Source organism: Scyliorhinus canicula, chromosome 13 (genome assembly GCF_902713615.1).
Source record: "Scyliorhinus canicula chromosome 13, sScyCan1.1, whole genome shotgun sequence".
Taxonomy (NCBI): Eukaryota; Metazoa; Chordata; class Chondrichthyes; order Carcharhiniformes; family Scyliorhinidae; genus Scyliorhinus; species Scyliorhinus canicula.
In genome coordinates this window covers 130,862,036-131,349,713 of record NC_052158.1, presented here as the reverse complement: position 1 = coordinate 131,349,713, position 487,678 = coordinate 130,862,036, and the positions used below count along the sequence as shown (strand labels likewise).

Here is a 487,678-nt window from a genome sequence, read left to right as displayed (position 1 = left end):
GAGTTACATCAGCGGTTCCATAATAAACATTTGGCATTTAATAACTCAGTCGGCAAACTTAGGTTGAAATTTTTTTTTTTGTTTTGACATAAACTTTGCAAGTTGCTGTAAATGCACCATTTGTCTTGAATTTGCCTGTTAAATATTTAATAATGTCTTTTGGTTTATAGCGTGAGCCTCGGTCTGATAAAGTCTGTACTCAATTTGAAGATGGCACCCCTATAACATGATGGCAAGTAATATTTTCCAGAAAGCCAGATTACAGGTAGCAAGGTTCCCGGTTCAACCTCGGGTCTCATTACAGTTTCCTGGAAATTGGGAAGCATTTGGTTGGTAAGGAACTGAGGTCCACTTAACAAGAATGCCCACAGACACTGAACCAGGGTTGTAAATCAATTATGATATTCTCAAAAACATATGAGGCCACATTCCAGATGGATGCACTTGTCTACTCCATTTGTTGATCGATTGAAGCTCTACAAGAAGGATCACTGAAAATAGGGGGGGAAATAGTAAAATTAATTGTTCAAAAATAAATATTATATATCATTGAATATTTTGAAGTATTTATTAAAAGTGCTTCTACAAGCCAGGGCTGCCTTTGTTGCCCTTTTTGCAATATGTTCAAATAACAATGACATCACTGGGGTCTCTATCAGTACCGCTAAGTTTACCACAGAATATTAACTTGTAAACAAAAGGGATATCAAGTTTTTGTTTATAAACCAACATTCTCTGGAAAGTTTGTTGTACTTCAGTGTCAACCTTGTAGTTGGTAAATGATCTACATTGGCGACCTGAAAAGTGAATTGGCGGGAAATAAATACCTTAAATTATAACAACCACGAAAAGGTTAGTGCCAATATTAGGAATGTTTTTTTGTTGTTGTGAGGTTTACTAAGAGCATCAATCACACATAGAGGATACAATGTTGTACATTATGTGGAATGCACATTAAAACGGCATCTGGCATCTGCATGAAACTAATCATGTGCTTCAAATTAAAGAGTAGAATTCCCTTTATTGTTCCAGCAATATGCCTTCATCCATCCGCTGAAGAAAAACTTTGGGACACAGTCACACCCTATCCCAGGCATTTTGAGCAAGCTGCCAACTTGGAACCAATTTATTCGCAGTTCTATGCTATGGATTCCTGACCCAATTTAGTTTATGGAAGCTCTTTGACTAGGACCTTACATTCAGAAGAGACTGGATTGAAAACCAAGTGTTAGAACTAAATGACGGGATTCTACTTCTTTTGGTCAAAAGCCATGAAAATGCCCAATGAAAAAAGAGGAAATGGATTATTTCTCATAAGTGAACGCCAAGATTTGCTCAACTACTTGTGGAAAGGATGAATCCAAGATGAACTTTTAGTCTGTTTCGGGGAGGGGGGGGGGGGGGGGCTTTAAATCGGACAGCTAGAAATTGTGCCTCAAAGAATATTACAGCGACAAAGGAAGCCTTTCAGCCTGTAGCTTTCTACTTAATTATATTGCTTTGTCCTTTCTTCAATTCCATCCAAGTTTATCTTTTCATTTTTCAGGACTGCAACGAGCCATGGGGCGGGATTCTTCTGAAAGATTTCTAAATGTGGCCTCCGGCAGGAAACGAGATGCAATTCCCATCGGATAGATCGGAGTGATCCAGATCGCAATGTTTTTTTGGATCCGGGGTGATTTGCATGGTGGGACCCAAAGATGTTGGCATGGTTGGATCCTCAGAGATCAGAATAACACTAGCTCTCCCCCAAAAATCACTGACAAGGCCACCCCCACTCCACGAATCCATAGTGAGAAACACCCCACTCTAGGTTTGGCTCAGGCTCACTCTTTCAGGCCCCACCCTTTGGCAGTGCCAAGCTGGCAATGTCAGGGTGTCGCGGGTAGCACTCAGACAGAGCAACTGGTTTTTCTAAGAAGGACTTCAGAACAGTGAAATGAAATGAAATGAAATGAAACCCCAGCAGAAAGAAAGTCATCAGGCAGAGCACCTGGTACATCTTGAAAGGACCTAAGAGAGGAAACCCCAGCAGGAACAAAACTAGTTAGAAATAACATTCTTTCTAGTTAGCTCTTCAGAACAAAGAAACAGCCGCCTCTTTACAACAAAACTGTGGTTAGAAACCACATCTAATCTTTCTAGGAAGCACTTCAGAGTTACGGACCATGAAGAGCTATAAAAACAAACAAAGCTAATCCCTCCTTTGAAATATTCTGCACCAATAAATCAAGAGGCTTGTAAAAGGTAACGGACTGTGAAATTGAATGTAAATAATGCAGTTCAAAGCTTTTAGACTTCTCAGCAAGAGGATTGAAAAAGCTCAAGGGGAATAAAATTGAATGTGTAAAAAGGATTTCCAACAGATCAAAGGGAAGACGTTCATCTGACAGATCATTGAAATTGACATGCTGAAAGAGAGTTTTCAAGGCTACAGAGGGAAAACTTGCCACATGACTCTCATCCCAGGAAAGAACACTGACCTGAGCCCCTCCAGCCCAAGTCCCGCCGCCCCCCCACCTAACCTTATGGTCTCCCTTGGCACCCTGGAAGTAAGTGTAGGAAGAGTACTCATCCCCTTGCTCCTCCTCGGTGATCCTGGTGCATAGGGATCAGTAGTGTTCATACCCTGGTGACTTCCTGCTTGACGGGGGGGGGGGGCGGGGGGAGTGAATACTGGGAGGCTGCTTCATTCAACTTTAATCTTGTTAATTAGATTAAAATGAATGTAAATGAGTTTTGATCAGGTACTGCTGGAGTGGAGCAGGAGAATGGAAAACTGATGTGCGCCTCACACAAATCCCGTTTCGGGGCCCTCCTGCAATTCTCCCGACATAGCAGGATTTGCGCCGGGTGCAGCGAGGGGGGGAGACTCACCCCCTCCCATGTCTATCTTCTATGCTATCCAGGTCCTGACTCTATAGCATTCCATTTCTCCTCTCTACCAGCACGACAATTTTCTCCTCCAAAAACAAAATAATGAATAGCATCTTGGGAGTAGTCTCCAAAGTTTCTGAAAAGATAAAACAGATTTGCAGGAATTTTCCATTGAACTAACACATGGTAGTGACACAAAGAAGTTAGTGACAGAAGCTGACACAAACAAAGCAACTATGACTGCTGGAGAACAATTCTACTAGAAGGTACGATACTATTGTGTAACAAGCAATTGCATATACACTGATATGGCCATTGCGGTTAGAGATGGTATGCACAGGGTAAGTAACAGGCAATGTTTGCCCTCTGATATATTTGCCTAAACAGACTTGTTTCAGATAGTTTCCATTGAAGATGCTGTATAAGCCCTACTTATATTGTAAGGCATCCTGCATAAATCATTTTGTTGTACAAGTTGTTCCATTAAATGTAAACAGTATCAACTAAGTATTTCTACAGCAGTATTTAAAAATAATATGCAATGTACACACACTGATGTAGCATCTGCTTTTACAGAAACTGCTGATAAGTAACAAAATCTGAATGCAACTAATAAATTACTACATACAACGAAAGGCCTCCTCTTTAAACGTCATGATCAACCCCAAATCATTTTTCTACCACTTGTACATAAATCTACAAATTACTCTTCTTAAATCAGCTGCTCTGTGACATCTCGGAGCTGTGGTGGCATTACCAAGCTGGGGAAAACGAACCATGCTTTATTGCTTTCAGCTCTAAATCGTTGCAACTCGGTAGCAGATTAAATTGTGAACTCCATTTTGTCTGGTGCAGAGTGTTTTCATGTTTGTTTCAGTTCCTCTCTTCGAGTAGCTCGGATCAACAAGGACAAATTGCCCGCACATCTCTGATTTGAAACGGGTCGTGTGGCAGGTCATGGACTTGGCGATTACAAGAAGAAACTGTGTAACATTAAAATGAGTAGACACAACGATGACCTTGTAGATGGAATCACTGGAAGAAAGAGGGATAATTTGAGTGACGTGTCAAATAACAATAAAAGTCAGTCATTTATTAATCTAAATATCGCATTTGATAATATTGTCAAAATGTCACAAAGCCCTTCACAAGATAAATTGGATTTTGGAATGGAGAGCATTGTTTCAAAAAAAAAGAGAGAGAAACAGGGTGACAGCTGTGGATCTGAAAATACTAACAGCTTTAATCCCTTCAGTATTATTTAGCATCCATACAAAGTGCTGTATGCGCTATTTTAACTTGTGCCTTCATCTTTTTAATTCACTTTTTAAAAAGGTTATAAATATCACAAAGTGAAATTAAAATGCAATTTTAAAATTGTATATGTTTAAGATGTAACTTGATCACGATAATGACATGCTATGCAGAAAGCAATGCACTTCGTAAACAGAGGTAAACTGAGCTTTCTGCTAAAGAAAGTGCAGCTGAGACATAGAATCTGTGGCACGGACACATGTCCTTTGGCAAACTGGTCCATGCCAACCAAAGAGCCCATCTAAGATAACCCCATTTGCCTGTATTTGGCCCTTTTCCCACGTGCAGGGTAGGACATCCTAGAGTTCTTTCTTTGTTTATGTCAACTAACTTAAATCGTCCAACTGGCAGGGCCCCAATAGCTATCTGCCTTCCCAGGCCAGAGGTGGGATCAAAAGAAACAGGCTTGGTTCCTAATCCTGATAGCCATCCAACTCTCTGCTGGAAGTATACACATGTAGACGTTGGTCAGGACAGAAATCACGTCAGGCTCACAGAGTTTTTCTATGGGCGGCACGGTAGCACAGTGGTTAGCACTGTTACTTCACAGTGCCAGGTTCAATTCCCGGCTTGGGTCACTGTGCGGAGTCTGCACTTTCTTCCCTTGTCTGCGTGGGTTTCCTCTGGGTGCTCCGGTTTTCCCCCACAAGTCCCGAAAGACGAGCGGTTAGGTAATTTGGACATTCTGAATTCTCCCTCTGTGTACCCGAACAGGCGCCGGAATGTGGCGAGATGGGGCTTTTCACAGTAACTTCATTGCAGTGTTAATGTAAGTCTACTTTTGACAATAAAGATTATTATATTATAAAATAACTGTGGTGGCTCCCAAATGTCTGATAGCCTACTAATATTCATTGCCCGTGTTCTCACGTCAGCAAAGTTTACTTGAGTGATGTGTGGAACCACCACAAGGAGGAAATACTGCAACGCCTGTGGGTCTATAATCCAATATGAATCTATACTTTCAGGTTACAAGTTGAGGGGCGAAAGCTGACATATAAAAATAAGTAAAGCATTGAAATACAGAGTCAAAATATGAGCAGTCCCCTTTAAAGATACGATAACTGCAGAAATAGATGGGTGTATAACTCACTTGCACCAGAACATTCAATTCTTTTCATTGCCTCCAGGTAGTTCTTTCCAAGCCAATCTTCATACGTAATTTTCTCCCCAACTGAAATGATTTTCTCAGTAGAATCTTTAAAGAGCAGATCACTTCCACCGTAATCCGACGAATTAAACATCTTAAAACCATTGAGGTTATCGTCATGCCCAAAGAAATCCTAGAAGAAAAGTGCACTTATGTACCATCTCACAGGGCATTGCATACCATGGATTGCTTTTGACGGGACTGTCATACGGACAAGCCGCTTGCCATTTATTTAACACACCGCAGACAAGATACCACCAAACGTTCCCAGTCCATTTTTGATGCTGTTATTTGAGGAAAGAATGTTGCCCAGAATACCAAGTGAGCTCCCTATTTTTCTTTGACTAAATCCACCTAAACAGTAGAAAGGCTGGCAGAGATTAATGTCCAATCTGAATTGCAGTCATGCTGATATTGTAGCACTCTCACAGTTGGAAGATTAGTTCAGAGAATGCACTGAAATCAATGGTTAACCAAGGAGATGGAATAGGGATCCGTAATACAGAGGTAACATCCCATAGTAAGCTTTAACTAAATGAATAGTGCCTTGCCTTGAACTTTAAAAAAATGTGCAGGTTAGGTAGATTGGCCATGATCAATGTGGGGTTACAGGGGGTGGGGGAGGAAGCCCCCCCCCCCCCCCCCCCCCCCCACGGCACGGTAGCATTGTGGATAGCACAATGGCTTCACAGCTCCAGGGTCCCAGGTTCGATTCCGGCTTGGGTCACTGTCTGTGCGGAGTCTGTACATCCTCCCCGTGTGTGCGTGGGTTTCCTCCGGGTGCTCCGGTTTCCTCCCACAGTCCAAAGATGTGCAGGTTAGGAGGATTGGCCATGATAAATTGCCCTTAGTGTCCAAAATTGCCCTTAGTGTTGGGTGGGGTTACTGGGTTATTGGGATAGGGTGCTCTTTCCAAGAGCCGGTGCAGACTCGATGGGCCGAATGGCCTCCTTCTGCACTGTAAATTCTATGATCTAAGACCCATTAGAAAGAAGCAAGGTCAGAGATAGTACTACAGCTCTGATTCTCTGACCTGTTTTTATTGAGCGCAGTTCCCTACAGAGTGTGCAGAATATATCAGTCTTTCTCAATGCATTTGATTGTTAATCAGAGTTTTCATATTTACTAGAGTGGCTATTCCCCTCTGTTCTTCACCCCAGTATTGACATTCTTTGCTTTACATTCACTTTGCTTTTAAATCATTCTGGACAACAGCCTTCCTTTCCTTGCCAATAAAGTGAATGAACTCCAATATTTTTTATTCTACATCAGAACCTCAAAATGCAAAGCATAAGATATAAATATTGTAAAGATTAGCAGCTCTAATTGTGTTTAGCGATGACAAATACACACCAGGCATAACAGAAAATCTGACAAGTAATATAAATTCTGGGATATTCATATTGCTAAAACTGGTTATTCCAATGTTCAAGCCAGAAAATCACTGATTGCAGGTTTAAAAATATCCCTTTGTGTGTTGTGGGCACACTGGCATCTGTCACTCACTTGCAGAGGGTAGTTACTGTGGCTCTGGAGTCGCACACAGGCCAGACCAGGTAAGGATGATTTCCTTGGGGAACAAGATGGGTTTCTACAACAATCAGTGATAGTTGTCATGGTCACCACTACTGAGACTAGCTTTCAATTCCAGATTTATTAATTGAATTTGAGTTTCCCCCAGTTGCCATGGTGGGATTTGAACCCCTGTTCCCTGGATTGCTAGTTCAGTGACATTACCACCATCTCCCCTTAATTAAAATGAACGAATTACTTAAATAAGGCCAAAGCTTTTGTCGTGCCTTTTTGGCTGTTATTACATCAGGTGATTTTGATTTCAAGATTCATGTCTTGGGCCTGATCCTGCTCCAAGGAAGTGTGAATCTCATTCACATCCCAGCCCAACATAGCGTGTGCTCAGGCTTTTCGAACATTGGTGTTTGACCAAGCGTTGACTGCGTTTAAAACGTTCATAGCTTCACTCGATGCCGCACAGAGACAATTCCCACCCTGGAGTTTAATTTGCTTTGTTGCGGTACTGATCTAACATGTTTGTGTAAAATCCTCTTTCTGTACTACTTTAGAATTGCCCGTATCCTCTCATACAGAACAAATTAACTTCTATTAATTTGTAGTCCTATATTCTATTGGAGGGTTAGCAAATTTCTGTGAACAAAGGCAGGTTGCTTTCCATTGAGAAGAAAGGAAAATTAGAAAATAAATTAATTCTCTCTCTCTGCAGGAATTGCTGTTATTCTCATTGGCAACTGCTAGCTTATTTAACAGCAACCGATGCAACAATAACTAGTATTCACAGAGCACTTTAATAGAAAGGAGCATCGCAAGGCCCTTGACAAGTAGATGTAAACTGATATTTGGCATAGGTAATGTGCGATTAGGATGGATGACCAACTGTTGCATCAGTGAGATGGGTCGAGGCGAGAATTTTGGAGAGGTGGGTTCAAGGCAGCTGCAGACTCCTCCACAAAAGGAGAGACTGCGTAAACGCTGGGGATGGAGGAATAGAGCATTTCTGGTGAGGAAAAGTACTGGAGGAGATGTGTGTGTGTGTGTGTGGGGTTGGGGGGGGGGGGGGATTTCAAATGTGATGCGTTAAGAGGATGAGAACCAAGATAAGTCTGTGAAAAGAAGAATTGTGAGTGAGTCTTGGGACGAAAGTAAATTAGTGCGGTAGAATTATGGCTGAATTTGGAGCTTATGGAGGATGTGTGACCAGCAAGAAAAGCATTGGAGCTTATGGAGTCTGTAGCTAATAAAGGCTGCAAAATAATTTCAGTAGTATGGGGATAAAGCAGGGGCAGAGCTAGGCAACGTTACAGAAATAGTCATATGCTTTTAATGGTTAGAAAGTGGGTTTAAAGTGGCACCACGGTCAAGAATGGTTTGATTCTAGCCAAGACAGTGCCTCCAGAGTAAAATAAGTCAGAAGCTTAGGAGTGACGTTTATGGCTGGATCAAAAGCAGTAACTCCAAAAGCCCTGATGTTGAGCTCCAGGAAGTTTTGACATACCTAAAACTTGAAGTTAAACAGCATGCAATGTATAAAAGGACATAATCAAGATACATGTGAAAGCTCGCCCCATGCCTTCTGGGGATGCCACTGGCATTATTTAGATGACGAAGAGGAAGAGACTAAAGATATATCCCTGGGAGAGCTCCAAATATAACAGTGTTGAAAGAGAAAACCCAAAACTTATATCAATACAGCACTTTTAACATAATTGGGAATGCGTAACAGGCTGAGATTAGAGGAATGCAAATATTGTGGAGGGTTGTTGGGATGGAGCAGATTACAGAGATAGGGTAGGATGAGATGCTGCTAGACCGGGAACACAGCGAGCATCGAGGTGATAGGGCAATGGGACCTACTGCGAATTAAGACATGGTCAGCTAGGTTTCGGATGATCTCAGATGATCTGAGGGCTGGATGTAGGAGAGTAGTCAGCATGCTGGAGTAGTTGAGCCTAGAGTGAACGATGGCATGAATGAGGGCTCAGCAGCAGATAAACTGAGACAGGGCAAACTCAGGCGTCGGTCTGGAGCTGGAAAGAGACAATCTTAGTGATAGCACAATGAAGTGTAATCAGAATTTCACCTTGGAATCAATTAACCATTGCAGGCGATGCTTCCAAACTTGGTTCGGCAGAATTGGAACCATGTAAGGGTAGCAGCATGGAGCTGGATGATAGCACAATCATTGGAGGAGCATAATATGGTCAACTGTCTCCTTTCCGAACAGCACTGTGGAAATCCCTACACCACATGGTCTGCAGCAGTTCAGGAAGGAGGCTCTCTACCACACCCTTGAGGGCAGTTAGTGATGGGCAATAAACGCCGGCCTAGCCAGCAATGCCCACATCCCATGAAAGTCAAGGCCAATGAGGAAAGATAATGCACCATGGTCGCGAATATAGAGGATAATCTTTGTGTTTTGGCCATTCAAGTGGTGGATGAAGGCCAGAAACCAAAACGCAGTTATTCAAATAGGGAGTTTCAGGGGGATTGGGCATAGTGCTGGGGCATGTTCAAGAATCTGAGAGAGGAAACACAGGATGCAGTAGGGCCCGAGTTGTATAGATGATGGGTCTTTGACAAAGGGATGATGATGGAAATTCTGAAAGGGAACTATTATTCATATCTACTAACAGAAGGCCACAATGGAGAATTGAGTAGGATAGTGACCAGGAGATAAGGAAAAGCAAGTAATTGACCTAATGGATAAAGATGGACTTGTTGGCACTGGGGTCGCAGGTTCAATCCCGGTCCACTGTACGTGTAAAGTTTGCACATTCTCCCCGTGTTTGCATGGGTCTCACTCACACAACCGAAAAGATGTACAGCTGGGTGGATTGCCCCTTAATTGGGAAAAAAAATAATTGGGTACTCTAAATGTATTTTTTTTTAAAGTATGAGCTGGGAGAGATGAGGCGAATCTCCAGTAAACGAAATTCAAAACTGGTGCGGGTGGGGCAATGTTGGAAACCAGGGTGAGAGTAAAGGAGACACAGCAATACAGATTACATCATTCTTTGAGATAACAAAATACAAACTCCTCTAAATTGGTGTTTAAGTTAAGAGTACAGAGGATTAGCATGAGTGATTTATAATCGACAGTTGTTGAGATAGCACGCAAGTCAAGTTGTTCATTCTTCCACACTTGAGTGAGGCATTTACTTTGATTGTTGTTCTTTTATTGCTTGGGAAAGCAACTGAAGTACAAAGACAGTGCCTGAATTGCTTACCTGTCCTTTATCAAGTAACCCAAAGGCTGCCGTGATGGACGTGGCAGGATGAACCATCACTGCGTGCGATGGAACCCGAGCCAAATGACACTCATTCCACTGCTCCACTTCTGCCCGTGCGCCATTCATGCACAGTAGCTGGTAGTCGCTGGATTTGAGGTTCACAGCCCATGGTTCCTGATTTGCTCCTATTGAAAAAAGATCACATTCATTACTGTATGAAGTCTGAATATCTGGTGCAGCTGAACAAGTACAATTGAAAGCAATAAAAAGGTTCTCCCAGATTAGAGTGCATAGGTGAAAGGAATGCATGGATTTTTAGATGCTTAATCAGTTATGAAAATTAAATCAATTAGCAGTAAAAAAAAAATTGACTGCCTGGCTTAGAGAATTGTAAAGGAACTGAAAGCAAAGATTGAGGCTAAATATCTTTGGCTTGGCAGCTTGTGGGTATTGGTATGCCCTGGGGAAAATGTCAAGCTGTGAGGACGAATGCAAAGATTGGAGGCTGTTGGAGTGGACAGTTATGTGGCAGATTAATTTCAATGCAGAAAAATGTGAAGTAGCAGATTTTTAAACAAAGAGCAAAATAAGGTTGAAGTGGTGGAAACATATGATTGTATTTATGTGTGCTTTTTAGAAAATCTATTACCCTGGCAGGATCTGGCGTGGAAACCTAATCCATAATAGCTTTTGAAAGATAAATATTTGAAAATAAATATTTAAAATGGATTGGAGAAAAAGTCGGGGGGGGGGGGGGGGGGGGGGGGGAGTGCAAACAAGTGAATATCTATTTCAGAGCCAGCATTGGCATATTGGGCTAAATGCTGTAAAGATCTATAATTCTAAACAAATATGTGACAACAGTTTGTGTAGATGGAAACAAAGTCACCATACCACAAGAAGCACAGAATGATATTGAAACTGATATAGCAAAGTGCTAAGTCTGACACCTGATATTATATACAAGTTACAAGTAGAGACTACAAAAGATGAACTTGTTTACCGTTTAAAGAAAAGTAAATTTTGAGTACCCAATTCATTTTTTCCAATTAATGGGCAATTTAGTGTGACCAATCCAAATACCCTGTACATCTTTGGATTGTGGGGGTGAAACCCACGCAAAAACAGGGAGAATGTGCAAACTCGGGATCGAACCTGGGACCTTGGTGCCATGAGGCAGGAGTGCTAACCACTGTGCCACCGTGCTGCCTAACGGAGAGGCGATCTTACTGAGGTATTGATTTTGTATTAAAAGTAACAGGAGGTATTCGGTGCCCAACATTACATTGGAAGGAGTTGGAAAGCAACTCTGGAGAACAGGTAGATGCAGAAGTGTGGAAGTTGCTGTCCAATTTTTCTTGCTCCTTCACAAACCTTGCTACACCAGTCGCCTAATGGGATACCCACATAAAGGGATACCCACATAAAGGCATGAAGTTGCTGGACTTCCCCATTAGTTACCCACTAAATCTGACAGAAAAAGTTAATACTTGCGCATTCAAGGTGTAAGTGAATTTCTAGCAGTCAAAATATTCATTGCTGTCAAACAACAGCTCTGTCATTGAATATTTAATTTTATAAGTGTAAAGTCTCATTCCTTCAGACATTAATTCTAACCTTTCTCATTTTCTGTACATAGTATTACAATCAAGCATTATAATTAAAGGGCGGCATGTGGCGCAGTGGATAGCACAGGGACTGCAGCACTGAGGACCCGGGTTCAACTCCCGGCCCTGGGTCACTGTCCGTGTGGAGTTTGCACATTCTCCCCGTGACTGCGTGGGTTTCACCCCCACAGCCCAAAGATGTGCAGATTAGGTGAATTGGCCACGTTAAATTGCCCCTTAATTGGAAAAAAAAATAATTGGGTACTCTAAATTTTTTTTTAAGTATTATAATTAAATATGTTCATTTATTCTTCCTGATTTAGATGCTCTGTGCTTTAAAGGATTTTTCAGTCCTTCTGGTTGACGAGTCATGCCATTGTTTGTCGTGAGCAGATCCCTTATAGAGGGAGCTGTGCTTGACATGATCTCCGCTAACCCTAAGTTGCACATGAAACCAAATGAAGGTAAATATTTTAGGCTTGGCATAGTGCAGGCATTGATATGTCCCTGGGGAAATTACAAAATGCAAGGAAGAATCTAAAAAAACTGGAGGTTGGCGGAATGGGCCATTAAGTGACAGATTAATTTCAATGCAAAGCAATTTCAAAAGCCCAATAAAGGTCTGTGGGCAACTGTCAGTGTAATGAAACATTGAAAATGGTCCTTCACAGCTGGCTGCAGAATTAAGGCTTTGAAACATAGCTAAGAGTATTTATTGCCAAGCTGAATCCTAAGAAACAGTATACTGCCATCGTCGATAATTTAAAAAAAAGATTTAGAGTACCCTATTCATTTTTCTAATTAAGGGGCAATTTAGCGTGGCCAATCCACCTACCCTGCACATTTTTGGGTTGTGGGGACAAAATCCACGCAGACACGGGGAGAATGTGCAAACTCCACACGGAGAGTGTCCCAGAGCCAGGACCGAAACTGGGACCTCGGCGCCGTGATGCAGCTGTGCTAACCTCTGCGCCACCTTGCTGCCTGCCATCCACGATAATAACAATGAATGGACATGGGATGACGTTCAAGGGCGGGATTCTCCCTTTTGGGGACTAAGTCCCCATGCCCGCCGGAAAACAGACGAGAATCACTCCGGACTTTTTCCTCGAAAGTCCGGAGTGATTCTCCGTTTTCCATGGGAGCTAGCAGGGCCCGGGCGTGCGTCCCGCAGCTCTGGCCAGACCGAGCAGACGTGCGTGGGCGCCGCCGACATGGCGGAGCCACACAGTGGGCCCGTGCGGAGTAAGGTAGGTCCCCTACAGATCACGATGGCCTGCCGATCAGTGGCCCCCGATCGCGGGCCTGGCCAACGCTGAGGCCCCCCGGAGTCAGATATCCCCTGCCCCCCCACCAGATAGGATCCACCCCTTTGGATAGGATCTTCTGCTTTGGAAAGTGGTCAGCCACAGGATGGTACGTCTGTATCAGACGCAGATAAGGGGACCCCCGAGAGGAGGAGTTTAGTTGTGTCAGCCACTGTCATTATCTCCCCATGTACACCATGCCGGCGGGAGTTCGGCTGGTAGACCCCGGAGAATCGCCGCGGAGGCCTGTTCCAATAGCTCCTCACAGGCGCTGCGCCGAGTGCGCGCGACTAGCGGGTCCGTGGAGAACCGCAGAAGGGCCGTCGCACCGGAGCTCTGGCGTGAACGGCTATTCTTCGCCCCCGCGCCGGGCGCGATTCCAGCATGGAGGGTCGGAGAATCCCGCCCCAGAAGAGGAGACGGACGATAAAATCAGTCACTGGAAATTGGAGTTGAGATTTATGGTGAGACTTGTTGAGAGATTATAGGTAGTGAACTGTGTATTCTGCTTTTGAAATTCAGAGTTTGCTGGACAGATTAATGATGGTATTTCCTGGTCTATGCATTCCAACCTTCCTTTGACCAGTATAGAGGAGTAAAAGTGAGGCGAGGAAAAAAAAATATATGGGCAGGAAGATTGTGGAGGAGACTAGAATGGAAGATAAGACATGGAGAAGGAATATATATGTAGCACAAGTGTGGGAGAAAAGTGCCCAGGATTGTAATTGAAAGGAAATTAGAGGTCGAAATAGAGATTTGGGATATCATGGAAAATGGAGAAAGAAGAGTAGACTTACCATTAGTGTTAGCAAAAACTGTTGTGTGTTTAACAAATGCTACATCTCCTACTTCTGCAAGACACCTATTGATTTCAAAGAAAATAAGTTACTTTCATGTCATTTCTACAACATACAAAAATTGTGATGACACAGTAGTGCGATGCGTTGAGTGATAAATGTGTAGCCTACAAAGTTTCTAAACATTAATTTTCCCCTGTAATCCGATATGCAATGAGTTCCCAATTCTTGATTTCTGTGCTTGAAAATTCAGTGCAGTAAATCCAATTATTTCATTCACCTTCTCATTTTGTGCCTTTGCCATCTCCGTCCATATTTATTAGCAATGTAAAGCACCTTATGCGGGTGGTACACTGTACAATTGGATTATATGGTCAGCAACAAAACAACACCACTCGCTGCTGACCTTTAAGAAAGCTCTCACAAAAATCCAGTGATCTTTGTGTCATGGACATCCTGTTTCCTGATATTGGTGTGAGTCAAGTCATGGAAATTTCCAGGGGTGCAGCAAAATTGATTTCAGAAAATAAGACAAACAGCCAATCATACTGAAGTAGTCTCATTAGAAACATCCAATTTAAAATCTTAGATAGTGAAATAATTATATTAAGATGGAAACTAAAATATTATCAACATACTTCAACCAAATATTTAAACACATGGCATAACAGAGAAATTTGACATTCCATTATTACAAAATTTCAGGTCTTGTGAGGGTGTTTGGAAATGCTTTGGGGTATTTTATTATTTATATAGCACATGTAAAGTAGAGGTCGGGGCGATTTTCCGAGACCTTTAGCCTTAGCCGGGATTTCCACTGGTCCTTTGAATAGGTTGTGAGGTCCAAAAGTGGATTCTCGCCAGGGGTCAAACATATTGTGTGCCCCCTTGCTCCCCAGGCCCCCCCTTTGTAACTTTCAAGCAGGTCAAGTTCAAAGACATGTCAAATGAACGTAAAATCTTCACATTGATGTGTGAAAACCGTTGAAGTACTTTTTTCACGTTCAATTTCATTCCCCTTTAACTTTTTCAAGTCTCTGGGCTTGCTGATAATCCTACAAGTTTTGAACTGGATAGTTTACATTCAATTTCATGGTCTATTATCTTTTATAAGCCTCTAGATTTATGGGTTCAGGCTATTTCAAAGGAGGGTGTAGCTTTGTTTTTATAGCTCTTCACCATCCATTACCTTTTACAAGCCTCTTGCTTGACAGATCCAGGCTATTTCAAAGGACGAATTAGCATTGTTTGCTTGTTTTTTTAGTTCTTCCTTGTCCACTAACTCTGAAGTGCATCCTAGAAAGAGCAGGTGTTGCTTCTGACCACAACTTTTTTCTGTTGTGGTTTCCTCTGTTCTGAAGTCCTTCCTAGAAAGACCAGTTGCTCTGTCTGAGTGCTGCACCCTGGCAGTGTCAGGTTGATGGTGCAGGGGTAGTGCTATGTTGGCACAGTCAAGGTGTGGGACCTGAGGGGGAGCCGTTGGCGAACCCATAATGGGATGATACTTCAGGGGGGCAGCGCCAGAAATTGGGTTGGTTGCGGCGTTGCCAGCGTTCGGAGGGTGAAGGAGGTGAGTGACTAGCCAGAGATTTTGAGGAGGTGGGGGTCTTGCCAATGATTTGGATGGGATGCTGCTGTAGTGGTCTTCTGAGATCGGGGGTGCATCACTCATGGAGCGAATCACCCCGGCTCCAAAACATGTTTAATTGTGGGTGGATTGCGATCTGGATCACGCCTATCCACCCGGTGAGAATCGCACCTCAATTACTGCCGAAGACCACACATAACACTTTCTGGGGAGAATTCCACCCGTTGTTGCTGATGTGACAACTCATTCAACAAGATGTAACTTCTTCAAGGGTTTTTACAGTGAGACTAAATGAAAGTTGTTTTTATAAATTTAGAGTACCCAATTATTATTTTTTCCCCAATTAAGGGACAATTTAGCGTGGCCAATCCATCTGCATCTTTGGGTTGTGGGGGTGAGATCCACACAGACACAGGGAGAGTGTGCAAATTCCAGATGGACAGTGACCCTGGGCCAGGATCGAACCCGGGTCCTCGATGCCATGGGGCAGCAGTGCTAACCACTGAGCCTTCCAAAATGAAAGTTTCTGTCATTTCACCACTTGCTTAGGAATTACAGCCTGGTAGACCTCAACAGCTTATTCCTTGGAGAAGGATAGGATCACTGACAGCAGTTTCTGCTGATCTAGGCAGTCTCTGCTGATCTAGGGCTATAAGTGGACAAATCAGTAAAAGTAGCATCGCAGTAGGCAAAGCACTGACACTAATTTCTAGCGAGACAGAATTTAAAAATAGTGACATTATGTTAAACTTGTATAGGGTCTGGATCAGGCTGTGCATCGGGAACCAAGTACAGTTCTGCTCTCCATACAAAAAGGGCATTGAAACGTTAGGGAAAATACAAAAAAAAAGATTTACAAAGATAGTACCAGACATATTACAGCAATTGGGAAAAATCGCACAGGTTAGAGCTTTTTTCCTTTAGAAAGGCGAAGATTTAGAAGAGACCCATTATAAGTCTTTAAACCAACGAGGTAGGTGTGGAGAAAATCTTTCAACTTGTGACAGAATCAAAAACAAAGGGCGATAAATATGAGATAGTTACAAATAAATCCAATATTGAAATGAGAAATTTATTTGCTCAAAGAGCAGTTAGAATGGGGAGCTTGCTACTGCTAAGTGGTTGAGATTAACAATTTACATGCCAGAAAACTTGGATGTGCCAGAAGAGGAAAGGGATATGTTGCAAGGCAAAGGTGATCTAGGTGGAATAGGGAGAGACGCAGATGGATTACAAACACCAGCACAGACCCTCTGAAATTGCGTTGCCTGTTCCTATCTGACGTATTCTTTGGATCTAATTCTGGATTTCAGTATTATTCTGCACACGTGCAAACACCTGAAGTTGCTATAAGTTCCATGGAATAATGAAGCAGATAGCAGATAGTTTCAGTCATTATCACCCAAAGTCCACACCAATAAGTCACTTACTGAATATATGCGTTATCTGTAAATTAATGCAGGAATTACTATATAATTCTGTACACAGAATCTCTCCTTTCAATTATTTTACTGCGAACAATATCTGCTTAACGCCGACCGCCCCCCACCCCCCCAACCCAGTTAATCATTAAGCCATGCTTTAAAGCATGTACACCCTTAGTTAAACTGTGTGACTGCTAAGATTTTACTGTTTTATTGTTTTTAAACAGTATTTTATAGTCATGGATGCTGACTGAGTTTTGTCTTATCATGCAGTATAAGATAGTTGTCTTGTACAGCCACAAGCCTTTTTTAGTTATCACCTTTGGTCCTGACCTGTGATCAATTTGCCTTCAATAGCTTCAGATAAATTTCCACCTCACTGTTTTGAATGGGTCCTGCCAACTCTGTCTAAGCGGTCACGTTCACCATCCAGATAAACTTCATGCAGAGAGACCAGCAAAATATGTAACCAAATTTTACATGGAAAACAGATATCAGAAGCGTGCTGTTCAATTTCTTTGTAACTGTTACTCCTCCTGAACGGTAAGGATCACAGAAGAAAGAGTTGTTTCCCATATTCCCTCTTTCCCAATATCAATTCCGTGGTTGATAAAGCAGTGTAAATGACAATTATTAATTGGATATTTTTTGTTTGTTTTATTAAAAATACGAGTACCCAATTTTTTTTTCCAATTAAGGGGCAATTTACTGTGGCCAATCCACCTAACCTGCACATCTTTGGGTTGTGTGGGTGGAACCCACGCAGACATTGGGGAGAATGTGCAAACTCCAGACAAACAGTGATTGGGGCCAGATCGAGGGGTTTGGACAGAGTAAATAGCAAGCTGCTGTTCCCCATGGTTGAGGGGTCAATCACAAGGGGCATAGTTTTAGGGTGAGGGTTGGGAGATTCCGAGGGGATTTGAGAAAAAGAAATTCAGAGTGTAATGAGAATCTGGAATGCACTGCCTGGGAAGGTTGTGGAGGCTGGAAACTTCACAAGCTTTAAAGAGAACTTGGATGAAACATTATCACCTTCCAGAATATGAGACAAGTGCTGGTAAATGGGATTAGCGTGAGATTAGGGGTAGTTGTTGCCCGTGCAGACTCGATGGGCCTTTTCTGTGCTGTACGACTCTATGGCAAACCTTGCCCTGATCTAAAGCTCCACTGAAGTCAGGTGTACAGATCTTGGTGAGGGATAAATGATAATTGCAAGGTTATTGGTCCTCTGGAATAACAAGGTTCAAATGTAGCAATGATTTCAACAAAACCTAACCAGGGAGGGAGCTAGGAAATTTTAACCCTTTAGATCGCTTTTAGACTCTCAAGAAGCTATTCTGTGCCTTTAGTTTGTAATTCCCAGCCTTATTTTTGTTATTATTTTCACCATTTCTGCAGTTAGAAAGGGAGTTTGAAGATTGCCTCGAAGGGCCTTGCCAGTGACGCACCAAATTAGCACGGGTAGATCCTTGGCGACACAAGCTGTAATGATGTGGAAATGCACAGGGAAGCCATTTCAGGTGACTCTTTGGCTATAGTTAGATAGACAGAAATGGAACCAGAGAAGAGCTGCCCTACTCAGATGGTGTAGAGGCTTTGGACGAGGATGGTGTGGTCAATCATCAAAGATTACAGACAGGAGGAGGAGGGGCACTTATGGTGCAGGAGAGGTTACACAGGTTGCCATGAGGTTACCTTCCAGTTTTTCTCCCAACAGCGCGACAAAAAAAACCTAAGATTGAATTTCTACTTGCCACTGGGTGTAAATCTGTAGTTACGGCTGTCGCCGAAATGGCCCAATTTTTATTTTCACCGATTTCAATGGAACGAAAATCGTGTGGTTTCAAAACCAGATGACTCATCAGAAAAATGGATGATTTACCCCCTAGATTCTGAAATTGGAAGTGGAATAATGCCACTTGATACATATCCTACCCCCTGCAACTCTCAAGAATTCATATGCCAATGGGTCCCAGATGACTTTTGCTCCTTCAGTTTACAGTGCCACTGTAAACAGTTGATTGTGACATTTTGTAAAAAGATTCAGACCCAGCTATTATTCAAGTTACCTTATTCTATCAGATTACCTGAATGCTCCTGAATAGCCACTATATCGTTCTTCTGCATTGAAGGCACACTTTGACTTCCCCTTGTCATCTCCAATGCACAATTCACAAAGGCTTGATGGGTAACCTGGCTGGTCAGCTCCTGGCACACAGCTTGCAGAAAATAACTCACTGACTGCTGTAAAAGGGAGACAATGGAATTGTCAACCTTCTCTTTATTTGTTACGGTAACTAGCGTTACTCTGCATATGATCTTCAAAGATCTCGTGCACAGACTAGAATGCATGTTTGGACTACTGTCATTTTTATTCGCTCTGCAGAGCTTGCATGTATTTGGGCACAAATTAGGTGGTGGTGGTGGTAAGACCGAGCCGGGTGTCATCGGCATACATATGGAAACTGATGCCATGTTTTAGGATGATGTGACCAAAGTGGCAACGGTAGATCCTTGGGGTCAAAAGCTGTAATGATGTGGAAATGCATAGAGGCCATTTGAGGTGAGTCTTTAGTTATGGTTAGATAGACAGAAATGGAACCAGACAAGAGCAGCCCTACTCAGATGGATGATGGTGTAGAGGATGAGGATGGTGTGGTAAATCATGTCAAAGGTTGCATACAGGATGAGGAGGGATAATTTACCATGGTCATAGACACATAGGTTATAACTTGTGCCTCCAGTAAGGTTCATTTTGTGCTGTGGCGGGCAAAACCTGATTAGAGGGGTGCAAACATGGAGTTCTGGCAATGGTGGCCAGATTTGGGAGGCAACAACACATTCATTGACATTAGAGCGGAAAAGCAGGTTGGAAATGGGGCAATAATTTGCAAGGACAAAAAGTTCAAGCTTCTAGTGCATGAAAATCCATTCTATAGTACAATGACCAAAATCAGATTTGCTACTTCAGGTGTGGTATTGTTCACCTGGAATGTATGCTCTATACTTGAAAGGGAAGGATTTGCAGAGCTTTGAGGTAAGGACAGGTGAACAGGACTAAATAGAAATCTCTATTAAAGAGTGAACAATGACACAATGGGCCAAGTTGTCACTTGTGGTTGCGTCATTTTTTGATTCTATGGTCCCCACTGGATATTGTGGTTAGCCTTCAATACTACTGTGCCGTTATATTATTGGTTTCAATGAGGTCTCCACCAATAGCCCCATTTGATGTATTATGTAATGCAACCTACAGTCATATTGTTTATATTCCTATTTACTTCCATCCCTCAATGTCATTCTCTTGAATTAATGCATGTTAAACGATACTTGCTACTGATTACACCCCTTCGACATCCATATCTTTTATAATAGATATGCTTGTTCCCTCTTAAAGTAAAAAGTAGCCATAGTCCCAGATGACCATCGGCTGCTTTCCCCTTTGAGGAGGGGAGCTGATTGGTGCTGATTTAACCTGAGGATCACCACACCGCAGGCGAGGGGCAAAGTTGAGAAGGCGGGGCCTTCATGAATAACTTCAGCCGATACTGGAATGGAACCTGCGCTGTTGGCATCACCCTGTATCATGAACCAGCTTTCCTCGGCCAGTGTTCGGACCAGTGAGCCCGGGGTACTTCCAATTAAATAGGGGGACAAGACAGGGATTTCCAATGTCCCCCCCCCTCCTATTTGCGCTCGCAATTGAACCCTCAGCTATTGCTTTGAGGGCTTTGCGTAAGTGGAAGGGGATAACTAGGGGAGACGTGGACCATAGGGTGTCCCTATATGCTGATGATCTGCTGCTTTAAATTACGGACCCATTCCCCACTATTGGTGAAATAATGGAGATACTGAGGAGCTTTAGTTCTTTTTCGGGATACAAGTTGAATTTGGAAAAGAGCGCGTACATTCTGGTTAACCCCCCCCCCCCCCCCCCCCCTCCGCCTCAGGGAGGTCAGCCAGTTTGGGGGTGCTGCCTTTTCATCTGGCCAGCTCTAGCTTCAGATATCTGGGTGTTCAGGTGGGCCATGATTGGGGCCGGCTCCATAAATTGAACTATAAATTGGGAGTTTGGAGGCCTTGGTGGGGGCCACCATGCCAGCGGAGTTGGAGGAGGGTAGCACATCCGGCATTTATGGGAGGATTCTGCCAAAGGATTCGGACCTGGTAGATGAGGTGAACGGGAAGTGGAGAGGGAGTTGGGTTCAATAGTGGATGATGAGGTGTGGAGCAAGGCCCTATGTAGGGCAAACGTCATGTGCGCAGCTTGGTCTGATCCAGTTTAAGATGGATCGCGCCTAACCAAAGTTAAGGTGAACAGCTTCTTTCCGGAGGTAGAGGACAGGTAGCAAACGGTGTTCTTGGAGGCTGGCCAACCACACCTACATGTTCTGGTCTTGTCCCAAACCGTTAGGGCTTCTTCTTTAGCACCATGTCGGCGGTTCTGAATATTGATCTGGAGCCATGTCCATTGGTGGCCATTTTCAGGGTGTCAGTGTGGCCAGGCTGCAAATGGGGGTGAAGGCAAATGCCCTCACCTTCGCTTCGTTGATTGCCTGGAGAAGATGTCTACTGGGGTGGAGATCCCCTACTATGCCCAGCGCCTGGGTATAGTTGGGTGACCTAATGGAATTCTTGTACCTGGAAAAACTGAAGTACACCGTCAGGGGGTCGGGTGAGGGGTTCTAGCGGTGATGGCAGCCATTCATTGCCTACTTTAATGAATTAGTCACCATCGCTTGCTGGGGCGGGGCGGGGGGGGGGGGGGGGGAGGTGTTTGGGTTTGTATTTCTTTTTTCTTTGTTCTGGTGAGAGGTGTGTGCAGTGGGCAGGGTTTTTGTGATGTGCAATATGGATTTGATTATAACATTTATTGTAAATGGAAATCTTTAATAAAAATGAAAATATATATATTTTTTAATAAACCAACTGTCCAGCCAGCTGAGTTAAACCAGCAATTACATTAATTGCAAAAAAAAAATCTTCCTCACCTTTACCAATATTACATTTTTTTAACTTGATGTCCCCTTTCTCAATTAAGGTACCAATGGGGATGTTCCAGCCCGCTGTCCTGCCGATCCCAGTGTGACAGGACTTCTTTCCTTTCAATTGATTGATGGTGAAGGAGTTGTGACTCGACTTTTTTACTACTGCCACAGCATAATATGATGCTCCATCATGGTCACCTAGATCGGGAAATACACATAAAGACATTAATGAATGGCATTGGGAAGGAAATTCAACTTTGCAATGCGTACAAAACAAAGTAGCGGATCAGCCAACTGGCACTTTAACTATGGTAGGAACCGCAATGGAAAGGGAAATCAGACAGGATGTGCAAAGGACAGTCAATCCACTGCCACCTCTTTTGCCTATCCGTTAAATTGAATTTAACCCCCATTGTAACTGGTAAGGCATCAATGTGCGTTGATTGAATGAGACACAGATAGTGACCAGGGACAGATTTGTTCCCTGCAGGACCTTTATAATTCAAAATCCAATCCACCCTCACCTTATTTAATTTTATTCAATATTTATTTAAGTAAAACATGTAATAGAGCCAACATTTCACTACTGGTTGCCTGATCCAGCATCATTAGCTTCCTACCCAGTTAGCACAGTTGCTTCACAGCTTCAGGGTCCCAGATTCGATTCCCGGCTGGGTCACTCTCTGGGCAGAGTCTGCACATTCTCCCCGTGTGTGCGTGGGTTTCCTCCGGGTGCTCCGGTTTCCTCCCACAGTCCAAAGATGTGCAGGTTAGGTGGATTGGCCATGCTACATGCCCTTAGTATCCAAAAAGGATAGGTGGAGTTACTGGGTTAGAGGGTACGGGGGTGGGCTTAAGTGGGGTGCTCTTTCAAAGGGCAGGTGCAGACTCGATGGGCTGAATGGCCTTTCTCAGCACTGTAAATTTAACCATTTCTACCCCATGGCCACTTTGTCTATCCTACTGAGAATTGCCATGTACGTCAAATCATGGCATTGTCAAACGCCCACAATTGTCAGGGCATCCTCAAATAACTGTTTCTTAAATTTAGAAAGAGATGGTCTTGTACTGAACTCTAATCAACGAGCTTGGGTAACTCGCATCTATATTAAAATCACTTGAAGCTGCAAAGTAATGAAGGAAATCCTCTTGCTGAAAAGCCAACTGGATCTGGCAATGCACAGGGTTACATGCTTAGTTTCAAGCAGATCTTGCTTTTCCAAACTATTGTACAGTACTAGCACAGCACTACTGAAATATAGCAGGTGTTGCAGGTAAATGTGAACACTTTTGCAATGGAAGAGATCACAGAAGAGCCTCAAATAGGGGTTTTCCATTTATTTTGAAATGGAAGGTTGCAGCTCCTGCAGAGATGTTAATATACACCTGTAACATTTGAAAACATGATTACTTTTGGCGAACAGGTCTGTCCACCTGATGACCAAACTGGAATTTTTGTCCTATACGGAAATACCTATTCTTTGGAATAAAATATTTTTCTAATTGCACTCAGCTTGATGCCTGATTGAGAAAAAAACTGACAAGCTCAATGCCAAGTGATTGCATGGAAGACCAAATGGTTGTCTACTTAGAAAGCAGTGGCAGGATCAGTCAGAATCAGCATGGATTTATGAAGGGGAAATCATGCTTGACAAATCTGTTGGAATTCTTTGAAGAGGTAACCAGTACAGTCGACAAGGGGGAGCCAGTCAATGTGGTATATTTGGACTTTCAGAAGGCATTTAACAAAGTCCCACATAAGAGGTTATTGTGCAAAATTAAAGCGCATGGGATTGGGGGAAATGTATTGAGGTGGATAGAAAGCTGGTTGGCAGAGAGGAAACAAAGAGTAGGGATTAATGGGTCCTTTTCAAATTGGCAGGCAGTAACCAGTGGGGTACCACAGGGATTGGTGCTGGGACCCCAGCTATTCACAATATATATTAATGATTTGGATGATGTAACATCTCAAAGTTTGCAGATGATTCCAAATTAGGTGGGAGGGTAAATTGTTAAGAGGATGCAGGGATCTTACAGCAAGATCTGGACAGTTGGGCGAGTGGGCAAACCAATGACAGATGCAGTATAATTTGGATAAGTGTGAGTTAATTCATTTTGGAAGCAAAAACAGGAAGGCAGATTACTACCTGAATGGTTGTAAATTGGGAGAGGGGAGTGTGCAGCGGGACCTAGATGTCCTTGTGCACCATTCGCTGAAGGTAAGCATGCAGGTGCAGCAGACGGTAAAGAAGGCTAATGGTATGTTGGCCTTCATTGCAAGAGGTTTCGAGTATAGAAGCAGGGATGTGTTGCTGCAATTGTACAGGGCCTTGGTGAGGCCACACTTGGAGTATTGTGTGCAGTTTTGGTCTCCTTCTCTGAGGAAGGATGTTCTTGCTCTCAAGGGAGTGCAGCGAAGGTTTACCACACTGATTCCAATGACTGTCATTTGAGGAGAGATTGACTAGGTTAGGATTGTTCTCACTGGAGTTCTGAGGAATGAGGGGGGGATCTCATAGAGACTTATAAAATTCTAACAGAACTAGACAGGGTAGATGTAGGGAAGATGTTACCAATGATCGGTGTGTCCAGAATCGGAGGTCACAGCCTGAGGATTCAGGGTAAACCATTTCGGACTGAGATAAGGGACATTTTTTCACACAAAGAGTGGTGAGTCTGTGGAATTCATTACCACAGGAAGTAATTGATGCTAAAACTTTGAATATATTCAAGAGGCGGCTCGATATAGCACTTGGGGAGAATGGGAATCAAAGGCTATGGTGTCAAAGCAGGATTAGGCTATTGATTGGATGATCAGCCATGATCGTGATGAATGGCGGAGCAGGCTCGAGGGATCAAAAGGCCTCCACCTGCTCCTATCTTCTACGTACCTATGTACATGTTACACCATCTTTTCCTTTACCGCATCTTTCTTTCCCCATTGACACCAATTCAATTTTCCAAACCAGAAGCAACCAGTCTCCCAGATTCAAAGGCAATTTGTTGTTCAAACAAAGACATCCACGCCTGCCAATGCCATGCTGTGTAGCCTTGAACTGAACAATCTTTAATACCGGCTAAAATATTCAACAGAACAGCTTACAATTTATGGCCCTTTGACGATATGGTCAGCAACATGTCTTCGTGTTTGAACAGGTTGTTCTCAGAAAGAGTACAATCAATTAGGTAATTGGGTTTTATCTGCACATCAATTTAGCTTAAGTCAATAATTACTCTTCCGTGGAGATAAAGACTGGCCTGTGGACCGCTAGCAAGTTAAAAAATCAGTATCTTTACAAAGCCTTGAAGCAAATCCTTCCAGAGGACAAATGGGATAGTTAATGAGAACAAGAAACTAAATTCATGGATTATTTTTTTAAATATAAATTTAGAGTAGCCAATTCATTTTTTCCAATTAAGGGGCAATTTAGCGTGGTCAATCCACCTACCCTGCACATCTTTTGGGTTGTAGGGGCGAAACCCGGGGAGAATGTGCGAACTCCACACGGACAGTTACCCACAGCCGGGATCAAACATGGGACCTCGGTGCCATGAGACAACAGTGCTAACTGCTGCGCCACCATGCTGCCTCTAAATTCATGGATTATTAATGGTCAAAGTTCAAATGAATAACCTTTTGACTCGCTTCTCTGAAATATTTTCTTGCTTAATTACTCAGTTTAATATTTTGTCTGAAACAGTGCCTTTTGAACAATCCCATGCTGCTGAACCAATCCCACTGGATATCTGTGTGTTACTAATTATGCAAACAAATTCCGTTTTTTAACCAGTAAGAGACCTTGAAATTCTAATCACTCTTGTACAAAATGCTTTCTCAGCTTGTTGCTGAACTTCTAATTCTATGATTCTAGGGATTATGTGATTTGATGAACACTTGAAGGAATGATTGAAAATCAATCTATTAATTATCTGCATTAATTTAGATCCAGCAACGGGTCCCTCATTGCACTTTTCAAAACTAACCTATACTAAATGTATCTGATGGAGGTAGTGTCTTAACTTGCCAGGAGGACTCAATGACCTCTTCTATTGTTTCAAGGTTGCAAGACAGTTCCAGAGGTAGAAGTGCAACTCCCGAATCCTTTAAGTGCAGTTTCTCAGTATGAGTTCAGAATGACTCTTTATTTTCTTACCAGTGTAGCTTTCAGCTGCAGCAGGCACCAGTCCATACAGCTTTCCAGCTGTGTAAACATGTCCGGCATCCAATGTAACTGCATCAATGTCTTTATTCTGAAAGAAGCAAATAAATTAATCAGCACTGCAATTAATGAAAGCTTTATCAAGGAGGTTAACATAAATATAAATCTCATTATATAACTTAAGAAGAAAATATAGTAAGAGAAGTTACTTCCAAAATGAAGACTAGCCCAAATAGTTGGGAGTACCAGGAAGGAGAAAAATGTGGGTGTATTCTGCCATATATCATTAAAAAAAATTTGCGTGAGTCATTGCCTTAAGAGCTGCCTTTGGTAGGCCTAGATGTGGGTAACCTGTCACTCGGTTGATGGGTTCATCAGTGAACGAAGGTCACACCACACTTGGTCCAAGATACTCTTCATTTGCCTGTCATTGAGTTTCTTTTATGAAGCTCCATCATTGGAATCAAGCTGTGTTGATCAGTTTCACTCAGCAATTGCCCTATTGTTTTTGAACCAAGCAGCTCTTTAAAACACCAAAAGTCTGGTAATCATGAGTCCTAAAACTAACATTTTAAACTGCATTGGCAAAATTTTGATGGTGTTCTCCATTTTTTTTCTTGCCTGCTATAACCAGTTACTTAATATGGAAAAAGTTTTGAGGGTGTTTATATCTATACAGAATCTTATTGATGAAATGCCACAGATCTGGCCACAGCACTGGCCACCATTAAACATAGACATAGAAAGGAGTAGGCCACTTGGCCCTTCGAGCCCGCTCTGCCATTTAATATGATCCTGGCTGATCCTTGATCTCAATACCATATTCCCACTTTCTCCCCATACTCTTTGATGCCATTAAAATCTAAAACAATTCTCTCTCTCTTTCCTAAATATATTCAGTGGCTTGGTCTCCACAGCCTTCTGTGGTAAAGAATTCCACAGGTTCATTAAGTGAAGAAATGTTTGAGGGAAGAAATGTTTCCTCATGTCAGTCTTAAATTGTCTACCCCATATCGTCAGACTGTGTCGCTTGGTTCTAGGTTCCCCAACCAGTGAAAACATCCTTCCTGTATCTAGTAAGTTCAGCCTGGTTACAATTATATACGTTTCAATCAGATCTCCCCTCATCCTTCTAAACTCTAGGAGAGTTTCTAGATTCTCCTAGTCTGGGAAAGTAAAAAGATTGTGAAGCAAAATATTAATTAACCATTTATAATAAAAACAGAGAATGGTAGATAAATGTTTATCCAGCATTTTGTGTTTTTATGGGGCAGTACGGCGCGCACTGTTGCCTCACGGTGCCGAGGTTCCAGGTTCGATCCCGGCCCTGGGTCACTATCCGTGTGAAGTTTGCAGATTCTCTCCGTGCCTGCGTGGGTCTCACCCCCAAAACGATGTGCAGGGTAGGTCATTTGGTCACGCTAAATTGCCCCTTAATTGGGAAAAAAAAGCATTGGGTACACTTACTTTTTTTAAAATTGTGTTGTTATTTTGATTTTCAACATCTACAGGAACGGGAAACATATTTATCCTCCCACCTTAAACTTTTACAGTTAGTGGCATTGTACAGATGTGGATCCTACCTTGATCTTTTTCATGCAGTCAATGGGATTGTCACCTGACACACACTGAATTGGCGGTGTCAGGTTTTTGTTATTGAAAGCTTCCGCCATATCTCCACATTTCAGTAATTCACCTCTGGACTGTGTGCACCAGCGCAGAACATTGGGCATTCCTGTAGTAAGCAAAGCAGCACAAACATACTACTTCTCTGGTACAATCACAATTGTCTTTTTACATAACAAATGTAAAATACTTCCATTTTACGGCTTTCGAATTAGCTTCAATTCAAGCATAGCGCTGGCAAATGCATATCTCTGCACCATAAACTATCACATCGTTGCCCAAGCTCACCAAAAGAAAATGTCAAGGAGGGACTTAAAAACTGCTTCACATGAAAGAAGGGAAAAACCATTGCCTAAATCCCAGGAAATTGGCACTCAATGGACATTCGTGGCTTGCCTGTGTATCTCCTCTCTACCTAAAGCATCCCTACAGTTAAGTCCCACCTGCAGCCAGAGACTTCAATTCTCATGTATAAAGGGCAGCACGGAGGCGCAATGGATAGCACTGGGACTACGGCGCTGAGGACCCGGGTTCGAATCCTGGTTGTGTGGAGTTTGCGCATTCTCCCAGTGTCTGCGTGGGTTTCACCCCCAAAACCCAAAGATGTGCAAGCTAGGTGGATTGCCCATGCTAAATTGCCCCTTAATTGGAAAAAAAATTATAGTAATTGGGTACTCTAAATTTTTTTTTTAATTCTCATGTAGAAAAGGAGGAAATGCAGCTGAACGGTTTTAAGTTGAGATCCAGTGGAAATCTGCAAGTCCTCGGAAAATGTGCCTCTCTGTTCTGCAGTATTCCTTTGTATTGACTGAGGGAGTACCACCTGCTTGCAATTAATAGCACTCAGTCAATATCCTGATTATTAAAACAAACTCAAAAATAGATAGACAACTATAACACAGCCAATGTGTCCAAGACCAGAGCATTCAACACTTTATTTAAAAATCTGCTGGACATGTTTTGTTGTGACCACACTGGGGAGGAGAATGGAGAACTGGGGGATTAGTGGACAAATTTCAGAAAAGGAAAGCTTATGACAGGCACCTGGAACTCAACACTACAGAAAGCAGAGAGGAGTATGGACAGTGGAGAAGTGAAATCAAAAAGGAAATTTGGAAAGCAAGGGGAGTCAGAGAGCTAACAGTGCCCAGGGGATTTCCATTTTCTCATCCTCCGGGTGGGGCTGGTGGTCATCGTAGGTGGGCCTGGGGACCTAAGAATTTGCAATGAAGGGATGGTTGATGGTTATGGCTTATTCAAAGGTTGGAGGGGGTGGTCAAAGCTGGCTCCCATTAGTGTAAACCACTTGTTCGAGCTGGTGCAGTTGGATGCTATGTTTAGGGGGTGGGAGGGGAGAGGGCTGGAGAGAGTGAGTAATTTAATCACTATCATCCATGCTGGGGAAGGGGGGGGGGGTTGATTTGATTGAGGTGGACCAAATTTTGAGGGCCTGGATAAAATGGATGGGAAGGGCCTATTTACTTTAGCAGAGAGGTCAGTGACTATGAGCATAAATTTAAAATGGTTGGGAGAAATTTGGAGGGGAGATGAGGGCAAATGTTTTCATCCAGAGGGTCTCTGGAACTCACTGCCTGAAAGGGTAAAAGAGGCAGACACCCACAACTCATTTAAAAGGTGTCTGGATATGTGCCTCGAGGGGTCCATGACCTGGCAGGTCATGGACCAAATGCTGGAAAGTGGGATTAGGCTGGGTGGTTCATTTTGATGCTGGTGCAGAGACAAGGGGCCAAGTGGTCGGTTGTCAGTGCTGTAAACCTTCTATGATTCTATGAAATTTGCATTGCTGGTAAACCTGCTGCCGCTCAGTAACCGGAAGATCCAGCTCAGTGTTAGTGATTCTGAACTATCTTCCACATAAAGAAATCACTTACTGTAGCAATCAAGTCCATTCAAGGATTGTAGATATTCTGAGCCCAGCCAGGCCTGATAAGTTTGATTCTTGATGAGTACGAATTCTTTGGTGGAGTCCTTAAACAGCAAGTCTTTGCCATCATATGAATCAGAATCAAACATCATAAAGTCAGTGGAAGTAATGCCAAACTTTTTCTGAAAATAATGGAATTTTTCAAGTGAATGGTTTGATGTAATTGCCTTTCTTCAGAGTTAGATAATTCACTGCCATCAAAAGAAAAGGTGGTCTTGCCTGCATGTTGGCTCAGGGTCTACATAAATCAGTGAAATTGAAGAACATACATTTTTGTTGTTTTAACACAGGCTGACTTACAAATATACATGGAAATAGAACATTGCAATTGTATTGCTTCATGTGTGCAACACAGCAATTATTCATGTTGTTGTGCTGTTAACGCTCAAGGTGAAGCACCACTCCCAAACTTATTTTAAATGCAAATAGATCTAATTTATACTCCACATGGGGATCTACAAATGACAAAGTATAATCCCTGCCACCTTATTGCTAAAACAAAGGGCGACATGGCGGCACAGTGGTTAGCACTGCTGCCTCACGGCGCTGAGGACCCGGGTTCAATCCTGGCCCCGGTCACTGTCCGTGTGAAGTTTGCACATTCTCCCCATGTCTGCGTGGGTCTCACCCCCACAACCCAAAAACGATGGGCAGCGGAGGTGGATTGGCGACACTAAATTGCCCCATAATTGGGAAAAATATGAATTGGGTACTTTAAATTTATTTTTAAAATGTATTGCTAAAAGCTGCCTCACCTACTTGTCGTATTAACAGAATGTGAGCCGATTTGGTCTGTGCGTGGTGTTCCATATATCAGGAGGGACTTCCCCCAATTCTTTCACAAACCACCTCATCGATCAAATAACCTAACTCTTTGACATGATTTACATTGTCGTCTTCTTGATTATGTGAGCTTGGTAGACTTTCATAGTCTGCTTGCGGTTGCTCAGAAACGACGGTTTGACCTTCATGGTCTTGTTCATGCATGGTGTTCGCCAGGGAGTGTTTGCTTGCTTCCATTTTGGAGTCTTTTAACGAGCTGTCTGTGGAGGCTCGCATCACTCTCTTTGTGGAGTCTTTCATCACTCTCACTGTGGAGCATGTCATCTCTCTCTCTGTGGAGTTTTTCTGTGCTCTCTGTGTGGCATCGTCTTCGTCTTGGGTATTGCTGTCATCCAATGTATCGACGATCTGCATGGCACCATGGTGTTGGATTCATCTACCACGAGTAGATTCGTGGTGAGCTTTGAGAGTTATTTTCAATTGCTGGTTTAAGTTCAGGCATTTTTCTGTCTTCTGAGGCAAGAAAATGTGGTTTTACAGCTTTAAATATCTTGTTTTCAATTTTCAGGCATTTCCCTTTTAAGTAGGCGTGGTCCAGATCCTCAGACGTCATGACGCTCATGACGTCATGCGTAGGAATCAATCGCGCATGCACAAATCGACCTTCCTTTACTGTGCGGTTTCGTGTCCACTGCGCATGCGCGCCTTGCGCATGCGCATAACGATTTGTGACCAAAACGTTTTGAGACTGCGCATGCGCGGCTTGTGCATGCGCATAACGATCAGCAACAAGAACTTTTTCAACCGCAAAATGGGTGATTGTAACTGCGTATGCACGGCTTCTGTTTCCTGCGCATGCGCAGACGCAGTTTTCCGTCCGTTGTGGCCCCGAGACTGTAACATGTGCTCCAACGCCATTTTACAGCGGATTTCAACGTTCTTTACCTTTGAAAAGTGTAAGTTACTTCTTCCTTTCGATCTGAACTGGACCTCAGCGTTTTGTTTTTGTGAAAAATTCAAGTTACTTCTTCCTTTTGATCTCAACTGGATTTCAGCGTTTTGTCTATGTGAGAAGTTCAAGTTACTGTTTCTTTTTGATCTGTACTTTTCACTCGCGATTTCTAGACTGAACCCTTTCTGTTCTGATAGTGATTGTTTGAGTTTTGCATCACTCAGCCCCTGTGCAGTTTGGCCTCTGAGCATACAGTGCTGTTCAAATTCCATACAGTACTCTTCAAATTTTTTTTAGTATTAATTGTAAGTTGTTGCTGTCTTCAGCTTTTGAGTATTTAAAACCATTATATACTTTTCGAGCTGCATGTCCTGCGATGAGCAGTGCTATTTTCATTTTGTCTGAGGCTGCTGCTAAATCATTAGCTACGATATATATATCAAACACTTGTTTAAATCTTTTCCAGTCATTACTTTCATTACCGGTTAAGTCCAGCTGAGGTGGGGTTCCAGCCCACATCATCGAATAAGCGAGGTCTTCCCAAGTCCAATGCCCGGTAGGAGTTCTTCTTGCCATTTTGGTCTTTCTGTGTCTGCAGCTAAGTTGTCTTGTAGTAAGCGTCTGAAGCCACTCCTGGTAACCATGTGTTGTTCCTTGTGTCTTAATAAAGCTCGTAGTCTCAAAGTTGGAGTAGATGCTTTATTGTGAATTCGTTCTGTCTCCAGAGCTTAACTTACGGCTACCTCAAATGCTGCCTGCCTGTGTCTGTATCTTGCTACCAGTTCTCCCTTCCGTGAAGTGTGTCCTCACTTCCTGTCCCTCTGTATTTATAGCTCTCCCGTGCTCCCTCTAGTGCTTGCTCAGTTGTATTGCATCTACACTGATACACAATCACCACAAGCAGGACATCAGTAAAATATTAAAGATTAAATCCGAATTTTTATGTACGGAAGCGGCGAGGTTATGAGTGTGCAATGTCATTACTTGGGAAAACCGAAAAGAAATTGGGAGACTGCAGGTCGGCATGGTGGTTAGCACTGCTGCCTCACGATGCCGAGGACACAGCTTCGATCCCGGCCCCAGGTCACAGTCGTGTGGAGTTTGCACATTCTCCCGTGTCTGCGTGAATCTCACCCTCACAACCCAAAGATGTGCAGGGCAGGTGGATTGGCCACAATAAATTGCCCCATAATTGGGGGGAAAAAAGAATTGGATACTCTAAATTTTTTTTTAAAAATTGGGAGACTGCAGTTGTAATGTGACTGGACTGGCAAACTAGAGGCCTAGACAAATGATCTGGGGGCACATGGGTTCAAAGATCGCACCGTGGCAGCTGGTGGAATTTAATTGTCGATGATTTGTGGCACAATGGTCAGAACTGCTATCTCACCGTACCAGGGGCCGAGGTTAAAATCCACTCTTGTGTGACTGTGGAGTTTGTGTGGAGTTTGCTCCCCGTGTATGCGTGGCTTTCCTCTGGTGCTTCGCTTTCCTCCCACAGTTCAAACATGTGCAGGTTAGGTGGATTGGCCATGATAAATTGCCCCTTAGTGACCAAAGGATGTCCAGGTTAGGTCAGGTTACGGGGATAGGGCAGGGTAGTGGGCCTGGGTAGGGCCTATTTCAAAGGGTTGGTACAGACTCGATGTGCCGAATGGTCTCCTCCTGCACTCTATGGATTCTATGAAATTCTGACATCTAGAAATATTGGGCGCGTTTCTCTGCACTCACGACGGGGCGGAGAATAGCGGGCGGCGCAAATTTTTACGGCGACGCTGGTCCGACGCCCTCCCGCTATTCTCCCCCCCCCCACACGAATCGCTGCTCGCCATTTTTTTACGCCGAGCAGCGATTCTCCCCTGGCCGATGGGCCGATTTCCAAGGCCTTTACGGCCGTTTTCACGAATTTGAATACACCTGCTATACAAGTTCATGAAAACGGCGCCAAAGTGCAGTTCTGCACAACCATGCCACCGATTGGCACGGCCGCACCACGGCCGTGCCAAGGGTGGCATGGGCCCGCGATCGGTACCCACCGATCGCGGGCAGCGGGTACTTACCCCGCGCACTCTTTCTCCCTCCTCCGCCCCGCAGGATCAGTCCGCGGGGCGGCTGAGGGGCATTACGGACCGCGCATGCGCGGGTCTGACGCAAATGCGCGATGAAGTCATCCGCGCATGCGCGGGTTGGAGCCGTCCAACCCGCGCATGTGCGGCTGACGTCATCGTGCGCGTCAGCCGCCGTGAATCTTGGCGGCCGGGTTTAGCGAACGTTCGCTAAGCCCGCGCTGCCGTTCTTCCCGGGGCCGCGATGCTAGCTCCAACCGGGGGGGGTGAATCGGGTCCCGGGAACGGGCTTTAAGGCTGACATGAAACACGGCCGGTTTCACGGCAGTCTTTACGACTCTCCGCATTTGCGGAGAATCGCGCCCATGGCGTCAAAAGTTGAACAGACATTTTCAAACTGGTGAAATCAACTGTTTTTAAATACAAGGATGGAAGACTCGGGTATGAGAGTGTGGGCGATGCTGCGGGAGGAGGGGAGGGAAAGATGCAGAGTCCACATCCAGCTGATTTGCTTCAACGCCAGATATGATCTTGATTTGGGCAGATATTGACATTTCAAAAATGATATTGGATCAAATTCCTGAGGCTCAATTCCATGCTACATTCCATCAATGATTTGGGTAAACTAACATAGAGTGGGTCCCGAAGGTTGGCCAGTGTGGGTCCCGAAGGTTGGCCAGTGTGGGTCCCGAAGGTTGGCCAGTGTGGGTCCCGAAGGTTGGCCAGTGTGGGTCCCGAAGGTTGGCCAGTGTGGGTCCCGAAGGTTGGCCAGTGTGGGTCCCGAAGGTTGGCCAGTGTGGGTCCCGAAGGTTGGCCAGTGTGGGTCCCGAAGGTTGGCCAGTGTGGGTCCCGAAGGTCGGCCAGTTTGGCGAAAGTGGGGCCCATGAATAAAAGTTTGAAAAGCACCTTTTTAAGTAACAAGTGGTTGGGGTTTGGAATCCATTCACTGCCTGATGGAGTGATGGAAACAGATGGAATCGTAGCTTTCAAAAGGGAATTGGACAAATACTTGGACAGATAAAACTTGCAAGGTATACGAGGAGAATAGGATTAACTGAACCACTGTTCAAAAAGCAGGCAGACGGTTGACAGGCCAAATGGCCTCCTCCTGTGTTGCACACTTCTATGATGTCAATAAGTGGAGCTAATTTATGAAAAGAAAACAGCTTTGTTGGGCCAAATTGGCTTTTCCTAAACAAACATTCTTGTGATGTATGCCCAAATCCAACAATCTTTTTATTATTATACCAAGGTTTACGGTCTTAACTTAACACATTAATGAATTCCTCAATTTCTGAAGTACGGTATCACTTGTGTGCTTTTCGTATTCTTTCTGCAAAGAATCGCCTAATTTTCTCTTGTTCGTAAATACTTATTTAGAGGTTTTTAAAAAAATGTTATTTAATTTTATAAATAGGCTCTATCGGTAGAAAGGCTTTATACCTGAGCAGCATCCAGAGCATTGAAGACAGATGTTCCATCAGTATCCGATCTGACTACAACTGCATGGGCAGGCACTCTGGCAAGGTGGCATGCCTTCCAATCTGTTACATCAGCACGGCTTCCATCACGACACAGAAGCTGATAGTCGCTCGAATTGAGGATTTTTGCCCATGCCATGGGATTTTTTCCTGTAAAACAGTTTATTGCCGTCATTGGCCAAATCAAACTATCTATAAAATTCTAACAGGAGTAGACAGGGTAGATGCAGGAAGGATGCTCCTGATGGTGGGTGTGTCCAGAACCAGGGGTAACAGTCTGAGGATATGGGGTCGACCGTTTAGAACAGATAGGAGGTGAAAATTCTTCACCCAGCGAGTGGTGAGCCTGTGGAATTTATTACGACAGGAAATCGTTGAGGCCAAAACATTGTATGTTTTCAAGAAGCAGTTAGATATAGCACTTGGGGCGAAGGAGATCCAAGAGATGGGGGGAAGCAGGATTAGGCTATTGAGTTGGATGATCAGCCTCCTCCTGCTCCTATTTCCTGTGGTTCTATGTGCTCCACATAATTCACATTTCTAAATTACCGACGCAGTTACAATTTAGAGCAGCCAAGTAAAATTTGTAGCTGCGATTGTTACATTTGCTGAGTCTGTAATACAAAGAGCAGCAACTCATCAGTGCTGCCTAAATCAGCACTCGTTTGATCATACTTCAGTGTAATGCCTGCCATTCTTTGACACCAAATGCCTAACATTGGCTCAAATGCGATTGACCTGAGCTCAAGTGCTCTACCACTTAAGCAGAGAGATTACATCAATCCCAAATCTGTTGTTAAGGAGTAAAATCAAGCATTTCACAAGCTTGGGAAACAAAGCAAAGTCAGGAGTGGGGGGGGGGGGGGGGGGGGGGGGGAGAGAGAGAGAGAGAGAGAGAGAGACGAAGAACAAGTAATCCTTGAACAAACTCACAGCTGTCCTAGTGACACAATTACAAACAGTCATTTTCCAGTACCACTGTGTGCCAAGCCTCAGCCAGGCACAGCCCCAGTGCTCTTGTGTATGTTACATAAGGGCTTATAACATTTCTGCCATACATCAGATCTTCAGGCTGTGCTAACACAGATTCTGAATGAGTTGGCCAAGTGTTTTTCTTTCAAGAACTCTGGAAGCAGGTGCAACCCGGACAGCCCTTCACTGACAGTAACAAGCATTAGAATTCGTAGCAAAAAAAACTTCAGATAAGGACCCTACACATCAAGAGTATAATCAAAATAGGGCTACCATAATGCTTTTGATGCAGATTTATAAAGCAAAGTGCTCCAATGGCAACTGCGTCAGGCCATGAACATCCCATGATTTGTTCTTACCCTAGAAGACTTCTGATCATACCTTTGCTATCATCCAACCATCGGATACAGAAACGGCTCTTTGTTCTCTGGACAAGAATTTTAACCGAGCGAAGTTGACAAGGTGATCTCTCCTTTCATATAAGATACAGGATATGATCACATGACAAGTCTGACCATGTGATGTCAGCAACTGTCATTTCATTGATCTCACGATGGACTGGGTCTCTGTGTTTGAGTTTTGTTTGTGCTTTTGTGCCAACAGCTGTTGCGTGCAAAGTTACAACAACCAGGAGGCCATCGGGTGAGCAGACAAAGAAGTGAAATCTAGGGCTAGGCCAGGGAAGAGGGGAAACCATATATGGAGGGAGCCATTCACAAAGGGAAAGTCAGAGATGGCAGAAACTTGGGATCCGCCAGCAACTAACAATAGTTCACAAAAATTGCAACGATAAGTAGTAGTAAGACCGAAATCACTCAAATTTCCCTTGAAACCAGTATTAACATAATAGATCACTAAAAATCCACAGCTTCAGGCGGCACGGTGGTGCAGTGTTAGCACTGCTGCCTCACGGTGCTTAGGACCCAGGTTCGATCCCAGCCCCGGGTCACTGTCTGTGTGGAATTTGTACATTCTCCCAGTGTCTGTGTGGGTCTCACCCCCACCAACCCAAAGATGTGCAGGTAGGTGGACTGGCCATGCTAAATTGCCCCTTAATTGAAAAAAAAAGAATTGGGCACTTAAATTTATTTTTAAAAATTAAAAACTAAAAATCCATATTCTATTAGTAATAGGTGTAATACCCCAAAGTCTATCTATATCTAATAGGAACAGAGGGACAGGTAGTATTGAGGAAGCGGGGGGGGGGGGGGGGGGGGCTGCAGAATGACTTGGACAGGTGAGGAGAGTGGGCAAAGAAGTGGGAGATGGAATACAATGTGGAGAAGTGTGAGTTTATGCACTTTGGAAAGAAGAATGGAGGCACAGACTATTTTCTAAATGGGAAAATGGTTAGGAAATCAGAAGCACAAAGGGACTTGGGAGTCCTAGTTCAGATTCTCTGTGTAGGTTCAGTATGCAGTTCGGAAAGCAAATGCAATGTTAGCATTCATGTCAAGAGGGCTAGAGTACAAGAGCAAGGATGTACTTCTGAGGCTGTATAAGGCTGTGGTCAGATCCCATTTGGAGTATTGTGAGCAGTTTTGAGCCCCATATCTAAGGAAGGATGTGCTGGCCTTGGAAAGGGTCCAGAGGAGGTTCACAAGAATGATCCCTGGAATGAAGAGCCTGTCGTATGAGGAACGGTTGAGGACTCTGGGTCTGTACTCGTTGGAGTTTAGAAGGATGAGAGGGCATCTTATTGAAACTTATAGGATACTGCGAGGCCTGGATAGAGTGGACATGGAGAGGATGTTTCCACTTGTATGAAAAACTAGAACCAGAGGACCACAACCTCAGACTGAAGGATTGATCCTGTAAAACAGAGATGAGGAGGAATTTCTTCAGCCAGAGGGTGGAAAACTGTGGAACTCTTTGTTGCAGAAGGCTATGGAGGCCAAATCACTGAGTGTCTTTAAGACAGAGATAGATTTGATTATAAGGAGATCATGGGTTATGGGAGAAGACAGAAGAATGGGGAAGAAACATATCAGCCATGATTAAATGGCGGAGCAGACCCGATGGGCCGAATGGCCTAATTCTGCTCCTATGTCTTATGGTCTTATTATGATCTTATGGAACCCTATCATCCACTGATATTCACCAGAATCTCCTTGCACTGCACAAAGTGCAATCTGGTTCCCTTGTGGAGAACAGTTTAACAGTTCTGACATCTCTCCCTGTCCTTTTAGACTTTGGTTTGGATTCAATTTATGTGTGAAAATGAAAACTCTGAAGTGGAGGCCTCAGTTAGAGATGATTTATGTATAGACTTCACTCCCCAGAATGGTGCCTGCACAAACTAATCTGAATCAAAGTAAGATCACACAGAAGGGCTGTGAGTTTGATGTTTGGGGCAACAGACAGGGGACACATCGTCCTAAAGCACATTCCGGGTGTAAGACAATCAGTGAGAAAGGACATGGGAGCTTGCAAGTATGTTTTAAACTTAAAGTTAGCAGAGGAAACATAAAGAGACTACAGATGTGTTCATACCAAGGCAGGCCAGCAGCACGGTTCAATTCCCGTACCAGCCTCCCCGAACAGGCGCCGGAATGTGGCGACTAGAGGCTTTAAGCAGTAACTTAATTGAAGCCTACTTGTGACAATAAGCGATTTTCATTTCAATCATCTTTGAATATCATAATATGATACCATTCCTTTAACAGACCAAGCACAATGGAACAGAATATAGAAAGTTACACTGTTACTCACCATCTGTATTCTCTGGCACAGTAGAATGTTTAACAAAGGCAATATCACCCTTTTGTTCAGCTAGGCACCTGAAGTGAAAGAGGGGTACGTTTAAATAGCCAGGTACAGGTAAAATGTATGTTGATGATAAGATGTCAAAGCTGTACCAAATGATACAGCTGGATGTTGTTATTCCAGCAGCTACCCCACCCTTTCATCTCCAAACTAAACCACCCACGAAAGTAACAATCAGCATCCAGAACAAAATATTTTGGAAAACGTTTCTTTATCGAACAAGGATCAATATTCAAGAGCTTGTGGGCGATGTGTTTACATTAAATAACATTTTTCCACCAGCGCCATTTGCTGCTAATTACACAACTGTAACCTGGGGAGTAAGGAGCGGAGTTGTGCACAGTATTGATACCAGCGGGAGGAGGTAAGCGGGGAACAGTCAGGGACGGAATTCTCTGAAAATGGTCCCCATGCCCGTGTGAAAACGGGCGCAAATCTCTTGAAATTTCTCGAAAGTTGTACTTTGAAAACTCATGCACTCAAGGTTTCACTGTGTGCTACAGCATGATGCAGTGCAGCAGAAAGCTTCAATCTCCACCTCTCTGCTGAGTTCCTGATCTCAGTCTGTTCACTAGGAGGCGGAAAATTAGATAATAAAATCACTATTGGGCTACCTAGAAGTTCACTGCAGAGAGGTATTGGCAAAGGCTGACACTAGATCATCCAGATGTTCTTTAACTGCTGCTTGTATGATCCCAGTGTGAAAAATAAAAATAATTCGAACCAACTTTTATCCAGGCTAAGTTTCTCAATGATGTACTTGAGGCTGGTAAATCACTTCAAAAAATATTTATGTCTTGCCTCATGTTTTGAGGGTCTGGATAATCAGCTCAATACTCAATATTACTCAATCACCTAAAGTGCTTCACAGGTCAGCAGCATGGTATTCCATGCAGAGGAACATAAGTATGAATAGAACAGGGAAATATAGTGGGTGCCAAAGATCCTCCAAGGCAGCCAAGAACAAAAGCCGGTTTAGCTTGCTGTTTTGGCAAATGGAGTTGAAGTCCACACTTGGGTCAATTGCTCTGAGGCTCACTTAAATGCTGATTGCCATTTCAAATTGGGTTCATGAAGGAAGCTACTACTTTGGTCACAAGCCCTTGCCTTAACAGTAACCCACTATTTGAAAATTAAGAAGATACGGATGTGGATTCACAAGCACGACTTAAAGGGATACCCTCCATTCATGTTTACTTGGTACTGATGCTGTGAAAAGGACCTCAGGACCATTTCTAGCACATTTCACCGGCACTCCAACAATATTCTGTTAATTCCTTATGACTTCTTAAAGAGATTGAGTGCTGTCCTACTCCACTTTATAGGATCACTAGAGTGCTTGGTCATCAGCATCTTGCTAGGTGTCTGCAGGAGGGATCGGAGGGCATGAGCCCAGGCAAATCTGCATCAACTGCTGCAGCAGAGAACAGGATGCTGAGGAGGATGAGATGGCATCCTTCCCTTCTGCACAGACAGGACAGCCCTCCTTCTCTGGATGGGCTTCTGTCACCAGGATCTCTGATGTCACATCCAAAGACCTGTTAGCACTGTCCCTTTAAGCCACCCAGCAGTTTGCCAGTGTGTGCTCCCAGCACACTCTGCACCTCGAGTGGAAGTAGATGCCAGGAACCTACGTACACAGCTTCGTGCACATTATACCTATTCAGCACCGAGTGCTAAACCTTCAAGTTTCTGGTTTAGCACCTGCTGTCAAAATCAGCAATTAGGAACCAAAACCACACGCTAAAACCTTTTTCAAAAACCTTGACTTATTAGCACAGAGCCTGCTTACTGCCTATTTTCACCCGTTGGCTAAAATAACCCCAGTTGGCCTGGCAGATTCTAGAATAAGTCATAGCCCACTACATATCACATTTTGTAACACCACATTACTGCTTCTCTTGTTGAGAGAATTTTGAGTGCAAATTCTTTGTCATATTAACCCTGCAATAACTGAGCTACAGTCATTAAACCAAAGGTTTGATCAAAGCTTTTTTGCCATCATCATTTCATAACAGTTTTGTGGTGCACTAGCCGTCAGGATAAATTAATTTATTCCCTCTGAGTGAAACATGCAATGAGATAAACCTTATTTTACCAACACTGAAGGTAACCCATCAGTAGTATTGACATGGAATCAGCTAACTAAATATACCTGGGGCTGGTTTAGCACACGGCTAAATCGCTGGCTTTGAAAGCAGACCAGGGCAAGCCAGCAGCAGGGTTCAATTCCTGTACCAGCCTCCCCAAACAGGTACCAGAATGTGGCGACTAGGGGCTTTTCACAGTAACTTAATTTGAAGCCTACTTGTGACAATAAGCGATTTTCCTTTCATTCATTAGAGATGGGACTGAACCTGGGAACTTGCACTACACCCATTAGGCAAGTAAAAGGGATCATTCTTATGATCTTATCTAACATACTGTCAAGTGCTTTACATGGTTGTGAAGCTATTTGATACAGTTAACAATAAACAAACAGGTGTTGAAATTTTATACCTGAATGCCCCATCGTCGCCAAAATATCTCTCGTTAGCATTGTCTGCACATTTGTTGTCGCCTTTTTCATCACCGACACACAACTGGCAAAGACTTGATGGGAAATTGATCTGTTGTGCTCCAGGGATGCAACTTTGAGTGAAAAACTCACTCACAGCTGAAAAGAAGCAGGATAAATAATTAAGCAGTAGTGATCAGGCTTGGAAGGACAGTTGATAGCCCACCTTGAATCAATATCTTCTGTCAAGAATTGAAATTGGATCAAGAATTTTGTTGCACAAACTTCAGTCAGATTTTTTGTCGGATGACGGAATAAAGCTGCCAGACAAAGACTTAAAAGAAAATGGCGGGTAATCTTACACTTTATCACAAGGTGGGAGACAAGCTATCATAAATGGGTTATTCAATTTATACGCTGCCTGATGGTTTTTTTATCTTTGCTCCCTAACTTACAGAGGATCAATGTCAAGTTCCTGGGTGCCTAACAAATAGTGATGATTGCGTATATTTTCATTTCATAGACATAAACTTGGTTTAACTGATCGACTAAATGAGAGGTATTATGTTATGTCAGGTTCCACCCATTTAGCCACCATTCCAATGTTACCAATATATTTTATTTTGCACCAGCAGTGCCCACCAGTTTGTTGTTTGTTATATTATCCTTAGGTCTCAATTACAGCAGACAGATATTCACACATTTGCCCAGTCTTTACACTCAAAAAACTTTCGATCATCCATTGTCCATTTAGTTTTTTTGAAATTTAGAGTACCCAATTCATTTTATTTTCCCAATTAAGGGGCAATTTAGCATGGCCAATCCACCTAGCTTGCTCATCTTTTGGGTTGTGGGGGCAAAAACCCACGCAAACACGGGGAGAATGTGCAAACTCCACACGGATAGTGACCCGGGATCGAACCAGGGTCCTCGGCGCTGTGAGGCAGCAGTGCTAACCACTGCTCCACCTTACCACCCCCTGATGTAAGATTATTGACCTGAAATGTTAACTCTGAACATTTCAGAATTTGTATTTTTAAGATTTGCAGCAATATTTTGAGATACATTTGAAGCTTTTCTCTTGGTATTGTTTTTTTTTTGTTTCTTTTCACCTTTTTGGTCAAAAGATTTTGTGTTCAGTGTTCTGGGACTATCATATTTTTGGTATATTCACTATACTGGGATAATGGCTTTTCCATTAGTGAGTCTTTGAACAGGCTGGTGAATAGTCTCCTCACCATCAGGCAGCGTATAAATTGAATAACCCATTTACGATAGCTTGTCTCCCACCTTGTGATAAAGTGTAACATTACCCGCCATTTTCTTTTAAGTCTTTGTCTCGCAGCTTTACTCCGTCATCCGACAAAAAATCTGACTAAAGTTTGTGCAACAAAATTCTTTTTGTGGAAGTTTTCTTCTGAACTCGGATGACGTATTTTACCTTTTCTAGTCTGAGAACGTCTGGTCGATCAGACAGCGAGTCTGCAGCCTTGGATGGCACCACCAGCCGAGCAGGAGTTTTTGGCAGGAAATAAGGGAGACAACGAATAGGGGGTCTGTCCCTCTCTCCATAAAGAGCTCCGGCTGTTCCGATACCCCAAGGACCTACCACTAGTGGGCACAGCTCCACCCTCATCCCCACAACTTTGGACATGGCCCAAACAAGGTTGTCCAGTACCCGACAAGACCTGTGGGTGTGGTTGCCCGGGCCTCCCTGTTCACATTTGTCCTCCAACTCTGGGAAAAACCCGCTTGCTGAGGTTATTCATGAAAGCCCCGCTTTCTCACACTTGCCCATCTGTGGTAATCCTCAGGTTAAATCACCACCGGTCAGCTCTCCTCCTCAAAACAAAAAAAACAGCCTATGGTCATCTGGGACTATGGCGCATTCACTTCATTCGGCAGAGACTGTTTCCTGCCTTCACATTTGTCTTGACAACTACTGAATATTTGTTATCCAGTCGAATTATGTCCAGTTGAAAAATATGTGTGGCCATTCCCAAAGTTACTAACATTTTAGCTCCATGTGTGGCCCTATACCTTTAAGGATGTCTTTAAATGTAGCCATCAGCTTTGTATCTTTAAGAATTGTTTACATGCAAGTTCCTCATCTCCTTTGTAATGAACTCTTAACGGAAGGCTCAATATGGGCCAAGATCTCACCCATATTATATGACTGAAGTTGAACCTGTAAAATCAGACAATATCAGCGTGCTCACACCTCAATTAGTGATCAGAGGCCTAATCATTTCCCTGATGTGTTGCTGGTCAGTCACTGAGAAAGATATTAGAAATGATAGGGAAATTCTTCTTTGCCCAATGATGTAAAGGCTCTTGAAGCCAAGTGCTAAGTCTTTTATCAATAGTGTTGCATTTTTAAAAAATGTTGTTATATAAGAGGATTAATCATATCTGAAAAGTGCAATGGTTAAATACTGTGCCTAAAGGGGAAAGTGTGAGAAAATGTAATTGTAGAAAATTAGGCAAAGCGGAATAGATGAAGACGGAGATAAGGAAAAGGACACATATGCAGAGCAAGAGTGGGTAATGGAGAGAGACAAAATGACACAAAAGATTGTCAGAAAGAGGCAGGCAGCAAGATACAAATAGAATGAAGTAGGCAGATTGACAGAGACAGAAGGCGACGGAGGAGCGATACAAATAGAAAAACATGGTTATAGAGTAGTTGATCAGGGAGCGAGAGGGAGATGCAGAGTGAAAAAGACGAGAACAAACAGAAAATGCAATCCACCGACACTGTCATTGAGAATCAATTACTACAGCTTTACCTTGTGGAATGTTACAACCCATTACAGACATTTTTCCTGTCTTAATCAGATAGCCAACAGGAGCATTCCACCCTGCTGCTTTATTATATCCAGTGTGACAGGATTTTAGTCTTTTCAGATTGTTGATCGTGATTGAAGTGTCTGATTTTCTGACAACAGCCACTGCATAATAATAGGTTCCAGCTTCTAAAGAAGCAAGAAAGAAACAGAAAATATAATAGCGCCAATATCAGTCCAAATAAATCACACAAACTATTGGAATGTATCAGAATTTTACCGGTGCAACTCAGTGCCACACCAAATATTGTTTTATACCCACAAAACTATTGTGAGATCTCAGATATAGTTAAAATCTCTTCACCCCGTCCCCTGTCCCAAATATAAATGAATTTATAAACAAACCCAATTCTCTTAGAGATTCGCCTACAGCTCTCAAGACTTTTTTTCACAAAAAGGAGAAAAACAAAAAAGTTAAAGGAGCATGTTTGCTGAAGTATCTCTGATGTGGAGATGCCGGCGTTGGACTGGGGTGAGCACAGTAAGAAATCTTACAACACCAGGTTAAAGTCTCAAACACGAGCTTTCGGAGCACTGCTCCTTCCTCAGGTGAATCAGTATCTCTAAACAGCCAGCCTTGGAACCATCCACTTCAGGTTTTAACATAGCGCCTCATGCCCACAACCCAAAGATGTGCAAGGTAGGTGGGTTGGCCACGCTTAATTGGGAAAAAAAGGTTTTAACATAGGAGGGTGGGTGGAAGGGATTGTTTGGGCATGGGCAACTAAGCAGGAAACCAAGCCACCGCAGGGAGGCAGATTTCTCATTCAAATATTTGAATTAACCCCAGACATCGGGAAACCCGTCAGCTAAAGGGGGGTGAAGACTGCTTGTGGGCCATCAGGAACTAGAGTGCGTGTAAGACTACTTGAGAGGGGAGACAGGAACCAGCTCTGCTGGTATGGGCTTGGAGTCACAATTAGGACAGACTGGGTAAAGCTAGCAGTGTTCCTAACATAAAGGACGTTAGGAAACCAACAGTAATATTTATTGTGATCCTACAGATTCATAATCACTGCTACTGGTGCCAGCCTTTCATTTCCAGATTTACTGCCATGATATAGTTTGAACTCAGGTTTGCTGGATTATAAACTCACATTGCTGGATTGTTAATCCAGTAACAAGACGAGCCCCAATCAGCTCCTGACCATATCAGCCTTAGTCCAAACATAGACAGAAAGTGATGAACTCGAACTCAAGTGACGAGGTGAAAGTGACTGCCCTTGACATCAATGCAGCATCTGACGGAGTGTGGCATCAAGAAGCCGCAGTAAAACTGGAACCAATGGTAATCAGTGGGAATTCTCTACACTGGTTGGTGTCATATCTAGGGTCCTAGGGCCCACCCATTTTTAGCTGCTTCATCAATGATCTTCCCTCCACCATAAGATCAGAAGTGGGGATAATTGCACAATGTTCACCATTGTTCACAACCCCTCAGATACTAATGCAATTGTGTCCATATGCAGCAAGACCTGGACAAAATTAAGGATTGGGCTGGTAAGTGACAAGTAACATTTGCGCCACACAAGTGCCGGGTAATGATGATCTCCAACAAGAGGAAATCCAACCATCTCCCCTTGTTAGTCAATTGCATTACCGTCGCAGAATTCCCCCATTGTCAAAATCCTGAGGGTTAGCATTGACCAGAAACTGAACTGGACTGTGACTACAAGAGCAGGTCAGAGGCTGGGAATTCTGCAGAGTAACTCACCTGACTCACCAAAGCCGTCCACCATCTACATGGAATAAGTTAGGAGCAGCGCCGGCCCTAGGGTTGCTGGCGCCCTGGGCAAGCTGAACTTCAGCGCCCTCGGGGAGGGGGGGGGGGGGTTCGGGGGGGGGGGGGGGGGGTGGGGGGGTTCGGGGGGGGGGGGTCAGGGGGGCGGGGTCGGGGGGCGGGATCGGGGGGGCAGGGCCGAGGGGGGGGGCGGGGGCGGACAGAGGGGGGACGGGGGGTTCAGGGGGGCGGGGTCAGGGGGCGGGGTCAGGGGGCGGGGTCAGGCCAGGGGGGGGGGCGGGGGCGGACAGAGGGGGACGGAGGGGGGGGCGGACGGAGGGGGGGGGGCGGGAGGGCGGGAGCGGGGAAGGCGGGAGCGGGGGGGCGGAGGGGGCCGCCCTGGGGGAGGGCGGCCACCGCGCATGCGCTGGTTGGCACCGGCCCAACTGCGCATGCGCGGGACCCGAGTCTCTGGCGCCCCCTAGCACATGGCGCCCCGGGCGACTGCCCGAGTTGCCGGTACCTTGGGCCGGCCCTGGTTAGGAGTGTGATGGAATGCTATCCATTTGCCTGGATGAGTGCAGCTTCAACAACTAGAAGCTCAATACCATCCAGGGTAAAGCAGCCCGCTTGATTAGCACCCCATCCCACACTTTCTACATCCACTTCCTTAATTCTTGACAGACTGTGGCTGGAGTGTCTACCATTTACAAAATGCACTGCAGCAACTCACCAAGGTTCCTTGGACAGTACCATCTAAACCCACATCACGACCACCTAGGACAAGAGCGGCAGATACATGGGAACATCACCATCTGCAAGTTCCCCTCCAAGTCACTCTACCATCCTGACTTGGAAATATATCACTGTTTCTTCACTGTCGCTGGGTCATATTCCTGGAACTCCATCCCTACCAGCACTGTGGGTGTACCTACACCACATGGACTGCAGCAGTTAAAGAAGGCAGCTCACCACCACCTTCTCAAAGGCAACAAAAATGCTGGCCTAGCCAGCAAAGCCCACATCCCGTGAAAGAAACTAAACAGAACCACATTACCATACTCATTATGAATGGTATTAATCACTGGGTCTCTATGTGCTGTACCTTGATCATAGGTCTCACCAACGACAGGCTTTAGTTTATGCTCCTTTGCAGCCTGATAGAGAGTCACACCGTCCATTGACACTGCATCTGCTTCTTTGTTCTGATAAATGATTGTAGAAAGTTACCAGTTAAATAAATAATTTTGAAAACATTATTTTAATATGTTCAACAAGCATCAACCAGCAGCATCATACTATATAACGAAACAGAGCTAGTATTCATAAAGCAACTTTCATCAACTCAGAACATGCCAAAGCACTTTTGAAGTGTATTCACTGCTGTGATGTAGAATGCACACCAGTCAAACTGCCCGCACAAGGTCGCACAATGAGCAGATATTTGTTTTCAATGGTTGAGGGAGAAATGTTGACTAGGATCTTCTTCAGAAGAGTGCGGTGAGATATTCTTGAACCATTCTAGAAGACAGGCAGGCAGGCCTCACTCTAACATTTTAATTATGCATCACAATCCCCTTACTTGAATTCAGCAGCCATTCAATTTAGCCCTATTAATTCTAGGAGGCAAGGACACAAAGTCCTTCAGCTTTTACTGTTTTTGTTCAAATTCAGCCCAGGTTAATGAAAATAGAAGTATTTTTTGGTTAGCTGTAGGGCCCCATGTGAAAAGTATGTGGCCAATTTTGACATAATCCCTGAAAGTTACAAAACTGAACACAGTTTTACATTGGCTGGCACTAAACCAGCAATCTTATTCAGAGTTCTCAAAACACAGAACATATAATTTACAGTGCAGAAGGAGGCCATTTGGCCCATCGAGTCTGCACTGACCCTTGGAAATCAAGAACTGTTGGTGGGACAGCAAGTTATTTTTAGGAAAGGTGGTGGTGTCATGATAATTTCACTTGGCTAGTAATTCCGTTAGGGACAGAAATCTGCCATCTGTACCTGGTCTGGCCTCCATGTGACTCCAAATCCACAACAACAACATGGCTGCCTTCCCTATGAAATGGCCGAGCAACCGATTCCGTTCAGGGGTAAGTAGCGATGGGCCCGTGATTCCCACATCCAATAAGAGAATCGATTTTTAAAAAAGTATTGGAAGCTTCTGTACTTCGCCGTACTGTACCTGATCTGACCATGATACTAATGGATAGAAGAAGTGTTTCAACCAAATTATTGATGCTCCATATTTAAGTAAGCACATAAAAAAAAATCTCATTTATGACCACCATGACCAATTGTGCACTTGCCACCTGATTTGACTTACAGAATGACTGCAGTAGAGAAGAAGAGCATTCACCCCATCATGTCCATGCCAGCTGTCTGCAAGAGCATTTGAGAAAGTCCTTCTGCCCCATCCTTTCCTCGTAACCCTTCAATGTTTTAGCTTCAGATGCTTGTCGAATTCCCTTTTGGAAGCCACAATTGAATATGCTCCCGTCAACATCCAAACAGAGCATTCCAGATTTTAACCACTTGTGGCATAAAAAGGTTTTGCCACATGTTTCCTTTGCTTCTTTTGCCAATCATCTTAAATCTGTGTCCTTTGATTCTTGGCCCCTGTGCCAAAGGAAACAATTTCTCTCTATCTACTCTGTCTACACCGCTCATGATTTTGAACACTTCTATCAAATCTCCTCTCAATCCTCTATTCTTTTAGAAAAACAGACCCAGCTTCTCCAGTCGTTTCATGCCCCCGGGAGAATTTAAACTAGTATAGCAGGGAGGGTGGGAAGCTTAGCTTAGCTTAGAAGGTGGAATAGCTGAACGGGCAATAGGGAACAACAACATCACCCTGTCTGCTCAAACACAGTAGTCTGAAGTGTATTTGTTTCAATGCCAGAAGTACAGCGGGTAAGGCAGATGAACTTAGAGCACTGATTAGTACTTGGAACTATGATGTTGTGGCTATCACAGAAATGTGGTTAAAGGAAGGACAGGATTGGCAGCTGAATCCAAAAGGGAAAATGTTGGAAAATCTCAGCAGGTCTGGCAGCATCTGTAAGGAGAGAAAAGAGCTAACGTTTCGAGTCCAGAAGACCCTCTGTTGTCTGGACTCGAAACGTTAGCTCTTTTCTCGCCTTCCAGATGCTGCCAGACCTGCTGAGCTTTTCCAGCATTTTCTCTTTTGGCTTCAGATTCCAGCATCGCCAGTAATTTGCTTTTATATTGGCTGCTGAATGTTGGAGAGATAGGGATGTAAAAGGGGTGGTTCAGGAAAATATTAGGACAGCTCGGAGGGCTCATACAATGAGGCAATCTGGGTAGAGCTCAGGGACAGGAAGGGGGCAATCATAATGTTGGGGGTTTATTACAGGCCCCTCAACTGCCAGCGAGAGATAGAGGAGCAGATAGGTAGATAGATGGGCTAAACAGCTGGCTTGTAATGCAGAACAAGGCAGCAGCGCGGGTTCAATTCCCGTACCAGCCTCCTCGAACAGGTGTCGGAATGTGGCGACGAGGGGCTTTTCACAGTAACTTCATTGAAGTAATTCACTGAAGCCTATTTGTGACAATAAACGATTATTATGTGCAAAAGTAACAGGGTCATTGTGGTAGGGGATTTCAACTTCCCCTATATTGACTTATATCACTTAGTGCTAGGGGCTTGGGTGGGGCAGAGTTTCAGGAGTATCCAGGAGTACTTCTTGATGCAATATGTACATAGTCCAACTAGAGAGGGGGCAGTACTGGACCTGGTATTGGGGAATGAGCCTGGACAGGTGGTTGAGGTTTCAGTACGGGAACATTTTGGGAGTAGTGGCCAAAATTCCGCATGTTTTAGGGTACGTTTGGATAGGGATGAGAGTAACCCTTGGTTAACGTACTAAACTGGGGAAAGGTAAATTACGATAACATTAGTCAGGAATTGAAAAATTTGGATTGGGTGCGGCTGTTGGAGGATAAATAAACATCGGACATGTGGGAGTCTTTCAAGCGACAGTTGATCAGGATTCAGGAAAGTCACGTTCCTGAGAGAACGGAGGATAAACATGGGACGTTTAGGGAGCCTTGGAAAATGGGGGATATTGTGAACGTCGTCAAAAAGAAAAAGGAGGCTTTTGTATGGTCTAGAAGGGAGGGGACAGTCAAAACCCTTGAGGAGTATAAAGCAGGAAGTTACTTAAGCAGGAAATTAGGAGGCTAGGAGGGGTCATGAAAAGTCCTTGGCAAATATGATTAAGGTGATCTCAAAGCTTTTTATTCATATGTAAAAAGAAAGAAGGTGACCAAAGAAAGGAGTGGACCACTTAAGGACAGTGGAGGGAATCTATGTGTTGATTCAGAGGAAATGTGTGAGGTACTAAATGAGTACTTTGCACCAGTGTTCACCAAAGAAAGGGATTTTGTGGAAGATGATTCATGGGTAGGGTGTGTGGATAGTCTGGGTCATGTTGACATCAAAAAGGAGGTATTGGGTGTTTTGAAAGACATTAAGGTAGATAAGTCTCCTGGGCCTGATGGGATTTACCCCAGAATACTGAGGGAAGCAAGGGTGGAAACTGTTGGAGTCTTGACTGACATCTTTGTATCTTCATTGGCTACAGGTGAGGTCCCAGAGGACTGGAGAATAGCTAATGTGTACCGCTGTTTAAGTAAGTTACCAGGGATACTCCAGGAAACTATAGACCGGTGAGCCTCATATCGGTAGCAGGTAAATTATTGGAAATAATTCCCAGGGACAGGATTTATCCCCATTTGGAAACAAATGGACTCATTAGCGTAGTTTTCTGAAGGGGAGGTCATGTCTCACTAACTTGATCAAGATTTTTGAGAAGGTGACAAAGATGATTGATGAGGGGAGGGCGGTGGATATTGTTTACATGGACTTCAATAAAGTCTTTGACAAGGTGCCTCATGGCAGACTGGTACAAAAGGTGAAATCACTAGGATCAGAGGTGAGGTGGCAAGATGGATACAGAACTGGCTCTGTCACAGAAGGCAGAAGATAGCAGTAGAAGGGTGTTTTTCTGAATGGATGATGGTGACTAGTGGTGTTCCACAGTGATCGGTACTGTGGCCTCTGTTGTTTCTAGTATGCATAAACAATTTGGAGAAAATGTAGCTGCTCTGATTAGTAAGTTCAGGAATGACACCAAGGATGGTGGAGTGGCAGATAGTGTTGAGGATTGTCATAGGATACAGCTGGACATAGATAGGTTGGAGTCTTGAACAAAGGTAATGCATTTTGGTAGGTCTAATATAGAGGGGAAATCTACAGTAAATGGCAAAACTCTGAGGAATATAGAAAGTCAGAGAGATCTGGGTGTACAGGTCCACAGATCTTTGAAAGTGGCAACACAAGTAGACAAGGTAGTCAAGAACACATATGCAATGCTTGCCTTCATTGGACAGGGCACAGAGTATAAAAATTGACAAGTCATGCTACAGTTATCTAGAACCTTGGTAAGGCCGCACTTGTAATATTGCGCACAATTCTGGTCGCCACATTATCAGAAGGATGTGGAGGCTTTGGAGAAGGTGCAGAGGAGGTTTACCAGGATGTGCCTGGTATGCCGAGAAGCTGAATAGACTCAGAATGTTTTCATTAGAACAACAGAGGTTGAGGGGCGACCTGATAGAGGTTAACAAATTAGGAGGCATGGATCGAGTGGATGGGCAGACACTCTTTCCCAGGTTAGAGGGTTCAGTCACTAGGGGGCATAGGTTTAAGGTCCGTGGAGCAAAGTTTAGAGGAGATGTGCGGAGCAGGTTTTTTTTTTACACAGAGGGCGGCAAGTGCCTGGAACACGCTGCCAGGGGAGGTTGTGGAAGAAGATACATTAATGGCGTTCAAAAGGCATCTCGACAAATACATGGATAGGATGGGTATAGAGAGATACGGCACTGGGAAGTGCTGAGGGTTTTAGGCAAGGGTGCTATCATGATTGGTACAGGCTTGGAGGACCGAAGGGCCTGTTCCTGTACTGTATTGTTCTTTGTTCATTCTATTCCTATAACTCTTTCTGCACCCTCTACAAAATTTTCATATCTTTCTTCAAGTGCAGTGCGCAGAGTTGGACACAATACTCCAACTGATGCCAAACCAGTGTTTCATTCTAACTGCTTTGCTTTTATATGGTGACACAGTGGTTAGCACTGCTGCCTCATGGCACCAGGGACCCGGGTTCAATTTCGGCCTTGGGTGACTGTGTGGGGTTTGCACGTTCTCCCTGTGCCTGTATGGGTTTCCTCAGGATGTACTGCTTTCCTCCCACAATCTAAAGATGTGCAGGTGAGGTGGCTTGGCCATGCTAAATTGTCCCTTAGTGGGGCAGCACGGTGGTGCAGTGGTTAGCACTGCTGCCTCACGGCGCAGCCCTAGATCACTGTCCGTGTGGAGTTTGCACATTGTGTGTTTGTGTAGGTCTCAACCCCACAAGCCAAGGATGTGCAAGGTAAATGGATTGCAGATGCTACATTGTCCCTTAATTTAAAAAAAGTTGCCCCTTAGTGTCCAAATATGTGTTGGTTAGGTGGGGTTACATGGCTATGGGGGTAGGGCGGGGACTGGGCCTAGGTAGGGTGCTCTTTCAGAGGGTTGGTGCAGATTTAATCGACTGAATGGCCTCCTTCTGCACTGTAAGGATTCTATGTACATATAGAATTTACAGTGCAGAAGGAGGCCATTCGGCCCATCGAGTCTGCACCAACCCTTGAAAAGCCCACACCTCCACCCCATCCCCATAACTGAGTAACCCCTCCTAATCTTTGTGGACACTAAGGGCAATTTAGCATGGCCAATCCACCTAACCCTTACATCTTTGGACTGTGGGAGGAAACTGGAGCACCCGGAGGAAACCCACGTAGACACGGGAAGAACATGCAGACTCGGCACAGGCAATGGCCCAAGCGAATTGAACCTGGGACTCTGGAGCTGTGAGGCAACAGCGCTACCAAATGTGCTACCATGCTGCCTTTCTTCTATGCTCTATTTATTAAGCTCGGTGATCCAGGTTTTTTAACCACATTCTCCACTTGCCCTGCTACTTTCAATGATTTTTGCACATAGACATGCCCCCAGGTCTCTCTGTTCCTCCACCCCCTTTAAAAACGTGCCCTTTTCTTTCAATGTATCACTTCACACTTACCTACATTAAATTCAATCTGCCACATATTCGCTCATTCCACCAGCCTATCTATATCCTCTTGCAGTTAATCCCTATTCTACTCACGGTTCAAAACACATTTAAAGTTCTGTGTAATCTACAAATATTTTAATTGTACTCTGGACACCTAAGCATGCGTCACTGACAAAAATCAAGACAGCAGTGGTCCTAATACTGACTCCTGGAAACGGCACAGTATACCTTCCCCCAGTCCAAGAAACAACCGTTCACCAGTATTCTCTGTTTCCTATCACTCAGCCAGCTTCATATTCATGATGTCACTATCCCCATTTATTCCCTGGATTTCAACTTTGCTGACAAGCCTGTTCTATGGCACTTTATCAAATGCCATCTGCACCACAACACTTACATTACGCTGCTCACCCTTTTTGGTTATCTCATCAAAACAAAAATCAATCAAGGTCGTTAATGACAATTTGCCTCTAAAAATTCCTTGCTGGCTCTCCTTAATCAATCCACGTTCTAAATTAAGTTAATTGATTACAATTGCACAGTTGGCTGATTTTAGGATATCTGACTAAAGCAGATATTTCTGTGAGTGGTGCTGATGAATTGAACACTTGGGCCAAAGTGGTACCGTCCCCTGTACACTGTTTAGTTGGGTTGTGAGGGTTGTCTGAGCAACACAGAAATTATGAGCTGCAGGACAAGCTGTTTACTGCAGCAAGGAACCTTTTCATTTTTTTTTCCGCTGGTTGGTGGTTTCTGCTGACTTGTCTGATGTACTGTGAAAGTCTTTGTGGTTAGCAATTTGAATAATGTGGTCAGCTGGAGAATCCCAGTCATCCTGTTTTTCTCCCACCAGGTGCCTGTGAAAGGAATGGTCAGTCAGCTGTATTTTCTTTGGGGCAGATTTTGCACCAACAAATGGGGCTTCAACTCTGGTTATTACGACATCTATGGTGGAAAATAAATAACTACACACAGCCATACAAATATCTAGAGGGAACTTGGAAAGCCCCAATAATAGGTGAGCCCGGGGGGAGGTGGGACGGCAAAAATGTTAAAAATTTCAAACCCCAAACCAATCGGCTGACGTCCAGTTTCTTTTTTAATGGAGCTGGGATGGGAGGAGGGGAAGGAGAAAGCAAAAATTCAACCTGTTCCGAGGAGGTGGGTTGCTCTTTTAAATGTTTTACTAAGGCTGGATGCCTCAGATTTTCTTTCTCTTCCAGTCTTAAACCTATCGGACTGGGTTTCCTGAGCCTCACGAATACCGGCAGCTATAGAGTCCTCTGTCCTCGGGAAGAGCCAAGTGTCTTTCGAGCCCTGTGTGTGGCCCAGGAAGAGAAGGAATGCTTTCCCTCTATCTCCCTAAGCTATCCTGCTTCCGTTCCCACGATCGCAACATCCCACTATGCGATTGACTCCCTGGAAATTGGCGAGACCACCCCAGGATAGGCTGGCCCCACCACCCTCCCACCACCCTACCCCCGCCCACTCCATTGGAGGAATACGCTCGGGAAGTATTGTAGTCACGAGGAATCCTGAAAAAGTTTGTCCCAATATTTAATTTGCAACATGAAGCAAAGCCACACAGTGGCAGAGAAGCACACCTTGTCCCAGCCGGGACCATCAAAAGATGCCCATTCTCCCCATGTCTGAGTGGGTCTCACCCCCACAACCCAAAGATGTGCAGGGGAGGTGAATTGGTCACGCTAAAATTGCTCCTTAATTGGAATTTTTTTTTTTAAACTGCCGGCCTAAGTTTTGTTTAATTATTTACATGTTGAAGCATCCTTGCGGTCTCCAAACTGCCTCAGCAGTACTCCACTCTTGGCGATGCTGCCAACCCTCTGATTGGCCTGCAGCATGGACGGTCCGGTCGCTATCCATAATAGGATGGCAAACATAGGAGACCACCTCGCGAAAGATACTGAGCCAGTCTCGCTACAGGCAAATGTAGGTTCGAGCCCCCCACATGGTCCCAATGTCAGAGTCTGGAAAACCACAGCAAATCCTACCCGTAGATTCTAAGTATCCAGACGCATTTTTTAAATTAGCTTTAATAAGAGCACTCTGTATTTTAATAAATATAATAACCTGTTGTTACCGTACAGGCTGAAAAGTGTGCATATTTTGAGTTTTGGGTGACCAACCAATAACCCAGGGCTTTACAAACTGTGGGCTATGACATCCCAGTGGAATAGCGAGATGAGATTTTGAGGTTGTGAACTCCAAGGTGGGAGTGGCCTACTTCTCAGAGGCTCAATTGCTACTGCAATAAAAGCCTGGGAAAAGATAGGTGTTGGTAAAAACCCTGAATTTTCATCAACTCCCCCAACTCATTAGCCAATGCCAAACCAACACAAACCTATAGTTTGGGTGTTAAGATAGATGCAACAAGCTACCACCTCACTTGCCATTGCAATAGCTAAAGCTTCTGCAAATCTGTCAACATTTACAGATGTACGTACACAGTTTTAAAAAGTATACTTATTACAGGTTTTATGAGCCATAACACATTCATAGGGAAGGGAACATTTTTATGATTGTATATTACATAGATATTTTCTGTTGTGTATAACCAAAAGCTTATTGCAGTTCCTATTGAAGTTATGTAAAACAAATGTCCTGTACATGCAGAAATGGAACTTCAAGATTTAATGTAAATCTGAATTATAGAAAGTTATAAAGATAGTTAGAAAAAGTTAATTATGCACAAATCCAATTTATTATTTTTTAAAATTTAGAGTATACAATTTTTTTTTTCCAATTAAGGAGCCATTTATTGTGGCCTATCCACCTAACCTGCACATCTTTTGGTTGTGTGGGTGAAACCCATGCAGACACGGGGAGAATATGCAACTCCACACGGACAGTGACCCAGGACCGGGATTTCAACCTGGGTCCTCAACACCGTAGTCCCAGTGCTAACCACTGCACCACCATGCTGCCCTACAAATCCAATTTATAATATAAATATTATAAGACCTCAAATTTTTGATTTGGTTACTGCAAGTATTTAGCTGCTTCAAGTGCTCTGTGCAATAATGATAGCACAAGCTGTCTGTCTGAATCCTCCCCAATCCCCTACCCATGGACCATGGATCAGTGGACTCATTAACATCAAGCAACAAGTTGCCTCGTGCCAAACGAGTGTCTCGATACAACTCACCAAATTGATGTCTGCTCCAGCCAGCGGTGTGGCATTGGATCAGAGGAGACAGAATGAGATTATTTCTTTTGAGTCTGGGCTAGCGCTGCTGGCCCCATAAAAAATATCTCAATTATCTTTATTGTCCATGGAAACCTGAGGAGCGTGCACAATGCACATTCTGGCCAACTGAAAATAGTATAGCGGTCCTAAAACCCCAATTTTCATACTTAATTGAGCCTAATACCAGAAGCAGCCAGGTTCTTTAAATGCCCAGTGCTGTGCCTTTTCAAAGTGGTGCTGGTCGCATATTGGAATTAAGACGACTGTAAGACTACCGATCATATTTTGTGGTCATTACAGGCCAAGCAAGTTTTTTAAAATAAATTTTGAGTACCCAATTCATTTTGTCCAATTATGGGGCAATTCAGTGTGGCCAATCCACCTAGCCTGCACATCTTTGGGTTGTGGGAGCGAAACCCATGCAAACACAGGGAGAATGTGCAAATTCCACACGGACAGTAACCCAGAGCCGGGATCGTACCTGGGACCTCGCTGTCGTGAAACGACAGGGCTAACCCACTGCGCCACCGTGCTGTCCCACAGGCCATACAAGTTAAAATCAACCCCGCCGCATTTGTTGTTACTCAGCAAAACAGGTAGATTGGCAAGAGCCTCCGTCGCTAATGCAATGTGTCAATTTCCAGAACTTGTATTTCAACAAAAGAAAATAATGTGAGAAAGTCATGGAAAATGAAATCAGCCAAATTGTTACTTTAGTAAAACATATCTATATAGACAAAGCAGTGAAAACCTAATAAAATATTACAGAGTAAAAATGCCTGAAAGAAACCAATAAGACAAATCAAATCCATTTTGTTTTAGGAAAAGTAGAAATGGGGAAAATGACCAAAACATACCACTATCTTTTTCACACAGTCCAATGCAGAGGCTGCTATAACACAGGATATTGAAGGATGTATTTTAGCAGATTCAAAAGCTTCTTTCATATGGTTGCACTTGTCCATCTCAAGATTGGAAGTAACACACCATCGAATTTCCTTTAACCCATACGCTGCAGTAAAGATAAGAGAAATAACAACTGATCAACTCATACGAATCCCAGGCTGTTTTTAACCAAGTGTGTTTCACTGCTGGTGAAAAGTCATTCTTGCAGTGACAATGTATAACTAACAGCAAGTTCCAGTTTGCAGAGAGAACCCACTACTTCTTAGGGATATTTAAATTAAAATATTTGGATTTCTTTCCCCCAAACGCATAATCCACTGGATGTGAAAGGCAGATTTTGTTTCCTCAAGCTGCTTCAATAGACCCGACCTGAATCGGCCATTAGAAGTTGCCTTAATTTTAAGATATTGTTTGTCTCCTTACTCACAATGTGGCAACCTAAAATGACAGGTTAGTGAATTATGGTTTGAAAGCAGTTTTTTCCCCACATTTCACAAGTAAATCCAGTATTTGTTTTTATGAATTTAGAGTACCCAATTAATTCTTTCCAATTAACGGGCAATTTTTAGCGTGGCCAATCCACCCACCCTGCACATCTTTGGGTTGTGGGGGCGAAACCCATGCAAACACGGGGAGAATGTACACACTCCACACGGACAGTGACCCAGAGCCGGGATCGAACCTGGGACCTCGGCGCCGTGAGGGACCAGGGCTAACCCAGTGCGCCACCATGCTGCACTGTAAATCCAGTATATTAACGCTTGCAGGACAATGTCTTCATCAGATGGAATGTCGGAGTGGACAAGGGCTCAAATATCAAATTTGGGTCTCGCCTAAATTCAGCACAGGTTTGACAAATGGTGTAACTAATCCTTCAGTTGTATTGCCTTCATTCTTTTCCAAGCTTGCTTCCATTCATTTCCAAACAGATTAACCTTACATAAATTGGAATGTTGTGTGCCCCCACCCCTCAGCATTCACACCCCCACACCGCAATGATTAAAGTTAAGTCTTAAACAGGTCCTGTTCACAGAAATAAATTAATGTCAACTAACCTGAGGGTGCTGATGATTTTTAATTGTTTGTACAAATCTATTTTGATGGGTTAGCTAACTTTGCTATTACTCCCAGCGTGACAAATTAATTTCCTGATAAACTATTGGACGTTCTTGGAATCTCCAGTGTGTAAATGGTTTAGCACAGGGCTATATCGCTGGCTTTGAAAGCAGACCGAGGCAGGCCAGCAGCACGGTTCAATTCTCGTACCAGCCTCCCCGAACAGGTGCCGGAATGTGGCGACTAGGGGCTTTTCACAGTAACTTCATTTAAAGCCTACTTGTGACAATAAGCCATAAAGTTACTTCAGCTCCACAAACCAGATAGCAATTATAACAGTGGTCCTGGAGGCTGTAAATAATTCAAAGTTCAAGTCTCTAACAATTTAGACCTGCTTAGGGATTTCAAAACTTGAGAAAGTTTAATGATGGGACTGATCTGCATCTATTTTTTTATTCATTCACAGAATGAGGTGCCACTGACAAGGCCACATTCAACACTCATCCAGATGCATAGAATCTCGACAGTGCAGAAGGAGGCCAATTCAGCCCATCAGGTTTCCACCCCACGTCCACCCCAGCCTATTCCCCGTAACCTAACCTGCACATCCCTGGGCATTAAGGGGCAATTTAGCACGGCCAATCCACCTAACCTTCACATCTTTGGACTGTGGGTGGAAACCGGAGCACCCGGAGGAAACCCACGCAGACACTGGAAGAACGTGGGAACTCCACGCAGTCACTCGAGGCTGGAATTGAACCCGGGTCCCTGGCGCTGTGAGGCAGCAGTGCTAACGACAATGCCACCATGCCACCCCATCTTGGGAAGATGGAGGGTCCAACTGAGTGGCTCACTAAGCCATTTCAGAGAATACTTGGGAGTCAATCACCTTGCTGTCGGGCTGGAGTCACATGGAGGTCAAACTGAAAACAAAAACCTTTTGTAAAAGACATAAGTGAACAAGATGGCTCTTTATAACCTTCAAGAAGTATCGTTTTTTTTCTTTTTCATAAATTTCAAGTACCCAATTCATTTTTTCGAATTAAGGGGCAATTCAGCGTAGCCAATCCACCTACCCTGCACATCTTTGGGTTGTGGGGGCGAAATGCATGCAAACACGGGGAGAATGTGAAAACTCGACACAGTTACCCAGAGCCGGGATCGAACCTGGGACCTCGGCGCATGAGGCAGCTGTGCTAACCACTGCGCCACCGTGCTGCCCTCTTCAAGCAGCATCACTATTACTGATCCTAACTTTTTCCAGATTTATTTAATTAAAATGCGCCAACTTTATCGGGAGTGAAAACACATCTCTGTGCAGCAGGTTAACCACTTTCTACATACCCTAAAGCACACTGAAAATATACAATTGGCAGCTATATGATAAATAATGTCCTGAGTTCACTACATTCTAAATTCTTGGCAGTCTTGCAGTGAACTGTGGGCCTTAAATTCCATCAGTATCAGCCCGATTGTAATGCTTTAAATTCTTTGATAAACCAGTGCTGCTATGAGTCTGAACCCTTACGACAGTAGTTCTGTCGTCTGTGGTCATGTACCCCTATCAGATTTACCAACTTTTTGCATAGCCCTACAGGCAGTTTCTATGTGATGCTACGTTGCATGCTCAAGCTTTGTTTTTAAGCATCTTTATTAGGATTTTACATTTTAGAAATTGACACAACAAAGTTAAAAAACAATACTATGCACACAAAAAAATATGTATCCAACCCACACCCCCAACTTCTCAGGCAACTTTCTCAGAAACATCAGAGGAGTCAGCCACCAGTCACTAAGGTGGGAATCACACCTACCCCAGAGGAAAAAGAACCCAGGATATCAATTGAGTACAATGCTCAGCCCATCGCCAAACTTCCATACACACGGGGACCAAACCCAGCCCCTCCAGGCACCCCAAGAGGCGCCCTCAATAAGGGGGCACCTCTGATCAAGAGGTGTCCTCAAAAGTGGGCGCCTCCGATCCTCGGGGACAACAGGATACCAGTCAAGGTTCTGGCCGACCTAGCCCAGCACCGTCCAAAAAGAAAACTCAAGAAATTATGTCCCCATGACCTTCCACACAACCCTAGAATCCACATCCCACCAAATCTGCACCCACCCACCTCCACCCAGGTCAATGCACCAGCCCCACTCCACAAGGAGAGAATTCATAATCGCTCTAATCCTAGCCAGGAACGAATCCCAGTCTGGGAGAAGAAGAACCGTCAAGATGCCCATGAATCTGGTGCCCTGGGAGGGGGAGCCGGCCCTCTTTAACCTCCCCCCCCCCCCCCCCCCCCCCCACCCCCCCACCCCCCCAACCCCCTCCAACCACCCGAGAATACCCACCCACTCCACCGGGCCGGACCAGAACCAGGAGCAACACAATGCTCGCCCAGATGAAAAATAAGTACAAACAAAAACCAGGGATGGGGACACCCAACCGACCCGAGGTAACCACCGTCATATAAAGGATATCCAGGGACATGCTCATCCTCAATTTTAAGCCACGAAGACCAATCCCAATTGAACCTACTCTTAATAAGGACAAACTTAAATTCAAATCTAAAGAAAAACCCGAAACGGATTAGCTCTAATTTGGGGGACGATCCTCAATCACAGGATGGACAAACTAACTCTACCATCCCCGACTTTCCACCCATCTCCCCATCTTGACTCCACTCATCTTCCTTTTAAAAGAGATAGCGGGTGATGATGAAGAACACCCTCCCTCCCACAATCACAAGGATTATAAGACATTATATGGCATAATTATATTTAGGAGTGAAACTGTGCACAAATCCCATTTGCTAGATCAGGATAAGTGCGCATACTTTTATTTGCATTCATTGTATTCTCTTTGATACATTTGAAAATCATTTAAATACTCCAGCTACATCTTTAATATATGATGAAGAAGCTAATTACAAAATTTTGATCAACATATTGAAAAAATATTTGCTAGCTTATAGATATAACTCCCTCCCTCCTCAGAATCACTTACTCAGCAGCCCCTCTTCCCAAACCTCCTTCTCCCACTCACTCACTCAGCAGACCCCCTACCCGCACTCACTCCTTTGTGAGACAGCTCCACCAGGGTGACAATCTTGGCCGAGCAGGCCAAGTCATCCGCGCATCAAGCAGCGACTTCTCCCACTCGGACATTGTTTGGGCCAGCATCACCACCACACCAGTGCTCAAGCTCATGTGCCCCCCTCTCACCTTCTTACTCGAGTTGCTTTTAGCAGCAAGCTCAAAGAAACAATCTGTGACTGGAGGAGCAGCAGGAAGGTGAGTGGCAGCGCATGAGCTTGAGCACCAGAAATACTTGCAGTTGGGAACTGGTGGACTACTAAGAGGGGGAGGGAGAGGTTGGGTAAAAATGTTATCCTTGATAATCCATTATTATACCATTAAGAAAAAAGTACTGCCTAGAGACAACATAACCCCCCAGGGGTATGTATATCCCACTCTGGGACCTACTGTCTTACAATGTAATGGTGAGTGTGTATTTTATTCTCAGGCAAAATACTGCTGGGGTTTTGAAGCTTTAACAGCCTAGTTCTGCATCAGGTCCAATATACTCAAACTTTACAATGACCTCACCCATTAAATCCCTGTTATTCAAAGAATGCGACCACAACCATGAAGAATGAGCTAATTATTCACATGATAGTCTCCACGTAAAAATGACACAGAATCATAGAATACTACAGTGCAGAAGAGGCCCTTCGGCCCATCGAGTCTGCACCGATGCATGAAAAACATCTGACCTGCCTACCGAATCCCATTTGCCAGCACTTGGCCCATAGCCTTGAATGCTATGGCATGCCAAGTACTCATCCAGGTACTTTTTAAAGGATATGAGGCATCTCGCCTTTACCACCCTCCCAGGCAGTAGATTCCAGACCATCAACACCCTCTGGGTAAAACATTTTGCCTCAAAACCTCCACTAAACCTCCCGCCCCTCACCTTGAACTTGTGACCCCTCGTAACTGACCCTTCAACTAAGGGTCCCTATCCACCCTGTGCATGCCACTCATAATCTTGTACACCGCGATCAGATCACCCCTCAGTCTTCTCTGTTCCAGTGAAAACAACCCAAGCCTATCCAACCTCTAGAACAAAGAGAACAGCAAAACTAGTCTTTCGTCAAATATGTAACCACGGATCTCAATGCTCTGGTTAGAAGAATTAACTCTTTATATGGAATTTTTTTTTAATTAAGGGGCAATTTAGGGTGGACAATCTACCTACCCTGCACATCTTTGGGTTGTGGGGGTGAAACTCATGCAGACACGGGGAGAATGTGCAAACTCCACACAGACAGTGACAGTGGGCTGGGATCAAACCCAGGTCCTTAGCACCATAGGCAGCAGTGCTAACCACCGTGCCGCCCTTTCTTTATACAGAAATAGTGATTTTTCTGTTGATCAGTTCAGCTTCCAATTCTACATGGAGCTATGTTGAATATTCATTTGTGCATTATCTCTGTGTAATCACTTTTTTATGTAAATAAGTTCAGACAAACAATCTATTCAATGAAAATTGTTTAGGTAATTAATTCAGGGTACATGTTCCTGATAAATGTTCATGCTGTTTTATTTTTTGCAATTAGTCTAATTAAATTGCACTGTGCAATATTAGCATGCGAGCAGTTAACAGATTTGTGTAAAATGTCTTTGTCCATTATTTCAGCAGAGGCATTAATTTATTTTGAAGGAGCTTTTTAAAAATTAGTACACAAATAATTTTGTACAAATGTGTTGCATGTTCAAATGCAAACTTTACACCACATGATTCACCTTCCAAAGGTGTTAAATTCTACCCCTCCCCCTCCCCTCCCCAATCAGGGCCTCACAGCATCTTGAAATGTTACGCATATGGTTTATCCTCTGATTCTTCACAAAGTGAATTTAGAAGATTGCAGAAAATTCCTGTAAAGCAGATAAAGATAAAAAGTGCTTTCCCTCACATGGGAGGTGGGGGCAAGGGGAGCAGGAATGCTGAATTGCTGCAGTGCATTGATGTGAATCTCCAAACAGCCAGCTAACAGAGACATAAACAGGATCCCTCTGAGACAGACTGTCAAAAAAAAAGTTGACATCTCAATTCGCTGCTGGGGCATGAGGCTGGCATGGTGGAGCAATTGCCTGATTTTTATTCCCATTGATATTAAAGTGCAAATATCATCTAATTGAATCAACTGAAATTGGGTCTACGTTGGTTCAATGGGAATTAACCAACAGCAGACATCAATGTGCATCAGCATGTGGAATGCTGAAGGTTCAGTCACCCAAGGTTGGTTTAGAAAAGTTTTTTTTTGTCTGATTCTTCAGGACCACACTTCAGTTTTTAGCTTCCAGTCTGGAGCATCTTAAAAGCTAGTCGTTGGGAACTTAATGGTGAATAGGGTCCACGTTTTAAGCAGCCTGGATTCTAGATATGAAATCCTATTCTATCAGTTTACTGATGGGCTATCTGTCCAAGTTCCTCGTATGCTGATTGAGTGGTGGCTGTGTGTGGGAGCCTTTGACAGGCGAGATGGAGTATGTATGACTCAATGTCTGCCAATTCAACGGGAGGTGTGAGTCTGTGTCCCGAGTTCCAGGTAATCTCGTAGAGGCTCACCCTATTCAATTGTATTCTTTTTCTGCTGCACATTCACAGAATTTGGATTAGGTACCAAATGTGAATTTACTCCAGTGCTGGTCTTGAATATGTGGTGCCTCCGTGCAAAACCAACCTTGAGATCAAATAGCCTTGTTTGTGAGTAGTGCAAAGCCATACAAACTCTTCACCATAAACACGGGATTCAAAAAGATTGGTATTAATAATCGTTCTACTTGTTATTTGCAGGATGCATTTGGGAAACACACACAAGATGCGCTGAATGTTGTGAGTTAGTTATTTTGAAACTGTCCACTTGAATTCCTCCACACACTCCAGACTGAACTCCAAACAGACTCTTGTGCCTTTAGCCTCAGATTACATCCCTACAGAGAAATGAAAGACTGTTTTGTACTTGCCCAGGTTGAAAATGCCGACTGCAATGCACACAGCCCACAGAGCGGATCCCTGCACGGTGCGTCCCATGTTAAACCCCATCGAGGACCAGCTCGCCACCTATGATTTCCTTCAGCTCCCTTTGTACCTCACGGCGGCGTCCAGGTTCCTTTTGTCAAGTTAATGATTGTAAGAGGCTGGGGTTAGGAATTGGACTTTCCCCCAGCCATATTGCAAGTTGCAAAATGTCCTTCGGAGGTTTTACTTGATTTATTGCTCCAAGAAAAAAATTGTGCAATTTGTTTTTTCTCTCCTCTCTCTCTCTCTCTTCCCTCCCACCCGAGGAAAGCGGACGCTCAGCTCAGCACATCTCTGATCACAGCGTGTCTTCACACCCCGATACACTGTGCACTTTGTGTTTCACAGAGTTTTTTTTTTAAAGGGGTATGACCTAGTTCGTCGCAATTTTGTTTCTGGACATATATCAACTATTGGGAAAGAGACATTCCTGCTGGATGGACCGAAGTTGTAAGAAACATAATTCATAAACAGTGAATTATTGGGGAAAATAGCAATTGCTTAACGGCATTGTAGAAAGAGGCAGTCTTTAAAGAATAGTATTTTCAAACTATTACCTAAATATCAAATACTTTGCTTTCGGGAATTAAAGACACCAAAAACAATCGTTCCCAAATATCATTGCTTCGTTTATTTTTAAGGTTACCTCAATGGAAGCGCAAGCCTGACTGTTTTTGGTTTCTGTCCTTTCCCGGAACAATAAATGGTCTTTCTAATTAGGTTGCGGGGTAGGCCGTGCTAAATTGCTAAATGTGTGGGTTAAGTGGGGTTACAGGGTTGCAGAGAGGGTGGGAGACTGAATAGGGTGCTCTTTCAGAGGGTCAGTGCAGACTCGATGGGCTGAATGGCCTCCTTCTGCGCTGTAGTTATTCTATGATTCTAATTATTTCTTCATGAAGATTTTCCTTTTTTTGTTGGGGGAGGTGGGAAATGGGAAGGTCACCTTGTTGCAAATACCTTCCGTGCCCCATGGCCTGCAGATATGGCCCACTTTTCAGGGACCATCAGCAAATATACGCCCAGGATCCCGGAAATACAGTGGCAGGTGAACGTGAGGCACTCTGAAGGGGATGTTTTGCCTTCCGACAAAAGGTGTTTTTAATTTGGATTCGGGAACAAAAATAATGCATCAATGGAATCATCAAATACAGAAAGTCACAGAAATCTGTTTGCCTCACAGATCACCTGACTTCCCTTCACCAGCACTTTTGGATTGATTAAGTTTAAGAACCTATGATGATGACAATCCTTCCTTTAGCCAATGATAACATTCTATTTGTCAGGAAACCACTTCTTGTATTTGCTGTTGGCATCAAGGAACCTAGGAAATAGGAACAGGACTGAAGCCATTTAGTCCATCCCACCTACTCAGCACTCAACTACACCATGACTGTTCTTCTAGCCCAGTGCCATTTTTCTGCACCGTCCCCACACACCCTTTGATGTCTTTAATATATAAAAATCTATCGCTCTCAGTCTTGAACATACTCAATGACCCAGCTTCCATGGCCTTCTAGGATAGAGAATTCCAATGAATCTGAGTGTAGAAATTCCTCCTCATCTGAGTTCTAAATAGCCTACCACTTATTCTGAGGCTGTGTCTCCTGGTTCTAGACCTCCACCCTGTCACCACTCAGCCAGTGGAAACATGGGCGAGATTCTCCGTCCCATCAGCTCCGTCTTCCGCCGAGGCACGCCCCTGCCGGCAGCGGGGTCCTCCATTCCGGCCGATGGGATTTTCCATTGTGGTCATCCCACGCTGTTGGGAACCCGCGAGCGTGGGTGAGCTTCCGGCGAAGCGGTGGATCCCACCAATGGAGAATCCTGCTGTGTATGTTTCAATGAGATCAACTCTCATTTTACTAAATTCTGGAGAATATAGGCCTAGTCTCTTCAATCACTCCTCATAGGGCATTTCTGCCACCCCAGGAATCAGTCTGGTGTGCCTCTCCTGCATTGCTTCCATGGCAAGTATATCCCTCCTTAAGGAAGGAGACCATTTTTAAAAAAATAAATAATTTTTATTGAAATTTTTGCAAAATATAAACATCACAACAATATTAACAAAACAACCGCGGTAACAACCCAAGAACAACACCCAACAAAACACCAAACAACAGTTTGGGGCGTAAACATTCACCAACACCACCTGCTCCCCCTGCAGCTTACCACTCACCATCACATACCTCCCGCCACTGTCAGCCACCACATTTAACGCCTCAAACGACACTTTCTTCCCCACCAGGATCGCCACCCCCCGACTCTTCTCATCCAGCCCTGAGTGAAATACTTGGCCCACCCATCCCTTCCTCAGCCGAACCTGGTCCGCCACTTTCAGGTGCGTCTCCTGGAGCATGGCCACGTCCGCCTTCAGCCCCTTCAGGTGCGCAAACACCCGGGCCCGTTTGACCGACCCATTCAGCCCCCTCACATTCCAGGTTATCAGCCGGATCAGAGGGCTCCCTGCCTCCCTCCCCTGCCGATTAGCCATAACCCATCCCTTGCCCACCACCGGCCAGCGTCCCCCGCTCTGCCAGTACCCCACGGCGGCAACTACCCCCCTCCAGCACCCCCTGCATCCTCCAGCTCCTTCCTGACCGTTTCAGCAGCAACCCGGTAACCCCCCCCCCCCCCCCCCCCCCACCCCCAGGCTAGGACCCCTCCTAGCCGCGCTCCTCCCTCCATACCACTCCCGTGAGCCAGCTAACTTCTGCTGACCCCGGCGACTCTCGCCCTACCTCCGACTGCTCCCCACGTGGGACTACCCCTCCTCCATCGTGCCCGTCAACGGGTCCTCCTCCCCCCCGCTGTTGCGCGGGAAAAGAAAACAGCCAGCAAAGGCCCGCGCTTCTCAGCTCCGACTCCACCCCCACCATCTCCCAGCGCGGGAAACCGGAGAAAAGCCCGCGCTTTCGCACTGCCCAGCCCCGCCTCCTCTGGGGCAACTCCCATTGTCAGTCCCCCCCACCAGCTCCCCGAACTCCCCATTTACCCCCCTGCCCGAACCCGTCCACCAGACCCATACAGAAAAACCCATAGATCCCTGAAAGTTGCCACCCAGGTTGAGAGGGTTGTTAAGAAGGCGTACGGTGTGTTAACTTTTATTGTAAGAAGTCTTACAACACCAGGTTAAAGTCCAACAGGTTTGTTTCAAACACGAGCTTTCGGAGCACGGCTCCTTCTTCAGGTGAATGGAAAGGCTTGTTCCAGAAATGTTTATATAGACACAGTCAGAGATGCCCCGGAATGCGAGCACCTGCAGGCAATCAAATCATCAAAGATGCAGAGAGAGAGGTAACTCCAGGTTAAAGAGGTGTGAATTGTCCCAAGCCAGTTCAGTCGGTAGGCCTCTGCAAGTCCAGGCTTGTTGGTGGGGGCCGAATGTAATGCGACATGAATCCCAGATCCCGGTTGAGTCCGCATTCATGCGTGCGGAACTTAGCTATAAGTTTTTGCTCAGCAATTTTGCGTTGTCGCGTCTCCTGAAGGCCTCCTTGTAGAATGCTGACCCGGAGATCAGAGGCTGAATGTCCTTGACTGCTGAAGTGTTCCCCAACTGGAAGGGAACAGTCCTGCCTGTTGATAGTCGCACGATGCCCGTTTATTCGTTGTCGCAGTGTCTGCATGGTCTCGCCAATGTACCACGCTTCGGGACATCCTTTCCTGCAGCGTATGAGGTAGACTACATTGGTCGAGTCGCACGAGTATGCGCCGCGTACCTGGTGGGTGGTGTTTCCACGTGTAATGGTGGTGTCCATGTCGATGATCTGGCATGTCTTGCAGAGATTACCCTGGCAGGGTTTTGTGGTGTTGTGGTTGCTGTTCTGAAGGCTGGGTAATTTGCTGCAAACAATGGTTTGTTTGAGGTTGCGCGGTTGTTTGAAGGCCAGTAGTGGGGGTGTGGGGATGACCTTGGCAAGATGTCCATCCTCGCTGATGATGTGTTGGAGGCTGCGAAGAAGATGTCGTAGTTTCTCCGCCCCAGGAAAGTACTGGACGACGAAGGGTACTCTGTCAGTGGTGTCCCGTGTTTGTCTTCTGAGGAGGTCGGTGCGGTTTTTTGCTGTGGCGCGGTGGAACTGTCGATCAATGAGTCGAGCGCCATATCCCGTTCGTACGAGGGCATCTTTCAGCATCTGTAGGTGTCTGTTGCGTTCCTCCTTGTCTGAGCAGATCCTGTGTATACGGAGGGCTTGTCCATAGGGGATGGCTTCTTTAATGTGTTTCGGGTGAAAGCTGGAGAAGTGGAGCATCGTGAGATTATCTGTGGGCTTGCGGTAAAGCGAGGTGCTGAGGTGACCGTCCTTGATGGAGACGAGTGTGTCCAAGAATGGAACTGAATTTGGAGAATAGTCCATGGTGAGTTTGATGGTGGGATGGAACTTATTGATGTCATCGTGTAGTCGTTTCAGTGATGTCTCGCCGTGGGTCCAAAGGAAAAAAATGTCATCGATGTATCTGGTGTATAGCATCGGTTGAAAGTCCTGTGTGGTGAGGAAGTCCTGTTCAAACTTGTGCATGAAGATGTTGGCATATTGAGGTGCAAATTTGGTCCCCATGGCTGTTCCGTGCGTCTGGATGAAGAATTTGTTGTCGAAGGTGAAGACGTTGTGGTCTAGAATGAAACGGATGAGTTGCAGAATTGCGTCTGGAGATTGGCAGTTGTCGGTGTTGAGGACTGAGGCTGTTCACCACCAGCAGCAATCAAGCTTCTCCCGGTACAACAGTCGAAAACAATACAGGGAAATCCATTGTCAACTTGTCAGACTACACCCTTCAACCAGACGAAATCGAAGTCCTCAGCAGAGGGCTCAATTTCTGCACCACCACCAAAATGGACCCCATCAGTCTCGCGGCAGATACGGAGGAATTCATCAGGCGAATGAGGCTCCGGGAATTCTTCCACAGACCCCAAGAGGCCGACAGCGAACCCAGGGACACGACCAATGAACCGGAACAGCAGACCGCGAGATCTGCAGTGCAGCAACCGAAAAGGAAAGAGTCAAATTGGACCCCTCCGGAAGGCCGCTGCCCTAGACTCGACATGTATGCTCAAGCCATCAGAAGTCGTGTCAATGCCAGATTCATCACTCGCAATCACAAGGCAGCCTCAAACGTTACCCAAGCACAACGCAACGCCATCCGCACTCTCAAGACCAACCGCAACATCGTCATCAAACCAGCAGACAAAGGAGGGGCCACCGTCATACTGAACAGAACAGACTACTGCAAAGAAGTATACCGACAACTCGGCAACCAGGAACACTACAGGCAGTTACCCGCAGATCCAACCAAGGAACACATCCGCCAACTCAGCAGACTGATCAAGACCTTAGATCCAGACCTTCAGAACACCCTACGTGCTCTCATCCCACGTAATCCCCGCATTGGAGATCTCTACTGCCTCCCGAAAATACACAAGTCCAACACACCAGGCCGTCCTATTGTTTCAGGCAATGGGACCCTGTGTGAGAACCTCTCTGGCCACATCGAGGGCATCTTGAAACCCATCGTACAAGGTACACCCAGCTTCTGTCGCAACACGACGGACTTCCTACAGAAACTCAGCACCCATGGACCAGTTGAACCAGGAACATTCCTCGTCACAATGGATGTCTCGGCACTCTACACCAGCATCCCCCATGACGACGGCATTGCTGCAACAGCCTCAGTCCTCAACACCGACAACTGCCAATCTCCAGACGCAATTCTGCAACTCATCCGTTTCATTCTAGACCACAACGTCTTCACCTTCGACAACAAATTCTTCATCCAGACGCACGGAACAGCCATGGGGACCAAATTTGCACCTCAATATGCCAACATCTTCATGCACAAGTTTGAACAGGACTTCCTCACCACACAGGACTTTCAACCGATGCTATACACCAGATACATCGATGACATTTTTTTCCTTTGGACCCACGGCGAGACATCACTGAAACGACTACACGATGACATCAATAAGTTCTATCCCACCATCAAACTCACCATGGACTATTCTCCAAATTCAGTTCCATTCTTGGACACACTCGTCTCCATCAAGGACGGTCACCTCAGCACCTCGCTTTACCGCAAGCCCACAGATAATCTCACGATGCTCCACTTCTCCAGCTTTCACCCGAAACACATTAAAGAAGCCATCACCTATGGACAAGCCCTCCGTATACACAGGATCTGCTCAGACAAGGAGGAGCGCAACAGACACCTACAGATGCTGAAAGATGCCCTCGTACGAACGGGATATGGCGCTCGACTCATTGATCGACAGTTCCACCGCGCCACAGCAAAAAACCGCACCGACCTCCTCAGAAGACAAACACGGGACACCACTGACAGAGTACCCTTCGTCGTCCAGTACTTTCCTGGGGCGGAGAAACTACGACATCTTCTTCGCAGCCTCCAACACATCATCAGCGAGGATGGACATCTTGCCAAGGTCATCCCCACACCCCCACTACTGGCCTTCAAACAACCGCGCAACCTCAAACAAACCATTGTTTGCAGCAAATTACCCAGCCTTCAGAACAGCAACCACAACACCACAAAACCCTGCCAGGGTAATCTCTGCAAGACATGCCAGATCATCGACATGGACACCACCATTACACGTGGAAACACCACCCACCAGGTACGCGGCGCATACTCGTGCGACTCGACCAATGTAGTCTACCTCATACGCTGCAGGAAAGGATGTCCCGAAGCGTGGTACATTGGCGAGACCATGCAGACACTGCGACAACGAATAAACGGGCATCGTGCGACTATCAACAGGCAGGACTGTTCCCTTCCAGTTGGGGAACACTTCAGCAGTCAAGGACATTCAGCCTCTGATCTCCGGGTCAGCATTCTACAAGGAGGCCTTCAGGAGACGCGACAACGCAAAATTGCTGAGCAAAAACTTATAGCTAAGTTCCGCACGCATGAATGCGGACTCAACCGGGATCTGGGATTCATGTCGCATTACATTCGGCCCCCACCAACAAGCCTGGACTTGCAGAGGCCTACCGACTGAACTGGCTTGGGACAATTCACACCTCTTTAACCTGGAGTTACCTCTCTCTCTGCATCTTTGATGATTTGATTGCCTGCAGGTGCTCGCATTCCGGGGCATCTCTGACTGTGTCTATATAAACATTTCTGGAACAAGCCTTTCCATTCACCTGAAGAAGGAGCCGTGCTCCGAAAGCTCGTGTTTGAAACAAACCTGTTGGACTTTAACCTGGTGTTGTAAGACTTCTTACTGTGCTCACCCCAGTCCAACGCCGGCATCTCCACATCTTAACTTTTATTGGTAGAGGGATTGAGTTTCGGAGCCATGAGGTCATGTTGCAGCTGTACAAAACTCTGGTACGGCCGCATTTGGAGTATTGTGTGCAGTTCTGGTCGCCACATTTTAGGAAGGATGTGGAAGCATTGGAGAGGGTACAGAGGAGATTTACAAGAATGTTGCCTGGTATGGAGGGAAGATCATATGAGGAAAGGCTGAAGGACTTGAGGCTGTTTTCGTTAGCGAGAAGAAGGTTAAGAGGGGACTTAATTGAGGCATACAAGATGATCAGAGGATTAGATAGGGTGGACATCGAGAGCCTTTTTCCTCAGATGGTGATGTCCAGCATGAGGGGACATAGTTTTAAATTGAGGGGAGATAGATATAGGACAGATGTCAGAGGTAGGTTCTTTACTCAGTGAGTAGTAAGGGCGTGGAATGCCCTGCCTGCAACAGTAGTGGACTCGCCAACACTAAGGGCATTCAAATGGTCATTGGATAGGCATATGGACGATAAGGGAATTGTGTAGAGGGACTTTAGAAGGGTTTCGCAGGATGGTGCAACATCGTGGGCTGAAGGGCCTGTACTGCGCTGTAATGTTCTATAACGACATCACCCCACCCACCCTAAGGCCAACCCACATCTTACATTAAACCAAGCAAATACAAGTACAGTATTATACAACATCCCCCATCTTAGACCCTCAGTTTGAGTCCAATTTCTTGGCATGCACAAAGGCCCACGCCTCCTCCGGGGACTCAAAATAATGGTGCCGATCCTTATAGGTGACCCACAGACGCGCCGGCTGCAACATGCCAAACTTCACGCTCCGTCTGTGGAGCACCGCCTTCGTCCGGTTAAACCCGGCCCTCCGCTTCGCCACCTCCGCACTCCAGTCCTGGAAAATCCGCACCTCCGTGTTCTCCCACTTGCTGTTCCGCTCCTTCTTGACCCACCGGAGCACGATCCACGATCCATGAACCGATGAAACCGCACCAACACCGCCCGCGGCGGCTCGTTCGGTTGGGCCTCCTAGCCATAATTCTGTGGGCCCCCTCTAACTCCAGGGGCCCCTGGAAGGACCCAGCCCCCATCAGCGAGTTCAACATAAGAACCACATAGGCCGCCAGGTCCAGCCCCTCCGTGAGGCCCAGGGTCCGCAAATTCTTCCGTCTCGACCGGCTGTCCAGCTCCTCGAACCGCTCCTGCCATCTTTTATGGAGCGCCTTGTGCATCTCCACCTTCCCCGCGACGGCCACGGCCTCATCCTCCCTTTCGGAGGCCTGCTTCTGCAGCTCCCGGATCGCGGCCCCCTGGGCTGTCTGGGTCTCGATCAGCTCTCTGGTGCTAACCTTCAACGACTCCAGCAGCTCCACCTTACGCTCCTGGAAGCAGCGCAGCAGAGTCGCCTGCTGCTCCTGCGCCCACTGCCTCCAGTCCTCCGAGGTCTCCACCGGCCGCCATTTTGTCTTTCTTCCCCCGCTTTTCCAGGGGTGCTTCCACCGTTTTTCTCCTTACCCCACTCCTGGTCCGGGCCATAGGACCATAGGGGTCGACTCCTGTCCTCTTCCCACGTCGGGATTTGCCGATAAAGTTCCGTTGGGGGCCCTGAAAAGAGCCCCAAAGTCCGTTTTCAGCGGGAGCTGCCGAATGTGCGGCTTAGCTCCGCATTACTGCCACCGGAAGTCCAAGGAAGGAGATCATAAGTGTTCACAATACTCTGGTACAGTCTCACCAAGACTCTGAACAAATGCAGAGACCTCTTTACTCCTGTACTGAAATCCTTTTACAATAGAGGCCAACATACCATTTACCTTTCTAATTGCTTGCTGCAGCTGCATGTTAGCTTTCAGTGATTCACGAACAATGACAGCCAGGTGCCTTTGGACATCAACACTTGCCAATCTTTCATTATTTAAGAAAATCTGTGCATTTCTGTTTTTCTTCCCAAAGTGGATAACTTCACATGTTCCACATTATATTCCATCTGCCTTGTCTTTTTATCCATTCACTTAGCATGTCTAAATCCCCTTGAAATCCCTTTGCATTCTCCTCACAACTCACAGGCGGGTTTCTGTGATCCTGAGGCTAAGTGTTGACGCCGTTGGAAACGCCGTCATGTTTCTCGACGGCGTCAACATGGCCTCAGGATCAGCAGTTCTGGCCCCTACAGACCCCAGCACGGCACTGGATCGGTTCACGCCGCTCCAGCTGCTGATCCCGGTGCGAACTGGGCGCCACGGGATCCACGCATGCGGAGTGGCACTGGCACCAACACGTGCATGCGCAGTGGCTTCCTTCAACGCGCCAGCCCCGACACAACATGGCGCAGGACTACAGGGAGTGGCGCGGAAGAAAGAAGGCTGCCAGCCAGAGAGGCCAGCCCACATTGGAGGCACTGCCCCCCCCCGCCCCCCCAGCAGGCCGCCCCCAAGCCTTCCACGGCGAGTTCCCGTAGGCTGAGAGCAGGTGTGGGCGGCACCGGCAGGGCTCGGCTTTTTTACTACGGCCGCTCAGCCCATCCCGGGCTGAGAATCGGCGGGCGGCTGCGTAGAGCGGCCCCCGACCAGTGCCACACTCAACCAAGCCGGTGCCAAAGGCGCGGATTCACCGCTCTGTGGAGAATTGCGTGCCCGCGTCGGGGTGGCATGGCACGATTTGCGCCGATCGCGGGGATTCTCCGGCCCGGCCCAGGGCTGAGAGATTCCTGACCCCCATTCCCACCTAATTTGTGTTATCAGCAAATTTGGAAATATTACAATTGATCCCCACATCCAAATCCAATAGATTGTGAATAGCTGGTGACCAAACACCTTGCGATACCCCCACTAGTCACAGCCTGCCAACATGAGAATGATCCATTTATTCCTACTCAATTATCAGAATTTTCAGACAAGTTATCTTTAGAAATCTGAATCCCAGGGGAACATCCACTTCAATAAATTCTCCAGTTTAGTATCAATTCAAGTTGAAACCTCTCTTCTCTCCATAGCCATCAAATCTATTCAAATAACACCAACTTTCTTTTATATAATGCGCAGGAAAACATGGCAAGACACTTCATTGGAGCATTATCGAACACAATTTGACACTGGGCGATACAAAGAGATATTCAGGCAGGCAACCAAAAACTTGATCAGAGGAAGGAGCACCTGACGGAGGAGAAACCAGTACCAGCCTCCCCGGACAGGCGCCGGAATGTGGCGACTAGGGGCTTTTCACAGTAACTTCATTGAAGCCCACTCGTGACAATAAGCGATTTTCATTTTCATTTCATTTCGTTTTCAAAGAGGAAGAAACATGGAGAAGCTTGGGGAAGGAAATTTTAGAACCTAAGGTTCAGGCAGTTGAAGACACAGCTGGCAGCCAGGTTATTTTCCTTTTTTTATATTTACGCAGCTTTTGTGGGCCAGGTGGACCTGGAGTTCCCCCCTCTGGTCTTGGAAAGAAACCATGGGCCTCCTTTGCGCTGACCACCCCCTTCCACAAACAATTTCCTTCAGGGGACCGTTCCTACTTTTTTTTACTCACAGCAACATTTTAGCTATTATTAGCACAGTGAAACTAACCTATTGACACAAATTCAGGTCAAAATCCAATATTCACAGATCAGGTAAATACCTGCTCTGTTGGAGATTTACAAGGATTCCTGCTGAAACAACAAGCAGTCTCATTTTAGTCCAGTCCCAAAACTGTCTGTGGCTCAGCATTAATGAGCAGTCTTCCTTGGGGAAGACACAAAGATAAAGAAATATGGACGGCACAACGGAGCTCAGTCTTCTGACGGGGTCTAAAGCTAAATGTTGGAGCTGAGTAGGATACGTGTGATTTGCATCAACCCCTCAATCAGCCTGATCTGACAATGTTTGCAAAAGTGAGAAAATGTTTGTTTTTCTATACTGACATCCCTCAAACAAGATTCAATATGAACAAAAATAAATCAATAACTGCAATCGCACACGGTTTAAATGCAATTGATTTTACCCAATGTATCTTAGATTCAGTCCACTGAATGCTGCTGAATTGTAAAAATCCTGTGGTAAATTAATTACATTCCAAAATAGCCCCCAGCATCTCTTCACCACTGCAAGCTATCTTCTTACACTCTTCTCCCCTGCTGACTTCATTCTCACTTCCACTAATAAGCGGAAGCATCTCATGACATTTTTATCATTAAGACTGTGACCATTCAGGGCAGCATGGTGGCACAGTGGTTAGCATTGCTGCCTACGGCGCTGAGGACCTGGGTTCGAATCCCGGCCCTGGGTCACTGTCTGTGAGGAGTTTGCACATTCTCCCCGTGTCTGCGTGGGTTTCGCCCCCACAACCCAAAGATGTGCAGGTTAGGTGGATTGGCCACGCTAAATTGCCCCTTAATTTGAAAAAATAATTGGGTACTCTAAATTTATTTTTAAAAAGACTGTGACCATTCTTCTGCCTCTCCGGTTACCCCCACTCCTATTTGTCCAGTGAGCGAAACGTTCTCCTACATTTTCCCGGACTTGCGTTTTCTCTCAGTTCACTCCTTTCTTCGCTCATGTTCTACCCTAGCTCATTTTGTCGATGAAACCAATCTCCTACTCCCTCAACCGTATCCTCACCAAAACCAGCTTCCCTTCCTAGCCTCCATGTTCGCTGATATTAATGATTCCCCCTCCTCCGGTACCAACCTCCCAACTTCCTTGAAAAATCAACCCTTTACACTCTTCCAGCCTTGAAATCTATGACCCCCCACTTCCAACCTTTTTCTCTCCAAGGCCTTAAATGTGTTCTCACTTCCCAAATTCATGCCTATGTTTCCTACAACATATTTGGATCCCTCCATTCAGGTTTCTGTTGGTGCCACAGTATGGAAATTGTCCTTCTCATAGTCACAATTACTTCCTATGTGATACCATGTGTTACTGTGGTAACTTCCTATGTGAGGTAACTTATCCTTCATCATCCTTCCCCATCTACTTGCAGATATTGATGCCATTGACACACCTTTCCTCCATCATTCTGCTGGAGGAATGACCTTTGCCTGGTTCCATATTCATCTATCCAGTCATACCTAGGGAATCACTTGAATTTTCTTCCCGCTTCTGCACCATTATCTCTTGAGTCTCCAATGATCAATCTTTGCCCCCTACTATTTCTGTAAATGCTGTACCTTAATGAGATCTTGCAAAAACGTATTAAATTTCACATATATACTGTCAAAACCCAGCACTATCTCAAACCACCTCTCCCACCCCGTCCAGTATCTCAGATTTAACACAATGCAGTATTAGATCAGCATAAATCCCCTTCAATTAAATATTGAGGAAACTGAAGTCATTGATCCTCACAATAGGTTTTGTTTCCCAGCCACCAACTCCAATCCTCTCTATCCCTACAGTCTGAGAATGAACCACACTGTTTGTAACCTCGGTGTCTCATTTGGCTCAAGTCAAATTGCCAACCCCATTTCCTCTCCATCACCAACACCACCAACTTCTGCCTCCAAAAGGTTACCCCTCTACGCCCTGCCTCAGCTCTCATTTGCTGCTGTAATCCTCATCAATGCATTTGTTACCTCTAGACATGACAATTACAATGCTCTCCTGTTTAATAACATTTTTCCTATAGCAAGGCGTCTAAAACTGAACACAATACTCCAAGTACGGCCTCATAACGTCCTGTACAATTGCAACATAACTTCCCAACTTCTATACTCAATGCCCTGACTGATGAAGGCCAGCATGCCAAAAGCCTTCTTCACTGCCCTATCTATCTGTGACTCCATCTTTAGAGATCCGTGCACCTGAACTTAATTTCCACACCATTATAACCTGCCCCTTTAAATGTTATGAAATCTTTGCCTCCTACTATTTCTCTAAGTGCTGTACCTTAACGAGATCTACTGTCAAAACCCAGCCCTATCTCAAACCACCTTTCCCACCCTGTCCAGTATCTCAGATTTAACACAATGCAATATTAGATCAGCATAAATCCCCTTCAATTAAATATTGAGGAGACTGAAGTCATTGATTCCCACTATAGGTTTTGTTTCCCAGCCACCAACTCCAACCCTCTCTCTTCCTACAGTCTGAGGATGAACCACACTGTTTGTAACCTCAGTGTCTCATTTGGCTCAAGTCAGATTTTGTGGTGCAGGCATTCATCATAATTCAAGTATAACTATAAAGAGTATAGCTTAAAAGTCATCATATCTATTGGAACATACCGCTCTTCATACTACTTCTCTTAACTGAATAAGAAATATTTAAATGATATTGTATTACATTGATTAGAAATATAAATTCACAGACTGGTAATTATAACTGAGCAATGACAACTCAACTACTGCATCCAAAGACCAGTGTTTGAATTTCAGTCTTAGCTATTCACAATCTGGTCATCGAGGGCAGTTCATTGCACAATGGTTGAATGTATCTCTTGATAGTTTGACCAAGGAACAATACTGATGTCATGTAGGTGCTGGACTGTTAGTCTCCTTTGATTGCGAATGAAACTTGGGGGGAACTGAGAGGAGAAAATAAAGTAGAAAATGTTCAAGAATATTAAGCAGATAAGTGGTATCAATCCAGCTTTAAAAAAGATTATCTGGTACGTTCTTTGTGTTTGCTTTAAAATTGCACTTTTGCTTGTTTAAGAATATGTTAATCAAGATATTCAAGGGTTGCTTTTCCAATGTTTCAATAGCTTCAAGTACAGAAAGAATAAGTTCTTTGTCTTTCTGGGAGCAGGCTGCATGGTAGAGTAATTAAAGTGAGAATGACAAGATGTCACACTGAACAGAACACGCTATTGTATCAATGCTCCACATATATATTTAATAATAAAGTTCATTAAGGACAAAGGCTCAAAGTGAAAATGTGTTGAAAACACTAGAGCTTACTTTGATTCCAATTATATTAGACAGGATAGGTTTACAGTTCAAATCAAACCTTGTGAAATTATTTTTATTATTTTTAGCAATGGTTTGTGTTATTTTTGCAGCAATTGTCCATTTCAAAATAATGAAAACAGCTCATAAAAATTATAGACAAAACTTTAAACTTAATAATTGCATTTGCTCCATTGCAAATATACAGATAAATGAATTGGCTTTGCACTACTCTATTATAATATTCAATTATCATTCACTTTCAGTTCAGTCCAGCTGCACTGTACAAGATGGAGTTTAAAGACATTTTCTTCCAGTGTTGCAATGGGGAGAGTACTATAATTGAACAGTAGTGTTGAGTGTAGATGGGAGAGACCTTTTTATAATTATAAATTTAGAGTACCCAATTCTTATTATTTCAATTACGGGCCAATTTAGCCTGGCCAATCCACCTCCCCTGCACATCTCTTTGGGTTGTGGGGGTTAGACCCACGCAGACACGGGGAGAATGTACAAACTCCACACGGACAGTGACCCGGGGTCAGAACCCAATATTGATCCTCAGTGCCGTGAGGCAGAAGTGCTAACCACTGTGCCACGGTGCTGCCCGTAGATGGGAGAGACCTAGGTTTAAACTCCTACTCTGCTGTGTCCCTGATATTAGTCATATTCTGTGGGGCTGTGCTGGTTAGAAACTATCTTTTGAATATAAAATTAAAGTACCCCTTTTTTTATCCAATTAAGGGGCAGTTTAATGTGGCCAATCCACCTAACCTGCACATCTTTGTTTATTTATTACAAACGTATATAAAAAGTTACAACACATAAACAATTCGGGGAAACAAGCTTCCCACCAAACAACTATACATTGTGTCCACTTTTCACCCTCCCCCTCCCTCCCCTCCTCCCCACGAACAACTCCTCAAACACGGTCATGAACATCATCCACCTTGTCTCGAAACCCTCCACTGAACCGCTTAATTCGTATTTGATCTTTTCCAGCCGAAGAAATTCATATAAGTCCCCCAGCCAGGCTGCTGCCCCCGATGGCATTAATGGCCGCCACTCCAATAAAATTAGTCGTCGGACAACCAGAGAGGCGAAGGCCACACATTGGTGTCCCTCCCCTCCATCAGTTTCTCAGATACCCCAAATATCGCCACCAAAGGGTCCTAACCTCCTCCCCCACTATCCTTGCTAGCGCCGCAAACACTCCCGCCCAGAATCTCTCCAACCTTTCGCAGCCCGAGAACCCTGGTCCCTGCCCACACTTCTCACACACGTCTGCCACCCCCTGGAAGAACCCACTCATTCTTATCCAAGTCATATGTACCCTGTACGACCTTGAACTGTGTGAGGCTCATCCTTGTGTATGAGGAGATCGCAGTTACTCTTCATGGTGCCTCACTCCTTCCTCCCCAGTTTATCTCCCCTCTCAGCTCCCTCCCATTTCTTCTTAATTGTCACCACCCGCTCACCTCCCTGTTCTCCCAGCCACCTGTATATGTCTCCGATCCTGCCCTCCCCTTCCACATCCGGAAGCAACAGCCGCTCCAGCAGGGTGTACCTCGGCAACCTGGGGAACTCCTTCCAAACCTTCTGCACAAAGTCCCTTACCTGTAGGTACCTAAGCTCACTTCCTCTTGGGAGCTCTACCCTCTCCTTCAATTCATCCATACTGGCAAACCCTTCTTCCAGATACAAATCCCTCACCTTAACCAGACCCACTTTTCTCCACTTCATATACATGCCAACCCTGCACATCTTTGTGCTGTGGGTGTGAGACCCACGCAGACATGAGGAGAATGTGCAAAACCACGAGCCTGGTTGGACACTGCGGGCCAGATTTTTGCAGAGTCAGGAGTACTCTGCAGATCTTTAAAAATGGTGAACAGGACCTAGATGCAGAAGCTCCACCTCACCATTTCTGACAGGTCTAATTTTTGCCAGGAGGGGTAAAGGGTGGGCAGGATTTGCACAGGAGGGTACGCCAAACTCAATTGGGACATTTGAAATCTATGCTGAGTTCAAACAGACTCCATTTTTACTGTTGTGAGGGCCTTAACCCACAGTGTGGCAGTCACAAATTGATGGAATAGATGTAAACATTCTTTTTTTGAAGTAGATTTAGAGTACCCAAATCATTTTTTTTCAATTAAGGGGCAATTTAGCGTGGCCAATCCACCTACCCTGCACATCTTTGGGTTGTGGGGGTGAGACCCACGCAGATATGGGGAGAATGTGCAAATTCCACATGGACAGTGACCCTGGGCCGGGACCAAACCCGGGTCCTCAGTGCCGTGAGGCAGCAGTGCTAACCAATACGCCACAGTGCCGCCAGATGTAAACATTTTTGAAGGATGAATAAGGTGTTCATATCTGCCACGATATGAAGTTTTTAAAAAATGTGCCGTTGAAAGTTTTTAAAAAGCTGTTGAGACCGCAGGCGCAGGAAGTGCAGCTTTTCTATCGGCTCTGGCGCCACACGCTTTATAATCCGTCATTTATCCAGGTTGCCCAGCACAAACTTTCCTAATCTGTGAGTTAACATTTGATGTTACGTCTCTAGAAGACTTCTGGATTGGTATTGGTGCGAATATGCCGAAAACATGAAGGAATCTGACCATAAAAGGGCTCAGTTAGATTCTACAACGGTAGAACCGCCTCTTCAAAATGGCGACTCGATGCTTGAGCAGTCTCTTGACCTGTCGCTCTCTGGAATACTTTCTGAGATGCTGAAAATGATGACTGCCAACATTATCTGAGTTATTGATCAGAGACACAGGCTTTGAATGCTCATGAGACTGAGTTGCAGAATAGCAATAAAAGACTTGATGAAACAGAAGGAAGAATCCTGAACATCGAAAATTTTGCTTCTTCAGCAGAAGCTCATATTCAATCTTGGGAAAATCAGCTATGTGGCATGTCACACATCCTGGAAAGTTTAGAGAATTAAGGTCAGAGAAATAATGTCTGAGTCATCAGTTTGCCTGAGGGAGTGGAGGGTAAGACTCTTATTAGGTTTTTTGAGAACTGACTGCCACATTTTCTTAAGCTGGATGTGAAGGCAAGGCATTTCAAATTGGAAAGGACGCACCATATCCTGTCTTTGAGGCTGGGGAACAATCAATGTCCCAGGTGTGTAATCATTCACTTCCACAATTTTAAAGATCACCAGACAGTCCTGGAGATGGCGAAGCGTGACAGGGCCTGCTTCCACAAAGAAGCGAGGATTTCCTTTTTCAAGGGCTTTTTGGCGGCAACGCAATAAAGGTCGAAACTTCAACCAGATTCGAAGACAATTTAAGGCGGCTAGAGTGAATTATGCTCTCCTCTATCCTGTGATCCTGAAAGTGATATCTGATGACTACATTATGTCTTTTGATAATCTGACCACTGCCTTGGCCTTCAGTTTGTCCATGAAGGGCAAGGAATTGACCTGATGATCTGCACCTCAGGAAGCTCAAACGCTCTAATCCAGATTCTCCCTATCATGGTGTTTGTCTAATTTTATTGTCATATATCCTGCTTAATGAGAGATGCTAATATTTGAGCACTGTAACGAATGTCTTCTTCTTGTCCTTGAGTGCTTTGGGTCTCTTATTATCATTATTCATTGCAGCTGTGCCAGATAGAACATAGAACATAAGTGCAGATGGAGGCCATTCAGCCCATCGAGTCTGCACCAACCCACTTAAGCCCTCACTTCCACCCTATCCCCGTAACCCATTAATCCCTCCTAACCTTTTTGGTCACGAAGGACAGTTTATCATGGCCAATCCACCTAACCTGTACGTCTTTGGACTGTGGGAGGAAAGCTGAGCACCCGGAGGAAACACAGTGCAGACTCCGCACATACAGTGACCCAACCGGGAATCAAACCTGGGACCCTGGAGCTGTGAAGCCACAGTACTCTCCACTTGTGCTACCGTGCTGCCCATGCTAGTCATGCCCATGTGCTGCCTATGCTTGACCGATGCTAGTCATCCGTCGCCTTTTCTTATTATACGTGTCTTAATCATAGCGGAGTCGAGTGGTGCCATTGTCAAAGGATGGGTGGTGGACACAGGTCTTCATTTGACTCTCATTATTGGCTCTCTTCTTCTCTTCCTCGTTGAGAGGTTGTAATCTGTTAGTAATGACAGTATGGCCATCGGTTTAGCCCCAAGGGTCCTCACGTTTTTGAGGATTGTTCCTTTAGGACTATTGTGGTTGTGATTCTTTTGTATTATTATTATATTGGGGTCTCTATGTTATTGGCTATGGTGGACTTCCGCATGTGGCGTCGAAATCCCATCCTACCTTTTTTCTGGTGGTCGATGCAATGTCAGTAACTAATTTTAAACTTTGTTCATGGAATGTATGGGGAATTCACTGGCCTATCACAAGGGAAAATATCCTCTCTTTTCCTAAGAAGGAGAACATGGACAGAGCTCTGTTACAGGAGACTCACTTGGATGACAGGGAGCATTAAAATTAAGGTGGGGCGGGTCTTTTCACCTCTGTTTAAATGAGTAGTAGGGGTGTGGCAATCCTGATCAACAAGCATGTCCTCTTGAAGGCAGAGAACTGTGTTAAGGATAAGGGTGGCAGGTATGTGATTTTCAGGGGACTGGTACACGGGGAAACTGTCTCAATAATGCATGTGTATGGCCCACCGAATTACTCCCCAGAGTTTGTCACTAAGGCTTTTCCAGACTTTGCAGAATTGGCCTTGGCTAATTTTTTTTTGTGGGTGGTGAGTTCAATTGTCATCTGAACGCCTTGATTGACAAGCGTCTGGTCTCTAGACCACCCCCCCTCCCAGTCCTACAGGCTAGAGCACTGGCTTCAGCGAGTGAGGAAGTGGACATTTGGACATGCGGAGGACTTTCCATCCCAGGGATAAAGATTTTACTTTTTTCTGGCCCCCATCAGTGTCACACTAGAATTGACTATTTATTTGTACCTAGGGCGATCCTACATTTGGTCTCTTGTTCTATCGGCAGTATTGTAATTTCAGACCTTGCTCCCAGAAATTTACTGGAATCTACTGCTTGAGGATTCGCACCTCGCCAGGTCATGACTCCTTCCTACTTAGGGATATATCTTTCACCACGTATTTTAAGAGAGAGTTTGAGTTTTTCTACTCAGTTAGTTCTACTTCTGACGTCACTCCTTCCACTTTGTGGGAGACTTGTAAGGCCTATGTTAGGGGGCTTGGCAATTTATTCACAGCCAACAAAAGGCATAGAATTCTGGAGCACCAGCATCGATTGGAGGTCTGTTTGGCTAATGCTGAGGAGAGGTATAGGAGGGCCCCTAACAAGCAGTTATCAAAGGAGGTTAGTGCAGCAAGGGTGGCTCTATACTCCTTATTGATGCAGCAGGCTGAGAGAAGCTTCAAATTTGCAAATCAGAATAAGCCGTGTAAGTACTTGGCCTGTCTGTCTCAGGAAGAAGGCAGAGTCGAGGGCTAGTCCCTCTGGGCGTTGTTCGGGAAGTGGCAGGCTAATGAAGACTGAGGAGATTAATGGTGCTTTCAGGGATTTCTATGCTGAATTATATTTGGATCAGTCTGGTGATCTGATGGCAGACATGGAATGTTTTTTCTCTTCCCTTGGGCTCCTTGTGGTATTGAAGAATCAGTACTTGGCCCTTAATGTTCCTATCTTTAAAGACAAGTTGGCTGTGGCTATTAGGGAGCTTCAATTGGGCAAGGCTCCAGGGCCAGATAGTTTTGAGCATGCATCTTATGGGGAATTTAAAGATCTGTTGATGAACCACTGGTGGGTATGTACTGTCACTCTTTTGAGGCTGGGCGGTTGCCACCCACACTTTGGGAGGCCAACATCCCCCTGATTTTGAAGACAAAAGGTCAATCTCTCTTTTTATAGAATTTACAGTGCAGAAGGAGGCCATTCAGCCCATCGAGTGTGCACCGGCTCTTTGAAAGAGCACCCTACCCAAGCCCACACCTCCACCCTATCCCCATAACCCAGTAACCCCACCCAGCACTAAGGAAAATTTTGGACACTAAGGGCAATTTAGCATGGCCCATCCACCTAACCTGCACATCTTTGGACTGTGGGAGGAAACCGGAGCACCTGGAGGAAACTGACACACATACGGGGAGAACGTGCAGACTCCGCACAGACAATGACCCAAGCCGTGAATTGAACCTGGGATCCTGGAGCTGTGATGCAATTGTGCTAACCACTATGCTACCGTGCTGCCCCTTTTGAATGTCAATTTGAAATTGTTGTCCAAGGTACTGGCAAGACGGATGGAGGGTATCTGGTTTATTAAGGGCAGGTTCTCCATTAACAATATTAGGAAATTACTGAATGTGATTCAGGCCTTCCAGAAATGGGCTCTAGATGGGCTAACTTTCCTTGGCTACAGTGAAAGCCTTTGAATGGGTTGAATGGAATTACCTGGTGTACATGCTGTGGAGATTTAGGCTGGGTGAGGACTATGTTAAATAGATTCAGATGTTGTACCATAGGCCTGTGGCGGCAGTCTTCATGAATGTTTTCAGGTCTGAGAACTTTGGGCACCAAAGAGGGACGAGGTATTGCTGCCCCATCTCCCTTGTTATTTGTGCTGGTCATAGTGCCATTGGCAGAGGCTATTAGGCGGGACCCCTTAATATCGGGGCTGGAGTGTGGGAATCAGCAGCATAAGATTACACTTTATGCGGTGTCATGTGAGTGTACCTTTAAGAAATGGGAATTTAAGAAATGTACCTTTAAGAAATGGGTGTTTATCAGGGATGTCAGAGTGTAGGTGGAGCTGGGCTGTCTGTCAGCTTTTTACTTTCATTTTACGCTGTTTGCTGCAGGGTGTGTTTTAGTTTAGTCTTCAGAGCTGGATTGCTGCAGTCACAGCCAGAAGTGGTATTAGTCTCTCTCGCTCTGTAATCTAAAAACTGTAAATCGATCCTTTGGTGGTTTAAAACTAATAACTGCTCTCAGTAGTGACTTTAACCCGATGTGCTTCTGTTAAAAGTTCTTTTTTAAGTCTTAAGGACAGCTTAAGGATTACTTAGTGTTGTATTATTTTGAGGTTGTATTTGAATTAATGGTTGCTAAGATGTTCACTGTATGTTTTAAAAAGCTTACTTAACTTGATTTCATAGAATAAACATTGTTTTGCTCTAAAAAATACTTTTCCATTTCTGCTGTACCACACCTGTAGAGTGGGCCATGTGCTCCCCATACCACACTCGATTAAAAGTTGGGGGTCAGGTGAATTCCATGATACACTTTGTGGTTCTCTAAACCCTGACCCATAACAGCGGACAATATGCTGCTCTTTGTGTTGAAGCCAGACGTCTTGGTTCCCGCTATCATTCACGTGGTAGATAGATTCTCCAGTTATAAGATCAATTTTACAAGTCAGAGGACATGCCAGTGGGAGAGCTGAGGGGCTGACATAATTTCATAATTTCCCCTTTAGGTGGTTCCCTTTGGGGTTTAAGTACCTGGATGCTGTGATTACAGCTTTTTATTTAGGCAATTGTATGGGATCAATGTCCCTCATTTGATTGTTTCAATTTGGTGGGACTTGGCTCTTTGATCACCTCTGCCAGTTATCTGGATGGCCACGATTTCCTTGATTAAAATGAACGGGTTACCTAGATTTTTAAACCCCATGCAGATGTTGCCAATATTGCAACATGTCAGTTGGAGTTTTAAAGGAGATCAGTGGAATGCTCAATTCAGTTACCTGGAATAAGAAGAAGCCTCACCTTAAGTTTACTCAGCTCCAGCTCCCAGGGGCTAAGGGGAATCTGGGTGTGCCGAATATTAGGCTACATCAGCAGGCATTCACCTCAGGTTCATAAGGGATTGGGTTAGGAAGGACCCAACACTCATTTGGCTCAACATTGAAGCAGCCGAGTCTGCTTATCCTCTGCAGGTCTTGTTATTTTATGGAGACATTAAGGCAGGAACTGCTAAATGTGATAATCCTATTATTCAGCAATTTCCTAATAAATAAATAAACCAGATACCCTCCAAACGCCTTGCCAGTATCTTGGACAAGAATAAGAGTACTATTATTAGTACTCTTAGCGCATGGAGATTGGTCTGCCAAGTAGAAGGGAAAACTAAACTGACTTCCATTCTTTCTCCCATCGAGGGCAGCCCAGACTTCCCAATGGGTCACATTGACCATGGATTCAATATATGGAGGGATAGAGGCATGTATACGCTGGAAGCTCTGTTCCTCCTTGTCATTCTCTGAGCAGACTTCCAGTGGCGGCCATGGTCTCACACAGGGCAGCTCCTGCTTGAAGGCATAGTAAAGAGCTCATTTTACCCGAAATTGGGTGCACCTTCGACAGAAAAGTGCAGCTGAAGGTTGGAGAAGAACTTCCTCCTGGGGGCAGCACGATGGTGCCGTGGTTACCTGAATCCCCAGGTATCTAAGCCTGTCTCCAGCCACCTTAAATGGCATTCCCCCTAAATTGGCTCGCCGACCAAACTCACTTACCGGGAACACTTCGCTTTTCACGACATTTAATTTCTATCCCGAGAATGCCCCAAACTTCCTCAACAGGCCCACAGTCCTCTCTATGCTCTACAACAGGTCAGAAACATACAATAGACGGCCATCGGCATAAAGTGATACCCGATGCTCCCTTCATCCCCTTGTAATCTCTTGCCACTCTGCCAACCCCCTAAGAGTCATTGCCAGAGGCTGTATAGCCAGGGCAGACAGCAGCGGTGATAGCCGGCACCCCAGCCTTATTCTCCTGTGTAGTTTAAAGTTCCGTGAACCCATGTCATTGGTCCGCACACTCGCCCTTGGTGCCACGTATAACAGGCGCACCCACGCCACAAACTCCGGCCCAAACCCAAACCTTCCCAGGACCTCAAACAGGTACTGCCACTCCACCCAGTCAAATGCCTTCTCCACATCCATGGACACCACTACCTCTGGCACCTGAGCTCCCGAGGCTATCAGCGAGGCAAAGGCAAGAAAATTCACCTTCATCCACGGTCTATAGCACCGGCGTGTCCGATGCTAAATTGTCCCTGAATTGGAAAAAAAAGAATTGGGGACACTAAATTTTTTTTTAAGAGGTGGCAAGAGAGTGGTTTCAGTACCTCGGGATCCAGGTAATGCATCAGTCGGCCACAATGCATAGGTGGAACCTGGTGGGATTGGTGGAGGAGATCAAGGGGGACCTTAAAAGGTGCCTGACATTGGTGGGGCGAGTGCAGATGGTGAAGATGAACGTGCTGCCAAGGTTCCTGTTTGTGTTTCAGTCTGTCCCAATTTTATATCCAAAGCCTTTTATCGGAAGATGGATGTGCTAATCTCGGAATTTGTGCGGTAGGGAAGATGCAAGGGAGAAGAAGGCTTTGTTGCAAAGGCAGAGGTGGGAAGTGGGGACTGGTGCTCCTGAACCTGTTGCATTATTATTGGGCGGCGAAGGTTAGACAATGGTGGGAGGTGGAGACGGTGGACTGGGTCAGGTTAGAGGAGGAGTCTTGTAAGGGTATGAGCCTGAGGACTCTGGTGACAGCCCTGTTGCTGCTCACTCCAAGGAAGTCCATCCGCTGGTGGAGTCGTCTAAAAAATCTGGAACCAGCTGAGGAGGGACTTTAAACTGGGTCACATTTTGGTGTTGACACCATTTTGTGGGAACCATAGGTCCACGCTGGGGGGGAGGGGGGGGGGGGGGAGGTTGTGTTGTATAGGATGTATAGGTATTGGAGGGAGGAGGGGTTAAGACGATTTTGGGTCATGTTTTCAGAGGGGAGGGATCGCTGGGCTGGAAGAGCTGAAGGGGAGGATTGAGTTACCAGGGGCGAGTGAGTTTATGTACTGACAGGTATGAGACTTTAAACAAAAGGAGCTATCTTTGTTCCTTCAGGTGCTGGAGTGTATGTTTCTGGAGAAAATGCTGTTCCCGGATGAGGTGAGGAATGGCAGGATTGGGGATATATATGGGTGGTTGGGGGAACAGGCCAAGACATTAGTGAACAGGATCAAACGAAAGTGGGGGGGAGGAATTGGGGAGGGAGATAGGATGGGGACTTTAGAGTCAGGTAATGCGGCGAGTGAACTCAGCCTCCTTCTGCACAAGAATGAGTTTGCTACAATTTAAGGTGGTGCACAGAGTCCATGTGAGTCGGACACGGATGAGTGTTTTTTTTTTCCCGGGGTAGCCAGGGAAAACTCGGCGTGGTGTGGGGGTAACTTTATGCAAGATATCCCAACACCCAACCCACAGGAATCAAAAATCAAAAATCCCATACAACACATTCAACTTGACCCAAGTTGCTACTTATTAATAAAGGCGCCCGCTTTCTCCGGTGCCTTGAAGTAATAGTCCTTGGACCCATATGTGAACCGCAACCTTGCTGGGTACACTACCCCAAACCAATGAACCACAAACCCTTCTTGTACAGAACGTCCTCAACCTTATTAAAAGCCGCCTGCTTCCTCGCCAACTCAGCCCCCGCATCCTGATACATCCTCACGAGATTTCCTTCCCACTCATACACCCATCCACCAAGGGCAGACCTCAGGAACTATGTAGAAATTATTAAAACATTAAACTTCTAACAATAAGACCATAAGACCATAAGACATAGGAGTGGAAGTAAGGCCATTCGGCCCATCGAGTCCACTCCGCCATTCAATCATGGCTGATGGGCATTTCAACTCCACCTCCCAGCATTCTCCCCGTAGCCCTTAATTCCTCGCGACATCAAGAATTTATCTATCTCTGCCTTGAAGCCATTTAGCGTCCCGGCCTCCACTGCACTCCGCGGCAATGAATTCCACAGGCCCACCACTCTCTGGCTGAAGAAATGTCTCCGCATTTCTGTTCTGAATTTACCCCCTCTAATTCTAAGGCTGTGCCCACGGGTCCTCGTCTCCTCGCCTAACGGAAACAGTTTCTTTGCGTCCACCCTTTCTAAGCCATGTATTATCTTGTAAGTTTCTATTAGATCTCCACTTAACCTTCTAAACTCCAATGAATACAATCCCAGGATCCTCAGCCGTTCATCATATGTTAGACCCGCCATTCCAGGGATCATCCGTGTGAATCTCCGCTGGACACGCTCCAGTGCCAGTATGTCCTTCCTGAGATGTGGGGCCCAAAACTGGACACAGTACGCCAAATGGGGCCTAACCAGAGCCTTATAAAGGTTCAGTAGCACATCGCTGCTTTTATATTCCAACCCTCTTGAGATAAATGACAACATTACATTCACTTTCTTAATCACAGATTCAACCTGCATGTTTACCTTTAGGGAATCCTCGACTAGCACTCCCAGATCCCTTTGTACTTTGGCATTATGAATTTTCTCACCGTTTAGAAAGTAGTCTATGCTTGGATTCTTTTTTCCAAAGTGCAAGACCTCACATTTTCTCACGTTGAATTGCATCAGCCATTTCCTGCACCACTCTCCCAAACTGTCTAGATCCTTCTGCAGCCTCCCCACTTCCTCAGCACTACCTGCCTGACCACCTAACTTCGTATCATCGGCAAACTTCGCTAGAATGCCCCCAGTCCCTTCATCCAGATCATTAATATATATGGTGAACAGCTGTGGCCCCAACACTGAACCCTGTGGGACACCGCTGGTCACCGGCTGCCATTCTGAAAAAGAACCTTTTATCCCAACTCTCTGCCTTCTGTCAGACAGCCAATCCTCAACCCATGCCAGTAGCTCACCTCGAACACCATGGGCCCTCACCTTACTCAGCAGCCTCCTGTGTGGCACCTTATCAAAGGCCTTTTGGAAATCCAGATAGACCACATCCACTGGGTTTCCCTGGTCTAACCTACTTGTCACCTCCTCAAAGAATTCTAACAGGTTCGTCAGGCACGACCTCCCCTTACTAAATCCATGTTGACTTGTTCTAATCCGACCCTGCTCTTCCAAGAATTTAGAAATCTCATCCTTAACGATCGATTCTAGAATTTTACCAACAACCGAGGTTAGGCTAATTGGCCTATAATTTTCCATCTTTTGTCTTGATCCTTCTTGAACAAGGGGGTTACAACAGCGATCTTCCAATCGTCCGGGACTTTCCCTGACTCCAGTGATTTTTGAAAGATCTCAACCAACGCTTCCGCTATTTCTTCAGCCACCTCTCTCAGAACTCTAGGGTGTAGCCCATCGGGGCCAGGAGATTTGTCAATTTTAAGACCTTTTAGCTTTTTTAGCACCATCTCGTTTGTAATGGCAACCATACTCAACTCAGCCCCCTGACCCTCTATAAGTTTTGGGATATTACTCATGTCTTCCACTGTGAAGACAGACGCAAAGTACTTATTAAGTTCTCCAGCCATTTCCTCGTCTCCCATCACTAGCCTTCCGGAATCAGTTTGAATTGGCCCAATGTCTACTTTGGCCTGTCGTTTGTTTCTTATGTATTGAAAGAAACTTTTACTATCATTTCTTATATTACTGGCTAGCCTGCCTTCATATTTGATCCTCTCCTTCCTTATTTGTCTCTTTGTTAACCTCTGTTTGTTTTTGTAGCCTTCCCAATCTTCTGATTTCCCAGTGCGTTTGGCCACTTTATAGGATCTCTCTTTTTCTTTGATACATTTCCTGACCTCCTTTGTCAACCATGGCTGTCTAATCCCTCCCCGGATAATCTTTCTTTTCTTGGGGATGAACCTCTGTACAGTGTCCTCAATTATGCATACAAACTCCTGCCATTTTTGCTCTGCTGTCTTCCCCACTAGGGTCTGCTTCCAGTCGATTTTCGCCAGTTCCTCTCTCATGCCCTCGTAATTACCTTTATTTAACTGTAACACCATTACATCCGATTTTGCCTTCTCTCTTTCAAACTGCAGACTGAACTCAACCATATTATGATCGCTGCTTCCTAAGTGTTCCCTTACTTTAAGATCTTTTATAAAGTCTGGTTCATTACATAGCACTAGGTCCAGAATAGCCTGCTCCCTTGTGGGCTCCATGACAAGCTGTTCCAAAAAGCCATCTTGTAAGCATTCCATGAATTCCTTTTCTTTGGATCCACTGGCTACGTTATTTACCTAATCCACCTACATATTGAAGTCCCCCATGATCACCGTGACCTTGCCTTTCTGACATGCCTTTTCTATTTCCCGGTACATGTTGCGCCCCTGGTCCTGACCACTGTTAGGCGGTCTGTACATAACTCCCATTATGGTTTTTTTGCCTTTGTGGTTCCTCAATTCTACCCACACAGACTCCACATCATCCGACCCTATGTCGTTTAGTGCCATAGATTTAATTTTGTTCTTAACTAACAAGGCAACCCCACCCCCTCGGCCCACCTCCCTGTCTTTTCGATAGGTTGTATATCCTTGGATGTTTAACTGCCAGTCCTGAACCCCCTGCAGCCATGTCTCTGTGATGCCTACCACATCATAATCATTCACGATGATCTGTGCCATTAGTTCGTCTACTTTGTTACAAATGCTACGAGCATTCAGGTAAAGTGCCTTAATGCTAACTTTCTTATCATTACAGATATTGAAAGTCCTAAGATGTCCAAAGTTATCCTTTCTTTTTGTTGAATTCCTAGTCTGCATCAAGCTTAAATCCACCTGCCTACATGTTATCCTCCTGCGTATCTTGCCATTTAACTCCATGCTCCCTGTCGCTTTCACTTTCCCTTCCCCGCAACTCAGAAGTTTAAAGTCCTACTGACCACCCTATTTATCCTCTTCGCTAGAACACTGGTTCCAGATCGGTTCAGGTGGAGACCGTCCCAACGGTACAGATCCCCCCGGTTCCAAAACTGATGCCAATGTCCCATGAAGTGGAATCCCTCTTTCCCACACCAATCCCTTAGCCACGTGTTTACTTCCCTAATTTTCTTGTCCCTATGCCAATTGGCACGTGGCTCGGGCAGTAATCCGGAGATTATGACCCTTGAGGACCTGTATTTCAATTTTCTTCCTAGTGCTTGATAGTCCCCGAACAGGTCCTCCACCCTAGCTTTACCTATGTTGTTAGTCCCAACGTGGACCACAACAACTGGATCCTCCCCCTCCCGCTCCAATATCCTTTCAAGCCGGTCAGAGATGCCCCGCACCCTGGCACCGGGCAGGCAACACACCATGCGAGACTCCCGATCCGGCTTGCATAGGATACTATCTGTCCCCCTAATTATAGAATCCCCTATAACAACTACTTGTCTTTTTACTCCCCCCTCTTGAATGGCCTTCTGCACCATGGTACCGTGGTCAGCTGGCTCATCCTGTCCAGAGCCCTTTTCCTCATCCATACAGGGAGCAAGAGCAATCTAAGTCAGCTGTCACTCCTACAGACTTGATGGTGACAAAACATCCAATCATAAAATCCGTGCAAAGCTTTCAAATCTCCTCTAATGGTTAATCTCTTGTTAAAAACGAACCAGTCTCTGCTCAGACCCCATATCAAAGACAGCTAATCTTTACATAGTCTTGTTAAGCTGTCAATCAAACTGTGAACTCAGAACTAAAACAAAAGGGGAAATACTGTGGGTGCTGGAAATCTGAAATAAAACAGAAAATGTTGGAAAGACTCAGCAGGTCTGGTAGTATCTGTGGAGAGAGAGAAACAAAGTTCAGGGCAGAATCTTGAGTCTGCATTCGCCAACCGCGGGATCAGCGGCACGGGTGGAAAATCTCGTGAGAATTGGGAAACACAATTCTCACTGGGGAGATCGCGGTCCCCATTTTCCCGACACCTCGCCGGCAACATCATGAGATTCACGCCTATGAAGGGTGTGGACTTCATTTTAATAAATTTGAATGAATTCAAATATTATTAGCAGCCCCCCCCCCAAAATATTCATACATCAACGAGATGTATTAACATTTTAACAAGAGATTAACCATTTGAGGAGATTTGAAAGCTTTGCACGGATTTTATGATTGGATGTTTTGTCACCATCAAGTCTGTAGGAATGACAGCTGACTTAGATTGTTAGAAGTTTAATGTTTTAATCATTTCTACATAGTTCCTGAGGTCTGCAAAAGGTTCAGCCAGATGGGAGGCAGTTAAGGGGTCCCTCCGGAGTGCAGATGTAAGTATAGCATTGGCGGGGGGGGGGGGGGGGGGGGGGGGGGGAATAGGGACATTCCTGGGCAGAACCAGGTGGGGAGACCCATGGGGGGTTCTTTTGATGTGTGGTGGGCAGAGGAAGAGTGCAGATTGATGGGGGAATGCTGGCAATGAGGCAGGAGGGGAGGGGAATGCCTAGATGAATGTCTGGGGTGGGGAGAGGTCCTGAGGTCTCCATGATGTATGCTGGGGGAAGACTGCCTGCAGCACTGGTTGGGGGCAGTCTTTAAAACCAGTGCCCCAATCTCTTTGGAGCTGATTCCCGGCTCTGTGAACACCTCCCCCACCCCCACCCCCCCCAACCAGAGTGACTCCGTAAACCATGCCCACTTAGGTTTTCTTTGGCAAAGGGGCTCAAGATTCCGTGAGAAAACTGGTCTGTGGAACTGGAGAGTTCTGTGTGAGCTTGTCACTGCCAAATTCTGGAAAAGATTCTGCCCAACGTTTCAAGTCCAAATGACTCTTATTTTGCTCCACCCCTGCTTAAATAGTATAAAATGCATAACATTTCTCCCCGAAGAAGTGTCCGAGAAACAGAGAGGTAAATTTTCCAGTCCAGTTGCAGGAATTAACGCGGGTGGGACAGAAAATGTGGCTAACCATTCAAAGGTCCATTGACCTCAGACGGAGATTTCGAGGCTGGGGTGTGTGTCACCAGAAAATGCCACACAGAGTTAATGTTTCAACATAATGATATCCCTCAGGGAAATAGCAACATAAAGCTCTAATAAAACTGCACGACCAGATGCTACTTTTTTTCTAATTTACACCTGTCAATCAAAGCAGACCAGCAGAGGTTTTTAAAAAATTTGCACTGACAGCTTTTTTTCTTTTTTTTTTAGATTTTACATTTTTTTAAATAAATATCACAGCAAGCAATAAAAAGAAAGCAACTATCAATGCAAAACAGGTACAGTACAGAGCAAGAATTATTACAAATATAGGAAAAACAAGACAGGATGAATTTAGAACAATACACGTAAGGAACTAGTGGCTCCAGTTTTGATACCAGATCAATCCACTAATGGGTTAACAACAGTTTAAGGGGGGGGGAGGAGGATGAAGTACGAAAGGATAACAGTTCAGGCTGCACACCTTCATGTATTGTGAGATGAAGACTTACAATATGGCTCATGGAAAGCCCAACAAGAGCATGTCAGATAAGGTGAAGCCTATAAATTTAAGATAGGGATCCCATACTTCACGGAATGCATCAGACTTAGAACCAATGTCAGGAATTCAATAGGAATATATTCCATAACTAATTTATGCCAGTTTTGAATTGAAGGTATTCATCACTAATCCATGAGCATAGGATACTCTTATGAGCTGCAAAGGTCAGGATATTGTACAGCCTTTTTTCATTCATATCGGTAATTCTCCCACCTGGAAAACCCAGAAATTTAGCTTGGCCAATCCACCTTCCCCACACATCTTTGTGTTGTGGGGGTGAGACCCACACAGACATGGGAGAATGTGCAAACTCCACACGGACAGCAACCTGGGGCCGGGATCGAATCCAGGTTCTCGGCACCATGAGGAAGACCAGAATTAGAAATATGATTAAATTGCAAGACTTTCAAAGATCATCTCCAGCTCTCTGACTACCAGACCAATAGGATTGAATCTTAACACAGGCCCATATAATGTATATAATCACCTTCGACTACCAGACACTTTCAGCACATCAGCAATATAGCAGGATCAAACCTCAGTCTAAGGCTAGGAGTGGTGTGCAAATGGTGCAGTATCTTAAATTGGGTCTCCTTCATTTTTTTGCAAAGTGAAATTTTACTGGCATAATCCCAAATATTACCTCATGTCTCCTCATCAATGTTAGTTACCAAGTATTTTTCCCAAGACTGCAAGGTACCCAATGTACTAACTCATGATCTAGAACACAAAGTACTATAAAACTTGCTGATTAACCGTTTAGGATCCACAGAATCCAGTATTTCTTTCCACCTGGGAAATAGAGGAGTCAAGATGTAAGGTTGCCTTAGGACTTACGATAGTGGCATGTGAGGGAGTGGTCGCTCATTGGATAGCACCAACCAGGAACCATGTTTTTTAGGCATTTTTGCATGATTTCTGTGGGTTAGGTGGATTGGCCATGCTAAATTGCTCTTAGTGTCCAAAATTGCTCTTCGTGTTGGGTGGGGTTACTAGGTTATGGGGATAGGGTGGAGGTGTGGGCTTGGGTAGGGTGCTCTTTCAAAGAGCTGGAGCAGACTTGATGGGCCGTATGGCCTCCTTCTGCACTGTAATTTCTATGATTTCTGCAAGAAAGCATTCTGGGTTAGTACTACAAGGTTCCCGCATGAGCACATGCCAAAAAGGAAAGGAAAAGGAAGAAAGAAACCCACAGTGGACAATCTCAGCCGGACTTCACGCAGTTCCTCAGCCGAGAAAATGGTGATGGCAACATTGCCAACGATGACCACCCCGATAACAGCAGGCATGCTCTCTGGTGTGCTCGTAAAGGAGTTTGAAAAATGTTTAGACAAGAAGTGGAAGTTGGTGTCAGAGAGTCTATGCAAATCGACTGAGGAAGCAATCGGCCCTATCCGGGTGAAACTTGATAAGACTGTCGAGGTGGTATAGAGGCATGGCGAGGTGCGAGAGGGTGTGGAGAAGGTGCTCATGATACAAGGTGAGCAGCTTGGATCATTGGAGGCCAAGATGGTGGTGGTGGCTGATGAAAATAAGAAATTGAAGGCAAAGGTTGAGAAGGTAGAACCTCAGAGTCGTGGGGTTGCCAGACGGGGTGAAGGGCCTGAATCTCACTGAATATCTGTTGCAGATGTTCAGGAATATGATGGGCGATGGTGGTCTCGCTCCCCCTCCCCCCCTCCCCGTAGCTGGCCCACCGGATGCTTCAGCAGATGCCTCAACTGAATAAGCCAGCTCGATTGATCATCATTCAGTTCCACAGCTTTCGGGAGGAGAGGGTCCGAATGTAGGGTATCACCCTGCCCAGAGGCAAAGCGAGGCCAGCAGCATGGGTTCACATTCCCGTACCAGCTGAGATTATTCATGAAGGCCCCATCTTCTCAACCTTTCCCCTCGCCTGAGATGTGGTGATCCTCAGGTTAAATCAGCACCAATCAGCTCTCCCTCTCAAAGGGGAAAGCAGCCTCTGGGACTGTGGCGACTTTACCTTAGTAATAGGAAGCAAGGGAATGACAGAGATTGAAAAGTATCTGTCTTAACAGTAGAAAATACAGAACACATCCCAAGAATAGTAGAAAAACAAAAGTCAAAAGGCAGGGAGAAACTTAAAACAATCATGATCACTAGAGAAAAAAAATACCAGGAAAGGTAATGGGTCTAAAGATTGACAAGTCCCCAGGACCTGATAGCCTGCATCCTAAGACCCTAAAAGAAGTGGCTGCAGAGATAGTGGATGCATTGGTTAGATTCTTGCAATTTTCCTGAGATTTATAAAAGGTCCCAGCAGATTGGGAAGATGCAAATGCAGCAACACTATTCAAGAAAGGAGGGAGAGAAAGCAGGAAACTACAGACCAGTTAGATGAACAATGTTGGAATCCATTATTGAGGTTGTAGCAGGACATTTAGGAAACCTTAATACAATCAGGCAGAATGAATGTGACTTTGTGAAAAGAAAATCGTGTTTAACAAATTCGAGGATGTATGGAATAGGGTGGATAAAGGGAAGCCAATAGATGTAACGTATTCGATAAGATGCCAAATCAAAGATTCTGCTCAGATAAGAGCTCATGGTGTTGTGGATGATGGATTAGTATGGATAGAGGATTGGCTAAATAACAAGAAACAGAGAGTCAAGATGAAAGGGTAATTTTCAGGTTGGAAAACTGGAAGGAGTGGAGTACCACAGAGATCAGTGCTGGTGCCTCATTATTTACAATCCATTTCAATGACTTGGATGAAGGAACTCATTGTAGTGTAGCCAATTTTGTTGATGATACAAAGATAGGTAGGAAAGTAAGATGTGAGAATGATACAGAGAGTCTGCAAATGGATCTGGATGAGTCAGCAAATATTTGCGAGATAAGTATAATGTGGGGAAATGCGAGGTTGTCCACTTTAGCAGGAAGAATAGAGAAACAGAACATTGCTTAAAGGTTCTAGAGAATGCTGCAGTACAGAGGGATATGAATGTATTTGTACAAGAATCACAAAAGATTATCATGCAGGTACAGTGTACGGTTGGCCTTTAATGGAATGTTGTAAGGGGGATGGAGTATAAAAGTAGGGAAGTCTTGCCACAGCTGTACAGAGCATTGGTATACCTGGAGTACTGTGTATAGTTCTAATCTTCTTACTTAAGGACGGGCATACTTGTCTTGAAGCATGTCACAGAACACAGGAACATCAGAATTAGGAGTGTGAGTAGGCCATTCAAGCCTTTGAGCCTACTTTGCCCTTGAACAAGATCAGGGCTGATTTATAGAACATAGAACAGTACAGCACAGAACAGGCCCTTCGGCCCTAGATGTGCCGAGCAATGATCACCCTACTCAAACCCACGTATCCACCCTATACCCGTAACCCAACAACCCCCCCATTAACCTTATTTTTTAGGACACTAAGGGCAATTTAGCATGGCCAATCCACCTAACCCGCACATCTTTGGACTGTGGGAGGAAACCGGAGCACCCGGAGGAAACCCACGCACACACGGGGAGGACGTGCAGACTCCGCACAGTTTCTTGTGGTCTAATCCACTTTGCCATCTGCCCTGTCCAACCCAGCAACCTACCCCCCTTCCCTCCAAAACCTTTGACTCCCATGTCCAAATCTGTCTAACTCTGACTTAAAAAATGACTCAGCCTCTGGGGGTGAGAATTCCACTTTCTACACTCGAGAGAAAATAATTCTCCTAGTCTCCATCTTAATTGGCAGCCCTTTTGGGCTGGATTCTTCGCCCTGCCGTGCCACATTTCTCTTTCACCCCGCCGGCGGAATGCTCCGTTACACCGACGAGTCAATGGGGTTACGCTTTGGAAGGCTGCCAGCGAAACGGAGCATCCCACCAGCGGAGAATCAAGCCCCTTATTCTTAAATTGTGTCTCTAGTTTCAATCTCCCCCACAGGTGGAAATATCTTCCCATATGCACCCAATCAAATCCCCACAGGATGTTTCAATAGTGGATTAGGCCTACACTCATTGGAGTTCAGAGGAATGAGAGGTGATCTTATGGAAATGTATAAGATCCCAAGAGGACTTGACAGGATAGGAACTGAGGGGATGTTTCCCCTTATAGGAGAGGCTAGAACAAGGGGACACAGTTTACAAATACGGGATCTCCAATTTAAGAAAGGTGAGAGGAGGAATTTCTTCTCTCAGAGGGTCACTATTCTTTGGAATTCCCTTCTGTGGTAGTGTGAAAGAGGTATTACGGTACCTGGGAGTGTGAGTTGCCATTGGTGCAGAGGGCTTGCTGCCCATTGGCCCAAGTATCGTGTTCTCTGTATTCCTATTGGCAAAGAGTAAGGTAGCTCCACCTACGAGGCGGGGTATAAGAACCAGTGTCCCCCAGCAGCCAGGCCATTTCTGTACGTCTGCTGCCGGGCTCACGTCTTGCTGATTAAAGCCTTTCGTTTCGGACTTCACCTACGTTTCGTGTCCATTGATTGTGCATCACCTTCCACAGAGAGCAGTGGAGGCTAGGTCACTGAATGTATTCAAGGTTGAGTTAGAGAATGGAATTAAGGATAATGGGGTATGGGCCGGAAAATCGAGTTCAGAACACAGTCAGATCAATCCTGATCTTATCAATTGGCCAAGCAGGCTCGATTGGCCAAATGGCTTACTTCTGCTCCTATTTCTCTTGATTTTAAAAAATTAATTTAAGGAATACGGGCTTCGCTGGCTAGGCCAGTATTCATTGCTGATCATGACCATCCATAATTGCCCTTGGGAAGGTGGTAGTGAGCTGCCTTCTTGAATCGCTGCTTATGATCTTATGATTATGGTGTGGATTCGGAATAAGTACCCATTGTTCTCACTCTAAAAAGGGCTGAAAAAGTTAGGGCTAGTCTACTAAAACGTAAGTGAGCTTTTAATGTACAATAAGTGATGATAACTAGAAACAAGCTCTTAGGCCCTGAAAAATTAATTATACAAATGTGGCATCGCATTCATTTTGAGGGAAATTAATGTTGCCGGTTTTTTAAAAACATATTTTTATTATAGTTTTTATGTCTTTCCCTTAATCCAATATGTATGAAACAAACTTTACATTGCATTTAATTAATTGCAGAGAAAACAATTAGCCAATGAAACTCTGGGCTCTGCCTGTGCCAAGAGGAAATCATGAAGCCTGCCATTTAATTTTCTTCTTTTGTTGGTGTCCGATTCTGATGCTCTGCCAAGCTAAGACCTGAAATTCATCATGTAGAAACCACAGAGATTCTTTAAAGCATCATTGTCACGAACTGCCAAACGGATGAGCAAACAGGATGGCGGCGCCCCTCGGAGGATATGGTTGTATGTTGCCTTTGTATGCTCGAGAAAGGTTACCAGCTTCAAACCACAAATGAGTGTGCGTATCCAGGGGAGCAGAATATCAGAATCCCACTGGCTGAATAAATTGCGGGTATTCATCTTTTTGATTCCTTTTAATTGAACTATAATCACATTTTATTTTTTTTAAATATTTTTATTGAAGCATTTGCAAAACTTTTATAACAATAACAAACAAAACAATAATAACATAAACATCAACATGGTAAACTAGACATTTCCCACCCAACCCGTTCTGTGCATCCCATAACCATATTGCACCTACCCGCCCCCCCCCCCCCCTTCAGAATGCTGCTTCTGCTGACATTTTAATTTTCCCCGAGAAAGTCGACAAACGGCTGCCACCTCCGAGAGAACCCCAGTATTGACCCCCTCAAGGCAAACTTTATTTTCTCTAGCTTGAGAAACCCAGCCATGTCACTGACCCAAGTCTCCACACTCAGGGGATTCGAGTCCCTCCACATTAAAAGTATCCGTCTCCGGGCTACCAGGGAGGCAAAGGCCAAAACGGCGGCCTCTTTCACTCCGTGAACTCCCAGGTCTTCTGACACACCAAAGATCGCCATCTCTGGACTCGGCACCACCTAGCACCTTGGACATTGTCTTGGCAAACCCCTGCCAGAATCCTCCAAGCTTTGGGCATACCCAAAACACGTGGACATGGTTTGCTGGGCTTTCCGCACACCTCGCACATCTATCTTCTACCCTGAAAAACCTGCTCATCCTCTCCGCCGTCATGTGTGCCCGGTGTACCACTTTAAACTGTATTAGACTGAGCCTGGCACATGATGAGGAGGAATTAACCCTGCTTAGGGCATCCGACCACAGACCCGTCTCTAACTCCCCACCTAGCTCCTCCTCCCACTTGCCCGTCAGTTTCTCCACCGGGGTCTCCTCAGCCTCCAACAACTCCTGATAGATATCCGACACTTTCTCCTCCCCCACCCAGGTACCAGACCCTACTCTACCCTGTATCCCCCTGTGGCGGGATCAGCGGGAAAGCCAACACCTGTTTCCTCAGAAAGTTCCAGTCTTATAAATATCTGAAACCATTCCCCGGCGGCAGCTTGAACTTGTCCTCCAGCGCCTTCAGACTGGGAAAACTCCCGTCTCGGAATAGATCTCCCATCTTCCTAATTCCTGCTCTCTGCCAACTTCGGAACCCACCATCTATTCTGCCCGGCGCGAACCTGTGGTTATTGCAATCGGGGTTCAGACTGACGCACCCTCCACCTTATACTTCCTCCATTGCCCCCAGATCCTTAATGCCGCCACCACCACCAGGCTAGTGGAGTACCGGGCCGGCGAGAATGGCAAAGGTGCCGTTACCAGTGCTATAATCTCAGTTTATTGATGTCTATCTTAAAGTTCCTCAATGGCGCTCCTATTTAACTAACAGTTAAAATAACTCATGATTAAATGTAACGTATTAATAGTCTCTTTGTGTTTATTTCATGTTTTGAACTTATCAGAATTCACTAGGAGTAAATATTAACCTCAATAAAGAAGATAATCGTACTGCCAGCAACAGAAAGCTGGGCTGTGTTTGTTTGTATCGGAAGCTGATTGAAGTGAAGGGAACAGTGGGTACATATTAAAGAAGTGATGACATTCTGAGTGGAGCATTCCCAGTATTGGCAGTGGGACCTCTACTGTTCCTTTTTTAAAAAAATTTAGAGTACCCAATTTATTTTTTCCAATTAAGGGGCAATTTAGCGTGTCCAATCCACCTAGTTTGCACATTTTTGGGTTGTGGGGGCGAAACCTACGCAAACAAGGGAGAATGTGCAAACACCACACGGACAGTGACCCAGAGCCGGGATCGAACCTGGGACCTCGGCATCGTGAGGCCGCAGTGCTAACCCACTGCACCACCGTGCTTCCCCAGCCTCTACTGTTTCTAAAGCACACTAAAAGCATGCCTTCAGAAGCTCAACGCATGTTCACAGATGGTATCGAATTGAGAGATGAAAATGTCAAAAGCAACAGGCAACAACAGGCCATTACCACCACTTGATTTTCAATGGAATACACAATGGGAATGCTGAACAGTGATTATTTTTTGGTAATTTTCTGCAGGAGAACATAAGAATGCTCCGGCCTTCAATACAATCATGGCTGATCTTGGGCCTCAGTTGAACTGTCTCACCTGCTCCCCTGACCCATTGATTTCCCGACAGACCAAAAAATTGTTTATTTCAGCTTTAAATATATTCAATGATGACGCAATGGCAACCATCTGGTTTAGAGAATTCAAAAATGTATACCTTTTTGAGTAACGATATTTCCTCTCATCTCAGTCCTAATTGATTGGCCCCTCATTCTGGATTCTTCAGTAGAAATAGCTCAATACTGTTCAGCCAAGGTCCCAAGAATCATTGTGCATGTTGCACAATTTTGCTATCTGAAGAGGTGTACCGTGCTACATAGGAAGAAACTGAGGTGGGAGGAGGGTGACTTGCATAGAGATGATGAGGAGATTGAAATGGAACTCTGTTGTTTACAATTATGTTGGCTTATGAACATCTGCCACTTGTCAATTTTAGTTTCCAAATAAACATCCACACTCTATAGCCCCAAGTAGATGGTGCCTATTCTTGGTACTCAAGCTTCCCTCCAATCATTTAACCCCCTTCTTAGCTTATTCCTTTTCCACTGCACAGATCAAATAAGTGCTGTCCATATAAAGGAGGAAAAAGACAGTATAGTGTAATTTGCACTGTGTGTGCAGCACCCTGTGATGAGCTTGTCCTCTTGAATCTATGGCTGGATAAAAATGATTTTTAAATGAGAGGAGAAGACTGCTGTTGGCTGCAGTAGACATTTTTGGAATAGTCAGTTTACTCAAAAATCTGCATTTGGGGGTCATTTGATGCCCATGCAACAGATGAGGCAACGCCTGACGATGCTTTCAGTGGCCACTCACTGGCATGTCTTCAATGTTTTGAGCAGAATTTCTTTGGGAGAATGTGGTGGGAACAGCCATTCAAATTCCCCAACCTAATGATGTCTACAAGTCGTTTTGCAAAAGATCAAGGGTCATCTCCTGACTGTCAGAAAGTTGCTTCAGCCAGATCTGCTTAACAGCCTGTCCTCATTCTCCCCTGATGGCCATGAGCAGCTTTGAGAGAAGGGCCGGGATTCTCCCCTACCCGGCGGGGCGGGGGTCCCGGCGTAGCGGAGTGGCGCCAACCACTCCGGCGTCGGGCCTCCCCAAATCCCAAAAGACACTTCACATGGACAACTTCAACAAAGTTCCACTTGCAGGGCTCCAACATCTCCTTCTGATATTCCTCCCCCATGGATCACCACAGGCATTCATGCTTCACCTTCCACACAGTGTCAGGTATTCAGCCATACCGACAGAACACAAGGCTTCACAGGCCCACCAAAGAGAAAAGGACTCGATTCAGCAGCCTGTACTGAATAGGTAGTAACTGAAGGAGCTCTGTGCAGGCACAATTCCTGGCCCTCATCTACACTGTTAATTACTGAATCATTGGAACTGGGGCCTTCAAGCCTAATTCAACTCAACGTGCCTTCTCCCCTTGTAGAAGTCTCACTTCTGGAAAGACGGATAACCCTGCAACAGTCAACCAATCTACCCTCTAAAGAAACATTTCATTAGACTTTTGATTCTGGTTTCTAGACTCAGGCAAAACTATAACTTGTATTTTTATTGTGGTCAGGCCCTGTACCCCTTTTTTTCCCTTATCCTCTTTCACTATTGGGGTGCAAAAAGGATAAACATTGCAAAACCCTTTCCCATATTTTGTATGTATGTGAAATAAACCGAACCTGTTATTTTATCTTATCTTGAGTTTGCTGTGCGAGCTATTCATAGAAGATCGGAACATTCCAAATTTAAAGGTTGGGAAGATATGCCACCACTTTAAAAAGGGGGAGATCAGAAATCAAAACATACTTTTCTGTTCATGGACAGATAATGAGAGGAGAAATCAGGCCGATTTCCATTATTCCCTGTCCTGTCAGTGACAATCTTGCTCTCTGTCTCTCTCTTCATGTCTTGACTGTTCTGGCACTTTCTGTAGAATGCTGCTTTCAACTGAACTAAAATTGATGTTCTGACCCTGTGGTTTCCCTCTGGACACTAGGCAACAGCAGTTTACATAAGAACATAAGAACTAGGAGCAAGAGTAGGCCATCTGGCCCCTCGAGCCTGCTCCGCCATTCAATTAGATCATGGCTGATCTTTTGTGGACTCAGCTCCACTTTCCGGCCCGAACACCATAACCCTTAATCCCTTTATTCTTCAAAAAACTATCTATCTTTACCTTAAAAACATGTAATGAAGGAGCCTCAACTGCTTCACTGGGCAAGGAATTCCATAGATTCACAACCCTTTGGGTGAAGAAGTTCCTCCTAAACTCAGTCCTAAATCTACTTCCCCTTATTTTGAGGCTATGCCCCCTAGTTCTGCTGTCGCCCGCCAGTGGAAACAACCTGCCCGCATCTATCCTATCTATTCCCTTCATAATTTTAAATGTTTCTATAAGATCCCCCCTCATCCTTCTAAATTCCAACGAGTACAGTCCCAGTCTACTCAACCTCTCCTCATAATCCAACCCCATCAGATCTGGGATTAACCTAGTGAATCTCCTCTGCACACCCTCCAGTGCCAGTACGTCCTTTCTCAAGTAAGGAGACCAAAACTGAACACAATACTCCAGGTGTGGCCGCACTAACACCTTATACAGTTGCAACATAACCTCCCTAGTCTTAAACTCCATCCCTCTAGCAATGAAGGACAAAATTCCATTTGCCTTCTTAATCACCTGTTGCACTTGTAAACCAACCTTCTGTGACTCATGCACTAGCACACCCAAGTCTCTCTGAACAGCGGCATGCTTTAATATTTTATCGTTTAAATAATAATTCCGTTTGCTGTTATTCCTACCAAAATGGATAACCTCACATTTGTCAACATTGTATTCCATCTGCCAGACCCGAGCCCATTCACTTAACCTATCCAAATCCCTCTGCAGACTTCCAGTATCCTCTGCACTTTTCGCTTTACCACTCATCTTAGTGTCATCTGCAAACTTGGATACATTGCCCTTGGTCCCCAACTCCAAATCATCAATGTAAATTGTGAACAATTGTGGGCCCAACACGGATCCCTGAGGGACACCACTAGCTACTGATTGCCAACCAGAGAAACACCCATTTATCCCAACTCTTTGCTTTCTATTAATTAACCAATCCTCTATCCATGCTACTACTTTACCCTTAATGCCATGCATCTTTATCTTATGCAGCAACCTTTTGTGTGGCACCTTGTCAAAGGCTTTCTGGAAATCCAGATATACCACATCCATCGGCTCCCCGTTATCTACTGCACTGGTAATGTCCTCAAAAAATTCCACTAAATTAGTTAGGCATGACCTGCCTTTAACAAACCCATGCTGCGTCTGCCCAATGGGACAATTTCTATCCAGATGCCTCGCAATTTCTTCCTTGATGATAGATTCCAGCATCTTCCCTATTACCGAAGTTAAACTCACTGGCCTATAATTTCCTGCTTTCTGCCTACCTCCTTTTTTAAACAGTGGCGTCACGTTTGCTAATTTCCAATCCACCGGGACCACCCCAGAGTCTAGTGAATTTTGGTAATTTTATTTCTCTATTTTATTGTTTCTAACTTCCCGAAACTGCTTCATGAGTCGTAAAACCTCATTAAAATTGTAGCTATGTAAATAGCTCCAGATTTGCTATCTCCACTCTAAAATGAATCAAGACCCAAGTTTTTTTAAAAATTCATTCATGGGGCGTGGGCATCGCAGGCTGGGCCAGCATTTATTGCCCATTCCTAATTGTCCTTGAGGGGCAGTTAAGGGGCAATCACATTGCTGTGGGTCTGGAGTCATATGTAGGCCGGACCAGGTAGGGATGGCAGATTTCCTTTCCCTAAAGGACATGAAAAAAAAATGAAAATCGCTTATTGTCATGAGTAGGCTTCAATGAAGTTACTGTGAAAAGCCCCTAGTCGCCACATTCCGGCGCCTGTCCGGGGAGGCTGGTACGGGAATCGAACCGTGCTGCTGGCCTGCTTGGTCTGCTTTAAAAGCCAGCGATTTATCTCAGTGAGCTAAACCAGCCCCAGTGAACCAGATTTGTTTTTACCACAATCGACAATGGTTTCATGGTCACCATTAGACTTTTAATTCCAGATTTTTTATTGATTTCAAACTTCACCACCTGTGAAGGGTGGGAGTTAAACCTGGGTCCCCAGAGCTTTACCCTGAGTTTCTGGTTTACTGGTCCAGTGACAATACCACTACGACACCATCTCCCTTTCACCCTTTTAACCCCAAAATAAAGATTATACATTTGATTTAGATATAATGTTATACCTTATTCCTAACACCCACAAATACAATTTATTTTTTCTGGGGTCTGTAACAGAATTCACTTCAAAAGTATTGTCAATTGGCTAGAAAGTGCATTGGGACCTCTTAAGCTCATGAAAGGCAGCACAGTGGCTGGCACTGCTGCCTCACAGAGCCAGGGACCAGAGTCGAGTTCAATTCTGGCCTGTGCATGACTAACTGATTGCGCAACATGTGGCTGTTAATTGATGCTGAAGTCAACACATGCTCTCAAAATTTGTAGATGCTATATCCAAGCTGGGTAAGAGAGTATGGAACAACAGTAACCTGACTGAAAACACCAAACTGCGAGTTTACCAAACCTGCATTAGTGCACTACTCTACAGTGGTGAGACGTGGACAACGCATGCTAGGGTAGGAGAATAGACTGAACAGTTTCCACCTACGCTGTCTCAGATGTATCCTCAGCATCTGTTGTCAAGACAAGGTCACCAACTCAAAGTTCCAGGAATATGCTAATTCATCAGCATACACTCATTGCCAAGCCAATGACATCTATACTGGCCTTGGCCGTGTTTATCAGAGGGATGATAGCCGTATACCCAAGGACCTTCTGTTCAGTGAATTGCCAATTGGGTCATAAACTCCTGGGCTCCAATACCTCCTCTACAAGGACACAGACAAGCGAGATATGAAGATAGTGGATATCGACACTGACAAGTGTGAAACAGTCGCTGACGACCATGACCTTTGGAGGCTGACTGTTTAGAAGGGCATTGCAAGAGTAAAGCAGAAATGAAAAGCACAGCTGGCCGAAAAAAAGGACCCGAGAAAAGAGGGGCCAGCGAATTGCGCATCTTCTCAGCCAACTGTTTGTCTCAGAAGGAAATGCGGTATAGATTGCCATTATAGAGTGAGGGCTCCCGAGTCACACTAGGTGATGCTTAACACAGAGTTATCCACTATTGCCCATACCACCATCTTACGGAAGGCTGCCACTTGCATTTATGGATCACTGGGACATGCCATTGAATTCCTTCACTCACAAATAGTTAAACTAATTTTAAAATCATAGAATCATAAAATCCTGAAGGTACAGAATGACATCATTAGGCCATTTGAGTTTGCACCAGCTCCTTCGAAAGAGCACCTTACTTAAGCCCACATCTTCACCATATCCCTGTAACCCAGTAACTCTACCTAACCTTTTGGACACGAGGGGCAATTTAGCATGACCAATCCACCGAACCTGCACATCTTTGGACTGTGGGAGGAAACCGGACCACCAGGAAGAAACCCAGGCTGACACGGGGTGAAAGTGCAAACTCCACACAGACAGTGGCCCAAGGCTGGAATTGAACCTGGGACCCTGGAGTTGTGAGGCAACAGTGCTAACCATCTATGTACATAAATGCACTTTATTTTTAAAAAGCCTCCATTCACAGCTTTTGCACCCAGAACAAAAAACTCAGGTATCATGTTTGCAAGATATCATGTTTGAAACTTTTCATTATGTTGTTTTTCATCAGTTTGTCTTGATCAAATGCCAGTTGTCCTCAGTACTTGCTGTAATTGGTCCTTTTTATTATATACAGCGTGGCACAGTAGTTAGCACTGCTGCCTCACAGCGTCGGGGACCCGGGTTCAATTCTGGCTTTGGGAAACTGTGTGGAGTTTGTACTTTCTCCCAGTGCCAGCATGGGTTTCCTCCCACAGTCCAAAGATGTGCCGGTTAGGTGGATTGGCCATGCTAAATTGACCTGAGTGTCCAAAAGGTTAGGTGCATTGGCCATGGTCAATGTGCGGGAATAGGACGGGGAGTGGCCATGGGTAAGGTGCTCTTTCAGAGGGTCGGTGCTGGCTTGATGGGCCGGATGGCCTCCTTCTGCACTGTAGGGATTCGATGAAATCTGTAATATTATTTACCAGAGGACCTCGCTGCATTAGTTCCTCCTGCTGTCTTGATAGTGTGATTCAAGCTGTGGCTGCTGTGCGCAACCTAAACATGAAATAGATGGAACATCAATCATCGTAAAAACTGCACACAGCAAGTATTTATTGTCCGCCAGGAACAAAATATTCCCTCTGGAAAGTCGCGCCCCTGCGCCTTTAAAAGGAAAAGAATCGTTGGCCGACACCATGACAACGTCGCCTGACGTACGCCATGACGCAAGACAAGCAGCCAATCGAAGCCGCTTTCTCTGAATATATTAGCGGCTATTTCCGGCTATGGCGGCGATGCTGTGGTCAAGGTGGCATTTCCACAGGTAACCACCGGGGAACCGTGCCTGTCTCCCCAACTATGGGCGATCTTCTCTCTCAGCGTTTTAACACGGAGAATGAGCGAGGTGTCCCCCCCCCGGAAGCTTCTCAATGACACATGGAGTGGAGACTTCCTGCCTGGTCCGGTGAGCACCCAACATCAATGTCACTGTCCAGTGAGACACATTCTGTATCTAACACCAATATCACTGTCCAGTGAGACACATTCTGTATCTAACACCAATGTCACTGTCCAGTGAGACACATTCTGTATCTAACACCAATGTCACTGTCCAGTGAGATACATTCTGTATCTAACACCAATGTCACTGTCCAGTGAGACACATTCTGTATCTAACACCAATGTCACTGTCCAGTGAGACACATTCTGTATCTAACACCAATGTCACTGTCCAGTGAGATACATTCTGTATCTAACACCAATGTCACTGTCCAGTGAGATACATTCTGTATCTAACACCAATGTCACTGTCCAGTGAGACACATTCTGTATCTAACACCAATGTCACTGTCCAGTGAGATATATTCTGTATCTGACACCAATGTTACTGTCCAGTGAGGTACATTGTGCAACTAACACAAATGTCACATTCCAGTGGCTTACATCATAGACCTAACACCAATGTCACTCTCCAGTGAGATACATGTGACGCTAACACTAACTGTCCAGTGAGATACACTGTGCATCTAACACCAATGTCAAGTACATTGTGCACTTGACACCAATGTCACTATCCAGTGAGGTACATTGTGAACCGAACACCAATGTCATTGTCCAGTGAATTACATTGTGCACCTAACACCAATGTCACTATCCAGTGAGATACATTCTGTATCTAACACCAATGTCACTGTCCAGTGAGGTACATTGTGAACCGAACACCAATGTCTCTGTCAAGTGAGGTACATTGTGCACCTAACACCAATACCACTGGCCAGTTAGGTACATTATACACCTAACACCAATGTCACTGTCCAGTGAGGTACATTGTGAACCTAACGCCAATGTCACTGTCCAGTGAGGTACATTGTGAACATAACACCAATGTCACTGTCCAGTGAGATACATTGAACACACAAAACCAATGTCGCTATCCAGTGAGATACATTGTGAATCGAATACCAATGTCACTGTCCAGTGAGATACGTTGTGAACATAATACCAATGTCATTGTCCAGTGAGGTACATTGTGCACCTAACACCAATGTCACTGACCAGTGAGGTACATTGAACACCCAAAACCAACGTCGCTATCCAGTGAGCTACATTGTGAATCGAATACCAATGTCACTGTCCAGTGCGATACCTTGTACACCTAACACCAATGTCAATGTCCAGTGAAGTACATTGTGCACCTAACCCCAATGTCACTGTCCAGTGAGATACATCATTCACCTAACACCAATGTCACTGTGCAGTGACATACATTGAACACCCAAAACCAATGTTGCTATGTAGTGAGATACATTGTGAATCGAATACCAATGTCACTGTCCAGTGAGATACATTCTGTATCTAACGCCAATGTCAATGTACAGTGAGGTACATTGTGCACCTAGCACTAATGTCACTGTCCAGTGAGGTACATTGTGAACGGAACACCAATGTCATTGTCCAGTGAAGTACATTGTGCACCTAACACCAATGTCACTGTCCAGTGAGATACATTCACTATCTAACACCAGTGTCACTATCCAGTGAGGTACATTGTGAACCTAACACCAATGTCACTGTCCAGTGAGATACATTGTGCACCTAACACCAATGTCACTGTCCAGTGAAATACATTCTGTATCTAACACGAATGTCACTGTCCAGTGAGGTACATCGTGCACCTAACACCAATGTCGCTATCCAGTGAGATACAGTGTGAATCGAATACCAATGTCACTGACCAGTGAGATACGTTGTGCACCTAACACCAATATTACTGGCCAGTTAGGTACATTATACACCTAACACCAATGGCACTGTCCAGTGAGGTACATTCTGTATCTAACACCAATGTCACTGTCCAATGAGGTACATTGTGCATCTAACACCAATGTCACTGTCCAGTGAAGTATATTGTGCACTTGACACCAATGTCACTGTCCAGTGAGATACATCATACACCTAACACCAATGTCATTGTCCAGTGAAGTACCTTGTGCACCTAACACCAATGCCACTGTCCAGTGAGATACATTCTGTATCTAACACCAATGTCACTGTCCAGTGAGGTACATTGTGAACCGAACACCAATGTCATTGTCCAGTGAAGTACATTGTGCACCTAACACCAAAGTCACTGTCCAGTGAGATACATCATACACCTAACACCAATGTCACTGTCCAGTGAGATACATTCTCTATCTAACACCAGTGTCAGTATCCAGTGAAGTACATTGTGCACCTAACACCAATGTCTCTGTCAAGTGAGGTACATTGTGCATCTCACACTAATGTCACTGTCCATCTCACACTAATGTCACTGTCCAGTGAGGTACATTGAACACACAAAACCAATGTCGCTATCCAGTGAGATACATTGTGAATCGAATACCAATGTCACTGTCCAGTGTGATACATTCTGCATCTAACATCAATGTCACTGTCCAGTGAGGTACATTGTGCACTTCACACCTGTGTCACTGTCCAGTGATAAACATTGTGCACCTAACACCAATGTCACTGTCCAGTGAGGTACATTCTGTATCTAACACCAATGTCACTGTCCAGTGAGGTACATTGTGCACCTAACAACAATGTCACTGTCCAGTGAGATACATTCTGTATCTAACACCAATGTCACTGTCCAGTGAGATACACTGTGCACCTAACACCAATGTCACTGTCCAATGAGATACATTCTGTATCTAACACCAATGTCACTGTCCAGTGAGATACATTCTGTATCTAACACCAATGTCACTGTCCAGTGAGATACATGTGTAGCTAACACCAACTGTCCAGTGAGGTACATTGTGCACCTAACACCAATGTCACTGTCCAGTGAGATACACTGTGCACCTAACACTAATGTCACTGTCCAGTGAGATACATTGAACACCGAAAACCAATGTCGCTATCCAGTGAGATACATTGTGCACCTAACACCAAGGTCACTGTCCAGTGAGATACATTCTGTATCTAACACCAATGTCACTGTCCAGTGAGATACATTTAACACCCAAAACCAATGTCGCTATCCAGTGAGATACATTGTGAATCGAATACCAATGTCACTGTCCAGTGAGATACATTGTTAACCTATCACCAATGTCACTGTCCAGTGAGATACATTCTGTATCTAACACCAATGTCACTGTCCAGTGAAGTACATTGTGCACCTAACACCAATGCCACTGTCCAGTGAGGTACATTGTGCACCTAACACCAATGTCACTGTCCAGTGAAGTACATTGTGCACCTAACACCAATGCCACTGTCCAGTGAGGTACATTGTGCACCTAACACCAATGTCACTGTCCAGTGAAGTACATCATACACCTAACACCAATGTCACTGTCCAGTGAGATACATTCTGTATCTAACACCAATGTCATTGTGCAGTGAGGTACATTGTGCACCTAACACCAATGTCACTGTCCAGTGAGATACATCATACACCTAACACCAATGTCACTGTCCAGTGTGATACATTCTCTATCTAACACCAGTGTCACTATCTAGTGAGGTACATTGTGCACCTAACACCAATGTCACTGTCCAGTGAGGTACATTGTGCACCTAACACCAATGTCACTATCCAGTGAGGTACATTGTGAACCGAACACCAATGTCACTGTCCAGTGAGATACATTCTTACCTAACACCAATGTCACTGTCCAGTGAGATACATTCTTACCTAACACCAATGTCACTGTCCAGTGAGGTACATTGTGCACCTAACACCAATGTCACTGTCCAGTGAAGTACGTTCTGTATCTAACACCAAAGTCACTGTCCAGTGAGGTACATTGTGAACCGAACACCAATGTCACTGTCCAGTGAGATACATTCTTACCTAACACCAATGTCACTGTCCAGTGAGGTACATTCTGTATCTAACACCAATGTCACTGTCCAGTGAGGTACATTCTGTATCTAACACCAATGTCACTGTCCAGTGAGGTACATTGTGAACCGAACACCAATGTCATTGTGCAGTGAAGTACATTGTGCACCTAACACCAAAGTCACTGTCCAGTGAAGTATATTGTGAACCTAACCCCAATGTCACTGTCCAGTGAGATACATTCTGTATCTAACACCAATGTCACTGTCCAGTGAGATAAATTGAACACCCAAAACCAATGTCGCTATTCAGTGAGATACATTGTGAATCGAATACCAATGTCACTGTCCAGTGTGATACATTGTGAATTGAATACCAATGTCACTGTCCAGTGTGATACATTGAACACCCAAAACCAATGTTGCTATCCAGTGAGATACGTTGTGAATCGAATACCAATGTCACTGACCAGTGTGATACATTGAACACCCAAAACCAATGTCGCTATCCAGTGAGATACATTGTGAATCGAATACCAATGTCACTGTCCAGTGTGATACATTGTTAACTTAACACCAATGCCACTGTCCAGTGAGATACATTCTGTATCTAACATCAATGTCACTGTCCAGTGAGGTACATTCTGTATCTATCATCAATATCACTGTCCAGTGAGGTACATTGTGCACTTAACACCAATGTCACTGTCCAGTGAGATACATTCTGTATCTAACATCAATGTCACTGTCCTGTGAAGTACCTTGTGAACCTAACACCAATGTTACTGTCCAGTGAGATACATTGAACACCCAAAACCAATGTCACTGTCCAGTGAGATACATTCTGTATCTAACACCAATGCCACTGTCCAGTGAGGTACATTGTGCACCTAACACCAATGTCACTGTCCAGTGAAGTACATTGTGCACCTAACACCAATGCCACTGTCCAGTGAGGTACATTGTGCACCTAACACCAATGTCACTGTCCAGTGAAGTACATCATACACCTAACACCAATGTCACTGTCCAGTGAGATACATTCTGTATCTAACACCAATGTCATTGTGCAGTGAGGTACATTGTGCACCTAACACCAATGTCACTGTCCAGTGAGATACATCATACACCTAACACCAATGTCACTGTCCAGTGTGATACATTCTCTATCTAACACCAGTGTCACTATCTAGTGAGGTACATTGTGCACCTAACACCAATGTCACTGTCCAGTGAGGTACATTGTGCACCTAACACCAATGTCACTATCCAGTGAGGTACATTGTGAACCGAACACCAATGTCACTGTCCAGTGAGATACATTCTTACCTAACACCAATGTCACTGTCCAGTGAGATACATTCTTACCTAACACCAATGTCACTGTCCAGTGAGGTACATTGTGCACCTAACACCAATGTCACTGTCCAGTGAAGTACGTTCTGTATCTAACACCAAAGTCACTGTCCAGTGAGGTACATTGTGAACCGAACACCAATGTCACTGTCCAGTGAGATACATTCTTACCGAACACCAATGTCACTGTCCAGTGAGGTACATTCTGTATCTAACACCAATGTCACTGTCCAGTGAGGTACATTCTGTATCTAACACCAATGTCACTGTCCAGTGAGGTACATTGTGAACCGAACACCAATGTCATTGTGCAGTGAAGTACATTGTGCACCTAACACCAAAGTCACTGTCCAGTGAAGTATATTGTGAACCTAACCCCAATGTCACTGTCCAGTGAGATACATTCTGTATCTAACACCAATGTCACTGTCCAGTGAGATAAATTGAACACCCAAAACCAATGTCGCTATTCAGTGAGATACATTGTGAATCGAATACCAATGTCACTGTCCAGTGTGATACATTGTGAATTGAATACCAATGTCACTGTCCAGTGTGATACATTGAACACCCAAAACCAATGTTGCTATCCAGTGAGATACGTTGTGAATCGAATACCAATGTCACTGACCAGTGTGATACATTGAACACCCAAAACCAATGTCGCTATCCAGTGAGATACATTGTGAATCGAATACCAATGTCACTGTCCAGTGTGATACATTGTTAACTTAACACCAATGCCACTGTCCAGTGAGATACATTCTGTATCTAACATCAATGTCACTGTCCAGTGAGGTACATTCTGTATCTATCATCAATATCACTGTCCAGTGAGGTACATTGTGCACTTAACACCAATGTCACTGTCCAGTGAGATACATTCTGTATCTAACATCAATGTCACTGTCCTGTGAAGTACCTTGTGAACCTAACACCAATGTTACTGTCCAGTGAGATACATTGAACACCCAAAACCAATGTCACTGTCCAGTGAGATACATTCTGTATCTAACACCAATGTCACTGTCCAGTGAAGTACATTTTGCTCCTAACACCAATGTCACTGTCCAGTGAGATACATTCTGTATCTAACGCCAATGTCACTGTCCAGTCCAGTGAGATACATTCTGTATCTAACACCAATGTCACTGTCCAGTGAGATACATTCTGTATCTAACACCAATGTCACTGTCCAGTGAGGTACTTTGTGCACCCAACACCAGTGTCACTGTCCAGTGAAGTACATTGTGCACCTAACACCAATATCACTGTCCAGTGAGATACATTGTGAACCTAACACCAATATCACTGTCCAGTGAGATACATAGTGAACCTAACACCAATATCACTGTCCAGTGAGATACATTGTGAACCTAACACCAATGTCACTGTCCAGTGAGATACATTCTGTATCTAACACCAATATCACTGTCCAGTGAGATACATTCTGTATCTAACACCAATATCACTGTCCAGTGAGATACATTCTGTGTCTACCACCAATATCACTGTCCAGTGAGATACATTCTGTATCTAACACCAATATCACTGTCCAGTGAGATACATTCTGTGTCTACCACCAATATCACTGTCCAGTGAGGTACAATGTGCACCGAATACTAGTATCTCGTTTCTACTGTGACCCCACAATATTTATTTATTTAATTTTTGGTGATCTGTTGTGATGCAGTTTTTAATAAATTTACTCTTAAGTCTGACTGATTCATGTGTTCCCAAGTTGTTATGGATTGTAGAACAGAGTCTCCCTGAGTATACATCATTGGAGTTGCTAATCATGTTATCACTTGGGGCTACAATCTTACCAGGGAGGAGCATATTTAATTTTATTATCGTTTTACTTTTGTGATATTGAAGTGGGACTGATCTTGCCGGTGTGTTTGTGAGAATCATAACTCAAGCACCTAATCAAACACGTCTATCATGAACATGATAATTGAAGTGTCATTCTACAACATAGAAAATAAGAGCAGGAGGAGGCTATTCGGCTCTTCGAGCCTGGTCCACCAATCATTCTGATAATGGCATGCATATCTCTCTCATTATCTTTTCTGCTTTTGTCACTCTCACTCTCTCTGTATAAAAGTCCCACGATCATCCCTGGCTTTCTCCCAAACTCGGCTCCACTCCATCTCTCATCCTATCCCCTTAACTCAGTAACCCCCCGCTCACGTTTTCTGGACACTAAGGGCAATTGAGCATGGCCAATCCACCTAACCTGCACACCTTTGGACTGTGGGAGGAGACCGGAGCACCCGAAGGAAACCCATGCAGACACGGGGACAACGTGCAGACTCCGCGCAGACAGTGGCCCAAGCCGGGAATCGGACCTGGGACCCTGGAGCTGTGAAGCCACAGTGCTAACCACTATGCTACCGTGACTGTCTCCTCTTGCTGTGCTCCACACAGTCTGTCTCCCTCACTTCCTTTATCTCATCCCATTTTTTGTCTGTCTGCATCCAACCTGCAATCTGTCCATTGCACTTCTGTTTCTGTCGTGTTTCAAATGTCTCCTCTCTGGCCATCTCCCTGCCTTTCCTCCAGTTGTTCAGTCTTTGTTTCCCAACCATCTGTTTCTGCCCCCCTGGTCTCTTCCCTGAATTCTGTCCTAATAGGAATAACTTTTGAGTGCTAAAGAGAAAGGGTAGGGGACTAGGACTAGTTGAGTTGCTTTTGTAGAGAACTAGCATGAACACGTGAATCTGTATGGCTTCCAATGCTGCAACTATTTTATTATTCAATATTTAGAACACCTTTAATGTAATAAAATGTCCTAAGGCACTTCTCAGGGGCATTTTAATGCACAATTTGATACTCCCAGAGGGAAGGATGATCAAAACCTTGGCCAAAGAGGTGTAAGTGCTTTAAAGAGAGGGGTGTGAGGTATTGATGGAGAAGATTCCAGAGCTTAGAGACTAGGCAGCTGAAGGCATGTCACCAGTGGGGAAGCAATTAATAACAGTGGTCTGCAAGAGCCAGATTTAGAAGAGCGTGGAGAGTTTTTGGACTGGAGGAGGTTACTTAATTTGGTAGGAGTTATGCCATGCAGGGATTTGAAAGCAGGTAAGACATGGTACATGAGGGACAAAAGGCATCTCTCTCTGTTGGAGAGGACTGGAAGTTTTATAGTTTGAGGGGCACAACTCTACATTCAGTGTTATCAAGGCGAGGAATCAGTCTTTCATGAGCTACCACAGAGGTCTGAGGATTGGAATTATAGAATCACTACAGTGTAGAAGGAGGCCATTCGGGGCAATTTAGCATGGCTATTCATCTAACCTTTGGACTGTGGGAGAAAACCGGAGCACCTGGAGGAAACCCATGCAGACACGGGGAGTATGTGCAAACTCGACACAGTCACCCAAGATTGGAATCAAACCCAGGTCCCTGGTGCTGTGAGGCAGCCGTGCTAACCACTGCCACCATGTGCCCTCAACCTGTGCAGTTGGTGTGATTCTGCAACATAGTCTAGCCAACTGAACTAACCCACATTTAAAATGGATTCTCCGCTAGCCGATGCCGAGATCGGGAAAGGCAAATGGGCGGAGAATCGATTCCGATGCTGAAATTGCAATGCTCTAGTGCCTCGACAACGGTGTCAATGCGCTCCAGAAGGCACATACAGTAGACACCGTTTTCATATCATTAGCGGGCCCGACCTGGTATTCTCAGGGGCCTCCGCCATTCTCCACCTCCGATGGGCTGAGTTCCCGCCAGCATGGTTCACGTGTGCTTTTAAAAATCGTGGCGGCTGCTGTGAGAGAGGGGTACAGAAAGTAACCAACATCGCCTTAGTGTGCTGACTGTTGTGCCGCTGGCTGGGGGCGTTCTGCCACGGCTGGGGGGAGTAGTAGGGGTAGCCAGGAGGTGGGCTGTGGGGTCGGGGTGGACAGGCAAGGAACACCATTGCCACTGCCGGCAAGGCAGCCATGCAGCTGCGCACACCACTAACAGCCCACTTTAAACTGGCCCCAGCCGACCCATCAGCTGTATGGGCATGTTGCAGCGCGGCCAGTGCTATCTTGTTGGCTGGGATGAGTGTGTGTGCGGATTGTAATTTGTATGTGCGGCTGCAGCTTGTCAGTTTCCCGAGTGTCGATCACGGACCCGACGAATCCCGCACCATTTTTCATTGGAATCGATTGTGTTCCAGCGGCACTAGTGCCAGTTCCTGAACGGTAGTGGATTCGGTCCAGGTGCGGCGTCGGTTTTTCTGTCGTAAAAGTCCACGGATTCTGCGTTGGCGTGAACACGTACTCTCAGACACGGAGAATCCCGACCATTATCTTGTCATTATTGCACAGCTGTTTGTGGGCTCCTACTTCTACAAATTGGTTTGCTGGTTCCTATATTACAATAGTGACTTCAAAAAGTACTTCATTTGCTGCAAAGCATTTTGAGATGGACTGAGGCAATGGGAGGCATTATTTAAGTGCAAATTCCTTCTTTTGTCTAATATGCTATTATTCAGAGGTGACCTTCAGTTATTTTGATGTTAAGACCTACCTCTATTCACAGATATATTGTGAAGATAAATACCGTTCCATATGTTTAAAATAAAACAGAAAACACTACAAGTGTACAAGTCCATCAGAAATCTGAAAAACAGACCAATTAATGCTTCAAGGTAGGAACCTTTCGTTACACTTTATTTTTCTCTTTAAAGACATGAATTACCTGTTATAATGGTCTTAACAATATTCGTTCTTGTATAATTATTAAAATGTTTTAATGTAACTTTTAATTTTTTTAATAAAATTGATTCATCTGCTATTTCTTTGCTATTAAAAATTTAATTTTTTTTTGTTGAACAGTTGTGTGACGTTTTGAACCCGAGGATGGCACTCAAGTTAATGTGGTTGGTACTTGGAGGAGTCCGGGTGCTATGGTGTCTGGCACCACAAACAGGCTACATACATCCTGATGAATTTTTTCAGTCGCCAGAGGTTATGGCAGGTAAAATAGCTAATAACTTATTAATAATCTGTTTTTCAGGAAAAAAAACTCTACAGTTAATTTCCTTTGTTTGCTTCTGAAACAAACCCCTTCATCCCATGCTCATAAACTTTGTAAGGAACTCATTTATAGCGTAACATGACTCAACCCAACCTGCTGACACCTGCATAAACTTGCAAAGTGTCCAAACTTAATGCTTTGTTGTGCTATTTGGCTGCAATATATTGAGCCTCACTGGCTATACTAAAAAGCAAATGAGGCACTGATTGCCAGAAGTTCACAGACAAGAGTACAACCAAGATAAAGTTGAATACTTCAAAAACAAACATAATAAATGAACTTTTTTATTAAATGGTTATCAATGATAATATTTCGCTATACAATTCGATTTCAGTTAAAATACTCTTGGCTAAATAATAATCTTGTAAAATACTGCTTCACAACAAAAATAAAGTGCCGTTAACATAGTAAAATAATAATCATCTTTATTGGTGTCACAAGTAGGCTTACAATAACACTGCAATAAAGTTACTATGAATGTTCTAAGGCACTGCATAGGAGTGGTATCAAACAAAATTTGACATTGAGCCACATAAGGATAGAACATAGAATTTACAGTGCAGAAGGAGGCCATTCATAGAATCGTAGAATTTACAATGCATTCGGCCCATTGAGTCTGCACAGGCCCTTGGAAAGCACCCCACACCTCCGCCCTATCAGTAACCCCACCTAACCTTTTTGGACACTAAGGGCAATTTAGCACGGCCAATCCATCTAACCTGCACATCTTTGGACAGTGGGAAGAAACTGGAGCACCCGGAGGAAACCCATGCAGACACGGGGAGAACGTGCAGACTCCGGACACAGACAGTGACCCAAGCCAGGAATCGAACCTGGGACTCTGGCGCTGTGAAGCAACTGTTCCAACATACTGTGCTACTATGCTGCCCTATATATTTATATATGCTATATATATCAGGACAGGTGACCAAGAGCTTGGCCAAAAAGGTAGGTCTTAAGGAGCATCTTATAGGAGCAAAGAGTGGTAGCGAGGTTCAGGGATGGAATTCTAGAGCTTAGGCCTCAGGCAGCCAAAGGCATAGTCACCAATGATGGGTATTTACAATCAGGGCTGCAAAAAAGGCCAGAATTTGTGCACGCAAAACTCCTGGAGGGTTTTGGGGTTCCAGGAGATGAGTGAGATAGGGAGGCATTTGAAAACAAGGATGAAAACTTTAAAATTGAGGTGTTGCCGGATCAGGTGTGAATGTCAATCAGTAAGCACAGGTGATGGGTGAATGGAACTTTGTGAGAAATAGTATAAGGACAGCTAAGGTTTGGGTGAATTCAAGTTTATGAAGGGAGCACACGTGAGCATTGAGACGGTAAAGGCATAGCTGAGGGTTTCAATAGCAGGTTAGCTGAGGCAGAGCAAAAATAGGCAATGTTTCAGTGGTGAAAGTAGACGGTCTTGGGATCAATGGTTGATGGGATTGGAAGCTTATCTCTGGGTCAGACTAGATCCTAAGGCTGTGAATGATCTAGTATGGGCTCTGACATTAACCCTGGAGAGGGGTGGCAAGGAAATGGAGTTTGTGGTGGGAACTGAACATAGCAGCTTCCTGATATATAGTTGGAAATTTTTGCTTGTCCAGGTTTGAAAGTCTGACAAGCAATATGGCAATTCAGAAGACGGAGTGGTCAAGAAAGGTGATGGTGAGGCATACATGTGGTAGCTGGCGTGATTGATATAGATGAGGGGCAGCACATCAATGGAAATATTCAAATCATTTGTATGTTTTAATGATAGGTCCCACTCCTCATTTCAGAAGATACATATTCACAGGGAACAATGGAATTCAACATTTTGTTTTCATGTTCATGTTTTAAAAAAAATTTAGAGTACCCAATTATTATTTTTTATTAAGGGGCAATTTAGCGTGCCCAATCCACCTACCCTGAACATCTTTGGGTTGTGGGGGTGAGACACAAAAAGACACGGAGAGAATTTGCAAACTCCACACACAGTGACCCGGAGCTGGGATCGAACCCGGATTCCCGGTACCGTGAGGCAGCGGTGCTTGCCACCATGCCGCTGCTCATCTTTATGTCTGGAAGCGACCTGTCTCTCAAACTGTAGCCAAGGACCTGTTAATGAAGGGGAACACTGCGACACCCAATAGAAAATAGAAAACATTCCATGATGCAATCTGACATTTATCGGCAAAACACATGTAATTTCACTAAAATACTGGCATGACATTTGCATATAATCAACCTTCATGTCCAGGGGTTGCTTAAAAAACACATTTGTGAGAACTGGGTAGGTGGGTATTTTGTGGATGCTCTCTTACAACACGAACTTTCACAAAGCCAACCTACAATAAAGTACCATTTTTTTCTTCAGTCTCTGTTTGGCATCCACATTTGTTAGCTCTGTTTATGACTCCATCTTCATGGTGGAACAAGGGGAAATGATAGAGTAAAAAGGTATGGGCAATTTCTATGAATTGTCTGGTCCAGTAACTCATGCATTCTTGATTAAAATGCTTCGGATGTTTGCTCCCTGAGGTGTTCAAAGAAGATGGAATATGTTTTTTCTTTGTTAGGATGAAACATCCGTGAAGTATTCTACCACGACCAAAAACAATAGAACAGAAGAGGAGTTCAATCACGATATAATGATTAGATGATCCCAAGTATTTTGAAATCTTAGATATTGTAGGAGCAATTGAAGTTGGAAGGGGATAAGAATTTCTATAGATTTTAAATTTGGAAAGGAATAATTGTGAGCACAAATTAGAGTAGTAAGTCTTGATCTCAACACACTGAGAACACAAGGAAGACAGTGTAATTTTCATTTGAGAGGAAAAGAGTAATGACCATATTAGTTTTTCATTATATTGACAAAGGTTGCGCATGAGGGAGCGTGGAGTCCAGAAGTGAGAGAAGGATCATCAATCAAATAGCATTTTCGTGTATCTCATCTATGAGTGAAAGAGAAGAAAAAAAGTGTTTACCACAGGAAAACAAATCTTGTTTCGTTGAGCCAGCTTTAGCAATAAAGGAGACAGTTCTATTAAAGATCAGTGGAGATAGTGAGATCAAGAATTGGTGGAGACTAAGATGAAATCGACAAGGTAAGAGGTGCTAAATTGATGGCGTGATTTTGTAGAGTATATAAAACTGAAAAAAGTTTGCTTTTCTCATTTTGTATGCATTTTTGTTTTCTTTACAGGTGACATTCTGAATCTCAAAACCTTCCGTACTTGGGAATTCAATACAAGCTACCCCAGCAGATCAGTTCTGTTCCCATTAGTCACAACTGGATTTTCATTCACAATACTTAAAGTTTTACACAATTCTGGCCTTTTTGGCAGTATTCTAAACAGCTATAGTTTGTTGGTTTTCCCCAGATTCTACCTGACATGCCTGTCCTTTATACTGGACTATTCTGTATACCATTTAGCTTGCCTCTGGGGAGCAGATCCATGGAATGCACTAACACTGCTCAGTGGGTCATATGTGATGCTGGTTTTTTTTACCAGGACATTTTCAAATGTTATAGAAGCAGCTCTATTTGCATTACTGCTGCTGTTAGTGACCATGGACATAAAGCAAGCAAACGTGGCACTGCATCCTGGGAAAAAGGAAAGAAAGAACAATAAACATCTTATTGGGATTGTTTTAGTTTCTGGTTTTTTTAACAGGCCCACATTCATTGGTTACGCTTTAGTACCAATGCTCTTGTGGCTTTCTCGTGATCAGAAAGGCACATTTCAATTCAGTTTAAGACAAATTATGAAGAGTTTCTTTGGTCTTTTGTCTTCTGTCATTGCAACCAGCTTTCTTTTCATTGTGACTGATGCACTGTATTTTGGTTCATTGTTGTCTGAAACGGATTGGCTTTTGAAAGATGGGAATACCATGTATTCACTATTTGTCAACATAAGCCAATGTCTAGTTTTAACCCCTGTCAATCTCATTTTGTACAACTTAGACCAAAAAAGCCTTATTGCGCATGGTAGTCATCCCTGGTTTACACATCTGACTGTGAATGGCTTTCTGCTGTTTGGTGGTCTTCATATATCTGCTGTTGTGACTGGTGTCAAAACGATGGTCAACAAATTTGCCTGCAAAGCCAGCTGTCATATTTCTCACAAAGACAATGTGGGGAAGAAGTTGCCTGCACAACGTCCTGCTGCTACTCAAATTACTGAATATTTATTGTTGGTTTATTTTACCCCTCTCCTCATTTTGTCAATGTTTAATCATCAGGAACCAAGATATATTAGCCCACTCATTGTGCCACTTGTTATTCTCAGTGCTGCAAAATGTGAGATGCTGAGGTGGAAAATTGTAATAGTCCTGTTTAATGTCTTGGGATCTGTGCTTTTTGGTTGTTTGCACCAAGGTGGGCTAATTCCTTGCCTGTCTTATTTAGAAAAAACTCTTCATTCACAGAATCCTCAGGCCAACCCGCCTGAGCACAGTTTGGTATTTTACCACACCTACATGCCTCCTAGATATCTCCTGAATGTCAAATCGGACCAAGAGTTTACTCGAATCATTGACCTGGGAGGGTCTGATGTGTCTGTGCTCAATAACACAGTGAATGGGCTACTTGACAATTTCTCTTCTGAACACATTGGGAATAATCAGGAAATGAATGTTTACATCATTGCACCTGGCACCGTTCGAGATGATATTGAAAACTGTGGTTTTCAGTGGAAAACTGTAGCATCATTCTTCCCTCATTTAACTATGGAAGATCCTCCTGACATTCCATCTCTTCTGTCTGAAGATGGATTGAACCAACTGAATCTTTACATTTTCAAAGTGCATGTAAAGGGAAAGAAACGAGAAACTTGATAGGACTTGATTTGGTTTTGGTATCTTCCTGTTGTAAAGGCGGCATGGTAGCACTGTGGTTAGCACTGTTGCTTCACAGCTCCAGGGTCCCAGGTTCAATTCCTGGCTTGGGTCACTGTCTGTGCGGAGTCTGCACGTTCTCCCCATGTCTGTGTGGATTTCCTCCGGGTACTCCGGTTTCCTCCCACGGTCCAAAGATGTGCAGGTTAGGTGGATTGGCCATGCTAAATTGCCCCTTAGTGTCCAAAAAGGTTAATTGGGGTTACTGGGATAGGGTGGAGGTATGGGCTTAAGAAGGGTGCTCTTTCCAAGGGCCGGTGAAGATTCGATGGGCTGAATGGCCTCCTTCTGCACTGTAAATTCTCTGAATCTATTTCTGCAGTATGTTTGTGGGTATTTTGGTGCAGGGTCTAATTGTTAAAGTATCAAGGGTCCTTTTATAGAACTTCACTTGTAACAGTAGTTTTAGTAGTTGAAGCCTGAACACAATGGAGTAAAGCATTTTTAAATGTTTATGGTTTTAACAAATAATCATGGGATGCCAGTCAAAGAAACATACAGAAATAATGTACTTAAGTATTATGGTTTAACTTCTCCTATCTGCAGAATAATTATCATGTAACTATAGTCTTCAGAAAATTGGATTAAAATTCTAAGTATTAGATGATGATCCTAGGCAATATGTTGTAATGGGTTTGTGTCTCTGGTTTCCTTCTGTAAACTACTCATTTTGTTGTTTTTAGACAGATCCCCAGTAGTTCAATAATTTGTGACGTTAGTGAAAAAGATTTAAAAACTTTATATTTTGCTATGTAATGATGTGGGGCAGAAGGGTGGAGGAATCCTAAATAAAGGAATAAAACCTGATATTTATGAGAAAAATGTATTTTGTGTTTGGGAAATAAATATTACAAAGCCTCTTTGTAATGCTGGGTGCATCATATCATCATGGTTCTTGTGATCAAATTGCAACAATTGTAATATGGAGAAAACTGACATATCAATTGTACAGTCTGTTTCCCTTCCAACCTTATTTTGTTTTTTGTAGCTGATATTAAATAAAGTATCTAAAGATGTGCACACCAGATAAGATCATTTTTCATTTTTTTCATATGATGAATATGATCCATTTCACTTCTTGTCTAATAGCGTATTAGTTAACATTTTGGAACACTTTGTTTGACCTACATGTGATAACAGAAGGTTTATATTCACTTTGCAATATTTGTGCTAGACTGAAGAGAAGGGGTCAAACTAAACACAAGGTACATGTCATCTTTTCAGGTCAAGTTATGCTCCAATTTTATGGATCAAGACATTGTGCAATTTGAGAGAGGTACTTTTCTTCCTTACTTAGAATATACTTATGTGAAATAGAAAATGATCACCTTGAGTATAATTTTAAATGGTGAAGAGAGACGCTTCCCTTTCTACTGCACTAATCATGGAAAGTTATTCCATTATACTCGCAAAATGAATTTAGACCAATAATCTTGTTCCCATAAAGAAATAACCAGTTATGACTTCTGGTGGCGGACATGGAGTGAGAGGTCGTTCATTTGGTAGACTTTTGGGACCTTTTCCCCCGATTTATGGGGATTTGACCGGTAAAATTGGAGACTGGTGAGGCAGAGAAGAGGAATCCTCCACCAGTTTATGGAGTCGTGGACCAGGACTGGTCTGCAAAGAAGAGATTGTTGGGCAAAGAAGATTGGATTGGATTTGTTTATTGTCACGTGTACCGAGGTACAGTGATAAGTATTTTTCTGCGAGTAGCTCAACAGATTATTAAGTATATGGAAAGGAAAGGAAATAAAAGAAAATACATAATAAAGAAAATACACAATGTAACTACATAAGCACTGACATTAGATGAAGCGTACAGGAGTGTAGTGTGTTTTTTAAATAAATTTAGTGTACCCAATTCACTTTTTCCAATTAAGGGGCAATTTAGTGTCGCCAATCCACCTACCTTGCACATCTTTGGGTTGTGGGGGTGAAACCCATGCAAACACAGGGAGAATGTTCAAACTCCACACGGACAGTGACCCAGAGCCGGGATTGAACGTGGGACCTCGGCGCCGTGAGGCAGCAGTGCTATCCACTGCTCCACCATGCTAGGGGTGTAGTGTTAATGAGGTCAGTCCATAAGAGGGTCATTTAGGAGTCTGGTGACAGGGGGGAAGAAGCTGTTTTTGAGTCTGATAGTGCGTGTTCTCATACTTCTGTATCTCCTGCCCGATGGAAGAAGTTGGAAGAGTGAGTAAGCCGGGTGGAGGAGTATTTGATTATGCTGCCCACTTTCCCCAAGCAGCGGGAGGTGGAGATGTGAGGCACGTTCATGTAATGGACTGGACTGTGTTCCCGACTCTCTGTAGTTTCTTTCGGTCTTGGGCCGAGAAGTTGCCATACCAGGCTGTGATGCAACCAGATAGGATTCTCTCTATGGTGCATCTGCAAAAGTTGGTAAGAGTTAATGTGGACATGCCGAATTTCCTTAGTTTCCTGAGGAAGTATAGGCGCTGTTGTGCTTTCTTGGTGGTAGCATCGACGTGGGTGGACCAGGACAGATATTTGAAGATATGTACTCCTAGGAATTTGAAACTGCTAACCATCTCCACCTCAGCCCCGTTGATGCTGACAGGCGTGTGTACAGTACTTTGCTTCCTGAAGTCAATGACCAACTCTTTAATTTTGCTGACATTGAGGGAGAGATTGTTGTCGCTGCACTACTCCACTCGGTTCTCTATCTCCCTCCTGTATTCTGACTCGCCGTTATTCGAGATCCGGCCCACAATGGTCGTGTCGTCAGCAACCTTGTAGATGGAGTTGGAACCAAATTTTGCCACACAGTCGTGTGTGTACAGGGGGTATAGTAGGGGGCTAAGTATGCAGCCTTGCGGGGCCCTGGTATTGAGGACTATTGTGGAGGAGGTGTTGTTGTTCATTCTTACTGATTGTGGTCTGTGGGTCAGAAAGTAGAGGATCCATTTGCAGAGTGAGGAACCAAGTCCTAGGTTTTGGAGTTTTGATATGAACTTGGCTGGTATTATGGTGTTGAAGGCGGAGCTGTAGTCAATAAATAGGAGTCTGGTGTAGGACTCTTTGTTGTCTAGATGCTCTAGGCATGAGTGTAGAGCCAGGGAAATGGCGCCTACTGTGGGCCGTTTGCGGCGATATGCGAATTGCAGTGGATCAAGAATTTCTGGGCGTATAGAGGTGATGCACTTCATGACCAACCTCTCGAAGCACTTCATTATGACTGAAGCCAGGGCCACCGGATAGTAATCATTGAGGCACGTTTCCTGGTTCTACTTTGGCACCGGTATGATGGTGGTCTTCTTGAAGCAGGTGGGGACCTCGGAGTGGAGTAGGGACAGGTTAAAGATGTCCGCGAGCACCTCTGCCAGCGGGTCTGCGCAGGCTCTGAGTGCACGACCAGGGATCCCGTCCGGGCCCGTTGCCTCCCGAGGGTTCACTTTCAGGAAGGCCGATCTGACTTCGGAAGCTGTGATGGTGGTTATGGGTGAGTTATGGGCTGCTGGTGCACTCGACAGCGGATTGTTGGATTCCTGCACGAATGGAGCATAGAATGCATTGCGTTCATTGGGGAGGGGTGCGCTGCTGCCGGAGATACTGCTCGGCTTTGCTTTGTAGCCCGTTATGTTGTTTAGTCCTTGCCACAATCGCCGAGAGTCTGTGACTCTAGCATGGTTTGATATTCTCTCTTGGCATCTCAGATGGCTTTGCGAAGGTCGTACTTGGATTTCTTGTATAAGTCAGGGTCGTCTGACTTGAAGGCCTCAGACCTGTCCTTCAGTAGGGAGTCAATCTCACAATTGAGCGATGGTGTCCGCTTGGGGAACGTACGTACTGCTTTCGTTGGCACGCAGTGGTCCACACATTTGCTGATGAAGTCTGTGACGGTGGTGGCATACTCATTTAAGTTGGTCGCTGAGTTCTTAAATATGGGCCAGTGCACTGTCTCTAAGCAGCCACGTCGGAGCTCTTCTGTTTCCTCGGATCAGCACTGCACGACCTTCTTAACTGGATTCTCTCGCTTGAGGTTCTGCTTGTATGCCGGGAGAAGGGGCACCGTCTTATGGTCTGATTTCCCAAAGTGCGGTCGGGGGATGGAACGGTAGGCGCCCTTGATTTTTGAGTAGCAGTGGTCAAGAGTGTTGTCGACCCTGGTGGGACAGAAGATGTGCTGGTGGAATTTTGGCAGTGCACTCTTGAGGTTGGCCTTGTTGAAGTCCCCGGCCACGATGAACAAGGGTGTTCTGTTTCGTAGTTGTTTATAACTGTACAGTTTATCCAGTGCGTTCTTCACTTTTGCCTGGGGTGGGATGTAGACCGCTGTGATAATGGCTGAAGTGAACTCGCGTGGAAGATAGTATAGGTGGCACTTCACCGTCAGGTATTCCAGGTCCGGGGAGCAGTAGGTTGCCAGGGTCGCCACATCCAAGCACCAGGAGGTGCTATATCCAAGCTGGGTAAGAGAGTATGGGACAACAGTAACCTGACTGAAAACACCAAACTGTGAGTCTTCCAAACCTGCATTAGTGCACTACAGTACTCTACAATGGTGAGACATGGACAACATATGCTAGGGTAGGAGAATAAATTGAACAGTTTCCATCTACGCTGTCTCAGATGTATCCTCAGCATCTGTTGGCAAAACAAGGTCACCAACTCAGAGGTCCTGGAATATGCTAATTCATCAGCATACACTATGACAGCCAATGACATCTATACTGGCTTGGCCGTGTTTATCAGAGGGTTGATAGCCGTATACCCAAGGATCTTCTGTTCAGTGAATTGACTGGAAGGGGCTAGTCCGGGGGGAGGGGGTTGGTGGAATGCAGAGTCTCATTATATGCAGACGACCTACTCCTATACATTTCTGACCCGTTAGGGGGGGATGGGGTAGATTATACGGATCCTAGGGGAATTTGGCCGGTTCTTGGTGTACAAATTGAATATGGGTGAAAGTGAGGTTTTTGTAATCCAAGCGAGAGGGCAGGAGAGGAGACTGGGGGAGCTGCTGTTTAACGTGGTGGGGGAGAGCTTCTGTTATTTGGGAATTCAGGTGGCACAGGGATGAGAGCAGTTACATTAATTAAATTTGACCCAGCTAGTTGAACAAATGAAGGAGGACTTTCGGAGGTGGGACATGATCCCGCTGTCACTGGCGATGAGGGTACAAACCGTAAAAATGACGGTCCTCCAGAGGTTTCTGCTTGTTTTCCAGTGCCTCCCTATTTTCATACCAAAGGCCTTTTTTAAACGGGTGTATAGGGTGATCTCTGGTTTTGTGTGGGCGGGTAAAACCCCGCGAGTAAAGAAAGTGCTGCTGGAGCGAAGCCGAAGGGTGGGTGGGCTGGCGCTGCCGAACTTTAGTAATTACTACTGGATGGCAAATACAGCCATGATCAGGTAATGGGGGGGGGGGGGGGGGGTCAGTGTGGGAGCAAATAGAGGAGGCATCATGTAAGGGCACAAGTTTGGGGGCATTGGTAACGGCTCCTCTGCCGCTCTCGCCGGCCCGGTATTCCACAAGCCCAGTGGTGGTGGCGGCCCTGAGAGTCTGGGGGCAGTGGCGGAAGGGAGTGGAGGGAGCGTCGGTGTGGGCTCCAATTTGTGGTGATCACCGGTTTGTCCCGGGGAGGCTGGAGGGGGGTTTCGGAGGTAGCAGAGAGCAGGGATTGAGAGGCTGGGGGATCTATTTATTGATGGGAGCTTTCCATGTTTAGAGGATTTGGGAGGAGTTTGAATTGCCGGTAGAGAATGGGTTTCGATATCTGCAGATAATGGATTTTGTGCGAAGGCAGGTTGCGACCTTTCCGCGTCTACCGCCGCAGGGAATACAGGAAAAGGTAGTTTCTAAAATGGGGGTGGGGGAGAGGAAGGTTTCATATATCTATGAAGAACTCATGGGGTGGGAGGAAACTCAGATAAGTGAGCTGAAGCGTCATTGGGAAGATGAGCTGGGAGGGGAGGTAGAGGCAGGCCTATGGGAGGATGATCTGAGCAGAGTCAACACATCCTCATCATGTGCCAGGCAGCCTGATACAATTCAAGATGGTTCACCGGGCACACATGACAGTGGCCAGATGTGCAAATTTTTTGGGATAGAGGACAAGTGTGTGAGAAGTGCAGGAGGGCCAGCAAACCATGTCCTTATGTTTTGGGCATGCCCGAAGCTTAGGGGATGCTGGCAGGGATTTGAGGATGTCATGTCCACGGTACTAAAAACAAGGGTGGCTCCGAGTCCAGAGGTGGCGATTTTCAGAGTGTCAGAAGGTCCGGGAGTCCAGGCGGTGAGAGAGGCTGACGTTTTGGCTTTTGCCTCCTTGGTAGCCCGGAGACGGATCTTATTAGCGTGGAGGGATTCAAAGCCCTCAAAATCAGGGGTTTGAGTTAGTGACATGGCGGGGTTTCTCAGTCTTGAGAAAATTAAGTTCGCCCTGAGAGGATTAATGTGAGGGTTCTTCTGGAGGTGGCAGCCGTTTATCGACTTCTTTGGGGAAAACTAAACTGTCAGCAGATTCAATAAGAGTTGGGTAGGTTAGGGCGTAAGGGGGATTTAGGTTATTTTGGGTTTAGAGTCGGCGGGAACAAGGGGAGATGGAGGGATGTGTTACGCACTGAACTAAGTTTACATTTGTATTTGTATTGTTTATTGCTATAAAATCATAAATGCCTTAATAAAATGTTGTTTTAAAAAAAGAAATAACCAGTTATTTTCCTTTACAGGAAAGTGGCTGACAATTGCAAAAAAAAAAGATTATCGTATTGGATGTGATCCAGTTATTAATGTAAAATGCATTGAGATGGAAAAGAAAAATTAAATGACTCGGGGAGAAGAGAAAATGACACTAATGAAAAACTGGCAAAATTGAAAGAGGAAATAAATTAGTTAGTTTCTTTAATAGAATGATGAATGATAGCAAATATTATTTTAGGGAAATCTGCAGTATAGAATAGTCATAAATACCAAACATTTATGATTATTCTAAAGCCTCAACGCTTCACACAATCCAAGGACAGTGAATATCCTGATTAAATCCTATTAGGCCATTCTCATTCAGTAAGGAGGCCTTTTACAGAAGAAGTTATAAGGAATGAATGTAGTTTTACTTGGTTACATTTGAAGAAACGAAAATTAGTAACCCCACATGCTGGAAAGGAATGGAGATGATATTTTACAAATGTTAGAAATTTTTTGGTAATTAATTCCTTCGACAATAGAAAATGATGCATCTGCACAATTCCAATAACAACAGATGGGATGTAAATACTGCTCTTGCCAGCAATGCTCACATTCTATGAAGGAATAAAAAAAGATTGCTAACAGAGTACTAGAATATGTGAGATCGTAGGAAAATATTGCAAGCAAAAGCTTGGGGGGAGAAAAGTAAATAAATAGAAGTACAACAATAAGGTCTGTATTAGGCAGAAAACGTAGTCTGTGATTTTACATCAAGGGATCGATGCTAAAGCAGGCTTGTCCAACAAGTGACCCGCGGGCCGCATTGTGGCCTGTGAAGCTCCTTTATGTGGTCCTTGGAGCTACTAGTCAAAATGCTGGTACTGAGGGTGGCACAATGGCGCAGTGGTTAGCACTACTTCCTCATGGCACCGAGGGCCTGGGTTTGATCCCAGCCCTGGATCACTGTTCATGTAGACTTTGCACATTCTCCCCATGTCTGCGCGGGTCTCACCCCCACATCCCAAAGACGTGCAGGGTAGGTGGATTGGCCACGTTAAATTGCCTCTTAATTGGAAAAAAATAATTGGGTACTCCAAATTTATTAAAAGAAATGCTGGTTCTGGTCAATTAATTTGAAGAATTCTGCAAGGGGCACTCTCTCGAATCACAGCCTGTTCCTCTGCCATGATTTCTGGTGTTATGTGGAAACATTGTGGGGCGCACAGGACCCCTGTTTCTACCTCACTTCCACCCGACTGTCTGTGCTTGTCACGGTTCTCAACTCACTTCCACCCAGCTACCCCCCTCCCCCACCCCCGAGTTCCCACCACATTCCTCCCACTCGGCACTTTCCCCAAGCTTACACCCTATTCCTCCCACTCTTCGTTTTCCCTGAGCTCCCATGGCATTCCTGCTATTCTCGGCGTTTTCCCCGAGCTCCCATCGCATTCCTCCCACTCTCGGCTCTTTTCCCGAGCTTCCATTGCATTCCTCCCACTCGTGACACATTCCCCGCGCTCTCCCCCACACCTTGCCATTTTCCCTCCCTCTCTCCCCACTTCACTTTGCCAGCAGCATTTTCCCCTGGCTCCCACAGCTTTCCTATGACTCTTGGAGTGCACCTGCGTTTGGTGCCGTTGCGCCCCAAGTTTCGCTCTTGCCCTCTCGTTGCGCCGCCTCTCACCCTGATTTAGTGAATGAGGATGGGTAAATGAGGGTGTGGGTGGGTGATTGGATTCCACACAATGTCCCTGAACCATTCCATAGATCAGTGTTTTTCAAATCTTTCTGTCTGGTACTCATTTTTACCAACCGGCCATCCTTTGGGACTCATGCCAGCTGGCCGGCTTTCGTGACCCACACCACCCGAACTTCTCGGCCCACCATTTTTGCTTACCTTTACTGTGACAGGTAAACCTGCTTGGTCCTCACTTGTTTTGTCATTCAATGTTTCATTTCGGCTAAGGACTTGAGCTGATGATTTAAGATCTCACTGCATCCATTGAAAAAAATCAAGAGTTTAATCCTTGACCCCCCAATGCTTAGTCTTGAAATGCCTTTGAACATGTGAGGGTTTTAATCTTTCATTTGCCAGTATTTCCCTATATATAATACACATGGGGCGCAATTCTCCGCACTCACGACGGTGCGGAGAATAGCGGGGTTCGTAAATTCTTACGGCCACGCTAGTCTGACGCCCTCCCGCTATTCTCCCCCCCCCCCCCCCCCCACGCCCGACTCCCGACACGAATCGCTGCCGCCCTTTTTTTACGGCCAGCAGCGATTCTCAGCTGGCCGATGGGCCGAAGTCCAAGCCCTTTACGGCTGTTTTTACGAATGGCAAACACACCTGGTCTGGCCGTTCGTAAAAACGGCCGTAAAGTCCCGATTTTGAAAACCATGGCACCGATTGGCACGGCAGTACCACGGCCGTGCCAAGGGTGCCATGGGCCCGCGATCAGTGGGCACCGATCGCGGGCAGCGGGTCCGATTCCCACGCACTCTTTGTCCTTCCGCCGCCCCGCTGTATCACTTCGCGGGGCGGCTGAGGGGCATCCCGGCCCGCGCATGCGCGGGTTTCGCGCAAATGCGCGGTGACGTCATCCGTGCATACGCGGGTTGGAGTCTCCCAATCTGCGCATGCGCGGCTGATGTCATGTGACGCGTCAGCCGGCGCAAACTCTGGCAAGCAGGCTTAACGAAATTCGTTAAGCCCGCGATGCCAGAGTTCACGGCCGCGGCATACTAGCCCCGACCGGGGACCAGAATCAGTTCCCGGTCGGGGAGGGGGAGGCTGGCGTCAAACCCGCCCAGATTTGACGCCAGCCTTACGATTTCTCCCTGTCTGGGAGAATCGCGCCTATGAACTTTGCATCCTGATTTTCAGTGGCACAATTAATAAACCCATACCTCAAGTAATCATCTTTAAACTGCTTTGTTCCTGTTTTCAGTTTCTTCATTGGTTGTTCACTATAGGCCCTGGAGCTCACACCAGCACTGCTGGCAACAACAAAATAGTGGAATCTCTCCTGCGCCCGGAGCACGTGACCTGCTCTCTGCCGCCGCTTCAGGCGGGAAGTCTCCATCCTGGATCAGTGCGCTGGCGTTAGGAGGAGGTGGTCTACCTTGCTGTGTTCCGGCCGCCACGCACTGCTGAGGGGGCACGCACGCACGCTGGCATTCTGAAAGCCGGTCACCGCTGGCATTTTTAAAAGCTGGTTGCCGCCGTTGGGCACTTCTTCCTGCGATCGGGAACACCGCGACCGATGGCTCCATGACCCTCCCGTCACCTGTGACCCACTCACTGATCATGACCTTGACTTTGAAAATGACTAAAAGGTGATTAAAGCATGTTCCAATTTGTCTTAGCAGATTGAGCGTTGAAGACCCAACCACATGGATTACTGACATCACTTTTACTGTCAACATCCAATCCAGACACCTGCTTGAGCAAATGTTTACTGTTACCACCCATCCAAATACAGCTTTACCCATTCTTATAATGTTAGTTATAAGGGTGAATGTGTGAGGGAGGTGAATGTGTTTGTGTGGGATGGGGTAAATGAGGGACAGTGGCTGGCTCACTCCCAATCTTGAGGTTCTCATTCATCCTCACCTGCAGACACTCCCTACTGAAGGAAAGATCTGAGGCGTTCAAGCCAGACGACCCTGACCTGTACAAGAAATCCAGGTATGACCTCTGCAAAGCCATCCGAGATGCCAAGAGAGAATATCAAACCAAGCTAGAGTCACAGACAGTTTCTCGGCGATTGTGGCCAGGACTAAACATCATAACGGGCTACAAAGCAAAGCCGAGCAGTATCTCCGGCAGCAGCGCACCTCTCCCTGATTAACTCAATGCATTCTATGCTCGGTTCGAGCAGGTAACCAACAATCCTAGAGCTATCGAGTGCCCCAGCAGCCCATAACTCACCCATGCCCACCGTCATAGCTTCTGAAGTCAGATCAGCCTTCCTGAAAGTGAACCCTCGGAAGGCGACAGGCCCGGACTGGATCCCTGGTCGTGTACTCAGAGTCTGCGCGGACCAGCTACTGTCTGGTGGCCCTGACTTCAGTCGTAATGAAGTGCTTTGAGAGGTTGATCATGAAGCGCCTCATCTCCATACTCCCAGAAGGCCTTGATCCACTGCAATTCACATACCGTGGCAACCGGACCACAGCAGACGCTATTTCCCTGGTCCTACACTTATCCCTAGAGCATCTCAACAACAAGGGCTCCTACATCAGACTCCTATTTATTGACTATAGCTCCGCCTTCAACACCATAATCCCAGCCAAGCTCATATCAAAACTCCAAAACATAGGACTTGGCTCCCCACTCTGCAACTGCATCCTCGATTTTCTGACCCACACCCCACAATCAGTAAGAATGAACAACAACACCTCCTCCACAATAGTCCTCAATACTGGAGCCCCACAAGGCTGCGTACTTAGCCCCCTACTCTACTCCCTGTACACACACGACTGCGTGGCAAAATTTGGTTCCAACTCCATCTACACGGTTGCTGACGATACGACCATAGTGGGCCGGATCTCGAATAATGACGAGTCAGAATACAGGAGGGAGATAGAGAACCTAGTGGAGTGGTACAGTGACAATCTCTCCCTAAGGGCAGCACGGTAGCATGGTGGTTAGCATAAATGCTTCACAGCTCCAGGGTCCCAGGTTCGGTTCCCGGCTGGGTCACTGTCTGTGCGGAGTCTGCACGTCCTCCCCGTGTGTGCGTGGGTTTCCTCCGGGCGCTCCGGTTTCCTCCCACAGTCCAAAGATGTGCGTGTTAGGTGGATTAGCCATGCTAAATTGCCCGTAGTGTCCTTAAAAGTAAGGTTAGGGGGGGGGGGGGGGGGTTGTTGGGTTACGGGTATAGGGTGGATACGTGGGTTTGAGTAGGGTGATCACTGCTCGGCACAACATCGAGGGCCGAATTGCCTGTTCTGTGCTGTTCTATGTTCAATGCCAGCAAAACTAAAGAGCTGGTCATTGACTTCAGGAAGCAAAGTACTGTACACACCCGTCAGCATCAACGGGGGCCGAAGTGGAGATGGTTAGCAGTTTCAAATTCCTAGGGGTGCACATCTCCAAAAATCTGCCCTGGTCCACCCATGTCGACGCTACCACCAAGAAAGCACAACAGCGCCTATACTTCTTCAGGAAACTAAGGAAATTCGGCATGTCCACATTAACCCGTACCAACTTTTATAGATGCACCATAGAAAGCATCCTATCTGGCTGCATCACAGCCTGGTATGGCAACTGCTCGGCCCAGGATCAGAAAAAAACTTCACAGGACCTGCCTCCCATCCATTGACTCCATCTACACCACCCGCTGCCTGGGGAAAGCGGGCAGCATAATCAAAGACCCCTCCCACCCGGCTTACTTACTCTTCCAACTTCTTCCATCGGGCAGGAGATACAGAAGTATGAGAACACGCACTATCAGACTCAAAAACAGCTTCTTCTCCGCTGTTAACAGACTCCTAAATGCCCCTCTTATGTACTGACCTCATTAACACTACACCCACTACATGCTTCATCCGCTGCCGGTGCTTATGTAGTTACATTGTATACCTTGTGTTGCCCTATTATGTATTTTCTTTTATTCCCTTTTCTTCCCATGTACTCAATGATCTGTTCAGCTGCTCGCAGAAAAATAGTTTTCACTGTACCTCGGTACACGTGACGATAAACAAATCCAATCCACCATCATATGGTCTCACATCCTTTCACATTCTAATGGTCGTCTTTACTGAGTACTGTTATTTAACAGGGGTAGGGTTGAGCCGTGGGCTTGAGTAGGATGCTCTTTCCAAGGGCCGGTGCAGACTCAATGGGCCGAATGGTCTCCTTCTGCACTAAATTTTATGATTCTATGAAAAGTAACAATTTATTTCAACATTTGTTATGCTCAGCAGTTGTTTCTTTTTATATGTTTGCTTTTAAAAAATAATTCATGTTTAATGTGTCAAACCGTATCTTTCTGAAATTTGCTCATTGGCCCTTGAGTGAGAAAGAAAATAAAATGTAGCCCCACCCCATGCAAAATAGGTTGGACAAGCCTGGACTAAAGAATGAGAAAACTTCCCAGTTGGTTACACAGTTGGTGAGGAATAATCTTATTGACATTACAGTTTGCATACAAGTGCTGGTAAACTGAATGGGAGCAGGTTGCAAACTGAGTTTGACAAGCTGAGTACTGAAACAACTGCATTTCCATTTGTGGAATAGTCAATTTGATTTGTTTTCTCGCACTGGAATATGGTGAGTTAAATCCTGTGGAAGAGATGTTGAGTCCTGATCCCAACATCATCCTGCTGTCTTTGAGCTTTCACCTGGGTGGATTTGAGGCATTTAAATGTTCTAATCTAATAGGTCATTGTGTTCTGTTTTAGTCAAAGAGCCTGGATTTAACAGACAGTGAACCTATTTCCCTGAGCTGTGTGGAACCTGGCAGGGTCACCCATTTGAGTGCACAACAAGGAATGCTACTTCAGTGAAACTAAACAGCTAGGAAAGATTTGATCAGTGAAACTGAAGAGTGCCAGCCATAGCTAGACAAGAAGCTGCTGCTCACTGCACTTCTTCCTGGAGTACCTTCAGTTCTTGACAGGTTATTGTTAACTTTTTTCAAAGTTGCGGGGCAGCACGGTGGCACAGTGGTTAGCATTGCTGCCTCACGGCGCCGAGGTCCAGGTTCAATCCCAGCTCTGGGGCACTGTCCCAGAGGAGTTTGCACATTCTCCCTGTGTTTGCGTGGGTTTCCTCCCCACAACCCAAAGGTGTGCAGGGTAGGTGGATTGGCCATGCTAAATTGCCCCTTAATTAGAAAATTTATTGGGTACACTAAATTTATAAAAAACACTTTTTTCAAAGTTGCTCTACCTGTCTTGCATTGCACTCATCTTTAGCTGCAGTTCCCTACTGCCAGCCTTTTACCACAACATGGAGCAACATATATAGATCTACATTGCGCATCAGCTGAAGAGCAAGGACAGCAGGAGCAACACTAGCAATTACATCACCTCCATCACATGCCACTCCACAGGGCAGAGAGGCTGGACATATATCCAGCTTCATGGAGGCTAAATTTCCAACATGGGCAGAGGATCAGCTCTCAACCTGTGTAAGTACCAGTTCCTCATGAGCATCAGGATTTCATGGCAGGACATTGGCAGCTTCCTTGAGCAAGACTGCCTTCCCAGAGGAATAAAAGCAAATTATAGCAGATCTGAAATCAAAACACAATGCTGGATAAATTCAGCAGGTCAGGCATCATCTGTGAAAAGAGAAATACTGTTAACATTTCAAAGCCATAGGGCCCTTATATAGAACCGGTTCGAGTTGAGAGTTTCCAGCATTTGTGTTCTCCTCAGTGGACCAGGTGGACACCAATTAGCAGTGGCTGTCATGATGCCTGTCATTGTCCCTGGGTTGTGTACTATCTTGTACAAGGAGAAAAAGAGAATTATGAGTATTAGTAATGGCTTGGACGGATAGCAGGAAAAGACAACTTTTTGGGGGCCTTCACAAGATATCATGAAGCACAATTTTATTTTTTTTTAACGGTACTCCTGTTGAGGTTGGACCCAGTGTTTTATACAGAATATGACTTCCTTGCTTTTGTACTCAATGCCCTACTTTTAATGCCCAGGAACCCATATGCTTCATTCACTGCTTTCTCAATGTGCCGTGCCACCATTAATGACTAATTAACATATTATAAATTTGTGCCTATTCTATTCTGTTCTGGAGTGTTGTCCAATTTGCAGTCATGCTCAGAGTTAGTCCTTTGTATTTTACCTTGTATCATGTGCACAGTGCGAAGCTTCCTTCAAATTTGCATTTTAAAGGATTGAAAAGTTCTGCTTTCTGACCTTTCCTCGTAATTCAGCGAACTGACACTCGGGGTTAGCATAGTGGCCTTTTTCAGCAAGTTTCCAGGAAGTGGATGAGTTGATCAGCACAGCTCGAGTGGATTCTTGTGTTAGCACAACTTGATCTTGTGGGTCGCCTAGTGGTGCAGTGGTTAGCACTGCTGCCTACAACATTGAGGACCCATATTCGACCCCGGCCCCAGGTCACTGTCCGTGTGGAGTTTGCACATTCTCCCCGTGTCTGTGTGGGTCTCACCCCCACAACGCAAAAAGATGTGTAGGTGAATTAGCCACATTAAAATTGCCCCTTAATTGGAAAAAAGTAATCGGGTACTTTAAATTTATTTTTAAAAAGCACATCTTGATCTTTCCGTTGTCCGCAGGAAAAATATCCTCCTGAAAGATCACCACCGGTTGACAGCTAAAACAAATAACTCTCATTATCAGAGAACTTCAAAAATACTCCACGTGCATCTGAAATCCCTGAGTCCCCAGCAGAACACATTCCGCATGCTACAAACTGATGACAGCCCCACCTCTTGTTGGCACACCTCCTGATTGACTGCTGTCACGTGAATGCCCCTTTAAGAAAGGGTTTGTCTCTTATCATGTGACTTGTAGCACATTGGGCTCAGACTGTCAGGTGAGAGGTTTTTTTAGGTTTCAGTTTGACTGCTTTGGACTGCAGGAGAAAGAAGTGTTTCCCCTGTTTTCATTTTAAAAGCTGTTCCAGTATCCCATTGATTGTGGCTAACTGCCTTGGTAACTTTAGAGATATAGTTGCTTTCCGGAAGGAGTTTGAATCTGCTGGTAGGAACTGGATCAGAATTTCAGGGAAAGGACCAGTCCCATTCAAGTGAGAATACAGTGTGCTGGGCCACACCCATCATAAGTGGATTTTGTTACTGAATTGGAACAGCTAAGGGGGAATTCATTAAGTTATATACATAGACTATTGTAGCTGTGCGGTGCCTTTATGTTTGTAATTGATAAAAATTCTTGCTGTGTTTATATATATATGTTAATTATATTCTTACAATAAACCTTGTTTTGATTAAAATGTCCAGGAAGTCTGATGAATCACACCTGCAATGAAGGCTTTTGTGCTCATCCTAGCCAAATTCAACATAAAAGTTATAGGTCAGGTGAACTTCAAAATATATTTTGGAATTTCTAAGCCCTGGCCCATAACACTGTAAACATCACCAAAAACAATCTCGCAATGACCTGGGGCAAGACGTCCCAGGTTTCAACCTTCCATGGAAAATCTGGACAAGCACTTGAGGATGGCCCAGGGATGTTGTAGTCACTTGCTCCATTTGAGGAACGGCTCAAATTATGACTGTAGTCACCCAACTCAGACCGTTGCTCATGTGCTGAAAGACTGTCTTGAAAGATCCATTTCTGGTGGCATAACAACAGTTCGCACTGCATCGGCTGAGGCCATTGAATGGACTGTTAACCTCGACATTGACTGTTTCTCTGGTCATTTGGGGACAAAAATACCAATGGACAAAATCTGAGTGTCAGGATAGATTTCCTTATAACAAACCTTAATTTAACGACTCTTATGAAAGATGACTTCTCTGACAATGCTGCACTCCTTCACTACTGCACGGTAGTGTCAACCTAGATTTGTGCCCCAGTCTCTGGAGTGGGAGTTGAAGCTACAACCTTCCAATTCATAAGTGTGAGCAAGGGAGGCCAAGTACATTAATAATATCAGATGTAATGGCCTAACGAGTGATGAGAATGACTCATGAAAATGAAACGCGCTTATTGTCACAAGTAGGCTTCAAATGAAGTTACTGTGAAAAGCCCCTAGTCGCCGCATTCCGGCGCCTGTTCGGGGAGGCTGGTACGGGAATCGAACAGTGCTGCTGGCCTGCCTGGCTCTGCTTTCAAAGCCAGCGATTTAGCCCTGTGCTAAACAGCCCCTTCGAGCTATAGGACAGAATGGAGACGAGGGTTTAGCAAATTGAAACCTCAATCTAGATTTCTTGTTATGATAAAGCCAGAAAATGCTGGAAACAGCAAGATTGGCAGCATAGGTGGAGAGAGAGTTAAAGTTTCAGATGGATGATTCATTAGAAGCTCCTTTTCTAGCACCCGGAAGATGTTGCTTTTGTACTGAAATTTAATGCTGTTTAAATTCCTTAAAATAGCTAGACAGATCATAAAAGCAAATTACTGCAGATGCTGGAATCTGAAACAAAAACTCTGGACAATCTCAGGTTTCACCAAAGCCTTGGCAAAAAGTCATTGCAGATGCTGGGATCTGAAACCAAAGAGATAATGTTGGAAAATCTCGTCAGGTCTGGCAGCATCTGTAGGGAGAGAAAAGAGCTAACGTTTTGAGTTCAGATGACCCTTTGCCAAAGCTAAAAGACAGAGAAAGTGGGAAATAGTTATACTGTAGAGAGAGAGAGAATGAAAGATGAGCCATTGCCACATGAAACCAAGGGAATAAGGTGCTAATAGCCACAGAAATCAAGGGGAAGGAGTGGGAATGGCAGTCCCCAGAGAGAATAAAAGGTGTGAAAGGCCAAACAGCAGAGAAACTACCATCAGAGGGTAAACTGTGACAGATGTAGATGTGGGGGGAGGGGAAGCAATGGGGGAGAAAAGGTAAGGAAAGGGGGATAAAATGGGGGGGATTTATATATAAAGAAAGACAAGAAAGAAAGAAATGGTAAAAGACAGTCAAAATGAAATGGGATGAAAACAAAGGGGTCGAGTTGGGGTAGAGCTAATCATCTGAAGATGTTGAATTTGATGTTGAGACCGGAAGGCTGTACCGTGCCTAACCAGATGAGATGTTGTTCCTCTAGTTTGCTTTGAGCTTCACTAGAACATTGCAGCAGGCCAAGGAGACATGTGGGCATGGGAGCAGGGTCTTGTGTTAAAATGGCAAGCAACGGGAAGGCCATGGTCCTGAATGCGCAGACCAAAGGGGCTCAGCAAAGTGATCACCCAGTCTGCGTTTGGTCTCTCCAATGTAGAGGAGACCACATTGAGAGCAGCGAATGCAATAGACCAAGTTGAAAGAGGTGCAAGTGAAACGTTGCGGACCTAATTGATGTACATCCAGGGTGCCCAGTTTACTGCTGCACTGTAGGAGTGAGCAACAGTCTGTTCACCGGCCACCTGGGAAGCTGTGGCAATGTTCCAATGTTTTGATTGTTAGTAAAAGTCTGATTATTTCGAGCCTCCAAGAATCAGAAGGCATAGCTGACTTTAACAGGAGCTCATCCATTTACTATCGGAGGATGCGGTGCACCTTTAAGGAAAACCTTTCGTCTTTAACATTGTCTGGCTAGCCGTCATTGGCTGGTCAGGCAGCCAATCAAATTCCCCTAGTTGCCAACTGCCATAGAGCGCGCACGACGGTTAAGTGCCGGTTTGAATTGGCGGCGGCGGCGGAAGTCTGCCTTCAGCCCAGGTGAATAAGCGGCAAGCTCCGCGATGGTGGTAGCCAGTAAGGTGGAGATTGGTACTCAGCCAACCACTCTCGTTTTTGAGGGTCAAAGAATGAGAGTTTCTCTCTTTTGCCCCCTGCTCTCCCGAATGCCTGCTACTACACACACTCCGCTGCCCCAACACCAGCCACTGGCCGTGGACGACCTGCCGCGCTGTTGAGAACGGTCAACGTCTCTGCTCATGGCGGAACGAGCGCGCACCTCACGGCGGGCGGGCGGGTGCGACGTAAAGCATTTCACCTCGAATGCCTGGCTGCGTCTGACGTAATAAAAGTGTCGGACGTGGACTGCAATCCCCAGAATGCCATGCGACCTCAGCCCGCCTGGATTTCCACTGGGATTGGTGGTCACTGCATTTAAACTGAAACTGCAGGTGGGTGGCTAGCCCCCCCCCCCCCCCCCCCCCCCCCCCCAGCATTGACCCAGAGCCTTCAGGGGGCCGCTGCCGCCCAGAAAAAAAATATCGGATAATTGAAGAAAAAGTGTTCTTTGAACATTTTCTTTTTTTTTAAATAAATTTAGTGTACCCAATTATTTTTTCCCCAATTAAGCAGCAATTTAGTGTAGCCTACCCTGCACATCTTTGGATTTGTGGGGGTGAAACCTGGGAGAATGTGCAAACTCCACACGGACAGCGACCCAGGGCCGGGATCGAACAGTAGGCAGCAGTGTTAACCATGTGCCACGCCGCCTTTGAACATTTTCAATTGTTAATTGTAAAGATACTGGACATGGGTTGGGGAAATCCTGTCAACTAAACTACTAGGTTGATTTATCTGGGGAACACAGTCTTTTGGTTTCCATTTGGTCTCGGTGGGTAGTGTGTGTGGTGGTATGAATGTGAGCACTGCCATTGGTGCAGAGCATGGGTTTCCCATTGGCTCTAGCTGGTCATGTGCCTCTCGTCCGATTGGCTGGGACTAGCCATGTGACTGCTCACCAATTGGTCGAGGCAAGTAGATCCCTCCTCCGAGGCGGGGTATAAGTACCCAGAGTTCCTGGCGGTGGGCCTTTCTCTGTAGTCGACCACCGGGCTAACAACTAGCTGATTAAAGCCACAGTTTGGATCTTAATCGTGTCTCGAGTCCAATTGATGGTACACCAATGTAATCAGCTAGAATTATGGAATGGAGCTACGCATCAAGCCTGACTGCCTCCGCACCAGTCCACATGCTTCAAACGCGTCTGCAATCTTTAAACACTGGCAGGAGTGTTTTAATAGTTACCTGACGACTGCAGCCGGCAAGCCCATCAAGGAGCAGAAACTCCATATCCTCCACTCATGCATGGGCACAGCGGTATACTCAATGATTGAGGACGAAAGCGATTATGATGCGGCCATGGATATTCTCAAAGGCCACTTTCTCCGGCCGGTCAACAAAGTATACGCACGGCATCTCCTGATGACTAGACAACAGTTCCCTGGTGAGTCACTCAACGAGTTTTACCAGGCCCTCACAGCTCTAGGGAGAACGTGCGCATGTATCCAAATTTCGGCGACTGAGCACATAGAACTGTTAATTAGAGACGCTTACGTTGCTGGCATGCAGTTCCCTTCTATCCGCCAACGATTGCTGGAGAAGAACACCCTCAGCCTAGCTGAGGCACGGACTCTTGCAACCTCCCTGGAGGTTGCTGATCTGAACGCCCGCGCATAAGCCCGCGGCCACGCGACAAACCCCTGGACTTCATGGCACGCGCCACCCCCGTCCTCCGTGGACCCCGACCCCCCCCAAGCCTGCGTTGCGGGTCGCTCCGGCAAACTAGCAGGGCCCCGTTGCTATTTTTGTGGTCTCTCCAAACACCCCCGCCCGCGCTGCCCTCTCCGCTCTGTGCAAGAGGTGCGGGAAGAAGAAGGGCCACTACGCGGTGGTCTGCCAGACCAAGTCGGTCGCTGCTGTTCCGCGCAGCGACCGAGGATCCCCCCCCTAGGGCCCAGCGTGCGCATCAACCTTCCGACCCGCCTCCCGGCCCCTGCAACTGGGGAGAAAAACCGGATGGTCATCGATTACAGTCAGACCATCAACAGGTTTACGCAGCTGGATGCGTATCCTCTCCCTCGTATTTCCGACCTGGTTAATAGGATCGCGAAATACAAAGTCTTCTCCACTGTGGACCTTAAGTCCACCTACCACCAGCTCCTGATCCGCACGAGTGACCGAAAGTACACCACGTTTGAGGCAGATGGGCGCCTCTACTACTTCCTCAGGGTTCCATTCGGTGTCACAAATGGAGTCTTGGTCTTCCAACGGGAGATGGACCGAATGATCATCAAGTACGGTTTACGGGCCACCTTCCCGTATCTCGATAACGTCACTATCTGTGGCCACGACCAGCAGGACCACGACATCAATCTCCAAAAATTCCTCCGAACCGCAAAACTCCTTAATTTAACTTACAATAAGGATAAGTGCGTGTTTAGCACCGACCGTCTAGCCATCCTTGGCTACGTAGTGCTTAACGGAGTGATAGGCCCCGATCCCGAACGCATGCGCCCCCTGATGGAACTCCCCCTCTCCAACTCCCTCAAACGCTGCCTGGGCTTCGTCTCATATTATGCCCAGTGGGTCCTCAACTACGCCGACAAAGCCCACCCTCTCATCCAGTCCACCTCCTTTCCCCTGTTGATGGAGGCCCGCCAGGCCTTTAGCCACATCAAAGCGGATATCGCAAAGGCCACGATGCATGCTATCGACGAGTCCCTCCCATTCCAGGTCGAGAGCGACGCATCTGACGTAGCTCTGGTGGCCACCCTGAACCAAGCGGGCAGACCCGTGACCTTCTTCTCACGAACCCTCCACGCTTCCGAAATCCGCCATTCCTCGGTGGAAAAGGAGGCACAGGCCATAGTCGAAGCTGTGCGATATTGGAGGCACTATCTGGCTGGCAGGAGGTTTACCCTCCTCACAGACCAACGGTCAGTAGCTTTCATGTTCGACAATGCACAGAGGGGCAAGATCAAGAACGACAAGATCTTGCGGTGGCGGATCGAGTTGTCCACGTACAACTACGATATCTTGGATCGTCCTGGGAAGCTCAACGAACCTCCCGATGCCCTATCCCGCGGTACCTGCGCCAGCGCGCAGATCGACCGCCTGCGCTCCCTCCACACGGACCTCTGCCATTCAGGGGTCACCCGTTTTTACCATTTTATTAAGACCCGCAACCTATCCTACTCCGTTGAGGAAGTCAGGATCGTCACCAGGGACTGCCACGTCCGCGCCGAGTGCAAACCGCACTTCTACCGCCCTGAACGAGCGCATCTGATCAAGGCAACCCGCCCCTTTGAATGTCTCAGTATAGTCCCCTCCCCTCCAACAACCGTAATACATATTTCTTGAGTGTTATCGACGAATACTCCCGCTTCCCTTTCGCCATTCCCTGTCCCAACATGACCACAACAACCGTCATAAAGGCCCTCCTATCCGTCTTCTCCCTGTTCGGTTACCCCGCGTACATCCACAGCGACCGGGGGTCCTCCTTTATGAGTGACGAACTGCGTCAGTGCCTGCTCAGCAGGGGCATAGCCTCTAGCAGGACGACCAGTTATAACCCCCGGGGTAACAGTCAGGTCGAGCGGGAGAATGGCACCATTTTGAAGACCATCTTGCTGGCCCTCCGGTCCAGAGATCTCCCTATCCCCCGTTGGCAAGAGGTCATCCCTGACACCCTGCATTCAATCCGGTCTCTCCTCTGTACTACCACTAATCAAACACCTCATGAACGCCTTCTTGTTATCCCCAGGAAGTCGTCCTCAGGATCCCCTCTCCCGACCTGGCTGGCCACCCCTGGGCCCATCTTGCTCCGGAAGCATGTGTGGGTGCACAAGTACGACCCGTTGGTTGAGCGAGTCCAGTTACTCCACGCCAACCCGCAGTATGCGTACGTGGAGTATCCCGACGGTCGGCAGGATACGGTCTCGCTTTGGGACTTGGCACCCGCCGGCGTGTGGCCTTCTCCCCCTACATCAACACCTCCCCCCCCAACCCCAATTCCCCCCCGCGCCCCCACGACCCAGCGCACATGCCCTCTCTCCCCCGATTACAGCGTCTCCACCACCGGCCCGGGGGTACGGAGACACATCTACGACCGACGCTCCCGGAGGAAAGGACGACCACCGGCCCGACGTCACCGGCTCCACTGCGACGGTCCTCTAGAACACCACAGGCACCCGACAGGCTGATCGTGTCCATCTGATGCGACCATGGGACATTTAATTTTGGACTTTGTTGTTATTCTGTTGCACCTTAAGTTAGTAGTATTGTTTTTTTGTCACGAGCCAGTGGGCAGCCCACCTTCCTCGATTTTCGCTGCTCATACCACCAGTCCTCGGATCCGCCCCCCCCCTCTCTCTTCCACTTACACACCCCCCCCGCCTTCTTTCTCCACAAGGGGTGAATGTGGTGGTATGAATGTGAGCACTGCCATTGGTGCAGAGCATGGGTTTCCCATTGGCTCTGGCTGGTCATGTGCCTCTTGTCCGATTGGCTGGGACTAGTCATGTGACTGCTCACCAATTGGTCGAGAGGCAAGTAGACCCCTCCTCCGAGGCGGGGTATAAGTACTCAGAGGTCCCGGCGGTCGGCCTTTGTAGTCGACCACCGGGCTAACAACTAGCTGATTAAAGCCACAGTTTGGATCTTAATCGTGTCTCGAGTCCAATTGATGGTACATCAGTGTGCTTGGAGGATGGACTAATGGTGTGTGAGTGTGGGATGGTTGAAGTAGGGTGAGCAACTGTCCCAGATTTTAAGGGTTTGCCCCTTTAGGGATTTCTTTTTTCCCATGTTTCTAGGGATGCTTGTGGGAGAATGCTGGAAAATCTCAGCAGACCAGGCAGCATCTATAGGAAGAGAAACATTAACAATTGGAATTTTTTAACAAAAAAATGACTTGCTTTTAAAGGGCACCCCGATCTTCAGTCAACTCTACTGCCCCCACCCCAACTCACCGTTAGAGACCCCCCCCCCCCCCCCCCCCCCATATCACTGGTACGAGCATCATATCCCCAAGTGACCGACATCCTGCTATGAGATCACCAAAGACCCCTCTTTCTTATCCCCCCTCCTCCACACCCTCCCTTTCATTTCTATCACTTCTCTTAAACACCACCCTTGGAAGTGCCTTTGCCATTTGGCAGTGCCCCTTGGCAGCCACGCAGTGCAAACCTGACACCATCCCTGGCTGCCTGGCGGTGCCCCATGGCACTCCAGAAAGCCTCAAACTGACACCCAGGCAGTGCTGAAACGATGCAAGCACACTGCCCTACCTTTGTCCCCAACCAGCCAGGGGCTCCAGTGCCACCAGGCCCCCCTGTGTGGTTGCTGTTAGTGGAGACCAGTAGTGATTCCCCTGCCTTAGCTGCGCCTGTGGAAGTTGGGAATCCTGGGAGCTTCACCAGAATTAAAGAAATAAAATGCGTTGGATATTATATTGTATCTCAGAGATATTTCAACAAGATGTAGGAAACTTATGAACAAGGGACAAATAGCACAGTGGGGGTGGGGAGGGGGGGGGGGGGGGGAGAGTGAGGGTTCTTGCAGTGAGACAATAAATGTACAGGACATTAAAAAAATAGTTTACGGTGGAGGAGAAAGGACGGCACGGTGGTGCATGTTAAGTAATGGGTTAAGAGACATTACAATTAGTCATCTCATTTATGTTAAGGGATCCAATAATTGACACTGATATGTAAAGTGCTTCAGGTGGCCTTTGTGCCAGGTGATGTGATGTTAGAGTTTTGTGCAGAGTCTGTTGAAGGAAATTATAGGTGTTTGTGGAAAAGGAGCAGAACCTTTGACTCTTTATACAACAGCAGCCAAACGTATAATAAATGGTACCAGAGGTCGGTTGCTGTGTAAATGTGAAAGATACAACTTTTCCAGACCAAACCAAGGAGTGACTGAGAAAAAAAAAGATATATGGCTGAACCTAGGATAAAGATGGCTGGATATGACTACCCCCCACCCCCACTTATTTTCTGAAGCGGGATTGTATGACCAATGGAGAAGTGCAGTAGTTATGTGGACTAAGGCAACTGCCTTGGGAAAGAGAAAACAAGATATGGCATTGGCTCTTTCGCTACCTTATGACTGTAAAATCCGGAGCAAACTTTTCTGAGCTGGAATTGGAAGAGTTAGACTCAGAAGAAGGTCTGTAGACTCTATTAATTTATATGGATATGATTTATAAGAAGGATGACTTGTTAAGTGCGTATGAAGCATGGTTGGATTTTGATAGGTTCTGGAAAATAGAGGATTTCTCCATTGAAGACTATATAATGGAATTTGGCAGACTATATAAAAGACTGCAGAAACACAACCTGGAACTTTCCCCAGTCTGTGTTTGCCTTTAAATTACTTGACTGTGCTAGAGTGAGCATCATGGATAGGCTCCTGGTTTTGACAGGAGGTCAGTTTGCAGATAAGGATACCTTATTCGATCAGATGACAGAAGCTTTAAAAAAGTTTCTGGGTAAACATTCGATTCCGATGGCTCTGATGACCCAAATAGGTCAGCCTGCAATTAAGCAGAATATGGAAGATACACTACTAACAGGATAGCGAAATCGTACTGCGACAGACAAACAGGTTCCAAGACTATAGAAGGAGATCGGGACCCGGAAATTATGAAGACAGAAACACCGTTAGAACCTACAATAGGAAGATGAACCCCAGAAATGCACAGGGCATGATAAATCGATGTTTTCGATGTGACTCTCAATATCATTATGCTTTCAACTGTCCAACACGTTATAATAGAGTGTTAGAAGCGACACATGACATGGAAGAGTCAGAAGAGGAAAAAGATAGTGACCAGAAAGAAGGCATTGTTCTATTAACAAGCAGTTTCATGCGGTAATGAGGGTGTTGGTTGCAGAATCCTTCAATTGTGCTGTATTGGACAGTGGCTGCACATCTACTGTGTGTGGAATTGACTCGTTAAAATGTTACTTGGACTCCTTGAATGCTGAAAATCGTAACAAGGTTAAGGAATTTGAAAGTGCCACAAGTTTCAAGTTTGGGGATGATAATACTCTGAAGTTGCTGAAAAGAGTGGTGATCCCTTGCAATATTGCCGGAGTAAATAATTTCATTAGCATGGATGTTGCATCAAGTGAGATACCTTTGCTTCTGAGCAGACCGTCGATGAAGAAAACACACATGAGACTGGACATGGAACAGGATAAGGCAACAGTTTTTGGAAAGACGGAGGAATTAAATTTACAGAGTCGGGACACTATTGTATTCCATTACTAACAAATAATGTTTCAAGTAGAGTTTTTAAGGATGTGTTAATGGCAGTTGAAAATGGGACTTTTGCTGACAAAAAGCTTGTATTAAAACTGCATAGGCAATTTGCGCATCTGTCTCCTCGGAGGCGGAAAAATTTATTAAAGAATGCAGGGGTCAGGGACGAAGACTATACTAAACTGACAGAACAGGTTAGTGATTGCTGTGAACTTTGTAGGAAGTACAGAAGGATACCAGGACGACCGATAGTAACCCTACCTTTGGCCAGAGATTTTAACAACATTGTGGCCATGGACCTTAAGATCTGGGATTAAGCCAATAATATATTTATTTTGCATATTGTAGATTTAGCAACCAGATTTAGTCAATCAACGATTGTACGAAGTAAAGAAAAGAGTAATTCTGGATCAAATCGTGGAAAAATGGATAGGGCCAGGAATGGGTGTGGTATTGTGTGAAGCAAATAATGGCATGATGGGAAAACTAGTCAAGTTTCTTGGTACAATTACATTTAAACTGACTTCGCATAACCTAAGGCACAAATACTAGCAGGCCAAGGTCAACTTGACTTGGGAACTGGGTGACTCTGAAATTCTAGATAAGGCTTGTTCGTCACGAACCTAGAAGCAGTCTCAATACTACCAAGCTAAAAAACTGTCTCTGCCTGTATGTAAACAAATTTGTCCTTTTCTTAAAACAAAGACAAGATAATGATATGAGACTCCAGTCCCCTAATGGTCAGCAAGGTGATGCCATTGTAACGATTATTACTTATGTTTTACTTTCGATCAAATTCCTGACCAAGTTGTATTCATGTTATCTTGATCCTATAATGTATAAAAATCATCTTATTCTTCTGTGAGATTGCAGACTTGGGACGGACTCAGCAGTTTGTACTTGACTGCTTTCCGACTTCAAATCTCAGCCAATACTGCTAGCAGTCAGTTCTAATTCGGAAATAAAGTTCAGTTTTGCTTACCTAATGAATCATGTTTGTATTTCTCTATCACAGTCAAGAAGCGGGGAAAATATTGAATACGACATGGGCCCACCGGCAAAATTCCTTACGGACAATGGGGGAGAATTTGCTAATGATGAGTTTAGAGATATGTGTGAAAACGTGAATATCACAGTTTTGAACACAGCTGCAGAAAGCCCATTTAGTAATGGTGGGTGTGAAAGAAACCATGCGGTAATAGATGACATGCTCCGGAAAATTTTGGCAGATAGACCAAACTGCAAGCTAAATTCAGCTTTAGCATGGGTAGTACATGCAAATAATTCATTGCAGATGGCTGGGGGCTATAGTCCCTATCAATTAGTGTTTGGTAGAAATCCTAAAATTCCGTCCATTTTGGATGACCAGCCTCCAGCTTGGGAAGTTAGCTCTGCCTTTGCTGAGCATTTAAATGCATTACATAGCAGTAGAAAAGCTTTTTTGGAAGCAGAAGTCTCTGAAAGGATTCGCAGAGCTTTGAGGCATAATGTACGGCCATCAAATACCGTTTTTCAGCAAGGAGACATAGTATACTATAAGAGCAACAATTTTAATGAATGGAAAGGCCCAGGGAAGATCATAGGCATAGATAGCAAAACAATTATTTTGCAATATGGAAATCAAACTGTTAGGGTACATTCATCAATGATAATGGGTACAGATTACACATTTTCAAATTTAGACAGAGCAGACAGACATGACGAGAGCAGGGTCATCTTGTACGCACGTGATACAGAACTATGAGAACCAGTTAACTGATATAGACAGGGTTTCTGTAGAGGAACACAACACTTATGATGATTTAGAACAGGCCATCTTTCTGAAAGGACAACTGCTAAAAGTTGGTACAAAAGTGATATACTTGCCTGAAGGGTCTCATCAATGGCAGGATGCAATTGTTATTATTAGAGCAGGGAAGGCCACTGGAAAGTATAAACATTGGTTGAATGTACAGCATTCAGGGGAGGGAGTCAAGATAATGGACTGGGAACATGAAGTTCAAAAATGGAGGGCACAGAAACGCAGTGCCAGTTCAGATAGTACATTGGATAGTGAACAGGTCTGCAGGAAAAGGTCGAGAACTATTGAAAGGACATCACACAGTAGAAGGGAAAGATCAAGCAGTAGCAGTACAGAACGAGATACCAGGCGGGAGAGGGGACGTAGTTTATCAAGGTCTCTGAACATGAGTAAGACTACAAATACTAATAGGAATAGAAGCCCACATGTGCGTGAGGTTTTGGTGGCTTCCAATAAGTTAGATGAAAAAGTTATCAAAGATGCCAAACAGCAAGAACTGCATAGTTGGAGTGAATTTGGGGTATACACGGGGGTACCGGATAGGGGACAAAGAGCTCGACCCCACAGATGGATTTGCACGGAAAAGGTTCTTCCAGATGGAACTTATAAGACAAAGGCCAGGCTTGTGGCGAGGGGATTTGAAGAATACTTAGAAGGTCAGGATTTAAGGGTAGATTCACCTACGGCAGGAAAGGTTATTTTAAAGATCTTCTTGGCTCTATTAGCCACAAAGGCATGGGAATGCAAATCTATAGATATAAAAGATGCCTTCTTGCAGGGGCATCAGCTCCAGAGAGACATTTCTCTCCGTCCTCCTAAAGAGGCAGCTAACACAGAAGGGCTACTCTGGAAGTTGAACAAATGTGTATATGGATTCAATGATGCGTCTAGAGTCTGGTATTTTTCGGTAAGGTCAGTTTTGTTAAAGTTAGGCTGTTGCCAGTTGAAAGCAGATCGGGCAATGTTTTACTGGCACGATAAAGGAAATCTTTCTGGCATCTTTATGATGCATGTTGATGATTGTTTGTGGGGTGGGACTAGTGATTTCGAAGCTATTGTAATCTCTGGTTTGAGGAAAGAATTCAGGGTTGGACGTCAGGCCTCCGGTGCATTTAAATATATTGGACTGGAAATCGGACAGACTAAGTTAGGGGCAACTTTGCGTCAGCAATCTTATTTGGAAAGCGTCAGCCCAATAGCAATTAGCCGTGGCCGGGTTTCACAAAAAAGGCGCAATGGTTTCAAAGATGGAAAAAGAGCAACTGCGAAGTTTAATTGGGCAACTGAATTGGTTAGGTAGACAGACTTGACCGGACGTGAGTTTTGATGGCTTGGAGTTGAGTGCAAAAATGGAAGACAGCACGGTATCATAGTGGTTAGCACAATTGCTCCACAGCAAAGGGTCCCAGGTTCGATTCCCAGCTTGGGTCACTGTCTGTGCAGAGTCTGCACGTTCACCCCGTGTGTGTGTGTGGGTTTTCTCCAGGTGCTCAGGTTAAATCCCACAGTCCAAAGATGTGCAGATTAGGTGGATTGGCCATGCTAAATTGCCCTTAGTGTCCAAAGTTGCCCTTAGTGTTGGGTGGGGTTACTGGGTTATGGGGATGGGTGGAGGTGTGGGCTTGGGTAGGGTGCTCTTTCAAGAGCCGGTGCAGACTCGATGGGCCGAATGGCCTTCTGCACTGTAAATTCTATGATCCCAAAGTGGAAGACAATAAGAGCAAATAAAGCGTTGGTCAAACTAAAAATGCAGGAGCGTGTGTGGTTTGAGGTTCCCGGTTTTAGGTGACCTTTGGCACTTGAAACTCATAGTTTATAGTGATTTGCCCTATGCAAATTTATGTGATGGGGTTTCAAGTGCTGGAGGTTTTATAATTTTCCTTTTGGGGAACAATGGTAAATGTTGCCCTCTTGTGTGGGAAACAAAGAAAACAAGGAGAGTGGTCAAAAGCACTTTGGCTGCTGAGACGTTAAGCCTTGTAGAGGCGGTGGATATGGCCTTTTATATATCCCAGATATTGACAGAAATGTTGGGATTAGGGGATTTGGGTAATATAACTATTGAATGTCACATTGACAATAAATCCCTGTGGCAAAATGTGCATTCTACAAAAAGTGTCAATGAAAAAAGGTTCAGGATAGACATCGCAAGTTTGCAGCAGATGTTGGACAGAGGGGAAATAGCAAAAATTAAATGGGTTGACAGTTGCTATCAATTGTCAGACTGTTTTATAAAAATAGGGGCTAGCTCACAGAAACTTTTGTATATTGTTAATGAAGGGCACCTGTTTCTGTGACTCTTTGTTTTCTTCCTAAAATGAAAAAAAAGAAGGGGGGAAATTGGGTGTGTGTTTTTGAGTTTGTTGTAATTTTGTTTTCACCTAATTATTTTTTTTCTCCAAGAAAGGGGAACCTGTTAAGTAATAGGTTAAGAGACATTCCAATTAGTTGTCTCATTTATGTTAAGTATCCAATAATTGACACTGATATGTAAAGGGGCTTCAGGTGGCCTTTGTGTGAGGTGATGTGATGTTAAAGTTTTGTGCAGAGTCTGTTGAAGTAAATTAAAGGTGTTTGTGGAAAAGGAGCAGAACCTTTGACTCTTTATACAACAGCAGCCAAACGTATAATAGTGCAGTGGTTAGCACTGCGGCATCACGGCGCCAAGGACCCGGGTTCGAATGGAACCCAGTTTGACCTGTTACACACGGGCTGGGTGGTGCCCGTGTAAAGAGAGCACTGTTTACCCAACTCTGTTGAGTATGGGGAGAAAGCTAGTCACGTTTTTGTCCATCAGTTGAGGCGTCAAAAAGCTGCTAGAGAGATTGTGCAGGTGCGGGAAACCCGGTGGGGAGGGGTGGGGGGTGATTGGTGTCTGCCCGAGGCAAGGTGTTTCAGTCCATCTGTGAGGGGCTTCATAAGTCGGAGCCGCCGGAGGAAAAACAGGTAATGTTGGGGTTTTTAGAGTGGTTGGAGGTTCCTCAGATAGAGCTACAGGAACGTTTGTAGGCGCCGTTGACGTTGGAGGAGGTGCGTGTGGCTTTGAAGGAGATGCACCGGGGCCAGATGGGTTCCCGGTAGAATTTTATAAGTTTGTGGATCAGTTAGCCCCATTGGTGTTGGGGATGTTTAATGATTCACTGGCATGGGGTTCCCTTCTAGAGACGTTGGGCAAGGCTTCTATTTCTCTCCTTCTAAAGAAGGATAAAGATCCCATGGAGTGCAGGTCGTATCGGAATATTTCTCTGCTTAATGTGGATCCAAATTTCCTAGCGAAGGTTCTGCCGTTAAGATTGGAGCCCTGACAGCCAGAGGTTGTGGGAGAGGACCAGCTGGGCTTTGTAAAGAGCCAGAAGCTGTTGTCTCATGTGAGCTGGCTGTTTAATATGGTTTGTGCACTGGCGGTGTGGCCAGAGCCATAGATAATTGGCTGTTGGATGCAGAAAAGGCCTTCAATAGGATTGAATGGAGATACTTGTTTATGATTCTGGGAACGTGTTGGTTCGTGCCTGGGTTTATGTCGTGGGAGCGGCTGTTCTATGTGGCACCGTCGGCTAGTGGGCCAACTAACACCATGAGTTTTGGGCCCTTTAGGTTGTCCTATATCTCAGTTGCTGTTCGTGTTGGCGATTGAATCATTGGCAATTGCCTTGAGGGCCTTGGACAAGTGGAGAGGGTTTGTGAAGTTGTGGGGGTGGGGGGGGTTTGAGTGGAGCACAGGATATCTTTGTACGCCGATAATCTCTTGTTGTATGTAAGAGACATGGGGACAGTGATGGGTGATATTATGGGGATATTCAGTTCTTTTTCAAGTAATGTTGGGAAGAGTGAGTATTTTGTGGTTGGTCTCTCGAGGCGGGGGAGGGGGGGTGGCGGGGGGGGGGGGGGGGGGAGCTGAGTTGAGGGGGCTGCCTTTTCGCAGTAGTTGGGACGAACTTTCGCTATCTGGGGGCCCAGCTGGCATGGTACTGGGCACATCATCACTAGTTTGCCGAATAGGTGAAGGATCTGTAATTGGAGGAAGGGTTCGTCAGTTTGGAGGAGTTAAGGGAGAGGATAGAGCTGCCGAGGGGGAGTTAGTTCAGTTATCTACAGGTTAGGGACTTTGCACAAAAAGTCTGTAGGTGGGTTCCCTAGATTTCCAGGATATACCTGCTGAAGCGACTGCTGCTTCCGCATATGGAACGGGAGGGAAGAATTGAGGATATATACAAGTGGCTGGGGAGCAGGGAGGCGAACGGTTGGTGAAGATCAAGGAGAAATGGGAAGCGGAGTTGGGAGGGGAGATCAATTGGGGAGTATGGAGTGAGGCACTGCGTAGGGTAAACGGGACCTCCTCTTGTGCAAGAATGAGCCTAATACAATTTAAAGTGGTGCACAGGGTGCATATGACTCGGGCGAGAATGAGTGGGTTCTTTCAGGGGAGTGTGAGAGGTGTGGGCAGGGGACCAGCGAATCAGGCACACATGTTTTGGGGTTGTGAAAAATTGGGAAGATTCTGGACGGGAGTGTTCGCGGTCTTAGCCAAGATAGTGGAGGAGGAGGTGGACCCGGACCCTTTGGTGGTGATATTTGGGGTTACAGAGAAGCAGGAGCTCAAGGAGAGGAGGAAGGCCGATGTTATGGCCTTGCATGGTGGCGGATTTTACTGTGGTCGGCATCACCACAGTGGGTAGCGGCTTGGTTGGGTGACATGTTCAACTTCCTGCGGTTGGAGAAGATAAAGTATGAGTTAGGGGCGGGGGGTTTGAGAAAAGTTGGGGGATGTTTGTGACCATGTTTGAGGAGCTTTTCATCGCCGTGGAGGGTGGGGGGGGGGGGGGGGGGTGAAATAGGGAAAAAACTCTGTACAGCCTGTACAGTTGACTGCTGAGAAGTATGTTTCCCGGGGTGTTCATTTGCTGTAAACTGTTTTGAAGCATGTTTGTAATAAAATACATTTTTTGTATAAAGTTTGCCGAATAGGGTGAGGGCTGATTTGCAGAGGTGGGACAGCCTTCCATTGTCTCTGGTGGGTCGGGTGCAGGAGAGTAACATGACTATCTTGTCAAAATTTGTGTTCTTGTTTCAGTGCCTTCTGGTCTTCCTGCCTAAAGCATTTTTCCAGGGGTTGGAGCGGTTTATAATGGGGTTTATATGGGCGGGCCGACTGTCTCGGCTTCGGACAGGAATTTTACAGAGGGAGAGACAGTTCGGAGGGAGTTGGCGCTGCCAAATCTGTTGTTTTACTACTTGATGGCCTTTGCGGAGAAGGTATTGGGTTGGTTCAGGGACCAAGATGTAATCTAGGTATGGAAGGAGTTGGGTCATGTCAGGAGTTCTCCCAGTGAGCCAGAGAAGACATAGCCAGAGTGAGGCACAGCGAAGAGTGAATTTGGGAATTTGAAGCTGGGTGGGGAGGAGGTGATTTTTATCCCTGGTAACTGACTGGTAAGTAGTTTTCCTTTTTATTTGTCTTAATTTTTTATTTCTTTCATTTTTTGGAATTGTAGTTGTATCAGTTAACTTAAGGTTTAAGACATGGCAGGAGATCCCAGACCCGTTTCATGCTCCTTGTGTGCGATGTGGGAGCTCAGGGACACGTCCACTGACCCTGGCTCCTTCACGTGCAAGAAGTGTGTCCAGCTGCAGCTCCTGTTAGACCACTTGACGGCTCTGGGGCTGCGGATGGACTCACGTTGGAGCATCCGCGATGCTGAGGACGTTGTGGATTGCACGTTGAGCGAGTTGGTCACACTGCAGGGGAAAATTACTGAAGGAGATTGAAAATGGGTGACCAAAAGACAGAGCAAGAGTAGGAAGGCAGTGCGGGTGTCCCCTGTGGTCATCTCCCTGCAAAACAGATATACCGCTTTGGATACTGTTGAGGGAGATGGCTCACCAGGGGAAGGCAGCAGCAGCCTGGTTCGTAGCACCGTGGCTGGCTCTGCTGCGCAGGAGGGCAGGAAGAAGAATGGCAGGGTGATAGTGATAGGGGACTCAATGTTAAGGGGAATAGACAGGCAGTTCTGTGGACACAATCGAGACTCCAGCATGGTATGTTGCCTCCCTGGTGCAAGGGTTAAGGATGTCTTGGAGCGGCTGCAGGACATTCTGGGGGGGGGGGGGGGGGGGGGGTTAATGATCCCATTGGTGAATAAGGTGACAAATTTTGTACAGTAGCCTTACGGCGCCTAGGACCTGGGCTTGATCCCGGCCCTAGGTCACTGTCCGTGTGGAGTTTGCACATTCTCCCCATCTCTGTGTGGTAATCACCACCACAATCCAAAAAGATGTGCAGGGCAGGTGGATTGGCCATGCTAAATTGCCCCTTAATTGGGAAAAAAGAATTTGGTACTCTAAATTTATTTTAAAAATAAACTCTAGAATTTCCTCCCTAAACTTCTCACTCTTCCTCTAAGCTGCTCTTTCAAACCTATGTCTTTCACCAAACTTTTGCCGATGTGTTTTCCGTTGGCTTGTACTTATTTCACTTTGTGATGCATTATAATAATATTATATAAATACAAATTGTAAATACATTGGCTGGGTCCTGTTGATTCCAGCAAATTCCATGTATTTTCCCAAGATTTCTGGAAGAGTAAAAGTGTTTATCCAACTATGTGAGCAATAGCCAGTTATGTAAATGTTTAAATGAAAAATGATCCAAATAACTATAATAAACAAAGCTCTTCTAGCTAAGGCTGAACATCATGCTGATCCAGGTGATAAATGTTGTTAACGTATCATAAAATTTGTCAACTTGCACAGCCTTTGCAGCAATAGATATTTTAAGATCAGTCAAAGTATATTAATTTGACTGTACCTCAGAAGATCGCAAAGGGTTAACTTCTACTCTTCAACAGGATTCATATCAATTAAAACATGATAACAAAGAAGGTTTGGAAATACTCATGTCTCAGGCTGATTTGGTTTCCCAAACTTTTCCAGCCATGAAACCCTTTTGGCCTCTCGAGTACTGAGGGAACTCCTATGAAACATTCTTATTATTTTGAAGAGTTAAACAACAATTAAGTAATTGTTATTGCACATTAAGTAAAACATACAAAAACAAACTTAAATTATCATGTCTTATATGTACCCATTTATTATAATTAAAATATTCTGTCTTTCAACAAATACTTCTGAGTCTTATCTTCTTTTGTCATGTTTAATGGGAGGAGTGATGTAGATCTTTTCACAAATTCATTTACAATTGGGAGTGCTGCTGGAAAGCTGGATTCTCATTAAAGACAAACATGCAAACACATTGATTCACCTCCCTCACAAACACACATACCCCTCTCTCACACATACACTCACCCTTCTCTCATACACACTCATCTCTCCCTCTCTGACACTCACCCCTCTATCTCTCACACACACACAATCATCTGTCTCACACACACTCTTACTCTTTCCATCTCTCACATCCACACTCACCCCTCTCTCATACACACACTCATCCCAACCTCTCTCTCACACACACACTCATCCCACCCTCGCACACATCTCTCCCTCTTACCCCTCCTGCTCTCACATTCACCCCTCGAACACTCACACTCTCTCCTCTCACACTCACCCCTCCCTCTCTCATACATAGTCACCTCTCCCTCGTAACACACTCACCCCTGCCTCTCACACATTCACCTCTCTCTCTCACACACACGTACTCTTACACTTTCCATCTCATACATATACACCCCACCCTCTCTCAAACACACACACCTCTCTCTGTCACACACACTAAACTCTCTCTACACATAAGCACATTATTCCCCCTCTCTCACACATACACACACACAGACCCCTCTTGGGGTCCCCCACAGCCCCAGCCCCACTCCGGCCCCTGCTCCCTCCCAGTCCCCACATCCTCTTTCGGCCTCCACAGCCTCTCAGCCACGCAGCCTCTCACGGGCCCCTGATTCCTCTCCAGGTCCCTGCTCCTTCTCCAGGATCCCCGCTCCCTTTCCCGCGTTCCCAGTTTCTCTCTTGGACCCCCACTTCCTCTCTCAGGCCCCCCACTCCTCCTCAGCCCCGCTCCCTGTCTCCAGTCCCTCTCTCAGCCCCACTGTCTCTTTCTGGCTCTAGCCTCATCCACTCCATGAACGCGAAATTGCCTGTGAATTTAAAGTTTTCCCTACTTTGCCAGTGTTTCCAGCTAGACTAATCAGAGGCCAGCTTCTCAGTTCATAGGCACACTAGTCAGTCTACCGGCAGTCTATCAGTAGCCAACAAATTGATACAAAACCACCTTCCATTGGTTCAACTGGAAGGACAGCTTTTTCAAACATTTTAAATGGCTGGACCTATCACAGAACTCCTCGTCAAGTTCTGTTGAACTCAGTGGTTCCACAGAACCCAGCTTGGGAATCCTTGTCTTAGGCTGTTCCTCAAGGATAACCCACTCCAGTTCAATCGTTTCCGAGATGGCTCCAGCGATCTGTAACCTTTGCCACATATGGGGCAGGTGGTGCTTGAAGGGTTGGGTAGATGAGTTATTTGAAGTTTTGTACACTGTCTCTGTCACCTTGACTTTGCCTTTTTTTGCGTTCTCAGTGAAGTCTCTCAGCAAAGTGGTTGGTGACTTCCCTAATAAACCATCTCTATTCTGGTCAGTTGCAAGACAGGGACTCCCATGAGTCTGTGAGCTGTTTAACCTCTCAGGGATGCTCTGATTGCATGCCTAGTTCTGCTGTCCTGGGAGTCTCCTGACATAACTCAGTCCCAAGCCTCAGGAGTCTGATGACAAATGAGTGACTTGCCCTGCCCAGTGGAGCTGATTCTGTGTGATTAGTGTCTCAATGTTGAGGGGAAATTGATGCTGGTCTGCCTCTCCTGCAATCTGATTTGGAGGATTTTGTGAAGGCAATACTTATAGTACTTTGTAGTGCATACCATAGTTTGTCCAAGTCTCTGAAGCAATGAGAGCAGGGATCATTGTTGCCCAGTAAATCATGACTTTAGTTTTAGGTTTGAGAACCTAAAATACTCTTTTCCTCAATCAGCCAAAAGCTGAGCTGGCATACTGGAGGGGATGATGATGAATTTTGTTTTCCTTTGTCAAGAGGAAGATCCCAAAGTACTGGGAATTGTCTATATTTTCCATTATCTTACTATTGATCTTAATCGGTGGGATAAGTGTTATCTTGTGCTGTTGGAGCTGATTGAAAGAGGACCTTAGTTTTATGGGAGTTTAGCGACAGTACCATTGTCTCATCTGCTTCAGAGAAGGATTTGACAATACCTTGGGAGCTCAGTTTCTGAGTTAATGGACACACGAGCATCAGCTGCAAACAAGGGCTCAATGACTGAAGTTGCAACTATTTTCGTTTCGCATTGATGGTGGCATAGTTTCCTGTCTGTTCTGATAATAATGTCCATGTCTGTGGAAAGTTGTAAGGCCAGAAGAGATTACAGAGGTATGTATGGGAGAGAGAGTTGAAGACTAGGATGAGATATTTTGAATAGAGGCATTGGGAATCAATGTCAACAGGGGTGGTGGTGACGAGGTCTTGGCACAAATTAGGATACAGGCAGTAGTGGTTTGGATTTCAAAACGTAGGATGGAAGATGGTGACTGCTTTGGAGAATATTGGAAGTAACAAAAGTATGGATGATTGCTTCAACAGCAGATAGGCTTAGACAGGGATTGAGACTCGGAAGAAATAGGGAGTCTTTGTGATGCAGAATCTTTCAAACCAGAAGCCCAGCTCAGGGCCGGATAGGTTGCCAGCGGTGAAAACAATTTGGTTTAGCCTGACATTGTAGCCAAGGAGGCATTGGAACTTGTGGCTCGGAAAAGCGGTTTGTGATGAGAGCTGGATAATGGCTTCCAAATTCGCAGTGTTTAACTCAAGTATTTTTTAGCCTCACAGCGCTAGGGACCCAGGTTCGATTTCAACCTTGGGTAACTGTGTGGAGTTTGCACATTCTCCACATGTCTGTGCGTGCTTCCTCTGGGTCCTCCGGTTTCCTCCCACAGTCCAAAGACATGCAGGTTAGGTGGACTGGCCATGCAAAGTTGCACCCTAGTGTCCAAAGGTTAGATGGGGTTAAGGGGATAGTGGGAGGGCCTAGGTAGGTGCTGTTTCGGAGGAACTTGCACACTCGATAGGCTGAATGGCATCCTGCAATCTAGGGATTCTATGATCTATGTAACACTGGATATCGGACAGGAAGGCGAAAGCATTTTGAGTGATCACTAATGGGACAGGGAAATAAAGGAAAATGAAAAGCCCTGGGGATGCGAAAATCCTTCACATCACACAGAGTGTTAAAAGTATAATGTATTATTCTTCTTGCCCAACTGCAGTGGCAAGTGATCAGTTCCTGGGTTGGCAACTTGTAGCACATGAGTTACATACTCATGTAAAGACTCACCTTGATTGATCAGCACACTTTTTTTCATTATCAATATTTAGAAAATAGCTAACTAACTAAAAAGAATTTCCGATATCTAAACATCTCCTTAGCAATAATTATTTAACGGAACAGCTAGAATTTGGGAAGGTTTTAATCACAAAAATAAAATTCTACTGAAAGCTTGCTTGGATCAAAAATCATAAGTTATAGTTACATTATTTTGCAAAGCAAAATGACATCACGTATTATCACATTAATGGCTTATCTTTCATTTGTTACCCGATCATGCAAGTCACTCACAAACATTGATGGTAACTAAAAAGCTTGTTTTATTTTTTGAAACATTTATTAACACTACTTAAGAGAAAGTATTAACAGTATTTTTATTAAAACCTTTAAAATGTTTTTGATAATAAAAAACTTTAATTTATATTGAGACATATTAATATTAACCCATCACTTCTCTTGAAACCAGTAATGTGCTCTTCAGATTTAACCATACTTTTATTTTTGGGTCACTTGCAAATTTTAATATCCTCATGTCCATTTATAGATATTGAGAAGAATAGTAGTGCCAATACTCTCTGCTGTGACTTAGCAGTGTTTACATCATTCCAGCCCAAAAGTACTACTCCCAGTTTGCTGTTGTTTAGTCAAACACATTATCGGCTGCCATATTGACATTCATATCTTATATCTTCACCAGATTTAAAGTAATGTGGGCAGCACGGTAGCTCCAGGGTCCCAGGTTTGATTCTCGGTCTGTGTGGAGTCTGCATGTTCTCCTCGTGTCTGCGTGGGTTTCCTCTGGGTGCTCCGGTTTCCTCCCACAAGTCCTGAAAGACGTGCTGTTAGGTAATTTGGACATTCTGAATTCTCCCTCTGTGTACCTGAACAGGCGAGGAATGTGGCGACTAGGGGTTTTTCACAGTAGCTTCATTTGCAGTGTTAATGTAAGCCTACTTGTGATAATAAAGATTATTATTATTACTATAATGTGGTAAATTTAACAGGTTCAACATGAATAATTTCATTCAATCTCCAGAACTCTATGGAAAGTAGGTACCCAGTTTCTAAATGTGACAAGATATCAAAACTTTTTATGAAGTGCTGGTTAACATTGATGACGTGTAGTGATTATATTAACTTATATTTTCCATAATCAATTGTTGATTACCACATTAACGTAACTGCTTCCAGGGGACATAATCACAAATTACTATTACAGTTAGCACTAACTAGTATAATCCTGATATGTGAATATAACTACGTCAGACTTTACAGAAATATTCTAATGTAACTTATCACATTTTCTTTTTCAGCATCAAAACACTACATCAACCTACATCACCTACATCAAAAACACTACACTGTTTCTAGTGGGTGTTCGCAAAGATGCTCAGGATGGTATGGTTGGCACTTGGGTTGTTCAGGATACTGTGGTGTCTGGTTCCGCAAACAGGCTACATACATCCTGATGAATTTTTTCAGTCTCCAGAGGTTATGGCAGGTAAACAAACTCTGATAGCTTCTTTAAAATGTATTTTCTGCAAATTATTTTTGTTGTGACAATTCATTTTGTTTCCTCCAAGCAGTTAGCCATTTTAATCACAGAGGTTCAGAAGACATAGCTCAACATGCCTTGTGTGTTTGACTGAAGGTGCACCTGTGACACCTGGGACTCTGCCTGTCCTCCACACTCAAAGCAAATGAGATTGAAAAGAATTGATTGAAATTGCACTACTCTTTGGGGGACACAGTTACAAATCTCAGTTAACGGTGGGATTTAAAGACAGTAGCCTCGATAAAATGTCGGTTTTCGGCTTCTTCCCAATATTTTTATTTATGTTCGATGCAAATGTCAGCCTCTGTAGATTTGACAAAACATAGCCTAATGCATAAAGTATATTGTATATTTATGTTTCTGACATTAAGTTCTACATCTGGAAAAGATGCCATCAGATATGCTTGATCTCTTGGCAAGGACAGAAAAAAGCAACAGTGATAGACCATATTGCACAAGCTAAAATTACTGATTTAAACTTATGACAAGATGTAATTTTCTATGGAAGCAATGATGACTCTTTGTCAACATCCTTCAATATCCCTTCTAAACAACAAATCTTTTTTTAAAAATTTGTAATAAATTTTAGAGTATCCAATTCAATTTTTCCAATTAAGGGGCAATTTAGCGTGGCCAATTCACCTAACCTGCCGATTATGGAAGCAATGATAAGTCAGGTTAAAAATATCAACACTCGAATGAAGGTATGAAAATGTGTGCATAACTTGTAAAGGGGCAGAGTGAACAGCAGGTGGCTGACGTGTTTAAAGATTTTGTATGTGAAGGGAAAATAAGCAGAATGGAATGGGGAAAGATATTAAAATTTTAAAAGCTACAGGAGCAAGTCAATCCCTAATGTTAAAGATATTTGTTGTGTGGGCAGCATGGTGGCGCAGTGGTTAGCATTGCTGCCTCACGGTGTAAGGTCCCATGTTCGATCCCGGCTCTAGGTCACTGTCCGTATGGAGTTTGCACATTCTCCCTGTGTTTGCGTGGGTTTCGCCCTCACAACCCAAAGATGTGCAGGGTAGATTGATTGGCCACGCTAAATTGCCCCTTAATTGAAAAAATTGAATTGGGTACTCTAACATTTATTACAAAAAATTTAAAAAAAGATTTGTTGTTTAGAAGGGATATTGATGCATATTGACAAAGAGTCATCATTGCTTCCATAAAAAATTGCATCTTGTCATAAGTTTAAATCAGTAATTTTAGCTTGTGCAATATGGTCTATCACTGTTACTTTTTTCTGTCCTTACCAAGAGATCAAGCATATCTGATGGCATCTTTTCCAGATGTATAACTTAATGTCATCGAGACCTTCGCCTCTGGGAGTATGTTGTCATCAGCTTCTTCACCCAGATGTTCAGTCGGCAAAGGGGGGCGCGATGTAGGGGCGGAGGTGGTGGTATTTGTCGCCGGTGGGCCTGCGGGTGTCAGTTCGTGAGGGAGGTGGGCAGGGGTGGCGGAAGACGGTGTAGAGTGGAGGGTGGTGGTGGTAGTGATGGTCTCCGGGGAGCCTGCAGGAGTAAAATCCCGATGGGAGACTATGTCCTGCCGCCCGTCCTGGTGTGCCACGTAGGCGTATTGGGGGTTTGCATGGAGCAGCTGGATCTTCTCGACGAGGGGGTTGGTTTTATGGCTCTTTGCATGCTGCCGGAGAAGGACGGGCCCTGGGACTGTCAGCCAGGATGGGAGCGAGACCCCGGAGGTGGACTTCCTGGGGAAGGCAAACAGACATTCATGAGGGGTCACGTTAGTAGCTGTACATAGGAGCGACCGGATGGAGTAGAGCGCATCGGGGAGGACCTCTTGCCAGCGGAAGACTGGGAGATTCTTTGACCGTAGGGCCAGAAGGATGGCCTTCGAGACCGTCGCGTTCTCGCTCTCCACCTGTCCGTTTCCCCGGGGGTTGTGGCTGGTCGTCCTGCTGGGGGTGATGCCTTTGCTGAGCAGGAACTGACGCAACTCGTCACTCATAAAGGAGGAACCCCGATTGCTGTGGATATAGGCGGGGAACCCGAACAGGGCGAAAAGGCTGTGCAGGGCCTTGATGACGGTGGCAGAGGTCATGTCAGAGCAGGGGATGGCAAAGAGGAATCGAGTTCTCATCAACGATGTTGAGGAAGTACACGTTATGGTCAGTGGAGGGGAGGGGCCCTTGAAGTCCATGCTGAGGCGCTCGAAGGGGCGGGAGGCTTTTACCAGGTGTGCTCTGTCTGGCCGATAGAAGTGTGGTTTGCACTCCGCGCAGACCTGGCAGACCCTGGTCACGGACCTGACCTCGTCAATGGAGTAAGGCAGGTTGCGAGCCTTGATGAAATGGAAAACGCGAGTGACCCCCGGGTGACAGAGGTAATTGTGGAGAGCCCTGAGTCAGTCTACTTGTGCGCTGGCACATGTACCGCGGGAGAGGGCATCTGGGGGCTCATTGAGCTTCCCGGGACGATACAAGATATCGTAATTGTAGGTGGAGAGCTCGATCCTCCACCTCAGAATCTTGTCGTTCTTAATCTTGCCCCGCTGTGTGTTATTGAACATGAAGGCAACCAGCTGTTGGTCAGTGAGGAGAGTGAATCACCTGCCGGCAGGTCATGCCTCCAGTGTCTTACAGCTTCTACGATGGCCTGGGCCTCCTTTTCGACAGAGGAGTGTCGAATTTCGGAGGCATGGAGGGTACGGGAGAAGAAAGCCACGGGCCTGCCCGCCTGGTTGAGCATGGCAGCCACAGCAAAGTCGGACGCAACGTTTTCCACTTGAAACGGGATGGACTTATCCACAGCATGCATCGCGACTTTGGCAATGTCTGCTTTAATGCGGTTGAAGGCCAGTCGGGCTCAGACGTCATGGGAAAAGTGGTAGATTTGATCAGTGGGCGGGCCTTGTACGCATAGTTGGGGACCCACTGGGCATACGGGGCTGGTTTAGCTCACTCAGCTAAATCGCTGGCTTTTAAAGCAGACCAAGCAGGCCAGCAGCACGGTTCAATTCCCGTACCAGCCTCCCCGGACAGGCGCCGGATTGTGGCGACTAGGGGCTTTTCACAGTAACTTCACTGAAGCCTACTTGTGACAATAAGTGATTTTCATTTTCATTTTTTCATTTCATAGTAGGAGAAGAACCCCAGACATCTCTTCAGGGCCTTGGGGGAGGGAGAGTTCCAGGAGTGCGTGTCATCCGAAAGACGCATTTCTCTCTATTATACGTGAGGTTCAGGGGTTTCGCGGTGTGCAGAAAGCGCTGGAGGTTCTCGTCATGGTCCTGCTGGTCATGGTCGCAGATGGTGACGTTGTCCAGGTACGGGACATGGCCCGCAGCCCGTACTGGTGAACCATTCGGTCCAGTTCCCTTTGGAAGACCGAGACCCCGTTAGTAACGCCGAAGGGAACCCTGAGGAAGTGATAGAGGTGGCCATCTGCCTTGAAGGCAGAGCATTGGAGGTCCTCCCGGCGGATGGGGAGCTGGCGGTACGCAGACTTCAAGTCGACTGCAGAGAAGACTCGATACTGCGCAATCTGATTGAACATGTCAGATATGCGGGGGAGGGGGTACGCATTGAGCTCCGTGTACCGGTTGATGGTCTGGCTGTAATCGATGACCATCCGGTGCTTCTCCCCAGTTTGGACAACCACCACTTGAGCTCTCCAGGGGCTGTACTAGCCTCAATAATCCCCTCTCGCAGGAGTCACTGGACTTCCGACCGGATGAAGGCCCTGTCCTGGGCACTATAGCTTCTGCTTCTGGTAGCGACGGGCTTATAGTCCGGGGTGAGGTTTGCGAAGAGGGAGGGTGTGGCGACCTTAAGGGTCGCGAGGGTACAGACTGTGAGGGGGGGCAGGGGTCCGTTGAACTTCAAGGTAAGAGAGGTGGCATTGGAAGTCGAGGCCCAATAATAGGGCAGCGCAGAGGTGGGGGAGGACGTAGAGCCTAAAGTTGGTGTACTCTATGCCCTGCACAGTGAGGGTCGCGACGCAGTACCCCCAGATTTCCACAGCGTGGGATCGGAAGCCAGGGAGATTTTCTGGGTCGCGGGTAGGATGGGGAGGGAGCAGCGCCTTACCGTATCCGGGTGTATGAAGTTATCTGTGCTGCCGGAGTCGAAAAGGCAGACCGTCTCGTGCCCGTTGATTCGGATGGCCATCGTGGACTTCGCGAGGTGGTCCGCGGCCGGGACTGGTCCAGTGTGATGGAGGCAAGGGTCGGAAGACGGTTGACGGGCCGGTCGGCGGTAGCGGCACCCAGCGTACGGTTGGGCGAGCTGGGTTCCCGGAAGGCAGTGGAGGGGTCCCAAGATGGCAGCCCACATGAGTCGCACGTGGTGGGCGAGGTGCAAAATGTCATCCAAGATGGCGGCCCCCATGGGTCGCACGTGGCGGTCGAGATGCAAGGTGGCATCCAAGATGGTGGCCCCCGTGAGTCGCATGTGTCGGCTGAGGGTAAAGATGGCGGAGCCCACGGGTCGCACATGGCGGGTGGTGCGGCAGCTTGGGGTGGCCCCGACAGGCAGCAGGCAGCGCTGCTGGGCGTAGAAGATTTAGGCAGGGGTCGGGCCTGGTTTTGCGAAGTGGCCCTTCTTCCCAAAGCCGTTACAAGTCACGTTCCGTGCCAGGCAGCGTTGTCGGTGGTTATTATTCTGGCCGTGGAAGTAGCACCTGGGGCCCCGTTGGCGGGCCGGTGCGCATCGCAGGCTTGCGTCGCGCCCGGATTGGCTGATGGCTGCGCCCACGAGGGTGCTGCATTGCCAGAGGTGTAGGCCCCATGTTCTGGGAGGCCACCTCCAGTGAGTTGGAGAGCTGGACTGTCTCTGGGAGGCCGAGTGTCCTCCCTTCTAATAAACACTGGTGGATATAGTTTGAGTGCATGCCAGCGACATAGGCGTCCCTTATCAGCAGCTCTGCGCGCTGAGTAGCCGATATCACCCAGCAGTCACAGTTTCGACAGAGGATGCGCAAGGCGCGTAGGAATTCCGCAAGTGATTGCCCAGGACATTGGCGTCTTGTGGCGAGGAGGTGCCTAGGAACCTGGTTCACGGATTTCACATAGTGTCCATTGAGCAGCGTTATTGCTTCCGCGTACGATGGGGCGTCCCTGATGAGGTTAAAGACTCTTGGGCTCAGCTGTGCGTGGAGGACCTGCTGCTTCTTCTGGAGGTCCGTGAAGTCCTCGTTGAAAGACGCGAGATAGACCTCAAAGCAGCTTAGCCAGTGTTCAAAAGTCTCTGCAGCGTCAGTTGCTTCTGGGTCCAGTTCCAGGCGATCAGGCTTGAGTGAGGAGTTCATCTTGAGTGAAGCGTCCATCTTAGAAATTTAGTGTATTGTGGTGGTATGACTAGGAGGTTTATGATACCTCAGAGTAGTGCTGCCGTTGGTGCAGAGGACTCGCTGCCCATTGGCTCAGGCAGGTCATGTGTCTCTCTGCCAATTGGCTGAGGTCAGTCATGTGACTGCTCGCCGATTGGCCGAGAGGCCAGTAGCCCCTCCTACGAGGCCTAAGAACCCGTAGCAGCCGGCCTTTCTCTGTCAGTCGATTGCCGGGCACACAACTAGTTCATTAAAACCTGATATTTAGAACTTCTTCACGACTCGAGTCCAATTGATGGTGCATCAATTTAATGAACTAGAATTTGGAAATGGAGCTACGGATCAAACCAGACTGCCTCCGCGTCAGCCTGCATGCTACAAACGCGTCAGCAACTTTTAAACATTGGCTGGCGTGCTTCAATAGTTACCTCACCACTACAGACAATCAACCAACAAAGGAGCAGAAACTCCACATCCTCCACTTGTGCGTTTATTCGATGATAGAGGATGAACAGGACTATGACGCAGCCATGGATCTCCTGAAAGGACATTTTCTCAGGCCTGTAAACCAAGTCTACGCGCGCACCTCCTGGCAACAAGGCAACAGATCCCCGGTGAGTCCCTTGACTCATCGGGCCCTCATTGTCCTGGGGAGAAATTGCGCCTGCCCGCAGGTTACCGCCTCGGAGCACACTGAACTGCTAATCAGGGATGCCTTTGTCGTGGGAATGCAATCCTCAGATACGCCAGCGGCTCCTAGAGAAGGACACTTTGACCCTCATTGAGGCACGGACCCTCGTATCCTCCCTGGAGGTTGCTAACCGAAACGCCCGCGCATATGCCCCCGGCCGCGCGGCGACCCCTTGGGCAACTTGGCACGCACCTCCCCTCACCCCCGCCGATTCCGCCCCTCCCCCTCCCCAGGCCTGCGCTGCGGGACGCCCCGATAAGCCCACGGGGCCCCGCTGTTATTTCTGTGGCCAGGCCAAGCACCCCCGCCCGCGCTGTCAGGCCCGCTCCGCAGTCTGCAAGAGCTGCGGTAAAAAGGGCCACTACTCCGTGGTCTGCCAGTCCAGGTCGGTTGCTGCTGTTCCGCGCAGCGACCGCGGAGCACCCCCCCACTCCCACAAGGCCCCGGGCGGCCCACAGACCTCTCTGCCCCCGCTCCCAGCCACCACGAGTGACCCACGGACGCCGCCATTTTGGGGCCCCGACTCCACGTGTGGCCGACGGGCGCCGCCATCTTAGGTCGGCACGGAGGACCCCACCAGTGAATATTCCATGGGCGAAGACGACTCAGAGCTCCTGCCACGACTCGCTGCTGTGACACTGGACCAATCACGGCCCCGCACGCTATCCACGGCGACTACGCAAATCCTCCTAAACGGACACGAGATGAGCTGCCTATTAGACTCCAGGAGCACAGAGAGTTTTGTCCACCCTGACAAGGTAAGACGCTGCGCGCTCTGTTCACCCGGTTAAGCACAAAATCGCTCTGGCTTCAGGTTCGCACTCCGTCCAAATCACCGGGTGCTGCGTAGCGGACCTCCGGTCCAGGGGAGGGTTTTTAAAAATTACAAACTCCTCGTCCTTCCCCGTCTCTGCACACCAGCACTTTTAGAACTGGATTTCCAATGCAACCTGCAGAGCTTGACCTTTAAATTCGGCAGCCCTATTCCCCCCCTTACTGTCTGCAGCCTCGCGTCCCTCAAAGTGGACCCCCATTCCTTGTTTGCGAAACTCACCCCGGATTGCAAGCCCGTCGCCACTAGGAGCAGACGGTACAGTGCCCAAGACCAGACCTTCATCAGGTCCGAGGTCCAGAGGCTGCTGAAGGAAGGAGTGATTGAGGCCAGCAACAGTCCCTGGCGAGCCCAAGTGCGGGTGGTTAGGACTGGGGAGAAAAACTGGATGGTCATTGACTACAGTCAGACCATCAACAGGTTTACGCAGCTGGACGCATATCCTCTCCCCCGTATCGCCGACCTGGTTAACAGGATCGCGAAGTACAAAGTCTTCTCCACGGTGGACCTTAAGTCCACCTATCACCAGCTGCCTATCCGCGCGAGTGACCGACTGTACACCGCGTTCGAGGCTGACGGGCGCCTCTACCACTTTCTAAGGGTTCCATTCGGTGTCACAAATGGGGTCTCGGTCTTCCAACGGGTGATGGACTGAATGGTTGACCACCACGGTTTACGGGCAACCTTCCCGTATATCGACAATGTCACCATCTGCGGCCACGACCAGCAGGACCATGACACCAACCTCCAAAAATGCCTCCGTACAGCAAAACTCCTTAACCTCACATACAATAAGGATAAGTGTGTGTTTAGCACCGATCGTCTAGCCATTCTCGGCTACGTATTGCGTAACGGAGTGATAGGCCCCGACCCTGAACGCATGCGCCCCCTAATGGAACTCCCTCTCCCCAACTCCCTCAAACGCTGTCTGGGCTTCTTTTCTTATTATGCCCAGTGGGTTCCGAACTACGCCGACAAAGCCCGCCCCCTCATCCAATCCACCACGTTGCCAATGTTGATGCTGGCCTGCCAGGCCTTTAGCCGCATCAAAGCAGACATTGCAAGGGCCACGATGCGTGCTATCGACGAGTCCCTCCCATTCCAGGTCGAGAGCGACGCGTCCGATGTAGCTCTGGCGGCCACCCTGTACCAAGCGGGCAGACCCGTGGCCTTCTTTTCCCGGACCCTCCACGCTTCCGAACTCCGCCATTCCTCGGTGGAAAAGGAGGCACAGGCCATTGTCGAAGCTGTGCGATATTGGACGCACTATCTGGCCGGCAGGAGGTTCACCCTCCTCACAGACCAACGGTCAGTGGCCTTTATGTTCGATAATGCACAGAGGGGCAAGATCAAGAACGACAAGATCATGCCGTGGCGGATCGAGTTGTCCACGTACAACTACGGACAGGTCGAGCGGGAGAACGGTACGGTCTGGAAGACCGTCCTACTGTCCACAACCCCCCACACCAACGCCCCCCCCCCCCCAGTCCCAACCCCTCCCAGACCCCGCAACCCAGCGCACAGAAACCCTCTCCCCCGGCCAGAACTTCGTTAGCACCGACCAGGGGTACGGACACAGGACCACGACCGCCGCTCCTGGAGTCACAGACGACCACCGCTCCGCAGGTCCAGCAGGACATTGAAGGCACCCGTCAGACTGATCGAGTCGATTTGATGTTCCACTGGTCTTTTTGTTGGACTCTTTGTGTTGTTCAGCGTTCCCTTGTACACTGTTGCATCTTCCTTTTCATTTTTTTTGCTTGTTTGTTCCTCGATTGTTCATAAGTGCATTGTGCGCGGTATTATTCTTTTGTACATTTGTCGCGGGCCAGTGGGCAGCCACCAGACATCTCGGTACACCTCATTCTCTCTAGTCATACTACCAGTTCGACGCCCCCCCCTTTCTCCTCTCCTCGTCTCCCCCCCCCCCCCACTTCTTTCTCCACAAGGGGTGACTGTGGTGGTATGACTAGGAGGTTCACGGTACCTCAGAGTAGTGCTGCCATTGGTGCAGAGAACTCGCTGCCCATTGGCTCAGGCAGGTCATGTGTCGCTGCCAATTGACTGAGGTCAGTCATGTGACTGCTCGCCGATTGGCCAAGAGGCCAGTAGCCCCTCCTCCGAGGTGGGGTATAAGAACCCGTAGCAGCCGGCCTTTCTCTGTAAGTCGACTGCCGGGTACACAACTAGTTCATTAAAGCCTGATATTTGGAACTTCTTCACGAGTCGAGTCCAATTGATGGTGCATCATGTATTAAATTGATACACCATCACTAATACACGACGAGCTGATAAAGTTAACTGAGGCTTTAATACACTAAACAGCAAGCCTCCAGCCTCTGGACCGGAACTGGGGCCGGAGGCGGAGACTTGCCACTTTTATACAGAAGCCCCGGGGGGAGGAGCCACAGACGGAGCCAACCTGGACAAGCCCAGGCATGTATTTTTTTTTTATTTTTATAAATTTAGATTACCCAATTATTTTTTCCAATTAAGGGGCAATTTAGCGTGGCCAATCCACCTACTCTGCACATTTTTGGGTTGTGGGGGCGAAACCCTCGCAGTCACGGGGAGAATGTGCAAACTCCACACGGGCAGTGACCCAGAGCCGGGATCGAACCTGGGACCTCAGCGCCGTGAGGCGGTTGTGCTAACCACTAGGCCACCGTGCTGCCTGAGCCCAGGCATGTATGATACAGTACAGTCCAGACAATAGAATCACGTGGTTTACCACACCCTCTGTGTTAATTTAGTGTCTGTGTGTGTGTGATTGTGCAGAGAGAGAGTGGAGGGCAAGTTAAAGTGGGGGATTAGGAATTAGATGATAGTTAACCAGTTATATTTGCTGCATATTTCAAAATAGTTAATGGGCAGATTCTCCACGGCAAAATCATGTTCGGCGATTGGTCAGAGAATAGGTTCCAAAGCCGAAATCGGGGCCTGCGCCGGTTTGACGCAGGTCAGCCGTGCTCCGCCCCTCCAAACTGACGTCATTGCCATTGCAACGACATTGGCGCATCACCGCCCGGCCCATCCACGATGCTCCACCCCCGATGGGCCGAGTTCTCGATGGTGTGTGAACCCGGTGTGGCGGCTGCGGACTGTGTCCAGCCCCGCCACACTTGGCCAGGATCCGTGCCGCTGGTCGGGGAGGCATTTACAAGGGCTGGGGGGACTGGTGGGGGATGGCCAGGGGATGACAGGTTGGGTCTGCACATGGCTGTTGCCATGTCATACGGCACGACCACTGCAGGTCGTCAGCCGTGAGGATGCACGGCCCGAGACCCGGCCGTTCTCCGGCCACTTTCAGTGTGGGAGGCGGGGTTTCACCCGGCACTGGGGCTAGTACCTCACCAGTCCCGGCAGCGGTGAGGGTTTTACGCCGATTTTCTGGTCTTGACCTTCGTCTCTCTGATTGCACGGCGACAAATTTTGCTGGAGTGGCAGTCGGCTTTGCCACCGGGGGTAGTAGCATGGTTGGGTGACCTGTATGACTTCCTGCGGTTAGAGAAGATAAAGTATGAGTTAAGGGGCTCAGCAGAGGAGTTGGAGAAAAGGTGGGGGATATTCATGACGGTGTTTGAGGAGCTGTTCGTCACAGGGAGGGGGGTTGAGTGATGGGGAGGGGGGTGGGTGAAAAAGTAGAAAAATCTGTACAAACTGTATAGTTGATTGTTGGGAAGAATGTTTCCCGGGTGTTTATTTGCTGTAACTATTTTGATACAAGTTTGAATAAAATGCGTTTTAAAAAAAAGCTATGACTGCAGCGGACAATTCTTGTCGTCCAGGAGCCAACACGTCACTCATCGATGGGGACGGGAACCATCAAGTGTGTCAGGATGAAGGCGTTATGCAGGCTGCCTGAGTGCAGACGTGCACGATGTGCATCTCGTGGTTACAACCCAGCATGGTGTTCATCGAGTGGAACCCCTTTTGATTTGTGAAGACCCGCCCCTCATCCGCAGGTGCTCATAGGCAGACATGCGTCCCGTCGATCACTCTCTGGACCTGGGGCATCCCAGTGATGATGGCGAACCCCACTGTCGGGGCAGCCTGATGGGCTCGGTCCACATTGAAGTTGATATATTTTGCCAACCGGGCATATAGGGCCTCTGTGACGGTGCAAATGCACCTATGCACCGAAGTCTTGAGATACTGGACACGGCGCTTGGAAGGACTCCGAGGCCAAAATATTCAGGGTAATTGTCACCTTGACCACCACCGGGAGTGGGTGTCCTCCCCCATACCACCGCGGTTCCAGGTGCACCATGATCCAGCAGATATGCTGCACGGTCCCCCTGCTCAGCTGGACTCTTCGACGGCATGCCCGGTCTGGCAAGTCTTCGAACTACAGGCGGTCAGTACACACAATGCCTGATGCAGTGCCTCCTTCCAACCTCCTCCTCAGCCTGTTGGGTGGCCAGCTCTTCATCCTCACCAGCTGGCTCCTGTTCCTCAGCTGCAAGCTCTGCTGCTACAGGATTCTCCTCGAGCAGCTTCTGCTCGTACAGCCTCAGTGCAGCCCCCAAGGCTGCGGCGACTAGAATGATTGAATTCCGAAGTCCATTGTCTGAAATGTACTGAAAAGGTAGAGAGCTGGGAATGGGTTAAATAAGATGCTTTGTGCGTAGTTAAGTACTATTATCTTGTATTGTAGTCTTCCTTGTTGTGCTTCTTTTAAGTTAATAAATATTCTTTATTAATTGATTACAATGAGACTGGACTGTTCCTCACTGTTTGCATATCTTTCCTCACATTGTACAAATTGAAATTATTCATCACTAAGATCCGGTGTTCTAAGTTACCCTACTAGGTTTTGGAATACCCTCGCATTTAATATCATCAGGGTTTTTAACAGATGTACTTCAGATATTTATGGTTGCTGTTTTTACTTTCTGCAGTTTGCTAGCAGGCTAGAGCAAGACTTTAAATTGCACATACTGTATTTTTATTTACAAGTATTGAAAGTGTTGTTTAAAATTGTGTATATATTTTCATTTCAAACACGTCTTTCTTTTCTTTACAGGTGACATTTTAAATTTAAAGATATTTCGTCCTTGGGAATTCAATACCAGCTACCCTAGTCGATCGGTTCTGTTCCCACTGGTCACAACAGGCTTTTCCTTCATAATCCTGAAAACATTGCATAATTCTGGCCTTTTTGGCAGTATTCTAAACAGTTACAATTTGTTGGTTTTCCCCAGATTGTATGTAACATGTTTGAGCTTTATACTGGACTATTCTGTATACCGTTTAGCCTGTCTCTGGGGAACAAATCCATGGCGTGCTTTAATACTGCTGAGTGGGTCACATGTGATGCTGGTTTTTTATACCAGGACATTTTCAAATGTTATAGAAGGAGCTTTGTTTGCATTATTGCTGCTGTTAGTGGCAATGGACACAGCACAAGAACATGGAGCACCATATCTTAGGGCAAAGGAGTGGAGGAACAATAAACATCTTATTGGGATTGTTTTAGTTTCCGGCTTTTTTAACAGACCCACATTCATTGGTTATGCTTTAGTACCAATGCTCCTGTGGCTTTCTTGTGATCAGAAAGGCACATTTCAATTCAGTTTAAGAACAATATTAAAGAGATTCTTAGGCATTTTTTCACCTGTAATTGTAACCACTTGCATTTTCATTATTGTAGATACACTATATTTTGATTTATTGTTTTCTGAAATTGACTGGTTCTTGAAAGACGGAAATGCTGGACATGAACACATTTTTAATCTATGCAAACATCTAGTTTTAACTCCATTCAACTTTATTCGGTATAATTTGGATCCAGAAAACCTTTCTGCTCATGGCAGGCATCCCTGGTTTACACACCTGACTGTTAATGGGCTTATGATGTTCGGTGCTCTTCACTTGTCAGCTGTTATATCTGCCATCAGAATGATAACCCACAAATTTGTCAGTGCAGATGGATGTCACATGCTAAAGAAAAAGCAGCTTGAAAAAAGATTAAAAGCGCATTTTCCAGCTACTCCTCCAATTGTTGAGTATTTAGTTTTGGTTTATTTTGTTCCCCTGATCGTCCTGTCCTTGTTTAGTCATCAGGAAGCTCGGTTTCTTAGTCCACTCATTGCACCAGTTGTTCTACACAGTGTTTTAAATAATGACATGTTGAGGGGGAGAACTGTAATGGTTGTGTTTAACATTTTATGTTCAGTACTTTTTGGATGTCTGCACCAGGGTGGATTAATTCCTTGTCTGTCTTATTTAGAAAAAGCTTTGTATTCAAAGGATCCTGTGTCTAACCAGCTTGAGCACAATTTGATATTTTACCACACTTACATGCCTCCTCGCTATCTCCTGAACATCAGATCAGACAGAGAATCTATCAAAATCATTGACCTGGGTGGGTCTGATTTTTCCGTTCTCAATGACACAGTGAATGGGCTACTTGGCAATTTATCTTCCAAACACACTGAGAATAACCAAATAAATATCTATATCATTGCACCCGGTACTGTTGAATACATCATTAAATACTGTGATTTTCAATGGAGAACTGTTGCATCCTTCTTCCCTCATTTATCTATGGAGGATCCCCCTGAAATTCCTTTACTTTTTTCTAAAGATGGATTGAACCAACTGAGTCTTTATATTTTCAAGATGCACAAGAACTCAGAATTGTAGTGAAACTATTTACTTAACAGCATAGGAAATAGGAGCTGGAGTCGGCCATATGGCCTTTCGTGTCTGCTCTGCCATTCAATAAGATTATGGCTGATCTCTGACCTCAATTCTACTTTTCTACCACATCCCCATATCCTTTTATTCCCCTAGAGTGCAAATATCCATTCATCTCAGCCTTCAATATTCTCAATGACTGAGTATCCACAACCCAAAAGGTTAGAGAATTCTAAAAAAATAAATCACAATTCTGAGTGAAGAAATTCCTCCTCATCTTCATGTTGAAGCTCACCCCGAGACTATGGCCTGAATTTTCATGGGGACGAAAGGGTCTTCCACTTAGCCAAAATGGTGCTGGCCTCCCGATTCCAGAGGTTGCATCCCTGGACCTGGTACCCACTATTTTTGGCATGGGGGGGAAATGGAGATGAATTTTTTTTTTTTTAAATAATTTTTTTCAGATTTTTCAACAACAAATTATCTCCCAACAATAAAATAAACAAGGTATAAAAATAAACAGAAAGAAGAACCCCCCCCCCCAAAACAATAAATTAATAACAATACGAAAAACAAGAAAGTGGCAAACAAACAGTCGCAAAAACAAACCCCCTTAACAGATCCCTAACCCCCCCCCCCGGCTGCTGCTGAGATTGACCACCCTCCGCCAGTAAATCGAGAAAGGGCTGCCACCGCCGGAAGAACCCTTGTACCAACCCCGTCAGGGCAAACTTGACCTTCTCCAGCTTGATGAACCCAGCCATGTCGTTGATCCAGGCTAGGGGGCCGGGCTACTAGAGATACAAAGGCCAGGATACCGGCCTCTCTCGCCTCCTGCACTCCCGGCTCCGATGCTACCCCAAAGATCGCGAGCCCCCAGCCTGGTTCCACCCTGGAGCCGCCCACCTTGGACAAGGTCCCCGCTACCCCCTTACAAAACCCCTCCACCGCCGGGCCTCCCGAGCACCTCCCACATCTGTCCTCTCCCCCAAAGAACCGGCTCATCCTGGCCCCAGTCATGTGCGCCCTATGCAGCACCTTCAGCTGAATCAAGCTGAGCCTTGCGTAAGAAGAGGACAAATTCACCCTCTCCAGAGCGTCCGCCCACGTCCCCTCGTCGATCTCCTCCCCAGCTCCACTTCCCACTTTGCTTTCAGCTCTTCCACCGAGGCCTCCTCCTCCTGCATCACCTGATAAATTGCCGAGATCCTGCCCTCACCGACCCACGTCCCTGAGAGCACCCTATCCCGCACCCCCTTAGGCGGCAGTAGCGGAAACTCTGCCACCTGCCGCTTAACAAACGCCCTAATCTGCATGTATCTGAAATTGTTCCCAGCGGGGAGACCCCACTTCCCCTCCAACTCCTTTAAAATCGCAAACTTCCCATCGAGGAAAAGGTCCCCCATCCGCCTGATGCCTGCCCTATGCCAACTCAAAAACCCACCATCTATTCTCCCTGGTGCAAACCGGTGATTGCCCCGTATCGGGGCCCACACTGAGGCCTTCACTTCCCCCCTATGCCGCCTCCACTGTCCCCAAATTTTGAGGGAAGCCACCACTACTCGACTCGTAGAATACCTTGCCGGGGGGAGTGGGAGCGGGGCCGTCACCAGCGCCTCCAAGGTCGTGCCCACACAGGACGCCGCCTCCATCCTCTTCCATGCGCCACCCTCCCCCTCCATCACCCACCTACGAATCATTGCCACATTCGCAGCCCAGTAGGACCCACACAGGTTGGGCAGCGCCAACCCGCCCACTTCCCTGCCCCGCTCCAAGAATACCCTCCTCACCCTCGGGGTCTTGCGCGTCCACACGAACCCCAGAATACACCTATTAACCCTCCTAAAAAAAGCCTTCGGGATCAATATGGGGAGGCACTGGAAGAGAAACAAAAACCTCGGGAGCACCGTCATCTTAACTGACTGGACCCTACCCACCAAAGAGAGCGGCAATGCGTCCCACCTCCTAGACTCCTCCTCCATCTGTTCCACCAACCTCGAAAAATTTAGCCTATGCAGGGCCCCCCAGCACCTAGCTATCTGGACCCCAAGATATCTAAAGCTCCTCACCGCTCTCTTCAACGAGAGCTCTCCTATCTCCCTCTCCTGGTCCCCCGGGTGCAGCACAAACAGCTCACTCTTCCCCACGTTGAGCTTATAGCCCGAAAAATCCCCAAACTCCCCAAGTATCTTCAGCACCCCTGGCATCTCCCCCCCCGCCGGATCCGCAATGTACAACAGTAAATCATCCGCGTATAGCGAGAATCGGTGCTCCCCCCCCCCCCCCCCCCCCCCCACACACAATCCCCCTACAGTTCTTCGAATCCCTCAGCGCCATGGCCAAGGGCTCAATCGCTAACGCAAAGAGCAGGGGAGACAAGGGGCACCCCTGCCTCGTCCCCCGGGACAGCCGAAAGTCCTCCGACCTCCTCCCATTTGTCACCACGCTCGCTACCGGGGCACTATACAGCAGCCTCACCCAGCTAATGAATCCCTCACCAAATCTCAACACTTCCCACAGGTAGCTTCACTCCATTGTATTGAAAGCTTTCTCTGCATCCATCGATGCTACTATTTCCGCCTCCCCATCTGCCGACGCCATCATCATAACATTGAGCAGCCGCCGCACATTGACATTCAGCTGCCTCCCCTTCACAAACCCCGTTTGGTCCTCATCTATAACCATCGGGACCACATCTTCCACCCTCCTGGACAGTATCTTGGCCAACAACTTTGCGTCCACATTGAGGAGCGAGATCAGCCTGTAGGACCCACATTGGAGGGGGTCCTTATCCCACTTCAGGATCAGTGAGATTATTGCTCTAGACATCATCAGGGGCAAAGCCCCCCCCCCCCCCCCCCCCCCCCCCTCATTCAGGGTCCTCACAAGCAGCGAGCCCAGCAGATCTGAGAATTCCTTGTAAAACTCCACCGGGAACCCATCAGGGCCCGGTGCTTTCCCGGACTGCATGCTCCCCAGCGCCTCTATCAGCTCCTCCAACTCGATTGGGGCCCCCAGACCCTCCACCCGCTCATCCTCCACTCTTGGGAACTCCAGCTTATCCAGAAAGCGGTCCATCCCGCCCACCTCCCTAGGAGGCACCGACCGGTACAGCCCCTCGTAAAAGGATCTGAACACCCCATTAATGTCCCTACTACTCCGCACCAGGTTCCCTCCTGCATCTGTGGCTCCCCCTATCTCTCTCGCTGCCTCCCGCTTCCGGAGCTGGTGGGCCAGCATCCGACTTGCCTTCTCCCCGTACTCGTATACCGCCCCCTGCGCCCTCCTCCACTGCGCCTCCGCCTTCCGGGTGGTCAGTATATCGAACTCCGCTTGGAGACTGCAACGCTTCCTCAAAAGCCCCTCTTCCGGGACATTCACGTACCTCCTGTCCACCCTTACCATTTCTTCCACCAACCTCTCCCTCTCAACCCTCTCCGCCCTCTCCCTGTGCGCCCGAATAGATATCAGCTCCCCTCTAACCACCGCCTTCAGCGCTTCCCAGACCACCCCAACTTGCACCTCCCCGTTGCCATTAGCATCCAAATACCCCTCTCTACCCCTACGGACCCACCCACATACTTCCTCCTCTGCCAGCAGCCCCACCTCTAACCTCCACAGCGGGCGCTGATCCTTCCCCTCCCCCAGCTCCAGGTCCACCGAATGCGGAGCATGGTCAGATATGACTATCGCTGAGTACTCCGCGCCCACCACTCTTGGGATTAGCGCCCTGCTGAGGACAAAAAAGTCAATCCGGGAATAAGCCTTGTGGACATGGGAGAAAAAGGAAAACTCCCTACCTCCCTGCCTCAAAAACCTCCAAGGGTCTACCCCTCCCATCTGATCCATGAACCCCTTCAGCACTGAGGCCGCCGCCGGCCTCTTACCCGTCCTTGACCTCGAACGATCCAGAGCTGGATCCAACACAATATTAAAATCCTCTCCCAAGATCAAGCCCCCAGTCTCCAGGTCCGGGATCCGGCTCAACATTCGCCGCATGAAGCCCGCATCGTCCCAGTTGGGGGCGTACACATTAACCAGAACCACACGCTCCCTTTGAAGCCTACCACTCACTATTACGTATATACCTCCACTGTCCGCCACCACACTCGACGCCACAAATGACACGCTCTTGCCAACTAAAATCGCCACCCCTCGATTCTTCGCATCTAGCCCCGAGTGGAACACCTGCCCAACCCAGCCTCTTCTCAGCCTCACCTGATCCGCCACCTTAAGGTGCGTCTCCTGGAGCATAGCCACGTCCGCTCCCAGCCCCTACAGATGCGCCAAGACCCGGGACCACTTCACCGGTCCATTCAGCCCCCTCACGTTCCGAGTGACCAGCCAAATCTGGGGGTCTTCCCCCTCCCTCTGCGCCAGTCAGCCATAGCTCTCCCTGGGCTCACCACGTGCCCGCAGAACCCCCCAGACCCGTTCCCTACGGTGGCAGACCCCCCCTCCCAACCTCCCCCATCACCAGCAGTTCCCCTTCAGCCCCTACAGCAGCAACACGGTACCCCCCCCCCCCCCAAGCTAGGGCCCCCCCCCCCCCCCCCCCCCCAGCTGCGTAACCCCTTCCATCGTACTTCCATAAGTCAGCCGACTCCTGCTGACCCCGGCTGCTCCCACCATCCCAACGACCCCCCTCCCCCCGGTGCAACACAACCACCAATCTCCCCTCCCAGTGCCGGCCCCGCCCACTGCTCCTCCAGCGCGGGAGGAAAACCCGCGCTTCCATCCCTAACCCCGCCCCCCGACCCAACACGCGGGAAAATACGGGCACATGACCCAACGGAACCGCGAACTGCTCCCCAACCCTCCACCAGTGAAAAAACGAAAAAGCACCCAAATAAATAAATAACAGTCCCAAAAAGCAGAAAAGCAAAAAGGTATCATCAAATACAACCAATAAAAGCGAAAGGATACCAAGGAGGACAAAGCCTCCGGACTATGTACATCATTCCCCAGCCCCCAGTTCGAGTCCAGCTTCTCTGCCTGGACAAAGGCCCAGGCCTCCTCCGGAGAATCGAAGTAGAGCTGGCGATCTTTGTAAGTGACCCAGAGGCATGCCGGCTGTAACAGACCAAACTTCACCCCCTTCTTGTGAAGCTCTGCCTTCGACTGATTAAAACCAGCCCTTCTCTTTGCCACCTCCGCACTCCAGTCCTGATAGATCCTAATCTCCACGTTCTCCCACTTACTACTCTCCTTCTTCATTCATCTCAGCATACACTTACAGTCGGCGAAGCGGTGAAAACGGACCAGCACCGCCCTAGGCGGCTCGTTTGGCTTGGGTTTCCTCAGCAGCACTCGATGGGCACCTTCCAGCTCCAAGGGCCCCTGGAACGACCTCGCGCCCATTAACGAGTTCAGCATCATAGCCACATAGGCCCCCAAATCCGAACCTTCCAGCCCCTCCGGGAGGCCCAGAATCCGCAGGTTCTTCCGACAGGAGCGGTTCTCCATCTCTTCCATCCTCGCTAACCACTTCTTGTGGAGCGCCTCGTGTGACTCCACCTTCACTGCCAGGCCTAGGAGTTCATCCTCGCTTTCTGAGGCCTTTTGCCGTAGCTCTCAGATCTCTGCACCCTGAGCCGTCTGAGTCGCCATGAGCTTGTCCAGCAAGGCCTTAAACGGTTCCAGGATCTCGGCCTTCAGCTCTCTGAAGCAGCTCCTGCTGCTCCTACGGCCACGCTGCCGGTTCCCCGCCCGCCGCCATCTTGCTTTTCCTGCCTCGCACCTTTCTCTGCTCCAAAACCGATTTTTTGACCGCTCCGCTCCTGGTCCAGTCCATCCACCGGCAGATAGGCACAGTGGATGTGTTCTCCCACGGGGAAAAGACCAACCTGCACCACTACGGGCCCTTAAAAGAGCCCAAAAGACCAAATATAGCGGGAGCTACCGAACGTGCGGCTCAGCTCCGCATCACCGCAACCGGAAGTCGAAATGGAGATGAATTGTAGATTGCACATCCGTGGTTCACGGAGACAACTGCACATGTAAGAGTGAAGCTACCTTCACACAGATATCATTTTTGTTTGTAAGATGTGCAAAACATGACTTGTGGGCTTTAGACATTTGAGAAAAATGTCTAAAGCTGTTGGACTCACTTAAAGAGACAGGTTAGCCTTTTCGATAGATCCAAGGAGGGTAAGGTGCCCTGTGGGATTGCTAAAATTAAACATGAATGTGCATAAAAAATGGATAGTTGGAACTGTCAAGCAGACATAATTAAATATGCACTTTAATTGTTTTCTAAAATGAGAAACAGCCTGCTATGACTACTTACAATTTCATTTCTTTCTGGTGATATAAGTTGAGAATTGCCAGTTTTGGATTAGTGCTGCATGACTAATTTCACAACCATTCATTATCACAGTGAGGTGGGTGATGGGTGTTTTAAGTCCACAATTTGACTGACTGCTCCAAATGATTATATACTTTTTGATTATATATATAAATGCCAAAGAGAAAATGCTGGAAAATCTCAGCAGGTCTGGCAGCACCTGTCGGGAGAACAAAGAGCTCACGTTTCGAGTCCAGATGACCCTTTGTCAAAGCGAGTCATCTGGACTCGAAACGTTAGCTCTTTTCTCTCCCTACAGATGCGGCCAGACCTGCTGAGATTTTCCAGCATTTCCTCTTTTGTTTCAGATTCCAGCATCCGCAGTAATTTTCTTTTATATATACAAATGTTTGTCTTTATGTAGGATTAGGTACTTCAAATAATTTCAAGGTATTGAATGGGTTTTTAATCAATGAAAGTGTGTATTTAAAGTGAAGTAATTGGTAGACACTCAGAATTTAATTTTATTTAATTTCAGCATGGCTCCTGAGGTCTTTCCATGGTGGATTATGAGTGAGTTGGTACGGACGGTGTAAACACAGTGGATAAGAGGTTATGGGGTTTGCATAGGGGCTATAAAGGGCCTTGGAGGGTGAGTAGTGGGGCATAAATTGGCATTTAGGAAATGAGTGACTGGTGGGTAGGTAAAAGGGCATAGGTTGGCATGGACAGTATGAGGGGTCATGAAGGGTGGGTAAGGGGAATAATTTGGCATGGAGGAAATGGGCCATGGGGGATGGTTGGTCATGAGTTGGCATAGATAAGGCATGGGGAATGTGTGGGAGATGAGGGAAGTTTTTTTGATTTATTTTTTTTAAACCGCTGGGACAAAGTCCTAGAGCATTGAGGCAGGCCTTTTCACTGGCCTGCTGGGCACCCAGCAGGCCCTGCGGCTGCCTCCAAATTCTTTCCTGTTTTTGGGAGAGCGGACTTGACTCCTGCTATTACTGATCCAACCCGGCCCCAGAGCGAAATTTAAACCAACCGCCAAGTTGGTTGGTGGCATTGGGAATTTTCTTGATTCTGCACTCCAAAATTGGGAGCAAAGATTTGACCCTATGTCCTTCGTTCCACACTCTTCGGCAAGGGGAAACAACAATTCAGTATCTACCCTGTCAAGCCGCCTCAGAATTCCATTGAGGTCACCACTCATTCTTCTAAACTGCAGAGGGTTTATTTTTGAAGACTTTAGACTGGTTACTTCTGTGGTGTATTTGTGAGTGTTCTTACTTTTGCAAGAACAGGAGATATCCGCCGAGAATTGAGAGAGCATAAAGAACTTGAAGACTTGTGTGGCTGCAGGAGGCTACAAAGTCATCTAAAACAATCTAATTTGATGGAACTTTTCTAAATTTAAAGTAATTGCTAAGCTCAGCTCTATGCTCTGATCGCAGCTGCCTCTCAACTCCAAATTGCTTTTCCATGACTTCACTGGATTTAATTCAAACAGTAAAACATAATTCATGGTTAAAAGTGGGAATTGTAGTTTATCAATTTACTTCACAGACCTCTGTTAATTTTAGCAGATTCTGAGAAAAAAAGTGTCTGAAACCAGCATAGGTTCCAACTGCACTTAGTTTAATGATTCATATCATAGTCTCATTAAGAATTTTGAGATATGACTGTTGTTGCGGAGCATGTCTGTAGTAGAAATACACACTCGCAATATAAGGCATTGAGTAACAAGACACTAGAGGCAAAGTTATCCTTAAACAGTTACCTAACAATGTGTGTTGTACCTTTCTCATATCTGTTAATGTGAGTGCAAAAAAACAACTAAATCCGGTTAAATAACCAGATGTTGCTCTTTACATTCTAGATAGGATGATTTTATGTTATGTAATTTTGATACAACTTGTTTGATTGATTTATTATTCACAGTTTTTGTTGAACTGTCACATTAACTTGTGGCATGTCAGTTGGAAAGTTTGATTAAACCATAAGGACAACAATAACCAAACTATATTGTCAGCATTTAATACAATGAACCATCTGCATAAGTAGACACCTATCGGCATTGATTAACATCTGGAACTCAAACATATTTCCCAAGCATTGTACAGGAAATGGCCAAATTTTAGACATTTGACTGTAACCAATATAATAATTATAGAATCATAGACTTACAGCACAGAAGGAGGTGATTGTGCCTCTTTGAAAGAGCAGTCATGTTTTGTCCCACATAACATTTTTTTTCTGTAATCCACAAAGTTCCTCATCCTCAAACATCTGTCCAATTTGCTTTCAACATTATTTATGGAACTAGCTGCCACAAGTTCAAGTAGATAAATCCAGATCTCAACAACTCTAAAACAAAAAATAAAACCTCCTCTCTCCCAGATCTTTTTCCAAAAGTTGTGGATTTATGACAGTTAATGGCTAACTTGCTAGAGGAAATATTTCGCTATTTATCAAAACCTCGTATCATCTTAAATACTTCTAATTAGGTAACCTCTTAACCTCTGTTACAAGAACAGTCTGAATTTTTCTGAAGTATGATGCCCAAAATTGTCCACAATACTCCAGCTGAGGCTTAACCACTGATTTATGAAATTCTTGCATGTTCTCTTTTATTTTCTTCTATGTATAAACCCAGGTAACCCGTATGCTTTTCTAACTGCCTTATCAACTTGTGTTGCCCCCTTTAAGGATTTGTGCATATGAACACCAAGGGTTGTCTCTGCTTATCTACGCTTTTCAATATTGTCCCATTTATAGAATACTGCTTTTCCATCATTAGTCTTCCCAAATTGCATCACTTCACACTTCTCAACATTGAATTGCATCTGCTATCCCTTTGCCCAATTTACCATTATGTCTATACCGTCCTGAAGCCTATAACAGTCCTCATCATGATCCACTACTTTGCCAAGTTTTGTATGCTTTGCAAACTTTATAATGGCACTCCTTACATCCGACTGAAGGCCAATAATAAAAATGGCAAAGATTAGTGGATCCAAAATTGACCACAGAACACCATCACACATGATCTCACAGTCTGAAAAACAATTCTACCACCACAGCTTCTGTCACAGCTTTTTTTTAAACCTGTACCACCACTATTCCCTTAATTTCATGGCTTTCTATTATCTTAGTAATCCTCCTGTATGTCACTTTGTCTAATCTCTTATGAAAGTTTGTATATGCAGTGTCCTAAACTACCTTTATAAACCTCCATTACCTCATCAAAGAATTCAATCGAGTTATCAGACAGGACTTATCAGGGAAGAGAGGAGGCAGAAGCAGCAGGCCTGGGTGCCCTTGAGTTTGAAAAAGTGAGAGTAAAAGAAAATTCAAATGGCAGGAAGGTGAGTTGATTGGCTGGTGAGTATTACAGATGTGTTTCCCATCGACAAAGTTGCCAAGTAGGTCTAAGGACCTGGAAAATAAAAGAAAACTTTAAAAAAAATAAGGATTGAGTAGAACATTTCAGTAACTTGCCTTATATTTAAGTGATATCAGTTGAGGAGAAGTGAGTTTAAGTCGGAGGTTTTATTATCTAATAGTTAGAGCATGCCAGGGCAGCTCCTTCTTTCGGTGTGCACATCCTGTTAGTACGGGAACTCCAGGATGGTTCCCACACGTGTATGTGCAGAAAATATTGTCAGCTGCAGCAGCTCGAGCTCTTGGTTTCCGAGCTTGTGCCGGACCTGGCATCACTGCAGCCCATCCATGAGGGTGAGAGCTTTGTGGATAGCAAGTTTATAAAATGTAGCACCCCGCAGCTTAAAAGCATGTAGCGAATGAGAAAATGGACGATCATTAGGCAGTCAAGTAGAAATAGGCAGGTAGTGCAGGAGCCCCCTGGGTGCATCCCACTCTCCAGCCAATATACTGATGAAAGCAATTGCTTACCTTGCGAGTGCAGCCAGAGCTAAGTCCATAACACCATGGCTATTTCAGTTGTATAGGGGACGTGCAGAGGTTTGGAAAAGCAATACTGATGGTTGATTGGGTAATTCAGGGAAGAGACAGGCATTTTGGCGGTTGCTGACATGGATCCAGGGTGGTAAGTTGCCTCCATGCCATGGTACCAGGGCCAAAGGTGTCATTGAATAGCTGCAAAACACCCCCGTGAAACCAGTAACGTGCTCTTCAGATTTAACCATACTTTTAGTTTTGGGTCACTTGCAAATTTTAATATCCTCATGCCAATTTATAGATATTGAGAAGAATAGTAGTGCCAATACTCTCTGCTGTGGCCGAGCACTGTTTACATAATTCCAGCCCCAAAACCTATTACTCCCAGTTTGCTGTTTAGTCAAACACATTTTCTGCTGCCATATTGACATTCATATCTTGTACCTTCACCCAGATTTGAGTAACGTGGGTGGCACCGTAACACAGTGGATAGTATTGTTGCTTCACAGCTCCAGGGTCCCAGGTTTGAATCCCGGCTTGGGTCTCTATCTGTGTGGAGTCTGCACATACTCCCTGTGTCTTTGTGGGTTCCCTCTGGGTGCTTCCGGTTTTCTCCCACAAATCCCGAAAGACGTGCTGTTAGGTAATTTGGACATTCTGAATTCTCTCTCTGTGTACGCGAACAGGCGCCGGAATGTGGCGACTAGGGGTTTTTCACAGTAACTTCATTAATATGTTAATATAAGCCTATTTGTGACACTAATAAAGATTATTATTATTGTTAATAACTCCATTTATGTCATTTAGAAAGGCCAAGGCCATGACAGAATTGTCAAACAACACTCAGGGGGCGGGATTCTCTGAGCCTGCACTGGGTTGGAGAATTGCCGGGGACGCGCGAAATTCCCGCCAAGCTGCTTCGACAACCGGTGAATCGGCACCAATTGCACCCGTGCATCGCCGTGGCGCCGGTTGGGGACTGCTGAAAGAGGCCCCCGCAGCGATTCTCCATGGTCGACCGGCCAAACACCCGCTGGCATGGTTCCAACCGGGTACCACTTGGCGGGAGCTTGGACCCGCAGCCGCAGTGGACGTCCTGGTGGGGGGGGCGGGGGGGATCTGACTCCGGGTGTCCTCCTTGGGGTCCAGGCCCGCGATCAGGGGCTTCTGATCGGCGGGCGTCTGCAATCTGGAGGGGGCCTACCTCCTTTTGCATGGGCCCGCTGTAGGTCTCCGCCATGTTGCTCAGCGCCGGCGCAGAGATGGCAACCACGCGCATGCGCCAGCGTGGAGACAGCTGTTGCGCGCATACGGCGACGCAGAGAGGGCTTACCTGCGCCGGCTGTGTAAGGCCGCCTTTCGGCACTGGAACAGCACACAGCACTCCAGCGCCGTGCTTGTCCCCTGAAGACCGCTGAATTGCTGGGTCAGGAGCCCGTGGACGCCGGCGTACACCACTCTGTTGTTTACACCGGCGTCAACACATGGCTGGGATTTTGGAGAATCCCGGCCAAGGTTTCTCAAAATCCCATCGAATGAATCATTTTCATTTCCACCATGCCATCGCCTCGATGTCTAGAAACCTAGCACTGACTGGGCGGGAGGTGGGAGCCAAAACCGAGATCATCATCCAAAACATCATTCAGAATGGTGGCCATCATCCCGATGCAAACAGCACTGCCAAGGCGTAGGTCCGCTCACAAGCAAAACCGCCACTGCAAGCTGGGCCCCACCCCAGCCATCTCCGACTGTCCCAAGCAAACGAGGATTCTCTTGATTCAGCGTGGCTTTTTACCACTAAGTTTCGACCAGGATCATGCAGGGACATAGCGCAAGACATCTATCCCCCCCAAAAAAAGATAATTATGGAATCCGTACCAAGATAAATTAAAGATTAATAGACGTGTGGAGCCGGAGTGTATGAAAATGCAGCCGTTCCTGAACGCACATCATGTGTCCCCCCTCTTGCAACTGTTTTTGTTCCTGTAGCAGTTGATCTGATAAGAATACATGGATCCTGTGATCCCAAAATACAGCAAACCAGACACAACATACAATATGTAACGTATTCTTTCCCATTTATTGGAAATGTTGGTTTAACAGTATATTTTCTGAATTAGGGAGGGTAGATTGCCTAAAAACAAAACATGCATTTGCCTCAACAAAAATTCAAACACTGAGGAGTCTTCTCTCTCAGTGTGGATTACAGCAGACCTCTGGCGCTTTTGCAGAGCAATATTCATTGAGGACCAATAATTTAGGACTTGGAGCCGAATCTTATATTGTGTCTAACGCAGGTGAAGGTAAGATGACTTCAATTTCAATCGAGCTAGGCTGAGGTGAGACTGGAGTCAGCACTCTTTGACTTCAAGGTGGCTCAGTTGAAGTGGTGAAATCAGGCTCTTCTATAAAGAGGTGTAACCTTAGATGGAGCTTGACTTGGCAACAGTCGGTCAACATGTCTCCACCAGGTGAGATGATTAGCCGTTTGGACTGTGTACGAAACTGGTCCTGTCTGAGCAATCACAGCAGTAGGAACCCATTTAGCTCCAGTATAATTACAAGGTAGAACTTCTTGTTCCCGACCAGAAAATTTAGCTCTTCTCTACTCGGTTGTGCTGTTGATCTTGCACAACCTGTCATGTTTTTGTTGGTTTCAATAGATGAAAGCAAGGGCCCAGTTGTCATCCCATTAGTAGGAATGCTGGAGATACTTTAATCGTAGCATATGGCATGTTTCGGTATGTCAGCAGAAACGTGCCCAGGCGCTTTTGATCCCAGGAATGTCCTTGTGATGACTTGAAAGCACGTTTCATGGCTTGAACAAATCTCTCGGCTAATCCACTGATGGATGGGTGTATGGTGCGGAGGTGATGTGATGAATTCCGTTACATCTCAAAACATTCTCAAACTCATGGGAGACAAATTGAGGTCAATGAAAGGTCCATTGTCTGTCAAAAATTATTCTGGCAACCCGTAGTGACTGAACATTTCTCTTAGCCTTTGAATTGTACTCTCAGCAGTAATAAAGGATATCACGGAAACTTCTGGCCATTTAGAAAGAGCATCCACAACCGTCATGAACATTGTTCCTTCAAATGGACTTGGGAGGGTGCTTTGTGAAGCCCAGCAGCATCAATGACATGCCCCAAATGTTCGCAGAGGGTCGAAAAAAACTTGCATTTGTCTTTGTGAACCCATAAGCCACACTCCCCCAGCCTTTGTAGGTGGGTTACCAGGGGTTAACAGTAAATTCCAGCAGATGCGTATAGATGGTGAGATGGTGTTGCCCATTCACTATGGAGGGGGACAGTCTTCAAGATTCCTAGCTTTGCCAGATGTTCAAGGTTATCTTTGACTTTTGGTCAAACGGCACAAAGCACAATTCTGGCCGTTAGAAATTTTGATTGAGAGTCAGTTTTGAAATTCAATTTTACGGTAATTCCCTATTGGCCGAGTCGCACAAGTACGTATCGCGTACCTGGTGGGTGGTGTTCTCATGTGTAATGGTGGTACCCATGTCGATGATCTGGCACGTCTTGCAGAGATTGCCATGGCAGGGTTGTGTCGTGTCGTGGTCGCTTTTCTGAAGGCTGGTAATTTGCTGCAAACAATGGTTTGTTTGAGGTTGTGCGGTTGTTTGAAGGCAGTAGTGGGGGTGTGGGGATGACCTTGGCAACATGTTCGTCTTCATCGATGATATGTTGAAGGCTGCGAAGAAGATGTCGTAGTTTCTCCGCTCCAGGGAAATACTGGATGACGAAGGGTACTCTGTTGGTTGTGTCCCGTGTTTGTCTTCCGAGGAGGTCGGTGCGGTTTTTTGCTGTGGCTTGTTGGAACTGTCGATCGATGAGTCGAGCGCCATATCCCGTTCGAACAAGGGCATCTTTCCGCATCTGTAGATGTCTGTTACGCTCCTCCTCATCTGAGAAGATCCTGTGTATACGGAGGGCTTGTCCATAGGGGATGGCTTCTTTAGTGTGTTTAGGGTGGAAGCTGGAGAAGTGGAGCATCGTGAGGTTATCCGTGGGCTTGCGGTAAAGCGAAGTGCTGAGGTGACCGTCCTTGATGGAGGTGAGTGTGTCCAAGAAAGCAACCAATTTTGGAGAGTAGTCCATGGTGAGTCTGATGGTGGGATGGAACTTACTGATGTCATCGTGTAGTCGTTTCAGTGATTCTTCGCCGTGGGTCCAGAGGAAAAAAATTTCATCAATGTATCTGGTGTATAACGTTGGTTGAAGGTCCTGTGCGGTGAGGACTTGTTCAAACTTGTACATGAAGATGTTGGCATATTGAGGTGTGGATTTGGTACCTATGGCTGTTCCGTGTGTCTGGATGAAGCACTTGTTGTCGAAGGTGAAGATGTTGTGATCAAGAATGAAGCGGATGAGTTGCAGAATTGCGTCTGGAGATTGGCCGTTGTCGGTGTTGAGTTCTGAGGCTGTTGCAGCAATGCCGCCATCATGGGGGATGCTGGTGTAGAGTGCCGAGACGTCCATTGCGACAAGGAATGTTCCTGGTTCAACTGGTCCATTGGTGCTGAGTTTCTGTAAGAAGTCCACTGTGTCGCGACAGAAGCTGGGCGTTCCTTGTACGATGGGTTTCAAGATGCCCTCGATGTAGCCAGAGAGGTTCTCACACAGGGTCCCATTGCCTGATACGATAGGCCGGCCTGGTGTGTTGGCCTTATGTATTTTCGGGAGGCAGCAGAGATCTCCAATGCGGGGAGTACGTGGGATGAGAGCACGTAGGGTGCTCTGAAGGTCTGGGTCCAAGGTCTTGCTCAGTCTGTTGAGTTGGAGGGTGTGTTCCTTGGTCGGATCTGCGGGTAACTGTCTGTAGTGTTCCTGGTCGTTGAGTTGTCGGTACACTTCTTTGCAGTCGTCCGTTCTGTTCAGTATGATGGTGGCCCCTCCTTTCTCTGCTGGTTTGATGACGATGTTGCGGTTGGTCTTGAGAGCGCGGATGGCACTGCGTTGTGCTTGGGTGACGTTCGGGGCTGTCTTGTGAATACGACTGATGAATCTGGCATTGAAGCGATTCCTGACGGCTTGACATACATGTTCAGTCTAGGGCAGCGGCCTTCCGGAGGGGTCCAATTCGACTCTTTCCTCTTCGGTTGCCGCACCGTAGATCTCTCGGTCTGCTGTTCTGGTTCATTGGTTGTCTCATTCGCCTGATGAATTCCTCCGTGTCTGCCACGAGACTGATGGGGTCTATTTATGTGGTGGTACAGAAATTGAGCCCTCTGCTGAGGACTTCGATTTTGTCTGCTTGAAGCGTGTAGCCCGACAAGTTGCTATCTTCAATGGAAGGAGTGATGCTGGAAAAGTGGATTCTCATATTAGACACACGCACACACCTGTCTCTCACACACACCTCTCTAGACACATCACCCATGCACACACCTCTCATTCACACATACACCTCTCACACCCGTCCCAGTCTTACACACACACACCCCTCGCACACACACACACCTCTCACACACCCTTCTCTCTCACACTCCTCTCTCGGAGGCTCGAGCCCCTCCTCTCACAGCCTCCCCTGGCCTCTGCCGCCACTCAGTTACTGTTGTCTCCTCCTCTCTCCCGCTTCTCCGTTTCTGGCCGATCCATTTCCTGCTAGCTCCTGCCTCACTTTCAATTTTTGCTCTTGGCCGTAGGCTTTTCTGCCCAGCAACAGCGCGATTGAATGAATCAAATGGGCCTCCTTACAAGGGCGAGGATGAGCAGGCTCTTTGAGCGGGTAGAAGATGTGTGTGAATGTTGCGGTGATTAACATTACATCCGCGGGCAGCACGGTGGCGCAGAGGGTTAGCCCTGCTGCCTCACGGCGCCGAGGTCCCAGGTTCGATCCCGGCTCTGGGTCACTGTCCGTGTGGAGTTTGCACATTCTCCCCGTGTTTGCGTGGGTTTCACCCCCACAACCCAAAGATGTGCAGGGTAGGTGGATTGGCCACGCTAAATTGCCCCTCAATTGAAAAAAAAAATGAATTGGGTACTCTAAATTTATAAAAAAAAACATTACATCCGTTATTGACTATTTGTTGTTGGGTGTAAATTTGGGAGAAAATGTGTGAAAAAGGAGAATAAAAAATATATTTTTAAAAAATCAAATGGGCCAATCAGAGTAAGACCCCTTGGAGCACTGGGTGCAAATAAAATGACTGGATTTTTAAAAACTTTGCCAGGTCGAACCAGTATTCGCCAGTCACGTGTTGGCTGAATCTTTATATGTTAAATTTTGCTGGGAGTTATGTGAGGTGTTGTCCTATATTGGCTCTGGTCACTTGACCTGCATGTCAGGGTGATTGATTTCTGGAGTTCACAATGCCATATTTCAGATAAGGTGTTAATGTTCAGGTGAATAAAAATCCCAAGACACTTTTCAAGGAACAGTAAGTTCTTAGTTTATTGGCCCTCAATAAATATCACAAAAATACTGTCCATTTGTTACAGTCCCTAACAACAGCACTTGCATGGTAATGTTATTTCATTGTGGAATTCCTGTTATGAGATCATACAATACATCCTAGTACTATTATTGATATCTTGACATGTTTGACATACTGCAGACTGTTAGATCAGTCCCTCTCTTGTTAAATGCATTTTGCCACTGTTTATTTAACTCCTGCTGAAATCTTGCATTTTGTCACCAATCATAGTACTACCATACCCCATGATGTTACTGAACTATTAAGTCAGAGAATGTGAATTCAAATCCAATCATGGCTGAACTCAAATTCTGAATTTAGGGGATAATAAAAGCCAGTGCAGTATAATGTGTAAACTTACATCAGTGGTCATTGTATGCACTGGGGAAAAGTGAGTAAATACCCCAAATTCTGGTGGGTGGGTTGGGTTTAATGCCCGTTGAGCCCCTCTCCGGCCCCCTCTTTCCTCTGTTTGTTGCAGCTGTTCATGTTTGAAGTGTTAGTGGGGAAGGTCAGGAGGCTCGTCAGCTCTCGACATACAGGAGAAGGGAAATGTGATCCTCCGATCACAGCTTTACTTTTCCACTTTGTTCAGCTACTCACATTTTTAACTGGGCTTTGAGTGCCAAAGTCCTGCGTCGTGCCAGATCTGTCTGACTAAAACGTCCCCCCTGAGCAATTGCTTTCATATTCTGCAGCAGACCTCTTCTGCTGCAACAAATTTAAGAAAAAAAGTATTACACCACATGATGGCACTCCTGGACTACATTTTCACCCACAACTTCCGGTCTAAGGCTTGGGATTCCCTTCCTAAATCTCTCATGCTCTTTACAAGACACTCCTTCAAATCTACCTCTTTGACCAAGCTTTTGAATGCCTGTCCTAATATTTCTTCATGTGGCTCAGTCTGAAGTTATGTCTGATAACGGTCCCATGAAGGGCCTTGTGACATTTAAGGTACTCTTGGATGCCAGCTACGAAAACAAAAACGAAAAAGATTTTGTTCCTTTGCCTCAATCTCTCAATAACAAAAAACATCCATGCATTGTGGACTCACCGATTAAAATAGGCGAGCAACCTTCCAAAATCAAAGTGCCTTACTGTGAACACTGTCGAGCTATTATTTCCTGAACCGCACTGCCTTTTATTTCAAAATACCTTTCGACACAAATAGGAGCACTATGCAAGTTTTTCATTTTGTAAAAGGAAAAGTATTTGCTAGAACAAGTTGTACATGTAATAAGGCAAATAAGATATCCCCCCCACCCCGCCAAAATTCTTCGAACCAACTCAACGCCCGGTCTGTCTGTATCTGACGAACTGTGTGCATCTCGGTTGGCTCATATTACCCCGAATGAAGCCCCGCGGTGTTTAAAATGCATCGACAGAGGGGGTAACAGAGGCAAATTGTCAAATTAAACCAATTTCAAACCCTGGACAGCAGTCCAATGTTGCTGATGATCCTGGTTTTATCTTCCACAATGCATGCACATGAATCCTCAAGGATGTGAAGCTGGATGGACGGTATTCCGGTCCGAGCACCATGTGAAGGCTGAAGGGGAGTTTGTTTTGGGGGGTCTCTCTCCCCAGGACTGCTGCATTACCCAAATGGAGAAACTCTACGAAATGCCCCTCCTGGCTGCAGTGCTGGCGGGGGTGAGGAACCATCCCCCCCCGGCCCGGGCCCTTCTTTCATTTCTGCTTCTTCTGGCCCCGGGCCTCGTTGGCGCGCTGCCTCAGCTCCTTCGCCCAGGTGTCCCGGAGCCGGGTCACCTTCTTGTTCAGCTCACTCAGCCTGCGGGGCGCGTCCGCCCGCTCCCGCAGCCGCTCGGCCGCCTGCCGGCCGCCACGCTCCAGGCGGCTCAGCAGGTAGACGGTGAGGCGGGCCGCCTGGCGCATGGGCGGCGTCTCGGACAGCTTCTCGATCAGCCGCGCGTTGTTGAGCACCGACATCAGGAGCCTCCGCAGCACCATGGCGGGGTCGCACCGTCACCCTCCCGGCTCACCGCTCGGCCATCCATTCCCTCCCCCATCTCCATGGAAACGGTTCGACCGCCTCGGCGATCGGCAGTCCCGCTGCAGGACGAATCGTTTTGTTTTAAAAGATTCTCTTTGCATCTCGTTGCTCGATCGTTTTTTTATTCCTGCTATTCAACGCGCGCGACAAGTAAAATAAAACTGTGCAAACCGCCGAGCGTGACCTTGTTCTTGGATTCTCGGATCGGGCGGGGACCATCGGCACGGACTGGGACCATCGGCACGGGTGGCGGCCCGGACGGGTTTAAGCGGGGGACGACAACACCGAGGGGGACGGAGATAGCCGTCGGTTTCCGGTTGCGTGCGGTCGATTTCCTGGCTCCGGTCGCTGAGCGCCGCGGCTCTCTCGCCTGTCGGGCGCCATGGCGGTGGTGCTGAACGCTCTCACCAGTGACTCCCACGTGGAGCTGAGTCAATACCGGGACCAGCACTTTCGGGTAATGTGTCCTCACAAACTGGCAGCGAGTCAAGTGACAACTGACCGCTAACCAGCGCACCACTACTTACCTCTCCCATCACAGTCAACGGGTAACTAGACAGTGAGTGAGCTGCATGAGCTCCCGCCTCCCCGTTAATTCAGTTCCAATTTCTTGGGGGAAGCAAAACCAAGAAAAAAAAGCACGATTTCCACCTGGCAATAAAATAGTTGCCGTTTACATCCCCAGCATGGCTTGGATCAAGGGACAGTGTTTGTGTTTGACACCTAATATTACCAGGCACAGGAAGTTGACAGAAATTAATTGGCAGCTAGATTAAAGTGAGGTGGGCGGGAGTGTTGGCGGATGGAGTTAAGTGTGGGCAAGTGTGAGGTTGGATTTGGATCCGTGAGAGGCCAGTGATAATATTTTCTTACGGGTAAGAAAGCTGGGACTGTAGAGGATCAAAGGGATTTTGGATGTTTTAATTATTAATGGAATGTTGGCCTTTATCGCAAAGGGATGGGAAGGAGTAGAAGCTGTGTCTTTGTGCAGAGCCTTGGTCAGACAGTATTCAGTAATGTATTCAGTATATGGCACTGCAACTCAGGAAGGCTATGAGAGAAATCCAGGACAAGGAGCAAACTCTTAAATTTAGAGATCGGTCATTCAGTACTGAAAACAAGACGTGCTTTTCACAAAAGGTGGTGGAAATCTGGAACTCTTTCTCTTCCCCCCCCCCCCCCCCCCCCCCCCCAAAAAGACTGAGAGTGCCAGTACAATAAAAATATTCAAGACCAAATGTTGCCAATTTTAAAAAAATCATGTAAGTGTATCTGGGGAGGTGAGTCAATTCAGTTGAGAAACCGATCAGCTATGATTCAGTAGAACGATGCAACAGCCCAATGGCTGAATGGTCCACTTTTAATCTGATATTCCAATTATCAGCCATTTAATGAATTTTGAATTGTAGATTTTCTTGGGGATTTTGCACAGTGAGATCCTACAAAAATAAATGAGATAAGTGACCCCTTAATGTACTTTCATAGGTGATGATTGAGAAGTAACTCCACTGTTCCTTTTCAGGTTGTGCCAAGGCATCTTTAATGCTAACCAGGGGCTGGTTTAGCACGGCTAAATAGCTGGCTTTTAAAGCAGACCAAGGCAGGCCAGCAGCATGGTTCAATTCCCGTACCAGCCTCCCCGAACAGGTGCCGGAATGTGGCGACTAGGGGCTTTTCACAGTAACTTCATTTGAAGCCTACTTGTGACAATAAGCAATTTTCATTTCATTTTCATGTTCTTCTGAACTGGTGAATTCAGTGTAGGGTCTTATCTGAAAGATGACACTTTCAAAATTGAAGTGCTCCCTCAGCACTGGCTGAAGTGTCAGCTTTGATTATGTGCTCAAATGTTTGGCATAGAGCTTGAAAACATGAATAACAAGCTCAAAAGTGAGGTTGCCATCAATAAACCTGGTTATTTCACTCCACAGCATGTTACCGGCCAGGAGTTTGACTTGAGAACTTGATGTCCGAATTAGCAGATAACGAGGGGAAAATTCAACATATTCTGGCTTCTGATGTGCTCCAAGACATTGGTGTAAATCACAGATTGATAATGCACAGTACTTAACATCTGTTTCAAGAGAACACCCAGAAGTCACCAGATTCCACTTTGGCAGCTGGCATACTTTGGGTCTGGATGTTTGTGAGCTGAAATTCATCTCCCCTCCCTTCCAAAATTAGGCGCAGTGTTGAATTTCTCCCTTGATATCATGCATTAGATTGTAGAATAGTGCTACTGTGCATAAATCTAATTTGTTTTTTAACTTTAAAATCTTTGTTTTTAAGGGAAGCCGATATGAGCAGGACAAATTACTGAGATACAGCTGCACTCTCTATGTTGGGAATCTGTCGTTTTATACTACGGAGGAGCAAATCTATGAACTCTTCTCAAAAAGTGGTGATGTTAAGCGAATCATCATGGGTTTGGACAAAATCAAGAAAACTTCATGCGGATTCTGTTTTGTGGAGTATCTTTTATGCGCTACTATGTCAAGTATTTTCAAATAGCAGTTAGTTTCATTAGATAAGTAAAACTGTAGTGGACTAATATAAAGTGTCTTGGCCTTAAAAAGGCAAAATTGCATTTCTACAATGCCTTTCGTGACCGCAGACATCCCAAGTGTTTTAGGCAGTGAAGTATTTTGAAGTGTAATGCAGGAAATCTGATAGCCACTTTACGCACATCAAACTCTCAGTACCAGCATTGGGATAACAGTCCAGTAATTTGATTTTGTAGTGTTAATTGAGGGATAAATGTTTGTCAGGGCATTAGTGATAACTTATTTACCCTTCAATATAGTGCCATACGATCTTTTACTTCCATCAAGAAGGTGCCTTTGGTTTACAACCTCATCTGAAAGACGGATAAGAAGCCCCCATAAGCCTTTCCTTCCATTCAGTGCTATCATTGCTGATAGATATCATCTAATGCTTTCTGTAGAGACAGGTTCACACTTTTGCATGGAGAAGTAGCGCCCAATGGCTCTCCTTAGTGCCCAATGGCTCAGCTCTTGTTTTTAAGATTTTCTTTATTTGTTTATGGGACGTGGGCATCGCAGGCTGTGCCCACATTTTTTGCTCATCTGTAATTGCCCTTGAGGGGGCAGTTAAGAGTCAACCACATTGTTATGGGTCTAAAGTCTCATGGAGGCCAGATCAGGTAACGACGGCAGAGATCCTTCCTTAAAGGGACATTAGTGAACCAGATGGGTTTTTACAACAATTGACTTATGGGTTCATGATCATCATTGGACTTTTCAATTCCAGAATTTTTTTTTTGTTAAATTCAAATTTTGCCATTCGCAGTGGCAGGATTTGAACCTGGATCCTCAGAGCATTACTCTGGTTTTCCAGTTGGGTGATAATACCACTACGTCATCGCCTTCCCTAAATTATGTCTCTTTGTCCTAAACTTCCCAACCAGGTTTCTCTTGATCTACCCCATCGAAACATTTCAGATTCCTAAAAAGTTGAATCAAATCACCCTTTAATCTATTCCAGGAAATATAAGCCTATTTTTTATAATCGCTCCTCAGAATCTATCATTCTTGGTGCTCTAACATTCTGGTAACTCTGCGCAGCAATGCCAATTTCAACTTTGAGCTGCATTGCCCAGAATTAGTACACATCTGGTCTAACCAGATGTGGTCTAACCAGGGCTTTGTCTAGCTGCAGCAAAATTTACTTCTCTTTATATTCTAGCTACTTAGTACAATTATTTTTTTCTAATATGTCTTTAGTTTTCTATACTGGAGTACATTTTCTGAGGACATCCCCACCCACACTTGATCATCTCAAAGCTCATTTAGAGTAGCGTTGGGCTGAGCGTGAAAGCAGATTTTCAGTTTTCCCTTGTCGGTAGAACCTAAAAAGGAGCTTTATTTTGCATGTGTGCTTGCATTATCCCAGGCGTCCATGTATAACATGGGAACCATTTGCAAAGAGCATGGAAGTATTCTACTCCTCTATCGATATGCCTCATCTAAAAACATGGAAATTTCACTGAAAAACAGTGAAAAGTTGATTGCTGATGAATCCCTATCTTTATGCATCAGTACCTGTTCAAGTGGTGACTTATTCTTAATGATTTAATTAGATATTACACACGTAGTGATGCTGAACAGTGCATGAGATTTATTAATGGAACGCGCTTGGATGATCGAATTATTAGAACAGATTGGGATACTGGCTTCAAAGAAGGCAGACAGTTTGGTCGAGGGAAATCTGGTGGTCAGGTACGTTTCAGTATGATACTGTGCATGCAATCAAATTTTGTAAAATGAAAACTCAAAAGATCAAACACAATCTTTTCAAAATATGCACTCAAATAATTATCACCATCGTATGAATTTCAAAAATGTTTAGACCATAAGACATAGGAGCAGAATTAGGCCTTTTGGCCATCGAGTCTGCTCCGCCATTCAATCATGGCTGATATGTTTCTCATCCCCATTCTCGTACCTTCTGCCCATAACCCCTGATCCCCTTATTAATCAAGAACCTATCTATCACTGTCTTATAAGACACTGACTTGGCCTCCATAGCCTTCTGTGGCAATGAATTCCATAGATTCACCACCCACTGGCAGAAGAAATTCCTTTTCATCTCTGTTTTAAAGGATGGTCCCTTCAGTCTGAGGCTATGCCCTCGGGTTCTAGTTTCTCTTACTGGAAACATCCTCTCCACGTTGACTCTATCTAGGCCTCTCAGTATTCTATAAGTTTCAATGAGATCCCCCCCTCATCTTTCTAAATTCCATCAAGTACAGACCCAGTATCCGCAACCCTTCCTCGTACGACAAGTCCTTCATTCCGGGTTTCATTCTTATGAACCTCCTCTGGACCCTCTCCAAGGCCAGCATATCCTTCCTTAGATACGGAGCCCAAAACTGCTCACAATACTCCAAATGGGGTACGACCAGGACCGTCTACAGCCTCAGACGTACATACCTGTTTTTGTATTCTAGCCCTCTCGGCATGAATGCTAACATTGCATTTGCCTTCTTAACTGGCAACTGAACCTGCACGTTAACCTTAAGAGAATCCTGAATTAGGACTTGTATGTCCCTTTGTGCTTTTGATTTCCAAAGCTTTTTCCCATTTAGAAAATAGTGTATGCCTCTATTCTTCCTACCAAAGTGCATAACCTCACACCGTTCCACATTATAATCCACCTGCCACATCTTTGCCCACTCTCCTCGCCTATCCAGGTCCTTCTGCTTCCTTAACACAACCTGTCCCTCTATATCTTTGTTTTACTTATGTTTATAATAAGTGGAGCATCACTTGCATTATCAACCAGTGGTTAAAAAATAACCAGTCCCGGCAGTTGAATTATGATTGGAACTTGTCTGTTAACGCCTAATATTATATATTACTGTAGGTGCGTACACCCCCCCCCCCCCCCCCCGGCTGCCACATTCGGGCGAATCCTGAGAAACCCAGCCATGTCACTACTCATACCCCTGATTTCAGGGGATCTGAGTCCCTCCATGCCAATAAAATCCGTCTCCGGGCTACCAGGAAGGCAAAGGCCAAGACATCGGCTTCTCTCACCCCCTGGACTCCCAGGTTGTCTGACACACCAAAGATCGCCACCTCTGGTCTCGGAACCACCCCTACCTTCAGCCCCCCGACGTGACGTCAGCGAACCCCTGCCAGAATCCCCTAAACCTCGGACATACCCAAAACATATGGACATGATTCGCAGGCCCACCCCCACACCGCTCACACCTATCCTCCACCCCTTCAAAGAACCTGCTCATCCGGGCCACAGTCATATGCATCCATTCCATCAGCTCCTTATAAATCTCCCGATACCTTCCTGTTTTCGACTCCACCTTGTCCTTTAGCCCATGGGTGGCGGCTGCGGAAAGGTCGATACCTGCCTCCGCGCAAAGTCCCTCACCGGCAAGTAACGGAACCCATTCTTTCCAGGCAGCTCAAACTCCTCCTCCAACTCTTCCAGACATGGAAAGCCCTCGTCTGTAAACAAAGGACAGTACAGGCAGGAAGAGGCCCTTCGGCCCTCCAAGCCTGCGCCGATCATGGTACCTGCCTAAACTAAATTCATATGCACTTGGAGTCCGTATCCTTCTGTTCCCACCCTATTTATATATTTGTCTAGATGCCCCTTAAATGCTGCTATTGTATCTGCTCTCACCACCTCCCCAGGCAGCGCGTTCCATATATATATCACCCTATGTGTACAAAAACTTGCCTCGCACTTCTGTTCTAACTTTTCCCCATGCATTTTAGACCAATGTCCACTAGTACTTGGCTCTCCTACCCGGAAAGAGCATCTGACTATCCACTCTGTCCACGCTACTCACAATCTTGTAGTCCTCTTCAAGTCGTCTCTCAACCTCGGTCGTTCCAGTGAGAACAGACTGAGTTTATCTCACCTCTCAAATGCCCAAACCGCTCGATCCTTGCCCGCTGCCACCCACGGAACCCCCCCATCCAGCCCACCCCGGAACAAACTGATGATTACCACAGATCAGTGCCCACACCAATGCCCTCCATCCCCATGTGCTACCTCCACTGTCCCCACACCCTTAAGGCTGCCACTACTACCGGACATGTGAAGTACCTGGCTGATGAGAACAGCCTCGGCGCCGTTAACAGAGCCCCCAAACGTGTGTCCCTACATGAGACCGCCTCCACCTGTAACCATTCTGTCACCTCTCCCACTACCCACTTGCTGACCATCGCTATGTTTGCCGGCCAGGAATCATTTATAAAGTTTGGAAGGGTCAGCCCCCCCCCCCCCCCCCCCCCCCGACCCCGCTCCAGCAGCACCCTTTTTCACCCTCAGGGTTTTACCCACCCACACAAACCCTGAGATCACCACATTCACCTTCTTAAAAATGCCTTGGGGATAAAAATTGGAAGGCTCTGGAAAACAAACAAGAACCTTGGGCGTACCGTCATCTTTACATCTGGATTCTCCCTGCAAGTGACAGCAGGGGTGCATCCCACCCCCAAAAGTCCCCCTTCATCTGCTCTACCAACCGAGCCAGATTCCGCTTGTGTAGCTACTCCCACTCCATGGATGACCAGATACCGAAAGCTCCCCCTACCACCTTGAATGGCATCTCCCCCAATCTCTTTTCCTGTCCCCCTCGCCTGAATCGGAAAGACCTCATTTTTACCCATGTTCAATTTTTACCCTGAAAACCAGCCAAATTCCTCTAGGATTCCCACAATCCCTCCAATACCCCCCCCCCCCCCCTCCCACAGCAGGTCCGAAATGTACAATAATAGCGTAAAGCGAGACCATATGCCACCCCCCCACCCCACCTCCCCTGCCAGTCCTGCGACACTCTCAGCGCCATCGCCAACTGCTCCATAGCCAAGGCAAACAGCAGTGGGGAGAGTAGACATCCTTGCCTTGTCCCCGGTGCAGCCTCGCCAACGGTGCCTGATAGGGACTGATCCTTATCCTGCTTCAGAATCCGAGAGATCGAGGCCTGCGACATCGTTAGGGTGGAGGGGAGAGCACCACCCGCTCCCTTGTCTCATTAAACGCCCTTACCAACAAGGACCCCAGAACCCCCGAGAACCTTTTATAAAACTCCACTGGGTATCCATCCGGACCTGGGTCCAGCCTCCAGCCCCTCCACCACTTCTACCAGCCCAATTAGGGTCCCAGACCCTCCAGCAGCTCCTCTTCCAGCCTCGGGAACCCCAACCCTCCCTAAAACCGCCTCATCCCCTCCACCCCCGCTGGGGTTTTCAACTCATACAGCCCACTGTAAAAATCCCTAATTACCCCATTCACCTCCACCGGATCCAAAACCACGTTCCCCCTCTGTCCTTCACTTTCCCGATCTCCCTCGCCGACTCTTGCTTCCTCAACTGTGCGCCAGCATTCTGCTTGCCTTCTCACCATATTCATACACCGCCTCTCTGACCCTTCTCAACTGCCCCACTGCCTTCCCAGTAGATAACAAATTTAATCTGCAGCTTCTTCAACAGCCCCGCCTCCGGGACTTCCGAGTATCTCCTGTCTATCTGCAGGATCTCCTCTACTCGCCTTTCCATTTCTACCCGCTTCGCTTTCTCCCTGTGTGCCTGTATCGATATGCACTCCCCTCTCACCACTGCCTTCAACGCCTCCCGTGGCTAGCGAGACCTCCCCCGTATTATTTATCTCCACATATACCCGAATTGCCTCCCTCACCCGCTCGCATACCTGTTCCTCCGCCAACAGATTGAATTTCAGCAAAACTGGGGATCATAATCTTTTCGTCATCCACTTAAGGCCAGGCTGTCAACACTGACACTGTCAACATTCATCAAGGTGTAACAATTCAGGAATCAACTAAACAAAATACAAACTTAATGTTATACCATTGGATACATTCAGTTCCTCTGTATTTATGGGCAACACGCAGTTTGATTTCCTAATATATTTGTATTTTGCAGGTACGTGATGAATATAGGACAGATTATGACGCTGGAAGAGGTGGATTTGGAAAACTAGTCCAGATGCAGAGAGTCCCAGAACCAAGACAGAAATTTTAGACTTTCACCAACTGTACATTTGAGATAATGAAGGTAGAATCTTCATAGAAATCTGGGATTGAAGAATACAGCTGGGATTGAAGAAAACAGCTGACATGTTAACAGCTTTGTGCTGTTCACTCTTTCATCGGCCAATGAACTCTTTAAAGACCCACCCAGTTTCTGAGGTGCAATCATTGTGTCCAATTTTGGTTCTTTTTAAAGTTGTAATTTTTGTCACTCCTAATAAAAACAGAATAAAAATTAGATTGTTTAAGTTGCCTTTGTAACTTAATGCAAAAGACGTTACAAATCTTGTATGCATTTTCTTATAACTGAAGTTAGGATGATTGAAATAGCAATTTGAAATACTCCTGAAACCTGAAAAATCAATTTCTAAGGTTCATAGAATCATAGAACCCCTACAGTGCAGAAGGAAGCCATTCGGCCAATAAACTATGCACCAACCATTTGAAAGACCACCCTACACAGATCCAATCCTGCCCCATTACTGTAACCCCAACTAACCTTTGGTCACATGGGGGCACCTTAGCATAGCCAATCCATGTAACCTGCACATCTTTGGACTGTGGGAGGAAACCGCAGCACCCGAGGAAACCCATGCAGACACAAAGAATGTGCAAACTCCACGCAGCTGCATTCCCTGCTTAGCCTGAGAACACTTTGTTCTAGATCAGTCAGGTAAGGAATAGCCAAGGCAACATGTAGCGAATTTAAAGTGACACTGAGTATGAAAGCTATTGCATGTACTCGTTTGGTAGCTCAGTCCATGGACAGACAGACATCACGAAGGCCTGGATGGACTCCTCCAATTTCTCTAAGACCACAATTGCTGCTAGTATCTCGCACATTCTTTGCTGTTGCTCCAGAAGTATTTTTGTTCGAACATGGTCACCCCGCAGCTTAAGGAAGTGCAGTCAGAGAAGGGATGGGTGACCACCAGCCTGAAGAATTAGTAGGCAAGTGGTCAGGAAAGCCCCAGAGAGCATCTAAACCATTTTTGTGTGTTGGAAAACGGTGAATGTGATAGTTATGGAGAATACAGCCAGAGCCAAGTTCATGGCTCTGTGGGTAGCTCAGCTGCATTAGGGGGGGGGGGGGGATGGGGATGGAAGAAAAATAGTGGTTGGAGACTCAATAGTGGGGGTGCAAGCAGGCATTTCTGTGGCTGCCGATGTGACACCAGGGTGGTATTACCTCCCTGATGCCAGTGCCAGGGATGTCACTGAATGGCTGCAGAGCATTCTGAAGGGGGAATGTGAATAGTCAGGACGTGGTTTCCACTGGTACCAATGACTGAAAGAGGGATGAGGTTGTGCAACAGGAATTTAGGGAGCGAGACAGCAGATTGAAAAGGAGGACCTCAAAGTTTGTAATCTCTGGATTACTCCAGCTGCCACATGCTAGTGAGTATAGGAATAAAATGATAGAGCAGGTGAATATGTGACTGAAGAGATGGTGCAGGAGGGAAGGCTTTAGTTTCCTGAATCACTGGGCCCGACTCTGGGGAAGGTGGGACCTGTACAAGTTGGATGGGTTGCTCCTGAAACAGAATGGGACCAACATCCTTGCGGGAATATTTGCTAATTGCTGTTGGACGCGGGGCTGGTTAAACTAATTTTTAAAAATTTTTTTTTTTTTTTTAGAGTACCCAATTATTTCGGGGAAATTTAGCGTGGCCAATCCACCTAGCCTGTACATCTTTGGGTTGTGGAGGTGAAACCCAAGCAGACGGGTAGAATGTGCAAACTCTGCACGGACAGTGACCCATGCCAGGATTCAAACCCCGGTCCTCAGCGCTGCAGTCCGTGTACTAACCACTGCTACATGCCACCCTTGGTTAAACTAATTTGGCTGACAATGGGACATTGAGTGGAGATACATAAGGGGATGATGCATAGCCAAGTTATAGATGAAAAACCATGTCAGTCTGGAAGGCAGAGTGAAGATAGACATGTTAAGATACAAGGGAATATGGCAAGGCTGCATGGCATTTATTTTAATGCAAGGAGTCTTACAGGTTAGGCAGATTAATTGAGGGTGTTGATTAACATATGGGAGCATGATAGTATTGCTATCACAGAGACATGGTTGAGGGAGGGGCAGGATTGGCAGCTCAATATTCTGGGGTATGGGATCTTCAGGTGAGATGAGGGGGTGTAAGAGAAGAGGTGGGGGTCACACTATTGATCAAGCAGTCAATTAATAACCTTTATTAGTGCCACTAATGATACCTTATCAGGCCCTCAATTGAGGCCATATGGGTAGAACTTAAAAACAAAAAGGGGGAAATCATTGCTGGGAGTGGACTAGAGGCCTCCAAACAGTCAGGAGGAATAGAAGAGTAGATATATAGACAAATCTCAGGGAAGTGTAAAAACAATCGGGTAATAATAGTAGGGGATTTCATCCTCTCCAATATATGGGTAGTCAAAGTGTGAAAGGCCTAGAGGGGGCAAAATTCTTAAGGTGCATCCAGGAGAGCTTTTTGAGTCTGCATGTAGAAAGTCCTACAACAGCGAGGGTGGTACTGGACTTAATTTTACATAATGGGATTCCGGTGGCGGCGATGACGTAGGAAGCCACACATAGAATAGAACATAGAACAGTACAGCACAGAACAGGCCCTTCGGCCCTCGATGTTGTGCCGAGCAATGATCACCCTACCCAAACCCACGCAACCCGTATACCCGTAACCCAACAATCCCCCCATTAACCTTACACTACGGGCAATTTAGCATGGCCAATCCACCTAACCCGCACATTTGGGAGCTCCCGTTTTAAACTGACTTTTCGGCTCTTTTTAGAGCCCAAAACGGAAATTTATTGACGTCTCCCGGTGGGAGAAGGTGTGCTGATCGACTTTCCCTGCAGTCCATGACTCGAACTCGGAGTGGAAAGGGGGAAAAAACGGCAGCAGCTCCCCAGAAAAAACGGTGGAAGGAATCCAAGATGGCGGCCGGCGGAGCTCCAGAGGAGTGGAAGCAGTGGGCCCTGGAGCAACAAGCTGCTCTCCTGCGCTGTTTTGCAGACTTCAAGGCTGAGGTACTGAGCTCTCTGCAGGAAGCGAACAGAAGGCTGTCGGAGATTCAGACGACCCAGGGTGCTGCCATCAAGGAGTTCCAGACGCAGGCCACTGAACGAGAGGAGGAGGCCGGGATCCTCGTGAGTAAGGTGGAGGGACACGAGGCACTCCACAAGAAGTGGCAGGACCGCTTCGAGGAGCTTGATCACCGCATGAGGCGGAAAAATCTGCGGATCTTGGGCCTTGCGGAGGGGCTGGAGGGATCGGACCTGACAACCTACGTGGCTATAATGCTGAACTCGCTAGTGGGGGCCGGGTCTTTCCATCTGCCCTTGGAGCTGGAGGGAGCACACAGAGTATTGGCCAGGAGGCCTAAGGAGAATGAACCCCCGCGTGCGGTGCTGGTGAGGTTCCACCGGTTCAGTGATCGGGAGTGTGTGCTGCGCTGGGCCAAGAAGGTGAAGAGCAGCAATTGGGAGAATGGGGTAGTACGGATCTACCAGGATTGGAGTGCGGAGGTGGCTAAGCGGCGGTCCGGATTTAATCGGACAAAAGAGGTGCTTTACAAGAAAAAGATAAAGTTCGGAATGTTGCAGCCCGCGCGCCTGTGGGTAACTTATTCGGACCGGCATTATTATTTCGATTCCCCGGAGGAGGCGTGGGCCTTCGTGCGGACGGAGAAACTGGACTTGAACTAGGGGTTGGGGGTTGCGGGTTCGGTTGTAATACTTTATTGCTGGATTCTGCTGTTGCTCTGTTCTCTTTTTTTTGTACTTTTGCAATTTTGATATGGTTATTTATGGGGGTGTTGTTTGAGTTTTGTATCTTGCGGGGAGGGTTGGGGGGGCTTGTTGTATTCTATGTCGGGTTGGGGGTATGGAGTGGGGCTGGTATTTGGGAGCTGCGTCAGAAGGGTGTGGTGGGGCAGTGCAAAAGCGCGGGCTTTCCTCTGGTTTCCCGTGCTGCGGGGCTGGGGAGTGGAGACGATGATGGGGGGAGGCGGGGTCTTAACTGGTTCTTCCCCGCGCTGGAGCGGTGCCTGGAGGAGGGATAGATTGGGGGATGATCCCACTTTGGGAGGGGTCGGGTTATTGGCGGGAGTTTCCGGGGTCAGCAGAAGTTAGCTGACCCACGGAAGTACAATGGAGGACGGTTCGTGGCTGGGTGGGTTCCTAGCCTGGGGGGGAAGGGAGGGGGGGAAGGGGGAATACCGGGTTGCTGCTGGTAGGGTCAGGAAGGAGCAGGTGGGGGCTGGGGGGACAGAGGTGAGGTGTTGTCGCTGTGGGGACTTGGTCGGGCAGGGGGTGCTGGCCTGGGGCGGGCAGTCGACGGGCTATGGTTAGTCGACGGGGGAGGGGGGCCGGACGCCCTCTGATTCGGTTGGTCACCTGGAATGCGAGAGGATTGAATGGGCCGGTGAAGCGGTCGAGGGTATTTGCTCATCTGAAGGGGCTAAAGGCAGATGTGGCAATGCTTCAGGAGACCCACCTGAAGGTGGCGGACCAGGTCCGTCTGAGGAAGGGATGGGTGGGGCAGGTTTTCCACTCTGGGTTGGATGTAAAGAACCGGGGAGTGGCGATTCTGGTGGGGAAAAATGTGTTGTTTGAGGCATTGGAGGTGGTGGCGGATAAGGGGGGTAGATATGTTATGGTTAGGGGCAGGCTACAAGGAGAGAAGGTGGTACTTGCTAGTGTGTACGCCCCAAATTGGGACGATGCGGGCTTTATGAGGCGTATGTTGGGACGGGTCCCGGATCTGGAGGCGGGAGGTCTGATTATAGGGGGGGACTTCAATACGGTGTTGGATCCTTCACTGGATCGGTCCAGCTCTAGGACGGGTAGGAGGCCGGCGGCGGCCAAGGTACTGAGAGGGTTTATGGACCAGATGGGTGGGGTGGATCCATGGAGGTTTGTGAGGCCGAGGGCACGCGAGTACTCTTTCTTCTCCCACGAACATAGGGTCTACTCTCGGATAGACTTCTTCGTGGTGAGTGGCGGACTGATTCCGAGAGTGGAGGAGGCCGAGTATTGGGCCATTGCAATCTCCGACCACGCTCCGCATTGGATAGAGTTGGAGATGGGGGAGGTGCGGGACCAGCGCCCGTTGTGGCAGTTGGATGTGGGGTTGTTGGCAGAGGAGGAGGTGTGTAGGAGGGTCCGGGCAAGTATTGAGGGGTACCTTGAGGTGAATGATACGGGGGAGGTTCAGGTGGGGGTGGTCTGGGAAGCCCTGAAGGCAGTGATTCATGGGGAGCTGATATCCATCCGGGCACACAGGGAGAGGAGCGAGAGGAGTGAGAGGGATAGACTGGTGGGAAAGATGCTGGCTGTAGACAGGAGGTATGCAGAGGCACCAGAGGAGGGACTGTTGGGGGAGAGGCGCAGCCTGCAGGCTAAATTTGATTTGCTGACCACTAGAAAGGCGGAGGCACAGTGGAGGAAGGCACAAGGGGCAGTGTACGAACATGGTGAAAAGGCGAGTAGGATGCTGGCTCATCAGCTCCGCAAGCGGGATGCGGCTAAAGAAATTGCTGGAGTGAGAGATAAGAGTGGGAATGTGGTGCGGAAGTGGGTAGAGGTGAATGAGGTCTTTAAGGACTTTTACGGGGAACTGTACCGGTCGGAGCCAACGGGGGAGAGGAGGGGAATGGAGAGGTTCCTTGACAGGCTTTCTTTCCCGAAGGTGCAGGAGGAGAAGGTGGAGGGGTTGGGTGTGCCGATTGAGCTGGAGGAGCTAGTTAAGGGGATCGGGCAGATGCAGTCAGGGAAGGCAGCGGGGCCGGATGGGTTCCTGGCGGAATTTTATAAAAAGTTTGTGGACCTAGTGGGCCCCTTGCTGGTGCGGACACTCAATGAAACGTGGGAAGGGGGGACTTTGCCCCCGACGATGTCGCGGGCGCTGATCTCGTTAATTTTAAAGAGGGACAAGGACCCCCAGCAGTGTGGTTCATACAGGCCCATATCTCTCCTCAACGTAGATGCCAAGGTGCTGGCAAAAATCCTGGCCACCAGAATAGAGGACTGTATGCCAGGGGTTGTGCACGAGGACCAGACAGGTTTTGTGACGGGAAGGCAGCTGAACACGAATGTGCGGAGATTGTTGAATGTCATCATGATGCCGGCGATTGAGGGGGAGGCAGAGATAGTGGTGGCGCTGGATGCGGAGAAGGCCTTCGATAGAGTGGAGTGGGGGTACTTATGGGAGGTGTTGGGGAGGTTTGGATTTGGTGAAGGGTTCATTAGATGGGTAAGGCTGCAATATGAGGCCCCGATGGCGTGTGTGGCCATGAATGGGAGGAGGTCAGAGTACTTCCGGCTTTACCGAGGGACCAGGCAGGGTTGCCCCCTGTCCCCCTTGTTTGCACTGGCAATCGAGCCGTTGGCGATGGCGTTGAGGGATTCAGAGAGGTGGAAAGGTTTGGTGCGAGGTGGGGAGGAACATAGGGTGTCGTTGTATGCCGATGACCTGTTACTGTATGTGGCGGACCCGGTGGGAGGGATGCCGGGGGTGATGGAGCTGCTAGCTGAGTTTGGGACCTTTTCAGGTTATAAATTAAATTTAGGCAAGAGTGAGGTGTTTGTGGTGCACCCTGGAGACCAGGAGGAAGGAATTGGTAGGCTCCCGCTTACGCGGGCAGGGGAGAGCTTTAGGTACCTGGAGGTGCAGGTGGCCAGGGACTGGGGGACTCTTCACAGACATAATTTCACCAGACTTGTAGATCAGATGGAGGAGGAGTTCAAGAGGTGGGACATGCTGCCATTGTCGTTGGCGGGGAGGGTACAGTCCGTCAAAATGACGGTGCTTCCGAGGTTCTTGTTCCTCTTTCAGTGCCTGCCCATCTTTATCCCCAGGGCCTTCTTTAGGAGAGTGACTAGCAGTATTTTGAGCTTTGTGTGGGCACATGGGACTCCGAGAGTGAAGAGGGTGTTCCTGGAGCGAGGGAGGGATAGAGGCGGGCTGGCGCTGCCCAACCTTCTGGGGTACTATTGGGCGGCCAATGTGTCAATGGTGCGTAAATGGGTGATGGAGGGGGGAGGGGCGGCGTGGAAAAGAATGGAGATGGCGTCATGTAGAGGTACGAGCCTGGGTGCCATGGTAACGGCGCCGTTGCCGCTCTCCCCTAAGAGGTTTGCCACGAGCCCGGTGGTGGCGGCGACCCTAAGAATCTGGGGACAGTGGAGACGGCATAGGGGGGAAACAGGGGGCTCGATGGAGGCTCCATTGGGTGGCAATCAGCGATTCATCCCAGGGAACAGAGATGGGGGATTTAGGGGGTGGCAGAGGGTGGGCATCAGTAAATTGAGGGACCTGTTTATTGGCAGGAGGTTTGCGGGCCTGGGGGAACTGGAAGATAAATTTGGCCTTCCCCAAGGGAACATATTCAGATACTTGCAGGTAAAGGCGTTTGCTAGGCGACAGGTAGACGGATTCCCTTTGCTGCCCTCGCGGGGGACGATGGACAGAGTGCTTTCGGGGGGTGTGGGTCGGAGAGGGGAAGGTGTCTGACATCTATAAGGTAATGCAGGAGGTGGAGGAGTCGTCAGTGGAGGAGCTGAAGGCTAAATGGGAGGAGGAACTCGGGGAGCAGATAGAGGACGGAACTTGGGCGGATGCCTTGGAGAGAGTTAACTCTTCCTCCTCATGTGCGAGGCTTAGTCTCATCCAATTTAAGGTGCTGCACCGGGCCCACATGTCCGGGACTAGGATGAGTAGGTTCTTTGGGGGTGAGGACAGGTGCACCAGATGTTCGGGGAGTCCTGCGAACCATGCCCATATGTTCTGGGCATGCCCAGCACTGGAAGACTTCTGGAAGCGGGTGGCGGGGATGGTGTCGAGTGCGGTTGGATCCAGGGTCAAACCAGGGTGGGGACTCGCGATTTTTGGAGTTGCGGTAGAGCCGGGAGTGCAGGAGGCAAAAGAGGCCGGTGTCCTGGCCTTTGCGTCCCTAGTAGCCCGACGAAGGATCTTGCTACAGTGGAAGGATGCGAGGCCCCCAAGCGTGGAGACCTGGATCAGTGACATGGCGGGACTTATAAAATTGGAAATGGTCAAATTTGCCCTGAGAGGATCAATACAAGGGTTCTATAAACGATGGCAGCCTTTTCTGGACTTCCTGGCTCAAAGATAGGTATCTTGGTCAATAGCAGCAGCAACCCGGGGGGGGGGGGGGGGGGGGGGGGGTGCAAGGGGGTGTGTTCCTTATTGTAGTTTCTATTATGTAACTTAATATTGTGTTAATTTGTGTTGTTGTTAAAATGCTGTGTTGTTCATGGAGGTGGGGGCGAATGTTTACGATTGCTAATATTATTGTTATTTTTGGTATTTTATTATGGTTCGTTATTGTTGTATAAATTCAAAACTTTTCAATAAAAATTATTTGTTAAAAATTTTACATAATGAAGCCAGGTAGGTGGTAGCAGTATTTGTGGGGAGCATTTCAGTGAAAGTGACCACAACGTGGTAATATTTAGGCCAGAAATAAAGGTTCTGAACTGGGGAAGGACAATTTTTAAAATTTTTTAAATAATGTTTATTCAAATTTTTCAACAACAAATTTTCTCCCAACAATAAAATAAACAATGTATAGAAATAAACAGAAAGAAGGACCCCCCCCCCCCCCCCACCAATACAAAGCAATAAATTAATAACAATACAAATCACCCCCCCCCCCCCCCCCCCCGGTTGCTGCTGATTTTTGTTTTTGGAATAATTTTTATTCAAGTTTTCAACAACAAATTTTTATCACAACGGAGAAAAACAGTAACCCCTCCCCTCCAATACAAAAACAATAAATTAACAAGAAAAATAAATAAGCGTAAAACCCTGCGAACAAACCCCCATAACGAACCCGTAGCCCCCCCCCGGCTACCTTCCCCCGATTCCCGTCCATTTTCCCCTGATTCTTGGCCACCCGACTATTCTTCCTCTTGTTCATTGGCCACAAACAGGTCCCGGAACAATTGCATGAATGGCTCCCACGTTCTGTGGAAGCCGTCGTCTGACCCTCGGATGGCGAATTTGATTTTCTCCATTTGGAGAGATTCCGAGAGGTCGGACAGCCAGTCTGTAGCTCTGGGCGGTGCTGCTGACCGCCAGCCAAACAGGATTCTACGGCGGGTGATCAGGGAGGCAAAGGCAAGGGCGTCCGCCCTCCTCCCCAGGAATAGATCTGGCTGGTCTGAAACCCCGAAGACCGCCACTATCGGGCATGGCTCCACCCCCACCCCCACCACTTTGGACATAGCCTCGAAGAAGGCTGTCCAGTACTCCACAAGTCTGGGGCAAGACCAGAACATGTGGGCATGGTTGGCCGGGCCTCTTTGGCACTGTTCACATCTGTCCTCCACCTCCGGGAAGAACCTACTCATACGGTTTCTCGTTAAGTGGGCTTTATGTACCACTTTTAGTTGCGTCAGGCTGAGCCTTGTGCACGTGGAGGTGGAGTTGACCCTATGCAGTGCTTCGCTCCAGAGTCCCCACCCTATCTCAATCCCCAGGTCATCCTCCCATTTCATTCTTGTTGCGTCCAGTACGGTGTCGTCTCTTTCTACCAGTCGGTCATACATGTCGCTACAGTTCCCTTTCTCTAGGATACTTGCGTCCAGTAGGTCTTCCAGTGTCTGTCGTGGCGGTTGTGGGTACGTTCTTGTCTCCTTTCGTAAGAAGTTTTTGAGCTGCAGGTACCGTAGCTCGTTCCCTCCGGCTAGTCGAAATTTCTCTGTCAGTTCGTCCAGTGTTGCGATCCTGTCGTCCATGTATAGGTCCCTGACTGTGAGCGTCCCCCGTCCTGCCTCCACCTTTTGAAGGTGGCGTCAGTCAGTGCTGGTGTGAACCTATGGTTGTTGCAGATGGGAGCCTTGTCCGACATTTTGGTCAGGCCAAATTGCTGCCGCAGTTGATTCCAGGATTGAAGGGTGGCTGTCACCACTGGGCTGCTGGAGTGTTTTTTGGGTGGGGATGGGAGTGCTGCCTTGGTGAGGGCCCGGAGGGAGGTCCCCATGCAGGAGGCCTCCTCCGCACGCACCCACTCGGCTTCTGGCTCCTGGATCCATCCCCTTACTCGCTCGGCTGTTGCCGCCCAGTGGTAGAATTGTAGGTTTGGGAGGGCTAGCCCCCCCCGGATTTTGTTTTTTGTAGGACCTTCTTTGGGATCCTAGCATTTTTACCCCCCCCCCCCCCCCCCCCCCCCATATGAACGCCATGATAAGTTTGTCCAGCGCTTTGAAAAAGGCCTTGGGGATGTAGATCGGAATGGATCTAAACAGGAAGAGGAACCTGGGCAGTACGTTCATTTTGATCGTCTGGACTCTCCCCGCGAGGGAGAGCGGGAGTGTGTTCCATCTTTGCAGGTCCTTTTTAACTTCCTCCGTCAGGCTGGTGAGGTTCCATTTGTGGATCCCTTTCCAGTCATGGGCTATTTGGATCCCCAGGTTGCGGAATTTGTGTCGGGCTTGTTTAAACGGCAACCCCTTTAGTGCTGCCCCCCCCCCCCCCCCCCCCCCCCCCCCCCCCCCTCTGCTGGTGTACTGGGAAGATCTCGCTTTTGCTCATGTTGAGTTTGTAGCCCGAGAAGGCTCCAAACTCTTTCAGGAGCGCAATGATTCCGTCCATGCTGCTTTGTGGGTCCAAGATGTAGAGGAGTAGATCATCTGCATAGAGTGAGACTCTGTGCTCTCTGCCTCCCCTTCGGATCCCCCTCCAATTTTTTTCTGCCCTGAGCGCGATTGCTAATGGTTCGATTGCTAGTGCGAACAGCAGCGGGGACAGTGGGCATCCTTGTCTGGTGCCCCTGTGCAGCTGGAAGTATTGGGAGTTGGTATTGTTGGTCCGTACGCTCGCCATGGGAGTGTTGTATAGGAGCTTTACCCAAGCGGTGAACCCTGTTCCAAGCCCGAACCGCTCCAGTACCTCGATGAGGTATTTCCATTCGACTCTGTCGAAGGCCTTTTCTGCGTCCAGGGAGATGATCACCTCTTGTGTTCTCGCCCCGGAGGGGGTCATTATCACGTTCAGCAGGCGCCTGATGTTCGAGGTAAGCTGTCTACCTTTGACGAAGCCCGTCTGGTCCTCTGTGACCACCTTGGGTACATAGTCTTCTAGCCTTTTGGCGAGGGTTTTGGCCAGTATTTTGGCGTCTGCGTTCAGCAGAGATATGGGTCTGTATGACCCACATTCCATTGGGTCTTTGTCTTTCTTAGGTATCAGCGAGATTGAGGCCTGTGCTAACGTGGGTGGCAGTGTGCCCCTAGCTAGCGAGTCTGTGAACATCTCCCGCAGGTGCGGGGCCAGCGCTGTCGCGAATTTTTTGTAGAAGTCCGCCAGGAATCCGTCCGGTCCTGACGCCTTCCCTGTCTGCATGGAGCTGATACTGTCCATGATCTCTCTCAGTGCTAGTGGTGCTTCCAGGTTCCGTTTTCTGCCCTCTCCCACGACTGGTATGTCCAGTCCATCAAGGAACCGGTTCATCCCAGCCTTCCCCGTTGGGGGCTCTGAGGTCTACAGCTCTTGGTAGAAGGCCTTGAAGGTTTTGTTAATCCTCTCTGGTTCTGTTTCCAACGTGCCTCCGTTACCCCTGATTTGCGCAATTTCTCTGGTGGCTGCCTGCTTTCTCAGCTGGTGTGCCAACAGGCGGCTGGCTTTGTCTCCATGTTCGTACAGGGTCCCGCGCGCCTGGCGGAGTTGGTGCACTGCTTTCCTGGTGGAGAGCAGGTCAAAGTTTCTTTGTAGTTCTTTCCTCTCCGCCAGGAGCTCTACGGTCGGGGCCTCGGAGTATTTACGGTCTACCTCCAGTATGGAGTGGACCAGCTTCTGCCTAGCCACCCTTTCCTCCCTATCTCTTTGCGCTTTGAAGGCAATGATTTCCCCTATTAGTACGGCCTTTAGCGCTTCCCAGAATGTGGAGGGTGAGACCTCCCCGTTCTGGTTGTTCTCCGTGTACTCTGCTAAGGCCCGCGCTATCCTTTCGCTGAAGGCCTTGTCAGCTTGTAAGGCACCGTCCAACCTCCATGTGGGGCGCTGGGCATTTCCCGTCTCTAGCCGCACGTCCATGTAGTGTGGGGCGTGATCTGATATCACAATTGCGGAGTATTCCACTTTGTCTATCCCTGGAAGCACCGTTTTCCCCACCACAAAGAAGTCAATTCTGGTGAACACGTTGTGTACTGGGGAGAAGAAGGAGAATTATTTCTCCCCCGGGTGGGCGAACCTCCAGGGGTCCACTGCTCCCATCTGCTCCATAAAGTGACTGAGTTCCCTTGCCATGCTTGATGTTTTCCCCGTTTTGGGGTTTGATCTGTCCGTCTTTGGATCCTGTACACAGTTGAAGTCCCCCCCCCCCATGATTAGTCGGTGCGTCGCTATGTCCGGGATTTCTGCCATGGTCTTTTTGATGAAACTCGTGTTGTCCCAGTTGGGCGTGTACACGTTGACTAGAACTACCGGTGCCCCACCCAGGGCCCCACTGACCATGACATACCGCCCCCTTGGGTCTGTGACGGTCTTTGTCGCCCTAAACATTGTCCTCTTGCCGATCAGGATCGCCACCCCACTGGCCCTTGTCCCATAGCAGGAATGGTAGGTTTGTCCCACCCAGCCCTTTCTTACCCGCAGTTGGTCCTGCTCCCTCAGGTGCGTCTCTTGGGGGAAGACTATGTCGGCCCTCATGTTTCTGAGGTGGGTGAGGACTCTAGATCTCTTCACTGGGCCGTTAAGTCCTCTTACATTCCAGGTGATTATCCTGGTGGGGGGCTTCTGCCCCCTTGTTCCTGTGGGATTAACCATATTTGTCCGGTGGACGCGCCGATGCCCTCTGGGGTTTCCCTTTGTTAGGGGGCCATCCAGGATGGCCACTATCACTGCTCTCCCCATGCGGTCGGGTCTCTGCGCTCTGGAGTTTCCCCTAGTCCCGGGGGCACCCGCCATGGCCGTCCACTGTGTGTCCGCCACGCGGGTAGTCCCCTGCACTCCAGGGGCCCCCTTCGCCCACAGACCGTACTGGGTGGGTGCTTGCAGCGGTTCTCTGTTTCGAGCCCTTGGTTGTGGCACTTTGTGGCCCTGTTCCTTTTCTGGCCTCTTTTGTCCCTTTGTCCTGCATTTCCCCTCCCTGGTCTCTCGCACCCTGAGTGCCCCCCCGGTCTCTCCCTTTTCCTTCCTTCCCTGTATACCTCTCTTTTGCCCCTCTATCCCCTATTCCTGTCCCCGTTTGCTCTCCCGACTTTGATGGGTGATCCCCCCCCCTCCCCTGCCTGGCGCCTTCCCCCCTGTTGGGGGTGCGCTGCGGCCCTGCTTTGTTGCATACCCCCGGCGCTAGCTTTCCTGCTAGTACGGGGGCTCCCCTCTTGGAGGTTGTTGTCTCGCTTCTCCTCTGCCTGGCCTCTACGGTTTTCTGCCCGCTCTTCCCCCATCCTACCCTGCACCCCTCTCGCCTGCTCTCCCTTCTCCATTGCTCTCGTTCCCTCGTGCTGGGGCCTGGCCTCCCACCTGGAGCGGTCCCTCGGGCAGTGGTTTGTTCTTTGTTCTGGGTGTTCCTGCCCGGGGGGGGGGGGGGGGGGGGGGGGTGGCATTGCCTTGCCCCTCCCTACCCTCCCGTCGGCGTGTCGTTGCCCCTTGCCAGGGGCCCCTCATCCCTACCCCCCCTGGTTGTTTTCCAGCCCGTGCTCCTCGACGAACCTATTCGCCTCAGCGGGGGCTGTAAAGAAATATTCCTTGTTTTGGTATGTGACCCAGAGTTTCGCTGGGTACAGCATACCAAAACGCACTTTGCTCCTGTGGAGAGCTGCTTTCGCTCTGTTGAACTCAGCCCATCTCTTAGTTATGTCTGCTCCAAGATCCTCATAGATTCGGATGGCTCTATTTTCCTTGGCCCAGCGCAGGATTGTCTCCCTATCCCGGTACCGGTGCAGTTTGGCTATGACTGCTCTCGGTTGTTCCCCTGCCTTGGGCTTCGGGCGCAGCGACCGATGTGCTCTGTCCATTTCCGGTGGGTTGGGGAAAGTGTTCCTCCCCACTAAGTTGCCCAGCATCACAGCAACGTATGCTGTGGGGTTTCTACCCTCGATCCCCTCTGGCAGGCCCACTATCCTTACATTTTGCCTTCTCGAGTGGTTTTCCTGGTCATCTACCCTGTCCTTCAGGCTCCCCTGTGTTGCGCCCAGTCTCGCCACCTCCCTCTCCAGGGCCGTGACCCCGGTCGCTCATGTCAGTCGCTGCTTTCTCCAGCTCCTAATGGTCGCCTCCTGGGCTTCCAGTTTCTCCCCTTGGGCATCCACTTTCACCTCCAATCTGGTCAGAGCCTGCTGCACCCCTGACATGGCCCTGGCCACTGCTGCTTGTACTGCGGCCTCTGCGTCTGCTTTCACCTCTGCCTTGATTGCCTGCAGCTGCTCCCTCAGCACCTCGGCAAAGGCTGCCTTCCAATTCCAGCCCCCCTCTAGCCCCAGGGGAGAGGGCACCTGTCTGTCCGGCTCTTTTTGATGCGGCGATACATCCGTTCCGCCGCTTCGTGCGCCTGAGCTGGCTCGCCCATTATCCCGTCTGCTTCTGGTGCCCCCTCTCCCTTGGCTCCCTTCTGCTGTTTTTTTTTATCCCCCTTCCCTTTCATCTTTTCTTCTCCCCTTGTTTTTCTTTTCCCCCCTTTTCCGCACCTTATTTTTATTTTATTTTTAAATTTTTTTTGTCTCTTCCTTTTTTTTTAAACCCCCCCTCTCTTCCCTTGACCACTTTATTTTATTTATTTATTAATTATTCCCCCCCCCCCCCCCCCCCCTCTTTTATGCAACTCCTCTCAGGTGGGCTTACTTTGGATGGGAGAGAGTGTAAAAAGAGAGAAAATAATACATATACCCCTCTCCCCCCTCTCTTGAACAGTTTTCTATTGTTTTTTTTTATAAAAGTCCTTTTTTTTTCTCTTCCTTTCCCCACTCACCCAGGAGAGAGAGAGAGTGAGGCTTTTGTGCAGTCTCTTTGGCCTTGCCCGTGGTGGTCGCTGCCGGTTTGGGGGGGTGGGGGGTTGGGTCGGTCCCCGCTGCTCCGTTTGGGCTCCCGCACTTCGCACCCCGCGTCCTCCCGGTGGGGGTGGTTAGGTCGCCGGTCACTGCCGCCGGCTGTGCCCCGCTTCGGTCCTGGCCGCTACCGCTCCTGGCCTGCGTTGGGGGGGGGGGCAGGTGGACCTGCCGCCGCCGCCGAACCGCTCCTGCTGCCGCCGCAGAGGATCCTCCGCCGACAGGTTTGTTGCGGGGGGGGGGGGGGGGGGAAATCAATCGGAAATTTAAAAATCAAATTAAAAAGTAATTAAGTAAAGTAAATATTCCGGGTCCCCAATCTGCGATAATCACCGGTTTGCCCCGGGGAGGATGGACGGGGGACTTGTTTGGAGGATGGCAGAGAGTGGGGATTGAGAGGATGGGGGCCTTGTTTATAGAAGGGAGCTTTCCGGATATGAGGGCACTGGAGGAGAAGTTTGCATTGGCGGGGGGAAATGAGTTTCGATATCTGCAGGTGCAGGACTTTCTGCGCAGACAGGTACCAACCTTCCCACTCCTGTTGCTAAGTGGGTTCAGGACAGGGTAGTTTCCAGAGGATGGACAGGTGAGGGGAGCATTTCTGACATTTCTAAGGAACTTAGGGATCAGAGGAGATGCAGACCGAGGAGCTGAAGTGAAGTTGGGAGAAGGAATTGGGGGGAGAGATAGAGGAGGGCCTTTGGGCGGACGAGTTGAGTAGAGTTGACACGACCACAACTTGTGCCAGACTCAGCCTGATTCAATTTAATGTTGTGCACCGGGCTCACATGACAGTGGCCCGGATGAGCAGATCCTTTGGGATAGAAGATAGGTGCGCAAAATGTGCAGGAGGACCAGCGAACCATGTCCACATGTTCTGGGCACGTCCAAAGCTGAGGGGATTTTGGCAGGGGTTTGCTGACATCATGTCCAACGTATTAAAAACAAGGGTGGCATTGAGTCCAGAGGTGGTGATTTTCGAGGTGTCGTAGGATCCGGGAATCCAGGAGAAGAGGCAGACATTCTGGCCTTGGCTTCCCTGGTAGCCCGGAGGTGGATATTACGAGCATGGAGGGACTCCAGGCCCCCGAATTTGGAGACCTGGCTATCGGACATGGCTAGCTTTCTCTGTCTGGAGAAAATTATGTTCGTCTTGAGAGGGTCACTGTTAGGGTTCACCCGGAGGTGGCAACCATTCATCGACTTCTTCGCGGAGAATTAATAGTCAGCAGGGGGGGGGGGGGGTGTTAGGTTAGCATAGATTAGGGGGTTAATTAATGGTGGGACCTGTTGTGGAGGGAGGTGGTATTTGCACTATTTTTATATTTTCATGTCACTATGTTTATATTTTCATGTACATTGTTTATATTGCTGCTGTTACAATGCCAAAAAAACCTCAATAAAATGTTTATTGAAAAAAAAGTAAAGATTCCAGGCCAGGCCATGAGTTGTACCTGTATGACGTGGGAGCTCATGGACTGTATTGTGGTGAATAGTGACCACATCTGTAGTAAGTGTTGGTTGCACAAGGAATTTGGACTGAAAGTTGATAGGCTGGAGTCGAAGCAACAAGTGCTGCGACACATCAGGGAGGGGGAAGAGTTACCTGGACTCTGTGTTTCAGGGGACAGTCACACCCCTTAGATTAGCAACCTTGAAATCGGCAAGTAGTTAGGGACAGGAGGCTACCTGAGCCACGAGTTAATTGGCACAGGGTCAATAAGATTAAAGAGGTAAATGCATGGTTCAAAGATTAGTGTGGGAGAAATGGATTTGAATATATGGGATATTTGCATCAGTTCTGGGAAAAGACGGAGCTGTACCGATGGGATGGGCTCCACCTGAATCATGCTGGGACCAGAGTCCTGGTGAATTAGAAAACTAGGGCTGTAGATAGGGCTTTAAATTAAATAATGGGTCAGGGGGGAGGCATGAAAAATTAGTAAATCAAAGTTAAAAGAAAGGCATGAGTGCAAGTTAGTGATATGGCTAATTGTTACAAAAAATGAAAGGAAGGGATCAGAATGTGTGAATGTCATATTGCACCAAGGAATCAGACAAGAGTAGGAAAATTTGATAACTTAAAGGCTATGTATCTGAGTGCACAAGACATTTGAAATAATATTAAAGAGTTAACAATACAAATATAGACAAAGGAGCATGATTGGTGGCAATTATTGAGACATAGTTACAAGGAGACCAGGTCTGGCAGTTTACTATCCAAGGGTACTCCGTATATCAGAAGGATAAGCAGGAAGGAAAAGTAGGTGGTGTAGCTTTGCTCGTAAAGGAAGCGATCATGGTAGGGGCAGCACGGTTTCCTCCCACAGTTCAAAGACACGCAGAATAGATGGATTGGCCATGATAAATTGCCCTTAGTGACCAAAAAGGTTAGGAGGGGTTATTGGGTTACAGGGATAGGGTGGAATTGAGGGCTTAAGTGGGTCAGTGCTGACTCGATGGGCTGAATGGCCTCCTTCTGCACTGTATGTTCTATGATCAGTGCTGTAGTGAGGAACCTGAGGAAAGAGCTGCGCTCCGAAAGCTGGTGATTCAAAACAATCCTCTTGGACTTTAACCTCGTGTTGTAAAACTTCTTACTGTGCCCACCCCAATCCAACACCGACATCTCCACATCGTGGTGAGAAATTAATCAAGATTCTTTGGACTCTGGAATGGTTCTTACAGATTGGAGGGTAGCTAATATAACCCCGCTATTCAAAACAGGAGGTAGATAGAAAGCAGGGAACTATAGACCAGTGAGCCTACGTCGGTAGTAGGGAAGTTGCGAGAGTCCATCAGCAAGGATTTCATTGGAGAGCATTTTGAAAGCAGTGGTATATATAATCAGACAAAGTCAGCATGGAATTTTGAAAGGGAAATGATGCTCGACAAATATACTAGAATTCTTTGAAGATGTAACTAGTAGAGTTGACCAGGGAGAACATGTGGATGTGGTTTATTTAGACTTTCAGAAGGCATCGACTAAGTCTCACATAGCAGATTACTATGTAAAGTTAAAGCGCATGGGATTGCGGGTAGCGTTGTGAGATGGATAGAAAGCTGTTTAGTAGACAGGAAGCAAAACGATGGAATAAAGGTGTCTTTTCCCGATTGGCAGGTGGGGTACGGCAAGGAACTGTGTGAGAACCCCAACTTTCACATTATATATTAATGATTTGGACAAGGGAACTCCAAATTTGCAGATGATACAAAGTTGTGTGGGAGGGTGAACTGTGAGGAGGATGCAGAGATGTTTGTGGGATTTGGACAGGCAAAGTGAGTGGGCAAATGCAAGGCAGATGCACTATAATATGGATAAATGTGAGGATATCCGTTTTAGTAGCGAAAATAGGAAGGCAGATTATTATTTGAATGAGTGTAAATTGAGAGAGGTGGATACTCAGCGAGACCTTGGTGTGTGTCCTCATGCATCAGTGGCTGAAAGTAAGTGTGCAGGTACAGCAGGCAGTAAAGAAGGCAAATGGCTTGTTGGCCTTCATAGAGAGAGGATGTGTGTTTCGGAATAGGGATATTTTATTGCAATTGTACAGAGCACTGGTGAGGCCACACCTGGAGTATAGTGTGCAGTTTTGGTGTCCTTATCTGAGGAAGGATCTTCTTGCTGTGGAGGGAGGCAGCGAACGTTTACCAGGCTGATTCCTGGGATGGCGGGACTGTCATACGAGGAGAGATTTAGACAGTTAGGATTATATTCATTGGAGTTTAGAAGAGTGAGAGGGCATCTCATCAAAAAATATAGAATTCTAACAGGGTTAGACAGGGTACATTCGGAAAGAATGTTCCCAATGATGGAGGAGTCTGGAACCAGGGGTCATAGTTTGAGGATAAGGGGCAAACATTGTAGGACTGAGGTGAGGAGAAATGTCTTCACCCAGAGAGTGTTGCATCTGTGGATTTCGCTACCACAGAAAGTAGTTGAGGCCAAAACGTTGTCTAATTTCAAGAAGAAATTAGATATGGTTCTTGGGGCTAAAGGGATCAAGGGATATAGGGGAAAGACAGGATCAGAGAATTGAACTTGATGATGAGCCAAGATCATAATGAATGGCAGAGCAAGCTTGAATGACCTCCTCCTACTTCTATTTTCTATGTATGTTTCTATGCAAGATGTAGAAGCAGTCTGGATAGAAATAAGAAAGAGCAAGAGAAAGAAGTCCCTGTTGGGAGCAATCTATAGGTCCCCAAACAGTAGTTCCACATTGGGGTGCGGTATAAACCAGGAAATACTGGGGACTTGTAAGAATGGATACAGCAATAATCATTAGTGACTTTAATTTGCATCTGGACTGGATTAATCAAATTGGCAAGGGTAGCCTCAAGGGAGAGTTCATTGAACGTATTAGATATTGTTCATCAGAGCAATACGTTGAGGAACCAATCAGGGAACAGGCTTTTCTAAATTTGGTATTGTGTAATGAGGAGGGATTAATTAAGGATCTCGTAGCTAAAGATCCTCTTGGGAAGAGTGATCATAGCATGCCAGAATTTCAAACTCAGATTCAGGGTGAGAAACCGGAGTTGTATACTAGTGTTCTGGAGTTAAACAAAGGTAATTACATGGGCATGAGGACAAATTTGGCCCCAGTGGACTGGGCAGGAAGACTAAAAGGTAGGACAGTTGATGAGCAGTGGCAGATATTTAAGGAGATATTCAATACCTTTCAGCTAAAATATATTCCAGAGAGGAAGAAAGATTGTCAGAGAGAGAGAAAAAAAACACCCATAACTCAGCAAGAAAGTTAAAGATAACATAAAGATAAAAACGAAAGACGACTAAAAGACAAATTCCATATTACAAAGACCAGTGGCAGGCTGGAAAACTATTAAAGATCAATAAGTAATGAAAAGAGCAAAGGTAAACTATTAAAGAAAACTAATGCAAAATATAATAAAAGATAGCAAAAGCTTCTATAAGTATATACAAAGGAAGAGAGGAGCTGAAGTCAATGTTGGTCCCTTGGAGGATGAGACTGGGGACTTAATAGTGGGGAAACACAGAAATGATGGAGACATTAAATCAGTATTTTGCCTCAGTTTTCAGATTGGAAAACGCTAGTACCATCCCATTAATAACAGGTAATGCAGAGGTAATAGAAAGGGAGGGACTTAGAACAATCATCATCAATAGGGAAAAAGTACGAAACAAACTATTGGGATTGAAGGCTGACAAGTCCCATGGGACTGATGGGCTACATCCTATGGTCTTAAAGGAAGCGACAGCGGAGATAGTGGATCCATTGGTTATAATATTCCAAAGTTCCCTGGATGCGGGTAAGGTTCCAGTGGATTGGAAACTTGCTAATATAACTTGTTTATTCAAAACTGGAGACAGGCAGAAACTTGGAACTTATAGACCAGTTAGTTTAACATCTGCCATTGGGAAATTGTTGGAATCCATTATGAAGGAAGTAATAAGGGGACATTTGGAAAGTCAAAACAGTCCATCAGTCAGCAAGGCTTCCTGTTTGATTAATTTGCTAGAGTTCTTCGAAGATGTAACAAGCCAAGTGGATTATGGGGATCCTGTAGAAATAGTATATCTGGATGTCCAGACGTATTTGATAAAGTGCTGCACGAAAGGTTAATGCACAAGGTAAGATCACATGGGGCTAAGTATAATTTGATAGCACGGATCGAGAACTGACTAATCAACAGAAATTAGAGAGCCGGGATAAATGGGTCTTTTTCTGGTTGGCAAGATGTAACTAATAGGGTGCCACTGGTTTCAGTCCTCAGGCCCCACCCATTTACAACCTATATTAATGCCAGGATAGAAGATACTTTAGTCAATTTGCAGATGACACGAAAATAGGTGAGACAGTAAGTTGCAATGAGGAAATAATATTTACAAATAGATATAGATTGTTAGGTGAGTGGGCCAAAATTTGGTAGATGGAATTTAACATGGATAAGTGTCAGCTTCTCCATTTTGGTTGGAAAAATAGAAAGGCAACTTATTATTTAAATTGAGAGAAACTTCAGAGTGCTGTGGTGCACAGGGATCTGGATGTCCTCGTACATCAATTGCTGAAAACTAGTATGCCGGTACAGTAGGTAATAAGAAATTTGAATTATTTCTGATGGAATAGAGCATAAAAGAAATGCTGTTGTAACTGTACAAGACATTAGTGAAACCGCACCTGGAGTATTGTGCAGTTTTGGTCCCCTTACTTGAGGAGTGATGTAGTTACATTAGAGTTCAGTGGTGGTTCACTGGATTGATTCCCAGGGATGAGGGCGTGATGACTGAAAGACTTTAGGAACATTGAATTCTAAGTAGTAGGCAATTTAAGGGTTAAAAGCCTGGGATTAGTGTGTTTGACTGCAGTGGTCATGTTTTTAATTTAAAAAATCTCAAATTCTTTGCCTTCCACTCTCAAGTTGTGTGCTCTCTTCTAATGGGAGGGAAAGAAGAAATCAGTGTGTAAAAGTAATGATGTGTTGGGAGATTGAATGGAGAGTATTTGTTGATGGAGAAACGTTAAGGGAGAAAAGTGACATTGTATAAGAGTGAAGGTGGGGGCCTACTGGGTAGACGCATGGTGACTGTGAGGAAGTTCATAGGCAGATAGGAAAAGGTGCACCTGTAAGGTAAGTTGGTGTGAGGACCGATGTGCTGGAATAGACTTGGAAAGGCAAAGCAAAGACAAATCAGGATGTAGAGGAATGTTTTATTTCTTCCGCCTTCTCTGCCTTGCTTAGGTCATTAACTTGCTTCCTGAATTATATCCAGGCACACAGTGGCATGATCCTGTTACTGACCTCTTCCCTCTCGCTGCTTCAGCACCCATCAACACATCCAGGGAGCCATCGCTGAAGCAGGATGTGACTGTTCATCTTCCACAATAAGGCTTGCTTCTTGCTCCTTCTCATTTGCAAGTTTCAACTTGTTCGGATGAAATGTCACTTTCATAGAATCACAAAATATTACAGTGCAGAAGAGGCCTTTCGAGTCTGCACCGATATATGAAAAACACCCGACCTGCTTACCTAATCCCATTTGCCAGCACTTGACCCACACAGCCTTGAATGTTACGACATGCCAAGTGCTCATTCAGGTAAAGGATGTGAGGCAACCTGCCTCTACCACCCTCCCAAGCAGTCACCAGAATCAAAAATTTTCTTCTCAAATCCCACCTAAAATGCACCTCACCTCGAACTTGTGTTCTCTCGTAACTGACTTTTCAACTACGGGGAATAGCTGCTCCCTATCCACCCTGTCCATGCCTCTCATAATCTTGTACACCTTGATCAGGTCGCCCCTCAGTCTTCTCTCCTCCAGTGAAAACTTCACTGTAAATCGTGAAGTTGAAATTACATCATAGAAGTATCATAGAAGAATCATAGAATCACTACAGTGCAGAAGACCATTCAGTCCATCAAGTCTGCACCAACCCTTTGAAAGAGCACTTTACCAAGGCCCCAGCCCTATCCCCTAAACCCCACCAGATCATTCAGCTTATCAGGCAGTGCATTTCAACATTAAGGTTTTCCTTAAGTTGCTTCTTTGCTATTCACTGCAAATCTGTGTCCTCCCATCATTGAACCTTCTGCCATTGGAAACCATTTCTCCATCTAAAGCCTTAATTTTAAACACCTTTATCAAATTACCACTTAACCATCTCTACTTTTAAGGAGAAAACCCCCAGTTTCTCCAGTCCCTGCCCATACTTGCACCAGGAAATGTACGCAGACTCAAGAATGTTAATACAGCGTATAGAAATGAAGATTGCCTGCAAATGGCAGGCATCAACTGCAGGCAGTTTGCCATGCATTAACAACTAGTTGCAAGTATCAACAAAATTCAAGATTAACAACTCTTGAAAGAAAAAACAACTCTTTCACATTTAAGTGGTTACCATTTAAAGTGCTGAAATTAATATGCATACACTGAACGTCAAATATTTACACCATTTTTATATTAGCAATGTTAATATTTCAGATTTGGGTAATTTAACCACATGGATAACAGCATCGTACAAATACTTCTTGGTATTGTGTCGTACATCATTCTCAGTTAAACACAGCACAATTAACTAAAAACTCCAGACTGTGAACAGAAAATAGGCAAAAATAAACCCTTGCAAAAGGTCAACACCACACAATAAGGAAAAGATGCAGGGAAGACAATGAGAAGTCAGTAGGAAGGGTTAGATACTTCCCAAATACTTTATTGTCCAATTTCCATAACAACATAGAACTAATTACAACAGCTCTCCTTGTGTGAGTAAAAAAAAAGTCTCTCCTACTTTACTCACAGCTTCTATTATTGCACTAATGTTTATAATGTGACACATCTTTCCTCTCCTAATCTGTAAAAGACTTGGTGGGTTCTGGATACAATAGATGGTGTACCAAGATAGTTTTAGCTCAGTACAAAGTAGCTCTTATAAATATTTAATTGCATCTTTGTACCCTCCTAAAGGGTACTGGCCACGCGATGCACTGCCATTGCTCAACACCATGAATGCAGATTCAGTACAGCCAGATAGTTCCAACGAGAGTCTGAAAATTCAGATTTAAAAGCTCCTTCCAGGATTGCGAAATCACAGTACCAAAATAAGGCAGTTTCTTTTCAGAATCATAACCAGAACCTCCACCTGCAAGTATCCAGCACTTAAATGAGATAATTCCATCAATTTATGATGGAAATACTTAGTTCAATGCCTCTCACGCTTCCTAATACAGAAGGAAGTTTTAATTATTTTTCACTTACTGATTTGATTTCAAGTAATTGGGACAATCAACTGTCACAGTGGAATTCATGCTTTAACCAAAGCAATGAATATATATATTCTAGGTTTACTTGTTCAGACTGCAAAGTTATGGGCAAATTTTGAAAATATTTAACTATGGGTGAAAAAAGTCAAATAATGAAAATCTGAAATCTATTTGCAGTATTGTTGCAGAGCAGTATGAGGTTAGCAGTCTATACTCCCCCCTCCCCCCCCACCCCATATTTGAAAACTGAGCACCATCCAGAAAAATTCTCACCCTCAAACACTGACTCAATTCATTCAAGAATTCCTCCACTTAGTTCCCATCTTTTTGTTTGAAAGAAAAGACAAAATTAAAAAAAGTTCATACTAGTCGGATACCAGTTTTCTAGGTTATAAATCACATGATTGACCAGTCAAAAAATATCAAATGGCAAATGGAACTATAAAAGTAGGTACAAGTTACAGTAGTGTAATGGCTGCGCTATTAATTCTGAGCACATGCGCTCAATTTCCACCACTGCAGTTTGTAAAGTTTATTTCATGTTAAAAACAATTATCAGTATATTGAGAATGAAGGTGCCAGATTGTTGTTTAAAAAAAAGTAACAAACCTGAGGTCCTCATCAGGCTTGGCCTAAATGTGACTGCAGTCTCATACCAGTAGTTGACTCAAATGCCCTCAGTTGCATCATATTGTTTGCGGTTCATGGAGGCTCATCACTACCTTCTCAGGGCAACTAGTGATGGATGATAAATGCTAACCTTGCCAGCCAAGTTCACAATCAAACAATTAAAAGCAAACGGTTACGTTGGCAGTACCCAGGTTTTCAACACCTAGGTACTTGATGTTTGAAAGGAAAGAACTTCGATATTGAGCCTGATTAGTCCTTCAGAGCATAAGATCCAGAGTTAGAAATAAAATACAAAAGAATAATATTTTTGTTTAAGCAGGAAGGGAAAATGCTTTTCATCAATATCAAGCATGGCAAATACCAGGGGGGAGGAGGGATATAATGTGGAAACATTTGTACAAATTGTGTATATTAATGGTATGTGTAATGTTCTCTGTAACTATAATTGGTTTGAGTTTGGAATAAAATATATTAAAAAAAAGCATGGCAAATACATACACCAACTCTGAGATCAAATTATAATGTCACTCTGGCAAATTAATTCCATTGATTTACTAATGGAATGGGGAAGTATAGCCCATTGAACGTGAGAGGAAAATACAGAAAAACAAGTAGATTGAAAATATGCCTTGATTTAAACATGTAAAATTTATAGCACTGATGCCTCGTGTTACCATCGCCTCTGACATTCACAGTACGGACCCCAGAGTCACTGTGTTTTTTTGAATGAAACAATTTTCACTTTTAAACATGCTGCAGGTCAACACCATGACCTAATGGTCATTAAACACCTGTGGAAAAAGTGAAACTCTCCCCAGTGAATATGAAGAGGGGGTTCTCACTTAATACCTGGAACAATTTCTACACTAAGACTTCAGTTTTTCCCTTAAGTTAATGTAAATTTTACTACTTCCTTTAGGGTTCTCAAAATATGCAGACGATAAGGAAGTCTAAATTTATAGTCTACTGCTACATGCAATTTGTCAGCAACAGGCCAATCGAGCAAAGTTGTGCTTTTAGTAAGTCTGAAGGTGCTCAGGCCATGCATGCACCTGGAAAGGAGGGGAACTCTGCCACTGTGCCTTCAGTACTTCCTCCCTGCCTTCCATATGTCATGTAACAGTACTGGCCACACCGTTCTTCTGGAATGCAATTTCCTGCGAGGAGTTTGAATCAGCTCTTTCCTGCCAGCTCACTCCAAAAGCTTGCACTCACACAGTTCTCTGTAGATCAGCTTTCTTACTTCAGGCATGTCTTTCTGAGAAAATTGAAAGGGTCTTCCTAGAGCCAGGCACTTGCAGTACTAGAGAGGCAACAGAAATACAGCATCAGCATACTGAGAAAGTTTCAAATTCTTTAAAGAATTGGCGAGTAGCAGATGGGGGAAACACACAACCAGCCACACCCACGTCAATACATCAGAGAACAGAGGAATTAGGACACAGCAGAAAGAGGGAAAGGATTTATGTTGCACTCTATCAAATTTCTCCAAAACAATTGTATAAATAATACAGTAGGCTAATGTGGCATCCATATTGTGCACACCAGCACTGCAGAAACAGCAATAAAATGAATTAAATTAGCAGAACAGACATTGATGGCATAATGGTTGCACTGCAGTGTCAAACTTGATTATACACTGGAATGGTACACTGGAATGGGCTTTGAATCATAAATCCTCTGATTCAGTGCTACCAATGACACAATGACAAGCTGAAATGTACTACTTGGGTTGAGTACACGTGCCCAAATGACAAGAGGTGGGTTAAATTGTCTTTACTTAGTTATACTTTCCTAAATTAAACCTTAACAATCCATTCAGTTTATTGTGGAGAGACTTTTCTCACTTGTCGGAATCTTCCCACTAGCCTTTACATTTCAGGCGCTCCCAATACGATTTTACACTTGAGAACACAAGAAATAGAAGGAATATGCCACTGGGCCCTTCAAGCCTGCCCCACCATTCAATATGATCATGTCCGATCTATGCTGGCTCTCCTTTTCATTTCCTGTACCATTTCCCCATAGCCCTCTATTCCTCGATTTATCAAATATTTATCCACCTCCACTTTAAATAATTCGAATGATCCAGCCTCCACCATCCTCCGGGGTGGAGAATTCCAGAGATTCACCACCCTATGTGAGAAAGAAATTTAATGCATCATAGTTTTAAATGACCGACCCTTTATCTTGTAGCTATGATCGTCCTGTCAAGCCTCCTCAGGATCTTGTATGTTTTAATAGGGTCACCACTCACTCTTCTAAACTCCAAGGTATACAGACCCAGACTATTTAGTCTCTCTTGATAGAACAGCCTTCTCATCCTAGGAATTAGCCTGGTGAATCTCCTTTGGACTCTCTCCAAAGTTACTATATCCTTTTTAGGAAAGAGGACCAAACTTGTACGCAGCATTCCAGGCGAGGCCTTACCAACACCCTGTACAATTGCAACAAACGTCCCCATTTTTAAACTCCAACCCCATTGCCATAAAGGCCAAAATGCCTTTTGCCTTCTTAACTATTTGTTGGGCCTGCCTGCTAGTTTGTGATTCATGCACTAGATCACCCAAATCTCTCTGTACTTCACCCACCTTCAATCTCTCTCCATTTAGATAATCTGTCTTTTCATTCCTCCTTCTGAAGTGCATGACCTCACATTCCCCCACATTAAATTCCATTTGAGAGGTTTTCACCCAGTCATCCAATCTATTTATATCTCGTTGCAGAATCACAACATCCTCATCACAACATGCCCTTCTACCTATTTTCGTATCACCGGCAAATTTGGAAACAACATTCTGTTCCTTCCTCCAGGTTATTTTTGTAAATAGTGAACAATTGCAGGTCAAGTACTGATCTCTGCGGTACTCCACTAATGACATCTTTCCACTCTGAAAAGGACCCATTTATTCCAACTCTGTTTTCTGTATGACAGCCAGTTTTCAATCCCTGGAACACACTTCCTTAATCTTTCTTTACCATTATGTCCCTTATGTTAAACTTCCAATAACAATCTTTGGCTTGGAAGGGTCTCGGAAGGCAAGTCTATTCCAAGCAGTAATTGTTTGTTGGTGCTGCAAAACAAAGGTGAGATGCAACCAAACTGAAACATCACAACACAACCTGACACTGATGTTGTAACTTGTGATTGTCAACATAATCAACACAAGTCAGGTTTACCACAGATGATTTAAAATAAAAGTAAAATTAAGGCTATTATAGTCAAGTAATCCTTAACTGTGGTTTTCAAAGGATGTTTTAGTTATCTCAGGAATGCTCAACAATGGCCTGGATGTGTGAAGTTTTACATGGCCACTCCAGTGATGTGACTAGGTAAAATTCTTACATTCTGCCTCTCTGTTCTTTTAACAGAAAGATTTTTTAAAAGTCAGCCAGAAGCCAAATGATACTTAATGTGGTTTCAGAGAAAATTGAGATACTGAAGAGAAACATGTTGCTCATTTAAACAATACTTGGCAGAAATCAATACCAAAGACAAAGAGATTGTATCCAGATAATAATCACCTGCCTTACAAGTTGGTGCTATGGGGATTGTACTTGGAACATATTCTTAAAGCTATAAATTTTTATTGAAGCATGCATTTTAGTACGATAACAAATCATCTTGCTATTTTAGTAACAGAACCACAAATTATGTTGAGTTCTCCAGCAAAGTAAAGGTTCCGAGAAGCAATAAATGGCCGCTTTAGAGAGTCCGGAGTTCTGGTGCTTAATTTCTGCTTGAATGCTTGCATGCGAAAGCTTAATTCACTATATTACTTTGATTAATAATAAAAAAAAATTGGAAAAAGTTTAACGTTTCAAAGTTTGGTGACCATTTGCCTCGCTTTTCAGGTGCTGATATTTTCAGCATTTTATATCAGTATTATCAGAGTTAAAACATTTGCAGTTCTTAAAAAAGATTTGACTATGAAACACATTAAAATATTTTCTGGCAGGACAAAGCCTCCAATATTATAACAGTACTTCAGCCTGCACCTTATTGGTTTTTGATTTTCTCCCAGCTACTCTCCTAATAACAGCACTTCAAATGCAGCACAGTTAGTGAAACATTTTGACAGAGCTCCAAAATGTAACATGCAAAAGAAAGGCTTAATTTCCACTTTCTCCTTGTGAAGGTGGTAATCATTGCTGGGTTGCATTTGGACCCTTGGCCCTATAAACCATCAAACATATTCAAAGAGTATTAATTTTAAAGCCACCACATGTCCTAAACAGCAAAGATACATAGCAATGATAAAGTCCAATTGTGGCCTTGTTTCTGGTTCGGTACCTAGTCTGCTGTCTGCAAAGGTTCCAATTGCTCCTAGCTAGGAACCATTTTCAGCCTTCACAGATGATTTGAATATTTTATTAGTCACAAAGCTTCACAACCACTTTACAAAATTAATTCAGGGAAAATGAGAAGTTATCCTTACCTGAAGAACAAACACACCACAGTCGCTATCATTTTTCTGTTGAGGAATACACTAGGGAAGGGGAACACAGAAATTAAGTATAATATGCAAGCAGCCAATTTGCTGAAACTGTCATGTTAAAGCAACTCTACTTTAAAAAAAAATGTAACCCTCCCTCCCAATTTCATCCAATGGAGTACTACCAAGTCCATGGGGAAAGCCAGTGAAAGCAGTTAACCCAAACCCAATCTTCAAAATCAGTTCCACACACGTGCAACCCCTCGGCAGATTTACAAACCGCTTTCTTGTGCAGAGGGTCTGAAATGAACTGCAGCAACCCAATTACCAACCTGATTGAGGTCAGTACAAGCACTAAACATTTGCTGGCGGTGTGGTCAAAAGCGAGTAGGAAAGTCTTAGATTACAGGACGATATAGACAGGCTGGTCAGAAGAGTGTACAAATGGAATTTAACCCTAAAAAGTGTGAGGTGATGCATTTTGAAAGAATTAACAAGGCAAGCAAATACACAATGAAGCGTAGTGACCTAGGACGTAGAAGACCAGTGAGACCTTGGGTGCATGTCCATAGGTCACTGAAGGCAGCAGGACAGATTGACAAGGTGGTTAAGGCGGCATATGGGATACTTGCTTTTATTAGCCGAGGCATAGAATGTAAAAGCAGGGAGGTCATGATGGAGCTGTATAAAACACTTGGAAGCTCTAAAATGCTTGTTAGGCCACAGATAGTGTACTGTGTGCATTTCTGGTCATCACACTATAGAAAGGATGCGATTGCAGCAGAAAGGATGTAAAGGAGATTCCGGATGTTGCCAGGGCTGGAATGCTTCAGCTATGAAACAAGGCTGCTTGTGCTGGGGTTGTTTTCCTTAGAGCAGAGAAGGCTGGGGGACCTGATAAGAGATGTACAAAATTGAGGGATATAGATGGGGCAGGTGGAAGGAACATTTTTCCTTAGTAGAAGGGTCAATAACCAGGGGGCAGGAGGTTGAGAAAGGATTTGAGGAAAACCATTTTCATCCAAAGAGTGGTGGAAATCTGGAACTCACTGCCTGAATGGGCTGCAGCGGCCGGAACCCTCACAACATTCAAGAAGCATTTAGATGGGTACTTGAAAATGCCACAGCATACAAGGCTACGAATCAAGTAATGGGATTCGGATTGGTGCGAGATGGCCTGTGCAGACACAATGGTCTGAAAGGCCTCTTTCTGTGCTGTAAAACTATATGACTGGAAATACTCAGGTCAGGTAGCATCTGACAGGAGAGGAACATGAACTTTCAGGTCATGAACTTTCACCTGACCTGCTGAGTATTTCCAGCATTTTCTGTTTTTATTTCATATTTCCAGCATCTGTGGTATTCCGCTTTTCAATTAGTGTCCAGAAAGAGGAGCCAGAGTTGAGGGAATTAGTCAGCTTTCATGTAGAACCAAAATCACCCAACAGCAACGTAAGGGCAGGCTACACTAAAGCTTCGTATTTATAAAGCTAAAGTACCATATGTACAATTTATGGTGACATCTGTAGCAATCAGTTAGTTAGTTCCAGTCTGGAGCCTACTCGAAGTTGAACTTTAAGCAAGTTAATCTACCTGAACCTTACCGTCGTGGCAAAAGCTTTCCACCCTTCCAGGAATGCAGGAAGATTTCTCTCACCAGCTTCTGTCTTTAAATACCTCAGAATGTTCTGTGAACCAGAAAAGTTGGGCAAATCAGACATAAGAAAAGAAATAAGAAACAACGTGCACCTTTTCGAAATTGCTCCAAGTTACTTTATGAGGAACAGAGAACTCAAACCTAGATTCACCACTTCTCCCCCCACATCAATTTTAATTCCTCCCTGAAGGCATTTACTTCAGCAGCATGTTTCCACAAGTGCCACTTATCCTCTAGTACCTTACTCCAATTAGCTTGGGTAAAGGAGTTGCACAATTTGTACAATTTATCGTCATTTAAAAAATAATAATTTAGAGTGCCCAATTCATTTTTTCCAAGGGGCAAAACCCACGCAAACACGGGTAGAATGTGCAAACTCCACACGGACAGTGACCCAAAGCCGGGATCGAACCTGGGACCTCGGCGCCGTGAGGCAGCAGGGCTAACCCAGTGCGCCACCGTGCTGCCGTCAATTTACCGTCATAAGGCAACAAAGGCACCTATGTCAACCTTATTGGAGTTTGATTTTTGCACCCCACAGCAGTTCCTAGAGTATTTATTCAAACTAAATGTTTCAAGAACATTCCGATCTACGGATGTGCTGTAAATATTTTAACAGGATTATAAGATGCTGCAATGTAGCCACAAACCATGTTAAAGGAGGGAAGTAACCAGTTTGTGTTCAGGATTCTTCAAATAATAAGTTGCTAGTTTTGGTCAAGCCAACACGGAAGCTGGCAGATGGAGCTTGAAGCAATTGCATAGAGGCAGAAAGGTTTATATTTAAGTGTGTATATATATATATATATATATATATATATATATACTTGGTAACTATTATACTCTAGGTTGCTCTTGCTCATAAGTGGCTCATGGAAAGGAGAGAAACAACACACTTCCTAGCTATGAAGTGAAGGACTTCAGCAAAATAATGTAATTCAAAAAATAATCAATAATAAGTACTTTGAACAAACATACTAAATTCTGGAGACGCTATTGGGTATAAAAGCCAATGTTCAGTGGTCAACAATTTTCTTACTTATCAAGGAGTTTCATCTGGTAACATTTCAAAGACTTGAAGTATCTCTGTTCAGGTTTATTTCACTGGGATGATTTTACAACTCAGTCCACTTTTTGGTGGAATATCCTTATACCAATAAGTTATCAAACTCCTGGTAACGAAGAATTTATCACCTAAATACCCATTGCTAGCATCAAAAAAATGTCCTGCGGCTCACCTGATTGTTTTTTTTGGACACGGTGCTCGACATTTGACCCGTCATCTTCAGAGCCCCATTAGTTCCTTTACATCACTTCCTGTTTTGGGAATAACCAACCAAAAAGCTGGAATGTTTTTAGACTTGGACATTGCATTTTTTCATGTATATTGGGTGTTGAGAATTATTATAAAGGGATCAAGGAGACCCCCCCACAACCCACATTATTCCACATTTTATGAGATTAACTGCCTAACTCAAGGGTAATTTAGCCATGGGATGGTGACAAGTCCTCCTCTTTGCCCCACTTTCCCTCCCCCCTGCTTTCTGCATCAATTATTCTTCCTTTTCTTATTCAACTTTCCTGTTCAAAATATTGGCCTTTCATTTACAATTCCCCTTCTGATTTTGTCACTTAGATCTGGTTCTCTCCAAAATTTAATATTTTATTTATTTTTGAAAAAGTGGTCAGCACAATCCAAATGGGGCAAGAATTACATTATTACCATTTAGTTAGCCAACACCAGAAGCTGAAAAAGATTATAGCCTCAACTAGATCATCGGACTAATTCTTGACAACTGTTATTACTGGACTGGCTCACTGGTCACACTTTGCAACGTTCTCAGGTTTATACAAAGAAACAAAACTGGGAACCATACTCTGAGTTGTCAGTAGCACATTAAAAAGGGAAAGTAGCCTAGGATAGCTCTGCAGCATAGGTCAAATACCTATTTGAGGAAATACCTATTGTATATAAAGTGGTCTATATTATTCTGTCCTATAAGGATGACATAAATAAATCAGAGAAAAGGGCAATTTATTTTCGATTTACCCCAGGAAGTGATGCAAAGGAACTTCCTGTGCATATTTTAAAAGATAGTTTTAAACCGCTCTGCAGTTCATACTTCAGTAGACAATGTTTCCATGCTGTACTACACATAGTTAGACAGCATCCTCTACATTTCTAAATATTAACAGAAGCTGTTTAAAAAAAATACAATATTAGGTGGTTTGTGAATAATACACTGAAACCAACTGGATGCTTACTGTTCTTGCTGACAGTCTGAGTCCAGTTTAAATTGATGCAATACAAAACTCCCCTTTCTACGTGGGGTAAGTGAAAAGAGCACGGCAGCAGTTATCCACTTCTGAATCACTGTGCATTCACATTGCAGAACCAAGCACAAATTAGCAATATCATCTAGAGAGGACAGAAGTCAATGGTTTGGCAAATCAATGCCATTTTAGTTCAAGATTAGGGAACATTTTTAATTTTTAAAAATAAATTTAGAGTACCCAATTAATTTTTTCCAATTAAGGGGCAATTTAGCGTGGCCAATCTACCTAGCCTGCACATCTTTGGATTGTGGGGGCGGGGCCCACGTAAACACAGGGAAAATGTGCAAATTCCACACGGGCAGCGACACGGGGCTGGGATCGAACCTGGATCCTCAGCACCATGAGGCAGTAGTGCTAACCACTGTGCCAGCATGCCGCCCTATTAGGGAACATTTTTGATAGTTTGGGGGGGGGGGTGGGGGAAACAGAAAAGTTTTTGCTTTGCATTAACCTGTGCTCTACGTGATCTTTGACATGATGGATGGTGACATCAGGGACACTGTAAATTACTCCATTCTTTAGAACCTTCACCTTGAGGATCACAAAACATCCTCCTCAAATATAGAGTAGAACATCCTCCTCAAATATAGAGTAGAACAATCAGTACTCTCTCAAATTGCAATCAGCAAGTTACTGGGGTGAATTACACATGTGCATGATAGAATCATAGAATCCCTACAATGTAGAAGGAGGCCATTCGGCCCATCCCGTCTACACCGACCCTCTGAAAATACACTCCATCCAAACCCACTCCCCACCCTACTCCAATAACCCCAATACATCTTTGGACACTAAGGGGCAATTTAGCATTGCCGATCCACCTAACCTGCACAATTTGGACTTTGGGAGGAAACTGGAGCAACTGGAGAAAATCCATGCAAATACGGGAAGAACATGCAAATAACAGACAGTCACCCAAGGCTGGAATTGAACCCGGGTCCCTGGCGCTGTGAGGCAGCAATGCTAACCACCGTGCCACCGATGCTCTCCTCAGAATTCTATATGAATGATCAGAACACAGATGAAACATTATGCAGAAATGGACAGGTTGGGCCGAATGGACAGTTTATGTGCTATCTATCTTGTAGTATATCGCTCCTGTAGTACATCCTCTGTAATATTGCCTCAATGCCAAGTAAATGCACCTTCTTTTTTCTACAATCTGGCAACTTCAGTTCCATTTGGGAGAGATCACCTATCACTCGAATCCTCATGCTTCATCCTCTTATGAAGCCACAATACAAAGTACTGTTACGTTTTGTCACACTGGATCACATCTACAGGTTATAGGAGCAATCAAACTAAATATTGAAACAAAGGCACCAGCAACCTGGAAATAAATTACCTGTTTTAAAAAAGTAAAGCTCCCACAAACAGCAATGTGATTGTCAGCAAGTAATTTGTTTCTGTGATGTTCATTGAGTGATAAATATTGGCCAGGATATGGGCGATAACATCATTGTTCTTCTTCTTCCAAATAGGGTCATCAGAGTTTTTGCACTCAGTCGACAAAGCAGTGCAGCCTTGATTCAACATCTCATCTGAAAGATGGCTAGAACATAGGCCATTTAAGTCGAGGCTCTGACAGTAACGCACTCCCTCAGCACTGCACTAGAATGTTAACCTTGATACTTGTGCTCAAGTCCTGCAGCGGGACTTGAAACCACAACTTTCTGACGCAGAGGCAAGAATGTCACTGACTGCGCTACAGCTAACCCCGTCATTAATGTTAACCATTACATTGCATGGTAGCACTAAACCTGAAGATTCAAAGTTTCAAACTCTGTGTTCACTTACTGAATAAATAAGAACTGTGACATGTAATTATTGTTACATTGAATTGAAGGTTGGTCCAAAAATTATTAGTTTGTTTGGTTACTAGCATATTTCGTAATGTATCAATAACAATGATTGACCAACAAATGGATTCAAACATTAAACCATTCAACAGAGTCCTGCTCCCAGGCAAAATCTTCCAATGGAGCTGTATACATATACAGCACCTCAAACCATTTTTAAAAATCTATTTGGTATCAATCTTCTGTTTAGTGGCTTTTATATGGCTCTTGCTACAAGGGTACACAAGTTTATTTGATTGTGTATTATTGTGTCCGACAAGATCCCTTAACTCATAAGACAAATGGATTTTAAAACACCACAGGAAGAAGTTACATTCCAATTGTATACATGACTCATATATAAACTGCATTTCTGTATCCAAATATTTGAAAAAAAACCTTCAACATCAGTCAGAACTCCATCTGGCCATTTTTCAACCTTGAAGAAGAAAACCTCCGGAGAATGGCTACTCTGGGAAATGATATGCTGTGCAAGAAGATTCGAAACTTTGCCTACATCAAATTTACCGCTCACACTGGGAATGCTATAACTGCCCTCACCATCCCTTGGCTAGGAAAGGATATCCATACAAGCAGAGGATCATGCTCCCTGATTGAATGATCTACTGCTATTCACTGTATAGACTTACACATGAAAACACTGCCATTTAGGAGGGTTTCCATTAGTACTCATGCAACCATATTTCAGCTGGTCACTGCCTTCAAGAAGGGACAACAAAAAGGGGTTAAAAAAGTGACCAGAAATTACTTGAATGATTGCCTTACCTGAACACAGGAATTAAAATGGATGCCTTGAGAATCATAGAGACAAATTTTCCTATTTGGAAGATCAACTGTTAGCAACGACCAATGAATTTCCAAATGAATAGGGATTAGCAACAGGGCTTTACTGAATAAATCCACCTAAACAGAAATAACAAAATAAAGTCAGGCAGACAAATTGGCTGAAGAAAACAAGAACCTGCAGCTTGAACATAAGTTTACGAGTTATGGAACAAAACTTGTGCAAAAGCAGAGGCAATGAAGAAAAACATAAAATAGTTTAGGGGTTCTACTACTGGTTTTGGAATGGAAGAGAAAAGGACAACTTTTAAAGTCTTAAAATTATGAACTGGAAATAAGTTATTTTAGTGTAGAATTAGTAGATGCATAACCTGAGGATAGCCTGAATTTAATTCCATTCTTGGAATGACACGACTGACATTTTAATCTGACTATTCGGAGGTATTCTTCTTTAGCATGTCGATGATTAAAAGATTTTAATAACATTTTGGTCCACTTTGTTGTTGCAATTTCCATCCAGGAGGTAGAATTAAGAGCTGAATATTATTTAAACGGCGAAAGACTGCACAAAATTGCAGCAGAAGGATTTAGAGATCCTCATGCATAAATCACAAAAAGGTAGCATCCAAGTTCAGCAGGTAATTGGTTAGGCAAATGGAATGTTGGCCTTTATTTCACAGGGAATGGAGTATACAAAATAGGAAGTCCTATCAAAACTGTACAAGGCACCAGTTATACCACACCTGAAATATTGTAAACAGTTATAGACATAGAATTTACAGTGCAGAAGGAGGCCATTCAGCCCGGCTCTTGGAAAGAGCACCCTAACCAAGGTCCACACCTCCACCCTATCGCCATAACCCAGTAACCCCACCCAACACTAAGGGCAATTTTGGACACTATGGGCAATTTAGCATGGCCAATCCACCTAACCGGCACATCTTTGGACTGTGGGAGGAAACCGGAGCACCCGGAGGAAACCCACGCACACATGGGGAGAATGTGCAGACTCTGCACAGACAGTGACCCAAGCCGGGAATCGAACCTGGGACCCTGGAGCTGTGAAGCAATTGTGCTATCCACAATGCTACCGTGCTGCCTTATGGTCCCCTTAACCAAGGAAAGATACATTGGCATTGGAGGCAGTCCAGAGAAGATTGATTAGGTTGATCCCAGATATGAAGGGATTTTCTGATGAGCAGAGGTTGGGCCTGTATTCATTCGAGTTTAGAAGAATGAGGTGTGACCTTATATGAGACATATAGGATTCTCAGAGGGCTTGACAGGGCTGATGCTGAATGTTTCCTCTCCAGGGGCTGGTTTAGCACAGGGCTAAATAGCTGGCTTTTAAAGCAGACCATGGCAGGCCAGCAGCGCGGGTTCAATTCCTGCACCAGCCTCCCCGAATGTGGCGACTAGGGGCTTTTCACAGTAACTTCATTTGAAGCCTACTTGTGACAATAAGCGATTTTCATTTCATTTCTTGTGGGAGAGTCTAGGGCCAGAGGCATAATCTCAGAGTAAGGTGTTGCCCATTTAAAACAGAGATGAGAAGGAATTTCTTCTCTCCAGAGGGTAGTGAATCTGTGGAATTCTTTATCGCAGAGGACTGTAGAGGCTGGGTTAAGTATGTTTAGGGCTAAGATAGACAGATTTTTAATCAGTAAGTGAATTAAGGGTTATGGAGATAAGACGGAAAGGTGGAGTTGAGGATTATAGAAGATCAGCCAGAATCTCATTGAATGGTGGATCAGACTCAAAAGGCCTACATCTGCTCTTATGTCTTATGGTCTCAAGCATAAAACTTGACATTTCTGATACATTCATGTCTAATGAGTGAGAGAGAACAGGTCAAGTCCAAACTAAAGAAAAAAAAACTGGGGTGTTTAAAAATCGGTATATTAGTTAGAATTTCACACATCTGTTGGTTGGTTGTTACAATACGGAAGTCTGTAAAAATGTGCTTGTGCTGAGTTATGCTCAAGGTTCATCCTTTTAAATACCTAAATCTCGAAGGATCCAAATCAAAAGGGTAAAATTCTCTTCAAAGTAATTAGACTGGAAAACATGGGAATGCTAGCTTAGATTGACTATACAACAACTTGGAAGTGGTCATCAGTTTTAGTACAGGGGTTGGGTTGGGTCAGAACAATCACTGATATTTGAAGGGGTCTGTTGGTGAAAATGCAGGCTTTCCACTCATGTAAAGACATGCTTCCATCGGGACTGGTCAAGTCAAGTCAATCATACAAGTGGAAGGCAAAAACATTATGCAGACGTATGTAGTGAACAACATTATAATTTGCAACAAAATGTTCTGGGTACCCCACAGTATTCACAACATCGATAGCTTTCACAACAACTCATAAGCTGTTTTCCTAAAATACAGTGGTCTTGCTGGTTGCCACAGTCCACTCCCTCAATGACTCACCTTTTTCGTCCATCTCTTCACTCCATTGTATCCTTTAGTTTGAAGCTGCTTGTAAAAGAAGCTATTGAAGAAGTGAACCTGGAAAGGCAAATAAGTAAAATTAATGAAGCAGAAACCTGATTAACATGAGGCGTCCTTGCTTCTCCTGCCATCCAGAGTTTACAAGGTGTATAATACAAGCCCACTTTTTGCTAGATTTATGCCCCCTACCTCTCATGAAGGTATTAATAGCTGCCAAAGTAAAGTTCGATACAGATGACAACCACCCTTTCCTCAGTAGCCACTTTTCACAAGTATTGGCCAGTTGAGCCTGATCCCGCCCTCACAGGCCAACCCATATACATGCAGCTACAGCAGAGGTTACTGGATTGAACTCAAATATATTTTATAAAATATATTTTAACCAGGGGCACTAAAGCACCAATGTTGCCCATCCAGATGAGATCACCTAATTGAGAACACACTAGGGATTAGATTTGATGCTTCCTGTTATGCACAGACTAGCAATTCATTACTTTAAAGAGCTGAAAAAAATGCTTCTTTCCCCCTCAACATTCCCGATCAAGTAGGAAGGCAACATATTTTTGGGGGATTTTTTGTACTTTCTGGAAGTGAATGAACTGGCTAACTCAATTGCAACACCGTAGTTTGTTATAATTGAAAGACATGAACACCAAGGAACTCTGAATGAAACAGTGAGGCATACTATCAAAACTATAACAATGGACCTTCTATAAAAGGTCAGCCTTTAGTATTATGATGCATAAACTCACCTTATCTGGTACTGCATCTACAATCAGTTCTCCATACATGTTTATTACCTGCAAGGGAACCAGACAGTTAACTATTTGTTTACTACTACATACTCTATTTAGCTAAGGTGATACTTCTATTCAATAATGTTGAAAATATATCACACTAGCAGTGGAGATTAAAACATTTATACAGGAGGTGGTAGATGGTGGCTACTACAATCCTCCCTTAGTCTAAAAATAGCTCATTTTTATATTTTTACACCTCTACCTCGCTCTAACAATAAAACAAATTGTCACCTTTCTGAGGTACATGTGACCCTCACAAAGATCTATTACAGATAAACATTTCTGGCACAACTTGTCCCCTTGTCTGACCTGATCGTTCAACCAGTTTTCTCCATAAAGCGTAGCCAGGTCATCCAAAGTCAAAACATGCTTGTTGTAAACCACTTGGAAACTGGACACTGGCCTGTTCACCTGCGCTTTCTGATACTTTCGTACTTCCATGCGTATGAAGACCTTCCTGAAACACACAGAACATAGAAGGATACAATTTAAAATGGTCTCTGTACTGAGAAAGGGCCATATTTAGAATGAGCAATGCTCTTAAAGGACACTCTGAATGGTCACATTTTTTAATAGAAACACAAGAGGAATTCTCCACCAGACTTGAAGGGTACTTATGCATTTTCTTCCCTTCTTAGCAGAAACTGTCACCAAGGTTTGGTTGCTCAGGTATGAGCTGAATAAAGTACCTCACACTAATGGGAGCCTAGCCCGTGAATGTTGGCAAGCTGTTTCACTGTGGACAACATCACAGCCAAATCTCACTCAACTTTTCAGCTGAAATAAGTTTTTCTGTTTGGTGGTGCAGGTGGATTTACAGAAAGTGAAGTGTTTAGATTATAACCATAAGCAAAGTTGCATGTCCCTGCACAAGAGTGGCTGCATTTCATAAGTAATTCTTTGGAAATTGAGCGATAAAGCATGCTATAAATGTGAATTCTATTTTTCATTGTTTCATTAAGAAACATGTATAGTTACAAATAACACGAGCCATATACTTGCTGAGAAATCACAGCTGAAAGGTCTAATTTATTAGATATGTTTTCTTTGCAGAATCAAGCAGTTCCAGTAATACAGTCCAAATGGCTTTGGGTATTTTGCACAAATCTCTACTACTGAAATGAAGCATGTAAAAGCACATACAGGCAAAAGTCTTGGGGGACATTTTTGCTAATTAAGCCATTTGATCAATAAAATGTTACTCTTTTACAAAAGCTAAATCTCAAGGTCAAGGCGAATCTCAAATGGATCAGGAAAACAAACTGTTCAAGCACTCATCACAAGGTGCTGTCTACCACACATACCTGTCGTGGAAATCTTGGTGAAAGATCTGCTCTAGCTTCATCAGAACATCATTCTCGGTAAGTGGGATAAGACTCCCGTACTTTCCCAAAAACTCATCGAGGAAAGCTGAGAAAAGCAAAATATAGATCAGAAAAGTACATTGTCCAGTATTACTCATAGCCTGGAGATAATCACACACTAAAACATGTGGTAGAAACAACCAGTTCTAGAGTTCACTGAACGTGGATCATGCTCACTAACTATTGAAGGAACCTATGTCACCTACTGGCTTTGCGACCTACAACAGATAAGGTACAGTTAATATAGTTTGCAGTTTTGCTTTCTAAGCCCTGGTTTATAGGTGGTGCATGGTACAGCAAGAGATGTTCTTTGCTTCTGTCATATCAATAATGCCACCTGACCCAAAAGTAGCACAAAAGAGGAGAGTAGGGCATTGATATATGCAAGCAATTTATATTTGTTTAGGGTGTCTCCGCCCAAGGGGGGTAACTGAGAATGTGTGATTAAAATATTTCTGAAGATGGTAAGATTTTCTTTGAGATCAAAAATATTAACTATAAAAAGGATATACATATTCCTGGGCCACAGAAAGTGATTTAACTTTCAAACAGACATGTAAAGAGAAACTGAGTTAGCGTTTCAAATCCGTACAACTCTTCATCAGAGCTCTGAAGTCACACAGACTTGAAACATCAACTTTGTTTCTCTCCACAGATAATGCCAGACCTGTTGAGGTTTTCCTGAATTTTCTGTTTTTGTTTCACATTTCCAGCACCTGCAGTATTGTACTTTTAGTTCACCTTTTGAGTACTTTGACTCATTGAGAACTTGTTTAACTAGAACTCTAGAAACTGTCACGACAAGTTAAAGGAAGATTCCATTTTCAAACTGAACAGCTTCAGTGATCCTTCTATTAATAAAAACCCAACCATATTTTGGGCGAGGAACTCACCAACCATTGAGCTTAGCTACACAGACCATGAAGGTTCAGTCCACAGTTGATTCTGAGTTAGCCTGGGGCATTACAATTGACCATAGGCACTCGACTAAGAAGAGGGAAGTAACAGCCACCAACAAAGAGAGCAAATTGGGGTCCATCTTTGAATGGCAGGTCGGACTTAGCTATTGTGCTCTCTACTGCTGTCACAAGAACACAAAAAAATAGGAGTGGACCAAATGGTCCATCGAGCCTGCTCGGCCAATCAGTATGGCCATGGCTGACCTTGGGCTTCAACTCCATTTTTCCACCTGCTCACCATGTCCCTTAACTCCTCGCAAAACCAAGAATCTGTCTATTCCAGCCTTAAATGTGTTCAATGATAGTTCAGCCCCAACCTTCTGGGGTAGAGAATTCCAAAGATTCACAACCCTTTGAGTGATGTAATTTCTCCTCATCTCAATTCTAAATGAACAGCCCCTTATCCTGAGCGTGCTTTAATGTTTTAGATTTCCCAACTGGAGGAACAACCTTTCAACATCAACCCTATCGTGCCCCCTCAGAATTTTGCTGGTTTCAATGCGTTTGACTCTCATTTTTCTAAACTCCAGAGAATACAAGCCCAATTTATTTAGCCTATCATAGGACAGTCCCTTTATCCTAGGGACCAATCTAATGAACCGTGGCTACATCCAATGCAACTATAGTTCTTCTTAAGTGTGAAGAACAATACTACACACAGTATTCCAGGTGTGGTCTCACCAAAGCCCTATACAACTAAAGCAAGACTTTTTTTATTTTTGCACTCCAATCCCCTTGCAACATTCTATTTACCTTCAAATTGCTTGCTCAAACTGCATGCTAACTTTGTGTTCCTTCTATAAACACACTCAAGTCTCTGAACGTTATAAGTTTCACTCCTTCTGAAAATTATTTCTATTCTTATGATCAAAGCGAATAACTTCACACTTCCCGACACAATATTCCATCCGCCATCTTGTTGACCATTCACATAATCCTATCTACATCCATTTGTAGCCTTTATGTCCTCTACACAGCTTAGCTTCCCACCTATCTGGGTATAATCAGAAAACTTTTTAAAAAATTTTCGCGTACCCAATTCATTTTTCAAATTAAGGTACAATTTATTGTGGCCAATCCGCCTACCTTGCACATCTGTGGGGGCGAAACACAAGCAAACACGTGGAGAATGTGCAAACTCCACACGGACAGTGACCCAGAGCCGGGATCGAACCTGGGACCTCAGCGCTGTGAGGCAGCAGCAGGAACCACTGTGCCACCATGCTGCCTCATAATCAGAAAACTTAAATGCATTACCCTGTCTCTTCAACTGAGTAATTAATGGAGATTGTTTTAATATGATGCCTCAACACCGATCCTTGTGGCACTTCATTATCCACTGCCTGCCAACTTGATAATCCAGGTTTATGCTCAATCTCTGCTTTCTATCCATTAACTAATCCTCTACCCATGCCAAAATACTGCCCCCAAATCCACAAACCCTTATTTTGCTTATTATACTCTTGCGTGGCACCTTGTCAAATGCTTTTTGCAAATCCAGACATACACCTATCGGTTCCACTTTATCTACCCTACTAGTTTATCCTCAAAAAACACCAATTTGTCAAGAAGGGATTCCCTGTAGTAAAACCATAATGACTTGTTGAATTGTTAAGGCTTCCTTATAATAGATTCTAGCATTTCCCCAACAACTGATGTTAAACTAACTAACCTGTTGTTCACCGTTTTCTCTCTCCCACCTTGAAAAGTGGTGTAGCATTTACTAACTTCCAATCTAATGGACTGTCCCCAGATCTAAGAAATTTTGGAAAATCATTGCTAGCAGTTCACCATCTCTGCATCTACCTCTCAGAACGTAGGGTGTAGGTCATCAAGTTTCAGGGATTTGTTGCATTTTAGACCCCTCGCCATTTTCGCAATAGTTTATCTCTGCTGATATTAATTACCCCAAATTCATCAATCATTCATGTTAGCCCCTAGGATACACTCTTTTTCTTGTATGAAACTTGTCTTCTACTGTGAAGGTAAACAAAATATTTGTTCGTTGCGTCTATTATTTCCTCATTCCCTGTGATAATTTCATCTGTCCTTGCTTCTAAGGAGGCAGTGTTTACTTTAGCTACTCTCTTCCTCTTTATATGCTTACAAAAAGCTCTTAAAATCTGTTTTTATATTCCTGGCTAGTTTATTTTCATTCTATCCTTTTTCCATTTTTATCAGCTTTTTCATTTTTAAAACACTTCCAATCTTCAGACCTGCTACTGTTTTTTGCAACATTGTAAGCCTCTTATTTTAATCTAATATTAATTTTAACTTCCTGAGTGAACAATACAGCACAGGGACAGGCCCTTCGGCCCTCCAAGCCTGTACCAGTCAGGCTACTACCCTAGGACAAAACCCTCAGCACTTCCTTGTGCCGTATCCCTCTATAACCATCCTATCCATGCATTTGTCAAGATGCCTTTTGAATGCCGTTCATGTATCTGCTTCCACAACCTCCCCTGGCTGCGCGTGCCAGGCATTCACCACCCTCTGTGTAAAAACACCTGCTTCGAACATGTCCTCTAAACTTTGCCCCATGGACCGTAAACCTATGCCTCCTAGTGACTGACCCCTCCACCCTGGGAAAGAGTGCCTGCCCATCCACTTTATCCATGCCTCTCATAATCTTGTAAACCACTATCAGGTCATCCCTCAACCTCCATTATTCTAATGAAAATAGTCCAAGACTATTCAGCCTCTCTGCACAGCTAACCCACCCTCCAGATCAGGCAACATCCCGGTAAACCTCCTCTGCACCATCTCCAAAGCCTCCACAACCTTCTGGTAGTGTGGCGACCAGAATTATGCTCAATATTCCAAGTGCGGCCGTACCAAGGTTCTATACAACTGTAGCGTGGCTTGCCAGTTTTTAGACTCGATGCCCTGTTCAATCAAGGCAAGCATTGCATATGCGTTCTTGACTACCTTGTCTACTTATGTTGCCACTTTCAAAGATCTGTGGACCTGTACACCCAGGTCTCTCTGACTTTCTATATTCCTAAGAGTTTTGCCATGAGGGGCTGGTTTAGCACAGTGGGCTAAGCAGCTGGCTTGTAATGCAGAACAAGGCCAGCAGCGTGGTTTCAATTCCCATACTGGCTTCCCCGAACAGGTGCCGGAATGTGGCGACTAGGGGCTTTTCACAGTAACTTCATTGAAGCCTACTTGTGACAATGAGCGATTATTATTATTTACTGTATATTTCCCCTCTATGTTAGACCAACCAAAATCCATTCCCTTACATTTGACCAGATTAAACTCCATTTGCTATTTCTCTTCCCAAGTCTCCAACCTATGTGCTGTTGAGTTTGTTTTTCAATGGAATATATTTCTCTTGAAGATTTTAAATGGTTTCTGTAACTGTTTCCCACTGTTTATTTCCCACCGCACATTTTAATTTGTTTACCAAATTAAACAACCGGTTCACCCCTCATACCTATGCAACTGCTTTGTTTAACTTTAACATTTCTGTTTGCGATTGGATGTCACTTTTAAACTTAACATGGAATACAATTGCATTATGATCACCATTTTCCAGAGGATTTTTTGCCAAGACATTACTAATTAACCCTGTTTAATTACACAATACTAGATCTAAGATAATTTTATCCTTAGTTAATTCCAAGTATTGCTCCAAGAAACTCACAAAAGTATTCTAACTCGCCTTCTAGCCCACTCTAGCCCAATTTGATTGTCCCGGTCTACATGAAGTTTAAAAACGCCCACAATTATTATATTATCTTTGTTACAAGCTCTGTTAATTTCTTGTTTAATGTTCTGCTGAACGGTATAACTACTATTAGGGGATCTATAAACTGTTACCTAGTGGTTCCTGAATCTTGCTGTTCCAAATTTATACTCAGACTGATTCTACTTCATGACGACCTGAGGTAAGATTCTTTCTCATTTTGCCATATTTACTATCAGGGCTACTGTTCTTCCATGGCCGTTTTGTATGGCTTTCTGACATATTCTATCCAAGTCTCTGATCAAATGATCAAATCTAAATCATTTATCTCTATTTGTGTCACTCGTTCATTTATCTTATTGCAGATGCTTTGTGCGTTGAAATAAAATAACCTTTAATTTCTTACTTTTATTCCCGACAATGTCCTTATTCGCTGATATACAAATTTTGATAAACTCTGTACTGACCCACTCTGCTTGCCCTTACCCACATTGCTATACTGCTGCGATGCTACTACCTTTCTCTTTAGATTTCTAAATCTCCCTTCACCCAAACTCTCTTAACATCCTTTCTATCGCCTCTTACTTTAAAGCCCTGCCCGTAGCCCTAGTTATACGATTGGCCAGGACACTGGTCCCAGCCTGGTTCAAGTGGAGCCCAGCCCAAGGGAATAGCTGAGTACTGATGCCAGTGCTCCATGAATCAAAAGCCCTTCTTCCCATACCACACTTTCAGCCATACAGTTATTTGTTTAAAATCTGCTTGACCCTATGCCAATTTAAGTGCTGCTCAGGTAACAATTCAGGAATGATTATCTTTGATGTTCTACATTTTAATTTGGTCCCCTGTTCCTCAAATTCTATTATATACAATGACATTGGTTCCTACATGAACCACGACAACTGGATTTCCCCCCTTCCCACTCTCACCATCTGCGAGATGTTCTTAACCCAAGCCCGGAATCGAACCTGGGAGCCTGGCGCTGTGAAGCACCAGTGCTAACCAGTATGCTGCGGTTCCCCCATCACCATGGTGTCATAATCGGTCCACTTATCTACCTTGCCGTCCTTCGCCTCATCTGCACAGCAAGCAACTCGTAACTGTTGGGACAAAGTCAAGGGCTGAGGCTGGTTCCCCAAAACCTGCCTGACTTGCAGACACATTCTCCGGTCCCTGACCATTAACCAACCCTAAAGTTCTGCCTAACCCAAGGGTGTAACTGCTTCCTGGAACAAAGCATCTAAGCAAATCTGCCCCTCCCTGATGCCTCACAATGTCCACAACTCTGAGCTGAAGTTGCTTAACCTGTAGCCACCTGGGATGGCCACTTACAAAGGATCCCGGGAAACATGGCCACCTGCAAAGGACCATGGGAAATATGGTCAATCCAGGACTCAGACCTTATGTATATTGGCAACTCATAACTAGACGCTATCGAAACCCCCAGCTACTTTGCATTCTAATGGCCCATTTCCCCAGAGCAAAAGACCTGTACTCAGGTAACAGATACAGAAACTGACTCATCGGCGCCACTCTCTTTGTTCAGGGAGCCCAAAAAGCCACGGTCAATGACCATTCAGGACACGCCCCACCATCAAGGCAACCGCCCCATTATTGGCCAAAATCGAAAGCAGTAATCGAAGCCTGCCGAATTATTGAGTCCAAAGCTAAGGACCGGCCAAAAGAGCGCGAAACCCCAGAAGGATAAAGAGAGACACGGCCATGTGTTCAGTCTCTCTTGGCCCCGGCGCTCGGTCGCTCTTGGCCCCGACCTACACCTAAAACCAAGTGTAGCACTACGACCAGAAGACAAGTTCAAGACCAATGATCACTACCAGATGGATGAGCCCAGCAGAAACAAAGTCACTTCACCAGACCCAGCCACGCAAGATCCGAACAAAGGCCTTGTTCCTCGGCATAAAGCCGGGTGCCTGAAGTTAAGTACAGGTTGATGTAGTGTTAGGTGTAATTTAGCTTGTAGTGTTTTATGTTGCATGCCGAAGTAATTCTTGTGTGTAAATAAACTATCATTGAACTTGAACTAATTAACTGGTCGTTTGGTCTTTGATCGATATCCGGTAAAACCTTGTGGTGGTATCATTTGATACCTGGCAACTCTGAAAAGCAATATCATCATTAATAACTGTCATATCAGTATCCAGTTAAAAAGAGCAACAAACCCAAGACACTTTCTGCAGAGAGGGTTGTCTGGGATTGCAGTGCATTCCAGATTCCCATATAGGGTAGTCACGGCACACCATGAGCCCTCTCATTGCTGTCCAACTGTATTTAATCAATCAGCTAATAATTTACACAGCTAAGTTACACTTACCAAGCCTGAATTCAAGTAAGGAAACTCACCAAAAAACTGACCAGGAAACTGAAAAAAGTTTTTAAAAACTAGCACTTTTTGCCCCTCTGCACCAAATTCCCAACTCCTCACTCAATCTACATCCCATCCTAGCTGCATGCTCCTTTCTCTGTCAAAAAACCTAGTGTGTCAATGGGCTGTTTTTGTCAACATGACGATTGGCCACTTTGGCAATGGGACAACTCTATTCCTTCAGTCAAGGGCTCAAGGCTTAGAAACAGAGGAAAAACTCTTTGAGTTGAAAGGTGACTACTCTCAGCTGATTGGGCCGGAAATGCCTGGGCCTTGGAGAGTGGTAGTGGGAAATGGCCTAGTTCTGTTGGAACTTTGCCCTTTGCTCCCATGAACAGCTTTTCTGAAGGGGTGCAGATGGTGTGAGGGGTTTAGATATGTCACGCACCCATCACCTTTTTGATGTGATCACTGAATGTCACTCAAAGTAGTGAGTATAACAGGATGGCATCGCCCCTCAAACTGCCAGTAATTCCATCTTTAATGACACCATAATGGATATTTACTGGATCACAGTAGAAGAGGAGCCATCAATTGCACTAAGGAAGGAAGAACAGGAAAACAGCAATTTAGAAATTCTTTACTGAATGATCTGAAATGTTGCTCCAAAACCACCACCACCCAAACATGGAGCCAAGTTCCAGACAGCACTGCTAACCTTTGGGAACTTATATCTTTTATGTAAATGAGCCCAGCTCTGAAATTTTGGATAGGAATCAATGCCAAGATCGAATGGTGGCTGGAAGTGTCACTCTCTTACACAGCGGTAAACCAGGGCCATAAGGGTTGTAGGCTCCAAGTCTTTATTGTGAGACAATAGACACTGGAACAGGCAGAAATACTAGCTTTAGAACACAATGTTGTGCCGACCACTTATCCTAATCCAAGATCAACCTAACCCCTGTCCAAGAGTCGCTTAAATGTCCCTAATGACTCGGACTCCATCACCTCTGCTGGCAGTGCATTCCACACACCCACCACTCTCTGTGTAAAGAACCAACCTCTGACATCTCCCCTATACCTTCCTCCAATCACCTTAAAATTATGTCCCCTCGAGACAGCCATTTCCGCCCTGGGGAAAAGTCCCTGGCTATCCACTCTATCCATGCCTCTCATCACCTTGTATATCTCTATCAAGTCACCTCTCTTCCTTCTTCGTGAGAAAAGCTCTAGCTCCCTCAACCTTTCTTCATAAGACATGCCCTCTAGTTCAGGCAGCATCCTAGTAAATCTTCTCTGTACCCTTTCCAAAGCATCCACATCCTTCCTACAGTGAGGCGATCAGAACTGGACAAAATATTCCAAGTATGGTCTAACCAGGGTTTTATAAAGCTGCAGCAAACCCTCGCGACTCTTAAACTCAATACCCCTGTTAATGAAAGGCAACACATCATACACCTTCTTAACAACCCTATCAACCTAGGTGGCAGCTTTGAGGGATCTATGTACGTGGACCCTGTATTAAGCATTCAAATTCAACATTCCAAAATGGATCACTTCACATTTATCTAGGTTGAACTCCATCTGCCAATTCTCAGCCCAGCTCTGCATCCTGCCAATGTCCTGTTGTAACCTGCAACAGCCCTCAACACTATCTACAACTCCACCAACCTGTGTCATCAGCAAACTTACTAACCTACTTTCCACTTCCTCATCCAAGTCATTTATGAAAACGACAAAGAGCAGAGGTCCCAGAACAGATACCTGCAGGACACTACTGGTCACTGACCTCCAGACGGAATACTTTCCATCCACTACCACTCGCTGTCTTCTTTTAGCCAGCCAATTCTGTATCCAGACAGCCAAATTTCCCTATATCCCATGCTCCCTTACTTTCTGAATGAACCTACCATGGGGAACCTTATCAAATGCCTTACTGAAATCCATATACACCATAGGGGCTGGTTTAGCTCACAAGGCTAAATCGCTGGCTTTTAAAGCAGACAAAGCAGGCCAGCAGCACGGTTCGATTCCCATACCAGCCTCCCCGGACAGGCGCCGGACTAGGGGCTTTTCACAGTAACTTCATTGAAGCCTACTCGTGACAATAAGCGATTTTCATTTCATTTCATTTTTCATTTCCACTGCCTGACCTTCATCAATATGTCTTGTAACATCCTCAAAGAATTCAATGAGGCTTATGCGCATGACCTGCCCCTCACAAAGCCATGCTGACGATCTTTAATCAAACTATATTTTTCTAAATAATCATAAATCCTATCTCTCAGAATCTTTCCCAGTATTTTGCTCACACAGACATAAGACTGACTGGTCTGTAGTTCCCAGGGATTTCCCTATTCCCTTTCTTGAACAGTGGAACAACATTCGCCTCCTTCCAATCATCCGGTACTACGCCAGTGGAGAGTGAGGATGCAAAGATCATCGCTAACAGCGCAGCAATTTCCTCCCTTGCTTCCCGTAGGAACATTGGGTATATCCCGTCTGGCCCAGGAGACTTATCTATCCTGATGCTTTCCAAAATTTCCAGCACATCCTCCTTCTTAATATCAACCTGTTTGAGCCTATTAACCTAGTTCACGCGGTTCTCATGACCAACAAGGTCCCTCCCTCTAGTGAATACTGAAGCAAAATATTCATTTAGGGCCTCCCCTACCTCCTCAGACTCGAGGCACAAGTTCCCTCCACTACCCCTGATCGGCCCTACTCTCACTCTGATCGTCCTCTGTAGAATGTGTGTAGAATGCCTTGGTGGTTTCCCTAATCCTTCCCACCAGAGCTTTTTCGTGCTCCCTTCTAGCTCTCCTAAGTCCATTTTTGAGTTCCTTCCTGGCTACCTTGTAACCCTCTAGAGCAGCGTGCCAGATCCTTGCTTCCTCAACCTTAAGTAAGCTTCCTTCTTCTTCTTGACTAGAAGCTCCACTTCTCTTGTCATCCAAGGCTCCTTCACCTTACCATTCCTTCCATGCCTCAGTGGGACAAAACCACTTTATGCTCCTCAGCTCCTGTCTAATAGCAGTATAATTTCTCCTCCCCCAATTAAATACCTTCCCATACTGTCTGTTCCTATCCCTCTCCATGACCATGATAAAGGTCAACAGTTGTGGTCACTGTCAGTGAAATGCTCTCCCACCAAGACATCTGACACCTGGCCTGATTCGTTGACGTGCACCAAATCCAATATGCCCTTCCCCCTTGTCGGTCTATCTACATATTGAATCAGAATCCTTCCTGGATGCACCTGACAAAATCTGATCCATCCAAACCATTTGCATAAGGAAGTTCCAGTCAATATTAGGAGAGTTGAAGTCACAGCAACTCTGTTACTTCTGCACCTTTCCAAGATCTGCCACCCAATCTGTTCCTCCATCTTTCTGCTGCTATTATAGAAAACTCCCAATAAAGTGACTGCTCCTTTCTTGTTTCTGACTTCCACCCATACTGACTCAGTAGACAAACCCACCTCAACTACCTCCTTTTCTGCAGCTGTGATGCACTCCATAATTAAAAGTGCCACTCCCCCTCTTCTTTTACCTCCCTCCCTATTCTTCTTAAAACATCTAAACCCCAGAACATCTAACAACCATTCCTGCCTCTGTGAAATCCATGTCTCCGTAATGGCCACAACATTGTAGTTCGAAGTACTGATCCATGCTCTAAGTTCATCTCCCTTATTCCGGACACTCCTTACATTGAAACAGACACACTTTAACCCATCCCACTGAGGGCAAAACCTTATCCCATCAACTTCCCACCTATAAGGAGCTTATGGGGTCGGAGGAGACGCAGACTGAGGAGCTGAAGTGCAAGTGGGAGGAGGAACTGGAAGGTGAGATAGAGGATGGTCTATGGGCAGATGCGTTGAGTAGAGTCAACGTGTCCGCAACATGTGCCAGGCTCAGCCTGGTACAATTTAAGGTTGTTCACCGGGCGCACATGACAGTGGCCCGGATAAGCAGATTCTTTGGGGTGGAGGACAGGTGCGCAAAATGTGCGGGAGGACCAGCGAACCATGTCCACGTGTTTTCATAGAATTTACAGTGCAGAAGGAGGCCATTCAGCCCATTGAGTCTGCACCGGCTCTTTGAAAGAGCACCCTACCCAAGGTCAACAACTCCACCCTATCCCCATAACCCAGCAACCCTACCCAACACTAAGGGCAATTTTTTGGACACTAAGGGCAATTTATTATGGCCAATCCACCTAACCTGCACATCTTTGGACTGTGGGAGGAAACCGGAGCACCCAGAGGAAACCCACGCACACACGGGGAGGATGTGCAGACTCCACACAGACAGTGACCCAAGCCGGAATCGAACCTGGGACCCTGGAGCTGTGAAGCGATTGTGCTATCCACAATGCTACCGTGCTGCCCCGGGCATGTCCAGGTGGCGATTTTCGGGGTGTCGGAGGATCCGGGAATCCAGGAGGAGAAAGAGGCAGACGTTCTGGCCATATGCTTTCCTGGTAGCCCGGAGACAGATACTATTGACATGGAGGGACTCAAAGCCCCTCGAAGTCGGAGACCTGGCTATCGGACATGGTTAGCTTTCTTTGTATGGAGAAAATTAAGTTCACCTTGAATGGTTTACTGTTAGGGTTCATCCGGAGGTGGCAACCGTTCGTCGATTTCTTTGCGGAAATTTAATCGTCAGCAGATGAGGGGGACCCGGGGGGGGGGGTTAAGTAGTATAGGTTTGAGTAGGGGGGTAATAAGGGTGAAACCTGTTCGAAAGGTAAACGGCTTTTGCACTACGTTTATGGTTTCATGTATATTGTCTATTTTGTTGTTGTTACTACACCAAAAATACCTCAGTAAAATGATTATTAAAAAAAAAACTATCCTTCCTCACACACTCGCTGCATACTATTTCTGCCTGTTCAACAACAGCTACCCGATCCTCTGATCCGCAGCTTTAGTTCCCATTCCCCCTGCCAAACTAGTTTAAACCCTCTCGAAGAGCTCTAGCAAACCTCCCGCTCAGGATATTGGTGCCCCTCTAGTGTAGGTGCAACCCGTCCTTCATGTACAGGTCCCACATTCCCCAGACGTTTTCCCAATGATCTCCATATCTGATGCTTTTGCTCCTGCACCAGCCCTATAGCCACGTGTTCAGTTGCACTCACTCTCTGTTCCTTGCCTCACTAGCACATGTCACTGCTAGCAATCCTGAGATTACTACTCTGCTCGTCCTGCTTCCAACCTAATTCCCTAAAATCACTTTTTAGATCCTCATCCCTTTTCTTAGCTATGTCGTTGGTGCCAATGTGCACCACGACTTCTGGTTGCTTACCCTCTCCCTTAAGAATCCTGTAGACTCGATCAAGACAACCTCCTAAAAATAAAATGATCAACATCCATTGATTTAAACTCAGACGTTTACAGCATAGGAGACCATTCAGCCCATGGTGTCCACGCAGGTCAACAAAGATCTGACGACACTAATCCCATTTCCAGCACTTGGCCCTGGTTAAGGCAATGCAAGTGAATATCTAAATACTTCTTAAATGTTACAAGGGGTTCGGAGTTAACCACACTTTTATGTAGCGAGTTACAGACAACTACCACTCTCTGGGTGAAAAAGCTTTTCCTCAATTGCCCTCTTAGCCATCTCCCTCTTACCTTAAGTCTATGTCACCTGGTTATCGACCCCTCGAGTAACGGAAAAAGTGCCTTTCTGTCCACTCTATCAATGCCTATACAGCTCTATCAGATCCCCTCTCAACCGGTGCTGCTCCAAGGAAGATAGCCCCATCCTATCCAATCTCCCCTCATAGCTCAAACCCTCCAGCCCAGGCAGCATCCTGGTAAATCTCCTCTGCACCTGCTCCATGCGATTATTTCATTCCTATAATGTGGTGACCAGAGCTGCACGCAGTAAGCACTCCAATTGTGGTCGAACCAGCATTTTATAAAGTCCCAGCATGACCTCCCTGCTTGTGTACTCTGTGCCTCTGCTAATAAAGGCAAGTATCCCACATGCCTTTTTAGCCACCTTGTCTACCTGCCCTGTCCCTTCAGGGAACCGTGGATATGCACTGCCAAGGTTCCTCTGATGTTCAGTAGTTTCCATGTAGGGTCCTTCATTCATAGTGTAATCTTTGCCTTGTTAGCCCTACCCAAGTGCACAACCCCACACTTTTCTGGATTGAATTCCATTTTTCATGGCTCTGCCCATCTGACTAGTCTATTGATATCCTCCTTCAGATTATGCTACCTCCTCACTATTTACAACCCTTCTAATTTTCAGGTCATCTACAAACATTTTGATCATACCCCCTACATTCAACTCCAAATTATTAATTTACACCACAAATAGCAAGGGACCCAGCACCTAGCCCATAGAGGGATCTTATCAAGAGCCTTGCCAAAGTCCATATAGACCAGATCAAATGCATCACTCGAATCAACATTCCTGGTTACCTCCTCAAAAAATTTGATTAAATGTGTCAAACATGACCTTCCTGAACAAATCCATGCTGACTATCCCTGATTAATCCATCTCTATCCAAGTGCAGATATATTTTGTCCCTCAGAATTGTTTCTAGTAACTTTCCCCATAACCAAAGTTAGACTGTCTGGCCTGAAATTTCCTGGTCTATCCCTACCTCCCTTTTTAAATAATGGGACAATGTTAGCAGTCCTCCAGTCCTCTCGTACCTCACCTGTGGCCAGAGAGGATTTGAAAATTACCGCCAAGTGCCCTGAATATTTCCTCGCTTGCCTCCCTCAGCAGCCTGGGATAAATCTCATTTGGACCTCTAGGTTTATCTACTTTTAAGGCTGCTAAACCCCACTAGTACCTCCTCCCCCTTGCCATGCTAATTTTCTCTAATAAGTCACAGTCCTCCACCCTGATGTCTACATCTACGTCATCCTTTCCCATTGTGAAGACCAACACATAGTATTCATTGAGGATGTACTCACGTCTTCCGAGCCCACACACAGGTTACCTAGTCCCAATTGATCCTACTCATTCCCTAGTTATTCTCTTGCTCTTTATAAATTCAAAAAGCCCTTTTCCTTTAATGTACCTGACAAAAGCTTTATCATGCACTCTCGTAGCTTTCCTTGTTTGCTTTTACAAATTTCCTTCGGAATTTTAGTCTTTCCCTAATTTCCTTTTCCTGTTTGTTTCTACATTTAAAAAAATATTTTGTTCAAATAATTGAAGAAGTAATAGCAAGGAGGTACTACGATGAGGAAGCCTATTTGAAGCTCACAAATAAAGTTCCAGGTTGCACCTGAATCATCAATGCAACTTCCTCACATAGCAATCTCAGTAACTTCTCTCAGCTTGCCTCTCATTTTACAATGCTATTGGCTTTGGTCATCACGACAAACGTTTGTTAGAAGATCTTTGAGAAACAGACAAGGTATCAAAGCTCTGGAATTCCTTAATCGGGATTTCCGATAGAAGAATTGCACAATATGATTCACCAACCACCTGCTAAATAGAAGAGAAAGATACTCCCCCGTCCCCATTTGCTTCGAAAAAAATAAAAATAAATTTAGAGTACCCAATTCTTTTTTTTTAATGAAGGGGCAATTTAGCATGGCCAATCCACCTAGTCAGCACATCTTTGGGTTGTGGGGCGAAACCCACGCAAACATGGGGAGAATGTGGAAACTCCACACGGACAGTGACCCGGGTCCGGGATCGAACCCGGGTCCTCAGTGAGGCAGCAATGTTAACCACTGCACCACCGCTGAAGCATATAATTTTTTAAAAGTTCTTTCAAACCACTTAAAATGGATAATGCACCTTTCATTCAAAATAAAGATGGTTATGGGAGCACTTTTTAAAGTGGCATACTCCTCTTCCCCCATTTGCATCTCATCTGCAGAATTATTTTGGCAAATAGAGGACAATAGTCTGATTGCTGATTAATTTCTATATTTCTCATCAAACTATTCTTTTAAAAAGTAGTATAATCTTAGAAAGAAATAGAAAAGGTTTTCTTAAACCGGCAACTGTACCATGAATACAGGATATTAATTGTTCACTGGCAACAGAGCAGGTATGAGATTCATTCTCCTTTCCCTTTTCGGCCAGACTTCTAGCAGGCAGTTCAGTCCTCACCAATGTGTGCTCAGTTTGTTCCTTGGTAGATCTATAGTAAATGTGGTCCATCAGCTGCGGTTGAAGCACAGGACATGGCTCACCACTTTGCAAACATACTGACTGGCCAGATTCATTAAGAGAAGAAGTGTTTGTGTGTCTACATGATACAGGACTCGAGTCCATTATGGCATCGATGACCTGCATCTCCCCTTCACAGACTGGGGTTTGGTTTGAAAGTCTCCCCTGTGAGACAGTAAATAACTGGGATGTCCCGTCGGCTTTCGGCCACTTATCTGCACCCATAAGCTGGTTGGTACTAGTATCCAATCCAAGAGGGCTCAAGGGAGGGAACAATGTTTTTGAGATTTTGTCAACTGTTTGATTATTTTCAACAGGCTTTTCACTTGAATAAACAAAATCAGCATTTCCCTCCTGCGTTTGTGAAATGTCCATTCTTTCATCAAGGGGTAAAAGTGAAACTTTACAGCAATTCGACAGGCAGGAATTCTTGTCTTGTTTCATTGTCTCTGATGTACCACTATTCTGAGCTTGATCTGAAGTAAACTGCACGTTTTGGTTGGAATCCTCACCTTTGGGAGATGCCAGAGAAGTCATATCACATGCCATTTTATCCAAACATTGGCCAGCCTTTTTTGAATTTGAAGATTGCACCCAGTTTAGCTTCTCTTGCTTTTGACTGATAGATTTTTTCCGCCTGTTTTGACTATTAAATATTCTATAATGGAAGCTAAAGAGAGACGATTTCCTGTAGAGCAGACAGATTTTGTGCCCTTTCAGCTGCCGCTTTGTTTTGCACGGGAAATTGTTCACAGAATCTTTGCTCCCTTGGAAGTCTATTCTTTTATAACCATTTAGTAGCTTCTGATTTATAATCTTGCCTCGAAGCCCACTGTTGTTCTGCTGCTGGGATTTGGGGCAAGTTACCTTGGCAGGTGCAGTTAGATCTCTCGAGACTGCTTTACAATATAAAATTGATTTACAGTCAGAATCTGGGGCTACAGCATTGCTGTTCCAAACTTCACATATTTCATGTCCCTTACTCTCTCCTTCCTCATGGGGTGCCACGGTTGTTGTACATGTTTCCTCGGTTGGTACGTCATTGATGTTCGAGTTCAACAATGCAGTTTCGTTCTGTGTCGCCTTCAAACATTTGGTGTCTTTCACAGATCTGCACTGTTGACAATCCAAAAGCGCTTTTCTTAGCACGGACCTGACCCGTTTTTTCCTGATTGACAGCCACAGACGTTGCTTCTGTTGATAATAAAACTGTCTTTGGGAGCACAGCGAGCCTTCCAGTTGCTTCCATTTGCTGTGGTGGGATCGCAGTTGCTCTCTAAGATTTGCCCTCACGAATCTTTTACAGCATTTGCCATTGCTGTGCTCCTTCATAGTCTGACAGTCTGGCTGAGGAAACAGGAAAATAAAACTTTAAAGTATACATTGAAAATAATTTCTTAACTATCAGAACGAGTACAGTGAGATTAAACATCTTCTTTGGAAAGATATAGCTGATGTGGTGGCCTATTAAAATCTGGCATCTGAGTTGGAATTCAGCCCAAACCGAAGGATGAAGCTCTAATCTGATTTCTTAATTGGTTTCATGGATCCTACAGGAAATAAGTATTGATAATCGTAACCCACATCTCACCACCAGGGACCCACAGCACAAAACGTTAAAATAAACTGGCTGTATTAGTCACACAAAAGAATGGTCAATCTGGGAAAAAGGAAACTTTACTTGTAGTCTGTCTTTTGCGCTTAATCGGAGGTTTAAAAGTGAATTTGAGCAAATTACTCCCACCAATTTTATTTATTAATTATCTGTACCCTATCACTACATCTACATCTATCAATTGTGCCTTATGTTGTCCATCCTAGAGAGCAGGCATGCAAATTGCTGCCGTCAACCACATTCTTGAAAGGTTTCAGATAGTTATCTCGAGTGCTGTGAGTTTCAATTGTTCTCCATTCCAATTGGAAATCAAGTTGCGGTTTCTCATCTTTTCAAGGAACCCTCTTCCCTGGAAAAATGAATGGGCTGTCATCGGGAGAACTTTGTTAAACCACTGTGCAAACTGCACTAGTAATAGTTAAGAACTACAGATGCACTATAAATTCACTCCATGAAAAATCCCACCCAGCGAAAAAGACTTGCATTTTTATATTGCTTTTGATGGCCTCAGGATGTCTCAAAGTGTTTTACAGCTTTTGAAGTATAGTCACTGTTGTACTGTAGGGAAATTAAACAACCAATTTGCACACAGCCAGCTCCCATAATCTGTGGTGTTTGGCAAAGGATAAACATCGGTATGGAATCTATAAGATCCATCTGAAGGGGCAGATGGAGCCTCAGTTTAATACCTCATTGGAATATGTGGTTCTTAGTGATGGGAATAGAATTCTACCCATTTCAGGCATCCAACTGCAGTCACAGCACAGCTAGGTGCAGAGTAAATCTCTCTGTGTCTCGCTCCAACTTGAAAAGAGTACCATCTATTGCACCAGTCTATTTCCCCTACCCCATTTCCTTTTCCAGATAAGGTTGCTAGTTAGTGTTATATTCAGGGCAGTTTTGTGCTAATTTGGAACTGGACTGAGACTCCAAACTTATTTAAAGAAGGATCCATAATTTGCAATCAGAAGTGACTTTCAAAGTCAGTTTCGGCAGGATTTCAATCTAGGTTTCATCTTTCTCCGAGTTCAAAAGCAGATATTATACATATTTTTGTCTCAGGCATACTGTGCTTTGGCTAGTTACAGAAGGCGAGCAAGCTGTGTGCAACCATCTAAAGTATAAAAAATAAAACTGGCTGCAAACATTTAAAATTAAACATAATTATAAAGGGCCACTTGCAGCATTGGAATAATGGCAGCAGAAATGAAGCACTCATTTACGTGAACACCAAAACCGCCTGAAAATCTGGACAGAAAAACAACAAGTGGCACTGTTAAAATACAAGGCTCAGCCTTTTAACATTTTTTAAAAGCCATAGTTTAAGATGAGGGACAAACATTTTCACCAGAAAATGCATTGTTACGGTGCTTTGGGTCTGTATTTTCTTTTAGAAATAATGACATGATGGGAATCCTTCTGTGCATAAGATTCTATGAAATGTTCTACGAGAGTTAGCTGGACAGTGAGTTATTAAAAATAAGAATGTTTCAGAAACATTAGAGTTATTTGGAAAACGTAAAAAATAGTTTATAGAATTTTCTTTCTGGTTAAACAAAATTCATTCTCAAATTTAGTTACAATGAGCTCCAAGTACAATGCTTTATTCCGGATGCCTATTTCAGTCTATTACATGATCTGGTTAATCAACAGTCTACTGTCTATCCAGTTAATTCTATTGCCATTTCAATTTTGAAAGTAATCATGCATATTTTATTACTGCCTGGCATTGATAGGAAATATTCATTAAACATATTATGTTCTTGGAGTGTTATGATAGTTGAATATTCTTTGATCCCTAGACGGTTTGTGAACTTATTGTGGCCGAAGATCACCACCTATGACAAAATCTTAATGTTCACAAAGCAATATCCTTGGAAAATGCTGTGCTAAATAGATATCCACTATTCGCAGACCAGAACCACAGCTGGTTTAATTTATCTTGTCGTGCTGTTCACATGGAGCAGATCCAGGTTTCCCCACATGTAGCCAGCTCACGGACCTGGCTCGGTTCTTAGACCTGATGCTTTGGCTCAGACTGGAAGGAAAGCCAGTGTGAGAGGTGAAAGACGAGTACACCGGCTCTGGGTCACTGTCCGTGTGGAGTTTGCACATTCTCCCCGTGTCTGCGTGGGTTTCAGCCCCACAACCCAAAAATGTGCAGAGTAGGTGGATTGGCCACACTAAATTGCCCCTTAATTCCTGGTGAGACCACATTTGGAGTATTGTGTGCAGTTCTGGTCACCTCACTATAGGATGTGGAAGCATTGGAAAGGGTGCAAAGGAGATTTAACAGGACGCTGCCTGGTTTGCAGGATAGGTCTTATGAGGAAAGGTTGAGGGAGCTAGGGCTTTTCTCTTTGGAGCGGAGGAGGATGAGAGGCGACTTAATAGAGGTTTATAAGATGATGAGGGGCGATAGATAGAGTGGACGTTCCGAGACTATTTCCTCGGGTGAATGTAGCTGTTACAAGGGGGCATAACTATAAGATTCAGGGTGGGAGATATAGGAGGGATGTCCGAGGTAGGTTCTTTACTCAGAGAGTGGTTAGGGTGTGGAATGAACTGCCTGCTGTGATCGTGGAGTCGGACACTTTTCGAACTTTCAATCGGTTATTGGACAGGCACATGTAACACACCAGAATGACAGGGAGTGGGATAGCTTGATCTTGGTTTCGGACAATGCTTGGCATAACATCGAGGGCCGAAAGGCCTGTTCTGTGCTGTACTGTTCTATGTTAATTGGAAAAAATAATTGGGTAATCTAAATTTAAAAAAAAAGTGAAAGATGAGTACTTAAACCACACATTCTTCAAACCAACTTCCTATAAGTTAAAGAACCATCACACAAGCAATGCTGCCATAAGACATTCCAACAGCTCCCATTGTTGCTTTTTTTTTTACAAATAAGGCAGAAATCCTGAAGTGGAAAACAAATACTTGCCTGCTATCTAAACAAGCAAATAACTTTGACTGGCCTGGGAAGTTGGGCATGTGATTGTTAAGATTACAGAAAGAATTTAAATTTTAGTTTTTCTACTCATTTTACCATATCTTCATACTTCACTGTGGGAACCAGACTTAAATATTTGATATTCTTATTAAGTCTATATCACAGAATCATACAGCACAGGACACAATTTGACCCATTGTTTGTAAAGCAAGTATGCAGCAGATATCAATGCAGAACCTTCTGTACAGTCATCTTCACTCTCACCCAAAACCACACCACTCAGATCCATGCATTCCCCCCTGCCGGTGCACCCCCATCTTCAGGACACTCCACACACACACACGCTATGCATTGTGCCTCCGACTTTCAGGGCTCTCTGCATACAGTGTGCATGCCCCCCCCCCCCCCCCAATCCCCATCCCCATCCCCATCCCCAATCCCGGCTCTCGCTTTGCACGCTGTGCACACTCCCCCTATATTTCTGACATTCCATGCACACTGAACTTGCAGCCCACAAGCCGTGCAGCCTCTCTCCTATCGGCAGGCTCCTCGATGCACGCACAGTGGATCATTCCTCTTACATCCAGGGCTTCTACGCTATTCATACCCAACCCCAATATCTGCTGGCCCCGATACACTATCGAGCCACCCAGCATCCTGTCCCCAGAAACTCCAAGACTCTCTAATTTCAATTTCCCCCAGACCCATCACCAGCACTTTATACAATATCTGTCCACACTTCCCATATTTACAGAGCTCTGCCCACTCTTCCCATATTTCTAGATCTCTGTCCATTCTCCCCACCTCCAGGGCTCTGTCCACACTCCCCATCTCCGGGGCTTTGTCCATTCTCCCCATATTTCCAAAGCTCTGTCCACTGTCCCCATATTTCCAGGGCTTTGTCCACTCTCCCATCGCCAGAGTTCTATCTACTTCCCCCATATTTCCAGAGCTCTGTCCACTCTCCCCATCTCGAGCTCTGTCCACTCTCGCCATCTTCAGCGCTCTGTCCACTTACCCACCTCCAGAGATATTTACATAGAAATTACAGTGCAGAAGGAGGCCATTCGGCCCATCGAGTCTGCACCGGCTCTTGGAAAGAGCATCCTACCCAAGGTCAACACCTCCACCCTATCCCCATAACCCAGTAACCCCACCCAACACTAGGGCAATTTTGGACACTAAGGGCAACTTAGCATGGCCAATCCACCTAACCTGCACATCTTTGGACTGTGGGAGGAAACTGGAGTACCCGGAGGAAACCCACGCACACACGGGGAGGACGTGCAGACTCCGCACAGACAGTGACCCAAGCCGGAATCGAACCTGGGACCCTGGAGCTGTGAAGCGATTGTGCTATCCACAATGCTACTGTGCTGCCCATATGTCCACTCTCCCCACCTCCAGAGATCTGTCCACTGTCGCCATCTCCAGAGATCTGTCCACTCTCCCCACCTCCAGAGATCTGTCCACTCTCCCCACCTCCAGAGATCTGTCCACTCTCCCCACCTCCAGAGATCTGTCCACTGTCCCCATCTCCAGAGATCTTTCCACTGTCCCCATCTCCAGAGATCTCTCCACTGACCCCATCTCCAGAGATCTCTCCACTGTCGCCATCTCCAGAGATCTCTCCACTGTCGCCATCTCCAGAGATCTGTCCACGCTCCCCACCTCCAGAGAGCTGTCCACTGTCCCCACCTCCAGAGATCTCTCCACTGTCCCCCACCTCCAGAGATCTCTCCACTGTCGCCATCTCCAGAGATCTGTCCACTCTCCCCACCTCCAGAGATCTCGCCACTGTCCCCCATCTCCAGAGATCTGTCCACTGTCGCCATCTCCAGAGATCTGTCCACTCTCCCCACCTCCAGAGATCTGTCCACGCTCCCCACCTCCAGAGATCTGTCCACGCTCCCCACCTCCAGAGATCTGTCCACTCTCCCCACCTCCAGAGATCTGTCCACGCTCCCCATCTGGAGCTCTGTCCACTCTCCCCACCTCCAGAGTTCTCGACACGGCCCAAATCCCCTCATCCGGGGGCCTGACTGCATCCTCTCTCCCCAGGCCAGCTCCCTAGCGCCGTGTAGTGGACCCGCAGCTCCGTGGCCTCCTTCAGCAGTTTGATACCCAAGAGCCGGCTTCCCGGTCCCTTCCCGGGGGAGGGGACTCTGAGCGTCACCGTTACCTGAGCACAGCCGTTACCACTGCCGCTTCCTCCGGCGCTGCCCCCAGGCCGCCGCCATGTGTCCCTCCGCCCTCCAGCCCCAGAGCCCGGCGCGCGCACGTGTCCACGCCCCGCCCACCCCCGGCGCGCGGCGCGCCATTCATGCGTCATCCACAGAAACAACGATCCGCCGGTGGACAGCAAGATGGTACCGACCGCGACTCCAGGAGAGCACGCCCCCTGCAGGACCAGCGGACAATGCATTTTAACCAGTCTGGAAGAATAGATAACAAACAATAGCCATCATCTGTTTCAATGTCACAGAGGAAGAAGGCCAACCATACAGTTCATCCTTTCAAAACGATCTTACAGTCCACTCACACAGCATTCAAATTCTTCTTAAATTAATCATTAGCCTAACTAAAATTGACTTTCTATTCATCACCCTTAATATGAAAATCTTCCCAACATCTAAATGTGCATTTATTAGTTTGAGCTGTGTGTGTGTGATGTTGGGTCTATCAGTGTGTCTTGAGAACATAGTGTTGATAAAGAACATCAAGCTGAGTTATTGAACAAAGCTGATTTATTTACTAAGTTATAGATTCTAAACCATCAATAAGGAATAAGTTATTAAATAAAACAATACAATATCTCTTCCATCAGGACTCTATGCTATTCAACTAATCCACCTCACGCCTAACCACCTCCCAGAATCCTGGGAGTCACATGATATTTATTTTAAAATTTTTTTTAAGAGTACCCAATTATTTTTTCCAATTAACGGGCAATTTAGAGTGGCCAATCTACCTATCCTGCACATCTTTGGGTTGTAGGGGTGAAACCCACGCAGACACGTGGAGAATGTGCAAACTCCACACGGACAGTGACCCAGGGCCGGGATTCGAACCCGGGTCCTCAGCGCCGTAGGCAGCAATGCTAACCACTGTGCCACCGTGCTGCCCGCACATGATATTTATATGATTACTCCTTATCGCCATCTGGTGATGACAAGTACTAACATCTTATTGTTGACCCTTTGTATTCTTTAACATACACATATTACAGTGTGTCTTTGTTCTTCTCTCCTGGTTTAGTTTGCACTCTTGTTTCATATTTATGTTTCAGTACTGTTTACTATCTTAATAGAATCCATACAGTGCAGAAGGAGGCCATTCAGCCCATTGAGCCTGCACCGACCCCCAAAAGAGCACCCTGTCTGGACCCACTTCACTGCTCTATCCCCGTAACCCCGTACATTGTTCATGGCTAATCTACCTGATCTGCACATCTTTGGGAGGAAACTGGGGTACCTGGAGAAAACCCATCCAGACACAGGAAGAATGTTCAAACTCCACACTGATTATCACCCAAGGCCAGAATTGAACCCAGGTCCCTGGTGCTGTGAGGCAAAAGTGCTAACCACTCTGCCACCGTGCCACCCGTGCGACTTGTATCACTGAAGTGAGGATTATTTCCCCGCTGCTCATTTCTGTGCTGAATAGTGTAATATTCCCTTATAACTCTGTTCTTTGACACTGGATCATGCTCATAGCTTGAATGACCCAGGTGTTATTAGAAACTGTTGTATCCAGGGTGCAGTCTTACAAGAGTATTAACAATTTGCTGAATTCCAAAATGGGTAATGGGAATGTAGAACCTTCTCCCTTGAAAAGCTATTAAGGATAAGCGAATTGAACATTTCAAAACTGAGATTGACAGATTTTAGTTGGGTAAGGGTATTAAGAAGGGAGGTCTTGTGGTGCAGTGGTAGAGTCCCTACTTCTAGCCCAGAAGTTCTGGGTTTAATATCCGGCTTCAGGACTTAATGGCCATGGAAGGTGCTTTCATAACATGACAGAATTTCACATTCAGTTTGAGGGTGAGAAGTGAGAAGTGTGAGCCTAAGACTTAAGTCTTAAACTTAAATAAAGACAAATAAAAAGGTATGAATAATGGAGTTTGCTAAAGTAAACTGGGAAAATAGGTTAAAGGTAGGGTATTAGAGAAGAATGGATGACATTAAAAGAGATATTTCATAACTCTTGGCAAAAATATGTTCCATTGAGAAAGAAAGACTCAATGAGAAAGAAGCAGCTGGGTCATTTATGGATAAGGAAGTTAAGGATAGAATCAAACTTTCAGAAAAAGTGTATAACACTGAGAAGATTAGTGGTAGGTCAGAAGATTGGGCATATTTTAAAAAACAACAAAGGATAACTAAAATAATATAAAGGGGAAATTAGATTATAGGACAAAACTAACTGTCATATTATCCACTCCTGTATATAATGAAGTGCAGACAGGCAGTGATTGACACACAGGATGACCAGTAAGCACACAACACAGAGCAGCCAATCACCAGACAGGGCACTACCACTATAAAGCCAGAGAGTACTAGGTTTCCCGCTCTCTCTGGACCCAGCCACTGAGACAGTCAGAGTCCACGAACTTGCCAGTGCAAACACCATGCGGTAGCTAGTACGTCTGGTCAGGCTAGTACCAGGTCTCCAGTCAGTTCAGTACAGTGTTGACTCACAGCTGAGCATGTATATTAGTTATGTCGTTGAATAAAATCATGTTGGATCTTCTCCAGTGTTAGAGGTCTGTCTCTCGCCACACTGCATCAAGTGCAGTCCACGTCGAACCAACCTGCCTAACATATTATGGTACCAGAGTGATACTGATATTGAGGGACCTACCTCGAGTGAATCAGCATTGACCAGCAAGCAGCCAGCCGGTGAAATGGAAAACATCCAGTCTCCTCCGCAGCTCCGCATTTCTGGCAACCTCGGCGCCACTTGGAAGATCTTCAAGCAAAAGTTCCTCTTATACATCGAGGCCACCGACCTCGAGTCCGCATCGGATGCCAGGAAGATCGCGCTATTTATCTCCACAGCGGGGGACCACGCCATCCACATTTACAATTCCCTTACGTTCGCTGAAGGCGAAGACAAGACGAAATTCAAAACAGTCCTGCTGAAATTCGACAGCCACTGCGACATTGAGGTGAATCAGAGCTTTGAACGGTACGTTTTCCAGCAGAGGCTTCAGGGTAAGGATGAACCTTTCCAGTCCTTCTTGACCCATCTCCGCATCCTTGCGCAGTCATGTAACTATGACTCGACAACTGATTCCATGATCCGGGATCAGATCGTTTTTGGGGTCCATTCCGACTCCCTTCGCCAGCAGCTCCTGAAAGTCAAGCCGTTGACCCTCACTATCACTATCGAGACGTGCATTGTCCATGAACATGCTAAGAATCGTTACTCCCACATCAGGGCAGCAGAGACTGCAAAGCTGGCCTCCCACGAGGCGGAACGGGTGCAGGCCATCGCATGGATGCAAGGCCTGAGCATCGAGGAGAGTGGCCGATTCGCGCACTTTTCCCAGGTCCCTGCGCATGCACGATGAGACCGACGACCCGACTGCGCAGGTGCGTACGTCGATCGACCACACTGCGCATGCACAATGGCGCACGGAAAGCGCTGACGTTGGCGCCATGTTGTGTCCAAATTGTGGCTCCGTGGCAATGTCCGGCAAAAGGACGCCAGTGTCTACAGTGTGGCAAGCTTGGCCACTACGCAGCCCTTTGCAGATCTGCTCCACCGCTCAGCAGCCAGCGATCCCAGCTGCGGCGCAGAAGTGTCCGCTCAATACAACAAGGCATGCCAGATTCCGATCCCATCAGCCCAACAGACCCTGACGCTGAGTGCCTCAAGTCCCTACACCGGGTGGGCATCATAACAACGCATGGGCTGCCCTCCACCACAATGGCGAAGCACCTCTAGATCCTCAGTGTGGATCTCGACGACGAGGGGTGTGCGGTCCTCACAGTTAACAAGGTTCGCATCGGGTTCAAACTGGATACCGCCACATCGGCGAACCTCATCTCGAAATCCGATCTCGACACCATCCGCGTCAGACCAAGTATTCTTCCACCGGCCTGTCAGCTCCTTGACTACAATGGCAATGCCATAGCTGCCAGTGGTTTGTGTCAACTAGGGGTGTCCAATAAGGCAATCAAGGCGACGCTGCGGTTTGAAATCATCAGGCCTGACAGAGCATCCCTGCTCGGTGCTCGAGCCTGCAAGCTCCTGAACCTGGTTCAGTGAGTCCACACCATGTCATCGTCACCGGCGACGGCCTCGCCTGATGGAAATTTCCAAGCTGATATAGATGACATCATCACGCAGTACCACAGCGTATTCAATGGAATGGGCATGCTCCCATACCGATATAAAATCCTGCTCAAGCTGAACGTCACCCCTGTAATTCATGCACCACGTCGGGTGCCGGCACCCCTCAAGGATCGTCTGAAGAAGCAATTACAGGACCTCCAAGACCAGGGCATCATATCGAAGGTCACAGAGCCAACAGACTGGGTCAGCTCCATGGTCTGCGTCAAGAAGCCGTCAGGGGAGCTTCGAATCTGCATTGATCCTAAGGATCTAAACCGCAACATCATGCGGGAGCATTACCCGATACCAAAACGTGAAGAGTTGACCTGTGAGATGGCTCATGCCAAATTCTTTACAAAGCTGAACGCCTCCAAGGACTTTTGGCAAATACAGCTGGACGTGTCCAGTTGCAAGCTGTGCACGTTCAACACCCCGTTCGGCCGCTACTGCTACAACCGGATGCCTTTTGGGATCATATCTGCATCCGAAGTATTTCACCGCATCATGGAACAGATGATGGAGGGCATCGAGGGGGTGGGAGTATACGTTGATGATGTCATTATCTGGTCCACAACGCCCCAGGAAGACATCGCTCGCCTCAAGAAGGTATTCCAGAGAATCCATGAACATGGTCTCCAGCTCAACAGGGCCAAGTGCTCACTTGGTCAATCGGATATAAAGTTCCCAGGCGGCCACATCTCGCAGCAGGGTGTGCGGCCAGATGTCGACAAGGTCTAGGCGATCAACGCCATGAAGACCCTGGAGGCCAAGAAGGCAGTCCTCCGCTTTCTCAGGATGGTCAACTTCCTCGGGAAATTCATTCCCAATATGGCACCCCACACCATGGCCCTCCACTATCTCGTCAAGAAGTCGACAGAATTCCAGTGGCTGCCCACGCATGAAGAGGAATGGCGTGAGCTGAAAGCGAAGCTCACCACAGCCCCGGTTCCAGCGCTCTTCGACCCAACCAAGGAAACCAAGATATCAACTGATGCAAGCCAGGACGGCATTGGGGCGGTGCTCCTCCAGCGAGACGACTCCTCGTCCTGGACTCCAGTGGCGTAAGCCTCCAGGGACATGATGCCCACTGAGTAACGGTATGCCCAGATTGAGAAGGAATGTCTGGGCCTCCTGACAGGGATAGTCAAGTTTCAAGACTACGTTTATGGCCTGCCAAAATTCACGGTAGAAATGGACCACACGCCTCTAGTCCACATTATCCAGAAAGATTTAAATGACATGACGCCTCAGTTACAGCGAATTCTTCTCAAGCTACGCCGCTACGACTTTGAGCTTGTCTATACGCCAGGCAAAGAGCTCATCGTTGCAGATGCCCTATCCCGGTCCATTACCACACCGTGTGAACAAAGTGACTTCATCTGCCACATAGAAGCGCAAGTGCAGTTGTGTGCTACCAACCCTCCGGCCTCTGATGAACGGGTGGTCCAAATTCGTGAGGAGACGGCCAAGAATCCTCCGCTGCAGCGTGTGGTGCAGCACCTTACCAATGGCTGGCAGAAGGGACAATGTCCCCAGTTCTACAATGTAAAGGAAGACCTGACAGTGGTGGAAGGCATCCTCCTGAAACTCAACAGGATCGTGATCCCTCAGAGCATGCAAGCTATGGTGCTCGGCCAACACCATGAGGGTCACCTTGGGGTTGAGAAATGCCAATGCAGAGCTCGGGAGATGGTCTATTGGCGGGGCATAAGCCAGGACATTGCCACACAGTCCTCAACTGCCCTACCTGTCAAAAGTTTCAGCCAGCTGGGCAGCACGGTGGCGCAGTGGGTTAGCCCTGTTGCCTCACGGCGCCGAGGTCCCAGGTTCGATCCCGGCTCTGGGTCACTGTCTGTGTGGAGTTTGCACATTCTCCCCGTGTTTGCGTGGGTTTCGCCCCCACAACTCCAAAAGATGTGCAGGCTAGGTGGATTGGCCACGCTAAATTGCCCCTTAATTGGAAAAAAAATGAATTGGGTACTCTAAATTTTTTTTTTTAAAGTTTCAGCCAGCTCAACCTAAAGAAATGTTGCAGCAACACGAGATCATGACCTCTCCGTGGTCCAAAGTCGGTGTCGACCTTTTGACGCCAAGGGGCGTGACTACGTATTCCTGGTCGACTACTTCTCCAGTTACCCAGAAGTGGTGAAACTGTCCGACCTCACGTCAAAGGCAGTGATCAAACCCTGCAAAGAAACATTCGCCAGGCATGGGATACCGCTCACGGTAATGAGTGACAACGGTCCTTGCTTTTACAGCCAAGAATGGTCTGATTTTGCACAGTCCTACAACCTCCAGTCCCCACTACCCGCAGTCAAATGAGAAGGCCGAGAAAGGGGTCCATATTGTAAAGCGGTTGCTGTGCAAAGCTGCAGATTCAGGCTCCGACTTCAACCTGGCGATACTGGCATACAGGGCAACCCCACTGTCCACTGGGTTGTCTCCAGCGCAGATGCTCATGGATCGCACTCTGAGGGCCACAGTTCCAGCCATCCATGTTCCAGACCTTGACCACCTCACGGTTGTACAGAAAATGCAGCAGTCACGGACCCAACAGAAGGCCACATACGATGCTCATGCCACGGATCTACCCGAGCTGGTCCCAACTGATCATGTTCGTGTCCAGTTGCCTTAGGGCGGCTGGTCAGCCACAGCTGTGGTGATCAAACAAGTGGCCCCAAGATCGTTCCTTGTCCGCATGGCTGATGGTTCCCTGCTACGGCGCAACAGACGGGCACTGATATTCCACGCCCGCCACCTGACTGAAGTGCCCCGCCGCCCACAAGGCTTCCTCCGGATGTACCCTACCACGAGGCCACCGACCTGCCAGCAATCCTGCTGGCCCCCGCAACCACCACGATGGCAGCGATCCCGCCTATCCAAGCACAGGTGACTCCTGACCCACCTCTCCGGCGGTCAACAAGAATTTGCCGCCCACCACAAAGACTAAATCTATAGACTGTACTTTTGTACATTTTGCGACCTCATCGATTTGACCTCTGAAAATATTGTTTTGTTTGCCATGTATCTGCACTATCGGCACCTTCCTATGTATATACGTTCATTTTGACACCTTTTATATATAGTCAGGCACATCTATATATATATATATATATCCGCACGCACACCTTAATATTTATTTATCTAATAAAGAAAAAAAAAGGGGGAGATGTCATATTATCCACTCCTGTATATAATGAGGTGCAGACAGGCAGTGATTGACACACAGGATGACCAGTAAGCACACAGCACAGTACAGCCAATCACCAGACAGGACACTACCACTATAAAACCAGAGGGGACAAGGTTTCCCGCTCTCTCGGGACCCAGCCACTGAGACAGTCAGAGTCCACAAGCTAGCCAGTGCAAACACCATGCGGTAGCTAGTAAGTCTGGTCAGGCTAGTACCAGGTCTCCAGTCAGTTCAGTATAGTGTCGACCCACAGCTGAGCATGTATATTAGTTATGTCGTTGAATAAAATCGTGTTGGATCTTTTCCAGTGTTAGAGGTCTGTCTCTCGCCAGACTGCATCAAGTGCAGTCCACATCGAACCAACCTGCCTAACACATCACTAACTAGAAATATAAAAACTGACAGTAAGTATTTCTATAAATGTTTTGAAAATAAATTAGTAACTAAAGTGAGTTTTGGTCCCTTAGAGGGTGAGGCTGGAGAAATAAAAATGAGAAACAAGAGAATGGCAGGAATATTGGACAGGTATTTTGTATTTGTCTTCACTGTAGAAGACACAAAAAAAATCTCAGAAATACTTGAAAATCAAGAGATAAAAGGGAAAAAAGAACTTAGAATCACAATCACTAAGGGAAAGGTACCAGAAAAACTATTAGAATGAAAGACTGAACCTGGTAGCTTGCATCTTAGGGATCTAAAGGAAGTGGTTACAGTGATAGTAATTGCATTGGCTGTGATATCCAAGGTTCCTTAGGTTCTGGAAGGATCTTCGTGGATTGGAAAATTGCAAATGTGACACTTCTATTCAAGAAAAGAGGGAGATAGAAACCAGGAAACCTATGGCCAGTTAGTCTAACATTTGTCCTGAGGAAATGCTGGAAACCATTATCATGGAGGTATCAGGCAGGACAGTTCTTCTTCTTCTTCTACTTGTGTTTCCTGCCTGGAGGCAGGCCTGACCTACAGTGCCACGGCCTCCACCATGGGCAGAGCAAGGAGTCAGCAAAGTAGAGTTTAAAAAAAAAAATTTGACAGCAAAGTATAGTTGAAGCCACAATCAGATCAGCTGTGATTTTACGGAATGGGGGAGCCGACTCCAAGGGCAGAGTGGCATACAACTGTTCCTAACTCTTGTGTTCTTGATCTAGCACATCACCGTCTTCAAGGTCTCTTAGACGACCATGTTATGGAGCATGCAGCAGACCACCAAAAGGCGTGAGATCATTACAGGACTGTACTGTACGGCACCATCCAGCTGATCCAGTGACTGGAAACACATTTTCATAATCCTGATGGCCTGCTTGATGGCGATCCTAGTGAGCAGATGGCCTCTGCTGTAATGCATCTGGGTATCTGTCTCAGGTTCTCATAAAGGGATGAATATCCATCTCTTCAAGGGATAACTCTTGACCCTAGAATTGATCAACATAGTTTGGGGGAAAGGTGGATGGATGTGTTGCAGAACCATGGACTGCTAGAGGATGAGTTATGATAGCTGTCAGGAAATTGAGCACACACAGGAAGGAAACTCTTCTTTTGGTCACAGACCAGCTGAATGTTGAGGGAATGGAAGCCCTTGATGAATCGTACTCTCGGTCAACTGGTGCCTTGGTGGTCACATTGGTGAAGTTGATGATACCCTTCACCTGCAGGAATCCAGTGATTAAGGCCAAATCCACTGTTATTTGTGCCTGGCTGGAATTGAATATACTGTCCTCTTGTAACTAGGGCATCAGTGACAGGTGAGATGCAGTATTTGCAACCTTTGATGGAACATTACTAAGGTCCACAGCTGAAGGAACCAAAGGAAAAGAAGTTGAAAGCCACAGTGAGACTGATGCCAATGACAGGAAAAGGTGAGCTGTGCTCCATGGTGTGAGGCTTGCCACCACAAGGACGCAAATCTCTGTGACTATCTCCCTGGAGAGTCACAGTCTCCTGTGACACTGGTTCAGCCCTGTCCTCTATCCTCCTGACATCTGGGGCTTTGTCGTTCCTACAGAGGATACTGTTCCTCACCGCACCGGACCCAAAATCTGGAAGTTATAATCTGTTTGCCAGCTGCTACTTTCTTTGTGCCCAGGTGGCCTTCCAATTGTATCTGAAAGCCTTGGCCTCTTCCTCTTATACCTCTGAAATTCCAGGAGGATGACAGACCCCTGCACTACCCTTGTGCATGCAGAACACTCCCTCTGCAATCTACACAGACCTGATGACATTAGTGTGCCAATAGCTGGCTGCCCCTCTGAAGCTTCATTTTATGGCATCCACCTAATTTGTTTGGGCGGTCATGACTGACTCCTCACCTGATCTGCCCCCGATCCAGCATGCAATCCCCACCAAAATCGCAATATATTTCTTAACATACTTTCAATGAGCTCTTCAGCCACCTGAGATTGACTCATTCGTGGATTGCACAGGTTCCAGGGGCTGGCTTCCCCCATCCTGATGAAGCTCGCAGGAATGTCAATGGGAAACAGGCAGGCTGGTCTGCGCTGCTGCTTTCACCACCCACCTGCCTCTATTCCTTCCCCAGCACAATCTATAAATCCCCTCCAGGGAGCAGACCATCATGTTAATGATAGAGGATAACCCACAGCATTCAATTCATCAGCCTCTTGCATTGACCCACCCTTCTAAGCACCAAATCAAATATGTAAAATTAACAGTTGTGTACAGTGTTATGATGCTGGCCAGATCGTGGGTGAATCATAGAATTTACAGTGCAGAAGGAGCCCATTCGGCCCATCGTGTCTGCAACTGCCCTTGGAAGGAGCACCCAACTTAAGCCCACACCTTGACACTATCCCTGTAACCCAGCAACCCCACCTAACCTTTTGGACACTAAGGGGCAATTTAGCATGGCCAATCCACCTAACCTACACATCTTTGGACTGTGGGAGGAAACTGGAGTACCCGGAGGAAAGCCACGCAGACACAGGGAGAAAATGCAAACTCCACACAGTCACCCAAGGCTGGAATTGAACCCGGGTCCCTGGAGCTGTGAGGCAGCAGTGCTAACCACTGTGCCACCGTGCCACCCCATCGTGCACTCATCGGGTGTGGAGGGAGATCTGGTTAGATAGAGGGCTGTATTCTTTGCACCCCGGTACTGAAATCACGGCCGGCGTGCGGGCGGTTAATCCATTTCCCTGCAAAAATCGGGACCGGCCCCGATTCTGCGGGTATCAAAAAGCAGCGAACTCAAGAAATATGCAGTGCCGCCTCAGACCTACCTGGGGCCATTGCTGGAGGCCCATTCCCCCTTCTCCACCGCCAACCGGCCAAAGTCCCGCCGGCGTGGATCTAATGTGGTTTAGCTGATCGGGATACTCGTGTGGCGACTGCGGACCTAGTCTGCGGCAGCCCTGGTCGCGGGCGGGTCGATCGGAGGGCGGGGTGGGGTGGGGGTCTTATAGGAGGCCGGGAAATGTTTGTGCGGCGGAGAGGGTCAGGCACGCGGCTCATCGGGGGGTTTATTTTAGGGTCCAGCTCTGTGGTCTGTGTCCGCCATGGAGGATGGCGCTGCCGCTGGAGGCCGCCGCTGTGCGCATGCGCGGCCTCCGACCTGGAAGTGCGGGGGCCCGTATCTGCATCAAAAGCTGCTAGATCTATGCTGGGTCCCTGCTAGCCCCCTGCAGGGCTAGGAATTTGTGGCCCTTTCACGCCAGTCTTTCAGGCGTGAAACTCCACAGTTTTGACGCCACCGAAGAGACATAGTCCCAATAACGGAGAATCCAGCCCGATAGTTTGAGATTCAAGACACTTACTAAGTGAATACAGCCACAACATTTTATGGGTTTGGAACAAACAAAACAAACTTTTTTTTAATAATAATCTTTATTCTCACAAGTAGGCTTACATTAACACTGTAATGAAGTTACTGTGAAAATCCCCTAGTTGCCACATTCCGGCGCCTGTTCGGGTACACAGAGGTAGAATTTGGAATGTCCAATTTGCCTAACAACAGGTCTTTTGGGACTTGTGGGAGGAAACCGGAGCACTTGGAGGAAACCCACGCAGACACAGGGAGAATGTGCAGACTCCACACAGCCAGTGACCCAAGCCGGGAATTGAACCTGGGACCCTGGCACTGTGAAGAAACAGTGCGACCACTGTGCTACCGTGCTGCCTTTACTATACAAGTTCAGAAAGGTAAAACAATTTACAATATCCATCTTGTACTCACACATTCAGGTTAAGTGTGAAGTACATGTAAATTAACAAGTCAACTGTGGTCGAACACACCACACTCAGAATAAATGTTAATTGCGAACTAACCTGATTCTCTGGCTTTTTCACCCATGCAGACGTTTGTCACATTGTGAGCCAACAAATCTCACAGAAACTTTGTCTTTCTCATTAGGGTTTCCAATTTCCATCTTTGAAGATCTCGCCTGAGAATTCTCTCCAAAGGTCGCTTCTACACATCTGACTTCAACAATGAGCCACCTTGCAAAGTTTCAATCTTGCTTCCCAAGATTCATTTCCTCTGGATCTCTCAGTATACTCTAGCTTCACCTTCCGAGCACAATTTCAGATCTTCGGCTGTGCCAAGCACTCACATTTCCAAAGGAGTAACACGGAGTCACCAATCTTTCACTTCCTTCTCGGACCTCCAGGTCTTCCCTCCTGCTCTCTGCAGTCCTTCCTTCAATGTGGAGCATGGCCAGCATGGTGGCGCAATGGTTGTACTTCGCAAGGACCACAGGGAAGATAATCATTCCCATTCCATAGGCCTCGTGTGCGCTATTACAGTGACTTTCGAACTTCAGACAAAGATAACTTGGTGCTTCTAAACAACAGACAGACCCATCTGTCTCTGCATGTTTTCTCCCTTCTCTCTGACTATTACGGTCATTTATGTTTATTTATCTGCACTTTAAAACCTTTCCCATTCCCTCACCCATTTTACACCAGCTTATTTTGTAGTCTGTACTTTATCAAAGTATCTTTATTGTCAGAATAATTACATACATGAAAGGGACACAAAGGAATATGTATCATAAACCTGAACACGTCATGGATCAGGCATCGTGTTTCTGCGAGGAAAATAAAAGGTCCAGGAAAAATACACAAAACAGCAACAAGCCGACATGTAAAATGTATAAATATCAATTAATCATCACTAAGCAAAACAAATGAATAGACTAGATGATATAAAATAGTATATGATGAAGATATAGCAAAATCAAAGTTCTTTTTTAAAAAAGGGATCACTGCTTTGTTTTGATATATTTGTCCTGCATGTATTTGAAATACCTTTGAATGGGTTCATTGGGAGCAGTGCCGTTTCAATTTATTTAACACTCTGAAGTTTCCCTCAACTCAATTTTCCTCATCTTCTGCCCCTTTCCCGAACATGTACCAGTTCAATTCCTTAAAATTCACCTACAACCAAGCTTTTAGATACCCCTCCTCATAACTCCCTTTCTGACTTGCAGTCATGTTTTCTTTACCCTCTAATTGGCAGTCACGCCCAGGGGTGTTTTGGCAATTTTGTTCCCATTGTTGATGGACAAAGTACATGATTAAATAATGTCCAAATTGGAAAGAGCTTTGTTAAAGGAAAATCATATTTAATTAACTTTAGAGCTGGTAACAGAGGTGGCCGATGAAGGCAAAGCCGTTAATATGGTGACTTCCAAAAGGCATTTGATAAAGTGTTAATGATAAAAGCAAATTACTGCGGATGCTGGAATCTGAAACCAAAAGAGAAAATGCTGGAAAATCTCAGCAGGTCTGGCAGCATCTGTAGGGAGAGAAAAGAGCTGACGTTACGAGTCCAGATGACCCTTTGTAAGTGGGAAATATTTATACTGTGGGGTGAGGGAATGAAAGATGAATCATAGCCACAGAAACCAAGGGAAACGAGTAGGGCTGGTTTAGCAGTAACTTCATTTGAAGCCTCCTTGTGACAATAAGCGATTTTCATTTCATTTCATTTCATAATAGCCACAGAAACCAAGGAAAAAGAGTGCTAATGGCACTCCCAAGAGAGAATAAAAGGTGTGAAAGGCCAAACAACAGAGGAACTAACATCAGAGGGTGAACTGTGACAGTTGTGGGGGGGGAGAGGGGGAAGCAAAGGGAGAAAAGGTAATGAGAGGGGGAATAAGATAGGAGGGCGAAATATGAATATAAAGAAAGAAAGACAGTTAAAATGAAATGGAATGAAAACAAAGGGTTTGAGGTGGGGTAGAGCTAATCATCTGAAGTTCTTGAATTCAATGCCGTGCTTAACCAGATGATGAGATGCTATTCCTCCAGTTTGCGTTGAGCTTCACTGGAACATTGCAGCAGACCAAAGACAGACAGACATGTGGGCATGGGAGCAGGGTCTAGTGTTAAAATGGCAAGCAACGGAAAAGTCAGGGTCCTGAATGCGCAGAGACTGAAGGTGCTCAGCAAAGCGATCACCCACTCTGCGTTTGGTTTCTCCAATATAGAGGCCACATTGGGAGCAGCGAATGCAATAGACCAAATTGAAAGAGGTGCAAATGAAACGCTGCTTAACCTGGAATGAGTGTTTTGGGCCTGGGATGTTAAGCATGGGAGAGGTAAAGGGGCAGGTGTTACGCCTTCTGCGATTGCATGGGAAGGTGTCACAGGTGATGGGAGAGATGTTGGGTATGGTGGAAGCGTAGACTAGATTATCTCAGAGGGAATGGTCTCTGCGGAACGCTGACAGGGGGAGTGAACGGAAGATGTGTTTGGTGATGGCATCACGCTGGAGTTGGTGAAAATGGCAGAGGATTATGCTTTGCATACGGAGGCTGGTGGGTTGAAATGTGAGAACCAGGGGGACTCTATCCTTGTTCTGGGACTGAGAGGAGGGGGTGAGGGTAGTGGCACGGGCGATGGACCCCACGCTGTTGAGGGCTCTTTCAACAATTGTGGGTGGGAAATCATGGTTGAGGAAGAAGGAACACATTTTTGAAGCATCACTTTGGAAAGTGCCATCATCGGAACAAATGTGATGGAGGTGAACGAGCTGAGAGAAAGGGATGGAGTCCTTACAGGGTGTAGGGTGCGAAGAGCTGTAGTCCAGACAGCTGTGGGAGTCAGTGGGCTTGGAATGGATATTAGTAAGTAGTCTATTGCTGGAAATGGAGACAGGAAGGTCAAAGGGGAGGGACGTGTCTGAGATGGGCCAGGTGAAAGTGATGGAGGGGTGGAAACTGGAAGCAAAGTTGATGAATTTTTCCAGGTCCTGACAAGAGCATGAAGGCAACAAAATAGTCATCGATGTACCGGTGAAGGGGTTGTGGGACAGGACCTGGGTAGGCCTGGAACAAGGAATGTTCCACATACCCCATAAAAAGGCAAGGGTAGGTACGACCCATGCAGGTACCCATTGCTATACCTTTGATTTGGAGAAAGTGAGATGAGTTAAAGGAGAAGTTGTTGAGAGATAGAATGAGTACAGTCAGGTGGAGGAGAGTGGTGGTGGATGGGAATTGTCCGGGCCTCTTTTCGAGAAAGAAGCAAAGAGCTCTCAGGCCATCCTGGTGTGGGATGGAGGTGTAGAGAGATTGCACATCCATGGTGAATAGGAGGCAGTTAGGGCCTGCAAAATGGAAACTGTCAATATGATGCAGGGCATCAGAGGAATACTGGATGTGGGTGGGGAGGGAACGGACCAGAGGAGTGAGGATGGAGTCAAGATAAGAGGAAATAAGTTTGGTCGGGCAGGAGCATGCTGACACAATGGGTCTGCCGGGACAGTTCTTTTTGTGGATTTTGGGAAGTAGGTAAATGCAGCCTGTCCAGGGTTGGGAGACTATGAGGTTGGAAGACGTAGGGGGAAGGCATTGGGAGGAAATGAGGTCGCTAACAGTGTTGGAGATAATAGCTTGATGTTCAGAGGTCTGGTCATGGTCCAGGGGGAGGTAGGAGGAAGTATCTGAGAGTTGGCCCTCAGCCTCTGCGAGGTACAGGTCAGCACGCTAAACGACAACAGCACCCCCTTTGTTGGCAGGTTTGGTGATAAAGCCAGGGTTGGACTTGACGGAGTGAAGAGCGGAAAGTTCAGGAGAGAGGTGTTAACGATAGTTTTGCCAGCAAAGTCAATGTAATAAAAGGAAAGTTGAAGTTAATGTAATAAAAGGGGAAGTGGCAGGGTGCATGGATGGGGAAGTGATCAGAATCAGACAGTTGTGGTGAAAGACTGAAGGAAGGTAAAGAGTGGAGTCAGCAAAACTATTCCTTTTAGTGATATACATGAATGACTGTTATGGCGAACCTCTACAAAATACTAGTCTGACCACAAATGAAGTGGTATGTCCAATTCTGGGCACTACATTTTAAGAAGGATGTGAAGGCTTTATAGATGGTGCAAATGAGATTTACTGCAATGGTTCCAGAGATGAAGGACTTCATTTGGTCATGGGGAGGCAGTGCATAGTGGTATTGTCACTGGACTAGTAATCCAGATATCCAGCGTAATAATGCTTTGGGGACCAGGGTATAAATCCCATGGCAGATGGTAAAATTTAAATTCAATAAAAATTGGGAATTAAAAATCATGAAACCATTGTCAATTGTTGTAATAAACCATCTGGTTCACGCATGTCCTATAGGGAAGGAAATCTGTCGTCCTTATCTGGTCTGACCTACATGGGACTTCAGACCCACAGCACTGTGGTTGACTCTTAAATATCCTCAGGGATGGGCAATAAATGCTGGCCCAGCCAGCGACACCCACATCCCAGGAACGCATAAAAAAAAAATTACACGGATAGTTTGGAGAAGATGGAGGTAATTGTTCTCCTTAGAGCAAAGAATATGAAGATAAAATCATGAAGGCTCTGGACAGAATGGATTGGAAGAAACTGTTCCCATTGGTGTAAAGGTCAATAACCAGAGGACACATTTAAAGTAATTAGCAAAAGGGCCAAAAGTGATGTGAAAAGATATTGGAGGCAGATTCAATTGAGACTTTCAACAACGACTTTCAAGCACATGAAGGGGGAAAAGGTACAGGACCAAGCAGAGTGGGGGAGTGGAACTAACTGGATTGCTTTGCCAAGAGCCGGCATGAAGTCAACGGGACAAATTGTTTCCGTCTGTGCTGTAACTGTTCAACAATTCCATGAAATGAAAATGATTATCGAGCAGTGAAGCTGGGAAATAGGAAAAGTAGTAAGTGAATGGTAATCTATATTCAAAGAACATGGAAGACCAATCCTGTATAGCGAGTGGGCAGTCACCATTGCTTTATCATTCAGTTCCTCTCCACATATGATAATATTGCCCTGAAGTCATACCAAATAAGCGTGTGTTACCCATTATTTCAAGGCATTCCACCATGGAGTGTTTTCTACATAAGAGTCTGGATAAGAGTGTTTAGGAAATGTGAGGTTCCATGTGAAATCCATAAAAACAGTTCACATCACAGTGGGGATATCCATAGATAAAGTGGAATAACTCTCGATGATTATCGACTTGCAAGTGACAGTGTAACATTCATCACACATACCAATATGGTTAATACACACAAATCTTTATTTTTATATATACAAGCTGGAAAGGATGTTTGGTGATAATTAAAATTTTATTAAAAGAGCTTGTTCAAGAAGGATGGAACTTAACGTTAGATGCTAATATGATCCAAATGAATGTAGCTGGTTAACCCAACATGCCAAAACTGGATGTTGATTGCCTAAAGCATGAAAACTTCACACGCGAGGATATTTGCGTTTATGAACCCAACGTGTCGCAAAAACAAAATATCTTTATACTGGAAATCAGAAATAAAAACTGAAAATTCTGGAAATCTCAGATGGCCAGGCAGCATCTATGGGGAGAGGAACAGAGATAACATTACAGGTCAACAAAGGTTAACATCTATTTTCTTCTCTCTCCACAGGTGCTGAGAATTTCCAGCAGTTTTCTGTTTTAACCCAATGTTGTGTTAAGGGTTGCGCAACACATCCACAGATCCAAGTTCTTCCTCACAGGCAATTAGCAGGTAGAGTTATAGATATTGGGGTGAGTTTCTACAGGGTTCCCAACTCCCATAAACAGCAGATACTCCAGGGAGATTAGGGAATCCCTGCAGAAATTGAGATGGAGAAATATGGGAATCAAATATTTTGTGCATTTGGATTAAAAGGAAAAAAACTGGATGTACAGATCAGAAAGAACTCTTGCTGCTAAAACCGGTCCTGTTCCATTTTCTAGATGGACCTCTGTGGAAGCTTCATTATCATAATACAGCAGTTATTACACTTCATTGGCTGATAATCAGCTGGAGAATCCTTCCACCATCTCCCCTCACTTTTCCCCAAAGGGGGAAAAATGTGGGTGTGAAGATAAAAACAATTGGGTGTAAAGAGCTACGTGATATCTTGAGATCACGAAAGGTACTATAAAAATGTAAGACTTTCATTTATAATATAAAAGGTTTGAGAAGTGTGCTGCTCCATTTGCCGTCATGGGTGTGCTGAGCACCAAGTCTGATATGTGGACCATTGACTAAACAGTCTTTGAAATGCCACAGATTTAAAAGCCTTCAGTGATATTTACTTTCTGCTGTGATTTATGTTCCCATGAGAATTTTTGTCTGCCCTGACCCTAGCCAATGGGAATCCTCCAGCTGACATGTTTGGGTGGAAGAGAAGAGCCGGGAGAAGGATACCCATGCCGATCATCTTGCTTGACAGCTGCTCCTTACCCTCCTATTGGCACCTCTACTCCTGCATCTGAACAGAGGAGTGAAATTGCTGCACTTCAGTACAATAGTGGCAAGACGTCAGTTCCCGAAGGTGAATGTGCAGGCGGATACTTGCAGGTACAACTTTGAGATGGGAATGCCTGAATAACCTTTGTGCTAAAATGTTATTTAGAAGCTCCCCAGACATAGTATGTTACGCTTTGTGTAATACTGTCAAAAAAGAGGCACTGCAATCTTGTTTAACAGAGATGTACATGTAGAGTGGTGCCAGCTGCTGCAAGGACATCCACGGTGAGCTGCAGCCGAGGATCTGACAGGTGCAGGGTCAGTTTGAGACTTGGCTGAAGCCCCTCGCAGTTAAGTTTCAATGCTGATCTCTGGAAACTATTTCATGAAGTGGCACAGAAGGCAACTCTCGCAAATAACTCATGTATCTGCAGATCAACAGAAATTATGCTGCTTTGCAGTCGTACTTGTAAGGACACATATAAAGTAACCAGACACTGCTTTGACTTCAACAGCTAGCAAATTTAGTGTCAAATGTTGGGCTGCTTCCTCACTTGTTTGATGACTTATTCCTTCAGCTAAGATCTACCCCATAGTGTTGATCCAGGCGGGAAGGAAATAGGGATTCAGGATGAGACGATTAATTTTCCAACTTGCTCCCTCTTCAGGTGATGCTCAGAGCATGAATATGCTGGATTGAATCTAGCATTCCAATTACTTTCCAAAAGAAGCTCTCATTCTATGAAAGTTAAAGATGTTACGAGTTTGAGATAATTGATTTTCCTATATACATGTGACTCAGAACACACCAAACAAAGCGCTGACAAAGATAATCTAAGACCTGCAGAACATTTTGACTTGAGAGTTTTGCCGTGGCAAACATGCAAACTCTAACTAGCACAATATAATGTTAGGTTAATATCCAAGAGCTTTTATTGCTTTTCAGACAGAAATTGCAATACCCTGCTCTCCCCCTGCCTTCCTGTGGTTCATTATTCTCTTGATTTAATTTCCTGAGGGGCAGCGAGTCCGATACAGTGCAAAGGACAGACTTGTGACAGCTATTACAGTTAGCAGAAGTGGAGATGATAAGTTTTCTTTTCTTAAAGAAGAGAACTGATCATGAGACTCTCGCACTTGTAAAACCCATGTCCATTCAGTTTGCTTTCCTGGAAACACAGCTAGTTGTCTTTGGCATTGTCTTTACCTGCAGTTTGGACAGTTAGCAGCTTTTCACTCGCTTATTCAATGACACCTATTCCCATAGATCATATTCTACTGTGTTTTACCTCAGATTGTAATTGGTAGCTCTCTGCTTGATTTGTCTCACAAGATTGCTTTGCGATGTCAAGGGAAATATCACATATGCAGCCCCTCTTCGCTCAGCAATCGTTAAATTAATGAGAGATTGCCACAAGCTTGTTTCCTCAATTTTGGATTTTCTGACACATTTGTGCCAGGATATTTAACTGTGAATGCCAAGTATACATTGAAGAACTGGTGAAGGGCGAAAAATATATAGATCTTAATAAACACAACATATGAAACTGACAGAGGTGCAAAATCCAGGAAGTCCAATCTTTCAGGCATCCTCATAAATAACTGTTGTTATAACAGAAACAGCTTTGTTTACTGCCAATGGTGAATCCAGATTTTGTTCAAACTCCATTCTTGTTGCGCGTTTCTTTACACCGGATGTGACTGATTGCCTTGGTTAGCACCTGTAGTAAAAAAAAACACATAAACTTGTATCAAAGTAGGTTGGTAAGTTTTACTTGCTGCTGCAATTAAATAAAACAGAAGTACGTTGCGAAACATCAGCCCCCAAAATGAAACTGCAGAAAATGCAGAGAGTGCCCTTGTGCAGTTGTCATGGCTTTGATCAATTGCGGGTAAAACAAACTCAATTTTCAAAATCATTTGGAGGCACAAAGTGGCTGGTCAATATTTTCAGGATGAATATGTTACGTCAGCTGATCAGCAATCCTTGAAAAGATATTTCCTCACGTACCTGCTGAAATCTGAAAATCTGAAGTGACACAGAAATAATAGTCTGGATGTGGTAAAATTGTAGTTATTTTTGTCCTGCATAACAACACAGAATTGATTGGAAAAGATGTGACTCACCTTTATGAGCCTGCGGTGTAAACCTGTGGTGATTGAAATGCCTTAACTGTTGCTGGGCCTTTGCCAGTTTTAGAAAGAACGTGAACTTGAATCTGATAAGTTGTCAAAGGCCGAAGATTAAGGATTGTCATAAAAGGCTGATCCTGGAAACAATAAAAGAATAGATCACAGCTCAGCCATTACACAATTACCAGAGAGTAATCACCTGTAATCTAGCCAAGTGGATCAAGTGATTTATATGTTCAAAAATAGTAACCTAGCTGTGTTTCTTTCCATCTGTCTCCCAGACACGTTAAAGACTGTAGCATAAACTTCCAACACTAGAGGTTGCTATTACTACAGCAAAGTGCTGTGCACAGTTGGAAATTTGCTAAGAATGTCCCAGCAATGTGGACTCACTGAATCAGTTTTCAGCCTCTGCTGTATTCTGATTCCGGTTGAAAGTTATGGCAGGTTGGAAAGAGTTGACGGGGCATCGTCTGCATTTCCGCAGTACCTAACTGTCAAATTTGCTTGTGAAGGTGGTGTGGAGACCTAAGTTGGACAGCACCCTTGAGTTTGAGAGGCCACGAGGAGAGGAAGATTCCCTTCCTGCCTGGGAGACAAGGTAATCTGGCTCATCTGGTCATGGGAAATTCGCAGTAGGAGCTCCACCAACTGAACTCTGCTACCCGGCAGGTAGGAGATCCGGGTTAAGCCCGCGACGGTCTCCATGTGGATCTGGAGCTTTGGCGTTAATATCCATTGTAAATAGTTTGTTTCTCTAGGTTAAGCGGATTGAATGCATAATTTACAAACTTGGACCATGCAGGGCTCTTCACTGTTTCAATGTCACTCACCAAAGGACATTCGTTCAGCTGCAACACCACTAGTGTTACTTAATGGGCCAAGCACCCAACTTGCAGGTCGTGTGATTTACACTAACATCTGCTGCTGAAAGATTTCTGGAAGTACTGTGGTTTTGGAGGTATTGTGGTGAGCTGCTCTATCTGGCAGGAAGTGCAGCTGTATCCTCACAGGTGGGCAGAGGAATTAGTGCCATGTGTGGTGAACCACTGTGTACACCTGTCTTAGGGGATGTAAGGTAGGACCCGTACTACAGGTTCGCCGGTAGCCCCTTGCGGCTGGCTCCGCCTACTAGAAGCTGTATAAATATGCGTGTCCTCCATTGATCTGCCATTTTGCCAGCTGCAGCAGGAGGCCATGCATCTGACTGCAATAAAGCCACAGTTGTACCCAATCTGAGTCTTTGTGCAATTGATCGTGCATCACCATGTCCACACAATGAATGCAACACACTACAGTTAGGGTATCTCTGGGTCCGCAACATGACAGGGAGATGGAACAGAGGCTGTGGAGAGGCAAAACTATACACAATATCCTTTACCAAGTTGGATCCAGACTCCTCCATTTTTCTTGACCGTGATAGGAGGTTGTCTGGCAAGCCAGCCAATGTACTGAGCATCTCGGTGTGTATCCTCATCAGCACTCTTCTGTATGCTACCCCATCGAGGTCCTCATCTGCAGCAGAACTCACCTGTCACCTTGCCCAGAATGAGCAACGCACAAACCATCCTTTCCCCTGCAGCCCACTTGTGCCCATCTGGCTCACGACATGCGGTGCCCACTTGGCTCACGACATGTGGTGCCCACCTCTATATAAGCTTCTAAAGTTCAGCAGCGTCAGTATCTGAGCTGGTGGCTACTAATATCAAGTCAAGCGATGGAGTGTCTTGATCAGTGCTGTGGGGTTGCTCTCTTTCTTCCCCCCCCCCCCCCCCCCCCCCGCTATGCTGTGGCTGAGCAGGTGGCGGTTCTTGGGTGTTTGAAAGCAGAGAATCAGAAAAGGGAAGGCTGGATTGTAAAGAAAGAAGTCCATGGTCAAACCATCTACAGCTTTCTCATTATGCCAAAGAGACGGACGAGTGGGAGCTGAGAAGAGGCATAAGGTAGGAACGTACCAACATCCGCAATGTTTTCAGTGATTGTTGGCTGTCATGGGCTGAGTCACAGCCAGTCCATGATGCAGAGAACCATCTCCTGTGCAGAGTTCAGGAGATGAGAATGTCCTTGCCCTGATGGTTCTGCTCTGCTCTCTCCTATTGTGTGATAACTTGTCCTGCAAAACACAGGGCAAAATGTCACTATCTAAATTGTGTTGTGTTAGGTTGATGTGCCTTCCATAGTTGAATAGCCAAAGGTTGTGTAAGTAGTGAGAGCTGGGCATGAGGCTGATAGCATTGGTAGGTATATGAGGATTAAGCGGTGCATCTGGATGGTAGGCCTGAGTCATGACTTCTGGAGAGTACTCTTGGGGGTAGGGTGCATTGAGCAGTGTGAGAGGTGCCACTGACCGTGACCAGCTGCATGAAGATCTTGTGCCCCTGCTGTCAGGTCCTCAGAGCCAGACTCTGGGAGGTGATCTCCCCGACCATCTCTTCCCGTTCCCTTCCTGTGATAACATGAGGCTGGATTTTTGGCCCCCAACAAAATCAGGTGGAGGGGCCCCAAAAATAGCAATGCCGCCAAACGTTTCAGTTGTAGGATGCTGTTCCTGGCACTGGCGATTTTTACCAGGGAACACCATCCACTTACCTCCCAACTGAAACCAATTAAATTAGTTAAAACACTGATTAAGAGCTAGTTGGAGGGAGAGGGTGGAATGTTTACAGGTTTCAAGAACAATCAGTTTCTTAGGTGAAGGGAGGTAGGTATGAAGTGGGGAGCCAGATAAGCTGTGCCCGGATATCACCTCAGCCCGAAAAGAGGATCAGCAGGAGACTCGCATTTGTTGAGGAGGTGCCCTTGGAGCAGATGGCAGAGAGAGTGGGCACTCAGACCCTGGGCACGAAATGGGGTCAGCAGAAGGAAGGTTGCAGCTTATCATGGGGGCATGGCCGTCAGATTTTGCACCCAGGAGTGATGGAGGACAACATCCTCCGCAGGGAAGGTGAAGCCTCAAGCTGCAGAAAGGCAGAGGAGAGGAAAGAGGGGCAAGAAGGAATCAGAGGCCAAACCCGCAACACAGCATTGACTGCTGAAGGAGGAGCTACTTGGAGATGACCAAGACCTAATGCCACAGGACACTCCAGTCAGATAGTCACAAAATCTGGCCCTTGTCGCCAAGGGTCTTGCACCCATCAGCACTGTTGGCATGCCCTGCTATTAGCTGTCAAAGTCACTGTGGCCTTGAACTGCTTTGCTTCTGGCTCTTTGAGGCATCCTACAAGTGATTACATCACACAGGTCAGCGATGCTCTTTTTGTCAGAGCTGGACAATACATTCAGTTCATGGCAGTCAGTGGGTTTTGCCTCCATTGTTGGATTTCTCCAGTCGGCTATGATCAATTGTAGACATGCGGCCATCAGGGCCCCGACTGACTGGCCAGTGAGATTCATCAAGAGGCAGTGGAGGTCTGTGATCACAAGGGTTCCCTCCAGCTGCCATGACTACTTCATCCTACTCCATTGCAGATTGCCTCAGAACTTCATTCCAACCTCCCCCAAGGTTGGTTTGTTGGTTCCTGCGGGTCAAGGGTAATCTGGGAATTTGCTCAGCAAGGCACCCATGGAGCAGACCATTAGGATTCTGAAATGTGATTCTGGTGCACTGATTAGTGGAGTGGTGCCCTCCAATAACCTACTGCAAGTCATTGTGACGTTCTGCTGTATCCTTCATAACACTGCCCCCAGAGAGATGTGGCCATTGAGGATGGTGAGGGCTTGAAATATCGGGGCAGGGGCAGGAGCAGGAGCAAGAGATAAGAGAGGACGACGAGACAACAGAAATGGAGCTGAATGCAGAGATGCCACTGCTGCCTGAGGTGCTGGCCTCCTCTTGGCACCTTCTTGTTGGAGGTTCTCCCCTCCTCTCCCTTATGGTCTTCACCATTAAATCCAGTTCAGCATCAGTGAAGAAAGGGTCTGCCCTAGTTTGGGTGCCAAGCCATAGGCAGAACTAAGCAATATTGCAACCAACAGGTTAGAAATGTGTGAAAAGCCACAGGTTATACGACGGCGTGGGGACAAAGTCCCAAAAACAGAGAATCCAGTCCCTTAAGTGACATGCACTCTGTATGTTATTCCCTGATTGGTCCAGGCATATGAGCCTCATCTACAGCAGCCCAATGGTTCTCTCAATCACTGCCTTGTGGTGTCCTGACTCCTATTGTGTCTCTCCTCCACTTCTGTCCTTGGGTGCCAGAGAGGTATCATGAGCCACCTTTTCAAGGGATAACCTTTATCACCCAGCAGCCAGCCATCCAGCTAAGCTGGAACGACAAACAGCCTTGGCATCCCAAAGTGTCCTTTGATTGTAAAACATCCGCACATTCATGGAGTGGAAGCCCTCTCTGTTCACAAAGGCACTTGGCTCACTCGCTGGCCCCTCGATGGCCACATGAGTACAGCCGATGGAACCATGTGGGAGAACCCAGTGATCAACTCAAAGCCTCTGGCTCGCTCAGCCTGGCTGATTTCTGCCATCCGCAAATGAGTGACTACCATCACCCATCTGAAGAGAGTGTCAGTGCCCAACTTGACGAAACTGTGGGCAACAGATTGAGGCACACCACATGAATCCCACACTGACTGGAAAGAACTGGAAGCAAAAGAGGTTGAGGTCTACTGTGACCTTTAGAGCCACTGGCATAGGGTGGCCACCCACATAGTTGGAGATGATCTCCAGCCAATCATCTGGCATCTGGCGGTTACAGTCTCCCTAGAGAGGCGGAGCTACCAATGCAAAGACTCCATTAGAAAACACAGCAAAAAAACATGAACTATCAGCAATAAGGCGGCGGCAGCAGCACACTCTCACCTAAACTGCTAACGACCGACATGGCCAATGTCCCGTCCCCTTATATACCACCCCGGATCGAGAAATGCATCAAAACGGAATGGCTGCCTCCCCGTGTTATCCATGTGCACAAGCAACACAAAATTCTATACAATCGCTTTTTAATGGGTTTAATTGCACAGTTAATTGTCAACAGGCGCAATTCCAAAACCCGCGCACACCTGCTGACTGTCATATTGCACAAGAGTTCGATAACGTCGGCATGCACCTCTGACGTGTTCTCGTGTGATTTCATGCGAGTTCAGGTCGGGTGTGTACCCACAGCAGCAATGTAAAATTCTAGCTCTTGTGATGTTTGGCCGTATTAACCACAGACAGACCTGAGACTCACGCAAATACCTAAATACATGGATAGTCACATCTATCCAGGATATTCACACACTCCTTTGTTTTAAGGATGCGACATGAACAAAAGGGCTATAGCATTGCAGCTGACTTGCCTATCCAGTTCACCATAGACAATCCCATTACATATCGATTTGGGGCGCAAAACCATATTCACGGCCATTACCGTTCTGACATATGTTTAGGGGCTTTAGAGCAATTCTTTGTAAAATAGCATCTATTATTTAGAAGCAGCTTGTAAATACATTTACATATTTTTACCACAATTGACGGAGAGGTTGAACCCATTCTTTCCCCTCCACCACAATTCACCAGGACACTGCATGCTGCTGGTAACTTACCGGGGGCAGCACTTGACTTTGGGAAATGACTGTGTCTGGTATAGCAACAGGTCTGTTGACAGTGGATATTTCTGTCCAGTTGAAATGGTACCCAGTGACTAACTGATGAGGTTGGTGCTGTGAAACCTGCCAATGGAACTCTCCAGTCACAGAACCATTTTCAGCAACAAAAGCAGCAGTTAGCTTTTCTGCTTTCAATAGGACCTTTCCAGAAGCTTGACTGGACATCTGGCGAAGCCCTGGTGTCGAGACAGAAAAAGATTATTCTTGGAAAAGGTTTAAATAATAAGAATTCTTAAAATTGATTTGAAGTTCATCAGAAACATACATTGCCATTCGGAATGAACAACCCATATAGAATCTGCACAGGACCACACTGTGACAAAGTCATCCCTTGTCGGCCTATAATTAACTAATTAATTTTGTGTATGGGAACTCCGAGTATAACTCTAGCCATCTCAAGCATTGTCATCACAAGCAGATATATATATATAATTGCTTATTGTTACAAGTAGGCTTCAATGAAGTTACAGTGAAAAGCCATAGTCGCCACATTACAGCGCTTGTTGGGGAGGTCGGTACGGGAATTGAACCCCGTGCTGCTGGCATTGTTCTGCATTACAAGCCATTTATTAAGCCCACTGTGCTAAACCAGCCCCTACTATTCTAGAATACAAATTCACTGACAATCCTACTTCAAATGATTTTAAATTTACTGATAATTCCATACAACAATGATCTGCAACTAAGTATTCCAAATTTACTGTGTTCCAGATTTAGGTGGATCAAAATTCATCAACAGTTTCCTCCTAAACAACTCCACAGTAAAGCACATGGGCTAGAATCAGCACTCTTATCATGTTCTCTACGAATAATCGATTTATGGATGAAACCAATGATCTAACCAGCAGAGAAATTTCAGATCTTGGACAATCAGTTAGTACCCACTCCCTCCAATATTTGCAATGGTCTGTGACATTACTGATGTCTCTCCAGTTGCTCCATCTGGACCTGTAAAGACTTAATTACCTGCAAAAACTTGTATTCAAAGTATCGTATTGCATCTTTGACTTTGTCTACATAAATGTTTCTGGGGCCCACCTCTTCATTCACGTGAGGAAGGAGCAGTGCTCCGAAAGTTAGTGATTCGAAACAAACCTGTTGGCCTTTAACCTGATGTTGTGACACTTCTTAGTATTTCTGTTGAGGTGGGTCCAGTAGCACTATGGATGTGTTCCAAATTGGTTTGGTGGTTCTTTGCGAATTGGTTAAACCGGGCTGAGTTTATTTTCCCGTTACAATGCCTGAGTATATTGGGTCACCTTTTTGCAGTGCTCAGAGCAAATGTACTGTCCCCAGGTGATCAAAATGTAAATGGACAGAAAATCTGTCTGGCTTCATTACGTGTATATAATACTCTCACTAGATTGTCCTTCATGCACTATGCTCCAGTTATTCAATGGATTAATACAGGAAAATGAGTTGAGTATGTCCATTTTTGCATTGTTGTGTATGCAAATAAGAAGCTGATGTAACTGTTAGATTTTTATTAGATTCAGTGTGAAATGAAGCATAAATATACCTACATAAGATTTTTATAATGGATTGACAATGCTGGAAGTTGAAAACTCTGCTACATGCAGTAGATGAAGTATAGAAATTAAACTCAATCAGGGAAATTTAGCTCAAAAGGATCAACAACAACCATGCTGTACAATTGTTTCACCTCCACTCACCATTTCTTGCACAAAGTAGACGTTTCAGCACTTTGAGTTTAATTGAACTGCTGCAATGAGGAGTTGTCACATAGGTCACAGCCTGTCTTGCCTGACCCTGGAGAACGATGGGTTGCACTGTCACCTTATACTCACAAGCAAATAAGAGGCCAGTGATAACGAAGTGAGTGCCCTGAGGGGGGGAAATAAATAAATAACAAAGTGGAGAATAATGCCTTGTTTTCCTGGTTACATTTAACAGTGAGTGGGCACAAAGAGGAGAGATAAATAAAGCGGAACCATATCTAACCAATAGCACAGGAAGTGTAACTAAAGCAGTCTTTACTCTGGCTACAATGCTGTGCTTCTCATACTTTGATTGTTCACCTCAGTGATCTCAAACACACAGGTGATCCCAGTGCAGGTTATATTACAATTTACCGTTTTAAAAAGAATCAAGTCGCTCTGTTTAAAGGTCGCATCTAACATTGTGTCAAAAGATGAAGAAATTGAGTCGAATGATGCAATTTGGAGATGAAAGATAAAGTTAGTTTGAAGGACTTCCACGTGTTAAAAATGTAGAGCTGTTATAATCTGGCTATTTAAATTAAAATTAAAAATTACATTATTTCAAAGCGGCACAGTAGCACAGTGGTTAGCATTGCTACCTCACGGCGTCGAGAACCCGGGTTCGATCCCGGCCCTGGGTCACTGTCCGCGTGGAGTTTGCACATTCTTCCCGTGAGGGCATGGGTCTCACCCCCAGAACCCAAAACGATGTGCAGGCTAGGTGGATTGGCCAAGCTAAATTGCCCCTTAATTGGAAAAAAAAATTGGGAACTCTAAATTTATTTTTTTAAAAAGTACTTTGTTTTTCTTACCCAAAATATCAGTCTTGAACAATAATGTGTCGGTTTCAAAGCTGTTGCAGCAATGATTTCTTACAAGCAGTGGCTATTATTGGAAAATAAATGGGGTAGATTCTCCTATTTTGAGGCTATGTCCCTACGCGGGCGTGGGAACGGTGGCGTTTTACGACAGAAACAATGGCATAAAATGGCCACCGATCCTCCGTTTGGCTGGGGGCTAGCATGCCGGCAGCGCAGAGCACCCTGCTGATATGGCCTGGAGAATTGCCGGGTCCGTGGCCACGCATGCTACATGGCGGCGGCCACTCGTGGACACGGCCCACGAAACAGTGCCCCCTCTTTGGCTGGCTGATAATGTCCCCCCCGCCCGCAGATCTGCCCTCCCCCCGACTATGGCGGCGCTGGGCTGAGTCCGCAGCCGCCACACCGAGTTCTCGATGGATGCGACCATGTGAGACCCACGTCATTGTTAACTCAGCCAGTTGGGAGCAGAGCATCGGGGGGGGTGGTTGGGGGGGTGGGGGGGGGAGGGGGAGGACCTCAGGCAGTGCCCTGAGGCCTTCGATACGTTGCGTGGTGTACACTCCGAGTGCGCTGCTTTGGAGGGGGTGGAGCATCGCGAAATCGGCGCTGCCTCTGGTTTGGTGGGGAACTGTGATTCTCTAGCCGATCGTCGAACACGATTTTGGCGTCGTAGACCGGAGAATCCAGCCCATGATATTAAATGCATTTTAGGTGTCAAATCAAAGGAGTTGGAGTCAAACTGCAAGCTTATAAATCTCATACCATTAAAAAAAATCTTCAGTGCAACAAAGTGTTTTTGTTGGCATTTCATTATTTACATTAGTGCATATGGAACATAATGCGAAAAGCACGGTAATATAATAACGGGGAAAAACATAACAACAAACGAACAATAAATAACAGAGAATAGAAAAAAACTAATGAAATGAGGTAGCAAGTTAACATACAAATATCAATACAACTACAACAGTGATTCTACTCCCAGAAAACGGGCGCGAATCACTCCGGAATTTTTTCTAAAAAGATTCTCCATTTTTAAGGGGGCTTGCAGGGCGCCGGCATGTGCCGTGCCGCTCCTGCTGCCGATACGGGGCACTGTACTTCCGCCCATGGGTCCGCTGCGCCGGCCCCGCGGAACATGGTGGACCCACACAGTGGGCCGGCGTGAAAGAAGGTAGGCCCCTCCCCCAGATTGCGCGCGCTCGACGATCGGTGGCCCCAGATCGCAGGCCTGGCTGTCGTGGAGGCCCCCGCCCCACCCCCGACACTGATCCCCCCGCGCTCCCACCAGGACGGCCACCGCAGCCTCGACGCCATGCTCCCGCCGGGTGGAACCATACGAGAACCACGCCGGCGGGGGCCTCATTCAACGGCCCCCGACCAGCGCCACGTCGACAGCTCGCACGCGGCTGCCGCAGATTCTCCGGTCGCTAGAGAATCGTGCGAAGGTGTCACGGGTCCGACGCCCCCGCACCGGGTGTGATTGCAACATGGGGGCTCAGAGAATCCCGGCCCCTATCTCTCAGAATCATTTCCCGTATTTTGCTCACCACAGACGTAAGACTGACTGGTCTGTAATTCCCAGGGATTTCCCTATTCCCTTTCTTGAATAGGGGAACAACATTCGCCTCCCTTCAATCATCCGGTACTACACCAGTGAAGTGTGAGGGCTTCCTGTACATCCCGTCTGGCCTAGGGGACTTATCTATCCTGACGTTTTCAAAATTTTCAGCACATCCTCCTTCTTAATCTCACTCTGTTGGAGCCTATTAACCTGGTTCACGCTGTTCTCACGAGCAACAAAGTCCCCCTCTCTCGTGAATACTGAAGCAAGATATTCATTTAGGGCCTCCCCTACATCCTCAGACTCTCGGCACAAATTCCCTCCACTATCCCTGATTGGCCCTACTCTCACTCTGATCATCCTTACTTCTCACATAAGTGTAGAACGCCATAGGGTTTTTCTTAATCCTTCCCGCCAGGGCTTTTTCATGCCCCCTTCTAGCTCTCTTAAGTCCATTTTTGAGTTCCTTCCTGGCTACCTTGTAACCCTCTAGAGCCGTGCCAGATCCTTGCTTCCTCAACCTTACATAAGCTTCCTTCTTCCTCTTGACTAGAAGCTCCACTTCTCTTGTCATCCAAGGCTCCTTCACCTTACCATTCCTTCCTTGTCTCAGTGGGCCAAAACTATCAGCACTCGCAGCAAGTGATCCTTAAACAACCCTCACATTACTGTTGCGGGTTGCCTGAACCCTTCAGTATGTAAGGCCTATTTCCTCTTTTCCCCTCTATGGTGTGGGTGCTCCCTCCTCACCTTTCTTCTCTGGTTGTTCATCCACCCCTGCCCTTCCCCCCTCTTGCTCCCTCCCCCTTGCTCCCCCCTTTCCTGATTTCCGCCAACCCCCCCCCCCCCCCCCCCCCCTCCCACAATTGGTATCATGAGCAGGGTCCTCGAAAAGGCTGGTAGAATCTTTCCTCAGATCCCTAATCTCTGGGTGGTGTAGCCGACTTCCATCCGAGCAGAAGCCTCTGTCGGGCGATCAGGGAGGCGCTTCTTCCCATAAAGAGTTCTTGATGCTTCAATACCCTGAAGACTGCCACAAATGGGCACAGCTCCATCTTCACCCCAATCACCCTGGACGTCCTTGAAGAAGGCAGTCCAGAACCCATCGAGTCTGGGGCAGGACCAGAACATGTGGGTGTGGTTGGCCGGACTCCCCGACACTACTCACTCTTATCTTCCATCTCTGGGAGGAATCCGCTCATGCGTGTCCTGGTTAGGTGTGCTCTGTGCACCACCTTTAGTTACGATAGGCTCAGGCACATGAAGAGCTGGAGTTGATCCTGTGCAGTCCCTCGATCCAGAATCTGCCCTTATCTCTGTGCCCAGCACCTCCCCCCATTTCTGTCGCGTTTCATCCAGGGGGCCCTTCCCTCTTCCAAAAGTCATCCATGTATGTTGCCACACTTATCTCCCCCTAGCCAGTCCGGAGCTAACATTCTGTCAAGTAGGGTGTGTCCGGGTCACCGGCGGAATATCTTGGTCTCCTTGAAACTCTTGCAGCTGTAGGCATCGAAGCTCGTTCCCTTTCGGGAGCTTCTCTGTTAGTTCCCCAGAGTTGCTACTCTATCATCCACGTACATATCCCTCATCGTCAGTACCCCTCCGTCTTCTTTCCATGTCTTGAATGTGGCGTCTATCCTTGCCGGTGTAAATTTATGGTTCTTGCAGATGGGGACTGCAACAGACATACGACTGAGTTTAAAGTGGTGCCTGAACTGGTTCCAGGTCCGTAATGTGGCCACTCCCACAGGGCTTCTCGAGTATGTTTGTGGGGGGCTGCAGAGTGAGGCAGTAGCCAGCCCCCATACAGGAGGTCTCCTCCATCTGGACCCATTCTGCCTCCCAACCACCCCCTCACTCTCTCCGTGTTAGCTGTCCAGTGGCAGAATAGAGGGTTTGGCAGGGCCAGTCCTCACATGTGTCGCCCTCAATGTTGGATGGCGTTTCATATCTAGGATTCTTTCCCGTCCACACAAAGGCTATGATTAGTTTGTCAACTTTGGTGAAGAAGGATTTAGGGATGAAGACGGGGACTGTTCTGAATAAGAAGAGGAACCTTGGCAGTACGTTCATTTTTATCGTCTGCACCCTTCCCGCTGGGATAGTGTGAGTGAACCCCATCTTTGCAGGTCCCTCTGCACCTCCTCCACCAGGCTGGACAGTTCCACTTATAGCGCTGCATCCAGTCTCCAGGTACCTGAATTTGGTTTGGGGCAATTTAAACGGCAGCACCTCCAGCTCCGCTCCTCCCCGTTGGAGGTCTACCGGGAAGATTTTGATCTTACCCAGGTTGAATTTGTAACCTGTGAAGGCTCCATGCTTCCTCAGGGGTTTTGTTATCTTACCCATACTGACCAGAACAAAGAACAAACAACAAAGAAAAGTACAGCCGTGGAACAGGCCCTTCAGCCCTCCAAGCCTGGACCGACCATGCTGCTTGTCGAAACTAAAATCTTCTACACTTCCGGGGTCCATATCCCTCTATTCCCATCCTATTCATGTATTTGTCAAGACGCCATTTAAATGTCACTATCATCCCTGCTTCCACCACCTTCTCCGGCAGCGAGTTCCGGGCACCCACTACCCTCTGTGTAAAAAACTTGCCTCGTTCATCTCCTCTAAACCTTGCCCCTCGCACCTTAAAGCTATGCCCCCTAATAATTGACCCCTCTACCCTGGGGAAAAAGCCTCTGACTATCCACTTTGTCTATGCCCCTCATAATTTTGTAAACCTCTATCAAGTTGCTCCTCAACCTCCGATGTTCCAGTGAGAACGAAACAAATTTATTCATAGCTAATGCCCTCCATACCAGGCAACATCCTGGTAAATCTCTTCTACACCCTCTCTGAAGCCTCCACATCCTTCTGTTAGTGTGGCGACCAGAATTGAATACTATACTCCAAGTGTGGCCTAACTAAGGTTCTATACAGCTGCAACATGACTTGCCAATTTTTATACTCAATGCCCCGGCCAATGAAGGCAAGCAGGCTGTATACCTTCTTGACTACCTTCTCCACCTCTGTTGCCCCTTTCAGTGACCTGTGGAGCTGTACACCTTGATCTCTCTGACTATCAATACTCTTGAGGGTTCTACTATTCACTGTATATTCCCTATCTGTATTAGACCTTCCAAAATGCATAGCCTCACATTTGTCCGGGCTAAATTCCATCTGCCATCTCTCCACCCAAGTCTCCAAACGAACAATACTAATCACAGCCCTCCAATCAGAAAAGCACCCTTCCATTGCTACTCTCTGCCTTCTATGACCTAGCCAGTTCTGTATCCATCTTGCCAGCTCACCTCTGATCCCGTGTGACTTCACCTTTTGTACCAGTCTGTCATGAAGGACCTCGTCAAAGGCCTTACTGAAGTCTATATAGACAACATCCACTGCCCTACCTGCATCAATCATCTTTGTGACCTCCGTGAAAAACTCTATCAAGTTAGTGAGACACGACCTCCCCTTCACAAAACCGTGCTGCCTCTCACTAATATGTCCACTTGCTTCCAAATGGGAGTTGATCCTGTCTTGAGAAATTCTCTCCAGTAGTTTCCCTACCACTGACATAAGGCTCAACGGCCTCTAGTTCCCTGGATTATCCTTGCTATCCTTCTTGAACAAAGGAACAACATTGGCTATTCTCCAGTCCCACATGACATCACCTGAAGACAGTGAGCGTCCAAAGATTTCTGTCAAGGCCTCAGCAATTTCTTCTCTTGCCTCCTTCAGTATTCTGGGGTAGATCCCATCAGGCCCTGGAGACTTATCCACCTTAATATTTTTCAAAACGCCCAACACCTCGGGCGCGATTCTCCGCTCCTCAGGCCGGGTGGTAGAATCACGGGAGGGCCGCTCTGGCACCCCCCCCCGTGATTCCCCCCCCCCCCCCAAAATGGCGTGTCGCGTTTTGCGACACGCCGCTCAGAGAATCGGGGTCGCCGCCGAATGGGCCGAGCGGCCTGCCATTCCCGACCTGTTCACGCCGGCGGCAACCACACCTGGTCGCTGCCGGCGTGAACAGCGCGCAAAAGGTGTGTTTGGGGCCTGTGGGGGGCGGAGAGGGGATTGAGCACCACGGCCGTGCTCGGGAGGGGACTGGCCCGCGATCGGTGCCCACCGATCGTTGGGCCGGCGTCTCTAAGAGACGCACTCTTTCCCCCCCGCCGCCCCGCAAGATCAAGCCACCACGTCTTGCGGGGTAGCGGAGGGGAAGACGGCAACCGTGCATGCGCGGGTTGGAGCCGGCCAACCTGCGCATGCGCGGCTGACGTCAATAGGCACCGCCGGCCACGTCATTCTCGCCAGCATCAAGGCCCGGCGGCCGAGTTTGACGAAACGCCGCTCCTAGCCCCCCCGGGGGGGGGGGAGAATAGTGGGCGAGGAGCGGCCTCCGACGCTGTCATGAAACACTCCGGGTTTCACGATGGCGTCAGCCGTTGCGGAGAATTCCGCCCCTCGTCTTTTTGGATCTCAAAGTGACCCAGGGTATCTACAGATCCTTCTCCAGACTCAACATCCACCAAATCCTTCTCTTTGGTGAATACTGATGCAAAGTACTCATTTAGTAACTCGCCCATTTCCTCTGGCTCCACACATAGATTCCCTCCCCTGTCCTTCAGTGGGCCACCCCTTTCCCTGGCTACCCTCTTGCTTTTTATATACGTGTAAAAAGCCTTGGGCACGTAGAGGAGCAGGTCATCCGCATAGAGTGACACTCTGTGCTATCTGCTCCCCTTTCTGAATCCCCACCCACCCCTTTGCTGATCTAAGAGTAATGGACAGTGGCTCAATTGTCATTGCGAACAGCAACAGGTACAGCGGACATCCCTGCCCCATTCCTCTGTGCAGCCGGAAATATTTAGAACTGGTGGCATTCGCGATGGGAAGTTTCACCCATGAGGTGTACATTGGCCCAAACCCAAACCATTCTAGCACCTCCATGAGGTACCTCTATTCTACTCAATCAAAGGTTTTCTCAGCGTCCTGGAAGATGATCGCTTCTAGTGTCCTCTCCCCAGGTGGGGTGAGAATTACGTTCAGCAGGCTTCTCATTTTGATGTTAGCTCTCTGCCCTTGACAAACCCGGTATGGTCTTCTGCAATCACTTCTGGCAAGCAACTCTCCAGCTGCCTTGCCGGAGCTTTCGGCAGGTCTTGGCGTCAGTGTTGAGGAGCGAGATGGGTTATATGACCCGCACTCTTTCTGGTCCTTGCCTTTTTTGGGGATCAGTTAGATTTCAGCCTGTGCCAGCGTGAGTTGCAGGGCCATCATCGACAGCGAGTCATTGAACATCTCCTGCATGTGTGGGGCCAATGCTGTCACAAACCTTTTGTAAAAGTCCACTGGGAACCCATCCAGTCCCGGTGCCTTCCCTGACTGCATGGAATTGATGCATTCCATTGTCTCATCTAGCCCTAATGGAACTTCCAGCCCCTTTTTCCTCTCCTTCCCCACCACTGCTAGGTTCTGCCCATTGAGGAACTGTTTCATCTCTGAGTCCCCCACTGGGGGCTCGGAGGTATACAGTCCCTGGTAAACGTTTGCGAAGGCCCCATTGATCTCATTTGGGGCCATGACTATCCTACCATTCCCATCCTTTACCTGTGCTTTTTTCTTTGAGTCAGCCTGTTTCTTTATCTGGTGTGCAAGCAGGCAACTGGCCTTGTCTCCATATTGGTAGAAGGCCCCCTCGTGACTGGCGGAGCTGGTATACTGCTTTCCCAGGTCAAATTCCATTAGCAGCTATTTCCTTTCTGCCAGTAGCTCTATGGTCGGGGCCGTGGAGTACCGCTGATCCACTTCCAATATGGAGACGATTAGCCGCTGCCTAGCCGCCCTTTCTTTCCTGTCCTTAAAAGCCTTATAAACTGTAATTTCCCCCCCCCTGATCTCTGCATTCAGTGCCTCCCAGAAGGTGGAGGTCGAGTTCTGGTTGCAGGATACTTATCCATCGATGACTTGTGCTATTCTTTCACAGAACGTCTTGTCAGCGAGGAGGACTGCATCAACCTTCATGGGGCGGGGGCTGGGCCTGGTCCGTCTCCAACCTCATGTTCATGTAATGTGGAGCATGCTCAGAGATCATTATCGTGGAGTATTCCGCTCATATTACTTCTGGAAGCACCATTTTCCCTACTACAAAGAAGTCTATGCGTGACTAGGCTTTGTGCACATGAGAGAAAGAGGAGAACTTCTTCTCCCTCGGATGGTTGAAGTCAACCCGCCCCATCTGCTCCATAAAAGTGTTTAGCTCTTGTGCCATTCCTGATATGGCTCCCGTCCTAGGATTGGATCTGTCTGTTTTTGCGTCCTGTGCGCAGTTGAAGGATTAATTTTTTAACGAACTCTGCGTTGTCCCAGTTTGGGGCGTTTGTATTTACAAGAACCACGGACGGGGTGGGGCCCTTTCAGGATCCCTCTCACCATTCCGAATCATCCACCCCGGGTCCGTCACCATGCTCATCGTTGTGAACACTACTTTTTGTTAAATAGTATGGCCACCCCCCTTGCCCTTGTGTCTGAAACGTCTGTCCCAGCCAGCTTTTCCTTACCTTCAGTTGGTCCTTCTCTCTCTCAGATGGGTCTCTTCTAGGAAGGCTACGTCCACTCTCAGGCTTTTGAGATGGGCGAAGACTGTGGGTTTTTCACTGGTCTGTTGAGACCCATCACGTTCCAGGTGACTATTCTGACTTGGGGGGGAGGGGGGGGGGGGGGGTTCTGCACCCCCCCCCCCCCCCCCCCCCCCCACCCCTCACATGCAGTCAGCCATACTCACCTTGTGGACATGCCCTGCGTGCCTGGGCCTGCCCTAGTTCTTGGGCCATTTAAGATAATCGTCATTCGCTTCTCCTTTCCCGCCACCTCTGCGTGAGACAAGTTGTGACCAGCATTTTACCCTCCTCCCCCTCCCCCTACCTCTCTCCCGACTCTCCATCAGAGCCCATCTACCCGTGTAACCCCCTTTCCCTTTCTCTGTCTCCTTTTCCTTCCCTGTCCCCCCATTTCCTCACCTATTGCCCCTTGCCCCAATGGTGTGTTGCTTCCCACCCGCCCTCCTGCCAGGCACTCTCTCCCTTTGGGGGTGCGCCGTGCGACCATTCTTCTTTTTAGTTACGTACACCAACTTGTTCGCTAGTGTAGTGGCTCCCCCCAAAGACTGAATTCCCACTTTTACAAACCCGACTGATTCTCCCACCCCTCCCCCACTTCCATGCCCCCAAGTACGGTTACCCCTATCCCCCTTGGATCGTTAAAGACCACGTTCAGACCGCTGTTCTTTAATGATGTTTCTCGAGTTCGTTCGGGTTGGCTTCCTCCGGCGAGCCAAAGTAATATTCCTTGCCCCAGTATGTGACCCATAGTCTGGCGGGGTAAAGCATACCAAACCGCAACTTGTTCCTGAACAGTGTGGATTTGGCAACAGCAGGTTCTTCCCGGCGTTTGGCCAGGTCTGCTCCAATGTCCTGGTACAAGTGGATGGTGTATCCTTCCCACTAACCCACCTCAGGATCCACTCTTTATCTTGGAACCTATGGAGTCTCATTGTCATTGTCTGTGGTGGTTCCCCTGCCTTGAACCTGACCGGAGCGTCCTGTGGGCCTGGTCCACCTCTGGGGGCTTGGCGAAGCCTCCTCTCCGGCCAGCTTTCCCAGCATTACTGGTACGTACTCTGTGGGGTTCCTCCCCTCTGTGCCCTCTGGTAACCCTTCGGCGGGACCTGTTTTCTTGGTCCTCAAATTTTTCTTTCTTCTGGGTCTTGGCCAACCTTGCTACCTCGGCTTCGTGTGAGGCGATCCAATCTCCCTGATCTGTGGCGGTGCATTGTAGGTCCTGCAGCCACAGGGAAGTGATGAAGGAGGACCTCTTGTCAGCGATGGAGCTAGCAGTCGAGGTCGCAATGGCCCCCATAAAGGAGGCAATGGGCAAAGTGGAGCAGAGGCTGGAGGCCCAACAGTTGATAACATTGACCTTACTGCAAATTGCAGAGTTAGTTCATTTAAATATCAATTGGTGCTTTGGGAGAACAAATCCTTATAATGTGGAAGCAATGCACAAGCTGGAAATTAAAATTTCAAGCAATAAAAAGCCAAGAGCTGCAAATTGCAGTCGCAGGCCAAAGAGGAGCAGGTAGGTGGGGAGTAGAGAGTTGGCCAGGTGAGTTGACTATCAATGGACAGCTCCTGCATAATTTTGTGCAGTGTCTGAAGTATGTCTTCAAACCTGCCAGAGCCACCCAAAAAAAAAGTACAGCTTTGCTAGGAAATAGGATAGAGGGCATTATTTAATGAGAACAATTCTGGATGATGCATAGCCAAAGAGAGAAGGACTACTGGGTGCTTGGAGGAGGAAACCATTGATGTGACCATCAATTCATTCAGAGACACGAGTTGAAGTAAACTGTGGCTTTAATCAGCTTACAACTGAGCCTGCCTGCGACTATGCTGAACTGAGGGCGGACTCGCAGGACCGTAGCATTTATACTTCCTGCTGGGGGCGGAGCCAAGAGCGGAGCCCTGTACATGCTCCTCATCTCCCCCTGTGGGCCGAACCGCGCAACGGCTCACAGATAGAGCCCACAGGGACACAGTAATGTACAGTGTGAATTTATAGTGGTTACACATTCACCACATTCACCCCCTGTTAAAAAATCAAGTCCGGCAGGGGTGACGGGTCTACAAGTTCAGTCGGTCCGGCACCTGAATCGTGCGTTGAGACCGATCAAGCACTGAAGTTACAGCCGTTTCGGATGGCTGTGGAAGGATGTTCGGTGAGAGTCCGAGGGTGGACTCCGGGGGTGGTTCTTCCAGAGCATCGTTCCTGTGGACCGGTGTGACGGGTGGAAGGGGCGCGGGAAGCAAGTAGGTGCAGGGGTGCAGGGCGTGGGGGGTCGGGTGGGGTATGGTGTTGGGGGTACCTCGGTGGTAGTGGTAGTAGATCCCGCGGGTGCCAGGGTCCGGAGGGAAACGGTGTCCTGTTGGCCATCGGGTTGTTCGACAAACGCGTAGTGGGGGTTTGACTGCAGGAGCAGGACCCTCTCTACCAGGGGGTCTGTCTTATGTGTCCGGACGTGCTTCTGAAGGAGGACAGGGCCCGGTGTCCTCAACCAGGATGGAAGCGAGGCCCCTGTGGTAGTGCCCCTAGGGAAGACAAATAATCAATCATGAGTAGTCTGGTTTGTGGCCGTACAAAAGAAGGACCTAATTGCATGGAGCACGTCGGGGAGGACCTCCTGCCAGTGGGAGGTCGGGACATTCCTGTACCGTAGGGTCAGTAGGACGGTCTTCCAGACCGTCGCATTCTCCCTCTCCACCTGCCCGTTCCCCTGGGGTTGTAGCTGGTAGTCCTGCTCAAGGCGATGCCCTTGTCGAGCAGGTACTGACGCAGCTCGTCGCTCATGAACGACGAACCCCTGTCACTGTGGACGTAGCTGGGGAAACCGAACAGGGTGAAGACACTGTGCAGGGCTCTGATAACCATGGGGGTGGTCATATCGGGGCACGGGATGGCAAAGGGGAAACGAGAGAACTCATCTATAATATTGAGAAAGTAGATGCTACGGTTGTTCGAAGGGAGGGGCCTTTTGAAATCAATACTCAGTCGTTCAAAGGGCCGGGATGCCTTTACCAGATGGGCCTTGTCTGGTCTATAGAAGTGCTGTTTACACTCCGCGCAGATCGGAAAATTCCTGGTGACGGCTTTAACCTCCTCGGTGGAGAAAGGCAGATTGTGGGCCTTGATGTAGTGGGCGAGCCGGATGACCCCCGGGTGGCAGAGATCATTGTGGATAGCCTGTAGTCGGTCGTCTTACGCGTTGTTGCATGTGCCGCGGGGCAGGGCATCTGGGGGCTCATTGAGCTTCCCAGGACGATATACAATATCATAATTATAGGCGGAGAGTTCGATCCTCCACCGCAAGATTTTGTCATTCTTGATTTTGCCCCGCTGCGAGTTGTCAAACATAAAGGCAACCGATCTCTGGTCGGTGATGAGGGTAAACCTCCTACCAGCGAGTTAGTGCCTCCAGTGCCGTACGGCTTCCACAATGGCTTGGGCTTCCTTTTCGATTGAGGAGTGTCGAAGTTCCGAAGCGGAGAGGGTTCGGGAAAAGAACGCTACTGGCCTACCTGCCTGGTTCAGAGTGGCAGCGAGAGCGACCTCCGAGGCGTCGCTCTCCACCTGAAATGGGACGGATTCATCTACCGCCCACATAGCGGCTTTGGTGATGTCCGCCTTAATGCAGTTGAAGGCCTGGCGAGCCTCGGCTGACAGTAGGAAGAGTGTGGCCTTAAATTGTGGCCGGGCTTTGTCCGCATACTGGGGGACCCACTGGGCGTAGTATGAAAAAAATCTAAGGCACCTCTTGAGGGCCTTGGAACAGTGGGGGAGAGGGAGTTGTAAGAGGGGTCGCATACGGTCAGGGTCAGGTCCTCGGACCCCGTTTTCCACGACGTAGCCGAGGATGGCTAGTCTGGTTGTGCGGAAAACTCATTTCTCCTTATTATATGTGAGATTGAGTTTTTGGGCGGTTTGGAGAAATCGGTGGAGGTTGGCGTTGTGGTCCTTCTTGTCATGGCCACAGATGGTGACGTTATCCAAGTACGGAAAAGTGGCCCGCAGCCCGTACTGGTCCACCATTCGGTCCATTGCTCGTTGGAACACCGAAACCCCGTTCGTGATGCCAAAGGGAACCTGGAGGAAATGGAAAAGGCGGCCGTCTGCCTCGAACGCCGTGTAGTGGCGGTCCTCCAGGCGGATTGGGAGCTGGTGCTATGCAGACTTCAGATCCACCGTGGAGAATATGCGGTACTGGGCGATCTGGTTGACCATGTCTGCAATCCGGGGGAGGGGGTACGCACCGAGGTACGTGAACCGGCTAATGGTCTGGCTGTAATCAACCACCATCCGGAGCTTTTCCCCGGTTTTGACGACCACCACCTGAGCTCTCCAGGGTCTATTACTGCCCTCTATCACTCCTTCACGCAAAAGACGCCGTAAACACCCTGTCCTGCAGGCTATACCTCCTGCTGCGAGTGGCCACTGGTTTGCAGTTGGCGGTGAGATTTTCAGCATTGCTAGACTACATATAGTGAGTGGGGGAAGGGGTCCGCCAAAGCTGAGTGTTAAGCTCCTGAGGTTGCACTGGAAATCTAGTCCTAGGAGGAGGGGGGCGCAGAGGTCTGGGAGCACATACAGTCGGAAGTTGGTGTAGTTGGCGCCCTGTATTGTTAACGTTGCAGTAGTGCGCCCCTGTATCTGAATGGAGTGCGATCCCGAGGCGAGGGAGATTGTTTGCTGTGTCGGAAATATCGGGAGCGAGCAGCGCCTTACCAGATCTGGGTGAATGAAGCTCTCAGTGCTCCCGGAATCGAACAGGCACGGTGTCTCGTATCCGTTGATCTGGACGGACATCATGGAGCTCTTGAGGTGCTTTGGCCGTGACTGATCCAAAGTGACTGCACTAAGCTGCGGGTAGTCAGTGGCGTGGTCGGCGGTGCTGGAGCGGCCCCGTGATGACTGTCCGCGGAGGTCGTAATCGTCGGGTGGCGTAGTGGGTGATGGCCAAGATGGCGGCCCCCATTGATCGCACGTGGCGGGTGGTGAGGAAGATGGCATCCAAGATGGCCGCCCCATGGATCACACGTGGCGGGCAGGGAGGAAGATGGCGCCCAAGATGGCGGCCCCCATGAATCGCACATGGCTGGCAGCGTGGGGGAGGATTGCCAAGATGGCGGCCCCCGTGAGTCGCACATGTTATGCGGAGGCGGAGTCGGCAGACACGCTGCCACATTGCGGCGTCTGCGGGCCTGTGAGTCGGAGGAGTGAGTGTTCGGGTTAGGGTTCGAGTATTTAGATTTGGCCAGGCAGACCTTAACAAAGTATCCTTTTCGCTCGCAGCTGCTGCAGGTCACGTTGCAGGCCGGGCATTGCTGCCGGGGGTGTTGGGGCTGGCAGCAAAAGTGGCACGATAGCCCTCCATGGTGGGTGGGTGACCGCGCGGTGCAAGCCTGGGGCAGTCTCTGGTCGGAGGTCCACGATGGGGTCGCATGATAGGCCGGGAACGCGGTTAGGCTTTGGAAAGTGCTAGTAGAGGTTGCTAGTTTTACCGTGTCCTCCAGGTCCTGGGCCCCTTTCTCGAGAAGACACTGCCGCACATAATTGGATTGGACCCCTGCAACATACACGTCTCGGACGGCGAGTTCCATGTGCTGGGAGGCTGTCATGGCCTGGAAGTTAAATTCGCGTGCTAGGGCTTTAAGATATCGCCGATAGTCTTCTAGCAACTCCCCATGTCGCTGGCGGCGAGTTGTAAAGATGTGCCGCGCGTAGACTTCATTCACGGGCCGCACGTACAGGCGGTCGAGTATCGCGAGGGCCTCAGTATAAGAGTCAGTTACATCAAGTTGAGTTGAAATACGATGGCTCACCCGTGCGTGGAGAAGACTGAGTTTCTGTTCTACTGTAACAGAGGAGGTAGTCGACGCAGCCAGGTAGGCCTTGAAGCACCGAAGCCAATGGAAAAAAAATTCCTTTGCTTCTGCGGCCTGTGGATCGAGTTCCAGTCGGTCAGGTTTGAAGGCTGATTCCATAGTAGTTTTTAAGCCGATTAAATTGATGCGACCATATATTCATTCAGAGACACGAGTTGAAGTAAACTGTGGCTTTAATCGGCTTACAACTGAGCCTGCCTGCGACTATGCTGAACTGAGGGCGGACTCGCAGGACCACAGCACTTATACTTTCTGCTGGAGGTGGAGCCGAGGGCGGAGCCCTGTACATGCCCCTCATCTCCCCCTGTGGGCAGAGCCACGCAACGGCTCACAGATGGAGCCCACAGGGACACAGTAATGTACAGTGTGAATTATAGTGGTTACACATTCACCACAACCATAGAAACATGTCTCTAGTGATAATAAAAATATTTATTGTCACAAGTCGGCTTACATTAACACTGCAATGAAGTTACTGTGAAAAGTCCCTAGTCGCCACATTCCGGTGCCTGTTTGGGTACGCAGCGGGAGAATTCAGAATGTCCAAATTACCTAACATCACATCTTTCGGGACTGTGGGAGGAAACCGGAGCACCCGGAGGAAACCCACACAGACTCAGGTAGAACGTGCATACTCCACACAGTCAGTGACCCAAGCCGGGAATCGAACCTGGGACCCTGGAGCTGTGAAACATCAGAGCTAATGACTGTGCTAATGGGCCACCCAGTGTACACGGCATTGCACTGATTCATTCCCTATCACTGTGCTGGGAAACTGACTAATCTGGACAAGTGGGGATGCAAAATGCGGTTGAGAATGCATTCACCATGTCCTATTGCCTCTTACAACAATCCAAAATTTTGCTACACCAAAAATAACCATTTGAGTGCTGGACATTGCAAACCTGATAGTTGCAGTGTTGATGGAAATAATGCTGCCCTTAATGGCGGCCTTGCTGGACTCTGCCCAGTTGATTTTTGCACTTTAGGTTTGCACTGCGCCATCTCCCTGGTACCAGCACCTTCTGTGAATTGTTGCCAGCTTTCACTGACCTTGCTTCAGGAACAGGGGAGGATGGAATTCTCTTAAAAAGATTTCCATGACCTTTGGGGATTATAAACAAACTTGAGTTTATTAAAAATGTTTTATTCGCAGTACGGAAGACAATGTCAAGATTTAAGAATTGTGGCATGGATATTTATTCACCTATCTGCTGATTTTCTTCTTGGTGAAAGTTACTTTACGTTTTCTCTTTCTTTTTGAGGCTTGTCTGCATGTCACTATAATTCGGCTCCTGGGTAAGCACCTAAATCTCAAGTTGATGCATGCACAAAATCAGCAACAAGTCGGCAACCTGGCTCTTGAACTTCAAAAGCAATATGCCAGACTGCCTGTACAAATGCACTGAAAATGCAATCGAAAGAATAGTGTTTTTGATCTGACATAGAGGCCAGTGTCCGGTATGATAAATAATTTACTTTACCAGTTAGGTAACCCCTCGGTCAGTATAAGAATGATTAATGCTTATCCCAGGCTCGTTAAATAGCGTTGTATGTTAGGTTTCAGTGAACAGTCAATTCATCTGTACTTTATTATAAACAGATGCCAACTTCAAACATGTTGTAATATACGACCAACATTACTGGCTGCAATTTCATAGTAAGCCATGGAAATAGAAGCATTGCTTTTGACAACTGCCCAAGACTGCCCCCCGCACCCCACCCCCCCCCCCCCCCCCCCCCCCCCCCCCGCCTACAAAGTGTTCAAATCACCGCATTGCATAAAAATTCACTACTACACATCCAGAAAATATCTGCGGTTTCCCACATTTCTGCCAATAATTTATGAGGGTACTCATAATTCAAAGGAATGTTTTTCTCTATGCCATCCATCAAACAGATTGACATTTAATGATACCGGTCTTAAGAAGAAATGTTAGACCTTTATTCAAAGGCAGAACATTCAGGGAAGGAAGAGGACTGCAACAGATAAGACAAATGAATGAGGATTGACTGAAGTCCACCTAAACATTTGTAATGGGATTTATTGAAGGGATAGTCACAATGTTCCCTTCAGGAAGTCAAGAACCAATTAAGGAATTAACAGGAAAACCAAAGGACAGATACTCATTTTTTTGCTATTGATACATTTGCCGAAGATTTCTCTACAAATTAGATTTTAGTTCATGCTAACTCAGTGCCAACTCATGTCCCTTACAACCCCATTCATCCATAGTATGCACTGTGTACATAACCAATGAGCCATATAATAACAAGGACATGTGGACATGCTCAGAAATAAAAACACCATTCACAGCTGCTTTCCTACATTCCTATAAACTTGTCAATCAGATCGACCAATAATTTATCAATAACATTAAAAGATATTTCATTCCAAACAATACAAAAAAGTTCCACAATCATATAAAACACACACAGTCATATTGCAGTTTGTCATTTTTACATCTTTGTAAACTACTTTGTAGTTTGTAAACTTTATAACCCCAAAGCAAACACCCAGTCCCCCCCCCCCCCCCCCCCCCCCCCCCCCACCCCACCCCCCAACCCCTCCCCCGCTTTAGTTGCTGGTGACAAACAGATCTTTAAAGACAGAGATGAACGGCCTCCACCTTGAATGGAACATCTCCTCTGACTCCCTAAGGGCATATTTGATTATTTTCTAGTTGCAGGAACTCTGCCAAGTCCCCCAATCATGCCGAAGCCCTAGTGGCATCGCCGACTTCCATCCAAGTAGGATTTTACACTGGGCAATCAGAGAGACGAAGGCCACAACACTGGCCCCCTCCCCCTCGAGCAGCCTTGGCAGCTCCGATATGCCAAATATTGCTCCCAAATGGCATGGCTCCAGCCTCATCCCCATGATCACTGACATAGTCTCAAACTCCGATGCCCAGAACTCGACCAGTCGGGCAAGACCAAAACAGCAAAACATATACACGCGATTTGCCGATCCACTTGAGCAACTCTCGCACCTATTATCCATAACAGGAAAGAATCCGCTCATATGCACTCCAGTAAAGTGAACGCAGTGAACAACTTTAAACTGTATCAGGCTCATCCTGGCACCAGAGGAGGTCGAGTTCACCCAACACAATATTTATTTTCTTTTAAAATTTACAGCACCCAATTAATTTTTTACAATTAAGGGGCAATTTAGCGTGGCCAATCCACCTAGCCTGCATATCTTTGGGCTGTGGGGACGAAACCCACGCAAACACAGGGAGAATGTGCAAACTCCACACGGACAGTGACCCAGAGCCGGGATCGAACCTGGGACCTCGGCGCCGTGAGGCTGCAGGGCTAACCCATTGCGCCACCGTGCTGCCCTCCCAACACAATATTTCACTCTGGGCCCCACCCCCCAGTATCATTCCAGCTCCTCCTCCCACTTCCCTATCATCACTGCTAACAGTACCTTCTCCGTCTCCTGCAACCACCCATATACATCCGAGATCTTCCCCTCCCTCAAGATAACAATCTATCAGGGCAGCACGGTGGCCTAGTGGTTAGCACAACCGCCTCACGGCGCTGAGGTCCCAGGTTCGATCCAGGCTCTGGGTCACTGTCCGTGTGGAGTTTGCACATTCTCCCCGTGTATGCGTGGGTTTCGCCCCCACAACCCAAAAATGTGCAGAGTAGGTGGATTGGCCACGCTAAATTGCCCCTTAATAGAAAAAATAATTGGGTAATCTAAATTTATTAAAAAAAAATTATAACAATCTATCCATCAGCATATGACTCGGGAGCGGAGGGAATGAAGGGAACTCTGCATATATCTAAACTCGCTCTCACAACGGGAGCTGGAATTTCATTCAACTCCTCCAGCCCCGCGAACCTAAACTCCACAAACAGATCCCTGATCCACTTGATCCCCTCCCTCTTCCAAATCCTATCAGGTGTCTATCCCCGACAGTGCAAATCTATGGTTTCTGCAGATTGGCGATAATACCGACATGCCCCCCCCCCCCAGTCCGAAGTGACACCTAAGCTGATTTCAAATTTTAAGGGACGGCACCACTACTGGGGTCACTGTGTACCCAGCTAGGGAAAACGGGAGAGGGGCAGTGACCTGTGTCTTTAAACAACCCTCAACACAGGAGTCCATCTCCATTTGTCCCCACCCTGATCCTGCTCCCCCCCACCACTGCCGCACTTTCTCTATGTTTGCCGTCCATAAAATAAAATAAGTTTGGCAGTGCCAGCCCCCCAGAATGCCGTCCCCTCTTAGGATCGTGGGTGTCCTACCTGCCCACACAAAGGCCAAAATGAACTTATCCACCCGAACAAAAAAAGCTTCTGGGAGGAAGATTGTAAGAGTCTGGAACACGAATAGGAACCTCGGGAGAATGTTCAATTTTTATCGGCTGTAAATTACCCACCAAGGAAAGCGGGAGAGCATCCCAGCTCGTCAGGTCCCCTCTCACCCCCTCCATCAGACTGGTCAAGTTCAATTTGTGCTGCACGGTCCACTCATGAGCCACCTGAATACCAAAGTACCTGAATTTATTTTTGGTCAGCTTGAATGGCAGGGTTTCCAGCTCTGCACACTTACCCAGGGAATTTACCAGGAATATCTCGCTCTTGGACACGTTGCGTTTGTATCCTGAGATGGCTCAAAACGTCCTTAACAACTCCATTATCTTCCCCATACATGAAAGAGGGTCCAAGATGTAAAGCAACAAACTGTGCATAAAGGGACACCCTATGCTCTCTACACGCCTTTCAATACTTCTCCATTCCTTCGACGACCTAAGTGTGATGGCCAAGGGTGCAATAGCCAGTGCAAACAGCAATGGGCATCACTGTCTAGTGTCCCTGAGCAGCTGGAAGTATCCTGAGCTCACCGCATTAGTCTTAACGCTCGCTATGGGGCGGGATATAACAATCTCACCCAGGATATAAACGTTGGTCCAAATCCAAATCATCCCAGGACCTCAAAAAGATACCAGCTCACCGAATCGAAAGCCTCCTCTGCGTCCTTAAGAGATAATTACTTCTGACACCCTCCCGCTAGATGGGGTCATGACCACGTTCATAAGCCACCTAATGTTCGTCGATAACTGTCGCCTCTTGACAAAGCCAGCCTAATTTCGGAGGTCGGGATGCTACCACAAGACCTCCTTGAAATATAAGCCAGAGGAACCAAAGAGTATGATTGTTTTATAAGATGGTCCATGTCATGGTCAATGTTTTTCTTTCTAAAATGCAATGCTCTGTCCAGATAGAACATTTTGATAAATGCCATTAACTCTATTTCTCTCCCCACAAATGAGGCTTGACCTGCTGAAATGCAAAAATGAAATGAAAATCGCTTATTGTCACAAGTAGGCTTCAAATGAAGTTACTGTGAGTAGCCCCTAGTTGCCACCTTCCGGCGCCTGTTCGGGGAGGCTGGTACAGGAATTGAACTCGCACTGCTGGCCTGCCTTGGTCTGCTTTAAAAGCCAGCTCTTTAGCCCTGTGCTAAACCAGCCCCTGCTGAGCATTTTATGATATTTCCTGATTTTTCTACTGCAAAATAAACAGGATTTGACAAAATGGAAAGTACATCACCATTCAGTGGATCAGAAACGTTATAAGACATCAGACTCCACTGTAATGCTTTGTGGTTTCAAAAGTTTGTTTTCAAATAAATATCTGAGATCAATGTTGTCAAACCAAGTCATTTAACCTGGGAGGAGAAACACTACTTAGGTAATGTGCTTTTAATTGGAACATTCATATGCAAGAAATTAGAAAGAATCTATTGCCTGTTTTTACATTACTCAGAAACTAAGTAGGTGCATTTCTAACCTTGACGGTTGTATGTTGTTGTATTTGTGAATTGTTCTTGGCACAGGATTCGGGTACCCATGTTAACAGGTAGGTATTGTGATTCTTGAGACTTCCTGGAAGAACCAAGGAAACATTCTATAGTTATTTAACACAACACACACACACACACACATAGGCACACAAAATTCACAACCTGCTATATCCTGTCTTTTTAAGGGGGTAATGCTGGTCTCAGCTGGGTACCAGAAGAATATGGGCCTGGATTCTCCCCTACTCGGCGGGGCGGGGGGTCCCGGCGTGATGGAGTGGCGTGAACCACTCCGGGGTCGGACTGCCCAAAGGTGCGGAAGTCTCCGCACCTTTAGGGGCCAGGCCCTCAACTTGAGGGGCTAGGCCCGCGCCGGAGTGGTTGGCGCTCCGCCGGCTGGCGTGGACGGCCTTTGGCGCCACGTCAGTCGCGGCCGAAGGGACTTCGCCGGCCGGCATAAGTCCGCGCATGCGCCGGAGCGTCAGCGGCTGCTGACGTCATCCCCGCATATGCGCAGGGGAGGGGGTCACTTCCGCCTCTGCCATGGTGAAGACCATGGCTAAGGCGGAAGGAAAGAGTGCCCCCGTGGCACAGGCCCGCCCGCTGATCGGTGGGCCCCGATCGTGGGCCAGGCCACCGTGGGGGCACCCCCCCCGGGGCCAGATCGCCCCGCGCCCCCCCAGGACCCCGGAGCCCGCCCGCGCCGCCTGCTCCCGCCGGTAAGGTAGGTGGTTTGATCCACGCCGGCGGGAGAGGGTTGACAGCGGCGGGACTTCGGCCCATCGCGGGCCGGAGAATCGCCGGGGGGGGGGAGGGGGGGGGGGGGGGGGGGCGGCCCGCCAACCTGTACGGCGCGATTCCTGCCCCCGCAGAATCTCTGGTGGCGGAGAATTCGGGTCATGGCGGGGGCGGGATTGACGCTGGCCCCCGGCGATTCTCCAACACGGCGGGGGGTCGGAGAATCCCGCCCATGATGTCCAGCTTACATTGCTGATTGAACACAGCACTCAGCTCAGCCACAAAGCTGTTCTCGGTATTAGTGCTGATGTACATTGCTGCTCTTCAGCTTCACCTCCCACCTAACCTGTTTACATTTGGGAACAACCAACTGCTCACCAACCAGCATTAATAGACTTCCGAAAGCAAGTTGAAAAAAGCCCAGTTTTTTTTTGAAGTGTGGCTTCACATGAGGGGAAATCTCCAGGAATTGAGTCTACCTGGGTGGTCTGACTGCTGTTGTCTTTAATGAGCTGTCAAGAATCAAGTTGCCCATCTGACTGCCGACTTCCCTGACCACATTTGCACTGACACACTTTGGAAGCCACACTGCACTAATACAAAAGAGGAAGCAAGTAGACATCATTCATTTTGGAGCCTCTTTTGATGTTAAATTTGCTCCTTGCAATAATACCACTTTGTAGTCCAATTCACTAAAATGAGCTAAAATTGCATACCACTTGGCAGAATTGTTAACCCGTTTGACATTCCAGAGGAACATTATACCTGTACTTTACTGTAATTTACATGGTTTTGAAGATTGGCAGGCTGCCTAACAGTAAATAACCCCTTTTTTGAACCGCAGCCTATGTTTCATTTCTGATTCAGGACAACAGTGAATCTTTTATGTTGAAATTTCACATCATTCCAGACTGAATATTTTGGCAACACAGGTGGATTTAATAAATTAGCACTCCAACACCGCAGTTTCTGCAATGGGAGTGCGTTTTGGGTATTTGGAAGACGAAGGTTTGAAAATTGGATAGGGTGCACTGTGCTCTGCACCCATATCGACCTCTCATAGAACATACAGTGCAGAAGGAGGCCATTCGGCTCATCGAGTCTGCACCGACCCATTTAAGCCCTCACTTCCAGCCTATCCCCGTAACCCAATAAGCCCTCCTAATCTTTTTGGACACTAAGGGCAATTTGAGCATGTCCAATCCACCTAACCTGCACGCCTTGGACTGTCTGAAGATGAAACCCACGCAGACATGGGTAGAACGTGCAGACTCCGCAAAGACAGTGACCCAGCAGGGAAGCGAACCTGGGACAATGGTGATGTGAAGCCACAGTGCTAATCCCTGTGCTACTCCCGTATACCCCACATGTGCTCCACCCCACTGTTACCATAGCTCAAAACCACCACAAATGCAAAAGGACTACTCTTTCCGTGGGTTGTCATCCTGGTGTTCTGCATATTCAATCCCTGTCAGGAAAAATTGTGAGTTCACTGTTAACCTCAGGTTATAAAAAACATGTTATTAAAAAACACCTCTCGTATCACTGTATCAATTCTAGAATGGGATGCTACCAAGAACACCTGGGCTGTTGTTTAACTTTAATTGGGTGGATATTGGCAGCAGATGGAGGATCACGGTCTATCCAGTGATGGTATGTAAAACACCTCTCTGATCCAACTAGTGGAGAGCAGAACATCAATGTATCACTCAGGCTATACTATCAACTTGAATTTATTGGGAGACATAGGGCGGGATTCTCCGGTCTCCAACGCCAAAATCGCGTTTGGTGATCTGTCGGAGAATCCATGTTGGCACCAAAATCAGGGGGCACCGCTTTTACGATGCTCCGCCCCCTCCAAAACGACATACTCTAGGAATATGGCCTCAGGATGTTACCCGCACCCCGATGCTCCGCTCCCGATGGGCCGAGTTCCCGACGGCGTTGCTCGCGTGTGATATTTATTTTCGGGAACTCAGCGCGGAGGCTGTGGACTAAGTCCAGCGCCACCATAGTCGGGGAGGAGCTGAACCACGGGCAGCGGGGGCTTTGGTGGGCTATGGTCCGCGGCTAGTGAGCCTGGCCAAAGGGGCTCACTATTTGGCAGGCCGGGTCCGCGTGCGGCCGGCGCCATGTTGCATGGCGCGGCCACTGAAAGCCACCGCCATTCGCATGCGCGGCCATGGACCCGGCCACTCTCCGGCTATATCCGCAGCTAGAGCCTACACTGCATGCCCACCAGACTGAGATCGGTGGCCGTTTTGCTCCAATTTTTCAGTCGTAAAACGTCACCGTTCCCATGCCGGCCGCCGTCAGCACTTAGTCTCAAAATTGGAGAATCCAGCCCTTTTTTAAACCGTGATCAGGAAGTGAGGCTGATCCACCAGCCACACTTCCTGATCACCGTTTAGGGCTGGATTCTCCAAAGAAACTCCTGAATAAGCCCAATACTACAGCAATTATCTTAGCTACGATGCCCCTACATGCACAGTTATCATTAAAAAACGTGCAAATTCACACCAGAGCACCTTGTCTGTGGCACCAGCTTGACCATTTATTAGTGCTTTGCATCTCTTGAATCCCCAACATCTACTTTAGCGAGGTGCCATCGTATTACACGTGGAGATATCTGGCTGATCAGCAAATAATGTCTACTTTAGCAAGGTGTCATTGTATTACACGTGGAGATATCTGGCTGATCAGCAAATCAAAGCCCATGGCCTACATTATATAGTTCCTCACATCTCTAGCATCACATTCTCAGCATTGGACAAGAAAACATGGGGCAATTCAAAGACATTCACATTTCTCCAACTATAATTGAAACGAAAAGAGACTTTGAATGATGCACTATTTTATGAACTATAACTCAAAGATTACCAGAGACTGAAACCTGACAATAGACAATACCCCCCACTCAGTCCCAGAAAGACACATCGACAACAGAAATCTTTTCCAGAAAGCAATCAGTAGCAGCCATTTGGAATTGTGACTGTGCGGAGCATTGTTACAAATTAAATAGAAAGGCAAGGGGCTGGATTCTCCGGTCCGCCAGCCATGTGTCTCTCAGTGTCGCGCCATGGGATACTATCCCGCTTGTTAATGGGGTTTCCCATTGTAACCACCCCAGGCCGCTGGGAAACCCATGGGCGGGGGTGCGCTGCCAGTGGGAAAAGTGAATCGCAACGACCGGAGAATTCCGGCAATGATATGTAATTTACTGTAAATAAAAAGAGGGTGAATTGTAGGTCAATCAATTTACCTTGCTGCAACATCATAAAATTCGGACTTCATAAATGAGTGAGCAGTGTCACTTACAATCCTCTGTTCCGATCCCTAATCTCATTAAAGTAGAACTTTGAGAGACCTTTCTTTCCAGTATAGCTAGCAACTGTCAAGCACAACTGGTAGCATAGGATGGCCAATCTGGTAGTACGTGTACTGATTATGGAGCCATTTAGCAGACCAAAAGATCATAGGGCTTTCCACAAAATGATTAACAAATACCAAGGATAGGGACTAAATGGCACTCTAACATATCGCCACCCTTGTATAAACCTAAACTACCTCTTAGTTGTGAGGCTTGGTCCTTAAATTTCCCAAACCTAGGTTTGGCAAACATGCAAAATTGTTCCAGTTAAAGTGAATAGTTTAGCACAAAAGCTCCAGGCATAAAAAGTGGTAAAACGTGAGTTAAGTTACAGGAAACAAATGCAAGTTCTGAGGTCCGCATTATGAGAGATCATTGCAGCAGAAACTTGGTTGACTGTCTTACCTTCTTCTGATTTTTTCCAGTGTACTTTAACTTGCAGCTGGTTGCCATGGAAATAGGGGACTGCTGCCTCCAGACTTCGAATGTCAAACATCTCATCAAGAGATGGAAGTTCATTGGACACCTCATCTGTAGTGTGAGCGTGATTTGACTGGACGGCTAGATAAAGGAACTCTAGTCAAGAGCAGTTTTACTTCCGATCCTCCCTTCCCAAACATTGGTTTGTACAACAACGTAAAATATTTGTATACAATGTAAATGTAACAGTTGTAAAGTGGCTTAAAATTAAGATTCACACCCTTTTTGTCTCATCCACACTGTTGAGAATGCTATCGTTAAATATTTTCCAGGCTACATTTTTGTATAATGTCAATTCTTGATGTGGTACAAAGTTCTATCATAATTTATTTCAACTAAACTTCAAAGTGTTTTAAACATTCTCCCTCCCCAATCCCCAGGCAGCATATTTACAAGACCTCAGACATAAATGTTTGACCTGCGGAACGGATCAGCCAATGTGACTGGCACTGTTCCAATCTCTTTGTACTCTCTCGGCCACAGTTCCTTTTCTTGGGTTCAAGCTCCATTCCCCACACCAGAACAGATGTTTCAGATTCAAAAGCTTCTCATGCTTCAACCACTGTTACAATACCAAATGTCCTAACAATTACTGCCCACTGAATGTGAATTCATCACACATTTATCAAAACCAAAATATGCACGCTATAATTATACTTTCTAGCGCTGGCAAGTAAAAGATCAGGGAATAGCAACTAAGCTGTTTGCTTCATCACAGCAAAGACACTGAAAAACCTGTGTTTAGAAATAACTGCACACGTCTATGAAGAGATCTGGAGTTGGCCAAGTTCACAGTCACTGTCACTTGATAACCAAAGCAGTTATTATTAACAGGCATGGAAGAGACCAGCAAAGTACATGAAGTTGTTTGATGGTGCCATACTAGGCAGTAGTTTGTGACTCTGGGTACCATACATTCGAGCACAATTGCATTGCCGCATAGAAAGATTTCTGTCTCTCGGTCAGCATTCTGGTGAGTTTCTGTTCTCGTCCAATCTTATCATAGAATCAGAGAGTTTACAGTGCAGAAGGAGGCCATTCGACCCGTCGGGTCCGCACCAGCCCTTGGAAAGAGCACCCTGCGCCTCCACCCTATCCCCATAACCCAGTAACCACACCTAACCTATCTATGGATGAGATTGGGTGAGGATTGAGTAAAGATCGATTTCCCATAGAAGAGAAGATTGGGAAAAGACCAATGGCTCTCAGACGTCCACTTTTAACATCTACTCCAGCTCTATTAGAAAAGAGAATCTCTCATCTGTGAGTTTAACCAATAGCAAGAATTATTTCACTCTTGGTCTAATCTACAAGCGTTAGCAATAGCAGATATGGTTTAACTGCTCGAAACCATGGGTAGTATTAGTGGCTGGAAATCTTTCATTGCTCTTACCTGTGGAAGGGGTATTGAAAAAAAACAAAGCTTTACTGCTCTTCAAGCGTTTTTGCCCCCAGTTGGCCACTGCCTGCATTTGTACCAAATATTCGGTGTTTGGTTGCAGACCTTCAATCTCAACTTCGTTCTTTCCCTATAAAAGAAATGTACAAATAAATGCAAGGTTATGAACTGGCTGGAATCTCTATTAAGGTAAAGGAAATGTCCTGAACGCTGCCATGTTCCGGTATTCTAACAGTGCCTGGACTGATATTTCTACTGACTCCCATTCTCACCGACTGGGAGGATGGGCTAAGCCAGGCAGTAAAAATTTGCAAAGCCAATACTCAATAAGGTCGGATGTTGGGCAAATTCTCTGATCCCCAGCCATGAGTTTCTCGGCGGCACGCCGTTTGCTGACAGCGGGATTTTCTACTCCCGCCGCTTGTCAATGGGAAACCTACGGCGAGTAACTCACCTTCTGACCCCCCAAAGCCTGTCCACCATCTAAAAGGCACAAATCAGGAGTATAATAGAATACTCTCCTGGATAAGTGCAGCTCCAACAACACTCCAGGGAACCATCCAGGCCAAATCTGCCCGCTTGATTGCTCCCCCTTCCACAAACATTCAACCCCTCCAGCACCGATCAACAGTGGCAGCCGTGTGCACCATCTACACGATGCACTGCAGTAACTCACCAAGGTGTCATATTCCTTGTTTTGTTCTCTAAGATAGCCAGATATGTAGTGTTGACAAAGAATATAAAACTAAGAAGTTTAAATCAAAACTAAATTATTTTACACTACTTAACTTGATTAGATGAGACACCTTTACTGAGTAACAGATAACAAAATAAAAGTACTGAATCTGTGATACAGTAATCAATATTTTCTCTAACTTCTAAACTACACTATAACTCAACCTCATGCTATCCTTCTGCAATGAAATCTCCATCAGCTTCTCCCAGCATGCCTAGAGATCCAGCCTTTTATATGATCACTTAGTAACGCCATCTAGTGCTGATTTACATGCAGTCTCTCTTGTTAACCCTTTACTACACTTGTACTATACATATCATTACACAAGGTTCCTTTGAGAGCACCTTCCAAACCCATGACCACCGCCATCTCGAAGGAGAGCGCAGATATCTGGGAACCCAACCACTGGAGGTTCCCCTCCAATCACTCACAGTTCTTCACTGTCATTGGGTCAAAATCCTGGAACTCTCTCCCTAACAGCATAATGGGTCTACCTACAACTGAAGGACTGCAGCACTACAAGAAGGCAATTCACCACCATCTTCTGAAGGGCAACTAGGGATGGACAATAAATGCTGGCCTAACCAGTGATGCCCATATCCTGTAAATGAATGAAAAAAACCATAACAGGGACAACCATAACTACAGCCTGTCTGTCCTACTATATCCTCCAGAAGAGTCATGCTATGGCTTCTCTCATGAATGTTAATTTAATTCCCTTTGACTATGCGCAGCCTCTAGCTTCATAGCTGGAGGCTATTTCAAAGGAGGCAGTTAGCCTTGTTAGTTGTGATAGCACTTCATGCTCCTGAACTCTCCAATGTCTCCTTGAAGGAACAGGTGCTGTGCCTGACAGTATGATAAGTGGACTTTGATGCCTGAAAAGCATGCTTGTACTCTTGGAGAGCTTCCACGCCATAGAAGCAGCTGCCAACAATCAAACAGTAAAGAGCAGGGCTTCACCACTGAGGGCACTCTCGCGGCTAACGTGTAAGTGTCTGGATGAGCAGAGCATGACCTCCCTAATGTTGCTGACAGAGGTTTGGGGTCTAGGGGCTCCTGAACTGGCCAGGGGTGAGTTTCAAGATCAAGGTTTGCCAGCACAACTAACTTGCTGTATGGCACTCTGAGAGAAGGCGGGACAGTCATGGTAAGGGTGGGGTGGTTTGGCAGGTATGAGAGATGGAAAACCGAACTGATTGTCAGTCTCTCTCCTCCAATTCATTGCAGATACAATACGTTTGCTGGTGTCAATGCCGTGCATGCTGCCCTCGCTCTGTTTGTTACAGCTGAGGCGGGCAGACGCCGAACACGACAGCAAGGCCGTCTCAGGCTGGAAACGGCACTACATGTGATGGGGGAGGAGGGGGCTGCCACATGCCCTGAAGGCCCAGCTGACCATCAGGCTGCGGAGGGGGGCGGGCAGAGGGGAAGCCAGCGACATGCCAGGGTGTGCAGGAATCATTGCTCCATCAATGAACTGACGGAGAAGCCTGGCCAGGTCGGCAGCCCCAAAGCGAGGAGCAGGTCTCTATGCTGCCATCCTTTGTCTTGACTGGGACTGAGTGCTGAAGGAGCATTTAAAAGCTGCTCCCCCTTGTTAGCAGTAAGCAGCTGAGGCGCAAGCTGGGCGAATCAGATGGCGAGGGAGTTACGAAAAGTTCCGAAAAGAAATTTAATTACATCCATCTGTTAATCTCAATCTGTATTAAAGATAAATTTGTTAACACAATAGATAAATAACTGTGTTACATAATACACAAAGCATGTTAATGACAGATCAAGTAGTCTGCTGAGACTACAAAATGTAAGAATTTCTGGACATGGAAATTGTCGCGGATGATCATTGTGGGAAATAGTCATAATCTTATCAGAATTTGGCAAAGTGCCAGGCTCAGATAGAAAACTGGCGAGGAACTCTCCAGTTGCACAGACCAGTTTTATTGCCACATCTTGAGCCTCCGAGACAAAAAGAAAATGAGTGGCCATTGTTTATTTTCATGTGACTTGAAATGTGACTTGGAAAAGGAGGGGTAAAAACATCTGTTGTGATCCACTTTAACATGGAAAAAAGAGGGAGAATGTCCCACTATAGGAGTATTGGCAGCTAGGAACTAAATTAGCAAAACTACATAGGAAGGCAGAACCAGGTTTGCAGAGTGGGTGCATAAATAGCACATCCGATTAAATATTGTGGTCTGCAAAGTCATTGATCCACAATCTCTTAGAATGATTAATTTCAGCAAGTTAATCTAAAAAAGGCTGAACAGAAACAGATCTTACAAAATATGTATAATCCTGGACAAAACTAGTTAGCTGGTTTCTTACTAAAAGCAGCCCAGGAATGAATTCCACTGACTTGAGTCTGGCTGAACCACCAGCCTGGATGTTGTTGATCAAATTAGTATGGAAAACTCTTCAAATTAGTCAATCACATATGTGATTTGTTAGAGGTTGGGCAAGTCTCGTTATAGTTTTTATTCATGGACTAGCATGAGGAATTCCCTCAAGTTTTTTAATGTATTAAAGCAAATTACTTTAAGATGGTCACAGATCATAGAATTTACAGTGCGGAAGGAGGCCATTCAGTCCATCGAGTCTGCACCAGCCCTTGGAAAAGCACCCTGCACCCACGCCTCCACCCTATCAATGTAACCCAGTAACCCCACCTAAACTTTTAGACATGAAGGGGAAATTCAGTATGGCCAATCCACCTAACCTGCACATCTTTGGACTGTGGGAGGAAAGCGGAGCACCCGGAGGAAATCCACGCAGAAACGGGAAAAGTGAAAAGCCCACATAGACAGTCACCCGAGGCCGGAATTGAACCCGGGTCATTGGAACTGTGAGGCAGCAGTGCTAACCACTGTGTCATAGTGGTCTCTTTATTATTCTACTTAAATCATCAAAGCTGCAGGGTTTTAATGTACAAATAATCAGTCTGCATGTAATCAGATTGAATACAATGCCACAAAATTATCCAATGCAAATATTGATTGTATGAACGATGTCAACATATATATCATGGAGTGTAAAATTATACATGAAATTTAAGGCTAACTGCATCATCCATAATTTCCTAAGGCTAAATAAGTAATAGAATGAAGCTGAAAACTGTCCAAATAAAACAAATCATAAAAAGGAAATGGTTTTGTTTTATGGTAGTTAACACTCAAGAATTACTCTTTTGTTTCAAGAAACTAGTGTTGAACATCTGTTCAAAATATGAAGACTAAAACAGCCAAAACAAAACTGATCTGTGTCATGCCAGTTAAGAAAATAACTCAGTCTCTTATAACTGATCTCTCAATTATACCTCAGTCAAAACAAGAAAATATTAACCACACTCTGAAAGATAATATGGAGAAAGCTTCCAAAACATTGATCTGGAATAGTTATCAAGGACCATAAAGAAAAACTTTAATTATAACAGGACAATATTTCATTATTCTTTCAGATTTCCTTCTCGAAAGGACATTAGTGAACCAAATGGGTCTTTACAATAATTAATGATGGCTTCATGGCCACTATTACTGAGACTAGCGGGGGGGGGGGGGGGGGGGGGGGGGGGGGGATTTTTCTGCTCCCATTTTGGGGGTGGGGGGGGGGGTGGGTGGGGGTGGGGGGGTGGGGGGGGGTGGATCAGCGGTCCCAAGAAGCAGGAAATCCCAAGTGAGTCCCAAAATGCGGTTTATGCTGGCGGGATTTCCCGTTCCAATTGTCCCGGCCAACCCCACCATCAATGACGTAATGGGAATTTTTTCTTTTTTGATTTTTGATTTTTTAATTTTTAAAAAATAAATTTAGAGTACCCAATTAATTTTTTCCAATTAAGGGGCAATTTAGCGTCGCCAATCCACCTACTCAGCACATCTTTGGGTTGTGGGGTCGAGACCCACGCAAACACGGGGAGAATGTGCAAACTCCACACGGACAGTGACCCAGAGCCGGGATCGAACCTGGGACCTCGGCGCCGTGAGGCAGCAGGGCTAACCCACTGCCCCACCGTGCTGCCCGTAATGGGAATTCTGACGTTCCATATTGCGATCCCCATTTGAATACATTTGCATATAATTATCAGGCCTTTATGCCTGATAATCCCTCCCTGTTGGATTGCCGATTCACGTTGGTGTGCCATGAATCATGATAGGCCCCCAAGATGTGCACCTGGTGAGCAGCACCAGCTAGAGACGCGCAGGTGAGCACAGCCCAGGCAGTGCCAGGGTCTGTGCCAAGGGGAGTTCCATTGAGGGGGGGGAGGGCAGCTCCATGGTGTGGAGCGACTCCTTGAGGTGGGTGGTATTCTGGGGGGGCTGTGGTTGTATTTTTAACTTGTTTTAAAATCGGGGCACCCTTTTATTTTTACAGACTAATTGCGTCTGCCCCACCCATGTGATCCTGTGGAACCCAGCACAGTGGGTAGCACTGTTACTTCACAGCTCCAGAGTCGTAGGCTCAATTCCCGGCTTGCGTCACTGTCTGTATGGAGTCTGCACGTTCTCCTCATGCCTGCTTGGCTTTCCTCCGGGTGCTCCGGTTTCCTCCCACAAGTCCCGAAAGGCGTGCTTTTAGGTGAATTGGACATTCTGAATTCTCCCTCTGTGTACCCGAACAGGCACCGGAATGTGGCAACTAGGGGCTTTTCACAGTAACTTCTTTGCAGTGTTAATGTAAGCATACTTGTGACAATAAAGATTATTATTAATAACTTTTTTCCATGGCCCCAAAGATTTGGAGGTAGAAGCTGCCTTTGGGGCTGGCAGCTTACACGCTAGTTTACCAGCCTGTTGCACCACTCTGCCTGAAAATGAGAAATCCCACCCGAGCTTTTCAATTCCACATTAATCTATGAATTCAAACCTGCCGGTCTGGTGGGGGTTGAACCCAGGTTCCAAGAGGATTCACCTGGACTTCTACATTGCTAGTCAAGTGACATTACCACTATGCTGCCATTTCGCCATTGAAGATGCTAGATTGTTGGCTGTGACTTGCAGTAATACTCTAGCTGTGAAACCTAAAAAACAGAATTCCCCAATTTGTGGTTATAATTATATTTAGAAAGCCATTTTTCCTTAAATTTTGCTGTTGTTGAGGCAGGAGGAAATTTAGCGCGCTTCTCTGGCATCACTTATCAGCTACAACAGAATTGAACTCTTCCTAGGAGTTGTGTCAAACCATAAGCGCAAAGCCCCAGCATTCACCACTCTGTGGCATAGTGCCTTCCTGCTTCTACCAGGCACCGTATTGATCAGGTTTTCTTTTCAACACTTTTCTTAATTTGCCTGAAACAATGAGACATTTCTTCACCCAGAACTCAAAATTTATCTCTGCCTTTGGTGTTGTTTGAACTCCCCCTCAGTTTAACAGAACTATTGCACCAAATATCAGAGTTGACCGTAACATTTCAACTCTTCGCAGCTGACACGGGTCAAACAGCATTACAACAGGCGTGAAAACAACATTTCAGTAACTGAATAGCTATGTGATCCTACAAATTATTCTCATATGTTTATCTTTCAAACAGATGTGCAGCTGAGGCTCTCTGAAGACTTTTGATGGTGCAGTAGGAATATTTTTAAGGGCCTTTGAAATATCAAGAAGCATATTATCAGTTTCCATAGTTACATAAAAATACACTTGTAGATAAACTTTCTGGAACTGGCTCCATCATTGCCCACAGAACTATTCCACATTCTTGATGTTTGGCCACTTCAGGTGGAGTCAGCTTGTGGGATCACCCCATGAGTCTGTGTAATTGAAAAACATTTAAAAAACAATTCCAATTAAGGGGCAATTTAGCGTGGCCAACCACCTATCCTGCACATCATTGGGTTGTGGGGGTGAGACATGGGGAGAATATGCAAACTCCACATGGACAGTGACCTTGGGGCTGGGATTGAACCCGGGTCCTCGGTGCCGTGAGGTAGCAGTGCTAACCACTTTACGGTCCTCGGGGAAACTGTAACTGATCTCCCTGTGGGACTTGTGGAATATGAGATTCCCTGGTAGTAGGTGGAGGTCTATTCAGCTGGAGCTTGTAAGATCGAGCATAGTGTAAATAGTTACCAGCGTTGGCAGACTTTATGTTAAGTTAAATAAATCCTTTGTTATTCATATTGCTGGCTTCCCGGTCATTAAACTCTGTTCCTCGGCCGGGCCAAGGTGGTCATCCCCAACTCTTGTTTGGACATGACTCTGTGGCCATGATCTGGCTGCCTGCTTTTTATTATTTTTATTGAGTTTTTAACATTTTGTACTTAAGTAACAGTCAAACAATAAAGCATCAATCAACAACCTCAACAAACCATAACAAACAAAAACAACCCCCGACAGCAATTATAACCTCCCCGCTCCCCAATAAAACATCCTCACCCCCAAACAGCTAACATTGACCAGCTCCTTGAAATGCAATTTAAACGGACATCACCTGCGATTGAATCCGTCAATCGCTCCCCTCATTGTGAACGTAACCTTCTCGAGATGCAAAACCTCCATCAAGTCACCCAGCTATGCTGCGGCACAGGGCGCTGCTGCAGGACTCTAACCCAGCAGAATGCTTCGCCGAGCCAGCAGGGTGGCAAAAGCTAATGCATCCAACATCATACCCGTCCTCAAGCCGGCTGGTCCAACAGCCTGAATATTACAACTAATGGGCATGTCTCCAAATCCACATTTAGAATTGCCGATATGGTTAAAAAAGGCCCCCAAAAGCCCATCAACTTGGGGCAGGACCAGATATAATGTTTACATGATTTGTAGGCCCCCTCGAGCACCGCTCACACCTATCCTTAAATCTCCTCGAAACAACTGGCTCCTTCTAGCCTTGGTGAGATGTACCTTGAACACCACCTTGCAAAAACTTAATAATAATAATATTCTTTTTTAGTGTCACAAGTAGGCTTACATTAACACTGCAATGAAGCTACTGTGAAAATCCCCTAGTCGCCAAATTCCGGCACCTGTTCAGGTAAACCGAGAGCGATTTCAGAATGTGCAAATGAGCTAATAGCACGTCTTTTACGACTTGTGCGAGGAAACCGGAGCACCCGGAGGAAACCCACGCAGACACAGGGAGAACGTGCAGACTCCGCACAGACAGTGATACAAGCCGGAAATTGAACCTGGGGCCCTGGTGCTGCGAAGTGACAGTGCTAACCACTGTGCTATCGTGCCGTCCTTAACCTCGCGCTGGATGACGTAGCGGTCCCCCTACGGAGCGACTCACTCCACACCTCCTCCTCCAAAGAGGGGCCTAACTCCTCCTCCCACTTAGCCTTCAACTCCTCCACTATGATCCGTCTATATATCCCGGATGTGCTGTCCTCCACGAACCCCGCAGAAGAAGCAATTCTTTCCAGCAAAGTGGACTGGGGCGTCACCAGGAATGTCGAAAAAGCTTGCTAGACCCAATCCCTCCCCCACCAAGGCCCTCACACCCTCAGCTCCTCCCAGTCAGCATACCGACCCTCCAAAAATAAATCCTTTCTCACTCCAGCCCCTTACCTTTCCAATCCCCAAAAGTGGCATCAAGTTTTTCCAGCTGAAACAAATCACTCCCATAGCTAGGGGACCACCTTGACACCCCCACCCCGCAGGTTAAAATGCTGGCAGAGATGCTGGCATACCTACTTCTCTTCTATGGTCCTTTCTGCACCTGGGTGGCCCTTCAGAAGGTGCATGCAGTGTTTGCTACTATGCCCGTGGCCTTCCAAAACTGTTGGCTAATGCAGGGACTGGAAGGCAGGTTAGAGAAGGTAAATGATATAATTTAGGTCAATGATTCTCAAACATCTTTAGTTGAAGGACTTTTTTTCAAATGGATTAGCAATCACAGAAGCCGCCCCCGCAATCTTATAATATTCAGAATACAATTGTGCTACATGTAGAGTGTTTTAATGATACTTTTAAGAAATCATGTATATTTTCTTAGTGAGATTAGTGAGATGGGTGAGCCTACACAAATATTCAGTCGCATTTACGTAACCTGCAATATATACTAAGTACAGGAATAAAGGCAGTGGGCACAGGGCAACACCGCCAACTGCAAGTTCCCCTTTAACTCACACACCAGCTGACTTGGAAATATATCACCATTTATTCACTGTCATAGTAAAAATCCTGGAACTCCCTACCCAACCATACTACAAGAGTGTACCTCCGGATCGCGGATTGCAGCAGTACAAGAAGGCAGTGCACCATCTACTCAAGGTCAATTAGGGTTGGGTAACAAACACTGGCCTCCCAAGTGACACTCACAGGCCATGACAGAATAAGAAAACCACACCTGGTGGCCACCACCAGCTTTAAACTGCAGCTCTATCCGGGCGATCCACTTGGTGCTCCCAACGATCCTCCATGTGCGCTTCCCCAGAGGAGACAGCCAGCCCAGGTTGCACTGCATATGTGGCAACCACACTCAACAACCATCTCCCAACTTGCACCAAGCTCACTTCGGGCTGCTGCTCATTTGCTCACTCGTGGACCCCAAGGAGCCAATGGTTCCCAGTTTGAGAACCAATCAGTGAAGATATATGGGTGCTTCCTTCCTGTTGAAGTTTTCTACTTGCTGTGTCCTTCTAAAAATGTTTGATGATATTGTACAACCCAGTATCTCCTCATAGTTTTAATTTAAAAAAGGCATTCAGAGTCATTCCAAATGTCAGTTGTTACAGTCTCCTCAACATTGAGTATGTACTGTACTTACAAACAAAGACAGAATAATACATTAATCACATATAAATGTATAGAAATGTTGCATGTATTCAGCTGGTCTAGTAATCAAGGACATGTACAGCTGCACCAATAATGCCTACTGAACACCCACTCAGCTAACACAACAGGAATACATCCCATTCCCTCATTGTCCAGATAGTGTGTGACAACAATTAAAGTGTCCATTATACCAGTACATGATATGCAGGAAGTTTCAATGATGCCTTCATCTTTTGTCTCTCAACCCTTGCTGACCTCCTCAAAGAAAAGAATCATACCCACAGCTGACTTCTGTGGGACAATGCATAACCTTTGCTCTCATGCCTAATGACCTCTGGGTGCCCTAAGTAGCAGCTGGTGATCCAGGGGACTATCTGGGCATTGAAAAGCACATTTCAGCGTCTGGATGGGTCAGAAGGAGGTCTGCAGTATGCTCCATTTTGGATGGTCAGAATGTTCTTTAACAACTTTGCCATTCAGGGAGGGTTGCGCTTCCTTCCAACATGGCTTCCAACTCACACTGATTTTGATTCTATCCTCAGTTCTCCCTCCCTTTGACTTTTACTCCTCGTTTCATGAATCATCATTTTTGGCTTCTGAATTTCTTTTTCATCAAATTTACTAGCTCTCTTTGTCATTTAGACTCTAACTGTTTCTCACTTTGCTTTAACTATCAGTGTTGGCTTCCTGACGGCAGACCTGGTGGGGGTAGGTGTATAGTGGGCAGGACTCCAGATAGATTTACACACCTTCTCCTTGCCTGGCTGCTAAAGCCATTTGCCAACCTGAAGTCAAAATGTTTCCTGAGGATCCTGGCCCTGTGTCACTGTCCGTGTGGAGTTTGCACATTCTTCCATGTGTGCGTGGGTGTCACCCCCATAACCCAAAGATGTGCAGGGTGGGACGATTGGGCATGCTAAATTGCCCCTTAATTGGAAAAAAAAAATTGGGTACTCTAAAATATTTTAAAGAAATGTTGCAGACGTTTTCCCATCTTGGGGTACTTATTTTGCCGAAAAGGCAGCCTGTAGCTGGAAGGCCACCTACTTGCACTCCAGCTCAGCGAGCCCATCAATTGCCCTTGGGTACACCAAGCTCGTCCTCTGACCATTAATTGGCAAAATCAGGAGAAATCACAACTGTGTGACTGTACCTTACACAATGCAGGGTTTTGACTAAGTCGGCAAGGGTTCTGAAACCTGAGGGGAAAACCTGCCCAGAGGTACAAAAAACTAACTGTTTCCTGGAAACCACTTTCCTTTAGTGTTTAAAACACAAAAAGGCACAAATACTTGACACACAATTTTGAACTTACTCCTTCAATTATCTTCCAGTTTTCTTTCTTTGTGAGAAAAACAGTTTTCCTGGAAACGCACTGACTCCAGTAAATTCTGTAATGGTGAATGAAGAGATCTTCCTCTTGGGGTGGATCCCAGTGAATGGGAAGACTGAAAACACCGTTGTGGCTTGCCGTGAAGTTGCCTTTCCGCAGATTTCTTGGTGCACCTGGTGTTGTGGGATCTATAAGGGATGTTGAATAATGGAGAATTACGAAAACACAAGGAGAATGCAATCAAATCAAAGGACTGAATTACACTTGTTTGTGTATAGAATGTCACCCCCAGTGCCCCTTATGCCCCCCTGGATCTCCTGTCTTGTCCCGCGCCTGCACTGCCGCCACCCACCACCCCCCTGCCTACTCCCCCCCCAATCGTCTCCGACAAGCCGGACTGAAGCTTAAGCTCCAGACAACATGCCCCCCGAGTCACCACTGCAACAACCCGCATCACCAAAGCTGAGGAGGTCTGAAAGAACGATCTGGCCTCCAGACAAACTGAACATTTGATGACCACGTCACCCCCGCTGGACCTGATTTTTTAACAGGGGGTGAATGTGGTGAATGTATTCACCTAAGTACGAACTGTCTGTATAGTGCTGTGCCCTATGACCTGGAAATGATAATACGGTCTACTTCCAGGTACTGTACTGGTGATGCACTATCAATTACGCAAAGACGAGAGTAGGATGTAATCGAGGCTTTATTACACTGAGATGTGTGGCCTCCTACAGCAGCAGACGAAATGGCTGCTGTACGGGGTGCACACATATTTATACTCCGCCAACTGAGCGGAGCCAGCAGGCAGAGATTTACCCCCGTGCCTGTAGTACAGGGGCCTTACTGTAAAGCACCTATATCAACATCCTCTATATACAATATATACATCAGTGGTGACTACCACATTCACCCCCTGTTAAAAAATGAGTCCGGCGGGGGTGGTGGAGAACTATATACAGGAAATTGTGTTTTAGAAGTACAGATAATATTACAAATTGAGGCGGTCCGGTGCCTTGATCTGTCGTCGAGAGCGCCGTAGTCCTGGTGGCGATTCCGGCGGTGGCTTGGTCTTCGGTGACTCCGGGAGCGTTTTGAAATCCTTTTCATCCCCGGGTGTGTACAAGGGGAGGACGGATTGTCCCGGAGTGTGGGGCTGCGGTGGGGTGCACCAGGGGAAGGGTGGGTGGCGCCGGGTCGGAGGGGGGAGGTGTGTGGGGAACCATCTGATGCCAGGTCCCTGAGGGAGACGGTGTCTTGGCGGCCATCGGGGTACGCTACATAAGCATACTGCGGGTTGCCGTGAATTAGCTGTACCCTCTCAACCAATAGGTCTGCCTTGTGGAGTCGAACATGTCCATCGAGGAGAACGGGTTCTGGAGCTGCCAGCCACGTTGGGAGTGATACCCCAGAGGTGGACTTCTTGGGGAAGGCAAAGAGACGTTCATGGGGGGTTTCATTAGTCGCGGTGCACAGGAGCGACCGAATGGAGTGAAGTGCGTCGGGGAGGACTTCCTGCCAGCGGGAAGCCGGGAGATTTCTGGACCATAGGGCCAGCTGGACGGCCCTCCAGACCGCCCCATTCTCCCTCTCTACCTGTCCGTTTCCACTGGGGTTGTAGCTGGTTGTCCTGCCAGAGGCAATGCCCCTGTTGAGCAGGTACTGGCGCAGCTCATCGCTCATGAATGAGTATCCCCGGTCGCTGTGGACGTAGACGAGGAAACCGAACAGAGCGAAGATGGTGTTGAGGGCTTTGATGACGGTGGCAGACGTCACGTCAGGGCATGAGATGGCAATGGGGAATTGGGAATATTCATTGACCACACTGACAAAGTACGTGTTGCAGCTGGTGGAGGGGAGGGGCCCTTTGAAGTCCACGCTGAGGCGTTCAAAGGGGTGGGAGGCCTTCACCAGGCACGCACAGTCTGGCCGGTAGAAGTGCGGTTTGCACTCCGCGCAGACCTGGCAGTCTCTGGTGATAGCCCAATCGATGGAGTAGGGCTGATTGCGGGCCTTTATGAAGTGAGAAAAGCGGGTGACCCCTGGGTGACAGAGATCGTCATGCAGGGTCCGGAGTCGGTCCACTTGTGAGCTGGCACATGTACCTCGGGATAGGGCATCGGGGGGTTCATGGAGCTTACCGGGGCGATACAAAATCTCGTAGTTGTAGGTGGAGAGCTCGATCCACCACCTCAAGATTTTATCGGTTTTGATCTTGCCCCGCTGTGTGTTATTAAACACGAAGGCAACCGACCGTTGGTCAGTGAGGAGAGTGAATCTCCTGCCGGCCAGGTAATGCCTCCAATGCCGCACAGCTTCAACCATGACTTGGGCCTCCTTTTTGACGGAGGAGTGCTGAATTTCGGAGGCATGGAGAGTGCGGGAAAAGAATGCCACGGGCCTGCCTGCGTGGTTGAGGGTGACGGCAAGACGACGTCTGATGCATCGCTCTTCACTTGGAATGGTAACGTCTCGTCGACCGCGTGCATCGTGGCCTTGGCGATGTCGGCTTTGATACGGTTGAAGGACTGGTGAGCCTCGGCCGTCAGTGGGAAAACGGTGGGTTGGATGAGTGGGCAGGCCTTATCCGCATAGTTTGGGGCCCACTGGGCATAATATGAAAGGAACCCCAGGCAACGCTTGAGGGCCTTGGGGCAGTGGGGGAGTTCCATGAGGGGGCGCATGCGATCGGGTCGGGCCCCAGAACTCCGTTCTGGACCACATAGCCGAAGATGGCTAAGTGGTTCGTGCTGAACATGCACATCTCCTTGTTATACGTGAGGTTGAGGCGAGTGGCGGTGTGGAGAAATTTGGCAAAGTTGGCATCATGGTCCTGCTGATGGTGGCCGCAGATGGTGACATTGTCCAGGTACGGGAAGGTGGCCCGCAGTCTGTACCGGTCAACCATTCAGTCCATCTCCCGTTGGAAGACCAAGTTGGTGACACCGAAGGGAACCCTAAGAAAGTGGTAAAGGTGGCCGTCTGCTTCGAACGCAGTGTATGGGCAGTCCGCCTTACGGATGGGGAGCTGGGGGTAGGTATATTTCAGGTCCACTGTCGAGAAGACCCGGTACTGTGCAATCTGATTGACCATATCAGATATGCGTGGGAGGGGGTACGCGTCGAGCTGCGTGTACCAATTGATGGTCTGACTGTAGTCAACGACCATCCTATTTTTCGCCCCAGTTTTGACCACCGCCACGTGGGCTCTCTAGGGGCTGTTGCTGGCTTCGATGATGCCTTCCCAAAGTAGCCGCTGGACTTCAGACCTGATGAAGGTCCTGGCCTGGGCGCTGTACCATCTGCTCCTGGTGGCGACGGGTTTGCAATCTAGGGTTAGGTTTGCAAAAAGGAAAGGTGGGCCGACCTTAAGGGTCACGAGGCCGCACAGAGTAAGGGGTGGTAGGGCCCGCCGAATTTCACGGTTAGGCTCTGGAGGTTGCACTGGAAGTCCAGGTCAAGTAGCAAGGCAGCGCAGATGTTGGGAGTAAGTAGAGGCGGAAGCTGCTGAACACCACGCCCTGGACAGTGAGAGTGGCGATTCAGTAACCTCGGATCGCCACGGAGTGGGATCCGGAGGCCAGGGAGATTCTCTGGTTGGCAGGGTGTACCACGAGGGAGCAGCGCCTTACCGTAATGGGGTGAATGAAGCTCTCAGTCCTCCTGGTGTCCAGCAGTCAGGAGATCTCATGTCTGTTGACCTTCACTTTAGTTGAAGTGGTCGTGAGGTTGTGTGGTCGAGACTGGTCAATCGTGACTGAGGTGAGACACGGCTGGTCGTCGGTGGTTGCAGGCGATGGGCGGCCTGATGAGGTGCCCGACGGGCAGGGGTCCTGAGTCCGGCAAGGTGGCGGCACTCACGAGCCGCACGTGCCATGGAGGAGGCAGGATGGCGGCGCCCTGGTGCTGCACGTGTCCTGAGGAAGGCAAGATGGCGGTGCCCATTGGTCCTGGGAGGAACAAGATGGCGGCGCCCACGGGCCGCACGTGGAGGGTGACAGGACATTAGCGCCGATTGAGCGGGCCTGGCACACTGCAGCAAAATGTCCCTTCATGCCACAGGCCTTGCAGAGGGCGCTCCGTGCTGGGCAGCCCTGTCGGGGGTGTTTTGACTGCCAACTGAAGTAGCATTTGGGCCCCCCGGGGTTGGTTGGCTGCCGCACGGCCCAGGCATGGGGCTGGCTGAGGGCGGTCGCTGATGGAGTCTACAATAGTGTGGCCGTCTGCGGAGTCCACGATGCACAGGAGGGGTGGGCCGCGCGGTCAGGGGCATAGGCCTGAATGTTGCGTGAGAGCGCTAGCTTTTTGGTCGCCACGAGATCGAGCGAAGCCCCTTCTAAGAGGCGCTGGTGGATGTAGTCAGACCCTATGCCGGTAACAAATGCGACTTTCATCAGCAAATACGAGTGTTCCATGGCCGAAACGGCCTGACAGTCACAGTCTCTAACTGGGGCGAGAAGGGCGCGCCAGAAATCTGCTACTGACTTACCGGGAAGTTGGTGCCGTGTGGAGAGGAGGTGTCTGGCGTCGATTTTGTTTGTCTGCTGAGCATAGTTTTGCTTCAGTACCGCCATGGCCTCTGCGGAGGTTGGCGCGTCCTGGGCCACCTGCAACAACCGTGCCCGCTGCATCACCAAAGCTGAGGAGGTCTGAAAAAACGATCAAGCCTCCAGACAGACTGAACATTTGATGACTCCACGTCACCCCCGCTGGACTTGATTTTTTAACAGGGGGTGAATGTGGTGAATGTATTCATCTAAGTATGAACTGTCTGTATGGTGCTGTGACCTTTAACCTGGAAATTATAATATGGTCTACTTCCAGGTACTGTACGGGAATTACGCAAAGACGAGAGTAGGATGTAATCGAGGCTTTATTACACTGAGATGTGTGGCCTCCTACAGCAGCTGACAAAATGGCTGCTGTACGGGGAGGACACATATTTATACTCCGCCTACTGGGCGGAGCCAGCAGGCAGGGATCTACCCCCGTACCGATAGAACAGGGGCCTTACTGTAAAGCACCTATATCAACATCCTCTATATACAATAAATACATCAGTGGTGACTACCACAACTGGAACCTCAAAGGGCTCCGTCTCTGGCTTCACCCATCACCGGGGCGATATATAGACCGGCCACTTGTGCGTGGCACTCATTTGTACAGCAGACACTGGCAGGTGAGTTCCTGGATATTAAAGCCTTAGTTTCACTCGTTCCCATGGTCTCACAGTGGATTAACGGTATAAAATCAGATTAAAAGAAAAATTGCTTTAAACACAATAATGTTCACGACAAACCCGGAGGTAAAATTTTTAATTAAAATAAAAAAGTGACTAATTTGAGTTGTTTCTACCATTTCCAGTCTGCTGACATTAGAACCTGGACAATATCGTAATAGTGTTCCTTTGTGAGGTGTCGGACAAAAAGGATCAAGTATTGCCTGGAAGATCAGAGTTGCTCTGCACAATTGACTAGGTCTGAATAAAGATGACACAAGCCTGGGGAAGCCTTTCTGCAATTTTGTGGGGAGTTAAGGAGTTTTAATTTTATGAGTCCAATCCATGGTCGACCAGATTGATCATTCAGATCCATAATGCAGTAGATATTTCACAATCAATGGATGAAGCAGGCTTGATGGATTACTTTTCATTCTATAATATCTCTGATGTCAGAAAACATTTTGGCGGGTGAAATTTGTCCACCCCAGCAACGTGAAATGGGTTTGTAGCAAGCCAACAGCTATAATAATTATAAATGGGCAGCATAGTAGCATAGTGATTAGCACAACTGCTTCATAGCTCCAGGGTCCCAGGTTCGATTCCCGGCTTGGGTCAGTGTCTGTGCGACGTCTGCACGTTCTCCCCGTGTGTGCGTGGGTTTCCTCCGGGTGCTCCGGTTGCCTCCCACAGTCCAAAGATGTGCAGGTTAGGTGGATTGGCCATTCTAAATTGCCCTTAGTGTCCAAAATTGCCCTTAGTGTTGGATGGGGTTACTGGGTTATGGGGATAGGGTGGAGGTGTGAGCTTGGGTCGGGTGCTCTTTCAAAAGAGCTGGTGCAGACTCGATGGGCCGAATGGCCTCCTTCTGCACTGTAAATTATGAAATGCATCAGTTTGCATTTTCCTGTGACTTGGAAAAGCTTTGCCAAGATTTTTATTTTTACATCAAGTAAAAGCGATAGTGAGACTAGGAAACGAGTCTCCCAAAAGTGTTTGAACTAATTTCCATGATCTTCAGTGGCAGGAAGACCAGGGCCTGAATTTTGCGCTTGTCAGGCACACACGGAGGCAGATGCAGAATCTGCTCCCAGGTGAGGTTGTCACACGGTTTCATGCTGGGTGGGTGGCCTACCTAGCGTGTAATGCACCCCTGCTAGGTTGGAAGAAGCAAGTGGGGCAGGAACCAGTTGGACTGGACCTCTGAGAAATCTGCTGCACTAATGGCTTCAGCACCCAGCAGGCATGGATGGAGGCAGAGAATATCTGGCGGGGAACTCTGCCCCTGGGTCATAGACGAGTGCCGCATAGAGGAGGTCAGTGCCAAGTATGATGACCTCATGTCCAGGGATGGGAAGAGGAGGCCGCTATATTACACAAAGAAGGCATGGACAAATGTAGCCACCCAGGTCAGTGGATAGACTGCTGCAAAAAGGTTCAATGATCTTCTGGGTTTAGCAAGGGTGAGTACAGAGATGACATGGAACTGCAAGGAGATATGTATTTGCGTGGTCACCCTTGTCACCCTCAGGGGTCTACAAGTCTGTGTGCCAATTTGCACTGAAGCCTGCGCTGGCCATAACTAGAAGGTTTGACCATTTGGCCAGAGTGCATTGAAGACTGAGTTGTGCCATGCCCCGCAACCTGATTCTCAGAGGGTTGGTGTGGTCCCTGGTGGAATGGTGCTACATGGAGAGGGCTAGCACTAATAATGAAATTTGTTCTTTGCTTTCAGGAAAAGCAAAGCCATAATGTGGCGCAGCGCCGAAGAATGGGCAGTGGGGAGCCCAATCTGTTTATACTCAGCTGTTACAAGATAGATCCCTGGGAGCTAGAATGCCACTGAGCAGCTCATTCCACCAGACATCATGAGGCAGCGGTCTCTGTAGAATTTAAGAATGCAGTGCACAAATTCGAGAGTGGCAAGGAGAGTAAAAATTGTAGGATCGTCTCAGCTAAAATGGAGCTGTCAAAGCACCAGTGCTCAGTGATCCTCCAATCAAGCTGACACCATACTACCGTTCTTCATTGTCTCAGCAGCCCGCCTGGCATGCGCACTGACGATATGATTGAATGTACCAGCATGTTATTTTCCTCCCACAGATGCTCCATCCGCAAGAGGCTCCAGGGACCCCGAGGACCCACCCCCCTCCCCCCGAAGAGGACATACTCAGACCTGTGCCTCCAGCACACCCTTTCTATGAAGTAGGCACTCGTGTAGAGGTTATCACGTTCGTGGGCTTAGGTTCATTGGCTCCCATGGTACTGCACATTGGGGAGGGCATGGCACACTCGCATGAGGAGCTGACGGAGGCAGAGAGTGACCTGAGTGCCATCGATCTGAGGGCCACTGAAGACCAGGAACATGCTGAGTTTGAAGATGAGGGGCCTTTGGAGTCATCCATAGAATCCACAGAATCCTGACAGTGCACAAAGAGGACATTTGGCCCATCGAGTTTGTACCGAGTCTCTGAAAGAGGCCCTGTCCCTGTAACCCCACCTAACCTACATATCTTCGGACTGTGGGAGGAAACCGGAGCACCCAGAGGAAACCCACGCAGACTCGGGGAGAACGTGCAAAGTCTCCCAAGGTCGAAATTGAACTGGAGTACCTGGCACTGTGAGGCAGCAGTGCTAATGACTATGCCACCCCACTCTCATCTAATGTCTTCTCACGTGAGTTCAGGTAAGAACATTCTGGCCCAGGACTGGTGAAAAATTGATCGTTTATTTGCTGTGGGCCCACTTCACACTGCTGGCAAAGATCAATTTCAATTCCTCAGCTTCAATTCTTCACCAATAACTTGAGGAGAAAATGTAGGTGTGGGAAGACATTTTAAAAGTGGTGCAAAGATAAATCATAAAATATTGGTTTGTAAACATAAAGGTGAGGATTGTGATTCACAATTCACTCGATTATTTATAAGGTATAGGCCAATGTGCACAGCTAAGATAACAAATGTAATCACGTTTTATTATTACAGCTGAGTTTGACTGTGCTATTTTTATGATATTTCTTTTTCTCCTCATGAGGCAAGATTTTGTGTGCTGCAATAAATCACTGACTGCAGTAAGTTTACAAGCCAGTGGACAGAACAATATAAAGTAAACATGTATATAATGCTTCAATAATTTTGTAATTAATTGTCCTCATAGTAGATTACTGGCGAGGCACAATTGTTTCTTTGAAACTCAAGGGGATGATTTTTGGGGCATTTAGAGCACACACAATGTCATAGGAAATCTAATATTGTCAAATGAAGTAAGTGAATTTCAGAGTTGGTTCTCTGATGTTTTTTCTCCTCCTGATTTATCAGCTTGTGTTGAGGAATAAAAGGCTGACAGCTCCTTTATCACTTAGACAAGGGCACCAGGTCCTCACAGTGGCCGATTGTCACAAATCAAACTTCAAGGCTTGGCCTCTTGCTCAAACTTGCTGATGTTTTTATTCCCCACTAGCAGAGTTTGTTTGAATGATGTTTCAGAAAACGGCAACTCTTTTTTGAAAAGTAGGCTAACGATCAATGAAACCTTTTTATAGTTAACAAGGAGACTTCTTCAATCAGTAGGGTTCTGCGAAAATCCTATTGCACCTGTTTGAGCTGTGATCCTCATTCAAGACAGGCTGAACTCTAGCCCTCTAACCTTGGGTTAAACGTTTGAAGCGATGAAAAAGAAAACATCATTGTTGGAACAAAGGTCTATTTTATATTAAGAAAAATGATAAACCTTTGATGACGTCAAGGCCTGCTCAATTTTGTGGTCCAAAATGCTCAGTTGTCAGTTGTATCTTTTCTTCACTGTATTATCAGTGTGGAGTTGTCTTTCATCAGGAGGACTTGTGGGGTCACGTGTAGGAGGTTGCAGAATGAAACCTCTAACCTGCAATTTTCTTATTCATGTCAAAGTACGTAGAACAAGCTGGTCAGTGGAGCACTGCTTCTGGTTCTGAAATTCTTCAGCCGTTTTCTCGTGGCTGGTCTTCCCCCATAACCTGCGGCCTCCTCTGATTAATCTGGGGTAGGAACGCTTGTGAGTAGTCAGGAGTTGGGGGCGAGGAAGGGATAGAGACTGGGGGAATTCAGGAGTGGTAGGTTTGATCAGCCTTGTTAGGTGAATTGAACATTCTGAATTCTTCCTCAGTGTACCCGAACAGGCGCCATAGTGTGGCTAGGGGATTTTCACAGTAAATTAATTGCAGTGTTAATGTAAGTCTACTTGTAACAATAAAGATTATAAGCGGAAGTGGTGGTAGAAACAATTGTCATACTTCTTCACACCCGTCCTCCTTAGATTTCTGAGGAAGTACTTCAAATCTCAGAATGTCATATACAGAAGGAGGTCATTCAGCCCATTTAATGATGCTAGTTATTTGAAAGCGAGAACAAATTGGTCCCATAGTCCTGAAAAAATGTAATTTTCATGTGCAGATCCACTTTCCCTTTGAAATTAACAATTGAATCTCACCACCCTGTTCAGCAGTTCACTCATGATCATAACAAGATCAAATTGACCCTTTTCCGTCTTCTCTGTCCACTAAGTGTTTTAAAACTCAAAGGAAAACCGGGAAGGTTAAGATCTTGAGTAAATCTTGAGTAAATTCTTGAGTAAATCTCAAGAACACATTTAGCGGTTCGGTCCCGGTCCTGGGTCATTGTTCGTGTGGAGTTTGTACATTCTCCCTGTGTTTGCATGGGTTTCACCCCCACAACCCAAAGATGTGCAGGGTAGGTGGATTGGCCATGCTAAATTGCCCCTTAATTGGAAAAATGAAGTGTACCATAATTTCCTCCATTCTCGTGTTGATGAAAATTGGTCACAGTCATCGGAATGCCCTCTGCAGATTATTGTAATGTTACTGGGGTTAAATGGACGGCGAGGAGGGGGTGGAGCGGCTGATATTTGATGGCTCTCTATCACAATCAAGCACGCTTATTATCACTATTAAGCAGCAATAACTCACCTCGGGAGGAGTGGAAGTGTTTACTGGGAGTGGTGAAACCTCGAGTTCCATGGATGTTGACTGCAGCTACTCTGAACTGGTACCATATGTTTGGCCTCAATGTTTTCAGATCAACGTGCTCCTCTATTGTCTGGGGTATTGAAAAAAGGGAAATGAAGAGCAATTATTCACTATGGACTTCATTGCAACACATGTATGAACTCTGTAGGGGCCAAAATGATGAATGATGAGATCCAACGGACTTTGCAAACATTTCAAAATTAAGTGCCAATTGGTCTTTAAAGTATTGTATTAGAAGATGATTAAATGTTTTAATGGTAATACCTCCACATTGCTGAGGATTAGCTTATTTAGTAGGACACTCAATAGTTGACATACAGTCAAGTTTTAAAAAAAAGTCTTGCAGTGATGTGCTGATTTCAAGGGCAATTGTTGCCAGAAAATTGTTTCTTCCAGTGTTCAACATACAGCACAGTGTAATATCTCAATCTTTTCAGTAGAATCAGTGTGTTGCTTGTACTGGACATTACAACAAAAGTAATCTGTCTCAGCTCTGACTTTGCTACCATTTATTACACTTTCGAACATTGTGATCCATTAATTTCTATGAAAATCAAAAATGAAAATCGCTTATTGTCACGAGTAGGCTTCAATGAAGTTACTGTGAAAAGCCCCTAGTCGCCACATTCCGGCGCCTGTCCGGGGAGGCTGATACGGGAGATTATTGTGAGATTTTCGATATTTTAATTAAAGTGCTGACCAGTGTGGGTTGAGTATGGGAGGTAAAGAATTGGAATTTGAAAAAAAGGAAACATGGAAAAAAGACAAACTTTTTAAAAACGTTGTTTGATAGACGTTTATGCCTGTTCTTAAAAATGGTACAGGTCAAGTATTGGTCTCAGAATTAAGGTGATAGTTTCTTCCACAGGACCAGCATCACTTGTGGACATGGGTACTAGAAGTATGCAAGGGGCAGAAGGTGCTGTATCGTATTACAGAGGTCCTTGCCAGGATTGTGTTGAGTGCTGAAGCACATCTCCTCAACAGGTAGGACAGAAAGATACCATCCCAGTTATAGAAGACTTAATGGGTAGGGGGCAGAGTAGTAGGGACCCTCCCATAGTGCATTGGGGCTTGGGGAGGTCGGGGGTCACATTGGGGACCTCGGAGGTCGGGTGGCCATTTTAAAATGGCATCCCGATCTCTCGCTATACTGAGGAGTTCCGTCAAGTGGAGCTATTGGGGCCATTGAGGCCTTTGCGTACCCTGCTGAGACCTCTTATTTAATGCAAGTGCCGTTGTATGGCCATGTGTTTCTCGGTGTTGTGAGCGCTAGGAAACACGCGACGAGACGCACTCGCTTTGGGACTTCTTTCCCATTTGGTTGAATTGCGCCCTCCAAGTGTGGGATTTTTCAGTGAGAAATTCCCAAGCTCCAAAAAAGCATGGGTGAATACAGATCTGGATCACGCCCAGATTTACCCCGGAAAACCTACCCAAAATGACATTTACTAGGGCAGCACGGTAGTGCAGTGGTTAGCATTGCTGCCTCACGGCGCTGAGGTCCCAGGTTCGATCCCGGCTCTGGGTCACTGTCCGTGTGGAGTTTGCACATTCTCCCTGTGTTTGCATAGGTTTCACCCCCACAACCCAAAGATGTGCAGGCTAGGTGGATTGGCCACGCTAAATTGCCCCTTAATTGGAAAAAATGAATTGGGTACTCTAAATTTATAAAACAAAAATGACATTTAATAATTTTTTGGGAGAATTATGCCCATAATTAGCCATCAATTCTGAGTATGAAGTTGGTCCCAATCTGCTTTAGGCAGGTGGCCAATGCCTTTTTTGGAGTCAGTGTTGGTAGAAAGGCATCAAAAATGCAGAGCAAACTCCCAATTGCCATTTTAACAACTTCTCTTGTAACAATCGGCATCCTCCCAGAGTAGGACAATATTGAATTCATGACTGGGTTTTGCTGTGAGGTGGCTCTGTGTTGTAGAGGATCAGCTGTCTGGTGATTGGTTTGTATTACGTTTAATCTTGGATGGCGTGATTGGCACAGACAAAATGAAGCCCGGTGGAGAGGCTCTCTGTTGTGGCAAAAATAGTGGAAATTACCAAAAATCCTAAGGCCTACCTCCAACACGGCATTTTCTATTTTCACAAGGTGGGACTTGAGTCAGACGGGAGCTCACACACGCATGTTTTATTCAGGCAGCTGGCTATTTAAATCATCAGTTAATTCCACTGAGGCATGATTTTCATAGCTCGGAGATGTCATGTGCAGATGAGACCAGGTAAGGGCTAATCTAAACTTGATCAATTCATTTGCATAGCCAGGGGACCCCTTTGGAGAGGTAAAGTACCCCTTTTCGCACAGAAATTTGGCACCCTTTGAGAAAGATTCGGCAACTTTTGGGAGTGGTAAGACACTCTTTGGGATAGGTAAGGTACCCTTTCGGGTTGTTAAAAGTAAACATGATTGTGCGTATGAAGTAAATAAACTCAGTGGAACTGCCAAAGCTGCCAAAGAACTCTCAAGCTATCACAGAACTGTTGAACCTGTCAAAGAGCAGGATGGCACGGCGGTGCAATAGTTAGCACTGTTGCCTATGGTGCTGAGGAGCTGGGTTTGTTCTGTCACCGTCAGAACGAACAGTGGGTCACTGTCCGTCTGAAGTTCGCACATTCTCCCCCGTGTCTGCGTGGATTTCACCCCCACAACCCAAAGATGTGCAGGTTAGGTGGATTGGTCACACTAAATTGCCCCTTAATTGGAAAAAACTAATTGGGTACTCTAAATTTATTAAAAAAAAGAAACCAGTCAAAGAGCAGTCTAAACTCTTTGGAACTGTCAATGGATTTAACTCAGATTCGCTTTAAATTTCAAAAAAAATCTGGAATTCAAAAAAAAAAATCAGTGCTTGACATTTCATTCTGTCTGTTGGCATGAGCCTGAGAACTATTGTTATAGGATTTGTGCTACAAAGACTGATTTTATTCATTAACATGATCATAGAGGGTTGATTGTTAAGTGAGCAGTTTAGCTGACAGCTTCAAGTGGTTATAGAATAAAAATATTATTTTTCGTAATAGATTAATTGAATGAATTTCAATACGTTGAATGTTTTTTTCAATCAATGAGGATGTTTTTGGTTTAAAATAGAGATGTCCCCAATAGATGCAAAACTTTATTTTATGCGATCATTGCTCCTGAGGTTTTTCCACGGTGCACACCATGCACGTTGGTATGGAGGGGGTAAGGGCAAAGGGGCTATAAAGGGGCATGTGGATATGGGGGCACTGAGGTTATGAAGCACCATAGGGTTGGGTAGAGGGGCATGGTTTGGAACAGAGTGTATGGGGAGTTATGGGGAATGGGTGGGACCATGAGGCAGCATAGGCTGGTCAGCGAGTGAGGAATCAGATCTGAATTTTGTTCTAATTGTTTTTACAAAATAAACTCAACAGAGGCAGGCCTTCATCCAGCCAGTCTCTGCACTTGTTCCAGGAGAGGTGGGCCTGATTTCTAATCCAGCACCCCACAACCCCCTGCAATGAAAATTGGAGCTGGGGGCCACTATTTTTAAAGGTCGGGTTCGTAGTGTTGGGAATTTTCCCCACTTTGTACACCTGACCTGGGGACAAAAATATAGACTGATGTGGAACAGCTGTGATTCTGTTGGTCACTTAGTGATGACTTTTTCATGTGTGCCCCGAAGAGACTTTCATCTCGATTCTTTAGGAAGGCCACTGTTAGACCATACATGGTCAGGATATCCCCCTGGATTATCAGGAATAATACTCTGTAATTAGACTGCTGAGTATTTGTGCGTGAAGTTCTGCAGAGTCAGAGCTTCTTCAGACTTATCATTAGGCTTTACATATATTTTGAAGTAAAAGTGGAAAAGTTGCTTCAATGGACTTTTTTTCTCATAAATTTGGAGTACCCAATTATTTTTATTCCAATTAAGGGGCAATTTAAAATGGCCAATTCAACTACCCTAAACATCTTTTTGGGTTGCGGAGTGAGACCCATGCAGACAGGGGGAGAATGTACAAACTCCACATGGACAGTGACCCGGGGCCGGGATCGAACCCGGGTCCTCTGTGTCGTGAGGCAGCAGTGCTAACTGTCTGCTTCAATTAATAAGAAATAATCACATTTTTTATATCTGTCCTGTTTGTAATACAGTTAACCAATCACAATATCATTTCATGACCAGCCGAGGGATTTTAACTACTGTTGATTAACAAAAAAATAGACTGTACATTTTAAATTTCAAAGACAGGTGAGGAGAACGATTAGAAGGGAACCTGAAGCACCTCCGCAAATAATCTTCAGATTCTTTTCTTAAAGCTATTTGGTTCTTCGGCATTTCAAGAAAAAAAGAATCAAGACGTGTCTGGTTTGAGAAATCAGCTTTGTGTCATAACTTACGTAAGCAATTGTCTCCCACTTGCTCGCATCATCTTCGCTTGGGTACATTCCAGGGTTCCATCTTCTCTGCAAAATGTAAAATACTGGTTCCATAGAAATATTAAACTTTGACATCCATGCAACTGCTAGGTTCCCATTTTTGTCTTCTGTGAAACTCAATTCCTTCCTGGGCTTCAATGGGACACCTTCAGAACAAAGGAAAGTCTTAAAAACACAACACTATTCACAGCATCAATCTGAGACCTGTTGCGTTTGTACAAAAGATCAATGCAGTCAAGATGATGAACAAGTATCATTATCACTACGTTACTCTCAATACCTACACTTCTGCTGAGTAAGGCATGCTAGATACTAAGGATGTGTGCATTGTACATATACTGAGTCTTCTATAAGAAAAATAGCACCAGATGTTTAATAATACGCAGGGTGCAATGTAGAAAATAGGTTATTCATGCACATGCGATGAAGAAAATGGATTATTACTGTCAAAGACTGATTTCTCCCAAATTGAGATATTATCCAGTCAGGACCTTTATATGGTTTCTGTAGTAATGAGGGAGCCATAAAACAATACCTGCAATATTATCCTGACAGGATCTCTATGTGTGTTTTTAATTAATGAGTGAAATATATGTGACATACAATTTTAGACTATTTTATGAGGTGTGAGGTTATTTTAGAGAGGAGCCTTTATATAGGTTCTTTTGGAGAGGGTGTCAGAGGCCATGTTGTCATATGGTTTCCCTCAAACAAGCTGCAGGTTTTATGGGACACAGTTATGAACAAGCGTGCGGGGTATGCATATCGATAGATTAATGGGAAAATTCTATCTTGAAAATGTGAGAGGGGACATTCCTGGGTCTGTGTCAGAAAGTCAGGTCTTTCCTAACATTAAATTATTGGAAGGGTAATTGGGTGGGTTCCTTTACAGTTCTCTCACCTGCACAATTTTACGATGCAGTGTTTGCTATGACTAAGCAATCCACTGCTCCTTGTCACGGACCCGAGCAAACTTATCCATTGATGTGAATCGTCCAATATAAAATATGTTTGGGCTAGTTTAGTTACGATGGCTGTCTAGACAATGATACAGTATATTATGATAGATGTTTTAAAGGCATCATTGCAATTGCCATTTTTGAAGCATGAACTTGAAGAAAATAATTAGAAAGACCGTTTTCTGTCTAATTTCTATGTATTTTGTTTGAATAGGGAATTCTAAGGGCATTGGAAGAACTGGGTGAAGGAGATATTGAGACGAGTAAAATTAAGTTCATCGGTGGTGTAACAATTCCAGGAGTTGTGGAGTGAAAGGCCAAACTGGTTTATTTTAAATTGAAAATAAAGCTGATACCACAGCACAAATGTCCCAGGCCAGGACTGTCGGGAGTTCCCGGCCCGGCTCTGGGAGCTACATTTAAAGGTCCCGCTAATCAGCCCCAGTTGGGTTGGCCTCCGCCCGCTCACCACAGGAACTCACATTTTACGAAGCCCACAGGGAGATCAATCAATGATCGTGAGGGTTATCATATCCCTTCCCCCTCAAATCCCAATCATACCCCTCACTCCTGCGGTGATGAGGCCTCATGCGTTATTTGGCCTTGAGTCAGTGGTAGGTGGAGCCGGGTTGGGGGGGGGGGGGGGGGGGGGGGGGGGCGTGACGCGGACTGGGAATTGTCACTTCATTGTTGAGTGCCAAAGGGTTACAAATGGAGGCTCGTCTTTGGTGCTGACCTCCGGCAGAGGATCAATATCCCCAGTCTCCATTTTGGACTCTGAATCTTCATCACCAGGGGCGGACGGAACGACTCTCTGGGCCCCCATAGGCTGAGACCCCTTGCCGGAGGTAGTTGCAACAGGCGCCACGGATGTTGTCTCTGCTGAAAGCATCTCCACTGAAGTGGGTTCCCTGCTTCTCAGGTGGCCCAGGTGTTTTTTCACAGCCTTCCCTTGGACTTTGACTTTGTATGAAACCCGTCAAGTGGGACTCTCAGTCCTAGATCGGCAGCTCCTGACAGTTCTGGGCTGGGACGTTTGTTTGTTTTGTGTGCCGCAGTAGCGGTTTTATTTTCAGTTTAAAATAAATCAGTTCGGCCTTTCACTCCGCGCCTCCTGGAATTATTACAATGGCGATGAGGATTAAGCACAGGATTCCGAGCAGCCTTTTTGAAATTCCGACGACAACTCCGGCAAGAAACAAAGCAAAAAGAAAAACCTGGAAATGCCCTTGTTTGGGAAGCCTGACCATCATGATGCAGACGTTGAGGGCTGGTCCCAGTATGCCTCAACGTGAGGAGTCCTCGTGAGGGCTGCCACAAGTGGAGGCAGCTATTAACCTAGGGTTGCTTTCTTTTTCTTAACCTAATGTGCTGCCTAGTTTGGAAATCCAGCTCGGTGCTTTAAGGTATCTTCTTTGTGCTTTGGTGGCACTTTGTCAAAATTGTCACAAACATCATCAAAAACAAAAACAGATTGAAAATAAAATGTTAACAGCCTGGTTTCTTCAAAAAAACAGAGGCATTGATGGCAACTGTGTGTTCCCAGAAGACGTCAATGACCTATAGAAACCGGGCATGGCGGTCTATCAATTCGGTATCAATGTGTTCCCCAATGAGCCACCATTCTAATTGCACTCTCCTTTTGTTCCCCTTGAATATTCCTCTTACACCTGTATTGCGATATCCTGCTGTCTAATTGTCCATTTTTACGAAAGCCAAATTCCCCCGATTTATTCCTGGGGAAGGTTGTTTTGTTGTGTATCGTAGATGTTTGTGTATTGTTTTAGCCCAAATCATTAGCATTGCCGCGAAAAACAAATTCTATAATGCTTCAGATGAACAAGAAATAAAACATATACCCAGTACATAAATATACAGGCTCTTGAATGTAAAGTAACTGCAAAAAATTATATTTTAGCTTAAACTGTTGTACAGCATACTTAGTCTGAATTATGCAGCCCCCATAAAGGCACAAAAATCAACTGTGTTCAAAGTGGCTTATCCTTGTCCGTGTGTGTTCCTTACCTTTGAACATATTTGCCGGTGCTTGGCAGGTCTGGCCACAGCCATTCGAACAGCACTTTCGAGAACTTGGGCACTCTGTGTCTGAGTTGCAGCTCTGGACGCAGGCTGCTGCAAAGCCCCAAGCTTTCTGTGGTGCTGGACAGTCACCTTGCTTCACCATCTGAATGGATTTCAGAAACTCACAGCTGGTCAAGCATTCATGGTGTTTCTAGAATGCAAAAACAAGATTCAATTCACGGAAAAAACTTGTTTAAATTGCTCCTTCAACGTATATGGGTTATGGAACACTTGGTTGAGCAGGTGTGGGTTGATATATGAGCTTTGTTTTGAAACACTCAAGGACAGGTCAACTTTCCTGTATGCAGAATTGATGAGATCGAGAGTGGCTTGCAAATCACGTGCAGAACGGATAACAGCACTGCAGTCATTCGCAAATTGCAGATCATTATGTCTATGGTGGTCAGTTTGGTTTGTTACGGAGGTGACTGGGGTTAAAGAATTTTCCATCTAGATGGCATTTAATACTGACACTAGAATGCAGCTCGGATTGGGATTTGTTTATTGTCACGTGTACCGAGGTACAGTGAAAAGTATTGTTCTGCGAGCAGCTCAAACAGATCATTTAGCACATGGAAATAAAATAAAAGAAAATAAAAAGAAAATACATAATAGGGCAGCACAGGGTACACAATGTAAATACATAGACACCGGCATCGGGTGAAGGATACAGGAGTGTAGCTGATCACTGATAAGGGCTGTTTAGCTCACTGGGCTAATCGCTGGCTTTGAAGGCAGACCAAGGCAAGCGAGCAGCACGGTTCGATTCCCTTAACAGCCTCCCTGAACAGGCGCTGGAATGTGGCGACTAGGGACCTTTCACAGTAACTTCATTTGAAGCCTACTCGTGACAATAAGCGATTTTCATTTTTCATTTTCAGGTGAATAGCCATTGTCAGGTAGAATGTAAATAATATGCGGCCATCACACAGCCTTGCTTGACAGTCTGCATTTGGTAGGCATCTGCTTCAGATCGCCTACTCAAGACAGTGGCAGTATTTTTGCCAATATAGAACAGTTAGAAATGTGTAAAGCGGATAGGAATTGGGCTGGCACTGTTTTGCGCAATGCCTTCTGAATCAGTCTCCACAACAGTGAGCTGCAGAATAGTATCAATTCACTTACAGGCTTTCTAATTCCATGCCAAGGTAAGGCACATTTAAAATGGATGGAATCTTTATAAAAACAAATGTTTTAAACTGTTAAACCTGCAGGCACTTGATGGAAGTTTAAAAAAAAGAACACTAGCCTAGTTCTCAAATTAAGTGGAATCAAAGCAGATTAGTTTTTACACGTCCCTGGAAATTACTCATTATAAAGCTGGACGCATGCATTTCACTGAGTTGCAGTGTGCAATACAGTCGTTGAACAAGAAATATAACATATACCCAGTACATAAGCACACAGGTTCTTAAATGTAAAGTAACCACAAAAAATATATTTTGACTTAAACTGTTACAGTACGTAATCGTGGCCAGCACAGCTCACAATAGAATGGCTTTCCTTTCTAAAATAAAATCTACACACTTAACGGCCTGTAATTTATCCAATTCATTGCCATAGATCTCAAACTCGAGCTGAGTATAGGTCTGGAATCTTAGATACGTTGCTCCTTGGTCAATCTGCGAGTGTGGTGTTCTTTGTGATTCTTATTATCAGGATGGATGTAGCAGTGTTCACAAAGACCACAGAAGCTAAGTTCAATAACAAAGCTAACATTTATTACACTACTTATGAAAGCTCGATCACTTACTCCTCCAGCAAGCAATAATCTAGTAATCTACACACTAATAACACTAGTCTCTACATTCTACAGAGAGCCGTGAACACAGCCCAGTCCATCACACAAACCTGCCTCCCATCCATTGACTCCATCTGCACCTCCCGCTGCCTGGGGAAAGCGAGTAGCATAATCAAAGAGCCCTCCCACCTGGCTTACTCACTCTTCCAACTTCTTCCATCGGGCAGGAGATACAAAAGTCTGAGAACACGCGCAAACAGATTCAAAAACTACTTCTTCCCTGCTGTTACCAGACTCCTAAACGACCTTGTTATGGACTGACCTGATTAATACTACACTCCTGTATGTTTCACCCGATGCCGGTGTCTATGTTACATTGTGTACCTTGTGTTGCCCTTATATATTTTCTTTTCATGTACTTAATGATGTGTTTGAGCTGCTTGTAGAAAAATACTTTTCACTGTACCTCGGTACACGTGACAATAAACAAATCTAATCCAATCCAATAACTGTACTCTGCACTCTGTAGACCTCTCCTCTGCACTCTCTCCAGCCCTCTCCCAGAAGTCTGTGAGTCAGTGCTTTATATAGTTCTGCATCTAGCTCCATCTATTGGTCAATTATGATCTAACATTAACCCTTTATATTCTTGACATTGTACATAATGTCACAGGAAGGAATGAGACTTGAAATCATCCTTCAGCAGGATTCTTCCCCATCCTAGCTCATTCTTAGCTCTTTACTGTAACAAAAGCTACTTCTTGTGTACTTTGTTCATCAGCCCAGGTGAGATAGATGCTCACTGTATAGGTGAGTCCAAGTCAGAACCTGACTGAGGCCAAGATTTTAAAGTTGGTCTTCTGATCTGTGACATGAGCACCAATATAATTCATTAATGCTCAAGACTAATACTTATACCTTTGTAGATAAGTATGATTATAGACATTAATGGTATTCAATAAATGAGCCCTTCTGGATGCACACTGTGTTATTTCTTTCATAATCGGTAAAGTACTGAAGCCGTAAACTTGCTTCCCGTACACCCATAAAGGCCAGGACTATATTAGTTTCTGAGATATTCCGAAATCGATATGTGAAATATTGATGTTTTAAACTGCAAACTTTTCCTCAAGCTTATTTAATGGAAAGTTTTCGCACCTTCCTCCCCATGATCTCTAGAATTAAACTGACTCTTCTGAACACTGGAAACAGAAGGTTTATGTTTCGAAAGAGAGAAATTCAGCGGAAAGGGAAATTCTTTGATTTGAAAACTTTGATTTTTAGCAAATATTACAGTGGTGGATGAAACCAGAGTGAAGTTTGGCAATCTCATTCTCTACCTTACTGGTTTATGCCTGTCGGTGGCAGTGCGAGAGGTAATTGCATCGATCAAAACAGGCGCGGCACTGCTTGCCAGAAGTAAATCTACAACCCCATCCTGATTAAACAAATATCCATGTAATTGCACACCCTGACCACTGGGTGTAACTCTGGCACTGACCATTCTGCTTCTCAAAGCAGTATTGGGGGAAAGGGTGTGGCCTGGTAAGGAGAGAAATGAACCAAGTATGAGTTTAGTTTGTGGTTATTTAAATTCTCTCCATTTATTGGTAACTTTGAATCTCCCAGCCTAAAAGGTCTGTAGTATACTAGATCCATTGGCCCAATCTTTGATCTTGAGAGGCTTGCGTCTCCCGCAAGTCACCTTAGCTGAATGTATTTGAGCAGCTTCATGCCTTGATTGGCCTCCCTTGTGTGCTCAAAGACCCTCTTGCATTTGGCTCCTCTGCATTATCATTGTTAACCCGTTGGAGCACATTTTGGCCATTTCGTAAGCTCCTTCCATCCATGTGTTTTCCCCTGTTTCCTATCCCCTTCCCCTTTTGTCCATTTCATCTTTTTCATCTCCTTCCTCTCTCAGCCAAGTCCAATTTTATCCTGGCCCTCTGACTCTGCATTGCCTCTAAACTGCACTTGATTTGATTTCCTGCTTTCAATTCCATGGGAGATCATAAGTATAGATTAAAGATAAAGATATGCGTTTGGGAGTTTTTAATCTTCTTCCTGTAACTTACCCAAGGAAACACAAGGGGGTTTGTCATTCTGGAACGTTCAGAAACATTTGCAGAATTACAAACCATGGTGACGGGATTTGGAATGAAAGCAACATAAAGATACAATTAACAAAGTAACCATTAAACATTCGCTATTAAATGTTCTCCTACCTCACACTGGCACTGGTTTTTATCAGTGTCCCACAACTCTTTGCAAGGCTGTAGGCACTACAGAAAAGGAAAACAAAATTAGCTAACAGTTCATTAATTACATTCCGATTCATTCCCATAACCTTTTTTCTTTTTTTTTCTTTTTCTACCCAATTCATATTAGTATTGCATTGCAACAATAGTTTCTGATGCTGGTCGAACACTCTAGGTGGCATGACAACTTTTACTTCATCTCCAAGTTAGTTACAAATACCCATATGTAATATATCACATGCGCACATCTGCCTGAATCTACCAATATTCCTGTTTATCACAGTTAAAATACCCAATCAATGTGAAATTCTGTGCACATAGATCATATAAATCAAGTGCAGTTCATTTGTAAACAAGTCACGGGCGAATACAATTTAAACAATGGAACCTGAGAGCAATTCCACTTCTGGTGAGCACAGTGAAATACTCACATTGTTTGCTCTTTCCACATGTTCAGTTAACCCACTAGTTTCCTTCTCATTAGCAAGTTTACTCTTTACAATATGTTTTGAGTCAGTGAATGACAGTTTGACCTATTTCATTGAAAACGACTTTTGAACTAATTTTTCAAAGTTGCATTGAGGTGGACATCAAGGGGCGGGATTCACCCGTACCCGGAGGGGCGGGGGGGGGGGGGGGGGGGGTCCCGGCGGGACGGAGTGGCGTGAACCACTCCGGCGTCTGATGTGTTAGGCAGGTTGGTTCGATGTGGACGGCACTCGATGCAGGGAAGTTAGAAACAGACATCTAACATTTGAGAAGATCCAACACGGTTTTATTCAACTATAGAACTGCTATACATATTCAACTGTGGGTCGACACTATACTGATCTGACTGGTGACCTTGTAGTAGCCTGACCAGACTTACTAGCTACCGCATGGTGTTAGCACTTGCTAGCTTGTGGACTTTGACTGTCTCAGTGGCTGGGTCCCGAGAGAGCGGGAAACCAAGTGCCCTCTGGCTTTATGGTGGTAGTGTCCTGTCTGGTGATTGGCTGTACTGTGTTGTATGTTTACTGGTCATCCTATGTGAAAATCACTGCCTGTCTGCATCTCATTATATACATGAGTGGATATTATGACATCTCCCCCTTTTTTTTAGTTAAATAAATACTGCGGTATGTATACGTATAGATATGCCTGACTATATACAAACGGTGCATAAACAAATGTATATACATGGGAAGGTGTCGATAGTGCAGATACATGGCAAATGAAGCAATATTTACAAAGGTTAAATCGATGAATTCAGTCACACAATTTACAAAAGTTCAGTCTTCAGATTCAGTCTTTGTGGTTGGCGACAAATTCTTGTTGATCGCCGCAGAGGTGGATCAGGAGCCGCCTGCACGTGGATAGGTGGGATCGCTGCCATCGTGATGGTCACGTGGGCCGGCAGGATTGCTGGCAGGTCAGTGACCTCGTGGCAGGGTACGTCCGGAGGAGGTATGATGGCCGGCGGAGCACTGCGATCAGGTGGTGGACGTGGAACTCTTCACAATGCCCGTCTGTTGTGCCGTAGCAGGGAGCCATCAGCCATGCGGACAAGGAAATACCTTGGGACAACTTATTTGACAACAACAGCTGTGGCTGACCAGCCACCCTCAGGCAACTGGACAGGAACATGATCGGCTGGAGCAAGCTCGGGTAGATCCGTTGCATGAGCATCATATGTGGCCTTCTGTTGGGCACGGGACTGCTGCATTTATTTGTAAAACCGTGAGGTGGTCAAGGTCTGGAACATGGATGGCTGGAACTGTGGTCTGCAGAGTTCGATTCATGAGCTTCTGCGCTGGACAACCCAGTGGACAGTGGGGTTGCCCTGTATGCCAGCATTGCCAGGTTGAAGTTGGAGCCCGAGTCTGCAACTTTGCACAGCAACCGCTTTACAATATGGACCCCTTTCTCGGCCTTCCCGTTTGATTGCGGGTAGTGGGGGCTGGAGGTAACGTGACGGAAGTTGTAGGACTGTGCAAAATCAGACCATTCCTGGCTGTAAAAGCAAGGACCATTGACGCTCATTACCGTGAGCGGTATCCCATGTCTGGCGAACGTTTCCTTGCAGGCTTTGATGACCGCCTTCGATGTGAGGTCGGACAGTTTCACCACTGCTGGGTAACTGGAGAAGTATTCGACCAGGAGTACGTAGTCACGCCCCTTGCCATGGAAAAGGCCTTCACCTACTTTGGACCACGGAGAGGTCACGATCTCCTGCTGTTGCAGTGTTTCCTTGGTTGAGCCGGTTGAAATTTCTGACAGGTGGGGCAGTTCAGGACCGTGTCGACAATGTCCTGGTTAATGCCCGGCCAAAAAACCGCCTCCCGAGCTCTTCGTCAGCATTTCTTGGCTCCAAGGTGACCCTCATGGAGTTGACCCAGCACCAGAGCCTGCATGCTCTGAGGAATGACAATCCTGTCGAGTTTCAGAAGGATTCCCTCCACAACCGTCAGCTCGTCTTTCACGTTAAAGAATTGGGGACATTGCTCCTTCCGCCAGCCATGGGTAAGGTGCTGCACCACACGCTGCAGTAGAGGATCCTTGGCTGTTTCCTCACGAACTTGGACCACCCGTTCATCAGAGGCTGGGAGGTTGGTGGCACACAACTGCACTTGCGCTTCTATGTGGCAGATGAAGTCACCTTGTTCACACGGTGTGGTGATGGACCGGGATAGGGCATCTGCAATGATCAGCTCTTTGCCTGGCGTGTAGATAAGTTCGAAGTCATAGCTGCGGAGTCGAAGACGAACTCGCTGTAACCGAGGTGTCATGTCATTTAAATCTTTCTGGATTATGTGGACTAGAGGCCCGTGGTCCGTTTCCACCGTGAATTTCGGCAGGCCGTAAACGTAGTCATGAAACTTGTCTATTCCTGACAGGAGACCCAGACAGTCCTTTTCGATCTGGGCATACCGTTGCTCAGTGGGCGTCATAGCCCTTGAGGCATATACCACTGGAGCCCAGGACGAGGAGTCATCTCGCTGGAGGAGCACTGCCCCCATGCAGTCCTGGCTTGCATCAGTTGATACCTTGGTTTCCTTGTTTGGGTCAAAGAACGCTAGAACTGGGGCTGTGGTGAGCTTTGCCTTCAGCTCACGCCATTCTGCTTCATGTGTGGGCAGCCACTGGAATTCCGTTGACTTCTTGACGAGATGGCGGAGGGCTGTGGTGTGGGATGCCATATTGGGAATGAATTTCCCGAGGAAGTTGACCATCCCGAGGAAGCAGAGGACCGCCTTCTTGTCCTCCGGGGTCTTCATAGCGTTGATCGCCAATACCTTGTCGGCGTCTGGCCACACACCCTGCTGCGAGATGTGGTCACCTAGAAATTTAATATGTGATTGACCAAATGAGCACTTGGCCCTGTTGAGCTGGAGACCATGTTCATGAATTCGCTGGAAGACCTGCTTGAGGCAAGCGATGTGTTCCTGGGGCGCTGTGGACCAGATGATCACGTCGTCCACGTATACTCGCACCCCTCGATACCCTCCATCATCTACTCCATGATGCGGTGAAATACTTCTGAGGCAGAGATGATGCCGAAAGGCATGCGGTTGTAGCAGTAGTGACCGAACGGGGTGTTGAACGTGCACAGCTTGCGACTGGATGCGTCCAGCTGTATTTGCCAAAAGCCCCGGGAGGCGTCCAGCTTAGTGAAGAATTTGGCATGAGCCATCTCACTGGTCATTTCTTCACGTTTCGGGATCGGGTAATGCTCCCGCATGATGTTACGATTTAGATCCTTAGGATCAAGGCAAATGCGGAGCTCCCCTGACGGCTTCTTTACGCAGACCATGGAGCTGACCCAGTCTGTCAGCTCTGTAACATTCGAGATGATGCCCTGGTCTTGGAGGTCCTGTAATTGCTTTTTTTAGACGATCATTGAGGGGCGCCAGCACCCAGCGTGGTGCATGAATTACGGGGTGGCGTTCGGCTTGAGCAGGATTTGATATCGGTACGGGAGTGTGCCCATTCCATCGAATACGCTGTGGTACTGCGTGATAATGTCGTCTATGTCGGCTTGCAAATTTCCATCGGACGAGGCCGTCGCTGGTAACAATGACATGATGTGGACTCGCTGAACCAGGTTCAGGAGCACCAAGCAGGCACGCCCTGTCAGGCCTGATGATTTCAAAATGTAATGTTGCCTTGATCGCCTTGTTGGATACCCCTAGTTGACACGAGCCACTGGCAGCTATGGCATTGCCATTGTAGTCAAGGAGCTGGTAGGCCGGTGGAAGAATGCTTGGTCGGGCCTGGATGGTGTCGAAGTCGGATTGTGACATGAGGTTCGCAGACGTGCCGGTGTCCAGTTTAAATCGGATGCGAGCCTTGTTAACTGTGAGGACAGCACACCACTCGTCGTCTGGATCCACACTGAGGATCGAGAGGCGTTGCACAGGTGTGGTGGAGGCCAGCTCATGTGTGGTTATGATGCCCACCCGATATGGAGACTTGAGGCAGTCAGCATCATGGTCCGTTGGGCTGTCGGGATCGGAATCTTGCTGTATTGAGCGGACACTTCTGCGCCACAGCTGGGATCACTGGCTGCTGAGCGGTGGAGCAGATCTGCAAAGGGCTGCGTAGTGGCCAAGCTTGCCACACTGGAGACATCGGCGTCCTTTTGCTGGACATTGCCGCTTTAAGTAGGCGGAGCCACAATTCGGACGCGTCATGACACAGATGTCAGCGCGTTCCGTGCGCCATCGCGCATGCGCAGTGCGTTCGGTCGACATACGCACCTGCGCAGTTGGGTTGTCGGTCTCGTCGTCCACTCGGTTGTGGCGCGCATGCGCGGGGATCTGGGAAAAGTGTGCGAAAGGGCCACTCTCCTCGATGCTCAGGCCCTGCCTCTGTGCGATGGCCTGCACCCTTTCCGTCTCGTGGGAGGCCAGCTTTGCAGTTTCTGCCACCCTGATGTTGGAATAACGATTCTCGGCATGCTCATGGACAACGCACGTCTCAATAGTGACAGAGAGGGTCAACTGTTTGATTTTAAGGAGCTGCTGCCGCAAGGAGTCGGAGTGGACCCCGAAAATGATCTAATCCCGGATCATGGAATCAGCCGTTGAGTTATAGATACATGACTGCGCTAGGATGCGGAGATAGGTCAAGAAGGAGTGAAAAGGTTCATCCTTACCCTGAAGCCTCTGCTGGAAAATGTACAGTTTAAAGCTCTCATTCACCTCAATGTCGCAGTGGCTGTTGAACTTCAGCAGGACTGTTTTGAATTTCGCTTTGTCTTCGCCGTCGGTGAACGTAAGGGAGTTGTAGATATAAATGGCGTGATCCCCCGCAGTGGAGAGAAATAGCGCGATCTTCCTGGCATCCGATGCTGCCTCGAGGTCGGAGGCCTCGATGTACAAGAGGAACTTTTGCTTGAAGATCTTCCAGTTGGCGCCGAGATTGCCGGAGCTGCGGAGGAGGCTGGATGTTTTCCATTTCGCTGGATGGCTGCTTGCTGGTCAATGCTGATTCACTTGAGATAGGTCCGTCAAGATCAATACCACTCTGGTACCATGATGTGTTAGGCAGGTTGGTTCGATGTGGACTGCACTCGATGCAGGGAAGTTAGAAACAGACATCTAACACTTGAGAAGATCCAAAATGGTTTTATTCAACTATAGAACTGCTATACATATTCAACTGTGGGTCGACACTATACTGATCTGACTGGTGACCTTGTAGTAGCCTGACCAGACTTACTAGCTACCGCATGGTGTTAGCACTTGCTAGCTCGTGGACTCTGACTGTCTCAGTAGCTGGGTCCCGAGAGAGTGAGAAACCTAGTGCCCTCTGGCTTTATAGTCGTGGTGTCCCTAGGATTTACACCTACCCGTCGCCCATTGCAGAGGATGACATGGCTGGCGCGTAGGAAAAGAGTGCCCCCACGGCACAGGCCCGCCCGCGGATCGGTGGGCCCCAATCGCGGGCCAAATCACCCCGTGCCCACCCCCCAGGACCCCGGAGCCTGCCAGCACCGCCAGGTCCTGCCAGTAAGGGACCTAGTCTAATCTACGTCGGCGGGACTGACAAAAAAACCAGCGGGACTTCGGCCCATCGTGCGCCGGAGAATCGCCGGGGAGGGCCGCTGCGAGCGGCCGCCGACTGGCGTGGCATGATTTCCACCCCTGCCGAATCTCCGGTGCCGGAGAATTCGGCGGACGGCGGGGGCAGGATTCACGCCGCCCCCCTGCATTTCTCTGACCTGGCCGGGGGGGGGGGGGGGGTCGGAGAATCCCGCCCCTGATCTGGATTATCTAAATAGACTATCTGCCATATATCTAGCATTTACATAGATACATGGAACATACAGTACGGATGAGGCTGCACCGACCCACTTAAGCCCTGACGTCCACCCTATCCCCATAACCCAGTAACCCCTCCTAACCTTTTTGGACACAATGGGCAATTTAATATGGCCCATCCACTTAACCTGCACGTCTTTGGACTGTGGGAGGAAACCCACGCAGACACGGGGAGAACGTGCACACTCCGCACAGTCAGTGACCCAGCAGGGAATCGAACCTGGGACCCTGACGCTGTGAAGCCCCAATGCTAGTCACGTGTGCTACCATGCTGCCCAAAGTTAGTTTTATTTATAATCAAATGGAGCAACTGAAAACTGTCCATCAAAGTAAAACAAAATCTAAAATTTCTATAATTTAACAACACAAGAGAAACACTCACCTTAATCATCCTGCGGGTCTCTGGACTAAAAAAATGTGTGAAAGAATCTAACAAAGCTATTTTTAATAGAACCTGAAATGAAATTCTAAATCAGTGCCTTAATGCTAAATGGTAATGGTAAGTTAAAATATCATTAAATAAATGGTTCATTTACAACCTTGGTAATTTTGTACAGACTAGAATTACTTGTGAGTCATTAGTATTTTAACAAAAGTTTCTCATAATACATGTATGTGATATAGTTCTCGTGCATGTATAGAATACAATATTTATTCAATGAACGCAAGACAATACCCTACTCTCCCACATTTTACTTGCAGTTTCAAACAAAGTACAACACAAACATATAATCACTTCAGCCAAACAATATCATATTCACTTTGTGCAGGCCAGATAAAGAACTTGGCACCAAAGAGAAACAGAAAACAGTTACACCAGACCAAACGTTCCAGACCTTACCAGCATCAGTACATTGGGGAATTATAAGTGTCAAAGTATAGAAGCAAATAAAAAAGCAGTTTATTTCATTACGGTTTCTTCTGATCTGGCACTGGAAATTTTCAAGTGACTGCCAATCTGTAAACTTCATTCAACAACAGCAATTAACCCTCAATTGACCTCCAGATGTCCTATAGAGACATCAAATGAAGTTACTTTGCCTTAAAGGGACAGGCAATATTAAATGCAAATGCAACTCTGCAGCGCAATGACACACATGAATTGCATTGCATATTACCTCTGTGAAAAACATCATGGGACCTCTGGTAGTATATATAAAGCTCTTACATCTAACACACATTAAATATTTAAAAGTGTAAAAAAAGGGGCGGGGGACTCAATAATTTCCTGCCTGATTTCAGACCCTGTTAACATGCTTTCCTCTCAACAGAAGTCAGGATCTACGAATCTCCACCAATTTACAGACAATTTCCAAACAATTGGTAATTTAACTTTACTCTGAAGATTACAATTCTGTCCTACTGTGCATCAGATTAGTTGATACAATAATTATTACAAACGAAAATAGACCTGTGGAGAGTGTTGGGACATCTTCAGATGAGAACTTGCGAGTTTTAATGGACTAGTTTGAACCCACCTCAGCGCCAATCATGAAGCTAAAATACTGAACCTCATTGGCTGATGAACATGATTATATCATTTATAAGCAACAAATATTCAGTTATTTACAGTGGTCTAAATTATAAGTGGAATATTGCATTTGGCAACATGTGGGGGGGGGGGGGGGGGGGGAGGAATTTTGAGCAAGCATAAATGGTATTGCAGACACAAAATCCTGTTCCTCATTTTCCCCGTCCCTTTCCGGTGATCGGTGCTGCAATGAGCTTCCCCCCATTCATTTCCATATATTTGAATACATTAGCATTCCATTAAGGGGCTTTCCATGGAAAAGGCACTTTTCCAGGAGACACATCCGGAGTGAGACTCGTACAGAGTGGGAGATTTAAACTTGGTAATTTGGTGCAGTGAGGTAAATCAGCAAAGGTAAGTGGAAAATCTAATTTTGCTGTTTTTCAGTTAAAAGTGCTGTGTGGAGCTTAGTGTCTGATTGGTTGAAGCTGCCCCCACCCTAATTGCTGAGAGGCAGTTATCCGTCAATCACCTGAGGCCTGTTGAGGCCTGTTTAGGGGCACATTGTATTATTCTCTTTGAAGTTAAGGTTTTTTTTGAGTCATCGGTTAGCTGAGGTCTGTATAAAAGACAGACAGAGAGCGCACACAGTAAGCGAGCACTTTTCCAGGAGACACATCCAGAGTGAGACTCATACAGAGTTGGGGATTGAAACTTGGTAATTTGGTGCAGTGAGGTAGTTCGGTGCAGAGTGTGAGGAGGTGCTTTTTAACCCTGGTAAGTGACTGGTAAGTAGTCTCTCTTTTTCTTTTCATTGTCTAATTTATTTATTTTTATTTTGAAATTCTAGTTGTTTAAGTTTACCAAGGGTTTAAGACATGGCAGGAGATCCCAGACCCATGTCATGCTCCTCGTGTGCGATGTGGGAGCTCAGGGACACGTCCACTGTCCCTGGCTCCTTCACGTGCAAGAAGTGTGTTCAGTTGCAGCTCCTGTTAGACCACTTGACGGCTCTGGAGCTGCGGATGGACTCACTTTGGAGCATCCGTGATGCTGAGGAGGTCGTGGATAGCACGTTTAGCGAGTTGGTCACACCGCAGGTGAAGGTTACTGAGGGAGATAGAAAATGGGTGACCAAAAGAAAGAGCAAGAGTAGGAAGGCAGTGCAGGTGTCCCCTGCGGTGATCTCCCTGCAAAACAGATATACCGCTTTAGATACTGTTGAGGGAGATGGCTCACCAGGGGAAGGCAGCAGCAGCCAGGTTCATGGCACCGTGGCTGGCTCTGCTGCACAGCAGGGCAGGAAGAAAAATGGCAGGGCTATAGTGATAGGGGACTCGATCGTAAGGGGAATAGACAGGCGGTTCTGTGGACGCAATCGAGACTCCAGGATGGTATGTTGCCTCCCTGGTGCAAGGGTCAAGGATGTCTCTGAGCGGCTGCAGGACATTCTGGGGGGGGAGGGTGAACAGCCAGCTGTCGTGGTGCACATAGGCACCAACGATATAGGTAAAAAACGGGATGAGGTCCTACAAGCGGAATTCAGGGAGTTAGGAGTTAAACTAAAAAGTAGGACCTCAAAGGTAGTATTCTCAGGATTGCTACCAGTGCCACGAGATAGTCAGAGTAGGAATGTCAGGATAGATAGGATGAATGCATGGCTCGAGAGAGGGTGCAAGAGGGAGGGATTCAAATTCCTGGGGCATTGGGACCGCTTCTGGGGGAGGTGGGACCAGTACAAACCGGACGGTCTGCACTTGGGCAGGACTGGAACCAATGTCCTAGGGGGGGTGTTTTCTAGAGCTGTTGGGGAGGGTTTAAACTAATGTGGCAGGGGGATGGGAACCAATGCTGGAAGTTGGAAGGTAGTAAAACAGGGACAGAAACAAAAGGAAGTAAGGGGAAAAGTGCAAGGCAGAGAAGACATAGTCAGAAATCCATAAGGGCGACAGTACAAGGTACAGTGACTGAGGGGAGCACAGTGAATAGGCCCAGTAATAACAAAAGGAATAAAACTGGAGATGTTAAGATTCAAAACAGAGGTAAAAAAACCAACATAAGTGTACTTTACCTGAATGCTCGTATTATTCGGAATAAAGTAAATGAGTTGGTGGCACAAATCATCGTAAATGACTATGATTTAGTGGCCATTACTGAAACATGGTTAAAGGATGGTCATGACTGGGAGTTAAATATCCGAGGGTATCAAACTATTCGGAAGGACAGAGTGGATGGTAAGGGAGGTGGTGTTGCTCTGTTATTTAAGGATGACATCCGGGCAATAGTAAGGGATGACATCGGTGCTATGGAGGATAAGGTTGAATCCATTTGGGTGGAAATCAGGAATAGTAAGGCGAAAAAGTCACTGATAGGAGTAGTCTATCGGCCACCAAATAGTAACGAGATGGTGGGGCAGGCAATAAACAAAGAAATAACTGATGCATGTAGAAATGGTACAGCAGTTATCATGGGGGATTTTAATCTACATGTCGATTGGTTTAACCAGGTCGGTCAAGGCAACCGTGAGGAGGAGTTTATAGAATGTATCCGCGATAGTTTCCTAGAACAGTATGTAATGGAACCTACGAGGGAACAAGCGGTCCTAGATATTGTCCTGTGTAATGAGACAGGATTGATTCATGATCTCATAGTTAGGGATCCTCTCGGAAGGAGCGATCACAATATGGTGGAATTTAAAATACAGATGGAGGGTGAGAAAGTAAAATCAAATACTAGTGTTTTGTGTTTAAACAAAGGAGATTACAAGGGGATTAGAGAAGAACTAGCTAAGGTAGACTGGGAGCTAAGACTTTATGGTGGAACAGTTGAGGAACAGTGGAGAACCTTCCAAGCGATTTTCACAGTGCTCAGCAAAGGTTTATACCAACAAAAAGGAAGGACGGAAGAAAGAGGGAAAATCAACCGTGGATATCTAAGAAAATAAGGGAGAGTATCAAATTGAAGGAAAAAGCATATAAAGTGGCAAAGATTGCTGGGAGATTAGAGGACTGGGAAATCTTTAGGGGGCAACAGAAAGCTACTAAAAAAGCTTTAAAGAAGAGTAAGATAGAGTATGAGAGTAAACTTGCTCAGAATATAAAAACAGACAGTAAAAGTTTTTACAAATATATAAGACAAAAAAGAGTGGCTAAGGTAAATATTGGTCCTTTAGAGGATGAGAAGGGAGTTTTAATAATGGGAAATGAGGAAATGGCTGAGGAACTGAACAGGTTTTTTGGGTCGGTCTTCACAGTGGAAGACACAAATAACATGCCAGCGACTGATAGAAATGAGGCTATGACAGGTGAGGACCTTGAGAGGATTGTTATCACTAAGGAGGGAGTGATGGGCAAGCTAATGGGGCTAAAGGTAGACAAGTCTCCTGGCCCTGATGGAATGCATCCCAGAGTGCTAAAAGAGATGGCTAGGGAAATTGCAGATGCACTAGTGATAATTTACCGAAATTCACTAGACTCTGGGGTGGTCCCGGTGGATTGGAAATTAGCAAACGTGACGCCACTGTTTAAAAAAGGAGGTAGGCAGAAAGCAGGAAATTATAGGCCAGTGAGTTTAACTTCGGGAATAGGGAAGATGCTGGAATCTATCATCAAGGAAGAAATTGCGAGGCATCTGGATAGAAATTGTCCCATTGGACAGACGCAGCATGGGTTCGTTAAAGGCAGGTCATGCCTAACTAATTTAGTGGAATATTTTGAGGACATTACCAGTGCAGTAGATAACGGGGAGCCGATGGATGTGGTATATCTGGATTTCCAGAAAGCCTTTGACAAGGTGCCACACAAAAGGTTGCTGCATAAGATAAAGATGCATGGCATTAAGGGTAAAGTAGTAGCATGGATAGAGGATTGGTTAATTAATAGAAAGCAAAGAGTTGGGATAAATGGGTGTTTCTCTGGTTGGCAATCAGTAGCTAGTGGTGTCCCTCAGGGATCCGTGTTGGGCCCACAATTGTTCACAATTTACATTGATGATTTGGAGTTGGGGACCAAGGGCAATGTGTCCAAGTTTGCAGATGACACTAAGATGAGTGGTAAAGCGCAAAGTGCAGAGGATACTGGAAGTCTGCAGAGGGATTTGGATAGGTTAAGTGAATGGGCTCGGGTCTGGCAGATGGAATACAATGTTGACAAATGTGAGGTTATCCATTTTGGTAGGAATAACAGCAAACGGGATTATTATTTAAACAATAAAATATTAAAGCATGCCGCTGTTCAGAGAGACTTGGGTGTGCTAGTGCATGAGTCACAGAAGGTTGGTTTACAAGTGCAACAGGTGATTAAGAAGGCAAATGGAATTTTGTCCTTCATTGCTAGAGGGATGGAGTTTAAGACTAGGGAGGTTATGTTGCAATTGTATAAGGTGTTAGTGCGGCCACACCTGGAGTATTGTGTTCAATTTTGGTCTCCTTACTTGAGAAAGGATGTACTGGCGCTGGAGGGTGTGCAGAGGAGATTCACTAGGTTAATCCCAGAGCTGAAGGGGTTGGATTATGAGGAGAGGTTGAGTAGACTAGGACTGTACTCGTTGGAATTTAGAAGGATGAGGGGGGATCTTATAGAAACATTTAAAATTATGAAGGGAATAGATAGGATAGATGCGGGCAGGTTGTTTCCACTGGCGGGTGACAGCAGAACTAGGGGGCATAGCCTCAAAATAAGGGGAAGTAGATTTAGGACTGAGTTTAGGAGGAACTTCTTTACCCAAAGGGTTGTGAATCTATGGAATTCCTTGCCCAGTGGAGCAGTTGAGGCTCCTTCATTACATGTTTTTAAGGTAAAAATAGATAGTTTTTTGAAGAATAAAGGGATTAAGGGTTATGGTGTTCGGGCCGGAAAGTGGAGCTGAGTCCACAAAAGATCAGCCATGATCTAATTGAATGGCGGAGCAGGCTCGAGGGGCCAGATGGCCTACTCCTGCTCCTAGTTCTTATGTTCTTATGATCACCCCTCACTAAACCTTTACATCAGCGAGATTTACAACAGCTATATAAAAAACGGGAATCAGTCAAGGGGAACCCACTGAGGGCGCCAAAGTCAGTGCCAACCTGGGCCAGGGGGCAGTGCCTGGAACAGGCCCACTTGGGAGCCCCATTTAGGGAGGTTCCCTTATGTATGGTGGGGTGGGAGGGCGATGTCTGAGAAGGGGGGATGGCGATGCCTGTGAACAAAGGGTGCCAATGTATGTGAGGGGGGGGGGGCGAAGCCTGAGAAGGGGTTGGGGTGACGCCTGTGAGGGGGGGGGCAATGTCTGAGAAAGGGTTGGGGCAATGCCTGTGAGGGTGGGAGTAATGCTCGTGAAGGGAGGGGTGATGCCTGTGAAAGTGGAGGGGGTGAGATGTTGGCAGTAAGGAGGGGCAATGGCAGTGAGAGGTTGGTGATGGCATTAATGGAGAAGAGTGCTGGCGATATTGCTGCAGAGGAGGAAAAGATCCCCCGATACCTCCATGGTGTGGCTCGCCCCGATGATTGTTGGGGGGACATGTCATCTGTGTTCATGGGGGGGGGGACGGGGGACGGGAGTAGTTTAATTCCATCACTAATCGGGGTGCCCTTTAAAGATGGTGCCCCTGTTTGCCCTGGCGGCTGACTAAATAAACTTTGACCTGGCCCAGGCCCATCAAAGTGCCTTGGTAGCAGGATTCACCGGGGTGCCCCAGGTCCAGGGGGTAATAGATGATATATATTTTGCTTTGTGCGCACCACATGGTTAATAGGAAGGGATTCCATTCCCTGAACGTTCACCTTGTGTGCGACCACCATCTCTAGATCATTCACCTGTGCACAATTCCCAGGGAGTGCACATGACAGCTACATCCTGGCGCAGTCGAAGATCCCCAGCATCTTTGAGGAACACCCCAGGATGACCGGTTGATTCTTAGGGGACGAAGGGGTACTCCTGAGTTCCTGGCTAATGATGCCTGCAAGAGGCCGGAGACCCGATACAATGAGGCCCATGGCCACCGAGGCTGTCACTGACCTGGGCAGTGCATTGGACCATAAGACAGAGGAGCAGAATTAGGCCACTTGGCCCATCGTGTCTGCTCTGCCATTCAATCATAGCTGATATTTTCTCATCCCCATTCTCCTGCCTTCTCCCCATAACCCTCATCCCCTTATTAATCAAGAACCTATCTATCTCTGTCTTAAAGACACTCAGTGAATTGGCCTCTACAGCTTTCTGCGGCAGAGTTCCACAGATTCACAACCATCTGGCTGAAAAAAATGTCTCCTCATTTCTATTTTAAAGGATCATCCCTTTAATCTGGCCTCTATCCAGGCCTCGCAGTATCTTCCAAGTTTGATGTGGAGATGCCGGCATTGGACTGGGGTGAGCACAGTATGAAGTCTCACAACACAAGGTTAAAGTCCAACAGGTTTGTTTCAAACACGAGCTTTTGGAGCACTGCTCCTTCCTCAGGTGAAATGAATTTCCAACATCTGATCTTCACCTATCACCTTCGGGAGGCACTCCTCCAGCCTGCCTTCCATTATCTTCGCCACATCTTTGCGTCCACATTCAAAAGTGATGGCATTAATGCCATACGACCCACACTCCGTCGGATATGCCCCAAAGTTTGTGGCAACAGCCCCTTCCCTATCGCCTCTTCAAACATCCCCACCATCAGGGGTGCCAGCTTATCCTTGAATTTTTTATAATATTCCACTGGAAACCCATCCGGCCCTGCCACCTTCCCCGACTGCATCCTCCCAATCGCATCCTTTGTCTCCTGCTCCACTATTGCTCCTTCTAATGTAGCCCTGTCCCCCTCCCCTAGCCTCGGGTAATCCAACCCATCTAGAAATTCCTGCATCTCACGGTCTCCCCCGGGTGACTCTGACCTGTACAACCTCTCATAAAATTAGTCAAAGACTCTGTTAATCAGCTCCGGAGCCACCGTCCTATCCCTCACCTGAACAATTTCCCTTACCGCTGCCTCCCTCTGGAGCTGACCTGCTTACATAACTTGGGCGGGACTCCTCCCGCCGGGTCAGAGAATCGCTAGCGGCCGGCGTCAATCCCGACCCCACCGTCTCCCGAAGTCTCCGGCACCGGAGATTCGGCAGGGGCGGGAATCGCGCGGTGCCGGTTGGCGGGCCCCCCCCCCCCCCCGGCGATTCTCCGGCCCGCAATGTGCCAAAGACCCGCCGCTATCATGTCTCTCCCGCCAGCGTGGATCAAACCACCTACTTTACCGGCGGGACCAGACGGCGCGGGCGGGCTCCGGGGTCCTGGGGGGGGGGCGCGGGGCGATCTGGCACCCACGGTGGCCTGGCCTGCGATCGGGGCCTACCGATTGGCGGGCGGGCCTGTGCCGTGGAGGCACTCTTTTCCTTCTGCCTTCACCATAGTCTTCACCATGGCGGAGGCAGAAGTGAGCCCCTACCCTGCGCATGCGCGGCGATGATGTCAGCAACCGCTGATGCTCTGGCGCATGCGCGGACTTCCGCCGGCCGGCGAAGTCCCTTCGGCCCCGGCTGGCGTGGCGCCAAAGGCCGTCCCACCAGCCGACGGGGCGACAATCACTCTGGTGCGGGCCTAGCCCTCAATGTTAGGGCTTGGCCGCTAAAGGTGCACTTCCGCACCTTTGGGGCGGCCCGACGCCGGAGTGGTTCACACCACTCCATCACACCGGGACCCCCCGCCCCGCCGGGTAGGGGAGAATCCCACCCCAGATCTCCATGTTCGTAAACCACACCCCTTGCTCGTCTCAGTTGGCGCACCGCCTTCCTGGTAGTTAGTCAGTCAAAGCTCGCCTGAATTTCCTTCCTCTTTTCCGCCTTCGACCACAGCTTCTGCGTAACACCTATCTACCTCCAACCTCTCATCTATTACCCTCTGCCTCTCCAACTTCTCCTCTTTGTCCACCCTGGCCTTAAACAAAATCACCTCACCCCTCACCACCGCCTTTAGAGCCTCCCAGACAACTGCCTTCGACACCTCACTCGTACAGTTGAAACCTACATATTCCTCAATTACCTTTTCAATATTGTCACAGAACCCTTGGTCCCCCAAACGTCCCACGTCTAATTTCTACCCTGGCCTCTGCGCTACGCCCTTCTCCAGTACCATATCCACCCAATGCTGAGCATGATCTGACACTACAATTGCCGAGTATTCCGACCCCTTAACCCCAGCCAGCAAAGTCTTCCCCACCACGAAAAGTCGATCTGTGAGTATACCTTATGGACTGCTGAGAAAAACGAGTACTCCCATTCCCTCGGGTGCAGAAACCTCCAAGGGTTCACCCCTCCCATTTCCACTATTAGCCCAGCCAACGACTTTGCCCCCCCCCCCCCCCCCCCCCACCCCACTCCAATGGGACCGGCGAGCGCGGCCGTGACCTGTCCAACCTTGGCTCCTGCACCAAGTTCCAGTCCCCGCCCACTATCAGTACGTGTGTGTCCAAGTCAGGGATGGCCCCAAACACCTTCTTTGCAAATCCCACATTGTCCCAACTGGCACCATATACACTTAACAGCACCACTAACCTCCCCTCCAGCGCCCCTGTCACAATCACATATCTACCCCAGCTGATCTGCCACCACCTTCTCCATCTGGAAGCGTACTCTTTTGCTGACCATTACCGCTACCCCTCGAGCCCTTCCGTCAAATCCAGAGTGAAACACCTGACTAATTTAGCTCAGCCCTTTTTAAGTCTCACCTGGTCCTTCACACTCAAGTGAGACTCCTGTAGCTTTGCTACATCGGCTTTCAAACTTTCAAGATGCGCAAGAACCCTTGACCTCTTGACCCGACCTCCTAAACCCCTCACGTTCCAAGTGACTATCCTAACTGGGGGTCTCTCACCCCCCCACCTTTCTTATCCACCATCATCATACCAGCGGGTCATGCCCCATGAGCCTGACCCACCCCTATCCATTATTAACATCACATTGTTTTCCCCCTCCCAACACCCCCCCCCTACATTTCCTCTCAAAAAACATCTCCGAGCATCAATCCCTTGCCCGCTTCGTAGGCCCTTTGAATCCTGCTAACCAGGCTCCAATGTACTCCTCTCATCTCACCTCCGTTCACGAGCCAACTTTAGTTAGCTAGCGTGGGTGGCTCCCCCCGCCAAGATATATCGTCCCCTCCCACCCAGTCCCAGAGAAATAAAAAACAAAAACAACAATCCAACCCATACAATTTGCTAAAATAAGATATAACCGTCGCGACACAGAATGCCAATCAACCCAACCAATAACTTGAACCCTGTAACATGTGAAGTAAATTACAATACATGTCAGTAAAAAGGAAGTTATACGGGGGCGATTCTCCGCAGTGCGGACCAAGTGCCCGCGCCGTTGTGAACGCCGTTGTGGAACGTGACGGCGCAAACGGGCCTATGCCGTGGCCAATTCACTGCCTGAGAGGGGGCCAGCAGCGGTGCCGCGAGGAACGCAGTGTGTGGAGTGCTGGAGGGGTGGCGTCATCGCGCGGTGTCACGATGACGCCTCGCCACGTATGGGGGGGGGGGCAGTACTTATGGAGGCAGATAATTACTGCTCTTGGTGGCTCATTCACTTTGGGCTTTGGCCTTAATTACCGATGAGCTCGGTCCAACTCGTACCGGGAGGGGTTCTCACCCTCCCCCATCAACTCCGCCAAATCTTAGCGAAGCACTCTGTTGGCCTTGGGCCCTCTGTTCCTTCGGGCAAGCCCACAATTCCCAGATTGTGCCGCCTCGAGCGGTTCTCCAAGTCCTCGAGCTCTGCTCGGAGTTCTCTATTGACCTCCACCACCTTCCGCAGCTCGTTCCCCCATCGAGATGAACTGGTCGCTGTGCTGCGACACGGCCTCCTCCACCTCCTTGATCTTCTTGCCTTGCTCTCTCACCTCGTCCGATGTCTTTGCCACAAGTACCCTCACCGGGGCGATTGCCTCCTCAACCAATGCGACCGCCATCTCCTTCCTCAAAGCCTCCATGTGAAATGAAATGAAAATGGCTTATTGGCACGAGTAGGCTTCAATGAAGTTACTGTGAAAAGCCCCTAGTCGCCACATTCCGGCGTACGGGAATCGAACCGTGCTGCTGGCCTGCTTGGTCTGCTTTAAAAGCCAGCGGTTTAGCCGAGTGAGCTAAACCAGCTAAATGTGCCTCGCAAACTGCTTTTTCAGCTCCACCGCCATCACCTCGGTCATCTTCTCCACTGTAAGTAGTGCGGCCCCACCATGTGGTCCGGCATCCACCATCTTGTCAGCGCTTTTGCTGGTCTTCTCATTCAACGGCGAACCCGCGTTTCTTCCCTTCTTCGACGCTGCTTTTTGCATGTTTTAACGACTTATTATGTTTCCTTTTTTGTTTCACCCTTCTTTCCTTCTTCAATCTTATTTTTATAGAAAAACGAAAAATACTTCCTTCAATAAAAGAAAAAAAAAGCTTTCACCAAGTTTCTTTAAAACTTCTTTCTCTTCTTTTTTGTATTCCTCCAGAATTCCCCTGGGACTGGACTTCAGTCTTCTTACAACATTCTAGGCGGGAGCCACCCGATGTGGGACATCTCACCGACATCGAAGAGAGAGAAGAATCGGGTAAATCCGCAAAAGCGCGGCAAATAGTGGTCACCGACGGGAGCTCCTCTTGATGCGGCTGACCCCATCACAGAAATAATCTAATTCTACATTATCACTTTTAATTGCAACATTCAGGGCAAAAAAACTTCCAGTGGATCACAATTTGCTGTTTTTCTCAGAATTATTTTAAACTATTGTTTAGGTCCACGTTCAAACATAGTCAAGGTAGTGGGTAGCAGGGCAGCCCTCATACATCTCTTCGTACGCTGTGCTCAGCTGCTAGGGGTACACTCAAGAGCAGCTTGGGCAGTGTGCAGGCTGACCTTTATTTGTTGCCTTCTTAATCATGTAAATGTTGATGTATGACAGAATTCTGGGTTAAAAACCATCCAACAACTCTGTGGAAGAAAGGAGACCGCTGAGGCTCTGTGTACCTCTCACAATCTTTGAAAGAAATAAGTCATATTCCACCCCCCACGCTAAGTTTTTTCTTACCAATCAGCCACATCCTGGAAGCATGTTGACTATAGGCAGCCAATTCAGAATCAGTTCAGATAATAAAGTATAATTCGGAGAACAAGTATTACAATTAAACACATTTTTTTTCTTTTAAATTTAGAGTACCCAATTATTTTCCAATTTAGGGACAATTTAGTGTGGCCACTCCACTGAGAATGCACATCTTTTTGGGTTATGGGGGTGAGACCCATGCAGACATGGGGAGAATACCCAAACTCCACATGGACAGTGACCCGGGGCCGGGATCGAACCTGGGTGTTTGGCACAGTGAGGCAGCAGTGCTAACCACTGTGCCACCTTGCTGCCCTCCTGCCACATGTCAATGGGATTTCCCATTGAAGCCATCCCACGCAGGAAACCTGCAGACGGGAGTGTGCTGCTGGCACAAACAGGGAATCCCAATAGCCAAAGAGTTCCAGACGAAATCTGTGACAACACAGAACTGGTGAAATATGTGATGAGGAGATGCCGGCATTGGACTGGGGTGGGCATAGTAAGACATCTTACAACACCAGGTTAAAGTCCAACAGGTGAACCACCTGATGAAGGAGCTGAGCTCCGAAAGCTAGTGATTCCAAACAAACCTGTTGGACTTTAACCTGGTGTAAGACTTCTTACTGGGTGATATATGTACACAACAGTTCTCTCATCTTTGTAGGAACAGTCTCTAGATCACCATGGAAATCCATCCCACTGGCTTGGGAGGGGGGGGGGGGGTGGGGAGGGGAGGAGTGCAGCATAGATTTAGCTACTCTGCACACTACATTACAAGAAGCAATTACACAAAGAAGGGTTGTATACCCTGGAATTCAGAAAATTAAGGGATGATATGATCTAAGTTTTCAAGATGCTTTTGGGGAACAGATGGGGTGGATAGAGAAGAGCTATTTCTGCTAGTTGGGTTATCTTTGACTATGGGGTCATGGTCTAAAAAATCAGAGACCAGAAGTGGGATTCTCCCATTCCAGCGCGATGGCCCGACACCGGCGTAAAAAACGGCACGAACCATTCCTGTGTTGGCCCGACCGGAAGTTGCGGAATTCTCTGCACTTGCGAGGGCTAGGCCAGCACTGGAGGGGTTGGCGCCACGCCAGCCGGCGCCGAAGGGACTGCGCGAGTTAGCGCCTGTGCAGAACCACCGGGTGGTTCAGCGTATGCGCAGACTGGTCGGCGTATTCTGGTGCATGCGCAGGGGGGTGTCTTCTCTGCGCCGCCGATGGCGGAGCCCTACAGGGGCCGGCACGAAAGGAAGAAGTGCCCCCATGGCACAGGCCGTTCGCAGATCAGAGGGCCCCGATCACGGGCCAGGGCACCATGGAGGGCCCCCCCCCCCCCGGGGCGGATCCCCCCGCGCCCCCCCCAAGGACCGCACCAGCCAACTTACCTGCCAGGTCCCGCCTTGTGGGACCATGTCCAATCCACGGCGACGGGACTGGCCAGAAACCAACGGCCGCTCGCCCCATCGGGGCCTGGAGAATTGCCAGGGGAGGCCGCTGCCAACGGTCCCCGATCGGCGTGGCGTGATCCCCGCCCCCGCCCGAAAACCGGCACTGAGAATACGGCAGCCGGTGTCGGAGCGGCGGGGCGGAATTCACACCGCCGCCCCCGGGGATTCTCCGATCCGGCAGGGGATCGGAGAATCCCGCCCACTCTCTACAGGACTGATATTTAGTTCTGCAAAGAATGGTAGAAGTTTGGAACTTTGTTTGGAATTAGCAATTGCTGCTCGATCAACTATAAATTTTAATCGGTGATTGATAGATTTTTGTCATTCAAAAGTATTACGAGGTATGGGACATGGATTATGTTGCACATCAGCCATGATCACATTGAATGGTTGTGGAACAGGATTGGGGGCTAATTGCCCAGCTCTGTTCCTATGTTCTTTGATTGTATCAGGACAAGCCCACTTTAGAGAAGGGGCATCAAATAGGCTTTCAACTTTAACAGGACTAAAGCTTATTGCAGATTTTGGCAAATGACATAAGTCTGGTGGGTACCATTTGCACCAAGTGACTGGAATAAACTAATAGAGGGTGAAGTCCGTAGTCACCTGGCCCTCTCTCAAATAGAAGGGAAGTGGTGTGCATCGCATGAAGAAGATAAGTTGGAAGACAAAAAACAAAGTAGCAAAATAAAATTAATTTAGGAGCAGCAAGGTTAATAGATGTGCCTCTCCACAGCATCACCTTCCAACTTATTTTGTTACTCAACATTTAATAATACACATTTGACACTAATTAAGATAAATTCCATTCTTTGCCCTTGATCTTCGATAACCACTGACTCCTCTATTGCAGAACCTGGTAATTCAGACAGCAGAGGGATGGATCATGGGAATCCATTGCCTTGTGTTTATGTTATATTTTATACCAGTTATTATGTAATTATACCATTTTCTTCATAGTTCTACAAAATATGCTATTTGCCTTTCATAGTCAAGACCTAGAATTGAATTTAATTAAGATCGATGGGGCAGAACTCTCGTCTATCAGCTGTAACTGTCATCGGCAAAATTAATTACAACCCGGTGCTTATAAATAACAGCGACTGCGCTATATAATAGTTAATTTCACATGAAGCTCTTGGAGATGTTTCTGAGAGATAAAGTACAATACAAATATAAGCCTTTCTCCTTTCAGTTTGAATGGTTTTATTAAGTAGAGTAGTAGAATGGAAAGGGACAAATAGAGGAACTCTTGCGACCTTTTCCTCTTATCTTCTCCTCCTTCTGCATTGGATTGCAAAAGGCATCCTGGCAGAAAATGGTTACTGAACAAAAGTGACTGAAGCATGACCAATTTGAGTAAAACTAACTGACCACTAACTTATCCCATAGTTCAAACATCCATCCCGTAACTAGTGCCATTCTGTGGGTGCAAAATTACAGCTATGAGATGCACTATAGTAACTTGCAAAGATTTATTCAGCAGTATCACTCAAACCCTGACCACCACGACCTTGATGGACAAGGGCAGCAAGCCCAGGATTACACAATGTCCTTCAAGATCCTTTCCAATGACACATCATCCTGATTTGGGCACATATCATCATTCAATGTTCAGTGTCCTGAATCTCCCTACTGAGCAACATTGTGATAAACCCTCTACCATACAGACTCCAGTGGTTCAAGGAAAAGGTGCACGCGGCATACTTTCTAACTAATCTTTCATGAGGTGCAGTGCACAAAACCAAACATAACCTTCTCCACTGGATGCCAGGCCCCCTGAGAAGAAAGCTAATATTCCATGAGCATTTATAAATGTTTTTTTATTGGGTTTTTGAACAAGGTATAATTACTGTTATGTACACAGAATAAGAAACATATATATATATACACATATCTAGAAGAGAAGAGCACACCCCAACATAAAATACAATTAAATATGAACTAGAATAACTGGTAGGGTATTGTGCACCAACTCGACAGCGGCAGCTCTGTACACCTCGCAAAATTATTTACACCACGTAAGTAGACTGTTTGCGGGGGTGGGGGGGGGGGGGGGGGGGGGGCAAATATACATTTGGGTGCTGGGGAGATAATTACAGTGTGCGATACTTGGCTGTGTTTCGTGTTGTTGTCGCCTGCTTCTCCCGGACGGATCTCGCTGCCGTCCCGCGCTCGCGTCCGCTTCTGCTGCTCCTCCCGTCCTCCATCTTTATTTTCATCGTTCCCCGCTCCTGGAGATGTCATGCATGTTTTGGTATCCCGTGCATTCCTTCCGGCTCCCGTTTCCCTGCATCCCCACCCCCCCGTTGATTCTCCTCTCTTGCCCCCCCTCTCCAAGGTTCGCCTTTCTTTCCTCAGGTTTAGCTGTCTCCACCGCCCCCCCCCGTGGTTCACCTTTCTTTCCTCAGGTTTAGCCGTCTCCCCCCCCCTCCGTCCCTCCCAGTCTATCTCTCCCTTTCATGCCTTGGCTACCTTCCCCTGATTCTTGACTAATTTCCTCTGATTCTTGGCTACCTGGCTATTCTTCCTCTTGTTCGTTGGCCACAAACAGGTCCCGGAGCATTCGCGTAAATGGCTCCCACGTTCTGTAGAAGCCGTCATCTGACCCTCGGATGGCGAATTTGATTTTCTCCATTTGGAGAAATTCCGAGAGGCCGGACAGCCAGTCTGCAGCTCTGGGCGGTGCTGCTGACCGCCAGCCAAACAGCACACTGGGCTAAATCGCTGGCTTATAAAGCAGACAAAGGCAGGCCGGCAGCACGGTTCAATTCCCGTACCAGCCCCCCCGAACAGGCGCCGGAATGTGGCGACTAGGGGCTTTTCACAGTAACTTCATTGAAGCCTACTCGTGACAATAAGCGATTTTCATTTCAACAGGATTCTACGGCGGGCGATCAGGGAGGCAAAAGCAAGGGCGTCCGCCCTCCTCCCCAGGAATAGATCTGGCTGGTCCGAGACCCCGAAGATCGCCGCTTTCGGGCATGGCTCCACCCTCACTCCCACCACTTTGGACATTGCCTCAAAGAAGGCTGTCCAGTACTCCACAGGTCTGGGGCAAGACCAGAACATGTGGGCGTGGTTGGCTGGGCCTACTTGGCACCGTTCACATCTGTCCTCCACCTCCGGGAAGAACCTATTCATACGGGTTCTTGTTAAGTGGGCTCTATGTACCACTTTTAGCTGCGTCAGGCTGAGCCTTGTGCACGTGGCGGTGGCGTTGACCCTATGCAGTGCTTCGTTCCAGAGTCCCCACCCTATCTCAATCCCCAGGTCCTCTTCCCATTTCTTTCTTGTTGCGTCCAGTACGGTGTCGGTCCTTTCTGTCAGTCGGTCGTACATGTCACTACAGTTTCCCTTGTCTAGTATGCCTGCGTCCATTAGTTCTTCCAGCAGTGTCTGTTGTGACAGTTGTGAGTACATCCTTGTCTCCTTTCGTAGGAAGTTTTTAAGCTGCAGATACCTTAGCTCGTTCCTCCTGGCTAGCTGAAATTTCTCTGTCAGTTCGTCCAGTGTTGCGATCCTGCTGTCCGTGTATAGGTCCCTAACTGTCAGTGTCCCTCCGTCCTGCCCCCACCTTTTGAAGGTGGCGTCAGTCAGTGCTGGTGTGAACCTATGGTTGTTGCAGATGGGAGCTTTGTCCGACATTTTGGTCAGGCCAAATTGCTGCCGCAGTTGGTTCCAGGATTGGAGGGTGGCTATCACCACCAGGCTGCTGGAGTGTTTTTTGGGTGGGGATGGGAGTGCTGCCGTGGCGAGGGCCCGGAGTGAGGTCCCCACGCAGGAGGCCTCCTCCGCGCGCACCCACTCGGCCTCTGGCTCCTTGATCCATCCCCTTACTCGCTCGGCTGTCGCCACCCAGTGGTAGAATTGTAGGTTTGGGAGGGCTAGCCCCCCCCCGGATTTTGTTTTTTGGGATCCTAGCATTTTTACCCCCCCATACGAATGCCATGATTAGTTTGTCCAGCGCTTTGAAAAAGGCCTTGGGGATGTAGATCGGAATGGATCTAAACAGGAAGAGGAACCTGGGCAGTACGTTCATTTTGATCGTCTGGACTCTCCCCGCGAGGGAGAGTGGGAGTGTGATCCATCTGTGCAGGTCCTTTTTTACTTCCTCCCTCAGACTGGTGAGGTTCCATTTGTGGATCCCTTTCCAGTCATGGGCTATTTGGATCCCCAGGTAGCGGAATTTGTGTCGGCCTTGTTTAAACGGCAGCCCCTTTAGTGCTGCCCCCCCCCCCCACTTGCGGGTGTACTGGGAAGATCTCGCTTTTGCTCATGTTGAGTTTGTAGCCCGAGAAGGCTCCAAACTCTTTCAGGAGCGCAATGATTCCGTCCATGCTGCTCTGTGGGTCTATGAGCATTTATGATCACAATTTGTACTTATCTATTGGCTTTCAGTGATTGCACATGCATACTGAATTCCCTTTCCCACATTGTCACTATTCCCTATTCTCTCTCCATGAGGACAATATTCAGATTGGTCTTTCTTGGATCCAAAGTGGACAAACTCAACCCCCCACCCCCACATTGAACTTCATCTCCTACAGTTTTATTCACTTACTTTTTTTTGATTACTTTATCTGAGTTACAAAGCCAGAGCAGAGTGTGGACAGGGGCAAACCCCTAATCCAGCTCCTTGCCTGCTCCAAAAAACAATTCAAATGGAATACAATTCATTGTCCCCACAAGAGAGACATTACAGGTCCAGGCATTACACCTGACCTCATGCACATCTTAGCCAAAAGGCCAAGGAGTGACTATTCACTTACTTAATCATCCTCATCACTTTGTAACTTTCTGCTCCTATCTTTACAACTTACTATAGAAACATAGAAAATTGAAGCAGGAGGCCATTCGGCCCTTCAAGCGTGCTCCGCCATTCATCATGATCATGGATGATCATCAAGTATACCTCCTAATTTAGCATGATTTGTAAACGTGCAGGTCCAACTCTATTCCTTCATTCTTGGCATATATGGCAAAAAGCTGAGGCTACAGTACAGGCTCTAGGGGAACACCACTTGCCACCTCCAGCAATGCAGAATCCACTCCATTTATCCTGACCCTGTGTCTCCTACTTCCCCCCAATCAATTACCAACGCATGTCACAAGGTTAGCTTCAATTTCCTGCACTCTCACTTGTGCTAATAATCTCTTTGAAAAGGCAGTTCGGAGAGAAGAGTTAGGGTTGACGATGGGAGTGAAGGGAAGACCAATAGGGAAGAGGGAGAGGATATGATGAGTGAGAGGTGGGAGGAATTATGAGTGATGGGGAAGGAATGTTAAGTAAACCACGTTGGTCAAATCTTTTGCACAACCCATCCATATATATTGCTCTACACTATTGGTGGTTACTTTTTCGACCACACCATCCACCGCAAGGAGCAAAGAAAAAGGCAGAAAGAGAAGCAGAAGATGACAAGAAAAGAAGCCAACACAAATAAACAGAGACAGAAACAGTAGACGGGAAGTAAGGGAAGACAGTGAGGTAGAAAATGCAATCCAAAGTGCGAAGCGACAGACCAGGGGATGACCATATGTTCCAGCTACTGCACAATGTCACAGGAGATTGTCTTGCACTTTTGAAAATGCTTCTGTAACATCAAGACAGAAAGCACTGCACATCAATTGCAGAATCATTCATCTAAGCATTAACTTGGATCAAATTTTCCGACACCAAACAGCAGGAGAAATGTAAAGTCACCATCGTTCCAAATGACCATATGCTGATTTCTCCTTTGAAGGGGAGACTTGACTGGTGGTGATTTAACCTGAGGATCACTGCACCTCAGGTGAGGGGCAAGGCTGAGAAGGCAGGGCCTTCATGAATAACCTCAGCTGGTACGGGAATCGAACTCGCACTGTTGGCTTCGCTCTGCACCACAAGTCAGCTGTCCAGCCAGCTGAGCTAAACCGACCCCCACAACTAGGAAATCAACTGCACTCATGTGTCATCTGGCGTGAGTGTACAAATAATTCTTCATGCAACAGGAATTCTGACGAACATATCCCCGTGATCTAATGACCCCATCTATATTACAGAATCATAGAATCCCCACAGTGCAGAAGGAGGTCACCCGGCCCATTGAGTCTGCACCAACCCTTTGAAAGAGCACTCCACCCAGGTCTATCGCCCTGTCCATCTCACCGTATCCCCTTCTCAAACAATCCACAAAACACACTCGGGGCTGGATCCCAGACAACCATAGAGACCTTTACAATGGCAGGTAGAACCTACATGCGGAAGTCCTGTAGCCACCTGAGATGGCCACTAACGAACGCAAAATGGAAGACTGCAAAGAGTGCAGGGAAAACGGACATGTTAAAGAGCAAACAGCTTGCAGAGCAATTATGTATTGAGACAACTGCAGAAACCGGTTTCCTAACAGCTGCAGAGATCAGGCAGCGCTGTAAATGAGAAGCCGTTAGCATATTAATGAGGTGATACCGGGCCAGTCCCAGGTACAATGGACACAAATTAAGTATCAATCGATACATTCAATAGCAGGCCAGACACAGTGGAGCCAGAGAAGCCCAGGACAATAAGTCCTAAGAACCGCCCCAGCGATCAAGGAACGGCCCTAGGATTGGGGGGTTCAAACCATATCGATTGGGAAGAGGCCCAATCGATCCCCAGCAGGTGAGGGAGCCCGCCCAAAGGGGCGCGGACCCCTTGGGACCTATAAAAGAAAGGTCCCACACATGGTTCAGTCTCCTGTCTCCGGCCTCAGGCTCCAGCCTCCAGACCCCTGTCTTCTACATCAGCAGTTGAGCAGCAGCCACCAAAACGTAAGTGCCTAAACAACGACCGCTACCTGAAACCGGCATTACTGACACCCTTGCCAACTGATAGCGATTCGAAGCCTGCAGACCAGAACAGAACAAAGGCCTTGTTCCCTGACCTCGCAGTTCCTTCTTAGCTAAGTATTACTTGTTTAGTGGTAGAAGTAAGTTTAATCTGTAGCGTTTGCATGAGTGTTATTATAATTGTGTTATAATAAGCTCTAATTGTTTTGGACTTACTAATTGGTGTACAGCTTTATTGCTTTGAACTTGACCTTGAAACCTGTAGCGGTGTCTTTACGGCACCTGGCGACTCCAGAGCTTAGAACGTGAAACAGAGCCAAAGCGAGTGTTAAGCACACTCACCCAGAACGAGCAACAGTCCTATCCCCATTTCAGACAGATTTCATTTTTTGTTGGAAGGGAGAAGACAATGGGATGTGAATCACGCAGGCAGAATGCCCAAACTTAGCAAGACCATTTGAAAATGAGTGATGAGTCCAAACAGAGTCCATTTTTTGCTGTTCCAAGGACCTGAACCTGGAGAGTGGAAGTCATTAATTTCTGGAGGAGATGTACATTTTCTTTAAGGTGTCTTTAAGTGTCGTGATATGAAGTATTCTAAATTCCTAGTGCTTTAAACATGGAAAAGAAACAGGCTGATGCAGTGTGTTGGAGTTAAAGAATACCCTCTGCTTACTGATTGACAGGCTAGCTGGTATAGATTAGAAAAAAAATTCAATCTGTTCCTAAAGTTTCAACAGAGTCCTTTATTCACATTTTCCAAGAGATGTTATTATAGCTGAGGTCATTGCGAATGCATGGCTGATTATCAAAATCTACAAAGCAATTATCTCAGCAGAGGGAATGTGCTCACATTTTGATTGACAGTTGAAAGAGGCTATTAAAGAGGCTATCTTGTGTTGCCCTATTATGTATTCTCATGTATTTTCTTGAATTTTGTTTAATTCCCTTTTCTTCCATGTACTGAATGATCTGTTGAGCTGCTTGCAGAAAAATACTTTTCACTGTGCCTCGGTACACATGACAATAAACAAATCCAATCCAATCCAATCCAATCCAATCCAATGATTAGCTGTCTTTTACGTGGTTACTGAAAATCAATTTGTTTTTGTAACATATAGAACACTTGAGGTGATTTAAAATATTTTAATAAGTTTCATGAATGTTTTATTTTTCAATCTCCAGTGTATATGAGTGAGAGTTCTATTAGATCAGTCATTTTCAAAGCCGGGGTCGCGACCCACTTGGTGTTGGGAGGGTCGCACTGCCATCCACTGCGGCGTTCCCGATCACAGGAATTAATGCCCAAAGGCCGCAGCAGCCGCCTTTTAAAATTGCCGTCTGCGACCGACTTTAAAAATGACGGTCGCGACCGGCTTTCAGAATGCGGACGCGCTGCACTTGCGTGCCCGCTCATCAGTGCTCATGCCCCGAATCCAGCAAGAGACACCGCTTCCTCCTGACGTCAGAGTGCTGACCCAGGAGAAGATTTTATTTTAATTCAGCGCAGTCTTCTTGCCTGAAGAGAGGCAGGGAACAGGCCATGGGCCCCGAATACTGATGTCACATGTTCTGGATGCGATTGTGACTCCTCCATTTTGTCAGCAGCAAACAAGCAACAGGACTGTAAGATTTAAAATGGATTGTTTTGTAATAAGAAAGAGAGGGCCAGAGACACAAACAGGCCGGGATCTCACAACTAAACCTGCTGGATTGAGTGGCTCAGGAGAATCCACAGCAGGACAAATCGGTGGTGATGTGAGCTCCAGGATCTCTGATGAACAACTCATACAGAAATGTCACATTGAATGACAAAGCAAGTGGGATTGTGAGGACAAGCAGGCTCACCTGTTGCATTAAAGGTAAGCGAAAATGTTGGGTCACGAAAATGTTGGCCGGCATAGGTCGCGACGGTCGGCCAGCGTGGTTCCCGAAGGTTGGCCGGTTGATAAAAATGGATTCCCGGAAAAAAAGTTTGAAAAACAGTGTATTAGATTTTCATAAATTTAACTTTTTCCATTTCTACAAGACTCTTGAGGTCTGTCCACAGTGGATATTGGGTGAGTGATCATGGAGGTGGATTAGGGGACGTGGGGAGTGGGTGGTGGGATAGGCAGGCCTGACTCTAGCCTGTCCCCACCTTACCAGAGTGAAAATTGGGTGTAACGAGGCACTTTAAACTAAGACTGGTCTGCCAAGTCAGGATATTTCCTGATTCAAGATACCTACCTCAGTAGTATAAATTCTGCCCTTGATATCAATTCAGTGCTTCTCATCTGGAGATGAAAAACAGGAAGTTAAAATGTTGTAAAACACTGGTGGACTGATCGTAACATTCCTCCTCTACCACCTGATTTAATTCAACCACTGATTATATTCTGGGCAAAATGAGCAACTGTGATCCAGAAGTTCATCAGTACTTTTTAAATATACAACTCTTTCGTGCCTCAATCACCTTCAGTCCATCTGATAGCAAACTTAGGGCCTCGTTTAACATCCCATGCAAAAGACTGTACTTCCTCAGGACTTCACTAAAATTAGCCTAGATTATGTATCTAAGTCCCAGAGTGGGCTTTGAACCACAGAACCAAGACCGACACCCAGAAGTAACAAGAAGATTCAAAATTTGTTTGATGTGTTGGAGATGGAGTAGCATGGCTATTTTCATTACCTTCATACTACGTGTAAATTATAATGTATTTTTGAATAATGTCCATGTGAAATACCAACTAATATTTAATAGGAAATCTCAGGTTCAAACCCAAATAATGATGGGTGGGTGTAAAAATGCATTGGCTATAAACAAAAGAATCATACAAGACATCAACTCTATTGAAGCAATTGATTAATTGGAGCATCATAACAGTTCATGTTTTGACATAGCAAGCCATCTTGCACCCGCTATGTTGCCCAGTTTACCTCACCATTCTGCCCAAACAAAAATTCCTTTAAGCTGCTGGAAGTGCCAACAAAGTATCTGGGACATTGAAGAATGAAGGGTGCAACAGTCTATCTTCTCATCCAATTAGATTTAAGATTTCTGCTTCTATGTCTTATGGTATAATTGTGATAGGAACAGAGGAACAAAACAAAAGGACGATGAACTAAGCTCAAATCAGAAACAGAAAGTGAAATAATACAATTTTTAAAGGAGGAAAAGAATGATTGGAATAAGAGAGAATGGGGAAAGGGTCATTTGTGCCATAACATTGGCCGGGAGCTGTTCTACTGAATTTTGCACAACCTTTAATTGGAAATCCGTAAACATGGATGTGCATATTATCCAGGTCTGCAATAATGCCTGATATGTGGAAAACTCTATTGAAATGCACATGGACAAATGCAAGAAATCTCCAGCACGCAGCATAATTTTGCCAGCAGCGGGTGGCATGTTTGCTATGGTATGAGAATGTACCATGTGGAGCATTTAAAAAGCAGAGAAATATCAGCTATTCCAAGAGCTTGGGTATAAAAAACCGCATTGCTTAAATTCTGAAATGAATCAGAAACTGCAGGTCTGCCAACATTGAGAAAGCGAAAGATAATAAATATTACATTTGAAATCGTTCACATCAAAACTGGGACTCAAACCTTCATTTTCTCTTCCCTTTTCAGATACTGTCTGATCTTCTGTATACAGCTAGTTTGGGGTATGTAGCATAGTGGTTATGTTACTGGGCTAGCCATCCAGAGCCCTGATACATAAATGAAATGAATCCTACCACCAGCCGGAGAATTAAAATTCAGGCAATTAAATAAATCTGGAATAAAAAGTGAGTATCAGTAATGACGACCGTGAAACTACCAGATTGTTGCAAAAACCCATCTGCTTCACTGATGTTCTTTCTTAAAAGAGGAAAATCTGTCGTTCTTAACTGATCTGGCCTGTTCATGACTCTAGACCCACAGCAATGTGATTGATTCATCGTTGCCCTCTGAAATGGCCTAGCAAGCCACTCAGATATTCCGGCAATAAATGCTGGCCGTGACAGTGATTCCCACATCCTGTGATTGAATAAATAAGTTGTTTGTTTTCAGGATTTTAACTTGCTCTAAACCTCAATTACAAAATAACTTATTCTGCGAGGGGTAGAAAGGGGGAGGGAAATCAAGAACGATAAGGGAGTTGATTAAAATAAAAAATGTGCGACGGATTTTCATGAATCAACACATTAAAAACAATGCTCGGAGCTGAACGTGTTTTATCCTGTTGTAAGTTCCTCCAGTACATCTCCTCCTGTCCCCTTAAAAAGATAATCAATGGCTGAACATACTGCAGTACATCATTCCAGTACCAAATCAATTATACCAGGGAGACGGGCGTCAGTTGCAATCACAGTACTGACATTTAATGTGATGCAGTATCCGCAATATGGGTGTTGCATGATATACACAAGGCCAGACCATACTCCCTCAAAGTGATTTTACATTAATCAGCACTGACAGTTTTTGCTGGCTTTTGTTGTTTTGTTGGACAACTTAAGGTGGTAAGAGTGCTTCTGCAGATCTGTCAGCTATCAACACTATCAGCATAATACTGTGCTTACAATGCACACACAGGTTGCGGAGCATTGCATCTCCATGAATTCTAACAGCTATCAACAATGAACAGGCACCCCAGCTTACCCGTGAAGCAGATTTTTGCATCTGCATCCATATTTTTTATTGTTTTATGTAACTTCTATGAATGTTTTATGAATGGGTGGACTTTTTCTGAAATAAACCCACTCACACTAGGTGGGGTGTGTGTTTGATAATGGGTTAGGACCCAGCAGAAAGCAGCTTTGCCATGGCTCTTCAACTCAGACAAGGCATTAGCATCCTGCTGCTAGATTTCCCGACCAATCACAGAGTGTGAGCATAATGCCAGCCTGTACTCGGTCAAAGGAAGGATTTCCGCTCAAATAGAGCCCGATTAGGGTCTGAATGGGTGAATTTTACATTGCTTCCTGAGGCTTCAGTTACCACAGGGATGGAAAAGAAATGTGGTAGGGTTGGCCCGGACTCTTCCCTGGAGGTCTTGCCTAACCCTAATTTGAGGGACGGAAGTGAAGTGTTGTTTCCCTCTGGTAGAAATCAAGCTTCTCAAATCAAGCAGAATGGGATGAAAATGGTTGATGAAATAAGCAGCAGGAGCGTGGCTCCCCGATTCTCAAAACAATGTCTCGAGAGGTTCAATCACCTCATAAAGGACAGGAAAGGATTGTTATGCAACACTTTCAGGGTATCGACTCTCACACTCTAACTTCCCCACATTCCTTCTACGCAGCACTCCTTACACCAACACACCTTGCAGCTCCACTCACTTCGCTCGCTCACATCCCCATCTCAACAGCCAAAACTCACACTCATTTTATTGATATCTTGTACCCATCCCTCAAAGTCACCCTCCACAAATGTCATTCCGTCCACTCCACACAGTCCGTTTCTCCCGCTCATAACTCTCTGCTTTCTGTCCTTTATACAGAAAAGAGTGCATAACCCCAGGCAGAGTTGGAGAACTGGGGATGATCCTCCAGTGTAAGCCACCTTGATGGCCATTGGCAATGTATGCCCACCTAGTCCACTGGGAAGGTTTGAGGAGATTTCAGCAATGACTTGTGAAAGTGTGTGCCTCAAGTGCTGGCAAATGGGATTAGGTAGGTGGGTCAGGTGTTTTTCATGTGTCGGTGCAGACCCGATGGGCTGAAGGGCATCTTCTGCATTGTATTGTCTGTGATTCTGTGGAAAAAGGAAAGGCATTGGAGAAGAATAGTATGGTTGATCAAAGGATGCAGAGGATGAGAAGGCACAGTAGCACAGTGGTTAGCATTGTAGCTTCACAGCTCCAGCATCCCAGGTTCAATTCCCAGCTTGGGTCACTGTCTGTGTGGAGTCTGCATGTTCTCCCCGTGTCTCCGTGGATTTCCTCCGGGTGCTCCGGTTTCCTACCACAGTCCAAAGATGTGCAGGTTAGGTGGATTGGCCATGCTAAATTGCCCTTAGTGTCGAAAAAGGTTGGTGGGGTTACTGGGTTACAGGAATAGGGTGGTGGTGTGGCTTAAGTACGGTGCTCTTGCCAAGGACCGGTGCAGACTTGATGGACTGAATGGCCGCCTTCTGCACTGTAGATTCTATGATTCTATGAGAAGGGAAAGTGCATCATGGTTAGAGGCATATTGTTAGAACTGTTTGAGTGCAAACAAGTAGAAAACCTTAACCAGAGAGATTCAAACATGGGGTTTAGGGAAAATGGCCACAGGCTTGGAGGAGGTTATATATTCAAGTTGGGAAAGAAAAGGGAGGTTAGAGCTAGAGCAGTAGTTTGTAAAGATAGAAGGATTGAGAGTGCTAGATATAAAACCATAAGACATAGGAGCAGAATTAGGCCACTTGGCCCATGGAGTCTGCTCCGCCATTCAATCATGGCTGATATTTTCTCACCCCCATTCTCCTGCCTTCTTGCCATAACCCTTGATCCCCTGATTAATCAAGAAAATATCTTGAATAAAAATAGAAAATGCTGGATAAACGCAATAGGTCTGGCAGCATCTGTGGAGAGATGCAGAGTTAACGTTTCTAGTCGAAATTACACTTGTGCAAAACTAAAAGGTAGAAATGTAATGAATCATATAGTAGGAGAGCTGGGTGGAGGAGGTCGGGCATTATAGAAGAACAGCAATAGGTCAGGGCATAGTAGTGATTGACAAAGATGTCATGGGCATTCTTTTATTACACTTCTGTAGTATATTTGGTTATACTACTGAACGGTAGCAGGTAGCTGAACTGCACGGTAGTATTGTGGATAGCACAATTGCTTTACTGCTCCAGAGTCCCAGGTTCGATTCTGGCTTGGGTCACTGCCTGTGCGGAATCTGCACATCCTCCCCGTGTGTGCGTGGATTTCCTCCGGGTGCTCCGGTTTCCTCTCACAGTGCAAAGATATGCAGGTTAGGTGGATTGGCCATGATAAATTGCCCTTGGTATCCAAAATTGCTCTTAGTGTTGGGTGGGGTTACTGGGTTATGGGGATAGGGTGGAGGTGTTGACCTTGGGTAGGGTGCTTTTTCCAAGAGCCGGTGCAGACCCGATGGGCCGAATGGCCTCCTTCTGCACTGTAAATTCTATGATAATAAGAACATAAGAACATAAGAACTAGGAGCAGGAGTAGGCCATCTGGCCCCTCGAGCCTGCTCCGCCATTCAATTAGATCATGGCTGATCTTTTGTGGACTCAGCTCCACTTTCCGGCCCGAACACCATAACCCTTAATCCCTTTATTCTTCAAAAAACTATCTATCTTTACCTTAAAAACATGTAATGAAGGAGCCTCAACTGCTTCACTGGGCAAGGAATTCCATAGATTCACAACCCTTTGGGTGAAGAAGTTCCTCCTAAACTCAGTCCTAAATCTACTTCCCCTTATTTTGAGGCTATGCCCCCTAGTTCTGCTGTCACCCGCCAGTGGAAACAACCTGCCCGCATCTATCCTATCTATTCCCTTCATAATTTTAAATGTTTCTATAAGATCCCCCCTCATCCTTCTAAATTCCAACGAGTACAGTCCCAGTCTACTCAACCTCTCCTCATAATCCAACCCCTTCAGCTCTGGGATTAACCTAGTGAATCTCCTCTGCACACCCTCCAGTGCCAGTACGTCCTTTCTCAAGTAAGGAGACCAAAACTGAACACAATACTCCAGGTGTGGCCGCACTAACACCTTATACAATTGCAACATAACCTCCCTAGTCTTAAACTCCATCCCTCTAGCAATGAAGGACAAAATTCCATTTGCCTTCTTAATCACCTGTTGCACTTGTAAACCAACCTTCTGTGACTCATGCACTAGCACACCCAAGTCTCTCTGAACAGCGGCATGCTTTAATATTTTATCGTTTAAATAATAATCCCGTTTGCTGTTATTCCTACCAAAATGGATAACCTCACATTTGTCAACATTGTATTCCATCTGCCAGACCCGAGCCCATTCACTTAACCTATCCAAATCCCTCTGCAGACTTCCAGTATCCTCTGCACTTTTCGCTTTACCACTCATCTTAGTGTCATCTGCAAACTTGGACACATTGCCCTTGGTCCCCAACTCCAAATCATCAATGTAAATTGTGAACAATTGTGGGCCCAACACGGATCCCTGAGGGACACCACTAGCTACTGATTGCCAACCAGAGAAACACCCATTTATCCCAACTCTTTGCTTTCTATTAATTAACCAATCCTCTATCCATGCTACTACTTTACCCTTAATGCCATGCATCTTTATCTTATGCAGCAACCTTTTGTGTGGCACCTTGTCAAAGGCTTTCTGGAAATCCAGATATACCACATCCATCGGCTCCCCGTTATCTACTGCACTGGTAATGTCCTCAAAAAATTCCACTAAATTAGTTAGGCATGACCTGCCTTTAACGAACCCATGCTGCGTCTGCCCAATGGGACAATTTCTATCCAGATGCCTCGCAATTTCTTCCTTGATGATAGATTCCAGCATCTTCCCTATTACCGAAGTTAAACTCACTGGCCTATAATTTCCTGCTTTCTGCCTAATCTATGATACCATGTGCTACTCAATCTAGTTGCTGATGAGGTTTTCTGTATCTTAATGAAAAAGACTCGAAGTCATCCAGAAGTAATGAAAGGTTTATTGAGTAACTGAAATCAACAATTTTGTGAGTTCTTTAAGATTAATACTAGTAGTATTGTTACAAGACCTAAATACAGTAGCTATATTTGACTACACTAATCACTCTGAGCTAAATCTATGCTCCTGTTCTCGTTACAGTACAACCAAAAAGGGAGCGAGGAACAGCCTTAGTCTGGTTTTTATACCCGTTAGTGCTGCCCTCTAGTGATCTTCTGATTACACATTAGCCCCTTTAATGCATCTCTCCACAGATGCTTTCCACATACAGAGATCGCTACAAACATAAGACAAAAAGTGGTTCATGGTGTCATTAGGCGTCATTATGAAGAGTGCGAATATTGGGAAAAGGTAGTATAGCAGAATGTGTTAATGGGAGCAAAACTGAACAACAACTGGGACGACCAGATGGGCGAGGGGTGGGATTATTTTGGGTTCGGTCAAGAGAACTGCAAAACAACAAACTAGAAAAGGGGTGGGGGTCAAGATAGAAGGGAAAGGTCATTCTAAAGTTATTGAACTCAATGTTGAGTCCAGATACTGTAACGTATCTAATTGTAAGATTAGATCTAAGGTGGCGGATTCTCCGCTACTCCGGCTGTGTGTTTCTCGGATCCGCGACATTCGCTGGTGGCACGATTCTAACACCCGCTGCTTGTCAATGGGATTTTCCACTGCCACCCCACGCCGCTGGGAAACCCACGGGCGGGGGAGCGCTGCTGGCGGGAAACGTGAATCGCAACAGCGAAAGAATTCCAGCCGAGGAGTTGTTCTTCCAGTTTGTGTTGGCCATCACTGGAGCATTGCAGCAAGCTTAGGACAGACATGTGGACAAGTTGAGGGTAGGTTTTTTGATGCAGTTTTGAATGGGAGGGAATAGTGACTGAGGAGGAGGAACTACTTACAATGTCAGTTAACATGGGGGCCAGGAAGGCAAATTGTTCTGTCAGCGGTTTTGGTTAAATAGAGCCAAGGGAGCAGGAAGGTGGCTCTCAAGGACATGATGAGTTCTGAGATGAGGAGAGATCGGAGATACATGAGAAAAGGACCGGGGGTTAGGACTTGGGTAGGAGGGAATCTGGGAGGAGTTTGGTTTGGTGTCCAAGGGTAAGGGAGGAACAGCTGTCTGGATGGTCTCAAGCTTAATGAGCTTCTTGAACTTCAACATCATGATTGTATGAATTTGATATTCTTTCTATGTTGCACGATGCAGACTGGGACATAGATAGCCTTTATGCGATAATTGCCCTTACACTATAACTGTACAATCGGAACTCAACTAGATTATGGATTTAAAGAGAGGATCACACACGACACATAAAACACAAAGAACACTTGCATTTTAATCAAACTAAACATCATTATGCATTCCTGGAAATTATTGTTACATTTGCTGGATTTACAAAATATATGACACAGTAATCTCTTTACAAGCTGTGGCACTGACACACTGAACATTTCAGCTCCCTTTCTATGTTTGCCTGCTCTCAAGAATTAGTGAGTTCACACATACCCATCCAAACACATCTACCATAAGGTCACAGATTCATTCAGTGATAATATAGTTCAGAATTACATTAAGTGTAGTGGGCTTTTCAACATAAAAGTGATACGCAAATTCTTAAATGTGTCTGAAAAAGGGTTGCTCTTGTATCGGTTACCAATAAGCTTTACAGGTGGAAAGGTTCAAAGTAGAAGGAAACCATATACTCAGCTTCAAATTACAGTGAAATAACTGGCAACATTCCAGACACATATCTCACAGGGGTCAATAAGTGAAGCTATAACTTACAATAAGAAGCTGCAGGTGGACTGGATGGTGGAGCAATTACCAAAACACTGGTCTTTATGAAAATACATACAATGGCGCAGCAGTATGAAAAAAATAAGGAGCATACTTTTTGTTTCCTGTAGTATTTGGGGTATTTGTTTTCTTCATTCATCAGATGTGTGCATTATTAGCAAAGTCTCTATTCCTAAATGTCCTGGAGAAGGTGTTGGCGAGTAGCCTTCTTGACCTGCTGTAGTCCAGGGGTGAAGGTACTCCCACAATGTTGTTAGCTGAGGAGTTTGAGAGTTTTGACCCTGAAGGAATAACAATATATTTCCAAGGTAGGATGGTGTTTGACTTGGTCCTGTATTCATGTGCGTTGGAACAAGGTCACTTTAAGAATTTGATCATGTGACGTACTGACCATTGATGGTTTTGGTGGGCTAACAGTCTGCCTATCTTTACAGCCTGTTGTGCAAACACCTTTCCAATAAAGCTCTTGTTTGTTTGTTTGTTTGTACCTTGGTGGTTTGCAATCCTATCTTTTAAAAATACCACAAAGAAAACAACTGTAGAAGACAGTACCCCAGTTGAGGACATTTCAACACCCAGTCTACCTGCAAGCCTATCCCTTAAAAATGCCACAGAGGGGATCTTGGAGTTGGTGGTGTTCCCATGCATTTTCTGCCTTTGATGGTGATAGAGGTCGAGGGTTTGGGGAAAAGACTTGCTGCATTGTAACAGTGCATCCTGCAGATGGATTACACTGCTGCCATTGCACACTGGTGGCAGAGGAAGTGAATGTTTAAAGCAGTCCAAGGGCATAGGCTCAATAAAGAATACTCCTGTATGTCACAGTGTAGCACAACCACACCTATACGTGCCAAAATATGGCCCCTTAATGTGTTGGAAAGCTGTGCTCACTCTGGGCAAAGATTACTGAGTACCTAATATGGACAGTTTCAATATTTGAAGGTGTTATAACCCTACTAGAGGCCCAGGGATCGGCAACATCAGAGTCCCTGTGGCCTCACCTAATTGTGATCTACCCAGATGAGGGGCATGGCTAATCTTTCTGTTCAAAAGATTGCTGGGATATAAATACTCCAGCTCAGGTGAGGGCCAGGTGTGGGAGACCCTCCGGGGAGTAGGAGTGTAGAGTAATCTGAAAAAACCCACATTTCTTGCTAGACATTGCTTCCGAGTGGTTGCTTGCTTTTGACTTTACACTGGCGACGAGGATGGGATTAGCCATGGTCCCTTCTCCATGTGGATTTTGCAGGCCCCTTCCAGGGGGCAATGTACCTACTGATAGTGGACACACACTCTAAATGGATGGATGTACAGAATGACGACGACCACGTCGCATGCCACCACACAGCAACTCCGGCAGACATTTAGAGTTCATGGGCTCCCAGAAGTCCTCATGTCGGACAACGGCATCACTTTCACTCATTCGGAGTTTGCAGATTTTATGAAGTAAAATGGAGCTTGTCATGTCCACACCGCATCCAATCACCAATACCCAATGGGTTGAGAGAACATGCCATACAGACTTTCAAACTGAGGATGAGGAAATGGACTGCGGGCTCACCAGAAACCCGCCTTGGCCGCTTTCTAATCTACTATAGGACCATGCCGCACGCATGCACCAGGGTGACACAGCGGAGCTCTTGATAGGTTGTCGCTTGCGCACACGGTTGAACCTCATTTTGACCAGCATCAGGGATGAGGTCCATGACCAATAGGAACAGACTGCAGCAAGCCAGACCCATGAGAGAATTCAATGCTGGTGACTCCGTTTATGTCCGGGGCATTATGGATTCCGGGAACAGTCGTGCAATGCACCGGGCCGGTCTCGTACGTGGTGCGGGTGCATGGGAAGGACTCAAATTGGCGCGTGGACTATCTCCGGAGCCGGTGGAGCAGGTACTTGAGGATCGCCCACAGAACCCGAGACCAGTGGTGACGCTCCCTCTGGAGTAGTTGCCGGTGGTACCCAGTGAGGCGGCTGGGCCCGATGACTCGGAAATTCGAGAACTCGACCAGTCCGACCAGCAATTGGACATAGAGATTTTGCTGACGGATATCGACGTAGGTCCAGGGGTGACCGCAGCTCAACAGGCAACAGAACCTCCCAGGCAAACAACAAGGAAGTGTCGCTCTCTGGTCCGTTATATCCCTCTGGGCCCGGAGTGGTGAATGCTGGATAATCAGCCTTTGGCGAAGTGGGCAAAGGATTTCCCCCCTTCCTTCGGGGAGTAGGAGGAGTGTATAGTAATTCAAATAAAACCAAATGTTTGTGCTGCAGACATCTCTTCTGAGTCTTTACAGAAGGAGACACAAACTCTCCTCCCTCCATGTCATAAAGGGAGCCAACTTACATTTGTGCAGCTGTTCTCCGGGCACCTCAAAACATTTGACATCACTGAATTATATTTGGAAGTGATATCTATAGAACAACAAATAAGAGTGCAAAATACGAAGGATGCTGGAAATCTGAAATGAAAACAAAAAGCACGGGAAATATTTGCTGTTGCTCCGACTCTGACCTTTTTGCCTATGGCCCAGCTGCTACCGTGTTCCAATTTAAGCTTAAAGCCTGCTTGAGGAACAGCACCTCATCTTATTGCAGCATTCTTTCGCTTTTGGACACATTATCAAGGTAAACAACTTCAGACCCTAACCCTAACCTTTGCCCTCACCTTGTTCTATGGGGGTTATTTTGCTGGCTTGTTTCTCTCTTTATTCCTTCAAGTTGCATACAGATGGCTGGTATTTACGATGCCTATTAACAGTCTCTTTAGCTTTTACAACATGAAACCTTTTGTTAGTTAATTTCTCCTGCCCTGCACACCTATAAAGAGCTTGGGTGGGATTCTCTGTCCCGCCGCACCTCTTTTCTGGTGCCCCCCCCCTCCCCCCCCCCGCTGGCAGCGGGTAATGGGGTCTGGTGAGCGGGGGTTACCGCTGCCGCTGGGTGTACGTGGGCAGGGCATGTCTGGTTAGCATGAGGGGTGGGGCGGGGGGAATCAATGGGAGAATGGAGGATCACGGGGTGGAAGGCCGTTGTTTGTCAGCCTCACACTCTCTCAATTCTTTACAGATATTGAACGGTATGGACAATATTTTGTCCACACTGAACTTGCCCCAGTGGTGCTGCTGGCAGGCCAAGCGGCCAGGCGCTGGAGAAGACGGCAGCAGCAGTGCCGACAGAGACTCGAGGCGGTGGCCCATCCGCAGGGCCCCACCCCACACCCTGAGGACCCGACCGCCCATCAGGCCAGGGTGAGACGCAGAGGGGGAGGTCATGAAGGCACAGGGTGTACAAGCGTTGCTGGTCTTCGAGCAAATGACGGATAGCACATACCACAGGAGGCTCTGCCTCAACAAGCAGACAGTGTGGCACCTGTGGCATATCCTTTCTAACTTGGCACCACGTGGAGGAGGAGGACGCCCGATCTCGGTGTACGTCAAAGTCACCGCAGCCCTGAAACTTAATGCCTCGGGACCTGTGTAGCATCTCTCAGGCTACAACCCACAGGTGCATCCAACAGGTCACGGATGCCCTGTTATCTCGAACAGAAAATTATATAAACTTGGATATGAACTTGTGCATCCTGGCCATCGCCAGGATGCACAAGGTCCAGGGGCTGATAGACTGCAAGCATGTTGCCTTGCGCTCACCAGGCCATCTGGGAGTGCCCTACATCAACAGAAAGGGATTCTAATCCCTGAACAACGAGTTTGTGTACGATCACCACCTTAGGATCATGCACATGTGTGCACGTTTCACAGGGATTGTGCACGACAGCTACATCCAGTCACTCCACAGAACGGATCCATGTTGGCACCCAGTGCCCCCTCCTCCTGCTCGGTGCCCATAGGGTTCTGGGGTTCACCTTGGGATAGAAGGGCAGCTGGATTGAGCCCCGGCTTCCCCGTGTCACTGAGATCTGCCAGCCCTGGTGTCCCCCCAATGTCTGCACCATGGGTCGACGCCCTTGGCGATGCTCCTCAGTGATTGGGACATGCTCTGGAGCGCCCTGGTAATGCCCACCTGCGAGTGGGACAAGCTCCGCAGTGCCTCAGCCATTCCAATCTGAGACTGGGACATGTTCCATAGCACCTCATCAAGGTCCGCCTGGTACTGGGTCACGTCCCCCAGTGAGTCAGACAGTCTACCGATGTCCTCAGTCCTGGCCGTCACTGACTGCGCCATGCCTTGGACACCTCCACTCATACTATTGATGTTGTGCACCAGGCTCTCCACTCTGGTTGCCACCCTAGCAGCGTTGGCCTCACTTCCACGCATTGCTGGCACCATCTCCTGCGTCCATAGCCTCTGGGACTGATCCAATCGGCTATGGACCTGCTGGAGTGTTGCTGATATCCTCCTCTGAATATCACGGCCTCACCCTGGCATCTGCATCAGCTCTGGATAAACCTGTTCCAAAGGCTCAGCATGGGCGTGAAGGTTTCGGGGGGGGGGGGGGGGGGCTGGTTTGAGGAGGGGGGTGGCATGGGCAGCATGGGTGGGGGCGGTGCCAGGCACATTCCCGTGGAGGGGAAGGGCAGTGCCAACTCACTGGTGCGACCCGTTGTAGGTCGTTGACCTTCTTGCAGCACTGGGTGCCGGACCGCCTGGTGATGCTGCCCGAGCTGACGGCCGCTGCCACCACCTCCAGGCGGCATTGGCTGCCTATCCCCAAGGACCCTCGGGTAAACAGGACAACCTTTCTGGACTCAACCCCCTCTAGTAGTCTCCCCAGGTCTGCATCCCCGAATCGTGGGGCAGGTTGTCTCGACACCATGGCTGCGAGCTCTGAGGAGTTGGCTGTGCAGGAGCAGTTTATGTGCTGCTCTACCTTGTTATCAGTGGGCGGGCGAGCACAGTGATTTGCGTTGTGAAGCCCGTGGGGCCTCCCTAAGTGGAATTGTGGTGACGACGTTGCGTCGGGAAGCTGACGGCAGTTTCGATTTTTCCATTGAATCATGCCCTCTGTTTTTCTCCACTAATACTGCCCAACCTGCTGTACATTTCCAACAAATAAAAGTAACCAATTAAACGTTTTTTTTGGTGATATTCATTGAGGAAAGAATGTTCCTCTGTACACCCGGAAAATTCCTTGCTCTTCGCTGAAGAGTCCTGCGCCGGAATCTCCGTCCCGCCGTACCCGTTTTCTGGTGAGGCGCGCCTCACCCCCCGGCAACGGGATTCTCCGTCCCGGCAGCTGGCCAATGGGTTTTCCCATTGTGGGCACCCCCACGCCGTCAGGAAATCCGCGGGTGTGACAATGCTGCCAGTGAAACGGAGGATTCCGCCGATGCAGAATCTAGCCCCTGGAGGTTTTGCAGGTTTGGTTGACCATCTATCACTCCAAAGGTAGCATTTCTGACAAAGCAGCATTCCCTCACGCTTGCACTGATGGGGCAGCCTAGATTATGTACTCAGGTTCTGAATTAAGCTTGAGCTGACAAGCTTCTTATTGTCAAATACTTGGCTGAAGGGGACTAAATTTTATTTAAAAAATGAAATATGTTTCCTTCCTGCTGAATTCCCTGCTTTCCAGCCTTCAAAGTCTTGACCAAGTAGTCATTTTTCATCTGTAACTTTAGATGGTGGTAAACAATAGGACGTGTATCACGGCTGACCCGAATTCTCTTTTTACACATTGTCCGCACACCTGCATTTCCAGAATTGGCTGTTGTACAGCAATCATGATGTAACTACAGAAGTCTAAGAGTACGGAGTTCTTTTGGCCCACTGCATCTGTGCCTACCTCTAGCTAGAGCAAACCAAAACTATTTCCATTGCCCTCCACTCAGGAATAGAAGATCTCTCGAATTTCCCTAATTTAAGTTATCGTGGCTAACTAAAATGAAGAGGTGTAATTGAAATAACTTAACATTAAATATGAATAGCTTTGATGTGGGTAAATGTAATTATGAACATTAACATCTTAAAAACAAGTTATCACAGCCCTTTCTGAGCATGCTGGTGTGGGAAACTAACAATTTCAAACTTAATGGCCGGGATTCCCCGACTCCCCACCGGGTCGGAGCATCCCCGGGGGGAAAGTGCGAATCCCGCCCCGCCGCACCGCCGGCGGCTGCCCTATTCTCCGGCGTTATTTTTCGGGCGACAATGGGATTCCCGCCACGCCGGTCGAGAGCCGTTGACAGTGGCCCGCCCGGCGATTCTCCAGGCCCCGATGGGCCGAGTGGTGGCCCAGTTTTGGCCAGTCCTGCCGCCGTGAATTACTCACCTCACGCACAGCGGGACCTGGCTGGTGCGCATGCGGGGTCGATCCTGGAGGGGGCATGGGGGGGGGGGGGGGATCCGACCCTGGGGGATACAGTGGCCTGGCCCGCGATCGGGGCCTAGTGATCCTGCGGGCGGGCTGTTTCCGTAGGGGCCTTCTTTCCTCTGCGCCGGGCTCCTGTAGGGCTCCACCATATTGCCCGGGGGCCAGCGCGGAGAAGAGAACCACCGCGCATGCATGGAAATACGCTGGCTGGTCTGCGCATGTGTGGAAATACACCGGCCGGTCCGTGCATGCGCCATTGAGCGGCGCCAACTCCTCCGGCTTCAAACTAGCCCATGAAAACTTGGAGAATTCCTCACTTTCGGGGACTGTTGACGCCGGAGTGGTTGGCGCCAGTTTTCCTGCCAGCGTGGGGACATAGCCCCCAGAAGGAAGAATCCCGCATTCTCCCAAAAAATAAATTCATTTTGGGGAAGAAAATTAGTGCGAATTCTGTTTCAGCATGAAACCTATTGCGATTTTCCTACACTAAGGCTTCTTTTTGAAGCCAAGGGTGATTTGCACCAAAAATGTGAAGTGTGTGACCCAAAGGAGCTGGTATGGCCAGATCCTCAGAGATTGGCCCTTCCAATCCCAGAATAGCTCTGCAGCCCACCTTCCCTTCTTGCTGGCAAAGACCCTTTTTTCCTGGCAAAAACCCTCGCTGGCAAAGACCCCCCCCCCGCACCCCATTTGCTGTCATCAGCCACCACCCCCCAAGTGAGCAACACGCCATTATGGGGTCGCCAATGTCCTCCCCCCCCCCACCCTCTTTCAGGGCTCCCCCTTCGGGACTCCACTGGTCACCCCTTCAACCCCCACCCCTTGGGAGTGTCAGGTTGGCACTGTCAAGGTGCCAGGTGGCAGAGCCAGAGTGCTGTCTAGCCATGCCCCTGACCACCTGGGGGCTACAAGGGACCCCGAGTTCCCCGCCGTGTTCATCACATATATCTAGAGGATTCAACAGTGGCCGTGAGTAGGTCCTTTTTGAAGAACCCTTGCACTTTAACGTCTGAGTGGTGCCAACTGCTTCTATGGTGGAAAAGTATCTCCAGTGCAGGCACGCTGTTCAGGCATTAGAGATTGAAAAAGATCCAGTCTAAAAAGAATTGCTGTCAAACAAATACCTGGTGTGAGCCCATCCTGGGTTTAGGAAAAAGGATGATGGTATCAGAAGCATGGGTATAACCGGGGGTATTGTCAGAACAGATGAGGTGTGTAGGCAGCTGTGCGAGTCAGTGGGCTATTGGTGGATATTGGGTGTCTTTTTGAGACTTTGTATAAAATGTGACATAAATGTATCAGAAATTAAAACTATATTCCAAGCATTGCATGTAGCAGATCTAAGAACTCTAATCATTGTCACCATAGACATTAAAGTACACTTTTAAAAATCTATTTTTGGAGCTGAGCTGACTTAAAGCACTGCCATCGATTTCACCAGGAGCAGTAACAGCTAAGATAATTTCTAAAATTTCAGGATATTAAGTTAGAAACATTCTCTTTAGCTCAATGGAAGTGAATGCATTTACTGCTGAATGGATGAAACGGTTGTCTCAAATGCCCAAACATCAGCTAGAACAGGAGTTTTCAAAGTGCAGGTCATGACTCACCGGAAAGTGGGGGGGTCGCAGGCAAGTGTCGGGAGGGTCGTGGAGCGATTGGTCAGCGCCCAAAGGCCAGTCCAAGCATTTAAATTGAGAATGGTGGCCGTGTGAACGAAATGAGACTGTGTGCAGTCTTCCGACCATAAGCGGCAGCAAAGAGCAATGCGCCCTGCACATACATTTGATGTCAACCGCCCTGTATGTACGTGCAGGAAGAGAGCTTCTATTTCCTAGTTGCTGGCAAGAAAGACTGTGAAGATGGATTGTTTTATTACAAGAAAGAGACGGAGAGACACAAACAAGCAGTGTACCTCCTGGCCAAGACCTCACATCTGAATCTGCTGGAGAGACCTGCACAGGAGAATCCACAGCAGGACAGAGCAGTGCTAGTGTTAGCTCTGTACAGAGCTCTAGGGCCTCTGGTTAACAGCCTACATAGAAGAAACTTAACAGGGGAACAAAGCAGTATAAAGATGATTTCTTGAGATACGGTTTTGTCAATTGTGCCAATACAAATAAGGATGCAAAGCCCATGTATGTTATATGCAGGAAAGTACTGACAAATGAGAGGAGTTTCATATTTTGAAAGAGAAGAAATGGTGGGTGAAAAATTCCTTTTGTGGTTGAGATCCTAGTGTCAGTTATCAACTTACAGCTGACTCTAAATGAAAAGACTACGCTGCTGTACCTGTATGACAGCACATTAAAAACATGCCAAAAGTCCATGAAGCTGTCAGTACTCTGCAGTAGCATCCCCCAGGAGTATTCAGTGCTGAGTAAAATAAGCATTTTATTACTATTGCCCTTCACGACGACCTACATGTGTGACGTAGACTTTTCCATTCTCACAAAGACGAAGATGACACAAAGGAACAGGCTGAAGTCTACACCTGATATGCGCATTGCCGTTTCCTCCTGTGAACCTGATTGGAGTGAGATCGTGCGGAACAAGCAGGCTCCTCTCTCACAGTAAAGGTAAGCAAACGTGGCATGTGTCACCAAGGTAGACCAGCGTGGGTCCCAAAGCTCGGCCGGTTGGCAAACGTTTGAGCTAGAACATCTAAAGCAATGTGAAAACATTTACAAATTCCCAGATAATGCCAAGTTTGTATTTATTGTAGGAATATTTGCATAATTTGAAAGGTGCTCGGGAAATTCCTCAGGGAGGACATGTATACAAAGCTCTCTTGTCAGTAACTGCCCATCTGGTACATTGATAACACTTGGGCAAAGGAAGTAAATGCAGTAAAGTGATGAACTGTTGACTGCTACTGGAAAACCCGAGTACAACTGTGACATATTTTTACCATCTGTGAAGTTGAGAACATCAATAATGAGGAAGGAAGCCACAAAATAAGAAAAACCAAACCAAAATTACCTTTTTATACATATATAAGAAATACAATTTTTGGTTTGGGAAAATGTTAAACTCATTGATATTTTAGATAAGTTTTTATCTGCATTTGTGGGGTAAGACCTGTAAACCTCACCCAGATTGAACTGCTTGGAGAACCTCCCATCTCACGCAGTTCAATTGAATTCAGAAACCCCCTCACAGAGCTGGAGGAAATACCTGAGGGACAATTGCTGCAGCAATTACTACGTGTCTTCTGGTCGTTAGCTGGAACATCAACACATTACAGCAAGCAGATGGCGTGCCAGCCATCTCAGATCCATAGTAGAAAGTAAATCACTCAAACAGGGCAGCGTACAAACATTTACAAAGTGGTTCAAAACACTCACCTCCTCCCCCGATTGTAAGTGTTCAAGTTACTCCCCTGTGCTTACATGATCAGTGAACATCAATTTAGTTGTGTCCAGAAAACAAAATGCTATGTAGTACTGAATTTATACATCTGAACTATCGTCAAATCTTACTGAGATAGACTCAAGAACTTGTCAAGGTCGTCATCACAAGTTCCAGCTCGCACTATAGACAATAATGGAAGTTCTGTAGGGCTCAAGTTTATTTTTTTGTAGATAGGTTTCCATGGTAAGGTCCTTTCTTCCTGACTCCAATTTCTCTGCACCATACACCACCAATGATCAAAAAACCTGCTTCATGATCTGTGTCAAAACCGATGAAAAATAACTGCTGTGAAGTATAGATCTCAGATCTCTCCAGTTTTTACTGAGCTCTCTGGAGTGAGTTTGCAGGCCTTCCCACTATCATGTAATGACGTTACAACCCCAGGAGCATCATCGTTGGAAGGTTTTAGTTGTCATCTTCATTGTAGACGTTCTCTCGCTACTCCTGCTTCCTGTACACTCATCGCCACGTCTTGGACTGGCACTTAAATCCAACCTGAGCGCTTCTGGCTGAGGCCAAAAAAATATTTTCTTCCATAATCAAAAGGTATTGCTTAAAGGTATCTTGCTGCTCACTGCTATCCTCACTCCCAAGTAGTCATTTCTGGGCTCTTCAAAATGGTTTTGGATACATTTTTCTTTTGGTCTCATCAACAACCTCTTTGTCAAATTAATGTAATTACTATTACAGAAATTATATACAGAAAGAATAGGGAACCAAAACCTCAAAAAGACACTCTTTAAAGGAAAGGTTCACTGAAAACTATGAATGTTGCGAATATGTAAATGCTCAAGTACGAAAGATTCACCAATGTGCAGGCACAATTCAACAACAATGAAAAAGATCTGCATTTCCCGCCCACCCCACCGACTGCCAAAGCAATCCTAAGTGAACTGTGCTGCAAAATAACGAGGAAGTTCAGTACTATGTGGCCTCCAGCCCTATACAGCTACTTTGGCACAGCACAGTAATCACGTGTTTGGCAGAGATTTGGCGATAAGATTGGAAGAGATAAGTCATGCTCCCTGACGGTGAATAAATGCTTCACTGATTTCATGACACAAGACCTCCAAACAATGTGCTGCACCTCAGAACGGTAAAACCAGAAACAAATGTTGAATCCGAAAGCATATAGCATCACGTAAACCACTAGTTTATTTAAGGAACATGTTACAGTTTTCAGGGAAGTTTAGCTTTCATATGCGCATAATAAATCAAGATGAATAACCTTCTGGTTAAAGGGATTCAGATTACCTTCATTTGCAACAGTCACTGATGACAATCGGTTTTCAACAAGCATAGAGGAAAATATGTGCAATGTCCTTGCAAAGTATTTGCAGTGTTGAAGACCAGTACAACTACAATTCAAAAGGCTAACACCACCACTGCACCGTTCAAAGAAAGCTAGTGCCAACCATGATCAAAGTGGCTCACAGTACGTGTCTGGAATTTGTATGTGGTTACAGGTCTTACTGCAATCATTATAACAATTTCAAAGACATCAGTCGCTGATGGAGCACACTGTCACGCAAACCCGTACAGATGGAAGATTTGTTGCGTTAGAAGCTACAGGTCATTCCACATCTGCCACCTCAACATACTCAGCAGACGACAATTCCCTTTCTTGACAGCATGAAATGATTTACCAATGTGCTGCAATAATGCTTTTACTCGAAAGGCTGCACTAAAGATCACACAATGCTACTCAAAAGTCTGGAAAATTGGTAGCAACCTTAACAAGCTACAATACCAAAATTACTAAAAATCTGTGCTTACCACAGAACCATCTCCCTACTTGGTGGATTTAATCCCCTGTAAATTAGATAATCTGTCATGGGACAGCACTTTATTGAGAATAATAAAGCCTAAAAAAAAATCATTTCTGTTTGGAGACCGATAAGCCTTGTCATACAGGATACACCATTCAGAAGGAAATGCAAGGATCTGCTGAAAATCTAACCCCCCCCCCCCCCCCCCCCCCCCCCCAAGGTATCTGAAATGGTTTCTGGGTGTGCATTTAGTGAAAGGTTTTCTTTTCAACTTTTACGTGACGGGTTACACTTTATTCTGTCCCTTAAGTGGATGCTTTACTCGCCAGCAACCTCAGCTCGCAATGGCTTGCTTCTTTTTTCCCTTTTCAGCCAGATAACTTCTAATTCCTGAAGTTACTTTCATAGTGAGGGCTACCCTGAAAATTCCAGCTAAAGCTAGGTGAATCTTCCAATCTCTTTTAAAGCTCGTGAACTTGATCTCTTTGATTTGAATGTGAGCTCCCACCCGCATTCTGCATGGTGAACAATAGAGGCTGGCTGTCTCTATCTCTCTCTCTTTCAGGCTTTTGCAGACTGACTATGTCTGGGAGGTTTAGGGATCTCTTAGGAAAATCTGAAACCTGATCCTACAGATCACTCCCTTCCCAAAGCCCATCTCCATAGCAATATGAATCACATAGGTCTTATATCCAGGTAAAAATTGTAATTAGTTATTCTTTAGACTGCTAACTCCATTCGATCAATAAATTAAATTGTTTAAAGCATAAATGTTTATAAAACCGGACATTCCTTTTAAAATTTTTTTTTAGAGTATCCAATTAATTTTTTCCAATTAAGGGACAATTTAGCGTGGCCAATCCACTTACCTGCACATCTTTTGGGTTGTGGGGGTGAAACCCATGCAAACGCGGGGATAATGTGCAAACTCCACATGGACAGTGACCCAGAGCCGGGATCGAACCTGGGACCTCAGTGCTGTGAGGCAGCTGTGCTAACCACTAGGCCGCCGTGCGGCTCTAAAACCTGACATTCCTAACAACTTACTGTGGGACATGTAGATTACAATTCTGCCAGTCATTAAGATGCCCTTTCCATTTTCCACAAGTGTGAACATCTTGCACCTCTTCCGAATAGAGCAATCTGGGCCCCTTTTAAATTTGAACACCCAAGAAACCAAGATTGTTCTGGGGTAGAATTCAGAACAGATCATTGATTCCTCAATTTTACCCTAAATTAAGGAGATAGTCCTAAAACATAACAATCTTTTAAATATATTAGTCACCACCTGCCCTGCACGTTACTCATCTTGAGCTACATTTCCTTGTTGCCAGCCTTCAGCACAGCATGGGAGAGGTTTATACAGCTCTAACTTGCACTTTTGATGAGGAAAAAGAGCAGCAACACCAATAGCAGCCATACACCTTCTCCGCAGCCACTGCCCCGCCACAGGACAGAGGGATCCACCTTCTGAGCTGTCCGATCCATTCCTGTGGTTGCACCAACGTCAGGTAATCATGCCCAGTTGAGCCTTTCTGACCCATGCCCTTCAGTCAGAAATCCTTCTTTTAAAACATTCAGCATGCCACCCTATCCTAACAAACAAATACTAGAGATTTGGATGCAGCAGGCCATAATTCATACCTCACTGGACATTGGAGCTCCGACGTCGTCTGCCACTTAGCTGCAAATCATGATTTCCCCTTGAATCTATTTATTTCTGGTTCAGTCCAGACAATGTAAAAGCAGCTTTAATTAAAAATGAAATCTGCCATATTGCAGACGGATAATCAAAAAGTAATCTTGATTGGAATCTCCACTGCTTATGCCCAAAGCAGTTAAACACTTTCCTTAATTTGCCTTGAACTGTGCATGGAAACTGGGAGATTCCAGATCTATTACATACCCGTGACAAACTGCCTTTAAAATTACAGTTACAATTTATATTCTGTAATTGAATTAAGCCCCAGCAAAATGAAATGTGAAAGGATTGGGTTTATTTTCATCGGAAGCACAACATTTACTTTGTCTGATACTTTTAGCTGGTTTAGGATGATCAACGTAATCTGAAAGCAATTAGACAATTTCAGCTTTGATGTGAAAATTCTGTCCACACCCATGGAGTCCACACCCAGATCAGTGAGGTGCGACACGTTAATCTGAGCCCTGGAGGATGGAGAAGAGACTGAAGATCTAGTTGTGAATTTAAGCTGACTTTAAGTGGTGGAAACCAGGCAGTGTATTGATATATTTCACCAGGAGATCCACTGATGGTCTGCTCTATTCCTGCTGTCTTTCATTGGAGAATAGAATTGTAGAATGGTTACAGCACAGCAGGACGCTATTTGAACCATTGGGCTAGATGTTACAGCCCTTTGCCGGTGTGTTTGAAGGTGGGGCGGGTGGAACTCATAAAAGGCAGTGCTTGGCCTGCCTGCTGCTTTCCTGCCTGAACTTGATCTGTCTCCCATTTTGCAGGGAGCAGTGGAAGTATCAGGCAGCCCTTGGGCCTTTTGAGGCTCTTTAATGACCAATTCATTGCCAACTGAGAGCTTCATCCTACCCTGTCGCTATTTCACTTGTGGCAGGGGGATTCCAGGACCAAATTGTTGCCTGGCAGATTTTACTGGGCGAGCTACTGTCATCTTCTTGAGATGGTTCCCTGTGGTTACCCTGTGGGCACCCTGCTCCCAAGGACATTCCACTGGCTTTCCTAATCTGTACAGCTAACAAGAAGACTAACCAAACCCACCCCAGGTACCAGTTTTGAGCTAAAGAGAGCTAATGGTCCCAGTGTTATCAGGGAGGTAGGGAGGGTGTGGAGGAGCCTAGCATGGTGGAAAAAAAACACATTTAAATAATCTCCTGCATATTCCTCCCATACATCCAAACAAATCGACAGTCTGCCTCAGTATGTGAGTTAGCAAGACCACCGGTGTTCTTCAATCAAATTATTTCCGAGTGTCATTCTGCTCCTGTATGGGGGCTATTTCGCGTCGGCTGCAACGGCGGGATCGCGTCCAGTTTTCACCCACACTTAGTTGCAAAAATGAGCATGCCTGGCTTCCTCTCCGCCTGATTCGCCCGATTCGCGTCTCAGCTGCTCACCACTAACAAGGGGGGGCTGCTTTTCAACGCATCCTCAGCACTTACTATCAGTTATCTGGGGGTGCAGGTTGGGGAGGGATTGGGGGGGACTGTATATGTTGATGGTGACTGTGGGTGATTCCTGATTCCTTTTTTCAATATGATGTTTGTGTTGACATGTGGGTTGTTGTTTGGGGGTTTGGTGGGAGGAAAGGTTTGTTGTTATTGATAAGGGGATTGACATTGTATTTGTGTGGTAAACCACTGTTAGTATATTATATGTATTGTGGTAAACTGTTACTGTATTACATGTATTGTGGTAAACCACTGCCTGATGGCTCCGCCTCCCCTCGGGCTCGGTATAAAGGTGGCCGACCTCCGGCCCTGCCCCAGTTCGGGATCAGAGGCCAGGAGCCTTTCTGTTTAGCTTATTAAAGCCTCAGTTTCATTCGCTACTCGTCTTGTGTTGATTGATGGCACATCAATTTGTTACCTTTGATTGTTTGTTGGTGGGTGTAGATTTTGAGGAAAATGTGAAAAAGGAGAATACAAAATATTTAAATAAAACAAAACACTCACTACCAGTTAAGACACGGGGGTGGCAATGCAGAGACCTGCACTTTGGGGAATCCGACCTGGGCAGGCTTCTCGACGCTGTGGCCGAGAGACGGGGCACCCTGTTCCCCCGAAAGGTTCAGAGAACCAGCAGAGGGAAGCAATGCCACTTAGGAGGCAATGGCAGCTGCCGTGAGTGCATGCAGCATGACCAGGAGGACTGCCGTCCAATGTCATAAGAAGACGAACGACTCCCAACGGGCAAGGGAAAGGTACCATGTCCCTCATGGCATGCGTCCTGCCTGCCATCCCTCAATTACCCAATCCCCCCCAAATCCATTGGCTGACACCACGCACACTCCCAACATCCGATCTTGAAGCTTGTTCCGCAGAACCCCTGGTACCCACCAGTATAACCCCTTCATGTCCAGGTGCGGTGCCCACATATACCACCTGCTGGAGACCGTCCGACCCATCATGTCTGCGACTCACAATGTCCTCTTTTTGTCCATGCAGGAGGAGATAGCCCATCACAAGAGAGAAAGAGTGAAGATCGGGGAAGGAGTCCCAGAGATCCGAGTCCTCACCCCCTATGAGGAATTGCCCTGGAGGTCACGGGGTTGCCTGAAGAGAGAGAAGTGAGTGATAGCGAGGTTGGCCTGCATAAGAGTGGTGAGGATCCAATGTCCCTTCATCCAGGTGACGGTGAGTTGTTGATGTCCCACAAAATTATTCTTCCCTCTCACTGACCACATGTCCATTATCTATCAGGATCACCATCTGATGGGACCAGGCCAGATCCGGAGTCGTAGACAACTTGCCACTCAAGAGTACACCTTGGAGGAGAGCTCCGAGGAGAACACCAGCATTGCATCACAGTTACCACCCACACCGCCCACCAGTGCAGAGACACACACCTTGGTGGGCGGCATTAGTGGACAGGCTTGGGGATCACTACCTGGTGAAAACCACACAGTTGCTGATGCACATCAGGTGGAGGCAAGAACATCTAAGGGAATCAGCAGTCTGAGGTTTGGTGGGCCCTAGGACTGGGCTGGGCTCCAGCCAGATAGCGAGCCTCTGGATAAGATTCGCCAGAGCTTATGCAGATGACAGGACACAGCCATGACATTTAGGAGGGGGTGTCAGCAACATTCCAGATACTGCAAGGCTGATTGGAGGAGTCCCAAAGCCTTCTGGTGCAGGAGGTCCTGCCGTGGCACACAGGCCAACACTGCTAGGGCAGCGTGTGCAGTGGAAAGCCTGGAGCATGATGTCTGTGCCTTGAGTGGTAGTGTCCAAGGCATGGCTCAGTCTGTGGTGACTATGGCTGAGGGCCTCGAGATCATGCCCCAGTCAATGAGGGACATGTCCCAGATGCAGGTGGACATTGCTGAGGCACTACAGAGCATGGCCCAGACAGTGAGGACCATTGCTGAGGGCGTTGGCACCATGGTTCAGACAATGGGGAGCCTCCAGGACTGGCATCGCCAGATGACTCAGAGGCTTCTGGATCTCACTGCAGCAGTCCATCCGCCAAGGGCATCAAAGGCCATAAGGTTCAGAAAGCAGCAGGCTGCCTTCACCTCTGATCTGCATCCTGGAGGCATTGCCGGGCATACGTAATACGTAATACTAGACCACGGAAGATCAAGAAGAATCAGGAGCAGAGTGGACACTGGTGAGGTCACTATCTGTTTCGGGGAAAATCCGATGAATAAAAATGTTCTCCTTTAAAACATTTCACACCTGACACACATGTTGTTTTAATCTTCACAGTAGGTCTGCGCACACCCCTACCCCCTACCCCCTATTCCCCCCCACTCTGCCCCACCCCTTGGCAGAGTGTTCCAAAATCAAAAGCCCCTGATGCAGACTCCGTCAGGAGGATGAGTGTCAGCGCTGTCAGCAGAAAGATGGGAGTCAGACCTAATCAGATCCTGAGCAGCACCAGAGCTTTCCTCACAGTGAGTGGTCTTCACCCTCCTGCCTTGTATAAGTGACCTGCTGACAGTGCCAACACATGCTCATCACCCTGGAGTAATGTTACATAGACCCTTGAAGGGGGTAACAAGGTGGTTGATTGGGAGGGGGTGGCGGGGGGATGTTGAGTTTACAGACACAGTCTCAGCTTAGGAGAATCTGGTTGGCTTCCCTGATCGTCCTGGCATGTTGGACCCTTGCTGCCACCTGCCTTTCATCCTCCGCTACACCTCTAGCTCGTCCTCCAGCCCGTCCTGGTTCGCCTCCTCCTCTTCAGACATGCCCGCAGGCCCCTTCGCCTCCTCCTCTTCCAGCATGTCGCCCTGCTGCTGTGCCAGATTGTGGAGGGTAGATTAGACCACCATAAAGTGAGAACCCCTCACGGGAGTGTACTGTAGAGCCCCGCCAGAGCAATCCAGACATCAGATCTGCATTTTGAGCATCCCAATATACCGCTCAGTAACAGCATGGATGGCAACGTGGGCCTTATTATATCAGGGTGGTGAAGGCAGAGATCCTCATAACAGTTAAGAAGTATTTAGGTGTGCACTTGTGATTCCAGGGCATACAAGGCTATGGGCCAAGTGCTGGAAAATGGGATTAGAATGGTTAGGTGGTTGTTTTTGACCGATACAGACAAAATGGGCTGAAGGGCCTATTCCGTGCTGTATGATTCTATGATTCAAGGATGCAGTTGCGAGTTCAGGAGTGTGAAGTGCTGTCACAACCAACAAGCCTTAATTTCAAGTAGTCGTTAGCTGTGAAGCTTGAGGCTGCTCACAGTCAAAGGGTGTGAAATTGACTTTCATGAGAGACGTCGCAGCAGGGCTCTGCAGATGTGGTTGCCCCTGTTATGGGTCTCCACAATATTTAAAGATAGTTTGAAGGGTTCACACATGCTCAGCTCCTCACTACCCCCAGCCCTGAACTGAACTGCTCCAGTCACCAAACAACTCCAACCCCCATGAAAGCCCCCCGACCCCCCTCCACCGAGAACTGGGGCAGCAGCTTCAATGCCTTTGAGCTGCATGCCAGTAAATGGAAAAGGTTACTTCCCTCCTCATTCCCCCTCAGTAGCCATTGTGCCTGGTCCCCGTTTTTGTAACTGTGTACTAAATGACGCCCGCGTGACTTCTTGCTGGGAAGTCGGTTGACTTCCGGGTGGCCGCTGCTTTCGACTTTAACCTCGTTAATGAGATTGAAATGAATGCAAATTAGGTTCAATAACCTTCTTGCCATTTTTGTGTGCGATCCCGAACTCGGGAGCAGGCCGGGCGAATTTCAAAATTGTTCGCACCCGGCGGGAATCTCGATTTCTGCCTCCCCCACGCTGGGCACAACGCAGTGGTTGAATCGTGACTCACAGCTGGATAACTGGCATATGGCATAAGAGGAATTGTAGCAGCATGAATGGAAAGTTTAAAATGGAGAGAAAATAAATAAGATAAACACAAATGTTGCTGGGATCAGAGAAGAGTTCCTGGAAAAATAATAGCTTATTGACGCCTATGCACAAAAGATCCAGAAAGTCCAGGGGAAGAAGTGAAATGGCGCGAGTTGTGAATCTCCAAAATTTGCTGGCCGTTATACACTGCTCCATCACTTACTTTGCACAAATATCACTTGAAAACGTTCAATATTTTTAAGGTTTGATTATACCTTCCCTTTGACGGTGAGAACAGGGCTTAAGGGCTTCATTGGTGTTTAAAAGTCAGGGGCTGGTGATCTTGTTCAGACTCAGACATGAATTTAATCCGGGACTGTGTGACTCTTGCTGAGTACATTGAGCCTCTTGTGGGACTCTCCCACTTCTTCTCTTGCCTACAGTCGCCTCCTGACCCCCCATTTTTCTCCCTCCGATGATGTACCATTGCTAGAGATCCCCTAAACCGTTCAGTCCCAAGCATCAGTCATCAGCCACTTGAAAAACCTCTCGCTGGCCTTCATGTTACTGGGAACAGAAGGCTCTCATGCCTGTTCCGTCATTCAACAACATCAGGGCCTGAATTTTTCAGATGGAGGGGCCTTGCTTCCTGCCATCCAAATATTTAGCGGGGAACACATCCCCGTCGACTCCTAGTGCCCTGCAGCCATTTCACACTTGAATGAGCGGTAACTGGCTGCAGGCAGGACCTCTGCCCCTCATTTGAGAGAGAGTCCCACCATAGTGAGCTGCTGGTTAGTTTGATTGGCCGGCAGTTCTTCAACTCCTACAGCGACAGGAGGTGCACTGGATTGAAGAGGGATTGGGTGAGGATGCCTGAGACCACGTCCGGCCACCAGAGGCCAAAGTAAATTCAAGGGTCCCAGGGGAGGGTAGGAAAGGCGGGGGGGGGGGCATCAAAGGGGCGATCGGGGTCTCGGGGAGAGGCTGGCGGAGTGGGTGTATGGGAGGACCGGAGGCCATCGGATCTTACGGGGAGGACCCAACTTCAGATGGAGGCACCAACCACCCCCACCCCTGCCCCAAGATTTAAGTCCAGTGTAAAATTGCTGCGTAGTTGGGGCATGCAAAAACCTGGAAGGAATCTTGTTCCTTCAATTTCATGCTCCTCCCCCGTCCATAAACCCATCAGTGGGGGGAGCGTGAAATTCTGGCCAATTAATTTACTTTATTTGTTCATGTAATGAAGGTATCACTGCCAAGGCCAGCATTTGCCTCTCATCCCTACTTGCCTGTGAGATGCCTTCTTGAACCGTTGCAGTTTATCGCTAGACTAGTTATGTTTCTGGTCAATGGTAACCTCCAGAATGTTGATGGTGAAGGATTTAGTGATAGTGATACCGTTGAATGTCAAGGGGAGATGGGTAGATTCTCTCTTGATGGCGATGTTCATTGGCTGCCACTTGTGTGCGCCTAATTTTACTACCAAGTTTGAATGTTCTCCGGGCTGTGCTGCATATAGAGTCATAGAGTGGAATTTTCCCATATTTGTTCAGAGTATCAGGTTTCCACGGAAACTCAGCCTGTACCTCTCCAGCTGCGCAGCTAAGCTTTTGGCCCAGATTTTGAGACTCTCTGGAAAAAAATTAAATGGGCATGCTTTACCTCCCCAGCCTGGCCCTCCCACAGAAATGGGGGACCTCCGCCCCAATAAGCTTAGGGTACTCTTCTCCCACCCACCCCCAACCTCCACCGTCAGCATCTGTGTTCTCAACCCCCTCCACCACCATCAGCATCGGGCTCCACCCCCCCTCCACCACCATCAGGTCTCACCCTCACCCCGCCACAAGCATCAGCATTAGGGGCTCCTCCGCCCCAACAAACATAGCATGAAACCCTGCCCCCAATGGGGCTCCCCAGAGGGTCTGCCCCTGGCATTGCCCACTAGCACTGCCTCATTCCTTTTCCCAAAACATTACACTTAACATCAATAAATTGCATGTGCCACCTTTTTGCTCTGATTTTTTTTTTAATGTGCCTCTCTGCCATTTGCCAAATAAGACACGGACTATTTCAGAATCTGAAGAATCATAAATGATACTGAACATTGTGCACTCATCAACCTACTAATTACATGGGCTCTTGATAAACTATTTTATCGATAAAACCCTAATAAATATCCATTGAAATAATTATGCCCATTTTCTGGAGGTTATTACACATGAAGAATATGCAATACATGATAAAGTTTGACACCACCGAATCCAGTAACAGAGCAAAAATGTTTGAAATTCTCCCAGCAAGCAGAAACAGGACATACTGATAAGACAGCACAATGTTCAAGGATGTCTTTTGAATATAAAAGATTTGAACACAATTAATGAGCTCGCTAGCTTTACAGTTCAAATATGTCATTTGAACCATTGAGTGGGTCACAATGCTTTAATCATTCCCAGGTGTGTGAATATAATATGTATTGAGATATGGGAGTAAGTTACAGACTGTAATTTGAAGCAGGGCATTTATTTGCTTACTTATAAACCATCTAAACCCTGCCCGTTTGACCAGAATGCTTGTGACTCACTATGACTTATCCACCTGTATTCTTCATGTAATCCATCTGAGCCCCATCAATTAGATTTCTATCAAAGCCAATAATACTTCCTATTATTCTCTATAGAGACAAGACATTCAACTATGCAGGCACTATGCTGGAAGCAAATACAATAACGTACATTTCCACAAGCTCATATTAAATAAACAAATTTGCAAAGTTGCAATAAAATGGGATGTGATGAATTTGGATTGGGTCAAATTCAAACGGAATCTCCAGCTGACTCACCTGCGCACATCTCCTGTGACCTTCGCACCAAGTTAGAATCTGACCATTCTGCAAAACAAAATTAATTTAATAACTTAACTAACAACCTCTTGTGTGATAAATAATGCATTCAGACAAACAGAATGGCAGTCATTTAAAAACAGGTACAGATTTCATTTGATTGTGCTGGGTATGCTCCTGACTTCTTTCTAACTGTTTGTCATTTCTGGTAAAACTGTTGTGATTAACAGGCCAAAAATGCGACAGCTTCTTGCTAAAGGCCATTTCAAAAAATAATCGAAATTATCTTGTTGACTGACCGAGGCAAAATATCAGAAAAATAAACACAAATGAGTTACACCGAAAATCATTCATGTACGGCCTTCCATGATCTTTTACGCTGGTTCAAGATCAGTTCACACAAACCAGATTCCAGCAATAAAACTGGCCATGCTCCATCCCACTTTGACACGGGAATATCCCAACAATTACACTGATTTAGGAAGGCTCTTCAAATTGCACCATGTGGTCATGCATTAGTCGGCATCAGTAGTTTTCATATCAAAAACATTTAATTTACTAAGAAACCGAAAAGTGTACATCAATGAAAATACAAAACGTCCCTGTACAGCTCTTTTTCAAAGTCCTTTCTGGTGATTTTCAGTCAGGTCACTCACAGATGGAGGACCTCATACTTATTATAAAACGCTTAGGTTTTGTGACACTCATTTTCAGTTGTATTATAAAATAAAAGTGGACCAGGTTACCACTCTCAAATACATCAACGGAAATAGAAATAATTATATCCTATTATGCTAACCAATTTCGGATCCATAGACGGTTTTGCGTTTGTAATAATGCAAGTGATTTCTTTTTAAATTGGAAGCTCGAACTGTAACCTAATCAGCACAACATCGAGTGTACTATTTGGTTCACAATTTCCACTTTCACCCAAAGCAGAAACTCTAGCCCTATATTCAGAGAAGAAGTGCTTGCCAAGGTGAGAACCCTGCATGTGCACAATAAACCTGTCCAGACTTCATCTACTTGCATTCAAAATTGGTTTAACATCTACAGATCACTGCACACAGAATCAATTTCGCTTGACAAAAGCAGATGAATCTAATAATGAGATCAGCACATTCACAGTTGGCTGCTTAGATTACTTCAGAAGGAGTTTACAAACCTGTAACACATTTGGTAATTTGAGATTTGACGTATGATGACATCATAAATGAAAACACTGCATGGAGCAAAAAACTTCAAACAAGCGCTTGAAAAATGTCAATTGTTATTTATCACTAAGACTGTTTTGCAAATACACAGTCACTTTCAACTAATATTCTAATTGCTTTTCTATTCCAGTAACAAAATTTGGCAATTTGACTTTCAATATAACTGCAAAATGCAAAGCCTTAAAGCAACCCAGCTGTAATGCTAACCCCATCTTGAGTTGGTGTGTGGTTTATAAAGAAATTATTACAGGCAAAAGATTTCAGTTTACAGAGAATGGACAAAAATCCACAGACCAGAGGGATGAATTTATTTTACACAAAAGGCGTATAGTGTTTGCGATAGGGGTTCCTGAGACAGGGAACTGACATCAGTTTCTCTCTTGCAACCAATTATTTTGCACCGTGAATTAGAGATACCCCACCAATGAATTACTTATATTGCAGGCTTCGACTTTGAGCCCTCTAAGTATTAGTACTATTTGTAATTTAATAGATTCCCTACATGACCTGCCTTTAAAACTTAAATGGACTACTGTTTTGACTTCATAAAAATACAATGTTTTAGATATCATGAGCTGACATTTGAAGCAATGGCCTCATGTAACATTACATTAATGTTGTGGAGATAATAGGGTCAATTTTCCACAGCAAAACTTCAGGCAGTAGCATAGTGGTCAAGGGTGGGTGACTGGTGGGGGAAGCTGCTCGACTAAGTCCTCAGTATAACAGTGCATATTTGTTTCAATTTAATAATAGCAAAGTACCTTTCAATACATTTCTCATCATTACTGCTTTGACAACGATGGGCATCGCGACTTAATGCAATCCTGATACCCGTTTTGCTACTAAGGGTGTGGGGGTGAGAACTGAAAATTTAAAGGGCCAATTTGCTCAGTGATGGGAGAGATTTAAAAATGTTTCGTTTTTTAAAAACTGCAGCCAGCGTGGTAACTATTTCAGGTGAGCTCAGCCCTTTTCCCCAACCACAGATTGCAGGCAAGAAGACCAAGATGTAAATGACTGTGACCTGTCACTACAATAGGCGGGCACAAATCCTGCCCTGCCACTAATTTCCACCAGATTGGAAAATTCAGCCCATTGCTTCATTAAACATACAACTTCTGTGTTATACAAATTTGCGGCACGATTCAACCAAGAAATGTCGAAGTGTCATTTTGGGCGAGTTTGGCAGGGTGTCACTCATCGGCTTTGTGGGTGAGATCCACACTGCTATTTTAGTCATGTTTGGGGCCTCTGGGAGCTTTGCCCCAGCCTAGTCTACACTTAGAAATGTTTTCAACAGCTGAATTCGCTGGTGAGACCGGCTCCCATTTTGTAAGGTTGTCCCGATCTCTAAGTGCGCTTGATGGTCCCCGCACCCTCCCCTTGAACCATGGGCACTGTCACCCCCTGCACGTTTGGGTCTTACCCCCCCCCCCCCCCGCCAAGTGTGGAGGACACCCGCTATGGGGTTGCTGAGGACCCCTCCTTTTCAGGCCTCCTCACCTCCCTTTTGGGCCCCACCCTTTCAGGATCCCCACCCACCCTTACCCTCACCCCCCCCCCCCCAACATTTATGAGGTCCCTTCATATCTGTCCTTCACTTCCCACCCTTCATTTCCTCCTCATCCTCCCTACATGGACATGGCCCCCCTCAGGCACAGACCCTTGACAGTGCCAGGGTGCCAGGCAGGGGGTGCCAAGGTGCCTGGGTGCCACAAAGAGAGCCAGGGGCCACCTTGGCCTTCCCCATTAATCCAGGGGTCTCCAATAGCCTGGGAAACCCCTGAAGTGCCAATGTCCTTGGTCCATATTTGTGTGGACCAGCACTGGTGCCTGGTCCAGGCCTTGCTAGGGAGGCTGTTAGTTCACGGGCCATGGGAGAATCCGGCGCAGATATATTTAATTGAGCCTAATGGCGAGGGCGAGATCTTGGGTGGGATTCTCCGACCCCCCGCTGGGGAGGTCGGCGTGAATCCCGCCCTCGCAGCTGCCGAATTCTCTGGCGCCGGGGATTTGGCGGGGGCGGGAATCGAGCCGCGCCGGTCGGCCGCCGCAGTCCCCTGACCAGTCCCTATGGCGTAAATTAGAGTAGGTACTTACTGGCGGGACCTGGCTGTGTGGGTGTCCTCCGGGGTCCTCAGGGGTTGCGGGGGGATCTGGCCCTGGGGGATGCTCCACGGTTGCCTGGCCACGATTGGGGCCCACCGATTTGCGGGCACGCCTATGCTGTGGGGGCACTCTATTCTGCGTCGGCCACTGTGGGCCTCCGCCATGGCGGATGCGGAGATGAACCCCCCCTGCGCATGCGCTGGGATGATGCCATCACACGCTGGTGGTCCCGCGCATGCGCCAACTCGAAAGGCCGGCGGAGGCCCTTCCGCGCCGGTTGGCGTGGCGCCAAACCCCTTCCCCGCCGTCCAGAGTGGCGCATACCACTCCGGGGCCAGCCTAGCCCCTGAAGGTGTGGAATCGGACGTTTGGAACGATCCGACGCCGGAGTGGTTCATGCCACTCCTCGGCGCAGGGACCCCCCCACCGGGTAGGGGAGAATCCTGCTCCCTGTCGCAAGTTTGGATGCATCTCGCGAGACATCTCAAGCATTGCAAAAGGCCTCTCGCAAGGTTTCATGGCCTCGTTGCATCACCAAGTTAGGCGCGATGAGGCTGGTAAATCGCGGCCATAGCCTCTGCAGAAATACAGCTACCCGTTCCAAAACAAACGTAGTCAACAATTTTGAGGTCATAATTTCCTGAAAATTATGAGGAAAGATTAGGTAGACAAGGAGTCATTTTGCTTAGGACAGAGGAGGGTGATATAATTGGGGTGTACAAAATTATGAGGACCCTAGGTAGAGTTGTCAAGGAATTCTTGTTTCCCCTGACGGAGAGCTCAATAACCAGGTGTAAACTCTGACTGCAAGATCTCATACCAATTCCTCACAAAATTGTCTTTAACACAGACTAGATTTTCCATCTCATTTAGCAGTATCATTGGGAAAGTTGGGGACAGGGAGTAATCGGCGGAATTAAGTTTGGGCAGAACAAAGGAAAAGTTGTTTGCATCCAACTTTGTTGTAACTGATTAAGAAGCATTTGATGATAAACTGGATACCCAAGTGCATTTCATTCTCATTTAACAAACAATCATTTAACAATCAAATAACGTTGATCATATTTAAAAATTGTAGTTATATGATCTATGGGGTATCTTTTGAAAAAAAAGATCAAGTCCTTCACAATTTAGTTTGTGACTTGGATGATAATATGTGGAGGTTTTTAAAAGCTCTATTCAGCCAAAGTTAATATATCTTTTTTTTTTAGAAGCTTCGAAGTTTGGTGAATTTTACCTTGTGAAATGACAACAGTGTAATTGATAGTGGCAATATGTTCAGAAAATGTGCACTTCAGAAAGTTATTCATTAAAAGCGAATTAGGTGTGGCGAATTGCTGTGGTACGCTGAAACTATTAAAAAATGTGGCAAGAAAGCACTAAGGCCTGGATTTTGCAGTAGTGTTTGCCATCATTACTCTGCAACTGAGAATAACTTCTAGTATCCCCACGTACAGAGTTGAATGTGGAAATCCAGAAGTCAGTGATTTCCAACTACTCCACAAAGGGCACTTTTAATATGCTCATCGCTGAAAAATCTTGGAAAGCACTTGAGCTGATGCTTAACTGTAAAAACCCTCGAAAAACAATGCCTTGTTGGATGAGGAGAACTGGGTCTTTAATGATGTACTGGGTAATAATTATTAGTAAATAACATCTTGGCCCCCGTAAACTAATTTTATATCTGTGAATGTCACATTTCTCCATGATAAAACAAATTTTTAAAATAATAATTTTTAAAAAGAATAATAATATTTCAGGTTCTACCTTAATCCTATGCGTATGTCCCAATCTAATAATAATGATCTTTATTAGTGTCACAAGTAGGTTTACATTAACACTGCAATGAAGTTACTGGGAAAATCCCCCAGCCGCCACCTTCTGGCACCTATTCAGGTGCACTGAGGGAGAATTCAGAATGTCCAATTCATCTAACAAGCAAGTCTTTTGGGACTTGTGGCATGAAACTGGAGCACCTGGAGGAATCCCACACAGACATGGGGAGAACGTGCAGGTTCCGCATAGACAGTGACCCAAGCCGGGAATTGAACCTGGATCCCTGGCTCTGTGAAGCAATAGTGCTAACCCCTGTGCTACTTTCTTTCCATGTAAAGTGGATAAAAAGTGAAGGATAATCAATGCCTGTTATTTCCTGGCTTGATTCCTGTCAGAATTCTGCAATTTATTGGGGTTGCATAGCCTGCTTGATAACAACACTGGTGAAAAATTGAAAATTGCTTATTGTCACAAGTAGGCTTCAAATGAAGTTACTGTGAAAAGCCCCTAGTCGTCACATTCGGGGGGGGGGGGGGGGGGGGGGGGGGGGGGGGGGAGGGGGGGGGGGGCGTATGGGAATTGAACCCGCGCTGCTGGCCTTGTTCTGCTTTACAAGCTAGATGTTTAGCCCACTGTGCTAAACCAGCCCCTAATATGTGCTGGAAGCTGTAAATCACCTTGACTTGGTGCCTCAATGAAACTATTGCTGGAAAGGGGAAAGCCATGCCATTGGAATTCATTGATATTTGTGGGCAGTTATGAGGTCAGCAACGAGCTCCAACATGTCACCACTCACAGCAAAGCACAGGCCAATATTGAAGTAAACACACATTGGTGTCAGGCCATCCGACTGGAGAATTAATTTTTATCTTCTGATATTTTCCCTGTTTTTCTTCATGAGAATTTAGTTATAGAAGCAGTTAATTGTCCTAAACAGGATATGAAGAAACTCTCTTCCTGGGAGGGAAAGCTGAAGTGCAAAAAATAGGAACCAAATAACAAGAACTGGAATGAATGACGGCAGGAAGAAGGAATGTTATTTCCTGGTGACCATGGGATATGAAGGTGGAGCTAGTGGCCCACTCTTCAAATACAGTCAACCAATGCCCATTAGGCTTATTCAATGATGTAAAATGTTGGAATTTATAATGAAATGCTGTGTATTCATAATGATCACATGATTTAATACTTCTCAGCTTCTAACTAACTACATTTATTATCTTTCAAATTGCAATTTTGCAGCATCCATACTCAGCACTGCAAATAAATAAGCAAGAGAATTCCTTGGCAGTGAGTTTTAGGCTGCTAGTCACACAGAGAATTCTACAGTTTAAGATATCATCAGCACCATATAACTGTATAGCAGCAATGTGTCTTACTGCTTCAGAATATGACCATCACACCTGGACCTTTAGCTTGAGCAAACTGTGCTGTGCACAGCATAGGTAACTTCAAGTACATGCAATATTTAGTGAGTGCTGTTATGTATTAGGAATGCTTCCCTGCTGGTGGAATGTCATGTGATCTGTAGTGACATCAGCAGAGTGTTTGCGTGGACTTCAGTTCGCCATCTTAGAATGCATGAGCAGCACCTCCTGAACGAACCTCACATTGTGTCTGCAAGAAGCCCAAGTGTGTGGCATCACCATACCTTTTCTCTCTGCTGAATATTGAGAATATAACAAAAGAGAAAACTGGCGATGAGGATTGAGGCAAGAAAAAACTACTGAGGCACAAAATCACCAACGGAAAAAAGTGAAAACGATGGAGGAGAAGATTCCTGGGACCGGACTCAGACTTGGTTGATCTAAGGAAAAGCCGCCAATTCAGAAGTTTTGAAAAAAACACAAAGTTCAACCATGTGCAAACAAAAAAAAGTTTCAAAAAAGCCTACTTGCCCTTGGAAGTGGGCCGACTCTGGGCTACAGGGACCACGCACGTGGCAAAGTCTATCCTTGAAATCAGTATCATTAAGTGATCTTCCCTCAGCTATCATGGCTATGATCTAGCCGCATGTGAAAATCCTGCTAAATCTCCCGAGCAGACAAAAAAGGGGTTTACGCCAGAAGATCTCAGTTTGAGATCATGCCCGGCATCCGCTGATGACATTATTAGTTTCACTAACAGTGAGGAGCAGCCTCCCGTACCAGCCTCCCCGGACAGGCGCCGGAATGTGGCGACTAGGGGCTTTTCACAGTAACTTCATTGAAGCCTACTCGTGACAATAAGCGATTTTCATTTTCATTTCAGGAGGAGAACCTAATTGCCTTAAATTTAAATACATTTTAATCTAATTAATAGGCTTGGCACCATAATATCTGCCCTCAACATCTCAAAAAACAGTTGTGGAGGCCATGCCAAGGTGCAGAGGTGCCTGTAGGCCCCGAGGGCTCAGCGACATGCCTGGGGGCACTGCCAGGGGTCAATTCCAGGAGACATGGGCATGGGGCACTGCCAATGGGGCACATTCACCAGGGGTTACCCTCTTCCTTTGGGTGAGTTTCCCCTTCTGCGTATGAGGATGGTTTCCCCTTTTCCATGGTGGGGGGAGTAGGGGTGGGGGAGGTGTGGGGGTCCCCTTCTGTGTGCAGGGGTTGGGGGATGTTCCCCATGTCCGTTGGGAGGTCCCGATGTTTGTGAGGGAGGTCCTGATAACCATGTGGGGAGGTGGAGGTGTCCCGATGTCCATGGGGATGGGGTTTAAATTTAGGTTTGAGATCGGGGCACCCTTTAAAAATGCACCCTGATCTCAGATTCCTGACATTGCCAGCCTGACTGGGCCCTGCCTCTCCACCTGGCTGTGTGATCCCCGGCAGCACTCTGAGATTACGCAGAGTGCAATCAGGCGAGTAAAGGCAGTTGTGCATGTGGTATCTTTCATACAGCTTTTCTTGCCTGATCCCACACAGTGCAATTTTGGGAAGATTGCACCCCATGTATTAATAAGTTTAACCTAAGAAAACTAACTTTGGAAGGAATAGTTGTTTTATTACTCTGTGGGGAGCCATGGTCACCACTGATAAGAAACTAAACTGGTCCAACTACCTACATACTATGGCTACAAGAGTTGGTTAGGAATTGGGAATCCTGTTGTGGATAACTCACCTACTGACTCCACAACGTCTTCCTACGATAGATAGCACAAGTCAGGAGTGTGATGGAATACTCTCCCTTTGCCTGGATGAGTTCAGATCCAATCACACTCAAGACACCATCCTGGACAAAGCAGCCGCTTGATTGGCACCCCATCCACCATGTTAAATATTCACTCCTTCCACCACAGTACATACATGTACCATGGTACATACATGTACCATGTATAGGTTGCTTCGACAGCTGTTTAGCACAGGGCTGAATCGCTGGCTTTGAAAGCAGACCAAGCAGGCCAGCAGCACGGTTCGATTCCTGTAACAGCCTCCCCGAATAGGCGCCGGAATGTGGCGACTAGGGGCTTTTCACAGTAACTTCATTTGAAGCCTACTCGTGACAATAAGTGATTTTCATTTCATTTCATTTCCTTCCAAAATCCACAACCTCTACCATCTGGATAAACATGGGTAGCAGATGCATAGGAACACTTGTAAGTGCATTCCCTCCAAGTCAGGCAAAATTGCAAATCTATTGCTATTACTTCACTGTCACTGGGTTAAAATCTTGGAACTCCCTTCCCAACAGCATATGGATCGTTCAAGATGGCAGCTCACCACCACCTTCTCCAGGACAATTACGGTTGGGCAATAGATGCTGCTCTTTGCAGCGCCGTTCACATCCCACGGGCAAATAAAACAATTGGTCAGCTGAATGACGGATGCTAGAAAGACAGATAGCACTTTGTGCTGGATGGCCTTATACCACTGGCTATTGTTCCAGTTCTGTGAACACGAAAGATCAGTGGCAGGAGCACACAAAACTGCACATTCCTGAAAATGAATCTGACTGCAGAAAAAAACACTTTGATCTCATCGGGGCAAATGGTGCTGGGGTGCAACAGTTCAGTTGTGCTGCATCAAGGGAACAAGAAGGCAATTGTGGGTCAGTGAGACTTAAAAAGAATCCATAAACAGAATACTTTGTTTTATTGCAGTGATGAGATTACTCAGCTGGATTTCATCCATGTTGTGGCAACATATATATTTCTTATTTTTGTACTTCAAGTATCGTGATATATTTCCCTGCTATTTGTAAAATGTGTTTACATGGTCAATATTCACTATACATAAATCACCACAGAAATAAAAAATGTACTTGCTGCAGGAATTGCTTCAGAAAATATACCTCAAATACATTTAGTTTAACACTGTTGGGGCAGAAACCTTGGGCGCGATTCTCCGGACTCACGACGGGTCGGAGAATAGCGGGCGTCGGAAATTTTTACGGCGACGCTGTTCCGACGCCCTCCCGCTATTCTCCGAACCCCGCAAATTGTCGGAGTCGCGTTTCCCGACAAACGCCTCCTTCCCGCCCCTGACACGACCAGAATCGCCACTGAGAGTCCCCCCGCTATTCACCGGCCCGGATGGGCCGAAGTCCCGACGTCATGGCGCCCTGTTTGGACGTCGTGAAACACACCTGCTTTTTAAATTCGTCAACCAGTCGGCCTGGCTGACGACTGCTTGGAGGAGGTCAGGGCACCACTCTGCGCACCGCTCAGCGCACCGTTCAGCGCACCGCTCGAGTCTGGCCACAACGGGGAAGGCATCCCTGGGAACGGGAGGGGGTCCAGAACGGGGGCAGTGGGGGGGAGACGGGGGAGGCAGTGGGAGAGACGGAGGGGGCAGTGGGGGAGGCAGTGGGGGAGACGGAGAGGGCAGTGGGGGAGACAGTGGGGGAGACGGGGGAGGCAGTGGGGGAGACGGAGGGGGCAGTGGGGGGAGACGGGGGAGGCAGTGGGGGAGACGGAGGGGGCAGTGGGGGAGACAGTGGGGGAGACGGGGGAGGCAGTGGGGGAGACGGAGGGGGCAGTGGGGGAGACGGGGGAGGCAGTGGGGGAGACGGAGGGGCAGTGGGGGAGACAGTGGGGGAGACGGGGGAGGCAGTGGGGGAGACGGAGGGGGCAGTGGGGGAGACGGGGAGGCAGTGGGGGAGACGGGGGAGGCAGTGGGGGAGACGGGGGAGGCAGTGGGGGAGACGGAGGGGGCAGTGGGGGAGACGGGGGAGGCAGTGGGGGAGACGGGGGAGGCAGTGGGGGAGACGGAGGGGGCAGTGGGGGAGACAGTGGGGGAGACGGAGGGGGCAGTGGGGGAGACGGGGGAGGCAGTGGGGGAGACGGGGGAGGCAGTGGGGGAGACGGAGGGGGCAGTGGGGGGGCGACGGAGGGGGGGGGGGTTAGGTAGAGAGTGAGCCGTCCAACCCCGTAACAAAATGTCTGCCACCATGCCATGGTGTGCAGGTGACGAGGACACGGCCGCTGGTTCCCCTGTGGCTTCCGGCCACAGGCCACTGACGCACCCGTGAGGAGGCCATAGTTTACTGGCCGTTGGATGCAGAAAGTGACCAGGGGTTAGGCTGACCGCGTGTCAGCAGCGCGACCAGGCCACCGGGACACACTGGTATCCCATGGCTAGCGGCTGCCGAGGTGTCGACTAACGTCCGTCTAACATGTCCCGTTTCTCTGCCTCCTACCACCCTTCTGTAGGTTAGCACGATGCATGGGAACAGAACGGCTATGTTCTGTTCCAGGGCCAGCTGCAGCAGCAGAGGGAAGGGCCGAGGAGTTGCCAGTCGTCGAGCAGCATGGGGGGGGGGGAGGAGGAGGAGGAGGAAGAGGAAGAGGAGAGAGTGAGGGTGCAGCCACGGCGTCAGAGGCGACGACCAAAGCCGAGGGTGTACCGTGTCCGGGTCTCTTTCCTAACAATGCCGGACATCACCTGCAAGAGAAGACTCCGGCTGAGTAGGCAGACGGTGATACATATCTGCGAACTCCTGTCGCACCTCGCCCCACGTGGAACGGGGGGAGGACACGTGATCCCGGTAGCCATCAAGGTGACGGTCGCTCTGAACTTCTATGCTACCGGCTCCTTCCAGTCTCCGAGCGGGGACGTCTCTGGGATCTCCCAGTCATCGGTGCACAGGTGCATCCGGGATGTGACCGACGCCCTCTATGCCATCGCCGATCGCTACATCACCTTTCCCGAGGACCGAGCAAGTCAAGACTCACGAGCCCGTGGATTTGCCAGTGTGGCCGGGATACCGAGGGTTCAGGGGTCAATCGACTGTGTTCACGTCCCCATGCGCCCGCCTGCTGTGGACAGGGACGTGTTCACAAACAGGAGGGGGACATACTCCATTAATGTCCAGGTGGTATACGACCCCCACATGAGGTTCATGAACGTCTGTGCAAGGTTCCCAGGGAGTGTGCATGACTCCTACATACTAGCGCAGTCGTTCATCCCTGCGATGTTTGAGGGACGTCCCCCCCGGCTGAGGGGCTGGTTGCTAGGTGACAGGGGTTATCCGCTGAGGTCTTGGCTGATGACGCCTATACGGAGGCCTCAGACCAATGGGGAAACACGATACAACGAGGCCCATGCAGCAACCAGGGGTGTGGTGGAGCGCTGCCTTGGCCTCCTGAAGATGAGATTCAGGTGCCTGGACCGCTCCGGAGGGGCCCTGCAGTACCAGGCCGACAGGGTCGCTCGCATTGTAGTGGTCTGCTGTGCGCTGCACAACATCGCGATGCAGAGGGGAGATGACCTGTTGCAGGAGGCGGAGGGAGAAGCTAGTGGCAGTGGTGCCAGCACAGAGGAGGAGGAGGAGGAGGAGGAGGTGAGGGAGGAGGAGGAGGAGGAGGAGGAGGAGGACGCTGGCGGAGTGGCGGGCGCAGCACGCAGACACGACCCAGGTGCTGGTGATGTCCAGGAGGCGGCACGACGGACCCGGCAAGGACGGCGGGCACGCGACGCCATGGTGGCAGCACGGTTCACGCATCGCATGTGACGTCCCCGATGAACACCAAACCACCACCTGCATCGCTAGTCATGCAGAGGGTCACCACACAACTGCCACCACCACAACCCCCACCCCCCCCTCAGTGTACACTGCTCCACTTCGACATGACGCTTATCACTGGGTACAGACGGAATGGCACAACATTGATGGCTGTGTCAGCGGGTGTGATCAGTGCCATGTGGAATGATGACAGCCCGCTCTGCGAAGAGCTGTGAGCTCAGAATCGTTAGAGAGAGTCTGACCCATGGCAATAGCTGAACCATCCACCTTGGTGGCCGCTGAGTTCGTCACTGACACTCCATCACGTGCCCGCGTGGGCTAGCTGTGGGAGGGGGGTAGGGGCAGGGACTGCACACCCGGCACCGAGGTTTCACCACCCGTCACCCCCAGCGACACTCGGTCACCATCACGATTCCTGTGGCTGTGGAACAATCACACGGTATTACAAGTAAGGTGGAACAGTGCGTTTAATATTAACAATTATTTACAGGTGCCCTAGCCCCTACAACTAAACTGTGCCCTTCACCCGTGCCAACTTACTCAGTGTCTATCTTAGTTGCCTTACGGGCCCTACCACTACGTCTAAGTGAATCCCCAGATGATACAGCAGGAGTGGAGGAGGATTGCTGCGAATCGCCCCCCTCGACTCGTTTCTCCTTGGCTATGCGTTTCCTGGGGTGACCCGGCCTTGATGGGCCAGGCTGCTCTGCGGGCGTCTCGGGTGACATTGTGCCACCCTGCTCTGCCTGCTGCCCACCCGATGCACCAGGGATGGGACGGGGGGAGGCCGAGAATTCCGGGACGTCCCGTGATGGAGTTAATGGGACGGGCCCCGAAACCTCCTCCTCCCTCGGGGAGCCCGGTGGCCCCCGGGCCTCACTTTGGGACAGAGGTGCGAGCGGGGAGGTTCCCCGTCGCACCACCGACACCTGGCGCTGCCAGTCCTGGAGGCCTGCAACGGTATCCACCAGGATCCGAAGGTTTGCAGAGACGGAGTCCAGGGAGTTAGACATTCCCGCCAGGGACTGTGCGATCTCAACCTGTGTGTGCACGACGCCATCCAGCACATGTGTCAGGCGGTTGATGGTCTCCGCGACTGACAGCTGGGACTGTGCTATCGACTGCTGGGACTGTGCCATGGCGTGCTGCGACTGGCCAATGACCTGCTGAGACTCGGCCATGGCCCGCAGGGCGCCGGCAATGTCGGTTTGGCTCTGGCACATTGCTGCCTGTGAGAGGGCAACCCTGTCCAGGGCCGAGGATGACGCGTGCACATTAACCCCAACGTCTTGCATAACCTGACCCATTGCCTCCACCGCGGATGCCACCCGTGCGGTGTCGGACTGGGTCTCTGCCATGAGCGGCACCACTCCCTGCTCTTGGACGCGGTTCGACTCCTCTAACAGCGTCTGCAGAGTCTGGAAGGAAGCCCTCATCCCGTCATTGTTTCCCTGGGTTTCCTGAGGCATCGGCTGTGCGGGTGGGTTGATAAACTCCAGGAACTCCGAAAACGTCTGGGAGCCAGCTGCATCCTGGGCCTGGTCTGGCCTCCGCGAGTCCGGGCCCTCTGTTGCTCCGACCTCCACCTGCTGTACCTGCTCATCTGTGATGTGCCAACCAGACTGTGCCCCAGGAGACTCATCACTAAATAGGCCCGCCGGGGTGTGTATCTCTGGGATGATGGATGTGGTGGGAGAAAGCAGTGCCGCAAGCCCGACGCTCTCAATGGTTAGGTCCTCGTCCATGGTGTGGGGCTGCTCAGCGACAGGAGGGTTGTCCCTGGCCATTTCTGGTGGTGGTGGTGGACTTCGAACCCTCTGTGCGTCCTGGTCCGCAGATTGGGTTGGGGCGGATAGGGCTGCCCGCTGATCGGGCACCCTCTGTTGTGAGGCCCCGGGTGAGGTGGCGGCAGATTCCTGTCTCCGTCTGCAGCCAGACGGCCCTGGTCGTTCGGCATCACGTCCTAGGGAAGAGAATGAGACGGGTTATTTCGATTTGCTCGGCAGGCCGCTGGACGGTCCCAGTGGGCAGGGTGTGTGAAGGGACAGAGGATGGGGAGGTGTCCCAGTGGGCAGGGTGTGTGAATGGACAGAGGATGGGGGAGGTGTCCCAGTGGGCAGGGTGTGTGAAGGGACAGAGGATGGGGAGGTGTCCCAGTGGGCAGGGTGTGTGAAGGGACAGAGGATGGGGAGATGTCCCAGTGGGCAGGGTGTGTGAAGGGACAGAGGATGGGGGGGGGGGTGTTTGTCTGGGAGGGTTGTCTCACTTGCTGCAGTTCCGCCAACCTCGCATTGCGCGATATCGCAGGTGGCAGACCCCCCAACAAGGTCCAGTGCCCTCTGTTCAAAGGTGCTGAGGGGGTGCATGTTGGGCGAACCCCCTCCAGTCTTGTGCCGCTCACGGTGGTTATGACCGGCCTTGGCCTGTTGGGGGAGGGAACATAGGTAGATCATTACAAAACGGTAGGTATCAGCAGTCCGTTCTGATACTGGCACAGTTTGGGGGGGGGCAAGTTGTCATCAGATGATTGCATCTCTCCTCGGGGCCAGAGCGCTGGGTCTGTGACAACTTTGTGAACCACCCTCAAATAACTCTGCCCCAATCCCTCTCCCCCCCCCCCCCCCCCCCCCCCCCCCCCCCCCCCGGGCAGTTAAGCGGGAGGGATGGTTGTGACTAGGGGGCACCCTCATGGCACTTACCCTGGCAGACCTGGTGAGGTCGTGTAGCTTCTTTCGGCACTGCTCTGCTGAGCGAGGGGTCTGCCCCACAGCACTGACGGCAGCAGCCACGTCACGCCAGGCCTGGCGTACCGTGCTGGCAGGTTGGCGATGCCCTCTCCGCGGGCGGATGATGCCCCTCCTCTGCTCCACGGCATCGAGCAGCGCCTCGACGTCTGCATCAATAAAGCGAGGAGCAGCTCGCCTAGGCTCCGACATCCTGCCCGACAGATTCTATGGTCGCCCGCGCCTTTTTACGGCGTCGGGCGGCGTCACATGGGCGGGTTCGTGTCGTCGTCGCGTTCCGTCGTCATCACGCACGTAATTGACGCGGCCGCGCTGCTAGCCCATTTCCAGGAAGTGAATCGGTCGGGAAATGAAGCCTTCGCGACCGTCGTAAAACGGTCCCGATTTTTACGACGGTTTGCCGACTTTCCGCGGGTGCGGAGAATTTCGCCCCATATGTATAGTACGTCTCGCTATCTTAAATGCAAATTTTGCTTGAAACCTCTCCAGCTAGTATTCATGACATCTTCATAATTGATTTCACTGTTTTGTCAATATGTATTCAAATTCAAAAAGGCTCTCGACAATATGATGCTGATTGGGTTCACTTCCTGTCATGTAAAGGCTTAAAGATATTTATGTTTAGTTTGGATGCTACATGTTAGAAGGTTACACAGAGCTTTATGAATTGAGAGGTAGATAAACATGTGTGGTGATTTTCAGGTTAAATTTAACAATTCTTTCAGTGTCCGAATGGCTCAGGTATCCGCATGGAAAACAAAACACTGGGGTAGAAATACAAGCTGGTTACAAATAACCCAAAAAATCATAAAAAAAGAAAATTGTACATGTCATAAATCTGAAATAATTACTGGGAATACACAGTAGACTAGGCAGCATCGGTAATGAGGCAGGTAATGATGGGTATGATTTACTGGCCACATTGCGGCGGGCGCAAAAACGAGCAGGTAGCGTGAGGCGCCAAAATTGGGAACCACGCCATGAGCCTATCGGTTTCCAATCTAACCAGCCTGGTCCCGGTGGCGATATCCTGATCCCGTTGTAGCGTGGCTAGAAACCAATAATAATCAATTAAGACCAATCTCCATCCCAATAATGGGAAGGGCCCCTATGGAACGGCCTCCCGTGATCTGTCCGGCTCCCCAGCGAGCGGTCAGATGGTATGACCATTCAGTACACCTATTTAAAAATGACTGCTGGCGAACTGGCTGGGGATCTGAGGAGGTGAGCAGCCATCATTGAATTCAGGCAGTCAACCCTGCTGCACTGGGGCCGCTGCCCCCGTGTTTGGGGGTGGGGTAGAGTGGGGGGGAGGGAAGTGGGGGAGCCCTCAGAGGGGATGGGGGAAACCCCCGGGAAAGGGGAGGGGGTGGCTCAGTTTGGGAGGGGGGTTGTCCGCCATCGGTGTGGGGGTCACCCCTGGTCTGGGGGGAGGGGGGGGGGGGGGAGAGGCGCAGAGCCCACGGGCCTGCCATGCCACCAATCGGATCATTTGGGGCAGCTCCAGCTGCTGCCTGTCCGTCCCACAGGCCGCACAGCTGAAGGCTTCTGCTAATGGATATTGGCAATTTTAGTAATGGGAGTACTTCACAGCTCCCAAATGGATCCCTTTGGGAACACGTGCTATGGCGCAGGCAGTTGTTACTGCCTCGCATCCCAATCAGAATGTGAGGCCTGGACACTTGTCCTGAAGTCCAGAGGCATCAACATCACAGAGGCAGCAGCCAACATTAGAACACCCAAGAACTGGGCCTCAGCACTGGGGACATTACCATGTTCAGAGGGTGTGTGTGTGGACCGGGGAAGGAACCAGCGTCTGGTCTAGTTGACGTTAACAGCTGGTGTCTGGGGTAAAGGGTGTGGGGTCAGACGCCCAGTTGGTGCATTTTCAGACTGTGTTGATGACCACCGCAGTCCTGAACTTTTGCGCTTCATGATCATTCCAGGGCTCGAGCAGGAACTTGTGCAGCATATGAGGTCACAGATGCCCTGTTTGCCTGAGCAGTGAACTGTATTAACTTTGCCCATCAAGATGCCCAGGCAGCAGGATTTGCCTCCATCGCCGGGATGGCCCAGGTCCAGGGGGTAATAGGTGGCTCGCATGTTGCCTGGTCTGGGAGCGCCTTTCATTAACAGGAAGGGGTTCCACTCCCTGAAGGTCCAACTTGTGTGCGACCATCATTTGAAGAACATGCACGTGTGTGCGCACTTCCCAGGGTGTGTGCATGACAGCTACATCCGAGGGCAGTCAGAGATCCCCAGCATCTTTGAGGGACATCTTTGGAATGGCCAGTTGGCTCTTGGGGGATAAGGGGTACCCACTGAGGTGCTGGCTAATGATGCCAGTACGGAGGCCGGTGACTGATGCGGAAGCCCGGTGTAACGATGCCCATGTGGTCTCCTGGGCTGCCATTAAGTGGTGTATTAGACTGCTCAAAAGCAGTTTTGATTCCTTGACCGGTGGTCAAGGAATGATACCAGGCATTATACTCCCCGGAGGGTCGCTTGCTTTGTCATGGTCTGCTGAGCCCTCCACAACCTGGCACAGTACTGGGGCAACCTGCTGGAGTTGGAGGAGTAGGGACATGTGGCCGCCTCCCGGACCGTGGGACCACTGGTGGGTCACCATAAAATAAATACCTACCATATTTTGTTCACCTCATTTTCCTTTCAGTGCTAGCGTTTGCAATACAATGTTCGAGCAGGAGAAAATAACTCACAACATGTGCAGCTGGCTGCAGCCATGGGCAGGATTTTCCGTCGCCTTCACCCACTCCCCCGCAGCATGTTTTCCGACGGCGGCAATTGCTCGCCATTGGCTGCCAGCAAGATCTTCCGTCTCTCCATGTCTGCAGCATTTGAATGGCTTTCCCATCTCAAGTGGTGGGGGGAGAGGGGTGTTGCCTTTGGCAGGACGGGCCAGAAGATTCTGCCCAGTGTGTGTCAGATTACTTTTGAAAAACATGCAAGATTTGCCTTCCGTCTAAAATATATTTTAAACCTCTCCTAATCCCGGTTTTACTACTTTATCCGACTTCACCGTACTGCTTTCAAAATGATACCATGGTTATGTTCAACAATGCCACTGTTCCTCATCCCAGCAATTTTGTTCTAATTGGCTCCCCACTTCTCTCTCTTGTATCTCCATTATACATACTGGTCCCCAGATGTGAAGGACTGACAATGGGCTTCCAGGCCACAGCCATGTCAGCGTGTAACAAGACACCAACAAGTGTACGGGATTTTTCTTTAATTCCTCTGGGCGAGTGCCTTAGTCCCCTTGAACAATGTCGCCATAGTTTCCGCATCTCTGCTTCCCTAATCTCTCCACAAAATGCTGTTGAGTGTGGAGTTTAGGAAACCACTACATGCAGGATTATATCATGCCACTGAATCACGTCACTTTTACCTGTTGCTCATCTTTACAATGCTATTACAAAAGTTCACAGAATTCTGCTTAGAGTTTAAGAGATAAAATATTAGGGCAGCACGGTGGCACAGTGGCATTGCTGCCTACGGCACTGAGGACCCGGGTTCGAATCCCGGCCCTGGGTCACTGTCCGCGTGGAGTTTGCACATTCTCCCTGTGTTTGCGTGGGTTTCACCCCCACAACCCAAAAGATGTGCAGGTTAGGTGGATTGGCCACGCTAAATTGCCCCTTAATTGGAAAAAATAATTGGATACTCTAAATTTATTTAAAAAAAGAGATAAAATATTAATTTATCATCATAGAATCCCTATAGTGCAGAGGGAGGCCATTTGGCCCATCAAGTTCACACCTGCCCTTGGAAAGAGCACCTTATTTAAACTCATACCTGCACCCAATCCCTGTAACCCAGTAACCCTACTGTGGGAGGAAACCGGAGCACCCGGAGGAAACCCATGCAGACACTGAAGATAGTGCAAACTCCACACATATCCTGCTTAAAAGTTCTTGTTGTAATCTTCATCTTAAAATTAGTGGTTTTATAGTTTTGTTATTTTAAAACATGGCTGGCAGAATTAGCGTTGCTTTCAAGTTGAATGTTAAAGCCAGACTCTGTGCCTCAAAAATTGTTTCTTTTTAATTTAAAGTTACATCTCTAATTTAAGAAGATTAGTCTAATTACAGATCCTAACTACAATGGGAAAGGGTAAACCTAACAGGGTCTTACGCACCACTAACTGCCTTAATCACAGGAAATACTCCCATGGATTAAAGAATCCCTTCTATCACTGAGACCAGCTTGAAATAATAAAAACACCAAAAAGAGCAATACGATAAAACAGCTATGCAAACAGTAGAACATTGTTTTACAAAACAATTAAATCATAAATATCCAAAGAAAACACGCTTTCGAGTATACACTAATTTTACTTCAGTCCGTACTGTTAAGTAACACAATCTGCATTCACAATTGAAAATAATTAATTTGCCAGGGGCCCTGTCCTCCTCCACTAATTTTGAAGTTATCTTATCAGGAATCAAGTGCAATCACTGAAGGAGCTCGGACTCCATCAATTACAGGAGTGAGATCTGGAACACTTTGCCACAGGGCTTAAAAACCCTGCCCAACCCAGGTTAACCCCTTCTGTACAAGGGTGGAAGAGGATATTTAAAAAAAAAATTATTTTATAAATTTAGAGGTCCCAATTAAGGGGCAATTTAGCGTGGCCAATCCACCTAACCTGCACATCTTTTGGGTTGTGGGGTGAAACCCACGCAAACACGGGGAGATGTGCAAACTCCACACGGACAGTGACCCAGAGCCAGGATTGAACCTGGGACCTCAGCGTCGTGAGGCAGCAGGGCTAACCCAATGTGCCACCGTGCTGCCCGGGAAGAGGATATTTATAATTACATCAGAGCGTTTTACGACAGTGTCATCTGGCCGCTAGGTGCAGGGATCCTGCACCGCACAGGGGGCCAGAACGGCACTGGAGCGCTTCAAGCAGCTCCAGCTGCCGATACGTATCCTGCCACGGACGGCGCATGCGCGTGGGTTGTCGTCTCCGCACCGGCTACCAGGCAACATGGTGGAGCCCTACAGGGGCCCAGCGCGGAGAAACTAGGCACCCCCCCCCCCCAGAATTAGCCCACCCGCCAATCGATAGCCCCCGATCGCGGGCCTGGCCACCATGGAGGCCCCCCCCCCCCGGAGTTAGCTCTCCAGGCCCCCTGCAGCCAGAACGCTGAGGTCCCGCTGGGTAAGGACCACACGCAAACGACGTCGGCGGGACTCGGCCGAACTTGGCGGGCATTCCCACCTCTGATGCCTGGTTCCCATTTTTAAGATGCAATTGTCCCTTCGGCAAGGAGGGATTTCCAATTGTGGGGGAATGATATTGCAGGGAAATCCACTAATTATATTAAAATGTGAAAGTGAAATGTGGTTCCCAAATTTCCTGTGTGGGAAACTCATTACATCACGGGGATAGGAATCGGAAAATGAGATCTCACTGGCGATAGATTCTCGTTTTCCGAGTCTCGCGGTATTTTGCACACACATCACAGAATCCCTACAGTACAGAAGGAATCCATTTTGCCAATTGAGTCTGCACTGACCTTCTGAACGAACACCCTACCTAAGCTACACCCCCACCCTATCACTGTAACCCAGTAATCCCATCTATCCTTTTGGACACTAAGGGACAATTTAGCATGGTCAACCCACCTAACCTGCACACCTTTGGACTGTGGGAGGAAACCTGAGCACCCGGAGGAAACCCATGCAGACACGGGGGAACTTGCAAACTCTACATTGTCACCCAGGGCTTGAATTGAACCCAGGTCCCCGGCACTGTGAGGGAGCAGTGCTAACCAGTGCCACCGTGCCGCCCTGTTATTTGCATTTATGGTGAATGCCAGCACAAATTCGCAGCTGAAGAAACTATAGTGACACTGTTCAAGGGAACGAAGTCAGTTCCTCAAAAGATTGAAAGAAATATCTTGTACTCCTACTCATGTCTTGTTCCACCCTGACATGGCTGTGTTGGAAGCAGATTGCCAATCATTGCAGAATGGATGGATTGGATTGGATATGTTTATTGTCACGTGTACCGAGGTACAGAGAAAAGTATTTTTCTGCGTGCAGCTCAAACATATTATTTAGTACATGAAGAGAAGGAAGGACGGTAGAAAGAGGGAAAATCGACCGTGGATATCTAAGGAAATAAGGGAGAGTATCAAATTGAAGGAAAAAGCATATAAAGTGGCAAAGATTGGTGAGAGACTAGAGGACTGGGAAATCTTTAGGGGGCAACAGAAAGCTACTAAAAAAGCTATAAAGAAGAGTAAGATAGAGTATGAGAGTAAACTTGCTCAGAATATAAAAACAGACAGTAAAAGTTTTTACAAATATGTAAAACAAAAAAGAGTGGCTAAGGTAAATATTGGTCCTTTAGAGGATGAGAAGGGAGTTTTAATAATGGGAGATGAGGAAATGGCTGAGGAACTGAACAGGTTTTTTGGGTTGGTCTTCACAGTGGAAGACACAAATAACATGCCAGCGACTGATAGAAATGAGGCTGTGACAGGTGAGGACCTTGAGAGGATTGTTATTACTAAGGAGGTAGTGATGGGCAAGCTAATGGGGCTAAAGGTAGACAAGTCTCCTGGCCCTGATGGAATACATCCCAGAGTGCTAAAAGAGATGGCTAGGGAAATTGCAGATGCACTAATGATGATTTACCGAAATTCACTAGACTCTGGGGTGGTCCCGGTGGATTGGAAATGAGCAAACGTGACACCACTGTTTAAAAAAGGAGGTAGGCAGACAGCAGGAAATTATAGGCCAGTGAGCTTAACTTCGGTAGTAGGGAAGATGCTGGAATCTATCATCAAGGAAGAAATAGTGAGGCATCTGGATAGAAATTGTCCCATTGGGCAGACGCAGCATGGGTTCATAAAGGGCAGGTTGTGTCTAACTAATTTAGTGGAATTTTGTGAGGACATTACCAGTGCAGTAGCTAACGGGGACCCAATGGATGTGGTATATCTGGATTTCCAGAAAGCCTTTGACAAGGTGCCACACAAAAGGTTGCTGCATAAGGTAAAGATGCATGGCATTAAGGGTAAAGTAGTAGCATGGATAGAGGATTGGTTAATTAATAGAAAGCAGTGGGGATTAATGGGTGTTTCTCTGGTTGGCAATCAGTAGCTAGTGTTGTCCCTCAGGGATCCGTGTTGGGCCCACAATTGTTCACAATTTACATAGATAATTTGGAGTTGGGGACCAAGGGCAATGTGTCCAAGTTTGCAGATGACACTAAGATGAGTGGTAAAGCAAAAAGTGCAGAGGATACTGGAAGTCTGCAGAGGGATTTGGATAGGTTAAGTGAATGGGTTAGGGTCTGGCAGATGGAATACAATGTTGACAAATGTGAGGTTATCCATTTTGGTAGGAATAACAGCAAACGGGATTATTATTTAAACGCTAAAATATTAAAGCATGCCGCTGTGCAGAGAGACCTGGGTGTGCTAGTGCATGAGTCACAGAAAGTTGGTTTACAGGTGCAACAGGTGATTAAGAAGGCAAATGGAATTTTGTCCTTCATTGCTAGAGGGATGGAGTTTAAGGCTAGGGAGGTTATGTTGCAATTGTATAAGGTGTTAGTGAGGCCACACCTGGAGTATTGTGTTCAGTTTTGGTCTCCTTACTTGAGAAAGGACATACTGGCACTGGAGGGTGTGCAGAGGAGATTCACTAGGTTAATCCCAGAGCTGAAGGGGTTGGATTATGAGGAGAGGTTGTGTAGACTGGGACTGTACTCGTTGGAATTTAGAAGGATGAGGGGCAGATCTTATAGAAACATTTAAACTTATGAAGGGAATAGATAGGATAGATGCGGGCAGGTTGTTTCCAATGGCAGGTGAAAGCAGAACTAGGGGACATAGCCTCAAAATAAGGGGAAGTAGATTTAGGACTGGGTTTAGGAGGAACTTCTTCACCCAAAGGGTTGTGAATCTATGGAATTCCTTGCCCAGTGAAGCAGTTGAGGCTCCTTCATTACATGTTTTTAAGGTAAAGATAGATAGTTTTTTGAAGAATAAAGGGATTAAGGGTTATGGTGTTCGGGCCGGAAAGTGGAGCTGAGTCCACAAAAGATCAGCCATGATCTCATTGAATGGCGGAGCAGGCTCGAGGGGCCAGATGGCATACTCCTGCTCCTAGTTATGTTCTTATGTTCTTATGTAATAGGGCAACACAAGGAACACAATGTAAATACATAGACACAGACATCGAGTGAAGCACGTAGGACTGTAATATCAATCAGATCAGTCCATCAGAGGGTCGTTTAGGAGTCTGAAAACATACATTCTCATCTGGGAACTAGTATTTGGAATGGAGATCCAAGAGAAGCGGGGAGCCAATTAAAACCAAAATTTTGCGATGGGGAGCAGTGACATTGTTGAATGTATCTACCCCCTGGCTCCATTGGGGTGATTCCCCTTATTTGTTGTGGGGGGGATTTCCCCTAGTGCGTGTGGGGATGGGAAGTTCCCTTGTGCATGTGGGTGTAGTTTCCCCTCGCGCCTGTGTGTGTGCATGGCGGGGTTATCCCCGTGTCTGTGGGGGAGACCCCCATATCTGTGGGGGAGGGGGGTAAGGTGCGTGTTTGGGGGATGGGTCCTGTGCCTTATATCGGAGATGAGCGGCCCCGATCTCGGGATTCCGGCCTGCAGGCATTTTCCTGCCCCATCCCACCAGCGTCAGCTACGCCTCCAGATTTTTTCTGCACAGAGTGCTGGATTAGCTGGAGAGAAAGCCCAGTTGTTCAGCCTGCGACCTGAACGCCGGATCCCTCGCCTCAGCCAGCACTCTGTGCAGAGAATGGAAAGTACCGCACTTTTTGTCCAATTCTGGACAATGCACACTAGGAAAGATGTGAAGGCTTTGGAGATTGTGCAGAAATGTTTTACTGGAATAATCCTAGCAATGAGGGGCATCAATTACATAGACAGAGTGGCAAAGTTGGGATTGTTTTCCTTCGAGAAGAGAAATTTGATAGGGAGGTTCAAAATCACCAAGGGTCCAGACTGAGCAGATGTAGAGAAATTGTTCCCATTGGAAAGTGTGTTGAGAACCAGAGGTCATTGACTTAAAGTAACTGGCATAAGAATCTATGGCAAAGTGAGGAAAACTCCTCTACATAGGGAATAAGTAGGATCCAGACTGCACTGTCTTGAGAGTCTGATGGAGGCAGATTCAATTGTGGCTTTCAAAAGGGAATTGGACAAGCACTTGAAGGGAAATATTTGCAGTGCCACGGAAAAGTGTTTGGACGTTGGACTAACTTGAGTTGATCTTGCCGAGAGCTAGCACAGACTTAACAGGCCAAATAGCCCCCTGTACTGTAACCATTCCATAATTCTATCAGTTAAATATACCCATAGCACCTAGCATAAGTAGTAATAATATGAGCATGTAAGCAGTAACTAGTCAATTAATGAGTGATTTATATCACTATCACACCAATACAACAGATGGTTATAGTTTCTTTTAACTCGGAGCTCATCCTGTGTTACAAATGTCAACATTAAGATACTTTCCACATTATGTAGTGTGATTGGTTTGCAGTTCATTAAAGCACCAGTAACAATTGTCAGAATGTTTCCAAAAGGCACAAACAGGTGTCTCATCCATCTCCCATTTACTGGCAAAAAACATGTACAGTAATTTGGAGGGTAGTTTAGAATCAGGTTTTGCTGAAGAACTCATTTCTTGCTTCACAGTAACAAAGCCTCGTCTTGAGGGGCAGAATTACTGAGAGACTCAACTCATGGAGAAGAGAGAAGAGAAAAAAACACCGGAGGGAAAAGCAAAGGTCTGGGGTCATGGAAACACTATTAATTTTCAAACACCAGGAAATTATTTTTCATAAAGCTGCACTGATTAGGTCAAATTCCTTACGGGATACGACAATCCAAATGCTACATTTTTCATTTAAAAACCCATAGTGATCTAATCTCAGGGTTCACTCAATGAAAGCTTCTTTACATTATCTGAACTTTCACTGAGGTTACATCCTGTAACTCATTATCTTAGAATCACATAAAAAATGTGGATTATATTCTCTCCGAGTGCCTTGCAGCAGCTACTAGCAATTTGTCTCTAAGCTCCCAACAATCGGGCTTTGGGCTAGGTACCGGAAAACACATTTTATCAATGGAATCGGGGAAAGAAAATGGGTTGGATTTTCATGGATGTAGCGAGTAGGTCGAATTGGGAAACCCCATGACTTGGTAGATGTGTCTCCCTCAAAAAAGGCAGAAGCCTTCAGCCTGTAGTATTTTAGCTCCGGGGAAGATGGAGGCAGGATGGAGTTGGGCCAGCTAGCTGTGGAGGCAAGCCCAAGGTAGGATAGGAGGCGAGCAAATGGCGAGGCATCTGGACAGTTAAATCACTTAAAATTATTACACCAGAGTTCAAAAGTATTGCATTAGAGCATTTCCCAAATGGGAAAGGTACTCCTGCATCTCAACATTTACAAATACTTATCATACATAGAAACATACAGAGAAAATAGAAACAGGAGTAGGCCATTCGGCCCTTTGAGCCAGCTTCACCATTCATTATGATCACAGCTGATCATCAAATTTAATAACCTGATCCCTGCTTCCCCCAATATCCCTTGATTCCCTTAGCCCCTAGAGCTAGATCTAATTCATTCTTGAAATCACACAACGTTTTGGCCTCAACTACGTTCTGTGGTAGTGAATTCCAAAGATTCACCACTCTCTGGGTGAAGAAATCACTTCTCACCTCAGTCTTAATCATCAATTTATGACCCCTAGTCCTGAACTCTCCCACCATCAGGGGCATTCTTACTGAATCTACCCTGTCTAATCCTGTTAGAATTTTTAAATAGCGGCAAAGCCAAAATTGAGATTCGAGCCAGGCACAAATAACCAGCCGGCTCCTGATGGCAACTTTTGGATCACCGGCAAATGCAGCGAGCATATCATTAACCCTCATTTGAATTAATTGCTATCTCATTCGCGAAATTGAAGTCGAATGGAACGGCCTCCCGGGGAAATTAACCAGCCCCCAGCGAGAAATCACGTGGGTGTCATTCAGTACTCCTTTTTATGGAAAATGTGAATCTGCGCAATGGACACTGAGGGGAACTAAGGAGGTGAGCAGCCATTTCCTGCACGCAGCTAGAGGGCACCGGAATTGCTGCCCCAGTGCCTGCGGTGGGGATGAGGACCATTCAGGGGGGTTGGGCTTGGCTGGGGCGGCTGAAGCATTCCAAGTCGGGAGTCGCACTGGGCCAGGGTATGGTGAGGGACATTTAATCTGTGAGGCCGTCGAGCCATCTTTAAAAACTGTGGATACCTAAACAGGAGCAACTGCAGCTGGTGCCTGTCAGCCCTACCAAAAACTTCCAGGACTGAGCCCCACTCTTGTTTCTGTGTTGAAAGTCACTTTAACTCCCTTTGACTGTGAGCAGCCTCTAGCTGCACAGCTGAAGGTTATTGTGAATGAGGAATTGGCCTTGCCAGTTGCTCTCAAGTGGTGCTGCAGGCTGTGTTTGCTGCATGCTCCTGCTTACAGCTGCAAATGCCTGGAGGCTGCTGCTGTTTCCTTCTTTTCCAGTAACCTGAAAGAAGGACATTTTATTCTAAGATACCTGGATGATAGGGTTCAGGGGGGGAGGGGGGGCGTATGAGTCCAGAATGCAATCAGGTATGAAGCAAGAAGATGCTGCATGACCTGGTGCACAACAGTGATCCAAATGAGCACCTGATGAAGATGTTGATGAAATGCTTTCACAGATTGCTGATGCTTTTGTTGCTGGTTTGGTGAGTGCTGCATGTAACTGGCATGTCACCGTGGGTTAAACACGCTGGGTGTCAAGGGTGTTCAACTGCACCGTGAGCGCAAGTAAAATATGTGGATGCCAGGGTTTGGTTCCGATAAGATTAGGTCTGCACAGCTGCAGCTCATGGACGGAGAATGGCACTGATACGTGGACCAACCAATAAGTCACTCATTGCTGAACAGATCATTTCTATGACAAAGTTATGGACATGATAACATATTTGCAGGCTTATCCTCCGTTTCCATTGAGGATCTAAGAGGTGTGATACCGTGTGTTCGGTTTTTTTTGTGAAAATTAGCTGATATAGCTTTGCATTGGTCCCAATATGGAACAGTGAGGTTTCCTTGTTGATTGATGGTTAGTGTAGAATGTTACGCAGTTGATTTTCAAATCTTTGTTAATGTTGATCTTTATTGCCAATAAAAATATTACTCAAGAGGATTCTCATGGGTACATGTGCCACGTCTCATACAATGATTATTGCATCGCATTCCAATCAAACTTTGATGCCTGAACTCTAGAAAAGTCAGCACCATAGAGGCAGCAGGCAACAATCAAACACTAAAGAGCAGGGCTTCAGCACTGGGGATATCCTCACGACCATAGAGTACTTGTGTGAATCAGGGGAGGGCACCGGAGTACACTCTCCCGAAAGTTCATGGCAGGCAGTCTGGGGTCTAGGGACTCCTGCTGTGGCCAGAGGTGAGTGTGCAGAGTGAGGTTCTCCAGCTTGCTGGATGGCACTCAGAGAAGATAGGACACATAAAGGCAGGGGAGGCTTGGGGATTTGAAGACCCCGGGGTGGAAGCCCTAATTGATTGCTGGTCTCTGTCTTTCTCCAATTCCTTCCACATATATTAAATATGGCTGATTATGTTGGTCCTGCGGAGGCCTCCCTCATGGTGCTGGTGGCAACCCAGGTAGCCAGACGCTGGAGAAGGCAACAGCATCGGTGCAGGCTGGAGGCAGCACCCCATGTGCATGGGGCCGCCGCACATTCTGAAGACCCGGCCACCCATCAGGCCGAGGAGAAGTCCAGGGTTTGCCCAAGGTGTGCCGCAGGAAACTCCATCTCAACAAAGAAACAGTACGGCACCTGTGACTTAGCACCCCGTGGAGAAGGAGGACACCCACTCCTGGTGGCCATGAAGGTCACCGCAGCCCTGAACATCTATGTAACTGGTTCATTCCACGGCTCAAGCAAGGACTAGTGTGGCACTTTCCAAGCTGCAATCCATAAGTGCATCCATGAGGTCACGGATTCCCTCTATGCCCGGACAGCAGGCTATATCAACTTTGAACTGGACCAGGGCTACCTAGGTGCCCGGGCTGCAGGATTCCCCTCTCCTTCCAATCCCTCCTTCCCCCAATCCCTCCTTCCCCAATCCTTCCAGCACCCCAATCCCTCCAGCATCCCAATCCCTCCTTCCCCCAATCCATCCTTCCCCCAATCCCTCCAGCACCCCAATCCCTCCAGCACCCCAATCCCTCCAGCATCCCAATCCCTCCTTCCCCCAATCCCTCCTTCCCCAATCCCTCCAGCACCCCAATCCCTCCAGCATCCCAATCCCTCCTTCCCCCAATCCATCCTTCCCCCAATCCCTCCAGCACCCCAATCCCTCCAGCACCCCAATCCCTCCAGCATCCCAATCCCTCCTTCCCCCAATCCCTCCTTCCCCAATCCCTCCAGCACCCCAATCCCTCCAGCATCCCAATCCCTCCTTCCCCCAATCCTTCCTTCCCCCAATCCCCCCAGCATCCCAAACCCCCCAATTCTTCCTTCCCCTAATTCCCACTCCCACTTAACTCCTTCCCACCCATCCCCCCCCCCCGGATTTCCCTGGCCCTTCCACATCTGCACCCCCTGCCCCACCCCAGAATTACACTGTTCCACCCTCCAACCTGTGTCAGTGGGCCAATATAGAAGGCGTTAAAGTGATGTTAACTCGATGTGAGGTTAGCTTTAGTGCTTTTCAGTTTATGCCTGGTGGATCCCCATTGTGTACACCATAGTGTTGACGCCCACAGGGATGCTCCCCAGTGACTGGGCCATGCTCTGCAGTGCCTCAGTAATATCCACCTCCATCTGGGACAGGTCCCCCATTGACTGGGTCATGATGCCAGGGCCCTCAGCCATGGTCGTCACAGATTGAGCCATGCCTTGGCGACCACCACTCAAGACGCTGATGTTATGCTCCAGGCTTTCTCCTGCGGTCGACACTCGTTTCGGCATGATCTCAATAGCCTTTGGGACTCCTCCAACCAGCTATTCATTCACTGGAATGTCACTGACATCCCCTCCTATATCTCACAACTGTGACCTGTCATCTGCATTAGCTCTGGGATAACCTGGTCCAGAGGCTCGGCATTTGACTGGGACTCAGCTGAGTCCTGGGATCCAGCAGACCTCCGACTGCTGACTCCCTTGGATATTTCTGCCTCCACCTGATGTACTTCAGCAACTGTGTGGTGCCTGCCAGATTGTGCCCCAGAAGCCTGTCCACTAATGTCACCCACCGAGGCGTGTGTCTCTGCACTGGTGGAAGTTGGGGGTGATAGCTCTGAAGCCTTGATGGTGGTCTCCTCGGAGCTCTCCTCCAAGCTGGTCTCTTGCGTGATGGGGGGGAAAAATTCCCGATGGCTCGGCTCTATCAGATGGAGATCCTGCGAGACAATGGGCATGTGGTCAGTGAGAGGGAAGGATCATTTTGTCTGACATGAACTTGGTTCAGGTCATCTCGATGAAGGGACAGTGGATCCTTAATGTCTGCGGCGCAGACCAACGTTGCAGTCAATGACTGTTCTGTCCTCAGACAACCTTCAGGGCCCGTTCCTCACAGGGGGTGAGGACTCGAACCTCTGGTACTCCTCCTCTGTCTTGGCCCTTTCCTGCTTATTATGGGCTATCTTCTCCTGAAGAGGCAAAGAGAGTGCACTGTGAGCCGAATACATGATGGGTCGGGGGGTCTATCGCAGGTGGCATGTGTGGCCACTGCACCTGGACATGATGGGGTTATGCTGGTGGGTGCCAGTGGGTTCTGAGGAGCAAGCACAGAGATCAGATGTGGGGAGGGTGTGAGCCAGTGATTTGCATAATTTAATTGGTGGCAGGACTGATGCGAGAAGAGATGGTAAGTTACCCTTGCAGTTCGGTGGAGGCCATTGGTCTTCTTCCTACATTGGGTGCTGGTCATCCTTGTCATGCTGAAGACCAATATACCATTTGCCTTCTTTACTGCCTGCTGTATCTGCACCGACTAAATGTTGCTGAATGTAATGGTCAATGTTCTTTTCTAGGACAGAGCCCTACAATCAATCACTGCAGTAAAAACATATTTATCTTACACTACATCATCTAACTGTTGAACTGAAAGAGCAATTTCGTTTGTATTTCAAAGCCTGTCAGTGAAAGGATTCCGGAAGCAGGGAGCTATTTCTTTTGCTTCCCCATTTGGGACTTGGGTTTCCTCATTGTTCACGAGTTTTTCTCTGTGCTGCGAACTCTTTAACAAAACAGGCCCATGAAAATAGCAGGAGGTCTAAAATGCCCACCCCAGCAATGGAGTCGGCACGAATGTGATGTGGGTGCTCTATCCGCACCATTATCCTGGGGCCATACTAATCCCAGATGATGGGTATGCAGATGGGGATCGTGGAATCTGGTCCCTCCTGCCTTTTTAAAACCTACCCAGCTCCGTTTCAAATGGACTGAGGCATGAAAACCCAGGTCCGTAGTACCTCTGATTGTTCACTTCCCTATCCTTGTCATGGGTTTCCCTGTCCCCCTCCATGGGTACATTCCTGTTCTTAATTGAGTTTCACCCTTGGCAATGGGACTCAACTGATCAACTCGTAACTGGGGAAAAATCAACTGTGTGGTGCTCCAAAAAGCAGAACTTTGCAACTACAATGACTTGAACTTTGCAGTAGTAACATGGGTGAAATTGGCATGTCTGCTGTCTTCAAAATCTGAAAGCATCTTCTGGAATTAGCACATGCGCTGTTAAACATATATTGAATTCTCCCTCTGTGTACCCGAACAGGTGGCGGAGTGTGGCGACTAGGGGCCTTTCACAGTAACTTCATTACAGTGTTAATGTAAGCCTACTTGTGACACTAATATAGATTAGAATTATTATATCTGGATGCTGATATCTCCCAAACTGCAATCAATTAGAAATCACTGAACTGACTCTAGACCTTCCCTTACATGTCACTAGTTATACTGTAAAACTATAGAATTGAATAAAGTGTAACTGGCCTTTTAGCAGTGCACTCAGCGATTATTGCTGCTGGGAAACCTCTCTGGCCTTAATAATTAATGTTATCTTTTTAAAACATCAACTTTCTCCTTTATGGTAAAAAAGTGATCTTTTTCAAATATAATACAATTAAAAAACTTGTTATAATCTTAATTCTGTATGCACGACCCTCGCAGTAAAATTTCAATGAAAGGTGAAGGATGATCCTTGCATTTTATTTCCCATACTTCCAGCTGCTTTCCCGGTTTGCCAACACCACCTGGACAACCTTTCAATTTCAAATTCAAACTAACTTTGGGAAAGAGGAAATCCACAGCAGCACGATCACTCATTCTTTATGGACAGCTTTCTTTGAAACCAGTGGTGAAAACTCTCACTTTACTGCTGACTGTGAAATCCAGGTCAGCGTGCTGTACTACTTTTCCTTAATTCAGCTTTTTAAGAAATCTTGTTATTGTTTGACGCTGACCAAAACAAGAGGCCAAAATTTAATTTTTAAAACATCGATTTTAAATCACAATTCTTGAGAAAGAGAAAATGTACTCAGTGTAAAAACACTGGAGCTACAAAGCTAACTTGGCAAAATAGTGCGACTGTGCCTTTACCCAGTGCACAAGACTATTTACTGTATTGAGTGCTTGGTTACTTCAACATACATTATTTCAGCCTCATGCTCTGGCATGTGTGTGTCAACACTGGTAAGCTGAACCTTGGGAGTGTGTATAATTCATCTTAAGAAAGTTAATTTAATCAGTCAAGTTTTCTGCACCCATATCTGAAGCCAGTTAACATCTCATTGAAATGCACTAACAAACTGGAATCAATTCCAGTCTCTCCCATTGGAATAACACAGAACATAGAACATACAGTGCAGAAGGTGGCCATTCGGCCCTTTCAAGTCTGCACTGGCCCACTTAGGCTCTGACTGCCACCCGATCCCCGTAACCCAATAACCGCTCCTATCCTTTTTGGCCACTAAGGGCAATTTATCATGGCCAATCCACCTAACCTGCACGTCTTTGGACTGTGGGAGGAAACTGGAGCACCCGGAGGAAACCCACGCAGACACGGGGAGAACTTGCAGACTCCGCACAGTGACCCAGCGGGGAATCGAACCTGGGACCGTCACGGTAGCACAAGTGGATAGCACTGTGGCTTCACAGCGCCAATAAAAAGGAAAACAATATTCAATACTTTCAATCGGAAATTGGTTGGAAGGGTAAAATTCACGTCAGCACCGAGCATGATGCAGTGTTCTGAAGAACTGACAAATCAACTCATGTAACTCACTTGAGTGCTCTCTATGTGAAACCTGTTGCTTTTCTCAATGGTACATTTTGATGTTCATCTATCCCAATCAAAGACGAATGATTGATAAGTCATGGTTAATTGCACTTCATTAGCATATGTAGCAAGCACATTTCAAACATAGCCCTGAGTGAATAAACATGTATAGCCTAATTTAAAATAATGGGCATTTGATGTTTTAAATTTTTGTCTGACTAAACTTCTGTGAAGCACGTTGGAACATTTATATATATTAATTTATATATTAATAATGTTATCTAAATGCAAGATGTTATTATCATAGATTACGCTGGCCTTAATCATCCAAGCAGTGGCAAAGATTGTTGGATTGCTGCCGCATTCATATTTTACCCCCAACTCAATAATTCTATGCATTTGAACCGGGGTTTTCCGAGCCTGCCTTCCTCAGAAATGCGCAGCACAACATCCACCGAGAACTCCACTGCAGCACAGTAGACTCAAGGAAGATAAGACGTGCCTTCTTTTCACGGCACTAGTTGCCTGATGGTAAGTTTAAATATGCAGTGTGAACATCAGTGAGTGGATTATTGGGTAGATGGATGAGATGGGTAGGGAGTAGGTGGGTGAGGTAGGTGAGAGACTATATAAGGTAGGTGTTGCTCATGAGGTTCATGAGGTGGGTAGGTGGATGAGGTGGGATGGGGTAGATAGCTGAGTTGGGTAGGTGGATGAGGTGGGTAAGTGGGGAGGGGAAGGGGCTAAGGTGGTGAGGTGGATTGTTGGGTAATTGGGTGTGAGTAGCAGGTAGGTGGGTTTAATAATTAAGTGCCTTCCAATCACCTCCCTTCACAGTTAAGTGACTACGGTCAGCTTGAAACAGACAGCACATAACTCTGAAGTGGTCCAGGAGCTGTCAATCAAAGCTTGATGTTTATAAACATTGCGGTTAGAGCACTTCAAAGTTACTCATACGTGAAGGGAGATGAATGGAACAATGCTGACAGCTGTGTGTGTGGAAGCTGTCAATCACAGTCGAGTAAAATCAATATCAAAGAGAAAATAATGAGTGGCTTGCTGATCAAAACATATCGGGAGGTTTAAACCCAGCTGACTGGATTTCTCTTTCCTGGAATTGATAGGCGCTGTTTCCTGTGTCAGAGCCAGTGTTAAAGCAGTGATTTATTTCACTCCTTCTGTCTGGACTGCTCTCTAGCTTCCAAACCAGGGTCTCTCCTCTGGGGTGCTTCCTGACAGGGGTCTCTCTTCTGGGGGGGGGGGGGGGCTTCCTGACAGGGTCTCTCCTCTGGGGTGCTTCCTGACAGGGGTCTCTCTTCTGGGGGGGCTTCCTGACAGGGTCTCTCCTCTGGGGTGCTTCCTGACAGGGGTCTCTCTTCTGAGAAGTCTGGGAGGAGTCTCCTTTTTAGGTGGTCTCTGTGGGGGGTCTCTTTATTTAGGGGATCTCTAAATGGGGATCTGTGGGGAGAGGGGGCCTCTGGTGGGGGGACAGTGGGAGGGATCTAGTGGGCAGATCACGCATTGTGGGAGGGTGGGTGGTCCTCTGATAGACTTGGGGGGCAACTCCTTCAAAGAGTCACCCCTTTGGTCCACTGCAAGATCCACCATGTCACGTTTTTCAGGGCCAGTAGTAATTCTCGCCCATGTGATTCCCGACCCAGAGGACTGGAGAATCACGCATGCCCAGAGAATAAAGTGCCCAGCCTGCTTAGTGGATGCAAATGGGTCTTAATGACCCATTTTCATCTTCCCGCTGGCGCAGGGCACGATCTTCGATTCCAACACAGGCTGGGGGCCGGAGCATCGGAGGGCGCCGATCCCGTTTTCTCTCCGAGGCTGGATTCTCCGTCTCATCAGTAACTCTGCTACCGACGGAGCAAGGTGGAAATGAAATGAAAAATGAAATGAAAATCGCTTATTGTCACGAGTAGACTTCAATTAAGTTACTGTGAAAAGCCCCTAATTGCCACATTCTGGCGCCTGTTCGGGGAGGCTGGTACGGGAATTGAACCGTGCTGCTGGCCTGCCTTGGTCTGCTTTAAAAGCCAGCGATTTAGCCCAGTGTGCTAAACCAGCCCCTGTGGAGATTGCAGCCCACTGTTTTTGTGGGAAATAAGGAAAAGCTCACTCTTATAAAGCACGTTCTGAAGATGCCCTGAAGTGCTTCTTACTCAATTAACTATTTAGTTAACGGCATTCACTGTTATTATGTTAACAAATGTTGTGGTCATTTTGTGAAATCTCCCAAACAGCAATTAAATGAATGATCAGTTTGTCTGTTTTTGAGGGTTGATGGGATTGGAAGGTATGCTGACCAGAAGAACATTTTGTTCTTTAAATGTCACAACCAAATCTTTTATACTCAGTTAACATGTCGACAGGCTTCACTTGAATGTCTCACTTGAAAGACCGCTTCATAATCCTATCAGTACTGCACTGAATTATCAGCATGGATCATGTGTTAAAATTCCTGGAAAGGCAAGAACCGAAGATTTCCTACGAAAGGGAAAATGCGGAAAATCTCAGCAGGTCTGGCAGCATCTGTAGGGAGAGAAAAGAGATAACGTTTCGAGTTCGATGACTCTTTGTCAGAGCTAACAGACAGAGAAAGTGGGAAATATTTACACTGTGGAGTGAAATCGAAAGATGAGTCATAGCCACAGAAATCCAGGGATACCGGGTGCTAATGGCTACAGAAACCAAGGGGAAAGAGTGCTAATGGCAGTCCCCAGAGAGAACAAAAGATGTGAAAGGCCAAACAGCAGAGAAACTAACATCAGAGGGTGAACTGTAGATGTGGGGGGAGGGGAAGGGGAAGCAAAGAGGAGAAAGGGTAAGGAAAAGTGGATAAGATTGTGGGGGGGGGATTAAATATATATTAAGAAAGACAACAAATTATAAAAAACAGTTAAAATAAAATGGGATGCAAACAAATGGGTCGAGGTGGGGTAGAGCTAATCATCTGAAGTTGTTGAATTTGATGTTGAGACCGGAAGGCTGTAGCGTGCTGAACCGGAAGATGAGATGTTGTTCCTCCAGTGTGCATAGAGCTTCACCGGAACATTGCAGCAGGCCAAGGACAGACATGTGGGCATGGGAGCAGGGTCTTTCAGGGCAGTGAGGCAGGTGGAACCCAGTGGGGAGTGTGGGGGGAGAGGCTGTTAACAGTGTGGGGGATGGAGGGGGACCGAACAGACCAAAACACTCGAATCGATGTTGCAAATTGAACTGAAATAATTTGGATTTGTTTATTGTCACGTGTACTGAGGTACAGTGAGAAGTATTTTTCTGCATTCAGCTCAAACAGATCATTTAGTACATGAAAAGAAAATGTGTAATAGGGCAACGCAAGGTACACATAAATACATAGACACAGGCATCGGGTGAAGCATTAATCAGATCAGTCCATAAGAGGGCTGTTTAGGAGTCTGGTAACAGCAGGGAAGAAGCTGTTTTTGAATCTGTTCGTGCGTGTTGGGGTTTTGGATCAGATTTAGAGCTTGTGGGCCACTGATTGGGAAGCTAATAACAGAGTGCCAATGGAAAAGATCCATCCTCAATGTGTGCAATGATAAAAGGGAGCATAAAAAGTAGGAAAGATGGGAACCAGAACTATGTAGCGCCAACATAAGAAAGCATGCTTTTTTTATATTTGAATGCTGTTGTTACAGTTTTGTAGATTCTAAAACTTGTGCTTTTACATCACTAACACAGCTTTTCCAATCTAAAGATCACATGGATTCATACAAAACCAAATGAATTACCTATGTAGAAGTACAGATCCACCCAACACACCTGCATGCCATGGGGTACCAAATAGCTCATAATTTGAATGGGCATGACTGAAAGGGTTTTTAACAATGCTGAGGAAATTTAACATTAAGCTTTGTGAGTACATTAAAAAAAGGTTGCATATGCCTGATGTTTCACAAAAGAAGTATGAGAGATCTTCACATATTTTTCCTGTCGATCTTCACAGTATTTAAGAGTAATCCTTTTAAACGCATCAAACGCCAGTCAAACAAGTGCTCTGCTTAGTTGAATTATTATGGCCACCTTCATAAGATTGATCCTGGCTGTGAGAGATAGATTTGGGTCGACCTCCCACAACTGTTTCTCTCTAATTAACATAAGCTCTAGTTATTCCGCAAAAAAATGTATTTTATGCTGCAGCATGTAGCTACATACTTTTGAGTGATGTCTGTGTGGTAATTTTAGCAGAGGAATTTTGGACATTATTCATCAATTACATCTCCTTCCTTGCGAGATCAGGTTTCACCAGCAATTTCTTTTTTTTATAAATAATCATATTTCTCCCCCTTGAAGTGGAAACTATAGAAGGGAACATGATTTGATGAACAGACGGGGAGGATTCCTTGAGCTCAGTACCAGATACTTACATTTTCTTTGCTCTCCTGCGGCAACTGTAACCTGTATATTACACTCATCACTGTATTCATCTATCAGGAGCGGTGCTTATGTTTGCGTAATGTAAAACTAATTTGGTAGCAAGGGGACAGTTAGAAAGGTATGGGCTCAGGCACCAGCAATTCACTGGCAGAAATCTTTCCTTCAGGTGCATGGAAATTAGGGATTGGAAATAATATTTGAGAAACAGTGGCACATTAAAATGTTGACTGGTTTCTGAGAAATTTCCACAAGGGAATGTGAAAGGTATGACAAATGTTTTCGGAACAGTTGGAGATTATCCAGCCTCTCACACCCGGCCTGCCATTCAAAGAAATCATGTCCGATATGTAACCTATCTGCACACACATGCCTTTGCCCCCATATTCCGTAAAACATTTGTTTAACAAAACTCTTATCTCTTTCAGATTTAAAATTAACAATAAATCTAGCATTGCCAAGAGCTGAGGAGAGCTCCAAACTTAGACCACCCTTTGTACCTCGAAGTGTTTCCCGAATTCACACCGGAAAAGTCTGGGGCGGGATTTTGCCAGCCCAGGACCAGGCCGGAGAATCCCCGCGACCAGGCCACGTCGCCCTGACGCAGAGCGGAGAATTGACGCCATTGGCGCCGGCGTGGTTGGCGCGGCGCTGGTCGCGGGCCGTTCTATGTGCCCCCCCCCCCCCCGTGATTCTGCGGCCCGAATGGGCCGAGCGGCCGAGGAAAAAAAAAACGAGTCCCGCCGGCGCCGTTCTAACATGCTCTGAGCCAGCGGGACCTCAGCATTGAAGGGTCGGGTGGCGGCCTGTGGGAGGGGAGGGGGTATCCGACCCCGGGGGGGCCTCCGATGTAGCCTGGCCCGTGATCGGAGCCCACTGATCGGCGGGCCGGCCTCTCTAGCTGGGGGGAGCCTTTCCTACGCACCGACCCTGTAGCTCTGCACCATGTTGCGTCGGGGCTGGCACGTTGAAGGAGGCCACTGCGCATGAGCGCGTTGGTGCCGGCACCACTGCGCCACTAGTCCTGGCAGCGGCCCGTTTACAACAGCCTGTACACTCTGCCACGGGATTAGAGAATCCCGTCCTTGGTTCTAATATTGAGACTATGAGCCCCTGGACCGGGGTTGATTGCTTGAGGTGGGAGATTTCCCCATTAGATCCAATTTTCATATCTGGGGGATGATGGGGGAATAGAGTTGGGCCTGCTGACCGTGGGAGCGGATTCTAGGTGGCAACAGGGACGGGCAAGTTCTGAGGTGGGCTGGTTAGAAGGCCAGCCTTGGTTCTTTCCCATTGTTTTAGAAGCTGTTAGATCCTCCAGCCCTCACCCTTCACAACCTCCTCACCCATCCCTCATGACCCCTCATAACCTCATGACATTTCCATACCATACCACCTGCCCCATACCCACCCCATGGTCCATGCTCCATGCCACCTCGATGCTGACTCACAGAGCTTATTCTACCGCTTTGTAGCCACTCAGCCAGTATCCATTAGGCGATCAGAGGCCACTGGGTGGTCGGCCTCCGGGCAGGTAGGTTCCCTTACACTGTTGATGCCACACAGGCATGTTTGCACTGCCAGCCTAGCATCCTGACAGTGCCACCTGTGTGCCAGAATTCCAGTGCCAGGGTGCCCAGGTGGCACTGCCAGGGGCACTGTCAGAGTGCCATGCCGGCAGTGCCTTGTGCCCCGGAGGCATTTTGTCCATGCTGGGGATCTGGCCTGAGGGCCCTGCCAGTATGAGGTGGGGTGCAGCGGGTGGCTCGAGGACCCCCCCAACAGGTGAGTTGGGCATTGGGTGGGTCCAGGGGTTGCATCAGGGGGTCGAGAGAATGGGGCACTCTGGTGAGCGGAGCTCCTCAGTTCAGGAAATGCGATTGAGTGCGGTCTTGGTGGGGGTTTCCCGCCAAGGACCGAAGAAATAACAGAGTACTGTTCGGTCGCAGGGTCGATCCCGGTGCTGGCTAAACTCGCCCAAAACGGGACTCTGTTTGTTTTTTGTTAAATCGCGCCCAAATTATTTCCAGTCCTTGAGAGAATGCACTGTGCCTCAAATCCAACATTTAGAAATAAAGTGGAAGCATATTGATTTGGTCCCTACAGAGCAAACACACGTATTTACATAGCGCCTTCAATGAGTAAAATGCCATAAGATGCTTCACATGTGTTACTGAAGAAATTTGACAACAAGCCACATAAGGAGATATTAAGGCAGTGACATAAAGCGTGGTCACTGAGGTAGGTTTTCAGAAACATCATAAAGGGGGAAAGGGAGAGGTAAAGAGATGGAGAGGTTTATGGAGGGAATTAAAAAATTTTTTTTTAGAGTACCCAATTCATTTTTTCCAATTAAGAGGCAATTTAGTGTGGCCAATCCACCTACCCTGAACATCTTTAGGTTGTGGGGGCGAAACCCACACAAACACAGGGAGAATGTGCAAACTCCACATGGACAGTGACCCAGAGCCGGGATCGAACCTGAGACCTCAGTGCCGTGAGGCAGCAATGTATGGAGGGAATTCTTGAGGGAATTCGGGTTGTAGCTGCTGAAGATCTGGCCGCCAATCAGATTCTTTATCATAGGAAAGGGGAAGGGTGAGAGACGTTAGAGCGAGAATCACCAGAGTCATTCTTGTGTACTTTATAAACATTAAAAATTACATTGGAAAATACTTCTGAGCAGGTAACTGCCTTGTTTGCTGGGAGAATTCAGAGAATCATAGAATCCCTACAGTACAGATGGGAGACCTTTCAGCCCATCGAGTCTGCACCAACCCTCTGAAACAGCACTCCACCCCCCTCCCCCCCCATCCTAATAACCCCTTAGCCCAACCTGCAAATCCTTAGGCACTGAGGGATAATTTAACATGGCCAATCCATCTAACCTGCAGATCTTTGGACTGTAGGAGGAAACCGGAGCACTCTGAGGAATTCCACACAGACACGGGGAGAACGCGCAAACTCCACACAGCCAGTCACCCAAGGCGGGAAATGAACCCGGGATACTGGCTCTGCGAGGCAGCAGTGCTAACCACTGAGCCACCGTGCCGCTCTCAGTTGAGAGGAAATTGACAGCAAAATAATTATGCTACATGAATAAAAAGAGATACACCACATCTGGTTTTCACAATAGCAACACAATCTAATAAAATAATCTAAATAAAATTGACCAAAACACCAGTGGCAGCAAGCAGCTAAGCAAAAGCATTATTATTTTTTATAGTAGTTTATAGCATGTTATGTGTGAGCACCAGGATGAAATGGTAGAATGGTACTGGGAAATTCATTGCCATTTCACCTGAAAATATTGTCATAATATATACCAATATATCACGGTGCAGACACACACTGATGGACACACACAGGGACCAATCAACATGTACAAACACCGCAGCCAATCACCGGTTAGAATACACACACTATAAAGGCAGAGGGCACCACGTTTCCGCTCATTCTGGGTGCTGCCTCTGAGTGTAAAAGGAACTCATTCAGCCCAGCACGAACTCACAGCACGTGCTGAGAGAATCAACTGGTTTGGACAAGGCTTAGGTCTCTAGTTTAAATTAGCATTATTTAGACCCACAGTCATCGTGTGTTAGTTAGTTAGAAGTAGTTAATAAAATTGAGTTGAACCTTGGAAGTGTCTGTTCATCTCTCAAACCTGCACTAGCCAACACTTCAAATATGTTTTAGAACTGTCATTAATACAGGCATGATTACAACCTTCAGGGTGCTCTGATCAATGTGCCACAGCTGTTCAAATAGGTGAAGAACACTTGATACACCATAAGTATAAGCTTTTCATAATTCCTCCCAACCACATGACAAAACATTACCAAAGAAAATAAAGAAGCAGAATGGTGTTTCATATCATGAAATCCATTTGGCTAATTGCAAAATAAAGTAACAGTTGTGTCACTTTTCATTGCAGCAAAGCTTCAGTGCCCAAATATCTAGGAGGGACAAATATTGCAATTAACTATTATACTGTTATATTATTCAAGGGTGGTATGCTAACACAGTGATTAGCACTGTTGCTTCACAGTGCCAGGGTCACAGGTTTGATTCCCAGCTTGCGTCACTGTCTGTGCGGAGTCTGCACATTCTCCCCATGACTGCATGGGTTTCCTCCGCGTGCTCTGGTTTCCTCCCACAGTCCAAAGATGTGCGGGTCAGGTGGATTGACCATGTACTTTTCTTTGTTCGTTTGTTTAAACTGTCCTTTGTGTCCAAAAAAGGTTAGGTGAGGTTATTGGGTCACAGGGATAGGGTGGATGTTTGAGCTTAAATAGGATGCTCTTTACAAGTGCTGGTGCAGTTTCGATGGGCCGAATGGCCTCATTCTGCACTGTAAATTCTATGATTATTCATAAAGAGTTAGGAACTGATTATTATGCAAATATATAACTGGAGTGCTACATTTACTGCAGCACTGCAATCTGATGGCAAGTTACAATATTCAGTCCACCAGTCACATGGAAAACGGCAAGAAATATGCTCAGTGAAACTCCAGCACTTGGAGTGTAAAAATATGATTGTTTCGAATTTTGGGAACCAGAAGATATAACATGGTGGCAGCAGGTATCAGTGAGTAAGACTCAAACATTTAAATGGATTTAATGCTGAACTAAATTGAAATAGCGCCAGAGAGAGAAAAACTGAGTAAATTGTGCATAATCTAAATGGTTACCACCGTAGCAATAAACACACAGTTCCAGTCAATGATGAATCAGGAGGCTGATGATGTTTTGGAGGCATTTGAGAAGTTTCACCAAAAGTGCAGACTGACATTCAACCATTTTCTAAAAGGCATCAATGAAGGTGAAATGGTCAACTCCATCCTTTTGGGGGGGGGGCAAGGGAGTAAATGGTGAAACTTGTTGAATAGCTGGGAGATGAGTGAGGGCAACTCAAAAAACTCAGTCAAAATATTTGAAAAATCCAGCATACATCTCCAGCCAAAGTCAAATAATTGGATCCATCATAGCCATTTCACAACTTGAGGCAGGAACCTTGTGAGCCTGTTGACAATTTCTTAACAAGATTGGAAAATGCAACCAGAAATTTATATTGATAGAAACAGATGAAATATTGGTAATCAGCTCATTTGGGGCTCTGCACATGCTGAGGTACAAAAATATCTGATTGGAAAGAAAAAACTCACGATATCACAGGCACTCCAAGGTTCACATTGCCTGGGTGCCAGGAGCCAGTGCCCTTATCATGTCCCTGCCTACCCGAGGGCTACACTGGCCTTTGTGCCCCCAGCATGGTCATCTCGACTGCTGGAGGGGAGTAGCGATTCCCACTGGCGTGACATCATGCCAGCGGGTTGGAGGGAACCTCAGCCTTCCCCGGAAGATGTGGCGATATGCCATTTAGACATTTTAAAATCCATGCAATTTGATGGTAACCGGGTTCACACCTCGCTGGGCATGAGCCTGATTATATCACCGGGGGGCAGGGAGAGCTTGTGCAAGATTCTCTGGCCGCCCGCATTGTGTTTCTCGGCGGTGGGAGGTGGCACGCTTTAACTGGTGCTGGGATCTTCTGGTCCTTCCACTGCCAATGGGATTTCCCATTGAATCCTCCCCACGTCGTCGGGAAACCCACGGCGGGGGTGCACCGTTGGTGGACCCGAAAGATCTCGCCAGCATGAACAGCTGGAAGATCTTGCCCCTCATTCTGAGATCTCCCCGTCTCAAATCCCGTTATGGCCCTCATGTGAGAGTTAGCGACCTAAACAAGATTTGTGACTGCTGTGAACAGGCCGGTAAGATCGCGGCCAACGCAAAAAAAAGTTAATAACTGGACCACTTATAGAGTATTTTTTAAAGCATTAATTTTAAAGAAAGAAGTATGTTATTTTGTTATATTATCATAAAGGGTTAGAAACTAATTGTGATGCAAATGTATGTTTGCAGTACCAGATATTTAAGTGCAGTGAGGCAGTAATGTTCAGTCCACCAGCTACATGGAGAACTACAAATCACCAACATTTGAGTCTGAAAGCTTTTTAATTTTGTGAACCAGAGGACATAACATGAATGATTCAATATACCCATTTATAGGGAAGTATTGTGCTACAGTGATAGTTCCACTACCTCTGAGCCAGAAGATGTAGGTTTGAGTCCCACTCTCGGACTAACTGGCTATGGAAATTTGTATCAACCTGCTATTCCTCCCAATATGCCTATGGCAGATGATAAGAGTGGGAGAGTCACTGGTCAGCCTACAGAAGTCTACAGCAAAGCTCTGCAGTCCCTTGCCAAACATAACCACAAACCAATACATAGAAGTCCATAGTCACCTCTCAGGAAATGGTACCTAAATAAAAGATGATCATTGCAAAGGATTAAAAAGACTGACCTCTTGAATTGAACTCAGGATCCATATAAAGAACAGAAAGTTTCAGAAACAATTTACCCGGGTGAGGCCTGAGCATATCTGAAATTGTGCCTCTAAAGCCTCAATGGGGGCTGGTTTAGCACAGGGCTAAATTGCTGGCTTTGAAAGCAGACCAAGGCAAGCCAGCAGCACGGTTCAATTTCCGTACCAGCCTCCCCGAACAGGCGCCGGAATGTGGCGACTAGGGGCTTTTCACAGTAACTTCATTTGAAGCCTACTTGTGACAATAAGAGATTTTCATTTCATTTTTCATTTCATTTCATTAAAAATATATATTTATCGATCCCGGAGAGATTAAAGGAAATACTGTGTGCATGATTCAAATGAACATGCATTTCCGTGGACTATGAACAAACTCAAGCATGAAGCCACCTACAGTAAGTTACGCAGAATGTTACAATATTAACTGGGATAGGAATCAGACATAATTTGCCTCCTGCTTTTCACAGCCCCTCGTTCTTCATTACAGGATAATAACTTTGGCTGACTCATTCATTTAAACAAGATCCATAGGTTACAAAAACACTTTTACCCACAAGGTTTCTCGGATTGCAGCTATGCATTCCCATCTGCTTCTGAAAAACCTTCCAGTTGATTCAAGTAAACCCTCTGGCCAATTGCTGCCACGGGTCACTAATTTCAGTGAAAAGGGTGAATTAGCAGCCAATGATGAGTTAGAGGAACACACCAAGTGGAACTGTCCAGTCCCAAGGCCAAAATTCCCAGCGGTGAAGACCTGCACTAAACGCCAATCACTGTGACATGTGAAATTCCAATACAGTTTTCTTGACGGACTGGCATAATTTTTTCCCATTTTTGAAAAGACTGCCACTAGGTTTAGCTCAATAATAATAATTGTTTATTGTCACGAGTAGGCTTCAATGAAGTTACTGTGAAAAGCCGCTAGTTGCCACATTCCGGCGCTTGTTTGGGAAGGCTGGTACAGGAATACTACGTCATAAATGAGAGCACAACTTTAAAGAGTTCCTCAGAAAATTCCACAAATATTCCTTGAGAAAGTAATCGAGCAGAGCATTCTGGTTTGAAGCAAAGAAACTCATTCGGTCCTGACCTTTCCGCCTGGACTCAGCCTAATTTGTGTTCAAATCAACACTTTTAAAACTTTACTCTGGCTCTTCATAGCAGGAAACAATCCGTTCCCCAGGGAGTTACAAAGGGGGAAGATATACTCTTTTTAATCAGTTGTCTTTAACCTTTCCACACTGAAGAATACAGTTGGAAATGATGAAAGGAGCTGGACAATCAAGACAGCACAAAGCTGCATCCAATTTAATATTCTTTTCTTCCTAATATGGCTGGCAACTCAGTTTGGGCGGAATCATGTACAATGACATCAGGTGAGAATGGAGGAAGGAAGGAAAGGGAGAGGCATGTACAAACAAAAAGCAAAACAAGCCTCTGCAAAAGCTTTTTATAGGTGTTCATTTAAACAACATATTTGTAACTTGTGTTTAATCTCAAGGATAAGCAAACCAAGAACAGCTCCTTAAACAGAGAATTACTCTGATCACACTACTAATTTAGTTTAATTAGTACATGACAATGTGATGAATAATTGACTATTGCTGTGCCGTAAAGTAAGACTACATACAGAGATTACATAGCATTACATTGAACATACAGTGCAGAAGGAGGCCATTCGGCCCATCGAGTCTGCACTGACCCACTTAAGCCCCCACCTCCACCCTATCCCCATAACCCAATAACCCCTCCTGAACGCATTTGGATACAAAGGGCAATTTATCATGGCCAAACCACTTAATCTGCACGTCTTTGGACTGTGGGAGGAAACCGGAGCACCCGGAGGAAACCCACGCAGACACGGGGAGAACGTGCAGACTCCGCACAGACAGTGACCCAGCGGGGAATCGAACCTGGGACCCTGGCGCTGTGAAGCCACAATGCTATCCACTGTGCTACCGTGCCGCCCACATTGCAATAATATCTGAGGCGCCCGCTTGCTGACCCAAATTGAATTGCCAGCCTGCCAACTGGCCATCCTTGGGACGATAAAGCATGTGTGCAGGACTGACATCATTGGGGCCGAAAGCCATATCCATATTCCAGAGGCCCATCAGAATATTTAGCCCACTAACTCTGTGGCTGCCTGACCTGTTGAGTATTTCCAAAATTTTATTTTTTTATTTCTTTCAATGCAGGGAATGGGAGTAAGTTAGCAAGTAGAAGTGAAAGTTAACAAGTGCAGTAGAAAATATATTGAATATGGAGTTCATAAAACACTGTGCTCAAGGAATGTGTTATGTCTCATTCCAGATGAACATAAATGAAATGGTGTCATTGTCCTAGGGATCCCCTTGTAAACAATATGCATCAGCATCTAGTCCAAATTCAAAACCTAGCATGCGATTCTCCAGCCGTGTTGTGCTCTCGCTCAAGCCAAACGAGGCTGGTGAATAGCGAGAGAAGCCAAAAACAAGAACCGTGCCAGGCGCCAAACGGTCTGCGATGCAACCGGGATCTCGCCGTAGCGTGGCGAGAAACCAATTATCGCCACTTAAGCCCATTTCCATGCAGTTAATGGGAGCCACCCCTTATCCAATGGGCTCCCATCATTCAGCAGCCTCCCCAACAAGTGGTCACACTGGCGCCGATTAGTACTCCTTTCGAAAAATGTGAACCCAGCGGAAGGGCTTCTGTGGGGAGCCGAGGAGGTGAGTAGCCATCTTTTCCCACAGGCAAAGAGCCCGGGGGTGCTCGGCTTGCCCACCCCAGTGCTCAGTCAGGAATGAGGGACCCTCAACAGGGGGTGGGAGATACTCCACGCGGTTGGGCGGAAATGGGAGGGTGGAGGGAGGCACTGGGGGGGGGGGGGAGGGGGGGGCAACCCCTAGATTGTGCTTACCCGTTCTGGGGGCAACTTGGAGGCAACACCACACATTCAGCAGCCAACATCCGAACACTCAGGTGATGGGACACAGCTCCGGGAACATGATCACAGCCGGAGGATGGGTGGGTGCCATGGGAGGGGTAGCTGCCTGGAGAGATGGGCAAGTGGCTATGGAGTCTGAATGCCCTGGGCGTTCTCTAACATCTCCACCAGCTCCGGGTAACCCTGTTCGACAGGCTCAGCATCAGGCTAGGACCCAGCTGGGTCCTGGGATCCGACTGCTGTCTCGCCGGGGGGTTCCTGCCGCCACCTAATGTAGATGAGCACCCAACCCTTGCTCAAAATATATTTACATTTCTAAATTTTCCCAGCTCTGATGAAAAGTCAAAGACCTAACTCTGTTTCTCTCTCCACAGATGCTGCCTGACCTGCTGAAGACCTCCAGCTTCCACAGTATTCTGCTTTTTGATTAGGCTCCTTGTCTATCCCAGCCAGAAAGTGAGTCAAACCTGTGCTGTTGTTGCCGCTAATCTGAACCACATGCTAGGTATCCAGCCAACTGAGCTGACTGACCCTCTCACACAAACATAGCTAACCTAAATGTGGAACCCTGAGGGGCCAAACTACTTCCCCTTTCCGACACAGAATTCTAGTGGAATAAGCAGTTTTCTTCTTACTTGCCCCATATAGAATTACTAATGCTAATATATAATGCAGAAAGCATCTGTTTTTTAAATGTTCAGCACCATGCTAAATCGAACCAATTCACCGCAAGAGTTCTACTGAGCATGAAGTCTCATGCAGATTAAAAAGGCTCAAAGCAATAAATCCCAAGTGATGCTAAAGCCGACTATTGAGAAGATTTGTGAGGCATTGACAATCATTATGAGGGAATCATTCAAGACAGGTGGACACCAATAAATTAGAAAGAGGTCAGCGTGGTGCTCATATGCAGAAGGTGTAAATTATCTTACTTCATTTCCCATATAAAATGCCATCAATTTTCAGTGCAAGGTACAATCTGCAAAACAACCATTAGTAACAGTCAACATGAGCTCAGAAATTGGAGCCACTTGACCCGCTAAAATTCCAGGTGAAGAAGAAATGTGTCAAAGGTTTCAGCTACACGCTCTCTTAGCCGGCGCTGACTAAAATGACCAGCACCGTTAATCTCGGAATTGAGTCTGGCCCATCACTTTAAAAGGTCTCTGGAACTGTTGCCGCACGGCGCCGAGGACACAAGACCCTGTTCACATTCTCCCCATGCCTGTGTGGGTCTTACCCCCACAACCCAAAAATATGTGCTGGGTCGGTAAATTGCCCCTTAATTGGAAAAAAAATAATTGAATACTCTAAATTTTTTATTTTAAAAAGGCCTGTGGAGTGGGCCTGACTGCGAAAATCCATCCCTCAATGGTCAAAGCTTCTGACCAACGCAGAGCTGAAATCAATCAAACCAATGTGCTAAACTACATAGTCAGAGGACAAAAAAGAATACAAATCAGTGGGAGTTGTGATCGCATCTGAAAATTTGACTTTCACTCCTCCCTCCCAGTCACAATACTGAGAAAATTAAATGGACCATAGGCAGTGCTCCCTTTGAGAGACTGGTGGTGATTTAACCGGAAGATGACCACACCTCAGGCACGTTTCAAAAGGCGGAGCCTTCATGAATAATCTCAGCCAGGACAGGAATTGAACCTGCACTGTTGGCGTCACTCCACATCATAGAATCATAGAATCCCTACAGTGCAGGAGGACGTCATTCGGCCCATCAAGTCTACACCGATCCTTTGAAAGCGCACCCGACCTAGGCTCACTCCCCTGCCCTATTCCCGTAACCCCACCGTACCTTTTTGGACACTTAGGGACAATTTAGAAAGGCCAATCCTTTTTAAAAAAATTAATTTACGGGAAGTGGGTGTCGCTGGTTCAGCCAGCATCTATTGCACATCCCTAGTTTCCCTTCAGAAGGTGGTGGTGAGTTGCCTGGCATGCACATCTGTGGGCTGAGGGAGGTAACTGGAGCACCCGGAGGAAACCCACGCAGACACGGGGAGAATGTTCGAACTTGACACAGACAATCACCCAAGGTTGTAATTGAACCCGGGTCTCGGACGCTGTGAGGCAGCAGTGCTGACCACTGTGACACCGTGTCGCCCAGAGCCAACTGTCCAGCCAAGTGAGCTAACCGACGCCCACACTACACTGGCAAACAAGTGGAAACCAGGTCAAACTGGTTTTTAGGCACACTCACAACCAAAGCCAATTAGATTGAGAGGCGAAAGCCTAGGATTAAGTCTCATTAAAAAGTCTGCATGACACACATGCATATAAATGTGAATTGCAATAAATCAAATGTAAAACCTTTTCACAATTAGAAATACAGGAGTAAAAATTACAAGTTAGAAATAAATGGGTATAATAGTAGTTTGTTGTTGACATCAGCTATAAAAGTGGTCTCATTCTCCTGCATGGATATCACTCATTTGATTGACGAAAATGACCACCCGACCCAAATGTAACTGTAACCATCTCCCAGTTACTTACACCTAAATGCATTTCTCGCATCAAGACAATTGTAGCACTTTTGAATCACTTTGACCTTGTCATTAAATTTTTGTTTGCAGCTCAATATTTACAGCAAGATGGTTTCCCGCCAAGGAAAATATTCCCAAACACCACCAACTCTATTCCCCCCCAGCCCCCCTCACCCCCATCATCTTGCTGAACCTGAATAGGGTCGGGCCAGGGGGGAAGGGGCACAGGAAGGATATAAATTAGTACTTTGGTAACCAGAGCACCTGGAACACAACTGACCTATTCAACATCTGCTGCAATACAATATTCCGCAATAGAATTCTAAATACTTTTAAATAAGGTTTTCATTTAAACGATATCATCAAATACAAGAATAAAGTGCCATTAAAGTATTAATATCGGTATAAATATTCATTCAATTGACCAGAAAGAAGGGACAACTATATGACCAACCCTGCATAATGGACAGAAAATAGAATTAAATCAACACATTTTAAATTAGCTCCTGGAAGTCAACTGTTTGGAGTTAAGGGGCGGGATTTACTGACCAGCCCGTCGCATGTTTTTCAGTAGGAGGCGACCTGCCAGCGGGATTTTCTGGCCTCGCCATTGTCAATGGGATTTCCCGTTGTCCGCACCCTTCGTCGCCAGGAAACCCGTACGCCATGGAATATCCCATCGACGTGAACAGCCAGTAAATTCCGCCCGAAAATTGGGTTTAAAGTAATAAATTTGTTTCTGTGCACTTCATGTTACACTGCGCCACCAGTTTAGAAATAAAATTGTCTCATATTTTCCTCCTTCTTCAAAAAGGAGCTCAATGTCCTTTATTCAAAGATCTTTTTATGATCATAAAAGGGAACGTTTCAGAAAGTTGTTATTTTTGGGGGTGAATACAATTTCTATAATAAGTACGGCAGAAACAAACTCCCATATGCAGGGATACGCAACCAGAATGATTTAGCTACATTGGAACATGAGTATACTACTTAACCCTCGATTCTGTTCCACCTTCCAATGAGATCATGGCTGATCTACAACTTAACTCCACACCTGCCTTAAACTTTGGTTAACAGCAATCTATTAATCTCAGATTTAAAATAAAAAATTGTAGTGATGGTGTCAGCTTTAAATGTGGGGGTGGGGATAGTGTAGCAGTATGTTGGGTTGGAGGGTATGTCATTGTGGGCGCCGATCTGCGACAATCATAGCTTTGTGCTGGCGGGGCTGTACGAGCGATTTCGCGGTTGGCGGCAGCTGAGACTTGGGTATTTCAGGGATTTGTTTATAGGGGGCAAATTCACGGGGCTGTAGGTGTGGAGGAATTGTATGAGCTGCCCACGGGGAATGGATTTAGATACCTGCAGGTGAGGGATTTTGTGAGGAGACGTGCCGTCCTTCCCGGGACTGCTGCCTCCGGTGTTGCAAGACAACCTGTTATCGGAGGATGAGATAAGGGAAGGGAGGGTTGTCATAATATACAGCAGTATATCATGATGCAGACACACACACTGATGGACATACAGTAGGACCAATCAACATGAATAACACCGCAGCCAATCACCAGTCAGAGCACACTCACTATAAAGACAGAGGGCATCAGTTTTCCCGCTCATTCGGGATACAGCCTTTCAGAAGTACAGAGCTTACAGTTTACAGCATAGATCCTCACCATGTGCTGAGTGATTAGACTGGTTAGGACAGGCACAGGTCTTTAGTTAATCTAACATCGTGTTAACCCACAGTAAGAGTATTTTCAACAGTTTATAGTTTAATAAAATAATGTTGTACTATTTTAAGTGTTGGTGGCCTGTGTGTGTTTCACGGATGTTCCATGGGTGTTCCAGAGCACCCAACACATCATGGTACCAGTAGTTGAGGATGTTAGAACTTCTTGGACCTACCTGCAAGTGATCTGCCTTCCACCACTATACAGCCATCCTGCAACATGGACAGCGTCCGCCCACCGCTGCTGCTCCACGTCACCGGCAACCTGGGGTCCAACTGGAAGATCTTCAAACAACACTTCCAGCTCTACCTTGAAGCCACAGACCTGGAAGCTGCTTCAGACACCAGGAAGATTGCTCTCTTCCTCTCCACAGCCGGGGACCATGCCATCCACATCTTCAATTCTCTCACCTTTGCCGATGGTGAAGATAAATCTAAATTGAAGGCGGTCCTCCGGTTCTTGGGGATGGTGAATTTTTTAGGGAAGTTCATCCCTAACCTCGTCTCTCATACCATGGCTCTCAGGAACCTGGTCAGGAAGACGACAGACTTCCAGTGGCTCCCTGCCCACGAGCGAGAATGGAGGGAACTCAAAGCTAAACTAACCACGGCCCTAGTTCTGGCTTTCTTTGGTCCAGCAAAGGAGACCAAAATTTCGACAGATGCCAGTCAGTCCGGCATTGGAGCCGTGCTCCTGCAACATGATGAGGCCTCGTCATGGGCCCCCGTTGCGTATGCGTCACGGGCGATGACCCCCATGGAGCAGCGCTACGCGCAAATAGAAAAGGAGTGCCTGGGCCTTCTGACCGGTGTTGTGAAATTTCACGATTATGTCTACGGGCTTCCCCAATTCACCGTCCAGACCGACCATTGCCCACTGGTCAATATATTACAGAAGGACTTGAACAACATGATGCCTTGCCTCCAACGTATTCTGCTCAAGCTCCGGCGATACGATTTCCAGCTGGTGTACACCCCATGCAAGGACCTCATCGTTGCGGATGTTCTCTCTAGGTCAGTCAACACTCCATATGACCCAGCGGGGTTTGTCTGCCAGGTTGATGCCCAGGTAGTGTTCGCGGCCTCCAAGCTACCTGCCTGAGATGAATGCCTTGTCCAAATTCGCCACGAAATGGCGGCTGACCCCCTGCTACAGCGTGTCATGCGCCACCTGATGGAAGGGTGGCTCAAGGGCTAATGCTGTCAGTTCTATAACGTCTGGTAGTAGTTGATGGGGTTCTTCTGAAACTGGACCGCATTATCATCCCGCATAGCATGCGCCAGCTTGTCCTGGAACAGTTACACGAGGGCCATCTGGGCGTGGAGAAGTGTCGCCAACGGGCCCGAGAGGCTGTGTACTGGCCTGGTATCAATGAAGACATCACCAACACCGTGCTCAATTGCCCCACCTGTCAGCGCTTTCAGCCGGCCCAATCACGAGAGACACTGAAGCCCCATGAGTTGGTCACATCACCTTGGACCAAGGTGGGCATCGACCTGTTCCACGCGCTGGGTAGAGACTATGTCCTGATCGAGGACTACTTTATAAATTACCCGTAGGTGATACGGTTGCACGACCTCACTTCGTCTGCAGTCCTTCGGGCGTGCAAAGAAACCGTTGCTCGACACGGCATCCGGCTCACGGTGATGTCGGACAATGGCCCCTGCTTCACCAGCCAGGAATGGTCCAGCTTTGCCCGGCGGTACAATTTTGCCCATGTGACGTCCAGTACCCTGTATCCCCAATCCAACGGCAAAGCGGAGAAGGGAGTACACATCATCAAGAGGCTCCTATGCAAGGCTGCCGATGCTGGGTCTGATTTCTTTCTTGCCTTGCTGGCCTATCGCTCCGCCCCACTGTCCACTGGCCTGTTGCCAGCCCAACTACTCATGAATCGCACCCTGAGGACGATGGTGCCGTCCATCCATGTGCCAAATCTCGACCATGTTCCGGTTCTTCGTAAAATGCAGATGTCTCGTGCGCAGCACAAGACGGCTGATGACTCCCGTGCTGCTGATCTCCCGGCTCTCACTCCAGATGATAACGTTCACGTCTATCTCCCGGATGGTGGCTGGTCTGCAACTGCTGTTGTCCTTCGGTAGTTGGCCCCCTGCTCGTTCCTGGTTCGGCTACCAGATGGCTCTATTCTGCGCCGCAATCGACGCGCCCTTTGCCTCGTTCCACGCTCGCCACGTGATCCTCCGGTGTTGCCTCGCTCCCCTGCTGACCCTGCCACAGGCTATGCAGAGCTTCCTGTCACTCTGCCTCCCCCTGACTGTGATGCAGTCCAGCCCGCTCCTGAACCGGCGGCTCTCGACCCACCCTTGCGACGGTCAACCAGAATTCGTCGCCAACCTCAGAAACTAAATTTATGAACTTTACAAATTTATGGACTCTCTGAATTGTTTTGTTGCCTTGTTTGATCGTTTTCCTGCTTTGTATATAATGTTGTTCTCGTTCCTCTTGTTGCATACTGTTTCTCTACACCAGGCACCTTCCCTTGTAAATAGCTTAGTTTTCATGTGCATTGTCCTGTAAATATGTCTTCGCACCCCACACGTAGTTAGGAACATTATCACCACACATTATTTATTGCCACAAACATAGATTTTTAAAAAAAGGGGGATGTAATAATATACACCAGTATTTCATGGTGCAGACACACACACTGAAGGACATACAGTAGGACCAATCAACATGCATAACACCGCAGCCAATCACCAGTTATAGCACACTCACTATAAAGACAGAGGACATCAGTTTACCCGCTCATTCGGGATGCAGCCTTTCAGAAGGACAGAGCTTACAGTTTACAGCGCAGATCTTCACTATGTGCTGAGTGCATAGACTGGTTAGGATGTATGTTCAACAGTTTATAGTTTAATAAAATAGTGTTGTACTATTTTAAGTGTTGGTGGCCTGTATGTGTTCCATGGAACCAGAGCACCCAACACATCAAGGGTGTTGGATATTTATAAGGGATTCATGGAGAGGGAGGGTGCCCCGGTGTAGGATATTAAGTGTAAGTGAGAGGGAGAGCTGGGTGGGGAGGTACAGGGATGTGGGGGAGGCCTTGCGGATGGTGAACGCGTCCTCGTCGTGTGCGAGGTTGAGCTTCATCCAGTTTAAAGTGGTACAGAGGGCGCACATGACTGTGGTGAAGATGAGCAGGTTCTATGCCAGGGTTGCGCGGAGGGCCTGCGAACCATGTCCACGTGTTCTGGGCATGCCCAAATCTGAGGGGGTTCTGATGTGATGTCTGAGGTGCTGGGTGTGCGGGTGGTTCCGAGTCAGGAGGTGGTGATATTTGGTGTGTCGGAAGATCCAGATGAGGGGGGAGGGAGGCCGATGTATTGACCTTTGCCTCCCTGATAGCGGAGTTGAATTTTGTTGGGTTGGTGGGACTCCGAGCTGCCGAAAGCCACCTGGCAGAATTTTTGAGGTTGGAGAAGATCAAGTTCACTCTGTGGGTCAGTAGAAGCGTTCGCCTGGAGATGGAGACCGTTCATCAATTTCTTCACAGAGAACTGAGGGGTCAGCAAGGGCAAGGGTGTTTCTTTTGTTGGCGGTGGTAAGGGGGTTAAAATAGCGAAGCTGGGATGTGGCGGGGTGTTGGTGTCATGGGGGTTGGAGGTTTGTGGTTGTTTATTGGGTTGATGTGTAGTTCTTCTGATATTCTGAATATATATGTTAAATGCCTTGAATAAAAATATTTTAAAAATGAGTAAAATAAAAAATTGATCTAACATCAATTACTGTTTGTAGAAGCGTTCCAAACTTTTCCTCAGGAAAAGGTCAGGCTCTAATTTTTGGACTATGCCCCTTGTCCTAAGGTGGAATTTCTCTAAAATTTGTCAGAGTATCCGATTCAGACTGAAAGCCAGCGTATATCTCTCTAGATGCACCGCCGTGTTTTCACTCCAGATTTTCTGGCACTCGGTGAACAGAGAATCTAAGTATGTGGTTTGTGCCGTCACTCTGGTGGGGCAGAGTCTGATAGAGCTGGCAAGGCCAGTTCTACAGAGACCAGGACCCTATCTTTAAAGGCCACCCCAATCTGCGTTTAAAATAAACTTCCCCCCCCCCCAACGGACTTGGGGGAGCCCCCCTTATAAGCATTAGGGCGACCCCCCCCACACCATGCAAGCATCAGAGTACCCCTCCCACCAGCCAACATTTGAGCAACCGTCCACCGAGCAAGCATCTGATCGCCCTCCACCACGCAAGCATTGGGGCGACCCCCCCACCCCCAAAAGCACCACACAATGTGGTTCCCAGAGGGCCTGCCCCAGGCACTGTTAACCTGTCCCTCACCACCCAGGTGTTATGCTTACCTAAGCAACCCCGGTGTGGTCATCCCAACTGGTTTTTGTTTTTGAAAACAGTAGTGATTCACAGCTGAGTGGGATGATACATTGAGGGCAGAAGTATTGTCATTAGGCCAGCTTTGTAACCCACAAGAGACCTCTGGGTTGGAGCAATCAGTCTCCCGTGAGTCTCGCCGAATACGAGCTCCCTCGCTAAGGGGGCGGGGCGACCGAGAACATTCATGGTTAAGATCAGTATAAAATTGACCAGGTATGGAACCCACAGAGCAGTCCCGGATGGGATCTGATTTTGATTGCAATAAACCAAGTTTCCTTTGTACTAACTTGGTCGGACACGTGGGGCGGGTTTCTACGCCAGCGGAATTCTCTGTTTTGCCGGCGCCCGGGGGTTTCCCGATGGCGTGGGGCTGGCCCACAATGGGCTACCCCATTGACTGGCCGGCGTAACAGAGGATCCCGCTGGCGGGTCAGGGCAGAAGTGTGGCGCGGCGGGGTGGAGAATCCAGCCCGTGGTCTTACAAAAGCCAGCTAATAGAACATAGAACATTACAGCGCAGTACAGGCCCTTCGGCCCACGATGTTGCGCCGTCCTGTGAAACCCCTCTAAAGTCCCTCTACATTATTCCCTTATCGTCCATATGCCTATCCAATGACCATTTGAGTGCGTTTAGTGTTGGCGAGTCCACTACTGTTGCAGGCAGGGCATTCCATGCCCTTACTACTCTCTGAGTAAAGAACCTACCTCTGACATCTCTCCTATAGCTATCTCCCCTCAATTTAAAGCTATGTCCCCTCGTGCTGGACATCACCATCCGAGGAAAAAGGGTCTCACTGTCCACCCTATCTAATCCTCTGATCATCTTGTATGCCTCAATTAAGTCACCTCTTAACCTTCTTCTCTCTAACGAAAACAGCCTCAAGTCCTTCAGCCTATCCTCATATGATCTTCCCTCCATACCAGGCAACATTCTTGTAAATCTCCTCTGTATCCTTTCCAACGCTTCCACATCCCGCCCATATTCTACTGTATGCTAATAAGGCTCACATCCTCCCTGGGCGTGAACCTGATCATGTTATTGTAGGAGGGCTGGGAAAATCGTGTTCAGAAATCTCGCCGGCACAAATCCTGTTTTTGGCCTCTCACGACATGTAACTTCTATTATGGGGTTTGATACTACAGCTAGCACAGCTGCTAAATCATGGCCTAGACTCCCAACTAGCAGAAATTGTGTTTTTATAACTGCCCCATCAGTATCCTTTCACATCTTGAAAACTTGAATCAACTTTCTTAACTTTCTAAATTCCAGGGAATGTAACCCTGGTTTGCATAAGTTGTCCTGGTAACTTATTCTTGGCGTGTGGGTATCATTCTGGTAAACCTCCACTGCCCTCCCTCCTCAGCCAAATTTTTCCTTCCTAATACTGGAAAAGAGCGAAAGTAACAGGGTAGTTGTTATGGGAGACTTTAACTTTCCAAATATTGACTGGAAAAGATATAGTTCGAGTACATTAGATGGGTCATTCTTTGTACAATGTGTGCAGGAGGGTTTCCTGACACAATATGTTGACAGGCCAACAAGAGGCGAGGCCACATTGGATTTGGTTTTGGGTAATGAACCAGGCCAGGTGTTAGATCTGGAGGTAGGTGAGCACTTTGGAAACAGTGACCACAATTCGGTGACCTTTACGTTAGTGATGGAAAGGGATAAGTATACCCCGCAGGGCAAGAGTTATAGCTGGGGGAAGGGCAATTATGATGCCATTAGACATGACTTAGGATGTGTTGGTTGGAGAAGTAGGCTGCAAGGGTTGGGCACACTGGATATGTGGAGCTTGTTCAAGGAACAGCTATTGCATGTTCTTGATAAGTACGTACCAGTCAGGCAGGGAGGAAGGGGTCAAGCGAGGGAACCGTGGTTTACCAAAGAAGTGGAATCTCTTGTTAAGAGGAAGAAGGAGGCCTATGTGAAGATGAGGCGTGAAGTTTCAGTTGGGGCGCTTGATATTTACAAGGAAGCGAGGAAGGATCTAAAGAGAGAGCTGAGACGAGCAAGGAGGGGACATGAGAAGTCTTTGGCAGGTAGGATCAAGGAAAACCCAAAAGCTTTCTATAGGTATGTCAGGAATAAAAGAATGACTAGGGTAAGAGTGGGGCCAGTCAAGGACAGTGGTGGGAAGTTGTGTGTGGAGGCTGAGGAGATAAGCGAGATACTAAATGAATACTTTTCGTCAGTATTCACTCAAGAAAAAGATAATATTGTGGAGGAGAATGCTGAGACCCAGGCTATTAGAATAGATGGCATTGAGGTGCGTAGGGAAGAAGTGTTGGCAATTCTGGACAAGGTGAAAATAGATAAGTCCCCGGGGCCGGATGGGATTTATCCTAGGATTCTCTGGGAAGCCAGGGAAGAGATTGCTGAGCCTTTGGCTTTGATTTTTAGGTCATCATTGGCTACAGGAATAGTGCCAGAGGACTGGAGGATAGCAAATGTGGTCCCTTTGTTCAAGAAGGGGAGTAGAGATAACCCCGGTAACTATAGGCCGGTGAGCCTAACGTCTGTGGTGGGTAAAGTATTGGAGAGGATTATAAAAGATACGATTTATAATCATCTAGATAGGAATAATATGATTAGGGACAGTCAGCATGGTTTTGTGAAGGGTAGGTCGTGCCTCACAAACCTTATCGAGTTCTTTGAGAAGGTGACTGAACAGGTAGACGAGGGTAGAGCAGTTGATGTGGTGTATATGGATTTCAGTAAAGCGTTTGATAAGGTTCCCCACGGTCGTCTATTGCAGAAAATACGGAGGCTGGGGATTGAGGGTGATTTAGAGATGTGGATCAGAAATTGGCTAGTTGAAAGAAGACAGAGAGTGGTAGTTGATGGGAAATGTTCAGAATGGAGTTCAGTTACGAGTGGCGTACCACAAGGATCTGTTCTGGGGCCGTTGCTGTTTGTCATTTTTATAAATGACCTAGAGGAGGGCGCAGAAGGATGGGTGAGTAAATTTGCAGACGACACTAAAGTCGGTGGAGTTGTAGACAGTGCGGAAGGATGTTGCAGGTTACAGAGGGACATAGATAAGCTGCAGAGCTGGGCTGAGAGGTGGCAAATGGAGTTTAATGTGGAGAAGTTAAAGGCTGAAGAAACAAGGTTCAGACAGTGCGCTGGAGGGATACAAGATAGCCAGGAGGGAACTGAAGAAAGGGATTAGGAGAGCTAAGAGAGGGCATGAAAAATCTTTGGCGGGTAGGATCAAGGAAAACCCCAAGGCCTTTTACACATACGTGAGAAATATGAGAATGACTAGAGTGAGAGTAGGTCCGATTAAGGACAGTAGCGGGAGATTGTGTATTGAGTCTGAAGAGATAGGAGAGGTCTTGAACAAGTATTTTTCTTCAGTATTTACAAATGAGAGGGGCCATATTGTTGGAGAGGACAGCGTGAAGCAGACTGATAAGCTTGAGGAGATACTTGTCAGGAAGGAAGATGTGTTGCGCGTTTTGAAAAACTTGAGGATAGACAAGTCCCCCGGGCCTGACGGGATATATCCAAGGATTCTATGGGAAGCAAGAAATGAAATTGCAGAGCCGTTGGCAATGATCTTTTCGTCCTCGCTGTCAACAGGGGTGGTACCAGAGGATTGGAGAGTGGCGAATGTCGTGCCCCTGTTCAAAAAAGGGAATAGGGATAACCCTGGGAATTACAGGCCAGTTAGTCTTACTTCGGTGGTAGGCAAAGTAATGGAAAGGGTACTGAGGGATAGGATTTCTGAGCATCTGGAAAGGCATTGCTTGATTAGGGATAGTCAGCACGGATTTGTGAGGGGTAGGTCTTGCCTTACAAGTCTTATTGAATTCTTTGAAGAGGTGACCAAGCATGTGGATGAAGGTAAAGCAGTGGATGTAGTGTACATGGATTTTAGTAAGGCATTTGATAAGGTTCCCCATGGTAGGCTTATGCAGAAAGTAAGGAGGCATGGGATAGTGGGAAATTTGGCCAGTTGGATAACAAACTGGCTAACCGATAGAAGACAGAGAGTTGTGGTGGATGGCAAATATTCAGCCTGGAGCCCAGTTATCAGTGGCGTACCGCAGGGATCAGTTCTGGGTCCTCTGCTGTTTGTGATTTTCATTAACGACTTGGATGAGGGAGTTGAAGGGTGGGTCAGTAAATTTGCAGATGATACGAAGATTGGTGGAGTTGTGGATAGTGAGGAGGGCTGTTGTCGGCTTCAAAGAGACATAGATAGAATGCAGAGCTGGGCTGAGAAGTGGCAGATGGAGTTTAACCCTGACAAGTGTGAGGTTGTCCATTTTGGAAGGACAAATCTGAATGCGGAATACAGGGTTAATGGTAGGGTTCTTGGCAATGTGGAGGAGCAGAGAGATCTTGGGGTCTATGTTCATTGTTCTTTGAAAGTTGCCACTCAAGTGGATAGAGCTGTGAAGAAGGCCTATGGTGTGCTAGCGTTCATTAGCAGAGGGATTGAATTTAAGAGCCGTGAGGTGATGATGCAGCTGTACAAAACCTTGGTCAGGCCACATTTGGAGTACTGTGTGCAGTTCTGGTCACCTCATTTTAGGAAGGATGTGGAAGCTTTGGAAAAGGTGCAAAGGAGATTTACCAGGATGTTGCCTGGAATGGAGAGTAGGTCATACGAGGAAAGATTGAGGGTGCTGGGCCTTTTCTCATTGGAACGGAGAAGGATGAGGGGCGACTTGATAGAGGTTTATAAGATGATCAGGGGAATAGATAGAGTAGATAGTCAGAGACTTTTTCCCCGGGTGGAACACACCATTACAAGGGGACATAAATTTAAGATAAATGGTGGAAGATATAGAGGGGATGTCAGAGGTAGGTTCTTTACCCAGAGAGTAGTGGGGGCATGGAATGCACTGCCTGTGGTAGTAGTTGAGTCGGAAAATTTATGGACCTTCAAACGGCTATTGGATAGGTACTTGGATTAGGGTAGAATAAGGGAGTGTAGGTTAACGTCTTAAGGGCAGCACGGTAGCATTGTGGATAGCACAATTGCTTCACAGCTCCAGGGTCCCAAGTTCGATTTCGACATGGGTCACTGTCTGTGTGGAGTCTGCACATCCTCCCCGTGACTGCGTGGGTTTCCTCCGGGTACTCCGGTTTCCTCCCACAGTCCAAAGATGTGCAGGTTGGGTGGATTGGCCATGACAAATTGTCCAAAATTCTATGATTAACCTAGGACAAAAGTTCGGCGCAACATCGTGGGCCGAAGGGCCTGTTCTGTGCTGTATTTCTCTATTACTCTAAGTGTGAGGTGATTCACTTTGGAAAGAATAACAGAAATGCGGAATATTTGGCTAATGGTAAAATTCTTGGTAGTGTGGATGAGCAGAGGGATCTCGGTGTCTATGTACATAGATCCCTGAAAGTTGCCACCCAGGTTGATAGGGTTGTGAAGAAGGCCTATGGTGTGTTGGCCTTTATTGGTAGAGGGATTGAGTTCCGGAGCCATGAGGTCATGTTGCAGTTGTACAAAACTCTAGTACGGCCGCATTTGGAGTATTGCGTACAGTTCTGGTCGCCTCATTATAGGAAGGACGTGGAAGCTTTGGAACGGGTGCAGAGGAGATTTACCAGGATGTTGCCTGGTATGGAGGGAAAATCCTATGAGGAAAGGCTGATGGACTTGAGGTTGTTTTCGTTAGAGAGAAGAAGGTTAAGAGGTGACTTAATAGAGGCATACAAAATGATCAGAGGGTTAGATAGGGTGGACAGCGAGAGCCTTCTCCCGCGGATGGAGGTGGCTAGCACGAGGGGACATAGCCTTAAATTGAGGGGTAATAGATATAGGACAGAGGTCAGAGGTGGGTTTTTTACGCAAAGAGTGGTGAGGCCGTGGAATGCCCTACCTGCAACAGTAGTGAACATGCCAACATTGAGGGCATTTAAAAATTTATTGGATAAGCATATGGATGATAAGGGCATAGTGTAGGTTAGATGGCCTTTAGATTTTTTCCATGTCGGTGCAACATCGAGGGCCGAAGGGCCTGTACTGCGCTGTATCGTTCTATGTTCTAATACGTGGTGCCCAGAACTATTTACTCTATCCTATGTGTGGTCTAGCCAGGCTTTCAATAGCTGAAGGATAACTTCTATCCCACTACATTATATTCTTCTCGATATAAAGGCATTCCATTAGCCTGTGTGATTCTTTTTTGCACCTCTTGGTGGTACTTTAGTGATCTATCTATGATTCCCAAGTTCCTTTTGACCTCCACTGCTTCCAGCTTTTCATCATTTGTTCAAATTCAAATTCACTTTCAATTTATTTTTCAAAAGTAAACCCATTTGGGGTACATTGCTCGGTCATTAAAAAAAAGATATAAGTGAATAATAGCACTAAAAAAAAATAAAACAACTTTATCACAAATGTCTAACTTGAGTTAAAATATATTAAAAACCATTACATTAAAATAATGAGTCAGTGAGCCCCATCATGAGTGCATATTCTCATCCATTCATGAAATTCCTGTTGAGAGCTCTTACAGAGAAGGGCACAATTGAATTCAAGAACTGACTTGTTCTGCATTTATGGGTTTTAGCCTTTTCCCTGAACACATCCAACAGTAATACTGTGGCAAGGGGTGATTCTCACTGTTCATAGCACTCTTAACTCTCAGCAAAATTAAAGAACAAATTTCTTCAAGATTTTGTCATCGAATGCCATTCCTGTCTGATTCAATAATCTCAGTACCCTTAAAAAATGCATTTTACGAAGACGACAATACCACGAAGAACATCCAAAAAGGTAGCACTCTCAATCACATAAAAGAGTCATTTAAAAGAGTTCTGTAACTTTCTGAGGTAGTGTATCACATACATCCCTTGTTCACCACAACTTTACACGATTCCTCCCAATTCAACTTATCTACTTTGCTGCCTAGATACCTGCAGTTGGTAATTATTTCAATGTCCACATCATCACTTTTCTCAGGAACAATATCTTTTTGTTCAGCTTATGAAAATTATCACTGCACCATTTTGCGAACCTCTCCACTGGGTTCCTGTAGTTTCCTTAATTAGTTATTCCTGATTAGGCCCATAAGTGCTGTGTCATCAGCACACTTCAGGATCATTATATTGTCATGTGTTGATCAACAGTTATTCATGTAGAGGATGGAAAGCAAAGGTGAAAGTACACACCCCTGAGGAGATATTGTATTGACTAACATGTGCTTGAGTAGATCCTGTAAACCAATTGAGTTCTGTTGAGAAGGAAATCACTGATCCAAAGTAAGTTCTATCCTCTTTGGGTCTAAAATGGATGACTTCATATTGAAAATCTATTTGAGAACACCTTGCCCGTTTGCTTATTCTACCTCTTTGTAATTTTATCCTTCCAACTGCACTGCTGAGAATGCTGCCTATCTTTGTGTGATCAGCATATCCGAATGTGTTTTTTTTATCCCATCATCTAAGATGTTAATAAATACTGTGAATAGTTGAGGCGCCAACACAGATTCTTGTAGAACACCACATTAGTCTCTTCCTGCCAATTACCTGCTCATTATTCCTACTCTCTGGTGTCTCCTGTCGCTGAGCCAAATTCCGAATCAGACCAATGATTTGCATTCAATCCATGCACTTCAAGTTTAGCTAACAGTCTCTTACAAGAGACTTAACAAATGCCTTATGAAAGTCCATGTAAATAAATCCATCGACATTCCCGTGTCTGCCACCCTTTCATAATTTCAATCAGGATCACCAGGTATGGTCTATCCCTCACAAATTCATGCTGGCTCTCTCTGAAAGATTTCAAGACAGTCAGTCACCCTGACACCAACAAGTTCCTGGCAACAGATTTTAGTCGAACTGTTCTATAATTTGTGTGATAGCCACAGCTCAGTTGATAGCACTTTCACCTCTGAGTCCAAAGTTCAGGGTTCAAGTCCAAATCCAGAGCTTGAGCACCGAGACCTACAATGGCACTCCAGTGGAGTGCCAAGGGAATGCTGCACTATCAGGGATGTTGCCTTTTGACGAGACATGAAGCTGAGGCCTCATCTGCCTGCTCGGGTAGATGTAAAAGATCCATGCCACTATTTTGAAGAAGGTCAAGGGAATTATCTCTGGTGTCCTGGTCAATATTTATCCCTCAAGCAAAATAACAAACAACACCCCAAATTATCTGGTCACTATCACATTGTCGGTTGTGGGAGTTTGCAGTGTGCAAATTGGTTGCTGTGCGTCTTACATTATTAAAGTGACTACACTTCAAATAGTGCTTCATTTGTTCTAAACTGTTTATGGTCATGAAAAGTGCTACATCAATGCAATTCAATGGGCTGGATTTGAAAGAGCAGCCAGGAAGTTTGAGGCAGGAAACTTGGTAGATCTTTCTCCTTTAAAAGGGTCCTTGCCTACCATATTTACATTTCAGGTTGGAGGGGTTACAATGTGGAGTCAATCTCACAGCTTCTTGGGCAGTTCGGAGGCAAGCACAGAGGCTGGCTGCTCAGAAGGCTCACCTCAATTCTCTGGGACTTTACCCTAGTTGTATTGAAGGTTTTTAGCACCCGTGGCCCTCACCCATTAAACACCTTCCCCCCTCCATGTCTCCTCATACCTCCTATGCCACCTCCATGCCACCTTATACCTCCATTCCCTCCCTATATCCCCTCATATCCCCAATGCTACCTCCATGCCCTCATATCCCCATGTCACCTCCATGCCCCCATGTGCACTCCACAGCCATTCACCAAGTATCCACTATAAGCAGAACACCAGAGTCATGTTGAGGTGAAAAAACAGGCTTTAACAATCTAATAGAGCTCTCACTCAAACATAATTGATACTTAAAAGAACACTCATTCGTGAAACCCATTCAAAAATGTAAATCTCCTCAAGTGGTCAATCTATTGTAAAAGCGAACACACATCTAATTCACTAAGGACATCAAAGGCAACTATCCCTTTATAAACTTTTAAACCAGTCAAACAAACATGTGTGCACAGGTCCTTGCTGAGATAAGTGAACCTGGACATTTTGAAATTCAACCAAGCATTCATAATGGGCTCAGCTATAATAACAAACCTCAGGAAATTTTTAAAATCGCGTTTATTGCAAGGTCAAAATCAGATGGCATTTTTTTCCCCTGAGCTATATCAGATGGCCTGTTAATCAAAGCACTTCAGCAGTAACTTTGTGTCTGTTTTTTAATGTAAGTGAAAGCTGCAGACTGTTTTTTTTATTTTAGCAGTCTGAGAACTTAAATCACTTCAAACCATGACATTTAAACAGACCTTAAATCATTTTTATGCATCTTCCGTAAGATCATGATTCCCAAACTGCAGGTTAAGGTCGTTAGAGCAATGGCAACTCTATGTGCTTGTATCCAGCATTCAAATCAAAGGGCCATGGTGAGTTTAGGTTTCCCCTTGTGTGATCCACACCCCATCCTGCTCTATCTACATCCGGCCCTGCTCTATCCACATCCTGCCCTGCTCTCCTGGCCTGACAAAATAGGATCTGTTGGAAATGGCAGTGGACCTTTCACATCAGAGTGCAGTCTGCATTTCTAAAGGTCTCCTGAGTTGTTCTGACTTGGCAAAAAGTGGGCCTTTTTTTTTTGTTTCCTTCCGTCACCTTTCTTAAATAGCAGAGTGCATAATTATCCAATTGAAAGGACTGGTCCCTAAATGGAAAGAACTTTGGAATACTTCTGAAACAGTTGAATAGCTGCTTAACTGATTCAAATGCTAAAGTTTGGCATGGGCTGTGCAATTGTTTGTACTCGCTGAAGGAAGAATGCAAAAATCTGGATTTATTTACAAAGTCACGTACTAAAGATATCAGTAAAAACAAGACGGGGATTATTTTCTTGGATGGATAATTCAATTAAACGTGTGATTTTAACACTATCCACCCAGGGGCTAGAAACCTATCAGTCAACATCCTGTTTTGCTCTCATTCTTTCCTCTGTTCTTCTGGGCAGGCCCCAAAGACAGCCAAGTGAAGGCAGTGGTGGTCCCCTTCAATAATAAGAATATAACAGAATGCTGGGACTACTGAGGAACTTGGACCGCTAATTTAACCACTGCCCTCAGCAAGAAAGCCGTAGCGGCTGCCCCAAAACCTGGCTCCCACACTTAATGCAGCACCAGTGACCGTCCCTTTGGTTTTGACCAATGGTTGTCTGCCGCCTGACGTTCCACTGTCACCCCCAAACCAGCTGCCCGTTCCCACCTGCGTTGAATGGGTAACTGACTAGATGGGTGGAATTGGTTTTTACCTCGAACGCATTTTCTCCAGGTTAAAATTGGACCTTTGGGTTATTAAAAATCAGAATGGCACCTTTACACAAAAGGGATTTCTTTTTAGAAACGAGAATTTTATTTTGCTTATCGATCATGCGATAGTGAATGACATTTGTGCACCTTTCACAAACAGTAATATCAACAAAGTACAGCGAAAAATAGTTGACGCTGATAAAAAAAACCACTACAGCAACTGCATTCGCGCCTGCCTGTACAGATGGTTCAGGCGCAAGTATAAAATATAGCTATATTGTCATTTCCATTCTGCAAGATCATATTGCTCCTTTGAACTTTTGCAGTCAGTTCATTGCATAGAATGATCATAGAATTTACTGTACAGAAGGAGGCCATTCGGCACATCGGGTTTGCACCGGCACTTGGAAATAGCATCCTACTTAAGCCTACACCTCCACTCTATCCCCGTTACCCAATAACCCCGCCTAACCTTTTTTGGACACTAAGGGCAATTTATCATGGCCAATCCACCTAACCTGCACATCGTTTGACAGTGGAAGGAAACCGGAGCACCCGGAGGAAACCCACGCAGACACCGGGAGAATGTGCAGACTTGCACAGACAGTAACCCAGCGGGGAATCGAACCTGGGATCTGGAGCTGTGTAGCAACAGCGTTAACCACTGTACTGACGTACTGCCCATAAAGGTATTTCCAACCCAAAAACAGGCCATTTGACCTAATCTGACAGTCGTTATGCTCCACATAAGCTTCCTTCTCCTTTCTAAAATGAAAATTAATTAATTTATATTATGCACTTGATTCTGGAAATGCAAAGGTCAATTTTACAAATCCCTGTTCCTGTCATTTCTGCATCATTTCTGCATCAGGAGAAACTATCAAGGACTGAGTTCTGGAGGTCAGTGCAAAATTTAAATTAATGGACAGAAAATCCCGTGGGGCTCAGTAACCTCAAATTTCTAATATGCGCTCCTGACATGGCAATCTCCATATTCTTTTACAGATTTGTAAAATCAACCCTATAATGTATAATGGCATACAAACACACACTGGAGAGGGCTATTTAAACTGTGCATCAAATGTTATTTGCGATTTGTTGCTTGACTACCATAACTTGTCCCGCATGTATTCAATCTAACTTGCAGTAAATTATAAACAACATTGGGACATTTAACAAAGAGCTCTTGCTTTATTATAACCAAACATTGCCCCCCCCCCCAACCATCAATATAACTAGACTTCAGCAAATTTCCTTTCTTCGAAAGAGAAAGATGCAAGTTTTAAAAAAATCTGACCTAGTGTTCAGTACCTACTTTTGTTTTCATCTTTTCTCCCCATGCATAATTCTGCACAGCTTTCTCCTGCATGGTCCTTAACAAGCAAAAGATGTGTTTGTCCTTGTTAATTTCTATGAAACTATTTCAGAGCACTGGTAGGCTAAGCAGACAAGTAGTACATTATTCCTGTATATGTGCTTATTTTTCAGTACAACTTAACAGAGTCTTTTGGCACATATTAATTTAAAACCATGATCAATTATCCACATTTTGGCTCGCAGGTATTTGAGGAATACTTAAAGAAGCAGTTAGGGTAACACTGGAGCTCAGAAAAGCTGAAATTTAAAGCAGTTCCATAAACAATTATTATCTCTGTGGACAACCCCATCAGTCAAACAATTTACACAAAAAACAATTATATATAAGCATATAAATATACATATATATTATATAGAGTTGTTTTGGTGAATCCTATAAGGGTGTTAAACCATGTAAAATGAAGTCTCTTGTGGGGTTTATGGCAATGGAATATGTCAAATATGTCAAATTTTGTTTTAATTGCATGCCACTCTGAGATTTATAAACTGTATTTTGGGGATTAAATTGCATGATTTTGTTGAGTTTTCTATGGAAGCAATGTTAGCAGCCTTTATTATTATTATATGTTTCTTTAAGGGCTAATTCCATACTGCCAGACAGCATGTTGCAGATGTACAGCCCATACTTTCCTACTCATTTAAAATTGATAGATGCAAAGTCACACACTCCGTTCCTACAATGCTGTCTCTGTGAGCGCCACTCCCTGCTGACTGCATGACCCCTTCATTTTTATCTGGGTTTTTTTGAAGCTCTAGATGCAGAGGAAGATAGTTCTCAACAAGTAGCATTTTAGAGATTGTGCATTTGTTAATAGTGCAGTGAGGGAAGATCGTGGGGCTTAAGTTGTGGCACTGAATGTGGCAGCATTAGGACGGCAGGGAGCAGAGAAATTGGTGTGGTGTAGGGGGTGCTTGGATGTGTCAGCGCCTGGAGTTAGCTGCTTAGGGTGCATGAAGGATTCACCTGAGGAAGGAGCAGTGCTCCGAAAGCTAGTGTTTGAAACAAACATGTTGGACTTTAACCTGGTGTTCTAAGACCCATTAGAATGGTCAGGTGTGTATGAAAGATCCAATGGTACCATTTAAAAAAGAGCAGTAAGTTCTTCCAGTGTTCTTGCCAACATGCATCACTCAATCAACTATTCCTAATCAGATTAACTGGTTGTTTATTTTATTCCTGTTTATAGAACAGTACAGCACAGAACAGGCCCTTCGGCCCTCGATGTTGTGCCGAGCAATGATCACCCTACTTAAACCCACGTAACCCGTATACCCGTAACCCAACAATCCCCCCCATTAACCTTACACTATGGGCAATTTAGCATGGCCAATCCACCTAACCCGCACATCTTTGGACTGTGGGAGGAAACCGGAGCACCCGGAGGAAACCCACGCACACACAGGGAGGACGTGCAGACTCCACACAGACAGTTTGTGGGATCTTGCTGTGTATAATTTAGCTGCTACAGTTTTCAACAAATTCACAGTGACCACAGTTCAAAAGCATCCTCAGTATATGAAAAGCGTTATATAAATGCAAGTTTATTTATTTACCGTTTACATATATTTATTCCATTCGCTCTACACATCCCCTTTTAAATTTTCACATGATAAGGAACAAACATTAGAATAGACTTGAGGTGAAAGTTCAGGCGAACGAGGAACCCCAGTCATGACTTTCTGCGCTAGACTTGAATGTCAACAGCTGTTGGAAGTAAAGCAGGTGCCGAAGAATGAATGAGCTATGAGAAACTTTCATCTTTAAATTAATTTTAAATAAGTGGCTAGATTTCAAAAGACTTGCACGAGCTGCACAATAATAACTGGAAAGGTTATTAAAGATAAAAGCTGTGCTGGCTGCTACAAACACTGCATGGGGAACCACCAGTTGATGTTAAAGGAATTCTGGCACCTGAAAATTTCAGCAGGATATTTTTCTTAGGAAAAGAAACCTTATTCAATATTACAGGTAAAACATCTGAAAACATATCAAATATAAACTCTGATAATGAGATGATGCATACTAATGTTTGGAAGTCTCTCCCAGTTTGCAGAGGTCTCAGGTCCGTCCATTTATCTCAGTACAAAAATCTGTCCCCATTCTAGTTTCAGTTATTTCCCTTCTCTCAGACAGACAAGTCTCACCCATTCCTATTCCAAATCAAAAACCAGCCCTTCCATTTTCTGTTTCAGGGGGCTTCCTTCTCCAGTAGACATGTTTGGTTTACCGGGTTGCCAAAGTTGGGTTAAGGGACAGAATCCAGCCTTGATTGCGCACTGCGTACTCCCTAATATCATCCATGATAACACTGAAGCTGGGGGTGATTCATACAAATGGGTTGTGGAGAAAAGGAATACATTAAACTAAAAACTAAACCCACGCTGTCAGTGGTGGCCAGTTATGGAGACTGGATCCACTTGGGATCACTGCACTGATAGGGTGGCCAATGTGCTGCTGCATCCCTTCTCCCAGTTTCTGGGGTCTCTCTCTCCCAGATTCCAGTATCTCCCAATTCACCTTTCATCCTTTTAAAAAATTCATCCATAGGATGTGGGCGTCGCTAGCTGGGCCTGCATTTATTGCCCACCCGCTGACGGCTATGGATCTGGCGTCACATGTAGGTCAGACCAGATAAGGACGACAGATTTCCTTCCCTAAAGGACATCAGTGAATCAGGTGAATTTTTACGCCAATAAACCATGGGTTCACCTTTAAACTTATAATTCCAGATTTTTTTTATTTGATTCAAATTTCACCATCTGCCATGGCGGGATTCGAACCCAGGTCCACTGAGCATGACTCTGGTCTCTGGCTACATGGGCAGCACGGTAGCACAGTGGCAAGCACTGATGCTTCACAGCGCCAGTGTCCCAGGTTCGATTCCGGCTTAAGTCACTGAGTCTGCATGTTCTCCCTGTGTCTGCGTGTGTTTCCTCCAGATGCTCCGGTTTCCTCCCACAGGTCCCGAAAGACGTGCTGTTAGGTCAATTGGACATTCTGAATTCTCTCTGTGTGTACCCAAACAGACGCCAGAATGTGGTGGCTATAGTGCTTTTCACAGGAACTTCATTGCTGTGTTAATGTAAGCCTACTTGTGACAATAAAAATTATTATTATTATTAGGGACAGCACAGTGGCACAGTGGTTAGTGCTGCTGTCTCACGGTGCCGAGGTCCCAGCCTCGATCCTGGCTCTGGGTCACTGTCCGTGTGGAGTTTGTATGTTCACCCACTGTCTGCGTGGGTTTCGTCCCCACAACCTAAAAGATGTGCAGGGAAGGTGGATTGGCCACGCTAAATTGCCTCTTAATTGGAAAAAAATAAATTGGGCACTCTAAATTTGTAAAAAATAATAATTATTATTATTATTACTAGTCCAGTGACAATCCATTCTGCCACTGGCGCCCCAGTGCCTGTTCCAGTATTGAGCAAGTGGTTTTGGGAAGGGGAGGGTGATGCCTCTTTTTGGGATCTGCTCCTCCAATCCCCAGTGAGATATCTCCCTCTCCATTCCACACTCTTTTGGGATAGTTCACCCCACTCTGGATTTTCCACACCCCAATCACAGAGTGAATCAGAGTGAGATCTCTCCATGCCACAGTCTAAGGGAGATGTATTCCCTCTCCATGCCCCAGTCTGTGGGGGTATCTGCCCTCTCTCCATGCCCCAGTCTGTGGGGGTATCTGCCCTCCCTCCATGCCCCAGCCTATGGGCTACCTGTCCCCTCTCCATGTCCCAGTCTGTGGGAGTATCTGTTCCCTCTCCATGCCCCAGTCTATGGGAGATCTGCCCCCTCTCCATGCCCCAGTCTATGGGCTATCTGTCCCCTCTCCATGCCCCAGTCTATGGGCTACCTGTCCCCTCTCCATGTCCCAGTCTATGGGGGTATCTGCCCTCTCTCCATGTCCCAGTCTATGGGAGATCTGCCCCCTCTCCATGCCCCAGTCTGTGGGGGTATCACCCCCTCTCCATGCCCCAGTCTATGGTATCTGCCACCTCTCCATGCCCCAGTCTATGGGGGTCTGCCCCCTCTCCATGCTCCAGTCTATGGGCTATCTGTTCCCTCTCCATGCCACAGTCTATGGGCTATCTGTTCCCTCTCCATGCCCCAGTCTATGGGAGATCAGCCCACTCTCCATGCCCCAGTCTATGGGGATCTGCCCCCTCTCCATGCCCCAGTCTATGGGCTATCTGCCCCCTCTCCATGCCCCAGTCTATGGGAGATCTGCCCACTCTCCATGCCCCAGTCTATGGTGATCTGCCCCCTCTCCATGCCCCAGTCTGTGGGGGTATCTGTCCCCCTCTCAATGCTTCTGTCTGTGGGAGATCTGTCCCCTCTCCATGACCCTGTTTGTGAGGATCAGCCTGCTCTCCATGCCCCAGTCTAAGGGAGATCTGCCCCCTCCCCATGACCCAGTCTAAGGGAGATCTGCCCCCTTTCCATGCCCCAGTCTATGTGGATCTGCCCCATCTCCATGCCCCAGTCTAACAGGGATCTGCCCACTCTCCATGGCCCAGTCTATGGGAGATCTGTCCCCTCTCCATGCCCCAGTCTAAGAGAGATCTGTCCCCTCTCCATGCCCCAGTCTAAGAGAGATCTGTCCTCTCTCCATGCACCAGTCTGTAGGGTATCTGTCCCCTCTCCATGCCCCAGTCTAAGGGACATCTGTCCTCTCCCCGTGCCCCAGTCTATGGGGATCTGTCCCCTCTCCATGCCCCAGTCTAAGGGACATCTGTCCACTCTCCATGTCCCAGTCTATGGGAGATCTGTCCCCTCTCCATGCCCCAGTCTAAGGGACATCTGTCCTCTCTCCATGTCCCAGTCGATGGGGATCTGCCCCCTCTCCATGCCCCTTTCTGTGGGGGTATCTGCTCCCTCTCCATGTCCCTTTCTATGGAGATATCTGACCCCTCTCCATGCCCTAGTCTATGGGCTATCTGTCCCTTCCCCATGCCTCGGTCTATGGGAGATCTGTGCCCTCTCCATGCCCCAGTCTAAGGGGCTCTGCCCTCTCCATACCCCAGTCTATGGGCTATCTGTCCCTTCTCCATGCCCCAGTCTGTGGGGGTATCTGCCCTCTCTCCATGCCCCAGTCTATGGGCTACCTGTCCCCTCTCCATGTCCTAGTCGATGGGGGAATCTGCCCTCTCTCCATGTCCCAGTCTATGGGAGATCTGCCCCCTCTCCATGCCCCAGTCTGTGGGGGTATCTGCCCTCTCCCCGTGCCCCAGTCTATGGGAGATCTGCCCCCTCTCCATGCCCCAGTCTATGGGAGATCTGCCCCCTCTCCATGCCCCAGTCTATGGGGATCTGTCCCCTCTCCATGCCCCAGTCTATGGGCTATCTGTCCCCTCTCCATGCCCCAGTCTAAGGGACATCTGTCCTCTCTCCATGACCCAGTTTATGGGGATCTGCCCCCTCTCCATGCCCCTTTCTGTGGGGGTATCTGCCCCCTCTCCATGCCCCTTTCTATGGAGATATCTGTCCCCTCTCCATGCCCCAGTCTATGGGGATCTGCCCCCTCTCCATGCCCTAGTCTATGGGCTATCTGTCCCTTCTCCATGCCCCGGTCTATGGGAGATCTGTGCCCTCTCCATGCCCCAGTCTAAGGGGCTCTGCCCTCTCCATACCCCAGTCTATGGGCTATCTGTCCCTTCTCCATGCCCCAGTCTAAGAGGGATCTGTCCCCTTTCCATGCCCCAGTCTGTGGGAGACCTGTCCTGTCTCTATGCCCCAGTCTATGGGAGATCTTTCCCGTCTCCATGCCCCAGTCTATGGGGGTGTCTACCCCTCCCCCAGTCTAAGGGGAATTAGCCTTCTCTCCTTGCCCCTGTGTATGGGTATCGGCCCGCTCTCCATGCCCGAGTCTATGGGTATCTGCCCACTCTCCATTCCCCAGTCTATGGGTGTCTTCCCCCTCACCATGCCCCAGTCTATGGGGATGTGCCCGCTCTCCATGCCCCAGTCTATGGGTATCTTCCACCTCTCCATGCCCCAATCTATGGGAGATCTGTCCCCTCTCCATGCCCCAGTCTGTGGGGGTATCGGCCCCTCTCCATGCCCCAGTCTATGGTATCTGCCACCTCTCCATGCTCCAGTCTATGGGGATCTGCCCCCTCTCCATGCCCCAGTCAATGGGGATCTGTTCCCTCTCCATGACCCTGTATGTAGGGATATCTGGGCAGCACGGTAGCATTGTGGCTGGGCAGCACGGTTGCATTGTGGCTGGGCAGCACGGTAGCAATGTGGATAGCACAATTGCTTCACAGCTCCAGGGTTCCAGGTTCGATTCCGGCTTGGGTCACTGTCTGTGCGGAATCTGCACATCCTCCCCGTGTGTGCGTGGGTTTCCTCCGGGTGCTCCGGTTTCCTCCCACAGTCCAAAGATGTGCCGGTTAGGTGGATTGGCCATGATAAATTGCCTTGAGTGACCAAAATTGCCCTGAGTGTTGGGTGGGGTTACTGGGTTATGGGGATAGGGTGGAGGTGTTGACCTTGGGTAGGATGCTCTTTCCAATAGCCGGTGCGGACACGATGGGCCGAATGGCCTCCTTCTGCCACCTCTCCATGCCCCAGTCTATGTGGATCTGACCCTCTCCATGCACCAGTCTATGGGGGTATCTGCCCCCTCTCCATGCCCCAGTCTATGTGGATCTGACCCTCTCCATGCACCAGTCTATGACGATCTGCCCCCTCTCCATGCCCCAGTTTAACAGGGATCTGTCCCCTCTCCATGCCCCAGTCTATGTGGATCTGTCCCCTCTCCATGCCCCAGTCTATGTGGATCCGTCCCCTCTCCATGCCCCAGTCTATGGGGTATCTGTCCCCCCTCCATGCCCCAGTCTATTTGGATCTGTCCCCTCTCCATGCCCCAGTCTATGGGGTATCTGCCACCTCTCCATGCCCCAGTCTATTTGGATCTGTCCCCTCTCCATGCCCCAGTCTATGGGGTATCTGTCCCCCCTCCATGCCCCAGTCTATTTGGATCTGTCCCCTCTCCATGCCCCAGTCTATGGGATATCTGTCCCCCCTCCATGCCCCAGTCTGTGGGGGAATCTGTCCCCTCTCCATGCCCAGCTCTGTGGGGGTATCTGCCCCTCTCCATGCCCCAGTCTATGGGAGATCTGTCCCCTCTCCATGCCTCAGTCTAAGGGGCTCTGCCTCTCTCCATGCCCCAGTCTGTGGGGCTGTCTGTCCCCTCTGCATGCCCCAGTCTAAGATGGATCTGCCCTCTCTCCATGCCCCAGTCTATGGGGATCTGCTCTCTCTCCATGCCCCAGTCTGTGGGGCTGTCTGTCCCTTCTGCATGCCCCAGTCTATGGGGATCTGCTCTCTCTCCATGCCCCAGTCTATGGGGATCTGCTCTCTCTCCATGCCCCAGTCTGTGGGGCTGTCTGTCCCTTCTGCATGCCCCAGTCTATGGGGATCTGCTCTCTCTCCATGCCCCAGTCTATGGGGATCTGCTCTCTCTCCATGCCCCAGTCTGTGGGTGTATCTGCCCTCTCTCCATGTCCTAGTCTGTGGGGGTATCTGCCCCCTCTCCATGCCCCAGTCTATGGAAGATCTGTCTCTTCTCCGTGACCCTGTCTGTAGGGGTATTTGGTCAGCATGGTAGCATTGTGGCTGGGCAGCACGGTAGCATTGTGGCTGGGCAGCACGGTAGCATTGTGGCTGGGCAGCACAGTAGCATTGTGGCTGGGCAGCACGGTAGCATTGCGGATAGCACAATTGCGTCACACCTCCAGGGTCCGGGTTCGATTCTGGCTTGGGTCACTGTCTGTGCGGAATCTGCACATGCTCCCCGTGTGTGCGTGGGTTTCCTCCAGGTGTTCCGGTTTCCTCCCACAGTCCAAAGATGTGCAGGTTAGGTGGATTGGCCATGATAAATTGCCCTTAGTGACCAAAATTGCCCTGAGTGTTGGGTGGGGTTACTGGGTTATGGGGATAGGGTGGACGTGTTGACCTTGGGTAGGATGCTCTTTCCAATAGCCGGTGCGGACTCGAGGGGCCGAATGACCTCCTTCTGCCCCCTCTCCATGCCCCAGTCTATGTGGATCTGACCCTCTCCATGCCCCAGTCTATGGGGGTATCTGCCCCCTCTCCATGCCCCAGTCTATGAGTATCTGACCCCTCTCCATGCCCCAGTCTAAGAGGGATTTGTCCCCTCTCAATGCCCCAGTCTATGGGGATCTGTCCCCTCTCCATGCCCCAGTCTGTGGGGGGATCTGTCCCCTCTCCATGCCCAGGTGTGTGGGGGTTTCTGTCCCCTCGCCATGCTCCAGTCTGTGGGGGGATCTGTCCCCTCTCCATGCCCCAGTCTATGGGGGATCTACCCCCTCTCCATGCCCCAGTCTAAGAGGGATCTGTCCCATCTCCATGCCCCAGTCTATGGGGTATCTGTCCCCTCTCCATGGCCCAGTCTATGGGGATCTGTCCCCTCTCCATTACGAGGTCTGTGGGTATCTGCCCCCTCTCCATGCCCCAGTCTATGGGAGATCTGTCCCCTCTCCATGCCCCAGTCTATGGAAGATCTGTCCCCTCTCCATGCCCCAGTCTATGGGGATCTGCCCTCTCTCCATGCCCCAGTCTATGGGTATCTGCCCCCTCGCCATGCCCCAGTCTATGGGGATCTGCCCTCTCTCCATGCCCCAGTCTATGGGTATCTGCCCCTCTCCATGCCTCAGTCTATGGGGATCTGCCCTCTCTCCATGCCCCAGTCTATGGGTATCTGCCCCCTCACCATGCCCCAGTCTAAGGGGCTCTGTCCCCTCTCCATGCCCCAGTCTATGGGTATCTGCCCCCTCGCCATGCCCCAGTCTATGTGGATTGGTCCCCTCTCCATGCCGCAGTCTAAGGGGCTCGGCCCTCTCCATACCCCAGTCTATGGGGATCTGTCCCCTCTCCATGCCCCAGTCTAAGGGGCTCTGTCCCCTCTCCATGCCCCAGTCTATGGGTATCTGCCCCCTCGCCATGCCCCAGTCTATGTGGATTGGTCCCCTCTCCATGCCGCAGTCTAAGGGGCTCGGCCCTCTCCATACCCCAGTCTATGGGAGATCTGTCCCCTCTCCATGCCCCAGTCTATGGGGATCTGCCCTCTCTCCATGCCCCAGTCTATGGGTATCTGCCCCCTCGCCATGCCCCAGTCTATGGGGATCTGCCCTCTCTCCATGCCCCAGTCTATGGGTATCTGCCCCCTCTCCATGCCCCAGTCTATGGGTATCTGCCCCTCTCCATGCCTCAGTCTATGGGGATCTGCCCTCTCTCCATGCCCCAGTCTATGGGTATCTGCCCCCTCTCCATGCCCCAGTCTAAGGGGCTGTGTCCCCTCTCCATGCCCCAGTCTATGGGTATCTGCCCCCTCGCCATGCCCCAGTCTATGTGGATTGGTCCCCTCTCCATGCCGCAGTCTAAGGGGCTCGGCCCTCTCCATACCCCAGTCTATGGGGATCTGTCCCCTCTCCATGCCACAACTTATGGGGGTGTCTGCCCCCTCTCCATGCCCCAGTCTAAGGGAGATCTGTCCCCTCTCTATGCCCCAGTCTATGGGAGATCTGTCTCCTCTCCATGTCCCAGTCTGTGGGGGTAACTGCCCCCTCTCTCTGCCCCAGTCTATGGGTATCTGTCCCCCTTCCATGCCCCAGTCTGTAATGGGATCTGTCTCCTCTCCATGCCCCAGTCAGTGGGGGTATCTGTCCCCACTCCATGTCCCAGTCTGTGGGGGTAACTGCCCCCTCTCACTTCCCCAGTCTATGGGTATCTGTCCCCCTTCCATGCCCCAGTCTGTGGGGGTATCTGCCCCTCTCCATGCCTCCCCTGCCCCATCGCTCTTACCTGCAGGCTCCTGAAGCTGGCGCTCAGGTGTGCGATGTGCAGCGCGAGGCAGCGCGAGGTGCACCTGGCCCGCGAGACGCTGGGTGCCGCCGCCGCCCCGCTCCCCGGCCGCCGCCCGCTGCCCACCGGCAGCACGGAGCACAGCAGCCCGGGGAGCAGCATCCAGAGTCCGCTCGGCATCCCTCCTCCGTCCGCCTGGCTAGCAGCCACACACACACCAACCGACAGCGCTGCAAGCTCCACCTTTCAATCCTCCTGTTGCTGCTGTCAGATTCCCTGCTGGAAGCAGACTGGCAACCACAAGGTTGTGAACTGAGGGAGCAAAGTGGCTGCATGTGGGCTTTGCCTCGCCTCCTCTCTGCAACCACGCCCACCCCCGTCTTGCAGCATCCTGAACCACCCTCACATCTTACCCGTCCCCGGGCTGATTGTGTAGGTGCTGTGGCTCATTTGGACAAGATTTGTAGAATGAGATCCCACTGGAGCACACTCCAGGGGTGTACGAATGGGTAAAGTTGCCATAGTCCCAGATGACCATCGGCTGCCCTGGGTGATTTAACCTGACGGTCAGCTGAGGCAGGTTCTATGAGGTAACAGTGCTAATCACTGAGCCCAAAGATTTGGTCTGGGATTCTTTCTCTGCCTCCAATATATATGATGTGGGGATGCCGGCGTTGGACTGGGGTGAGCACAGTAAGAAGTCTTACAATACCAGGTTAAAGTCATGATGTGGAGATGCCGGCGTTGGACTGGGGTGAGCACAGTAAGAAGTCTTACAACACCAGGTTAAAGTCCAACAGGTTTGTTTCAAACACGAGCTTTCGGAGCACGGCTCACCTGAAGAAGGAGCCGTGCTCCGAAAGCTCGTGTTTGAAACAAACCTGTTGGACTTTAACCTGGTGTTGTAAGACTTCTTACCAGGTTAAAGTCCAACAGGTTTGTTTCAAACACGAGCTTTCGGCGCGCAGCTCCTTCTTCAGGTGAATGGAGAGGTATGTT

The 487,678-nt window shown here is 46.7% G+C and overlaps 7 protein-coding genes across 18 annotated transcripts; 3 read left to right on the top strand and 4 right to left on the bottom strand.

Moving 5' to 3' along the window:
- Window positions 1–549: 549 nt before the first annotated feature.
- LOC119975980 (melanotransferrin-like) lies at window positions 550–64,361 on the bottom strand. The gene is made up of 16 exons (XM_038815982.1): window positions 63,981–64,361; window positions 56,846–57,000; window positions 46,738–46,837; window positions 43,856–44,041; window positions 41,069–41,225; window positions 38,516–38,583; window positions 34,794–34,981; window positions 29,497–29,671; window positions 27,562–27,713; window positions 25,973–26,069; window positions 21,822–22,016; window positions 18,918–19,074; window positions 13,816–13,880; window positions 10,102–10,289; window positions 5,285–5,474; window positions 550–3,912 (listed from the first exon to the last, which is right to left on the bottom strand). The coding sequence occupies exons 1-16, from the start codon at window positions 64,057–64,059 to the stop codon at window positions 3,848–3,850; spliced, it is 2,217 nt and encodes a 738-aa protein (XP_038671910.1). The 5' UTR covers window positions 64,060–64,361; the 3' UTR covers window positions 550–3,847.
- Window positions 64,362–108,305: 43,944 nt separating this feature from the next.
- LOC119975932 (GPI mannosyltransferase 4-like) lies at window positions 108,306–124,672 on the top strand. Of its 2 annotated transcripts, none has more exons than XM_038815894.1 (4): window positions 108,306–108,507; window positions 118,278–118,386; window positions 118,574–118,715; window positions 121,954–124,672. In XM_038815894.1, the coding sequence occupies exons 3-4, from the start codon at window positions 118,598–118,600 to the stop codon at window positions 123,585–123,587; spliced, it is 1,752 nt and encodes a 583-aa protein (XP_038671822.1). In that variant the 5' UTR covers window positions 108,306–108,507; window positions 118,278–118,386; window positions 118,574–118,597; the 3' UTR covers window positions 123,588–124,672. The 2 variants fall into 2 exon arrangements, with proteins under 2 accessions (XP_038671822.1, XP_038671823.1); XM_038815895.1 differs by having other exon boundaries at window positions 108,309–108,366.
- Window positions 124,673–141,568: 16,896 nt separating this feature from the next.
- On the top strand, window positions 141,569–176,434 carry LOC119975933 (GPI mannosyltransferase 4-like). Of its 3 annotated transcripts, none has more exons than XM_038815896.1 (3): window positions 141,569–141,637; window positions 162,392–162,579; window positions 174,483–176,434. In XM_038815896.1, the coding sequence occupies exons 2-3, from the start codon at window positions 162,465–162,467 to the stop codon at window positions 176,102–176,104; spliced, it is 1,737 nt and encodes a 578-aa protein (XP_038671824.1). In that variant the 5' UTR covers window positions 141,569–141,637; window positions 162,392–162,464; the 3' UTR covers window positions 176,105–176,434. The 3 variants fall into 3 exon arrangements, with proteins under 3 accessions (XP_038671824.1, XP_038671826.1, XP_038671825.1); XM_038815898.1 differs by lacking the exon at window positions 141,569–141,637 and adding an exon at window positions 141,657–142,047; XM_038815897.1 differs by lacking the exon at window positions 141,569–141,637 and adding an exon at window positions 142,697–143,099.
- A 16,258-nt stretch (window positions 176,435–192,692) lies between these two features.
- Window positions 192,693–195,000, bottom strand: si:ch211-162e15.3 (protein NCBP2AS2). The gene has a single exon (XM_038815629.1). It carries the CDS (start codon window positions 194,713–194,715, stop codon window positions 194,434–194,436), a length of 282 nt encoding a protein of 93 aa, XP_038671557.1. The 5' UTR covers window positions 194,716–195,000; the 3' UTR covers window positions 192,693–194,433.
- A 3-nt stretch (window positions 195,001–195,003) lies between these two features.
- Window positions 195,004–203,545, top strand: ncbp2 (nuclear cap binding protein subunit 2). Its single transcript, XM_038815628.1, has 4 exons — window positions 195,004–195,215; window positions 197,048–197,229; window positions 198,858–198,996; window positions 203,191–203,545. Exons 1-4 carry the CDS (start codon window positions 195,141–195,143, stop codon window positions 203,287–203,289), a joined length of 495 nt encoding a protein of 164 aa, XP_038671556.1. The 5' UTR covers window positions 195,004–195,140; the 3' UTR covers window positions 203,290–203,545.
- A 22,691-nt stretch (window positions 203,546–226,236) lies between these two features.
- LOC119975896 (sentrin-specific protease 5-like) lies at window positions 226,237–265,375 on the bottom strand. Of its 7 annotated transcripts, XR_005462822.1 has the most exons (11): window positions 265,023–265,227; window positions 258,349–259,858; window positions 243,317–243,422; window positions 242,322–242,469; window positions 241,965–242,012; window positions 241,192–241,269; window positions 238,743–238,880; window positions 237,464–237,670; window positions 235,020–235,098; window positions 233,729–233,812; window positions 232,147–232,178 (listed from the first exon to the last, which is right to left on the bottom strand). XR_005462822.1 is itself a non-coding variant. In XM_038815824.1 (10 exons), the coding sequence occupies exons 2-10, from the start codon at window positions 259,841–259,843 to the stop codon at window positions 228,881–228,883; spliced, it is 2,259 nt and encodes a 752-aa protein (XP_038671752.1). In that variant the 5' UTR covers window positions 259,844–259,854; window positions 265,262–265,375; the 3' UTR covers window positions 226,237–228,880. The 7 variants fall into 7 exon arrangements, 4 of the variants coding, with proteins under 4 accessions (XP_038671752.1, XP_038671751.1, XP_038671750.1 ...); XM_038815824.1 differs by lacking the exons at window positions 235,020–235,098; window positions 237,464–237,670; window positions 265,023–265,227 and adding exons at window positions 226,237–228,991; window positions 265,262–265,375 and having other exon boundaries at window positions 232,128–232,178; window positions 258,349–259,854; XM_038815823.1 differs by lacking the exons at window positions 235,020–235,098; window positions 237,464–237,670; window positions 265,023–265,227 and adding exons at window positions 226,237–228,991; window positions 265,262–265,365 and having other exon boundaries at window positions 232,128–232,178.
- A 16,727-nt stretch (window positions 265,376–282,102) lies between these two features.
- On the bottom strand, window positions 282,103–486,999 carry LOC119976126 (anosmin-1-like). Of its 3 annotated transcripts, none has more exons than XM_038816312.1 (14): window positions 486,680–486,999; window positions 410,767–410,814; window positions 351,893–351,949; window positions 347,870–348,077; window positions 344,847–345,031; window positions 340,406–340,535; window positions 330,207–330,412; window positions 319,438–319,573; window positions 317,970–318,125; window positions 313,447–313,541; window positions 292,706–292,877; window positions 290,970–291,208; window positions 285,426–285,568; window positions 282,103–285,024 (listed from the first exon to the last, which is right to left on the bottom strand). In XM_038816312.1, exons 1-13 carry the CDS (start codon window positions 486,857–486,859, stop codon window positions 285,428–285,430), a joined length of 1,953 nt encoding a protein of 650 aa, XP_038672240.1. In that variant the 5' UTR covers window positions 486,860–486,999; the 3' UTR covers window positions 282,103–285,024; window positions 285,426–285,427. The 3 variants fall into 3 exon arrangements, with proteins under 3 accessions (XP_038672240.1, XP_038672239.1, XP_038672241.1); XM_038816311.1 differs by having other exon boundaries at window positions 282,103–285,019; XM_038816313.1 differs by lacking the exon at window positions 351,893–351,949 and having other exon boundaries at window positions 282,103–285,019.
- Window positions 487,000–487,678: the final 679 nt, after the last annotated feature.

Bases quoted from the DNA above. Each gene is read 5' to 3' on its own strand.
- LOC119975980 (XM_038815982.1), bottom strand. From the start codon at position 64,059: ATGGGGTTTAACATGGGACGCACCGTGCAGGGATCCGCTCTGTGGGCT. The intron at 26,070-27,561 runs GTAGGATCCACA...TGCTTCTTTCAG, and splicing joins ACTGCATGAAAAAGATCAAG to AATAAAGACATTGATGCAGT. The intron at 3,913-5,284 runs GTGAGTTATACA...TCTTTCTTCCAG, and splicing joins AATTGAATGTTCTGGTGCAA to TGATTCCATCTACAAGGTCA.
- LOC119975932 (XM_038815894.1), top strand. From the start codon at position 118,598: ATGGCACTCAAGTTAATGTGGTTGGTACTTGGAGGAGTCCGGGTGCTA. The intron at 118,716-121,953 runs GTAAAATAGCTA...TTTTCTTTACAG, and splicing joins GTCGCCAGAGGTTATGGCAG to GTGACATTCTGAATCTCAAA.
- LOC119975933 (XM_038815896.1), top strand. From the start codon at position 162,465: ATGCTCAGGATGGTATGGTTGGCACTTGGGTTGTTCAGGATACTGTGG. The intron at 162,580-174,482 runs GTAAACAAACTC...TTTTCTTTACAG, and splicing joins GTCTCCAGAGGTTATGGCAG to GTGACATTTTAAATTTAAAG.
- si:ch211-162e15.3 (XM_038815629.1), bottom strand. From the start codon at position 194,715: ATGGTGCTGCGGAGGCTCCTGATGTCGGTGCTCAACAACGCGCGGCTG.
- ncbp2 (XM_038815628.1), top strand. From the start codon at position 195,141: ATGGCGGTGGTGCTGAACGCTCTCACCAGTGACTCCCACGTGGAGCTG. The intron at 197,230-198,857 runs GTATCTTTTATG...TGATTTAATTAG, and splicing joins TGCGGATTCTGTTTTGTGGA to ATATTACACACGTAGTGATG. The intron at 198,997-203,190 runs GTACGTTTCAGT...TGTATTTTGCAG, and splicing joins GAGGGAAATCTGGTGGTCAG to GTACGTGATGAATATAGGAC.
- LOC119975896 (XM_038815822.1), bottom strand. From the start codon at position 265,127: ATGCAGTCAGGCCCCCGGATGAGGGGATTTGGGCCGTGTCGAGAACTC. The intron at 241,270-241,964 runs GTGAGTTTATGC...TTGCCTTTCCAG, and splicing joins TAGATGCAGTACCAGATAAG to GTTCACTTCTTCAATAGCTT. The intron at 228,992-232,127 runs GTAAGGATAACT...TTGCCTCTCTAG, and splicing joins GTGGTGTGTTTGTTCTTCAG to TACTGCAAGTGCCTGGCTCT.
- LOC119976126 (XM_038816312.1), bottom strand. From the start codon at position 486,859: ATGCCGAGCGGACTCTGGATGCTGCTCCCCGGGCTGCTGTGCTCCGTG. The intron at 340,536-344,846 runs GTAAGTTATGAC...TCAATACCCCAG, and splicing joins AGTGGGAGACAATTGCTTAC to ACAATAGAGGAGCACGTTGA. The intron at 291,209-292,705 runs GTGAGTGGAGGT...TCTCGACACCAG, and splicing joins TCTACTTTGTGCAAGAAATG to GGCTTCGCCAGATGTCCAGT.